Source organism: Aythya marila (genome assembly GCF_965140915.1).
Source record: "Aythya marila genome assembly, chromosome: 7".
Classification (NCBI taxonomy): Eukaryota; Metazoa; Chordata; class Aves; order Anseriformes; family Anatidae; genus Aythya; species Aythya marila.
Genome location: NC_139048.1, coordinates 11129627 through 11706342, shown reverse-complemented (window position 1 = coordinate 11706342; position 576716 = coordinate 11129627). Strand labels below are relative to the sequence as shown.

The window sequence follows — 576716 nt, the reverse complement described above, 5'->3', positions numbered from 1 at the left end:
TCCAGAATTTTGAAGATCTTGTGAAAGCTAGGAGTTGTCTGAGCCAAGTAAGGAAAATCTTTGTCATAAATAAAATACAATTTCAGAAACTGGGGAAGAGCCCATACTGTTTTGGAAAGATTTTTGTTTGTTTGTTTTCTAAGTAGGAGCAGAAACCTCATATATCCTTCAAGACTGAACACCAAGGGGAATGCCCCAGATATATTCCAGAACACTATGTCTTATGTCTTTGTCAGAAGCTTTGATTCCTTGGAATGCGTACGTTCCCTCAGTGCCATGATTTGCCATATTTAGCTATCTTTGAGATCTTTTGCTGGTAGAGGCAAGGGGGTCTTTACAACTTCTGCAGGTGACTCAGAAAAGTACATTTAATACTTTTTAATACATTTAATACAGTAATGGTTTCCTCCCTTCCTCCCTTGAGGAAAGAACTTTCTCAGGTATAAACACAGATCTAACACTTACATCTGTGTCCAAAAAACAAAAAAATCTTACTCTTCTTCTGGACTAGCATTTTCCAAATACCACCTAGAAAACTCAGGACCACATCAGCAAAATTAAGGCATCCATGTTTCTGGGGCCTGTGGATACTGGGACATCTGCTTCTGTAGTACTGTACTGTTCAGCAACTGAAAGTCCTGGCCAAATGAACTCTTTTTTTTTTTTTTTTTTTTAGTTTATCTCAATAAAATTTTAAAATAAGTTCCTGCCTAAGCTCCTGAGTAAAAACTCAAAGTCAGCAGAACATTTTTTGCCATAACTATAAAGATCTCTTTTAATACCATAGACCTCTAATTACATCAGTTATGAAAGGGAGCTTTCCACAAGCACACTGATATGCGCTATCAGGACAAACCCTAAAGATATTTTGAGTATAAGCATCATAATACCAATAATGCTTTATAATATTGATTGATTCTCACTATGAAAGTGCAAAGAACAGTGAAAACTTAAGGATAGTTGGGTTCTAGTCTGAATGTTCCAGTGGACTGTGCTAATGGTTTTGTTTACTGTTAAACAAAATGGAATAAGTTTCTGGTAGGATTAGTGTTTATAATGGTAGGTCTGAGTTATCACACACTGTATAAAGCAGCAGCCTGGCTACAGCTAAGCCTTTAACCTTACAAGCAGCATAACTGTGGTATGACGTATATTCTTTTACACTTGCATGGAGGAGGGTTTCTAGTATCTGAAGAAACTAGATCAGAATCATCTAGTAGAGAAAAGCACAATGAGATGCAGTTTTTTAGAGATGATGCTAACAGAAATTTAGGCTAGGGCTAAGTTATTGATTTTTACAGTGAAGGTGGTTAATTAGTAGATTGACTGACAAAGGAAATACGGCAAATTTTCCAGTGCTGGGAGCCTTTAAATCAGAACTGTATGCCTAGAAAATACTACAGCTGTAAGGACTAAAATCAATAGTTTCCCAAATAAAATTGAAATGCCTGTTTTATATATATTAGCTATAGTCCAGTATGGTTTTAAAATCCACAGAAGTTTAAGAAGAATGTTACTGCAGGCCCTGATTCAGCAGTGGGGGTATTTGAATTACCCTAAACCTACACATTTTGTCATTGGGATAGACCATGTAGTGCTCTCTTTTGCCTCAGCTAATGTACTTCTGAAGATTAATCCAAAGCAGCAATTCTACTGGCTCTGGCCCTGACTATAAGGCATTTAGAAACCCCAGTTCCCTAATGTTCAGTCAGGATGTTCAGCTGGGTTTCAGTGCCCAGTTTCCTAAAACCTGTTCAAAAAGTTGCAGGTTAAATTAACTTGATACCTACAGTGGAGGAAATAAAGAAAGAAATACTTCAAAATAAGATGTATACATCCCTGTAGCCTCTGATCTCTCTCACACTGCCTTTTTTTCTTTTGTCATTCAAAGAACAATCAGAATCTGGCCCAATAGGTCTGCAGTGGTAAACCCTGTAGCAGACAATTCCTGAAAACAAGAGAGGACATCCCTGCTTGACAGTATCATTTCTCACTTCTATCCATGTAGTTTAAAAGCAGCTTGATCTTTCTCACTCACCCCATGGTAACTTAATTTTTATGAATTGTTAAAAGTTGCTTCAGACAGCTAAGTATTATAGAAGAATGTGCGTAGGCAAAACATATTTAAAGAAATTGCAGCATATCAGCATATTCTGAATGGCATTAGGCAGAAATAAAGGCAGTGGGAGGTCTGTATTTGACTGCCCGGATCAGACATATGTTTGTGCAGAATCCTACAATCAGCACCCTGTTAAATCTTCATTCAGACTAAAATCTCTGCCCAAAGTCTATCATGCAGAAGTATATCTGGCATGAGCAGAGGGCTTTCTGCTCCTCTGTCAGGATTCTGTTGCTCAGAAAATAAAAATGAAATAAATAATAAAAAGGGTATCAATAGAGTAATGAGAAGTATAAATTAAACAGGATAGAAAATAAAGCCAGAAAATATAATAATCTCAAACTTCATGATAGTCAGGTACTGAAATGAAAGTCACTTCTAAATAATGTGTCTCCACCTTGGACCAAAGCAAAATTTTGGATCTGAACCATCCTGAACTCAGGGTCTCTCCTAAAACAGGATATGGATTTCAAATGATTTGGTGCTTTGTTGAGTGGTAGATGAAGAAAGACTCTCTGTGGTAGGAGAGGTTCCATGAACACAGTCACATCTCCCACATCTCCCTGATAACTGCTGGTAGTGGGACTCTTCCAGTAAACCATTTTTCATCATCTGGCTGCTATTCTGGTCCCAGCTGTGCTATTGCAGCTGCTGTAATAAAAAGTGCATAAAGCCAAAAATCTGGGACAAGATTTTTATTCCATAATGTTTTATTTCAGCACTAGTCTTGAGCATCAGTATTTAAAGTGATACCCAGTTTCAGCCCTGAAGTTCATTTTATGACGGCACAGTAAATTACCACCAGTCAGCTGACTGCAGATACCTTGACTTACCCCTGGGGTCTTGTAAAATGCAGCAGTTTCATAGAGATTGCTTACACTTTTAAGAATTTAACTGTACTAAAATAAACACAAGTGTTTGTTTGCTGATGCTCAACTGAGGACAACATGGAAGTAAGATGTTATGTTAGTAACTAAACATGCCCATAGTAAGTCTTCCTCAGATTCTGCTTTTGAACACTGATAGGCACAGAATTCTGTGCAACAGGTGCCTTTGGTTTCGATAGTTTGAACACAGGTTGGAGCCAAGTCACAATTAAATCATAGGCGCATACCCTAACAAAGAGAGGAAATACGGTATTTCACTTGGCAAAATGAATATTCACTGGGAAAGTGGAAAATATAAACATCAATTATTTTAAAGTTGCTAACCATCTGCTGATCCATCTTAGCATTTCCAGTTCTCTCTGCCATAGGTCAGCCCTGGGCTAGAGATCACATTTAAAGCTTCACATTTGTGATGCTGCTGCAGAGAACACTGCGCTGCTCTCAGTCCTGCTGTTGAAGCACGGGATTCATGCTGTGTGAACAGATGGGTTAGAGATTTGTTGGACTTCATTGAGACTGCTTTTGCTACTCTGTAATGCTGCCTGTTAAATAAACATTAAGGCAAATTACTGTGTTCTAGAGAGAAAGATGTGGAAGGCACCCATTTAACACATGTTAAGAAAAAGTCTCTCCCAACCCACCCTAACCTCTGTACCACTCATTATATTCTAATTGCTAAACCTAGTGCAAAATCCTAAGAAAGTCTTGTTGGCCTTCATGGTGACTTCATTGCTCTACTTGCAAGATAGAGTCTACAGTTTGAAACTCTGCTATGAAAGATGACAAGCCTAAGTCTCTAGCTAACTCTCCTCTAAATTTTCTGAGGTCTGATCACCACAAATATTTAGCTTAGACAATCAGGGCACTCATTGCACCAATATTAAATATATCCTATCCAGGAGCACTACAGGAATTCAGACACTTTGCCCCATTCATGATATGGTTGTAATTTTCTCTTTGCCACAGATATATTTCCAGGTGCTCTAAGTTTTCCAGTCTAATGTCTGGCTGGGATACTTCATCTGGCTCCATCACTTCATGCTTAAATTCATTCCTTACCATTTTCAAAATCCACCAACATTCATACAAAGAGGAGAACAAAATCATCCTCCACAATATTTGTCAAGTAAAAAGGATAGAATATCTGGGCATTTGCAACAATCACAACTCAATTTTGAGGTTCAGAAAACATTGTTCCTCCATTTATTTTGTGTCAGATCAGAGTATTTGTATTAAAGAGCCATGAGGAATACTTGTACCAGGTGCTGGATCCATGTGAAATGTCAGAGAATTTACAAGTATGCCACAGAAACAGTTGTGGGGGTACTGTTTCAGCTCTTCCATAGACTGGACAGTAAGGTGGAATAAACTCACTCTTCCTCATTCCTGCCAGTGAGCTAGCAGCAGCAGTGGATTTGGGACAAAAACTGAGTTTGAGCAGTACTTTTAACTACTTTGTATTAATGATCTAGGTAGATTTTTAAATTTTATTTTATTTTATTTTATTTTTGACCCCCCACTTTTGGGGTCAATTACTGCCACGTATTCTAGAGGCACAAGCTTGTTTCAAGTGGGGAAAATTAAGAGTCAGGTGGAGAAGCAGCCAGAGACTGTCTGAAAATGCTAGTCCCTCATGTAATAGTCCAGCGGACACCTTCGAGGTTTGCCAAACCCTCTGCTTTCCTTGGAAGAACATGGAGGTGCTATAATACCACAGCTAAGTTAATTAGGGCACAAAACATCAGCTTTCCCTCACATGTTTTCTTCTGTTGAAGAGGACAAAGAGGAAATTATAGGTTGTATATTATAAATTAGATTTAGAAATCTTAAAGTCGGAGTGAACAATTATTAAAATCAATAAGATAGCTCGGAACATTTGCTTTCCTTGGGGAAGAAACATTGTTGAATCTGCCATCCCATATTCTGCAAGCAAAATATTAATCTGATTCTTACAAGTTTTAAAAACTTCTGTTTTAAGGAAAACCTTTGATATCAGATTATTATATATGTATTTATTTATTATTTTATGAGACTGAAGTCTCATAAAAATGCTGACATTTCAGAGGAAATTTACCTTGCTGGGGATGTATTTTATCTTTCTACTATTTAATCTCAGTTTCTCCTTACTGGATTCCATCTGCCCCAATCTTTCTCCTTTTTTATATTCTCACACTGGTCATCTTTTTCTCAATTTTTCAACCACATGCCGATCATTATATGATTTTGCTTTTGCTTAGCCAAAAAAAGCAATTGCAATGACCCCAACATCCCAGAAGTCAAGTCATCAATATAAGTTTGGAATGAAAGCAATATTGACTGCCAGCACTTTTATAATTCCTAGCAATCAACTCCAGTCTCTTCTCTCTTAATGATACATGGATAAAACATTTGACTTCACTTTTCCAATCTATACAGAGGCCTTCACCATCCTTTATAACCCACAAATTCAAGACAATTAAGACTTGATTAAATCCTATCATCTATCAGATCTCCTAAGCCTAGTAACGGCTTCTTGGAGAAGCCAAGTAATTTTGCAGCTTCTCCCCCTCCCTTGCCTCTCCATTCTGGTCCATGTGAGTTTCTGGCTGTAAGCATGAGTTTAATTAAATGTAATTGACATCCAAAATAATTAAGGAGATTATTCTAACCTGTATCATAGAAGCTATGTTTTCATTAGCAAATTGTCTTGAAAAAATATCTAAATAAATAAACATATATATACTTATATTTATATTCATAATTATATTTATATTTGTAATTATATTTATAGTAACATTTGCATATATAATTACACTACTATTTGCATTTGTATTTATATATACACTGTATATATACAAATATAGATATATATGTTTAATGCAAACCCACAGGTCTTTCCTTTGCATTAGTTCACACCTCTACACTGCCTTGGTACATGCAGATTAATTTCCCTAAGACAAATTTAAATAGAAATCCTGATGTGAACATGCTTCCTGCCTACTGGGGTATGCTCCAAACTATGTGACAGACACACTGTGAGTACATAACACACATGCACTTTCAAAAGATTTGGTTGAGAGCTCCCATAGCACTTTCGGCACATATTCTATATAAAAGACTGAGTGCATGAGTGCATATGACCCTAAACTGCCAGCTCCCTACAGTCTTTTCACTCTGCTTCTGTGACGTTCAAGACATGTCCACAATGTTTCTTAAATTCTAGTTTTAATCCGTTTCTAATTTTTACTCATTCTAAATTCTTTTGGCAGCACCCTTAAGAAGACATAACCTTTTCTCTCTTTACACCTTTCTTTCTATAATAATTCTTTTACTCATGCGTGCCATGTTAATGCCTGTACCTTATACTCAGCACCAATCTAAGGGTGCTGTGAGTTTAGATCCTCAGGAAACAGCCTTAAGTGAAGCTTACATTTGGATGCTCAGGATCTGTCTCTTAATCATGGCATGTTTGGAAGACAGGTACAATTTTCACTTCCTAGAGAATGAGACCTATTTGTCAACGGCAATCATCATGGCTGTTGGTGATGCCTGGGTTTTGAACAGGCTGAGGGGACAATAAGTTCATTTATGAGTTCTGCTCATGTAAGAAGTAAACAGTGTTTTGATCTTTTCAGAGCTGTGCCTTCATTGCAGTGCACATGCTGAATGGGAAAGAAAACAGATGTGTAGAAGGGGAAAGCTGGACACAGTTTCAGAATACTCAACATATTGGTGTCCAGATTCTTTACATTCAAAAGGCAAGAGGACAGTTTTTAGGAGATGAAGCATACACTGAAGTACTCAAAAATATGATCTTATTTTTTAAAAATTCATATTTCTTAAACAGATTTAGTCTTGAGTTGTGCCCACGTAAACAGAGAACTTGGATCACACTGACTGCACTGACATTTTGATAAGAAAAATATAACAACCCCACTGGTCCTCTTGTTTGCCCTGCAGAACAGCCATAGCTTCACATCCTTGCTCTGTTCCTGAGAGCTCCCCATCACTGATACGTGGCCATAGGGGGTTAGCCCTGCAGACAGAAAATATGGGAGTGGAGCTATTTTTAGTGAGCAAACCATAGGCAGAGGTAGATACCTAGAAGTCAGAGGAGCAGCAGCATCGGACATGAAAGCAGGTCAATTTACAGCCAGGTTCCTTTTATAATTTGTTCATAAAGACCTGACAAATGACTGAGCAATGTTTTAATAAAGGTTTAATATACTTCCATAATAAGATTAAACAATCATGACATGGAAACATTAGTAACAAATACTAATTGAATCCCTGACATGTTCATAACAATATCTATTATTAATAGGATAGATTTAAAGGGATTCAGCACTAAATAACACCTAGCAAACAGCTTGTTGCTCATTTATCCAATAGCTTCAATGAGGTTACTGTTTCATCCTACCAGGGGCACACAGAAAGCTAGGAGAAGGGTTAAAGAAATTCCTATCTCTCCTGTACTGTAAAGGGTAAAGAACTTTTCTGGCTTACCTATATCTTGGGTCATTTTGCTTTTTGAACAATTACCATGTCAAGGGCAAAGTGCGTTTCAACAGTCAGATGCTCTTTAGCATTATTTGAACCATTGGTCCAATTTCCTGCTCCCCTGTGGGTCATTTGTGAAATCTTAAGATGGTTATGATTTTTCTGTAACATCTAAGATACCATTTCTCCAAGGTGCATCAAGATTTTGAAGTGGAGACCAAAGCAAGAAACTTGCTTGGATGGAGCACTATGAGGATATAAGAGAGCACCTCAGGAACAAAAACTAAAACAAACAAACAAACAAAAAACCACAACCTTCATTTCAGGAGCAAACAGTACTGCTGTCCTTATTTCTATAAGAATCAGCATTCCATGATAAAATCAAGGTTACGATTTTTCTTTTATCTGTGTTAAGAAAGGACAGAAGTATAGGGGTAAAAAAAAAAAAAAAAAAAAAGTGAAAGAAAGTGCAGGCTCAGTTTCCAGCATGTCAGAGGTCTATGGGATGATTCTTTAAATAAAAGGTCAATTAAAACCAACCTAGGTACAATCTATGAGTAAGTCTGCTGGCTAAACAATCCTGTGTTGTCTCTGGCTGTGCCCTGGGACTGGATTATGTATTTGTTCTTTTCCATCTCTAGTTACGGTGATGTTATACAGTGTCCTGAGACAAAGCTGTGAAAAGCTTGGTCTAAAGCCAAATTGCTCTGGGGTAAAAAATTGCCTTTCTCTTTGACGCAAAATAGATGTCTCTGAGAAGACATAGGCGAGGATGAAAAAAACATCAGTAATTGCTGCTTTGCAAAGGAAAGCTCCAGGGCCAACTGACTTAATTATGCTAATCACCCCATCAATCTTAATGGGATGTAATCCTAAAAATACAGTCAGTGAGGTGCCAAGAAAATTCCTCGTTTTCTTACATTTGCTAAGGCCACTGATCACATGGCATCATTATAAAGGTATCACCTTGCTCAGAGATAAACCTTAACTAGTTCAGATCCATTCAACTCGGCCAACTCAGTGTCAGTGGAGACGGCTTATACTGACTATGACATGAGATAATGAGACTGCTCCTAAAGCTTGTTATGCAAAAATCTCATGGAGGAGAGGAGAGTCAGAGACAAAGTTTTGTTAAACTCTAAAAAGGCTGTGAAATCCATGTCTGCTATCTTTTCTGCTTTTTTTTTTTTTTTTTATTTTTTCTTTCTTTTTGTCACCATCTGTTGCTTTTGTCAAGATTTTCCCACTTTTGTGCGTTTTCAGGTAGTAATGTAATTCAGACATCATGGACTGAATATGAAGACTTCTATGTCTAAAAGCCTGAACCCCTTGAGGAGTGGTGCTTCTCAAACCGCAAAGGAAGAATTGTTAATAATAATAATGGAGGTGGATTTTTCTGAAGGGGCACATATCTCAGGTCTCTTGTAAGGTGAGAAATGAGGGAAATACATGGAGAGGTTATATGCTTCTGCTCCCCTCTGGTACTGAAAGTGGGGTGGGTATCTGATTTGACACACGATCAAGCTTGTTCTCACTATCTCAAAGAGATATGCTATGGCTGGCCTATATTCATTCTCCAAAGAGATCTAATACTACCCAAATTTACTGCAAGTACTTACAGAGGACAGTATCTCCCCAGTGGATCCTATACAACATGGGGAGAATTTCCCCCATACCTTGAAAAATGTATTTCCACCTTAATTCCTTTCTGCAGTGCCCGATGAATAAAATTATATCTGCAGCTTTCCATCCAGATGATTTGTTCCTTTTTGCCTCACGTTTCAGAAGAAGTCCTCTCGCTTCCTGTCAGTTCTCATTTGGTCATATTATAGATTACCACACGATGTTAGCAAAAAGTGACTTGTGTTTATAGCTTTATACTCTGCCGTGAGAAGCAGTACAAGTCAGTTTAAATGCAAGGTCACCAGAAAGTATGTGGATGAAGGGAAAAGTGATAGGATATGCTGCTTTTCTCTCAACGTATCTCAGATTGGACATTAAACAGGAGTTCCATTGTTCATTTTCCCTGAAGTCCATTTTCCCAGATCTAAGTTTTCAAGGATGTCTATGTTTTCCAAAATGAAATCATCCAACAGCTGCACTTTGAAACTTGGGGTTTAGGCTAGAGGGCTGGAGTATGTACAAGAAGGCTCCAAGTTCAGGTTTAGAACACGTATCTCCACCTTTTCCAACAATGATGATAAAGTGTGAAATGCTCACAAATACAAAGCATTAAAATTTAATATAGAATTTACTGAGCAATTAATATTCTGTTTGCTCTCTTGATCCATCCAGCAAAATCAAATAATTTTCTGTCAATCTAAAAGCAAAGTAAAAATCTTGCAGTTTTAGCAAATAGTAAATGCATTCTTTTTTTTTTTTTTTTATGTATAATAAACTCCAGTGACCATATTCTCACTTTAATATGGAAGGCTGCTGTTTTCAAAAAGTGTAGTGTGATATCTAAGCAAAGATCAATTTCAAAGTAATTTATATTTTTATTTAAAAAAAAAAAATATATATATTGACATGGTCTGAAACAGTGTTCTAAATTCTGCACAAATTAATGAATAATTTAGGATGTTTTGAAAAGGCATTTTACTGAATGCGCAATTCAAAAAAGAAACAAAAGATGATAGATGGTATTTCAGGAAAGTACATTTTCTACAACCTAGATTCAGAGATTAACTAAATACAGAATTTTAAATCATGTGCTATTGCATGGATCTGTGGAGATGTAAATCATCAAGGTATATTTGATTTTACTTTCAATGTAAAATCAATTTTGTGTAGAATCTTTTTTTTTCTTTTTTTTTTTTTCTCCAATAAAATTAATAATATATATATGAGTTCAAACAATTTGACAAGACCAATTGGTTAATCCTATGAGCCAATGCAGGATGTTCCGTGTTACAAAGAGCAAAAAGGAGTTTTTATTCCCAGTTATAAGAAAGGGCTCTCCTGAGCTGATGTTGATGCAAAATACTGAAGGCTGAAACCAGGTTATTTGATCTAAGGGTGCATAGGTACTGAAGAAGCATAATGATTTCATGAAATCATTCAGTACTTCAAAAAACTTAGCCACATATTTCTGATTATATGGTAATCTAACATCCTGAGAGCAACAGACTCCTGTCTGTATATAAATCTTCTACTTGTTCTTTGCTATTTTATTTTAATTATTTTATTTTATTCTTTTATTTTTGGAGCAGATCAATTGCTGTGTTGCAGTAAAACAAGAAGCATGGTGAATAGACATCGCTCAATTTCTATGTCCTTCATAGAGTAAATTATTTCAGTCAAATCCTCACTTGCAAAAGTCCTCCTCTTTGACTACCATCTGACTGGATGGAAAGGAAAACATGGTTACTGTAGTTTGTGATGCATAAATGAAGAACATATTTGTGTTAAAAATTAAAGTGTTTATACCACACTGTAACATTACTCTAGCTTTAAAGATTTAATGAAATCCATCCTACAAGGTTTCACTGCAATAAAAAAAAAAAAAAAGATGTGAGATCTTGCACTCTGGAAGGTATTTCCTGTGGTAGGCCTTCTGCTATGTCTTCAACTGCTTTTTAAAATATTTGTCATACTGCAAGCTTTGCAGGTATGAGGGCTTTTATTCATAACAGAGTAAAATTAAGTGATTAAAATTCACACCTTTTAAACAGGGAAAAAAAAAAAAAACAAAACACATGCCTAATTAAGAAATGATTAATCTGTGTGGATTAAAGCTGATCCCTTGGAGGTGTAAGTAGCAGACATTTGAGTAGGAGACAGAGAAAGAATTGAGCAGGAAATCAAATTGTTCAGGACAATCTCAGATGTGGGGAACACTGGAGAAGCTAGCATCTAGCTGGTAGGTTGATTGTACAATGGAAGAAAAATGATTGGACTGTACAAGGTTAAGTGAAAAAACAAAACAAAAAACATAAATAAAAACATGGTTGTGCTAGACTGCTTGTGAAGTTCTTCCAGCTCAAACCTTCCCAGATAAAAATTCTGAGCTCTGTGGCCCCGTGATGGAAGAAAAAAGCTTTGCACAAGTTTGCATTCTCTTTGCATTCTCTTTGCATTCTCATTGTTTTACCCCTATTTTGATGTCAAACACCAAAATGAAGGTAATATCATGCTAAGAAGATTATTGTTATGGAAGAGAGATTAGATAAAGAAAAAAAAAAAAAAAACACAAATGAAGAAGCTTTTAATACTTGAGCAGTTTCCTGCATTCAACCATTTTATGATGGAAAAATGTGTTAGTTGAATCTGCATGTGGCCTGGGATTCAGGTGTGCATTTGGTTTTCAGTATTATCTGGTAAGGTGACAGATCAGTGACTGGCAAGCCAGCAGCATCAATTAGATGACGAAAGGAGATGAACTGATCAGAGCTGATTTAACAGAAGGATGTACTGCTGAGCTCAGTCTGTAAAAGAGCCTAAAATTCAACTGTGATAGGAACTGGGCTATCCCAGCCTAGCTCTAGAGGGGATCAGGGCGAAGGGCTGTGCATGAGCCCCTGTGCTCATGGAAGAGCAGAGGGGGAGTGTGGACAAGGGCAGTTCTGCCACCTCCCATGCCAGGAACTGGCTGCCGATGGAATTTCTCCAGGTGGGGTCCACAAAGACATCTTCTTTTTTGGTACTGTACAAGAGAGAATGCCGTAGGGGGAATGGAAATCAGTGGGAGCTGAGGGCACAGAGATCTTTTGGCAGAGATTTAGTAATATCACCTGTGCAAAGAGACTGCATGTAGCCCTAAATGAACTCCAAAAACTCTCGCTTTTGTACATGCTAGCTTGTAAAATGAATGTCAGAATTTATGAAATCCTGTCTTTCATGCCTCAATTATGGCATGTCCTGGTGATGCCTGTTCTGTTTGAATCCTTTTCATCTATGTTCACATAAACCAGGCCAAGGAACGACTTCAGTGTGATTCACAGTGGCCTTTTGAGCAGCAAAGTATTACACTAAGTTCTCATCCTTTGAGTACTCTGAGCCTAGTTAAGTTAGATCTTCAGAGTACATAGTTTTATACAGGTTATATATAGAGAGGAAATATCTGTGTTTCCTGTGGTGCAATAGAAATAAGTTATTATTATTATTATTTTTTCTTTAAGAGAGAATATTTTCAGAAAGCAACACCTCTAAGAAGGTACTCTGAGCAAAATTTTCTTTTCATGTATAGCTGTAAGCTGTACTGATGTGCTGACCCAAACACTCATAAATTTAAACGATATGGAAGGCTCTGCGTGTAATTATCTAAAGCAGCTAGAACATTTATTATGATAATTAAAGTCAATTACTTTTATGACAGGAACAAAAAGCAAACACCACCTCTAAAACTTCCCTTGTTTTCCTATCTTTTGCCCAACGTAATATTGCTACAGCAATTATTGTATCTCACCACCCTCCTAGCAAATTCCAAAGGCAGGGACATCTTAATTCATTTGGCTAGTTTCCTTCCACATGACTGCTTCACTCAGTGGCAGAAGATAGATATATTTCTTAAGATGTTGATAGCACTTCTGACTTGGTTTGCTTTAAAAAATGAGTAGTTTATTGTTGTCAGGATACCTCTGGATAATGAAGGACATGGCTTGAATTATTGCTAACAAATTATTAGTTCATAAGCTATGCTAGACGCATCCTAATGCTCTCTGAAACGGAATGTTATTATGACTATGGGAACAATACGAGACTAAGAATATTTTATAATATTCGTGTCTGGGTAAATGTCTGCTCTGTTTGGAGCTGTATTAGAATAGCAATCTATTAAAATAATCACAAACTACATTTCCTCTTGGGATTATATTCGGGGCCCAATTAATAGATTAACAAAGTTATTGACAGTGTTTAGAAAGTTTGATTTTCAAAATTCTGCTGAAATGTATTTCAGTTCAAAAGCAAAGGATGTTCCATTTAAGTTGAACAAGGTACCGTAGGGTGCTCAAGTTGTTACTAGCTTCCCTGTTCCACATCAGCTATCTGTTTCTCTGTACTTTTCTTGCCTTCTCTTTGCAGAAGCACTAGTTATCTATATCACAACAAAGCCTCTTCCATGCCTCACGTACAAGGTTACAGTTCTTTTGTGCTCTGGGCTGAGCCAACAATTTCTGTGCAAAATGTCCTCTCCCATATTGCTTGTACGTCAAACAAAGCCATGGTTAAAAAAGTCAGTACAGTGATGCTTAGTTTTGATTCTCTCTTAAGGTGGGAGAAACTGAATAAAAAAGAGCTATTATAAAGGAACGTTTATAGAAATGTTCAGCTGTGACAAAGGGACAAAACCCAAGAAAGCTAATGACTACTCTTCCAGTTCTCAAAAGTAGTTCAGAATTGTCAGTACAAGGATATTGAGCAAATACTTGCAGTTCTTAATAACATATGTCTTTCAGGGAAAACCAAACAAAAATCTTTGCCAGTACAGTACATGGGAACATTTCATGGGGCATCCAGGTTAAACATCTTCACTCGGCCACAATTTTCTGGGTCATTCAAGTTCCACAGTGCAAGCAGGTTCTGAGTTCTCCTGGAAATTAAGTGTCACAATGAATTATGTGACTTAGGCAGGATTTCAGGCTACTTAGATTACTAATACAGAGATAACAAAACACAGTTGGAAAAAAAATGGTTAATGGAATTATATTAATTAAACTAAGCTGAATAACCAGTTAAGATGCTGAAACATTCTCAAAACTAGAAATTCCACGTGTTCCTTGGCCTCCTACCACCAACTCCAGATCTCACACTGCCTCCTACTCTGCTGCACATGGTAAGCAGGGCCTCATTTTCACCCTGCTGAGTGTTGGCTGGTTGCTGCTTTGTGCAGGTGGAGGGGTCTTCTACTGTTGATTTAGTCTCAAAGGTGCAGCAGCAGCTGAAGAAATAGAGACAGAAGGACTCACTCCACTGATATCTGAGGAGCCTATTTTAAAAGAGAAATGGACACAAGAGGCTACATTGTCAAAACCAAACTGACATTTCCTAGAGCTCCCTCCTTGTTCTCTTCAGGGAATATAATCCATATTGTGGCAGTGATGGTATGAACAGGATATTATCCGAAGATGGATACATGGCTACCTTGCACAGTATTAGGGCAAAGGATTGTAGGCCTTCTGGGGGTTGTGGTGATGGGAAGGCTGGAGCAGGAAGCCTCAGCTTCTTATCGCAACAATGCCATAGGCCATGAACAAGATCTTAGATTGAGATAAATGCACTGAGTTTGTGGACAAACTTCTCCAGGGATGGGGCTGCATTTAAACGAAAGCATGTGTGTAAACAATATTGACAGGGCCTGGAGTCCTGGTGTAGACAGCACCAGAAGTATATGCACCTGCAACAAGGCCACATGATTTGCCTACACGTTTCACAAGAAGGATTGGAGAGGGGTCTTCAAGCTACAGTGCTAATGTCCAAAGTTAACTAGTGAGTCCTCCTTCTCATTCCTCTACAGCACTTATAATGCCTGAATGTACGTCACCTTATAGGCCATTTGAAAGGCATAAAGTAAAATATTGTGATGGCTAGTGACCCTTAAAATTCCCTCTCTGATACAGGTCATGTGCCATGCCAGGAATATCCATGCAAGCTATGCTGAAGATAAAAATAATTAGGTAAAAGTCAGCCTGAAGTGCAGTAATGGACATTGTAAGACTCTTTTCTTCCCTTGACTTACTCTATTGGATATATATTGTTAGTCTTTTAGTCCTGTCATATTCCACATTAGGGTTTCTTAATTTGAATCTGTTCTTCCCTGAAACTCCTCAGCCTTTCTTAGTAAGAATTTCTTAGTGAATTAATCTATTCTTTGCTTATAGATCAATCATTTTTAAAAATAACAGGACATTAACTAAATATATCTATGCCTCTATTAGCAATGCAATAGTGTAGAAAAAAAAATATGTATTCAAACATTGATTAATGAATTTAATCATTTCCACAGAAAATGGCATAAAGAATGAAAATGGCTCATTAGAAAAAAGGCTGTGAAAGTAAACATTTAGCCTGGTAAAGTTTCCTGGGGAAAGTCAAGGTCTTAAAGATCAAAAGTATCATAAAATATATTTAACTCCATTTACAGCATTAGTTTTGTTATAGTTATTGTTTTTACTATTACAAAGCTGTGTTATTCCAATGCATAAATATAGAAAAAAACTATAGCTAAAAAAGCGTTATTTATTTAATCACTATAAATGTGTCAATGACTAAGAACAAACCTGTTTTGGCTCTCAGCTGTCTAATATTTCCACTCTGTCACAGCAAAATAATGAAAAGTGCTTCCTTTTCATGGTGACCCATGTTCTGCATTTGTCACAGCTCAGGGGAAGTGTTAGTTCAGGTTCAACATTTCCAGCAGTCAGCTACGACTGCAATGTGAGTACCTTAACACACACACCTACCTGAGGAATTCTTCATATTTGTATATTTTACTCCAAGGTAGGTGAAAAATTAAGAAAACTAATTAGGGTGAAAACAAAGCACAGTGCAACTAACATTTCCATCTGGGGTTGTCACTTGCTGCACAATAACAAATTATCAAATTGCTTGCCAAGGAGAAAAAAAAAGCCTGAGTTTTCCATCCTTAGATACATGGTGACCTGGACTTATTTTGTGATTTCAGCAAGCTGGGCCAATACAAATTCACCGAGTCCATTTGCACAATTTTATGTAAATTTCCAGGTGACAGATTATGGACAGCTTTCAAAGTTTTGACTGGGATAAAGTTACTTTTCTTCATAGTGGCTCATATGATACTGTCTTGGATTTTTGATGAAAATAGTGGTAACCCTGATATTTTCAGTTGCAGGTATTATTCAGTTGTTGCAGAGCAGTGCTTACACAGCACCAAGGACTCTCCAGCTTTTTGTGCTGCCCTGCCAGTGAGGGGGCTACGGGGTGAAGGGGACACAGGACCAGGAGCTGGGAGGGGTCACAGCCAGGACAGCTGGGCCAGACTGACCAAAAGGATGTCCCATACCATATAGAATCATGCTCAGAAATAAAAGCTAAGGTAAAGAAAGGGGAAGGGGAGGACATTTGGAGTGATGGTGTTTGTCTTCCCAAGAAACTGTTATGTTTGATGAGCTCTTCTTTCCTGGAAGTGGCTGAACACCTGTCTGCTGATAAGTAGTGAATGTAGTGCCGAAGTAGTGAAGGAATTCCTTGCTTTGCTTGGATGTGCAGCTTTTGCTTTACCTAGTAAACTGCCTTTATCTCAACCCATGAGTTCTCACACTTCTTCCTTTTCAATTCTCTCTCCCATCCCACCCAGGGAGAGTGAGTGAGCAGCTGGTGGTGCTAAGCTGCCTGCTGGGGTTAAACCACAACAAGAGCTACATAATGAAATTTTGCTAACCTACTACCATTTATGTGCAGAGAGTATTTTGTATATGGCCTCATTCCACAGAAATGTAGTAGATTTTTGCTGTTTCCCTGTTCTTTTTATCCCTTGTTTCTCACATTAAGGTTTAACATTTTCATTGTCCTATGGTGCTGCTGCAGTTCTATAATCAGGTAAAGGTACAAAATCCAACAATGAATAGCACATTAAGAGTTAATCAAAATGAAGTTAGTAATGAAAGCAGCCAACATTTCACTTTTTTTGTTGTTGTTTTTGTTTTTTTTTTTTTTTTTTTTTTTTTTTTTTTTTTTGTTTCCCTAGAATGTTGTTTGGATCCTTCCTGAAGGAAGGAGCTGCTAGAGTGTTGTTTTTACGATTCACAGCAGAAGCTTGATGGAGGATTTCAGCCTAATTATTTGGCTTGCAGAAGAAATCAAGAGTTCAGACATTTAGCTAATAGCATTGCCAACATTGTACCCTGTCAGAAAACAGGGCATCTAACCCATTGCAGTTATTCCTGCTTTTGGACTCTATTTCAAGGTACTTATAATCTGTACCTATGGTTTTAAAATTAATCCTGTCACTGGCATTATTTTGAAGACAATTATAAAATGATTGTAGAGTCCTAATGGATTTTAAAGATATTCTAGCCCTTCTCCATTTATGGGGTTGATACTTGAACTGAGCTAGGATACTTTTGGCAAAAGACCTGAATTAATAGAGGGCTCGCAATAGAGGTTCTTTGAATTTCCTGAAAGGTTTACATATTTTCCTGGTGAGCTTCATCCCTGGACTTCCCAACTCTCTTGTTTCGCAGGACAGTAGTGTTCATAATAGTTCATTGAAGAAATTGCTGAGGGTTGGTCACTCAGTCTTAGACATCAAAAATGGGAAGAAGAGACTTCAGATGGCACTGAATAACTTGCTGTCCTTCCAATGATGTAAGATTGTAACAGTAAAAGTAATTGTAATAGAAAAAAAAAAAAAAAGAAAAAAAAAAAAAGAGTAAAAGATAGTAATAATGGCAGGAATCTTATTTTCTACTTACGGGATCAGTTAATCATTCATTCCAGAGGAGGACATTCACTCCAGAGGAAATTAAATTCAGATCTTCAGTGACAACTGTGATAAGGCATTTCCTAGGGAGTGAAGCAATAAAAGTATTTATGGGACATGTAGGGTACCTACCACACCTTGAAAGCTTTATCCCCTCTTCAGTACAGAGTGGGTTGTACATCCTCAGTGCAGATGAAAATGTTTCCCCTCAAACATTCATCTTGTCTACATTGAGTGTGAAGCTGCTCTTCACCCAATAACAATACTTCTAGAGAAGCTGAATACTGAATAGCCAAATGAACTGGTAAAAGAATTTTCTGGTAAGAAATTGAATGTTTCAAAAGTCAACTTAATATGAAGAAAAAAAAAAAAAAAAGTGCAGGGAACGTGCAATTAACCGGTTGGCATTTATGCAAGACCCTGGGACAAATGTCCTTTGCTGGCCCTCTGCCAGTACTGCACAGGCTATTTCTGTTTGAAGGGCTTCATGTTAGCGGGAGCTGAGAGTTCTTTTTATTTTTTATTTATTTTTTACATTTTCATGCAGTGAAATAATGATGACATAAATGCCAAGAAACAAGATCAAATGTATTTTGGGTCACTACTGCTCTTTTACCAAAGTGTTTCTGGTATTTGGCACATAGGCCAGCTCATCAACACGTATCAGAGGTTAAAGAAAATAATAGCCTGGGCACTGTAGAGAATGATAAGAGCAAGTAGGCAGATAGTAATGTCTGAACCCAATGTCATTTCCAAAGGTTAGGAGAGAATGAATATTCTCCTTTTTTTAAATGTCAATTTAATCTGAAAGACACTGAACCTCAAATAACATTTCAAACTGATGTAGAACTTGTGAAAACAAGGTAATTGCTGATCTAACAGCAAGGGATTTCATCTTGAACTGATTGTTACTTTCAATACCCTTGTTGCTTCACAATGTAAATACATATAGCAGGAGGAGAAAAAAAGTGGAGGAAGGAAAAAAGGAAAAATGATTCAAGGACAGCAGTTAAGTCCTTCCTAATGGTGAGCTACTTAAACCACTGTGCTGAGATGTAAGGAAGGATGTACAATAAACCTGCAAATTTTGTGATCATTTCTCACAATACATAGAGGCTGCTAAAATCAAGTTTTTACACCTTTTTGATAGGAAGTCTTTAAAGGTGAAGGGCCTTGCCCAAGACTTCACAGAGAATCTACAGCACATTTGAGGAATCCAAATTCAGGGTTTTAGGTTTGGATGTTTTTTTTTCAGAATGTTGTTTTTATGTCATAAACAACCATCACATAACTTCAAATCACTTTAAACATGGACTGAGCCTGGCATCCTAATGTGCTTCAGTTTTTGCTTCTTATGAATCAGAAGATGACAAGTTGCAGGATTTTTTTACTATCAACTGATGAAGCAAGACATGTTCAGTTTAGATGTTACAAAAAACTTCTCAGCCAGGGGACTACTGCAGCTCAGAGACAGGCTAGCCACAGGAACTGCAGAATTTCTGTGTTCGGATTTCTTCAAGACTCACTTAGACAAATATCTCTTCATATATAGTCAATTATTCCTTCTTTGGGAAAGGAGGTATGGACAGGGTACAGTAATGGATCAACTGATTGCTCTTTCAAGAAAGAGTAATAACAGTGCTCTGAGAGCAGAGTTCAAACTGCTCAATGTGTCACTGCATGCTCCATGCTCCAGATATCTATCCAGGATTTAAAAACTCTAGTTTAACACATTTATTTGCAAAACAGCTGTCACATTAAGCCAACAGGTTTCTGTTTGCTTGTTTTAAGATCCAAATCATTGCAGCCAGGCTACCACTTAATAATTAAGCCTGGGTGTACCTTAATTGTTGGAAAGGCTTTGAGAACTCAGCACAAATTTAATATCAAATTATTTGTTTAAAAAAATGAATTGACTGCTGAGAAAGGTGAATTGCATGCTAGCCATACAGTGCTATTAACATTGTATATTCATGATTATTTTGAATATGAGCCACAAATTCATAGCTTGCAGTAGAGAATCCTGGATTCAGAGCAGTCTGCTTGCTGTGATCTTTTCTTTTTTCCACAAAGTAAAATGCTCTTTATACAGAAATTAATATAACAGTTTCATTAAATTGGTCCTGCTGCTATTTATGCCAATAACATGATGAAAGGAGCTATTTCTGTTTAGGAGTATGAGGAAAGGCACGTAAGGAAGATTCAAAAGAGCAGAGAGATGCATAATGCATTGGTAGAACTTTGATGTATAACTGTGCTGCAAACTCATCTGAACTTTTTTTTCTTTTTTTCTTTCTGTATTAATTTAAGTGCTCTGGAAAGTGTTGATTGTCAGCTTTTAGAGAAAAAAAAGTCCCTGTCTTTATCCACAAATCAATGCTGTAAGAAGAGTAGCAGTGCAAGTTTCTGCGCAAACCATTATCATTCAACATGGTCTAAGTCCTGAACATCCCAAGAGACAAAAATCCTCTATTGCTATATTTCAAGAGGATGATCTACATAATAAATGTGGTGATGGAATTTTGCACTGCCTCAACAGGAAATATGTTAGGATTCCAGATCCAAAACATTATTATGAATTTTTAAATACCCCTCACTCCTTCAGGTACTCTGGGCTGGATTTAGAATAAAAATTTAAAATGTAAATGCACCTTGCATCTTCTTTAGGGCTTTGAAGGTGATTTTTCTTCTGTGTTCACATGCTTGTGAGTATTGTTTTAGATCTGCACATCCACTAAAAAGAAATCCTGATAATACCCTTTGATCAGAAATGGAAGTGATACCACTAAAGCCCTTTGAGAAGTAGGATGAGTATAAGATCATCCAAACAGTCACTCTTCCCTCTTTTCTCTCTCATATATGCTAAGCCACTAAGGAAGTGAAATACTTGTCTTTTTGTTGGCAAGACTAAGAATACTCCTGTGTGATGTGGATGATGTGGAGTTTTTGTTTGTTTGTTTGTTTTTTCCTGAAGACACTTTCTAATAAAGACTACAAGTGTCTTCTTTCCAAAGTACCTGGTGATCCTCCAGGAATTATTTCAGGACTCTTTGTGATAACAAACTCATATTTCTCAAATATGAAGACCAGGATCCTGATCAAAGTTCCACAGCATCAGGATGAATCTTCACGCTGTCTTCCAATGAAGTCTAGATGTTGTACTAAGTGTTATATATCCTAGACATGTCAGCCTAACTACAGAGTTTATGGAGGCCCATCTAGATTCATTCAAAGCTAACTTATTTTATTTTATTTTATTTTATTTATTATTAAATCAGAAATGGTTGATTCTTTTACATATGGAGCAATTTTTACTTCCAGACAGTAATCTGACAACTCATCAGTTTTGGCCATAGGTAGCCACTTCTGAAGAATACAGACCTTCAATGAGGCAAAAAAACAGACTACATAAAGAAATTATTTTATAAACATTTTTCATAAGATGAAAAAATTTTGATTTCCTCATGTCTTCTAAAAGTGGCAAGACTTTTCAGATCACTTATTCATCATGATAAAACTTGTGACAAAAGAAAATTAAATCCATGAGTCTTGAGCTATGTGCCTATAGAGGAGAAGAACAAATTTAAATCAGACAGAATCAACTGTCAGCAATTGGATCTCATGACAAAATCTTAACAGCAACAACAACAACAAAAAGACACCTATAATGTAAATAGTTAACATAACTCATTATGCAACACATACTATAGTTTGCTGCAGAAGTCAGGGAAGTAGACACCAGTGATAGGACCTGCAGGAATGGTGTTAAGCTGAGGCAGGGGAGGTTTAGGCTGGACATCCGGAAGAGGTTCTTCACCGAGAGGGTGCTCACACACTGGAACAGGCTCCTCAGTGAAGCAGTCACTGCACCAAGCCTTTCTGAATTTAAAAAGCAATTGGACTGTGCACTTAGTCACATGGTCTAAACTTTTGGGTAGACCTGTGCAGTGCCAGGAGTTGTACTTGATGATCCTTATGGGTCCCTTCCGAATCAGATGTTCTATGATTCTAAGTATTTCTGAAAAAGTAGGAAATGATCCTATAGGTTGTAGAGATGACATTTGATAGTGCATGCCTGGCAGAATTTGATCAGATCTTTAACCATGTTTCTGTCTTGTCTCCCATAACAAGCATGCTTGCTAAGAAGTATTTTTTACACTATACAGAATGATAAAATGCATAATAAGAATTGGATATGCTTGACACACACTGATTTGTGAACTTGCTGTCTATGCGGAATACAGCTAAAGAGTCTGTACTGCTGTATTTATACCAAAAGGAAGAAAAAAAAAAAAAAGTTTCTATTTATTACTTAACCTAACTACAGAGAGCTTCTTAAGCTAGATCCACTCATCTGTAAATTATAAAAGGTACAATGGGAATGAGTTAAGGAATTATGCTACTGCTGCAAAAACTTTATTGGAAGTGAGTTATCAAGATGTCTTCCATACATAGTTTATTAGATATGTATCAATGACAAATGTATACTGCTGATAGACTTAAAAATGAAACCAGCCTGCAAGTTCTTTCTTATCTTTACTGAGATTAGCATATATCATCAGTACTTTATCCATGTATGTGTACGTGCTCATTAATAACTGCCAGAAAAAAAAATTAGTTTACGTTGTCTTTTTGTATAGAGTATATATTCCTGGAATTAATCAGTCAGGTTTATAGCAAGCATTGGTCAAGCATTTCCTGCTCCCCTCTAGAGAACACAGTGGTTGAAAGGGCATGAAGCAGAATTGCTGATAGCTCTCTTCCTATATGAGAAAACCTAAAGACTTGCCGTTTTGCCTTTTTTTTTCTTTTTTTTTCATCATCTCACTTTGCCTTCAAATAGGGTTAAATATGAATATTCTCTCTCTCTCTCTCTTTTTTTTTTTTTTTTTTTTTTTTTTTTTCCCCAGCAGAACTTTTGTTAGGTTATGTAGGAGAATGTCCGCTCCTTTAAGGGTATTGGGTGAAGGGCCTTTTCTAATGCAACAGGTGATAATAAGAAAGGAGGAAGTGATGGGAATCAAAACCTGGTCAGCTGTACTAATTGATGAGGAAAAATGGTGGGAAGGTTGATTCAAGCAAGGTTGTCTGAGTGAGAATTTCTGGATTGGAATGAAGTAATTGGAAATTCTGGATTGGAAAGAAGTAATGAAGGAAGAACAATAAACAAAATGCTGAGACACAGACCTGACAAAACAAAATGGAGACAATGAAAACAAACCTCCCTGTCACACCAGTTGGTGTTCAGCCCCCATTTTGCGGCTGAGGTGACTGTGAACAGGGGTGGAGCCTGGACTGGGAGGGTGCAGGAACTGCCGAGCTCTGCAAACCCATTGGGGTGTGCTGGAGGAAAATGAAGTAGGAGGAGCAGAGGCAGGGTAGCTCAGAAAGCGTAGAAAAGGGCTAGTCAGCACACTTGCGTTGCCAAGCTGTGACCACTACAGTCTTACCTTGTTTTCTCATTAAATCTTTTCTTAACTGTCTCTCTTTGTATTTACACCCTCTATCATGCCAGCTCCTAGCGAGACCTGTGCTTGTGAGAGTGAAACTGGTTCCAGCTGCTAGAGTCAAGCAAGGGGTGTAGGCCCACTGATGGTGGTGCCAGCTACTGGAGCAAATGGGGGTCCTGACATCAGTAGTTGTGGAAGGGCATAGTTCTGTGGATCTAGAAAGGGTTCTACAGACTTTGTGTCAGCTTCTGGGGAAATGCTATGAATAGATTTGGGTGCCAGCTACTCGAGTCAGTCTGCAGCTGTAAGTACCCTTGCTCCAGCTACTAGCGTAAGTGAGGATCATAGCACCAGTAGTTGGAGGGTCCTCTCTGGACCTAGAGAGGGCTGCACAGACTTTGAGCCAGGGTGCCAGCTGCTGGGAGACTGGTAAGTGGACTGGGTGCCAGCTACTGGAATCTGGTTGGGGTTATAAGGCCCTCTACATGCTGTGGTGCTAGCTGGTGGAGTGAGTGGGTTCCTTGCATCAACTGCTGGAATGAGTAGGGGTCTTTTACTCCCAGTTATGGCACAGGAGTGGTGTGCTTTAAAACCAGCTACTGGGGGGACCAGTATGAGCGAGGGGGCTCCACACTGGCAGCTGGAGTGGGGCCATGGGTTGCCACCTGTGTGCCTGGTGCCAGCCACTGGAGTGACTGAGTCTCTATCTTCCCTAAACCTGGTCTACATGGAATTTTTGAGGAACAGATCCTTGTTGATGTGACATGACTGCTAGACATTGATATCTGGAGCTGCAAAGAATGACATTAAGCATTGAAATTCAATATAGTAGCAAACTTCCTTAAGAAAACCCACAACCCCTGCATGTGATGCAGTTAAAAACCCCTGAAAAATCTGAGATGTGACTATCTGCCTATACAGGAAAAAAAAAAAAAATCTGACTTTGGATATTAATACTTGCATATTTTCATCTATTTATAACACCACCAGAAGATTTCCCTGGTATCTCATTATCATTTTCATCATTATCGCAGAAGCACACTCTCTCTGCTACTCCATATAGATCAGACAACCAAATAAGCTACTTAGCATTAAGAAAATAAGTTTAAGTAAACCTACTGCTTAAAGTTACTTTCTGCTGTAAGGTAACAGAGCACACAGTGTGTGTATGTGTGTGTCTATATATATGTATATATGTTGTTACTGTTGTAAACACTACTATATGCAACTAATTTGAAGTTTGCAATACAACCTAGATCCTAGTAGTCAGAATGAGAAGCAAATAAGATGAAGAAATAAAACCAGAAGGCCAGCTGACTGTGTCACTCTAGGAAATGTTTGTTGAATTCCAGAAGGAAATATGATTTTGAGATAAGAAAGTTTTTATCCTCAAGCTTAAGGGTACTCAATAACACCCACAACTTTCCTGTTGCCTGTGAAAAACCATATCTAATTGTGATAGTTATGGCCAACAGCCCTATGTATTTCATGAAACTTTAATACAGTGAGCCCAATCCTTTTTGGCAATTTATATGGTGCCGTTTCTTTATCATGGCTAGCCGCTCACAAAGAAAGCTATGTCTTTCAATGCAGCTACAGCTGTAAGTCTGGCTTCTTGAGAGAATTGTGATTTTATCCTGTTCATCAAACACTGTCAGCACCTTAATTTCCCTGGAGTTTGACACAAGAAGTAGCAGGCAGGCAATGAAAGTTTTGATTCATTAAATTCATTAGCATTTTTTGGATTTTCTGTTGAGCCTGAGCAATTACTAATAAAAGCAGAATGACTGTCCTTGACCAAAATTCTCCTGAAACACTGATGCAGAGAATAAACCAATCACACGAATTCTATAATGGCACTACATACCAAATAATCTATTTTTCCCACGTACTGAAATTCATCTCATAATTATTGTGGTGGAAATACTTGTTGTGAGACATTTCTGCAGGTTGACTCAGCCATATACCTAGGATAAAATATATCTATATTTGAATAAAAAAAATCAATAGACAACTGAATGCAGACAAGCAGTAAGCAGATGTTCCATTCTGAATATAAATTTCAAAAAGGTGGATTTGCAGTGTTTAAGCATGTAAACCTGTTCATAAAGTGCACACAAAATGGAAGATGCTTTATTGATTCAGCTTTTTCATGAGCGAGACAAATGTATGTGGATTTTCACAGGCAAAAAAAAAAATAAATCATCAGATCTTGCAATCTGTGAACATTTACCTGTGAATTTGCATCTTTGGTTGGCAGACCTCACTACCTGTTAAAGATTTATGAACGTACATGATATAAAGGTAGCTTTTATTCAAACAAAAGACTTCCAGCTTCATCCAGGGTTACCTTCTTTCATTCAAGTTTGCAGGACAAAGAGCTTTTAGTTTTGGTAAACTTTAATCAGAATACCATGAGTTGAAAGGTCTTTGACCACTGAGTCTACCTCCTGGCTCCACACAGGACCACCCAAAAATCAAACCAGATGTCTGAGTGTTGCTCAAATGCTTCTTGGACTCCAGATGGCTCAAAGCTGTGACTGTTACCCTGGGGAGCCTGTTCCAGTGCCTGAGCACCCTCTCAGTGAAGAGCCTTTTCCTAATACCCAGCCTGAACCTCCCCTATTGAAGCTTCAGGCTGTTCCCTCAGGTCTTATCGGTGGTCACCAGACAGAAGAAATCCATGCCTGCCCCTCTGTTCCACCTTCTAACGAGGCTGTAGGCCTCTCCTCAGTCTTCTTCTCAAGGCTGAACAAACCAATCTACTTCAGCTGTTCCTCTAGGGCTTTCCCCCCCTCTAGACCCTTCACCATCTTTGTAGCCCTCCTTTGGGCACAGTCTAATAATGTTATGTCCTTTCTTACTGTGGTGCCCAAAACTGCACACAGTACTTAAGATGAGGCCACACTAGTGCAGAGTAAAGTAGGAAAATTTAGGGCATGATAAGATCCATTTCCTGAGATGGATGTCAAGTTCAATGACAGAAATCCCACCCAACTGCCCCTTGAGAGCATCATCCATTGTCATGATTGTTCTCCTACCCAAATTATTTCCTAATGTTAGTGACATTTTTGCTGCAACATCTTAAATCCATTAGTCTTGTTCTGCCCTTGATGAACAGAGAATAATTGGTCCCCATCCTCTGTTATATCCCTTTATGTATGCATAGACAGTTATGTCTTCTCTAAGTGCTAGATGGTCAGTCCTCTTTATCACACTTGCAATTTTCATTTCCCAAGTCTTTTATCATTTTTCTGCTGTTCCCCTCTGGACTACCCTCCATTTGTCTGCAAGATCCCTAGAAATCCAGCATGTAGAGAACAGCAGCCTGCACGCCTTGTTCTCTTATCAAGTGATTGCTACAGGAACATACAATCTTTCCCTTGCATGGTGGAAACCCCCTCAAGCAGACATTTTATCTACATTCCTTTTACAAACCATAGAAATGTTCCTACATAAAATAGAAGATACACACCCCTTAAAAAAAAAATAAAAAAAATCCTGCTGAACATATTTACTTTCACTTACAATCAAATGTAGCTTGTGATCATGTCCAGGGAAGCCAGCTCAGGCTCACAAGCCCTCCTATTGCAAATAGCTAAAACGGACCTTTGCAGTAAATAAAATGGAAGGGATGATGCTCTCCAACTCTGACTGAAAACAGAAATAGTAAAAACAAATATGCTATATTAAAGAAGCAATTCTCTTCTCTTTGTGGGTAATTACCTATGAATGTTAGTGGCACTCTTTTCCAGTTCTGAAGTTCAAAGTGTCTGGCTGAAGTTGTCACAGCTGAGAAGTTCAGGTAAACACATTAACCTATATAAACAATTTTAACTGTCCACATAGTATTTATTGATCATACTATAACACAAAGAAACAGAATTTCAATTTTAAAGTATTACTACGCTAGTATTACTCCCATCATTTTCTTTAAAGTAATACTAATCCTAGGAAGACATTAACATCTAATTCATCTCGTGTGAAATACAAGTATTTAGGTTTACCGAAGTACAGTTTAAAAAAATGATTTATTTTCTGAAGTGACAATGGTTTAACTATTGAATAAAGGATTCAAAATGATGCTGCTTAATCACAGCAAACTGCACATTCACAATTCATTCAAAAATCAGACAACCTATTTGTTATGCAAAGTGAAAGTGCTCTCTATTTTCCAAGTCACGTTTCAGTTCAAATGTCATGGGATCTAAACTGCTCCAATATTATCTTTGATCATGTTACAAAGATAGTCAATTGAAGCAAGTCTTTTTTGAGGAATCACTACATCAGTCAAAGCATCTCTAGAATCTGAGCCACTGATATCACAATGTGCATGTCTATTCATGCCAAATATTGTGCCAAAGCACAAGACTACTAAAAAGCATTTTGAAATTTTCCTGTGCTGCTCTTTCCCCACTACATCCTGACTTGCCTTTTGATTTTTGTGCTTTGTGGTGTAAGTAATTTCAGCTTTTTTTTTTTTTTTTTTCCTTTTTTTTTTTTCTTTTTAAAGATCTGGAGTTAACAGCAAGAAAAATTTTTAGAGATTTGTAGGGTCATCAAGATTCATAGGGTCTATTATTATTATTATTTTTTTTTTTTTAACTGATTTCATGTTTTCATATTTCCATTTCCTAAAACTACATCCACCATGGCCACCATGGGCCAACTGCTTCTTGGTATTTCCAAGCGCAAAAAGTGAACAGCTGAGTGCAACTCACAGTACTTCAGGATGCCCAAAATACATGTATATCTGACAACTGGTTTGGGTGTCTACCATCAGTGCTGTCAGATTTTACATCCTTAGCTTAGTTCAAAGAGGTGAACTGTTTACCAGGAGAAAAGCTACTATCTGTTTGCAGAACTGCCAGTGAAACTAAACTGAAAGTACACTTCCATCCCAAAAGTCTTGTAGCAAAATCATCATCCAGCATCTCAGGCAGGAGGGCTGAATATATTGTTCATGGGCTTTACACATTCCCAAAGGCTCAAAAATATAAGTGTTTTGCCATGTGTGAGTATGGACTGCTAATCTCAGCCTCCTGTTCAGCTACAGTGATCATTGCTACTGTAGTACATAGACATCAGAATCACATAACAGGGGACTGAAGCATAGAAGATGAATAGCAGTTGCCAGAACACACAGCTTCTGTAGTCCCTGTTGGACAGTGAACTCAACAATCACACAAGGAATGATCTGCAAAGCTATAAATCAATCAAAGTTATATTCTGTTAAAAGAAAGTGAGAGATTCGCCTTCCAGCCACAAGAAAATAATGGAGGTTGTCTGTACAATTTGGTTTGTGTTTTATAAAAGACATTTGGTGATATAAATAATACATTTGAAGTATTCTGAAACTGGCCAATATTCACAGTTATTGCAATAGGCTGTGGCAGGACATTAAACATGGTTTAGCAAACTGCAGGAGTTCAGTGGGATATAACATCAAGAAACTCGGTCCCTAGTTGGTATTGCTCATCACATCTCTATTTTACACCAGTGGAACTGCAGCCATTTGTACCAGCTGAGATTCAGACCAATGGAAAGAATATTGCCAATGTGTTTTTCAAGGGAAATGGTCAGTTAAACTGATTTGACTGTATGCCAATATTAAAAAGTGCTTGGAAAAATATCAGCTATGACAACTGAAGTTTACATTGATACAGCACTAGTAAAAATATCAGTCAGTTAATGGTGTAAATTGATGAGCTCCTTAATCACATAAAATGAGACTATCAGAGAAGATCCTTCCTCAAAAGATCTGTGAACTAGTTAAAGTTTACAACTACTATATCTTCAACTCTTTTTACCTCATAAGCTCTGCAGAGATTCAACAATTTAGTATCAACCTTTCAGCTACACAGCAAACAGAACTGAAAATATTCTCATGTATGCTAGAGCTTTGCATAAAATCTGGATGAATAATTTGCACATTAGTTTCTTGCTCTGTTAAAAGATTTTTTTTTTATATACAGGCTTATGATCCTCAAGTTCCAAATTCAGAAAATTAGCTTAATTACATAGAATTATTACAGCAAAAATAATCCCAGTGATTTGTTAAATGCTATCCAATGATATTCTGATATTTTCAAAGCCAAAATATATTTCAAACAACTTAACACTGAATAATTAATATTAGATTTCACTCTGAAATTTACTTTCTAATCGATACTTTTCAGTTTTATGAGTTCCTAGTTTTATACTTTTCCAAATCTGTAAGTAAAAAAAGTGGAAGGTACAAAGACTAAATTATATCTATGGACACAAAAATATGCCTTTCTGAATTGTTTCTGTAACTGATAAACTGACAAAACTGACTAAAATACCAGTGTAATTTCACCACTTGTTTGCTGAATGTGAGCTCACTACGTATTATTATCCAGTATAGGCTAGCCTAGTATCCCTTTTCCAGGCTCTTCCCAGTGCAGACATTTCTGAGGTATGGATTGAGGCACATGTACTCATTCACAGTTCAACCATTTTCTTATTTTTTTTTTTTTGAAATTGCAATTAAGAACTTTTTGAAGAGTTTTACCTTACCGAGTATTTGTTTAAGGCCCTTTGAAACCTAGATATATCATGTATTTGTACTGTTCCTGGAGATGTCAGTGTGGCCTTCAAGGCACAGATTTCATATACTCTTTCCCATGTAAAGTTTTTTTTGTTTGTTTTGGTTTGGTTTTAGTTCTAGATTTTATATATATAAACTAAAATAATTAGGGCCAATAAATCCTATATTTTTTGTAGTCAACTCTGCATGTCAGATTTTCAAGATTTTGCATGTTCCTGTATATTTCACCTACATATTAATTTTAATTGCATTAAAAATGCGGGATAATTGAGGTTACCTCACCCCAAACACTTAGTAAACAAAATTAAAGTATTGTAAAACAGTACAGGAACTGCCTTATTTTATTTTGGCAAATAGATTTGGCAGAGGAAAAAAAAAAAGAATTGTTAAAAGAACAGCAGAACTTATGAGCCTTGCCAAAGATTGCTCCTTGAGTAAGAACTGGCTTCTTTAGGAACATGTATATATATTTTTTTATTGCAAGTATGGCAATGAATCATTTTACACTGAATTAATTTAGACATTTGTGAAATAGCTTGTTAACAAGAGGCTTTATCAGAGGCAAAGAAATGAATATTTTTGGCACATTAAATTGATAATAGTATTTCACATTTGTAATAGCCCCTTTCCTGCCAGAATCTTCAGCTGCCTTGCAAATATTTATTAAGCCTTACACCAGACATGGGAGGCAGATAATGTATTTTATGTTTCTTCAGGCTAATGTACTACAGATTAAAGATAGTCTATCCTGATGTCTGTGCAAAGTCACTTACCTCAGTTACACTAGGCTGTAGATTTGTCTTTGTCAAACTTACCTTCTATTCTTCCAAAATAACTTGGTCATAACAAAACCAGTACTGCAAAATGGCTCAAATGTGCTAGCAATTGCAGTCTCATCATGCTTCCTTCTCACACAAGGATTTTTGCCATGAAAATGGAGAAGAATATTATGTGAAACTCTGCTAAACTAAACATACAGATGAAGCCCCAGAAACCTTTTTTTTTTTTTTTTTTTTTTTTTTTGTTTTTGGTTTTGGTTTTTTTTTTTCAAGAAGGTGATGAGGATGGCTGCTGACTTATGAAATGGGTATTACCCAATCTCCCTCTTATAGCACAGTCCCTCACAGTCTTGGAGCTACAAGAATGAAGAAAATAAAATGAAAATTCACAAAATTCTGCCAGGTGCACCCAGATGCTAGCAAGAACAAAAAGGCTTTGAAAAAACATTTCAGACCATGAACTGGCAATGTATTCACTAAGACTGAAGAAACCTTCCTTATCCACTCCACAGGGTCCAATATTCCTGATAAAGTTTCCTGAGATTCCTCTTGTGAAAAAAAAAAAAAAAAAAAAAAAAAAAAGCAGAAAGAGAACAAACCTAATAAGAATGACTAGTAGAAATAAACTGTGATGAAGACTCCCATTCCCTAAACATATAGTCTTTTTCTCCAAGCTATAATAAAAAACAGTTCTTTAGCAACCACAGATAAAACTTCATTACAAATATCAACACTCTTTTTACAGGGAGCTGTAAGATTACCTCCAGCAATACCGCAATACACTAGCATCTGTAGGAGAATATGGAGCATCAGTAGTCTCCAGAGATAAAGCTATAGATTAGTAAAGTAATCTAAAGTACCTTTCTAGAACAAATTTCAGCAGTTACATAGATTCTAGCCTAAAACTTGAGAATTTCAAAATAAATTGGTATCTATTGATGAGATTGCTTGGTACCCTGAAATCAAGACCAAGTCTTTCTAAGATATTCATTTCTCTCATACCTTATACCTGAGCTAAGCACCTGTTGGTCCTTTTGTAGCTCAATACTGTTAGTGTTTTTGCTACGATAACAGCTACACAAACAGTCAAATTTAAAAAGAACTTACTTAACCTTAGCTCTCAGATAGGGTCTTCCCCTAAACAGTCTTCTCTCCTTAAGTGCAGAAAAAAATACTTAAGCAAGAAGAAATTCAACTTTCCAGAAAAGAAGTCTTATATAGGTTCCTTCAGCTTGTGTTCCAGGGCATTCTGGGGACTAGGAGACTATAAATTTCAAGTGTTACATTCTCAAATGTTTAATCTTAGTTTCAATTGAATGATAGCTGAGGGAGGAAAATGAATAACTAAACTTGGTAGTAGCTCTTAATGCTAGGTAGAAGAAACACATGTTATAGAGAAGGTCCTTTCTTAAATAAAGTAAATTGGTAAAGGTAAATAAAAGTAGACTCGGTAGGTAAAAAATATGTAAAGGTATGTATGTGCTGTTACATAACTTCAGGGAGTGATTTTTTTTTTTATTGGAAGTGTTTCCATTTCATAAACTTATGAACAGTTCTATCATTGCTGTTTAGTACCTCTAAGTCTTTAAAAATACATGGGTTATGTTAAGGGTCAGGGTCATAAAAGTAATGCACAGTGGTGTAACAAATTATGCACCTTTAGTCTTAACTCAAAGGAGCTAGTATAACTTCTTACTTAAAATAGATTTTATTGTGACAGATGCTTGGGAAGCTGTCTTAAGGAGTAGTATTTCTGTTTGTCTTACTCTAAACTGTAACTCAAAATTGGTAGTCATTTATAGTTTTCAGCCTTAACTTTACTGTAATGTAACTTTGCCCTCTACACAATGAAGTAAACAATCTCTCTTTCTGTGAGGACTAATTCACAGGTGTTTGTTGACCACTACACCCAAGATGCATATTTTGGGGTGCCGCATTTTAAGTAGGAAAAAAAGTTTCTACATATGAGGGTGTAGAGTGGACTATTGTCTTTCTTTAGAATAGCTGGTTGCTTACAGACATTTTATATGTAGGTCAGCTGCATAAGTTGTGGATATGTTTGCCACAACTCTGCTTGAAATTGGAGCCTTTCTTTCCTGTGTGGAGATAGTTACTTAATGCTATTGTAATAAGAAAATATTTGCCAGGTGAGATGTATGCTTTAGAAAGCTGATTTGATCAATTTGTAAATTTACCTTTAGCAACTTTTTCAGCAAGCAAGCGTAAGAGAATTGGGAAGAGTTAAAGAGAAAAAGGTAAACTATCCAATTGAGGGCTCAGAAAAACAATGTTCACTGTATTACTAGCACAGCAATTGATGCTGGAGAAGTTAAAAGGCAAGCTGCTACAAGAAAATAGCTTTGCTATACAGTCCCCCATATTTTCTTCAGGATAATTGCACTTGATATTACACCCATTGCATTTAAATCATAACTTTCCATACCACAACCCATGATCAATACCTTTTGCAATGCAATGCCCAACAAACCCTAAAATGTTTCTTTTATATCTTTATCCTGTCATGCAAGCCACTGTAATTTCCATCCTGACTTAACAAGCTGTCCTGAACATAAACTTCCCTTGCTAACTAACTGCTTAGCCCTGTGGCAGGGACAGCCTGGAAGAAAGGGCAGGGTGATGGGGTGGGAGGCCAGAAGAAAAGCTTTATGTGATGGCAAGAACCTGCCAATTTATAAGTGGGGGGTGGTCATTTCAAGCCATATAGTTGTGTATTTCTGTAGTACTTTATTACTACCTGTATCTATCCAGCCTTTCCATTATCACAATTCTACATGGTTATGCTCAGTAAAGGTGAACAATGGGTCATCTGTAGGAAAGAGCTTTCAAGGGCCCTGGGAATAGAAATCTAATTTTGTTACCAGGAACAATATGCTGCTTACAAAACACTTATGCAGACAGGCTGTCCATGACTTGAGGAAGACCTTCCTGGGGTGCTCATACTTTCCCTGTTTTTCCCACCTGCAGTCTATTCTCTGACATTTGGATTGCAAACCCCTGGGGACAAGAACCCACTCTGCTTTTTGTTGTTTGCAGCAGCCAGTGCAAGGGGGACTAGTCTTTAATTAACGTTCACAGGTGTTGCAGAAATATAAGTATATAAATACTTGGCCTGGTTCCTTTTCAGCTCTGTGATTGAATTCAGAGTTAATGGTAGTGCCTAGTGATTTTTCTGGAACAATAATTGTGTAAATACGTTAAGACAGGGATAGGAGTGAATGAACTGTAGTGCGAATGGCGCTGAGCTACTTTTGCCAACAGCACCACGAAAGGGGGGTGTTGATCTGTCCCATCTCCCCCTCCCACTAAGAAATACAAGGCAGGACCCCTAGAGCTATCCCAAATCATCTTTTCTTTATTGTGTGGAGGCCCTGGTCATCTTATCAAGTTCCTCATGCTAAAATAAAGATGTAGGATTATTTTCATTGTCTATTTTAAAGAAAAATCCATTATTATATAAACTCTAAATTTAAGAGCTCTTTCTTCTTAGGCTTTCTATATATATATATATATATACATACATACACTGTATATTCCAATTTCTTTGAAATCTAGCCACAGGTATTGAGAAGTGTGGAAAGTCTATGGTGGGTGGAGGAAGGAAAGTCTTAGGCCACAGAAAAGAATCTGTTCATCTTTGGAAATCTGGCTTGGTTTAAGACTACAGGGGGGAATGAAATAAAGCCCCACCAAAATTTCTGTTTTTCTTCTGAGGATGCAAATCTTACCAAAGAGACTGTCTGAAGAGGAGGGATGTATCTTATCACTCCATCTGCTCTAATCTGTTGCAAAATCACAATTTCCATAAGAAACTCAGGAAGTCAGACATTTGTCTCTAAGATCCAGTTTTTCTGAGCAGCAGTGCCAGAATGCAGAGGTAGCCTGGGTTACTTGACAGTGGAACAATGCACTGCTGTATAATGTAGGTGTCCGGGTCTTCCTTTTACATTGCATTTTTTAATATCCAAGAATGCAAATCTTGTCTGTCTAGCTTGACAGACAAAGAAGCTTTTTCCCAGAAATGTATGTGACTCAGCAGAAGGTGTAACAACATTAATCCAGGGAATCAGTGTAGTAGGGGCAATGCTGGAGGGAGGAATGTACTGGAGATACAGCTCTGGGAATGTCTGGAGTCATGTCTGCACCTTCAAATAATTGCTGTGAAATATTTTCCTTTAGGATCACCAGAGTGTATCTGCAATAGCAAGCAATTTCCCAGAATGAGAGACGCTGTAGAGCACAGCAGTATGGTTCAAGGACCTGCCATCCCTCGTGATCATTTGTGTCACCTAGAGCTAGACTGGTATTATTCTTTTAAAGCATGATTTGAAAACTCAATATTGGGATATTGCATCCATGATCTTTGCCTCTTCCTTGTACGCAGCTTCCATGTTAACTTCTCTGGGGAAACCCAGGTGGAGGGAATACTGAAGTGCAATCCACATGGCATCAGGAGTAGACACCATGGAGTTTTGTGTCAAGAAAGCACTGGCAGTACACACTAATCTGCTAAGGAAGATGCACCCTCACTCTGATAGGTGTTTCATTTTTCTTCCTGGCACATTGTGAGAAAAGTACTTTATCTCATGTGTTTTAGTGCTGTGTGGGGGGCCATTTAGTTGATGTGGTAGCTGAAACTGCAGCTATTTTCTGAAAAGGCTTTTAAATGTTGCTTGCTGCACGCAGTATGCTTGCTTTGACTTATCCTCTGGAGCTGTGTCAGCTTCTTTTGTGCTGCTGCTGGTTATCCCACTCAGGAGCTCCCAGTCTCAGGAACGTGCCCCTCGCTTACATAGGTGTGAGAGGGTAAAATCCTAGCCAGGCTTTGACACCATCCCACCTCATACCAGAAAAAAATATAGTAGGCTGTTCTGGCTTACAGGTACAGTTCTGTGTCAGAGGCTAAGGTGCAGCTGTCTATCAAATCTGTCAGCCACAGTGAGCGTTAAGTTGTAGCAACTGAATAAAGACAGAGGTGATAAAATCCTGTGGAAACATGCTCGTAGCACTATGAGAGAAAAAGCTTCTCTGGAAGAAGCCCATGGTGTTTGCTAATACTTCTTTAAGGAACAGCATACCCAGTAGTGACGCAGTTAAATATAGCACCTTGCTGAACTAGGAACTTATCTAGCATGATTAGTAGCTACTTCATTACCTTGATGTTTAATTCGCTAGTTGTTGCTTAGCTTGATAGTAACTTGGACTAAATAGAAGACTGTTTCTGTTTCCAAAGGATGATCTATGCAGTGATGAGCTGTCTCTTTAGATATTCAGGTGTTCACTGGGTATCTCTGACATGTCAGCCTCCTGTTCTGCTTATGGGTGCAGATTTTCACTGCCACATTACACGCAGATCAACAAACACTGCTATCATATCACAGGATTAGTCGGAGGAAATATTCATGACTGCTTATTACTTTGCAGATTTGCAAGCTGCTGTTTCTGCAGGGATGGGTTACCCATTAGTGCCAGAGCCAGGACATGATGTGTGCATGGCTGCATCTCAATAAGTGTTGGGATGCTGTGTGTTGTGGCAGTGTCTGGCCAGTTGTTGGGTGGCCAGATGGCTGCTGTTGTGCTGATGAGTCTGTGTGTTGCCCAATTTGAGAACTGCTGGATGAAACCCACTCTTGCTTTTAGCAGCCCTGTCAAAATTTTCATAATAGCTTGCTTGGTCTGATTCCCGACTAGACTTGTTAACACTCTCAAGCAAGACCAGTCTGTTATTTTGTCTTGGTCTTTTTAAGAGCAGTAGCTCTGAAACTGCACTGTATTGTGCTGGCTGGAGAGCAGAGACCAAGGGAAATTACCTGTACCTCAAACCATTTATACGCATATTAAACAGGGTGCCCCCGAGTCTGTATACAATATGAATGTGTCTGAAAGTTAGGGGGACAAGGACTCAGAAGACTGGTTTGCTATCTTATGTTCCTATCCCATGTAGTTCATCCACAAAAAGAACTGGTATACTTTTAAAGTGCTGATTATGCATGATTATGCAGCTTCTACTTTTTTTTTTTTTTTTTTTTTGACTGTGTACCTTTTATAAGCATCATTAATTACTCTTATATCCTGTGCTTGGCATCTGAAAATCTAAACTATAAAGTTAATAACTGCTCCACGAGGTTGTAAAAAAATAAAGTTAATAACTGCTCCAATTCTGGTTGTAGGAGCTGAAGATGGATAGGAAGGGAAGAGTAAAATAAGGCTTGTCACAAGGAGTTACCTTCTGGCTTTACCCACTTGTTCACTCTGATCCTTCCTTTCCTCTCCCGCCTTGATACCTTGTACAACTCACAGAGCTCACCTGGAAAACTGGGCCAGTTGTATGTGATCAAAAGGCAGATTTTACTGTAGTATGGAGAGATCAGAGGAGTTCTTGCCAAATAAGCTTGACAACATGAGAGTGCTATGAAGCTTAGACACAAAATGCTTGTTTTAGCCTGCCTGTGTCTCAGCTTGGCTGGGCTGTGTGCATAACTCCACAGCTTGACGGATGAATGCCATTGTAAGGCCAAACCCTGCTGCTTTGGACCAAGACTGCGATGGTCTGGGCTTACTCCAATAGTTCCCCCATGTCTGGAGGAATGAATGTCATGGCTCATTTTTGGTATTTTTGGGGAGGAAGGGTTAATCAGTATTTCAGTGTTGCCTACCCTTGTGCTGTGTATTTGCATTATGCACACGGTTTGAAACTTGCTTAAATGAAGCTATCCCACAAACTTTTGCTTCCATAGCTGTGAGCTTTTCTAGGAAACCATGCTCTTTTATCTCCAGTGCTTGACAATGCTGGTTGTTGCTTTTCTGAACAGGTGGGGAGAAGAAGAGGGAGATCTCCGTCACTTTTTAAAAATATAGTTAGAAATTCCAAGGCAGAATGTTTTTCATGCCATTCGCTACCAGGGCTCAGCAGAATCTAAGATCAAAGTTATCTACCCACCCATGTCTTTTTAATAGCAAACTATAACCACTTTAATTCTTCCTTGAACATTGATTAGATGCAGTATGAAATGCAGTGACAGCCTCCTGCTTCATAAACACTGGCAGAAAACACAATTCTTAAGTTTCACATAGGATTTGTCTACAGGACTCCACAAGATGAACTGGAAAGAGTGGCATTCCACCTACTCAACAAAATGCAAATGCTGGCTTTGCAAGGAAACATAGCTGTTTTTAAGCAGAAATACAGACCAAACTTCAAAAAGATCTCTATATCCAAATCTCAGCACCCCCACTGACTCCCAATTAGGCCTGGAAATAGGTGACCAGATGTTGCATTTGCAAATGCTGGAAGCTGATGGCTGCTGGGCATTTTGAAAATCTGCTCTGATATAATTTGAAAACTCCTTCACTCATGTCTACCTGCCAAGGGTTGTTTTGTGTGTTTTTTTTTTTTTGTTGTTGTTGTTGTTTTGTTTTTTTTTGTTTGTTTGTTTTTTCTTCTGTTCATGGGCTCTGTTTATCACTTACCTAGATGATAGCTGAGACTTAAAAGAATGCAAGAAACTCAAATAGTCATCACATGCTGCTTTTCAGTGTAGAAAATTTACCAGCACTTTTTGAAAGATTAAAGTTTTTTGAAGTATTCATTTTAAAGACAGATTAATCATTACTAAGAAAATAATTGAAAAAGTTGCTTGCTGTACAACTCAGCTCCTAGACTAAGATACAATTCAAGTTTAGATTTTGGTGTTTGGAACAGATTAATCTTTTAAATTTATGACTAATTTTTTCAGCCTTGGAAATCTGTGTTTTAGTCCTGTCAATTCAAAAATTCTAGGTATGGGAACATAAATGATTTTTTAAGCCTGGCTGCATTAGTTCCTTAGGTGGGTTGAGATGTAAGGACTCACGCAATCCTTTAAATCAAAAAATCCCCAAAGGAACATGCTCTGGGAAGATAGCTAATATAGCCTCACCAGCAATAATGAAGTCCACAAGTGATGATGATTCTCTGGTGAATGTATTTGCAAGTAGTAGATGGAGAATAGATGTTCCTTTTCATCCTGTTAATGAGACCACTCACAGGCCTGTATTTGCAAAGTATATGTAAGGTCTTAAGATTGCTATTCACTAAGCAGAATAAAATGTGCATTTATAAAAATTCGCTTAGAGTTTATTTATTGAGTGCATAAACAACACAAAGTTGATTCACATAATAAAGGATTCATACTTAGACAAATCAGCATTTGTCATATGTGGTTTCCTGCTCAGTTGTGTGCATCAGGAGTAAGACATCTGTCCTGGCCCCTCTTCCAAGGGTTCAGCAGTGCACTCTGAAAGCTCTCTTACAAAAAACACATAGGGAGGAGGAAAGGTAATTGCAGTATATCACCAATAAAACAATCAGCTAATCGTTCCTAATGCTTGGTTTCATGAGTTTTTCATCATCTTTGAGACTAGGAGAAGGGAGTGAGAAATACAAAGTACAATTCCCACAGTGCCTACTTGTACTTACGGTAAGCTTTGTTGATTACATGCTTGGGGAGCCCATGCTATAGGATTGGTGATGCAAATCCTTCATCTTTCAACCACTCTAAGCCCAGGGGCTTTGGGGGTCTGTGTTGTGCAACCCAAGCATGAAAGGCTGCACCCTGCAAAAGCAGTTGTGCCATTTCTCATTGCTGAACATGTACAGTGCCTCTGGTAAAATGGGAACATGGAATAGGACTTCAGAGTGAGCTAAACCCTGACCTCAGGTTTTGTTACTCTTTCTTCAGATTAAATTCCTGCTGTGTTCAATAGTCAGTTTGTAATATTTTAAGCAGTGTGCTTTAAGTTAAAGTCCATTTCATTGAAGAGGAAAGAAATGCAGGCTTCTTAAAGTATGCTGTTTTGATCCCAAATCTTCTAGAAGATCAATTTCTGAATGCATAAGTTTGCCTGCAATTATTGTACTACATGGAAATTTCACATAATCACATTTATATGGAATCTTTCTTCACATGCAAAGAAATAAATTATGTAAGTAAATTACTTGGATCACTAAAACCTGCCAGTTAGAATGATTCACAAAGATTAATCTATAGCTTTAAACACCAAGCAACCAATTAAAATTTTCATTCAGCTATAAGCTACTGCAAAATTAAAATTTAGCAATCCTAATTCCATGGATGATTCAACCAGAAAATAATCAAACAATAAAGAGTTTGTCATGACCATTACATTAAAAACAAGAGTTATGCTTAGATTTTTATTTATTTATTTATTTATTTTCCAGTATCCCTCACAAACTATGGGAAAATTGCAGGACTATAAGTATGAGCAGTAATTAGCTTAACAGATGCCTGAAGAAAATACACGAGGCCAATTATCAGCACCTTCATTCCAGTGAAAAGAACATTCCTTTTATATTCAAGCAAAATGGACTGTGTCTATTTACTGGAAGCAAAACAATGCAATACACTTTAGCTGAATGTGGAACTGTTTTCTACTGATCTAAGTTCCACTTTGATTAGGTAGGTTTTAGGAAAAAAAAATATCCTTATGTTCTGCTGGAAGTGGCAGAGATCAGGAAGACTGGGTTAGAAGTGAGCAGAAGGCAGAGAGTTATAGGCATTTCAGATATTGCAATTAGATGCCAAATGAAAATGAATGACAGTCTCCTTAAAAATAAATCAATAAAGTATGCTCTACCTCAGAATGAAAGTATCTGTCACTCTTCAGAAATGGCAGAATTTAGATTCAAGGCATGAATAAATTCTTGAAAAGTCACTAAGATTTCTAGTGCCTGATATCTGAAAGAGACCCTCAGTCTGGTTTGGACAAGTCTGTGTATAGATGCAGAATTTGTCATACAATTATACCCATATTATTAAATATTATTAAATATAAAAACTCATCATGTTCTTGGAACAAAAGCTCTTTTATGGCATCAGTATTTCGTACTTTGAGTATAGAGGCTTCTGCACTTAACTACCAGCAGGAGTCCATTATTTTGCAGCAGTATTATCATCCTACTGACAAGTATACTTTCTGATCATGCCTAAAAAACAATTTACCTTCCTTTGGTGGTATGCCTTTCTACAATGATGTGATGGTGGCCATTCTCCATCTCAGCGCGACAGGACAGGGATGAGCATTAGAAGACTCTCTCACGATTTTGTTAATTGAGGAGGTGTGGGAAGGAAAAAATAAAAAAAAAAAGTACTTGCCTGAGCTGGACACAGCCCATGGATGGCTTCACAGAGGTTTGCTATATATAATGACCTGCATTGCTTAACCTATTTTCTCATGTGTGTGTGTGTGTGTGTGTGTATATAATGTTTTTGTTTGTTTGTTTGTTTGTTTTCTAGAACTCAAATACACTGTAGAGCTCTGGTGCATTCTGCTCTTGTGCATTATCCCTTGGCAGGGATTTCTCTGGCCACTCCCAGGCTCTCAAATGTGGGCTGGTGGTAGCTCAGGCTGAACTGTGCAGGAGGATGTTACTGAGTCTTTTTCGAGGTGAAGATTTTTTTCCCCTCTCACCTCCTGTTTTCCAAAGCATAACAACTAAATCTCATTGTCTTGACAATGACTACCTTCTGCTTTCTTTCTACATACATTATTGTTCTCATAAATCTCCGCTGTGATCTCCCCCAACACGCAAACAGGCCTTATACTAAATTTTCTGTTTCAGTTGAAACAGATGAAAACAGAATTGCCACCACCTTCAAGTCTACATATTATGAAAGAATGCTATGTCAGTTAAAATAGACAGACTACATGTTTTCTACATGGTAAAGAGAAGTTATCTGAGCCTTTTCTGCTAGTGAATGGCTCTGAAGAAAAGCATTGTCCCCTTGAACTGGCTAACTGGCTTGAACCTTGCAATGGACTTTTTTTTTTTTTTTTTTTTTCCTAACTACCTAATTGTCATATTAAGGCATTTTGGATACTCCTCTAGTAATGATTTCAAGGCACATTTAAGTGGACAGAGAATCAACCTAAACCATTTATTTTATGTATTTATTTACTTATTGTGTCATTAGCTCAGTTTGAGTTTCAGCTGTTACTCTTCCTTTTCTTAGTAATAATCAAATTTTTGCACAACTGGGAACCTTTTCCAAAGTTCATTCTTCATACAGAAATCTATTTATTTATTTAATTATTTATTTTCCCTTGCAGTTTTCAATGATTTTTGTCTCTTTAAAAACAAAACAAAAACTGTTTTAGTTTTGACTTCAGAAGCACAGATCAAACTCTATTTCAGTTTTTGTGGCAGTTGGCCCATTTAAGTTTAATATGACATGTTATGAAAATACTGACCAAAGAAAAACAACGATGCCAGCCCCCTCTGATGTGATTTTCAAACTGGAGTGGGATTGGCCAGGGTGGAAACACTCATTCAAAAAATTTCTTCCATTTTTCCCCATTTGCTACTTAAAAAGAAAAACCCCAAGGAAGCCAAGGAGGAAGGGAAGATCTAGTAAAACAGTCCACTTTTATTTCAAAATACTATTTGATTTCTGCAGGCTGAGAATTACACATTGTTTAGAAATGTTTAACACCTCCCACAATTTTTGACCAACATAGAGAATATTTTCATTGCCTTGTGTAGCAGAGCAAATAAAAACATCTTCCTCTGAGCGCTCTGATGCCAAGAGCAGTGTGGGAAAATAAGCTAGGAATTACTTGCTTCCCTTTTCAAAAACAAAACTAGTCTGTGTTTGTTTCTCTGAATAGAGGGTTGAAGTGAGCTAACTCTTCTATTGGTGGGAAAGATTACCTGATTATTGTCCCAATTTTCCTCCTGCTGATTGTCACCTTCCTGTTCATCTCCCTGGAACTGTGAGCAGGGACTGTCTCCCATCAGTCAAGGCAAACATCTCCCATGTTTGCCTTGCTTTTAAGATATTTGCTAGAGACTGTAACATTCATTTTGCAGCTCCCAGATCTTTGTGGTGATTTCCATTCTGCATTCATGCCTGTAATGTGTTTGAAGACTTGCATATGCTTCTTATCTCTGGGAATTTCTTTATGTATGATAGAGATAAATTTGAGGTGGACATTAGTGACTTCAGCTGCAGTGGGGCCATGCTGAGCTGCTGCCCTAAGGAAACAGCTGCTTCATTTCTTTGGGTAAAAAAAACAAGCAAACAAAAACCTATTCTGAGAAGCTGCTGCTGCCTTGCTGTTCATTTCATTATAGAATGAGTAAAATTTCCAGTGGATTTGTGAGACTTGTTATTTCTCTATGTTGTTTCTCTTCAAAATTTATTGCCTATGGTTTTGGAATTAAACGACTTGCCACTCAGTGGTTAGTACTTGATAAAAGCTCTCCCAAAAAATTATGGAAACTAGTTAGGCCAAAGGCTGTTGTCCATCCAGAAGTGAATCAGTATGTCAGTCAGAAATGATCTTGTAGGTGGAAAAAACTGCCAAGATGAATGTTTTGTGGTGGTCAAAAAGTAATAGGTACAGCAAGATACAACTGTGAAACTAAGTCTAAAACATTGTATAGTTTGTGAAAAAGGTTGTGCAAAAATGTCACATGAATAGGGTGAATCCAGCTTAGTTTAGCAAATGATTTTTTATTATTATTTTCTTTTCACACAGAGGTCTATTTCAAGCACAGTGCTTTTCTCCATGCAGATGCATTTGTAGTCAACCGTTTCACACATCTCTTCCAGTTAGACTTCACCCTGTTCTAATTTATTTTGGTTTCACAGATGGCGTAGACAATCTAAAGGGAGGGTATAGGGTGTACATCATCCTAGCCTGATGCACTGAGTAGTACAATAGGAGAGATTTTATTCTTTCTACTTGGACTGTGATTTTGGGTATCAATACTATAATTAAATTCAAATTAGCTCCCTCTTGAGAGAAGGTGGAGAAAGAGCAAGAGCTCTGACCTCTTACTGCAGCCCCAGGAGGCAGCTGGGTGTGCAGGAGGTGAAAGGTCTGTTTCAGGACCAGGTAATAAATTCAGCATTACAAGACTGGATGCATTTGGGGAATCAGTTTGACAATTTGTTCCTTGCCCTTTTCCCGGGGTGATGTGTTGACTTGCATTGCACTTAGTCATGGTGGATTTCTGCTCAGTTCATCACCAAGTCAAATAATAAAAAAGTGCCAGTTCGCAAAACTCTTTAGCATCTAAATCACTTTTCTGAGAACAAACTCTGTTGATGTCTCCTCATGAAAAAGAGTTTCGGAGGTGAATCAATGTTCCAGGAAATTTTTGCAAAATACTGTTTGATCTTCCAACCAATTCTCCAAAGACCTTTCTTTATGATTCTGAGTTGGATTGCGGCTGTTAGAAAATTCTTGTGTTGTGCCAAGGACTGTTTTTTTTCCTTCCTCAGAACTGTTGCTGTCATTTCACACTGAGCAGGAAACTTTTGAAATTTGTGTGACTTTGATATCGCTGATTTTCAGATGGAAGGATTCTGTTTCGTCTCTTTTGGGTTTGTACTGCTACAGGAGCTAGCATTTTCATGCGAAAGGTACTGTAATGATCACAGCTCTGTTTTAACTATTCAATGTAGTAGGGATATGTTATCTGGGCAATTTAAACAAAACATAAACAAACAAACAAACAAAAAATAAAAAGGAAACCCTACTTGCTAATATTCTAGTTAGACTGATTATTGTTTTTTAAACTCAAGACTACAATTTTAGTCAAGAAAAAGACAAAAGGTAGCTTGTCTTTTCATGCAAAAATACTTTCAAAGTGTATGTATACGTATAAATATATATAGTATATATAAAATACTTATGCTGGAATAAGTGCAATGAATTAAAATATTTTTCCACTGTTTTTCCACTTTGTGTACATGTAATTTCCCTTACTATTCATATATATGAATATGATATATTTATGGTATATGCTTGTTGTCAGTAAAGAGGAGATTCCCAGGGAAAATAATTCCTTCATTTTTCATTGAACTTTTTTTTTTTTTTTTTTTTTTTTTTTTTTGTAAGATAGATGTATTTGCTTTGCATGTGTTACTAGCAAGTCTGAGTAACTGAGTCATTCCTCACCACTGAATGCTAGGATCACTGTTTCTGAAATTGCTGAAAATGGGGCTTTGTCTTGAATGGCTGAAAATGAAGAAGCTATGAGAGTACTAAAGTCATTATCAACCCAGACGAGGTCCTAGGCTTTGTTCAGAAAAGGACAGCAGGTACTAAACACAATACTTTTATGTTCAGCAAATAGTGAAAGAATGTGTTATGACTTTCTTTACAAATTCTACTAAAACAAATTATTGTTTCTGCTGCATATCTTTTGCCCACTGCCTGGGGTACTTGGAAAGTCCTACTCACTGTCTACTCCATTTACTCATCTGAAACAAAAATCAGATGGAGACAACTCATTGAAAAGGTGCAAGAACAACCCTGGCTGCCAGACTGGTCCCTTTCAATAGCCTTTTTACAGATTAACATTAAAATATTCCATACTGGGGTAATGAAGATTTGAATGCATGAATAGTTTATAACATAGTAACTAATTTTGACTTACCTGGCCAAATACAAGATTAAGAGTCTATGATAAAAAGGATTATTTCTTGTTTCCCTTCCAGATCCACAACACTTATAGGCTGGGAAAAAATAATAACATAATATTAATAAACATGCATTAAATCAATAAATGGGATTTTGGCAAGACTCTCTAGGTCTGAAATATGACTATCTGGTATAATTTAGCCAGTAAGTTTTACTCTCTCTTTTTTTTTTTTTTTTTAAATGTTGTTCATAGAAGACAGACATATGGTATATGGTATAAGTATTCCTATCTTTTTTACAGCAGATATTTTGGTGGAAGAACTCTTAAGATGAGATGTTCTGTGTTATAAATTTGGTAGGGCCTTACCTGAATACTGCTCTTGCTTTGGTCCTCCAGCACCTTTCTTCCCATCTATTCAGCCTTTCACAGTGCTGGCAGTTATATTCTTTGGGGCAGAAAGAGACAACAAACGTGATAGTAGGGTACAGTTTGTGTCTCTCCCTGAAATTATCTCCAAGGTCATCTGGAACAGATTCTGCCCCTTGGTATTAACCACAAAGGAAGAAAAAAACAGGGGTAATGTATGAAGCTGCCATCCACTACCTCTGTCAAGGAAAGAGAGCAGTTGGTGTATTTGACTATGAGTCTCTGTATCCACAAAGACAGAAGACAGCTATGGTATCTCTTACAAAAATGGGAGTTTTCTGAATAAATTATTTCCAGAGTGGCTCCCCACCCCTTTTCTGAGCTCACTGGGGAAAAGTAGGCAGAAAAAGACTGAGTATCTGAAAAATAAATATAAGTTGGTGAGCTGTAAGTGACAAGTGTGCTACATACACTGATAAAAGCCAGGGGTCATTCTTATAGATGTTGTCTCTACCCTTAAGTCTTGCATTCATATTCAGTTTGTGCTGTTTGGGCTGCAGAAAGGGACAACATTTTCCTGGTGATTTAATGCCAGCACAGTAGAAACTGCCCTGTGCAGCACTGCAAGCCTCCATTGTGCACCTCAGCCGATGTCTTTGTACCTTTGGGATACTTATTCCCTGTGTTTTAATGTGTTATTTTTTTTTTTTTTAAATTGTAAGTTTCCAATTATGCATTTTATGGAAAGTTAGGTTGCAAATATACCCCGTTTTTGGTTTTATTTCCTTTCAGAAAGGAAAAGGTAAAGATAAATTTCTCTATCCAAGAACGGCTGCTGTCATCTTAAAACACCTGAAGGAAAATCTTCGGGATCTTAACTGCTACCTTCTACAGATGTAAACCTGTATTAAAAAAAGATCTCTTCTGTAACAGTTAAAACAGATTAACCATTATAAAGAGAGATGTGGGTGTGGGATGCTAATCTTGTTCTGCACAAATTGAAAATTCAAGAGCAATGAAAGTTAAAAAGCAAGGGCTTTTCCTATACTTTGCTCCTTGTTATATATTTATATATATATAAATTAATATATATATATAATATATATATTTATATATATAAATATATATATTTTAAATGCTAGGAAAAATCTTCAGCATTTCTCCACGATATTTTATATGCAGGTCTACAAGATCACAAGATCAAAACAGAAGGGACATGTATTTTTCAAAGTTTTGAAATCTCAAGACCTTTTTTTTATTATTATTATTATTTTTATTTTTTATTTTCCTGAGAGGAAAATGTGAATAGATCATTTTTCTATGTGAATAGATCATTTTTTTCCAAAAGTAAAATCTCAAGAACATGTTACTTGAACCAAATCTCAAACCTTTTGGTATGTGTTCATGATTTTGAATGAGATTACTATCAAGAGAAAGTGAGATGTCAAAGGCTTACTGATCACATCTGCCTATCAATATTTTTTTTTTTCCAATTGTGCTTTTTAGCAAGAAAACAGGTGTTGGCATAATTTCTTCTCATGGAAACTTTTGAATGAGAGTTTGAAAGAGAAGTGTCTGTTCGAGCACTGGACAAGAACAAGCAGACATCTATGAACTGTTAATTTGGGCTAATTGGAGCTTTTCATGAATTTCTCCTAAATGCCTTGGTTTTTCTGATTTATTTATTTATTTATTTTCAGAACTACTTTTATATCATTTTGCACAAACTTAATCTTGGTAAGTTGGTGAAGTCTTAGTGTGGCAAATGAAAGATGCTAAGGCTGAGAGAAAAACAGCCTGTCTTAAAAGCAGTAGATTTTGTTTATTAATTAACAAGCACAGTGAAATGAACTAAAAAATTGCCTGTGAAGGGTAAATGGATTTATGATTGAGTCAGAAATAGCTGAAAGATAGTTTACCCTAGCAGAGAAAGCCTCTTTTAATATATAACTAATGCTTTAAAAGTGCTGGAAGGACTTTTCATAAGAAGAGAAGAAAATTGCTGAGATTTGAATTGCAAATATTTGCTGCAACCATTGTTTTCCCCAAATATATGTTAAGGTAGTTTGAATTTTTTTTACTGTTCCTATTTATTTCCAAGTACGACACATCAACCTACCCTTCCCCCTACCAAGTCTAAACAATTGCAAGATGTTTTCCACAAAACCTGTATGTTTATCTGTCCTAGGCAATTGAGATTAGAAAACCCAAGGGGTGTGGCTGCCAAAATTCAGACAATTATAAATTAGCTAACAGTAGCTAGCAAGAAAAGATGACTGCAAAACATTTTTCAGAACTAATGATATTTTATTTGTTCTCATGTAATCCCTTTTTGTCACAATTCACATTTATTATACCTGTTCCATTTATATACAAATGAAACCTGACATGCAGCTGTTTTTTATCTTTTTTTTTTTTTTTTTTTTTTTGCCCATGGGCTAGGTATGGTTGATGTTTATTTATTGAACCCAATAATTTCAGTCATGTTGTATTCAACGAATCTCATCTTCATCTTCTTGATAAATGAATGAGATAGCTAGTTAATTTAATCAGGGCAATCACACTGTGTGTCGTGGGAGCTGAAGTGGGATCTCTACAACCAGTTTTATTTTGTCAAAGTCAATGGGCAGTTATGAAACAAGTGGGAGATATAGATTAATTTCCCTTACTTGGGAAGGGATGATTATATGTATTAGCTACTGCGATTCATAGCTGAGTAGCATTCACTTAAATGACCAATGATTGCAGTTTAATGTGCCATTACCCTGGAGAATAAGGCTCACTGGGATAGGAACCACTATCTTGGAGTAAGAGCAGTGATGTGGGCATTCAGCCCAATGACCTTCAGGCTGTGTCTCCATCACTATTTTGGTTTGGAGCTGGAGGCAGTTTGGGGAAGTGGCTGCTCCACCTTGGAGGCAATATTGAACCAGGATGCAGGAAGGAACTGAGTGCTATTTCTGGTCCATCTGGAGGCCAGAAGCCATCAAATTGCACCTGATGTGACTAACCAGAAGTGAAGGGAAGCTACCCAAGGAAATACGGGTTTTGTGAAGAAAAATTTATGAATAGTAATCTGCAAGGTAGAGAGCAGGTATGATATCAATGCACTGTAGGTTTATTTCCCAGGCTGGATCTATGTGATGAGCTTGGTGTTAATGCCTTCCCAGTAAATATATTCATTTTCCATACTAAAGAAAATGATGAAAGGAAAAAGTAAATAATTGTCATCAGTGTGTTTGCTCAATATTAATATCAGAAGCAGTAAAGACTCTTTTATTTATATTGCAGTGCTAATCCAGTTTCTCAGCTCATGCAGTAATTATATGCTTCCTACAATTGAGACTATTGTATAATTGCATTCTTTGAATCATAAAGTTATATCCAAAGCGACTGTGTATTTAACCTGTAATGAGATGCAACTTCCAGTATAAATAATCCTGCAATTAAAAAGGCAATGGTTACTCCAAATAAAGAAATAAAGAGAATTTTATTTTATTATTATTATTTTATATTTATATATATATATTTTTTTTTTGTTCGGGCGGTCACACTGTCTCACTGACAGTGCAGAAGCTTCTGGATTTTTGCTTGAGATTTTCTGTTCCTTGCAGCACACCTGTACTATGCTTGAAGTAGTAGAGCTCCAATTCCGATGAAAGCAAAAAATGTCCTCAGCTACTTCACAGACCTTTCAGGAGCTGCCTATTGCTAATTTGCTATTAAGGACAGCAATATAACTACTTCTTAGCATGCAGTGATTTTCAGACCTATTTAGTTTAAATTGATATTTATTTAAGACAGGCAAATCTACTGGTAATTTGTCTTCTGAGTGTAATTGGTAATCTGCTGCTGTATCCCAGCTACAGAGTTAAAATAGGTTTAGTTGTTATTTTTTGATCTACTACCCCCAGGATCCATATTAGATTGCTAATAGACTGGTCAAAATAACAGAAAATTGTTCATAAATGTTTAATCAGATTAAAAATCAGCATATTTTAACACAAATAAGCAATTGGAAAGTTATTTTAATGTTATATTATTATCCAATTATATCTAAAAGCATGCCTACCATAGAGAGCAGGTATATACCAGATTCGTTGTATAAATACTACTTTATGAAGCCAAGTGCACAATTGTCATTTCTGAGGTACAAGACCACTTATATTTAGAGACATATTCACTGTCATTAGCAACGTATTAGAGGAATTAGAGACTGGTGTGAAAGCTGCCTCTATTTTATTGTTTCATTGCAAAATGTAAGCATGTGTTATTAACCTCTGAAGTAGTGTAAAAAACTTAATTCTGTTATACTTGTACCTTCAATTTTTCTATGAAATTTTATTTTCTTTCTAATTACCTTATTTTCAATTCAATCTCCACTTACTAGGGTTAACACTTTACTTTGTCTATTCAAGTCAGCTACGGATAATATTTTCTCCTTAAGCTTTTAAAGTCCTTTGGTACTTCAAATATATATGCAGTCACTGATAATGGAAAATGTAGATTTTTACCTTGCATAACAGCCAGACTGAAGCTGTTTGCTTGGCAAAGGGACACTGAGTTAAGGGAATTGGTGTTAACAGTCAAATACCAACAGTTAAAAGCATTCTCATTAGAAGCTAAAAATGATTGACTGAGAGATGGAGCTACCAAGTGTTTACTGGAATATGTGAAGGTTTATTAACATTGGCACAGGGATGGTACTGTTTGTCTAGACACTTACAAAATCTAGTGTGTCTGGGCTGTGATTTGTGGGAACCTTTTCCCTTTGTAAACAGTATTCTGTTCTGAGTGATAGACACGGCTCCAAGTACGCATCACTACTGGTCTACAGCATTAATGGGCTTTGACAGAAACCTACTACTAGTCACAAATAGAGCAAAACATTTTTATTTATTTATTTATTCTCTTTGAGCTAGGAAATGGGGTTTCAGAAACCCTGCTACTTCCTTTGTTCTTTATAAAATATAGCTTTTCTGTCATTCTGATAGTATTCTTGTTTTGTTTGTTTGTTTGTTTTTGTTTTGTTTTTGAGAAAGGCTGTCTGGGGTTGTAATATCTGAAAGAAAGGATTGTGTGTAACTCAAGGAAGAGTATTTCCTAAATTATAGCAAAACACTGTGTCCTGTGCACAGATGATTTTAAATCCATCTTTTTCACCAGTTCATAAAATGGTTAATTAATATCTGCAGAAAAGGATCAGAACCCCTTCCTCTTTCCCATTCATCTGCTTCCTTGCTTTAAATTCTTCATGCATATTCTCACTAGTCATTACCAGAAAATGATTGCTTTTAAAATTTCTTTGCACCAAAAGACTACATATACTGTCATTTGCTATGTAGGCATGTAAAGTTGTTACTCTGTTCTAAGGCAGACAGAAGGATAAGTGTTTTCCAGGTCAGGTATCCATGACTGATGAATGTATTACTGGTTAAAGTAAAGGTATAATGTCATAGCAATTTGTTTGCAAACCAGTATGGCTCTTTTGACAGTAAACCTTTGATGGTGGAAAGCTGCAATGTGGACTTAAGACAGGCTTGCACACAGCTTAAGGGGGGCAGTTCATTAATAAACCAATTCAGCAAACACTCTAGTATGTGCACCTCAAAACAAGGAACAATCTCAAATAATAGAGCCTGGCTTGCTTTCCGCTTCACAATCAACATTGAGATATGCAGTAATACCAGCATAATAATACTTAAATATACGATGGCTAGAAAAACAAGCAGCAGATTTCCTGTGATAAATAAAGTACTTTCAGACCTGTGGAATACCCATCACTCAGCATTAACTTTTGCTGTATGCAAGTGGAACAAGGAGGGAGATTTTCCTAGGTGCCATATTGCACTGATTTGCAGATTAAAAAGTAAATAATAATGAAAAGCTAAATGGTTTAGCAGGTAAATCTGTTTAAATGATTAAAAGGTCATCTTAAGATTTTATTTTTATAAACTTCCAGAAATAGAGGTGAAAGCTGATGATGATTTCTGAAATCTGTAAGTTTTTGTTTTGTTTTGTTTTGTTTTTGGTCTTTTTAATGCAAATGAATAGAATTTTCTCTTAAACACAGAAACATGTTTCAGGAAGTTGGATGTATTCTATCAGATTCTCCCTCCCCACAAAATTGGGACCCATCATTCACCAGAAACATTTTCAGTTGCCATATTTCAGCCAACCCTACGACCTACCAATCTTTCCACTGTGTACTGAGAGGAGAGTGTGCTCCTGTGCCAGCAAGAGGCTTCAGCAAGCTGTGGAGAGACCTTCAGTCACAACGAGTTTCTTTTTCTGTAACAAAAACTGCAAGTGTTAAGGAAAGATGATCAGAGAGCTTTTAAAATGGCCACTTCATTACTACCTCCATTCTTTGAATGGCACCTGGTAACGTATTGTGCTTTTGCAATTTTGCTGTCAAAATGGATAGTGGCGTGTGGATAGTATATCTCATGGAAATAGATTGCATAGCTCACTGTAGATGCAGTTAGTCAACAAAATGCACTCTGGCACTTGGTGTAGAGACTGTAATTATTTGACTGGTGGCCAGCCTAGGTAGCACTCGGGAGCCATAAATAGTATTTAGAGGTTGCTGTAAAAGCTTTTTAATTTGTTACACCAGAGTTCATTTACATTGTACACCATATGTCATGGCAAAAGCACCCTCTCTTTGCAGAACATTATGCACAACACAATATGTTATAAACACTACTTTTTAATGGCCTACAGAGTAGCTGTAGATAGCTCATCCAGGGGGCTGTTTAAAGATGAATCTGTTACATGGCTTGAAATCCGAGTTCACTTGGTTTTAGCTAATGAAATGAGTCAAGATTCCCTCTACATTTCAGATGAGAATGGGGCCTACCAGCAGTTTAATCTCAATAATGCTAAGTCATTTGTTGAAGGCTAATGCAGGAGTCTTCACTGTAATCAGAGAATACATCCTTTGGAGACAGAGGAGAAAGACCTTGGTTCTTAAGGGAGGAAGTTGCTGAAGAAACTTGAACCCACTGCTGTGCAGCTGATGTGAAAAAAGACATGCAACTCTAGTGATGTACTGTCCTGGGGAGAGGTTACCAGCACATATAATGTAAGCTGCTGTTGTTCAAGGCTATATATATATATAAAATTCTGTCACTTGAGTTCAAGAAGATCAGCTGAAATGGCGAGAAGGGCAAAGAGAGACTCCCAAAGAATGGAGTGCACGCTTTCGGGAGAAGATGAAAAGAGCTTAGCTGGCTTAGCTGCAAATTGAAGGTTGAGAGGAGATAGGATTACTCTAAATAAATGCATCAGAAAGGATTAAGCACAAGGGAGGAAGAAGAAGAACTATATAAACTGAAGGACAATGATGGTAGGAAAAAAAAGTTTATGAGCAGTCCATTGGCAAACTTAGTCTGACAATTGAATGAGAAACAAAGAATTTTTCCCCAACATGCTGATTCTGTGAAAGAGATAGTAAATGTATCGTATGTACTAAGCTGATGCAACACAGGGACAACCAACACCTGAAACAACAAGGAGTCTGAGACACTCCTGTCCCATGTAGTCTGAGTACAGGTGGCTCAACCAATCTGGCTTCCTGCATATGGCTGGGATAGCCCTCAGTCAGAGTGCCTGTTATATCCATTATTTGTCTGGTTTTAGCTGTTTCTCAGGACATTTACCAGATAGCGGAATGAAGATTTCAACCAACCATAATGCTTTGCAGGGATGCAGTGTGCCTTCAAAGGCAGAGGTGGCTCTGATCATCCTGGTGTGTTAACCAACTTAGACTTGTAAAACTTCCATCCCTGTAGTAAAGGCTTATGTTGAAACGCAAGTACTCCCTCCAGGGTTGTATGACTTTTCTTCTAAAATAGGAAAGTAATTAATTGCCATGAACGCTCCCCCATACTGTGCTTCTTACAACATTTTGAAGGAGCTTGTTAGATGCGCATAACTTACCATGCATATCCCACATTAAACCCCTCAATTGAGAAATCCACCTTTCCAAGCTGGGGCCAGAGCCAGAGGAGTGAGTCAGTCATGTGGAGCAGGTGTGGCTTTCTGATTTCATTAATTTAGATAATTGCATCTCTTCTTCAACAGCATCAATCTCTTCTGTGAGTCTTATGCAGTTAAGTCCCTGGTTTATATGTCTGATCGCTGGGGCTGCTTGATGATCAGTTTTAAAAACTCTTAGTTTTCTCTCATGCATATTGACTTTGTCTGGCTACCCACTTGACCAATCAAGTCCTATTTCTGTTATAATGAGCTTCTGGAGACGTGATGAAGCTTCAATACCTAAGGCTGGCAAGAAATTACTGTAGTCTCCAACTTCACTCTTATTCTTTCCTTCTCCAACAATCTTGGTGCTGCAGCATTGCAAGAGAGATCAGCTACAATGAGATGCTGATTGTGTAAGGGGAAAACGTGCAATTTGTAAAAGTAAATAAATAATTACTGTGGAGCATACAGGTATCAGGTTGATTAACAGTAGTGAAAATAAAACACTGTGGTCTGTTTTGAAAAGAGGATGGTATATTCAGGAGACTATTGGATTTAGATCGAATTTATATATTATCAAATACCTGCCTCTGTTTCCATATGAGGTATAAGAACACCTTTGTATCTTCATTTCTCTAACAACTTCAGCAGTACCCAAAACTTATAGGAATGCAGGCTTTTACAAGGTTTTTGTTTGTTTAATTCTTATACGCTGAGTGTGTGTGTAACATAAGAAAATTTTAAAAAGAACGTTTGTTTTTATGTGAAACTTGTTGAAGTTTGGTGTGCCTTGGACTTCAAGACCACCATACAAACATGTTAATTCTAACACGTTTATTTTTTTTCACTGCCAATGTTTCATTTTCATTTTTTTCTTTAGTCTTTTTGTATGTTTGAAAATATGCTTTGTGGTTTTTAGGCCATTTTCAGAGATGTGCTTAAACTATCTCTGTGCTTGGAATCAGGCAAATCTGTTACATAAACATAATTCCTGACTATGTATGGCAAAAGGCATTAAAAACATATACATATATACGACATTGTGTCTTACTTTCTATCATATTATTATTTTATGGGGGGGGGGGGTTGGGGAGGGAGGGGGGGGGTGTATTGTATGACTGCAAACAGCCATGCCAGAATTTAATCTTTATCTTTGTTCTGTTTAAAAGAGAACATTGCAGTTTCTCTGAAAGCATGCAGATATGATCACAGGAGTTTAATCTGGTAAATGAAGTAACAGACCTAGGAATATTTTGATTGATACCTTCTTCTATTCACAGAATAAAAAAGTGACAAGGATTTAAGTATCCGCTGTCTTTGCAAAGTGTCTGATTTCAAAGCTGATGATTTTAGAGGTAAGCAGAGGTTCAGAAGTCTTTTCACACCTGCTTGCAACAACTATAATTTGTTTTTTATTTCCATGGATCAAATTTGATACACATTGAAATCATCTGTAGTGGTCCTGTTGCAGCGTAGCAGATCCTGCCTTAAGAGGCTGTAGGAAAACTCTCACCAACTTCATCTGCTCTGCTTACTGCTGGGGGTCTAATCCAGGCAATTGTGAGTAGTGTGGCTTGGTGAACTGTACCATTATAGTAAGAAATAACAAATTCTCTCAGATGCTTGATCAGCTAATGTTCAGCTTCGGGATGATTTCACAAATGGAGGCCAAGGCCTTTTATAATGTGACAGGAAACAAGATAATGCAATGTGGCAGATTGTGTGTGGAGGAGAATTGGGGTCATGTAGTATGCCTACATATAATGCAACCTTATGCCATAATTAAGACATTGAATAGAAGCTGCTGAGAAGGATTAGCTATTGATCCATACTTATTTTTATTTATTTATTTATTTATTTTTATTTTTTAAGGTAAATCCTAATGCTAGAGGGTGTTTGTTTATTTATTTATTTATTTTTATTAAAGTACTTTAATTCTTTAACTTCCTTTATTTTCATTGTAAATATCTTTTATATATCTTTATCTCTGTTCAGATGAAAAGAAGGATTTCTAAAAGGTGTCTGACTTTAGAATATGCCCTGCAAAACAGAGCAGAGATCTATTGCATTGAACCATCATTCCCATGATTCATCACGGCATTATATCCAAGAGGAAATATGTTGCTCACTTTCAGGGAAAAGTGCAGAATATCATTTTTCAAGTATATAGAGGTGATTGTGTGTGTTTTCTCTTTAAATAGTGAATTGCCCATAAAATTGTGTGCTCTTCCTAAATATGTATTCCTTAAAAAGTAATTGTACATATGGCTGTGACTGAAAGATATCAAACAAATTCTGGAGAGACAAAGAGAAAGAAAATAATTCTGCAGAAGGAAGTTGTAGGCTGAAGGGCATAGCTGATAGGTGCTTTTGGAGCCATGTTAGAAGTCAGCTGGGATGGAGGAGAGAGGGAAAGGCAGAACTAGGCTAAGTTCAATTATTTTATTTTGTTCTTTCACTGGTTGTTTCAAATTTTCAATCTGGTGCTTAGGAACAAAAGGTTTACAGACCAGCTGTTTCAAAAAGGTGCCAATGAAACCTTTGAATGAAAAGAAAATGATCCATTAGTATCAAAGGTAGATTTCTCTCATGTTACATGGAAAATTGAAAAAGAATGTAAAGATGTGAAAGTCTGTGAGAAAATCCCTTAAAGTTTAAGGTGTGTTTGGAACTGTTCTGGGTTTTTGTAGCTAACAAAAAATCATCTTCGTTTTCTATTTGCTCTCCTGCACTGTTTTGTTGCTCTCAGCAAATCTCCAAGTTTATTTCCAAGTTATATAAGCCAGCTTTTAACAGTTTGATACTCTTCTTCAAATCCATCCATCTGATAAACTACTTTTCCTTTCATTTTGTTTTTCATAGGTTTAATCCTTTAAGATTAAAAGCCTTGCAATTTAAGAAATATTTCAATTATAGAAGAGATAATCTCTACTGTAGCAGAAATATTCCAAGGTGTCATGCTGCTTAAAAATAAATATTTGTCTCTGATAGAAATTGCAGGGAGTCAATGTGGGATGACTTGGCTAGTGCTGTCCATTAGAAAAAGGTCTGGAAAAGAAAATACATTGTCTGCTGTAGTTTTCTGGCACTTTCTTTTAATTTGGGGAATGAGATGAAAACTCCAGTATGCTTACATATATTTTTCTCAGATAATGTCCATCCCAACTCTTCAAGTATGTCTTCACCTCTGAGGAGTCTCTGCTAACAGTCTATGGAGGGTTAGTGAGCTCTGGGGTCTAGAAGATCCACTTGTCTCTAGCAGAGCAAAAATAATCCATGATGCTAGAACACTGCAGCTTGGAAAATAGCAAAGACATGTCATAGCTCTGTTAAAATCCTATTTCCCACCAATTTGAGTCCCTGAGCTAGTATCTTTGTGCAACTCACCTGTGAATTATCACTGTGGCAGCAGAAGAGCCTGCAAGTGCAAAGCACAGAGCATTGAAGAACTCTAAAAACACAAATGGGTCTGCTTTATACAAATAAAAATTAAGACCCCTGATATAAATAATACTGAATAAGTAATTATCAGAATGTGAATTTCTATGAATGCCTGGCCTTTTGCAATTCTTGTGGTACTCCTGTGGAGCTGAAGATCTTTAAAGTCCTGTAAAGTTCACAAGGCGGTCATTTCACGACATTTAGTCTGAAGATGATCCTCATCCTATTTTAGACAAATATGGAAAAAGGAGGAAACAAAACCACAACTTTGTGAACAATTCTTGAGGACTTCATCAGATCTCTGCCAAGTTCCCAGAGCATCAATCTGGATGAAAACAAGACATAGTATCTCCTTTTTCATGAAAAATTTACTTGTAAGGAAAGTTTTCAAAATTTTTGGTAGATGTTCCCTTTTAGAGATTGCACAGGTATGCTTGGGCAAATCCATCAGATGAAGAAACCTTGTCACTGTCAAAGTTAATTCTAAGGAACAAAAACACAACCCTAAAGGCTTTTCCACTGGGAAAACCACTGTCGGAACCTCATGTGCTGTACTTTTTTCACCAAGAATGTGAAATAGGTACAAAATACCAGACTTACTAATTAAAACCAAACAAAACAGACACATGCAAACACCACAACAAAACAGGCATATTGAATACATTTGTGTGTCTCAGTATATACAGTTCAGAAAACAGAACATCATTCATATTTATGAGGAGTAATTTGTATCAATTCATAATTATCTTGTGTAAAATTAATTTTCTCAGCGCATAAGCAAAGTAAAATATTCAAAGGCAAGATGAAATGGTCATAACAAAAATATTTGTAATAAGCACACACGTTGCATTCAATAAGCAATTTTCAGGTACTTTTGCAAGGCAGTGGAATCCATCCCATACACCCTTGTGCCATTCAGAGAACATAGCTTGGTCTTGTTTTCCATTTGCCTTTCATCTCACAGTCAAGGGCTCATCTGGTCAAGAGTCATGAGCTATAAAACCAGTAACCAGTTTTCCTGTGGATAAAAATTCAAGGTTTGGCAATTTCCAAAGGGAGCCTCTTCCCTTTCCTGGTCCTTCTTAAAATCACTTGGAAGAGAAATTTCTCTCAGCACGGTCTCTTGAGATCACTTTTTCTAGGATATATAGCCTGAGAGCTTCTGGAATCTGAGGATGGGCCAATTTGAAGAACAAGCAAGAAGGTACAGCGCAGTTTTTGCTAAGTCTTGCATGTATTCTCGTTGTTCCATCTTACACACCTTCTTCCCCAATAACTCACCTCCATGCCTTTGGTGTAATACCTGCTCTGATCAGTGCTCCCAAGCAGTGCTGCAATACCCACAAACACTGCTATTAATAGTTCTTTCCAGCAGACTAATTCATTTCCCCGCTCCAGTCATTATGGTCAGTCAGTGACCTTTAACAGATGAAAGCCTGAGGCTGAGCTGAACAAACTTGCACCCTGCAATCAAAGCAAATTCAGAGGAATAATTGTTGCATTAAGCCTTAACCAATGTTTTTAATGATAAATTTACATTATTTTGTTGTTGTTATTACTGCCAGTAGTACCAACATGGAAAATGTACTGTTCTGAACTATTAATGCATTTTGTTTGTTTGTTTGTTTTTTTTTAATGAGGTCTAATAATTTACTGTATGTGTTTTTGTTTGTTTGCTTTTAATTAATTTTGTCTCATCTTTATCCAAGTCATGGAGAGCTGGTAAGAGGACCTGTATTAGTTCAGTAGTTTAGGTATATGTAGTGTATGTTGTGCATACTGTCCAAATGAATGTCTCCAGGTGCAGGATGTACAATAAAGTGTGTGAAGAGGTGAGTTTCTGAGCATGATCTATCTGATATGAATGGCCATCAACAGGCAGAGTGTGCCAGGGCATCTTCATCTGGAGACATTAGTCTCCTTTGTGAATCTTAGTGAATTCACAGCATCATTATGAGGTAGAAATACAGTTTTGTACTCTGATCATCCTTGGCAAAAGTGAAAATTTGGGGGGGAATGGAAAGGGTGTTTCAGCAATGAGTTTCAATGCTTAATTACACCCATTTTTTGGATGATATTTTGTGTACACCTTAAAACATCTCAGCATATGAAAACACACTTTCAGACAACTGAAGGTAGACAATCCCTAGGAAAGTCCTTAAAAATTAGTATGGACCATTGGAAAATGCAGGCCACTGAAATGTTTCTAGTCAAGTCAGTGGCTAAGTGGGAAGAGAAATGGAGGGCCTCAATTTCCATTGACAGTAAAATATCACTACGTGGTGGTTTATCATGCAAAGTGGTTTTATAGCCAGAACAAAGGAAATGTTTGCAGAGGACTTCATTTCTGAGAATCAGTGCAGTGCATTGAGGTGTTTGTCATCTGCGCCTGTCAGGATTGCTCCTAACATTAACAAGATGACAACAACAACAACAAAATGTGTGCTAAGGTAACCTGCTTAATGTTTTTCTTCTCGTAGATGCCCTTCCCCTCGACTGGCCAAACAAGGGGTTCCCAGCTAAACCAGTGAGTTTCCTGATAGTCTGACTGTCTGTTGTTCTTGTTTTCAGGAGTTTCATGTTTATTGATTCTTCCTTTGATAGGTATAAGATGCATGCAATTTGCCATCTCCAAATTATTTTTAGTATCAGGCAATTTAAAGTAAAAATAATGAAAACATTCATTTCATCTTAATGCAATGACTGTTTAAACAGTTACTATATTTAGTATTACAAAATGAGAGAATGGTTTGTAAGTACCTAAACAGTAACTTAGAACCAAGAAGTTCATTGTCTGAGGAGTTAACAGGATATTTATATCACTCTCTCCTTTCAGTGGCCTCCAAAGAATAAGCTCGTGATATGGGGACAACCTTATTTTCCATATGTATCTGTTTTTCTCTGGTATTCGATTCAAATGAAATTTCTGCTTCTCTGCTCAGGGATGTACATAATAGAATTTATGAATTACTGGAATCAAAATATCAATTGTCATACTTCCCCAGCAGATTAATGGTTATCAGTTTGTAATGCTGCTGATATCCCTTGTGTGTTGATAGATAGTAAACAAAACTCACTGCTGAATGCAAATACAAAGCCTAAGGATTGATTTTGTAGTAAAATGGACTATAAACAGGTAACTGATCTATGGTAAATGCAATGCTCTGTATACTACATTAGTGAGGCTTAGAGTTCATATCTATAGCTGGGCAGGTGATTTACAGAAGAAAATAGAGTAAGAAATTGTTGATTGATTAAAGCTATTAATGAATCTGCTTAAATTTTGAGTGTTTGTCTGCAAAGGTTTCTCTTGGTTCCAGGACATGAAGAGCATTTTGGAAAGGAAAATAGCTCAGTAGAAACTCTAGTGATTTTTTTCACCAGCTTTGTAGCGAATCAGGTTTTACTTCCCTCTATGCCACTGTGCTGTGTATCACCGTTGGTTATTCCTGACCACTTGTACTGCAAAGTTTCTCACTCATCTGATGCAAATGTAAATATTTCCTCCATAGACTGAGACATGAACCTCCAGAAACAGGTTCAGCAAAAGAGCCTAAAGTGTTTGCCAAGCTCCCTGGCTGCTGGAGGTGCCCCTATCCCCAGGGTTTAATGGGAGCTTTGATTAATCAGTTCAGTTAAGTTCTTAAAGTTGTCTGGATTCAACCTTCTTTTACACAGCTTATACTGTGTGAAAGCACAAGGCTCAGACTTACAGCGAGAGTTTTGTATCTTTCTTTTTATAAGAGACAAGTCCATTGATTTCAGTAGGAATGAAGCACGTAGATATCTCTTGATTATCAAGTTTGCTGGGTACTTCTAACATTAGAGCAAAATATAGTTCTCTCTTTCCTCAGATTTTTGTTAATTTATGAACTGTCTTTATCCTATTTATCAAAATTCATTTTGGAAATACTTGTTCCTCATTATTTCTTTTTCTCATTAGGTTGGCTACTTTGGCTTTCTTCCACGGAAACCTTTTAGGTGTAGCTTGCAAACTGATTCTTTGTTAGCATTATGTTTTTGTTTTCTCCGAACCTTCTCACTGTTTTCCTCCTTGGCTAATAGAAATTTGGGAATCAATGAGCCAGCAGGATAGTTCCTGCCTGTCAGTCTTGTCCATGCTGTCCTTTGCTGATGCATCTATAAGAACCCATTGCTGATTCATTTGTCACACAGAGAAGCTATCTGGAATTATTAGCTCAGGCATTTCTTCCCCTCCTATATTTAAATGTAGGTGTTGCTTTGAAGGCCTTTAAACTGTGCTGGCAATCATTGTTTTCTGAAATAATTCATTCAAATGCTTGTTGTTGCTGTTTGTTTGTTTGTTTCTCTTTTTTCTTTTTTTCTTTAAGATTCTTAAGAGGTGAATTGGAATACTCTTGTTTACAACAAGAAAGAATGGTGCAGATACTTTGACTCTGTTTCTTCATCAGCAATGAGCACCTCAATGAGCCAGGAGAAAGTCCTGTTTTGAACATAATGGGTTCCCCTTCCAAATACAGCTGTATTGCTAGTCGGAAAGTTGCTAGTGGAATTTGAAGAACATATTTCATAACAGAAAACTTGTGTTTTTGAAATATTATTATGATCTAGAGAGAACAGAGAATTTAGGTGAATGCAAAATCAAACTTTGTCCATGAAAACTTGAAAAGGCTTTATTTTGATGAAATGGGAATATTTGATTTTTATGTTGAGTTTATGTGCACATGCACAACATGTAGATGTGTACTACTGAGTTTTTTACATAGAGAAGTTGTTTTATGAAACACACACACAAAAAAAAAAAAACATTCTGGAAATTGTAAAAATAAGATTATTTTTTTTCTTTTAAATAATCAGAATTGCTTCTAAAACATTTTGCTAGGAGGAAAGCTGAATGTTTTTTGTTATATAGGTACTGTCTATAGTTTCTGTCTTATTCTGACTTATAGCAACTTACTTAAACAGGATGACAATATGTATGAAGTAAAACCAGAAGCTTTTGGGCAAAACAAAAATTAAATTAAGATATTGAAAATTTTAGTTCATAAGTAATATGATAGAAAAGCTTTTTCTTTTTATTCAGCACCTTCATTATTATTATTATATATATATATATTTTTCCTAGCATAAGCTTTTCTATTATTTTTCCTTTGTATTTCAGACTGGTCAAATGCAAAATTTTATAGATCCACATCCAGGAGGTGTGGGGCAGGCCAAATCCCAGTCTGGAACTCTGCAGCTGTATTTGCAGTGTTTAGAAACAATAGACCTTGGGCTAAACACCTTGAACACTGGAAATATTGTGATGTCAGTGAAATTCATAGTTGTTCTCTGATGTCTGTTTCACTCAGAATTCTGTCTCTTCTTTTGATCTATTCAGTGCTCGGAGTTAGGAAACTCGATGCAGAATCGCCAATTTGGTTAAAACTTCCTGCTAAGGTGGCTGATAATTTTGGATAGGAGGTGCGACCATAAATCACCAGGAAAAACAATACTTTACAAAATCAAACTGCATCAGCATCTATCATTAGTCCTACTATATTACTGAATTAGTAACCAAGCCCAGTTCCCTTAGGCAGATCAATCATACTGTTAACAGGTTCCCATGACACCATCCCATAGTAACCAGTCCCTATCCATTATGCACAAAATGCTGCTGACTCTTCCCATACCTTCATACATCTACCTAAATGTTTAACACTAAATTTTCTGGAATATTCTCTGCAGAAATGGAAAGGACATCACCAGCATTAGGGCAGCTTTTCAAGTGTCCAAGCAATCAGTCCTGGCTTCTTTCACTGCATATGAATTGGCTTGGAAGAAGAGAGACATTCCTTCCTCCCGGGCAATCAGCACTGCTAAAGCCATTAGGACCTGATTGGTAGTGAATCTGAGACTGTCCTGTCCATTCCCATTCTTCAAACATTTATTTGAGATTGTGGCCATATCATATCTGGCCACTTAGGAAGTATGCAATAAGCTAGACCATTTCCCTCGCAGATGGCAGATGGGGTTGGGGGTGGGGAGGAACTTAAGAGTATTGCAATCAGCTCTCCACAAATATCCCTGAAACCTATTGATGCTAGAGCTAAAGCTGTTATAGCTTCAAGCAAATGGAAAAATGTTTCTGAAAGCATTAAGAGAGCTATGGCAGGAGCATGAGATTTTCACTTTAAATAAAAGAAAGAATTTAATACATTTTCTAAGCCTCACAAACTGAAAGACTGTAACAGTCTCTTAAAAGACCTTAAGGATGCTAGAAAGTGCTCAGATATCCTTAGGCTGCCATCAAGACAAGCAGACACAGAAAGGATGGGTTGCATACCCATTTTCTTGATACTTGAGGGATCAGCAAGAAGTGAGAATCTTCAAAGGACACGTCCTAACTAATAAAAAGAATATATAAATAAAAGCGATTATGCCCTGTGTGTCATTAAGTTACCAATGCATGGTATGAAAGATTATTTATAACATCTGGAGCTTGGTCTCTGTATATGTCAGTGTACGGCAGAGAATGCCACTCCAGAGCTTACACCATGGCCATGGGTGGTTTAGGGCCCCATATTTTGATGTGCAAATGCAGCTTGGTGTCTGAACCATTAAACCAGTGCACAATTAAGTTGTCAAAGCATCTTGGTTTTCCTCCTCCTTTGCTGATTTTTGCTCTCCTGCCTCTCCTGTTTGGCCACCTAAGATGCAATCACACTCCAAGAACAGAGTCACACCGAACAAGCGGGATGCAGCTGACACTTTTGCTGCCTCCAAGGACCTCTGTAACCTGCCTGAGGCCCTGTGACCAAGTTGGCAAAAGAAGCAATGAAATGTCTTGCTTCTCTGTTCTCACAGAAAGTCAAAGTACAACACTTCACTGCACTGGTGAAGTCTCTGCTGGATTCAGTGAAAAAAAAAATTGAGTCTGTGAACTGAATCTCACCTGGAGTCCTCCAGGTCTAGGGGTGGTCTGCTTGGCTTTTGCAGGGAAAGATGAAAGCATGAACTTTGCCCCTTCTGAGACAGAAAAACTGATTTTATCACAGATCTGGGAGCAATTTATGTTTTATTTTCCCACTGAATTCAGCTTGGTTCTGCAGAAACTATTCCTCCTCTCCTCTCACCCAAAGGCTGAAGTTCAGAGCTGATGGCTGTTTTAGCAGAGGCTTGCAGCCTTGCCCTCAGCAAATATAGCTCAAGTTCAAAACATAGTTGCTCCTCTGGAGCCTGGTGGAATGGCAGCACTCCCACTCAGAAAGTGGCCTGCAGCTTTAGAGAAACTTTAATGCTAAATAGAAAGGGTATTAAATAGGGAGGAGAGTGGTGTTGCTGGAGTCTCTTCTATTATATATCCACTATGGGGTTGGTATCTCCCTGCCTATGTGATCAGGAGTGTCCAGAAATTCTGTACTTAATTTTTTTGAAACCAGACCCTGAAAGCAAGTAGTACTGTTCATGTGTATATTTTCTCCAGGCAGATGAATGTTGTTGTTAAAACAAAAATAAAATAAAAAAATAAAAACAAAACAAAAAAATACTCTAAAGTTTCTAGCGGTGTTAGACTATTCAGATGGTGTTTTTAGGGATGGAGGATTTTGAATTTGTTTTTTGTTATAATAATGCAATAAATTAATGAATTATTTCAAACCACAAAACACAAACAAAAGACAAGAATTTGAACGGCCAATAACAAGAAGGAAGGTTGACAAATAAGCAAGAGGGTTCATCTCTTATTTTCAGTCTGGAGATGTCTTTGTCCATTAATTTTGCTGTAGTTAAATATGCAGCAAATGGACCTTGGGTCTCAGGTAATGCAACAGTTCTTGAAGCTTTAGCAGTTCAGTTTTATCTGGGCAAATGCAGGCTCAAACCATACGAATCATCTGAGATTTTAAAAAGCAGCTTTATTTTTAAAAAAATGAAAGGTAAATGACTTTAGATGGCAAACTACATCAGGAGAGCTAAATAAGGAAAAAAATATTGTTACAGTGACAGTAATATTAGCTGCCACAAACAAAATCAGTCAATAAAAGCACTTTGGAAAGTTAAAAAGCCAAATGAATGAATAAGCCTCTCCCTAAATTCAATATTCTCTTGTATAAAATATTAGCACTCGGACTAAAATCACCTCCTGAGTACAGGATTTTTTTTTTCTGTTTTATCAGCAGTCTCTCTCTTTCCCCTAGTAAATTCATTTATTTGCTCAAAACTGCAGTGTGTTGCCAGCACTTTCCAATACAGATACATAAGATAATGCACACTTCATCCACCCTAAAGCTCTCATTCCACAGGTTATTGATTTAACCATACTTCTGTAAAGACAAACAGCCAAATTCTCTGCCTTCTTCTGACTCAACTGACAAAAGCTTCTCCAAACTTCTGTTGCTGGATGAAGTCAATCTCTGATAATGAGGGCACTGGGGACTACATTTACACTCAGCCAAGCATGGAGCCTGTGCTCAGAGTCACTTGCCCACTGTTCCAGTGGCTGACAATTAAAGTTTTGTTCTGATGCAGGCTCAGTGCAAGCTATGGAGGCTATCTGACGAAGTGAAAGCCAGTCATTATCTATAGATCTGAGAAGATCATCACTAAAAGTAGAGGCAGGGAAGAGCTTTTCACCAGGAAATCTATTCCAACTCACCTTTTTCTAAGCAGTTGAGATAATAAACTTGAACAATGTGCTCTTTAATAGTTAGCAAAATGCATAATGAAAAAAAAAAAAACCCAGGCACTGAAATACATGTTTTCTTTTGTGTCCTGTTTCTGTCAGAAATGTAGAAATCACACTTAAAACAGTATGAGCTGTGAAGAAGAGTTGACACTGTCTACATGAAGGTGAAGATTTTCTATCATATCAATGTAAACAATTGCAAAGGAGAAATGTCTGACTCCTTGTGTTGCCAGTGACTTGATCCAGCACTGTGAGCCAGCCAGATCATCTTTTTTCCTGAGTAAAGCTTCCAGAGTTTCATTACCCTTAACTCCTGGTCTGCAGGAGATTGCAAGTTCTGTATCTTCATGCACGTCTGAATATAGTTGGATCATCAAGGCCTATCCTGCACTTTCTGTCTCCAAGTTGAACATGAATTTAAACTAAATTTGACCTAGTTGGTTGGGAAATTTTGACCCTGTCCTGTAAGTAAGAAGATGGGTCAGTGATTGAGGAACAAGCTCTTCCTCCAGGGAGGGTTTCTGTGAGTCACTGACAGAAAGTGAATTCTAAGAAAATGCCTGGGGTCCTGGTAACAGAGACGGGCTGATTCTGTAGGGTGACTTCCTCTCACAAGCTCACAAGCCCTGCCTGTGTCAGCTAGCCGACTTCAGAAAGAGCATTCAGGCATTGGAACAGGTTGCCCAGGGAGGTGGTGGAGTCATGGCCCCTGGGGGTGTTTACGGAAAGGTTGGACGTGGTGCTTAGGAACATGGTTTAGTGGGTAAGATTGGTGGCAGGGGGATGGTTGTGCCAAATGATCTTGGAAGTCTTTTCCAACCTTAATGATTCTGTGAGTCTATGATTCTGCTGCTACTTACAGGCCTCTGTGCTAAACCTGATTTACAAAGTCTCTGATAGTCACCTGGGAATTATCACAAATGTGCAGGAAGGAGTAAGAGTAAAACAGTCTCTAGCTGGCAGCTGTGGCTAACATACAACCTGTATATAAGTTTATATTAAACATAAGAATAAATATTATAATTGTATATTATTCATTCTATATTATTTCTTAAATATACAAAATACATGCAAAATCTTCTGGGGGTAGAGGGAAGGCAGAGAATATGAGAGGCACTAGCACTATGCCTTTCCTTATCAATTCAATTCATTCATAACTCTTATAAGACAAAACTCAAATTAGGCTTCAGATGACAGGTTGACTTTTGACTGAGAAAGAGCAGCAGCTGGTCCTCCTGCACACACCAGTTGCCCCCATGTCCAGGTCCTTCATGGACAAGGAGATGTGCTACTTTCCTTTTATTTAGCAGTAGGTCTCCACTCCAAGATCCAGTGCCATATCAGCCCCGCCCTGAAGCAACCCAGAAAACACAGGAGAACTGTTTGCAGTTCATTTCCAGCTACCAGATAGTACCAGATTTGATAGTTGTGTTGTTGTTGCTGTTGTTTGTTTATTTTCCCTGACAAGGACATCTGTTTACTAGAACTCATCTCCAGCTTTAGTGAACATCAAAAAGGATGTCTGTGAGACTGCAGCTGGATTTAGATGGTACAAAGCCCTTCAAGTGACTGTTTAAATCGCTTTTTCTCTTCTGCATTCCCTATCCCCAAATAGAGATCAGTTAATTTTAAGAGCATCTCTAGGTTTTGGAAACTTATATTATGTGACTGTGACTGTGACTGTCCTGACTTGTGTTTCACTTTTGGGGTAAAAACAAAACCAAACAAAATCAAACAAGCAAACAAAAAAACAGCTCCCTAAATCCCTCCCCACCCCCCCAAAAAAAAAATATATATAATTAAAATAATTAAAATATTAAACAGAAAAGAGCAACTATCTTAAAACGTGCTTTTTCTTAAACAAAAGTAGGCATTTGGACAGACAGGGGGAAATGAGTAAATGAAGAAGCACACTTTTTTATTCCTCTCCTCCTAATAGCAGACAGCATACACTTAATCTCAGGAAGATCTGATTTGGAAGTGCTGTGCTTTCATGTTGTATGCCTATATGACTGTTTATTTAGTTGTGAGTTGATTGATTAGGAAATAAGTGCTTTTCAAACTGACAGTATAAATAATGAAACTTTATTAGTGATATATGTGACACATTTAACAATGCTAATTTTCTGTACTGCTCTGTGTAATTCACTTGCCTTTTTCAGTGGGCTGTAAACAATAGGAGGTTTGAGGGAAATCGCTAATTTGTTGGCTTTTTAAAAGGCAACAGAAAGGAATCCAAAATTTACAAATATTTCCAGAGTGCCACCTAGTGGGAAAAGAATTGAAGCCGCAAGAAAAATTGGACTCAAATACAGCTTTGGTGAGTATGTCTTAATACACAGAGCTGTCTCTTCATTTTACGCAATAACTAAACACAGGCAGCTACTAATAACTTTTTGCTGTTTAGTGATCATTGGAAAACTTTATTTATTCCCTTTTTTTGTATTAAAGATATATGTATGCTAGAAATAATAAAAATGAATACATTATTTGATTCCCTGCTTTTGTTATTTTGAAAACAAACAAACAAATGTCAGGCCAGAGCCAAAATTTAAGATTTGATTTAATAATCTCATATTCTTGTATCTCAAAAGCCTTAAGTAGTTTCATTTTCGTTCTTTTAATTCAAATATAGATATTTGAATTTAAAATTGTCATACATATAAATTTAAGATCATGGCTATGAAAAAGACTTCAAAACAAAAGGGCTTCAAAGAATCCAGTTGATGTCTTATTGCTTTCATGTGTGGTTTCATCACAAGCAGTGCTTGGTGCTCCTTAACAAAGCCACAGCACCTGGAGTTGTGTGGTTATAGCGAACTCATTGCAACCTTTAAAGCAGATTTCTGCTAGTGCTTTAATGTCTCATTACACAGGCAGTCCTGAGGGTGTTCAAAGAAACCCAAATTCTGCTCTCTGCAAAGCTGCTAGCTCTGCAAGGCCTGAGCCAGATGTGATGGGAGTCAATGCTACAAACTCACCAAGTTTCTCTTGCCTAAAGGTGCCTGGGAGGTAAGCAGGGCTTGGTGCAGGTGGGCTGGCATGGGGTAGGGGAAGCGTACAGACCAGCCTGTGTGAATGAGCACTGTATGTATCTGCTATGGGTAGATCAAGCATAGCATTTCAGAGCCCAGGCCCAGGTAGCCTGTTGTCATTGTTCTTTTGTGTGCATCACTTTTGTTGTTGCTCCCTCCTGGGAGGGAAGTTAGGGGATCTTAGTGTATTGATTTCTGGTCCTACAACTTGCTGCAAGAACAACTTCTATCCAAGTGTGTGGGTGTAATGTTCAGAATGTCCCCCTAGCTTCATTATTTAGTAAAGACTTACAGCAAAACAGACTCTGAGGAGTGTGTTTTCCATGGGCTATTTCTGTGCTAAATGTGTTTTCACTTAAAAGCAGGAAAATCAACTTGTCTCTCCTTTCATTTCTATCTGATTCTTAATTCATGCTCCTCAAATTTATTTTTTACCTGTGACGTATATCCAGGAATGACTTATGCTAAAGAGGAGCTCTAATTACTTTCATAAAGACCAACTTTGAGATCTAGGAAATGTTCTTAGCAAACGTGTCACCTGGGTAGGGTGTGTGTTCGTGAGAGAGTTTTTTTTCTCTATGTTAAAGGTAATATTGACAATATGGAACCTAAATACAGTGTGTTTTGTCCATGTGTCATACAACACTGGTAAGCTCATTGATCTCAAGGTGAGATAACACAAAGAGGGAAATGACAAGAAAAACAATACGAGACTAAGGCAGGAAGTTCCCCCCCCCCAGCTGTGAAGTAGAAGACTCTTATATCAGCACTGGTGAATGATTAGTAGAGAGAAGGAGCAAGAAGAGGCAGTGCGCTCAATATTGCTTCCTGCTTGATTTAACCAAGCTCTGCTTTTGCCCTTCTCGAGTGTTCTTGAGTGGAATGAACTGAAAAATTATGTAGAGATCTGCCTTGCAGGCTGCATGTTTGCTAAGCCAAAAGAACAATAATTTGTCAATGAAAGCGTTTAATGGCAGTAGGGAGAGTTCTCATTGCAAGTAAGGAATAGGGGGAGAGAAGGAGGGATGGAAAGAGAAGGAGCAGTAAGGAAGGGATTTTGGTGCTAGGGCAGTTTGCATTTTCTAATGAGGTCAAAAAAGCAGATTGAGTGCTGTCCGATCTAGACTCTATCAACTTTACAGGCAGATATTTCCTTTTACCTAAGGGTTCTGCTGAGAAGAACATGTTAATAATCTGTTTGGAGGTGTAGTGTAGGAGATAGTTTTTTCCCTTGTGATAGTGTTCTTTGAAGGAGGTGCTCTAGCATTATTACTGTATGATTTTATGGTGTTAGGCACTGTGTACTGTATGTATGAGGTGTGTGTGTTATGCGGGCATGCAGACAGAAATCTGGAAAGAAAGAAACAGACTGAAAGGCAGCCGTGACAAGTACAGACTAGTACCATGAGGTACAACTGCAGGAGTTAAAAGCAGCAATAAGGATGACATCTTTCTGAGAGTTAGAGATTGGATCCTGCTTCCCTGACTGATTATGTCTTTATGCAAATGGTTGCTGGTGGGCACAAAGAATGACTTCCATGACACAGAGTCCTCCAAGAGGCAGAAATAATCTGTAAAGTTGCATATATATATATATATATATATATATATATATATTTAATAAATGTTTTCATTTTTCTCTCTTATTAAATATTATTAAATTGTTCCAACTCAGATCTTGTCAAGTTGCTGATCAAGGTGTGAAGGCTGACAGACTGGTCTTGCAGAAGCAGGAACTCAAACTATATGCCCCTGAAAAAGAAATTTTGTAGTTTTCACTTTGTGACAAACAGTTCCTCGAACTCTGGAAAATCCTCTGGTGTTTGACTGAAAATATATGATGGTCTCTTCATAGTAAGAAAACATCCTAAATCATGTCTGGAGATGTTTCCAAATGATTAGCTGTGGGTATTTTTACTCAACTCAAGCCTAGCTTTATTGCACTCATGGGAATAACTTATACAAGCAGAACAACACATGTGCTCTTGAGTTATCTCTTTTTTTTTTTTTTTTTTTTTCTGATATCTTTAAAATATTTTTGTAACTGTTTAAAATATATGACCTGCACAAAGTATATGTGTGATTGTGGTGTGATAAAAAGGTTTGTTTGTCACTTATACATCTTAAACTAACCCTGAATGACAGAAGATGATTTCTATCACAGCAGATATTCTTGCCTTTACCCCCCTCCCCTTATCTTGCTGGTCACTGTCAGTGCACGAGTGGTACCTCACTATAGAGTCTGGGAGTTCGCTCACATCTTTCAACACATCACTTCCAATGCAGTGTTTTCTAGTATCCCATTTTTGCCAGTCTTTAACAGGTTTTCTTCTCCATGCTAAGATATTCCACACTGTATTTAATAATCTTTTACTGACTGACAATTCTTCATAACTGTCATTAAAGAGTGATGAATTCAGTCCAAAACACCATGAAGCTAATGAAAGTCTCTGCATTGATTTCTTTTCTTATTTTTTTTTTTTTTTAATTTCTCCATTTTCCTCTCCATACTTTTCAGTGTCTGTGCTATCTATTCATTTTGATGGAGTTTGGATCAATCCTCTCAGAGTTCTAAGATGAGCCAAAAGTGGAAATAAGAGGTCATGGAAACAAAACTGAAGCATAGGCCACAAATGGGAAGATTCTAATAGTATACGAGTTTGCATAGCTGATTTTTATACAAACACAAATATAAGAGGAGACATATTAATCTAGGTGTTAATGTATGGGTTGCATCATTTTAATTACTCTAGAGTGTGTAAGAACATGAGTCTGGTAAATATTTAATTTTTAACTGTAATAAAATATTGATTACAATTTCTCTATTAATCCATATTACTTTGATTCTGCACTTTTTACACTTTTAATAATTTAAAAGAATCTGTTAGTGGACACTTCCTTCTCTAACTATCCGAGGATGGGGGCAGGGGATAAGTGTGGAAATGTAGCACTCTTTTTTTTTTTTTTTTTTTTTCTTCTCTTTGTACCATCACTTCTGAGTCAGTTAGTTTAATTACATGACAAGCCATAACCTCTTTTTCTGTTTAGTTGGTTGGTTGCTTGTTAGGTATTACTATGACTTAAGAAACTTACTTTTTTCTTGAAGAAAACTTCTTCCATACTACCAAGCTTCAAAAATGACAGTTCATAACATTAGCTACTTATCACACAGTAATACTCCTGACTATATGACATGCAAAAGAATCCCAGTCCTTTTTTATGTGGAAGAGGAAAGCATTCATGTTTCAGAGAGAGGCTGGCCTATTCCAATGAAGCTAGAAGTTTGAAAGAAAAAAGCTGAATCCACAGCTAGAGACAAAGGATGATACAGAAAAAGAAGATATCAAAATTATTGTTCCTTTGCATACTACCTTGAACACGTGTATGCATTAAGGTTAAAAATCAGGATACCTAATTATTCCCATGCAAATATTTCCAATAATGCCTTTTTATTTTTTTCCTCTTTAAAGCAGAAGTAAAGCAGTGCTTTGACTAAATATGCTAGCTATTTACCATTATCTGTAATTGCAGAGAATGAGTTTAAACTCATATTTTCAGTGGTACATTAGCACAGAATCTTCTGCTTGCTTCAAATTTCTTTTCCTCCAGAAGTCGGAACACCATGTGACTCTACCAGCTCTTCAGTGGAAATGCTGATGATACCTGTTAATAGATATGTAATGGTTAAATACTGAATAAACAGCTGGAAAAATGTATATTTAGTTTGATCTACTTAGATTTGGTGTAAATGGGCAACAGTAATTCCCTCCCACATGCTTTCCTTTAAAGTATTAGGATTATTCCTCAGTTCCTCTGAGTGTTGAAGAAACCTGCTGCTATCCAAAGCATCTACAGTAGATACATCATAAATATGGAAACAGACATTCACTCTACCAAAGTCTAACTGGAGGACTTTTGGCACAGTGTTTATGGCATGCTCTTGGCTATCAAACCAGTGAAAATAGCAGTTAATGCCCAACGGAGCAGCTAATTTCTGTCACTTGGATATTTGTCCGAGAAATTAGCCTGGGACTGAGCCAGCTTGTGTTGCAGTTTCACTAACTTTGCAGTGCTATTAGTTTGAAGTCAGGAGTTCAGATGTGGCTTTGACAAGCATACGATTCTGTGCTGCATTGCCTGTCCTGGGAAGCTGTTCAGTTTTTTCTATATTTGTCAGATGAAAATGTCTCTTGAGTTTGTCAAACACATACTCAAGATATCACAAGCTGCAGCTGGCAGCTGTGAGCTCAGTAGTTCAAGGTGAATGGGGCACTAATTAGTGAGTATATAGGGTTATCAGCACACACAGCACCCAATTTTTGAGCAGGGAAGGAAGACAAATTAACAGTCATAAGGAGGGCTCTTTTCCAGCTGCTTCCAGCTCTGCTGCAGCTCTCATTCCTCCTGCCTATCCACACGCTTCCAGGGTGAGGGCTTCAGCAAGTATGTGCCCATGCAGCTGGGAGCACTGGGGTAGCCTTTCAGAGCTGGTTAGCATGTGGAAAAGCCGTGTTACCCCCAGCATCAGGCTCTGGATTGCTTTGACCCCTTCCAATAACTTCAAACACTATAAGTCTAGTAATGTGGGTTCCAAAAATGTTTAGCAGCCCTAATGTTTCAGTCCCAGGTTGTAGGAACTATCATAATGCCAGCAAAAGCTACCAGAGAACAACAACTAGCTGATAACCAATCTCTCTCCTGGTGTCAGCAAAAATTGAGGGTAGCAGAGAAAACAGGACTGAAAATTGCTGAAATGCAGAGCTGAATAATAACCAGGGAATGATTCTTCTTTAAGTGGGAAAGAACAAGATTAATGGGTGCTTTACTAAGAGATAACATTTTTCGCAATTACTATTAAGTATCTAGAAGTCTCTAATTCAAAATACAGATAATTTACTGTAAATCTTTCCACTGACTGCCATATTTTTCAGTAACTCTTGGCTGTAAATTTAATAGCTGCAGGAAGCTTTCAATTCAATGTATGTAGAATCACACCCTTCTCAAATCTTTTCTTTCCAACAGCCACTATTTCAGGTCTCAGAATTGCATTTCTTTGGATAGGAATCCCATCTGTATAATTTTGAATTATCCAAGATAAGCCTGAGGGATAAAATTAAAAGCCAAATTTGATTAGGTTGGTTCTTCACTTGCTTGTCATTTGCCTATCAGAAACATTGATTCTTTACATGGCTTTAAGTCTGCCAGCCCATATTACTAGTAAATCCAGAATTAGTTACTCTGTGTTCACAGAGATCACAAACTAATTTTTGGCAGAGACTTTTGAAAAGGTAGGTTATACAAACTCATCTGTGGTTCAATAGCTTTACTGTTTCCATATATAACTGACGTTTTACATTCTTACCCAGATGATTCTCCATTGCATGCCTACTACAGTATGTTCTCCTTAGGCTTGCAGTGAGTGAGAGAGAAGGTGAAATCTTCATGCATCACAGAAGTAGCACTAGAAGGAATAAGTTACTCAGATGTCAAAGCAGTAGTAAATCTAATCAGAAGGTTACCATTATCTGGGAATATTCAGGGAAATGTAAGGAAAATCACAAGACGAGGTTCTGCTGTGGGAATGGAGGAAAGAGAAGCTGCCTTATGGTAGAAAAGAAAGCTGTAACGAGTAAAAAGAGTACAGTTATACCATTGATTCATGAATCATTTCAGGTTGAGTAGTTAACAAAAGAGCTCTGCTCTCTTAGGATTCTTTCATAAACCGAGAGTAGAAGTTCTACTGTTCACAATATTGTTTGCAAAGATAAGACCCAAAAGTCTTGGTATCAGCTGAGATTCATACATGCAAACTTAAACCTTCAGGCCTCTGAGAATTTCTACCCTGATGTTGTGAGATACGCTGAGTCATACTCAGGTAAATGTTGACCTCTGGAAAGGACCACAGTGGGGAAAAAGGAGGACAAAAACAGTTTCATGTGATCACAGTCAGCCAATTCTAGGATATATATGCAAAATTCTGGATTGTGATGGTCTGTCTTAGTTGTGTCTGCTAGTGCTGCAAGGCAGTGTGTAGAGAAGAGTGGAGGTACTGAGGCCTCCACCACTCTATGAGGTCTAAAAGTGTCCAGGTCTGTAGATGCAGGTGAGAATCCTAGTTAACGGATAGACATGCTATAAACACTTTATCTGTGTGTCTTATCTTGCTTTTGGTCATAAACAAAAGTTCCGGAAAATCTGTTTATCTTGTAGCCATATTTTAGCCTTTCTTACTTTCCTGCATCACTGGGGTTTCCCTCTCCCTCTCTGCTTTAACTGAAAGAAACAACTTTTAGAGTCATAGGTTGGAACAGTACTAAACCAGAAGTTGCTATTGTGCTGTTGTCTCAGGAGCACGGATGTATTCCATGCCATTCTGCGTAGGATGACTATGGCTTTGAGCTTGAGTAGAAAATGACATTTAGTCCAGCTGATGTAGTTCCAGCTTTCTCCTACTGAGGTTTAATTAGCTTTGCAGAAATGGAAGCAGTGAAACTGTAAGCCTGAGATGGTCGCTTGATAATCTTTTGGGATGCTGGGATTCAATAACTGGAATGACCCAATGACATTACAGAGATTTTACTTGATAGGAAAACAAAACCATGGTGTTCTCAACTTCTAACTCTTAGTTGCTTTTCAGAATGTCTCTCTAGTTAATACCAAAGTGCAAAGTGGTGTTAACCACGATAATAAGATAGCAAATACTGATGAAAATTTGATTGCAAATGAGCGATTTGTGTAGCAAATAAGAATTAGATGCCCTAATGTGTTAACCAAATAAGAGTCACGAAACACTTGGGAAATTAATGTGTAAAGTAGACAAAATAAAGCATTCAAGGCATGCCTTAAGTCTGGTTCCTGGGACTTTCTTTTGCTCTCCTTATAGCCAAGGCATAGGATGAAGGTTATAAGTAAGGGAATAGAGAGCTCACTTCTTTTTACTTCAACTTTGTTCTCAGGAATATATTTTTAATTTTAGAAATAACCTGTGCCTAAATTTCCAGAGTAAGCCTGTGGTCCTTGTAACCATCTCAGACATGTGTTCATCCAGGCATTAACTAACATAAATTCTACAGCTGCAGAGGCTTCCACAATGTTTCCAGCTACATTACCCAGTCTTATTTAAAATACCCTGTCATGTCTGAACACTTGAGAATCTCTTCACAAACACAAGTTATTTTTGGATACAGATTTAATTATCTTAATATTTTCTTTTTCATCTCATTTCTTATCTTTGTCCTGTTTGTGCTATGTCTATTTTGAAGTATGTTTTGTTTGTTTTTTGTACTGTTATTTGTCTTCAAATAGCAGAATCCTATTATGTTGATAGCTGAGCAAGGTTACTATCTTCCTGCTATCAGCACTGGATAAATGCTCAGAATGAGATGCTGACACCCCCAAGCAGGCTACAATTTGAAAGGACCAGGCAGAAAGGAAATCCTATCATTGTTATGTTGAATATAGGATTAATTGCATGAGTACATAGACTAACTGCTTCATGGTGCATTGGAAACGTGTTGCAAGCCAGACACTGCATAAACCTCCAGAGTCCCAGACCAGCCTTCTATTTTTCTATTAGGCATCTCATGCTGTCCTTTATCAGGGGTTTCTGTTGAGTAGACAAAAATCTGTTTGGAGGAGGAGGAGTTTCTTCAACAAAGAAGGCAAGTCATGAGGTTTAGTTTGGAGCTTCCCATTCTTTTCATCTTCTTTTACTTAAGAGGCTCTGAAACAAATTTTATATACTATTAATGAATCAAATGCTTTATATAGTGCTGTAATTACTTTGATGTAAGTGTCTAAAACCACAGCCAATCTGTCTTTTACATGGTTTAAATGCAAGTGAAGCACTTATTTCTCCAGTAAATCTTCTGCTGTTCTAACAGAAACTGAATTTAAAACAGGGAGGGGAGGGAGGAAAAAAACGTCATTGATATTCTTACAAGCTGTCTGCAAAGTATTATTATAAAAATAATTGCATTTTCAGCTAATCAAAGATGTGTTTAAGAGTACTTGGGCTGCAGGGATTACACATTTACAATTTAGACAGAGCTTTCAATAGCTGTATATCTGAATTTCTGAAAGAGGCTAGGTCATGGTATTCAGTACAACAGGTTGTTATTTTCTGACCATGCTTAGACTGAGAGTTGCTTTATGAGATAACCTAATCTTTTCCCTTCCACAGCTCTCTCCTCCCTGTGCTTTGGGGGAAATTAGGGATAGACATTAAAATTAATTTAATCCTGTGTGGCATTTAGTAGCTGTTGATCAGCAGGTAGACAAACCAGAATTAATGGTTCACTTAAAATTCTTTAACAGTGAGTGAGTTTATTTGTTTTTTAAATGTTTTACATAGTAGATGTCCTCCCAAAGTCATCAAAAGATGATCAGAAGAGCCTTCAGCCAGGGTAATTTTCCTACTGTCTTCGTGGGACCAAATAGATTATTTCAAAGCAAGGACAATCATTTGGTTGACCAACTCAGTAGAAATGTGACAGCAAAGTGCTGGATGAGACAAAATTGTGAGGCTTGTCTACCACATTGTGTTTAGATCCCTGGACACTTGGTTACAAATATCAGGACAGCCCAGCATAGAGAAATGCTATGTTGTTTCCTGGACACATCTAATCTTTGGGGTCACGCTGACATGGTATTTTGCATGACGGTAACTATACAGTTAATTGTTCATTAATATACCTCAGAGATACAAACCCAATATATGCTGATCAGAAGTTCACTTCCATGTTGCTTGCCCTCTGACAGTTTAACACGAACAGTAACGATAATCCAAGTTTAGGAAGGCATGGCAGCTGAAGTCCTCCAAAACTCAGAGATTAGCGATTCCTTAACAGATACCAGTACAGACATTTCCTCTGATCATTAAATTGATGCTTTCAGTTTAATGGGAAATGAACATTGAAGTGCAGTATTGCTGCTTGCTTACCTCCAGATTAAACTTTGTTGACAGCTTACTCAGTCTGAACAGTAAATTATAAATGCACTTAAACAAAAGAGTTAGTTTTGTTTTTCTTGTCATTTTAAATTAGCTTCTTTAGACAGTCTTCTAAGCTTTGTCTTGCAAGTCTGAAGGACTTTGGAGGTTGTGTCAGCTGCCATGCTACTTGAGGTCTTTTGCTGTGCTGAGAAATTCTCAGTGTTTCAAAGAGGATGGAGCATATATGAATTAAAATTAAAATCCTCTTCATGTGGTATTAGTCTCTGAAGAAGAATCTGCTTTGTCCTCTATGTAATTTAGCAAATTCTGGACACCACTGTTTTCTGGGCTATAACCCCCATTGAATACAAGAGGATAAGATTTATATTTTGTCTTCCCTTTCTCATGTGAAGCAAAACATGTGAACAGCAGAAATCAGGATGAGCACACCCTAGTACTCTGCTCATGGTGTAATAGGAGAAGCACTTCTACTGTTCCTGGTTTTGCGTGAACTATTTAGGTGATGGAATATCTCCCTACCTGGAGATATTCAAATGCCATCTAACGTGGTCCTGGGCAACCTGTTATAAGGCTGTATTTTTAGCTTACAGTTCCTTCTGTTGCAGAAGAACAACATCAGACCTGAAAGACCTGCTTCATGCAAGGATAGATATTGCTACTCAGGGTAGATATCTCTCATCACTGAATTTCAAAGACCATTTAATCTAGTTGGTGGCAAGAAATCAGAAAAGTCTGTTCCAGTCTTAATTTTCCAGTTCGTCTCCCATGGTATGATGGATTTTTTAACAAATATCGTGAGTCACCTTATTCACATCTCACTTATGCTTTCTTATAAAAATACAGGGATTGTTTATTGCTAATTAATTAACAATGACTTTGTTATATACGGCTAGTCAAAATTTATTAGCAGCCCACAAATTTATCTTGTAGATAATTATTAAATAACTATTTTCTTTAGCAAAATTTAGCTAGAGATAAATTTCAAGTGCTTTTACTTGAGGGGCAGAAATGGGAAGACAATGTTTTCTTTGAGTGTTTTGGTCTCAAGATAGCTTTTTCAAAGCAGGGAATAGTAAGGAATAAAAAAATTAAAAGTAATAAAGAACTAGGTTCCTCTTTTTTAAATGTATGGGCTCACCTACAGAAACTTTAGAAGGTCAGAGCAAGGATGATGAATGCTCTTATTTTTTATTTATATATAATTATTCTAAGTTTTAAAAAGTGAGGTTATTTGCCTTTGTTTTGAGTTGACCAATGCTTAGGGTTTGAAGAGCCATTTCTCTTTTCTCTAGAAGCAATGATATTTAATAAAAAGGGAAAATCTAAAGTATTTATTTATTGAATAACTTGGGTGGGGTGTGTGTCTGAAGGGAACAGGACAGTGAGAGGAAACAATGACAGACAGCTTTGTGCCCAAATCCCTCTCTGTGCGACTCCAGTGAGCTCTGTGCCAGATGAAGCACCCTTCCTGCTTTCTGTAACAATCTTCCACACAGCTCCTTCTCTGGCATCCAGCCTCAATATCCAATCTCTGTTTTGTCTGTAGGTGTTCCTACTGAACAAATGCAAAGATTTCAAATCTGAGAGAAGCTTGCTTTGACCAAAATGTTTTCAGTGTAGTTTAACGGCCTGGAAGGAAAAGAATAAGACTTTTCTGAAAATTAAGTGTCTGGGTTAGCTGAAATACCTTGAGTTTCAGCATTTTCATGTAGAAGGTCACTCTAATATCTTTCTCTAGTCAGAGTCAAAGGAGTGTCACAGTACCACTTACTCTTCTCTATTATCCAGTAAAAAAAAAATAAAAAATAAACTGACATTTTGTGACTGGAACAAATTTATTTATTTATCTTTAAACTTTCTTTTCCTTGTATATCTTTCCTTGTGTATGAATCAATAAGTAATTTGAAAACTAAAGCACTATATCTGGTTGAATGGTTTATATACAACAGCTGTGACAAAAGACAGAGAGAAAATGGCCTGAAAACCATCAGCTCAGAAAATCCTGAACAGCAGTTGCACCTAATTGATTTGGTTGGGTCTGTGTTTAATGTAGGTTAGTGCTAGAACTGGTCCCAGGGAGTTTTCTAACTTTCATACCATGTGTATAACCTTATAAACATGATTAGGTTGCAAAAAGGCAGAGTCTGAATTTCAGGGAAGAAGTTCAGTCCCTGTTCAGAAACTGTCCCTTCCACAGGCACAGTTTCAGTCACTACCTGCTCCCCAGTACATAGCGTGTTACTTATTTTGCTGGTCGCAAGCTGTCTAAAAGGAACAGGGATATGGATTGGTTCTGGAGCTGAAGCTGCAGCATGCTGGTATTGCAAATCACAAACATTCCAGATGATGGAGGTACTTTTGTCATAAAGTGACCTAAAGATTGTGAAAATGTGACAATGCATTCAGTCTATTAACTTGTCTCTATCCATTATAAAATAGATGAGCCTTCCACTGATACTGTTTAGTTATTTTTATATTATTATAATAGCCATTAATAATGATAATTATAATAGTTATTTTTGTTTTTTACTGGTCAAGCAATAAGGAGAGAATGTTGATGCATATAATCCTATAAATTAGAATTACTGCTTTGAAAAGCAAACTTTTTTTTATTATTATTTATTAAATACCTTTTTCACAAAGGTAATGAAAGAGTTTACAAGACTGACGTGCAAAAGTTGCCAAAATATGGCTCACTCACATAATTCAAACACTTTTATAAATAACAAAGTAGAAAAGTATTTTTGGAAAAAAAAAAAAAAAGGTAACACAGAGGAGGGAGAAAAATGCACTAAGTAGAAGGGATTGTAGTGATATTTCTATGTTTAACCTGACAACTTTTCAGGATAACACTGAGATTTCCTGCATTAAAATAGATTTGAATTAGCATAATCCCATTTTATCCTTGAGTTTACAATTCTTGTTCTGTCAGGCTGGCATTCATTTATTCTGTTTAGGAAGTTTGGGACACCTGTTGCTGGATTATATTTGTTTGTTTCTGTTTTTGTTGTGATTTTATTCAGTCCATGACTTATCAGAGCATATGGATGTGTGATGACAGAAAGTAGTTACTACCCCTGTGTGTCTCCAAGTCTCTGACAGCATGGGGTAGCGTTAAGACTTGCTTCACAGTCAGGCATAAACGTACACGTTTAGAGCAGTATGGATTACCTTACGAGGTTTTAGGCATGATGTTCATATCTCTTGCATTGGTTGTCTCAAATCCTATAACTGGAATATACAATACGGAGTTGTGTTCATTGACATTGGGCCTGGTTACAGAGAGGTATCTCACATGATGACCATGCTGTGATAACCTGTGGTAGCAGTGAACACTTTTTTTTTCTTTTTTTTTTCTTTTCTGAAATTCTATGTAATTCTCTGGAAGCTTGTGGCTATTTATTAAAAGTACAGCCCAAGCCATTCTGTGTTGGTATGCTGTCCAGGAGAAACTGTCTATATGTGTGGAGTGCAGGCTGTAGGCTGCTTTCTAGTTTCTGCTCTTTGATAGGAATCAGTATGATAACTTTCCGTAATTAATACTGCAGCTTTATCTGATGCTTTGGCCAGGATGGTGACAGTACATATGAGTCAAAGAGGTAGGAAGCAAATGCACCATCTTGATTTCGTAGAACCTGAAAGAGGTTACAAACAGTGAAGACGTGATTCTCATTATATACAACCCCAGACTGAACTCATGCAGTCCAAAAGCACTATCAGAGTTTGGAGATGAACATACTGGTTTGCAAGATCACCTTTCTCTCAGCATTTCTTCCTTTCTGTGAGTTTCCCATGTTTCCTCCTTTCATACAGGTAGGTAATCAGCTCTGAGATGGATTGATGACAGGAGGAAAAAAGGTAGAGGTTACTGAACCACTGATGTTACAAAAGCAGCAAACACTCATTGAAATTCTCTATGTTCATCTCAAGCCAAATCCTATCTTTGGACTGCAATGGTCTTTGCAGCAGAAAGCAATATATTTGTCTAGTTTGGATGGTGTTAACAGGTGGAGGAAAGTTATTCAGTGATATCTGCTGTTTCTGTCCTGCAGGACGGTGGGAAGGACTGTGGCATTGTTGTATTCTCTGAAGAAGGCTATGTGATGGATTCAAAGGATAAGTATAGTTCAGAGACATTCCAGATTTATCTGCTATTAGGTGTTTTAAAAAACCTACCTGGAATCTGTCGTCTTATTTTATCTGCATTATTCTGGGCAGGATTTGGAAAGGGATGCTTGTTCTGGTGTTCTTTATTTGGAAAATATACAGAACATAATTTCAAAATGAGCATGAAATGAACTGGGGAGGGGGGGGGTATGGGTGGATGATTAAAATGAGTTAATGCAGGTAGACTGTTTTTACTGTTTATGTCAGTATCTTTTCCATTTGTTTTCAGAAAAACTCACATTCTTTTTGTGTTTTGTTTTCCCTCTTCTGCAAGCTTTAATGTACTGTTTGTCTTGGAGACCAATCTTGTAAAGGTCTAGGACCTGATCTTACATTTGGAATTTTCCTTCTGATGATTCGAATACAGCAATTCACAAGATCCATTCCCAAAAGAGAGCACACAGTTAGGACACTTCAGGATATATTTAAAACAATTATGGGGCATAACTCCTTTGCACTTGAGGAGAAGTCGAGTACATCAGTAATGACAGATTTCAGGTGTTACACAGATTGCATTTGTTCTTTTTAATTATTTGTTTTCCAATCAGTACTACAGTGTTAATCCAGGAATCACTTATGAAACAGACTCTCTTCAGCTAGAGATTACCTTCTGTTAAGTGTACAGGTGGCTACTTTTGCTAACAGGGGTGGTAATAAACAACTTTATGTCACTCCAGGGAGTTTAATTTATCTATTTGTTTATTTTGCAAAGAAGTTATATTTTTGTGGCTTCATTATAAATCCAGGCCTGTTTGAACAATCTATGCTGATTAAATGAAACACTGGGAAACCTATTAGAATAACTAGCATGTTAGTTAGACTTGCTTAGACTTCTTTGGCTTTAAGAACCTGAGTAAATTTTGTTTGAGGTGATCTGTTCTTTTGTTACATGAAATCTTTCCCTCTTGAAGATGAAATCAGAAAAGACAAAATCTATCCATAGACTCTATTGCTCTTTGATAGAGCAGTCAGACTATTTATGCTAAGCAGGATGTCTTGAGATTGTTATACTTTCCTCCCCAACACAAACACTTAACTAAAATACAATTCTGGAGAAATATATATATATATATATATATATATATATATATATAATGTTGTTGTTATTATTATTATTATTACCAAAGTATTAGTGTCTTTGCAGTTTAAAAAAAAAAAAAAAAGGGGGGGGGGAGGAGAGTATGGATTTTTTTTTCTTTCTCTTTTAACCCCTGCACAAATGTTGGGTTTGATCAACATATTCGGTTTATTTGATAACAAAGTGAAGGGAGATCTCAGGGAACTCAGAAGCATAGACAAAAAACATTGACATCTCATTCACCGGCATGCATGAAAAACCAGGCCTCAGAAGTGCCCCTCCTTCCCCAGCAGCTGGCAGATATGTGTGTGTATTTTCTGGGGCATGAGGTCTCCAGAAAAATGTGTAATAAGTGAGTACCTCTACCCAGTACAGCAAACATTCAATCCCTGTGAATTTTTTTTAGAAAGCTGGTGATACACATACTCTCCTTAGCTTCAGGGGGAATGATTTATTCCTTCATGGCAGGACATCACAATATGCATTTCCCACTAGCTACATGTGTAGCTAGCTGTGGTCTGTAACTTCAGTGCTTCAAAAAAGATGTTATGTACTGTAGTTTTCTGGCCAGCCATTCACAGGTGTTTTTTTTTTTTTTGTCTGTTTTTTTTTTTTTTTTGTCTCAGTTACATAACCAGAATGATTATCTTCTTTTATTTTAAAAAATAAATAATTAACTTGCCCTGGACTTAAAGAATTTTATGTGGTGTTATGCATTTAATGTAAGTTACTGTTGAGTGCTCAGAGTGGAGGAGTGGCAGTGTGTGTCACTGAAAGGTTATGGTGTCATCTGTGGGGCTGCTCCTTTTGCTCTCTAATTGTCTTTTGTTATAATTTGTAACACAGATGGAAAAGCTTGGGGAGAAATTAAGCTACTCTGCTGAACTAACTAGCATAGATTATGTTTGTGTTTCTTATTTAAATCTTCAAAATGTAATATAAAGAGACAGCTTAATGGTTACAATGTAGTTTGAACATAAAACTCAACTAATAAGATACCCCTTAATCTCTGGTTTTAAAGAGAATTACACCTGGCTATTAATAAGGTAAAATAGGCTTTAATGTATCTTTATGTGATGGAAATCACATTTTGATGGTAATCTAATATGGATGGGTAACTTTTGCTGCTTTTCTTAGATTTATTTTTGGGTGCAGCTGAATGAATTTTCTTTTCCTCTGATCAGAAAATTCACATTAAACAAAGTAGCTCCTTGAACTCCACAATTTTGAGTCTGTTTTCAAAAGAATCGATTTATTTATTTATTTCCAAACCAATGTGCTCCATCTGACTTAATCAAAAGATCATTTTATTTTTGCAGATCTCATTTTGGCTGCTGATTGTTATTACTGAGATATTTTGTCAATAATCTTTCTAAACAGGGGTTGATGTGGTTGGCAGCTGTGTGACAAATGTCAAGACCCTCCAAATATACATATAGAATAATGGATCATGAAAAGAGGTCTTGGAAGCTTCAGCTTTGCCTCATTCACTTTCATTTCACCTTAGAAATATTTTAAAGTACACACTTCCCTTTAAATCAAAGCAGTCATGAGCACTTTCTTGATTAAAGATGGGTTTATAAGGGTGCAGTTGCTTTCCTATAGCAGAACCTTTTTGGGGTTCAAAAATCTATTAGCATTTCTGTTCTTTCAGAGGCATCTTCATCTACAAACCAGATTACAGATCTATCTCTGATTAAATAAATATGACATAATTCACACGTGCCTGAGCTTTGGAGCACATTAAATAAAAGATGCTGTGAGCTGCCAAGAATTATGGTTTAACACTTTCAAAAACATATAAAGGCTCAGATTTAAAAAAAAAAAAAAAAAAAAAAAAAAAAAAAAAAGATAAAATCTACCAGGTATCTGTACTAAGTTCTTTGCTGCCTTTTCTTTATCCTACTTGCATCAGCTGATCCTGGGGACAAGCCGGATGGTCTTTTTAAGACCTTCAGTAGACGGTCAAAAATAATGAGGTTAGAAGTTAAAAGACTATCCAAACTCAGGGAGAGCTTTGGTGAGTCATACAGATCTATTTTATTAACAACCTGGTCTGCTTTGCCATCCAGATGTACCTGGTGGATAAACTCCGCCCTTTCTGATGCTAAAGCTTTGAAGGAAATCTTTTATAGTGAACAGCTGAATAAATACATCCTCTGCCCCCTGTGGATCTCAGCTGATGGCAGAGTGAAAGGAGACTAAGCTCATCTGTTTCTAATACATTACATGTTGCTTTCAGTGCCCTCTGTGATCACTCACACTGCAAACAAAATCTAGGCATTATTCCAGATTGGTATAAATCCTAAAGTGTCTCCCATTTAGCTGAGGCCTCTGTCTCTGGATTCCCAGTTCCCCACCTTTTCAGGGGGAAAATGGCTCCCCGGATGAGCCATCTTCAGGGCTGCTGAGAGCATGACCATAGGCAGGGCTGGGGCAGGTGCCTCCTGGGGATGCTGCCTTTTGCCCACGTGTCCTGTACCACTTTAGTGGCCTCCAGTTCAAGCATCCCTTCTGCAGAGAAGGATGAAACATCTAGCAGGAACCTATGGGAACTGTATTTATACATCTGGGATGTGCTGTATCACTAGGCAGCCAGAGGCAGTGGTGCTTGAGTGCCCGGCAACAGGAATGGATGAGTATTTTGTGTGGCTCAGCCGTCCAGGGCTGACAGGCTGGTCACACTGAAGGTAGATAATGAGACTTAACTAATGCCACCTGTGCTTAAAACAGATAAAACAGACACTCAGACTGCATTGAGAGGGGATTGGAAAAGTTTGAGGTTATGCTCTATTTCTCATGTTAAAGATCCCTGCACTCTGACATAACATTTCTTCCTGCACCTGCATTGCTTCACTCCTGCTTGGGTGCTGGCATATTTGAAAGTTAATGTGTCTGAAAGAGAGGAGGGGAAGGAAAAAGAAGAAAGTGATAGAGGGAGGAAAAATTCAGGGACAGATTTTGAAATCCAAATCCTGTTCTCAGACTGATTTTTCTCTTTGTTTGCTCAGCTGCTTTTCACAGCCTCCTTACTGGCACAGACAAATCTGAACAGCTTGCAGAACAAAATGACAGGAAGATGGAAGGATAATGTGTGTTTAAATATCAGTGACCAGCCTCTTTCTTGGCACTCTCAGCATGGGGAAGGCTTGTTATATACTGCCTCCTTTAATCATTTCAGACAGGCCTCTTCCTCCTGCCTATCTATCAAGAGGAGAGAGGATCTTCCTCCAATTGTTAGTTGGAGTGATGGACAGGTGAATTATTAATATTGTTTGCCGCTGACTTTCCTTGTTATTCTTATTTGTTAAGTCCCCAGCAGATGTGACTCCTAGGCTTTTTTGGTCAGCTGAAAGCCTGACCCACTCAATCATATGCAGGCCACACGTAATCACCAAATAGATTTGAATTTAAGAGGCTTTGGAAGAGTGCAGAATAAAGGAAAAACTTTGGTACCTGGAGCCCAGAAGGTACTCTGGGTTTGGTACTCTGTCTCCACGGAGTAGAGAGCTGGAGGAAGGCAGATAAAGCACAGCCTCCAGTTAATGAACTCACTGCCAAGAAATGCCATGTCTGCTCCCTCCCTGAGATGCTGACAAGTGTCAAAACAAAAGTCGTACACCTTCAAAAAAAAAAACCAAAAACTGGGGCTTTGTTACAGCTAGCGTTAGAGACGATTAAAATTTAAACACAACAATGATTGAAATAAAGAGAAAAAGGGCTTTACCCTTAATTGGACATTATGCTTGTTTCTTGCTTCCTGTTTATTTCCTCTGGCAGATTTTTCTCAATGTGTGTGTGTGGATATGCACACTTACCTCTGCAAACACATACACTCAAAAAACCTGTCATGAAAAGTTGGAGTGCTTGGCTCAAAATCAGAAAACATTTGCTGAAGACTGTACAAACAGGTGCAATTTGGCTCCTTTCATACCAACATGAAGGTAGCTGCTTTTCTTCTTATTTTAAAACTGGAACCAGTCAAAATCCTGAAATGCTGATTTCCATGTCACATTACTTAAGAGATGTTGTTACCTCCATGTTACTAGCAGGAAATTGAGGCATGGGGCAATTGTTCTTAATTTCATTTTGAAAGTGCTTGAAGCTAATGATTTTGAGTGGTGGTGCATTCAGAGCTGAATTCATCCATCCTACTATCCCGCAGCTCACAGCAGAGGCCCTAAGCTGAGTTGTGAGGGGGAGTGATCCAAGGAAGTGATCACTTCTGAACCAAATCTATCCCAGGGAAATTTGCAGCTTCTCTGGGAATTAGGTAACAGTCTGCAAAAATTTGTGTCTGTTCCAGAAGTTGGGGCCACCATAGTTTCCTTACCAAGAGTTTGCCAGAGTTGCTGTGTTTTATGTCTTAACCTATAAGAGTGAGTGTGTGTGGGAAGGAGGCAGCATTATTTTAATATTCTTTTTTGAATGAAACCGATCAGTTTTACATCATATATCCCCACAAAGATCAGTATAATATATTTCTAGCATTAACTTTCAACCTAAAGCTGTGCAGAGAAGGCCTTACTTCTGTCTAAACTAAAACACACAGTTTAGGTAAAAGTATCAAACAGATTTAATGGTTATCTGTATTTAGAAAAGCACTTAACACGCCTAATGTTAAGTGTATGCTTATATGACTTGCTGAATGGGGGACTTTATACTGTAAAATGCATGTGGAATGGGGATGTGAAGTGGGTAATAACAATAATGAACATTTACATAGCCTTCTGAACTTTCAGAGGGATGTAGGAGCTGTAAATGTAGAGCATTAGGGACAGAAGGAGATATGTAAATGTAAGGTTGTATATTTAAGCTTTCCTGTTGTCCTAGCTAAATCCTACCTTCAGTTACAAAAGTCAATCTCAGTAAATGCAATCAAGCTGGATTTACTGGCTAGGCTGGAAAAGTAATTCAGTCCAGGATCTAGCATGTAGGCAAAGAGCTGTTTCAAAAATGAAAACCTCCTTTCTTGTTATTAGGAATTTCCATTTTTCTATTAACTTACTGGAAAAAATATTGCTTTACTATGATGGTATTCTGAGCTCTAAAATAGATTGATCAAGTCAACTGAAGGTGGTATTCCTGGCCCTAGAGAGTAATTTACACAAATCCACAGAGGTACAAATCTGGAAACAAAGAAATGGAGAATAAAAAGCAACAGAGATTTTTAAGGGTATAAACACATAAATTTGCTTTCTTCTGGACAAGAGACTGCATACACCAAACCTTAGAATCAGTATTTAATTAACCTCTTTAAAAACACCATTAGGTTCGCTGGTGTGTGACGAACAGGCACAGGAATGAATGTTTGGCAGGATGCCAGGCAACATCAAAGAAGCTTTAGGAAGAGGAGAATGAAATTAAAGGGAGAAGTTTGCTTTGGAAAAGTATCTCATTCATGGGTCCTATTTAATGGGCATCATAAACATTAGCCTGGGAGCAGTTTCACTGAGTCAAGCCCTGGGAGGTTCATAATTTGCTTCTCGGTCTAGCTGGATGTCATTACTGACTCTCCTCATGGAAACTAAAAGACTCAGCTCAATAAAGCTGCTGGTGACCACAGGTGGAGGTAGGATACGGGGTGGGTGGACCAGTCAAGTTTATGTGAAAGCAAGAGCTTGAAACAGAGGGACCAATTCACATGACTGAAGTGGCTGGAATCCTCATTGAGGCACTATTAAACTTGTCATGCTCCCTGATGGCTAAACTCCATTTGGGAAAAAAAAGGAAAAGGATCTTTAAGATGGAAATCATAACTTAAATTCTTTCCATGGCTTTCTAGAGCAGCTTCTATCTTTCTTCCTAATTCTGCTTGAATAAAATTTCTTAACCCACCTCCCCAAACTGTATGCTTGAACTTCAGCTACGCCAAAGTGAGGTAGTATTTGGATTTGTGGTGTTAAAGGCCAAATTGCGTGATGTAGCAAAAGAGCCAGAATCAAGCTAGCCCACCTATTTGCCCAGCATCTCCAGAGCGATGACAATGAGACTTGAAGTGTGTCCCCCTCTTTATTGAAGGATTCTGTGAGAAACAAAGGACTGTGGGCAAGTTCACAAAAATAAATCCAATAAATGCATAGAAACTACATTCTTCAAATCAAGAAGATTTAACCCTTACAATAGGTATAGACTGGAGATTATTTTGGGAAAGGACACTGTATACTTACCTTGCTCTTTCACTCTTTTCTATGAATATGTTTCTGGTTAGTGTAAGAGACAAGAAAGGAGTCTGCAAGGCCTCTTGTGATTCAGGAGGGTTGTGTTGTCCTTTTCTCTTCTAGCTTCAGGGTCCATCCCAAAATACTACATTTAATTTAGCAATAAATAAATCTATTTTATTTTGCAAAGGCTCTGAATATTAGCAGAAGATATTACTATGGAAAGTAACATCTCCTGGAAAGAGTCCAGCGGAGGGCCACAAAGATGATACAGGGCCTGGACCATCTTCCTTATGGGAAAAGGCTGAGAGACCTGGGTCTGTTCAGCCTGGAGAAGACTGAGAGGGGATCTCCTCAGTGTATATAAATATCTGATGGGTGGGGGACAGAAGGATGTAACCAACCTCTTCTCAGTGGTTTGTGGGGATGGGACAAGGGGCAATGGCTGCAAGTTAGAACACAGGAAGTTCCGCACTGACGTGCAAAAGAACTTCTTCATGGTGAGGGTGACGGAGCATTAGAACAGGCTGCCTAGGGAGGTTGTGGAGTCTCCTTCTCTGGAGATACTCAAGGCCTGTCTGGACACCTACCTGGGCAGCCTTCTCTGAGGAACCTGCTTTGGCAGGGGGGTTGGACCCGATTATCTTTCGAGGTTCCTTCCAACCCACACAGTTCTGTGATTCTGTGAAAGTGAAGGGTCTTTTGGTAGAGCCATCAGGTTAAACTAAGAAACATCAATGTGAGCTAAACTCTGCTCTGGGGAAAATTCCCCCTTCTGGACGTGTCCTGGGAAAGAAAGGGGTGAAAAACTGTACAGCCAAGAGAAATATGCTGCAGATCTGTAGGACCTGTAGCTCTCTGACACTGTTACACAGATAGTGAAGCAAAATGGAAAGCAGTGCTGTGTCCCCAGAACAGGCTGTTCATCCAGCTACTGCTATGTGTTAGATGAATCTGCAACCAGCTACATCTGACATTCACAGTGCACTTGTGCCTGTTGAGCAGAGACCCTTTCTGCTGTGATTTGATCTTTTGTCAACATGGAAGGAAATTTTCTAAAGAAGGCAAATTAATTAATCAAGTTAACCCTGAGACATCTAATTGGCATTATTGTATTTAAACACCACTGAATCTGGCAAATGTTAAATAACATTTGATTCTGTTTTTTTAATGACTGTTAAAAAAATAATAATAAGGGGAGTTGATTATGCCAGGTTAACATTTAATTAAAGCTGAGGAAAGGAGTAGCTGTAATTTGTAACCACCACAGAGAGGAACCAGATAGGAGAGCATTGTGCCAACCTGCGAAGTTTTGCTCCAGCTTTTAATTAAAACTGCAGTTCTGCAAGGTAGCACTTTGTCAGATGGATTCTGGTTAATCTCCATCACTCTTGCTATATTAACAGTAGGATTCTTCAGTGGCTTCCTATCATTAATAGAAATCTATGTGTCAGGGGACATCTTTATGTCAGGATACACGTAGATTCTGTCCTGTGGGGTCCTCATCCCTTGTTGATGCTTTAAGGGGTATTTTACATAAGGATGATGCTGTAGCTAACTATCTCTCAAGAATGTATATTCTATAGATGGGATAAAATAGATGCTATTAGGTAAACAAGCTCTGTGTCCCTTCACTTAAGGACTTGTACTTTTAGTTCTGAAGGCACTTTTTAATGTGATACCAGTGCTCACAGAGCTACTGGAAAGGTCTGGGTGGTAATCTGGGAGTCAAGATCTCACCTATGTAATGGCTAATCTATTTATTTGCTGTCATCACTCTTATCTTACTCATGCGCCTGTGTTATCTGCTATGAAATTAATCCATGTGACCTTACAGATGTGTTTGAGATTTAAGTAAAACCATCATACTGGTGAAGCTGGCAGATCTGTGATGTTCTACCACACAAAAATGTGAGGGAATCAGATGAATCTACTATGGTAACAAGTAGTAAATGAATACATTACAGGGTCTTCAAAGATCAGTGAAGTCTCAGGTACTCAGAAAGATATTCACAGATTAGTAACAAAGAGTAAAAAATAATAATGATAATAAAAAAAGATGTTACATCTGCTTAGTGATGAGAAACAGATGCATGATGGAATTAACCTGCTCATTTAACTGTCCTGCACATATATGTATACCTATTTGTACTAATATAATTGTTTTTATTTCTTAAACTACAAACATACACAAATACACATGAAGTTATTTAGAAAAAGTTTATATGAGATTTTTGGAAAGGAATACTCAATTTGATACTATTTGTTAATTCTGATTCAAACCAGGCCAGGAAAAAAGCAGTGTTTTGTTGCATGGTGTCTTCCCTTAGAGGGGACTGCAGTCTGTCTTTAGTTGTTCTTAGGAGTTTGGTGAGTTTTGATATAAAAATGTCTTTAAAGATTTACCTTTATCTGCCCTAAAACTTAGTTCTCTGGCTGCTGCCTCTGTGTTTTCATTTTCTTACCTCCTTGCTGTCTAGTTATCCACTAGGAAAAGAGGGTGTTATTTTATTTTATATTATTTTATTTTTATAGAGTTTCTATACTCTTCAAACTGTGCTGGAATGAAGGAATTTTCTTATTCCTAGAAACAGAGGATACATTGAAATTATACTCAGTCATTGCACTACCAGACTCGCATAATTGCTTTATTTATCTGGGATTCAGTTCACATCTATGAAACTATGATTTTAAGGTTACACCCATATTTTGTCTTTTGTCATTCCAGGCAATATTGTTTTGTCATTCCTGGCCATTATTACATATAGGTAAAGCACTTCAATGTTGTGGTCTTTATCTCAGTTCACTGCTGGAAATAAAATTATTTTTAAAATAATCCTTTGTAAAAAAATAATTTCTGTGTACTGAACAGGTAAACAGCAACAAGTCTAATGTTACCTGTCAATTACCTGTCAATTAAAATGAGAGAGTAAAACCTAAGCAAGTATTCAGCTACAGCATGCTATGCTCAGGTATATTATTTCACATATTTTCAAGGTTTTTCTTATTTATTTATTTATTTTGGTCGTTTTTACAGCAGATTTCTTTGAGGTAAGCCTAGGTCTTTGTTGTTTATTATAAGGAAGCCAAAAATCAAAACCAGATCCACCTCTATTTAAATTTAATTTGCTTGTCTCTTTTCTGACCAAAGATTTTATTTTATTTTATTTTATTTTTAATAATACATTTTCTAAGGAGCTAAAAATTCACAGGCTGTACTGGGATAATTTCATTAGGCTCTACTTTGAAATCCCATGGTCAGATTCTGCTCCCAGAGACATGGTTGTAAACATGCTGTAAATATACTGAAGTGCCTGTTTGTTTCACTCGGTCCCAGAAAGACAGAACTAGCTACTACATCATTTATTTATGGATATCACAACCCCAGCGTCATTTAAGAGTAGATGTTTGTATTTCATGTTCTTGATTTTCTTGATTTTTAATCATTCATAGGACATTATCAAATATTGATGTTCCATCTATTAAAAATGCCATAAATAAATAAGCTATGTACACAGGCTTGACCAGGAACATCATGGACCAAGATAATCCAGTTCTGTACAACAGAAACTGTCTTCTGTTTGATGAAGTATTCAGCTGAGCCTGGAAGGTTATGGGTAGATGGCACCTTCTTGGCTGCTATACCATAAACATCCCTAAAAATATGATATTCCTCTTGTTTCTTGGTTAAAATAACCAAAAGTATCTTTGAAAAAATATGAAGAGTTTATACGAATAAAGATACCCAGTTTTCATCCCATAAACAAAAAATGAAAAAGTACTAATGGTCTCTTCTTCCTTCCTGTAGTCTACGTTCTATGTCTTGACTTCCAGCTTTGGGAAAGTGAAATCTGAAAGCAGTTAAATCACTGAGGCTACTTGAATGCCCAATTCTGCTTTGTTACTACTTTTTGAAACCAGAAACAGAAAGGAAGTAAAAAATCTTACTTTAAAAACAACAGTCTTTTTACATTAAATGTTCCTTTTTTAAGAACATTGTTTTATTCCTATTTTCAGTCCAGAAAGTACCCTTCAAAACAAGAAACAAAGCAAACAAACAAACAAAACATCTCTGCACAAATATAAGCGCTCTGTTCCATGATGGGGTATTAAGAAAATGGTTTATTGATGACTTTTTACCTCCTGTAAGGTGCTGTAATCCAAAGGACCTGTTGGCCTGTACAGAAGCTCGTGAGCATGTAGAACAACACATGCTGGGTATTTTTCCCTCTCCATGAGACATGTTTTAAAGCTGAGCTGGTTCCGTGCTTTTTTGAAGAGCTGCAGGTAAAGAGAAATGCTATTTTCTTAAACATGTAGTCCGTGACCTGGGATGCTTCTGCCATAGCAAGGTGCTTAGGGGAAATCTGGTATGAGCAGCAAGGCCCTGCTGCCACCAAAGCTATACACTGGGGGTACACACTCACCCATCACAGTTAGCAGGGGAACAGATTGCCACCTAAATGGCTGTGGCACAGCTGCTCACTTTGCCTGCATCCATAAAGCAGTACAACTTGAAATGAGGAAAATCTGTTAGTATCGGTTCCCTGTTAATTCAGACTTGAGGGTCAATCACACCCTACTATTCATGTGTGATCACCTGAGAACCTGTGTTGTCAGCTCTGTTTCTATATGATGCTTGACTTAAAGCACAGGCTTCTAGAAGACATGGTCTTCTAGAGAAGACCATGAGCTGGGTCTCAGTTTACCTAAAATGGGTCTAAATCAAAAGAATCCCTATTGCTGTAGTGATCTACATGAATTTTAGGGGCTTGCACTCAAAGAAGAATTCTCTGCTCTTGATGATGTGCACAAGACCACTTGACAATGGCTGTGGGAAGTGGACATCTGAGGAGAGGAGATGGGCTTGGCAGAAGGAATTTACTAGCTGGAACAGACTGATAGCCCCATTTCCTAAAGAAGAAGGTTCAGACGGTCACTCTGTTCTTGTGGGTATGGTGGTTTTCATATCTCTCTGGACTATTCTTGCCTCCTGCCCTTCATTTGCTATTAATGAAGCTGCTGGGCAGTTTCAACCATGCTTGACAAGTCTCAAAGAATCAATTTCTTATGAGCTTAATCTGAAAAGGCAGCTGGGCAAAGGAGAAAGTCCAAAATGTGCCTTTCCATCCTCTGTCCCCAAGGAGACCACAAACTGGGTCACCCTTGGAATGGCACATCTGCCAAAACACAGGTCCATGAAAAAGCAGTGCCATGGGCATTGATGTACCCTTAGTTTCCCAAAGTTTCCCTCTCACTACAGGGTGGTTAAACAGTGGTGAGGAACTGTGGACACCGACTTTTATTCTTGGCAGGTTCTCTGCCTTCACAAGAAAATAAATTAATAAATCAATGAAAATCTACTCAGCTGGCTATGCAGACTCTCTTTGTGCCCTTTGATCTGTGCGCTCGTGGCTCCATGGTGATGCTTACAGCTGCTGACAGGCGATTTGCTGGGGTCTCTGTTCTTTGTTGTGCTTGGTCTTGGCATGAAAATTTCAGAGTGGTTAATGAGATCCATTGGCCATGGCAATCCATCCCCCTGTGTATTGAGTGCTAATTAGTGTCAGCCTGTCACAATAGCAAGATGAGTTGCAAAATAAAACCATCAAGTGCACTCTGATTCTGATTTATTATTTATTTTCCTGTCACTGTGGCTGAACAATAATACCAAAAGAAAAAAGTCAGTCTGGCCTCTTCTCTGGCTTCATGCGCAGTGGTGATGATTTCCCTGTAATTAATGAGGTACATTATCTAACTCCCTCACCTTGCAGGGGGAAGAAAAGTCCTTATTTCACTCCTTCCTTATTTCCAAAGAGAAACTACCTGAAAGCCATGGGAAAACACAATTGTGGAGAGCAAATGGCCTAGCAGGCAGGCTCCATTCATGGTTCTGCACACTTCAGGCCCTTTTGTTCACTGATTTAATTAGATTTAGAGTAGAGTCCCTACCCACACCAGTAAACACAGCATTTACAATTCATGTCAATGCAAAGAAGGGTGTAAGCTAGGTTTTTGGGTCTGTATTCTTTCACATCTTTGTCTATTTACATAGCTCTGTCCTTATAGGATTGAACGAACTGCTGCAGTGTTCCAAGATGGCACTATTTTTTCTATATGAAGGTTTCCTTCAAAAACTATAGGCGTAGAGCAATTCTAAAAAATGTATCCTTATCATAGTTTTATCTCTGTAAGACTGGTGACAGCAGATCTGAGATCAGAGTTTCACTTACTTTATACATTACTGCATCAGACCTTCTTTTCCTCTAGGAATATTCATCCACCTCCAGCAGTAAACTCTCACAAATGACTTGATTCATATTTATTATATTTTGTAGACTCTCTCTAGAGAGTAGTGATTGTGAATAAGTACCTTGCTATTAATAATCAAGCAGCTAAATGAGTGTTGGCATACAGCTTACGTATGTCCATTCATCTTTGTGTGACTTGAACTATCCAGTAGCAGTGGGAGAAATACTCCCTTTACTGACATCTTCCTCTATTTTTTTTTCTTCGAACGGTACTTATGGGGTGAGAAAGTTGTACAAACAGTTGTAGGAGGGAAAACAACGACCTAAGCCAGAAGAAGATAGTGAATTATCTTTTAATACCATCTAGTCTCTCACTCAAGTTTATTTCCAGTGGTATTATGTTTAGCACCATTGAATTATCAATATTTTGGCAGTTAATTATGCTTATATTTGACATCTGCTTCTTTTATTGACCAGTCTCTTTTATACCACTGGCTTTTGTAACCAACTCAGTAGTACTAAGAACTAAAATGTATTCTCACCCACTAGCTTGGAATGACCCCGATCCATAGTATTTCAGCTGTAATACACTTAAAATAAAACTATAATAAAATACTGTATAGAATATCCTATCCTGGAGCAGAATGAAGCTCTTGGCTTCCTTGTGCTATCCCAAAGTAATGCCGCTATTTATTTATTTATTTTACTTCAAAAGATCTAATTTGGTGTGAAGTCTTTTAACTTGGATAGAATCAGGCAATTTGGAGGATAGTTTGCCTTTCCCTCCTCTCTGCATCGGGCAATTGAATATCCTGACAGTTATTGTTTGTTTGCAGTTTATTGGTCTCTTCTTGCTTTGCAAATAGGTCACTTCTCAGTCATGCGCCAGCAGGCTGCCAGCAAGAGCAAAGAGCTGTGTTGAGCCTTTCACATGTACACTATGGAGAGCTGAAAAAAAAAAAAAAAAAATCTGAAATGAAGAGATGAAATGGGCACAGCAGAGTGGAAGTTCCTCTAACTCAGCATACAGTCCAAACTTTGTTCCCATCTCCTTCTAGCTTCTTCTGTGGATTTTAGTTCGTTTACTTGTTTGTTTCTTCAGTTCTGATCAAACAACATTGGATCCACTCTTTTTGGTGTTACTTATGACTTTGTGGTTTGTTATTATTATTATTATTATTTATTTATTTATTTATTTTCTCCTCAGGGAACAGACTGTCAGTTAACAGCTCAACATCTCACATAACAAGTCCATGACTGGAAAGTGCTAGTGTGTTCATGAACTTTTCTTTAACAAGCTCTTTTGCATCTTCATGCTGCATATTGCTGCAACTGTAGCAGCTAAAGCAGATAATGTCTTGCTGAGGTCTTTGGGTTTTCTTCGATGTAAAGATCTTCAAGAAATTGTCCTAAAACTTCCTGTCATTTACACAAATTGGCTTTTAGTGCCTGGTCACTCTTCAGGTTGCATATACAAGTTATTTTATGTAAGTTGTAATATTCAGAGCTTTAGGGTATGTGACAGATCAGTAATTTTACAAAAAACATCTGTGTAAAAGCACAGTTTTGGGGAAATTATACTCATTTTCCCACAAGTAGGTCAGAGAAAAAAAAAAAACACAATCCAATGTGACAAAGTCATTGCTTGTTTAAATGTTTATAAACAATCTAATTATTTAAAAGAATGAGAGCATGCAATGAAAATAAAAATAAAAATAAAAATAAACAAAAAAAACCACCACCACCACCAAAAGAACAAAACAAAACAAAACAAAAACCTGCGTGCCTGAATAAATAGCATTTGAAAGAAAGCACAATTTGTTTTCTGAAGTGAGTTTAGTTTCTATCAGTTAATGCATATACCCCCCCCCCCCCCCCAAATTGTATCCCTTTGATTTAATGTAGTCTTGGAAGAATATAACTTGTTTTGTTAATATGGCATGGATTTAGTCTGTTTACATAAAACTCTGTAGCAAAAAAGATTGGCATATTTTGTGTTGTAAATACAGGGATCTTTTCAGCTAATTATATGCAAATCAGCTTTGTTAACAAACACCTAAATAACTTTGCCTTGTGTTCATTAGCCTGAGAGATACAGTACATTTCTCAAGGAACTAGAGAAGGAATATTAATCAAAGCAGCTTGTAAGTTCTAAAGAGTTTATTAATTGTTGACCTCTATCTTTCTAAGAAATGGAATTAAATGTGAAAGAAAACTAAGATATTTTTGAGGGAAAATATTATACAGATATAAATGGAAAAAAAATGTCATGGTCAAATTTTGGTCATGAAAAATGAAACCTCATTTTAGCTGTTAACATACTGATAACTCATTTTTCTCTAACAGACTATATGTTGGCTGATGAGAGTTTAATGGTAGTAACATTCTTATTACACTAAATTAATGTTCATTGTTGTAGAAAAATATGAGAAAACTTTAAATAAAGTTCAGTTTTGTATTTAGTTTTCTAGATCAGATGTGTTTTGCTGTGTTTTGTTTTGTTTGCTTGTTTAATCTTTTAAACCAGTGATGATGCTGTCCTGAATTTGCTTTCTTAATGGGGCTTCTGAATGCCATGTTATTTTATTATTTCTGTGTTTAGAAAATCTCTTAAGGTACATGAAATCTTTAAAAATGCAAACAGGAAGTGAACATGTTAGCAAGGCTGTGAAAGACCCCTGTCCTCTGTGGCCAGCTGACCTTTTCGCATTTTGCACAATAAACCCATTAATGATGAGTGGAAGGCTGAGATAGCCTGGGAACTCTGGTGGTGAGGTTCATTGATACCTTCCTTGAGGGGAACCTTCAGGTCTCACCCTCAGTAGTGATCAGTCATTGCTACCATTCCTAAAAGAAGGAATATACTGCTTCATGTAGTTAGTCTTAATGATGTGGACAAAGATGAAACCCTCTTGAATTTTCTCCTGCTGTTTTTCAGACCTCAGCTATGGAGATAGTCTTTAATATTGTGTGCAGGAGCCGATGTTGGTGTAATTAATCCTCTAATTCCTTTCTAATAGCTATCTAGCCATGTGTCAATAAACAGGTGGGATATATGGCAATAAAAACATTTGTCAGGGTAACGTAGTGTTATTTCAGATGGAGACAGGCAAGAAGAAGGAAGAGTAATGAATAAAATGGAAGAAAACAAGGCAAATCATGGACCATATTCATGTTTCCAGCTGATCTTAACTAATTTGATTTGGTCACTTCAATTCTGAAGGCTAAAGGAATTTCTGGAGTGGAAGGATAGAAAGCTGGTGAGAAGTTTGTGGCACTTGATTTGCTCTGGTGTCCAGTTCTGACCTTCCCATGACAACAACAGATCATAGAATCATAGAATCATAGAATGGCTTGGGCTGGAAGACACCTTAAAAATCATTTACTTCCAACCCCCCTGCCATAGGCAGGGATGCCACCCACTAGATCGGGTTTGCCAGGGCCCCATCCAGCCTGGTCTTGAACACTTCCAGGGATGGGGCATCCACAACTTCTCTGCGCAACCTGTTCCAGTACCTCAACACCCTCTGAGTAAAGAACTTCTTCCTAACATCCAATCTAAATCTCCCCTCTTTCAGTTTTAAACCGTTTCCCCTTGTCCTATCATCTACATGAGTAAAGAGTCCCTCTCCACCCTTTTTATAAAGGGTGATGACACCAAACTTGGAGGAGTTGTGGACTCAAATGAGGGCGTAAAGGCCTTGCAGAGGGATCTGGACAGGTTGGAGAGCTGGGCGATCACCAACCACATGAAGTTCAATAAGAGCAAGTGCCGGGTCCTGCACCTGGGACGGGGAAACCCTGGCTGCATGTACAGACTGGGCAATGAGACGCTGGAGAGCAGCCTAGAAGAGAGGGATCTGGGGGTCGTGGTAGACAGCAAGTTGAATATGAGCCAGCAGTGTGCCCTGGCAGCCAGGAGGGCCAATCGTATCCTGGGGTGCATCAAGCACGGCATCGCTAGTAGGTCAAGGGAGGTGATTGTCCCGCTCTACTCTGCGCTGGTGCGGCCTCACCTCGAGTACTGTGTGCAGTTCTGGGCACCACAGTATAAAAAGGACATGAAACTGTTGGAAAGTGTCCAGAGGAGGGCTACGAAGATGGTGAAAGGCCTTGAGGGGAAGACGTACGAGGAACGGCTGAGGTCACTGGGCCTGTTCAGCCTGGAGAAGAGGAGGCTGAGGGGAGACCTCATCACAGTCTACAACTTCCTCGTAAGGGGGTGTCAAGAGGCAGGAGACCTTTTCTCCATTAACACTAGTGACAGGACCCGCGGGAACGGGGTTAAGCTGAGGCAGGGGAAATTTAGGCTGGACGTCAGGAGGGGGTTCTTCACAGAGAGGGTGGTTGCACACTGGAACAGGCTCCCCAGGGAAGTGGTCACTGCACCGAGCCTGTCTGAATTTAAGAAGAGATTGGACTGTGAACTTAGGCACATGGTCTGAACTTTTGGGTAGACCTGTGCGGTGTCAAGAGTTGGACTTGATGATCCTTAAGGGTCCCTTCCAACTCAGGATATTCTATGATTCTATGATTCTATGATTCTATAAGAACCATTTAAGTACTGAAAGGCTGAAATGAGGTCTTCCCTAAGCCTTCTCTTCTCCAGGCTGAACATCCCTAGCTCTTTCAGCCTTTCTTCACAGGAGAGGTGCTCCAGCCCTCTGATCATCAGATGATGGCATCTTTTCATTTTCTACCACTGCTTTCCACATGAAGTCATCCTAAGTTCTTATACAAAGATTTATTCATTCAAGAGACAGTACCTGTGTAGCAGTGAGTGACAAAACTGGCCTGCAAAAATACCAGAAACTAGACTGTACCTCATTTGGTGCAGCAGAAACAAGGATGTAATGAAAATGTTCTGCTGTCAGATAGAGATCTGTTCCAAATTTTTCCATCAAACCTTATATGGGGAAGGGGAAGAATTAAGATCTGTTCTTATGGCCACATTGCACTTTTGATAGAAGATAACCAAGCTGGAAATATTTTGACCAGTTCAACTAGGCTCATTAAGGATTCCTCATGAAAGGAATAATTAAAAGACATCATTTATCCAAGAATATTAAAGATCCAGAAAAGTTCAGATGACCATCTGTCCAAAAATTGCACTGCTCAGAGAGAACAGAGCTGTAATACAGCCCATCACATCATCACATTCTTAATTACTCTTTGTTTTCTATATTCCAGATCTCTCAGGCTTTGGATATCTCCTTTAACTTCTGAGTCAGACAATCATAATAAGTGTAGCCCATCTTAGTTTGATGTCTGCAAAGTGCTTGTGGCAATATTTGAGTGATATAAAATAGAGAAGTTGCATGTGGTGGTGTTTTTCTATCTTTCTTTTTTTTGGGGGAGGGTGATTTTTTGTTTGCTTTTCCCACATGAAAAAAAAAAAAAATCTCCTCTTAAGCAGCCACAAACTCTCTGAAAACTTTGAAAGTGTAATTTGGTCTCTTTCCCGTTTTAAATCTCTTCAATCAGTTCTTTCTTCCTAGCATCCTTACTGCCATTGATTTATTTCAATTAAGATTCTCCTGTTCAAGCACCATAATTAGCCCCTGTCACTACTAATTCTCATCCCTTTGGATTATACAGATAGATCTAAAATCCATGTGAAATAGACCACTGGCATTTGCTTTCCTGAAAATATGAAGAGCCCAAAATTCCTCAGTGAGTCAGACCTGGGACTAGGAAAATATTTCAATGCCTATGTCACTGAACTGACAGGTCTGTTTGTTTTGGTTGGTTTTATGTATTATTTTTTTCTGATGTTGTGTTCTACAAATCTTCTTGAAACCTTTTCTGGAGGAGAGAAATAAACCAGAACAGCTCCTCCTGTAAAACTCTAAAGGGGTCTGATATAGGTCCATTATGCAGAAGTGGTGGTAGATGTCAAAAAAGGTGGTTTTAAAGTGAGTTATTAAGTATGCTTTTATCCTTAGAAATAAAGAAAATGAATAACATAAATTACCTTGTGTTGACCAACTTGACCATACTTCAGTACCTGCCAGACCTTCGGTGATACTATGAGACAGCCTTTCCATTCTGGACCTCTCTTGGTGACAGCTTTCCTGTTTCCACCCCTTCCTTTAGGGAACTGGGGTTTGATATACCCATGTAGGTATCTTAAGTGTCTTGAGAAAGGTGGATCATACTCACCCACACAGTGAGCTGTAGCAGTGCTGGTCTGTAAATACATCAACCAAAGCAAAGCCAAACCAGACTGGACAATATTATGCAGTTGACAAGAAACACGTCAAATAGGAAAAGTTTATAGAGACATGTCTGTTTTTATATTTCCTGTGATACTTTTAAAGCTTGACATACATGCCCTGGCTCCACTGGTTGGTATCTCCTTTGCTTACAAAAGCTCAGAAATAATATCTAGAATTATATATTCAAGCAGAGACAGGAGATGGCTGCCTTGCCTGGTGTGAAAGTCCACACTGATTGAGATGAGACCTGCCTTCCCTGCCCTGTAACAAAAAGTTAGCAGAAGGCAACATGGGAAAATATTCACTGCAAACTCCTCATATGCGCACAATTTATTGTAAAATTGTTGTCAAGCTTTATAAACATGGAATTCAGCCCTGTTACATCTAAGTCTTGCATAAAATGCTTGCAAAAGACTCATGTAGTCTTCAGGGAGAAGGCTGTATACATTATAAATGGTTAATGCTTCATGGGATAGAAATTCAGTGAAGCAGGAAAATGCTTGTTTGATTACTTTTTTTTTTTTTTTTTTTTTTTTTTTTTTTTTTTTAAGTCTGTGAGGCTCTGAAAGCTCACCTCTACTGAGTAGTGAGGAAACTGCAGTTTACTGAACCAGAATCTGTTTCAGACCTTGAATAATCAGATTCAGTGCCACCAGGGTTTGGGATGCCTTTTACCTTAGCTGAGCAGGTGGCTCGAGTCTTGCACCTTAAGATATTTTTCCAGACCAGTGACTCACTAAAACGATAAGGAGACCTGTAATATTGATCGGATTAAGAAAGTGTCAGATAACCTTTCACCCCTATCTGATCAGCTTTCTGCATCCAAATATGAAAATAAGAGCATTAAACACTGAGCCTTTCCAACCATGTTCTGGAGAGCATGGATGCACTAAAGAGGCTTTTTGTATCACAGGAAACAGCTGTGTTTGAGGCCTGGAATTAAGCATCATTTGGGAATATTTGAATCCAGGACATAGATTTTTATTGCATGCCAGTGTACAGAGATCTGGTTTTCTGATTCAGATGAGGAGAAAGGCTCCATTTTTTTTCTTCTAACTCAGAAACACATAAACCAAAACCATGGAACTTGTTTCTCTGATTTATGTTTCATTTTAGTTTTTCAAGGTATGCAAAGAAGCTGAAATTAATTGGAAAATTTAGTCAGGCAAAAGAAGTCTAAGTGCCTGTACAGTTTCAGGGTCAGATTCATACTGAAGCTACAAGTCTTTTACTAAAACCATTCAAAGTATATCTATATACATATACATAAAATATCTCACTTTTTAAAGAAGTTGGCCATCTAAGTGAGTCAACAGGCATTGGACAGACTGGACTTTGGTTCAACAGGAACCCTTTTGGCATAACACAAGTTCAGTAGTTAGTAGGGAAGAGCAAAGTGTATCCATAACTATGTGGCCAAGGAAGGCAATGAGCAATGATTTAGGTTGGAAGGGACCTTAAAGATCATCTAATTCCACTACCCCTGCCTTGGACAGGGACACCTTCCACTAGATCAGGTTGCTTACAGCCCCAGATAGAAAAAAGGATTGAAGTTAGTCCCCTGGGAAGGCTGGAAATCTCCATCATTGCAGCTACTAAAGAACTGCTTACACTACTAACTATCAAAAATATTTTACATGGTGTTGATTCTTGTTTCTTGAAGCTGGCATTTGAGGTAGTCATCTAGAGGTCTCTTTTGGTTCTATTTTCTAATTTTTTCATAATTCTGTTATAGAAAACTACTTTATTTCTGGCAATTAAATGTGAGTGATTCTGTGAGTGCATGTGCAGAGGCAGAGTAACATGAAGAGTGTGAACACAATGACAATAGTGTTAATTATTTAAAATTAAGAATGGAAGAAAAAGTAAAGCATGCCTCAGGAGGATCAAATTAAACTGTCATCACAAAAATAAAATAAAATAATATATGTATATATATATTTATTTTATTTTATATGTATATAAAACTGTTATTTTATTATATAATATATATATATTATTTTAATTATATTATAAATGTGTGTATATATATATTTATAGCATCCTGCATAACAAACTACAGGTGAGAAGAAGTACAGGAACACCATAGCTAATAGAAAGGGATTAAAAGCCATGTAAAACTCCTGCTTTCTCTCTATGTGCTGGAAATGACTGCAATGAGAAGGGCAGAAACAACTCTGTGCCAGAGCTGTATGTATTCATTTCTGAGTGAGAACACCCACAACTGCAGTTCTTGCTGGCATTTGGGGGCTAAAGGTGTGTGTTTATGTTCTGGTTTTAGCACATCATGTGCTTGGTAAACCTGCCTAGTGTTGAGGAAACAGTTTTCAGAGCAGCACAGAGCCTAAGCTGTGCTACTGCTGAAGCCACCTCACCCACATGAAAGGTTTACATCTGTACTGCAGTGGCACTGGGAAATGAGGAGCATGTAACAGGTCCTACCTGGCACTCTCCCAGGTGGTGTACAGGAGGATGTAATGTGTCCTTGTACTTTTGGTCTATTACTTAATTTGCCTCCATCAACCCTGGTGTAGCCGGAAAGCCACCCATTGCATCACCCACCCGTGCTGCATGCTCACGCAGCGCCTGGCTGCCGTAGCTGCATCTGCGGAGACCCCTTGTGGAGATGCAGCATATACCAGGAGGAGAATTTTCTGTTCTCTTTCCTCTCTTTTATATCCTATTTCCTCTCTTCTCTTTTCTCTCTTTGCTCCTTTCCTCTCTTCACCTTTCCCAAATTGTGTTTCTTGTTAGCTGTATCAATTATCCTGTGACCTCAGTGAATACTAGCTCCAGACAGTAATATAGTATATGCAACAGGTCTTTAGGATGTTTTTCCAAACTCCTGCCCCAAGTCATGAATTTCTCCATCTTTTCTTCCTCATATCCTTCTTTCTTGCAACACCATAGTGCTGTTTTATGGGGTCATGGTTCCCCACAATGTAAGTATGAACATATTCCTTTTACTTTTTTTTTTTTTTTTTTTTTTTTTTTAATTATTATTTATTTAGTTGTTTAATTGTTCTTGAAAAACATGCTTACTTAAATCTAAGGGAGAGGCAAGCAAGGCTAATTATTTTGATGAAAATTTCAGGCCCCATCTTTACTGCCTGAAGTTTGTTTGTGTCTGAGGATGATATAAATCTAAACTACGTCAGCACAATAATGCCTTTTGCCAGCCATGGACCAGTGCTCTCCATGTGCTTTCCCATCACTATGTGTTGTGTCCTATGCCCACTTTGCATGAGTATATACAAGCCTGGATCTTGGGGAATCTGCCCTTCTTTGTTGCAAATGTTAACATGTTGCTCCACTAGGTTAAAAGTAAAATTAATCTTTTCAGTGCAGCTGTTACAAGTCTGATGTGTGCAGGTGCTTCTGGCAAAGATTCACATGTGAAACCTCCAGAGCACACAAGTACCCTACATACAGCTAATGGGTATAAAGGATAATTTCCTTAGCTCCTTTCCAGCTAAGGAAATTACACCTGATATCACTGAATATATGTTTTCCTGCTTACCTTTGAACTCATGGGGCAGCTTTGATGAAATGAAAACAGAAGAAGGGTTATCTTAAAGATATTGAATTTTTACCTGTTTAGATAGTACAAACAGTGATAAAGAGTATATGAAATCTCTTTCAAGATGTGAATCCACAGGCAACACAACTTCAATAGTTCTGCCAAATGATAGGAATTGCTCTGTTGGTGTTATATCTGTTCTTCATGGGGGAAATAGTTTTTACCCTAACAACTTACTTTTGGTAACAAAAATAAAAATAAACTCTCATTGTAAACTTTGTATACATTCTTTGCTCCCCTCTATGGGGATTCAAAATATATGCTTAAAATGTTTCCAGAGGAGTTTCTAGATAGATTTTCATGAAGCTGTTGCAGATGGTCTAGATCTTCAAGTTTTCTTGGAACATGAGGAACTGTCATCATGACTTCATAATGACCCAATGACTTCATAAAATATGTGAGACAGTGTTGTGAGAGGAGGTAGAAATAGTGTTTTGTTTGTGTTTGATTTTGTTTTTCATTTTTTTATTCACTTTCTTAATCTTGTTCTGAATGCTCTGTCTGCTAACAGTGCAGTTGAAGGATATGGGAGCTGTGAAAACTGAGCAAATCTCAATGGCTGCCTTTATACTTCTGAAAAAATAAATAAATAGAGTCGATGTGACTGAGTGTACAACCCAAAAGTGCTGTACAGAAAGAGAAATATCTCTTCTGAACAGTAAAAAGTATCTTAGTAAAAGGCAACCTGAAAATCTACTTCTGCCTCTCTCCCACCACTGCAATAACTGCACATTTTCATTTCCTTCTTTTTCACTCTTGGCTTGAAACTGAAGAAGAAGGTCTTGCCTGGGATTTACTGGCAATTGTAAGAGGTGAAAGTGTTTTAATTAGCTATTAAAATGCACATGAATGTCAGGGCTCTAGAGGATGTGTTCCTGTGATGTGTTAATTCATTTTTAATGTGGACAATTAAGTGGTGTCTTTTTTTTTTTTTTTTTTTTTTTTTTTTTTTTAAGAGGTCTATGGAGCATTGCCTAATGATTTGGCAGGATCTCCTTGGTCATCATATAGTTTCACCTTTCATGTTGCTAGACCCTTTTGACAGGGCCAAAGCTGAACAATGGAAGTTACAGATGCATTGCTCTCAAGTACTCTCATCATGCAAAGTTCCTGGTTTTTGTCCCAGTATTACTACCTGTGTATTTCAGGCCAGGTAACGAGAGCTTCTGACCTAGGCACTCAGGTGCAACTGATTGTAAGTGATAAGGAAGAAGTGAAAAGATCAATCCAGGCCTTTCAGAGGTGTCAGTAGCAGCCAGAGAAAGATGAATATTGATTCTAACAGTTAGCCTTTTCTTTAAGTGTTTCTTATGACTGCTCATCCCAGAGAGTGGATCTCTATATAGGTTAGGATCTCTATATAGGTTAGGATCTCTATATAAGTTATATCTGTTTATGATAATGATTTAAGTAACAGCACAAGATACTTTGCACTTCTGCAAGATCATGCACCTCTGCTATCAAGGTGGGCTGCTTCAACTTTTTTTTTTTTTTTTTTCTCCCTTTGTTAGAGGGCTTTGGGAGTGATCCCTATAAAACAGCTGAGCATCTTTTGTTGCATTTGTACTCCGGTGAAGTTGAGACTCCTGCATAGACCACTGAGAGCCATAGGCAAAGTCTGTCCTTAGGTGAACCTACTCCAGTTGATGCTGCAAGCAGTTCTTTCCATATGAAAGTAGCTCTTTGGAACAGAGAAACAATATGCCTTCAAGAACTGGATACGGCAACTCATAAACGAATAATATAATTTTGACTGATGCTCATTGTTACCCTAAGAGAATGACTGGGTGGCTTTACAGCATAAACTGTTTGATTAGGTTTGTATCCTTTTGTGCTATTTGAAATTTCTTTACACTTCACTGTTGCAAGAGAAATGCTCTAAAATATTTCAGTAGCATGAAAAGCAAAGCATAACGTGCAGAGCTTATAATAATGAAACCCAATGCTACAGCATTATTGGTTTGATTATTAGATTTGTTCTATTTTACCTTGTGTCCTATTCCTTCTCCCAGTGATGCAGTTATGGCCAAATGTCAATATTAATATTGTTTCATCTGAGGTGATATAATTGTGCAACAGGATTAGAAAGTTGTCAATAGAACTGAAATTTGCACTCTCATTCACATCCATGAAAACCTCAGAGATTTAATTCTCATATCACATGTGATTCTATTGATTGAAGTCTACAGGAGTCAAAGAGTAATCTGCAATTTGTGTCTCCTGTGCCTACATTAGAGGCCTGTGCATTGCAAAAACGATAGTAGGGGGTAAATAAATACAGCAGCTGGTGGCAAAATCATGAGATTCTTCTCAGAGTTTCTTGTTTTGTTGTATTATATTTATTTTTTATTTTCCTAACTTTTATCACTTCGTGCTCTGAAACTAGGAGATATCAATCATTTCCAGGTGGGTAATCTTTCTGATTCTTTTGGAACCATAAATGGTATGGTAATAAAACGGTGCATTTAGATTGGCCTTGTGTGAAGAATTATGTCAGGCAAGAAAATTCTTTTATTCCTCAACAAAAAGACTAAGTTACCCTCTGAGCCTTTAAATCTTATCTTTGCTCTAGCAAAGATGTGGACCATAAAAGTTTTGATTCCTGTAGCTCTAATTGCTCATGCTGAGTTCTCACCCCATCTCACATGTTTAAGTTGAGTCAGAAAGAGTCTGTTCCTTGTAATGGAGGGACTGAACAGAAAATTTAGGTGATTCAGAAGATGTTTCTATTCTATCAAGCTGATTGCTGAGCTAACATGCTTGCCTGCAGAACTGGAGGCCTCTGCTGAAAAAGGTATGATAGATTGATATAATAGATTGGTGTAATACAAAATTCATGCTTACTTCCAACCATGATAATCTCCATCCCCTATCTTCCTTTCAAACTAGACCATTTCATTTGTGGTAATGGTAGAAATTTAGTTTTCTTTCCCCTTCCATTTTAGTAGTGTATCAGTCCTGCTACTATTTACATATATTTTGCTATTTAGCTCCCCCACAGCAATAGCAAAAATTCTGCTTCAGTTAGTGTTTTGTGTATTGCCAGATACTGATCTATCAATATCTCAGTGAATAATGTGACTGGATCTGTTATTTCTTTCAGCCTTCTGCTTCTTTTATACCTTATTGTCTTACTGTGAAAGTGATTTGAAGGAAGGAAATGGAAAAGTTTTTCTTTTTTTCCTTTTTTTTAATGAAAAACTACTGTGTGGCTCTTAATTTGTTTAAAACAATAATAATGCAAGACAGAGAAAAAGTGTGGAACTGGAAGGAAGTGGTATTTATTTCTCACAGTCCTTAGTTCATTATGTAGTCTTGGGACAGGACCAAAATTAATTTTATTTTATTTTATTTTTTTTCCTAAACAAAACCATAACCTCATTTCACGTCTAAGAAACTCTTGGAGTTCATGGAGGTCTTGGCCTTTCTGCTTCACATTGTTATTTCTTTGAGTGGGCAAGGAAGAATGAAATGGAAAAATTGGACTCTATGCCTTGCTAGTGATGTTCTGGTCTTGGGACAGAGTGGATTTAGATGGGATTCTCAAAGCTTTGAACTGAATATTCCTGTCTCCTCAAAATCAGAGAGATCTGGCCTGGGGCTAGGAACATGTATAAGCTCTGTAACTTCTTTAGAAATAGCTTTCATTACCTCCGTGAAGAGATGCAATATGAATGTATAGCCAATGATGAATATTTAACAATCTACATTCCAAAGCTGGAAGGATAATTAAATCTTTCCATATATTTTGCTGTATCCTTAGCCTTAACTCAAAAGTAAATAACTCCAGAACATATTTTTTTGTGATGAGTTTCAGTATGTTGTTTTCTTTATATTCTGAGTGAGAACTTCTCGAAAACTTACTGTCATGACATTCTACAAGGCTCTCCTAGCTTATCTTATTTAATGCTGATCCATCAAGGTTGCCACATAAACATAATGTTGTAAATGAAGTAGTCAAGGCAAAGAAGATCAGTGTCAGACTTTGACATGCATGATAAGCTTTTCTGATCATCTCTCTTTTATGGAGATCAAAGGCTAGAATATACTGCCAGATTACCAAGGACTTTTTTTTTTGTTATCATTATTATTTTATTTATTTACTTATTCATTTTAAGTTTCTCCCCAGATATCAGCAGAAAAGAAAAAATTTCTTTAAAATGGCTATAAAATTCATTTGGATTTTTTGTTTTGTGTGTGTGTTTGTAGTTTGGATATCTCATAAAGTGTTAATGCAGGTATTCCAAGGCATAGAGAATGTTCAACAAAAAGAGATTTGGTTATCTGTATCAAAACATTTCTTCTCTCTGTAGGAGAGAGACCTGCTATGAGACACTGCAAGAATTGTGCAGCAAGATGAATTCTGTAACCCCCAACATTTCAGTATTTGCTGGCTCACTTTTTTACTTTTTATTTTTATTTCATTAGGGATATGAATGCTATTTTTTTGCCAGCATGTTGACCAGTCACACCTTATTCACATCAGACTGGAACTTGCATAATGAACTCTCACCTTTTACTACCTAGTGTGTTTATAGTCCAGTTTCTTTGTTTCTCTGGGAAGAAGAAACACAACTGGTCAGCCTGACCTGTGATCCAGTGACCAGCTCTGAGGAGGAGGTGTGGGTAAAAGTGATGGTGAGACACCTTGGGTACCTATCTGATCAAAAGATGACCTGCAAGGTCAGTCCAGCCACCATCCTGTAACCTGACATTACAACTGCTGGCTTGTTGCAACATCTGGAAGTTTGTCTTTTCAATGCTCTGACATATTGGAAAGAAATATACTTGAAAAACTTGCTTACATCTACACTAGTAAATGTAATAGATTTCTTGCAGTGATATATGCAATAAAATTGCATATTGTGAATGTAATGGCAAGAAATTCTGCATATATAATGGTAAGAAAATCTTTTCAGCAGTACCACTCAGAGAGGTGTTATTCTTTGTTTCCATAACAGAGCATCTGAGCTGAGTTGGCTTTCAGTTCTTGTTTTCTTTTCTAGGATAAATTTCAACCATGCTGAGAGATCTTTTTAGTATTGCATTCTTTGGAAACGTTTAAGTTCAGATAAGACCTTGGAGATGCATCAAAACTGAAAACTGTGAAATGTACTGCTTGTCATGAAATCAGATAAATCATAATAATACACGCAATTTAAATAATGTCTGAAATGTTCAAAACCCTGCACAGACATTAACCCATTAAATGGGACAATGGATACAAATTTCCACAGCTTTGATTTGTAGAACTTGAAGCCGCACTTAGTTTAATTCTAAACAGACTAGAATTTCACTTGCACTGTACAAGATGCAAACAAGACATGATTATGTGTGAGAAATATGATCAAGTATTGGTAGACTCTGAGAAGGAGAATTGGAGCAATGAAATCCATATTTATTTATTTACATATTCACCCATAAATGTTTGGGGTTCACAACATAAAAACGCAGAATTCTCCCCACTCACTTGCCATGACTGATCCACAGGAAGAAGTCACAGCATTAAGTTCTTGGACCATCAAGAGCTGGTTTTGAGGGGAGAGGTTGGTTCTTTTATTTATGTTATAAGTTCAGGCAGCTGAAAATTACTTTTGAAAATCAAAATTCCAAAATGAGATCTCAGGGCCTGTTTTTATGGGGGGGGGGGGGAGGAGGAGGAGGAAGGAGTGGAGGGAAGTCTCAGGTGAGTCATCTCTCTTAATTGCCTATGTTCCCAGTACAGTTATCTCCATCTGAACTAGTCTCCCCAGACTCACTAGTTGTCAATGAAATGAAATAATGGCTTCTTTGCACTCTTGTGCAGCCTCATCTGACTGCTTGGAAATATTTATTTATTTCATAGAGCTTTGCTTTAGGATACTCATTGGCTTATCAACTAAGTGTATCTTGGAGGAAAAGTTCAGAGAAATGTCTACTTATCAACCATTGGTGCTATATGATGTGAATCCCATCTGTTTACCAGCAATATGAAGGTTCTTCCCTAATTCCAGTGAGACCCTAATATGAGGTAAACAGCACAAAAGCAATCTGTCTTTCACTCAGTTTTAGGCCTGTCGTATGAAAACTCCAACAAGGCTTCCTTTCCATATTGTTTATAAACCTGACTTGATTACCAGAACAGAACAGCAGTTTCTTCTGTTGAAAAGTTGTCTACTGTTTGAGAAAACTAAGAAAAGTATCATAAGAGTTCTTGTAGTGCCAGAGATATTGCTGAAAGGGTAAGTGGGATCCTGCTGGATGGTGCTTGTAGCCATGGACTGACCTTTCCTACCCTGGGAGCTGTTGCACACTGAAACCTGGGGAATGTAGCGATGAACCTCAGGTCTATTCCTGTCCCTGCTGATTTGAGCTCTGTTGAATGACCTGGGGCAAGACATGTTCTCTTGATTTGTCTGAGACAGTGGAGCACGTCTGGTTTGTGACTGCTGCAAAGCAAGTTATGGTAAAGCTGACCAAGAGGGGGTGAGAGAGACATGGATGAAAACATGGATGGGTGCTTGGGGGTGGGATGATGGACATGGGAAGGGGGAACAAAACTGAAGGATAGTCAAACTGAAAGGCTGATTGCTTCTGGCAAGAAATCAGCAGAGCAAATAGAAACAAGTCTGCTTCTCATTGCAAATCTACTGCCTGCTTTCTCCAACTAGTCTATAGGCTCATCACAGCTCCTGGTCTCACATATGCACTATCAAAAATTCAGTGAATAGATGCACCCGCTGTTTCTCAAACCTCTTTATCTTATTTGTTATCATTTTTAGTATTAATCTAGTGACCACCTGTTTCCTGAGGAAAAAATAGTCGTCATACACAGAGCATCTTGTGATAGATGTCCCTAGAAATTTTCATTTTCATACAACTTAATTCTTCGTCTTATTCTTCCTTCCATTTCTTCTCTCTGTGCCTGTAGGCCCACTATGCATGGACACATGGCTCCTGTGACAGCCTGATGTATTAATCATGCAATCATCCCATGAATTTCTTACAACTTGACAGGCTGCTGGTGGTTCAGAGACTAAGCTGAGAGAATCTCTAAATAAGCCTCTAATACAAATAAATGACAGACATTGACCCCTAAGGACGTTGACAACATGGCTTGACCCTAAACGGCAGGAAGACATGGCAATCTGTCTTTGTCCTATCAGGATATATTTTTTTTTCTTGCCCTATTATTTTCTCTAGTTGAGAAATCTCAGGAGTATTGGATTTTTAAAGAGATTTGAATGTTCATATGGAGATCAGCCTCTGGATGCTTCTTTCTTTGGCATATTAGGAATATAGCATCAAAAAGCAAAACAATTCTAAAAGGACTATTAGCACATTGTCTCATCAGAAGTTTCCCACTGTATTTTATTTAAAAAGCAAAGCATTTATTGGAAAAGACAAGCACTGATCCCTACCAACATCACATGTTTTTGGAAGCAAAATTTTCTTATTAAGCTGGTTATGACAATTTTACAACTGGAAAACAGCTTCTCTTGTATGACAGTTTTGGTTAACACAGACACAGTCAGAAAACTTTGGATTTCTCTTGTGCCTGATGAACTAAGTTAGTATCACAGTAAGAGTTGTTTGAAGGAGACAGGAAAAATCAGTCTTTGTGTTTGTTCAAAGTATACAACTGCAAGTATATTTTTCTGTGAGTCTGCAACATGAAGAACATTGTGTTGCCATGAAAAACAGAAAAAAATACCAAATGTTGATATCATTCCTGCTGAAGAGAGAGAGTATATGTGTGCTTCATGGTTTTTATTTTCTTTTTCTTTCTTCTCCTCCTCCCCCCCCCCCCCCCCCCCCCTTTTCTCCTGCATAGCTCAGGGTGGGAGGACAGGATCCATCTACGTGCTCATCTTGTCTGGAAACTGCTTTTCATTTTCTTTTGCCTGCTTGAAGAATAAACTCCTTTAACTGTCTTTGTTTCCTGAATTGCTTTCAGCGGTTGATAAGAAGTCCCCTAATCTCTTGTTTTAAAAGCACTCAACACTGCCCATAAGCAATCTGATTCCTCTGAAGTTCTGTCATCTCAAGTCATATCTCTTAGCATCAGTGAAAGAAAAGAGTTATCTGTATTATGTTCATACAGATGACTTAAACCGAAAGTTCTGGCTATAGGGCACAACAGCTCAGATACCGCAAGATGCATCTGTTTTTCTGGGCTTGTTTTGCTTTGAAGGAATAGCAACTTTGTGATCATTTTAATACTTGCTTTTATTTGTTCCTGCAGGCTGCAGAAGAATGTGGCAGTGGGTAATACAAAGCCTGGTTCCCCTTGTTGCAATAAATTGTTTATGATCACTGCTGTGGAGGAAGGATTGTTCCCTCATATTTACCACAGACACAGGAAAGATGGTGGAGAAAGGCAATTTATACATTGATTTGGTCCCCATTTCTGCTGATGATTCAATGTTACTTTGGGCAGATCCCATGGAGACTGTTCTGAGGTTTGCTCCTGGTGCATCATAGCTGCTGCCTCTGGACTTCCTGCCATCCTTTCTGTCTGCCCAGCAATACTACCAATGGCACTGAAGGGAAGGGTGGTGTTACTTCTGGGATGGGCCCTTGCTAGAAGTGGGGTTGAAAGGCTGAAGGTGAGGAAAGGAAGCCTTTTAGCTGAGATGCATAGGACTAGAGTGTTTTCCAGGTACCAATGCTATAATACCTCCAGATCAGATAAAGTTGTGGCTTTTTTTTCTTTTTTTCTTTTTTCTTTTTCTCCATGGAGTGAAAGGGACAGTAAATTTGCAGTTGTTCTTTTTCTTTCCCTTTTGCTTATCAGCCTAGAAAGTCTGCTGTGTAGCTGTTTGCTTTAATAGTCACTGTTGTTTTGAATATCTGGCCTCAGTAGTGGGATTTCATAATGAGGAAATCTGACCCTCAGGTTTTTGGAGACTAGCCCTCTGTGTATATATCCATAACTAGGTTCATTTGATCTATGTGTTCCTTCCTTAAGTCTTTAACTGCTGGCTATTGATCTGTGGTCTACCTGTGTTTAAAACTAAAGCAATCAAAAACCAACCAACCAGCCAACAACAACCAATAAAAAACCAAAAACCCACTTGCTACTGTGAAATGTGTCCCAAGTCTTGGTCCCCAGATTTTTGAGCCAGGGATGTGATTCTGCAGAGCCATCAACCATTTCTTTAGCTTTGAAGATGCTGAAATGGTCCCTGGCTTCAAAAGAACTAGTTCCCTGCCTGTCACTAAAAATCGTTGCTTAGGGCTAAAATCTGATTTTCTTTTCTGTTACATGAACAGCCAGAGGCTCAGCCTGCCTTCTCTGTTGAGTTTGGTGCTGCCTAGTCTTAACATTTTCAGTACTCAGTAGCATACCCCACTCTTGTATTTTGAGAGGGATTGCACTCCCCTTACATCATATGGGAATCCCATTTTTCTGTCTCAAGGGTGGATGGTGTAAGGCACTTATAAATCATTGCAGATTGTCTTTGTTGTCTATTGCCACGTAAATTAAGTCCATTCATGTACTTTCTACTGTTTCTTCTTCCCTTTCATTTGTTGTCTGGTTTCTACCAAATAGTACATATTTGGTGAAATTCCTTAAAACAGCATTACTTTTTAATTAACAACTTTTTTTTTTTTTTTTTTTTTTCTATCTAGGTCTGCCAGTAGCTGACAAAGTAGAAAGGTGTGCTTTTCTCTCTTTCCTGTATAGAGTTAGACGCAATGCCAATTTAATCCGCGACTGAGGCTCTGCAATGGTGCAAGTCTATCCTACTACTTCAAATTCAGTGATGCAACCTGAGTTTATGCTAATTAACTTTCAGGGATTGAACCAATGTAAAGCTTTTGGACTCTGACACTTCTTTGAAAACATTCCCACATATTGATTTTCTTCATTTACATTTGTTTGCTATCTCTGTCTCATTCAAAGCAGTCAGGCCTGGTTTGCTTCTCTCTTCTCTGGAAAAGTTCTCTGCAGTAGGAACTATTGTTAGAATCAGAATCCTGATCTAGTATTGTAAGAAATGTTCCAGCAATTCCTGTCAATGGAAGGCTTGAAGGGTAAGCACTGAGTCTCTGATATCTGGGGATAAGAGAACAAAGGGGTCTCAGAATAACTGCTAACTATTGTGACTATTGCATGGGACACCAGGCAAGTCTCTGATATCCAGCCAAGATGGATGAAGGACAAGGACAAAGCCTGGGAGGAAGACTACAAGCCTTCAGCATGAGAAACCCCCAGAGGGACCACGGGGGACTGCTACGCATGCACCAGTGGGAGGGTTTGGAGTCTGGGAACTAATTATAATAACCCTGCCTTTTCTAGAAGTAGGAATGAACATGTATTAGCCTAGAAGCATAAAAAGCAGCCACCTGATGTAATGTGTGTGTGTGTTGGAGGAGCCCAGACTCCCTGCACACCCTCTTTACTTGCCTTTTATTAATCCCGTAAATAAATCTTATAAAGCTAAGTTGACTCGGAATTTGTAACAGCATGATGAAAAATGTTACGCCCCAAGTTGGAAACTGGAGAGGAAAATGTTCATGTATACGTGAGAATTGTACTCAAATATCTAATAACACCTTTTCTTACACCTTAATAGAGGTTTGCACCTTTTAAGGGAAAACTTTAAACCTGAGAAGCAGCAGACTGTTTTCTACATTTCCTGATATGATATCATGATATAGGTATGATATCATTATTTGATATCATAGTCCACTGCAGGCTGAAAAGTAGCCTGTGTCTCAGGTACTGTTTTATGCCTTTGCTTTTGTTACTACATGCTTGTAAGTCTTCAAAAGGGAAATGAAATTATCTTACCCAGAAGAAGCACCATCCAGAAGACACTTGAGTTGTTAGGGCCTGAATTCTCACTGAAACCAAAGGCAGGGATCTTACTGACCTGAAGAAAAGGGCTTTAATCTCTCCTGGCTTGTTTAGTCCTGAAGGATCATGAAAGAGACGCGTGTCCTTGTATCTGAAGAGGAGGTGAAGGAACAGCTAGTTCAAGGAACACACAAATCTGTTGCGCCAGGTGGTTGGCTCTGAGCTGGGAGACTGCAACAGAATCATTTAGGTTGGAAGAGACCTCCAAGATCACAGAGGTCAACCTCTGGCCTAACACTAACAAGTCCTCCACTAAACCATATCACTAAGCTCTACATCTAAACATCTTTTAAAGACAGCCAGGGATGGTGACTCAACCACTTCCCTGGGCAGCCTATTCCAACACCTAACATCCCTTTCAGTAAAGAAGTTCTTCCTAATATCCAACCTAAGCCTCCCCTGGCACAACTTCAGCCCATTTCGCCTCGTCCTGTCACCAGGCACGTGGGAGAATAGACCAACCCCCACCTCGCTACTGTGAAATGTGTTCATCTGATTCGTGTCAATATGGAACAATGTTAGGGCCGCACGGTATGATGAATGTGACCTTCTGTCTTACATACCCTCGTATAACCACAAGTCTAAGAAAAACAAAGTGGTTAATGTATATAGTCCTTGTATCTTGCAAACGAATGTTTTAGCAATTCATGTCAATAGAGAGCTTGAAGGGAAATATATTTGTAGGATTTTCCTTGAAGTCTCTGATATCTGGGGGGGGGATCAGAATAACTGCTAACTATTATGACTATTGCATGGGACACTTATGCAAGTCTCTGATATCTGGCCAGAAGGTTAAGGAGAAGGGGAAAGCTGAAGAACGACTAAAAGACAAAGCTTGCAGGGGACGCTGTGCAAGTCTCTGACATACAGCCAAGTTGGACAAAGGAGAAGGACAAGAGAGAAGAAGACTATGAGCCTTCAGCACGAGAGACCCCCAGAGGGACCACTGGAGACTGATACGCATGCTCCAGTAGGAGGGGTTGGATTCAGGAAACTAATTATAATAACCCTGGATTTTTTAGAAGTAGTAATGAATATGTATTAGCCTAGGAGCATAAAAATCAGCTGCTTGATGTAACTGGTGTGCGTCTTGGTGGAGCAGAGACTCCCAGCACACCCAGTGCTGTTTGCTTATCTCTATTCCTTTAATAAATCATAAACTTTGATTATAGTCCTATTTTGAAGACTGAGCCATTTATTACACTACAGCCTCCTTTAAGGTGCCTGTAGAGTGCAATAAGGCCACCTCTGAGCCTTCTCTTTTCCGGGCTGAACAATCAGCTCCCTCAGACACTCCTCATAAGACTTGTTCTCCAGACCACTCACCAGCTTCATTGCCCTTCTCTGGACTTGCTCGAGCACCTCCATGTCCTTCTTGTAGTGAGGGGCCCAAAACTGAGCACAGTACTCGAGGTGCGGCCTCACCAGAGCCGACTACAGGGGGACAATCACTTCCCTAGTCCTGCTGGCCACACTGCTTCTTATGCAAGCCAGGATGCTGTTGGCCTTCTTGGCCACCTCAGCGCACTGCTGGCTCATATTCAGCTGACTATCAACCAATGCTCCCAGGTCCTTCTCTGCCAGGCAACTTTCTAAACACTCAACCATCTTCAGACTTCCAGATCTAGAGGAACACTTTGGCTACAGCCTAAAAGCCACATGTACAGAAGCTCCCCCAAGCCAGCCAATCTTCTCCCCGCGACCTGCCAGAAAACAGCTGTCCTGGTTTCAGCTAGGATAGAGTTAATTTTCCTCCTAGGAGCTGGTAGGGTGCTATGTTGTGGATTAGGATGAACACGCCGATGTTTTAATTGTTGCAGAACAGTGTTTACACTAAGCCAAGGACGTTTCAGCTTCTCACTCTGTCCTGCCAGCGGGCAGGCTAGGGGTGCAGCAGGAGCCAGGAGGGGACAGACCCAGGACAGGTGACCCAAAGTAGCCAAAGGAGAATTCCGTACCGTATGGGGTCATGCTGAACAATATATAGGGGTGGCTAGCTGGGGGGGGGGGGGGCGGCTGCTCGGGATTAGGCTGGGCATCGGTCAGTGGGTGGTGAGCAATTGCGTTTTGCATCACTTATTAAACTGTCTCTGTCTCGACCCACAGGCTTCGTTTTCCTATTTCCCGCATCCCAGAGAGGGAGGGGTGAGGGCGAGTGAACGGCTGAGTGGTGCTTAGCTGCTGGCCGGGGGAAACCACGACAACAGCAATGTAGTCATGTAACCAAATTAAAGCCAAAACTTTCAGGCTGGTCCTTGACCTGAATAGGGAGTGAGGATTCAGATCCTGGCATTTATACGTGACAGTTTATAAGCAGCCAAAGTAAATACTGCAGTTAGAGGTCATGGCGCTAGATTTTGAAAAGTCCTGCATAAAGAAGAGATCTCAGAAAAGCAAATTTAAACAATGTTAATGTCAAGAAAAGTCTTTCTGATTGCTATATTCTTTATCTGTCATGACTAGACAGATGAAAATCTATGATGGCAATTTTGCCATTTAGGTCATTTTCTTTTTTTTTTTTTTTTTTTTTTTTTCTATTTATTTCTTTTATTTATGTTTATTTATCTTATTTTAACAGGCTCTGTACTAATTTTCCTTGCAGAATGACTAGCAGAAATATGACCCTTACGTGCCTTTTGTATTTAATTCATTAGGTCAACTCTAACCACTAAGCCCCTTGTCAAATTCTTTCTGTTAGCAATAAGGAGCAATTGAACCTTAAACATTGAAACGAGCTTGTTGAGCCTATTCCACAAGGTCTCATGACTCCACACATGTGAAATGAAATCTGCCAGGTGGGGATCATTTGACCTTTGCTATATAGGAAGCATGAGGAGTCATGGGAAGACTTGCCACTCCAGAGGAGTTTGAGGTTCAGGTTACTTGGGGTGCTTTTCTAGTGTTGTGGAGAAATGGACTCAGTGTTCCAAGATAGACTGCTTTTTCTTCATGTTTTCTGCTGTCTCTATATGAATTGGTTTTAGAGACTCTATGAGCTAGTTACGTTAGTGGTGCCTTCTCAGTACAGTAAAACCCTGGTGGTACTACTTCCCTGTGAAGTATTTTGGTAGTGATTTAAGTTCAGAAGCCGGCAGGTAAGTGTTCCTGGGTTCTACAGTTGTTTTGTGTTGGTTAGTTTGAGTACTTCCTTCACCTTGTCTGTTTTCTGTGAAGTTACTTACGTGGATTCTAAGCTTCCTTTCCAGCCCTAAAAAAGAATAAGAATATTTAAAAAAAAAAAAAAAACTCAAAAGCTCAAGTGCATGCAGGTGCAGGTAAGGCTGACTTTGCAAATGTTTTTAGGTTAAGATTGAACAACAGGCTGTATGAAAAAGGTGCCTTACTGTGAATTCAAATCTTGCTTTGTGGTAAGAAGAAGCAGATTTGGGTAGATACTGGTGGCATTATTTCTTTTATGAAGTGTCAATTGTGAGAATGTGCTGTTCTTTAAAGAAATGCTGTTTTCACAACGCGCAAGTCAAAAGCCTTAACTACTAAAAGTTACAGTTTCAAGGATATAACCTGAGAGAAAGAAATTATCATTGGCCATCTCCCCCTGACCCCCCCATAGAGTGGCTACCTGAAGAAAAAGCGTGAAAGGTGTCATTGTTAAGAGTTTCTGAGGTAGGGTCAGGGGAAGTTGTGTTTTCCCACTTGTTCACTCTCACTTTCTTCTCCAGGCAAGTTACGGTAGCTTTCCAAAGCTTCTACTGTGCTTGGGATGTTCAGACGAGCTAGTTGTTTTCATAAGTCTCCTGAATGCACTTGAGGTTTTGTCTAAGGTTAAAAATTCCTGAAGAGGGTCAGCCAGAGATGGGTCATGAGGCAGGACAGATATGTGTGGTGGGGAGAGTGGGAGGATGCTGGGTCCCCAGTCCTGGGGGAATGGAGAGAAGAAAGAATTTTTCTTGTTTAAGTTGCTGGAAGTTTGTGCTGCTGTAGGGTTTTCACACCATTTGACCTAGCTGCAGGGAACCCAGGTGACTCAATGGCCTAAAAATATTTATGAAAGTCTGCCCTTGCACTTCAGGCTTCCTTACAATAATATTAAATATTAAATTATCAAAAGAGAACTCTGCAAAAACAGAGTTCTCCCTCTTCCCCCTAGATGTTGTCAGGCCCATTTGTGGCCTTTCTCCTAACCTATCTTGACCTCTTCAGGTGGCTTTCTGCAGCCACTCTGAGTCTGTAGGATAAAATAATACCTATTCCCACTTCAACATGGGTTAGTCATTGAATATGTATGTGTGAATGTGTATGTATCTCTCTTGGGTACAGCAGCAAAACACAACCTTGAGTGTTTGTTTGCCAGTGATGTCTGCATGCTGAAAACTGAAAGTTCCTACTACATTCATTAAAATACATGTTTTGGGCTGAGGGCATCATTAGCAGCTTTTTATTGCTCATGGCCATTCACCACCATACGGCGTGTCAGCAGGGATCACGTTAATGATCTGGAACAGCATCATGAGCAGGGCACTCACAGGGACATCACGCATCCCAGGAAAGGTTTTGGGGAAGACTTGCTTAAAAAGGAAACACTGCTGCAGCAGGACTCCTTGAATTTTGATAAAAATTTATAAACAGATTTCTGAAACATATATTTACTTTAGAATACCCAATACTGTGATGTTGTATATTAAATGCTTACTTTTATTAGCATAGCAATTATGTAGGAGCTCCTTACCTTAAAGTCCTACTTCTCAATATTTTATACTTGATAGAAAATGTCATTCAGTGTTCATTCAGATAAGCTTTATATAGACTAGATTACTTTGCTTCCAGAGGTCTAGTATGGGTGCTTGATGAAGAAGTTGCAGATTTCAGTGTGGCTGTTTATAATTCAGGGCTCCTATGAGGAGCCCCAGCAATCAAAACTAATATTTCCCTGTCTTCAGATGTGTAGAACACTAATTAAAATTATTTGATATATTAAAAGCAGGGCTGGGGAGAGAGGAACAGTGCCAGGGAAAAGTCTGCTCACTTTTTCTCCCCTTTATTCTTTTTCCCCAAGTAAAACTTTGCTAAATAAACTAATAAATCCAAAGTATTTTCACTTTCAACCTACATCTTCTACCTTTCATGGGATTTTGTTTTCTTTTTTTTTTTTTCCCTGCTTACTAACAGTAGAATCTGTTCTATTCATCAGTTCATTATTTCTGGCCTTCTGAAAGAAAATTTCAACTGCAATTTGCATACACACACAAACGTACACACAAAATAACACACTTCTGGAGATTATTTTATTTATTGATTTGAGATTATTGATTTTTCTTTTTCCCAAAAAATAAGTCTTAAAAATAACAATTATCTTGATTTTCAGCAGGAGATAATTAACTATTTCTTACTAATTTTCTGTAACAGCAAAACTCATCAAATTCATATTTCTGTTGATTGGAAATTGGACTGTGAAACACATGTGAGGCAGAGCTTCCCTCTTCCAACCTTTCAGTTGGCCAGAAATAATCTCCTCTAGATTTTTCTGTCCTTGTCTCCATCCAAGCACTAATGTGAAATGGTGAATGGGGAAATAATGAAGCAAATACCAATTTCCCCTAAACTAAGTCATCTAAATTTGAATTTGAAGCCAAAGTTTGTACCAGAGCTAGATTGAGTTATTGTAAATCCAAATAGCTTTAATGAGTCCAGTTTAGGATCTTGCCTTCAGTTAGTACTTAATCTGGGAAAAGCCAGCTTGTCTTTACTAATTACATATTACACATACCTTGCCATACTTTGTTCATTAAAGCAAAATGAGAAGTCAGTGCATATAGGTTAATGACTTTTGGATCTGTTCAAAATCTTGTCCTACAAATACTTTGAGGTCAATGGGAGGTTTCTCCATGCAATCAAGTTTTCTGAGCTTGGACTTTGTGAAGTAATAAGTAGTAAGAGTAATTAACAGATTATCTGAACTAGCAAAGCAGAGGATGGTTCTGAATCTGTCCTTCTCTGTCAGACCATGAGTGATTTGGCATGGGCTGAAAGCATCAGAAACTGGATCCACTTTGTCATCTGTGATTGCTGCTTTGCCACATCATACCTGCAGAGCAGCAACCTTGCAAACAAATATGTTTACATTGCCACCTTGCAATACAAAATGCTACTGGCTTCAATTTAGATGTCATTAAATCTTCAGCTGGAGGCTGCTGTGTGACATTTTTGATTTTGCATGCATAACATACTGTAACTCAATGACAATGTCTGTGCTCCAAATCATTCCTGAGCAAAACAGCTCTCTTAGCCATGTGGGTGTTGATGACAGATGTTTCAGATCAATTGCTGGAAAGAGATAACAGGAGTGCCTTGGATCATTACAGGACATGAATCTTTAAAAGTAATTATAGGTGGTAACAACCGGTATGACAATTGAGTCCCTCCAGCCTGTGTTTCACCACAGAAAACAACTGTGTGTGATATTTCCCTGTAGGAATTTGCTGCTGCCTGCCAGTTCCCATTGCTTTTGATGTGAAGTCACATTGTGCATGCTAAAAAGAAAAAATGTTCTTAGTACAAGATTCTTGTTAGCATAGCAAATATAATTGGAATCTAAGGAAGCTAGCAAAGCAATTGGACGCTAATTTTCTACATTTTGCATAATTAAAAAAAAAAATTCTTCTCTTTGTGTTCTATGCTATTGAGTTGTCATATTTAGCACATCATATACACATGGTGTATATTATATAATCTTTCTTAACAGAGTTATAATCTATTATTCTTTGAGCTAAATTTTTTGTTGGCTTCAGCTGGAACTGAACACAGATGGATTAAACATTATGGAAAGACTCTAGGATTTGGCCTTTTCATTGGAAAATATAGGGAGAATAGTGAATCAAAATGGCTCTCTGGATTTTAAACACAGAAATTGTTTTACTTTAGTTTGAGCACTGCAATTTGATTGAAGCACTGTAGAATCTAGTTTGTGTATCTTGCTGGAATCCACTTTTAAATTCTGGTTAGAAAATATCCTTGCATGCCACAGTGTATGTAAAAGCTCCTGTTGAAATAATTTGTTCAATATCCTGCTTCTCTCATAAGCACCATTTCCAAGCAGAAACAGTTTACAGCAGTGAGATTACTAGGAGAGGTCCATTTCTTCAGCATCTATTAAATGGGATGAAATTAAATGAAAATGCTCAAATGTAGAAATAAGAAACCAACAACAGATATTAGCTTTCAAAATCAGTGGTTAACATGGGATGGGGGAGCTACAGAGTTGTGTAGGGAGTTTAGATAGTAAAGAGACTGCCATCAGGGTGTAGTGCCTACAGCTATCTCCAAACCAGAGGTTTTTGCAGAGACAATGTTCAGGCAGGCTACTGTATTAGACAGTGTTATCTTCACTCAGAGCATGGGTGCATGCATGTGTGCACTTGACTTGGAATTAAAGCTACAGCAGCTGATATAGCATCTGTTAGCATCCTGTAGCAAACCGTATCCCCAATAAGAGGGACTATGCTGCATTTCATTATACTAATTTCCATTTAGTTTGCCCAGTTCTTGAAGTCATTTTGGATTTCAGCTTTTCTGAGCTTAGTGCCATCTGTGAGAGTTTAGTCCATCCTATATTCAAGGTATTTTAGAAGAGTTAAATGGAATTGGTCAGTGGTCACTTTATTTTGTTTGAAAACTTGTCATAACTGCTTTCTGAGAAGTGTTTTTTTTAACTCTATGCATCTGTCATAAAAATATTAACTTGACCATGTTTCCATATGTCCCTGATGAAAATGTCCTAGGAGATGAAGAAGAAGAAGAAAAAATAAGGTTCATATGTATTAAATATATTGCATGCTTGCATGCTACCTGTTCACTATCAAGAATATTCCTGCAAAACAAGGAAATTACGCTTGTCTGATATGATGCAGTTTTGATAGAACCATTGGGGCAATGGTGGTCATTATTATATTTCAGGTACATGCAAACAGGTTGTGTACAATTTGTTCCAAAATTTTCCAGATTTTCCAGGTTCTATCAAAAATAGTATGACCAGTTTGTAACTCTTTTCTGTGAAAAAGTTTTACAGTTGCCCTTAACCAGCCCCATGATATTTCTATAGTTCTTCTGCACTCCATGGGCTCTTGAGCCAATTGCTGAAGATTTATTGGGTGTGCTCCTCAGATAATTAATTTGACTTTTTTTTTTTTTAAAAAAAGACCTTGATGACCATGGTTGCCACTTACCTAAAATTATTTTGCATTGTTACTGTCTTCTGGACTCTCTTATCTGTTTACTGTAAACCTATGATGGTCAAGATAACTTTCAAGTTAGTCTGAGTTTTAATATTATGTTGCCTCTGTCTCCTCCTTTTATTTTGATGCTATTTTAGGGAGTACATTAGCTTAAGAATAGTACTTTGCCACTGTGTATTATTGCAGCACTCTTCTCTTGAAGCATGCTTGGCATTTGGAGAAGCTTTGCTCCTGTTTCTGCTTCATCAACTTTCTTCCTTTTCTATTTGTTGTTTGTTTGTTTAGCATTCCTGAAAAGTTTTTTCCTGCTTTTCTCATTCTTTGCTTTATTTCCCTCTTTCTTGCATTATGGTGCTTTTAGTCATATTTAACATTGAAAAACCCACCAAAATTTTTTTCCCAAAGACAGAAAACATGATAACGCTATACTTCCTGGTGAACAAAGTTGCTGGGAATCTAGTAATGTCTCTCCCTTCTACTCTCATGAAACTTGGTGTTAAACACTGAATACATCAGACTTCACTGAAGGAGCATCTTAGCTGAATTCATAAAACTGCCAATATCCTCACATGAGACAGTGATAATGGAAGAGAAATTATGAGCCAGGGAGCCTCAGCTCCTCGGAGGGATGCAGAGACTGGGAGGGGGGGAAACTCTAGCTTGAGACAGAAAAAGAAACATTCTTGATAAAAAGAGACAAACAAAATATCCATGCACTTGTTGCAGGAAAATGCATGCAGTATGTACCTGGAATCAGGAAAATCATGTACAGCAATAAAGCACCCAAAGCCAGAGCCATGTCTGAACTTGCATGTCTGAACTTGAAAGGGAGCTGAGCACATTTCAATAGCTGTGTGATAGGGATAAGCTAGTGATTTGCTTACAGTGGAGCACATGCTGTCTGTGGAAGGAAAAGCCTGAACGAAATAGAAAAATAGAAAAGGGAGATCCTCAGCTCTCACATAGGGCAGGTTGATCTAGGTCTATGCAAGGACTGGGATCTAGGGAGAGAGACATAGCGTAACCTTGAAGCAAAATCCTCCACTGCAACAGGTGCCACAAGCACAACCAATTCACATGCTGTGTCCAATATTGTCCCTTTCTTATGTGATATACGGGCACAGAGATCAAAGTGCTTTCTTAGCTTTGGATAAACAGGATTTCTTCCTCATGTTCTCAGAGTCAGATTTGTGCTAGTCAAAAAACCAACTGTGTTCTTGAGAATTTCCCATGGTTTACCCTTGCCTGTGTTCTTTCATTTTCAGTGTTTCCTTGCTTCCCGCTGGATTTGGATTCATGTCCCACAGTGAATCTAGTTTAAATCATCCATCTAGTTTATATTATTATACTTCAGTTATGAATCCCAAACTTTTAATTAAAACTACAAAAAAAGAAAAAAATAAAGGGAAAAAAGTAGTATAAGAAATCTAGAGGGGAAGCTCTGCAGCAGGCTGCATATGGGCAAAAGTTACAAAAAAGCAGTTAGAAGGTTTTAGGAGATACCTCTAGGCCTAAATTAATCTATTCTGCTCTTCCCAGTAAGTTCACATTATCAGGAGTCTATCAGGAGCAGTTCCTTAAGAGACTCTTTAATGAAGTGCTTCAACAAATGCCTAATAGGGAAATTGGAGCTTGCTGCCTTAGCAAGGCCTGACATTTGGTGACACGGTATCTACAGGCAAACAGAGGTTTCAGGTCAGGGGAGAAGAGGCTGTGAATGTTTCTGGGGTGGTCCCCATGCACTGATTTTTTCCAGAATAAATATTGCTATTTATTGTGAACATGCAGGAGCAGTAGAGTTATATGTGGTGCTCTCAGTATGCTGAAAAAGATAAAGACCATTCCCTTAGCAAATTAATGGAGAATAAATTTGGGTGCTGGGTAAACTCGTTGTGAGGCTGGATTTACTACTAATTTACCTTGTCATGAAGGGCATTCTGTGTCATAGTAACACCAAATGCCAGGCTACTATAGACCTAAATAAACCTGTAACAAATAATTTGTAAACCCTCTTTCTTCTGTGTTACTGGAAAATCTAACAGCCTGACAAACAAATGCCTGAAACATATTATTGTCACACTATTTAACTAATAAAAATTTAACATTCTCATGTGAATTTACCTCCTGTAAAATGATCATACTTTTGCTTCCTGACTAGATGTAGAGACTTTTCAGGCAGAGGCTGTCCATATGAATACTCACAATTACCAGACTAATATTTATTTTCTGAGATATCTTTTTGTAACTTAAATGCTGTTAGAGGATTTTTTGCTGTAAGCCCTTTTTCAAACAAAAATCCATCTGTCTAACTAACCAACAGGAAAAGCCCACAAACCTTTAATAATAATGAACCACTTTTGAATCAAATTAATTTTAAGCAGAGAAATATAAGCTGTAGAACATAAGGTTCCCTCATTTTTATACATTTGTATTTTAATGAAGGATGAATCACACTTTTGGCAAGTCATGTTTGATATTCTACAAGACCTATTGTCTGTCTGTATTTCGGCTTATTGTAGAGATGGCAAACACAGTTTGCCTGTATTCCTACATTGAAAATATTTTCAATATATCCTGTGGTGTTATGAAGTTGTTTGGTTGTAATTTTTCAGGTGTTATTTACTGTAAAGTCATCAATAGAAGAGACAGAGCAAAAGCAAGCACAATAGAAACAAAGATGGGGTGCAGAAGACACAAAGGGAAAGAAAAGAGAAGAAGTAAGGTTCATAAACAAGCCCACAACAAGAAACTGAATCAGAATTTGGTTGTACTTGAATACTGGAGCTCAAGCCCAAGGCAAATCTCAGTTTCATCACTTTGCATTGATAGCTTTTGAAATTTATGGGAATGTATTTCCCACATACATGGGAATAGTACATGTACTATTCACTCATAGTACTCTGGAGACTTCTTGCCTCTTCTCTACCTTTTGAAGCCTAATGATAAATTTCTGCCTGGAAGAGTTGTTTTTTTTCTTTTTTTTTTTTTTCCTGCTGTCATTTGTTGTTTTATTTGATTTATCCCTATTTCTAGGTTACATCTACATCTTAGATAGATGTCTGGTGTACTCTGTGAAACGGGCATTATATACAAATGTGCTCACTCTACTGTGGTTCTCAGTGACTGAGAAACAGGTTGCTATTTTTTTTTTGTTTGCTTTCATTCCCAACAGCCACATAGTATGCATTTGTCATGAAATATATCAAGTACTTTATTAGTATGGAGTCAATATGTATTTGACTTCAGTACAGCTTTGCTTAAAGGACAATGTCCCTATAACTTCTACAGAACATGAAGACAGACAACATGAAGACAGAACAGATGGGGAAAGACCAGCAAATGTTGATTTAGAATCCCAGCCTCCAAAAATGTCCAGTCATTGGCACATGGTATTCCTTTTCAGTCCATTTCTTTTTACCAGTTGGACCATCCTTGGGAGATACAGAAAGATAAATGTGGACATGTCCTTATACACAACTGTGATGGTGGCTATTCATGTTGTAATGCCACAAATAAAATAGATTTCACAAAGCTGGCCATTACATACTGGCCAAGAAAATTAAATAAGGAGAAGGGTGGTGTAAAACTAATCTGATTCTGTCCTTGAAACACAGGTAGTGTATCCCAACACTTAGAAAGATATACTCTGCACCAAATTTCTTCAGTCAAAGAATCCTTTCCTAGTAGTTCTTAGAGTAGATGCATGCAACCTCAGGGTATATCATAAAATGAATTAGCCTGAAAAGAACATTTTACAGGAAAGTATAGCAAGACAATGATTGACAGCTAATCAAGCTTCTGTTGGCAGCAGCCCCCTGGGGCTCTCTGGAATGTAATAGTCCCAAGGACCGAACTCCAAAGAAAACTTTCTAAGCTCTGTGAGAAGTTTTCTTCTCCTCAGATGGCATTTTGCAAAACATTTCTTTGGAGTCTTATGCTAAAGCTTGTCAGGCCACACTGGACATTGATCTGCAACCTCAATTCTGTTTATACCTGTCCTTGTGAAAGACGTTTCCTATACATCATAAAGTTGTAGGTCTTCGCTAAGTTAAGTATTCCCTTTCTTTACTGATTACTCATAAAGTAATGCATAAAGTGCAGAATCTGTTACAATAAAGCTCAGTGGACATTTTTTTCCTATGATTCGACCAACATTGACTGAAGGTCATTAAAGACCTAATATGAAATGCAGTAAGCAGTAGGCAATGGAAGAGCAGTTCTTAACTTCCCTAGCCTCTGGTTCAATCTTCAGTCTGTAGTGTTCACCCTTTAATCTGCTTCCCTGTTATTACAGTAATTCTTGTTTTCCTGGCTAAGATTTTGTAGAATTACTTTGTTCAAAAAGCACAGCTCTCACCCTTACCCACCCCACCCCCTGGAAAAAAAAATAAAATAAAGCAGGACAGCTGGTAGCACTGCTGACTGGATTGATGTCAGAAAAGAACTCACTGTCCATTAGATTTTCCAGGAATTTGCAAACACCAGCACTAGAGAAGGGTTGTATCTGGAGATGAAATGAGTCAGGAGCTCTGAAGCTAAATGAATAAAGTGTTATTCAAAGTTGAGAGTAAGTTTCTGGTTAAGTTATTGAGGGAACTGGTGTTTATTAAAATTGATCACCAAACTGCAAAGACAGGAGTTCACAAAATTGTAAAAATAGTGGAACTAAGTCCTAATGCAGTATCTTTTTTAATAATGTTGACTTTATAATGACAATGGTTTTCTGCCCGCCTAACAACTTGACTCATTTGGTCATTGAGATCAGGGCCTGATGGCTATCATCAGTATTCTCTCTTCCAAATTCCTTGTGAGGAATGAAGTCCTGTCTGGCTAAGGATGTGACAAATAGAGATGGCACCTATGTTCAGGAGAAAATACTTCTGCTTTGACATCCCATTAGAAATAAGGGACAGAAATAGAGGCATAACATGTACTTATGGTAAAATACAGACTTTTCACAAGCCAAGACCTCCTTATTCTACCCAGTTTGTGTGCAGGACACGTTCCAGGTAAATGTTTGGGTACCCCCTTCGATGCTTGGCAGTCAGCTCTGGGTGTTTTTGGGTGACTGTATTATTTTGGGATTAGCATTGGGTAACAGTAAGTTTAAACATTGAGGTTTACAAAACAGAGCAAATGTGCACAGGATCAGAAATAACTGGTTACTGTATCAGAAACAGGAGCTTCACAAAACAATTGAAGGGATAAAGTCAGTGTAACACTGAATTATTTTATAAAATGAATCTGAAAGCCCCAGGAGATTGATAGTGGAAGACAGTCTCAGCTTAAGTTTTTAAAATACTTTGAACAGGTTTCTTTTGTTCTCTTTATTTGAATGTCTGTTTCCTGAGAATAGAGTTAAAAATAAGAAGTCATTATGAGACAAAGACTGGTATAATCTCTTTTGTTCTTTTTTATTATTTTTTTCCTTAAATGAAATTTAAGAAACATGGACATATTTGAGGAAAGTTCTGATGCTGACAGTTCTTTCCAAAAGAGAATATCTGAATTTAAATAAAGACATTTTTACTTGCTTTAGAATTTAAATTCCTTTCTAAATGCCATGCACAATACTTGTTGGCTGCTGTGTGTGACAACATGCTGAACAGAAATGCAAGTGACTATTGGGATTCAAGCACTTTAGTGAGGTTTTTTTTTTTTTTTTTGCATTTCCTAATTCTATTAAGATCTAGCGTAATCTTCAAATATGAAGATCAGTGACAACAGGGATGTTATTTGGCTTCAGCTTAAGTTCTATTGGATTTAAAAAAAAAAAAAATCAGACCGTTTAGTATTTATCATTCATTGTCCTCCTGTTCATGTACTTTATGGAATTGTTTTAGAATATCCTTGTGCTGTGTTTGGTTACTAACAGAATGACGTAGTTGATTGTGGCATCATGTGCATCTGACAGCTCCCTGGATATGCCTTGTTTTGTATTACTTAATTGAGGGATGGGTAATTTACAGCCTCTGGGTCATCTGTGGCTTGCAATTTTGTTTCACAGACTGTGGCAGATGATCATTTTCTTTTGAATAACGCCAAGATGCATATCAATGGAAGGCCTACCAAAGACATTTGAAAGGCCCCTCTGGATAAGGAAACATGTCCTTATCCTAATCCAATATAGCATTCAATGAGACAATAATGGTAGGAAAATAAAATTTTGTTTTGTGCATCAGTGGGCTTTGATGTGGAAGGGGAATTTCCAAGTATAATCTCCATGATAGTTTAGACCAGTTTCTCTTCTGTTATGGGGTTAGCAATCTGCCAATAAGGAAACTGTTGAGATGTCCTTGAAGCTGTTAGCTGGTACCATAATGATAAAAGATAATGACTCTGATGGCTGTCAAGTTGGGTTGCCGTAGCTGTGTCTCTGGCAGAGTTCCTCCTGTGGACTAGATCTGAGGTCATTGCTATCCGGTAACAGAGAAAAGCGTTTAGCATAAATGTCACTGTTTCTTCAAATTGTGTGGCAATTTGTTATTTGTAGATGAAAAAGGTGCTCAGAGTCTATAACAAGGTTTGTGCCTGCATAGGTCAAAAAGAGAGAAATGTGTGCCTGAACTCAATACAGAGACACAAATACTGGTGTTTGTCCCTAAGAAAAGCACATGCAAGAAAAATAAAATCCCAGTAACATTACAAGGAGTAGACAAATACTGGCACTTCACCCCTGTTTCACATCCCCCGTGGCTGGACTGTGGTCAGAGCATTACCAGCTGTTTGCTAAATGTTTGCTATTAACTGCCCTCTTACTTTTTCCCCTAGTCTCCACACTCTTTTTTTATTTTCTTCCCCTAGTCTCCACACTTTCTCTCAGCAAACCCACAGAGGGGAAGCTGCCTCCTCTGCACTGCCTCCTGTGTGGGTTTCAAGTGACAGCAGAGCAGTAGGAAGGCCTGAGCAGGCCTTATATCATATCTTCCCCCACAATAATCAGGCATTTTTGGGACAAGTATTATGATAAGGAGTGGAAGTCTATTCAGTCCTCTCTGATCAGAGAAGGAATGGCTATTCTTCTTTCCCCCCCTTTCCCAACCCCCCTTTTTTTCCCTTGCCCAGCAATTGCTAATTGTAGGAGCAGTTACAACTTCAACAGATGGTTTGGCTCTGAGAAAATCTCTGAAGAAATTAAAACACAGGTTCTTGAAAGAGGTAACTGTCACTAGCAGATGAGCATTAGGACAGACTTAATGAGGTTTCTTTTCCTAGCATCCATCAAAACACTTTTTTTGTCTATTTCGACAGTTCCAGAAGTTTCTTAATCCCCTGGTTTTATCTGCTTTCCTGATCTGAAACCCTTGGAAAGATGGAAAGACTTGCACCTCCCTTCCTGACACCAATCGTGTGTTTTTTTCCACAGTGGTGCTGCATTCCTCATTTCTGTGTTGCAAAGCAGAGTGCTGTAAGTATCTGTGTTCAGGGCCTGAAAACAGACAACTTTGTGCATTTCAAATCAGTTTCAAACTTCATTTCATTAACAACACACTTGGACTACAAGTTATAAATAATTTCAACAATTCTAAACATCAAGCATGCTGTGAATTATGAGCTTTTCATCAGGATAATGTGTAGGATCAATAGAAGCAGAAGGTGTCTAGATAAGCACATTTCATAATTACTGCTTAGATCTTCATAAATCAATTTAGTAGCACACTTCAGGAAAAAGTTCATTTTTTAAAAGACATATTAAAATAATGGTATCTTGATGGAAGGTTACCTCCCATTTCCCTTTTAATAATACCTTTTAAGAAAATTTAATTTCAACTTCAAAAGGAGCTACATAAAATATCAATCCTGTATAAATGAATCTGACACATTTATGTTTTATTATTTTATTTCTGCCCCTCCCCCCAAAGGGAATGAATCAATCATTTGGTTACTCTTCAGTTCATCTTACTCTTTCATGTGCAATGATATCTCCTTGAAATAATCAGACCTCTTTGACAATCAGTTAATAAACAGACACTTAAATATTCTTTTCTTGCAGCCTAATATGCAGGCAATGATGTTGAAAGACATTGCACAGTGCACATCATACTTGTTCCTTTTTTCAGATTAATCTAATAAACCCTCAAGCTCTCTAATACTTTAAAGATTTATTTCAACTGTCTAATCAATCAGTTAAAAACAAGATATGAAAAATCAGTAATTTAAATGCAACGTTTCTTCTCTTGATAAGTTTGATCATTCTTTCTTGGGATAAGTCTCATTTTAAACAGGTTCAAAATAGGGAAACATTACCGTATCTTTCAAAATGGAAGTGCCCATAACAGTAAAAGTCCAAGGAGTTTTAATCTGTTTTGTGGTAGAGCATAGTGGGTGATATCCTAAGATTGGAGAAGAGCAAATAGTGTATTTAAAAATGGGAAAATGATGATGCAGGTCCATTTGTAACATTCAAATATTTCAAACGTATCTGGGTAAAGAATAATTCAAGATGTCAAAGTAACTCTAAAAAGTGGATCAAATAAAGTATAGCTTTCCCAGAGGTAGATAACACAAGATTAACTCAATTGCCCTTTTGGAAAAGGGAATTGCACTTCCAGGAAAGACAAGTGTTCTTATTTTAAGAAAAGTATTCTATAGGTTCTAAACAGGAAAGAAAATAGTGAAGGGAAAAAAAGAGGGAGAGAGATTTAAAAAAAAAAAAAAAATTATGATAAAGGAAAAATGCAATTACAAGATAAGCAGTATTGAAGGAAGGTATATGAAGCTTGAAAAAGGTAACTAGTTCAGTTCATAAAGGATATGTTTTAGAATTGATCACACCTAATATTTTCAATAATAATCATGTATTAAAACACTGCCACTTACTAGGCCAATATTATTATGAAATGAAGATAAAAATAAAGTATAACAGCTTAAAACAACAAAAGGAAAATATGAATATAATAAAGTTAGGTATGGCTGTTACCCAAAGTGATGCTGCACATTTAAAAGTCAAACACAATACTAGAATATATCATGTTAGGTGTCAGTGGTGTTATACAGAGATTGCTCAAGTCTAGGATACAAGACTACTTCATGAAGTGTTCTTTTTTGTGTATGCAATATTAGAAAAATGTTTCTTCTTTCATTCAGGACTCAGCAAGTGAAACAAGCTGTTTCACTGAATTCCCTTCATAGCTGAATTCACAACTGCTGACTCAGTGAAGGGAAAGGGTTGTCTGATATTTTTTGGTATTAAATAAAGCATCCTTGTACAATGTACTTCTCTGCTACAACTTCATAGGATGAGGAAAAGGTCTTGGATGATATATCTTACCATCTGATTATAGTGAATTTTAGCCTTATTGGTCTTTAGTTTTGGCTTAGCAAACATCTCACTTGGCTCTAAGTATTCTAAACATTTCTCAGGATTAAGAAAGAAAGACCATGACGTAACTATCAGGCGAAATCTGTTCATTCAGAGAGTAGAGACAGAGTTGAAAAAGACCCAGAACACAAGACAACACTTAATTCTTCATGTTTCTCTATTTTTTTCTGTCTTCCTGTCTATTTTTCTCCTCATTTACACATTAACTGCTTGGAATATGGAAAATAAGGATCTTTGCCACTCTCTCCACAAGCATATGGCTAGGAATAGGATTTACAGTTACATATAAAATAGGATTAAAAATAACACTTCAGACTATTATTTTTCAGCTCACACCTACTGGCAATATATTGTCCAGAGTCTCATTGACATTAGGTATGGCATTAAGAAACAAGTTAAAATTGAGATTGGTAGGAAAACAATGTGACTCTGCTTGTGGGTTAATTGTTCAGTATCATCACTTCATTGAATGTTGGCAAGCAATTGGACCAGACCTATTTCCAGCCAACCGAAATTGTAGTACAGTTCATGAGTTGCAAGGCCCCAGTTCAGTTTTGAGCTGTATGATTTTTGGAAAGCCTTCTTGAAGGAGCTGTAAGACAGAGATAGGAATAATTAAAACTTGTAGTTACATCACTTAGGAGTGTGTGTAATGAGGTTGCATGAAATTTTAAAAGATTATCTCTAAATTATCTCTAAATTATCATTCAGAAACTTTCTTATTATGCAGTAACAGCCTCTTCTTCCTTGCCACTTAGAAAGAGCACTTGAAAAAATGCACTGCTCTAGAGAATTACACATTCCTTTTAAATAAGGAAACACCCTGCGTACACGTGACCCCTGTGAATACCTTTTCACATGTTCCTTTTGAGACAGATACAGGAACACAACCAAGGATCTTAGTGAGCAAAGATCATGTGGTGAGGTCTCTCCTGTCCAGTCACTGTTCGTACTCTGCTGTGTGCACATGAGCTATTTAACACAAACACCCAGAACTGCAAGAACATGGGACTCCTGCAGTACAAGACCTATTACATTTTGGCAGTCTACAGCATCTCTCTGCCTTTCTTTGCCACTCTGCACAGTGATGCTGAAAGTTCCTGACACAAACAACTTCCATGGAATCAAGGCTGAGAACCCTATGCTGTTTTGGGAACTGTCCTTGAAAAAAATGATCCTACCCATGTGCACAGTGAGAAGTTGGGGGAAGAGAACTTTGGATTGAACTAAGAGTATTCTAATTTGATAGTGTAAAAATACCTGAAAGATGATGCCCAGAGGCATCAGATCTTTTGGTTTCTTTACCTTATTAAACACCTACTTACCTTATTAAACCTTCTTTACCTTATTAAATAGTCTTAGATATGTTTAGATGTTTAATAACAGTTCCACTCACCTGAGATCAGTTTGGAGAGCTAGTGTTTGCTTCACAAATTCAGGCTGCTGATCAAACTATTCTTATTGTGTACTAGGTTTTATTCTTTTTCTCTTTCTCTCTCTCTCTCTCCCTCTGTTTCTATTTCCAGTGGGATGAAATGAACCTCTTTTACTCAGATTTAAGAGTGTAGAAAGGCCATTAATTTCCCCATGGATTATGGCTCGGTTGTACAAGGAGTGAACCTGATTTTCAAAAGCTTCATCACTGATATTGACTGCCTGCAAGCAATACTCCAAATCAGTGCACTTTCTTGTCATCTATGTCATAAAAAAAGGCATTCAGATTACAAAGAGAGTTGTAACTGTTCTCTGCAGGTGTAGCAGGAATGAAATTGCCACTGTCATTCCTAAAAGGGCCATTTTCCCCATAGATTCAACTCCCATCGTATTTGTCAATGGGCAGTACGTGATAATGATATGTCCTGTGGAAACTATAAAGTCAGAGGAATTACAGAACAAGGTGTTTAAGGTCACTTCATGTCAGATTCTGCTGTTTGCTTGTTTGTTTGTTTTAACTGGGGGAGGTGCTTTTCTTTTTATTTAAGCCTTGCAAAATGCATGATATTTTATGTAGCTGGCACTCATTCTGTCATCATGATGTCCTCACAAGGAGAGGGAAATGGTGAAGACTGTAGTATGTAAATTTTGGGAGGATCATTTTCAGGCAGAAGGGGATGTCTGTATTCATTAAACATTATTTTGCTTCTCTCTTGTCACCTGTTATTCTCCTTATTCTATGTGGAAAATGAGCTGCTGAAATAGCTTTTGCTGATGACACTCTTGAAAATCTGATACATGTAAAACGAAGGGGGGGGGGGGGGGAAACGCGACCAAGAAGGAAGGAATTTGGTTGAGACTTTGGTTTGCACCAAAGTATTTTCAAAATATTCTGGCTGAGCAGGTTTCAGCTTTCAGGAGATTGAGAGACAGAAGTTAAAACTAAATTTTGACTCTCGGACATTTTGATATCAGAAGTTGTGGATAGGAGGGAAGAGAAGGAAGAAGGAGAGAGAGGTAAAAAGGAAAATAGTAGCACCTATTTTTCACCAGCAGGGTGATGAGAAAAGCACTCAGCATTCCGCATCCAGAAGAGAAACTGCAAGTCAGTCAGTAAGTTCCTTCTCTGACACCCTGTTTATGTCAGGCAAGCCCATCCATTTTTCATCAGCTATTGCAGGCATCTATTTGTCAGGAATGATTTAGTCTTACTGAAAGACGTGCTGAGGCAGGGGTCTCATATTGTAACTATTGTCAGGCTGGGATGTGCCAGAATATGAAACTCTGCAGCTGATGTTGATTTAACATGTCTGTTGGGTGACTGGAAAAAAGGAAAGAAACCTGGATTACAACGCCTACAGCCCATGTGATCCATGGCACAAAACTAGCAACCAAAGGCTGTTCATGTAACATGAGGGCTAATTGCTCCCCAAAAGGATATGCAGAGTAGCATGTTGGGTGAATTTATGACAGTGGCTCACTTGGAATTGCAACTTATTGAGTAGCAGTTCCCTGGAGACAGAGAGTTCTTGGGGGACCAGCTTCTTGGAATCATTTTATTCTGTAATATCAGAATTTATATGTGTACACGTGTGCATGCACATCATAGTCACATACATCTGTGTGTTTGAATAGTTGCACATATGTATATTTCTTTTATTTAGACTTCTCAGGATAGAGAATGCTGCATACAATGAATCTTCCATAGTATTTTTAATACAGTGTTTTCTAAAATGGCCTTTGAAAGTTTCTGTGGTTTCTAAGCTCTCCCAAAACACAAATGACTTTTTTAAGATGGTTTCAGTAAAATTGGCTCTTGGACACACTATATCAAACATTGGCTAGTACCAATGACATCTATGCATGGTATTCTCACTAGGTAGAAGGAGAGCTTGGGTCTCCAGCACTGTTAACAGGTATCTTTAATCGCAGTTGTGAGTGCATCTGGAGAATTTGAATCTCCTACTTCCCTGAATATTAGTTTTGTCTGGGACAGTGTTCATCCACAATTTTATGAAGATGAACCAAGCAGGCACTCAGCCCTGGGAGAGACCACAGGGCTGTCTGAATAGTTTTATGGGAAAGGTATGTCTTTCCAGCATGCCTAGCCCAGGTCTGACTCAGAATTTGTGCTGAATAATCCTCCGTTTATACAACTGGTCTTCTCTCAAGTAGGGTTGCGGTACTGTCATGATCTTTGTAGTAAGAGAAACACTAACCTGTTAAGAATCATTAAGTCATGGGTCTTCCTGGGGGTGAGTAGGTTTTGGAAACCAGAGCCCTGACAGGGCAAGTGAGATTTCTTTTAAAGTTAGCTCTTCAAGTCATTTCTTTGAGAGAAAGCAATTTCCTCCTTGCAATTCTTGCAATTTCCTCCCCCAAAATAGCTTTCCTGTGTCATGACTGAGTAGGAACATGCAGATTATTGGGCTTCTGAGGATCAATGCTAAAGCCAAGACCCTTCGTACAGTTGTGCAGTGCAATCCCCATAGCCTTTTTCCCCCAATAATAATACACCAGCAAATACAGGCATTTGCAAATATAATTGGGCTTTCAGATATACATCATGTCTTACAAATGTAAATTTACCCTTTTCAGCTGACTTCTACAGTGGGAAGGAAGGAATTCTTTCTGGTGTTTCAAAGAGCAGTTGTCTATGGATGGCTAAATAAGTCAGTCCCTCAGGCTTGATTTTGACAAGGGGACCTGCTATTACATGGATTATAGAGCTCCTTTCAGGCTTAAGAGCATCAGTGTGTTTGGTTCTTAAAAACATCTGTGTGTTTGGTTCAATAGCCCTGAGCAGAGGCTATTATCAGAATATGTGTGCAGTACTTAACAGCTGGGGCAGTAAGTCCTGTTGAAATCACAGGAATATTGCTGCAAATATGAGTAAAAAGGATTGCAGTTTTCATGCAACCTGTAGAGATAAAAGTGATTTTCTATAACTGGCTGAATATTAATTTTTGCTAGTGGTTCGGATGGGTAGATAGCCTTCTCACTGCTACAATTCTGCAGCTCTTTCAAGCTGACAAGTATAATATATTTTATTTAAGCACACATGCACAATATTATTTAGAGTACAATTCCAGTCTAATTTCACTTGACAATTATAATGTACCATCCTTACACTATAACAGAGCTTTCACTGAGGGACCAGTCTGCAAAGAAAATGCATTCAAATGAAGCACAAGTTTTTTTTAATCTTGGCTTTTTTCTTTTTTCTTTTTTTTTTTTTTTCTTCATTGAGGGAATCTTGAATCTTCAATCCAGACAAGAATTCTGATTGATTGCCTCTTAATTTTTATTTTATATACTTATTTTGTCCTTCAAGTATTGAGGAAGAGCTGCCAAAAAAAATCAATAATCATTGGAATGTGAAGGTCTAACCTCCTCAATCTGCTTCCATTGTTGAAAAGAGATATCATATACCTGAAGTAAGAGTAGATTATAGAATCAATTTCCCTGGATTGAAATATGGGGGTGTATATAACCACTGCAGCAGATCAATAAAAATTTAGTGATTTTGAAGAAAAATGTCTTTTTAACAAAACAGATTATTGCTTTTTCAGTAAATCACTTTTTAGCTAGAAATCTTTAAGTTTCAATCAAAAACCCCACAACAATTCTTCTTCTCCCCTCCATTCCCAAAACAATTTTATGTGATAGAAACTGTCTTCAGAAAGTATTGATAGTGAAAACAATCTTTGGATATATGATAGTGATGACAAAGTCCAACAATTGGTCAACAAGTTCTAAAGAATTTCCTTTCTGCATCAACACTCAAGCTAGTGACGGAGTTAGTAAGGAGTCAGCAATCAACATAAAGAATAACCTGAATTCAAACAGTTATTGAACTGAATTCGCAAACTAGACACCTTATTTTTCAGCTACAAATATATGGCTTACATAGAAGTAGTATTTTTTTGTTTATTAGTGTTTTTTTCTTATTTAAATAACAAAGTGAAAATTCTGTATTTAGAAGTTACAAGACAATATTCTAAGTGCAGATGAGAAACAGGAAATTATTATTTTTTTTTTTACCTATTTTAAGAGTATCGGGAAAATGGTATTGCTAAAGTCCAGCTATTTTTTTCTCTGCATTTCAAGACCAGACAAAGATATGAATTTTTGACCTCATGTCCAAAAGAGTTCAGAAGCAAAGATAAATTTTCATTGTACTTTATAAAACAATTACACCTACAATATACTCATGTAACCTCCTGAATTACTGCATCAGTTATTCTGCCTTAACATTGTCTAGTACATTTCATCTGTGCTACTCCGTGTTCTGAGGAGATTACAAAAACAGAAAATTTTTCTATTCTGTCTTTTGCAACAAACTGGGACCTAATAAAAATTCTGATTTTATAATATGATTATCAGAGAAGAAAACATAGTTGTTTTTCAGACTGACAGAAATAAGCATGAGCTTGAATGTCAGTTCCCTCTTTCTGGTAAGCTATCACTAACAAAAATGATCGAAAGGCCTTCCTTATCTCTACCATAATCTATCAGGACAACTCAGAACCTGAGCTCTGGCAGTCTGATTACCTGTGAAGATGAGCATATTTCTGCTTACTCTGTTTTCTGCTGTCTATCACTGTAATGGAAATGATAAGGTTAAAAAACATCAGACTAATATGGTCTTCATTCATTTTTGGACTAGGTGGATAAAAGGATTACAACCAGTACTTTTTATACCTGTAAGTCTGAGTTTCCTCAGAGGACTGGCAAGGAAAAAAAAAAAAGTCTGCTTTAGAGTTTTTTGTTTTCATTGGCAGGTGAATAGTGACTTTTAACTGAAATGAGTGGGTTAGCATCATCTCCTTTTCTTGCAGCTTTATGTTTATGTAAGAAAAAGATCAAGGATATCATGGGGTGACTCATTATATCAGCCAGGAAATCATGAGCAGAAATGCAACAATATGAACTAGCTCTAAATAGCATTTCTTAATACTAGCTCACAATTGTTTATTCTGTTTTTACTGATAGGAAATGGAGTTATGGAGAAATATTTATTTTTCCACTTCTGTTTCCCCATCTGAAAAGTGACAGCATGGAAACTCCTTACTGGCTAAAATATAAAATATAGATTTCATTCTTTCTTCCTAAAAAAAAAAACCAAAAAAAAACAAAAAAAACACATAGCATGCTCTGATGTTGGTGACAATGACAATTCTATGAAATATATGTTGATAACTGTAATATATTGTTTTTAGTTTACATGACATTATATGGATAAACAAGAATCTGTCTTTGTTTATGATCCAGATGCAGGGCTCAATGTCTTCTGTATATAGTGCAGTCATAACTGAGATAATTCCACTACTAGTGTGAGTAAAAGAGAACAAGATAAAAACAGTTGCATTATTAGATCAGGCAAATACCAACTAGGCTATTTCTTGGTTGCTGACAGAAGATAATGTTAGATGCTTTTGAAAATATTTGTGATATAACCCCCCCACACCCCAGTTTCTAACGCTGAACTAGAGGTTATACCCAGATTAAAGAATTTAACAGGTAACAGTGAGGCTCTTTCTTATTTAACTTCTACTTTAATCCATTGACATTTTGACCACCTACAAAATACTGTGTCAACAGAGTTCAAGATTTAGTTACGTGTTGTTGGAAACTATTTTGTTCTGGGTATTATAAATTCTAACACCCAACAAAAACACTGTGTGTTCTTTGCTCTTAAACTGTTGAAAGCAGCAAACCCATCATCTCATTTTCACTATCTTCACATCACAGGTGATTTTTGAGAAATAACTGTATACCCAGGATCCCTGTCATCTGTCTCAGAAGCTGAGGATTTCCAGTGTCCTCTGTCTTTCTTTACCTCGGTGTCATTCTAAATTCCCTTATTAAGTTGTCATTCTGCTTTTTGTCCTTTTGAGTGTGCCCCTTTTTTGGTGCAGAATAAGAGCGTCCTCAGGAGTCATGGTGGTTGTGCACTACAGATTTATGCAGTGACTCTGTAGGGTTTTCTTTTTAGTTCTCAGTGTTTTTCTTAATTATTGCCTTGTTAGTTTTAACCACCAATCTGATGTTTTCAGGGAATTGGCTGCACTCACTTCATAATCTTTCTGCTGAGTTATGATATAGACCTGCTGAAAAGTTAATCATTCATTAGTTCTTTTATGACCCCTTTCCTTCCACTTTGGTTCACCACTACTAGAAGTTATCTCTTGTTGGTTTTACTGCCTTAAATATTCTTTCTGCACTCTGACTTGGTTCTATGAAATATTTGGAAATTAGAAAAAGTCACAAAAACTTTACCGTTGAGGAAGAAAACATAGTTGTTTTTCAGACTGACAGAAATGAGACTGTGGATATGATTAGCTGGGGGCAAGCTTCAGGCACTAAGATTTGCCACAGCCAGGATAATTTGTTAGAAGCTTCCTGCTGAACCCATCACTAAATATGGACAGCTAGAATTAGTGTTCCCTGGTGCATTACTTTATTTTGGCTTTTGTTCCCTGTTTTATCATCATCTCACTCAATATCATGAGATATCCAACAGTTTCTTCCACTTTGCTTCACATTTAGCTACCTTAGTTTGAGTCTCTCCAAGTTTTTCACTGTCGGCAAATTTTGTTCCAACATTATTCATTCAGTTTTCCAGATCACTTATGAGATTTTTTGAATAGTAGAAGTCCCTGCACAGATCATGACAAGAATCCCACAGTAACTTCTGTACCTTCCTTCAAAAATTATTATGTTTATTCTCTTTAATCTTTACTTGAATCTTCTCTTTATTAATACAAGAAAATTCCTTCTCTTAACCCAGAGGAAGGATAAGAAGGAAAGGAAAGAGGAGAAGAGGCATAAACTGCTCTTGTCTGTAGACATGGAAATGTCTGTAGACATGGACGTGATTTACTCAGACTCTTCCAAGACAGAATTAATAGCTGAAGTCTAATCTCTCTGTTTACAAGTCTCTTTCCTTACAATATATCCCCTAAGCTATCTCAGGTATAGATGCCTCCTTTAGCAACAACTGAAGCTAATATGTTCTCCAGAGTGTGTGGTAGACATATCTGCACTTATTTATTTATTTATAGGCTTTTTCTGCAAATTCTCCTCAGGAGATTCAGATACTTTCAGATGTCTGTATTAGGTAGAGTTTTCTGAGAAATTACATTAATTTATCTTCTATGTCACCTTCCATGAATTGCCTAGAAATAATGGATCACTGGCTGAAAACTCTTGTAGAGAAACACTAGTGGAAATGTCACAGAGAATGGAGTATTACTGTTCTTGGATGATACCTTGAGATATCATACTTTTCTGTATTACAGGAGAAATCTTTAAAATGGATGCATAGAACCAGAATAAGTGTTGGTGTTGAAATACAAGAGGTCGAGAAAAAAGAAAAAAATTGAACACCCATCAAATCTCCAGGGCTGTCATACTGAAAACTGTCAGCATCGCTGATTTTATTTATTTTTAATAAAAACTAGACAAAGCAAAGGAAGTCTAACTGACAATTGTATCTGCATGCAATTTTAGGTAGTGACATCTGTTTCTTTGCTGTGCAAGACTTTTTGGACTTACTTTCCTCTTCAGTCTTAAAGATAGAATGAAAACAACTTCCAAAGAGTGGGAATGTAATTGATATACAAAGGTTTGCTAGACTGAGTATAATTTTATTATGTTCTTACAAATGGAAATTTAAAATACTTATATAGAGATGGATAGCCAGATTTGACATATGTGACAGACAGACAGATAATTAGTGGTAATGAATGCAATGTAGCAATGAACAATTTAGCAAGACACTGTGTGGCAGTTTTGCAGATGATGTCCCGAACTGGCTTTAGGAAAATAGTTTTCCTGTTTTCTGCTTCCTCCATTGCCCTCCAGCTTAGAATCAGTGGGCATGAGATTATGTTCCTTGTCTGAAATGAAACCAGAACAATTTAATCCTTGAAGCTATTCAGAAGTAAATGTTTAAGATTTAAACTACGTTTACCTTGAGTACTAGAAGTAGTTAACACAATTTGAAGACTTGAAATAGAAACCAAAATTAAATGTACTGCTTAAAGGATTAGACAATCATCTTCCTGTACAAACAGCATAAACAAGGAAATCGTATTAGCTCTTAATGTAATTAGCTGAACCCAACAGTCTATGGATAAAACCTTTCTATGTACTTCTTAAAAAAATAAAAAATAAAAAAAAAAAAATCCGGGTAATCTTGAGAGGACTTAGAACTTAACAATTTACATGAATTTCTAATAAGCTAAATAAACTAAAATTCATTGAACTAATTAAATGAAATTCTTCCTATGATCTAATCCACATAACTGCTAGCCCAGAAGAGAGAAAAGCTTTATCTACCTCCACACTGAGAAAAAGCAGCAAAAAGAATGAAAAATTCGTAACCACACCACGATCTCCCCCCCCCCTTTTTTTTTTTTTTTTAATTTTTATTTTATTTTCCCTCTGTTAAGCTACTTAATATCTGGAATTGAATTATTTTATTTCTCATTCAGGGCAGCACAACCTTGGGAACGTTTTCAAGCTAGATAAACACACGAGGGATCTGATCCAAATGCCACTGAAGTCAAAGAGAATATACAAAGATTTCAATGAGTTTGCATCAGAAATCACATTTCATGATATTTCTGCGCTTGTAAGATGGCATCATTCATTGTTACCAAGAGACTTATTTGAAGAAGAGTATGTGGATTATGAAATGATAAATAGGAAAATACAAAAAAGTGATTTTTAACTAACAATATAATAGCCAGGAATAATAATCATAGCTAAACTCACTCAAATTGTATTCTTTTCCCATATAAATTTCTTATATATTGATTCATGGTTTAATCTTAATTGGGGAAAAAAAATGACAAAGCATGGGACGTTTTTCCTGGAAGAAATTTTGAACATAACTGCATTTAGAAATGTTTATTTATGTTTTGTTTGGAGTAGACTCTAAATTAAATAGTTTTAGTTGTAACAGTGCAATATGTGTGGAAGTCTCAGAAGCAGACTAGGCAGAGCTGTCACTGGAAAGGATAGTTCAGCATGGCAACTGTAACACGGTGATCTCTTGAGTATGGACAGTGACATAACTGCCTTGCTGCCATCATTCCAAATTGGGGTCTGTATGTTTCATTGACTTTAGCTAACATACGAGGACTGAAACCACAGGGGAGAACCTACATTTCTTAGGTTTTTCTCCTGACATGCAGGTGGCCTGAAACCATCACATAACAACTAGTAACTTCCTCAATTGCTATGCAGAGCTCAGATGTTCACTCAAGAGTGACAATGTGTTACACTTCACTTCTTCATAACAATTCAATTCAGCCTAAAAGATGGAGCTCTAAATAGACTTGACACTATTATTGCATAGAGGTGAATGTCTAACTCTTATTTATTAACCCTGTTGAATTTCCTACATTTGATCTTAAAACTATCATGATAAGGAGCCTCTTGTTATTACTCACTGCAGATTATTAGGCACTCTGTAGCCCTATTACAGGGCAATCCATGCAGTGCTGACTGTAGCACTGAGCTATTGCCAAGCAGAGTGATATAAAGCATACTGTATGTCCTGGATACAACCCTATGGCTTGTCATAGTTTCAAATTTACCATTTCTGGGGAGAGCTGCTTTTTCTCCCAGTGAAAATCAGTCTCATCAAGTGAAAGAACTATTAAAAATTATTCTATTCCAATGAGTAATGACTAATTAAAAGCATTATGACAAGGGTATAATTCCAGCTGCTAATTCAGCATTGAATTAATTTTATACCCTGTGGTAACTATTGTGTGAGCATTGTAATTCCACATCTCAAAGAAATAAATATATATATTTTAGAGGCGCAGGAATCTCCCCAGTTGAAATAGCACTGGCTTTTAAATACCAATACAAATAAGATTCTAATAGGGAGAACACAGAGGGGCACAATAAAATAAAATCGAGTTTAAATAGAGCTATGTGATGTAGCAGTGTGAAAAATCACAAAAGATACAGCAGCTGTCAGTTGTGATGGAAACATATAAACCTTTGCAAAGATTTAGCTCTGAGCCAAAGCAAAAAGAAGAATGCACAAACACTCTTATGATTTTGGGTCGGAAAATGTTAACCTCAGTAATTACATCTGGCTTTCCATATGTAGTTCTTTGGGGTCCTTTCCTGCTTCTCTCTAGAAACATATAGTGGGTTAAAACAGGTTTTAAAATTAATTAAAATTCTGCCACTGCATACCACTAAATAAAGATGTTGGGTCTAATAGGCAGAAGGTTATACTCATTATATCCTGTGTGTTTTTTAATTCATGATGCAGAGTAGCAAATTTCATCAGGTAATTTCTCCCCTCTCCTGCCTGCTGAAGCATGGTACTGCCAGCTTAGTTAATACATCTCACTGAAAAAACACTCAGACTTGATTTTAAATTTTTTAGTGATGGAGTATCTGCTTTATTCCATGGTAAATTGTGCAAATGATTAGTTATCATGACCGTTTAAAAAAGGTCTGTTATGGGTGGGAGTGAATTTGTCTGTCTTTCACTACTTATCTCCAGATTTTGCTATGCCTTTTTTTCAGAAAATCTTAGAATCCTACCAGGTATGAGAAATGTCAGCCCCTCTTCTCTGTACGTGTATTAAATTGGTTACTCACTATGAGACCCAGCACTTAGATGTAACAAAACCACATGATATAGTTTATCTTGCAGCACTTTTTTTAAAAAGCAGGCTCCTTTGGAAGCACAGCTATGATTTAATTTAATAATGATAAGTATATATAAGTATATCATGCTTGTTTAACTGGGTTTTGTTTTTATCCTATGAAATTATTAATTGAACTAACAACTGTTTCTTTCCCAACTGAACACTCCCCTTGCTCGTTTTTCTGCACTAGGATATAACTACTGTTCCAACTATGAATATAAATATTATTCTTTCAATTCTTTTAAAACTTGAGATAAAGTTTCCCACATGTGGAAAGCAAAGCAAGGATGAAGCATTTTGACTTCGTTTTTCTGTTCTTGAGTAAATATCATAAATATCATATGTAACTGTGGATAGATTGTAGACAACTTTTTTCTTTTCCTCTAGTGTTTGAAGAAAAACATTTTTCTCTACCTCCTAAAGATGTTACAGAAACATTCTTATAATTAATCCAGTACTGTGTACTAATGAGGTTCATAGCTGAATCTAATCAGAGATGCATTAAGGAATACTGCAGATTAAAACCAACAAGTAATTATTATTGTATACAGTATAGTATATACAAACTCTTTAAACTCTAGTTTATGCATAGCCTAGACAATTTGGATGGAAATAGGATAAATATTGGCTACATATTCAGTTTCATTGACAAATATGGGAGCTGGTTTTTTGTTGTTGTTGTGTGTTTCTTTTTCTTTTTCTTTTTTTTTTTTTTTTTTTTTTTTTCTTTACAATGTATTTAGCAGTGGAAAACAACTGGAAAACTGGAAAACCATAAATTAGTATAGCTCTTAGTATATCTAAGGACATCCTGAAACCCAGTGTCTTGTTCTGAACTAGATGGAACAAGGCTATGAAATTCATAGCCTTGAACACTTGGAGGCTCAGGGCACACATTTTCCCATTGCTTCTTGACCTAAAATTCTCACCAAATCCAAGAAACTTTCCTATCCAAACTGAAATGAATAGCACAGAATCATAGAATCATTAAAGATGGAAAAGACCTCCAAGATCAGCTGATCCACCCTACCACCAGTATTACCCATGAAACGAAATACTTGCTCAAAGCTTTAACTTCAGGTGCTTGGATCACTCCAGCATCTAGAAAAAACATTTCTAATGGAAATTCCCAGCCATCCTCATCCAAAGACATTAAATTGAGAGTGAAGCTCTGAACAAAAAGTATCTAAGGACTTAAAAATGATCACCAAACAAGTTTCTACTCCTTTAAAATAAACTAATGGGAAAATGAGAGAAATCTACTTCTGATATATATATATATTTTTAAGCCAATATTTATATTTTGTCAGACTCATACTGTGTTGTAAGAGGATCTTCATGTTATCAGAATCAAACAGTTCACATCTTTGTTCAGCACAAGTGGTGAAGAGCTGGTACTGTCTATCCCTTTGGATTATCACATGGCTTTGAGTATGCAATAAATCTTCTCCTCTATCCCATCACTGCCCAATCTGCTAAAAGTCTTCCAAAAGATCAGAACCATTAAGATGGCATTTTATAATGGAGGAATTACAGCCTAATTTAACAAACCTTGTCTTGAGGTCTATAAACTATGACTCAAATGTGAGAAAGAAATCTTGGGCTGAATTCAATCACTGCTTGGGATTTACTGCCATGAGAGTCCATTCATTGACTGACTAGCTACCAACCTTGCAAACTGAATGATTTGCCTTATTTTTCCTCTTTTCTTTTTTGGTTCCACAAGTGAGCCAAAATGCAGAACCACCTCATAAATTTGTTTCTATTGGATAATAGTAGTTCCCTGTGTAGGCTAGGTTTTTTCTTTCTTTACATGTATCAACATCCGAAATTTGTACACAAAGGTTTTTAAACCTAAAAATGGTTGTTAAACCATCTGCAAATAGCCTTCTGTCTTAGAAATTCCTAAATCTTGTCCTTCTTACAGTGCTCTGTCACACACAGGTTGTGGTCCAATTCTTGAGCAAAAGGAGGTCCTTTAGTCAACAGAGATATATTCATATGGCCTACAGGGCTGGCTGAGCCCCAGATAACATTTAATGCATGTAGTACTCATAAATAACTTACTGGGTTCGTACATGATTCTATGCCCTCTGATTTTTTTTGTGTAGTCATTACCTCTGTCCATCTTTCATTTTCATTACAGGCAGTTGACTGGACAGAAGTGTAATTAGGATGAAGGTATTAGTTGTTAATAAGGGGACTAGCAAGCCCCTGAGGTGCTTAGAAAAACAGATCGCTCCAATATCCCTGTTTCATACACAACACTTTCTTGTACAGTCTGGCAAATGGTCAGGTTTCCATGGAAATTAGGGTTTTCCAGCCCAGCAACAGAAGCTTATCAAGTCTGATTTCTTGTCATTTACAGATGCCTTTGCCTAAGGTAGGAAAACAATAAAGATTGCCCTTTTCTTCTCTCTTTTTCTCTGTTCTCCTGCTTAGCACCACCTCACCCTTCAAAAGCCTGCAACCAATATGTGTGTGGGTGAGGGAAAGTCTCTGAAGATTTTTTGTTTGAGACAAATCAAAGAAAAACCTCTGGCGACTTCATGAAGGACTGGGTCATTGCTGTGGTACTGCTCACCAACTTGGAGGGTGCCTCAGGCCAGCCCTCAGAATCAGTGGTATAGAGGAGGCAGAGTTTCAAAAATCTTCTCACCACAAGGGTAGCTTTTATTTCTCCTAAGTATGAGAACTGATTGTTCATACCTAAAGCCTGCATAACTATAAGCTATGGTAGGGATCATACATTATTAGTCTCTTTTTAAATTCGAGCTACTGTATTTGACTAGCTGACCTCCTGTGAGACAACAGTGAATTATTACATGGGCTGATGACACACAGCACTGAAAGTCTCTCCTGTTAATCTCTTATAAATTTACCAGCCATTAATTCCACTGAATAACCTCTTTATTACTGTATAATCTTCCTTTAAATGTATAAGAAAAGGTCTATGAGCAGAAGCAGAAAATGAAATTACAGCTCCAGCCTAAAAGTGAACATGCTGGAATTCCCACATTCTCATTTTTGTTCTGGCTTTTCCACAATGTTCAGGACATGAATGAAGACTTATATTAGTTTATACCTACTTTAAGGAGGGAAACTAAGGCTCACTACTTAGAGAAATAGCTGAGATGCTGGCAATTCCAGGTGTGATTTCTCTCTATCCTACTGGATTTTCAGTGATTTTCAATATGTGCCAAAATCTTTCATACGACCATGGGCTATATAATGGGTTTAGTCCCAAATATTCCATTCAGTGATATTTTCCTTCCATCTCTCCTGCAGTGCTGTGCACTGTATGACACCGAATCCTCCAAGAAGGGAGCCCAAATAGCTGGTATGCCCAGTACAGGCCAAACAAAGCAAGAGAAAAACACCATGGGATTTACAGCATCTCACTCAGGCTGTTCAGATCCACCAGGCAGAGGGCTGAAGTGCACATTAGTATAAACTGAGGTCTGAGGGAGTTCCATTTTTCTCCACCACCGTCCTTCAGGGTCTTCAGGAAGCCTGAAGCAGAGCTCAGAGACCCACCCAAAGGGACCTCAGTTCATCTCTCATTCATAGACCATATGCTGCTGTTTTCAGAGGGTGCAGAGAGAAGTGTGAAAGGGAATATGAGACCTAATTGTTTTCATCACACTCAGGGCAGGAAGTTGGAGCCACTTCCTGTCACCTTAACAGTGACAGGAAGCTGGAGCCATTTTTTTCTGCAGTGGTTAGGATGGGGGACTCACTGTTGCTAATGAAAGGCTTATCCATATAGCACGATTGGGTGGCATTTTTGAATTTGTTTTGTACTATCCATCTCTGCTTGATTTCATCATTTCCCTCCTACTCCCAGGATTTGCCATCAGGAACTTCTAATATCCCTTTCATGTTACACTGAATTCATGCTGCTATTGTTTGTGAATTTTGAAAGAATTTTTATTTTTATTTTTTTTTTCAGTATTGGTGTAGCTGGCTGGCACTGCTTGATGAAGGGACAGTAACATGAGGCAAAAGTACATTTTTTTCCACACAGTAAAATATTTTTTTCACACAGTAAATCAGTATATCTCTATATATGCACAAATATCACTGTAAAATAAACAAAACTGGTGAATTCAGTCATTTCCATTACGGAAATGCTACTAAAGTAAGGTTATTTTAGCTGGATTCTGGAGAAACATTTATTATCTTAACACTTGGGAACTATTTTCACCTTCTTTATCAGCATATGTGCGGTTCAGATCTGTTTCAAAAATCTAGCTGTCTTCAGTAAAAGGATTCAGAGCTGTTCAACTGGTGCACTCAAACAAAACTAACTCTTGTGATGCACCAAAATTTTGTTTCCACTGAACTTTAACCATAAAAATAGTTCTGTTCCTTCAAAAAACAGTTCTGCATTTTCTCTGTTTCTTCAAATGTCCTTTAAAATATAGTCTGAAATCTGGTGGAGAGCAGATTTCTTCAATTTGATCCTTTGTCTTCAAAGCACTTAGCACTTGTATCTGCCCTTCACTTGGCCCTAACCTTAGTCCTGCAGATACCCCTTCTAGTGTTATGTGGACGAATGTAACAACTTGTCTAAAGATGGTTTAATTTGATTTATCTCCTCTGTCTCAGACTTTCTTCCTGCACCTCACAATATGAATTATTCTTATGCATTGTACTAGAATGGAAAATATATATATATGTTTTAAAACATTCCAAGGAAGGTCAGATGGGCTATGCCAAGCTCCATGAAAATTTAGTATTTTCTAACAAATCAAGAAATCGACTGCAAATGCTAAACTTTTCCCCTTTTCAATGAGGTACTACCTTTCAGTGGAGAAATACCCACCTTGGTTCTTGTGCTGCCTGTGTAAGTATCCTTCAGCTATTTTAGGGCAAATGAAACAATTTAGATTTAAACTGATCTGAAGTTTATTTATGCTAGCCTTCATGACTTTAAACCAGCAGATTAAGCATTTGCACTTCTTAAACCAATTCTAAAAGTTGACGAGAACAAAGCCACTTATGCAGGCATGATTAAAATTAGCCAAATACACAGGGTAAGTGTGTGAAATGTGTGCGCTAATGTGGAAGAATGTGGAAGGGTGAGCTAGAGGTGAGCTTACATCTCACCTGCATCTGTCCTATAAACTACACTATTCACTACCAACGGAGAGATCCCACTGGAATGGCTAGAGAAGAATAATTACTGCTCTGTGTAGAAAGACAAAACCAGGACATCTTGAGGGCTGGTGGGAATTACAGAGCATAGGAGACTTCCTTGCTGATTGACAAGGATATGCTATGACTCCCAATGAATACATGTCAGTTGTTGCACATCTCAACAATTGCACGGTAGTCTACTACTTGCAGCTGACTCAAGGTACATGTTAGAGGACTAGGAAGATGCCTGGTGTTGAGGCTCTTTAAACTGGGATTGGAAGGAGGTATTTGCTCCATTTTCTTCTCTATGTTAGGAAAGTTATGCATGTACTTCTGTATAAATTCCTGGAAACCACTCATCATCCCTGAATTTTAAAACTGTGCTCTAATTCTTGAGAAATCTCACTCTCCCCCCCTCTCTTGGATTTTGGCCTGGCTAGGAGTATCATAAGGAAACACCATGGTCTCAGTTCAACTGTCCAATACTGAAGTCACCAAACGTAAAGTGAGTTAAATAACTGAGTTTCCGTGGTGAAATAAACTGACTTTCCACAATGTCTAGAAGAGGTTCAGCTGTGGTCTGAATCTGAGCAAGACGTCTTGGGTTAGTTCTTCCTGACTTACCCTGTTACAAATTATCACCTCACTGCTTCTCTGGAAAATCATTAAATTGTTGTGGAAACCCTTTTGTTTTCCTGAAGTCTAGGCTCCTGCAGTAGAAATAGTAACATCATAAGAGCCAATGGCAATGCAAATCTCTTTTCAAATATGTCAGAAAGAGATGGCAAATACAATATTCCTCTTTCATTATACCTCATCAGGTCACACAGTACTTACCTTGCAGGCTCTGTCTGACAGCAGCAAACAAGCTCCACCTCAGAAACATGAATTTTGATTGTGAGGAAATTTGACATATTGAAATAGAAGTGGGTAACCCAATAACACTGGAGTCTTCCAGCTTGATTGTGCTGCTGGAATGTTTATCTTCATGATGGTCCTCATTCTTTTTCAGTCTTCTGAAGATTAATGATTTCCATTTTGCTATTGGTGGATTTTTGATTTGCTTTTTTTCTCTGAGGCAAAAACATTTAAGACATGAAAAGTTTACATTCTGACAGCATTTTTTTCCCCTTTTGATGACACTGACCATATGAAATGAAATCAAAGTTATTCATCAATGTGAAAAGTTTTCAAATGAGAATATTATGTGGCAGAAGAGCCAGCAGGCAGTACATGACGTAATGTTTTAACATCTGGATATGGAGCACAAGGGCTTTCCAGAGGATGGAGTTCAACTTGTCCTACAGGACTGTGGGTGGGAGACAGAGTTTTGTGAAGAGTGGAGCTAAGGAGTAGGTGTTCACAGCTCAAGATTTTATCTTCTCTTTGTCTCTCTTTAATGTAGTGTTTCCCTGGCCTGGACCACTGGAGCTGGATCCTTGGAAGCCAGACATCAAATACTTTTGCAGAGGGCAGTACACACAGACTAAGCCCTCCTTAACTGTCTGCCTGCTTTCTTCTGCTTGTCTCAAGCTCTGAATGAAGCCAAGAGCAATTTTTGCCAGCAAGGAGCAGTGACAAAGAGAAAGAAGATGAGGAACTGGGTTACTCCTCAAAATGTTACTTTTCCAGTTGCAAAGTAATATGTTATAATTAGGAGAGATTCCATTTTGCTTGGTGCATAGTGAAAATTCATGGGTGGTAACATTCGCATCACAGCTTATTGGAAAGCTTTAAACAACTACACCTGAATAAATAAATAAATAAATAAATAAATAAATACAAGCGCTTGTAATACTCTTAGCAGTATGAAGAGTAAGGTCTGATTCTGTTTCCACAGCAGGAATTTGTGCAGGGTTTTGTTTAATTATTGTCAGGAGCTGCAGGGTTGTTCTTTCAGAGAATTAGCAAAATAAATGTCACAGCTGGAGAGTCACATTGGGAGTTTGATGAAACTCCTTTCACCAGTCTTGGCAGATCCATCTCCCATCTTCCTAGTGCCCTTATTTAATACTCCAGAGAAGCCAGTTCATGGTAGAACGATGTAAACACGATATCTTTAGTCACCTTATGAGGATCCTTCAAATCATGAAATAAAAACCCCGGTAACAATATAGGATTCTGCCTTTTCTTTCTTGACTGTAGAAATTTTCTATCAGTGGTATATGGATGAAATATGCTGTACAGACAAAACATGGACATTTTTGGCTACATTTTCCTTAGTGTGTTAATGGTTCATTTTGCTCTGGACCTAATATATAAGGTGGACTCTGTGCTAATTTTTTTATACTTAGAATAGCAGTATCATAACATTTTGATTCCACCAGGTCTTCCATTCCCTCTATTAGAATTAGGAGGCTCAGGCAAAACTGTCAGTATCATCCCTCAGAAAAGGCACATGATTCCAGCTGGTCTGTGTATTTCTGGGATTCTGGGAGACCCTGGAGAAATTGTGAATTCCTTATATTTTCCTCAAGCTTTCCTTTTTCATATTTTTTTTTTTTTACCTTCCTATATTGCTGCTATTCCAGATAAGAGATTCTATTTTCAGTCACATGCTGGGCTTCCAGCCACTGAGCTGAGATCAAATGGTATTTCCATCATCTGTTAAGAGTTGAGTTAATACATGATTAAATTCTTTCTTTTCTTTATAAATAGAGCAGTCAATAGACTTCCAATATGATATTATTATGAAAACTAGTGGGATCTGGAATAAGAATCTGTTTTAAATTGGCAGTGATTAATTTTACATGGGACTAGATCCAACCATAAGATACAGGATTGCTCTATTCAATTTCTACACCTACATTGCTTAGAAAAAGTATGTTCATACATTATGGTGATGGAATTCCCATGACAAACTGCTTTTACTATGTTTGCCTTATGCAAGGAACAACTTGCATTATAACTCTTTTTTTCCTTGCACCTCTATCCTTCTGTAGTTTAAAGCTCCAATTAAAGTAGTGTTCAGGGCCAACCACCACTTCTGGAGTTGTGATGTGAGTGTCCTTGTTTCATTATACCACCAAAGAAATGCAATTCCCTAAACCACATCAGCTAAAAACATTAACTGCAAATATTCCCACAACTGCTATTTAAAACTATCACAGAATCACAGAATTTCTAGGTTGGAAGAGACCTCAAGATCATCGAGTCCAACCTCTGACCTAATGCTAACAATCCCCACTAAACCATATCCCTAAGCTCTACGTCTAAATGTCTTTTAAAGACTTCCAGGGATGGTGACTCCACCACTTCCTTGGGCAGCCTGTTCCAGTGTCTAACAACCCTTTCGGTAAAGAAGTTCTTCCTAACATCTAACCTAAAACTCCCCTGGCGCAACTTTAGCCCATTCCCCCTTGTCCTGTCACTAGGCACGTGGGAGAACAGGCCAACCCCCACCTCACTACAGCCTCCTTTAAGGTATCTGTAGAGAGCAATAAGGTTGCCCCTGAGCCTCCTTTTCTCCAGGCTGAACAAACCCAGCTCCCTCAGCCGCTCCTCGTGGGACTTGTTCTCCAGGCCCCTCACCAGCTTCGTCACCCTTCTCTGGACCCGCTCAAGCACCTCGATATCATTCAAAGTGTCTGAGTGGCCTCTTTCTGCCACAACACATAAAAGGAAATTGCTGTGGAAATGTTTCCATCTTACCTTCTGCTCAAATGCTGCAAAGACTTCTTTGTCTGGGTGTCTAGGGCATTGGTCAATGGCCATACCAACTGATAAATATCCTGAATTAATTCTTTTCAGCTGTCTTGATCAGTTCCGGAGGTCAAATGCTCAGAAGAAATGAAAGGGAAAGCAGCAATTCCTACAGCTCTTTAGGTTATTTGGTAGGATTTGTGGACATACCTTAGCAATAGGAGAGATGGATGTGTAATTGAACCTACTAAGAGAAAGGGATACTTCAGTCTTATCTTTCCTCTATAATCCAAGTCGAAGAAGTATCTGCCTGAAGGTGAGTGCAGGGAGTGCCATTTTCTTTTCAGAAATCCAGGCTCTCTGATAAAGAGATTGTGTCCATCCAACTCTGTCTGCTGTCTAGAAATTCCTCATGAGGAGAGCAATAACTGCAGTGAGATTCCAGCCAGTTTAAACTGTTCCTAACATGGCGTTGCAGTCATGTGATGCTAGATAGGGTCCAGGCAGTTCCTCCTGGAGAAAAATAAAAAAAAAAAAAAGGAGTTTGAGGCAATTCCACATGCTATACTGCCATTCCCTCATAGGAAACAACGTGTTTGTTATCTAACCAAAGTATTACCCTCTGAGAAGTCATAAAATAAGGGTTTTTGTTTTTTTTTTTTTTTTTTGCCTTTTTTTTCTCAGTAGTTTGAGATAAAAAGAGGGAAAAAATATGTTATGTAAGAAAACACTGACTTATGAAACCTTTTGTCCCTTTAGAAGTTATTTTCTCTCAATTTCCCAGCAAGTTCCATTGCTCAGTCTTGTGATTTAGAATTAGACCTAAACCTTGGTCAGCAGCTGTGAGGTTGTAAATTAATTATGAGTTCTTCCTAGAAAAGGTCCCATAACTAGTTTTCACTCTGACACTACTTTGTTAGGAAGGTATTTTGAACCAGAATCCTAAGTAGCATAAATCAGTGTAACTCCAGTTGGGATCCTACTAATGAACCCAGCTGAACCATATGAACTCGGTCCTGCTGTTGTAAAGTTCTTCCAGCTTTAAATTTTATACAGAAAGCAGCTTTCACTTGTTTCTCTTTTGCAGAAGAAATTACATAAAATAAGTGCTTTGACCAGAACATTTATGTTCATTTATCCTAAATCCTCAGTCTCCTAGTAGTACTACAGATGAATGTAATGTTCCTATGGCACATGAAATCATTTGTTGGGATCCTCCCTCTTATCCTTTTCTTGCTTGTATTTGAAATCTGGAGTACAGATTTCAAGAGGCAGAAGAAAAATGTGTGCTGAGAGACTAGGGAGATGTCTCAGCCTATAGTAGCTGGTATAACATCTATTGAATGTTTGTATACAGTCATAGCAAACTCCTTGTTATTACATAACTGCTTCTTGTTGATCAAGATTTGACCATGAGGATGGACTAATAAACCTCTCAGAACCCTGTTATCAGTCTTTTGTTATTCTAGACTATTTTCTGTTTCCTGATGACTTTATTTTCCTCTTTTTTTTTTTTTTTTTTTTTCTCCTTCACTACTTATTTAATTTCTTGACATTGCTCCATATAAATGATAAAAACTATAGCAGAAATTTAAATATTCTGCACTCTGTATGGTAAATACTCAAAAAGAAGTGTTATGAAACCTATCCTTAGACTCCCTCAACAGTCCACAGACAGAAACAGAGACTTTCAGAGAGTGACTCATTCCACTGTAAGATACTAGTTTAAGACAGAAGGAATAAATTACCCTGTAGGGATTCCCATTACTCTCACTGACAACATAGGGAGTCTAGGTGTTTCACTTCTAGACACCTATGGTTAGATTAAATGAATCCTAAACTTATCCTCTAGTCTTTCTTTGTAGTTAATGGTGGGGGACAAGGAAAGGAATACACATCAATTGACTTAGCCTTAAGTGAGTCCTGAGACAGGACAAATTGTTTTCTGCATGTGCTTCCACTTATTGATTGTAGTAACACGGGTCTCTGTTTTAGACCAGATACTTCCTGTTTTGTTGGCTGAACTCAAATGAGATGAATAATATCTGATGAGGAATACAAAATCACACAAACCAATTACAGTCCTTGTAATTGAACTGACAAATGTAACTCTTAAATGGCTTTAGGTACTGGACCATGACTTACATGTTGAGAGACCAGGAATACTGTCTCATAACATTTTTACTGCAATGCTATAGCATCTAAGAACAAGGGCAGTCTTGCAACTGAGGGAGAGGTTGTAAAGTGGCTACAGAGAGTTGTGAAAGCAGAAATATAAATCCTTTGGCTAAAAAACTGAGACTGACAACTGCCTTAAAAGCCCCTCAGCCCTTTGTGAAACTCAGTGTTTGACTCTCCTGCCAGGCAGTGCAGTACCATGAGAAGTGCTGATAATTTCACTGCTCTACAGTGCTAAATGGGAACACACCGAGTGGTTTCTCCCTACAGCCATGCAGATCTCAATGGTCTAGAGCTGAAAATACTTTATCTTCAGGGATTAATGGCTCCCTCACTTTTTAGTGCTGGTGAACCCAGTTATTTCAGCTCTGTCCCTGCTACTTTACTTATTGTTCTCCAAAGTATTATTCATTCATGTATTTCTATAGACCTATAATGCAGTCTCAGAAATCATTTCAGGAGGATAGGGATTTGATTAGAGTGATGCATTTGAAATGTCAAAGGTCTCTCCACCCCATATAGAAGAAATGGATAGAGCTGACAGATGTGCTCTGTGATAATGGGAACAGCATTATTCTTATGATATTTTTATAAACTACCTCTGTTTATTCTTTTTCTCCATCTCTCCCTTTACTTTTCTCTCTCCTGGAATAAATACTGAAACTATACCTGGAATAAATACTGAAACTATACAGGGAAATAAATAAGCAAACAGATTTGACCTGAGCCTCCTGAGTTTTTTTTTTTCTTTTTTCCCCATCTTATTTATTTATCTATTTATTTATTTATTTATTTAACACAATCTTTTCCCCATCCATTCCTTCGCTAAGAACACACAAATGACTGTCATGTATTTTCTGAAATGTTTGTTGATCTCTAGAGCTGAAATTCTAAATTCCTCATGAAATAATAATAAATTTTTCCTACTGCTCCTCTAAGTATCCCAAATCTGGCTGGAAAGTCAAGTGTCAGAACAGAACAACTGTTAAAGCTCTTCCAGAAAAGGATGCAGGCTGGAAATTTTGGGAGTAGTATATGGGATGACTGGAATCTCTGAAATGAAAGTCAGTTGTTTTGAAAGATATATTGCCCAAAGCAAAGAAAGATTTCTGCAGCAAGAAACGCTCTACAGAGTTTCAGTTTTTGGTGGTGGTGGTGGTTTGGTTTGGTTTGGTTTGGTTTGGTTTGGCTTGCCTGGGCTGGCTTGGCTTGGTTTGGTTTGGTTGTTGTTGGTGGTGGTAGGTTTTTTTGTTTGTCTGTTTTTCATTTGATTTTTCCAAAGGAATCCAGAGCCCATCTGATGGCTCCAAGAATTCCAGTATAGATACTTATCTGTAGGACTAAGGCTGCACCTTTACTTGGACTCCTAACTCCCTTTGATTTTTAAATACCTTCATATCACTAGGGACCTAGACTTAATAGTCTAGCACTAATTCTCTTAGTAGTTTATTAGGCTCATTTGTCTTTCATGCACCTGCCAGCAGCTGTAGGCTTCCTGCAATTACTTGGCAAGGTCATATCTGGGCTTCAGCAGCACAGGTCTGCAGTTGGAGGATCCCAGTGGTTGGAGTGAAAATGGAGACACTTACTACTTCTCTATGTTGATGGATATCATACATTGATATATGTAAATTTGATAAATTCTCAAAACAGTAGATATGGGGCCAGCCGGTTTCTCTCATCACCCTTTCATCCAACACCAGGGAGTCTTGCAGAATGTTTTTATGTCATCTTGAGTCCTCCAGATGGCCCAGAGGAAGCAGTCTTCAGAAAAGTTCAAACATAATTTCTTTTTTTTTTTTTTGAGTAAACATTGACTCATTTCTACCTTTTTGTTGCTGATATAACTGTTAATCAGTAGCCTTTTTCTAATGCTCATCATTCCGTGTAATGCTTTAACCTGTTTTTCTGAGACATTTGTCTGGTACTGCAGGAAATCAAACTTATAAATTATCTGTTTTAGTAAATTTGTACTTCACCTCTTCACTTTAAATGTTAATTGTGATGCAAAAACATTGTAAGAGGTAGGCTAAAAACTGACTTATACATTAACTATTTTGCAGCTATGTTAATCAATTCCACAGGTGTGTTATATAAGAAGTATTAGGAGAAAAAAAAAAAATTTTTTTTAAGGCAATGGACTTTCATCCCAGACTGATATATGAGGGAGCCTGAGACATTAGCCAGGGGCTTAAAAAAAAGAGGGACATTTTAGACCACCAGATAAGCAATAATCTATTCCTCGTTTTGGAAGGAAGTTTCTCATCTGTTTTTGTGGCTCAGCCTGGTTAAAGCATAATGTGCTGCAGCTGGAAGCTGTAATTTGTTTGATAATCAAACAGATATGATCATCCTTTTTATCTGGCTCAAGACAAGCTCTTTGTAAACATGTGCAAAACTATCTTGTTAACCTTCCTCAGGCTCTTGCCTAAATCTTCTCTTCTTGGGTTTTAAACAACAAGAATATAAAATATTTAGTTCTTAGATTTTCATAAACAGCCTGTTTTAGTATATCAGACTGAATCTTGATCTACAGCTAATATAGTCAGAGATGTATTGTGGGTGTTCTTCCCCTGCAATGAGGACAATATTTATCCCGCTCCACCAGCACCTTCTGCCTCTCCTCTCCCTCTTTCTCTCCTTCTATTAGGTTGGATATAAGCCCCTGCTGTGCAAGGGATCTATAAAGCCTAAGGAACTCTGATTTGTTCTTATGCTCTGTGGTTGAGCACTTGTCATAACTCTGGTCCCTACAGGACTGAGGCTTCCCTCTACTTTACTCTTATTACACTGCCTACCTTGTTATACTTTACTTAATTTATTTTTTTCTCATGCCAGCTGAGGTCTTTAATTGCTTTACCCAGACACGGTATCTGGGTGTGATAACTAAGGTATGTTCTCTTCTTCTCTTTCTTGTATCTCTTTAAAGCATTTCCTGTTGGAAAAGATGCTTCTCACTTGCTGCAGTTTTTATAGTTCTGTGTGGATTATTCTAAGCTTTAATGATTAAAATACTGAGCTTTCATTAATACAGAAAATGACAAAATTTCAAAGGAAGCACTTAAGCTAAGAAAACACATTGCTTCTCTGGAGAGCTGGGTGATGATGGCTACTTCCCTTTCAGCTACAGAAAAACAAAGACTTGGAAATATCTGTTGTGTCAATGTTATTTTTCAAATTTTTGACCTGTTCTTTGTCCTTGATTTGACTGGCTTTCCAAGCTAGTAAGAATGCTGTACGAATGTGTGGCACGAACACCATCTGCATTATGAACACAGTCTTTTCCCTATCAAGATTTGCTTAATTGAGCATAAAATTTAAGTAAATATAAATATTCTGGAAACTTAAGTAATTGCAATGTTATTGTGGCCAAAATAATGTGATGTTATAGGCAAACAAAGTGTTAATAGAGGGTATTTCATTGTTAGATGAGCTGGTATAATTGGAAAAACAAACATGCTTTTGATTGCACCAGTGTTTCTTCAAGGCTCCTACAAATTCAAGCATTGATTATGATAAAATGCTGTTTTTTAATATTTGCCCTATCTTTCTTACTTTGTTTATTTATATTGGTTCCTCTCTGGAGGCAGATGCTGTCTATTGTCATGCTGTCTTACTGCTTAGCACAGTGGTGTCTGAGGCTCAGGGGCAGCAAGGAGATGCATGTAAAAATAAAAAGCTTATGTTTTGTGTTACAGTAAAAACTTATGCTTTCCCTTGGTTTTCATCCATTTATCTTGGTGCTTTGATCTGTAGGGTTTTCTGGTGGTTTATTCTGGGGAGTTTTATCCATTACCTCTAAACTGAAGGAGGTTTTTAAACCAGGAGCCAACCTGCCAGGATGGTTCAGACAAACCTGCAAGGCTTATCAGAGAGAACACCTGATTTTCTCTATTCCAGCAGAACATACACTTTGTTAGTTAACTGCAGCCCTGGGGCTTTCCCTCTGTCCCCTTGCTTGAATGTGTGCTTTCACACTACTAGAGCACATAAAATTGAGCAACAATGTGCAATAAATACCTAGTAGCCGCTTCTGAAGTATCTGCTGGCCAATTTAACAGGCAAGGAATTTAATTAAAAGGCAGGGAATGTTCTTACTAGTTCCAAATTTAGAAAAGGGAGATCTGTGGTGTGTTTTTTTGTTGTTACTGTTTTTTGTTTGTTTGTTTTGTTTTTTATTAGTCTCCTAATTACACAGCAGTGTAATTGTTTCTGTACCATATTTTTCTTGGAAAGCTTCAACCCCTTCTTTTGTCCAGGGACTCCTTCCCCATCTTGCCATCTGAAGCTGAATTTGGACAATCTCTTCCAGACCTTCACCCTAAAGGCCTTCAAAACAGAGAACACTCAGAGTTTAATGATATCTTTTTAACTGTTTATCAATGGTGTTTGAGTCTGGCTTTCCCTCCAGAGTGGAAGCAAAAAGCTAAAACCTAAGCTTAATATGAAGTCTAAGACAGTTTACAAGTAACCACTGAGAGCAAGGGGAGACTTTAAAGTGTGTACATATGTAGGTTAGAAAAGAAACAGACAATAGGTAGGTATTCTCAGTCTCTGAAACTCCCTCTGTGTAGAGGTCAATGCATTTGAAATGAGATTTTTTTTGGGCTCAGATGTTTACGAGAGGCCCAAGTCCTCCTCTGCTAAACATCAGGGCAGGAGAAATAGGCAAAATGGTCTTTTGTTCCGTATAATCAAATAACCCTTTTCTACCTATCCAGCCTCCAAGAAGCAGTTTTGCTCATCTATGGTTAGAAACTTTATTTTGAAAAGATGGATTTAAGATTTTCAAATTGCCTAAAGAATGCAGTGTTTTGCAGAGAATGAATGCAAACAGAGCAACAGCTCAGCCACTGACACAAATAGTAACTGTCAAAGACAAGTTCACCGTCTAAAACGAGCTTTCACACACTGTTTTGGCTGTAATTCTTAACTGAGGATGCTTCAGGCACTGCCAGACAAGGCCAGCAGTCTTGGCTTCTGCTGAAATTAAGACTCATTTTCTTCTATCATTTAATGTTCATGTGAAAGTTTTGGCCATGATCCTGAGGGCTAGATCTTGAACATGCTCCATACCTTGGTGCTCAATCTGGGGAAATGATGAGAGAGATCAAAACTAGGAGATCTGGGAGCACTAACTTCAACCTTCTTAGCAGGGTTTAGCTCCTCCAATGTGTAGGCATATTGATCCTGCTCTTCAAGCAGGATAGAGCTAATCATACAGGCAGTTGATGAGACAAAATATACTCACATTGGGAACTCCTATTTTCAGGCCAGAGCTTATCTGTGTTCATATAATATTTGCAACACAGAGAGACTGATCAATTTTGCCCTAAAGAAAAACATAACTAAAACCAGTTCCAGAAATCTTGGCCTTATGAAATGTGCATTATATTTTAAACAGGTGGATGAAGGGTGAGGAGGCATTTTTTACTTCCCATCAATAAACAAGGAGATCACCACCCTGTGAGTGAGCTCTGCAAAGATTTCTGTAGTTTTCTTCCCCTGACTTTGAGCTGCAGACCCAGTTTGATTGTGCTTCATACACTGGTTAGGAACTGCAGTAGTCTCTGCAGCCAAATGTGAGCTATGTAGGAAGCTAACCATAAAATCTATCTTAGACATAAGGCAATGATTTTCTGGAAGAAGGGAACTACAGTGGTTTGGATTTTGTCTTACCAAAAAGTACCCCAAAAATCCAATATTTCTTTTAGTATATGCTTCCATGGATGCTATGACCAGCTTCTTAATCCTGAGCAATTCTATGACACAACTTGTGCTGCAGCCCCAGCTGTAGCTGTGCTCTCACAGCTGAGAGTTCAGTAAGCTCTGGGAGTGTCACTCTTGGTCAGGGTGTTGATGGCCAATATCCCAGGATGTCATGATATCTGAGAGCTGACTACAGCTGTTTGCAGTTTATAGCAAGATCCAGTACTGTAGTGGGGACTGTTAGCGTTAGGTCAGAGGTTGGACTCGATGATCTTGAGGTCTCTTCCAACCTAGAAAATTCTGTGATTCTATGTGATACTGACTAAATAAGTGTTCAGAATACTAGGTTTCTGTGCCTTGAAAAGACCAACAACATGGATGTGAAAAGGAGATTGATTTGAGTTCACTATCAGTTTAGTGCTCACGTTTTTCAGGGTGCTTTGTGAAAAATGTCTCCTTAAAGCTTGCAGACCTCTGCTCACAATTGCTAGCTAAGGATGTGCTTTTGAAGATCTCTACCCATCTATATTTGGAAGTTAGAAAATAAAATCTCCTGGACTTGAAGAATACTTGTGTTTGGATTTCTTCAGGCACTCTGGGACCAGCAAACTTAATGTACCGTCTCTACAGCTATAAAGCTGGATAGATTTATTCAGCTTCCTAAATGGCCCTATAGGTAGGAGGAAGATCCTAATGATGTATGACAAGACTTTCATTACAAAATAATTTCATTTGCTTCATGTGTGTTAAAGCACCCTGTAACAGCACTGGAAATTCAAAAATGGGTTTTAAGCAGGTTTTAAATTAAAATAGATGGGGGATGGGTTATTTCAAGTGTGGAGGTTTTTTATAGCCTAATCCCAAATGCCCTGAATTTTTCTTCAATTGCTGACGTCCTTTATGACAGGAGTGGAGAAAACATTTGCATTAAATACAACTTGTACTTACATGGAGTATACAGGAAGCAAGTTTAGATAAAGTTAGCTTGGAAAAGCATTGTACTTAGCTGGCATACAATTTTTTTTCAGCATTTTTCAGATTAGCCCATAAAAAAAGGTGAGTGTAGCTACTACACCTATTTAACTGAAGGGCAAAGGAGAGTTGCAGGGGATCTGAAAGCTCAAGATCGGGAACAGCAGTCGGGTGTTAGAGGTGTGAAATGCCAGCTCCCCTGCCTTTTACGTTCGCTGCTAGTGCACATTACTACACCCTAGGATATGTGTGTATTCCATAGCACAGTAACAACAGTTAGGATCCCATATCTGGTCCAAAGAACTAATGCCAAACAATCATGTAAACAATAAAGGATTCTTTGATCCAACCTTACTGAAAGACTGGAAATAAATTAAAGAAAACTGGCTACTTCATGAGATGACGTTTTCTTACACTGGCTTGGTTGAAGAGAAAAATTTCAGAAGGAAGTTACTGGCCCATGAATGATCAAGTCAAAACTAACAGTAATGACAGATTTATTTCTAAACATTGGACCAAGGCAGTTCTGGAGCATACATCCCATAACAGAGGAAAATGAATCTTTACTTTTAAGATGGAGTTTGGTCCATGATATTGTCTGTAACTGCAGAAACTAGGCTAAGTATGCCACAAGGTCTTTTCTCTAAAGGATCTTATAGCTATTAGTTAGCTTTTGTTTTTTGATCTGTATGTACTGTACAAGATCAGCATGGCAAAAAGAGGCAAGCCTCAATAAGTCATTCTGGGGTTCCTGATTATGCCCTGTAAAATGTCATGAAAGACAATGGTGAAAAGACAGAAAACTCTTAAAAGTCATGCAAATTTAGATATTGACTCTGCTACAACTTCTTGACTTTGTGCTTTTGCAATTCCAAACCACCCCTTAACCAATATGAACTTCAGTCTCCTGGGAAATGAGGAGGAATGATGCTGAAGAGTGCTTGAAGAGCAATCCAGGACAGACCTAGGAATAGGATGTCGGTAATAATGAAGCTGGCAAGTTGCCGCATCATCAGTCCCACGATTGCTGAAGTGTTATTTTTGCTTAATTAAAAATAGCAGTCAACAAGCAGTACTTATCTGTCTTTCAGTGAGCTTACACCAAGCTGTTCCAGCCATCCTTAACAGGTTTAATTGAAATGGCAACATTGCTCCCTCTGCTGTCCCTCTTTCAGGGACATCTCTTACATCAATAAGTTCCCACTTATGATGTCACTTTGCATTCCCACCAGAGATTCAGCAAAGGATGATGAAGTACAGGGAGGTGGAGATGGAAGGTGTCTTGTGTGGAACTTCTCTTTGGTGCCTTATCAGGCCTGCGTCTTCAAAAACATGAGGAGAAGCTGTTTAAAAGACTCAGCTTGGAATGACCCACTTTGGCAAAGGGCTAGGGATTTACAACGCGCTCTGAACACCCAAAGAGTAAGGGGCTCACCAAAGCCCTTCCACTCTCTTAACAGGCTGCACTTCTTTTTTCTTCTCATAAACTCATGTTGGCTTATCTGGACAAGAAATAATAATTTCAAATAATAATCACTAATAATGTAATTATGAAGGGTATTTTGTTGTTATAGTCAGGTTTTCCAGGTATCTTATCAAAATGCACATTGCTTTAACAATCTGGGAATGAGTCTATTCACACGGCTGTCTAACATACAATCACATCTTTATAATTTCTTACCCAAATTGTTTTAGCTTAATATCTATTTCTTAATTAGCACAAAACTACATTACCCTGTATGATTAAGAAGAAACTGCAATTGACTTACCCATAATTCATTTATGTATGTCACAAAGCTCCCTAGGAGGCCTAGTAAGGGAAGAGGTTGCCTGTTGCCATTCTGTTTGCATTATATAATTTGGTCTAATTTAGAAATTCTCAAATGCTACCTTAGTGATACATCTGCTTTCAAGAATTTTCATGTGTAGCTAGGATATTCCTGTGTAAAAATGGCAAAAACATTGTGGAGGCACTGGCCATAATCTCAAGTATACTAAAAAAATCAATTGAGAGATATTCTGATTCACCCTGTAACACCTCAGAGTAGTTGACTATCAGCAAAAAGCTGATGTTGTAGAAAGGCTTCTGATCTCAGACTAAAAGCTCAAAGGAAGTGGCATCCAGTATAACTCCAAAGACAATGTTTTTAAATTACAGATGATTTATTCTGAATCAAAATAAAAATAAATAAATAAATAAATAAATTTTTTAAAAAAGAGACCAGGATCAGTCCTGATCTGTACAGGTAGTTAGTTGGAGCTAAGGAGCTGAGACTTTAGTTCAAAATCCTTGAAAGAAAATTATAAAATAGTAAGCTGAGCCTCAGCTTCAGGCTAGGACAAATATTCATAGATGAGCTTCAATTCTGCTTGAGATCATCTCTTTCTTGGGTAGTTTGACTGGCAAGATAACCTTCTTTTCTCAGTGAATAAAAGTAATATTTTTCTCATCAAACCAAAAAAGGAGTTATGCTTTGAATCAAAAATCTTTTTTTTTTTTTTTTAGATATTCTCTATTCTAAAAATAAAAACATTTATATTTGAAAGTTCAAATCCAGAAGAAATATTTTATTTATAATAAAATGGAATAAATCTACTTTTTAATATTCTGATTTTTATAATTTACTAAATATTTTCTTAAAATTAAAACTTTTTCTCTATTGAGTCAGTGAACCAGTCACACCTGTCACTCTACTATTTACAATGTTAGATTTTTTATTTTTTTTTTCAGATTTTCAGTTAGTTTTCACTTTGCTTTTTATTTTCCTGTGGAGTGAGTTTGCCAGTCATAACAGGAATTGATAGCATATTTTGCTGAAGCTGAAACTGATTTCTTAGTTTAAATGCAAAAATAAGAATTTAAAATTTCATGTATCTGACCCACCTGTGGCTGAAAGGAAGAGAGTTTCATCCAGATGTCAGCCAAAGACTCCCACTGTCATTGAAGTAAATCAAAGGGAGCCTTGAAAAGCCAGCAGGCAAATCTGGACATCTTTTCAGACTATATGAATGTCTGGCTCATAAAGGACTCATGGAAATGAATAGTTCATATTCTGAAGGTAACATACATTTAAAGAAAATGAAATCTTGGTTAAAATACTTTTTGAATCATGTTGAAGTGTTCATTGTAAACTCAAAAGGTCTTTCTTGATTTACTTGGCTCAATTTCTGAACTTTTTTCCTTTCGCTAATGGCAACTCATCGATCATTGGAGCTGTAATCAGATTTTACAGAAGGCCATGGGCATCATTTTCAATCACTTAAACTTTGCCAGCCTGCCCCCATTTCTTACAAATCAAGGGATTATTGCCAAAGGATTTTTCCCCTTTAAATAAATTAGCAAATGTTGATCACATCTTTCTTCTTACACCTGGCCACACTGGCATCAATTAACCATTTCACTACTTGACAGACTCACAAGAAGTCACATTCACCTCTAGCTTCATCTCCTACAAAATTCTCTATGTCAGAGCTTCAAAAATGAATGTCTAAATGTCCTTGAATTCAATAACAGACTTTATTCATAGTTTAGACAATTTGCCTAAACTATGAATGCAGTAGCAGACTTTGGCATGAGTGAACAATCTGAGCTCAGAACTACGGACAGTGAACCTGTATCATCATTCCAACAATCTTGTTATCAATAGTTGTAGCAGTAGTTTATTAGCTGGTTTAAATACAATCTAAACGCTTTGCTTATACCTTTGAGTCAGAATAAATGTATCTCTGGAAAATTACCATTACAGTCTTTGTTCCCAAGTTAGTATAATTTCATCTTATTATTACTTTCAGATTTGCTGCAAAATTAACCCATCAGTTAACCCATCAGTGGCTGCTTGCATGTGATGTTTGTGTAATGCTTATAACATTGAGGTTGTCATACCTCCTTTAACAAATCAGATAAAAAACAAACAAACAAAACAAAACAAAACAAAAAACACATAGTTAAAGTAGTGCTGTCAGATGAGACTGTATCTCCAAATGGCTGATGATACTGGAATTGTCCATACAAATGATCACAACCTGGGAGAAGTAGTCTTCTTTTTTTTTTTTTTTTTTCGTTCAGTAAGATCTGGTAATAGTGAATCTGAAAAGAGGACCAAACCAGACATACAGGGAAGCACTTTCAGAAATACAATGGCAGCTGACTGTCTTTCCTCTTAGTATATGTAAGTGACTCCAACATGGTCCAAAACCTTGCTGTGATGTCATTGGTCAGTTTTACCCAGTTTTAGTGGTTACATTTTTCTCAGTCTTATCTCTGATTCAGTCGAGTGATGGCACAGAATTAGGTGAATGACATTGCTCAGAAACAGCTAGATAACATCTCTGTTGATTGAAGACAAAACTGGTGGGAAAGATATTTTGTTATATTCTCTATGCATAGCTATTTTTATCTTTTTAAAGCCCTCCGTCCTCTCCCAGCCATGGGTCAGTGCCTGGGTAAGGTACCTACCAAAGAAGGAAAGCAGAAGTAGGCTTATCTTCAAGTCTTATCTTCAATACATTGTGTTCAATAATTTCCATTCAGATTCTGAGATAAGAGACTGTACTTAAGCACTCTGAATAGAGATTACTTTTAAATTACATCTGAATTCCCTCAGTTCTACAGGAACAGTAAATTTCTGCCCTGAAAAATTAAACTTGGTCTTGATTATATATGGTTACTCCAGGAAAATTGCAGTTAGTTTTTTTTTTGTGTGTGTGTGTGTGTAGTTTTGGTTGTTGTTGTTGTTTGTTTGTTTTTAATTCATTAATCAACAAGCACAACCAAAAATCAATTATTTTGCCTTTCCAATGGGTAGTCTCTCTGGTCAAATCCACATGCGCTATCCTTTTAAGCCACATTATGAATAAAATATTAAAATGATTACACAAAATACTTCTTGTCAACAGATGTGTCTTTAAAGAATTTGAATCAGATGCCCTTTGCACTAGTGAAATGAGAAAGTAAGGCAGTCAGCCAAGACATGGCTTTTTTTTTTTTTTTCTTTTGTTGGTACGTGTAGAATTATGATTGCATGGGTAGAATATCAGCTATGAGTATCAAGGTGATCAGTCACACAATCAAATGCAGGATCGTTCTTTACTATAAATGTATTAAAAGAAAATCAGTTGCATAGATTTGGCTTTCAACAGAGCAGCAGGCTGAGTTCTATCCATAACAAATCAGCTCATTCTTTGGGGGAAACTACAAATCACTCCGGCAACATTATTCATTGGATTGTCCTTTGCATCCCTCCAAGGAAGACCTAGTTTGAATTCTTATGTATTCACTCTTCTGTTAGTCTAGAAGCAGCAGTGAAGGAGTCTGGGGGGAGAAGGGAAGAAAGGAAGATCGAAATCTCCTTGGAACCTCCAAGGACAGCTTGAACTTTATTTATTTATTTATTTGTTTATTTATTTATTTATTTAAAGGGAAGAAGGCAGCAGGTTTGTTTGATTTTTTTGTTTTGTTTTGTTTTGTTTTTTTGTCATGGCAGACAAGAATTGTAATAGAACTGATGGTAAATTATCCTATTTTAGGTTTATTGAATTTATTATGATTTACCTGGAAATCTCTGCTTTCTATCACTGTAAATTTATCATTTGTATTGTTAAGACTTATCTTGTATTAGTGGTGGTGTATAAAACTCCTCAGTGAATTGGGGACCAGTTGCAGTAAACACTAGAAAGTACTATGTAGAAAACTGTAGTAAGTATTCAGTAGGCAATGGGGGTGTTCAATGCTCATTCAGTGCCTTAGGACAGAGAATCCAAGACATTTAAAAATTCTTCCCAAAGCAATGGCTGCCTAGAAATATCACAGAATCACAGAATTTCTAGGTTGGCTCTGGTGTATCATTCCCTGAAAGCAAAGCATGCAGGACCAGGTGATGACACCGCAAGCAGGGGACTCCTTGAGCAGTAGAATGGGCTGCTGAGCAATTGGTCTCTGGGAAGGCTGAGGCTCCTCTGCTGTGGAAGAACTCCATAAATTCTTGCTTGCTGCTGAGGGCCCGGGGTGCGCAGATCTGTGGCTGTGTTGAATGTGTCTGCTCTCTATCTTGTTCATCTCACTTTCAGGAGAGCTGCAGAAACACAGCTCTCCGCGTCTCCAGTTCCAAACCTCCACCTCAACCCTCCTTACTCTCTGCTTCCCTGGATAGGGGTGTGCTGGCATTTCCTTTAGGTCTGAGGAGTAGCATTCATTTTTACTTCCACTGTTGAGAAAAACTTGAGTTGGCTCTGCAAACCCTACACCGTCTATTGCAGGGACAGTTGTTACTGCTACAGATTTGGGCTCCAGGTAGACCCTGAAGTGAATGCAGAAAGATTTGAATTTCAGGGGCTCAGAGGATGGACTTGCCTTCCAATTGTTTGCTTTTGTTATGAGGGTGATGATGTCTGGCAGAAAAGCAGAGTGGGCAGCTGTCAGCACTTCTCTCTCATTGTTGCAGTGCCAGTGGCTAAAAATTCTAAGTCTAAGTTCAAATGCACATCAGCTACTTTCCAAAAGACTTTAGGTCAAGCTATTGCATGTAATTTAGTGCTTTCTTAAACCATACATCTGATGTGCTCTTCAGGTCCTAACCTCAGGTCCATGGTCCTCAGGAGGCAACCTGTTTCCAGTAAATCTGCTGGCTGAGAAGCCTCAACTCAGTCCACAACTTGCAACAGAGATCTCAGCAGTAACCACCAAGAGGATGATTTCAAATAGTCACTGTCTCATAAAGAATGTATGAAATGGAAGGTGGGAAATAAATATCTTCTTCATTTTTCTCTTTAGCACGAGACCATAATTTTCCAAGTAGCTCAAATAACTTCTAACGCAAAGATCTTGCACTTCAGATTAATGACATGATGAAGATAGTAAACAAAATGAGTAAACCAATAAGCAACTTGTGGAAGAGGATCTGAACCATCAAATATGTGCCATCTGCACAGAGGATGCAGCTTCACCATTATTTTCTCCTTTGCAACCTCAATGAGTAAGAGGCTAGAACAAAAGCATTGTTCACTGATACAAGGAGACTATGGGTTCAATTATTCAGCGATACTCTCAATGAACTTCTGGAACTGAAACTTTATGGAAATAACTGATAAATCTAATAATATTGTTAACATAAATACATGACATAAATCCACACACAGAAGACGATCTCCATCAAGCATCAAAATCATCAAAATATCAATTTTCTTCCAGATGGTTGCTGATTCATCAGGAAAAAATGTATCATCAGAAAATCAATCTACCACTCCACATTGATAAAGTATTGCAAAACAAAGGAAGACAATTAAATGTCAAACTACCTCAAAAGGTCAGTTTGTTGGAACAGCAGATTTAAATGACATATCTAGAATTGGAAATATCAGAAAGTTTAAATTTTTATTTTTATTTTTGAAAACAGGTGTTTTTTTTTTTTTCACTTCCAAACAAATCTTTTTACATTTGCATTTACCAGTTTTGTACAGATACTTTAATTTTGATACCCACACACATATGCATACCCACAAATAAGAGAGAGAAAAGTTTATTTCTACTTGTTCAAAACATTAAAGGAGATAAAATGGTGATAGTCCAGAATGTTTCAAGAAACAAAAATTTCAGTTTCTACTTTAACATAGCATTGGTGCTCATAATTTACAACAAAAGAAGACCTCATATGACCTACCAGAGGTGTCAAATTCATCTTTTGGTAAAGCATTTCCCCAAAATCTTTAGATCTAAAAGCCAAATTGAGTATACCAAAAGTTAGCTTTAATTTGATACAGTCCTGTCTTTAAAGACGCAAACAGGTAAAACTCGGTCTGCTTGAGTCTGTCCACTTTTCCTACTAAACAGTAGGAAATGCCTCGTAATACAAAAATGCCCATGTAGCAGTGTAATAGAAATACTTGACTGGATAATTTGCTTAAAGTCAGAATTGCTTCTCAACTGAATCTTTTTTGTTGATTTCCATGAAACATCTGGGAATCTATTTTTTTCTCCCAGGGCATTGAAACAAAATTGATCTCCTACTGTTTTAACTGAACTAATCTAATGTTGTGATTAGTTAAAAGTCTTTTAGGGGAAAGAGATGAAAGAGAAATAGATTGAGAGCATTCTGGCATCTATAGGAGTTAATACAAACTTCAAATGCAAAGCTTCCCCTTACTGTGATTCCTAATTGAATTCTGTATAAAGCAGGTTGTAACCTTTCTTCCATCATCTGATGGAAATATATTGTTTCATTGTCCTGTCTTCAAGATCAAGACACCCACCTTCTGCTCCATGATTCAACAGTGAATAACAAGGGAAATGAGTTATGAAATCACAGGAGCTGGCTTGACTAATGAATTTTGTTGTTGTTGTCAAAGTGCTCCTTTGGATGCTCAGTGGGAGTGGGAGAGGGGAAAAAGAAAACCACAAGTAAACAATATTTGCTTGATGAGAAATCAAAATTGTTTTTTACAGTTTAATATTCCATATGGCAGGCATGTTTAAGCTAGGTTGTGTGGACTAATATATTACTGCTTTAGAAATTACGTAAGAGAAATCATGAGGTCCTGAACAGTTCAGTGGAGGGAAAAGGCAAACAGATAACAATTCGAAGATAACAGATAACAATAACAAGAAAACAGATAACAAACAAACAAAAAATATAGGCAAACAAACTCTGGTTGCCTAACCTATACAACTTTGTAGACACACATGGCCAATGATACTTTTCAGGAGAAGGTTTTCTCTTCTCCAGTTCATAAAGGTGTTATGAGTTCTGAAGAGACATCTTTGTAATAGTAAAAGTGAAGGACAGGATAGTCTGCTCAGTTCACTACCAGTCATGACTCATACATTTAAATCCTATTTTATTAGCATAAATTAGAGGAGAAACTGAGCTCCCAGGGTGCTGCTCCTAACAGTCTCCAATGGTTCTCAAAACGGTTTCAGCCACTGGAGGCCAATGTTTTATTAAGGTAAAGATAAGAGTGAAGTGACCTTGACTGAAACTTTCCTGCTTTGCCCAGCTTACGGGTAACCCCCACACATATGGACTCACAGCTTCAGATGCATTAATGCAGACAGACCAACCGATGCCAACCCCCACAGCATCAGCTCCAAAAGCTTGTCACTGGGCCATCCTAGGGATTTCTACAGGGCTTCTGCAAAGTCCGGCACAGTAGGAACACTTCTAGGCCACATACAGAATATTTGGAAGGTCTGCATGATCCTGTCTTCAGTGATTGTAATACATTTTGTTGGAGATTGACTACATTTTGGACACTGCAGTTCTCTGTGGGTAGGTGCTGGTTACTTGCAGTTCTCTGTGGGTAGGTGCTGGTGGGTATTAAAAAATGTTGCCTCTTTTTTGCTGTCACTTTGTGGTAAAATAGCTTTGACAAATAGTGAAGACAAAGTGGATTGTTAATTTAATGCTCCTGGGCACAGATAGGTAAGATAGGTATCTTCAACACCCTTAATAATACAATAATCCCTGATGATCTACATCTACATTTTGAATTTCCAAAGTTGAGTTGAATTTGCCTGTTTTCCCCCTTTTTAATTTGGAGAACAGAGAACTGGAGATGTGTGGTGAACTTTCTCCTATATCTGAAGTTCAAATGAATGAGGCTGCTCAAATGCAGTACATGTCTCATTACTGGTCAACATCTTTCTTCTAGGTTTTATGTGAGTGCTGCCCAAGCAGTAAGAGTCCCTGTTTTTTTTTTTTTTTTTTTTTTTTTTTTTTTTTGTGTGGTTTTTGTTTGTTTGTTTGTTTTGTTTTGTTTTGTTTTTGAAAGGGAGGAAGAGAGCAATATCAAGAACAAGTGAAAGGGAGGAAGACAGCAATATCAATTCAGAGGGGGTGTTCCCATCCACATAACAGAAACATGTCAGGCAGGTCTCTGACAGCAAATCACAGCAGCAAATTGAGATTTTTCACATTGTCCTAACTCTTATACATTAAATATGTTTTATAATAATGATGATAATAATAACAATAAAAACATTAGAGAAAAACATTCAATTTCATATCCTGCTAAGTACATTTATTATCCTACAAAAAGTGATGAGGACACTTATAGTATGCTGAAATGAAGAATTAATTTTTAGTCCAATACACACACTTACAAATCAAAGTAAACATCAGCTCTGATAACATTTAATTGGAGGAGGTTTTTACTGAAACAAACAGAAAAACATTTTTTCTGTATTGTACAAAATGTTCTGGTCAATTTGAAATGTATTTTTCTTATTCTATGTTTGAATGGAAAGCAAATAATAATAATAATAATAATAATAATAATAATTCTGGGGCATATTAGCAATTCATTTAAATTTGTTTACTTTGTAACTCTGTGAGTAATACAACTACATTCTAAACTGTATTCTTAGGTTTAATCCTTCCCCACCCCCAACTTGGAATACTATAAATAGGAGGGTATCAAATGTGATAATTTTTATTTATGGTAGACAATCTAGTTCTGAGTCCAGTTTGAAAACACATGGCAAGGCAAAGGCTTCTTCCAAAATAAAACAGTAAGAACCCATCAGTAAGAGGAAAATCATGCAGGTGGGTTAAAAACCTTGTCCTTACATTTCTATGGTTTCAAAATCTATTATGTCTTTGCAAGCTGACACTTCAAATTCTTAGCAATAATCAGAATATATATAATATATAATTATTAAGGGCTAGACATATCCTGAACGAGACCTTTTGAGGGACTAGACAAATTCTCAGACAACTCTTTTTATAGATTAGAATCCACACCTCTTTCTATATACCCTGTGACCATGTGATGCAGTCCTAAGCAATCCTTTTCTTTTATAGTGAAAGGTATCTATTTTCAAGGGTGTTCCCAAATTAAGCACAGAGAGTTTTTTCAAGCTGAACCCCATAGCCAGGTACTCAGTGTATTACAGCTAAATCAACTTATTGCCTGTTGTGTTTATGAATTTACCATTCTCTTGAGGGTAAATCTTTTTTCAACATCAGATTCTTGTCTGTTCTGTCCTGTTAAATCAGACCATACAAGTCTTCAAACTTACTAATGTGAGTGTCTTTCCTATGAAATCCCCACTAATCCTCACTGAACAGAGAGAGGTTGTCTTTTTTCCAACTTTCCCAAAAAGCACTGCTCAAGCCAGTAATTTGGTAGTTGGGGATTTTCTTTTTCCTTGGAGGAGGGTTCATTTTTGCCATCATGAAAAATTAACTCCTGAGACAGACATTGATCCAGAAATTCCTGCAGATGTGCTCCAATTTAAACTAGATATTTGGATGATATAAATTAACATACTTCTTGCTAATCTTGAGGAGCAGCAACAGCAACAAATCCGGAGCAGAACTAGTTCCCACCCTTCTTAGTGAGTGAAGAATTGTTGTATACAGTGACTTCTGTAAAGTTTTAACTACAGCCATTCTTCAATGTCTGTTTTGTGCTAAGACCAGTTTGATTTTTTCCTTCAACACCCTCATTGATCAGACACAGCATTGCTTTTAATTAAGTCTTGTACCTGCTAGAGATAAGTTGTAAGTGTAGCATTATTTGTTATTTCTCCTGATGAGGTGCAAACGTATGGGATTTGGAAACAACCATAAGGACAGAAAAGTGCAGAGATATGTTTGAATGCTGAAGGAACAGAAAGAGAGAAGGTCAAGAAAGAATTTCCTTTCCAAAGTTCACTACAATATACATTTTCCTTTTGTGCTTGCCTTCTTCTATAGCTGATGCTTATCTTCTTTCCATGTATAACTGTTTTAACTGGTTTCTTAAGGCCCTAGAATTTTAACAGTAGTTTGTTCTGTTTCTATGATACTCTGGGTTTGTTTGGTTTCTTTATTCTTTTTCAATTTTGATATTTCAACAAAACTCTTAATTTGTTGTAGTATGTATTTGCCTGTGTAAAGTGCATCTGCTTCTTTGCTGGACACAACTGGAGTGTTTGGGTTTTGTAGGCTTATCTGAAATAATATCACATCCATGTGTGGACTTGCTAACTCAGTTTGGTTTCTTCTGTGCTTATTTTCCCATATAAAATACACAGCAGTCATGTATTATCATTACCCTTTGTATACTTGGTCTACAAAGTGTAAAAGACAATTAAAAGTTCCTGCCCAGTGGAATTGCTATTTTGATTGTGTGTTGCTTCCCCATATAAAACCCAAAGGATCCAAATTAAGGGGAGCAAAAAAGAGATGACATTCTCTCTGCTCTTCCTTGACTGACCTACAATCCTAGCACAGATGCTCAACATTCAAGTGCTCTTTGTTGTCTGCTAGCTTCAACAGCTGGCAAGGGATAATGATGATTTGCTTTCTCTATCGTGCTATTATATAGAAGTTTCTGCAGGGTGGGAGGGAAGGGTTTTTCTCAAATCATCAAGTCCTGTGGAGCCTTTAAGATTTTTCACCTCTGCTGAAAAGCAGAAACAGTTTTGAACAGGAGGGAACTTTTCATATCATTTGCCCCATTTCCAGTGAATACACTAGAGGTTTTCTCAGTAGGACCATTTGTAAACATCAAGCATAATCATATTTCAAAGAAGGCATGGTTTGGCAGCTCAGACCAGCTAACTTAATGTTTTCAATAGGATACCCAAATCACTTTCTATTGTGTGACAAAATTACAATTCCTTTGTTCTCTGGCAACATTTATCTTCAAGAGAGTATATGGGAGAGCTTCAGAAGTTTCTTACCTCTATTTGTATTTAGGGTCTTGAAATTCTTCTTCATTAAAAACTGCATTGATCTTCTGGATGTAATTACATCTGTCTTCCTGTAATTATTAATTTCTTAATAGCTTTATGAAGGGCTTCTTATTCCATCTTAAGTGCCATTTGGATGCCCTTTTTCCTCTTACACAGATTGAATCAGTAATAATAAAGCTTGCAGAAGTTCAGCAAGTGCTCTAGAGATATTGCATGTGGTGATCGCTTCACTCACCTGTGAAATGCAGCCCTCTCTGGAGTGGAAGGCACTGAATATTTTAACAGGATCTTGTGAGTATAGCATGACTTCATGAAAGAACCAAATTAAAAAGTATAAATAAGCAACTCATATTTGTACAAAACTTCTGGGTCAAAATTTTTATTTCCTCCCCCCCTCCCCCCCCCCCCCCCAAACTGTGGAAATGTAAAATGGAGGCTACTTTCCAGAAGAAGGATCCTTTCCTCACAATCTGACATCTCTATGACCTGTTTCATCTTGGGCATCCAAAAACTGAGACATTTTTCTTCATTTGTATTTGAACTACAGTGACCAGGAGAACTTGTTAATTTTATGTAGCCATTAAAATTCATTCTTCTCTGACAGGAAAGACCACCAAACAGTCACTTGGCATTGAAAAGTGTTCATTGCTTCTCTCAGTGGGGAAGGAGGTGCTGCTTGTGATCCTGGAAGAGAGGAGCAGGTGCTCTACCCTCTGCCTGTAATCCATAGGTGTCATTTCTCTTATTAAACTGCCTCTGTCAATACCCTGATGCAACTGTTTTTTGTTAACCCATAAGTGACAGTCTATTGCCAAGTCATGTAAAAGTTCTTAGGGAGGCCAAAGGATTATCATAAATGTTCTGCATCATTTCATGGGGAAACACTTATGTATTGATTTAGTGGATGCTTTGCTTTCTTTGTGCTCCCTCAAATTCCCTTCTGTTTTTTATCTTCTCATATTGATAACTACTGATATGCCCTTCTGCCTGTTGCTTCTCAAGAGATGAAAGAGGTCAGAAAATCTGTGAAATTTCCTTCCCCTACACGTGCATAATGTGTCTCTAGTCTCTGAGAAAAGGCAATGTTTTCTCTTCTCAGGGGTGACTTCCCTCAGCCCCTTGTTTTCAGCAAGAGGGTAATTCCAGTTGTTGGCAGGCACAGACACAACTGGCAAATACATTGTGCTGTGTCCCCTGCCAAAACCCTTACCTCAGGCAACAGAGGAGGCAAGCCTCACATCCTGCTGATGCCTGGCTACAGAAAGCATGTGTGATTAAACTTAAGTGACACAGCTCCTCTGCAGTGGCACTCCCTTTGCAGAGAGGTGTCCTTGGCTTCGGGCAAGCAGTTTGGATGTGCTGTCACAGGCATTGGGGAACCTCAGAGAAGAAAGTAAAGTCTGAAACAGAGAAGGCAGTGATCATCTCTGGGTTAGTACATCTGGTTTCATGGAGATGATTAATGTTGCATTTTAGATTGTGATAGTGCAAGTAAGCTCTGACCATGATTGCTCTAACCTTCCTGCTGAGAACAGATGTTTGCCATCAGTGAAGGTTTAATGGGTATTCCAGTCCTTGGTCTCACTGTTAAATCTTCATTTGGGATGGCACTTCCCAAGATTTAGACTTCTCAAAACTGCCTTTTCCTAAGAGCTCCCCTATTTTTCAATGAAAGGCACTTACAATCAAGATGATAACCCATGACCATCACAACTTTGTAATTTATCAGAACCAATAACACAGGACTTAGTGGCAGCAGGATAGACAGGTAACATCAACAGAGCTACATTTATTTGAAGTGAGTTAGATCTCAAAACACTATTTGCAGCTGCACAGATCCCAGCAATATTCCAGGGAAGCTAGACCTGCTGCCTTGTGCTGAACACAACAGTGCGCCAGTGGGCTTACACACAGTGTGCAGCCTCACCACAAGACTGGGTAGCTCTATGGTACAAAACCATCACTACTGTCCAAGCTAGGCACAAAAGTAAAAAGCAGCCATCTCTGTTGTCCAGCCCACTGTCCCATTTTGAAATGCAGCTAATGTATATCTGTATAATAAATACCAAATTTAGCGCTTTGAACCAGTTCAAAATTCTGATGGCAAAGAATTCTTTGAAAGCTTCTTTCTTCTTTATGCTGTGATAATTACAGAAAGTCATGCCAAAACCTACACACAAAGGAAAAAGGAGTGTGGCAGCACAAATATTCTTTGACAGTTCTGCATCTGCCATGGGACAAATAGATTTCCTTTCTCATTCCTACAGCACTTAAACAGGACTGTTTAGCTTTTGTTTAGCTTCCCCTGCTGATAACACTTAGGCTTTAGTCTGACTCTGATATAATTTCCAGTGATATGCTTTCTCCTTGTTTTACTTGTATGAAATGTAAAGTCCTGCTCATCTACTGATCCATGTTCAAAGACAGGTTTCTTCTGTCCCAGTGTCTCCCACTCAAGTGACAGATCATGGTTACTTCTCAGGATCCGTTACTTGTTTTATCTTATGTTATTATTTTTTGTTGTTGTTGTTTTTCTGAGACAGATGCTAGGCTCTTTGTCCATTCTCTAAATACGTGCAAATCACTTTAAGTAAGCAGCACACAGGTGAGCATGAAATAAGACATCCTGCCTTTTGGGAAGTCTTATTAACTTGCATGAACAGCAGCTACTCAGCGTCCAAGTTCAGAGTGCACACAGGGAGAGTTTATGTTTGCCTGCAAAAAGCCTTTCGCTTTATTACCAATTCCCAGCTGGATTCTGTCTTACTGAAGCTGATGGTCTTTTGGCATGGATTCAGATGGGAGTTATACCAGTGTTTTTTGGTGCTAAGTTTTCCAGGAGAATTGGCAGATATTTTGATATGTACATTATCAAGAACTAGATTAGGAACCCATCCTTGCAATGTTCTGCTCCTCCCCACCGAACATCGCTCGAGTGGCTGGGATTAACTCTTTATGAACTATTCCAATAAATTACAAGATATTTTTTTGTCAGTTTTTGTTGTTATTGTTTTTCTTTCTTTCTTTCTTTCTTTCTTTCTTTCTTTCTTTCTTTCTTTCTTTCTTTCTTTCTTTCTTTCTTTCTTATGGAGGATCATTACACAACATCAATAAATAACGTGAGGCTGTTCAATTTTGAATATTGAATTTTTGTATGTAGCTTATATGTTTTTGTTTTTATCTGAGAATACATATAATATTGTTTCACTTGGGATTAAGGTTCATTAAATAGCCAAGACTGACACTTGGGTTGACATTCAAAAATATATATTTCTTTGTTTTGTGTCATGTATACCAATATATTGCCCTAAAAAAAAAAAAAAAAAAAAAAAAGATGTTTTCTTATGATTAGATGCAGTGTATGGCATTGTTTTCACCACATATTTAGATGACAGTGTGTTCTCATGTTTTTGAAAATAAAAGGAGTCTCGACTCAATATAATTCACTTACTTGTAAGCATTTTGCAGAGCTCAGTGTGAGAAACAGAAGGCTTGAAAGAGAGTGTCCCTTGCCCAAACAGGTTTCAGTTAAAGCACAAGACAGGGAGTAGCAGAGAGATGTGGGCTTTAGGCATGAAGTATCAAAGTAGCACTGTTCCCAAATCTGTCTGGCATTTAAAAGCTTCTGTCCCAGGTGATAGTAAGTTATCTGTCTGGTCACATCAGCTCTGGTGCTGTATTGTAGCACTGGACCTGGATTCAGGATTCTGAATTCTGGTGATGCTTCTTTCACTGATCTGTGGTGTTTACAAGTACCTCACCTCACCCAGAGCCTTATTCTGCCTAGTCTCCTGAACTTCAAAAGGGAAGGACTGAGCAGCACTGTTATAAATGTGCCAGCAGGAAGGGTTTTGAGGTAATGACATTTACTTTCCTTCTGATCATGACTAAACCCAGAAAACCCTGGAGAGAAACTGAGGAAATCATGTTATGCTTGGATGGGCTTAAAAATGCAACAACAACAACAACAACAACAACAAAAGCTATTTCAGAATGCAATGTTAAATTTCAAATTTGCAGAACATACACCTAGAATTCAGTTTGAAATGACAAATCTAAGAAGCTTTGTTACATATTTTCATTATACATTACCAAACATTCTCCTGACCCAATCTCCCAGTGAAATCTCAGAGGAACAGATAGAGCATGGGGTATTTCCATGCAGAAACAAATTCTATTCCCACAGAACCCGTTTTGCAATTGCTACCTTATATCATCTATGTTTTTCTTGAGAAGAACTAATCTAATCACAGGGCTTAGATTGACAGGATCTGTAAGTATTGTCATAATAATAATAGCAACTAGTGCCTCTGCTTGTTTAGCTATACAATTTTTTAAAATGTTTTAACCCTATTGTTGCTGATTTAATTCTTAAGAATGTTAGAAGGTAAAATCTGCAACTAAATATTTCCCAGCCCTAAAATAAACTCCACAAAGTGAAACAGTAAACCTGGAAATCATCAATCAGATCATTCTTCAGGGATCTATATAATCAGTGTTTCATCGCAAAGCTTTTTGTGTTTTCTCTTGATATTATTTTGCTTTATTGTGTTCTTGTCATCACAGTTCTTATTCTGATATGCTTCACATACTTTCTCTGGAATATAATCCTCTTCTGTTTGTATTTGTGCATGCAGGCTTTTCCAAATTTAATTTATATTTCATTTGGTTTATCAAAGAGCACAGTCATCTACCTGGATTAAATGAGCTCATTAGGAAATTAAAACTTTCAGCTGCTTTTAAAACACAGTTTATATTATTTTTAGTCAACTCTTTTTCTCTGATGCCAAATTCATTGGCCTATAATATAAGAAATTATGCACACAGACAAATGAACTAGAACAAAATTACCTTTCTCCTGTGTAACAGATTAGTTTTCCTTTGTGCATACAGGGGTCTGTCTTCCTGTTGATGTCTCCTGAGGATAGGGAAAGAAATTTATGACAGTCCTACTGAAAAGGCTAATGGAAGTTAGATGCATTTTCTTGCCCTCTGGCACATATCTTGGAACCAAGAGCAAATGTGGAAAGTGCAGTGTATTGCAACTGTGGACATTTAAGGTAAATTCCTATGAATTTTCAGCCAAAGGACTGTACTCTCATTTCTGAAACTTTGATTGATTTTAGTTTCTGTGGAAGAGTGATTTGTATAAGAGATCTTCACCAAGCATCAGGCAAGTGGGGATTTGGAATTATTTCATTAACAGAACACATTTAATTTAGGAGTTTATCATATTAATCAATTTAACATCCTCTCCCATCCTCCCCCCCCCCTTTTTTTTCCATGTCCATTTCCACTGTGATATCAGAATACTTTTGCATATCTACCTGGCTTGCTTTCATCTTGTTAAATTTTTCAGCTGCAGAGGAAAAATGTTGGATCATCAGTTGTAATATTGCATTTCTAAAAAATGGTTCATTTACTTCTTTTTTTTTTTTTCTGAAAGCTTTTAGATTTTATTTCTCAATTTTTATTCTTCTTTTAATGAAATAAGCCAGAAATATCTTATGATACTCCTTTAAGTAAATTTTTAAATATTTTAAATATTTTGTCAATATAACAACTTAGTTTGTGCATAATTTATCTGTTGCATTTTTCTGGACCAAGTTCAAATTGATAACTAATCACCTGATAGCCTGTGGACTATCAGATACCTTGGCAATAGTCAGAACTAATAGCTCAGATGCTTTGTCAGGTCTTTGGATAACAGTGAATTACATCACAAAATACCTTTCTGGATTAGGCCTTTTGCAAAAATATTTGCAAAAATAATTCACTTTACTTTGTTTCTAATGACACTCACAAAATTGTCCAAGCATATTAGGTGACTTCACTTTATCAAAATCAGTTGGTTACTGTAGGCCTACACAATTTAATTAGCTTAGTCTTTCTAACCCTGTTCCTCATCTCTCTGTTTGGATTTAGAATATGAAGATAATAGTAGGCTTTTGAAGTCACAAGAGCATTGTGAAGGTAAATACATTAAATATTATGAAATGGTCTCAGTGAAATGGGCCCTAAAAGTTTCTTCTCTGAATATAATTAACATATTCTTCAAGGTAATATGTATATGCTCACTTTACCATGTGTTTCAGTAGGAGGATGAATTAAATGTGTGCTTAAACTGAAGCTCATGCTCAAGTGCTTTGTTGAATTCAGCTCTGTATCCAGCCCCTCCTAAACAGCAGTTCTTTAGTCCTGTGTTCCTGATTAGATAGAGCAATACCCTGCTTAATTACTTCAGAGCAACTGAATATTGGCATTCAACTCAAAGGTAATGCTTCAGATTTCACTGTCCCCTTGTCTAACAGATGTGACTTCTTTACATTAGAGCATTTTGTCATCTAAATAACAAGCTGCCTTTATAAATAATTATATATGAAAAGAAAAAAAGAAAAAGAAAAAAAAAAAAAAAAAGACAACACAGCTCAGAAAGTTATTTTGCTAATAAAACTGTAGAAGGAAAAGAAATAGGTTTTTATATTAGTCCAAAATTAGGTTAAGAATGATGTAACCTCTCATGTAAATAGGTGCTTATGTAAAGTGGAATCAGTGGAAAACACAGGTGTTTAAATGTAGGCTGATTTTCAGGCCTAAATTTGAGTTTGGACATCTTAGTTTGTAGGTATGAAAATAAGATGACTGTTGATCTGTCTCTGCGCAGTATGTGGAAACCTCTAAAAACATGAACTGCATAAGTCTTTCACCTCAGAGGTGTCCATAGAAATAGAAGCCACATCTGACAATCAGGGAGAAGAGTAAGGACAAGGACAAGAGTAAGCAGAAGCAAGGATTTCTGAAATGGTCCCTGAACTGACTCAGGCTCAACTCAGGTGAGTTGGGGCAGAATTTGGAAACATTTCATGGCTGTTGGACAAAAGAGATAGTGCCTTAAAAACAGAAAGATTTGGAGGTCAAATGTGGGAGAGAAATAGAAACTCTCAGGATAGAAATGCAAAGTACACTAACTTATTAAGCTTACTATGAAATTTAGATGGACAACTGCCGTTTGTGTCACAGGCTGCATATCTCAGGCTGTATAAAACTGGGAGAGGGTATAGACATTAGGTTGCGCACCTACTGTAAAAAAGAAAACAAACAACAACAACAAACTCAAAATCTACTTTAATTCAGCTTGCAGAGGGATTAGACAGGCTTCTGCCAACAGGTCACTGATATAGTAATGAGGTCTAAAAATTAACAGCCCACAGCTTCACTGACCATGCAAGTCTTGCACAGAACAAAGTAACTGGCATCTCAGTCCTACTCATCTAAGCATTTCAGAATACATTTAACACAGAAAAGTCTCATACCTGTACCTTTAAAATTAACCAAAGAAGATAAAGAGAACAACAAAGGCAATACAAGGTTTGAGACAGAAGTTTGAATCTAACCTGACTTATTTATCTATCGATAAATGCAAATTGGCATTATCTCCTTGATAAATTAAATCAAGCTTTGATGAAATATACAAATCAATCAATTTGTGTGTTTAGTGTTTTTTTTTGTTGTTGTTTAAGCAATGTCAAACAAGACAATGTATCCAGGCCCACTGTGTTCTTCATAAATCCTTTAGCATGTTTCTACTTGGAGGTATGCATTTTATGGGAATTGATGATTTGGAATAGGTTCATCATTCATTTCACTACAACAAGAAGCACGGAGATAGCTATGATAAATTGGTATCTACAGGCATTCAACGTATTTTTAATGCACTTGATCAATTGTTTCCCTCAGACTTTGTCTGCAGTGCAGAGTGCTTATGGTAGTTTACAGGTTTTAATAATACCCAAGTGTTTAAACAAACAGTTGTGGGTTGTTGTTTTTTTTTGTTGTTTTTGTTGTTGTTGTTTTTCATGCATTTTACTAGGTATATACAACACATTTTAAAATGCTACAGTATTTTTATAAGCCTATAAAAACTGCATTTAAATTGAGAAAAAGAAAGAACAGTATTCATGTATATATTCTTAATTACTCTTATAAAAAGCATATCCTTTCCTGTTCGCATCACTCCATCTCATTTTCTGATCTCCCCTCAGCTGGATTTCTACTACTGTTATTAGGATACCAGGTTCACTGAAGTGAGCAGACATTAATAAGCTTTGCATTAGCTCTTTCTCCTCTGAGATAACATTATCTTACCTGAATTAGGCCATGTGTGCCCCAGGCAATGAGAGATGATCTAGGGGTAACAGTGGCAGAGGAGATCATACAGACAGGTTGGGTAAGTGGGGCTAATTAGTGTTCTGCAGAAACAGAACAGGGACAGCATAATGCAAGTGTCACTGTACTGCTTTGGGAACAAGTCTTTAGCTCTGAACAATGCTAGGCAGATGTACTGAGTGGGTTATTCCTAGCTCTAGCATTTGCACATCACATACAATTGTGTATGTCCATGAGGTCTTCAGAGGCCCCTGCTACCATAATGATCCATTTAAAAGACAGGAAAGTGCAGAAAAATACTGAAAGTGTTAAGTCCCATTTCTGAAGAGTGATTTTTGATTGTTTCAATTAATATTATTGTTTAATTATAGAGGTAAGAAAGTGCACTGTGCACACAGGGGAGACTCAGTTTCCCCATGAACAAAGCTAAACACCCCTTGGAGAAACTTCAGCTCAGCTACATCAGCCATATTCTGTTGTACCTCGTTGCTGGAGATGCGCCTTTTCTGAAGCATCAATACTGCACTCATGATGGATAGTTGTTTGTGACTAAGGGATCTTGTGGAGGAGGTAGATACAGAGAAAAGTATTAATGTTTTCTGCTGAACTACTTGCAGTTACAGTGCTGTGAAGGCAAGAAAATGTTGCTCACATCAATGACTACTTAAAGATTGATCTGCAAACACTCTGTTACTTACAGAAATACTGAATGAATGACTTAGAAATAAATGTATTTTAAAGCTCTTTTGTCGTTTACCTGATACAGATCACTGTATCACACATCTTGCCTAAATTACACAAGTATGGAAGGTGAATAGATATTCTTTCAGAAAGTAAAAAATTAAACACCTTCCTCTTTTCTTTGTCACAAGATCAACATTTAATACATTTTACATCCACTACTAGCCAGGCACATGCCAAAGTAAAATGCTCAATTCTGTCGAATACATTTTATCAACTTTATTTCAAAAAGCTACACAGTTGGAAATAATGTTAAGTGGTTATTTAATTCATTGAGCTAGTGATAATCCTCATGAAGAGTTGTCCAGTTTGCCCTAAAACACTTTCACCACAGTTATCTTCTCAGGCTGACTAACTCAGTCCTTCACAGCCCTTTCTGTTAGAAAGTTCCTCCCTAAATGTGACCTGAATCCCACTTCTCCGTGCACACATTAACCTTCATCTTGGCCACCTTCAATATGGAGAGCATGTTCTTCCTTTTGGTTTAATGGCCCTTTGGAGACTGGCACTCTGTTTCTTCCCCAGAATTCTCCAGCCTTCTTTATCCTTTAGAGACATATTTTTGGTTTGCCGTGTTATTATTAATATGTCAAACAAATATGTCATTTTTACTATGTCAAAAAATTTTATATATTTTTTTTCATTCATTGCTGAAAACTGCTCAAAGCATTCCTGTAGAGATTTAATTGTGTTGAATGAGGTAGAATACCTTCAAAAATTGTGGGAATTGTTGTTTGCACATGCTGAAATGATACTTGATTGTGGAAGTGACCAGTCATTTTCTGAATACGTCTTCTGGTCAGGGAGTTTTTTGAGTATAATCTCACCTACCCTATTCTGCAGTTATTAATCATTTTCAACTTCCTTCTGTGTGTCTTGTGTCTCTGTTCCTGTCTCAACCTCTCTTTGGAGAACTGTGTTGATCTGGAGTTTTGCTAATTGATTATGTCACTGTCTTCTAGAATGGGAGGATCCAGCACTTGAAAACTCACCGTGTTTGTGCAAGAAGAATTTCTCAGCCCAAAAAAACAGTGGTTTAGGTGGAGAAAATGCAACCAAGCAACATATGTATCAGTTGTACTAGTTTCTCCAAAGATACTTTAAAATCAGCAGATTTTTTTACTCTATAACTGTGAGCAAGGAGGGACCAGAAGACCTCTGAAAACTTCATCCCACAGAGGGTGATCACAGTCCCTGTAGATGATTTATTTGTCTTTGAGAGAGGGGGTGGCTTCTGAGAGGAGGGAGCTCAAGGAATCATCAATAGGCCACTGGCATGCAGCGCTTAAGGACCTGCCTGTCCTTGTTGCACTGCTTAGGTTTTATGTATGCAGCTGGTGGCATTGGGATTCAATGGGGACAGAAATAGAATTTGAAGTTTTGAATGTAAGCGCCAACTGAAATGACATCCCAGAGCGAAGCAAGCACAGTTGTCATTTGTTACTGGCAAGCTGTATATCTGCTTCCTCACAGCTTTGAATAATAACAGTGAACTGCTTAACTGGAACACGACATGCATGCAAGGGGGTGTCAGTTTTCTTTTCCAGTCTGGAAATGCCAACATTTCCCTCAACTAATTTCTCTGGCTTGGTGAGTTTACAACTTAATTTATGTCAGGAGAACAATCAAGTTTAGATCCAAGGTGCTGTCTAACTCTTTTCTCCTTCTTCTCTCTGTAACTCTCCACTTTTGACAAAGAAGATATTACATGGATTTGTGAAAAGAGTTCTCGTTTCTGCATCCCTAAGATGAAATAGAAAAATCTTTCTCCACTCTTGTTCTCTGATTTTTTATTTTTATTTGTTATTTTTTTATTTTTTGTGCCCCATCCTATGTTTCAGTGTGGGCAGCCCAGATCTGCTTCAGCCTGGGATGCCACCCCATGTTCTCAGCAGCATCCACCCATGTTTTTCACTACCGAAGTCTTTGACAGCACACTCCCTAGCAGACGTGGGGAATAAGATGCAGTACAAGATTATGCCTGGGCAGGAAGAAAAAAGCACAGGTAAAAAATTTTGGTGAATTTTTATGAAGGGAGCTTGCATCACATCCCTCAATCTGCAGGAAAACCTTACTCATTTTCATGCTTTCATCTACTTAAATTAATTCAACATACATCTGGATCCCAGAGTTTTAGTAACAAATCTAGCATTCTCTGTCAATGCAGTGCTAAATCATTATTTTGTTTTGCTTTTCTTAGCAATGAAATTCAAACTCAGCAATGTGTAGAAATAATTCCTTGCACTCTGTAATTGTGACATTTGCCTTTTGGGCTGAGACAGGAGATTGAACTAAAGCTGCCAAGGTTTGCACTGGGGAACATGGCTTTCACTGCAAAGAACAACTAAGGTCCTCCAGGGTTCAATGCCACAGAGGCAGAATTTGTAATATATCATTACAACTTTTCCAATTCATTAACATTTGTTTGCACTGACGTTATATTGTCCAGTTTTCTCAGCTTGTCAAGAGTACCTCAAGTTTCAAGCAACTTTCTTTCACACAGTTCCTGGTTTCTACACCTATTACTGGTGTCACACCCTTCCTTCCCCACTATATGAGGCTCTGCGATCAGTGCTTTCATCCTGACATTGGTGCTAGTAGGGTGCTGTGGTCACTCATCAGCATCTGGAGGCCTTTGCAGGGTGGAATGTGACATTCGTGCAGATGGTTTCTTTCTTCTCTCTCTAGGATCCACTTTTTGTCATGTATAAGTTTGCTAACACCTTTTATACATGTACAGAAAAAAAGAAATCTGTGCACTGCTCATCCCAGAACACTTGTTCAATTGTCCAGTTCTGTGTTGGTTGGGCCTTTCTCTGACATGCGTGTGGGAAGGAACGTGTTCTCACAGCTACTTACGGAAAGAAGAAGCTTTTTGATGGCCAGACTGTTGTGACTTGCTCACACCAGCATGGTTAAACAAATCATTGGATTTAGAGCTAGGAAATAATTAATCCCTGAGGCAGATTAACAGTGGTTATTGGAGATTTTATCTTGTCTTTTTAATGTGGAAAATACTGCATTTTGCATAAGTATCTGGCTATTCCTAACAATTGTTTTCATCCTACAGGCCTAATGCAATGGTTGTGCCTTTGAGATCTCCTGTGATGCACAGTACTTCTGGAAGTCTTCTTTTTTTTTTTTTTTTCTTTTTTTTTTTTTTTTTCTTTTTTGAATGCTAGCAATCTTTAATTTTATGGCATTTGTAAAAGGAGGAATCAGTGGCTGCACTGGGTTTGTAGAATGAGAAACTGATGCATTGTTGGTCCTCTGGGATTATTTTGTAGATGACCAGAAGCAATAACCCATGTGGCTGATGTTCCCATATCTGTGTCCTGGCTAGTAATTACAGCCATTCTTTGGTCAAATGCACGATAATGATTCCAACAAGAGTATGAATGAACAACTCTGAATCTTTATAATAGATGGTTTTTAAAAAGGAAGAATAAGACTAGAATGTTTCTATGGCAAATAACAAATTATTTTCTTAATATGCAAAGCATTTGTTTTTATGCAAGCTGTGTGGTTTCTCTGGACAGGAATTCAAAGCAGCTGTGCTCTTCTCTTTGAATTCCTCTGCAGGTTATAATGAAGCATGCTCCCAAACTACAGAACAGCATTTAAGGCTCTATTTTTAATCTTGTCATTCTTAACTTGTTCCAAACTGCCCAAGTTTGTACCTCATGGATTTTAAGTCACCAACAGAATTAATAACAAGAAGGAAGGGAGGAAGACAGAACCTTGTTGTTCCGTAATGCAGCCTAACCCCCCTCATGTTAACCACACAGTGCAAGCAACTGCCTTGTCAGTTTGCTCCAGAGTTAGGGGTATAAAAGTGGAGAAGACTGAAGAAGAAATCAAAGAAATTGGAAATGCCCAGAAACCATATTTGAGTGGGTAGAAATAATATGTTACAAATCTTATTCTCTATGTTTCCACCGTTCTTGCAAAACACCGGAGTTGCGTGAATTGGCTCGTTGCCAGAGTGGAAAAATAGTACCATGAAAGAAAAGCCTCCTATTTTAAAAGAGACATTTTATTTTCTGAAATTAAGCATACCATTTTGAAAGAAAGAATTTGAATGTGTCATTTAGAAATGACTGGGATGAGATGGACTAGCATTACCAACTCTGAATGTTTGGCTGTGAAAGTGTACAGGCTTGGTCCTCAATGAAAAACTGTGTTAAGGTTAGAGAATTTGAACATTTGTCTGAAAAAATACAATAAACCAGCACCCTGCTCCAGCAGGACTGGGTGTAAGAATAATGCTAATGAAGAAGAGGGCTGGAGGAAGGAGTTGGCAGTCCCCTTTACCTTTCAGGAAATCTGTCCTTGTACCATGACCAAGGACTTCTCGAAGCTCTTTGTGTCCAACTCCCAGCAGCTACAATTCAGGAACTGTGCTTCCCACATTTTTGTCTACATTGCAGGGATGATCTTGCAGGGAGGCAGGAAGCAACTACAGCTCTCTGCAGACCATTGCACCCTGTCTCGATAAGTCCTTTGGCAGCCCAGAACCTCCTGATGTAGAATCACTGGGCTGATCAGATCCCTTCAAAGGAAGTCCATTCATCACTGATGTAGTACTCAGTGCTCTCTGTCTTGAACGTTTGCTCTTCTCCCTTGACAGATGAAGATTAGTTCCCACTGTAGCACCAAGGACTGTAATATGAAGGACATAAATTAGCATTTCATCATGCTTACCTGCCATCCTTTACCTCATAAAAACTCCATTTCTTTATAATGTTTCCCTTTATTTTAGTGGCACTCTTCCCTTCAACAGACACAGGTTTTACCATCACAATATTGCATCTTATTCCCTGAAGCATTTATAGAGTATATGTCACAGGTTTAATGGATCGGAAACACAATTATTCTTACCATATTAAAATTTTGACTGACGGCACTTGGCCATTATTATTTTTTGCATTTTTTTACCATTGATTCACAATGCAGAAAATATTTTAAAATCCTCTAAAACCCAACAGACCAGAATTCTCCTGTCAGCTACATCTTAGAATATCAAACTCCACTGGCATTTTGCTTGAATTTCTTGCTGCATGAGAAATGCCTGAGCACCAACTGCAATGATCATCTAGCAGAAAGGGCGAATTCCCTGCTGGGATTTGTACTTTCGGGGGGTATTAAAGTAATGTACTGTATAATCTAACAGTTTGTTTCCATGTGAATATAGAATTTTCTTGGACAGTAGGAGTAAAAAATTCCTAATATATTTTGTGCAAATATGGGATCAAAGTAGCTGACACTGTGTAATTTCCTTGTCTGAGAGAGAATATGTTGCAATGAGGTTGAAATTTTTATTGTAACTTTTCCAGTGAATATTTATTTTTAAATTGCAGGTTTAGGGTGGTTGAATTGATGACACCAAGTAATAATGATCAAAATCCTTCAGTTAGTAAAAGAAATTAAAAACTAATAAAAATAAAAAACCCTAAATATCCAAACAATTTAATCATATATTTTCAAACAAATTAATACATCTTAATTTTATTTATTTATTAAATTATATTCTATGTTGAAAATTGACAGGATTGTTTTTCAAAAGAAAAGTAAGATATGTGTTAGAGATAACCACCCAAAAGAGATGACCAAAACCTATTTCTCTAGAGTTGACTATAGCTGTCATTTCAAGGATATTTTATTTTATTTTATTTTATTTTTATTTTCTGTAACTGCATATCATTAATAATAATTGTGAATCAAATTCAAATATATCATTTTTTCTTTTTTTTTTTTTTGGCTTTTTATGTTTACAATCAATTATTTTCTGAGTTTTACTCGTGAGATCAATGGATGCTGTAAGTCCAATAGTGTGACTGTGATCATGACGTATTCCTTAACAAATGAAGATAATAACTATGCAATGATATACCAAGATTTTCCCTAGGGAGGCAACTTTCTGCTTTTTCCTTTATTCTTTATGTGTTAACTGCATGACTGAGTGTTCTATTAGTCCTGAGATTTGCAGGGATGAATTCAGGTATGTATGAAAAATACCATGGATAATGCATGGCCATGGGCAATATTTTACTACCTGAAGGATATCTACCAGCTAGTGAAGGGGTTGTTAAGATGAAGCAGAAAGCCAAACCCAGAGGAAACTTTCAAAATAATTTAAGAGCACTACGCACATTCATCTGTGTACTCAGAAGACATTTATTTATCCCCCATGCCTGCTGATATAGTTTAGAGACACAGTTTATTCTGGCTAACTAGGTGAATGCATCTCACAGGAGGTGGATACTGTTTATGAGTAGAAACTCCCTACACACCAGCCTTCACCTCTGAAAAAGCCATTGGCAGCTTCCAGAAGTAACATATACCTGGAGTGTTGCAGTGCTAAAGAAGGATGGGAGCAGAGAAGGGTGTGTATCTTCCAGTTGCAAATACCTCTGTGAAATTTGAAGATGAAGAAGAAATACGAAACCTGACTCATCATCGATATCAAATACAAATGAAGCTGACAGACTTCTCAGCTTTAATTTTTATCAGGCATACAGAAACCTCCGACCTCTGTTTCCCTGGGGGCAGTGACTAGAGTTGTGGTGGATCATATTATACAAAGCAAGCAGCTTTAATTCTGGTGGGATGGCTGAATGTTTCAAATTATATTAATAAAAAGAAAAGGAAAAAGGAAAATGGGAAAAAGAGGAAGGGAAAGGAGAGGAAAGGAGAGGAGAGAAAAGGAAAAATGAGAAGAGGAAAAAGAGATCCTGTTACCCTATCCCTTCCCAGATCAACATGATTTCTTTTATGGCTTTTTCAATCCAGTGTCCCCATTTGCCTACCTGCAGATGAACCTGGGTCTCATAAGAAAGAGTATTTTAGGACAATAGCTTTTTTACTTTTTCTTTCCCATGAACCTGTTTGCCTAGCCAGTCCACAGATCATACAGAAAAGGCTATTATAGCTTTCATGTCTCAGAAACTTCTGAAATGTAAGCTTCTGGGATTTTGCATTTGTTCAGTTTTGGGGATCTTTTAACAATCTTTTTTACTTTCCCTTATGATTTAGCTAAAACTTTCACACTGGGATTGATTTCTTCTCTTATCCTTTTGAGAAACACTTGTTCTAATTCTCCTTTAAATGATCTTCAAAGGTATAAATTCCATGCATAAGACCCATTGATCGCACAGTATTCCACAAAGGGGTGTATATATATATATATATATATATATATATATATATATAATATGATATATATATAACATATATATATGAAAAAAGAATATCCACACTTGGAGTAAGGTATGTAGAGTATTGCCATTCACAACAGGTAGCAAAAGATTCTAATTTACCTATCACCTGCTGCATAATTTATTTGGGAATAATTTTTCCATATAGTCCAATAGGATGTTCACATCTATTACATATAAACTTCCATTCTCATATTTCAGGATTTCATTCATAAATAACCTTTTTTTTTTTTTCTTTTTTTCCACTGCTTGAGCAGCTCTGCCGTCAGGTGGCAGTAACTGGAACAAACGTGTAATACAACCACTGATGTCATCAATATTTCTAGCTCCTAAGTAGGATACAGAAGGCTCTCCTACTCAAAATGAAAGAAAAAAAAAATAAGTGTATTGAAATTTTTGTGGAGTTCTTTGCAGAAAATAACCTCATCTTGCAGCTTGTAAGGAAGCTTTGTTCCCACTGAACAGCCTGTTGAGGGGAAGACCAAGCTTTTCTTTGAGGAGAGATGAATACACCACTGTGATGGCTTACCCCTTGGCTGGTACATTGGGGAGGAGTGTGTCAGAGCTAAAAGCATATGCTACTGCCACTGTGGTTCAAAAGAATCTTCTACAGCTGCATCCTATAATAGATATATTTGTAAGATTTTCTATCACAGAGGAGACCTGGAAAGTGCTTCTGTCATTGGGCTAGGTGTTATCAAAGAAGGGTGAAGCTAGAAAGCCTGGTGGGTTAGACATCCCCCTAAGTATTCCTCATCCAAAAGAGAAAACACAAATTCTAACACATCTATCTTTACCATGACATATGTCCACCAAGCTGGCACAGGTTTGCCAGATGGCCTTAGACTTGAGAAGTACATTCTTCTGCTCTGCTCCCTTTCCACAAGCGTGGCACGTCAGGAAAGCAGCAGTCCTCCAAAATTTACATAATACTCTGCACAGCTATCCACACATGCACTTACACCCACTCATCAAATACAATAAAAATAAAAAACAACTCCATATAGCTGTTGCAGGTGTCTGAAGTAACTCACATGCCTAAATTACCGGTATGGGATTGTAGACCTTTATGTAAAATAGACACACATACATTTTTGAGGTTTATTCCAACTGCTAAATAGTAATGATTCTTTATTTTTATTTTGCTTAATAAAACTTTTTTTTTTTTCAATTTAGCCCTGATTATAGAACCCTGAAGGCAAGAAAAAAGGTCCCAAAACTCAAGCATAGAATAAGAGAAAAGGTGTAAATTCTACCTTTCCAGCCATAGCAGAACTCCATACAGCCAGAGCACCAAATGAAGAGGATATGAAGTCATTTACAGAGTATTTTGTACAGCTTTAAAATATGGCAAACTACAAACAGCAGTCATTTTCAAAGGTGATGGAGGTCTAACTTATCACTACTTAGGTCTATCTTATCACTACAGCACTTTCAGTACTGTCTAGCTATAAATTTGGTCTGCATCCATTCCAAGAAGAACTGATCAGATCCTTTACCAGTTTAGCAATTATCAGGAACCTGTAGCTCTAATCAACCTCAAGCTGGCATTAATCTTTGAATGGTCCCTACAGTTTGTACCAATGGCTACAGTGTATTCTAGCCAAGATTTTTTTTTATGCAATTAACACCACTATCCATTTGTCCCTGGAATGTTTTCCTCCATTGCACTGTCCTGCCATCCTGGTGTTTTTACAGCAGTGTCTATTTAATTAGCACTCGATCTGTCTTCCTGATACTTTGATTCCAGTCTCATTACATTATGCAAATCTGCATCTTGCTGAATCTGCCGTGCTTTAGGCCACATGCTGAAATAATCAAAATCCCTCTGCATCCCATTGTTGTTCTCCTCTCTAGTTCTATTTTTTATTTATTTCTGTGCATGTGAGCGTGTATGTGCATGTGCACTTCCTAATTTAGAAGCAATTGAAATTTTAATTTCAGTTCTCATACAAACAGTAAGATTGCCATTCTGAGTAGATGGTATGAAATGACCAGGTTTCATTTCCTAAGTGTTTCTGCCTGAACCTCTTATTTTGCAATATATATATCAGTCTAGTACTGAGTACCATCTTCTTTCATTCATTGGTGTCATTTTTTTTCTCTCAGACAGAAATATTTGAAATGGAAGGTGGACCTAATAAAAGGATCTGAGAATTAAATAATTAAATATTAAGCTGATTGATAAACTTTAAGCTTGCAGCTTGAAATTTAGGGTTAAATAAAATAGTCAGAAAACCCTCATATACTGTCATTCCATCATCTGAATATAGTAAGGATAAGAAGAAATAATAAATAATAAAATTATTTACAATAAGATCTCCAGTATGCTGGGAATGCTCAAAACACCTGAGAAAATGAGCTCAACATGTTTTTCAGCCAAAAAAGTTTTACAAGTCTTACAGGCAGACTTACAAAAAGGAGTCACTGAAAGTGAAAAACAAAAGGGAATTTATAGAAAAATAAAAACCAAACCACTGCAGGTCTACATACAGACAATGAGACAAAGTAACATGCTCTTCATCTTCTTTCTCCAACAGCATGTAGGCAACATGGCAAGCAGCTATATATCCCACACTGGAAGCCATTCACAGCAAGACCAGCTGAGACCCAACACCATGAGCAGGTCTGCAGCTATTCTTAGTTCCCTTAGTCCCCTGCTGTTTCCTTTGATAAAAAAATAAGTCATCCCTCATTTCCCTGTTGCATACAACCACCTTGAAAGACTGACATCTTGTGGAACTTGAATTTTATTTATTATATTTTGTTTTGTTTTATTATTTTATTTTATTTTATTTTATTTTATTTATTTATTTTAATTTTATTCTTCATGAAAAAGTTGAAAGAAGGTAAAAGGCAATGGGCATAGACTGTAACAAAAGCGGTTCCATCTATCAGGAAGCACTTCTTTACTGAGCAGGTGATGAAGCACTAACACAGATTGCTCAGTCAGGTTGTGGAGTCTCCTTCCTTGAAGATCTCTAAAAGCTGCCTGGACATGGTCTTGGGCAACCTGCTCTTGGTCACCCTGCTTGAACAGGGACAAGTTGGACGAGATGAACTCCAGAGGTCCCTTCCAACTACAATCATTCTGTGATTCTGTGAATCCAGATTCTTGGAAGCTTAGTGAACTGTAGGAAATCTAATATTCAGATGACTTCTGATTGTTAATCGAATGCTGTAACAGGGTTAGTGGGCTTTGGATCCGAAGAATAATGGAGCTGCAGATAAACTTGCGTTTTATGATGCAACATTATTTTAACGTTATTAGTAATGATAACAACACCTAGAAATCTAGTGAAACAGGCAACTTTTAAATAGAGCTGAATAATGCAGAAAATCATGTGTCCTTCAGAAATGCCTCCTGTGAGTTAGACCTGTTTTACTGTCCGCTAAAAGGAGGTCTGTTACCTAAATGCTCTCACAGACAAGCAGATGCTGGTTAAGAAGGTCCTATGTCTCCTGTAGGCCAGAAAGGGTCATGGTGGTAGATCTTTTCAGGTAGAAAAATATAACAGTCAATGGGATTCACTTGCATATAGTCAGGAAAAACATTTAGCATCAGGGATGACAAACACGGGCCACACAGGCTTTTGTCCTCTTAGCTGTGCCCATTGTGCAACAAACTGTAATTGTCATACTCTCTGGACCCTGGCAATATGAAAGTTGTGTTTTCTTCCCTCTACTTCTCTCTTTGAGCAGTGATAAGAGAAACAACATTTTGAAGGCAAAGATTAAACAAATTTAATTTTGTTACTTGTCTTACTAGAACCACTATAAATAGAATGGATCACACTGTTAATTATAAAACAGCTTCCACTCAAAGATTAAAGAGAAAGTGTTACTGTGAGAAGAGACTTTTTACTCATCTCCCCTTTCTAGAAAAGCTGGAGGGCACACCTAAATGAATAAAACAGAGTGAAATGACACAGAACATACCACAAGTTTTGCACAGATTTGCAGTCATCTATGATGATGAAAGCAACAAGATCAGTGGCAGTCAGACAAAAAATGATTTTCTAATTCTCCGAACTGATATGACAGGATATTCAGCTCCACAGAAGACAGGTATTTTAATGCAATATACATCTTAGCACAGGAGATTGGAAATTTAACTCCAAACAACTCATAAAGTTACTTTGAGTTTGTCATGAGTAAACTAGGGTGAGATTTGATCTGTGAAGCACATTCAATTTGTAAGATTTGCTCTGAGAAACACAATTTTGGCTTCTAACTTTTGTGTCTGTCTAGGAAAACCAAAAGATTTGAGAACTAAGAAATACTTATTTATGGTCACCACAATAGTTCTACCATAGCTGAAGTATAACGAAAGCCTCAGAGGTAACATAAATATAGCACTTTCCTAATAACCTGTAGGCAGGTGACAGCTTACAAACTGACATTTTATCTAATTCAAACAATCTTTAATATTCACTTATCATGCACATACCTGGTGAAGCAAGTGTTTAGAGGACAATATTTGCTTTCCATGTTCAGTCTTTCACACAGAGGAAGGTATTTGTAAACCTTGTACATCCTTCTGATTAATATAAAGAGAAATCCACTCCCAGGCATCTCTATACCTCAGATGGCAATAGGGACAAGCGTGTCACTTTTTGCTGGCCATCCACTACTGTTTTGAGGGAGTGCTTCAGAACTTTGCTGATGACCTACAAAATCACCCAGGTCCATATTTTTGTTCTACATTTTTCTTGTTTCAAAACATATTTCAAATGGAAGAAAAAGTATACAGAAGACCTGGATTTTATTTCTGAAATTTTCCTGATTTATTTTTTTTTTCCTAGCACGTGTCCTTTCATTCCAGATTTAATCTCTCCTTTCCATAATCACATAAAATACAAATGATATACTAGATGTGCTACAAATAACAGTTAAACATTTGTATGACTAAATATAAGTATGACATTTGAAATCTCAGGTATCATTTGCTACTGTCCTGAGAAGTTGCTGAGAGTTGTTGGGCATCATTAAGCATAGGATGGATCCATGGAAAAGGTTTAATTCTCTTTCTTTAATTAAGGGCATGGCTTTGTACAGCAAAAGCTAATCTGCTGGACTGCACTGAATACCCAAGACTCCCTTGGAAGCAAATTTCAGGGGTAAGAATCAGAATCCACTTTCAGACATAGTCAGACAGTTGTTTTCAGAGATCTGCAGCTATTAAATTTAAAGAGATGTAATCACTGACAGTATAACTGACAGTATGCATTTACTCCCATGGTTCAGGCATGATTCCTATTGTGATGAACAGTTTTTCATCATATGAGATGATACAGCTGAGAGAGAAAGGGAAGAGACAAATGAACTCTTGGCCAACTCGCTTATTCAGTGAAACTGGGATTCTGACAGAAGCAGTTAATTACAAAATCATTTATACACTGATTACCAGCACTGCTTGCCTAAAAACACAACACAGCACTTGTATTGAAGCAAGCAGAATGCAACTTTATAGTATACTTGTGTTGTCAATTACCTGCCTAATAGGCTTATAATTGAAACCACTATTATCATGTAGTTTCCATAATAAGTAATAAACATTGTAAAATAATGCATGAAGCCCCTCCAAGTCTATGGAGAGTATGCATAAATCATGTAATCAACAACAGCTTATTTTATGAATCCCAAAAATTGATTAAAAATAATGACACTTCCCCAAGGAACTCTTCACAGAAGCATCTCTACAATTCAGGAACCTTTGGATGAGATTTTGGATCTTGAAATGATGGCATTAATTCAAGAGTTTTAAAACCTTATCTCAAGCTTCTGAACTCAATGGACAGTTTGTGTTGACATCAAAGAAATTTGGACCAGGCCTTTTAAAGATGTGGCATGTCCAGGTCTTGTGCAGTATTTCATAAAAAAAAAAAAAAAAAAAAAAAAAAGACTTGCCTAACGTCAGCTGCCTTATCAGTGCTAAAATAGTACTTGTATTTCAGGTTTCATCTGGTCTATAATGTTCCCTCTTAAATTACTTGGGATAGAAAAAAAAAAAAAAAAAGACACTTGGCTGGCACTTGGCTGGCTTTTCTCTCACTTATCACCTGAGTAATGCAGCAGTGGGGGCCAGGATGATTGGAGAATAGCAGCTTGAAATTCATGGAATCACATTAACTTTGGATCCTTCCCACAGCAGAATGGGTTTGGGAAAGCATTCACAGACCAGTTAGAACAAGAAAAGGGTTAGGACACAGAAACATGGTGGCATGCTGCTGACTAGAGGCCTACCGTTTTAGCATTATCCTCACAAATTTGGCCACTGACCATATTTAACACATAAAATTCCTTGAGGGACATAGTACTGAATATGCTTCAACCTTCTTGTGGTTAACACTTCCTTTTCAAGATTTCCTGCATAAGATTTCCCTAAAGATGCATGGATCTATAATAAACAAGGTGTACAATCCTTCATCTAAGAGAGGCAAACATGACATTTAAGTGGATACATCTGGATACACCTGAGAGTTGTGGCCTGATAATGTCATCTTTGTGATACTACTACCCACTTGGTCACTTCTAACCACCTCTTAATTTCCTGTACTTCTCTGCTCCAACAATGACCTTCAAATGCAAATTTTCTCCTATTAATCAGGGAATGAACTTTAGGTTTTCCTTCTAGTAGAAACTTATCCTGCCCATGAAGATAAGAATTATCTCCAGTTGTGAGCCAATCAGTGAAGCGAGCATTTAACGTCACTAAGAACATATATAGATAATACATTCTGGGAGCAAAGAAAAGGAAACATTCTTATCCCCTAGACAGAAATATGAACAAGAAATCTTGACCTTTCTTGGTTTATATTAGTCATTTAACTAGCCACTTCTCACACCATATAGCAGCTGAGTTAGCTGCAAGAGAAACTTGAGACATTTTTCGCAAGAAAAGCCCAATGAGTTTGTGACTAATTACTTGAAAGTAATCCTGATGAAACAGCATGACCTCTTTCACTTTCTTCACTCTATTTTAATACCTTCATTTAAGTGAGGAGATTTGACTTTATAGAATATTCAATCTTGCTCAAAAAATGTAAGATTCCTCGCCCCAACCCTTTCCGGTCCTTATGATTAAACAGAATGCTTTATTCTGCCTTGGTCTAATTTGTATAATAAATTAGACATTTCACTGTAGATACCTAAATGATAGTTGAACCAGTTAGCAAGTTCTGCTTCTTACTGCACAACTAATACTTAGCTTCAAATAACTCCTGGGTATATATATTAGACTTTGATTTTTCCTGTTTCTCCTAATAAAATGTTTTATATACTTCTCCTCCCTATGTAAATTGACAACAGTTTTATTTCATTTCTGTCACATGTGAGTCAGTGTCCCTTTCACATCCCTCTTTCAAGGTCATCCAGATGAGTTGTCTGTTTTCAAATCAGTTATCAAAGCCTCAATACAGGCCTCTTCTGTAGACCTGCAGATCATGGGGACATGAGCAGGCCTCTCAGAAGGGCTCCCCCTGGAGAAGAGGTAATGAGGTTGCTGCCTTTGGCCTCTCGAACCTGCATTCCACCAAGTTCTCAAGTTTATTGTCTTCACGGACTCAACAGCAAAGAAAATGAATACAGAAAACGGTCTTAACAGAGCTAGAAACATCCAATCTTTGAAGGAGTAAAGAATAGAAGTGTCGTTAAAGAAGCAGAGTGCTCAGAGAAGTGTTTGATGATGTCCTTTTTCCTATCTCCTCAGCAGGATGTGGTTTACTGTGTTCACAGCAGATCTCATATGAAGTCTGTGTGCTTCCTGCACCAGAAGTACTCAGCTCTTAAAACACAAACTTATTCCATATCATACAACCAACTTGGAAATTTTGGTTCCTATATCCATCTTCAACTCACAGTTCCTCTTTTCTATGCAGAAGTTTTGATCTTCCCCACTTGTGTAACAGAAGCCAGAGGAGAAACTCCGTGGGGCTATGGCAGAAGCTTATTGTTTTTCTGGTGAATTGTGGTGTGCCTTTTTCCATGCAGGTTGCTCTCAGAAGTACATGATATAGCTTGGGCAGGAGCCATGCAGGTGTTCTCAAAGCATCATAAAAAGCAAATGTTCTGCATAATCTGATACAAATATATCACAGTGTCACAGAATATTTGCTTAAATTCTTGATATTTCAAGGCTTTCTCCAGTACATATTTGCATGACTAAAGAATATCTGGACCCTGATCTTGGCTGGGTATTGCATTGTTGATTTTATTTTGTTATTAATCTTGTTTGCTGTAGGCCTTTCTTTTACAATCTTCTGCCAAATTCTGATGGGAAAGCGGGTTTTGGAAATAAGATCACCTTTGGCCCCTTTGTGGCATTTTTCTCTTCCAGTTGTGATAGGCAAGAGAGTGGACTGTGTCTTCCTCAGAAGTCCAGCTTGTGCGGCTGAGCAGATTGCTATCTCTGTCAAAGGGTCTAGAACTTCATTGTTCTGTGGGTAAATATTCTGCCTGCAGAAAAGGAGTAATTTGCTTTTGTGGTTTGGTTGTCAGAAAATTTAGTTTCAGAAAGGTTTATCCTGAGGGAATTAGTGAAGGAGAAGGTAAGAAGGGGATGCAGACCTGCAGTGATCTGACCTTCCTTAGTCCCAGCTTTGCATCCAGATTCCCATGACAGTGAGTGCTTTGCTCTCAGCTATGCTGCTTCTCATCCTGTGTGGCCCTGAGGAGCACAGCTGTCTTATTTAGGTCATTTAAACTTTCCCTAGTAAATCAACTTCTCTCTGAATGCCTGTTTGTCAATACATGTCTGTTGCCCTGGACTGAATATAATATTCCAGGTGCAGTCACAGCCAAGCTGTACAGAGGAAAATTATTGGCTTTTTTGCTCCATAATGTAATCTCTCTCTGACTGTAGCCTAAGATTGCATTGCCCTTCCTTTTGCTGCTGTATTACATTGCAAATCTGTCTATGATTTCTCTATTGCTAGCCCTCAATCTCTTTCAACAGTGCTGCTTCATTCCATTGAATATAGCATTAATTTGTTAGTGTTTATAGACCAGTGAGTGCTATTGTATGAGAGGTTGGGCTAGACCATGTAGAGACAATATTATATTGTTGCCAGCCAGACAAAGAGAAAATTGACGATTCAAAATTAGAAGGGAACAGATGAACAGGAGACGGAGTTTGGTGAGTAATAGATCTTTCATTTCTGTTGTACACTAAAAAGGATTTAAAAAATTGCTCATGGCTTAATGTCAACAAACTTATAAAACACAAAAGCAAAATCTAAAACACAGTAAAATACTGATTCTGAACATTACCAAGGTATTTTGCTTAACTTGAAATTGAAAGTCTTTAGATTTTTTTTTTTCTGATTTGTTGTCTTTTACTCTAATCTAATAATTTAAAAATTTATTTTCAAGGACAATATATTTTAACCTTAAAATACCTTTGTTTTCATTCATCAACAAAAATGGCACTGCAAAGAAAATATTTCTAATAATGCTTTTATCTTTTCAAAATTTTCTCTTCTTTTCAGTTGACAGTATTAACAAAACCAATTATTAGTAACCAAGTTCTATACCAGTTTTGGTTTCTTCAAGGTCAATTTTGCAAGAACTGACTGTTGATTCAATGTCAATTTTAAATATATAATACACAATCAGAGAGAGGAAAGAGTTGAACACCTGAGCATGAGATGAATAAGAGACAGAGAATAAAAGGAAAGGAATACTGTGTACAGAGAAAATGGGACATGGGAAAAAGTCAAGAGAAAATGAAGAATTTGGAGTTTGGAGAGAAAAGAAACATATTAGAAAGTGGGAATAAAACCAAAAACGAACGAACAAACAAACAAACAAACAAAAAAAAAAAAAAAAAAAAAAAAAAACACATGGACAATCAATTCCCACCCAGTTTTAGAGAAGAATAGAGGTAGGTCAGGTACCCGTATGCCAAACACTTCCCTAAAAGAAAATGAACAAAACAAACGAACAAACAAAAAAACTCAACAGTTGGAGCTGCATCTGAGGTCAAAATCTCTGTTCAGATTCATGTATGTTTCTTCACTGAAGATACAAGGTGCCAAAGGTGACCAGACTCCCTCATAAGACTTTCTGCTTAGGTGCTTACAGCTTGGTGAGATGGAATTAAACTAAAGGCTTTTTAAAAGTACATTTATATTCATTTATTTCATGGTCTCTTCCTCACATGCATCTGGTATCTGAACGTGGGAAAAAGGCTGGTGTGCCAGGATGGTTTATTTATACTAATGTAAGGTTTCATCTTAAGTCATGAAAGAAAAGGATAAATTACACAGAAAACCCTCTTCTGTCTTGAAGAATTATGCAACCTGCTGTCAATAACACTCAAGCTACTGGTGTGGATACCTAGGCCATGCACCAACATCAAAAGACAGTGGCTCAGATAACCATGCAAAGAACAATTAGAAAATAGATTTAAGTACCCTGAAGAAGGCTTTTTGATCCTGTCCAGAATAACATTCACCCTTCTTTAGGGTTTTTTTCAGTGTGACAGACAAGCAATTCTTCTTCATCCATTAAAGATCTTCTGTCAACCAGCATACAGGTGCTTTCACATTTTGGTTGTATATCTAGGTGCCTAGAGGAAGACTTTTAATTTAAAGACCTTTAATAAGACTCTCTTTAATCCTAGACTGCAGTGTGGAACTGGTTTGGCTTAAGTGCCCTGGCAATCCTTACAGAGTACAAAAGCTCCTTCCCTGATCAGCAAGTCAAAACCAAGAAAATGTTCTAAAGTTGAGGATATTTTCCATATCTTCTTTATTATCTTTACTCCCATTATGTTGAAAATGCTGTTTTCCGAGAACTTTGCTTTCAAAATATTTATCATGCTGTTTACATCTTAGAAAGAAGTCATGTGCCACCTACCACTGACCCCTCTGAAATCAACTATGCAATGTATTAATGTCACTCAGCTGGCAATAAAAGTAAATGATAGCTGTTGTAAGACTGCTTTGTTTATCTTTTTTTTTTTTTTTTTTTTTTTTTTTTTTTTTTTTTCTGTTCACATTAACACTCAATTGCAGTAATTGCCAGGTCCTCTTTCCAAAAGAAAGCTGAATTCCAGATTAACTATTCTGTATTATTCTAAGTAATATCAGAGCCAGCAGGCTGTTCTAAAGGTCCACAATTCCCCTCTTTGAAATGGAACAAAAATCCGCATGAGGTGGTGTACTGGGTTCTTTCTCTTTTGACTGACAAGATTAAATCCTTATGTTGTTTTTACAAGAGCTAATGACTGATAACCCCAGAATCAATGCATTGCTGGGTGCCAACAAGTGTCATTGGGCCACCAATTATCTCATCAGGACGTATTACACAAAAGCTGAAGACTCATACTCACAATTCCAGCATGAAAAGCTGCAGCTCCATATTTCTGTAGGATCACCTTTTACTCATCCATAGGGTACACTTGCCTGAACATGCTCTTGCATGCAAGAATCTCTTATCTCTGCCACAGAATTGCACAATTCTCCACTCTCTGCAGTGACTGTGAAGAATACTTCCTTTTAACTGATGCTGGGACTAAAACTACTCTGTCTTGTGTCTGTTCCGTGAATGCATTGCTGCATTGCCAAGAGTATTTTTTGCCAATGGATATCAAACCAGCTAATGCTGAAGCTTTTGATTAAAATGAACTTAGAAACAGCTAGCCTTAATAACTAAATTGTTATTTTAGTGGTTATTATGCATTTGCTGTGAGACATTTTATCACAGAGGCAGATTGCATGAATCAAAGTAATTGTACATTGTAGAGACCGGCAATGATGACTTTATCTGTCCTTGCTAGACAAACCTACTCTCTTCTGAGCTGTTGTGTAAAATATGGAGTGAGAGAATATCTCTGTTGTGGTGGAGGCACTCAGAGTAAAGATTTTCTGTCTAGCTCCTCTGTTCCTCCCAGCAGTTCTTAGTAACTATAGACGCTGTTTTATTAAATAAATAAACACATAATTAAAAGAAAAAATACATATTTGTATGACTGAAAAAATAGAAAAGGGAACAATCTAGGATTAATAGGTCTTAGATATCCCCACAAAACCTGTTTAGCTTCACTTCTCGTCAACTTCACCTGAATTCTCAGTTGAAATTTCCTCACTTCTCAGATTACAAATCACAGCCAGGGCATTTAACACTGTCTCAGGCTGGCATTTACAGCTCAGCCAGATTCCTGACTTTGTGGTGCAGCACCTGAAAGCCCATCAGGGCCTATTTGCAAGGCAATCTGAAGTGTGTCTACCTCACTGGAGAGCAAAGGAGAAATGAGCATTCCCACATTTCACAAAGCACTTTGTCAAGAATCCAGAAAGTTTATAAATTGGATCCCACCAGGTAAATAATTTAGGTTTCAACAAATCATTCTTTTCTTATAAAAATTTACCAACCTGATCAGCCTTACAATACTTCACCTATCGCTTGCTGAAAAGTTTTTTTAGAGTTGTGTATCTGTAGATCTGACATTCAGCTCTTCAGAATGCACTATTTCGAAAAAGATCTGTAACTTCTGAATTACACACACTGAATCAGATCCCTTGTCTGCAATGGTAATATATTAACCTTTTTCAAGTTCAGTTGTCTTACCCTTATCCAGATGTTTTTCAGACTGTTGTATCAATATATTAATATTCATCAGGGTGTATGACATCTTCTAGACAGGGTTGCCAAAGCTTTAAAAATATAAATAAATTCTTCTTATAACCTTATAAGATTGTAGGATAGCTTTTTGTTGTCACAGGAGGGCTTAATACAATATGATTCTATAATTTCATTGGGACATGAATCTAACTTAGGGTCGTCAACTAAAATAAAACTAGAAAAAAAGTACTAAAAGTTCTCCTGAGTGATTCTTTCCTTCCATATATTCTAATATGTTTTGGAAGATGTTAAAGCTCTTGTTGAACTTTGGATCAAATACAGCATGAGCAGTACCTTTCTTTCCAAGCATTTCAGTTCTCTTTGTTAAATAATGGATCTAAGCAAACCAAACATCTCTCATGTGAGGATGTTGAAATTAGACGTGGTCCCTTATGGTTCATGTTCAGGCAAACCTTAATGGCAGTATAAAGTTAATATTGAAATGAACTTAGAGGAGAATATTTTAATCTATATATTTATGATTGGGCTGATTTCCCTTGCAGCTAGAGGAAAGAAAATAAGTTCTCCAGTGGTGATTTTCTTCCATTTTTAGTCTTTATATTCTAATGTCAATATGCAATGTTGCAAGATGGATATTTATAATTACTCTGATTTCATTAGCTAAAAAGCCAGAATTAGATGGTAAAAATTAGATTTTAATGAACAATTTCAACATGAAGTTATGAATTGGTGTCTTGAGGATATCATCATGACTTAGAAATGAGGCAAACTAGACAAGTCCAAAACGGAAAAAAAAAAAAAAAAAAAAAAAAAAAAAAAAAAAAGTAAGGTTGAGAAGAGTTTAAAATAACTTCAAACACACAGAGTGGTGGAGGGAATAAAGAAGTACATGGAAGTAACTTTAAAAACTTAATTCTTATTTTAATATTGCAAAACATTTCTGGACAGTGTTGGCAGAAATTGAGGAAAAGACTTCAGTGTTAGGCCAATACCAGGCTTGGGAGAATAAAGGTATCCATCAGAGCAACACATACATGCTGCATGCACATTTTGACCCTCATCCATGAGTGAGTTTGGGTTTAGGCCAGGAAGAAGGCAGAGATGTTCTACAAAGAAAGATCTCAAATGAACCAATGGTTTGATAATTAGGGATGAAAAGAAGCATTTCAAAACATAGTAAATAAATAAAAACAAAACAAAACATTAATTTCTTTACCATGTACACTGCAGACCACAATATGAATTACAACCATACTGTGACATAGATCTGAGATGGACAGCTTTTGCTGAAGTTTTTATGAACTGAATGAATGCAACTGAGAAAGAAAGAGAAAGGAATCAGTGCAATCAAGAGGTGATCTGACTTCTTAAAAGGTCAAACACTTGGAAACAAATCTGAGGTGTCCTGAATCCTAATGCAATATCATCCTCATTAAACAAAAATCATGTGTCATGGCCTAAAGTAAATGCTCATTATAACTGCATTTTTACTGCAGCCATTTTAAAATGATTGCTCTTGTGGCATCCACATGTCTCATTTGTTATATACAGCCATGCAAGCCACACAGATGACTGTTAATGTTACCCTCTCTCCCCCTCAACTATTAAATAAACTCAGAAATTACAATGACATTAAAAACACTTTGAGCAATTTTATGTGATCATTAAGTCAGAATATTCCACTCTGGAGGCTTCTGCTATTCAGCAGCCTTGAAATTACTTAGATCAATTAAGTGCATTATATTTTATATGGAATATAGGAATGCCTTTCTTTTTGCCACTTTGGGGAAATATAAATAATGAAACAAAGAGAATCTTCAACAATCTCTTTGTAGTCCTGTGCTGCTTTTCCCACTTCTGAATGTTTTCACTTGGTTGGGCTTGCTTTTTCTTTTCTTGGTGACATATAGTCGTATTTCAATATAATCTGAAAATTTTAGCAATAAGAAAGCCTAAAAATCTCTCTGGATATGCCATCCCCTTGTTCTTAGGTGGCACAGAAATAAGCTGTGTAAAACGGGATCTTTTCATTAATACACATTGAAATTAGGAACCTATTTGCTATTTGCTGTGCATCCTGGAGAAGAACTTCCAAAAGGTTCTTCATTTTATCATGGATCTCTCAAAATACTCTCTGTATCCACTGACAGCACAGAGAAAACCTAAGAGTCCCCTTCATGAGATGGGTCTCTGCTGGGGGTGTTGGTGTCAGAATTAAAATGGCAGTACAGGGATCAGGCAGAGGTCAGAGTGATTCATCAATGAAGGCCACTGGTGAATTCAAGACTATAGCCCAGGCTTTTTAATGGATAATGGTAATGGATAGTGGTAATGCCCCTTTGGGGAGAATGACATATGAAAACATCAGACTTCATCATGAGCTGAAGATTATATTAATTAATTCATTCATTAGTTAATGATATTAATCAGTGTAATACTGTTTTCATTGTGATGTGTTCATTTATATTTTATTCAGAATCTGGTCTGTTTTCTTTGCAGTTAATCATAATCTTTATTACTGGTAATTACCAATTTAGGAGACTGTTTATAGCTTCCAGTGTTGTCTAGGGATATGACCTTGCAGGAAAGGTCATTAGTCATTATCTACTGCTAATGATTAATGCCCAGGTAGAACAATTAGCTGGTCAAGTACAATGCAAGGGTGGCTTCAGATAAAGCATAGCTTTCTGTAAACTGGAAGGGCTAGAAGATTGTTTTCTAGCTTAGAAGGAAGCCAGCTGAAAGGCTGTGTAATTAAATTCATTGTGTGCTGTATCCATTCTGCAAAACATAATAAGACTTATCCGGAAAATGGATCTGATAACCCAGTTCCCAGTGCCATGCTAATTCTCAGGCTGTTGTGCAGCCCAGCCACTAAATTATAGTTACACCAGATTAATTAGTACCAATCTCCATAAAGCTAATATTTGATGTAAATGAAGAGGATTAGCAAGGAGTTATATGGTGACTTAAGTGGAAGGAAACACATTTTTAAACAGGGAACTTAGAACACATAAATTAAAAACCAAGGGATTTGCATTAAAATATTTGTGGCCTACTATAGCTTTGCTTTGCCTTGGCACTGAAATATGTTTGCAGAGATAGGGTTGTGCTCTGCTAGGTGCAGTTGAACTTCCTTAAGTATTTCATGAGCCATCACCTTCTACATTATAAAAGCCGGAAGGGACCCACTGTGAGCTTCTAAGGGATTACATATATAATGTGGATGTTCCAGCCTCCTAGAACTACATTATTCTTAATCTTTTTAAAAAGAATATTTTTAGGAAGTAAAACCAGACAAAATCTATGAACATTTGATGGTAATCTAAAATTGCCCAGTGATGCTGTGAGAGCTCTTGTTACATAATTCTAATGACTAATATCCTCCCTATTAAAGAATGTTTATTTTACCACACAGATTGTTTGTTTAACTCTGGATTCTAATCCCTGGGTTTACTGTAGCTTTATCAGGTTGATTTTCAACAATGAACTCCTCCCCACTTAAATCCCTATGAACTGGGATAAAGCTACCCCATTTCTTTTAAAAGCAGTTAGATTGAATTCTTTAAATATTTCTCTTCTGGGAATGTTTTCCAGTATTTCTCCCATTCCTCTTTTCAGACTAATTGGCAGTATTCTTCCTGAACTACAAACACTAACCCAGGACATGTTACTCCTGCAGTATTATCAAATGTTGAGGAAATACATCATCTTGATCTTTACACAGAATTCCCTTGGTTATATTAGAATATGCATTTTTCACCAGGGTCTTTTGTTTGTAGCATTATATTCATTTGATTCGAGAAACTTGCTTCAAATTCACCATAGCAAAATTATTCTCTTCCTCACATATGAGGTTTGTAGCTATGTCTAGCCATTTCATTCCTCTTCATCCCTGTGGAGATACGTCAGTTACACACAGGGGTTAAGGTGCAAGGACCTTTGAAGCAGGAACCCAGAACTTATATAGCTGTACATCAGGCATGGTGGGTGATTCTGCAACTGTGCGAGTGCCAGACAGCCCAGGCAGCAACTTGAAATACATTTGTCCTGGTTTCAGTTAGAACAGAATTTTCTTCCTAGTAGCTGGTAGAATGCTGTGTTTTGGCTTGGGATGAGAAGAGTGCTGATAACACCCCGATGTTTTAATTGTTGCAGAGCAGTGCTTATACCAAGCCAAGGACACCTCAGCCTTTTGCTCTGTCCTGCCAACAGTCAGGCTGGGGGTGCAGTAAGAGCTGGGAGGGGACAGACCCAGGACAGGTGACCCAAACTAGCCAAAGGGGTATTCCATACCATCTGACGTCATGCTAAACAATATATAGGGGTGGCTAGCCGGGGGAGGGGGCCAGACTGCTCGGGGTTAGGCTGGGCATCGGTCAGCGGGTGGTGAGCAATTGCATTGTGCATCACTTGTTTGTACATATTATTATTACTTTCCTATGATCACCATTGTATTATTATTATTATTATTGTTATTATTATTTTTGTTATTATTATTTTCCTGTCTTATTAAACTGTCTTTATCTCAACTCACGGGCTTCACTTTCCATTTCTCTCCCCCGTCCCAGAGAGGGAGGGGGAGGGTGAGCGAACGGCTGTGTGGTGTTTAGCTGCTGGCCGGGTTAAACCACGACAACATTTAAGTGAACAAAACAGGGGGATAATATTTGTTTGCTTTCTCTTCAGAAAGATGGAGGAATGAACTACAGATGGCTAAATATTTGTTTTTTATATTCTTCCTAAAAATATGTATGTAATGGATAATGTCTGGAATAGATAGGCATTTGTTCTGATCCAGAATGGCAATTCTTCTCTTTGGTGTGGGGGAAAGAGGAAGAAATGTAATTTACCAAATAAGAAAATATGGTAAATTACAGTCCTGTGCCAGCAGAAATTGATAAACAATAAAATAAAATAATAATTAAAAAAGTAAAATAAAATAAAATAAAATAAAATAAAATAAAATAAAATAAAATAAAACAAAACAAAACAAAACAAAACAAAACAAAACAAAACAAAACAAAACATTACAGCAGCTGAGAAAGGCATTCAGGAGCCATAGAAATACACAGAGATTTCCTTAAGTGATGCTGTTTGGGCTCCATATTTTGCTCAGTGTTGGGCTTTGACTGGAGCCCTCCTCTCTAACTGACAAAAGTGTGTGAACCTGTGCATAACACTTGCCATCCTGGACACTACACCAGACACTTAAAAAAAGATCTCAACAGCTGAAAACTTGGGTCTGCCTTAATACTCTAAATGCAGCCACTATCAGCAACAGATGCTTTATGTGAAACTGGTCTGTGGGTGTTGCCATGTCCTCTCTGCCAAAGACTTACAGAGCATAAGCTTATTAATGCTCACTAGTCGCAGCAGGCTACATAGCTTTGAAGATATCATGCTTCACTTTGTGAAGAAGGATGGTAGAGGAATCATAAGCAAGACAGAGTCAATAACTTACTTGACACTGCTATCAGCTTACATTTATTTCCCCCTGTACCCTGCTGTAGGTTTTGTTTCTTTGTTTGTTTCTTTATTTGTTTTTCCAAACTGTTACAGAGCATTTGCAGTCAGAATCTCCAAATAATCTCTCTTTCTCCATGCCAAGGTATCTTAGCAATTACTTTACACAGGCTTAGTATATTTTTTTAATTAGAAGAAGTGCCATGGAAGCTTTTCTGTTGCTTTCTTTTTTATTTGGTTAATACACTTAGTGTGTGTGAATGCGCGTCTGTATAATGTTCTGTTAATGTGACATTTATTCTCCTTTCCTTCCAGCCCCTCCTCAAGCATGTCTGCAAATCAATCTGGTTATGTGTTTAATGCAAGTTATCAATCATCTTTTCATGAGCAAATGGTTTCATATTAAGGGGAAGGAAACATCCTAATGTATTCATTCTATTATTGTTCCTTGGAAAAGATCCAGATTTGCAATAAACCAGTGATTGGAAACGCACAAAGTATTTTAATATCCTAATTATTTTGATTGAACTTCCTCTAATAGTTTAAATTGATACTGAATTTGTTTAGAAGCCTTTACAAAGGGACATCCCCCCCTCCCCAGAAACACAAGCTGAACTTAATCTGAAGACAAAATATATCGTTTGTATTCCAAGTTGCCAATGAGTAAGCTTTTGTATAAGAAAGCCAGGTGGAACAATGACAACAACAACAAAGAAACAAAGCTTCTATATATATATTCAATTATTTTTTTAATCTTAATCTGATTTAAATATATATATATATTACAATGGCAATTTTTCTGTCTCCAGAAGATCAGACACCCACTGACTTCCTACATTGCTGACACTAACATAGATTTGACTGTATATAAAGATATACTCAAAAATTGCATCTTTCCCCGACATTATTTTTTCATATTATCTCCACTTTTATCCTACTGTTACAGTCATACATTATACTTCTTACATAAATTCTTCTCAGAATACTTCATATAAAATACATATAAAATGCATATAAAATCAGTTAAATCCTCTCATTTCCAGACTTTCTCAGCGTTCTTTCACCACCTGGAGGGACTGAGAAGATTTTAAGATGGTACTACTCTGTCTTCCAACAGATATCTCAGAAACTTTAGAAGCTGTTTCTAGAAGGCTTATTGCTGCAATGAAGGTCCATGAGACATCTCTGGCATATGGACTAAGGACTTTTTAAGGACTCTATACAAGCATGATAATGGTATTGTCAGACTCTGTGAGCTAAAGCCAGCAATGTAGACAGGAAGTTTGTGAGTCTTAGTTTGCTGAGTCTTCTCTCAATCTCTTATGGTGCTAGGGATATGAATAAAAGCTAAAGTTTTTTGGCCCACTACACTCTTGGTACTACAGACATAGTACGAAGCCATCCTTGGCTTGGTGAGCTCAGATTCACAGTCTTCCTTTGTTGAGATGATCAAGCCTACATCCTCTCCTATTCTAAAAAGAAATTCTTGACCATTAAGGTACTTGAAAGAGAGTGAGGCACTATTTTCCTTCCTGTTGAAATTGCACACTTGGAGACTAAAAGCAGAAAGGGGAGGCCTGGGTAGGAGAAAGAAATGGGTCCAAGTTCATGTGCTACGGCATTCCCATACATTTGAATCAATCTCCAGGGAACCATTTTAAATGCCTTCCCCACCATGCCACCACTCCACATATATATCATGTTAATCTGTTTTATGAATGTTGGTTCAGGTTATCTTTTTCATATTCTAACCAGATAACCTTTTGTGTTTGATTTGCAACTTTAGCTGGGGATTTTTTCAATCTCCTTCCAACAAGATATTGCTACAGTTCTACATGCTTCTGACCCCACCAGAATCACTGGCATTACACTGACATAAAATCAAAGCAGTGGAAGATGGGGAAAATAGGATCTCTCTAATAAATTAAGAATTTATCCCCTACAATCATTTTGAAAATAACTGTAGCTTGACAATAGCTATTGCCTGTAAATGAGCATCCATGGATATCACATTACTTATGAAGCAATTTCATGATGACCCAAAAGTTTCTCAAGAGCTTTGGCTGAGCCTTGCTCATAAAATTGATTTTGAAGTGCTAATTTGGCACTATTTTTTTTTTAAATGTACATTAATTCATGATATAAATTTTGACATGTTGATTATTTTTTTTTTAATTTAAAACAACACTGAAGTTTGTTTGAGAAATGTACTCTCCCTGTGTAAATATACTATAATTAGAATCACCGTGTTTTAATGCTTTATTTAGTTGCAAGTGAAGAAATGTGTCATATCATGTTATCACATTTTAAAAGATCACATGAATGAAGTCCTTGAAACTATTTAACTGTATCATTTTGCCACCTAGGTTTAGGGCAAAATTTTCCACTGCCTGCATTAGCTTGCTCTGGCAGTAAATGGGTGAGTGGCAGAAACATTCATTTCTGGAAAACAGTCAGGAATGGTCTTTATGCTGAATGAACATCCACTTTTAGAAATAACCAGTAATAAGCAAAAGGCACTACTTAAGATCTACAATCATAGCATTCTTTCTTTTGAATTACATTTGATTTCAAGGTGATTAGCCTGAAGATGAGCAATATGGTCTTTGGCCTAAAAAGATGAAAAATCTTGAAACTGAATTATGACCTGGAGCATTCTGGAAATGGGATATGCACTACTCTTTTCTTTCTGAAACAGGACCACTCTGAACCCTGAAGTGCAAAATTCATGGTGGCAGCAAATAAGAGCAAACATGACTGTGAAGGACAGGACATGACACACACAGTGAAGACATGGGGAATTTTGACATTTTCATCCCTATCTAAGGAAATTATAAAGCAGGAGAGGAACTAGAAAAAAACATCCTTCATGCATGCACTAATCAGCAAAATATTACACAAAGAGTAGACAGTACTCAGAGGAGTTGGTTTGATGTTTGCATTAGCTTTTTCAAGACTTTCTCAAACTACTATCCCTGTATCGACATCTTTCTCAGCAACTTTGGCAGCATTTAGACAGCACTAAGTGATTCTGCTTCAGTCTGAACCATACTAGCAATATCTATGGGCCAAATGAAAGTGCTCTTGCACATATGCAGTAGTTAAACACATGCACATACAAAGGACTTTTTTTCTGGTTGCCCAGGGGAACAGCCTGTAAACTCCGAGGTGCTCAGGCAATGCATAGCAACCAGTCCTCTGGACTGCAAGCTGCAGTTAAACCGTACCTAAATCCACTTTAGATGGAATTTCTGTATTCTGGATTTTGTCATGACTGTTCTTTTGTCTGTGATGCAGTGAAGGGAGCAAAGCATAGTTTGTTGCTGCTGTCAAAGACAGTGACGGTAGACTACTAGACTGATCATAATGAAAAGGCATTTAGTCTAATAGTGGTAACTTATGTGTTTTTATTTTTATTTGTGTGTGTGTGTTTATCTATCTGCCTACCTGTCAGATAATCAAGTCTATGATTATCTGTATTTGTTTGAGCTACTGAGGTAAGATCTACGTTTTCTATTGATACAATCATCTTTTCCCAAGTATATAAATCAGTTTCTTAATGCAAAATTTTCCTCACTGAAATAGTTAGAGATGAAGTGTCCCTCTGCTCAGTCCTTTATAAGATGAGCCTGATAATTGCAGTATTTTCTTTTGACTGTTGTAGCAATGCCTTACCCACTCCACATTCTCTTTGAAGTAATCCACCCTCAAAAATGAGGACACTTCAGCTTTCCTTTTTCTTTTTCTTTTTCTTTTTCTTTTTCTTTTTCTTTTTCTTTTTCTTTTTCTTTTTCTTTTTCTTTTTCTTTTTCTTTTTCTTTTTCTTTTTCTTTCTCTTTCTCTTTCTCTTTCTCTTTCTCTTTCTCTTTCTCTTTCTCTTTCTCTTTTTCGTCTATTGCTTACCCAAAAAGTTGGTAGATTTTTACAGATGTCACATTTTCATTGGTAAAAAGATGGAAGCCACTGGAAAGTGCCTAATTCATGCAAGACGTGATCCTGAAGAAAGTGATGCCTTTGTGTTTGCAAGAGTCAAAATCAGTGATTTGGTGTGGGGGCTCTTTTTGGATGCATATTTGTGACTAAACATTAACCTTTCATTTCTCTGTTGTGCATACTCCTTCCATACTTGAAGCAGCTTCCCTTCTCAGAGAAGCAAGGTTGCAGATACTCACCAGGTCATCCTGCTGGTAAAGTGGGTGTAAGGTTCTCCATTTGGTAGCAGTCTTCTTTGCCTCTGACAACAGGAGTGGATTTATGGTCCTAGAGCCATAGCAGATCACAGCAACTTAAACCTCTTTGTGTATGTGTTTCACCCGTTAGTGTAGATGCACATTTTGTATACTCATAAGAGATTTCCAATTAGAATTGCTTTTTAGTTCTTTTTATATGGCAAACTGTCTTTTTTTTTTTTTTTTTTTTTTTTTTTTTTTTTTTTCTTCCCAAAGTCTTGGATACATTCTTAAAAACAAATCTCCAAATCCCTTCATCAAGCTGCTTCTCTTTTTCTCTCTGTCTCCACCCCTCCCTTTCCTTCAATAATAATGAAAGCAATTTGCATCATAAGCTAAATGCAACTTAATGTATTTTCAACTTATATGAAGAAAATCATATTGCAAACTAAATAAGGTAAATGAAAAGTGCATGAACTGCTGCCATCTCTTGGTTATATTCATCACTCCAAGTATTCTGGAAGTATTCATCTACAGAAGGAATATCAGAGCATTTCATTGTATTATTTTCCCTTTCACTTCACATGTAAACTTGCAAACATAAAACAAGAGACCATTTAATATTTTTCTCATGCTATTGCTGAAATTGTCTGTTGCAACCATTAAGGTAGTGTTATTACTTTGTATTAATACAAAGTAATACAAGTGTATTACTTTGGCATTCTGATAATGAAAGGCATGAGAACAAATAAAGGGAAGGGCAGTGGTAGTAGGGAAACACATCTGCTTAAGTGAAACAAGATGAATTTACAATATAATTTTTTTCCATGTCTGAAGATAAACACTAATTTCATGCTTTATCAAGACGTACTCTGATTAGAAGCTCACTGAAGATAATGGCAGTTGAAAGTAAACTCCAGTTAACTTCACAATCATTCAGATGATTTCTGGTGAAAATTGTCAGTTTTCCACTGAAGCTGTCAGTGGAATGACATTGGTTTCTCCCAACCATACTGATCACCACAATCGCTGCATGTATAATCAGTTCCTGCTGATTTCAGTAGGACATCAATTGACCTTTTCTAGGTCAATTGCAATGTGTGGACAGCTAAAATATCCAGTCTGAGCAGTCATTAGATGCCCTCTGAATGATGATATGGATGATGAATAGGAGCACAGTCCTGGCAATCTCCCAATGACTGTCACAGAGACAGGATTTTCACAAGTTTTTTTGCTTCATCCCTGAGTCCTGTTCCTATTGATGTCATACTTGTTTTTTAATACTACATGTTTGCTGCAGCCACTAGGATGAGGATTAGGCCCTACGGCTGTGCCATAGTGTATCATGTCAGACAGAGTGACGGAAGGATCAACTACCTGTACCAAAAATACAAATGCAGATCTGAGATCAGACTAATTAAAGGACTCCTGAGTTACGCCAAAGGTTTCATGAACACCCAGGCTATAATTAGCAGATGCTCTCACTTTGCTGAGTGAGAAGGATTATCCATGGTCTGTCTGGTGAAGCTGAAGCAATTAGGCACTGCCATCAATGTGACAAGCATTTTCTTATTATATGCTACTTAAAAGACCTAGTTGAACTGAAGCCTCACAAAATGCTTCCTTTCTCTGGAAGACCAGAAATTTCTTGGTCTTTCCCTGGCTCCCTGGATACCTACAGTCATGGCTGAAGATCTTGCTCCAATGGGATGTATATGATTCTGCAGTCCAAGACCAATGACTCATTTAACTGTCTTTCTGTTGTTGTGACTAAATACTATAATTATATACAAACTTCACTAAAACCCTTGGCATTAAGTTTGAAAGGACTTGTAGAAAGAAACAGCATCTTCTTGTGTAGCAAGTTTTGCTTCACTAGCTTTTATTCATGAGCTTTTACATGACAACTTACCACAGCCTGATTTTCTTACTCACTGAAGTGATTAAAGCACTATCACCCTGGAGGTTTCTTGTTTGTCTGCACATGTCGCTGCCACTATCTCAGCTTCCTCCAAAGCAAGGGCAGAGGCCTAGTGTGCTGGAAATTTGGCAGGGTAAGGTTAGTTCTCATTTCACAGAAAAGCCATTCTACATTCTCTCTCTTTTAGGTTCACTGAATTTTCTTCCTGATGACTTGATTAAAGGATTAAAAAAACAAAAGTAAATCTGATATAGAAGAGCATAGTATATACCGTGAACAGTGTTTTACCCTCAGAGTGGTTCAAAGATAGCTAAATAATTGTATAGATAGAGATATATACCCCTGTAGAGCCAATACGTGCACAAGAGTCAACACATAGACAAAAGACGTAGAGATATAACACATAGACAAAATACATAGACAAAAAATGTAGAGCCAACACATACATGTACACAAAAGAACTGTATAGCAGAGGGGGCTCAAAGCTTTATATCTCCACACAGCAACAATTGTGGCTTTTCATCTACATTTCATGTATTCTGATGAGGAGAGTGGGGGACAGGAGGGAGGAAAGAGAGATGTAAAAAAAAAAAAAAGAAGTTGAAGTAAAGCATCATTTAAATATTAGAAAACACTGATAAGCTTCAGGCTGAGAGCTGAACTAAACCAATCTGGTCAGCCAATACTTTGCAGGCATGAAAATAATGTGTTGAAAAGCCACCACAGAAGTACAAGTAGGACCACCAGTGCTCAGATCCTGTTACTTAAGCAGTGTTTTTCTCAAACTGCTTAGACCACCAGTGCTTCCCAGAAGGGAGGATTTCTTTGGGTAATTTGTGGAACGACTTATCAGTAGGCAGTCTGCCTGAGGATGCAGAATTTGCAGTTATTATTGTAGCCTTTTCCTTCCCAATACCCTGCTAGCAAGGGATTACATGGCGTTGCTCAAAGAGCAGGCAAATGGCCCTCATAAGCCTATAAAAATGTCTTTCCAGCCTATATCTTAATTTTTTTAATTTTTATTTTTGACAAATCCAGGACATTTTTTAAAACCCCAACCCCAGAAGCAGGTAAATTCACATTGACAGGTTCCTCCTGGATATGAATACCTAAAGTGTAACTTCCAAATTGCTCTTCCACGGATCTTTTTTCCACCTGTCATTATACTAAATGCTAAAAAATGTTATTCCATTAACTTTTGTGTTCAAACTCAGATAAGTCTTGGTGGCTTCCAGACCTCCTCCAGAGACTCATCTTTCCTACATAGCTGCAGCTGTAGAAAAAAGGGGAGAGCTGTGTTCGTGTTCATTAATCTGGTTATTGAATGATATTTCTCTCATGAGAAAGCTCCATAGAACTCTGTAGAACACTTTTTATTTTCTAGAATAATTCACATTCTTCTGAAAGTGAATCATCATGCCAAAAGATATATGAATGCTTTAACTAAGCATAGATGTCTTTCTAAAGGAAATTTTCCATCTCAGTCAGACACCACTAAGCTCAAAGCAGGAACTGGACTGAAAATTTCTGGTTTGTGTTTTGTTAGAGTTCAAGTCTTAATAATTCCATCTTCACTGTGGCTTTGCTGGCTGGAAGCAGAAGAAGGCTGAGAAATGAGCTACCTCCAAAAGCTCATGCCCTAGCTGCCGTGGTGGACAGATTTCTGAAATGAGGATGAGCTTGGGTTGCCTATGAAAGTCTGGCTGTCACAGGAGTATCTTTACAAAAAGAGCTTTCTTGAAACAAAATTGGACCATCCTTTCTAGCTGATATTTTGTTGTATAACCACAGTAGAAGATGGGAGAGGTAGGGAAAACAGAGCATGCATACAGGAGTAAATAATAATGAGTAATAAAATTAAACTATAGGAGGGTATTTTTAATTTTCCTTTGGCTCCCAGGCCTGCCCATGTCGGTATATCCCTATAGATATGGCTGCAACTTGTTCCACAACAGAACATTGCATCAGCAGATCTGCACATCCTCAACCAGAGAAGTTTCCCATCCCCAGCACGTGCAGTACTGAGTTTCAGAAGATTCCTGCTATGGTATGTTATTCTGGGGAAAGATCTTAGACTGAGAGATAAACTGTCTTTGCTACACTTCAAAGCAAAAGGGGCAGCATGGCTGGACTCTTGTGAGGTCTCCTGAGCTCTCTGTTACAAACACTGCTGGCTGCTATGAACATCTCAGCAACAGAGATAGAAACGTTTTTTTTGCTGTTGTCCTGCTCTGGTGAATAAAAAAGCTCAGTGAAGAGAAACAGAGATTTCATTCTGGTGAAAATAAAATATTTATAACTAAACTAAAAACTGAAAGGAAAACAAAATGAGAAAAAAAAAAATGGCAGAAATTCTCTCAAATCAGTATACAGTGTTGTTCCTACTCTCCTAAAAATAATTATTTGAATTATTTATTGTTCATTAAAAGAGATAATGCCTGTTTGGCCTCTCAGCAGAGATGGAGCATTTCTGAATAGTAAAAATATACACATTGTCAATTATGACCTAGGTACATTGACCTAATGATGTGAACAAGGTTTAGTGCTTACAGTCTGCAGGTAAATGAAGGATGTTGGTTTCTGAGGTAGCCAAGTACTGAATTCACTTTTAGAAAAATAAATTAAAATCCTATTTAAGAGGATGTTTTATTTATTTATTTATTTATTTTCCATTTTTTCTCTCTACAGCTGTGAGGGTAAAAAGCATTTCCCTGATGATATTAAAATAATGTTTAAATGCAATTCCCTGAGAAGGCTGAGTAATTTTAAATCCTGACTAAGGTATTTAATTTGAAATTATTTAAGTGCTTATTTGGCTGAAAGGGATTTTAAAAATAAGATCTACTTATTAATCTTCAGGCTAAGGAAATATGCTAGTGAATTTAATTATGAATGAGTTTCTTTACCAGTTTCATTCCAGTAGTAACCTGTAGGTTTGTAACCTGGTAATTGATATGTCTGCAGGTTAATATAATAATCATGACCACATTTGCAACTAATAAGAACTTTAATCAAAAAGCAACAATAAGAAATAATTGTTAACAATTGTCCTTAGTGTTCACAGAGGTTTATTGTTTTGGATGGTGTTTTTTATTTGTTTATTTTTGTTTTGTTTTTCTCATTGGAGGAACCTTCATATTCTTAATATTAGTTATGCATATTATCAATAGTGTTGACATTACATTGTTTATTTCAAAAATCTACACAATGTGTAGCTGGTGTTTTAGTACTGAGCAAGTTTCATAAGGGGAGACTATCTGGCAAATTTTATCAACAAAATTTTCTGATAAAGGAATTGGGTTTTTATTTATTTTTTTTCCTGTGTTTTCTAAAAGGCTTTGAGTTGTTGTTTTAGGAAAAGCAGAAGGGGGAAAATTTTCTTAAAACCAAATAAAACAAAATACAGTTTCTGATTTATCAATAAAATAGTAATATTTTTAAGAAAATTATTTGGCGGTCTATTTGCAGGTTTAATTTGTTTTCTCAAATTATACTTCATTTTTTAAAAAATAAGGTGTCTGGTGCTAAAAACACAGCACTCAGTGACCCATTTTTAGTGAAGTGATCCGTGCTCATTGAATACTTCAACAACAAAGTATTTTCAACATATATGGAGAGGGTTTTTCCTTACAGTCCTCAGAGTTGCTGTCTCAGCAGCAACTGTTTGTACAGTTACTGTACCTCAGCAATTAACTGAGGTACAGTTACTGTACCTCAGCAATTAATGTGATAACTCATGGGATGAGTTTGAAAGACAAGGGAGGAGTTTTCCATGTAGAAGCCTTTGGGAACAACTTTGTTGTGGACACTGCAGCAGTGTGAGAAATTAATGACATAATGTGTTATCTGATGTGGTTTGTGGTGGATGGACATGGCACATTGAGCTCCAGCCAGTACTTCTATCAGGGATTGCACCTCTAAGTCTTCCTGGCTACAGAAGCTCTCCCACCAACCATTTCAGCTGCATTCCTACACTTTCTTGGTTAGATCCAGTGTTGTTCTCCATGGTTCACTACCTTCGCTACCTTACCTTAGCTGAGAATTTGTTTCATGTCAGTGGTTATCTAAAATGGCACTGGTCCTTCCAAAAACTATCAACACAGCAGAGAAAGCCTGGAGAAATGCTGGAAAGATTCAGATAGGAAATGCAATTCTGTTACAAAATGATCTGTCCTCATCACATGTGACCATTCCCTCTCTTTCACCCCACTCTCCACTGGGAATTTTTCAGCTAGGATGCCCATTCCAAAGAAGGCTGGGGAAATATCCTAGGAGTATAGGTTGGGAAGGGACCACATCAACCACTGTATCAGGCTCCCTGCCATCTCCGGCAATCGCATCAGAGCAAGACCTGGTGAAATAATGAGGAAAGGGATTGCTGTGAATTACAGGAGGGAAAGGTAAGCCCTGGGACAGTCTCTTTCCCTGAAGTCCCCTTCCTTTCTTTCTGCAGAGGCATATATATGCAGACCAAGCAATAGCTGGGCAGTAGAGTTTATTCCTATATTTTTTCTAGCCTGGGTTTAAGCACTCATGATAAGGTTGTTAATAAGTTAATCAGTGAGTGATAATGATCGCAAGGTAAATGCTTTCATATTGCAGACTTGCTGCCAAATTCTGTATGACAATAGGCCTTGACAATTCTGATGGTCCCTCAAGCCCAGGCTTGTAACAAATCTTTTAAATTCATCTGGCCTTCAAGAAAAAGAAAGCCTTTTAAGTTATTTGAAAATATGATTAGAATTCACACAAAGGGTCCTCTGTATGCTTCCAAAAGTTTTCTTTTAGTTGTACACTTTTCTGTCCATTGGAAGAGCACTCAAATATTCAAAGATGCCAAAATCAAAGGCTAGCTAGCATCCAGTTAATCCCACCAGCAGGTGTCTGTAGATAGCTGGTGAAGACTCTTTGTAGATGTGATGTTAATGCTCTTTCAGACATCATCTAGTGAAAACAAAAATAGAGACAAAAGAGTTATTTATTTATTTATTTATTTATAATCTTTCCCTAGGTGCTCAAGTCCTAGCTTTTGATCATTTAATTTGTGCATGATTTTTCATGAATACTAAGGGGGGGAAAAGAAAAAAAAAAAAAGAAAAAGAAAAAAAAAAAAAGATCTGAAAATAGAATCCAGTTCCAGAGTTGTTATCTTATTGTCATCCATACTTGTCATCTGATTTGTCCTTATTCTCTGTTTGTTTCTTGAGTCTCTTTTTTTTTTTTTTTCTTTTTCTTTTGTGTGTGTGAGAAGTTTTGATAAAAAATACACCTTAGTATCTTGCTACAGATGATATGGAAATCAGAATTTCAAAAGTACGCTAATGCAATAATCTGTTTTTAGAATCTTGTTCAAACAAGTCAACAAAATAATGTTTGCTGCCTTTGGTATTATCATCTCAATTAAAAAGGATAATTAGGGGAAGTGTTATATAGATGAAGGAAAAGTTCAAGTAAAACTAAGAACTGAAAGTAAATTTCCTCTCCCTGAAATCAGAACATTCCTTGCAATTTGGGGATAAAATTATAACAATTACAGGGAAAATAATAATTTATTTTAGTTAACAAAAATATTTATATTAACAGGAAAACAAAACTATGTGAAGGGATCATAATTTAATTCTCTTTAAAGCTGTAACATCCACGGAGTATTTGAGGAGTTTCAGCAAAAGGTCTCAAGTGTTTATCCCCATTGAAGGTACCTTCAATAACCCTGAATGTTCCTTAGAAGAAAAGAGCTTATCCTGAAATCTTCCTGTAAAAAATGAAGGCTTTTGTTATATATTAAAAGGATGAGACAACTTTAAACAACAACAAAAACAAACAAACAAACAAAAAAAAAGTAAAGAAATAGTTTCTCTTTTAAAGAAAAACATGGAGGTCAGCTGATGTCTGTCTTTGGGTACCCTCATGAAATGAGAGAAAGCCCCACAGCAGCAGGTAATGCAATACAGTTGCTTGTCTATGAACAGCTGACCACGCTCTCCCCAGTATCTCCTTTTCAGGTCAAGGTGGTATGATGATATGAGAAGAAAAAAAAATCCAGCAATGAAAAATGAGTCGATGTGCATGATCACGTCAGTCTTTCTGATGTGGTGCTGTTGGCAGCCTAACTGTGGAGCTTTCCTTTGTGGCCAGATCCAAGGTTAGGTGGGCACGCTGGTTCTGACTTTGCTTTGGGCTTAACTAAATGGGCAATGGATATTAATAGCTAGACTGACGTGTTTTGGGACTTCAAGAAACAAATCTCTGAACACAGGAAGGCCTTCTCTCTTTTCCATTAGGGACATGTTTTTCAAAGTCAAAGCATCAAATAGAAAGTAACTGCTTTCCGTAGCTTTGAAAATTTCGTCCCTAAACTGCAGATAATTTTGGATACAAGTTGTCTTTCATCCAGTGACAGTTAAGAGTGTCAGGGACTCCAGTCACTAATGGAATGTAAATAATTAACCAAATGATTCTCCAGGAAGTTCATCTGCAGTGGAAAACACTTCTATCTATACAAGTCAACACAGCAGGAGTAGGAAACCTACCCCATGAATGGCTCCTCCAAGTTTTCTTCTAGAAATCAGTGGCTCAGGGGTTTGTCTCTCTTCAGCCTAAATGCCAAGAGCAGGACTCTGAGGATACCTGTGCCTGAGAGGGGACCTGCAGTCCTGTGTGCACCACACCTGCAGAGACATAAAAATGCTGCAACCTAGGCCGTACTGGTATGGCTATATGAGTTCAGCCCCTCAGTTCAGTGTTTCTCTCCAGTGGCAGAATAAGGATGTTCCTCCAATGCAGGAAGGGTTCACAACCGAAGGGTTTCTCCCTCGAAGCACTTTGTTACACTACATTTAAATGTGCTGTATGTATTATTCATCTTTTGCAGCAAGAGCCGAGACAGCTGTCAGTCCAATTTGCGTTTCAGAGCTCTACCCTCCAGCTGCCTCTGGGGGGCATGATAAGGAATGACATGGTGCATGGAACGAGTGACCCACACAATCTGGTTGGGGAGCAATTATTTGCCAGGGTAGCTGCAGTTGTAGAACCACCACCACAAACAGCGTCATATAGGAAGTCTGGAAATTGGTTTTGTTACCAAAAGTGAGGCTTTTCTCTGGGATCTATGCTGTACCAAAGGCAGGCAAATGTGACACTCTTCTCACCAGATTTGCACTACATTTCTTCTCTTCCACCTATGTCTCTCAGGGCTTCTCTGTTAAAGATTATAAAACTGACAAAACTTTGGGATTGTAGTTTCCTCTCTCTGCAGCTGGGTGGGTACAGAACCTTGCACGTTGGACTAATGATTCTGGTTGGATTGCTTCTATAAAATTAATTCAAACATGAATCACAGAATCACAGAATTGAAGGGGTTGGAAGGGACCTCGAAAGATCATCAGGTCCAACTTCCCTGCCAAAGCAGGTTCCTTAGAGCAGACTGACCAGGTAGGCATCCAGGTGGGCCTTGAATATCTCCAGAGAAGGGGATTCCACAACCTCCCTTGGCAGCCTGTTCCAGTGCTCTGTCACTCTCACTGTGAAGACGTTCTTTGGCATGTCAGTGCGGAACTTCCTGTGCTCTATCTTGTGGCCATTACCTTTTGTCCTGTCCCCACAAACCACTGAAAAGAGGTTGGCCAAACCCCTGTCTCCCACACCTCAGGTATTTATACACATTGATGAGATACCTTCAGTCTTTTCTCCAGGCTGAACAGACCCAGGTCTCTCAGCCTTTCTTCATAGGGATGAAGCACAATGTAAGAGATACCCTGGCTCCTGTTTGCAGTATTTATGCCCTCAATGGCTGGTTTTGCTACAGCCTCGGAGAAGCTAGGGAAAACCAACAACTGTCTTGCTCCTTCTCTGATACATATGGCTGTGCTATTACAGCTTGGTGGAAGGTCATTATATAGACCATAGCAATGACTTACTCTCAATGCACTTAAAGTCATAGTTAGATGTTTGACTTAGATGTATTTTAGTCATGCTGCTCTCTCTGCTAACAAAAGCTCATAACATTCCTAAAGAAAACAGATCATAAATTAGCACAGCCTTCAAATCACTCTAACTTACCCCAGCAGCAAGCCAGCCTTTTGACAGACAGAAAAGCAGGGAGCTATTGCCCTGGCAGACTATCTGGACCGTGTCTCTGCAGCTCCTAGGACTTGAAGTATTATCCCTATGTTGAGTCGGGCTATTTAGATGTTGGGCTGTCCCATCTCATTCGGAGATCTCATACAGAGTGCTGAGATTTTTAATGTAGAGAAATTCTGGTTAAGATCCACTTATCAAAACAACTCAGAATTACAATGTAAGACTCAAGATGCAATATAGAAGTAGTGAGAAAACTCTTTTGCATGATTTCTTCGCTTTATTCAATTACTGCGTCACCTCTACTGCCTGTGTGCATACAGCATCTAGCACTGGGGTGCCTGTAGGCTGCACCACAGTGCAAATAACAAGGAAGATATCTTGAAATTCTCACATTGAGAAATGCATAGTAACAAAGATTTCCTCTAGGTCCAGCTCTCAGCAGTGAATGGAAATACATAACCATATTCCCCAGTAGGAAATCAGGGAAAAGAAAAAGCTAAAGTTAAAACTGCAGATGAAACGTATCTCTTAGGTTGATGACTTGGTACATGATAGCACTTTGATCTTATCAATCAGAAAACAATTTGACTTCAGTGTTTTCTTTTGGGTATTATGGCCAGGATCATACGAACACTCTAATCTAAATGGATCTGTTCTAGCTCAAGCATTATTTATTCACACACTTTACTATTCTGTTTCATGGAGGAATGCAAGGACTGAATTTCATTAAATGAAGCAAAATAAAGTTTTATTTTTTAACGCCATGAACATGGTAGCTCTGCAACCAGGGGTAGTGTTCAAAACACTGAACATACCTAGAGATATAATGTGCTAGGAAATGGAAATGTGCAAGGGATATGCAAGGAAATTTTCCATGCATTCAATGAGAGATGACAGCACACAGATAAAATACTAATCCTTTGTTATCAGTTCTAGGTACCAGACTAAATGCAATTGTCAGAAACTTTGAGCAGAAGCTGACAGGACCATAAATGTATTCATTTAGAGTCACTGGAAATTCCTGCTTTATTTGCATAAGCAAGTAATTTAATAGTCTTGCTTTCCAGTAAAAGTTAAAACAATTTAACATAGACGTATGTTAACAGAAAGCAATTGTTTGAGGACCAGATCCTCAAAAATATTTGGTGACTAACACCTACTGATTTCCAGGAAAGGCAATCCACCATTTTAGCCTAGATGTCATGTTAGATGGAGAAGTATGAATTGCTCTGAATCCAGTACATCTGTCCCATCCATATGTCTGTGGTCGGGCAGCTAAGATGATGGTAGAGAATCTACATCAGACTAGGAAAATATTTTGAGTTTTGAACCATATTTTAACTAGATGTTTTTGTTTTTGTTTTCTGGAAAAGGATAATAAACTTTTTAAGGTACAATCATATCCCAAGAGACAATTAATATCCAATATCCACATTGGATATTTTAAGTATTTGATATAGTCTTTGTTTACTACCTGTGTTCAGTCATTATCAGAACATTGCTGTGTTGTCACATAAACCAGAAAACAACAGCCACAAATAACAATCAGTCTTTGCCTCAGGACACACACAGACTGAAGAGAATCATCTGAAAATGATTTAGAGATGCTTGCCAACACCAGACTTAGTGTTTATGGCCAGAGCAGATGCCTGTTAATTCAGGTGGGTACTTAAACTATAAAAGCAGATTACATCTACACATACTTCTCAGTCACCTGCTCAATGGCCATCACTGTGCCGGCTGTTCATCAAGCCTGAATGAAAGGTGAAGGAAGGCTACAGTGTCTGCTTTAACATTTTAGGCTACTAAGAGTAATTATACTAGGATTTTCCCAAGCTGTGAAAACTCCACACTCCTACAATAACCAAACTCAACATTTCTGTACTTAACATGTAATATCACAGCTTTGGTTGTTGGGGATTCTGAAGCACAGATCTTTGACTATGTGCGTATGTAAATTCATATGGCACAGGTACAAAACGGGGTAGAGAAATGAACCAGGAGATAGCTATAAGAAGCAGAATGGTCTGGTGCTTGCATTCTAACTTGAAAAGCAGAGCAGCTACATTTTCTTTCCTTTTTTCAACAGCATGTATCTACTGTTATCTGGCAAGCTGACTGAAACTTTCTATGCTTCATTGCTTTCATGTATAAAACCTGATTAATTAGTAATTGCAAAACCTAAAACGTTCCTTCATCAATGTTGGCAAAAGGATATTTTAAAGGGACCTTTGGCAGTGAGCGTGCATAGGATTGGATAACTGGGCAGAGAATGGAGCTGGAACTCAAGGGAGCTGCTCAGAGCTCTGCCATTGCCAGTTTGGAAACCAGAAAAAGAGCATTTCAGATCTGCATCCCTCAGTTTCCCCACCTGTAAAATGGAGATAACAGTACCTACCTTCACTTATGAAGCACTTTGCCCAAGGACTAAGAAAGTTAACTTCATCTTGGCACCTTGCTTCTAAGAACAGCAACATTTCAGAAGCACTCTGTTATCACCATCTCTCACTCCTGTGCTTCCCATATTATTGAACAACCCTTTATTTTTAAAGATATTCTCTTCCTCCTGTTTTAAAGTCATCAGTTATCCCAGTCCAGGACAGAGTATTAAAATGAACAACAAAAACACAGGCCTTCATTTAGAGACATAATCTGTTTAATAAATATGACTGTAAAAGCAATAAACAATAGCAATTATACAGTAGGCTACATTGTATTTAACGAAAGGGAAAAAGAAGATGAAAAAGTACATCAAAAAAAGTAATTTTAAAATTAGAAATAGTTCCAACACTATAAGAAAACTTTTTGATTGGCTTACTATAAAAATAAGTTGGCTAATGTTGGATCTCAGTGGGGAGTATTATACAGTTTCTGCCAAAAGTTTTCCATCATTCTTAAAGCTGTAGTTGCAAACAATAGCAAAGCCATACAAACTGTTGTGTTTCTACCTGTCTGCAGAGAAACTACAGAAAAAGGCAGAGGATCCATACTGTGATTATCCTTTGACTACTATAGATCTAATGCTCTCATATTTGGTATCACCTTTTTATTTTTTCCTTTGCCATCAAACAATTTGGTTGGGTCTTATGCCCAATATGTGACAGAGAAATTTTCAGAACCATCCTCTTCCAGCCCCAGGACTCCAGACTATGCCATGAATGCTGCTTTGTTCTGTTTTTGATGCAGGTTGCCATGTGCAGCATTTATTGAACAAAACTCACTCACTTCAGGAATCAGGGTGCCCCCTAAGTGTGCTGCATTGATTGTGAAACAGCTGGTATTTGCTTTCACCTAACATATTTAAGTAAATGTATATTGGTTACTGTCTTTCTCCCTTTGCACTTCAAAACAAAATCCTGGTGCTAAGTTTACCTGAGTTGCATTGGAAATCAATAGGTGTGATGGACACGGTTTAGGCTTCAGCCAGATACACAGTGTCCTGGAAAGACCTGATTGAGGTGTGCTAAGCCTGCTTTCCCCCTGTTCCTTTGCATAGTCTATATGCACATGTCCTGCTGTTACATTTCTAGCTGCAGTGTAAGATGCAACCTTATGGTATTGGTAAGAACTCAAAATCTTGTACAAGAGCAGTCCTGTGGTGCTGGGGCTCAAAATACATGGGAACAATCTCAAGCCAGATCCTACTTTACTCTCATCCCCTCCACCCAGAATGGCAGTAGTCTGCAGATCTGCAACCAAGAGGGTTTGCCAAGAAGGCCATGAGAAACTGCACACAGGCTGTTCCCTGCTCCCTGTTATACTGACAAGGTGTCTTTCAAAAATAATGTCAGGCTTTGGGGTGACTTCCAAAAGGCAGAGATCTCCTGGGACTTCCCCAGACAACTCCATAGGTCAACACTAAAAGCAGCTGAGGGTGTTATTAGGCTTTCTCTTAGCCCAAATTCGAGGTGTAAGGCTGGTGCAAAGTACGGTGTAAGTTCATGCTGGCAATAACCTCCTAAAAGTACAGTGGCAATAAGCTCCTAAAAGCACAGTTTGGACAGATCTCCTTGTCTCTAATGTCTGTTATTCTGTTCAGTCCAAGGTTAGGGGGCAGAAGGCTACTTCTGAGCAGTACTATCAAAGGGGTGCCTTGGTGTGAATAGGCTAAAAAGCCATTTAGTAAAGAGCCTGGCTTTGCAGGTGGGATCGTCCATGCTCACACCCAGCCTCCACACAGCTATGGGGTGTGAGCAGCAGCTGCAGCTAGAGGAACGAAGGGCAGAGTCCATATGAAGACATAAACCAGACTGACCCGAGATTTTCAGTGTCTTTAAACTCCAGTGTGATTTTTTGTGTGTGACCTATGAAAGTCTACTGGGGCAGCTAGCCTTCCCGCAGCCCAAAGTGCTAAAAGAGCAGGTTAAATCTAAAGCCAAGAACCCTAAATGCTCCCTCCCACCTCCCCAGCCCTTCTCCCCCACATCCCAGCCCACCCATCTCCCTAAAGAAGAGACCCCCATGCATATTCTTGGCCTATATCATTATGAATTTTCTACAAATTAGAGACAGATCAGAAAAAAAGAGAGAGTGAAGGGGTGAAGGGAAGGGCTGCAGGGGTAAATAGTGATATCAGTTCCTCTCCCCCCACCCCCCACTAAAATTTTACACCTGTACAATGCAGTTCTGCTATGGTGTCAGTATAATGTCCACATGCACAGGCTTAAAGCTAAAAACCCTTTGTCATCTGAAGAATTAAAAAGTCCAAATGCAATGAGCTCTCCTCTTTTTTTCAATATAGATATATATATACCGGTGTCCTCAATTCAACCATTTACATAGGTAGGGATTTCTTTTGTGCTCTGAGGCTCAGCAGCTGTGGAAATACTTCCTGTAGCAAACAAAGAACAAAATAAGGGTCAGTAAACAAAAAGCGTGTTTAGACAAAGACGTTTAAAGGTATCACTTTGCTGGCCTTTGGGATTCAGCTGTTCCAGACTGACACCTTCTTCCCAGAAATGTTTTCTTGTCATTCAAAACACTGAAGGTGATGTCCTGTTCTTTTACTAAGGAATGAAGATGATTCACCCATGTTGAACAGAAGAGGGAGAGGTCAGAGCAGAAGGGTGGAAGGAAGGAGGGGTTGAGGTCCTCAGAGGAAATGTGTAACTCATTTGCAATTATAAAGTGCTGGAGATTCTATAAATAACCTTAAGTTTTGCCTTTGCAAAAGAAGAGCCTAAACTTCCATATCCAGAAGATAGGAACTGTGTTTTTTGCTGACAGGGCTTGGAAAGAAAATTAAATGATCCAGTGACATTCATTTAGATTTATCCAAGGAAGAGATGTTAGTCCCTGGATGTTAGTCAATGGGGTTGAAAAATAAATAAATAAATAAATAAAAACAAAACTGGCTTCTGAACAAGCATACAAAAGAGAAACACCCAATTACAGACTTGCTTTGTTTTCCCAAAAGAAAGTAAACTCATTAAAAAATAAATTGCTGATTTCCAGAAACAGATGAGGTGGTTACATAGGACAGCAAAGAGCCTTTGCACTTTCTATTCTGTTCACACCTAGGTCCAGACCTTTCCATTTTGTCAATGAACTCTGCTTTAGTTTCCTCATTCATCTTGCTGCCAGGATGGAAAACACTCTTAGGAAGTTTGTTGTACTGATTCCTTTTGATAGAGAATTGAGTTTATCTATCCCACACATTCACCTTTTGTGCTCACTGGTGCATTTACAGGTGAAAATCAAGGATGTATAAAAGGCCAATTTCTGGTTCAATACAGTGTCAAGCAGCACAGGGTACAGCTGAGAAATCTACAAAATGCTGGATATTGTAGAAAGCCAGAAATGCTATAGTTGCACCAAATGGAAACCTACCCCTACAATTGTTTTTTGACTGCTCTGTTCCTAAAGGCTTCAAAGGATTAGTTCCCAACACCAGCAAGAGCACTTTTGAGCTATGTTCAGTAGAGCTAGTAGGTGGCTGACTGTTGCCACTTCAGACTGAGTGACCTGTGAAAATATGTTTGCCTGCCCCTGGAGTGGCATCAACCATGGTCATTACATCCCTTTAGAAAGAGGAAGATCAAAGCCCATCTAACTCTGTTAACAGAGTCTTGGCCTGAAATTGGGTGTTTCTCTCTTAGCAACTTACATCAGTTTTGCTTTGGAGACTTCTGGGGTAAAAAGGAAAAGGGAAAAAAAGAAACAGAAAAGAATTGTTAAAATTTAGGACCCACCGCTCCGGGTCTTGGCTTGAAACCTCTTGGTGATCCACAAGCCTTTTGGAAGTCCTCTGTCCAGACTACCTTGGTTGCATTTCCTTTCCTTGGGTTCTGGACTGTGGCCTGGGGTTGCTCTGTATGGGGAACACCACATGGGAAGGTTGGTCCCCTCACTCCATCCTGTGTACTGCTAAGCAGGGATGTCCAAGTCTGCTGATGAATAGCTGCTAAAAGCTTTTAATAGCTACCAGATCTTCTAAAGTTAAGTCTAACCAAGGTTAATGGGTGACAAGAGATTACTATTGATTGCAGTGGAGCTTCCAATTTAGACATTAGTTTGACATCAAGAGACTTTCCTCTTTTTCCTTCTAGGATGTTTCACAGGCCACAATCTTAGCACAATTCCCTCTTTTAATTACCCTTCCCCTTGCTTCCTCTCCATGGTACCTACAACAAATATGCTTTAGCAAACTCCTGTACAATTTAGGGATATCCTCAGGTGAGAACTAACATTTGGTTAATGAAATTGTGCAAATAAGGGATCTCAGTTATGACTATGCCTCACTTCTGTCTGAGTCAAAACAGCTATACATTTTAATTCCTCTAAAACCTGTCCATGTCCTTACATGCAGGACAAGTTCCTGCAAGTTCCTATGGTCTCGGCCTGAAGAGCTGTCACCTCACAAATATAGCCGAACAATGTCTGTGCAATTCCTGAGTAATGCCCAAGTAGTGTTGGCTTTAAATGAACACGTCCCTAGGCTGAAAGCTCTCTTCTCCATCCCAACACTTTTACTGTAGCCAGGGTAACATCATATAAGCATGAGCAAATGTGTGACTGGTCCCAGTATGCTCGCTTCAACTTTGCTCACTTTAGGTCCTACAAAAGCCTGCTTTGTTAAGTTTTCAACCACAGAGTCCTGTGGGAGAATCAGCCTGAGGGCAAACCCAGCTGTCCAATGCTGACATCCCAGGTTTTACTCTGTTTCTCTGAGAAGCAGTCAGGCTAGCATTGCTACTGGCAATGAGGTCTGGCACAGCATGAAGGCCACAGCAGTGAAAACATCAACAAATAGTTAACTTTTAGATTTGACTTACCAAATCACCTGCTCACCAGCATGTTCCAGGTGAGGGAGGCTGAAGTTCTGGACAGGACTCAGGTGTGGGGTGTAGCCCCGCAACTACATCAGCCCCAGCAAAATAAATCAAATTGCCTTATAATGCAGGATTTTTGAGAAGGGAAGAGGATCTACATAGAGCAACTAGGAGAAGGGAAAAGCCTAAAGTTGTTTTTCTCCCTTTCACCACAGGGCAGTGAGGGGGAGGGGAGAGTTAGCAAGGTTTCCTCTAGCAAAACTAACACTGCAGCAGAAGAGGATGGCAGGAGGAGTGTGCAGGAAGATGGGAAGGGGGAAGGCTGAGAAAAGGGTTAGCCAATTATAAGTCAGAGTCTGACCAGCTGCAGGATGCTGCAAGTTATTTACCTATGGGCTGGACATCCAACTTCTCATCTACTAGTTGCTCAGGGCTCATCAGCTCACTTTGAGGGACATTAGGTATGCTTTCCCTCTGACTGACTGGACTGATCATCTCTTGATCTTTTTCATTCTGCATCTGTGCATATATATTAAGGCCAGGAATCTTCCTAAAACATTAACAGAAACCATCATTGTGGGGTACTCTGGCAGATGATGTGCTATCAGTTTTTGAAAACCAAGAATAAAAACACTGTGAAAAGAAAACCCAGCAAACAAAACCCAGATGCCTCAGTGAAAGGTGGCAGTGGGGAGAAGGAAATGGCCCAGGGAAGGTCATACCTTTTGAATTTGTAGATTACAAACACAGCTAGTCCCACAAAAACGACAGAGAGGAGCATCAGCATAGCTGAACCACTGTGACTGGGAGTCGGGTCCACCAGGGGAGCTGCAAGACAGGGGAGGAAGGTTACAGCCACCTCCAGCCTGGAGCAAAAATTATTCTTTCCAAAAATTTAGTTTATTCTCCTTGTAACCGGTCTCATCTATCCACTTGTCTCCAGGGCCCCTCTCCATTTCTAAAAAAGCTGTGGAGAAACCTGGGTTCAGACCACCTGTAGTGTTCTACCTAACCCCAGAAGGCCCTATAGCTTTTTTAGAGGACTCTCCTCAGAGGCCTATTAGAAGAACATCTGAAACATGCTGCAGACAATTACCTAAGGTAGTTGCAAACAAGGTCACTTGAGTATCAAAACCAGACGTCCTGAGGCATCCTGGAGCTAACCATGGGCTGACTTGTCATGTTGACTTTTTATTTTTCTTGGAGGCAGTCTAGGTAGCTCCCAATACATGGTGAATAATGAACAACTGGCTACCGAATTTATTCTTAAGCAATGATTCCCACCAAACATATTGCTGTCTTCTAAGTCCTTTTAGTCCTCTTCTGTCCCTAACAGAAGTCCAGTACTGTTCACAAACACTGCCTCAGCACCCATGCCTTATCGTGGCAAGCTCTTCTCACACCTTTGACATTTTTCTTTCTTTCCTCTCTCCCTTTCATCTCTTCTGAACACTTTTTTTTTTTTTTTTTTTTTTTTTTTCCCTTTATGCCCTGTTCTCTTCCCCAGGAGTCTTCCTTGCAAGGAAGTGCACAAGTTGAAGAAAAAAATAAAAAAAGCCTAACCATACAAAAACTCCCTGTGCTTCTCAAAGTTTTGTGCAGTGTCTTTTCATAGCCTCTTTCAAAATAAAGCCACAGAAAACAGCCAGAAGTGTGGATTTCCCAGAAATACAAAATAAACTACATTAAGTAGATGTAGTTTCTACATCTTCCATCCAAAAGACAGCTTCCATCACTTATATATACACACAAAAACAGGAAGACATCTAGCATCCACAGAGGGAGACAGAGACCCAGAAGGCTCCGCTGCTCACGCAGACACTAATAAAACAGATTGTAGACAGACATGCACCTGTAGATGTGCCACAGAGTAGAGCTAATGCACACAGCAGGTACATCCTCACTGACGGCCTATATCTGTGTTACACATGGAAGATGAGGGTAATGACTTCTCTGCAAGGCAGTGGATGTTAACTTGAACCATTGCCACATGCATCCTCTCTCTCTTGCCCCAATCCACACACACTGAGCAGACCCGTTCGAAAACATAGACAGCAAATAAAAATTATGCACTCACAAGCAAATACTTATTCAGGCTCACATATCACACACATGCACGCTTTCAGCAGTCACACTCAGCCTGATAAAGCTGAAATTTACAATGAGAAGTGGAAAAAAAAAACAACTTTCATCAAGCAGGCTAGGCTCAGGAAGCTGAGGCACTGGGGTGAAATGATCTATTACTACGAATTCCTCACACGTCTCCACCGTGTCCTTTGTGTCTGTACTTTGTGGGTCTCTGCAGTTCTGTGGGATGACAAAGTGGCTCTCTGACCGATTCAGGCTCAGTATCACTCAATGTTCTTGTTCTAATGCTGCACTCAGGGTCTGGTAATAAACAGCTATTTAACTGCTTTGTGAGGAATGCTGGCATATTTTACTTTGGAGGTTGTTGTTTGCTGGGTTGGGGACATTGTTTATTTTATTTTATTTTATTTTATTTTATTTTATTTTATTTTATTTTATTTTATTTTATTTTATTTTATTTTATTTGTTGAGAAGGAGGAATGAACATGAATGTATTGCAATCTGTTGTCCAGAGTTGCCATAAATTAATCCTTTCTCCAGTGTGGCCTGAACAAAGAAGACAGAGGTGTGAAATGTGCTGAATCTAATGCCCATCATTCTGTGCTCCAGGGAATGCATATGTCTACATACAACATGCACAGAGGCTCATTTCTGCAGGTTCTGCTTGAATATTCACACCAAGTTAATTTAGATACCTGCACTTCTGTTTTCTGCAGCTTCTCTGCTGCAGAAATATCTGCTGTGCATGACCAAGCACACAAACAAGAAGTAACGTGTGTGCACTGAGGCATGGGGATGTACTTACATACATGTGTGCATACATTTATGTACATGTGCACTTACACATACACTTGATGAGATGAGTGGTTAGGTCAACCTTAGCTAATAGCTGCCAGGAGTCCAACACAAAGTCACAGTGAAAAACTGGTACCACAAACCAGAACTGCATCTCTGGACCACATGGGTTGCAGGTTTCCTTGCTTTATTTTATTATTTTTAAGAGCTTGAGTTTCAAATACATATTTTTTTCTTCTTCCTTGACAACTCAAACAATAGTTTTCATCAGCAAAGTAAATCCCTCTTTTGGCATTTTGTCAAATTCTAAACTGTCCTCAAGTTTTGATGTCATGAAATTGAGGTTTTTATTTAGACAAGGAATTAAATCGTGACATCAGCAGCTTGGTAAGGAGCCATATTTCCTCAAAGACCCCACAGCAGCTGCTCTTTGGACTATTTAAATATCTAGTTTGGCAGTCCGTGATTATTTTGCATTCTTACTGAATCATATTTCTGTAAGAGACACAATCCTGTAATGTTGCTATAGGACACCGTGAAGCTGGTTACAGCAATTACTCACGTCTCAACAGAAGCATAGAAGAGAAGCACAACAAAGCCTACCTTGCAGGGTAAATGAGTATTTCCTTCTATTATGGACAGAGTACTCATTCCTAGTGTATGCATAGATACAAACAAAAATATACAGTTTCAGTGAGCACAAAGATGCTGTATTTACAAAGGGTGTCTCAGCTGAGAACCCTCTGCTTCAGTCTGAGTGAGCTAGAAACAGGCCAGTGTGTACCTGCAGGCCATACTATTATTTAGCATGGCAGTATGCCATAATGAAAGACCCTGCCTTTTGGTTCACACAGGGCAGAAAACAAAGGTTTAGCAGCCCAGGAAAAATGTAAATATACCTCTGCTTACTTTGGGATTTGGGATTTAACCTACCCAGCTTTTAGCCAACTCTGTGCATCGATGGATCTGCTGCAGACTCTCTACTTCCCCTATTGCAGAGATGTACCAAATTCCTCCCCCAGATGTTGCAGAAAGCTCCTATATATAGTACAAAACTTGTATTCAGGTTCACCCTGTATTAAATATGAATCTAGAGACATGAACGTCATGTTTCCACTGCATGAAATCTAGAATGTCCCCTCAGTAGCTAGAGCTAAAGATGAACTTTTCCCACATATTTTTGAGGCAATTCTTTCTAACCATAATGTATTAGAAAAGACCTATAGGATCTCCAGGGACAGAGGAATCAGATGTTCATTTGGGGGTTGATCTTGACTTTAATGCACATTGATCAAAATGCAAAACAGCCTTGTGCATAGGCAGAGTAAGTGCACAGAAACAAATTACAAAAGCAGTGATCAATTTCAGGTAACTCCAAGTTGGATGTTCATATTAAGATGCTTTCAGATAGCTTCCCTAAAATCTGGAGATTGGCACTGAGAGTTTTCTAAAAATGCGTATGTTATCACTGGTCATAATCATATGGTCATTGTTGAAAACTAAGGCCAAAGATCACTTCATTGGCAGCAATTATTATATGAATTACATACAAAATAAAATCTTAAACATAAAGACGTGCAATTCTTCTGTCATATGTCTTTTGATATTTTTTTACAATCTACAAAAGAAAGAAGGTCAAACTTATACTGACTGCCCATGCTTTTTTTTTTTTTTTTTTTTTTTTTTTTTCTAATTAGACATTAATCAGCTTTTATATGCTTTTGTTTTTAACTTGTCTGAAAGTAGGCATCTGATCATCTGTTCCACAGATAATGGAAAGCTAAACACACAGCAATATTTGTAGAGCAGGTATTAGCAAGTTCTACTTAGGAAGCATGAAGTATTGCAAACATCAAGGCTTTCTTTTAGAAGGATTTAAATGCAATCACACTACACTTTCTTAACAGTCTCTTTTTACCTTTTATTGACAGGGCAGCACATGAGCTGACACCAGTTTGGGCAGATCTGTTCACACCATGCAAAGGGTTTTGTAGAGCATTTCACTGGTAAGGGTGAACTGAGGCTTTTTATTTGCCTATGTCGTGGTTTAACCCGGCTGGCAGCTAAATACCACGCAGCCGTTCGCTCACCCTCCCCCCTCCCTCTCTGGGACGGGGGAGAGAAATGGAAAGTGAAGCCCGTGAGTTGAGATAAAGACAGTTTAATAAGACAGGAAAATAATAATAATAATAATAATAATAATAATAATAATAATAATAATAATAATAATAATAATAATAATAATACAATGATGATAATAGTACTACTACTAATAATATGTACAAACAAGTGATGCACAATGCAATTGCTCACCACCCGCTGACCGATGCCCAGCTTAACCCCGAGCAGTCCGGCCCCCTCCCCCCGGCTAGCCACCTATATATTGTTTAGCATGACGTCAGATGGTATGGAATACCCCTTTGGCTAGTTTGGGTCACCTGTCCTGGGTCTGTCCCCTCCCAGCTCTTACTGCACCCCCCAGCCTGCCCGTTGGCAGGACAGAGCAAAGGCTGAGATGTCCTTGGCTTAGTATAAGCACTGCTCTGCAACAATTAAAGCATCGGGGTGTTATCAGCATTCTTCTCATTCTAAGCCAAAACACAGCATTCCACCAGCTACTAGGAAGAAAATTAATTCTGTGCTAACTGAAACCAGGACAGCCTATTAGCAGAGAAGCTGACAAGAGCCGATCAGAATTATGAGTTTTCCCCAGCACATCCCAGGGAAAAGCAATTCCTAAAAATCCTGAGCATGGATTAGTATGTTTCATCTCCTGCAATAGTTAAAAAGGGCCTGTGCTGTGAAATGAGGGTTTAGCACACAGAAAACACAGAGACACATATAATTAAACATAAGGACTTCGAAGATGGTTCATTTTGAGATAGGATTAGTTAAAGAGCAAACTGCCTGATCTTACGTGTGTGCATATGCAAATTGATTCTAGTCTTTCTGACTGCTGAACAACTTCTGAACTATGCTTAGTTGATACGAATGTTCACTGACTCTAAAATAACAGAAAGCGTCCAAAGCTAGCTGGTAACCTTTGCAGTCTGTGATCCAGGCTGAATACATCATGGTGCTTCTTAGCTGTTAAATATTTCACAAAACAGCAGAAAAACACATACTTCTACTTCTAGTTATACTGTATTTCCAACACAACAATAAGTTCTTGACATAAATAAACAGAAGTATTACCTAAAAACAAAAATGCCACTATACTTTTTTTCTTTTTTTTTGGCATGACAAAGAAAGGTGAGGCATAGTTGACATTTTAATATCTGCCCATACACTGAGTTGTGCTACAGATCAACATAAAAGGTGTACAAAGAAAAAGGATACTGACCTGCTGTTAAATGGGCAGCATGCACAAGAATTCGAACCCCTGGCTTCAAATCAAAATGGACAAAGTTTTGCTTCAGTTTCTGGACCAGAGTTTCTGAAATCTGGAAACAAGAAGAAAATAAAAAATATATTTTTTTCTTTATCATCAGTATAGATTGACAGTAGGTGGGTAGGGAATGCAGCTGTATACAAAGCAAAGATTTTGCAGAGTTATCAGTCTTTCAGAGTACAAATTCTGTACCTTATATAAAGGGGTTTAGTGGCAGGTGAACATGTCTCCCGGTTTTATATCCAGAGTGGTATGTGGATGGCTAGCAATGACTAATACCAATAAATTGTCCCACAATACTGCTTTAGGAACAGCCCAACAGCAAAAAGGGATTGAGCCTCAAAGGAACATTGCACTAGTATGAGTGCCTGCAGGACAATCCTGCAATAGTAAATCAGTGAATTCCATTTGCTACCCAAATAAAGACAAGCATTTAAATTGTTAATACTCATTTGCTCAAAACAAACAATTTATTCATTGACTGGTCAGCTTTATGATCTTAGAGCATGTTCACAACATTTGATACACCTAAATCAAAATGAATGGTTTAAGTCCTTACCTTACCCCAGCTCACATTGGATTTCAAGTCTTAGAAACAAATTTAATTTATCCAACTCTGAGTTTCAAGCCAGCTGCTCCCTGATCCTTAAGTACATACCAGAAACAGCTTGAAACTCTGAAAGTGTCTATGCTGTTGACTGAATACAGAGTGTGTTTGTCTTACACAAAATGCATGTTGTATCTGTTCTTCTGGGTTGCACAGACAGAATATGTTCTTATGTTCTCTCTTTCATGGGAGAGAACTCCCACAGAACATTTATATCTCTCAATTGTTCTTCCATAACTGTGAGGACAACAATAGAGCTCTATCAGAAAATGAAAGCAGGCTATTTGTCCTTAAAGCATGAAACAGAAAAGATGAACATTTGTTGAGATAAGACCCTGTGAAATCTGTACAGTAAGAGTCAAGCTTCAGTCCAATTTGTTACTAAACATTATTTTTTCTGAGTCAGTTTTTCATATTACGCACATACGTCACTTTCTCCGTATCACTTCAATTGTAGCCAAGAAGTTTCATGCATCTTGCTATCAAAAGCAAAAATCCAGATAGATTTATCAAAGAATAGAAGCCTGTAGACATGCTGTTGATAGTTTGCTGTGTTTCTTCTGTATGTTCATTCTCTAGGTGTTTCATCTATTTCATCTTTTCTTGCAGCACTAAGCAATTTTCCAATGGAACATATCCACTATTTTGAATGTTGGCTTATTAGGGAGTGGTGGTTGGAAAATAACAAAAAAAAAAAAAAAAAAAAACAAAAACCACAACGAACACCATTCCACAAATCATACGCAACTTAGAGAAAGTTGTGCTTTTACAGCCATACCAAGATCAGTAGGTATAGTACTGTTCAACGCTTAATTTAATTTGTTTTAAATAAATCCATATTTCTTCTTGAAGATTAATGAAAAATTGTCAGAAAAAAAGAACATTCCAATAATTTTTAAACCATCTTTTTCATGTTCTGCATTTTTGTCTGGTTGAGTTATTTCAGAAAATGCTACCCTGATATGATTAGATGTTCCTTGGCTATCATTCATCACAGTATGAGATTTATCTGCCTCTTCTATTTTTTTTAACATTCTTAATGGTTCTTTCAATACTCTTGGCTTGTACACTTCATTTTTGGCTGCTGATCACTTGACTAGGTGCCTTTGGTCCAATAACAATTTGGCAATAACTCTTACAGGCATTTTATTTATATTTCTAATATATCTCTTTAAAGTTTACATTTTTTTTCACGGGTGCCAGAATGAACAGTAAATATATTTCTTCCAATAGCAAGAAAAAATACCACCTGCTTACAAAGAGCCATCTGGTGTGCTCAGAGCAGCAGGGATGGTGACACAAAGCTGTGCAGTACATGAAGAAAGCCTTGGAAGCAAATTATATCCCTCTTTAAGAATTTGAGCATATTAATAACCAAGAGTGACAACTATAAAGAGCGCTTCATGTCTAAAACTGGAGCAACAGATGCAGAAGGATATTCTGTAAAACAGGTACATTAATGGCTCATGGAAATGGGGAGAAATATCATCCTGGTCATTTGCAGTCCCAGTCATGACCTAAAAACTCTTCCTGGTAGACCTGCAGAAATTATCTTCATCCTTTGTGCTGTGACATCCTGATACTGCTGGGGCAGCTGAGCCTATGAAAAAAAGCAACCACAAGACAGTGAACTGAAGAGCCAACCACCTTGTTGTGTCATTCCTCTTCAACACAGTGTGAGGGCTGCACAAAATGGCCAGGGAAACTGGAGGTAAAAACCATATGTAATTCCCTCTATACAAAGAAGGTCTTAACATGAGATGTATAACTGAGAACACAACTTGAAAGTGCTGTTACCTACTGGAGGTTTCATCAAAGATTTGGACAAGAAATGGAAGAATAGGAGAACCTCAAGAAAATCAGCATGATTTGGGGCCGTCATGAGATGGGGCCAGAGACTTTGTTTTGCACCACTAATGGGAAAAACATTGAGATCTCACTTACCCTGCATGAGGACTCCTGCAGTGCAGAGAGAAGAGGACAAAACAACAGCACCCGTAGGGACATTGCAGCTGAGAGGTGCTGTGGCTGCCTCAAGCTGAGCATGAGGGAAATCTCAACCAATATTCTTGGTTGGCAATCTGATGAAAGGGCTTCATAGAAAGGGGAGAGGTACTAAGAGTGTAGTAGTAAGTTAAAATGAAGAAAGGAACAGAAAAACACACAACTGGAGTTCACTGTTGTGTTGCATATTGTTGTGAATGAGGACCTCATAGTACTACATCCTGTACAAATGTAAGTCAGAAAATATATATATATATATTTCTGCCTGAAATCATCAATATTTCAGCAGAAGTCTGAAGTAGCCACCACTGTTCCAAGACTATACACAAACAGTCATAACAGACAGCAACTGTTCATGCTGTTCAGAGTACAGAGCTTATTTACTTGGCCCTATTAATTACCTGCTCTCTCTGGCTTTTTGGGTGCAACTTTTTGCATGGGTCTTTATGAACTTGAACAAATCTAAAAATGAGTAACAGCCCAATATTTTTTGGGTAGACCTGTGTGGTCCCAGGAGTTGGACTCAATGATCCTTATGGGTCCCTTCCAACTTGGGATATTCTATGATTCTAAGTGAGAATCAGACTTCTGCTTTCTGCACGCAGCTCTAGAGACTCCTGACATATACTTCTGAGGGAAGAACAGATGCATTCAGACATGTTTTTAAAATGTTTGCTTGCTTGCTACAATATTTTCCTTTCCTTCTCTACGGAAAATCAGGTTCTCTTTGGAACAGACATATTAGCAGTATAGAAAGAGGGGAAAAAAGTTCTGTACACCTAAAGCTAATCTGAAATACAAACCATATACAAAGACCTATAAACTTCATTGTTTGAGGTCAATAAGCAAGTTACACACAGTTCAAGGGCCAATTTCACATTGGAATTGGACGCAACTCTCCAGAGTAAGTTGGTCCTGCTTATATTTATCACACAGTCTCAAAAGGATCTGTGAATTGTAGATATGCACTCAGAAAGTTGGAGAAGTAACATTTCTGCCTTTCTTATTCTATTAAGTCTGTTTCTAGCTCAGTGGATCACAAGTTAGTGGACTCTATGATTTGTGTTCAATGTTAACAAAATGTTTTTGAAATAAATCTTCATACAAATGTTGATCTCAGTCACTGAGGTAATGAAACAGTTTCAACAGGACACAGTTTAGGTCTTATGCCTCCCTTTATGTCTGTATTTAAAGTGGTACCATAGAAGCTCTTGTGTTTAAAAAACAGATGAGAAAACATCAAAATGCCTATTTATTTCATGAATACACGACTTTAATTGAACAGCTGAACCCTCAGCTGGAGAACAGGTTGGCCTCAGGAATGTCCCTGTTCCTCTCTCACTCCTGAAGACATAACTCAGCTGAAGACATAATGTCTTAGAATAGCAACCTGCTAATTTATAGTCTTGAAGAGTCTCCCTTGTGAAAATAATTAGCTTTCAGAATTAGTTTTGGTCCTTAACTGAGCCTCATTGACTTCATCTGCTTCATTTGCAAAATTAAGCATGATGTGCAAAAATAATTCAGTAATAGAAACTATTCTTCATGTATCATTTTTCATCAAAGGACACATAATGAATAATAATAACAGACAATTTGAGAAGGAAAAGAAAAGAGATTCCAATTTAAAAATGGAACAAAACAAAAATTAATTTAGCTTCTTTTAGCATTTTGTCAGAATTAGGACCATGAAAGAGCTGTGTGCACCAAGAAACAGAATTATCACTCAGAAGAGTATTTTTCCCATACTTTTATTGAATTTTGAAATCTCTGGTGTAAATTGGTTTAGACTAATTGAATGTGATTCAACTGTGCCAGTATGTACTAGTTAAGAATCTAGATCATTTTAAAGATAATGTGTAAGGATCTCAACTAATGAGTGCTACAGTTCTACTCAATTCATTGGGTACATCAATAAACAACTAAGGAAAGAATCATGAACATTGATTGGTAGCAAGCAACTTGGACTGGTAATACAAAAGCGTATGTGGAGTCAGGGCAAATGTGGATTATGTTAAACTGTGCCACTCACTACAAGACCTTGTTTACTTCACATTGAAGCCCCTGCACCTCACTTGCCTTAGCACAGAAAACACCAGTATCACTGATTTACACAGATCCAGCAGAAATTTCATGAGATCCCTTGAAAGATGCAAAATTCAAGCTGCAATTAGTATTGAGAGATACTGAGAGAGAACAAGGAGAAGGACATTCCTGTGGTTACTCTGGAATGATAACTGATCAGGAGATATGAACCCAGAGAAACCCTAAACATAATAGCAAAGATACACTTTAGGTGGACAAAGGAGAAGGAGGGTTGCAAATCAAGAGCTGTTCTGTACACTGAGCAAAAATGGGAGGACTGATAGTGACACGGCAGAAACTAATTTGATGACATTAAGACAAAATATATAGATAGCCTCTTCTAAGGCACACAAGCAGCTGATCAAGAAAATTAGCTAGGGAAAAAAGCTTTTGGACCAAGACCCTGTAGTAGATATTATTCCATTCTTTTCCCAGCCGCCTTTACTTCTTACTGGCCCAACATTCCTCAAGCACCCAATGAAAGACTTGGTCTGCATACAAAGCTACAGATGTTTTTTAAAAAAATCTTGTAGTAAACACTAGTTGATTTGCCATTCTTTGTAATGGAATTTAATTTCTTGGACTTATTTGCATCATTTTCTGTAGGATTTAAAGGTGTTCGTTATCATGACCTTGCTAAAATATTTTTGTTGATGAGCATATCTGAAATACATCAGAAGTAAGAAAAGTAATGAAAGTAAATATCTTAAAACACTTAAGCAACTAAAGCTTAGGAGAGTGGTTGAAAAACCAGAATAAATACAGAAGCTACAGCAGCTACAATGAAGCAAAGACATAACTAAATCTGCTTTAAGGAACAAATCCTAAGACATACACACATACAGACTTCCTTACCGCTGGTATCTCTAATGTTAATGCCAGAGATATTTTGTCTCCTCAGTTCATCACTGCCCATTTGACATTCAGTCATACATGTCATTTCCCATCTCTTTGGCTGGATACGGATAGTGGCCACAGCTGCAATCTGTTGATGACAGTTGGCTACCCACCAGCTGGTGTTGCCATTTGCCAAAGACTCCATCATGCTTGCTACATTGCTGATAGCTCTTTTCAGAGAAAAGATTAATGATCTCAGATGTCATTAACTAGTTACTCTTGCATCTCTTTTGCATTCTGCTTTTACAGCTATTTTGAATAGGAAAGGTAAAAGAATGCAAATGGAGAACTAAAGGGAGACACATGAAAATATATAAAAACATCTCTTTAGAGTTGTCATGTATTTCCTGTTTACAACTCGTTTGACTTAACAGGCAACACATTTCCTGTATTTGACAAAAAGCCTCCACTAACAAACAATGTGGAGAGAACAAAATTTGTGAAATGCATAATTACAAAGATAACTATTCAGAATTCTCATATGGAGTAAAATTGTACACTGAAAAAAATAAATGAGTGATTGTATCTGTGCATTTGTATCACTGCCTTCTGAATTTTAAGTAGAATATCTTCCTACCATGCATTCATTTTATATCATATTAGTGCTAAAATTACTCAAAAAAAATACTTGAAATGCTATTAATAAGAGGTTTGGCTTTCACTGAAGAGGAAGAATTCAAGGCTTTTGTAACAAGCAGATATGAGTTCGGTAATCATCACATTCACCAAGCCTGTCCATAAAGATGGTGTAACAGTTGCATTACAGACCAAGTGGCTAAAGGTTATTTTCAGTGACTGCTTATGCAAGATTTGGGATATTTTAAAGGTGTTGGCAGTGACAACACATAAATGAAGCAGCAGCATTTTACAACTGCAAATTATTTCTACTTTTTTAAGCAGGTTGGTTGTCTGTCCTTATGTGATGTGAAATAAAGCAGGGAAAACACTATTAGACTTTTTTTTTTTTTTTTTTTAATAGACAATTTTACAGCATTCTGGTCATGAATACAAGATTATTTTATTTTATTGTATTTTTTCATACGCAAAATGCTTGGGGATTCCACGGGTTGAAAATGCCTTTTAATTTTTAAGAAGCTGTGAAGAATAAGTTTACAATGACTACAGAAAGTGGAGTGGACAAAGTAATCTGAGGTCCTCACAAACTCTGTATTTATGTGTCAGATGGAATTCTCCCATGCTGCACATTGAGAAAATGTCCCTGGTTTCATACACAGCTTTTTTTTTTTTTTTTTTTTTTTTCCATCTGTCAAGAGCAGTTAGACTGATTTAAGGGGACTTCATTCTCCCATGGGAAATATCAGGAATGCAGAGTTCACATTTGTAAATGTAATCTGTAAAGAAATATGAAGCCAATTTGTACTGTGCTTAGACAGAAAAAATAATTTGGGGCACTCGAATGAGAGTGGTACATCAACTTAAAGAGAAAATGACATCCACCATCTAGGCACCTAGTCTCAACAAGACCACAAGACACAAATGCACTGTTCTTATGGAAAAGTGCATGGAACTGCGTAGCGTAGTGCAGTCCATAGCCCAACTCATGCACTTTGACAGTCCCATGATTTACGTACCCAGCAGTTTATGACTTACTGTGTTTAGTCAACTTTGATAAATGGCAACTGAGACCTAAATTCTCAAGGGGCAGTGGACATCTAGCTGCCTTTGAAATCAACAGGAACTGAGTACCTAGAGGCTGCCTAGAATCTGGCCAGATAGACACAATGGTGTGCTTAAAAAGACAAATAACTACGTACCAGACACAAACAGAACAGCTTAATCTGCATCCATAGTAAACATCAAGAAAGTAAAACCCCCATGGTCATTAATTATGTGTCAGATTTACAGTATAGCTCTGGGGATTAAATACTGCTTGGTTAAGCAAATGACCAAAAAAACCTATGAGAGACACAGCCTGCAGCAACTTCAGGAGTTCCCTGTGGGGAGATGTAGTTTGAAGCTCCTCTTCTGCTACCACTTCTTTTCCCTTCATCCCTCTCCATCTGCTTCCCTCGGCCTTGCCTGACCTAGGTAACAAAAGTCCATAATCTTTCCATAACCCACATGATTTACATGGCTCCCCCCTTTCAGTCCCAGATTGGAAGAGCTGAATATCAGGACCATAGCGTGTCCCTTGTCTCTGTTCTGGTACTTGGCATGTGAATATGGTGGTTGCACAGCTGTATCACCACGTCTACAACATATGAGCACAGTAATACATAATAACATTAGGTGGTTCTAATAGGATGAAAAGAGAAGGAGGAGGTTATAGTACACTTCATTGTCCTGGCAAATTCAGGCCTACGGTGTGCATGGTTCCATTTTGTGGTGTTTTGCTCTGTTTTACCAACTTTTGATTTTGAGAGAGAATTACATTTTTCCATCTCTCAAGCATGGCAACAAGAGCTTTTGCAGTATAGAGACGTTAATTTCTGAATCTCATTTCCATTTGATTTATTCTGACAGCGAGTTTTCCAGAAGCAGAAGCAGTTTGGCATGATGTCTCTGCACAGGCTCACCATGAGTCTTAGGTTTGTAGATCAGCTTCCACATGTGATACGACACCATGAAAAAATGAACCTATACAATTAAGTGCTTACTTGAGATTTATTGTTTTTTCCCCCTTGCAGTGTTTATGTAAACTATTTCAATTTTGTTCCTGTACAATTTGAAGTTTCCCTTCCAAATTAGAAAAGTTATGCAGGAAAATAGCTCCTTTGGGTCTGCACCTGCAAACACACAATCTCTCATACTTTCATTTGAATGGTTTCATGCGTGCTTGTGAACACAAAACAGATTTCTTTTCCAACCAGAAAAGAAAACTACGCCTCATAAAGTACCTAAGAAGCAACTTAAGCTGTCATCAACAAAAACATCTACTCCCAGTACTCATCCCATTGAATGTGCTCTGGAAACACTTTGAGAAAGGGATGGTAAAGGATTACAGGTCAAACAGATGGAAAAACAGGAATAGTACTAGAATACTCTTCAGTGCTGAGGAGAGAAACACTTTTTGGGGCCTTCCTCAGGCAGTCCCTACTGAAAACAATGCCATTTTCTCCTCTAATAACTCTGAAGGGGAATGTGGAACCCACAGACTAATAAGAAATATGTTCTGATCATCCTGATGGGAGCAGGGAAGATACTTCTCTGTAAGAAGCAGCTGGCTTGCAAATGGAAAATAATTTCTTTCTTTGCAAAAGTTACTGTTTCAACCCTGCAGGATGCAGACGAGTTGCTGGAGTCCCACTGAAAATGACATTTCTTTTTGTCCATTAAAAGGGTCATGAGAGTGCTGTCAGGGCTCCCTTTCTTCACAGCCACAGAGACTCCATTTTTACAAGGAGAAGAAAGGGAGTGGTAAATAGAACAGGGGTAACTGGCAGAATACAATAAGTTGCTGAATGCCAGCGGGGAGCTGAGTCAGATGTAAATTTGATAGTTTATGGACTGGCTTCCTTGCCAATTTGAGATGGAGTAAGAGAGAAAGGGGATAAAGGAGAAAGGGAAGGAAAGGTTTGGCAGAGCAGTAAATCTCCATCTTTTTTGTTTATTATATGGGTGGAGGAAAATTGCAGAGGAAAGTCATTTGTCAAAAGGAAAAAAAAAAAAAAAGAAAAGAAAAGAAAAAGTACGATGGCTAGGGATGCTGAGCAAGTGAAAGCTTAAGAATATGGGTGACCTAGTGATTTGAAGCCCCCGGCTGAGTTTGTTAACAAGGCTTTAGAACACTTCAAGAGGAAACTGCAACAGGCAATTACAGATCAGGCAGAGGAAAAAAAATATTAGAAAATAAGAATACAAGAAAGGGAAGATAGTGTTGAGACACACACTGATGAGAAGACATTACTCGTTTACAATTTCAGGGGCAAATACAAAGAGAAACGCTAAATCCCTTCTGCCATCCAGTGGATTAGCAGGCATCCAATAATTCTGAGGATTTTACCATAACACTGAGGCTAAGATATGTGAGCTGATGACACCCTCTACCCCAATGCTCACATAGCTTACACCCACATGGGGTACATCTGCTTGGGTCACTGACATGCTGTGTGGGGAGGCAGAGATACACTCAGGGATAATTATCTTTATCTCTAGAACCTGAGATAACGTGAGAGCTATGTCAGGATTTCTGTCCAGCACAGTTTTTAACAGTGTTTAGTCGTAATCATGGTAGGCCCATGCATGGGCAGAATCTTTTGGGTTCTCAGGTAGTTATAGTTTCCTGTTCACCATAACCTTCATTCAGTCTCATACTGAGAGAACATACAAGAGTGATGGAATTCCATTTCCAGCATTATGAAGGCAGCAGGCAGGATAATCTAACCCCATCCCTGTGTCTTAAGTCAATGAAATTCTGGCCTTCTCAGGTCTACCACCTAGCCTTGTCCTCCAGTGTTTGCTCAGATTCTTAACAACCTCATAAACTTGGCCTTATGAAGCTACTCTAGTACATGTAGGCAGGAATAATCCCCTAAATCCTTTCTGCTTTTTTTGTTACTTCCATGAGGTAGAACAGAATTTCTGTTCTCTTGTAAGTAAGAGAATGTGACATCATGCAAATTTATGCCAATTTAACATTACTGACGTGTACCAAATGGGAGTCTCCACTCTCCCCTCCTAAATATACCATCAAATCTTGTTTCCACTGCTGGGAAAAATAAATAAATAAATAAAAGGATATAGCACATAATACAGTCATTGTTTAGACCCCTGTAAATCCAATGCAATTGTACCATAATTATTTTTTCTAACCAGTTTTGGAAACCCCCATACATAAACACATATGTAAACATATACTTCTCCAAGAAACGTACACAATACCTGTTCTAGGTCTTCTGTTTTTCTTTTATTTTCTGCTGGGGCATCTTGATAAGGTAAAATGAAGAGTTCAGCAGATGTGGGCAGACCAGGGAGCACTGCGACCAGGATATGCTTGCTTGAAATACCTGTTGCCTGACACATAGATAATTAACGGACAGATAAACAGTGGGGATGGCATCAAATGCTCACAACTTCTTTGTGAAAGCATCACAATACTTACATAAATGACATAAGGAACATCTTGTACTACAAGGAGAATCTTGTTAAACTCCAGCACAGGCAAAAAGTCAGGGAATAATAATTTCCTAGTCTAAGTTATTTTACCGTATACTCCAGTAAAATATACAGAGTCCTAGGGCAACAGTTATAATCAGACATGCTAAAAGATGCTGCTAAATAATGGTCACATATGGTATGATACTTGTACTAAATTTAGCTATTTTGAAATTGTATCTCTATTCTAAGTTGGTCCCTGAGGTTCTGTATTTAGTCAATGGTAAGAAGCAGTATGTTAAAGGGCAAGGTATGTGGGCTGAATTGCACTCTAGAGGTGTGATTAGTCAAAACAGAGCTTAAAAGCCTTGTGGAGACTCAGGGAGATAGAAGAAGATGAATCAGATTTGAATCCCAAAAGCCAAACAAATTCTTATAGCTCATATTCTGGGTCAATTCCACAACCTAATGAGGAACAGTTTTTTTGTTGTTGTTGTTTGTTTGTTTGTTTGTTTGTTTTTTCTTTAGCTGTTAAAGATTGTATTATTCTACAGATTTTTAGGTTTTTGTCTTGTTGACTGAAAATCTTAAACAACCAGTTTATACCCAAATCTCTGTTCAATACAAAATTAGCCAAAATTCAGAAAAGAAATACTCCATAGTCATCACTACCAGGGCCACCTCTGAGTACAGTTTCAGCCGCTGTTATTGTGGCATTAGACAATTAGATTGTAGTGTTCTCCAGTAAATGAGAAAAAAAAAATCCTTCAGGAATTTTTATGAGCAAAAGGAGGAGAAACATAGTTTGCTGAATCTTTCTCCATTTCCTTTTTGTGTTGTGGATTATCCAGAACATCATTTAAATCTCAAGGTTAAGGTCAAGGTCTTTTAAATAAAAGATTTAAATCTTTGGTTTCCAAGTGCTGATGTTGGTAGGTCTCTTCCCAGGAAAAAAAAATATATAAATAAAAATGAATATAGTACCCTTACATAAGGGCAGACCACAGCAGCTGGACACAAACACAGAGAATTTCCTGCAGTCAGAACATGAAACAATCTCAGATGTTAATCAGATTTAAGACTCATGAATTCTTCTCCCTAGTAGTTCACAACCCAAGAGCTGGAGCATCTGTTCCTTCCAGGAAATGATGGACAGAGGATGGGATTTCAGCAAAATTGTGATTACAGATCTCCATCATTTGAGCTAATTCTGTGACAATTCCACATCTTACTGCTTACAAGTCAGTGAATACCATATGGAGTTATGAAAAAAGGAGCCTTCCCTTCCACTCCTTCCACTGCATGACAAGGAAAAGTACAACCTTCTGTTGCTGTTTTTTGTTTGTTTTAATGGGAATTTAGAAGAATAATTATAACAATACAAAGGTTGTATATTCTCTGTGGTACTCAAGTACTTTGTAGAACACTGTATTATTTCTGTTTGCCTAAAAGATTATTCTAAGATGTCAAGAAAAAGACATAGTATTACTGGTTAAAGTAAACTCTTCATTTTCTGAGGCTGGGAATGATTTATTTATTTATTTATTTATTTTATCCAAACTGCTCAGTTTGTTCTTGTCTTCTTCATCAAAAGTTGGAGACGGGACTCAAAATCAATGATGTGAGGAAATAATTATAATTGTAATACAAAAGAGGATATTTTGTGATAATCTGAAATTATCCCTACTTACAGAGAAGATCAGATTTTAATAGGGAACTACAATTTCTTATGCAGAATTTTTATCCATGTCTGTGGGACTCTGTAATAAGAATGTAATACTTTAATAAAAGTTCATAAAAATTCTATAGCACAGCTATAATTTTCTGTTAAATTATTTAGTTATTCAACTTATTTTTATACAGTGTATTTAATTGCCATCAAATCTGTGGGTTTTAACTTTATTTTTTATAAGAATTTCTCACAAAAGGCTTGTTTAAGGTGAATCATTTAGCTACATAAAAGGGGATAATTAGCTATCAATTTTTTTTTTTTTTAAACTCCAACAAACAAAGAAAAAAAGGACTGTATTTTCACCACTCTGCTTTTGGAATGTATCTTTGGTACTGTGGTTTTATAATCCTTTTTTCATGGCTTTATTTTCTTTTATTGAGTTGTTTATATTCTGAAAATTCATCTGGAAGATAAGTGGAGCCTTGAATACTTGATACAGACATAAATAAGTCAGAAGAACAAGCTTCAGAAAACTCTTATGTTTTTTTTTTTTCTTTTCTCCTTTTCACCTATCTTTTGAGGAAATTAATAAAAAAAAAAAAAAAAAAAAAAAAAGCAGCTCAGTAAGGATCCAGACAGGTTTCTTTTTTTTTTTTTTTTTTAAAAGAACAAAAAGTTTGTAGATTCTATTAAAAAGCTTCTGTGTTCATTTGTGTCATCATTTATGCAAAATGACTAAAAAGACACTGCACGCTAATCAGGTGAACACAAACCTGTTTCAGACAGTTCCCTTCACTATTTTTCTGCTGAGCTGAGAATCCTCAATTGTTTCTCTTAATGTATCTCAGACTCAGTTTGAAATCCAAATCTTCAGCCAAACACTAATTTTATGACATTCTTTTCAAGAGTTAGAGGAGGAACTTCAGAGCTGCCCCACAGTGTTCCTGGGAAAAATAGCATCCTATCCTGCCCCATGAGCCTCATGCTATATGAAGGACATAAAGCACTTACTGAGGTGCTCTTCTCTGTAGTGAAATTTTGGTCTCCTAAATTTCCTACAGCATATTTGCAACTCCAGTAGAATAGCACACCCACTGCTGTGTAAGAACAGTAGTAAAAGAATTACTTCTTTTGCAATGCAGCAGTAAAGACATTTGTACAGCTATAGGCAGATATAAGCTGTTTGTTTTCTGTATGCCCTTTTCCCGTGAATATTCCATATAATGTGCTGTGATTAAAAAAAAAATAAATAAACTGAAGGCTTACTCCGAGTACCAGCTTGTCATAGGATGGGATAATTTTACTTAAAATTTAGGAGTCTGGACTCAAAACACTGGTCTAGCCTCCTTTTTTGGTAGGGACAAAGACATACCTTGAAATATCACCATATCCAGCCCTAATACGGGCAGAAAGCAGAAATTAGAGCCACCATAACGAAAATGATGCACATTGCTTACCTCCACGAGGGCTCTCTTGACTACTCTACTAATATCCCTCCTCCACTCTGGGATATCTGGATTGTAGTCGTCCAGGTTTGGGGAGAATGATAATCGCAGGGACTGAAATTGCTCTGCAGAGAAAGACATGGTGGTAAGTAAAGGCTGTGAATATCTCTTAGTGCCAAACGAACAGCAGAACCTAGTGAAACTTGCTGTGGTTTGTGCTTTTCTTCTCTTAATCAATCTGCAGGTGATGCACACACTGGCAGAGAATCTAGCAGTGAATCTGAGAGATTTGGAGAATCTGAGAGATTCAGTGCTCTAGTGTCACAGAACCGAAAAAGGTGATAGGTCCGTACTTTAATGGATGAATAGCACTGGAAAGGAAGCTGTGTTGGGAATATAAATGATACTTTAATCTTGACCTCTGAAACAGGCAACCCCTGGGAAGGAAACTGTGATTATACTCTCATAGACATGCTCCAAACATTTGAAATCTTAACTGGACAGGGACAAAGGTGGGGAGAGGTCTAAACTTGGAAAAATACTTCTTAATCTTTGATTATTATTATTTTTTTTTTAATAGAGATGTTCAAAATGATCATTTTAACTATGTGCTTACAGTAAACTATTTAAACTGGGATTCTCAGTGGTTCTTAGATTACATCTACACTATATAGCATTTGTGCATCCTATCTGCTTCTGAGACCTGAGTGCGTCAAATCAGTATAGATTTCAGTCCAGGACTATACCACACTGCATTGACTTATTTTTTTTGAGCCAAGAAGCTTCTGCATGAGTAAAGACGCTTCTACTGGAGAAGATGGGGGAACACCAGCTTGCAAAATGACCTAAAGTCTAGATAATTGTGTTAAATGACAGACAGAGGGGGCTCTGGGAAAGAGATCAACATTCTGTGATCATCTCAGTATGAACTAATGTCAGTCAGTGGCCTTCAGAGATCTTATGCTGAGTTGACACCACTGGAACTGAGTTTACAATCTGACTCAAAGGATCCTGAAATAGCAACCCTATGTTGCTGCTAGGTAACCTGGATCTCTAGCTCTTGATTATGGAGAATCCTATGTGAAATGAAATTGGAAGGGCTCACCATACACAGCAATGGTCTTTGTGTCCTGAAGAATGATGTTTCCTGCTGAGACCTGAACAGTGATGGTGTTCATCCCTTCCACAGAAAATGTGAATGTGATGCTCCCTTCCAAAGTGATCAGTGGCTGCAAATACACCAGAAAAAAAAATAATATGGCTGTGAAGGAAAATTAAATATTAGTTTGGCTCTCTAGCCTACTGGGATAATTTTGGAAACTTAGCTTGGAAACTTAGACACAGAAAGGGTCCTGTAACATGGAAGCCAATTTTCTGGAGTAGGCTCAGGGATCCAGATGAAGTTGTCTTCCCAGAGCTCAGAGTAGGGTATGTAAAATTTCTAAAGGAGTTAGGTTTTAAGATCCCAATATTCCCCAGCATCTGTCTCCAGGAAACTTCCCACTTAGCAGGCTGGCTGTTCTGGATCCCCCGTTAAAGTGTCTTTTGCTGCAGAGAGGTCCATATGGGGGCCCATGAGACTCACTGCTCTGGTGTCACACTCCTCCCCCAGGTCTAGCTGTGAATGACTTGGTTAAGATCACTTTAAAGAGGTTGTGGCAAAATCAGGAGGCAAATCAAGATTTCTCATTTGCTCTCTTGACTTCTTAGACATAGAGACATTGTTTTTGGAAAGTGATGGGTTTTAGAGAGGACATAGATCTCCTCAGCTTGCTCTACAGTGCAAATTAGTTTATCAATGAGCTGTGCCCCCTTTCTGCAGCTTTTGCCCTAACTTCTATTTTCACTTATTAATGAACTCTGGATGAGATCTTCAAAGCACACAGTATTAAGTCAAACTGTGTTCCCATTGTAGTCTGAAGTAAAACTCTCACTTAAATGAGAACAGAGTTAGACCAACTCTGATCACTTATGAGCTTAGTAGATCAGAGGGAAGGTTAAAAGGTGACAATCACAGCCTGTAAGTACCTCTAGGGGGAGATGATATCTGATACTACAGAGAGTTCTTTAATCTAGACACAAAGATGTGATAAGATCCAACAGCTTGAAACTGAAGCTAGATAAATTCAGACTACAAACACAGGGCATATGTTTAACTCTCAGGATAATTAGCTACAGGGAAGTAGTTGAGGGAGAGGGTCAGAAAGAAAAGCAACGGATTCTCCATCATCTGAGGGATGTCATTAATGCAAAACAACCAAAAACAAAACAAAACAAAACAAAACAAAAACAACTCAGATTTTGCTTTAATCAAAAATAGTTAAATAAAGCAGGAAGTACAGATGCAATCCTCTGACCTGCATTATACAGAAGATAACCATATGTGGTTGAAGGTCCCTCTTGATTCTACAAAATCCATGAGAATATTTCCCCTTAGAGATTAATTAGGGCCTCTGGGTACTTCAGCCTCAAAGGTATGTACAATAACTGTTGCAATGCCTGTGCAGATTTACCAAAACTCTGCAAGCACAGAGAAGCACAATGCAGTGCATGGAGTTTTCAGCTTTTATTATTGCTGTTGAAGAAATGGGAGTGGGAAAGTACATACTAGAAGTCATTGGGACTTTGGTTCTCTACACCCACCTTGGGTGAAAATGCAAACAAACCTATTTGCAATTTGCATGAAATGCCAATAAACCCAATAGCTAAGTCCCAGCAATAATCACAGAACAGTTACCACATTTCAACATTGGTACATCAATGAACCAATAATTAGTCTCTGTCTCTGGTTTACAATTTTCTTTTTTGTTTGACTATTTAGAAGCATTTCCAGATCTCTCTCTTCCTCCCTTTTCAGTCAGAGAGTTCATCCCAAATTGTTTTCACCTCAGTCCATAGGGAATACAAACCTCTGTGTTGTTTCCAAACCACCAGACATAAGTAAGTGTTCCCACTTGACTTGGCCACAGTACTGCTGTGGCATTGACCTCCTTGTTCTTTGTGGTGACAAATGGGAGAGATAAGTGAACATGTTCCAAGGGACCTGCAGAGACAGAAACAAGAGGTGAGTCCTTCCCCACTGTGAAATGTTGACTTGGTAAGAGGAGAGACCTGAGGGGACACACATTGGTTAGAGGAAGAGGTGATGTCTAAATTACCCTGGGGCATGGCATCTAATGTCTTGGCTTGGTGCCATTTGTAGAGAGGTAAGCTTGGATCTGTTCCACATAAAACAAGAACCATCCCTATACATGGAGCTGAAAAACTTGGGCCCTTTACTGCTTGAATATTGCATGCTTATCACTTAAAATAATAGGGACAGACCCTTATTATGTGACTCTGCCCTTCACCAGGAAGACTTAAAAATGTGCAGGACAAATAGCTTTAGTGGACACGGAGCATCTCTGCCAATGCAAATTGCTATGATTTGGAGAACTTCAGCAGTATTGTATCTATTTATACCAGTTGAAATTTTGTCTGAATACATCTATTCACAGAGTGCCTTCATTTTAATGTTAACCTATACTCCCTCTGTTTCCTTAGCAAACACTTGTATTTCTTTAGTATAAACAGAACATAATTCATTTGACAAGTGACATTATACCCAGAGTTACACACTTCCCATCTTCTGGAGACAGATGGGCCTTTGTTGTTATATCTTGTCCTATAGATTTTTTTTTTTAAAATGTGTTCTGACTGTTCACTTAGATAACAAGACAATTGTCCAAGGAGTGACAGAGAAAGAAAAAGAAAGAATCCCCAAGTGATATGGGGATACAGGTTTCTAAAACAAATTAAGGCTACATCCTACATCTGTGAGCTTTTCAGTGCTGACAAGGAGAAACCACAGCTTTGGAGGATCGATTGCATTGTTCATATGGAATTGAGATACTCTGATCCTAAAGGATCTTTTATATTCCAGGACAGGATTTTTCAGAAAATATACTATGCATATATCACCACTTAGACATTGCTTTTCAATGTGAAGAAACACTATACATTTCAGAGCAAACACTCTATTATGCCATACATCACACATAAGCAGAGAGACATGGAAAAATTCTCCCAATTCAGACTGTATAACAAATGCCAATATCAACAAGGACCACTCTTCCTGACTCATTACTAAAATGCAGATTTCTCTGGGGCGTAGACACAGCTGCTGGTTAACTTGATGCAGCCCAATTAAGAGTCACCCATGACCAGAATAAGTAAAGCCTGCTATAGACCAAACTGTGGCTCATTTTTCCTTTGATAGTCAGCAGTCAACACTCTTCTTACAAATTCTTGAGAAGTGAGAATTTCATTCAATGGAATACCCCTGCTCCAGCACATTTCTGTGACCTGGCCTTGCCTGCTCTCACAGCAAGACACTAAGAACTGAAAACCACCAGCTTCCCAGACTGAATATTTTGCAGGTCTGGTATCTTTTGGGATATTTGCCAAGTGCCCAGTGTCAACACGGACCTCTAAAGGGATGCATTTCCAAACACCTGATGTGGTAACAGCAGTAACAATGGAGCCCATGTAAAATTTAATCCACTCCCATGTAACTACGCAGCTGCTCTGAATATAGTTTAAATGACCCAGCACTGCAGAGAACACCCAGCACCTTCTCAGACCTTCACCATCTGCCAACTAGGAAAGAACACGAAAGAATATCTCAAACAAGTCAATTCTGGCTTTGCATTTATTTCTGTGCAAACAGCTGACGGGTCAAAGTGGCTGAAATGCTGAACTATTATCTGGCCAGCAGATGGGGATAGTTCACTCTTTATAGGCCCTTAGCTGCTAGGAGACTGCTTCCTCCCAGGTAAATTTGATGAGAATTCATTTCTGAGCTTCATGCAGGGCCATGGTAACTACAGCCCTTCATCTGCCCCAGGAAAAACTGTGTACGAGTCCCTGAGAATGGCAAGGGAAAAGCTTCTCAAAAGGCTCCCTTGGAAAAGTACTGTTATTTTGAAGTATTCAGACAAATGCAGAACTAATGTCTCAGGGGAATTTTTAACCTGTCGTTTCAGAGACAGCCTGTTGGCTGGAGAAGCACTTTATATACAATTTGCTGTCCATGCACCCCAAAATGCTCCTTCCTCACAATAATCTGCATTTGCAGATCACTGGACCAACTGCAGTAAAGGTACTGCTCCTGTGCACCAGCCCCAGGGCTGCAGCAGGATGAGGAGGGCACTGGGTAGAGGCTTTACTCTGATCTTGGAGATCACAAACACTGTGGTTCAGTGCCTGCAGCTTCACCCTCAGCAAGGTTTTTACAGGCTGATCACAGGTAAGGAAGGGTGTTGGAAGGCCCAAGTCTGCACATTCTCATGTATCAACCCTGTAACAAGGGGTCACCCAGTTAGTGCCCCTTTCTAAAATTCTCGGGGCACTCAGGCTGCACATTGCTTTTCTATGGATCTGAGCAATACAGTGTGTGTCTTATTGTAAGGACATGTATTTTTACAAAACTCTCAAGAGGCCAAAGCCATGCTTATACACCACAAGCAAAATAAAACAGACTGGAGCCCTTACTTAATAGAGAGACAAGTGGCAATGCAAGCATTTCAATAGTATTTAGAAGCTTTTGTGGACACAGTCATCAGACTCTGGAAGGGACTGGATTTACTGTATATCTCTGGCCTCAGCCAATCTATTTTTAGTTAGAATAAACTATGCTCAGTTTGCAGCCTTTTCTGAGGTCCCTAAATCTTTGCATAGAGAGAGGTGAGAGACATACTTCAGGGATGTGACTTCTCCAGGGGGTCAGGTGTCTGCGTCAGGTCCTGCTGCAATGATCATGCAGTATTTAAGTCCCATGTTGGCTTCATCACAACACAGAAATTTACATTTTATCAGCTGCTAAGTTACATGAACACATGTGGATATTGTTTGTTTGTTGTATGGCTAAAACAACTGAAGTAGTTCTTAAGCTTTCAATGGCTTGAGAAAATTGATTAAAACTGTTTTACCCAGAAAGCCAATATGAGTGAGGGTGAGGGCTGGGCCCCTGCCTTCTTCTTCCATTTTGTTGTTGCATGAGAAAGCAGTTGTTGCTTCATGTGGCCTCATTAGTGTGCAGATAGACAAAGCATGTGCAATGGTCCCTGTGGAATCATCTCTTGTCAAACAGCAAACAATTACAAACCCTGATCACAGAAGGCTGTCAGAACCTTCTGTGAAATATCAACTACCAAAACACTTCTCCATTTGATTCCAATGACCTTTTACAGAGTGAATAAATAAATAAATAAATAAACAAACCATGGCTTCTGTTGAGCTGACTTTCACAATTGGCAGCAGAGGGAGAAGGATTTCTGCAGCCTGCTAAGTTTCCAAGCACAAACAGGAAGGCAAAGTGACTACAGAAACTATCTCTCTACTGCAAACATCCTTTTCCCTACTCTATATGGGATGATATTATAAAAAATAAAATAATAAATAAATAAAAAAAATAAAGCTGTCTGAAAGCTGAGAACTTACCTTGACTCACCAGTGCATTTACACAAAAGTGGTATGGGCTAAGTCCCCAAATAAAAATAATAAAAAAATAAAATAAAATAAAATAAAATAAAATAAAATAAAATAAAATAAAATAAAATAAAATAAAATAAAATAAAATAAAAAAGCTTGATAATAACCTGATTTATCAATACAGATCTTTTTGCAAGATATAATTATGAGTTTTGGAAACACTAGGCACTGCTGAAGGATTATGTGACATAAAAGTTTGCCACAGGACAGTATCAGGTTAGGGAATCATAAACGGTACACCTTGGTCAAGAATGTTAAGGTCTTTCTAAAGGAAGGCAATCAGGGAGGTATTTGTTCCCACTCCCCTAGAGCTCAGTGCTCCCTCATAAAGCCACTGTCTCCCACAGCTACCACTCCCACTGCTCCCATCTGCTGATATGACTGTGCACCATTAAAGAGCCGCCCTCTTCCCCTAAAGAGGCAGATGCTTTTGTGCTATAAGTAACACCAAAACTGGAGTACATGGAATGTGCTAAATTGTCTAGGGAGTATGTAGAGTTACTTTAGTGGTGGCTAAGTGATATTTTGTAAGCACAACTTACATAAAAATAACTAAGTTTTAGATTTTCCTTTTTTTTCCATTAAATCTGCCACAAAAATACACAGTCTAAAATATAAACTATTAACAAAAAGGGTGGGGGGAACACCATATAAAGTAAATTATGTGCACCCTTTCCCCCGCCAATCCATTAGGGATATTATGAAATTCCAGTAACAGTTCAACCCTTTGGTTTCATAAACGTGAGACAGAATAAAGATTAAAGAACACACTGATTATTTTCTGCAAGGACTGAGATACATTTCAGTGGTAAATCAGAGACAGGTGAAGTATAAAAAGGTTGAAAAGAACAGCTAAACAGCAATGTGAAGATAATATTTCTTCTTGTTATACACTTTAACACCAAGATTTTGGTTCCTATGACAACAGAAAGACTGAAATGCACTGGTTTGCATCCCAAATGCAGCTGCGTTTCATTAGGGGGCAAAACACATGCACAAAGTATAAGTCAAGGCTTTTAAAAGTGATTACAGATCCTGAATCTCTTTATTTTTGTGGAACTGTAAACATGCTATTGACAAGGCAATTCAGAAAGGGACGGACACTCCTCTGAGGTGTCTCAGAGCAGACCACCCAAAATTGAAGGTAAAATGTGGTTCAAAAAGCAAATGTAACTATTCTCTGTGTCTCCTCCCATTCTGGAGTCCTCTGCTGGAGGACAGATAAACACTCATCATCTTCCATCACTCCCCTCCCAGCTGCAAAGCCTCAAACATCATCTCCAAGAGAAAATTATATATATATATATATATATATATATATATATATATATATATATATATATAAAGAATGACGAAAGCTAAAAATCATTATGAACATACATGTTACATGCAGGTACAGAACAGCATTGTCAGATCCCAGGCTGTTTTCCACTAGCACAGTCACTCGGAATATGCCCACGTTTTGGTAAATATGCTTGATCCCATCTTCTGTTGAGCTGAGATTAGCATATGAAACAGCAATGCCATCTCCAAAATCCACCTGAATGAGGGATCTCTGAAGGTCTCCCTGTGGTGACAGAAAAGAGAAAGGGTCAAAATAGACTCTGATTTTTTTTATTTATTTTTTTTAATTTTTATTTTTTTTTAATTTTTCTTCTGGAAAAGATCTCCTGGCACATCAGTCCACAGTCTGATGCTACCAGAGGAAAGGTGGCGACTTCATCAACCTGCTTATTAGTCAGTGTAGAGAAAGTGATAGTTCTTGTGGTTGACTTGGCTGCACTGTTAAGGAAATATTATCAAAGATGTGTTCTGTAGCCCTGCTTTTCTAGCTATCAGGGGAGCTAGGGGATCTTCTGGAAAACATACTGGCTGGGTCTCCTTATTGTGAAGTTGTGTGTTGTGGTGGGGAATCATTCTCATCTCAACAAGCACCGAGGACATGGGTAGCTATTGAAGTTGCCTCAAGAATATTTGGAACAACCCACTTTGTGAGTTTTGCATTTAAGTCATAATAAGTAGATAAGTAGAACAAAACAAGAAGGAACTTTGAGAAGTCCTCTGGGTAGGGTTAACTATATCAAAGTGGCGGGGTGTTAAAAGAACTACTTCAGCCTCACATGATAACAACGGCTTACAGAAGCTTATGACTTATGCAGTGGCTTGATTAAAATGACCTGGATTTGTGTTTGCTTCAGAATAGCTACCAACAGTACTAACACTAAATGGGACACTTTGTCCCTGCGTCAAAAGAGAAGTGCTAATAAATTAACAGGGCTGATTAAACTCTTATCCTTCTGCCTACAGATTATCCTAGCAGAGAGGGTTTGTAGCATAACTCAGACTGCTACTTTGTGACATCAGTGTCCTGGACTGCCAGTCTAGCAGGCTTCAGAACTGTTGCAATAAATCACAACAAATAAATAAATAAAATTCACAGCTGGGGGAAAAAATGCTAAAACAAAAGCCAAGGATATCAGGGATTTGTATTGCTCATGCCAGACACTTTAATGTGAAGCAATCCTAGAATTGGTTTTAATCTTCTGTTCTTGAAACTGAATTTCAGCCTGGTCCATGCAGCTCCATCAAACTCAACATCGAAGTCATCCAGCCCTAAAAAGTATTTTAAACCCAAAGGAGGTTACATTTCATTATTCTGTTTTACAGGCAAAAAGCAAATTTTTGATTTTTTGTTTGCAAGCCAGTTTAACACGCAAACACTGAGAAGTCACACCTGTTTAAAAAAAAATATAATAATAATAATTCCAGATAATCCATATGTCACACACTACAAACACTTGCAAGCCTTTCCTATATCACAAGGCAGAGATATGCCCATGGTAAGGGCAGCTTCTGACAGCAAAATCGCTGCACAGCTTACACTGACCTGTATAGCAACAGTGGCTGCTATGGATCTTCTCCCTTTCAGGGGAGATGCGGTATCTTGTCACAATTTTAAGCATTCCTGCTCCATTTGAAAGTGCCCCTCAGTGGCTCTGCATGATGCTCACGCGGGTAAGCTCACGCTTGCTGCCTGTTGCCATGGAGCAGCTTCCTCCACAGGCCGGTGCTGGAGCAGCTGCCACTGTCTGGAAGAACACTGCTAAATTAATAGCTGAGGGCAGTTCATAAAACTGGCTGAAAGGATATTCAATTTACTTTGATTTGGTTTCCTTCCCCCCCTCAACTCCACCAAGACAGTCCTCTGGATGCCCAGCTGGAATGAAAGGTACCTGTGTAAATGGTTGGCATCAGGCAGGTTTCCACATTGGAAAAGGAAATGTGTGTGTGTGTGTGAGGGAACTGTGACAGAACTGCCTCCATTCAGCATGTTTCCTCGGTCTTTTTATCACTTGTTGTGAAGTCAGAAATGGTGGAGGCCTGGCTGATTGGAAAGCAGGGGGAGAAAAGCTATACCTGGGGATAACAAGAGAGATAAATTGTCCCAGATGCTCTGTAGAGGTTAAAGCGGCAGTCATTACACTACCCTGGCACCCTGCTGGAAGCTCAGTTGCTTCCAAAATGATGAGACAGAAATAAAAGTATTGCTCTGCTTTGGAGGATCCCAGGCTGAATGTGTGGAGGGAAAGGCATCCCATGACAGAGTTACATGCCTGGGGCTTCCTACAGATATGTTATGCTGTTTCTGTACAGAGTCTTGAAGGTAAAGACAGCAGCTCCCTGTCCTCCTTCTGAGAGCACCAGTAAGGGCAAAAGAACCCTGAGATGCTGAGTCACTAGGGAGAAGGCCAAATTGAATATGCTGGCAGAAAAACAAGCAATCAAACAAAAAAGAACATGGGGACCTCATGTGTTAAGCCAGACCCAGGTTGCCCCTGGGTTGATCTTAAATAAGTTTCTGAAGTTAAGCCCCTTGGTGAAGTGAGTTATTTGAAAGAGACTCTGCAAAGTTTCAAGTAAGATGCAGTGTTCTGGGGTATCTTGACTTGATGTCCTGTTCGACCGAGCCAACAATCAGGTATCAGATGGGATATGCATCCACAAAGAAAGGTGAGCATGCATGAGTTCCTCTGCTCTGAACCCCTGGTCAAAGGGGAAATATATTCCCTCAAGCATGGTGCTTCACTGAGACCAAAGACAGAGTTCTCTAAATACCCTCTTCCAGTTCTGTTAATCCCATCGCTAGGGCTTTACTCTTTCTTCTTGTTGTTGTTTGTTTTACTAAAAAGAGATGATATCTTTAAGTAGAACAATTATTCAGTAAAGCCATATTGTTGGGACAAAGCAGTCTGCATGGTTAAACCACACCACTGTTGTGACCCTGCTGGCTTTATCATCTCTGAGTATATTTGAGTTCATGCAGCTGAGATGTATTTCAGGACAATGTACATTCCCCTGAATATTTGAGGTAGCAGAGGAACATGAACAGGCTGATTCAATGTTAGAACAGCCCTGTTTCTGCAAGTGTCAAAATTCATGCCCCAAAGAGTGTTTTATCTCATCTCCATTTTCTCTATTGCCGTAAAAGCCATAGTGTCTACAGGTGCTGCCACAGAAGGGAACCATTTCCAACACATGGAGGATTTAGATTTCAAATTTTCTTCCTAATTCCCTAGGGAGAAAAGATGCTGACAGGGACATCTGAAAAAACTAATTGAAGAAGAACTTCAGCTGCTGTTCCCCCAGTCTTTTTCATTTGTCTTGGCCTTTCCTGTTTTGTTTTAAAACTCTTTGAACTGGAAAAAAACATTTTCCATTCAGTAAGATCCAGGCTATAACACTTCTCTGAAAATGCCACATTTTGAAAGGCTGACATTTAAAATTCTAGCTTAGAAAGGGGAAGAAAAAAGTCAGGAAAACAAAGAGACTGTGGTTTTGATTTTTTAATAATGTTTTATCTGTGCCAGGAGAGAACATGGGCACAAGACAGAGGATAAAGCAGGTAAGCCCAAATCAAAACATTTCAGTACATCCTACACCTGATCTACATCAACCCCAGCTGTCTGTGTCTCAGGCAGCTCTAGAGAGCCATTTGCAAGTGGCTATCTTACCAAGAGAGGTTTTGTTTTCCAAAAGATTGATGCATATACATATCTCTTACTAAAATCTCTCCTGTTGCTTTTTCTGACTTCTCATCATTTTGACAAATCCAGTGCTCTGTGATAGGGTTTCCTAAAGCTTTTAGCCTGATTAAGGTGGACATAAAACTCACCGCATTATTTCTGCAGCCACAGCAAAGCACTTGGATGCAATCAGCACTGAGTTGTCTTTGGTCAGCCTCTCTGGCCTGTGCTGTAAGAGGGCTTTAATGCCAGGGCTCTTAGGCATCAAGGGAAAAATTTGCCAAGTTGGCTGCTTGTGGTGGTATCTCTGCATTCAGCTCCTGTACTTTAATCACACTAAGCTAGGCAGCAACCAATTACAATAGCTAGAGAAATAAAAGTAATTTTAGTGGATTTCATCTTACTTTGTATTAGGTAAAATATACAGTATTTCATTTATAATATGTTGCAGTATGAACAATGTTGGATATACCTGAAGAACTACACTGCAATCTTGATAAAGACTTTAGTCCAGCCAAAGACATAAGCGTATGCTGAACTTCAAGCACGAGTGCTCCTTGTGACCTGTGAAAAAGCCCTGGGAATTAAAAACAATTTTCCCAAGACCCCATCTTATGCCTTTTACCTACAGAACATTTGATAGTAAAATATAAATTGGAAATTTACTATTTTCTAAGGGATTTTCTCATTAAACACCTAGGGAATTTCTAATCATAAACACAACCCTCACCCTCCCCCAAAGCCAAATGCACATTTTCCCTGTATCTTGCCAAAACAGTAAAGCATACACAAGACCTATATGCTTCCAACAAACTCTGCGAAGCTTTCTGCCTCAGGGTATGCCAAGAAACAGCCTATCTAGTTCACAACAATATTGTTACATTTTGATTGCTTTTATGCAGCCCTGGGTATTTTGGTGTATCTGAGGTTAGGGCTCATTCCCACCCATCTATCAGGATTCTCTCTCAAACACTGTCTGAATCTTGCCCAGAAGGTTGTAATCATGAATCTTCCTTATTAAATTCCAGTCTTTGTATATAAATTGAAGTATTAAAACTATGAAACACAGTTCAAGGTTTCTAATTTCGGTACCCATGTTTCAGATTTAATTTTTAAGTCTTCAATTATGCATCAACTTGTACCTCTTCCTTACAGATGTTGAAAATGGATTTAATTATCTTCTGCAAGAGGCAGGACACCACTGTTGTTGGATTGTCTTCATGAATTAATGTTTTCAAACTCTGTTTTGTGTTTTCTTTACGTCAAACTTTCTTCCCACTGTGGCATGTTCCTGTCACCATCATAAAACATCCATCAAACATTTCCATTGCAACTGAGCATCTGTGCATGGGATACCTTTGGTCTATATCCGTGTAAGCATATGATTAATTTTAAAATGTATTTATGTTCAACTTGATCAAATACAGAAAATCATGTTTTTATCTGTAAATTCCTGCTTACAGAGATGCTCTTAACTTTTTTTTAAAAAAGCCAAAATTGAATAGAATTCACTTTTTTATGAGGACAAATAGCCTGACGCTTTCCACATGCACCTCTTTTTCTACACCAAAACAGTTAATTCTACTAATCAAATCTCTCATCCTGACTGTCAGTTCTGCCATCACCACTCATCTATAAGCCTTTTCTAGAGGACTAGATCTTTTGTGCTTCACAGGAACAAACAAATACGGCCTCTCAAGACTATGCCAAATAATTCAACTTGTATGACTGAAGATGCTTTTGAAGACTGTGGTGTTTTGTGTCATTATGAAGGAGAGGTCAAATTTTGTATATTTTCATGGAATTTCAGCGGTGAATTTAAAAATGCATTAAAGGCTATGATTTCTCCTAACAAGTTTGTCATTATCAGTAACACAGAAAATGCAATTATAATTCAGATGACAGTGGTATGGGGGAGAGGGTGTACTGATCCTTGGCTGTGTGTTACTAACAGGAACATGCTAGTATTAGTAAGATAAACAGCCATGATTCAGCATGTGTGTTTAAAGTTAGGATGAAGGTTTCAGATTTTCATATTCATTGCTAACTAACTTGTGATATCAAAAGGGGGAACACGCTGGGATATTGTGAAAAACTACAACCTATGCTTTCAAGTACTCCTAGTTGTGCATCTTAAATTTGGGCACACAAACAAGCAAAACAATCCTAATGTTAAGCTCATCTCCAGAGACTTTAGCTGAATTGAATTCTGAATCACAGCAAACCACAGTGCTGCGGTGGGGAATGCTAATAGTACTGTCCCCATGCCAGCAGGGTCCCCCTTGCTCATTGAATGTACCCAAGACACAACGTACCTTGGGTAACCATTTTTTAACACTGTCACTACAGAAACCCATTGCAATCTACATTAAATCCAGGGCTGTACTTGTATATTCACCTGGTAAGAGAGAATTCTCTAGCCTTATAAGCATTCAGCATAAAAATGAAAGGCATGGAGCACATGAAGGAGAAAGCTCTATTTTCAGATGAGGGAACAAATAAGTAAAATGTTAAGTTTCTTACTCAAGGTGACACAGAAAGAGCTCAGAGTGCAGTTCAGGAATGAGATCAGGTGGCCTGAATTCTAGCCCATGGCTTGAACTGTTAGAACAAATGAGTTTTCTCACATATTAACCTAATGCAAACATCAAACAGCAAAAGAAAGTAGGCAAAAGCAAGCCAAAATCTACTCCCAGTAGAGTGACTTTGGCAAGTGAGAACTGAAGCAGACCTGGAATGTCAAAGACTTTTGGCTGTCATTTTATCAAGATAAAAAATAAATTAGAGTAGGCAGTTTCTCTGTGAATTATTTGTAATGAAACAGCTAAAGCCCTGAACCGTTCTGCCCTGAATGTCTTTACCATCCATTTCCTCAGCAAAGATGTATGAGCAATCAGACAAAACAAGTTTGAAAGCCATTGTGCTGAAAAGTGTTGTGCGGCTGCTTTTAGTGTCTCTGCTGAAGCAGTACAGCAAATGTCTGATGTTCCTACCAATAACTCAAATACACAAATAACAGTTGGGTTTGTGACAGGCAGGAGACCTTCATGACCATGTGATGGGGAAAGCATGCAGAAACAACACCCACTTAATAAAACTCCTCTATTTATTTTCTACAATGGAGCAGGAAAATATGCCAGGGATGTTGGGTTTAAGAACTTGAGCAGGAAAAATGTCTTTGCAGTTTTCATTTTGTTTTGGGTTCAATTTTTATTGCTGTGCAAAAATAAAGCAAGGATTCAAGTCGTTTATGTTGAGGAAAAACTATTGTTGAGTGCCACAGGTGAGAGGTACCAGCCCTTGGTCTGTGCATAGAGTCCAGGCCAGGACAAAGAATTAACCTATAAACCAGCACTATGTTGAGGCAATAGAAAAATGTACTTTAAAGAACACCTGGATTTCTCTTGTGCTGCCATTTAGTGACAGAGATTCTGTTGCTATTCTGCCTATCTCAATAGAAATTTAAGAGCAAAATTACCAGTGTAAGTACAGTGCTCCATTTATTAAACACTTCAGCAATGCTTCATGCAATGGGACACCTGCTAACTACAGAAGGAAGTGTTAATACTTTCTGGCTGCTGTCATTCAGTAAGATTATCATGATGATTATACCCAGACTAATACGAGAACTAACCTGGAGAAACCTTTCCAATCTAACATAGTATCATCATCAGAATGACAGAGTCCACAGTCCCAACCTTGAGCATCATTGCAGACATAAGGAGATTCTCTAAGAAACCCCCCTGTGCTGTGGTTCCTGTCTGACTCCCACAGGTGAGTGTAAACATCATTTTTTATTGCCATGATTTGTATCTGCTTATCTAAATCTACACTCTTTTAGTTTAAACCCCCTATCCCTTGTCCTGTGGGTCAAGTGGAACACAGGCATGAACAAATAGAGCTGAGAGGCTGTGGTGCATGGAACACCTCTGCAGATCTGAAGGCTTCAAACAAACTGTCTCAGAGGGATGCATGAATACATGAGATACATAGATGAGAAGGGACTACAAACACAAGCAAAGACCAGTTGTTGGTTTTCTTTGTTTTTTTTACTGAGTCCGATAAAAGCTGAAGGAGGACTCCTCACCACAGGCAAGCACTTAAAAATATTGGCCACTACTTCAGGGGGAAAGGGTTGATTAGGACACACTTTCCTCATGTGTCACTGGGCAAAATGACACATGCATACACACATATCCAGCCTTTTGTAACATGTCTGACGCCTTCTCTTCAGCAATAACAGGTGGGACAGATTGGGTGAATGTTAAATATCCTAGATTATACTATGTTCCATACCAGTGCAAGGCAGAACTAAACAGAAAATGGCAAGTTCTTGTTTTGTGATACCTCTGCTTTGTTTGCAAGGGACAGAAATTTCCTTTTGAGAAACAGGGCTGGACTATACAAACTCCAGAGATCCTTTCCAACCTCAGCTGTTTTGTGATTCTATAAATTTGACACTGTTTTATGGCAGGACAGTTGCTCGTTTGCTGGGTTGTTTAACTTTTCTGGTAAGTGCTGTGATTTTTGTCACTGAAATAGCTAATTTGGTAAATAATGTAGTGTATAAACAATTACGCTCCTAGAACCATAGTTTATTCTCCTTTGTATTATAGCATATAACTGGCCTGCTCTCCAGTCCTACTGTGAAATTCCCAGGCAAGGCCAGTTCCCAGTTTTTATCAACTTCTCCCAATTACCCTTTGCACAGGATAGACTTTCAGTCTCACTGTACATGTATTCATACGTCATCTGTTACCTTTTAGAGTATACTTTGCCACAGCTACATCATGGAGCTGACTTTATCTCACACCCTCTTGGTTCACCTCTTCACCACTTTACAAACTTTGTCTGGCATGAATCAGACTGAAATGCAGCCATGAGGCTTGGGATGTAACAAAAATAGAGCCTACCTCTTCCAGCTGCACCAGGAAAGTGACATTATGTCCTTGCTCAGCTGTCAATTTGCCATCAGTGGTGATTATGCGAAGTCCATGGGGGGCTTTGCCAGGACATTGTTGTGGTTTTGCTGTGTACTGTTCTCTCACACCATCCGTGCAGTTATTAGAAACAACTTTCCGGTACCTGCAAAGGTAAAGAGAGAAATCTCTGCAAGATGCAAGGAGGTAGGGGTTAACAGGGTTAACTGGAAACAGGGAGCCATTTTCAAGGTTTCTTTAGACTAGGGAGGTTGGAAGACAACTTTTTATTGTTGCCTCTCAGCCAAGCAATCCCTGTGTACCTAATATACAAGTAAATAATTATGTTGTTAATAGCATATGATATGTAGCACATCTATATATCACATACTACATAGATCGCATAAAATATAGATTTATATGATGATCTAGGTTATAAGTTAAATAACTATAAAGTTATAAATAAGTAATATGCACATACAGTATGGAATTGTATTCTGTTATTATATTTTTAGGTGTAGTTAAGAAGATTTTCTCACATCATAAAACTATTCACTTCTCATCAGCTGTGAGACATCTCTCACTCAAGATGTAACTCTCCAGAGCAACAGAAATTACAAAGTTGAAGAAAAAAAGCAAATTATATCTATCTAAACTATATCTATGTACAAAATGTCAAAGCAGCTTGGATTCCTTTGTTTTATCACTTGCATGAGAAATGCAGCTTAAGGTCAGTCTTCTAATATATAATATATCTTTATTGACTTCCAAGAAAGCCAAAGAACAATCAGCATTTGGAGTAGCTGCCCATCTATTGTTTCTTTTCACTTATACATCAGTTTACACATCAGTCCTCTAAATTATTTTCCACCCTTTCTGCCTCACCTGATCCCACATGATTTTAAGAGGAGACTTTTCAGAGATTTAGTGATCTGGCCTTTGCCTTACATTTTCCACTCAGGTTTCTTTATGGCATCATTTTTCATAGAAAGGTCTGGACAATACATGATGGCAATCTGGAGGGCCAGAACGTGCACCCTAACAAACTCAATAAAGAGGTCCCCAGGGCTTCACCCAGCTTTGAGTCACCTATAGAAAATACTGTCAGTACCTGTTATCAGGTTGAAATCTGTGTTGCTCGTCTACCTAAAAAAACACCTTCTGTGCCACTTACCCAGTGCTGTTGAGATAACTCTGTCCAACACTGCAGTCTTTTGACAAAGAAGATGGATTATACCAAAACGCTGGTAAACACTGCCCATTGCTGTGACGTTCATATCCATAATCACTGTTTTAACATTAAAGAAAATCACATTAAAAAATAAAAAAGAATAAACACAGGTATTAGTTCATGCTCACTACTATGGATTCAAGTCTTGATTTTTGTCAATCTGTTTCTTCCTAGTGTTTCTGATTTTTTACTGATAAAACAACTAATTCTTCTAATGAGAAAAAAATTCCTCTAATGAGCACAAACAAGCAGAAACAGACCATTGTTTTATTCAGGGAGTTCATGAGCTACTTCTTTATCTGTTATCCCTCCACAGTCTAACAGTATTTCTCATGCTCAGCTCTAGACCCAAATATAATAAAAGCCAGAGATCACCAAATTCAATCACTGCTGTCTCAGTTGTATCTTAGAAACCTGAAGTGCTAAACAATTCATTGTATTTGAAAACTATATCACATTAGCTGTACAGGAAAAATTACAGCTCTGAGAGAGCTGAATGAAGGCTTTAACAGAAGTATTTGGTAATGGCTGCAATTTTCATTTCTATTTTGGTTTGGAAGAGGAAATGCTACCAAAAACCAAGTGTCAGAAACAATGAGTCAAACTGGAATCTTTTGTTGCAAGTTGGGTTTAGCTATGAATAAATTAGCTTCAGTTCCACTAAAAATAAACAATTCCAACTGTTTTTGATTCCAAATAAAGACACTATAAAAATTGTTCATTTTTAGTTCCGTATTTGTGAAACAAATAAACAAATGAAATAAACTCTTTAAACAGTATTCTGTTCTGTTTGGGTGGAAAATCAGCAACCAATGCTGATCAACAGTGTGATCAATAATACATGTAGAATAATATTAACAAGAACAAAAATATTTAAAATTATGAAGCCTTTTTTTTTTCTTTTCCCAAATGTCTTTTCTTGCTGGGCCAAAACATGATGGTTTAAATAAAATTAATGAGTTGCTTTTAAACAATTTTAAGATCTCTGGGTTGTTATCGAAAGCTGGACAATGAGAGGAATTTTGTCACTGATTTTTATTCATGCCTGCAATCTTTTCTTCTGAATCAGGAAAGAAAAATGTTTTGAGGTAATCTAAAACCAGAAAAATTAAAAAGGTGGCATTAAACAAAAAGAAAACTAAAGCAGCACATCTCTTGGGAACACTCTTGAACACCCGTTGGACTGCACAATTGTTCCAAAAGAACATTTTGGCAGCTGTGTTGCTTGGGATAGCTACAAGTAATTGAGAACATGCTCTAGGAAACAGCAATGAACTAGATGACCTAAATGTTTTTTTCCTCAGTTTTTGTGATTGAATTTTCATGAATCTATTTACTCAGATGTTAGTGATTGAATGTTGTTTAATTGCTTTGGAAGCATCAGCCAGCCTATTCTCCCACTGCCATGTGCTCCTCTAATCATCCTTGTTGGATTAAAAGCACTATGACTGTGGAAACACTTTATAATGAAGAATAACACCATTCTGATTTGCTTAGAGAAAACAAATATTTACATACAAGTGGGACTCTTGTATTTTTGTAATTCATTTGTCAACACTGCAGTGCTATATTCCTAAGTTAGCATGTGTCAGTCTAATTAAAAAGCTGTAACATTGTACACACACAATGTTCTGCAATCAGTTAGGTGAAAACAAAACAAAACAATACAGTAAAATCTGCTGCAGAGAGGATCAGTACCCATAGTCCAATTTAATACAGAGTATCAAGTCTGTGATTTCTAACTACACACTTGTCTATACTCATGCTATAATTTTGCTTCCTGTTAGTACCCACAAATCTGGGCAAGGGAAGCTTGAGTTAACTAGGTTTGACTATACTTGGATCATATTTCTCAAAGTCAAGAGAATAAAATTATAGGATTTTCCACAACAGAAATAGTTCTAAGCACAGAAGTTTCACAGTGTTATTTCCAGGCTTGCAAATCGTCTGGCTCATTAAAGTCCTACAGAAATATCATCCCAGTAAATGACACGAATTGCTGTTCCGTATCTCTCTACAGATGCAGCAGCCCCCCGTTCACCTCCGCAATCTTGGAATCTAATGAATTCCTTGGCTACAGGCTGGTGCATGCAGAACACTGATGCTGACAACAAATTGCTGCCTACAATTTGGCACAACGGGCTTTGTAGCAATCAACAAGCATTAGCATCAATTGGATTGCCATAGCACGAGCCAGTATAGCAAAATCTGGAAACAGGAAAGGCATCAGCTTTAGACTGCAATCAGCTAGCCGAGTCATTGCCAGGTACCTGGGAATTGGAATTTGCATATATTGATGATATTTTCTGCCTGCCTGAAAGGAATTCAGGTGAAACAGATAATGTACCTATCAAAATAAAAGCAGAGCCATTTACCTGCATGGCTTGTTTTATCAGTATGAAACAGCCTATTGCCTAGCTCTTGATTAAAATGTTTTTACACTGGCCACTTTTACTGGTTTAAACTGGAATCCTATTTGTCCTAGTCAAGTAGGATGACACATCCTTCTGTGTAATTAAAGACAAATACTCATTCAATCTCAGTCAATTCTATAACCCTGATCAAAGTACATTTAAGATCATTATCAACGCAAGTAACAATCAAAGGAAAAAGAAGTCCCCTAAGGAACTAGCTTGAATACAGACCTGACAAACATACTGTCATGGAAGAACTGTAAATCAATATGATATTAAAATTCCACCATTTTTAAGGTATAGACATAATCAGGTAAGTCAGACAAGTGATTGCCTTGTTCATACCTTCTGAGACTCAGGAGATGACTTAACACGTAAGCACAGGATTTGCTTAATATTAACAGTTTCACCTTAAGGTCAGACATGCCAGAAACTGAAAATGGTACTTGTGGTTTTGTACTTTCTGCTTTGCAAACTTTTCAGACTTCAAATAGGGCAGAATCTAGGTACCTGGGATTAAAGTTGCCTTTGTTCTGTAGATTCCAAAAGCTCTTGTACAAATAATTAACTGTGGCCACAGATCTGGTGAAGTCTTACCAGCATTTTATTAGCTTACTATGATTGTCTAATAATGAACTATAGTATAAATGTAAATTTGTGTTAAAGAGAGTTGTATCTGCTTCACAGTAGTACAGGATATGAACTGAGATTTATCTCAGAGAAGGATGGATTCAGTGACAGCTTGAATGACGGACCCAGGAAAACATATGGTTATACCTGCATCGCAGTGTTCAGAACAGGCCACAACAGCTTATGTTAATAGAGAATCTGAGATCCCCAGAGTCTTTCCAGTAAAACCAGGCCTGGAAGGTGTCTAGGCCCCTAAAGATGCAGAGATTCATCATAGACTTTGCATAGTGACTCTGCATTTTCCACAACCATTCAAAATGAACTAAGGGTTAACTCAAAATTACTATTCATTAGTTAAATAAGCCTACCAGAACGATAAAGCAAATTTAGTTCGTTTTAGGATGTAAATGTATGTACATTTTAGAACTGGCACCTGCATGAGCCTTGTGAATATCATCAGTGAAATAAGTATACTTGATCCTCAGCTGCTCCTTTGCCCCTCTTTAGTTGTTTGAAGTCACCAGCACCAGTGTGAACAGACTGGCACTTCCCATGGAGGTGTAAGATATAGGTATACTGATAGGAGAAGCCCTCAGTATTAATGGCAGTGGGTTCCAAGGGAGGGCTGACAGAGCGACACTTAACTCAAAGTTTCTATTAAAGGACCTGGGGGACAGGTAGCTAAAGGATGAGTACCACTAAAGATTTCCATCTGTGTCTGGGAAGTATTTCTACTGGAGAGATATTGCCGTAATAACATTCAGACGGCAGGAAGGAACACAATGGAAGGAAAGCGGGTAAATTAATGCTTTAATAACACACAAGTAACGGTGTCATCCATTTACTCAAATCAATTAAATGAAGAAGGACAATCTCGTTTCCAGGTCGTTGCTAGGACGGATTTGAGGAGGGTTTTCCTGTGTGTTCCCACAGCCCCCTATTCCTGAAGCGCTATTGCCCTCTTGCTGTCAGCTGCAGCCCAGGCACTGAGCACCAGCTCTCTGCCGGATCAGCTCTGGCTCCAGCTACTTTTGGACCTAGGCCATGACAAGAGATGTTTAATGTCAGAAGAGCTCAGGCTTCCAAGGCTGGAGGAACTACAGTCATTTCCAGTGTCACTCAGTTTTTCTGCTGTGTAAAACAATAAACCAATGTGCCCTTTTCTCTGAGAAAGAACTACTGTGGGCTGAATGCAGAGTTGAAATGAACTTTGAGTACTATGACATTACTAGGAGAAAAAAAAAATTAGAAAATCTTTATGTCCATTATGACTTTTTTTTTTTTTCCTGAAATGATAAGACAACACTCACAGAATTAACAAGAATAACACTTTTCTTTTTTTTTTTTTTATTTTTTTTTTATTTTTTTAAACATTACCTGATCACACAGGTATATACTTTTTTTTTTTTTTTTTTTTTTTTTTTTCTTTTAACTCCATGCTCTGAAAAATTTAGATAACAAATTTTTCTCTATAAAAATTCAGTGTCCAGACTACACTGATTGGGACAGGGATTGTTATACTCGTGCATTCTGTATACAAGTCCAGATCCTGTAACTATTAATATTAATAAAAATAAATAAATCTGCCCAGTTTATTTCAAGATTGTAAAAACAAGCACAGCCAGCAAAGGGGCTTCTCCCTGCCTGAAAAATCCTTCAATCCTCTCTAATTCAGAGCCCAGTACAGACAAAAAAAAAAGACAAATAAATAATTCAAAAACACCATGGAATAAGGATGAAGAAAGTGCTTCTTCCTTTTGCAGGAAGAACCCTACAGAGGACATCCTTTCTCAGTGAGACTTCATTCACCAGTTTTCCTCCAAATTTCTCTTTGGACTAGCTTATGCAGGATGCTTTAGAAAGGAAGCCTAGTGCAGAGTTTAAGAAGGCATGCACAGAATGCTATGGCACAGAAGCAGTAGCTTTCCTTTTATTAACACAGTAAAGCTGGGCTGACAAATTCAGATGAGCCAGCAGATTTATTTATTTATTTATTTATTTATTTATTTATTGTCATTTCTTTTCTCCTCTGTCATCTCTTCCCAGTGGCTTTTCCACCTTTCTCTGGAAAATCTATGTAAAATTATGCTTCTGACTGTTTTAAGTAGATAAATAAGAGATTACTATTTCTGGTAAATATTTCTGAACTGGATGTTTATGGAAATATTTTATTCATTTTTCCTCAGAGGCAGTGGAGAAGGAAGCTGAAATGGATAAAGTAAAAATCCAGATCTGAGAACTACGTGAAAAACAAGAGCTCAGAGAGCATTGGAGGGGAACATGATAGTCTGCCCTGAAACAAAAGTGTTTCCATCAAGAGAAGAAAGACCCTCCTAGGCGAGGGAAGGCCTTTTATCAGTTTGCTTGGCACAGAAACTTGCAGTACTTTTAAGGGTTCTCTTCTCAAGCTACTTTTAACAAGCTGACTTTCAAAAATGCCTAATTCTGCTGATTCCATCAGATTTGAAGGGTCTTGTGGGTCCATGTGAAATGTGAACGTCTGTCATATGTCCCCAAGTTTTCTCTGAGATATTGTTTCACAGCTCAGCAGACATTTTGCAGAAAGTTTCCTCTAACTGAATGTAAAGAAATACAAGCATGTTTTCCCCTAGCAAGTATCACTACAGTACTTTTGTTCTGTACCTTGCAACAAACTTCTGTAGAAGCAAATCATGAAATCAATTTTATTAATATTCAGGACTGTCTCAGACTCAGAGAAAACACTGATAGAGAGATTCCAACAAGGTGGTTCCCTGTCTGTTTTGTGCAAATTACTGTGAATCAGCAGGAATTTTGAAATGAAATCAGAAGCTGACATTTCATCACTCCATTAATAACTCAGCAATGGACACTGTTTCCCATAAAATACAGGAGAGGAGAAAAGACTTTGGGAGATTAAGCAAATTAATGAAAGCAATGTCAAGATATCAAAAGTGATAGTCCAGATATAAAAAACAGCAGAGTAATTCCCTAGATATTTGATTTCCAAAAGCTGAAGACTTGCTTAGTATACTACATATACTTATTTTTACATGTATATACAGTATAAATACACTGTGTGTATTTATGCATGAATAATTTATTTTCTTAACACACACTATACACTATGTCATATGTACTACCTTCACAGCAATTCCTGGACATTGCTGAAGTTAGACTAAATGAACCTTCTACTTTAATACTGCAAAAAGCTCAAATGAGACCTGGAAAATGGCTTGTTCAGCATTAGTTTTGTGAGAGCTTTAACAAGGATTACAGATACTTACTTTCCCTTTCTTTCTTTTGACATACCTACACTATCAGGGAGGAATCTACTTAGCCACCTACACATTTAATTTCTGCTCCCTGCAAGCCTACAGACTCTCTAGTGAATTCTGTTTTTGTGGGATGGGAAGCATGTCATTTTAGGTAATCTCACACATTTTTTTGTGCTCATTGCTCACCAGTCAAAGTCTGCTTCTGTGCACACACATGGCTCTGAGGTCATAGCCCCTGCATATTTTCCTTGCATGCATTTCTTCTCTGACTTGCGTTTCCTGTAGATCCTCTTTGCTCCCATGATGCAAGCTTCTCCCTGGAAACAAAACCGAAAATATCTTTCTCTGACACCCACCAGGCTGTTTGTAACACCCAATTTTTCAAGACTGTGCAATAATAGGGGCTGTGACTCAAGGGAAGAAGATGGGAAGTCAAATACCATGTCAGTACAGTGGAGCTAATTAAAGCTACTGAAGCTTAAATTGAAACTAAAGCAGCTTTTCAAATACACACCAATAAATGATCTGGGTTTATTTATGTATCAGATTCAGTTCTGAATTTGTTCCAGACCCGGTAAGTATTTGATTCAGGCCCATTTCTCATTTATAGATTAGGTTTCACAGCAACTGAAACCACAGCCTGATCCCTCTGCTCTTTGAGATAGAGCAGGTCTATTTCTTTGGTCTAATCTCTTTGGCAATGATTTTGTTCAGTAGAAATTAGTAATACACGTATATGTAAATACTTTCCACAGATTCTGAGTTCAGGTTTTTCAGGGTTTGATTTGTTATGTACTGGATGTTAACACTTCCTTGTCTTTTCACTATCTTGAGCACCCTGTTAAACATTTCTATCTAGAAAACATGGCTCAGCCTTGTAATCTCAAAGGAAAGCAAATCAAAAGGCAAAAGTCTACAGCCGTCTTCCTAAAAATAGTTCTGCAAACTCCAAAGCCAACATCCTCAAAGATATACTGCAAAATCCTTGGCATTTTTGCTTATGTGAGCACAAGAAAGTAAAGAACAGAAGACAGTGGGGTCTCAATTGTTACCTTTTGCGCTGTAAGTTAAAGAAAATATTAATGGTTTAGATTTGCCCATGAAAAGAGAAGGGTTTGAATGGCAACTCATGTAAAATGCTGTGAATTCTTGAATTTCAAGGAAGCTGTACCGATTTTCATCATCTGAAGATCTAAGGCATAACTGGTATTTTTGGTGTGGTGTTGTGCTTTGTATGAGCAGCTAGTCGGAGTCAAGCTACTTTCATTTCATATTCATTATTAAATTATTGCCCAGCACAGAAAGACAACCTTTGATGATATAAAAATGTATGTATCTCTTTAGACTTCAGTGGAGCCTGCGGTGTTTATATAACCACAGATTTTGGACCATATTTTGTTTTAATCTGATATAAGACAGGCATTGTGTCAAACTTAGCAGAGCTGGGAAGATGCCCCCAAGGCAGGCACAGGCACAGCGCATAGCAGGTTGGCTTGCTGGCTACTTGAGAGATGTTTCCAGGAGTGGTGCAGCCCCTGCATGTAGGATTCCAGGGACAGGGCACAGGGGGACCCAAAAGAATGGGGAATAAAGTGTCTGGCTCTCACAGTAGAACTAACAGCTGAGAGTGATGGAGCAAGTATGAAAACAAGTGAATAAGATGTGAGAGTGAGAGGGCTGGATTGTAGGGAAACAAGTTTGAGAGAACTAGAAGGGTCTTAAGATACAGACTATGAGGACAGAGAATGGAAGGAGAGAAAGGAGGTAAGGATGAAGAAATTGGATGGGACTTCTCAGAAGGAAGGAGTCTGGGCCTCTTTTAGCAGCAGTGCTTCTACTGCTGCTGCATCCCTCAGCTCTGGATAAGAATCATAACTAACAGGAAAAAAACAGTGGGTCATGATGATCTTTAACTGTAGGATCATTTAGCTTCAGGCCAGATCCCGGGCTCCTTGCTTCTTACCTGGCTGTGGAGTTGCCAAGGCCTGTAGTCCTCTTCTGCACACCTCCGATCAAAAATGGACTTGTAGTCAATTTTCACCAGCTGCCACTCTGATCGGTGACTGAAATGTCCAAACACTCTACAGAACACAGCAGAAAGTACATACAGTAAAAGGTAGCACCACATGGAGTCTAGTAGTTACAGAGGTACAGTCACTGACAAATTTCCAGCAGAGATTAATTGCTTTGGAAGTCCTAGTCCTACTGATTTTCACTTGACTGATATAGTGGAAGTGAGACTTAGGCTCCTAAATACCCACAAACCTCTTAGATTACACATAGCTTTTATTCTGTGGATCAATAGCCTCCCAATTCTGTCTTTCTCCAAACTGATCAAACAGAAGAGACCTGACATAGGCTGGAGACAGTCATACCTGCAGGATTTTCATATTTTAATTATGAGCTTTGGGAATCATTTCAACAAGAATTAAAATCAGTACATTAAGGTACCATTCTTCCTAAATTTCTGCTAACTCAGGTTAATTTCCAAGCCAAATATTTTGTTTATTACAGGTCAGTTCACTTTTTACAGACAGAAAAATAAATTTTCACCTATTTTTCCAAACTTGATCTCAGGTAAAATGTCACAATTTCAGGCAGGGTGAATCCAGATTTATGCACAATGCAGTTCTCAGCATACCACATTGAAACTAATCACAATTTTTTGTGAGTCAGCCTCCAGGCAACATTTTATCATTCATTCTTACAAAGAATGTCTTCATTTTTCTGCTTCTCACTTAAAAAATAGAAAGTAGTAGCAAAACCACAGCTATAAAAATAGTCCACCATTTTTCTTTTAAATATTCATCTGTCAAGAGTAACTCTGCTTTAAATCACATTCAATTTGAGGAGTGGGGTTTCATGCTTGTAAGCTAAATGATAATGTGTTTACAGCTTGCAAGGAACCATACTGTCATTCCCTCAATCATATCAGAAATAGACATTGATGATTCAGCAACAGAAGTCTACATACTCCTGGCTTCAGATAACACTCGGTTTGGTCACCAGCCCGAAAGAGTGTTATGTTATAATCGATCCTCATAAGATAATTATGGCACAGTTTGTACATACATTAGTATGATGGCAAGCTCACTTACGTCATGATGAGAGTTTCCTCTCCAGGTTCCCCTAAAACTCCATCTACAAACAGTGGGAGAGATGTGAAACTGTACTTGCTCCAAGATTTCCCTTCATCAAAACTTAGCCTAGTGGAGAAAGCAGAATTAGTATCTTATTTTATTCACCTTCAGCTTTATTTGAGGGGACTCACCAGTCCACTATGGATGCTATGGATAATTAGGAAGCAGCTTTTATTCTCAAATACTGGATTTTTAGTCCTTGAAATAACTACTTTTTGGGGGAGCACCATAACTCATAGCATTGATCAAGCTTGTCTGGCATTATACTGCTACGCCAAGGCCAATACTTAAGTGGCAGAAACTAATAAAGCTATATTAGAGATTGGTGCTTTAAGGGTACAATGTAGCCTACAACTCAGATTATTATTATTTTATTTTATTTTTAAATACACTACTAATTTTGAGCACCTTATTTTTAGGTCAAAAACATAAGACATTTTAAGGAGGTTAGATTCCCAGAGCATGAGAGGTTTGTCTCATCTGACCAGCAGTCTTCCCTGCAGTGGATCTAAGTGAAAGCTTGGAACCACTCCTCACTTCTTCAGTCTTGAGTCTGTGTGTTTAGATATAACTCTTACCGTAATGACAGTAAAACATTCAAAACAGCATAAAACTATTCTACCTACCATATAAACTAAGGGTGCTAACTAGAAGGGACATTCTTGTCTTATTAGCTACATAACCCTGGTGATACTCAACAAAATTCTCATTCATAACTGTTGCCTGACATATAGAAGACAATTTAATCAATAATTTTTAAAATTAAGAGTACTTTGGCAACTTAATAAGAGGAAAAGCCATAATCCAAACTGCATATTATATAAATAACCAAATTCAAGAAGCCAAAGCTTAGTAAATCAGGGAAGCCATGGAATTATCTTGACAGTATCTAAGATCTGGCCAAGATGAAACTGGGCAAGCTGGAATTGCCAAGATTTAGTTTTGTTTGAGTTCATTTGCCAATTTCTTAAATGGTATTTTCTAGATTGTAGCTACAAAAAAACAGTGACTGCAGCCTAACTTCTTACTTCTTCACATCTAAAAGGAAGGGCATCAAACTATCAAATTTAGAACCAGATTCATTACCAGAGATGCCTGATAGGCAGAGATGTGTGTTTTATGGCAACCAGTACTCCACCTTGATCCAGGTACAGAACACTGTGCTCCTCCTCAAAGATCTGGAAAAATAAACATATATTTAGATCTATTTTGCTTAGTAACAAGAAAATGTCATAGTTCAAGTATGATTATGACAGAGGATAGGTATGTGCTACAGAAGCTACTGAGTAGAAGAACACAGCCTGTATGGCAACAGTTCCTTTTTAAGTCTGATCAGGTTCCAGAGAAATGCCTCTGCTTAGCAAAAGTTAGAAACATGAACTTCTGCAAGGACCAACAATTTTCCTCTATTTGATGACAGAGTTTTGTTTGAAGAACTTGATGTGCATGCATGTATGTGGCCATAGCACACACAAGTGATATAGAGGTTAAAATGATGGCTGGTCAAACACTGTAAAATAATTAGATTCCTGGAATATCAAATATTTAAACAGATTTTATTTTTCTGTGTCTTTTTGGTTTCTGCTTTCTGCAAACATCTGCTCTCTAGTTTTTGTAGCAGTACTTGTGAGTCTGTGAAAGTGACGCGGTCTCCATGACATAATATTTCATCTAGAAAATGGGAATAGAACTTCCCTTTCTGAAGGTAAACACACTGACAGGTAACAGTGCTTTGTTAACAGGTGGAATTCCACCAAATATTAGGAAAATGATTTAACTGCATCATCTAGTCTCTTTCTGCAATCATTCAAGAGACAGAAGCTTCAGAACAAGATGAAATGCATTCTGTCTTTTTCTCCATTAACTTCAGAACAAAGCAAGATAATTGCTGTAGAGAGACACTGAGCTTTGGACAATTCAACTCAGGTGAAATGAGTCCCACACATGAGGGAGTAGAATAGTGTTATTGATAAGAAAGTACATGTATAATAATGGATGAAGAGAAAAATAATTTGATCAGTACAAGAGACAAACAACAATAACAAGAAACACAGTCCTTCCCTTTAAATATTCATATTTTAATGTGTTTCTGTCTGATACAGGATTAAACTGAAGCTAAACTGCGTAGTGCAAAAATAATTTTCTGTTATATAATGCTTAATGACATACATAGTCCTTTTCTTTGGGCATCTCTCTACCTCTCAGGAGAGAAGTCTTCCCTTTTTGCAAAAGATTTGCAAAAAGCTGTATCGAATTAAAAAAAAAAAAAAAAAAAAAGGCATTTTGAATCTTTTTCTTTGACAGTTTCCTACAATTACTATTTAGATCTGTGATTCAGTGTCATATACCTGTCTCCATGTGTTCCCAGCATCTGCAGAAATAAACATGCTGATGTCATCATCTGACAGTTCAGTGCCTATATTGCCTGTAAGAAGAACATTGATTAGTGATACAAGACTTCAAGAAACATTAGAATTACCAAATTGATAGAGTAAACATATTTATTTTCCTTTTGTAAGTACAGAGCTTTTAGTTTTGGGAAGAGAAGGGAGGAGAAAGGAGAGACTCAGTTTGAAGAAAATATATGTTAAAAAAAAAATAAAAAATCATACATTTCTATACACCTCTATACAAAAAGGAAATTGCCTGTTTCAAATCTAATGTCTGGTAGGCTCAATCCTGAAAGCCATTTTCCATAAAAAACAGTTAAGTTGAAGGTCCATGACGACTTCTGTTTGTGACATCCCACAAGCTAGTCAACACCCTCCATGCCTATCATACATTCAACATTTTCTGTGTTTGCACATCATGTACAGGAAATCTTTGTTTCATACCTGATGCTACAATAATGCTGGGGGCAGTGTCTCGACTGGCGATGTTTCCTGAGGTATAGGGATTCTCTGAGACCTTCAGATGAAGATGAAGGGAGCAATAGGGCTATGGAGAAAGGGGAAATAAAAGTAAAAACCAGACACAACATGAAATGCATGCTCCTATTTCTACAGGCTTTTGTGCTGTATAGGGCATAAGATACCAATTAGCAGTTACTCTTAAGAAGTTCAAATACTTCTTCCTAACCACTGTATCCAGCCACCCTCTAAAAGACATGGCCACTGTTCTGAGGCCTTTGTTGTCCATTTCCAATGTAGCTCTTTCCCATCAGGAGTTTCACTAGGGTGAAACTCTCTTACAAAGATGAGATCTTTGAGGCTGTTCTCACAAAGGAGGCAACTAGACTTGAAAGTGCAGGTAATGGTAGGGACTACCTAGCACTCCTAACTGTTGGGTCTCTTGAGAAGCAAGCTAGGTTACAGATATGATGAAGTGACTCACAGAGCAGCAGTGCTCAAGCTCTTTTCTACAATGATAAGCAATATAAACTTATCAGTGTAGTGTGGTAGGAAGAAGTATCAGAACTGGGAAATGTCAGCTTAAAAGTTGTTTAATACAATACATCATCACCCCATGTGGATGTGACCTTTGAGATTTCATTACAAATACATCAGTAGAAACCTTACCTATTTCTTATTGATTTTATATCTCAGGTACTCAGATCAGACAGGAATGGTACAGAATAAATCAGCTGAGCAAGAAGGTAACACAGGCCAAAGTGGCCATTATGATTGTCTCCAGAACTGTAGTCTGGAAATTTCTGAAATTGTCTAATTTTTATTTTTTTCTGAAAATTGCTAATAATTTTTACTTTCCTTTGGGTTTTATTTTCAATCTTTTATTTATTTATTTATTATTTTTATTTTTTTCTTCCAAGCCTCATGAAACAGGCTATGTGAAAGAAAGGGGAAAAATACTGGCAAGAAAACCAAAAGCTAACTGACCAAACTGAAGGGGTGTCGTGGTTTAACCCGACCGGCAGCTAAACACCACGCAGCCGTTCGCTCACCCTCCCCCCTCCCTCTCTGGGACGGGGGAGAGAAATGGAAAGTGAAGCCCGTGAGTTGAGATAAAGACAGTTTAATAAGACAGGAAAAAAAAATAACAAAAATAATAATAACAATAATAATAATGATGATACAATGGTGATAATACGAAAGTAATAATAGTATGTACAAACAAGTGATGCACAATGCAACTGCTCACCACCCGCTGACCGATGCCCAGCTTAACCCCGAGCAGTCCGGCCCCCTCCCCCCGGCTAGCCACCCCTATATATTGTTTAGCATGACGTCAGATGGTATGGAATACCCCTTTGGCTAGTTTGGGTCACCTGTCCTGGGTCTGTCCCCTCCCAGCTCTTACTGCACCCCCCAGCCTGCCCGTTGGCAGGACAGAGCAAAGGCTGAGATGTCCTTGGCTTAGTATAAGCACTGCTCTGCAACAATTAAAGCATCGGGGTGTTATCAGCACTCTTCTCATTCTAAGCCAAAACACAGCATTCCACCAGCTACTAGGAAGAAAATTAATTCTGTGCTAACTGAAACCAGGACAAGGGGACATCAGACGGTTTGGGCACGCAAACACAGCAAAGCACATGCTTCAGCTTGCTTGCCTGTATGACAAGCAGGATGCTATGCAGAAGACTCTTCAGGCCCTAAGGAGGCAGGTCTCGCTCTCTTACATGTCTAAGTGCTAATTTTCCAGCCTCATAAGTTTTGTAGGCTTCCTCTGCAGTCACTGTATGAATACCTTTAATATATCACATCTCCAGGTAGGAGTCTAGGACTCTGAACTGAAAATCTCCCTGTGGATAAAGACAACCACAAAAGGCAGGTTTATTTATTTATTTTAAAGGTGACTGAAGGTGGTGAGGAGGGTTGGGAGCTCTCACTTACGTGAGACAGGAAAAAGAGACATGGGATGGTGCAGAAAGGAGCACAAGCTGCCAAGTGGGATGTACTGAGCAGCCTAACTCTAACCGACAGCCTGGCGAGGGCAGCTGCTAGAGCAGCCTGGGGGCACGGGGAGGGAGTGGAAACCAAATCGAGCTGACATGCATAAAGGAAGTGGAAAAACATTACAAGAGAATGAATTCTCCCCTTTTACAGAACTAAATACAGAACATATTTTTAAAACTACATACTCCAAGTCCACCTCAGAATTTTCAAGACAGTAGCTAATGGCAGCAACTCAGCCAATTCTCCAATCTGATAGATTTGATCTCACTAGACCCAAGTTTTTGTGCTACCAAAATTTTTCTTTCAAATTTGTAACACTTTACAGATATAGTAGACAGAAATGGAATAAATACATCAAATATTAAAAGCCGTATCACCTCTCTAAGTAAAGAGACAGTGTTTCTAGTGGTATGATTTATTGATTGGAGTGCAGTACTGCACAGAGACTGTACTGACAACTGGACACAGCTTAAAAAGTAACTTCTCCATTCTAGCCAAACACCTTGTATGTCTAAGACCTGTTTTATCCTGCAAGGGGCACAAAATAATTATTCAGATCAATCATAATTTGTCTAGAAACAAGTGCTCCTTGTATGTCTAGCAGCTACTACTGACTGTCCCTGATCAGGAGTCAGGCCAAGTATTGCAGTACAAGGATAATGCTAGACACCATCCAGAAACTAGGGGTGGTCACAGTATTTGCTCACCTGCAACTGCAAAGGGCAATACAAAGAGAAAACACTTCCAGGAAGGATATTCACAACACCTCACCTGGATGCTGAAATTATTCTGTGGCAGATGGTGTGAATGCTTCCTCCCCCAATAAGAAATGTGTTTTTGTCCTGAAATCCTTATAATCCATACAGACAAGACAACCAAAATGTAGGAGGGAATAAACAGATGTCTGGGGAAGAGAGGCACAGAGAAAATAAATGACTTGCCCAAGGTCACATAAGAAATTGGAAATAGGCCTAAAAATTGAATCAACGTTCTCCTGAGATTCAGCCCAATGTTTTAACCACAAGACCATCCTTGAAAGCTAATTGATTAACTCTCCTAGACAGATGCCCATAACTTGCAAGATAGAATTACTCCTCAGTTAACCACTTCACAGCACAAGATAAGTATCAAACAAAACCAGAATCTTTGGGATATCATACTTTGGCAGCTATTTTATGAAGATTAAGTGTATTCAGCCTAGAAAACTAGTGGTATAAACAAGAAAAATTAAACCTTGGGCTTAGATAGAATTTCATTGCTTTCCTCCATCCTTGTTATTCAGAGCAATCTCACAAACAAATGCAAAGAATTCTTTGACTTTGAAACAAACAAACAAACAAAACCAACCAATCAACCAACCAACCAAACACCTTGAGCTTATTATTGGTAGAGGGATGTCTCTGTCTGTTTGCCTTGTGTTTCAACCAGATTCCCTCTTAACTTCCTTAGCTGACAACTGAGATTCTATCTCCTTATTTCTGCATTTATTCTCCCTTAGTTTAGGCTGAGGTTAAAGACAGGATAAGTATTCCATTCTCAGGCTTGGGATGATAATCCAGTCACTCCAGGAACAGGCATATCCCATTCTGCCAAAAGCTGAGATGTACATCATCACTGTGTTCCAAGCTATAGCTAGAGACAATTATGCTGAAAACCAGCAGTGTGAAAGCATTAGTATCTGTCCTGGAGTAATGATGGAAGCTAAGATAGATTTACAATAGACCATTAGGAATTCATCTAGCTATGCCATAAGGAGAAGTAGGATCGTGCCAGGAACAGTAATATGTAGAAGGAAAAGGAACGACTGACACAGAGGGGTAAAACTATTGGTGATGCAGAATTAGACAGAGTAGAGCTACAGAGGTGAGATGAGCTCATGAATTGTTTAAGTACTACAGCTATGTCATACTGACAAGGAACAGAATTGCCTTAGAGCAGGGGACAATTTCATTTCTCCATGATTTTCCTGAGCAGAATGCCCTTATGGAACCCTGACATTTGCAGACATATTTACAGTGCTTTCACCTTGAAATTCCCCCTATCCCTCCCAACTTCTTTAGAACCATAGAGTTGTAGAATAGTTTGGGTTGGAAGAGGAAAAATAAACATGGCTAAACATTCTTCTGGACTTAATCACAGGGAAGGGATAAGTTTCTCCCCATTCTTCTTCTGGAATAGCAAAGCCTCAGATAACACAGTTTAAGTCCATTAAGGATTTGTCCCTGACCACCTTGAAATCAAGTGATCAATTTCTACAGAAGCCCACTGACCTGAGATACTTATCCAAACCCAAGTCATAGTGTGTTTCGGAGGTGGTCATGAGAACAGGATGAGAAGCTTCCCATCTAGCTTGCATAGGTGGAAACAATTCTCAGGTCAACCACACGGTTTTGTAGAAAGCAAAATTAAAATGAGGCAGAGTTTAAGCTGTAGTTTGTGCATAGTGGAACTACAAGGACGTGACTGCAAATTGCAGGGAACCAAAACCTCCTCTGTCAGTTCTCAATGAGCCCCTACAAGTGCCCACACTTTTGCTCCTGATTATGATCTCTTGTCTGTCTTGTTCAAGTTTATCATGCCTAAGGGAACCCCAGCTTCTATAGACATATCTGATCTAATTTTAAACTGACTGAATTGTGTTCTTAGGTACCGATGATTATTGTGGAGCATGGATGGGAAGGCTTAAGGGAGCCATTATTCTCTTTTTCCATAAGAACCGTCCAGTCCTGGTTTATCCTCTGCCATAGAACCACTTCCACTATATAGTAGATGCTGTAATAGCATCTTCTTTCATTCAGTATGCAACTTCTGCAAACAACTGTTCCGTAAGGACCCTGCAGAACAGAACCTCTGGTTCATTTATAACCACAATGGCAAGTCAGATTTATTTATTTATTTTACAAACAACATGGAGGTACAGGACAGTAGCAGGAAGAGCAGTCTAAGTAATGCACCTGATTTTGCCTGGAGCCATGTTAGAATTTTTTAATATAAAAGCTCTTGAAAATCTCAAAAGCAGAGTTCAGATTATTATCCTTCTACAGGAGGGTATAGATGACATAGGCTAAAAAAAAAAAAAGGTAGATATCAGGCTAAGCTATCCAATTTAACAGAGAGCTACAATTCTGCTAAAACCGTGTATTTCCCTTTTACTCTTGGAAACCATTTGTTTATAATGAAGATTAAAGATTTATCTATATGCTGATCTATATCGATAGGTGCAGACACAGGTACAACAAAACACCTAACACACAGCAGTACATATATTTGCATGAATATGTCAATTCTCACTTTTGAGCTCATAGAGAAAATGATAACTCTTTACAGTGCCAACAGACTGGCCTGGAAGAAAACAGTTCTCTTTTTGTATGAGACGGTCTCAAATTATTAGGGTTCCTGAAACTTCGTGAGCTACAGTAGCTCACTCCTCCCATCTAGTGACCAGAGAATCAACTGCGCAGAAACGGCATCCAGTTTCACCTGCTGTTTAAGCGGAGACCATCAGTTGTGCAGAAGGAAACTGATCTATGACGCTTCCTTTTGTTCCAGAAATTAAATTACATTCAATTACAATGCCAGTTCTTGATATGCCATCTGGTGGCCCAAGCCTGACATACCACACTTTTAAAATACAGCGTTGCCGCTGTGAGTTACACCACATGGAGAGGTTCTGCCCTCTCCTTCTGTTACCTGGTAGAAAAAGATTGTTCTGGATTGTTAGCACTCCCAAGTCGTCCCCTCTCCCCCCTCTCCATCCTTCCCCCCCCCCGCCCAGGTACTTACTAGGAGACAGTGAACAGGGTTTCCTCTCAGATCAGTGTCCGGAGCCTGCAACAAATTCCAGTCTCTCCCTTTATTGTAGGTGATGAAAGTTTTCACTTGGTTGTCAATCTTCTTGTTAGCCAAGAACATTCCTTTTATCCCTGCTACCTAGGAAAAATTGACATGGCTGAAAAATAGATCAAGCCCATGCAGGTTCTTTGTACGTGTCTTTTGTGCCCTGTCAAACCCAACAGGGATCTGGTGGCTGTGTCAGTGTGGCAGATGTCAGGGCAACAACTACCAAGGAATATCAAAAGACGGCAAACTGAAGGGCTGGGAACATAATAAGACCATCACAGGTGAAAAGGTGGCAAATGGAAGAAAAAGCTTGTATTTCAGAAGCAGCATAGGAACACGGTAAGATGGCAATAGCATTATCTGTAAAGCAACAATCTTTCATCTGGGTAGACATCCTTTCCCCTGAAAGATGAAATATCTACAGGGGAATTATCTGTCTCTTACATGCAGTGGCAGGAAACAGCAGCAATTTTGACCTTGCAAAGAAAATGACAATGCAAATATACACTTGCTGTTTAATTCTTCTATTCTCACACAGCCTGCTTAAGATATTTCATCCAAGGATCTCAATGTGCTCCATAGTTCTAAATGTTTCAACAGGGTAACTTGGGGTACACTGGATTTTTTATATCAGTTTTGTATTTTGAGGAAACTGAAGCATCAGTGACTCAAAAAACCCACCCAGAATGCTAGTTATAGAGCTAGCAATGAGACAGTCATTCTTTTATTCTTCCCAATATTTTATCCAAGAGGTTTGCTCCACTGACTTGCAGAAGGATCTTGGAAAGATGCTATGCTAACAGTCTCACACTGGAATCGAGCCCAAAAGTGCCTTAGTGGGAAGAAAAAAAAAAAAAAAAAAAAGTCAACCACAAACCACAACTCACATTGCAGAATGTTCCCATCTACTCAGCACACTGAAAATCAATAATCCAATAGTTGCTGCAGCTTGCGAATGAATTTGTTAGGCTGTCATTCTGCAGTCTGAGTGCTACAATGAAAAGGGAAGGGAAATCAGGAGAAGGTGGGGGAAAGTGAGAAACTTTTTGTTTTCCATCAAGCCCGTTCAGTCTTTTCATATTTCTTTTCCCAATCTTTTCATATGATGCAGAGCTGGTGCACCGGATCATTCACCAAGGCTTTTTATTCATAGAGATTATTACTTAAAATGCATCATGTGGCAAATGGTTACTCAGCAGATTCAGAGTTTGTTCCAGCTCAAAGGATTTAATTATGGGATTTTATCTGGATGACACTACTCCCAGTTAATAGGACCTTATTGCACTTATAGCCACATGTCATGGCACTTCTACTGTAGAGTGCATCGGTACAGTACATTGGTGTATTTATTCATTCTGAATAGCCTTTTCTACCTTGAGTAATGGCACTGAATTTTATTTGAAGTTACTTAAAGACTTAGACATGACTTGCTATAATGGACAATAGTCTTTAAATTAAGTAGTTTAGTGATATATTATTGACATAAGCACAAAAAGGCAATATTTTCCATGTTTGACCTAGATTGTTTTGTTTCTCCCGAATAAGTATTCAGGATTTCTCTGTGGTATAAAGGCATCCTGATAAGACAGGGGTACTCTCTCTCTTAGTAATATTGTATGAATAGCTGGGGCTGGAAAAAATAGCATAGTTCTTCCTTTACTGCCAGAGTCCAGAGCCTATAGCTCCATTTGTACTTTTCTTCGTTGTTGTCCTGAAATAGTTGTATTATATAGTCCCTGTGAAATGCTGGCCATAAATGATTAAAAAGCATTTTATATATCAGGTGATAAATGTGTTCTGAAATCCTATGAATTTTTCTTTTTATGATTCTAGTCCTGGGCTGGGACTCAAAATGCTTTCCAGAGAAAGCAAAGTGTAAGTTATGCTGTCAGCCTTGGACAGCTTTATCTTAAAAAAGACTGCACATGGTATACATGCTTGTGTGCTCTTGGTAGGAAGAGATACAGGTATTGCGTATACACATCCGTGACACACACAATGACTTGTTAATACAATCATAATAGACACAGACTTGTACAAGTAAGGGCATGGCCACTGGTGTTCAGAGAAATAAGCACTCTATCAGGCCTGCCTGGGTTTTGTAGACAATCCCTCCCTGCCTCACAAGCACTGTGTGTAGGTACTAATGCTGTAGTGGAAGTTTAATACAAGACACTCAAAGCACGCAACTCAAAACACACTCTTCACTCCCCATTAGCAACCTCAAACATGTTTCCCACCCAAAATACTACTAAAAAGTAGAAGTCCTGGATAGGAATGTATGCCACAGCTACAGGTACATTTCCTCACATCTCCTTCTTTAATAATGAGCCCCTTTCTGTTTCAATCACCAGTCAAATCAGAAAAAATAAATAAAACCAGTTTCTCTTCATGTTAAAAAGGACAACTAGTATTTCTCAGGCTGGAATCCCATGGGCTGGATGATCTTGCTGCAGAACAGTCTCTCTAAAGAGTCAAGCAGAGCCACAACACATCACTGAAGAGGTGTAGGAATTACACTGGGTACCCACTGCCCAGTGCTTCTTGTTCTTTCCTTCCTCTACAATGGTCTCTAGGAATTTGCAACTACAGAACCACTTAATGCTGGGTCCAGTGTCATGCAGATGCACTGGCACTGGAAGGAGACAGAGAGAAGCGCTATTCGCATACCCTGCATTGTCCCACCTGCAGAAAGAGGAGCAATGTCCCACTGGCAGTGGTCTCCTCATCCACTACAATGTCCAGAAGCAGAAGAGCCCACACCCTGAAATAACAATCTCCCAGTAAAAGCCTCCTGGGAACTTTTCTCCAGAAGAAAAGAAAGAAGAACATGATGAGGCACCGGGAAAAACTTCTATTTTCTTCTCATGCCCAATACAATTTTCCATTGAAAAGAATTGAGGATATTTATCCTTGTTGCAGAACCAGATTAGAAATTTGCACACAGAAACACATTCACTACAATTCAACCAGATGAACTTTCTTTTTGTACCTGTCAAACATATGCATACAGACACATGCACACTTAACAGGCATTTCTCTGGCATCTTCTCAAGTAATCTTGCTTTACTAAATATCCTCTGTCACTACAGAAGGAGTCATTTTGCAATTTCTCCACTTCCTTTTAATTTATCTATGGATTTTTTTCTTCTCTGATCTTGATCTCCATTTATCCCTAGAGCATTCATCATTTGCAACAACCCTACTGGGAGAATCCCGCTGGATGGCTTTCTGTTCCCTTCCAGCTAGAACATCAAATTGAAAGGAAGTTTTGTGCCAGGTTCAGTGTCAGCCAATATTCTTTCTATCTAGATAATCTGCAGATATGACGCTACAAGTCTAATTCTATCAATTTCAATCCAGGTTACTGTGTAGTGTCAGTCTAATAAAAAACAAAGGCTTTTCTTTCCCCCCGGGATGTAGGACACCTTTACATAATGCAGTGAAACTGCTTCTTGAGTTGACAGTAATAAGAGGCAACAGCTTCTCCATGGGCTGCCAGCATCGCAGAGAGATTAATAGTAGAAAACTCCAAATGACTAGGAAATGACAGTGCCTAACTTCCTACAACTCATTTGCATTTATGTACAATGCTTGGACTCTGTTTGGACAATTCAAGGTGGTTTCCAAGTAAAGGGCAGCTGAAGGCAAACTGTGTACTAGAGCTAATATTCAGACAGTGATGGGGAAATACAGGAAGAGTTTTCATTTTCAAAGGAACTCAGAGTTATTTCTTGGCTCAAAATGGTCATATAATCCACTGGAAGAGATCTGAAGAGAGAAGCTGACCCTAAAAACAGCATCTGAGTACTGAATTTCTACTTAGTTGTCTCCAGAAGTAAGACTGGCATCAGACCAGGAGAAGTACAAGCATACATTGAGCGTCCTATTCTTAGGATCAGTTGTCACAAAAGACAATGTAAATTGGCCTTCTTACAGGTAAGCTTAGGCAGAATGCACTTGTCTGGAAAAGGCTTGGGGGTAAAGGTGACAACAATGTGAAGTATGAGAGTTTCTATGCTCATGGGATAGTCCAGGAGGGTCTATCTAAAATTAGTTCATTTCCCAGAAGAGTCCAAGCTGAAGAAGGTGACAAAGATAGATGAAAACTACTGTCCTACTTCCTTCTATAGCTAGAGCTTAGGTTTTCAGAAGCACAACTAAAATGGCAGAGTTGGAGAATTATGATATTCACAGTGCCAGGAACCTTCTGAACCATAGGCTTGACCAATGTGTGTCAGAAGCTTGGGTCAGCTGGATTTTGGCTGAGAAACTTAGGAACTGAATGAGCTGTTTTGTTACATCTTCCAATGCATAGATATGAGCTTTTCCTCACCTGAGAATCTACTGGAGAGCACAGCAGTGATTCTGTTCAAACTATTAGGCTGGACCTAGCTTCAACACCTGTGCAAAGCTTGGCTTGAAACTCATCTAATTGCACTCAGATCTTTGATTAAAAGAAGGGTAAAAATGCGTTTAGATTTGGCTCTGCTGTTCATATGCATACTATGAGGCTGATGCGGAAGAATGCAATGGTATTGAGGTCATATGAGATTTTTAGATAGGAACGAGAAATTTGGAGTCATGACATACCTCATAGAGGTCAATCATCACATTCCCTTCCAGTCCTTGACTACTCTTGACGTTTTCCAAGGCCAGGGTGAAATACACCCCTTGGGTGTCGGAGATATACAGATTGTATGTGTCGTTCTGGTTCCACTCTTGAACAGCTGCAAACACCTGACTCTCATCTGTGCTGATAACATGCATGTCCTGCGGAAAGAAAACAGAGGCATGTTACAAGAGGGATCTCTGCTCTGTCATTTCCGAGAGCATCACAGTAATTGTAGAGGAGCAAAGGATATATTTAGGCTGGAGATTAATTGAAAACTGCAGACAACATTCCTGTATTGGAGAAACATTCATCTAAGTGGAGAATTCCATCTAGGAATATTTTACAACAGCTCTCTTCTGCCAACTTTCAAAGCAGTAATTAAATGATAAGGTGTTAATTGAATATTTACATTGGAAATACAGTGTCATACAGCAGCACTTTCCCCACCCTACCAAAATTTTCATTTTAATGAGTACTTTTTTTTCGTGTTTCTTCATTTGTTTGTTTTTAATTTTTGGTGCTTGAACAATACCATTTGTGATAGTACAATCACAGATATTAAAACTCCTTAAACAAATAAAGAAAAAAAAAGCAGTATTGGAAACATCTGCTTCTTGCCTATCTCTCAGAAACCAAGTATGAAGCTGATACAAGAAGGATATAATGGGTGAACACCTAGAGCTAATGTTCCTGCTGTTTATTATTTCTAATGACAGTGTCACCTAGGAGCCAAAGCCTTGGACCACTGTGCTAAACACCCCTCCAGCAACAGAACAGACAGACATTCCTAAGCCTCACTAAATATAAAGAGCAGAATTGTAGTTAGATCACTAGCATTATGAGTGAGGTTTTGTTTTATTTTTCTGTGTTTGTTCTGTGCTACAGTAGACAATAAACAATGAAAAGAGTGCATAATTAAAAATAAAAAAAAAAAAAAAAAAAAAGGAAAAAAAAAATCTATTAAACCTGAATCCTTCTTTCTAGTGTGTTTTTTTTTGTTTGTTTGTTTGGTTGGTTTGTTTTGTTTTTAAGCCATTGAAATTCCCAGGCTATATTTGCCCAATACAGGAGCCCTGAGTTCCTTGGTGCCTTAAAAATCTGTGGAGGTAGGACAACAAATCTAGACTTCTTAGAACTAGGTGATTCCCAAAAGATTCAGCTGTCTGCTTTGGGCAGATATCCCAAAGCTATTTTGCATCCATTAATCTCAGCCAGGGCTTTCTATATGCAAAACTGGGAGCTCTATCAGAAAATATATTCTTTGGAAGTTGATGCTACTTCTTCCTTCTGTTAATAACAGTCTTTGACAATTTACTTTCTTGTTATTTTATAAGGGGGAATTAATACTTTCAGATATAGTATTATAATGTAAAGATGAAAAATAATATACAGAAAAAATCTGACATAAATTTTAAAGTGGATTCACCATGAAGTTAAAATTCAGAAAAGTAGTTCATTTATTCACATCCAGATCTGAGTATGGAGTGAATGAATATTCACTTGATTTACCTGCTTCTTTGTGCTGCAGAAAAATTTATCCCAGAAGAAGGGCTATTTTTGTGGAGGAAGAGATTGGTTTAAATCCTGAGGCAACAGGAAAGTTAATATAAGTCCCATTGGCTTCTACTGATTGTGGCTATGAACAGATATCCTCTCTCAGCCCCAGTTGTGCTAATAGAAGTAACTGTCACAGCTGTTTGTCAGAGGCTTCTCATTTCAGACTATCACCCTAGTCAATCTGCTGGTAGAACTACATGAGTAGATGACCCCAGTGTGCTTCAGGCAGCATTGGCTAGCACAGCTGTAATCTCAAATTTAAACTTGAGATTAAATAGGGGTGCATACACATGGACAGACCTCTCTACTTAAACAGAAAGAATATAAATAAAGCTCATTTTGTCTGGTGAATGTACAGTTTCATTAATATACCATTTTAATCAGTAGTATTTTAATAACTAGGGCAGAGAGGTAAAAAGGTATTCTGATCAACACCAGGAAAATTTAAAGGCAATTTCAAGTATGTTTAAGAAACAAATGAGTTAATATATTTGCTGGATGCTTCCTGAGCTTTGATCAGATCATGAAATAATATGCAAGTCTAAGAACACAGCAAGGCTTGCTCAAAGAAATTTAAGCCTAGAGAAGCACATATTGAGACAGAAATAGCATAATACACATAGTATAGAAAGTCAAAGAAAATAATATTCCAACTGTTTGCCTTTCTGGATCCATTAACTTTTCATCTGAATACAGCCTTGTCCAGTAGATGCAGGTACAATTCACTGGTTTGATAGAATGGATTCAGTATACAGGCATCAAACACATTATTGATCAACATTAAAGATTTTTTGGTTTTCACAATAGGAAAATCAAAATTGATCAGCATATCACATTCACATCTTTCATTAACTTTTTTTTTTTTTTGCTTTTCATGGTAGGTAGTGTTTTTTAGGAAGGCATAAATAAATAAATAAATAAATAAATAAATAAAAGGTGCCTTCATATTGATATGGAGCAAGAATTTGACTGAGTCTTCCACTAGTCCAAAAAAAAAAAAATAATAATAATAATAAAATGTTAATTTGAGCTCTCTACAGAAAGAGGGAGGGGAAAGGAAGAACCTTTTTCATACAGCCATTGCAACCTCAGGGGACTCCCCATGCACCTGCCTATGAGAAACTGAGCTTTCCTCTGTTCCAGACCACAGTGGAGGTACATTAATATGCAGTTCTACTATGTGTCCTTCTTGACTTTCCAAAGACAAAGCCAGAGCATGATGTTGTGCATGGGTCTGATCGTGTATCTGCTCAAATCACTAAAGGCCAAGGTTTTCTGAATCACTAAACATATTTCAGTTACCCTTTTTGCACTTGGTCAGGGTACTTTCCTTCCTGACAAGTTAAATATCAGCAATGTGTAGTGCCTATTTTATCCTGTCAATTACTGAGATTATCAGCGCTTTTTAACGTCTCTATTTCAGGATTTTTTATTTGGTTATTGCTTCTACCATTATTCTGAGGTTGAAACGAGATAATGAATTTAAAACAGAAGTACCACAGCCACCATTCAATCAGTATTCAGTCCAGCACCAGATTATGGATAGGTATTTTATAATGAGAAATTGGTTGTCTTGCTTTTGCATTCAAAGATGTCTGCCCAGTGCATCGGTCTAAAATGGAGAAAGTTTGAGCACCCTGTGTGTACATTTAAGGTGATTATTGTGAGTGATAATACAGAGTCTATAAAAGAGAACATACTGTGGTGCTGTAGTACAAAATGGGAAGTAGCATTTCACAAAGAAACTTCACTGCAGAAGTTAATAAGTCTCAATACATACCATTTACAGGGTTAATGCAACCTTGTGCGTGTGTGAAGACATATGCTTGTGTTGGAGAGAGTTTCACATTCATTCAGGCTTTTAATCAAACTGGTTACCAAGATATCAATGCGAACAGCCAGAATATCTTAGTTTTGATTTGCTATAGGCCATTCCTGCTCGAACAGCAATATCACCTGCTAGAGCTGCCTATCATCATACCCCTCCAGTTCAGGAGGAGCGACATGCAGAGACAAAAAGCTTGATATTTCTATCTTCAATTCCAGAAGTCGCTTAGCACTGTTTACCATATTTGGCCCCACTTTCTTAGCTGAAGGAGATGAAAGAGAATTTAGGCATAAAAGAAGCTGTTTGTTTCAATTCCTTTGAATAATATAGTGCTTTGTACATTTTTAATAAAAGCAGCTATCTTGCTTTGATATCAAACTCCCAGACAGCCACAGCTCCACTGTAGCTCCTTCCAAGCCAAATGTAGCTCTTCGGTCTTTGAAGACATTCCCAGTTTGTGACAAAGCATCTTATCTCCTTAAATATCTGCTTTTTAATTCCAGTCAAATAACATGAATGTATTACTCTTATACCTATTCTCTGAGAACATGCTGGAATTTAATCATAGTACATTTTCCCTGGTTTTCCAGAGATCTCTTTGAGAAGGTGGACAGTTGGAGAAATAAGTGTGTGGCAAAGCAGATAACCAGCTCAAAACAATCAGTCTTTCTGCAAATGGTCTGAATCAGTTATAAATAACAATTCTGATTTGGATGTTACAAAACCCATCCTAAAAATGCAATTCATCTGCTAAGGACTACTTCATATTATACTTGTTTAGATTGTATTTGAATTGACAGAGTAATTCTTTCCCACTTGCATGGGAAGTTTCAATCTATGCTTTAGAGTAATATCTTAAAACATGACTGAAGATTCTGGGGCAGTGAGAGTTTTAGGTCTCACACAAAGTACAAGGTTTGCCTGGGACTGTAGAAAGAAGTACAATGGGAATTCAATCTCCAGATCTTTGCATTTTATAGCAAAAATATATGTTCTACTTTAATAGAAACATTTAAGTTATGTTTCACTGGACAGTTCTCTTGCATCAGAGCCCAAAAAAAAAAAATATCATGGCAGGGTCCCCAAAGTCCTGAGAGCTTGGATTTTTCCAGTGATGTAAACAGGAACAAAGGTACAACAGTTGTGTAAGTAAGATATGGCTCTGAAGGCTTGGGTTTGAGCTACAGTCTGGTTATATGATGAAGGTCACCTAGTCAATCCACTTTAGACAGGCCTGTTGGAGTGAGGAATCAAAGACAACCAGCTGTGATAATAGCCAAATTATCCCCTTGAATATTTCCATCTACAAATAATAATGTACTTTCAACTTCTAGGAACAAGCTGACCTTGCACTTTCTTTTTTTCCCTTTTGCATTCCCACAAATTAAGCAGGGATCGTCATTTGTCTCCAGATGTTAGATCTCACATAGAATCCACCAGATATTTGCTTCCTTTGAGCTTAGATTTCATTTAAGCCAGCTATAACAAGAATTAAAAGGCTCTTTGTCTTTGTTAAGAAGCAGTTAGGAAACCAGCTGCAAAATGGTGATTCCTTCAAAATGGAGCTAACATTTCATACAGGTCTTTAAAAAAAAATCAGCAACAGAAGGCAGTAATAGCCTTTCAAGCTCCCATGCTAATTCACCATTGTTCTTAATTAGAGAGGATAAGGAGCAGACACACAAAGCCATCTCTTTGCTTGGTTCCCATTAAAATCTGCTAATGAGGTAAAGTACAAAAAGTGACCCACTCAGAACAGGAAAAGAAGAAGGGAATTTTAACACACACACACAAGAAAAGAGAATCCCTCAAAAATTAATTGACATAGGCCATGGTATCTGTCTGTATTTCATACTAATGTCCTTGACTAGCCAAAGTGGTGACTTTGAGTCCCGTTTTGCTTGGAAATGTTCTCTTAAAAGACTGATGTTTTCACTCATTGCATGCCATCTTGTGGTTACTTGTGTTGAATTCAATAATTTCTGAATAATCAAAAATATGTAGGTACATATGGGCATTCCAGCAACAACAGCTTACCTTGGGCAAGGAGTATTTTGGCAGCTTCATCTGTGTAAATGCATTTCTCCTATAAGAAACGTAATAATGTGGTCGTCCACCCGACGTTAACTATGAGAAAAGCAGAAAAGGTATCTTCAGTGTTTTTTTTTTTTGTTTGTTTGTTTGTTTTTTAATATTTTTATTGCCAGTGAAAACACCAAGCAAAAACTGACAAGGCATACAACACAGCACTGGTGGCGGTGGCTTAAAACTGCAGTGCTGTTACAGGTGATGAATAACCATTGATCCAACTGACAGTGGCTGAAAAAGAGAGAGTAAGAGAAATCCCCTTTTCTACAAAGAGAGGTAAAGGCCAGAATTTCAGGTGAAAGTATTGGGAAGGTGTAACCTTAGCTTCGTTTAGGCCATTATGTCACCTGCTGACCATCTGCTCTCCTCTTACCACAAAACAAGCTGTTTTCTGTTTGTAGAGCTGATGTGGTCTATTGGTTAGGGAACCAGATTGGCAGACACGATGCTTGATTTCTATATATATCTCCAGATCTGGTTCCTGTGTGGCCCTGCACAAGCCATGTTTCCAGATCACCTAAGCATTCACATCTCCCGAAGGCAGGAGAACCTGAGCTGATTTGGTATTTCTGTAAATCTGGCTATTTATATTAGTGCCTAAATACTGATGGCAATCCCTTGAACACACTGGGTTAAAACAATGTGTGGTTTCATTTTATGCCACATCTTAATGGGGGGGGGGGGGGGGGGGGGGACAGGGGAGAAGCTGACAATGTTAGCTGCTGAAGCATAATCAATGTTTGTAAATTACTTTGAAATCCATGCATGAAAGACACTGAAGGAAAAAATATTCTGAGGGATTCTCCATGCAGAACTTTGCTTTAATTGCCTGCTATCTGGACTTATCAAGACTTCACTTTAGCAGTGAGTGTTTTAGAAGACACTGCAATCGTTTAAAATGGAAGATACGTAGAGGCTAAGAACTACTTATATTAAAGCTCTTCAACTATTTTTTGAGGGAACTGATCAACAATTTGGGGAAGGAAGGCCAGAGTGAATGTGTGTTTGTAAAGAAAACAAGATGTAGTGGGAAAAAAGAACCCACTTTCCCTTGTTTTCACCTTTTGAACCTACTAATTCTCCTTTAGTTGCAGAAAAGCTAGATGGAGATGAAGGCTGGGGCAGGTTCTCATGGAACTCATCTATTCTTCCATCCCTTCCGTGTCTAGTGTGAGACTAATCCTCCTCTGAAGAACAGTTTCTGGGATATGGTAAAGTCCAATATCACTCAGCATTTTATTTAGCAATTATTTATTTTATTACTTGTAAGCCAGATAACTTACATATGTAATCCTTAGAAGAATGCTATTTGAAATTACCCGTCAGCAGTTAATTCATTGACTACTAGGAAGGAAAAAAAAAGGGAGGGGGACGGGACTGTTTCCAGGGATTAAAATATTATTTCATTCATGCAAGTGTTAATTATTACCACTTGGCAAGTACTATCTCTTTGACCAGTTAAGGTTGTGAAAAGTTCCTCATGACATTAAGGGAAAGATTGTAAGAGATTTCCTGTCCTCACACTCTCCTCCTTCTACCATACAGCTAGCACTGAGGTGGAATAAAGAAATGTTACAGCACTGATAACGCTACACAACAGTTTATAGGCAGAAAGTGAAAAGCATCAAAATACAAGGGCTGTCCAAAAAGGCAGACAATCTCCCCAGCTTTGACTTTAAGTGGGGCAAAGGGATTAACTTCTCTCTAGTGTGCTGTAAAATTAGGTCAGAACAGAGAAGACAATATTGAAGAGCACAAAACCAAGGCATCAGTGATGAAGCAATGAATCAATTTAGATATGAACTCCACAGTTCTTGTGTCATTCATGACACACACACAGTCAATCTGAAATTAGAGAGCGAGTCTGAACAGCATTGTGTGCCCCTGTTTTTCTTACCTCATAAACATTTTATGTCCCAGACATAGAAGGCACAAAAGCTACTCTGGAAAGTATGTTCCAGATTTATTTGTGCATGATTTAGAAAGGTATTTATGTTTATGATTGAGTTCATTAACTGAAGGCAATTAGCAATCAACTCACTCAATTCAAAATATCAATCCTCTCTCTTCACTCCATCCCCAACCATGACAGAATATAAGCTGTCTGGAAAACCAGCTCAGTCCTAATGATTTCTGGTTCACCTCCATGTTTCCCACAATTCTGTTATTATTTTTTTGTCCTTTTCATCTGTTATTAAATGGACCCTGGCAGCAGGCTAATGAAATCCATAGTAGTTCAGATCTATTCTCCAGCTCTCACCTGGAACACAGCTTGGCTGAGTACATCTCATCTTCAGCCTTTTCACTATAATCACAACTGAGGCGTAACAATAAAGCCTGATTATTCCTTCCTTGGTTCTTCCCCTGACTCTTTTCTATTTCCTTCTTGTGTTTAAAACAGCTTCAGTCTACTGCCCTTGCAATAGGAGAAGACTGACATGTCACTTTGAGCTGGCGGGTGAGAACACTAATCTGAGAATGCCGATGAGCTTCCAGGAGTGGCATGGAGGATTACTCCAGTACACACAGTGGATGCTTCAGGCAGGAACTCTATGACCCTACAGTGACAAGCTACTAAAGGTAGAAGAAACTCCATTAGCATTGTAATGAACAGTTACAATCCACTCAGTGCCTTTATTATGGTCTGATTAGTTGGGAGTTAACATATATGCACATGCATGCAAAAGAAGGATAGAGAAAGTAATAGAATATCAAATAATAGAATAAATAAGAGAAGAGGGTGTTCTGCACCTGAACAAAGACATAGTCATCCTGGACGATCAGGGAGTTATGGTCAATATAGCCTGGAAAGGGTTTGCTTCGAGTGGCTTCACTGCAGTTCTGCATCTTGCAGGTGATGTATTGGGCATCTGAAAGGGAAAGGACAAAAACAAGACACTTGAGATCCTGAGCACAGATTTTCCCTACTGTCACAAACCTACTTGCTGAGGCCACATTTCTGCTTCACAGCCTCATGTGATATGAAGTGACACCACCCATTCAAAGCAACATTAACACTTCTCCCTTATACCTCTGGTAAATTTACCTTTCATTGTTCTCCTCCTTTAAGTTCTTTTGTTCTCCGCATGGATCGGCCTCTCATAATTTCTTTCATTTCATACTAAGCCAGGTATCAGAGCTCCTTTGTACCAAGAGAGCCCAACCTAATTACTCCATTCCACCCTCTGTGTTTCATGCTGGGAGTACATCAGAGTCAGTGTTTGAAGGTGGCACAACTTAATGCTTGTGGCTTACGTCTGACACAAAACTAGTCAAGGATGTATCATTCAGCATTATTACCTGTACTGTTGAATTTACTTGGATGCTACCCAGGTTTAAGCTTAAACTGAGGGACTAACCAAGTGAAGGAACAACAGAGGCATGAAGGACACTTCACAGAGACAACAAACAGCCCAAGTCCTGTGAATCCCAAAGTGACCATGGGTTTGAATAATTGCATCTATGCTGCAGGATAGATATATTCTGTGCCGAGCCGCCACAGTTCACCTGTCATCCCCATTGTGGGGGATTTACTGGAGGCCATGACAGCTTCTCCACAGTCACATGCCTGAATTTATTAAGAACATGGCCAAGGTCCAAAATATACACAAGTACGAGGACACCTGCCCCATAAAGGCACCACTGAGGAACCCTTTCCTGGCACACCTTCTGCATTTCCTATAGCACTCACACACTGCAGAGTAATCCATATCACCACTTGGTTCAAAAATTTTACCTACATCTCCGTTAACTGTGCAGGTAAATGCACTCTGGCAGACCTGGGCAATCATTCCGCTCTTGAAGCTAGATATCTGAGCTTCACTGAGTTGTTTGCTTCAGAGTAAATGGCCTAAATGCAGCCCTAAAGCCAACTCATCCGCTATTACCATATGGGACTTCTTCATCTCCTGTTTTGAAGCACTGCAGGGTGCTCATCTCGTAATCCATCACCTGAAGGAAAACAGTTTGATTTTTTTCATGACAGTAATTTATCCCAGAATACAGAACCAGATTCTCTGTATTCAATTTAGTCTCTTTCAGATCAATTAAGAAGTTGTACTTTGTTTAAGGACAAAACTGATTTACAGGAAAAAGGATTTGGGCATTTTAGCATTAGCACTTAAATGATAGAAACACTACATGGCATTTAATCTTAGGACTACTTCTAATCTTCTTCCTTGTTGAAGAAGCACAGCCCCTTGTTTGATATAATTACTGCCTTCTGATCAGAGAAGCAGCATTTTCCACTGAAATAGAAATGACTAGATTTTTACTATCTCATATTTAATCTTGGGTTTAATTAAAATCTATCATTTGACATTTCTTTCCTTGTTTCTAAGGGCTGTTGACTTCTGCTTGAAACAGAAATGCAGGGTAACGAACCTTCAGGAAAGTTTGATGAGGGATGATTTTACCCCGACATTTGCAGAGTTCTTGGAATATATAAAGTGATAAGTATTATTAGTCACTGCAGTTTATAACATTTTATGCTTTTGCAGCTCAGTGCAAAACATTAATTAATATAACCCAGACAGTGTGATCAAAGTGCATTTCCCTTTGCAGGAACATGATTTTTTCCACATTAGCCACGAGAGGGCAGGGAGAGATATAAGTCCCAGCCTGCTCATTCCAGTGAGCTCAGGGAGATTCCCTTTTCAAAGCTGTTGTCTCCTCTGTCCCCCTGCTGCCAGGAAAAAGGCATCTAAGGGGGGCTACTAGTCAAAAGACAGAATGGACATGAATCTGTCCATCTGCAGCACAACTATTTCCCGCTTCTCCTGTGAATTGAATCCGTTATACGATGGACAGCCCTTTACACTTCGTCACATTCATCCCCTCTCATTCAGTCTCAAGAAGGGTCCTGAGTGAAATGCCTGGCAATTCTTAGCTTCAACAGCAAAGCACTGTGCTGAACAGTCAGTCGACATGGCTGGCCCTGAGCTGTCCTATTGGCAAGACTGGGTGGCTTTTCACACACGGGATTAAATCACCTGGCCTAGAGTTATTATAGGGTTGGACTTCTGTTTCTCACCTCGTTTCTTTCTTTCTACACTACTGCCATTGTTTTCTTTTACTTTCACAGGCACAGTGGCTCTTTGTGAAGCATTAGGAGGAGACTGCAGTGCCATCATGCTTCCCACACAAACACATTATCTACCCTGCAAACACATGGAGGTAGCAGGATGGGTGCTGCTGAGACAGGCCATCACAGAAGATTAAGGAATCTCCTCCACAAGAGACTATAGAGAGCAGTTCAGGCTGACATCTGTTAGAGGTGACTGAAGTTTTTTCAATCCTGTATTAATGGAGGAATGGTGACTATGTCTATTTCTGCTGTGATCACTGGAGTCTGTGCAGCAGTGATTGTACCATTGATGAAGATTTACTAAGGCAATTCCTGTGAACTTTTACAGTGCAATTCTCCATGGCTTCAATTCTAAAATGCCAGTAATAAGTACTAAAGGGCAGAGTTCTGAAATTGCTTAAACTAATCTCCCAAACAGTCAAACCCTGAGATGTGCACACCAAAAAAAGCTCCCTCTGCTATGGGAGACAGAAAGAAGACAAAGCAGGCTTCTTGCAGTGTCTGGATCTCTCATTTTTCCTAAGGGAATTTTTGTTTTGCTCACATGAACTCAAGGATTTTGTTTCAGCGTCTCATTCTCATGGACATTCTATGTGATTCCATTGGCAGAGCTTTGTAATTTAGCATTAATTAATGTCAATTAATGTATTCAGTTGCTAAGCTTTGGAATTAATTTCATTAGTTTTCCCACACAGATGTTTTCCCTGCCATAGGTAATTAGGACTTTATGCTTTTCATTTCCAGAACCCTCACCTCCAACAACAGCTGCTGTTTTTAATATACAACAAGAAAGTCATGCTGCGCCTGGAGAGAAGAACATAACTTCCAGCTCTTATCCCCCCAGACACTTTGATTTAGACAGTTTTAGACATGTAAAGTAGGATTCTTCTCTGGGAATGGTAACTATTTCTAAAGAGGAAGCAAGGAAAGTCACAGAACAAGAATGGAGGAGACATCTTGTAAGGGAAACCTCTGACAAAATTAATCTGCGTCAGTGAAAGAGAATCGCAGATGCTAACATATAGCAGGAATTGAGAGCTAGAGGGACCCTGTGCCATGATATGTTTTACTCTTTTCTGTTTAGCTTGAGCTCTATGCTAATATGTTCTCAAGGGCAATATATTCCAGAGACATGTTTTTGGCTTAGCTGGTGGAGATGGAAGGTTGTTCATGGTTACTGGAAGTTGTCAAGCCTCTGCAAAAATACACAGAAGAGTATCAAAATCTTTCAAAAAGCAGAGGGAGAATTCCTTCAGGACACTTTGTTGCTGAGTGTTATTTTGGATGACAGCTCAAACTTTAATACTCACTGCTTTCCAGTCTAAACGTTCATGGATGTCTTTGGAAAAAGAGTCAGAGAAAATATTCACTGTGATAACTGTAAATATATTATTCTTCCCATTTTTTATTCCTCCTCTTGTCTAATTAATTGAAGAAAGTGTTCTGTTCTCTACAAAGAAATACACTATGGACAGATCAGGAGTTTATACAGAGTATCCATACAATGCTTGTTGGTCTTCCAGGTTTACTATGGTGTATCTCTGTTCATTACTAAGCAACTTAGATATTAGGGATCATTTCTTGATTTTTTGAAGGGTGAGTGAGATCCTTTAACTAACGAACCATAAGAACATGGTAGTACCATATCTCATTTAAAGATACGGATCTGTAACCCATTTCCAACAGTGACTAGTAAGAGAAGCCTTGAAAAGATCACAAGAATTTGTCCATATGCCTTGGATGTCCAGGTAAAGCTTGAGCAACCACAACTTCCAGTGATGAGTTCCACTATTTAATTAAATGTTCTCGTACTTTAATCTTCCCAATTTTTTATTTATTTATTTTTTTAAACACAACATGACTGTTCTTTATTCATTCCCATCTGTTGGGAATGAATGTTGATTTGTGAAACATTTATGATATAGAAATATATTCACAACTCTCGAGGGCTCAGCAACTGCAAAGCACTTAACCAGTAATGAAAACCAATGAATTGGAGCGAGCCCATTTACTAACTAACTCACAAATCTGTTTTTATCCTGCTACTACTCTTTCTTCATTGCATGTCAGAGTCAGAAGTCTTTCTTTGAATGGGGAAGTATATCCTTTACCATTTCTATCATGAGGATATAATTGGGAAAAAAGAAAATCATTCTCCAAGACAAATACTAATCATCAGCTACAGTCAGGAAAATCAGAAAAAAAAAAAAAAATCACTGCACATGTTTAATGCACTATGTAAATAAATTTCCCACTTGCTAACTCTTTTTACTTTTTTTTCTCCTCTCACAGCAGTGATTATTTTGTTGTTTAGTTTTTGTTTTGTTTTGTTTTGTTTTTTCCACATTCTGAGAGAACATAAATTAAAGTCCTAGTACAACTTTGTGATTTAGATACCATGAGCAGGATACTCAGCCCCTGCTGGTCAGCAAGCAGACCATGTCAACTGCCCACAGCTGAGATTTTGGTCTTGCCTGCAATCACAGAAGTACCTTAATTACCTTTCACTAAGGAAGTTGCTATGTATATCAAGAAGAAGAAAAGGAAACAGAAGTACATTTTAAATATCAGGAGGTCTATATATATATATATATATATTTATTTTTTTTTGACAGCATTTAAGAAAGCTCCTTAGCTTCTTTCATCTGCACATTTAAAAAAAAAAAAAAAATCAATTGACATCCATCTGCAGTCATCTAAGCAAACGATGGTTGACCAAACAAAGTTGGTTTTCTTGACCTGCACCTATACAAACTCTTAGACTCCCTAAGAGTCTAAGGCCAGTTAGTCTCCAAATGCCTTGAGGAAATCCATTTTCCTAATCCCTACCAACAGCCCAGATTACTTAACAAGGATCACTCTAATAAAAAAATATCTTGTCAATTAGCCTGAATTGAGCCTTGCTGGGGTAATATTACCTAGCTCAAATCAGATAAAACCATTAATTAAGGGTCTTTTGAGGTTATTCTTTAAAAAACAAACTAACTAAAAACTAACACCCTCATACCATTAAGTTATACACATCCTGAAAGCACCTTAAGTTGCATTTGAGAAAACCTGGATTTAACTCTCACCAATTACTCTGCCTGCTGACTACGATGATGAATGTAACAAAGGAAAGCTTATCATGGTTAAGAACTGTAGGGGTTTACTTGTCTTACTGGGGTTTTGACCTGAAACCAGGCAAAAAAAATATCACAGTTCCTGCTGACTTTGACAGCTTACTTTGTTCCTGTTCCAAAACCTAAGCAGAACACCAGGGAAACCCAGGCATACAAATGGAAATGTGAGATAAGGTTCAAATGAACTTCTTCCAACTGGAAATAAACAGTTTTTCCTACTGTACACTCAATCCCAGCTTTACTAGGATTGTGCCTGAAGCCTTTAAAAAATAAACAGAAACATTACTTCTTCATTTGGACATTTGATGAGATGAAAATATGTCTGGTGCTGTCCAAGATTTACACAACAGGTTTAAAAACATGAACAGCAATGATTAGCCCTGCAAATCTGCCTCCATCAATACAATTTAATTGTACAGTCTTTACTCAGTTTGTTTAGTGTTACCTGCATCCTAGTTTGTTTACTGTTTCATCAGTGGATCATGAGGAGGACTTAAAAGGAGAATGTGAGCACAGGTACAGCACTGCCAGCCAGATCCTCAGCAAGTGTAAATCAACATGCCACTGAAGTTGCATTGATTTATACCTGCTAAGAGACTCCTATTTTGGTTCTTGTAAACCTTTTACATTATGTATATAAATACAATAAATAAAATGTACAGACAGACCGTAATCAGGGAGCAGAGACAGCAAGTTATTGGTATTCTAACAGGGAAAGCCCAATACTAAAGTTGTTGCTGATAGATGTTCTCAGGCAACCCTGCCAGAGAGATGGGCTAACACCATACTCTGCTGACATTTCTCCTTTCACCTAAAGCTGCAGTTGTAGCATTCAGTTTCTGCTGGGGAAAAAAAAAAAAAAAAAAAAAAAAAAAGAAAAGCCAGCAAAAGAGTGAGGTTGTTTTCCTATTTGTACTGAATGAAGCAGGTTTTTGTTTAGCCCTTATATTTCCACCTCTGGGTCTTTTATTTTACTGTATGTATTGTGCGGTTGCTTTCACACCACCTTCCTTTTCTTTCCTTCTTTCTCCCTGTCTTGTTTTGTCAAGTTTATCTTCACAAATTTAATCCCTTTATAGAATTTTTACACTTGGTTAACCATCAAAAGAGATCTCCCAAACAAACTATAAATAACTAAATGCAAGAATATACATTAAATAAATAAATAAATAATATTTTCAAATTTGCCTCACCTTGATAAAAAATGTATCTTTCTCACTTCAGCACACTTTACCTCATCACCCTACCAGCAGCAACACACCAGCTTCATTCCAGAGGAGAAAGGTTTGCTCATCAATTGGAGGGTTATGGTTACTTTTTCCAGGAAAGAGGAACAGATTTAGCACTTAGAATAAGGCTCTAGTAGCCAAGAGACCTGAATACACCAAATTGGTCATAGTAACAAGAGTTCCCCATGTTTTTACTCTCAGCTTGCTTCAGTCTCAAAGTCCCAAGACCTACAGTCCTCTGCCAGTGACCTGTGCTCCCTGGAAGAACTGGCAAAACACAGCATGCACTTACTGTCTTTTATTCCTGATAAGCTGGGGACCTCCTAATTCATGAGCAGAAATTTCAGCCCAATGGCTGGTTTGCAAGGGAGGTCACCACTGGCTGAAGGTTGGACAACACTGTTGGATTTATATTAGTAATTCCTTCACTGCCTAAACAGAGAAATGTAAGTCGTGCAGCCTCTCAACTAAGCCAGAACAAGTGCACAGAATCAATTCCTAGAGCTCAGCTGATGAGCAATAATTTACTATTCCATAATTCTTCATTAACGTGCCTGCCTCCCCAGCAAGGCCAGTTTCATCTACCTGATTTTTTTGTTTGCATGCTAAGACCTATACTAAAGCATATTAATTTGTTAAGCACTCAATAAATCTTTTGCAGAATTGTGTTACAGGTCTGCAAAATGTTCTTATTACATGTTAAGAACTAAAACAAGACTATTCATGGTGTTTGGAGCATGGCATCTTCTCTACCCAGTGTGAGCTGAACATCCCTCAAAAGGATCACCGTAACATAGCTCCTTAAACACTGATTGCAGCACTTTGTCTCAATGACCTCAAATTCCCATTGCATTATAAGATTAATGTTTTGTGCTGAATTAGACACTGTGCTACTCGAATCTTTCTTTCCCATTTAACGTGTCCTGAGAAATAGAAAGCTTCATGTCTCCAGCCTTGCCACCATGTTCAGGTAAGTGAAATTGAGAGGAGAAATAATAACCAGAGAACACAAATGATAAGAAATAGAGATAATAAATTCTTTCGCTTTTACTAATCTTGCATATCCTGAAATTGAAAGACCTTTAAAACTTTATGATTTCTATCACAACTGTTTCTTTTCAAAATTCATCTTCCAAAAAATTCTCTTTCATGCTGAATTTTAGTGAGTTAAAAAAAAAAATTATTACTTACTGTTACCTTTTCATACAGTTTTAAAGTTTCCAATGAGAGAATATACATTTTAAGTAACACCACTACATTTTGGGGTACAATTCAGGGAAGAATTTCATCCTTTTTTAAAGGAATTAATTGACTGCATCATTAATACTTACATATTGGAAACGGTACAAATCTGCTTGCTATGTTGCAATAAAATTGCTATTTACAGAGGAAACAATATGGAATTAAAATGATAGGATCCATGCCAGACAGGTTTTTAGTGTGATGCCTGCCTGAGGCAATCCACTGCTGTGGAAAAGAAATCCATGGAAGAAGATCTGCAAAGGCAGGGGAGCTCAAATAAAAACCTCGAGGAAGCACGGGTGGGAGGAGGAAAGGCCAGAGGGTGGCTCAGGGTGCCTGAGAGAATTTACAGCCAATTAAGAGAATATTTTGGAGTTGCAGGTAAATGCAGCTGCTGGAATGGAGAAAAGCACCTCAAGTGGCAAAGGAAGGGAGAATAGCTGATGAAAGTGAAGGACAATGACAGGACAAACAATAACAGTGAAGAATACATTCAGGGTGGTCATTAAAATATTTTTAATGCAAGAGAAATGAGGTGTTTTCAAATGTAGTACCTAAGGCAGAGTATCCCTGGTCTACTGAAACAATTTGGTACAGCTATGTACAAAATGATAGTACAATTTTTTTTGTGTGAAACAAACAGACAGGCTCTGTGACACAGGAACTTTTCTCCTATGAACAAAAATCATGTGGGGAAAAAAAAAAAAAAGAGAGAGAAAAAAAAAAAAAATGCTGTATATTCTGATTCAATTACTGCTTATCACCTACTCTTCCTTTCCATATTATCTCCTTGTTTCACAGCCTGTTAATACCAACTTTTTTTCCAATCTTGGAACAACTTTTCTTCTGACAGACTTACCTTGGACAAGTCAAACCCCTCATATTAAATGACAGGATCAGTAAATACTCAGATCTCCATCATGATATTGTGTAGTTACAAGAATATGAGGGCAGTGCAGAATACCACAGTCTTAGGAAGCTGATGTACTTACGACCATCCACTGTCTTTGCCTCAAGGTGCACGAGATCTGGCTCTCTACCGGACCCCATCATAGACCTGCAAGAGGCAGATTGATGCAAATGCATTAAAGCAAGACATACCACAGGTGATATCTGGGACATTCATTTCACATGATTCTGTTTAGCTGGACCTAAACTCACACTTACAATTAAAAGCTGATCATTTTAAAAGCCTCTTGGAGTTTTCCATAAAATAAACTTGAAAATTTGAAAAAAAAAAAAAAAAAGAAATCTACATTTTCAGTGAACTGATACCGTTGTACTTACGAGTTCTTTATTTTTGATGCATTTACTTCATTTCTACTCTCCACCTGGAGACTTGTTTCTCTTTTCATTGGCACCTGACCTTCTAGTGTATCCCCTGGTTTGATTGGTAAGATGTATTTCAGCTCAGGGTGGGATACAGCATACTTTAATTGATGAGATAACAGTGTTTGCCAGCATACTAATTATAGCTGTTCCTTTATATTTGACATTTTATGCGCATTTGCTTAATTGACACTCTTAATGATCAATATTCCCTCATTAATTAATAAATTTTAAAAATCCATTTCATTCTGAGACATTTTATCATTTCTGATCTAATAAAAACAGTGTTCCATTAATAAAAGAAATGTCAAATTGATTCAGAAAATGATCACTTGTTCACTCTGAATTAAGAAGTAACAGCATAAAGACACTGACCAAATAGGGGGTTTATGGATTCAGGCTTTGCTTCCTTTGCTGATGTTCCACTTCACCAGCACTGGTGGCCTTGACAACTTGCTGGGAGAGTCCAAATAGCCACTAGTTTGATGCATAGTCTGAATTACTGCATTACTGACTGCAGGTGGGTACCAACTCTGTTTTAAAGTAGCCTCAGTAGCGACTCTGACAATCAGTCTTGTTTCTAGTTTTAGCCCTGTCAAACAAGCGATAATCCTAGAAAATCCTAGGGTTAAACCTACAGTTTCATGTTAGCTGCCTGACCTCCAAGTTAATAGATGCATGAGTGAAGATAAACATTCATTTCCATTGATAGACAAATTAGATGTTGCTCTGTTCAAAGTCTCATTATTTTTCAGGAAATCAAAAATGAGGTTCAAACAGTGATTTAGACCTTAATTCAGTTCCCACTGACTGCAATCAGATGCAGCTCTAGTCCTTAATCATCATGTGCATTAACTAATAACCATTACAAAAATGTTAACTATAACAAGACTATCTGATTAATCCTTAGCTTCGCTGACAAAATCTGTAACAATTCTTTAGTAAAAAATCTTTTTTTTTTTTTTTTTTCCCTTCAGTTCTCCTCTGCTGGGGACTTGAAAGTTTCAGAAAAGTCTAAGCTAGCATTGCTTTCACCTCTTTGCCATCTTTAAAAGCTCTTATAACATATTTTTTTTCTCCTAACCAATCAACATTTATTTAAAATTTCTGCTTCCTGATGATTGACACCAAGTGTGTGGGAAGGGATCACCTTCCTAGGGCATTTTTCCTTCACCTACTATCATCAGTAGATTTAGGGTCAAAATGCTGGGCTTAATGGTTACAATACAGTTCAGGATAGATATATGCTAGTGACAAACAGCCCTAAAAATACAGAGGGATTAATCTTGTAATTTGGCATATCTCCTTTTTATCCTTGTTTATTCATCAGGCTTTAAGCACACCTGGAACTGGGCTATTCCATATAATACAGCTCAGCTTCTTCAGTGCACACCTCCTCCTGACCTGACACAGCCCTATGGGGATGTGAACTCATCAAAGAAAAAAGGATTATATTCCATGGACTTGAACACTTTGTCTCTTCAGAGACATGCAACAATGGTTTTCTTTCAGCAAAGAACTTGTTGCCTTAGTTAAAGCCTGCAAGCCTACAGTCAGGTGTTTTAAGAGTTGCTTTCTCACAGCTCTATTCTGACCCCAAGAAACACTTCTATTGCATCTATTATGGCAACAAGAAAAAAAAAGAAAAAAAAAAAAAAAAAAAAAAAGAAAGATATCTCACTGACAGAGGGAAAGTGATTGTCATTGATGTTTCCACTTCTGATATGAGCCATAATTTACATCAAACTCTGAAATGTCTTACCAGTAATGTATAAATATCTCGGTCCACCAACCCCAGAAAGTTAGAAGGCTACAGCTGTAGTGACCTGTGTATTATTTCATCTCATGCTAGGACAGCCAGTATTAGGATTGCAGAAGCTTCAGCTCAAGGCAGAATTAAGTCATCAATTGTACCAAGGATGGACAGGACAAGGTTGGCTGAAATATGACTCATGATAAACGTTATTCTTCTACTCAAGGGCTTCATTTCTTTTGATATTGTCTAACCCCCTACAAATTAGAAATGTGATGTGAAACTAAGAAGAAAACCACAGCCCAGAGAAGCTAAGGGAGTTTCTAAAGTCAAGCAGAACATCTGAGCTAGAGATAAGAATCACATCCACGTCTCTTTAGCTATATATCTTTCTTCCAACCCGAGAGAACACCCATTCCATCATTTCAATATAACAGGCCTAATTTATTGTGACAGCACAAGGTCACAGTCAGGCCCTTGCATGATAACACTGGCCTGACAACAGTGATAGCAAAGAATAATCAGTTACAAAGGATGGGCAAAATATAAATACATACTTTCTCAAATCAGTATTAGATGTACTGGTATAGCTGCTATCCAGAAACATATTACCCACATCTAGATCCTGCTGAAGGCCTACTGTTCAGAAGATTTTAAATGTCACATTCATGCTGTCTTGTCCCATGGTAGCTCTGTGTATCCCTTCGTACTACCCGAAAAATCACATAAAGAAATATACACTTTACCCAGTTATATACTATAGACCTCTGAACTAACCAGCCTCAAATACCTCTGCAGGCAGTGTGGAGAAACAGTCAGTTTTGTATTGTGGTTCATCTGCACTGTTTTAGACATAAATTCATGAGAAGACAAACTTCATCCTAGAATGGACTGTTTCTCTCCAATGAGTATAAGATGTCTTGATACCTACAGGCATCCACATGTGAATAAATAAGTGCCCCAAAGCAGGTAACGCAGCACACCTGCAGCACATATTTACTACCTAAATTTAAAAACATGAATTGTAGATAAACTATGGACTGTAAATAAAGGGAAAAGACAAAAAAAAAAATCATCCTTAGCAGGTGAGCACCATGAAATTCTCCAAGCCTGAGTATCATTAAGTAATTGTGTTAAGCATTACTATGAAACAGAATGAATAAACATAACTTATTACAAGGAAATTCCAGTTCTGACTGGTGACTGGGTTTAAAAGTTCTTCTACCAAAACTAGAATGATCACTGAATACAAGCTTACACATGGAAGAAGAAAATTACTTGCTGGATTTGCCCTAGATAACCCCAAAGCCTCAAACTCAATGTTTCAAACTTGAGACAATTTCCCATTGTACTTCAATACCTTTTGTGCACATAGTCCATGCAATGTGGTCAAAGTGCTCTTTGCAAGTTAAATAAGCAAGAGAAAAGTGTTGTGTGTTTAACAGCCTATAAACCAAGCACCCTACATAGAACAGGGGTACAGGTCAGAAATACTCTAAGACTCACTGAAGTACTGATTTCTTTCAGGTATTTCTCTGAAAATAAACAGCAAAAGCCTTGCCATGCCCTATTCTGAGCAACTTTTTTAGCTATGCTGGTAGCACTTTGTTCTCTTATTTCTTGGTTCTGTTCTTCCCTTTTAGCATCCATTCTCAAAGACCAATCTATCACATATACATCAACAAACTTTTCTTCTTGCATTTCTTTATGTTTTCAACTTATGGTAAAATACCAGCATGCCCTTTGTCTGTTCCTTTAATCTCACTCTTTCTGTAATACTCCCTGAAACTTCAGTATACCAGAGATATGCTAGCAACACCTTCTGTCCATTGTATTTTTCCAATTAGTATTTTTTTTTTTTTTTTTTTTGGTATAACTGTCTGGAAGTTTTGAAAGGAAAAAGAAGAAGAGAAAAAAAATCTTTTAGGAAATGAGGATTTTAAAAAGCCAAGAGGAACATAAGTGACCCCCCTGCCTTTACAGAAGATGCTCGTATTATGAAATATGTAACAATCTAACAGTCCTATTACAAGGTTGCTTTCTAAAATTTTAATTCCTGTCAAGTCTGCTAAGTAGTCATCTGCACTTGAGAGCTTTGCAAATCGATATCAGTGGCTGCAGCACAGTAATTGCTCTGAATGCAGATTCTACATCCACCATGAGAAGCAGAACAAGTAAAAGACCCAGAATCATCCTCTGCTTTAGAACTAGGTGAAAAAATATATATATAAATAAAAGCAGTCTGGCACTGCACATTGAAGGGCAAACCCTAGTTGGCATATTTCTGTTGTGACTGACCCCTTGTCATATCTTTGACTGACATATTACTAAAATCTTGTCTTCCTAGGCCTGTCAGCTCTTCACAGCCACAGAACTTGCCCAGAGAGTTTGTGGAGTCTACCTCTTTGGAGACCTTCAAAAGCCATCTGGACATGGTCCTGGGCAAGTTGCTCTAGATGGCCCAGATTGAGCAGGAGGGTTGGACCAGAAGACCTCCAGAGGCCCATTCCAGTCTAAACCATTCTCTGATTCTGTGGAATTCAATAGAGCCTCTGTTATCCTGTGTTTCCATTTCTTCCACCTTTTTATTCACTGTTATAGGAAAAAGCAATTGTTTATGGCTGCTGGGAAAAGATAAAGCTTGCAAGGCGGTCAGACCACTCAGAACTACAGAAAGGCATCACTATGAAGACAGCAAAAACTTCCACATGGTGAACTTTTACTTTCAAAATATTCTTTTTCATAAACAAAGTCAAAGCACCAGGCTATAAAGACTCCATCTCACTGCCATGTGCATTCTGAAAATCAGCTTTGGATACCTCTACTGTTGGATGCTTGACTTCAGACATAGTGACACAGTATGTGGGCCTACACACACAAGAAATATGATGGCAAACTTTTCATATGTATTCCATGTATTGTACACACCCACAGCAAAGTTCAAATGTCTTTTAACCTCAGCAATAAATGACAACATTAGTTTAGAGAAGTCTCCGTGAAAATGGCCAAGAATTAAAGGCTGGAAATACACGTACATCCCTGGTAGTGTTCAAGGCCAGGTTGGATGGGGCTTTGGCCAACCTGATCTAGTCAGTGGCATCCCTGCCTATGACCGGGGTGTTGGAACTAGATGATCTTTAAGGTCCCTTCCCACCTGAGCCATGGTATAATTCTATGAACAGAAATTCTACTATCCCCTTTCCACAGGCAGAACCACTTCTACCAGTGCAAATGTAGTTCACTCATATTTATAGGGTCAGAGATGCTATGCAGCTTTCCAACATCTCAGATGAAATGAATAAGTGCAGAACAAAACAAAACAAAACAAAAAAAAGGAAAGAAAATAAAAGAAAAAATATCACTTATTCACTCAGAAAAGGATGGTAGATAACTGATAGATATCAGTGTGACTCAACTAAGGTGGATGGAATGAGATCCATGCAGTTCTGGCTATTTTGAGTTATCAGTACTGACTAAATGTAGGTAAACAGTGGCTGCAAAGCAATACCAGACAGAAATGTGATGCTTAGCTTGGAAAATCCAGTTTAACCCCTCTGTCATTCAAAATGCTCATTTGTCTATGTGCTCTCTCTCCACCTTGCCACAACTTATTCTGAATCTCTTTCTGGCCATTAGACGCCAGTTGAATTCTGCAGGTGAATTTGTGCTTAGCGTGATAGTTATTTTCAGATGGCTCCCGACGTTCAGCACCCCATCCTTGATTTGCGCACATCTCCTTCTCTACAAATACTGCAACGCACAGGAAAGATAATTAGCAGATTGGTGGAAGAGAGAACATGCTCTCAGAGATCTTTATGCCAAAGTTGTCCTATGAACATAAATATTCTAACAAGCTTTATCCTGTCACAATAGAGCCATAAAGTTGCTCTGTTCAGCACATGATAATGGCTTTGTAATTCAATTATTGGTAGAATTTGCCTTTAGGGATTTATCTTCCTTTAGCCTCAGCACTCATTCAAATTCCTTATCATAAATCTTACCAATGCAAAACCAGCTCCCCCACTGCCTCTGGAACACATTGTGCCACTTCATGTTAAAAAAGTGACAGCTTATTCCAGATTATTGAATTGCAGGTTTTTGTTTATAAGGTTGGAGTGCAAACAGCAACATCAGATGATATTTGTGCAGTCCTTGGTAGCATCATTTACTGGTTCCACTGATGCTTCTATACCACTCTAAGTCTTAATTGCCATTCATAAAAATAGTAACATGCAGCCCTGAACAGAGAGCTTTTTGTCCAGAGATACTTGACAATCAACCTTTAAGTAACCTTCCCTGCATGCAACTGATTTACTCGAGACTTATGGAAAAGTACAAGACCAGTAGAACAAGTCAGGAAAAGGGGTTGAGGAAAATTTTTCTTCTCAGCTTTATAGATAAACTCCACTGATTAGGCAAGAGCACAGGGACCTCTCTGATTTGACCAAGATCACACAGTTATGTGGCAGAGATAAAAACAGAACCTGAGAGTCCTCCAGGCTCCCTTTCCTTTTACTACCAAATTCACTCCATGAGGACTTTGCAGACATTCTCTGTTCCTTTTTTGCTCACAGGAGGCATTGAATCTGTCCCAGGGAGTTTAGTGAGAGAGGGAACTCTTGTGGTTTCTTTAGTTTAGTCTCTATTATATGAAGTTGTATAGATTTTACTCTTCCATGAACATTCTCTAGAGATTGCTTTCTAGCTTTTACATCTCTTAACCATTTTATTCTCATGACATGTTTTAGAAACAAAAGACCAGATTCCAGACAGACATAAATCAGTACTTCACTTCTTTATACTTGGCAAATAAATTTTCCCCTGATAATCATCTAATTAGATCTTCCCTGCTATATCTCTGTATCATTCTTTCTCACGTTGTCCTGTTAGGTGAAATGATATAATTTTGTGCAATTCAACTGGCAGCCACTGGGCCAAATCCACCCTGTGGAATGCTTTACTTGGTTTGTCACCTTTTATCTAGAGCTCATGGGAAACAACAATGCAATGAATAAATCCCAACTAGATAAACTCTTCTTAGTTGTCCCACCCTGCAACACCGATCCAGAAATGCAGGTGTCTGTTGCTGCCAACACTACAATAGATGAGTGGGCAAATAGAGGTAGAGGTGTGATTTCCAGGCCACTTGCACTCTCACCATCACTTTTAGCAACCACAGAGAAATAATATCCATAACCTTCCATCTGTGATGTTCATTTATCCCACAGCTTAATGGACAGTAGCAAATCAAGCCTTCCTTGCCACAGAACAGCTCTCTTTGGAAAGTTATGGAGGGGAAAGTTGGCTATAACTCTAAAATAGATGGATGTGAATTCTTAGCAGGGTAAGCATCCATTGCTGGTAACGCAGGTGGGAGGAATGTCTTAAAAACAGAATCTGATGTAAATGGATAAAATTTAGTTACCAGGATTAGATCATGATTTTAAGACTCTCCTGTCCTACATCTCTTTTTCACATACTGCAGGAGACTTAAATCATCTTCCTTGGAACTTGCTTGAAGAGAGGGGAGGAAGATACCCTGTAATTGTAGTCTCTGAACTCAGCTTCCTGATATCATGCACCAAATCTACCTGATTTACTGCTTCCCTGATGGTACAGTCTAATAGGGTCATGGCTTCCCACTCTGTTAATACATGTGTTTTTCATATCTTGTAGTGCTGCAACCCAGTCAGGATGCTCCAGAGGGGGGTCAGGAAGTCATATACAGCAAGAGGGTAAAGTCAACTCGGCTTAGACAGTATGCTTCTTATTAACCATACAACAGAAAATAGCAGTGAAACCTTCCTGACATAGATCCAAACAAATCCACAGCCAGCTTTACTATGCCACTGTTTTACTCCCCTTCAAGGGCTGTCCTTTATAGGTGTATACAAATAAACCAGCTTCTTTGTACAGTGCCTGTTGAAAACTGACATAGTTCAGGCTTCTGCTACTGAGGAACCCCCAAATGAAGCTTCTGAACCAGGTATATTGATGCCTGCCTAATTCTGCAGATCTTTAGTAGGGAGAAAGTGGAGAACTGGAGAGAAGTTAGAGCTTGTGGGCGGCCGTCCTCGTTTATAAAGTAACTATGGATGATTGTTTTAAAATGAACCAGCTGAAATAGGAAAAACAAAATACACTAACCTATGTATCAATCAGAATAAGGTAGTTCAGTCCCAAAAGGCTTACTCAGGTGGAATATTCCTCTTCTCCTCCATCCTCCCTATTCATAATGGAAGGACAAGACTCTAAATGGAGGTGGGGCCCAGAGTCAGATGTTATTCAGTTATTACTTCTAGGATAACATTTGATATACTATTTTACTCCCATTTTTCCAGTTTTCATTAAAAAAATAAAAAAAAAAAAAATCAAAAAAGTCAAGAGCACACTCTCTCCACTTTCTCTCACAAGGTGGAACTATGCCAAACTAAGGTTTCGAGACTGAGGAGTTATATCTTACTCTGACAAATCTTGATTTGAGTAACTAGTTATCTCAACAGACTACTGAGACCAGAGGATATGTTTATTATAGACTTAGAGGACCAGAGTTTAATCAGCACCCTGCCCTGTGACTTTGGGCAATTTTCTCAGCCTTGCCCAAAGAAGAAAGATGTGTATTTTAGATCTCAGTTTCTTAAGAACTATGACTTATCAAAAATCCAAAGAATCTAAATGAGCTTTTAACAGCAACAGAAAATGATGCTGAATGTCTTTTTCTTTTTTCCTTGCTGATCCATGTGGGACTTGTCAGGTTGTGCCTCTCTGAAAGCCAGACAGGAATAAAATCCTGATTCCCAGCATAAATCTGAGAGGTTTCAACCTTCATTTGTAGCAAAAAAGATAGAGCTACTTCAGGGTCCAGCTGTCTGGTAACCATAAGCAGAGGTTTTCACTAAACCCTTTGAAATAGCATTAGGATCTTTAATGAACATTGCCAACTGAGATTATGCTTCCTTGTACTCTGGCTGGGTGTTATATTGATGTTTCTGGTGAGAAAATGTTAAGTTTCTGGGACACTGAATGGTGACCGTATGCTGTAATATGTTGCTAGCCTTTAGATCATCTGTATCTTTAAGCTGGCAGTCATGAAACTAAAAAGAATATTAGCAAGGGAACAGCACCTTGTGTTACAGAGGCTTGGACCTTCAGTCTGACTTTCTCCCAAAGCCAAATTTCAATGGGAAGTAAATTTACGGTGTTTGATTCAGGAAGGAATTTAAAATAAAAATAAATAATAAAAATAAATAATAATAATAATAATAAAACAGGGAAATCAAACAAAATTCACTACTTTTACTAGTCCCTATCAGCCAGCTGCTTAATTCAGATCCCCTGAAAACTGTCATAGGTGACATGCCTATCTGGCATGTACTCATTTCCACCGTATTTAAGCTATGAAATATGTATTTTTTTTATTTAACTTTTTAGTACACTTCAATTCATCGGGTATGGCTTTTGTGTTAGATCAAGCAGATGATTTTCTGGTCAGGCTGTCACAATGCCCTTTGATTGGCATCTTCCCCATCAGCCTCCAGCAGTTGCCCTGCAGTGATTAAAAGGTCTTGTTCAGCAATACACAGCCTCATTTGTAAACAGCCCAGACACCATGCCATTTAAATTGCTTCAGCCCACCTGGGTAGGCGTGCAAATCTCACGAAGCCAAGATCTGACAAGTATGCTGGGACAGTTTGCCAGGCTTGCTCCAACTGCTTGAATATAATGGAGTTTTTAACAGGGCTTTTACAGGGCTTTGACACATTTTTTCCCTTGATTTTCAGCTCTTTCAGCTGCTCCAATGAACACAGTCAGACCTTTTAAAATACAGTTTCTAACCTCCTCTGGAAAAGAAAAGAAATATACTATATAATTCTTCTCTAAAGATTATCTTTCCTTGCCATTGCTCATAAAAGAAACACAAATATAGCCCTATCTACTCATCTCTCCTCCCAGCTGCTTACCAGTTTATCTTTTTCTCTCTTACAGTGTGTATGCCTATCTTTGTATTGTTTGAGGGGAAAAGTTAGTTGGCCTGTTTTGTTTGTTTTTTATAAACTTTGCATCCATTTTCTTCTCCTTCTCATTCTCGGAAAAACACAAGACAGTCAGAGTGGAGACATAGCAACTTCTTTTCCCAAACTGACATATCTACAGTAACATCGTTAGGGGACCGTTAATATCATGGACACCTGACCCTATCAAAAATCAGATGCATTATGACATTTTTATTTCTAATCTGTTATGGCCATGTAGTGCATGAAAGCCCTGAGCTGTAATTTTTCTCTGACTAAGACAGTCAGCTTCTTAAAGTATGGGATATTTCTTTTGTATTTCTTCTACTTAATTGTCTGTGTGAAATAACCAAATAAGTAAAGAAATTAATAACACTGATGCACCTAATGATTATAACTTGATATAATTTGCTACCTGGGTTTTTTCCATTGTTCACCGTATGCTTGTTTTTAAGACAATTTTATTATTTGACTTTTTTTCCTTGACTTTTTTTTTCAGATGTAGGTTATGATCAGAATTAGTTGAGAATCTTTTCAGAAAATTTCCCATTTTAATAAAAGAATACATTTTAATGAGATTTTAAACTTCTATTATTATTATTATTTATTTTAATGCCAAATCTAATTGTGATATCTTGACTTACTAACCTTCATAAAATAATTTCTAGCTGAATGTATGACTTGATGAGATGAACAGAAAAAAAAAATCTAGTTTTTAATGATCAATTTTTGCTTGAATATTTTGGCCATTGCAAACTGTATGCACATTGACTAGGTTGTGGTTTTTTTTCAACCCTTGGTCCTGAATGTTTGGATTTGCTAGTCACAAGGTATCGCTGCTGAGCTTTGACTGCTTGACTGGACCACTTAAAGCAGGAAAAAAAAAAAAAAGCAATTCCCAATATGATTGATTTGGCAATTGCCTTCACATTTGCATTCACTACAAACCAGAGTCTTTGCCAGCAAAATTCCAGGAATGTATGCTGAAAATCATCATGTACAACAAAAATAAACTGAGAAACATTTAGATAAAGCATTTATCCACCTTTACTAACTATTATCTACTACATTCTCTTACCCTAATGCTGACCACATTAGGAAAAGCTATGCTATCAACAATAAGTCATGTACATCAACTTGTTTTTTCTGTATTACCCTGCTGAACTAATATTGCTTAGAATACTCCTTCCTAGCAATTAGGGTATTTTCGTACAGTACAGTTCCAGAATTACTAAGCACCTTTCTAACTTTAATGCATTTTTCTGTCACAGTACATTTAACAGCAAAATATCAAGAACCTGCCAGAGAAATAATAAAAAACATAAAAAATGTTGACACAGTGCAGAACCGCAGTGCCTTGAGGGTGTATGCATCGTAGATCCTTTTATGTTCCCATCAGGTACATAGGTTTGAATGCACTACGCTTTCCTCAATATATCACTTCCATGTATCTAGATTATGCAAACAGCTATGTGATAAGATACCCTAATTACAGCAATTATTAAAGATGATAGTTTTACTTTTCACTAAAGCCTGCCCAACACATATACATGAACAAATGTGTCCTTACAACCTTTTAATGAGGTAGAGAATCAGAGATATCTTTTTCTTCCCTCCCCCTCTGCTTTTTCATTTTCAGTTGAGAAAATTCCAGTCACCTCATTTATAGGTTTGAGTTTTTCTGCTCATTCCCTCCATCCCTACCCCAATATGTTCCTCCACAGTGATATTACAATCTCTTCCATCACAAGTGTGGATGTCAGAGTATCGCTTACAGATGAAAATAGAAGAATGAAAAGAGGGTAACAGGTAAGCTCTGAAGAAACAAAGATCTTGTTTTCATGTTAATGACCATTTCATGAAATAGCTGATGCAAGAAGACAAAATACCTGTGAGCTACAAGGAGCTGAGTTGTCTCTATACAAAGTGTTTTCTCAGAGTTATATAGAAGGCATCAACAGATTGTCTTAATGTTCTTAAATTTCTCTAAGATGGTAGTAGGAGGGGATCTTTCACAAACCAACCAAAAATAAGTGAATAAAAAATAAAATTATCTTGCAAACAGATATAAGAAATGTATCAGTAATGCATTAATGCATGAAGATATAAGAAATGCAGCTGCATTATAGTTTCTCTGACAGCATTTTCAGGCAGAGCCTTTTCAAAACTAAAACTAGTAAGCCCAATGATGTTTATTCACAAGACTTGGAGTGACCCACAAACTAATTACAAAACCAACATAACAGAGTAAAATGTCAATTTAAATATCAGTGAGAAATCAGAAAATGAATCTTTGCTTTCATCAATCATTCAAATCCTTTTAGAAGCCTTTAAAGATGTTCCTTCTCTGTTAAAAGAAGCAACATTAAGTAAATGCAGTCTCAAAAGCCTGATGCCAAAGCCTTTGCTTCATGTCTTCCTGATCTTAGTGATGTCCCAATTTAGACAGGCCTGGAACCATTCTGTGTTAAAGTAACCACTCAGCGCTCCTTAGATATTGGAATGTAGCCTTCATTCCCCACAAAGAATATATAGCCCTTACTCTCTTCACAATACAGTTGTTTTCTGGTGGATCCCTTCAAATCTGTATGATCTAGAGAAAGTATCAGGAACTGGAGAGAGAATCCCCACAAAGTAATTTCCTTGGAAATCGGTGACTTCAGGACATTGTCCTTTACTATTCATTTCTGCCCTCAAGAGTAACTGGAAGTCAGCATTCTGACTTGTTTGATTAGACTCTGCAAATTCATTCCCAAACCCAAATGTATAATAATTTATTTTTTTAAAAAACAAATAACCCAGGGCAGAAAGTCAGGCTTGACCCAACTTGTACACCAGCACTGGCTATACAGATGTTGCTGTAGAAGTCTGGATTTTAACTTTTGATTTGCACTCTCTTATGTCCCTGTCTCCCTTTGTTTTCCTTGCAAGGGAAGTCAGCAGTGGCCATGCTCTGAGGGCAAAGGGTTGCTCTTCTGATTCAGCACTTCAGTGCTTCCTTTGTCCACAGGTACTTGGCTGCACAGAAAAGCCCAGTGTTGCTCCCTGTGGTATACATGTTCTGACAGTGGCCATATAATTGAAGCTGAGTGGGTTTGTATGTTTGTTTGTTTGTTTGTTTTTATTGTGGTGACCACAATAAATAAACCAGAATGAGATTTAACACTGTCTCCACAAGCTGTATTATTTTTAATTTTGATAACAGAAACACTACTTTACACTGAGGTTATATTATGCAAGGGACATTTTCTTCAAGGTGAAAATACAGGCTTGCAGTTTCATGTTTTGTTTATGGCTGTAGGGAATTAGATGGGTGGTTGGAACCTCTTTTCATCTTTTCATCTTACTCTTTGCCTTTGAAGCTCCAAGGCCTAGTTCTCTTATTTGTAAGGTTCTAAGAGGCCTTCAAAGTCTGAACTCTACAGAAAGGAAAAATGATCATTTTCATCATTATTCTTATTGTAGGCATCCATCAGCTCAATTTACAATAAACCACTACTATAACTAATGACGAGAAACTTCAAAAGGTTTGAAGTGAAGTACAGGACTCAGGGATACAGGAACAGGAACCTTCATTACACCTCTACGACCTTCTTCAGTCAGTACAATTTTGTTGGATGTCCCCAAAACTGGAGTCCCCAGTTTGAAGGGCTTTCCACTTTTATTAGCCCAGAAACATGAAAAAGATGTAAGTGTGCGTGTGTATCTGACACTATTAAACCCAGCTAAGACCCCCATGGAAAAGAAGTAGGAGTAATAGATCTGTGTCTACACAAACACACAAAAACAAGTTTAAGTTTAAAATGGAATTCAGTTTGTGAAAGTTTCAGATAACACAGGTTATGAGAAAGAATTAAAAATCAGGAGCAGCAAACAAAATCTGTGGTCTATATCCTTTGCAAACCAAATATTAATTCATTTTTGAAGTAAATTTGACCTAGAGCTCTTACTTCTTTCAGAAATTAAAAGAAAATATTTGACTGAACCTCTCTTGAATCTTGCTGTATTCAAAACCTATGGAACTGGCACAAGCTTAGAGTTAGAAGCCACCAGGAGGATCTAATTTTAATCACCTGTTTCAGCAACTCCTGATTTCAAAATGACTGTTGGATCTAAAGCTTCTCTTTTAAAGTCCAGATTCACAGGACAAGAGCCAACATCTTGTAGAGGTAGCTCAGAGGTAGACTTCTGCCTCCATATACAGCTGATGAGAACTCTTGCAGATTGACATGCATTTTAAGCAAAAAGAGGAGTAATCCCAAATACTAATAAATAAACATTTTTTTATTTAGACTATCACAACCATACCTGTAGGAAAGCAGAACAGCATCTCCTTCATTCCTCAACTTTCTTTTCCACAGAAGTAGTAGTTATACTAATTGCTGTTTCATAGCAGGGTGTAGGGATGCATGTGTATGTGTTGGGGGTATTCAAATAAGCACTTTATGGAAACTGTGGTTACAGAGACTTACACCGTGTATGCAGATCACCGCTATGGAAAGCAAATGCAGGGAGTTCTGCCTACAGTCAGAAATATGAGTAGAGTTACCAGTACACCAGGATCCCTAGGTAGGTCTGTGATAGAGAAAATTGAATCAAAATACAAAGAAATTTGCTGAAAAACTGCAGACTAGAGGAAAGTTTGGTCCTACATCCAGGGATGATTTTTCATATCTTGTTGTGTGGTTGTGACCACACAAATGTTGAAATCTGAAGTTAAAACATCCATTACGGACAACTGATGTATTAAAACTGAGAGATGATTAGATTCTAATTGTATAGTATAAGTTTATGCAGCAAAAATTTAAGCTTGCATCGGTGACAAAGAGATATTACACTTCTTTAAAGTCACTTTGGCAGCAAACTTCCAAACATTTCACCACTGATGTAACTGACTGACATTCAAAGATTCTGTAAAAGAATATGTGCAATACAGCTGATCCACAGAGCTTGAAATCTGAATGGAAATTTTGGGTTGACAGCTTAGAAGCAATACTGCACAGTGATTTAAGCTCACACTGAGGAAGTGTGTGTGCTTAGTTCAATGGCCATTAACTTATGCTCAGGGACTGGACTTGGTCTAACAGCAGTTAGAAGCACAACAGCCACTGGAGTTGAGGATGCCCACTGTTACCCATGCTAGAAATGTTAGTGTCTTCAGAGACTCCAAGACTTGCACTCTGAGTGCAAGCAAGCTTATGCTGAATTTTAGGCTTAAACTCAAAACGTTCACAGAAAATTGCAAAACTCTCCCCTCCCAAACCAATGCTTTCTTCAGACTGTTACACAGGATATTTCGGTTGTTCATCATCCTTAGATCAAAGACCCCACTTTCAAGTGCTGTATAAACACAGAACAGGAGGAATAATGCCCCTTTCATACCAGTTCAAAGTTAATAACTAGATACTGACAGGACTGCAGACTGTACTCAGCCACACTGCCTTCAAACGCCCTTTGCAAGGTCTCTGTACATATTGGGAAGCTGTGTCTGGGAAATGAGAGAAAGGTTTTTGCTCTTACCAGTAGAACCTGTTTGGTGCGACTCCCTCGTGAAGAAGCAGCCATCTTCTGCCAAACTCCACTGAACTGAATAACTGGGGACAAAAACAAACAGTCATGAATCTCAGTAAAAGACAGATAATAGAGAAATTAATCTGAAGAAGCCTGCATCACTTCTGAGACAGTGACCTGGGTTTTTTTTCTTCTCCCAGTCTCTGAGGGACATGTCTGGGAGAGCTGAAAAGTGTCTGTGGTGACTTTTACGGCAGAAACAATACCAAGGTGTGCAGCATGGGATGCAAATGTTGTTACCTTAGGGATCACTATGTGGGCACACCCAGCTACCTGCCATAACTGAAAACTTGCTATCTAACTCTTTGTGATACTCTCTAGTAATCATGTAGCATAGGACAACTGTCTTTAACATTGTTAAACTTGTGGTACAGACTAGATGTATAGCATAACACAGATGATATGCTATAACCTACCCTGGCTCTGACAACATATATACAGACTTGCCTTCCTTGATATCATGTTGGAAGGTCAATCTCTTTACAGTTACCAGTAACCATCTTTAGAGAAGGTTTTCAATGTGGAACGAAAGAAGTGCTCTAACATATCCAGATTTTGCATGCAGGACTGACTGAATTTAAATAGCACAGGTAACTTGTACCATGGAAACCTGCAACTCTCACTTTGATCCTGCAAACAATGTGACACCATCTTCTAGCCTGGTTACACAAACGATAACCAAATACATCAATCACATCAGAAAATCTTTCCACAATAAATACCAAATAAGACTGAGAAAGGTCAGGGAAAAAAAAATAAATAAAAGCATGTACGAGTATTCAAAATACATTGATATGTCTTTGTGGAACAATATACAAATTGTACTTTTACAGAGCACTTACAAACAGCTGCTCTCCATAAATCCTGCCATCAGGTTATTCTCAGAAAGACAGTAGAGTGGGTGACCACCCAGGTTCTGTTTTTCTTTTGCTTTATTTTACTTCAAAATTTTCGCATAGAAGCAATAAGAGGCAGTCAGCCCTATGCTTGTCCCGTAGGTTCATTCCATTTCCCCTCCATCGCTTGCTTGACAGACATGGACAATCCTCTTTTTGGGCAAGGAAAACTGTGAACTGTCATTTCAGGACACCACTTCAGAGGTTTTGCAAAAAATGCAAACAACCTGAATCATTATGTGCCATCCTTGATTGATTTTTTTTTTTTTTTTTTTGGAACAAGCAGTGGCAGAGGACTGGCAGAGAAAAAAGGAGAACATATACCTAAGAGAATCACTGAGCAAAGAAGATGATTTTAAAGCTTTGAGTGGACCAGAAAAAAAAAAATAAAATAAAAAATGATTTGAATGTATTTTAAAAATTATGAGACTCTGATTTAAGAAAATTTAAGATCTACTTCCTATTATGCATTATATTGCCATTGGGAATCCCTATTATGCATTATATTGTCACTGGAAATCCCTACATTCTTCAATTTCCCTAATGTAAAACCTTGGAAGGACATGGAAAAACTAATTACATTTGTTACAGCAGTTTGGTAAACAGTATATGTTGAAATCTACTTTAAAATACAGAAGCTGGATATTCACGTCTTTGTTCTCATCTCCTTTTTTCTTGAACACTGTCAAAGAAGAGACAGGGAAGAAAGGAGAGAGAATAGAAGATAACCAGATTAGGCAAAGGAAGGACAGTTTAGCTTTGTGGATAGAATTGCATACCCTAATACATGTAAAACTCCAGTGGTGAGTCTCTCACTTTTATTTAAGTACAGATAGATTTTTATTTGAAACTTTACAGCTCACTGACCCTAACAATAACTGAGAAAAAGTCATTTTTGAAAATTAATCTTTTAGGACATGTAACAGTGACTTTTGAAAAGTGTTCTGAGGTTGCCTGATCAAGAGCATTACCATTACAAAATGTATTTTTCCCTTTCACATCCAAAATTCATTTCTAGACCTGTTTTCATAATTGCACAAGAAATACAAACTAACATAAGAACAGCAAGTAGCTGACAATCTATCTCACCAATATAAATATTTTCCTTTTTATGTCAAAGCAGTTTCTTCCATGACAAGTAATGTCTGTACAGTATTTAGCAATTTCATTTTTAAAAAAGTTCAAGTCATCGCACAGTAAAATTTCATTTAATTTATTAACAGGGAAGCAATCCAAAAAAAAATCAGCAAACACCTCTGTGCTTCCAGATGAGGCACATGTAGCATGCAAGATTGCCGGGGACACTAATATTCAGTCAGCTGAAATCATCACAGTAAATCTTGTCTTCACCCTACTCCCTCTCTAGTTTCTCTGAGCACAGCTTTCAGAAAATTATCACCTTCCTGAATTTGCTGTTGATAGTAACAGTATCCTGAATGAATTTATCATAGCCTGCAGAAGCTTTATCTGTGTTTGTATAGCATCCTCCTTCATCATGCAATCTCACTGCGGTGCCAGGTGGTTGAACATCCCCAATGCCACAGCTTCCCTCTGTCTCTTTCAGCACAAATATTTGGAGGGGTTGTTCACCTGGTGCATCCGGTGATTCCCCTGACAGAACAGAAAGTGTGATATTGCACAGCACCAAGGGAACCCTGCTTTTTCTTACTGTGTGCCCTGAACAGGAGAACTGAGTAAGGCAAAAAGGAGAGACATACAAGTAATACAAATGTTTCAAAGGGAGGACCCAGTTACAGCAATTCGACTATGTCAGGGTTTTCTTCTCAAAATAGAAGCCAGTGCCCAGTGAGCTGAGGAAAGCATGTGAGAAAAAGATATAGCTCTCAGAGGAATATATCTGCTCCCTGGGAACTCATGCCCAAAGCTCGTGTTGTCTTTGATGAGACACTTTAATAACCCGGCTTTAGAAGCTTTTCTTCCTTTGCCATTAGTTCATCACCAATCTCAGCCTTTACTCAGCAGTGCAAGCAGTGTTAACGTATCTTTAGCGAAAGGGAAATTCCCTGATTTATGCAACACCTCCAACAAAAGGGAAAAAGATCCTTTGCATTGAGGATTTTTTTTTCAGACGTTTTATTCACTTTCACTATCATTCGTTTTAGACTGAGTTTATTTAGTTGTACCAGAAAAAAAAAAAAAATGTTTGTAGAGTAGCTTTTTTGTCATGTACTAGATATGACACAGCTGGGATTATTTTTTTCCCCATTTAGCAATTATAGTGCTCATATGGTTATTTTTTAAACCCAAGATCATATTTTGTTGTTGTTATAAAAGCTCATTCTCTCCTGGGACGATTTCTGACAGGTTTCTACATGCAATCCCTTCAGAGATGACATTTTATTTTCTTTGGCAAGCACTGCTGTTTGATGACAATTTTCATTATGAGACTGAAATTAGATAATGTTCTCTGCTACACTCTTTTTTCAACCACAAATAGAAAAAGAACTTATTACAATGTATGTTCTCATCTCAGGGCCAAGTAGTGATCTGGCATTTCTGTTTTCACTAAGACAAAACCGTTATGAAGTACAAATCTGGTATTGATCTCTCAGATTTGACCCTTCTTCATCAGGGGATAATTCTCTTCTGCTTTTTCTTCTATTTTGTGTTTATTTTTCTGTGCAATTCCTGGAAACTTAACAGTCATTGACTTTTTTTTCTTTGTTCTTTTTTTTTTTTTAAATCCTAATATACTATGAATTAGAAATCTACCAGCTATCTCTTTCAGATGGGAAAGTTGAAATACAAAAGAAAATTAAAGTCTGTCCCAAGGTGACAAATACCTTTTGATGCTGAACAGGGATTTAAATAAACCATCTGAAATGCAAGCCAGTGCCCTAGCTATAGAAAGAATCTTCTTGCAACACTATTCTCCTTCTGGAACAGGGAAAATTGACACTGGGAATCTCAACTTCTTTCCTGATCATTATCCAACAATACCTGTATGCTACTCACACACTTCTGTTAATTGTTTCCCAAATTGTGTGAGAAGCATAAGAGCTGCTCATGTATTTCACAGTCACAGTGTAAGCTTCACCTTTACATTCTTTGAGATACATGAGTAACAGCAGGTTAGAGTTACCATGTAATCTTGGCATTCCCTTCTAATTTCCTAATCTGTCCATCACTAGTTTTAGATTGAGTAATTTATTTATATATAAATATATATATATATATTGCATTTGGGCCCATATTCATGGATATAATTTTCATTTTGAGGCAAATAAAAACAGTCTAATATACAGTTATTTTTAAACTCAGAAAACATAATTTGTAAACTGGCAACAATTTTCCTATAATGTGATGAAAACAACGCAGAAAAAAAAATTCTCATATATGTTTGTAGTTATTTTTAAAAAAAAAAAAAAAAGGATTTTGTGAAGAGGAAGAAAAAAACATAAATTCTTAATAAAAGTAAAATGTTTAAGAGAAATGAGTCAAACTTGATTGGTTTATTTACTTTAGTTTGTGAATTTGCACTATACAAAGTGTTTTAATTCCCAAATACATGTTGAGAAAAAATGATGTTTTTTTTCCTAAATGTTCCATGAAGAATAACAGGCATTTTATTTGACTTTACTGATCAAGACTGAAACATCACTTCTAGAAGGGAAACTGTGTACTAGGGAAGAGAAAAAGAACTCTACGTTTTTCTTTACTTCAGCTCTTGGAAATCTCTCTAAAGCAGGAAGCTCTTAACATCTTCACTTCTGTGATTTTTGTGTGGTTCTAGACACATTCTGTCATGCATCTTTCTTTGTCCTTCCATTCTGTATTGTATAGAATTAGCATCGGTATTGTATCATCATCTAACCATGAGCCGGTTCATACCTATAAGAGCTCTGTCCCCTTCCATATTTTTTCAAGCCCAGTTTTATTCTCCCCTGGTTGGCCCACATATTGTGTCTCCAACACATGTTCTCTTGCAGTCAGATTTCTACGCTATTTAGAGTAAATTTCATCTACTGAATTTACTGTATCTACTGCATTTACACAATATAAAAATTACTGGGGCTGTCAGTAACTAGAATAATACTGGGAAATTACAAGTGCAGGTATGTGTAAGGACAAGTTTCCCCTATAATAGGTACTTTATAAAGGTTTCCATTATTCAGAATGGTGGAAATTAGATTATTTTCCTATATTATTTCTAATACTTTTGTTTTTCATACACCGAGCAGCACATCAAAGAGCTAGGAGTTAGAATTCTGTGTACATTTACTTATCTCAGACGGATTACAAAGGCAACCACCCTCACACTAAAGTGAATAAAACCAAAATTCAATATCTTAAAAGTCAGGGAAATTAGACAGAGTCTAGCTGAACACATGGCAGCTTTTTAAACCTCATAAGCCATAAGGGACCATTCAAACCAGAGTACATCTGTCCTAACACAAACTCTTTGCGTGAAAAAAGACAGAGTCCCAAAGTTGGAAAAGCCAGTGTTAGTGGGCATAATTTTGATTCAAGAAAGGTGAAGTTTATTTGCAGATTACAGAGGAATAACTGAATTAAGTTAGAATGAAGTTTAATTTCACCACTGTCTTTTCTTAGAAACAGGTCTTTAACAGATACTTGGAAAAGAAATATCCTAACACTTTGTATATTCAACAGATCCTCAAAATATGGTCTCAAACTCCAGCAATCCTGGGCTCACAAAATATTGTGGCATATAAGGTTTTTCACAGTCTAACACACTTCATGAAGAATCACCTCTTTTTGCTTATTTTAAGTTTGTCTCCTGACAATTTCCTTTGAATGAAATGCACTTTGTATTGTAAGAGACAGTGAACAATAGTTTCCAATTTATTTTATAAATATTATTTTCCATAATGGCCTACAGTGTGAACTTTACTCTTTCCTCTGGAACAAGAAGGTTGCTCTTGGAAATGTTGGATTGTACGGAACAATGGTTCTGTAATAAGATTTCTACATTTCATGGGCTTCAAAACCAGCTTTGAATATTTCACTGAACTCTTACAAAACATTTCAACAGATGCCACTGATTCCCTTCCTTGCATTATTCATCAATTTCTAGTTACTTTACAAGTCTCTGAACCAAAATACTACACTTTGAGCCACAGTATTAATATCAAGGAAGACAATATTAACTTATAAATTATACATATTTATAAATATATATATATTATAGAGAGAGAGAATATGCATATATAAAATACATGTAAGTTATAAGTTAATATATAAAAAATATAACTTGACTGTAAAGAAATGATTCAGTAGCTAGTGAACTGCTTTAATAGTTCTCCCAATGGAGAGAGGTATCTCAAACAGAAACTTACTGCAAAGAACAATCTTCCCATCGTTTCATAGGTAAATTTTGCAAATCTCCACTGAAAAACTATGGAAAAATTGTAGTGGCTCATCCTTCAGACATTTCCCCTAAAGGGATCATGTGAGTCTCAAGCACTGTAAAACATGAGACCTTCACTCACTTTTATGGAACTAAACCAAACAACGCTAACTGAGCATTCGTTTTCCTAACTTACCAGAAGTCTTTGGTTTTGTATTTTTGTGTATCAGTCTAAAAGTGCTTTAAAACTCCAAAACAAGTAACTAAAATATGAGATTTGAAGGCAATTCAAATTTGAAGGCAAAAATTTTTTTAGGCATCAAACAAATTTGATGCGTATTGACATAATCACCTGTGCTATGGGATTCCAACCTACAGAACTGTTTGTGTATTTGGAATTGACCAAAGCATGAAGTTGAAATCCTCTGACATAAACTCACATTTTCAGAACAAACACAACAAGTTCTTAGCAATTTCATAAAGTACTGTATCTGGGTGAGCTTGGGAGATGCACTTTAATAAAACTTCACTGTGAACCATGTTTCATTTACCAGCAGTGAATTTTCACTGAGATTTTCCCAGCTGAAAATCTGGGTCTTATGAATTCTGGCTGAATTATGTTTATTTGGCTGTTGAGCCTGATGGGTAACAAAGCATGGCATCAACCAGATGTTGCTAGAAAATGCAAACTTGTATTAAAGAAAGCAGTCCCCATCCCTACTCATTTCCAATGAGCTCTGTGCTCCCCAGGGCCAGCATGTAAATGCTACCTGCAAACTCACTGAATTCACCATATTTTCACAGTAATCTCTATATCATCCAGGACAACAAAGAAACAGTTACTCATCTAATATCTGACCTTGAAAGCAAGGTTACACATATGAAGTATTGAGAATCTGAATGACCCACCAATTCTGATAAAATACCACTTGAAGGGTCATGCTAATCAAGATTTACCATCACCTCTCTCATCTGCTCTCAAGAGATTCATTTTCAGAGCCAGAGCTTTCTGCCAAACATGAATCCCTTGCAGCCTCAGCTTCATTTTAACACCTACATAGCATGGCTGCAGACATGACTGAGCCATGGTGTCCATCGTGTCTCATTATTTGGCATTAAAACTAATGGTGTTCTGGTTATGTGGAAGTTTACAAGCAATTGTATTAGCGTGATGTCTCCAGTGCACTCAATCCATATGATAAACGTGGAAGAACACACAATTTTACCAGCAGATACTTAAAGGAATCTGCACGGCCAGAAAGAACTATTAGTATCACCAGTCTGTTCTCCAAAGCGATGCTGCAGAATCTTAGCTGCTAACTCAAGCAAGAGAGAGAATTATTCAAGCCAACAACTGATGGCTGAGCTAGACTGTATCTTTTGGAGACATGTCCAATTCCAATGTTTAAACCCTTCTTGAAAAACACTGAATTTTAATTCCATGATGAATTTATCACTCTGTTGGTAAATTGTCATAAAGGTTAATTCCTTTCTCTGCTCAAAAAAGTGATATCTGTAACAGGCAAGAGGCTATCCCGCACTTGCTTTCTGTGGTGCTGTAAATTTATTAGGTTGGTTCATAACTTTTTAGATAACTGAATTAAAGAAATGCATTTTGTGCTAAAAAAAAAAAAATATATTGAATGAGAACAGAAAATGCTTATTACAGCAGATTTCAGGGGTAAGTGTCAGAATTACCATACACACATACATAGTTTCATATTTGAAAATAAAGTACTTTTTATCATTTTTACTATAGTAGAATCTATGACTCCAAGTGAATTTAGTGTTGACAGGTGCTATGCATAATAAGAAACTGGAGACACATAGGAGCATGCAGTCAAAACAAATGACAGTCAGAAAAGGGAGAGAATCAGTTACAGAAAAGTGAAGGGAGTTGCTGAAAGCTACAGAGATCACTGGCAGACTTAGTTATAGCAAACACATTTCCTTATTCACAATCCATTGCACTCTCCACTTCTGAAGAAAAGAAAAAGTCAATTTTCTTGCAAGTAGGAAAATGGGACTTATATATAGAAAGAAAAAAAAAAAAACTTGCAGAGAAACATGTGATCTACCCATAGCTATACAGCATCCAAGAACCCCAAAGCAGCAAATGAACAACTTCTGTAAGGGTACAGAGGGCTCATGTTTATGCAGATGGATAAGCAAGGACATACTGATTTGCCTAAAGATGAGTGAGTCAGTGGTAGAGAGCAGTGATTACTGCTTTCCTTCTGTCTTTCCTTCTCTTTCACAGATCATGCCTATGGCCCAGACATGCATCTGCCTTTCTGGACAGACAAGCTGCTGCTAGGTTTTGTTATTTTTTTTTTTATTATTTTTTTTTTTTTCACATTTTTTTTTTGTTTGGTTGTTTTTTTTGGGAGAGTGAGGGAGAAGGGGAAGGTTTCTTTCTTGTGTACCTTTAACATCTATATAACCTCATTCTATATAGCCTAGGTAGATGAACCCTTCCCTGCCTTAAAGACACAAGTATGAAAAGTAACAGAGAGTTTCAGTGTAAACAAAATGGCTTTGGTGCCACTTAATCTATCTCACAAAAGTTACTGATCATCTTCACCTGGTCAAATATCTACCTCAGAACAGAGAAGAGATGGAAAGGAAAAAAAAAAAAAAAAAAAAAAAAGAGAGAAGACAACCACAAAATAAGCAACATCTTCCTCCTTCCCCCAAACAAACTAATGCTATAAACAAATTGAATGAAAGAATAGTTTTTAAAGGTTTTGTCCAATGTCAAGTAAAATTTCAGTATGCTGAGTGGGGAAGGGAGCTTCCTGTTTACATTTTGATGCAGTTTCACTAACATTTGTTTTTACTTAATTTTTTTTTAAATTGAGAACTTGAAACAAAGCCAAAATGGAGCCTTGAACAATGACCCACTATCAGAACCAGGACAACTCTGTTCATTCGCTGATGTTCTCCTTGCAGGGAACATCTTTATTCCCTCATTATACCTCAGTTTCCCTCTCCATAAAATGTAACAAATGATAATTAACAGTTCTGTGAACAAATGACCATTAAGAGGTGAGAAACTTCACCACGGCCCTGAGGATTTTTCCAATGGAAAATCACAAAACATGTAGTCATTCAGAAAACTAAAATTTGTGCCATTTCTTCCTGACACACTCAAGAAGGACAGAAAGGCTTATTTACCATGTATTGTCTACTAACTCTGAGTAACTTAAAAACAGCATGATTTTCCTCAAATGCAAAAATAAAAAATAATTTTTAAAAATCCCTCTTTTTCATAGATAAGTATTAAGAGGCAGAGAGGGTGGGAAGAGAGACCAAGGTGATTTTTCACTTCCCGTGGTATTTGTCCTCTTGAAGGTTTTGAATTAGGAAAGCATGTACAATTTTACCTTCACACACCCTTCCAACTGCACCTGATCCCACCTTCTTTACTGTAGGAAACTAAGAAAGATGGCATGGTTTGACAACAGAAGATATGTTGTCCCACAACAGAATCCTGATTTGCTGAACAGCAGTTTAGCTACACAGCCAAGCATCAGTCCCTAACACATGGATCTCCACTGTGTGACACACACAGTCAATAAAGGTAGACAGATGCAATTAGATTTCTGGGAAAGGCTAAAAAAAAAAAAAAAAAAAAAAAAAAGAAGAAGAAAAAAAAGAAAAAAGAAAAAAAAAAAAAGGAAAAGAAAAAGAAGAAGAACAGAAAGAAAGAAAGAAAGAAAAAAAGTAAACCTCTTCATTTACTCATCCTGTGTTGACAAAGCTCTTTTAGTCTGGGGTGCCCTGACTTCCAAGAGTTTGTTTAAAAAGACAGAGGACAAGCAACAAGAATAACTCCATTTATTTTATTATTATTATTATTATTTAGCCTTTGTTGCTATTTCTTGAGTATCTTTGCACATTTGTTCCTGAGCTAGGCAATTACGATTCTGCATTGCATCCATCTGAATTGTGTTTCCCAATTTCACCCATATTTCATCTCTCCAAATAGCTCTGTTATTCCTGTCTGATTACTAACTATTCCTCTGTGCGTCTGACCCATCTAAATAGTAGAAGATGTGGAGACATGAAGTAGAGACTTACTTCCACCCTCTGATTTCACAGCAAACTACTTCTGAAGATTACATAGTAATACTTAAGTAATACTCCCACAAAATACAGCCCCTCATCCTACAGGCAAGCTGATTAAACCCACGAGAGCTTGCACATACAAGACCTCCAACAAGACCTTACAAGCAGCGCTTTACAGTGCCTGAAGTTTCCTCCTGATTTGTAACTCCTCTTACACAGAAAACAGAGAAGCATGCAGTAGTTCTGCAATTACGGGGTAAGAATCAGCCATGTAACAACTGTACTTTCAGACAGAACAATGAATGCAATCATGAAGCAATTAGCACAGGTGGCTGCTTTTTTTTTTTTTTTTTTTTTTTCCCCTCTCCTCAGGACTGGCAGGAAAAAGTCATAACTGAATAAGGGACTGGCCTGTCAGCAATGGTAATTCAAGTCTGCTGCCCAAGGCAGAGACAGAGAGGAAAGATGAGTACAAAAGCAACTGAGTCACTGAAGCTTAATGAGTAATTGCTGAACCCCAGTAATTAACCGCATTCATCTGCACACAACACCCAAGAAACTGGGCTGTAAAATAACTTCAGTTAACATAGATTTCCCTACCACTTAGTAAATCTCTATTCATCCAAACAAAAAAGATCTGTGGTGCTTATCATAGTGATAAACTCAGTGGGCTGTAAAACGATTGAGGCTTGATGCTTTGTGACCCATTTCCTGCTCATTACAACTGAGCAATAAGAGGCATGCACTAACTGTTGAATTTGCTCTCACCACTACTGAACTGTTTGAATCACTTCTTAGAGTCAAATAGTCCAGTCCCAATGTGATTCCTGTCTCTCCAGCCCTTTGCTCTATTCACCACCTGATTTTCCTGGTCTCACCTGCTGCAATGACAAGATGTAAATGATGTAATAATGACTTGGCTTTCTGGAAGGATGTAAATGAGTTTTCTAATTGATTCTCACCTCCCTCCCAAATGCCAACAGCAGTATTATTAAATGAATTCAACAATCCTAACTGGTCAGAATATAACTTAAAGAATCAATGAAACCTCCATAGCCTCTTCAGTCCATGCATGGTGTCTAGGTCAGTGATACGACAATGTAAATTCTTTACCATGCAGCTGTTTCCCTTGCTTCCAAGGGTGTTTCTTGATCAGTCAGCACACAGTGCCTGGAATCCAAGGAGTAATGTTTCTCTTTCCTTAAATACAGCCTTAGCAAGAGAATGTTATATAGCAAACTGCAATATCATTTGTTCCAAACTGCCCCACAGCTCCCATTGCAATTATCTAGATATCCACAGGACTACATAATTACTCTGAGAAAATTCTGCCTTTAGATATGCAAAAATGAAACCAGAGGGAGCCATTTACACTTAGCCACAGGCAGAATTTGACCCTTAGTTTGACTTACATTTAATTTAGTCCAAGCTGATTAATACTCCTTGCCTGTTGGTTATGCTCTATGGTTCTTGGCCAAAGATCGTTGAAGTCAGAAAATATCTCCATTAGGCTTCACAGTAGAAACCAGTCCTGTGACTCATATCTATATGGAGAACTTTTAGAATTCTATTTCAGAGCTAATTGGTACAGATATACAGTGCTACATGATTTTTTCTTGCAGCTATAGTACTGAATTCCCAACAGCTATCCAATTTGCTAGTCAACATCATAACACAAAGAAAATTTCACATACAGAATACATCCTCTCACTGAAAACACCCTGTACACACACCTCCCACACCAACTCCATGAATTCAGGTTAACACACAAAAGGGTCCTTTATTCCCATATCCAGTTTGTTTGTTTTTCTTTTAAGAACTCTGTAAAAGAAGAGTAGGAGTTTCCTATGGAACGGTGACAATATACTTGCTGGTAGCCATCTACCATAAATTAAATGAGCATTAGCTGTATGGACTCTAATTCAGAATTATTTCCTGAACAGGTTGACTATCCCAACAGTATAAATTTATTTTCAACTATATCCTGACTCTATTTGACAAATTTACCATTAGAAGCATCATTGACCTTCGCACAATAAATCTCTTGTTACCAATACACATTAACTTTCATTCCAAAGGGTCCTAAAAGACAGCATATACAAGATTCTGTTCTCTTTCATATCATCCTAGGGAATTCAATAGCCACAAGGGAATGAAAACATTTTGACTTTCTCTAATTACATACCAGAAATCACACCCAGAAATCTCTTTATCTGCACCTTCCACTGGAACAGATAATAACCACACTACATTCCAAAAAATGCTACAAGAGAAGGGTAAGTGAAAAATATTGCATGTAATTGACTCTAGAGAAACAATTACGCAGGCATGATCCTAACATTCAGTTTTGGAAGGATATAAAGCTACAGGGCTGGAATTGTACTGGTTTTGAGCTTAAAGTGTAGGACTGAACAACTATTCCAAAAGTTCCTATAAAATCATTTTGTGACCTTAGCTAATTATTTAACTTCCTCATGCCTTTATTTTCTCAGGTATACAATAATATTAACTACAAAACTAACTTAGGCGAAAGGAAAAATAAGTTTTTAATCTTTATATAATGAATAACTTGAAAGACATCATAGAATTCAAACTTTTATGCTGATACTTTAATAGATTATCTGAACAATTTAACTGATATTTTGATTATTGATTAGATTCAGAATCTCATAGATTAATTATACGTAAAACAAAAAAGATACATCCAAATCACTATGTATGATGGCTTGCAAACAATGCCAAGACATTTCACTCTGTTAAACCTGTTGGGAGCTTAGCTAATTGTTTTGGTCTGTCTTTTACTCAAAAGCAACAAGAAGTCAACATCTGAAATCCAACATTTCTCAGAGCAGTTTGCTCCAATGGCCCTCAGCTTCACAGTTGAGTTTATCTGCAATTGACTCCTAGCCATCCATTCTCATTACAGGTTTCTTTGCAAGATCAGAAAGTTTACTTGTACGTGTCATCTTCTCCATGAAGATATTTATATACAATAATAGAGAATCATAGAATGGTTTGAATTGGAAGGGATATTCCCCAGGTTAAACAACCCTAACTCCCTCATAGCTTCCTTTCAATCTGTTTTTTGGTAAACTAAACAGATTGAGCTCTATAAAGTCCTTCAAAGGAAATTACTGACTTGTGCATATTGATATGTGTGATTTTCAGAAACTGTTAACAATGAGGTCTCTCACAGTGAAGTCCAATTCTGGTGTATCAAGTATGGCATCAGTAAATTTCACGGCATTCAACTGATTGATTACCCATACTGAAGGAACTGGCCTTCAAAGGAAATTGATTCACTTCTACTTTGAAAATATGCCAATCAGATAGCAACAAATAATCTCTTATTCTATTCTTGGATCCGGTACCAGAATGGCATGAGAGAAGTGTTAAGTAAGAGGACAAATAACCAAATTACAAGTTGCTTTTCTTACCGTGAAGGATCTTAGATATATTCTCTTCTCATTGCCTGTCCCATGATATTGCCAAAAGGACTGGTGAACAAATACAGGCTGACAAGTCAGTCATAGAGGGCTAGGCCCAATGAACCCATTAGATGCCTATGTCCTTTACTTTGCCTTACAGATCAAGGATTACTCAATGTCTCCTGCTGGAAATACTATCTTAGTTACCCCAAAGACTGTTGTGAATGCTTTGCAGCAGTTAAGTAGGAAGATGGAGAAATGCCAGGTTGTTCCTAAGCAAATAAAGCAAAATGCTACCAACAATTCTTACCTTTTGATCTTGACTATATGCTAAGATCCAATCTTCCTGCTTCGGGTGGAAGAGCAGACTGTGGATGTAGAAGTTCAGACGGTATTTTTGATAGGTGGCACCTTCATCAGAACTAATCAATAAACTGCTCTCAACCTCTGGGTCAGTCAGCAGCATAATCTATGGAAGGGAAAGATGGAAACACAGTGGTGAAGATAAATCAAAAGACAGGAACTTCTGATAATCTTAATAAACAGTTTGTTTCAGTTTGCTTCAATCCAATATGAAAACTAAGCAAAGCCAACCCTTCAATAAGGAAAACAGTATATTTAAAATATATACATATGCACATAAGATACAATCAAGATACAATCAAATAGGTAAAATAACCATCACTAGGTTAAAACAGACCCAAATGAAGTCTATGCTGAAATTATCAGAAAAATCAAATATGAGATTTGCAATTCAAGAGTGAAAATAAGTTATTAAGTAACCACAGTAGGCTGCTAGGGTCTTTTTGAATCATCTATTGGAGAAGCAGATGAAAAATAAGGTGTTAATAAGAAAAAAAAAAAAAAAAAGAAGAAAAAAAAAAAAGAGGGGTGGGGAGGACAGAGACACACACAGAATGATCTCTAATGGTGAGGTTTGTTAGACTGCGGCAGAATTTTTAGAGAAAATGACAGTTTCATTGCCTGAAATGTTATAATCTGGCTGTCTGCAAGAAGCAATCTTGCTTTGGCAGAAGAACACATTTGATAACGTGCTGGGTTCTTTCCATCTCTAGTTTCTATGGTGCTGTGAATTACAGATTCACTAGTGTATCAAAAATAATCTCTGCAGAGAAAAGTTGTTTTCTCACTTTGTCCAAGAGTGTTAGGTCAGGGATGACAGAAGATCTATGACTTTCAGTTATAGTAGCTACTTCTCCCCATTAACTATGGTATTAATTGGACTGCATTGCTGATGAATCAGAGAGAATAATGAGAAAGTTTTCTCATGTTTCTCTGCATGAGAGAGAATACACAGCTTTGAGCAGTACAAAGAGATCATTTCAGTATTTCAGCAAGCAACAAAGTAATACCCCTAAGGAGTGTGAATGAGGCACTCTGAATTACGAACATGAAAAGTTCTGAATATTTGCCTGAGCAGGTATTAAAGCATTGAATCATTAGCATCATTTTAATTTCATTTTATTTCATTTTTAAATACTGGTGTTGCTGTTGCTTTGCAAGTGGCAAACACTAATCTGTCTTTAGACAAGCCCCAAATGAAAGGACCCACACCTGGAATTTCTCAGAGCAAATTCCTATTTGGGTTTTGACACTGCACAAACACACATTTCATTTCTTTCTCCTTAATTAGGAAGGCAGTGTTAGGTATAACAATTAATTACCGATGAATTATAGGACACCGTAAGTCTTGGTATACACAGATTATAAAGAATTGTATGTGAAGATGTAAATACACACATGTCCTTCATTACTGGATAGCTACCAGATGCTTTTATCTATGTCTAGAAAATCCCTTGGTAGTAGCATAACAGTTTGGCCTGTGACTTGGAAGGTTAGGATATTACTTCAAACTCCCCAAAATGTAAGAACCTGAATGATCTTAGACAAGTTACGTTGCCTTGCCACACTGTATCTTTAATTTAAAATAAATGTTCCCATGCCAACATAAAGGCACTATCACCTTCTGTATTTGTGGTCTACTTTTAAAATCTTATGATGAAAACATGCGCTGTTAGAATTAAACATTCTTATTTTCATTTAACACTTTAAAATATATCAAGCATATAATTGATGTGTTTCTACAGTGAAGATTGTGTGATAGAAACTACGCAGAAAGCATTAATAATCAAAGCATCAACATATAGACCATCTATTTTCACTAAGTAACCTATCCAGCTTCTCAAGCCAAAAATTAATTGTCATTTTTATCAGCTAGTTCTTTTTTTCTTAACAGACAAATTTCTGGGACAATATTCCTATGGTTAATGTTTATCAATTGCATACTCTGATTCAGAAATTGTGATTTTTTTATTTGTATATCTCCCTTCATAAATGGATTTTGTTTATGTTAGTATTTGGAAATATCACAGCACAGCATTAATTTGGACTATAGCAACTAGAGCAGAAATAAGCACAAATCAATGGCCTTGATCCCAGCTCTCTGAAGTTAATAAGAGACTTTTCATTGACTTTGGATTGTGTCTCTAAGGCAAGTTGTTAATCAAGATCCACTCTAGTCTCACATACCTCTTTCTACCTGCATAAGCAACTTATCTGACCTCATCACTGCCACATCCAAGAACATCAAAGCCTTAACACATTTTCTGTCATGCCATTCCTCTGAAGTGTGAAAGTCCTCTTATCTCCATTTTATAGAAAGAGAATTGAGGGACAAACTGCTGAGGCACTGAAGCACCTAATTCCTCATTCGATCAATAAAAGTTAAGCACCCAAAAAGATTTGCCAGCACTGCTGACTTTGGCTTTAATCTGCTAACTACACCCTGGGATATTACTACTGTGTTCTCAGGTATCTGCAGTCTCCAGAAGTCTTGACCATTGCACTGCAATGACCAGCCTGTCTGTGCATATGAAGTGTTTCAAGACACATCTTTTTTTACTACACATGCTGACAGCAACAGCATTGTACACTTGGCGGGACTGTGCAGAACTGCTGAAGATTTATGCAAGGGCATACAGAGAGTCAGAAAAGGGGGACTGAGTTGACAGATGACTCTCCAGCCACTAGTCTGATTGTTAACTATGAGACCAACTTTCAGTGCTGGGACAGCGTTCTCTGTTCCACCGTTGTACCAAGCATTGCCAATCACTTTACAAAGATGTCCTAAAATGAAACAAGCTAGAACTGACTAAGCAGCTATGACCCACATCACAGTCAGACTCCCCTGTTACTTACAAGATAAGAAAAGCAAATTTAAATACCAGATATATATAAATAATATATCTGAGTTATAATATACTTTATAATATAGTTATAATATATCTGCATATAAATAATCAGAGTTACAAGTCCAAAAGTTTGCATTTGTTGGATGAGAAGCAAAAATTTACATCTGGAATTAAAAAATTGTCAGAATGAAGGGGAAACACCACGTATATGTATCTGTATGAACCTTTCAGATCAGAGCAGTAGTGTACTTCTGAAATTAATCCCTCAAATTTTCAGAGGAAATCTCTACAGAAAACCCTTATATACTATGTTCTAGCTCATTCCACAGAGTGATCTCAGGGCACCAGAACTGAATTCCCTTTCAATAAAACTAAACCAGAATATATTTCAGGTGTGTACCTAATGTGCTCCAACCACTACTAGACATTTAGCCCAGAGTATCCAGTTAGCACTAGTCTAAAGTATAAAATGCCCATATTGTGTCATCTCAGCATCAACTCCTTCATTCTACAAATCTACTTTCACTACGTGCTAAAGTAGATGCAACCACAGTAGTTTAGTTTTATTTTCTAGGTTGCCTGGAACATAAATGAGAAAGGAGAGAAAGTACAATTAATTTTAATGTTTGTGTTGCAGTGTAAGAAGTACATAGTAAATACATTTTAGACTTTCCTTTCAAATAAATGAAGCCAATTTCTACTTTGAAGTAGCCTATTGCCCATTTACTTGATTCAGTTGCTTATACAGAAAATAAAAAGTGGACACAAACATGCTGCATAGGAAAGCATGAAAAATAAAAACAAAAGTAGCACAGAGAATCTAACTTTAGAAGTCAAATATCTAATTAAGTTCGTAATATCTAAGAATATCTCAAAAAGGAGATTAGAAGGAAACTACTTTTAAACTTCCCACTTCACCGTAGAAAACATACTGGATTACCTAAAATGCAAACTCCTCAAAGCAGGAACTATCTTGTTGCTCTGATTCTGCAACATATCACTGCTTTCCCAGCTAATACTGGTTTCTGGAGAAACGTATTCTGGACGTCATGGAGGTTTTTGCACAATAAAATCACATATTAAATCTATCCAGGTACCTAGAGAGCATCACAGAATGAGTAGGGAAAGACAAGCTGGCTGATGAAGTCATAGGATTTTTGAGGTTTGAGACTTGCAGAAGTCTCTTAAAGATCTGAAACTGTTATAGGATAAAAAGACCATTCCATAGATTAATTAATTGTTAGAAGATTAGGAATAAAGGTTAGGGAAAATATTTCCATTTCTACAGTTGAGAGAAGCATTCATTTGGAATTTTCCCTATGCTTTGTATTGTTTAATGCATCTGTTAATGATTTGGATAGATGGAAGGAGAAAGGGGTGATCCAGTTTGCTGATGGCAGTAAGGTACTCATAATAAAAAAATAAATAAATTATAATATATTATTGTACTATAATATATTACATAATGTATAATATTTATATAATTATAATATATATAGTATATATTACATGTAACATATTATTATATGTAATGTAATAAAAATAATAATAAAAAGCCATCTGCAGAGAGCTGTAAAAGGATTTCACTATATTCAGTACCTGAGCATGACAGGTGAAATTCAGTGATGATATATAGGAGGGGAAAAAAATGGAGAAAGGCAATCCCAAAGTAACAGAGAGAAAAATAATCTCTACATAACTGTTTTCTTTCAGGAGAGATTTGTTGGGGTTTCAGTGTAGAGCCCTGTGAAAACGCAAGCTCCTTCCTCAGATTCTGTCAAAAACACGCACATACAGTAGTAGAAATTATCAGAAAGTAATTAAACAGCATGATAGTTATCCTCTTAGGTCACTGAAAAGTTTTCTCACATCTTAAACTCTGGCTGCTGTTCTCAACCTCCATCTTAAAATAAAAGGCTATAGTAGAAAACACAGCAAAGTAAGAACGGTGTTCAAAGAAAGAAATGAAACATTTTTCATACAAGCACCAAATAAACACACTTCCAGCCTTCTAAAGAAGATAAATGAGAGGCAATTTGACCAAGGTCTAGAAAACTATGAATGGCCTGGAAATACTTAGAGAACAATTATTCACTCTGTCATAACACAAAACTCATAAGCATCAAATGAAACTTTACGACAGAGATACAAAACACAGGCAGTTCCAGGATTCTTATTTGGTTAAAACATGGAAGTCATTAACAGATATGTTCTTGGAGAAAATATCCATAAATTCAAAAAACAAACAAACACACAAACAAAAACAATGACAATATTGGCTCAGGAATCTGAGCTACAGATTGTTGGATGCTGGAAAAATATATAGTAAAATATTATATACTTGCCTTGATCTGACACTTCCCTCTCAACAGAGAGGAAAGTGTAATTGGTAAAGATTCAGCCTGATTTATCATGGCTGTTCACATAGACAACATTGGAGAGAGAATAAAAATTATAAATGATAATAACATTGTCAGAGCTGGTGGGTTGATCTATGCATGCAACTTGTATGCAAAGAACTGGGCCCATAATTTTTATTTTGACAGCTTTTAAACTGATTCTACCATTATAAAATAAAGTGATTAATTCAGGAGTAACAAGTAATATTTCTTTGCCTCTTAGTTTTAGGAAAATCCCATACTAAAAGGGAGACCAACCTTACAGTGCCTCTGTTTTGGTTTATTGTCTTATGCTGAACTAAATGAAGAGTGAAGTCAGTCAAGACTTCACTTCTCCCCAACAGAAATAATTGTTCTCTGTTCAGATCAGTGCTCAGCAATGATCAGAATCTGCTTACTCACACCAGGCACAGCAAGCACACGCTGCACTTCCTGATACTTCAGATGGATTAGTTTTTTTCTCTGTAAAATAAGTCAATAAAGTCAACATGGGCTTTTGCAACCAAATGCAGGCACCCATTAATCATCCACCCCCTGAAAAGGGAGAAAATTTATTTGCTTTTCCTAGAGGTGACGAATGAACATAAAACATAATTTATAGATCTTAAACACCCCACAATTTTCACCCTTTTTTGGTGCTAACTCTGATAATGACAGACTGCACTTGAATACTATGTATATTTCTGCTGTCCTTACAAAGGAACCCAGGAATGCTTTACAAGAGGTTCTGTTATGCTTTTAGAGATAGAACTGTGATCTGTGTACAACTGCCCTGAAAGCCAGATTCAGCAGCTTAGTAAAAACAAGTCCAGAACTCCTCTCAACCTTTACCTATTTTATTACCTCATATTTCTCTTGGATCAAGTTTTTTGTTGTTGTTGTTGTTGGTTTTTTTTTTGTTTGTTTGTTTGTTTTTCCTAATGTTTTATAGGAAAGAGCATCGCATCAGTCAAACAGAACAGTACAAAAAAATCCAACTATATTCCAGGGATTCGAGGTGGTCTTTCACTCAGTTCTGATATATGAAAAGATACGGGTCAAATCTACTAAAAGATCCTTCACAGTCTTCACCTATTACATACTTCATGCACAGACCTAACAGTTGTACCCACGTGGAACGAGTAACATTTCTCACAGGAAAACAGAGGAGTGAATCAGCAAAGAGGAACAGAACTGTGCAATTTCAATAAATCAGGACATTCCCTACTTGAATGCTTTAAATATTTACATTTTTTTTCCAGCTCCTCTACATGCCAGTTACATAATCTTAGAAGTTTTTTTGTTTGTTGGTTTAAAAAACATGGAGCTTGATTGCAAAAGCATCAGTGCAATGGAGTCCCAGCACAATGAAATGTAATTTCTGCCACTTTTCATCTTTACTTCTGAATTTGGGTTGTCGTTTACAAGGCATAAAGATTGTGTAAATAGAGAACCTGATTCTCCAGATTCATCAATTTGCACATGAATTTCAAAGCAATGCACCCTGTTTTTAAATAATCGAACTAGTTCATTGCTTAAACTTTTTCATGGCCTAGAATAAGAAGTGAATTAAACAGGCCAAAGAAATGAACTGCTTTGGTCATGACATTCTGAAATAAACGCAACACCACTGTAATGCAAATGAGACCAATTCCTTTTACAGGACTAAGTTGCTAGAAGCAGTAAGTAGTTGCAAGAGCAAATAAATTAGGGACAAAATTACGAAAAAGAAGTAATTCAAGCATTCATTTGGATATTAACAGAGAAAGAGTAGACTGAAGCCTCTGCAAAATTTAGTAAGATTTATTCATAGATTAACATCAACTGCTGTAGAACTGTACTCATTAGTAATGCCACCAAAATTTGGCCCAAGTCTTTGTTTTAAATAAATTTGCTAACAGCTAAATGAAAACATGAAATGAGCTAGAGCTGACAGTTTTGAAGCTGTCTCTAATGCCAAAAAAAAGACAAGGTTAGTTGCTGAGCAATTTCATTAAGACACCATTAAAATTATACACCTATAATTCAATCAGGGTACTGTGAAGTGTTTTATTGCCAGAAATTCTTGTTAACTCAGAAAGTGCAGCAATTCTGTAGGGAAATAAAAGACTTAAGTGAAAGAATTATACTTTTCCACTCTTTGAAGAAAAAAAAAATGTTTTTGAATGATGAACTGGTTTGGAGTAGTCTCAGAATAAGTTTAAATGACCACATTAACACAAAGAAAAGGTTTGTGGATGAGTTATTTTGCTCTATAACTCAGTGACTTAAGAATACAGATGTCCTTATTCATAAAAAGACATAATCCAACTTCATACTATCAGTCTGCACTTCACTGAGACGGAGGCTAACATACAAATCTCCCCTAAATAAAACTATGATCATGATCACTAGATAGTGTAATTTAGCTTCAACCTCAATCAAGATCTGAACAGTGAAAATGCTGACATCATTTCCCCCAGGAACACACGGGAGGTCCGTAACTGGTCAGATATTACCATCTTCCTCAAATCTTGGCTTTTTATAGGCAAGAGATATGATGTGGTGAAAGGTTCAGATGGTGAATTCATCTTGTTTGCACACATGAAAGATTTAATGCTCATTGAGTGATAATACATCTCTTGTCAGCAGAATACTAGATGGCAAAAGGCTATCACTTAAGAGAGGAAAAATTATCACCTGCCAATATTTTTGAAAGCTGGGATTGTACAGTGTTCCTAGTAGAAGAACTGCTGAGAATTGTATTTGGCATCTTGATGAATGTGGCTTGAAATAAAAAGCTGGCTAGTGACTGGAAAACTGAATCTATTTACCTGTTCTGTATTAGTGAAGAAGTCCACTACAGGCCAAAAGTGACAGCAAAGCAAAGCAGCCAATGAAATTTCTATTTTTTTATTAGGTGTGGGAATCCTCAGGGGTTGTTTTATGAGACAGCAAGAGTGAACGCAAGTGTCAACAACAACGTACAAAAAATAAAAGAAACACTTTGTAACTCCCCCTTATCGAAGCTGCAGACAGTAACAGAAATAGCCACATCCAAAAATTTTTGTTTGCCTCTTCAGTTTTACAGTGTAATACCATTATTTAGCGAAAGTCCAAAATATTCTCTAAAGGAAAAAGACACATTTTGTAAGAAAATTTTCCCTTTGGGAATATGTCTGTCTCCCTGTTCTGCACATAGACTGAAAACAGGTTGTATATACATGTTGTTTTATACGTACAGGTTGTACATATACATGTGGTTGTATACGTTGTTGTATGTGTGGAAATCACAAAATACATAAATTTGTTAGTAGCTAGAATAGCTATTTAGTAGCTATTCTGCCCTAAGTGTTCTGTTTAGAAGTTTTAGAATAAATTTAAGAAAAAAAAAAAAAAAAAAAAAGTGAGATATTTTTACTTATTTTCTAGCAGCAGATTCTTCTAAGTGGCTAAGCAAAGAACATTGAAATGCTACCGATCCATACCACACACATTACCCAGAAAAGTAAAAAAAGAAAAAAAAAAAAGAAAAATACATATATTTCACCTGTTTCAAAAGAATATCCATTTATGCAATGAATGGAAACCTCCACCAGCTGTCCTTGAAAATATACATTTTAAATTACACTTTTAGAGACTAGAGCAATATTGTTACCCTAATCGCTGAGAAAGACCCTTGCAGATCACTGGTGGCTACCTTGGCTGAACAAAATGTCTTCCTTTCGTTATGGAATTTAAGAAAACTATGGCCATAGAATTTTATATCATAAGCTAAATCTCTGCTGTTTATGTCTTAGTCCATATTTGCTTGAGCACAATATTTTCAGTCCTACCCAGATGTGTTTAAATGGACATGTTTTAATACTTTTAAAAAGCACTCCATTAACAACTGGGAGTGTTAAAAAAATCATTTTCTTCTAAGCTAATAAAAGATCATTGCAGCCCACTGTTTCCCCTTTTCATATTGACTGAAATAACTAACAGTTTCTAATAAAAGTTATAATTCTCTCAATACCTAAATATTTTAAGTGAAACAAAAACTTTTTTTTTCACATTTAGAAACGCTTCTCAAATTACAACTATTGTTATGGTTTTTCAATGATAATCATAATATTAATAGCTAGTTAACATTTCAATGTTTCTTTTTCAAACATGGTATACAATATTAGATTTTCATTAATACATGACTGTGGTATGAATGATAGTGAATAAATATTAGTGACCTTCTCCATCTTAGAAATAAATAAAAAAGCAAACCAAAATCGGTATTACTGTACTAATTGTACTAATGAACTATTGCTGTTATTGTTGCTCAGATTTTTCTACTGTGACTAATCCCAGTTTAATGCACTTTCTCCGTATGTCATCTGAATTTTAATGTCAAAAAAAAAAAAAAAAAAAAAAAAAAAAAAAAAAGGAGTTATAGTGTTGGGTTGGTGTAGTATAGACTCATGAAAAGCAAACATGAGTCTGCGACATCAATGGAGATATAACTAAGTTCCTCTCCATTTCATCCTACCTGATAACAGAGGAGATATTATGAAAATTCAGAGGTGTGGGTGAGAAGACTTTGTCCAAGAGAGAACACTGTACAATAACAACCAATTCTTGCTTTGAATTTCAGTTCAGAAAACATCTGAAGCACCAACTGGAATTAGGTTGATCCTGTTTCTATCAAAATCCAAAAGAGGGCAGTGCACCCCCACACAGCCTGGTTCATTATTCACAGCTCATCAACTTGGGGACATTCATCAAGTGAACGGATTGTTTCCCACAGCCTTTTCTGTCTGTGGTCAAGTTTTGGCAGAAGCCCCATTCTCAAAAGTACCTCACCTTGGACAAGACCTGAAAAGATTCAACTACTCCTTTTTACATTAAAGTTGAAGATGCTATATTTTTGGTGTGTGCTGCTGAGTCACTGCTTGTGAGCTGACTGTGAACAGAGGAAAACCACAATTTTCACATTCCCAAGAGTGGGCTGCAATCCCAAAAACTAGGGTAAATTCTTAAAATATATAGCCTTTGCCAGTACCTTTTAAATAAAAGAGCAAAAAAGATTATATGAGAGGAGTCCCTGAAGATTATCATCACTTCTTAAATCTTAGCTTTTTTAAGTGCAGCTTCCTCTTCTATTACTCAAGAATTAAATGAAAATAAAGATTCTACATTTTGTCCTCTTGTTTTAATAGAACTAGTGTCTTAATCAGGACTGTGAAAAGGAAAGAAACCCATTTGCATCACCCTTACTCATACAAAAAAAATGGAAATGCAATACTAAAAACAATAAAGAAAATATTTAATTAGTTTATCTTAATACATTATTGTGGGATGTTTCAGAGCTACTTTTATTCTGTGTAGAATTATAAAGTGATTCATAATTTATGTGATTTAATTTAGTTAGGTAAAGACCTGTGGAGGTGATTTACTCCAAACTCCTGCTCCATACTTAGCCAGCTTCAAAGGTACAGGTAGAGGCTCAGAGTTTTGTCAAGTTTTAAATGACTTAAAGAATGTAGCTTCCATAAACTCTTCAGGCACACCCAATTTGAAACTGTTTAGTTTCCATTTGGTGTTAACCTTATTTTAAATATCAGTCAGTTTTAGAACAAATGGGAACATCTTCCATTTTATATTCCTTTTACCTTAAAGGTCCATCTTAGCTTAGTAAACACTTTCCTCAGGCGATTTATTTGTGCTTTGCAAACAAATCAAATAGAACCTTTGTGAAAAGTTAACCACTTCATTCACAGTCTGACCTGAATATTCATTTTTTATAAAAGCAAAACCAGTTTTCTTGACATTTGTCTTTTCCTAAGTATTGGTCTCTTTTTCTGGTCATACATAAAGAAAAGGTTTAATTTTAAACAGCCCTTCATATTTAGACTTGTTCTCATGTTATGATAACAAAGAGACCAAAACCTCAAAACTGCACCTATTTTATTAATGGGTTACATAGTCTAGACTTAAGAGACAAAAATGTCATCTTACTCTTTTGTCACTGATTCATGCACATGTTCAGAAAAGATAAATCTCTACTTACTTCCCGTCAGACACAAAACTTTGAGAGAAATTGTACTCATTGTGTTTCTTTGTCGTAATGGTTAACTTGATTTTACTCTGAGATTGCTTTTTACAAATAGTTTCAGTGCTGTATTACATTTTATTGCTTTATATGAAGAAGCTATATTAGAGTTCCAACACACGGTGTGCTATCTGGTTTAAAGTAAGAAAATCTCTTGGTCTAGCTTTTACATTAAAATATACACCACCATCTTTACTATGCCCCTATCACTTTCAATAGTTGTGTTTCTGATGTGGTGGTGGTACTCTTACTAGGTTACATTCCTCTAGGGAATGAGGTAAACCTTTGGTGTTACTCTGTCATGATTTTGAGACACGAGAGAACACAATTACCTTGACCACATGTTTAGACCTCCTGTCCAATGTCCACACAGGGAAGACTTTAGTCACATCCCTTGGGAATTTTCTGTTCTAAAATCTGAGGGGTCCAATAGATTTTATAGTACAGACTACGAGTTTGGTGCTTTTTTTTTTTTTTTCCTTTTCAAATTTTAATCTGCTTTCAGGCTCTGACAAACATTTCCAAATGCTCTTTGTATTTATGCTTCATCTAAATCAGTCAGTTGCAATGTTGATTTGATTTGTACATCCTATCTTGAATGTGTGTAGCCCTGTCCACATAATGTGAGATCCTTGAAATAAGCTTGCTTTTCTTTAAATGCCTCTCACAAACTCTTTAGATGGAATTTCTGGATCTCATGTGACCATGGTACGCACACTGAAAACCAAAAACAAAAATAAGAATTTTATTTTTTCAACAGTTAGGAGAGCTGAGCCATGTTTGAAACTCTGTCCTCCAAGAGACCTTTGACGAAAGCCCTTTTTCTTATCCATAGGGATGATTTCTGTAGGAAATGGGAAGTCATAGCAGAGTATCTTTAGATGAAGTGGAGTAAAGATAGCAGGCTCTCAATCTTAACTAAGAAATTTCAGAACACACACATGTTGGTGAGCTGAGGTTTGTCTTTTCAGCTGTGTTTTAGAAGAAATCAAACTGATGGATGTGGACTTCAAAAACATAAAGATCTGCCCTTGCTTGTCAAAGCTATATGAGTGAACAGAGTACTGCTTAAAGGCAAGTGAGGCTTACAGAGGGCTCAAGTAGTGTGGTAGTACTGTGCAAGTCCAAAAGACTGAGGTTAATTTCACCCCCTGTGGTCCTGCAGCAGTGCTGAAAATAGAATTCACCAGGCTCAGTTCGTAATCACACAGTGTAAACATTAGCTCCAGGAACAATCAGTTCAGACGAAAGGAACATGGAAAGATTAAGCTTCTTGTTATTTTCAAATCTCCCTCAAATCAAATTCTAGATTCTTGTCTCTTCATTCCACAGCCCATTTAGGTCTAATTTAGTAGCCTGACTTGAAATTAAATCTCGCCGTTCATGTTTCATTATTATTATGCACTGCTTTCTCTTCTTTTACATATGCTTAACACAAAAAAGCTTCATCACTGAAAACAGTTTGAAAATCTATTCCTTAAAACTTAAATGAAATACAGTAGAAAATTCTATTCTAAAATAAAATCTGACTCATATTCAACAATTGTATTTGATAAGTGTATTTTGAGAAGAAAGAAAGACAACAACATATCAGGAAAGTGAAGCTAGTATAGGCACTTTATTTTGGGAAGTGCAATCTAGTTTCAATTATTAATCGTTTGTTCCTTTGCAACAGATGTTCTGTATTGTAGTGAAGAGCAAAAAAATCGTTTTTGTATACTGAGATAGTCTTACAGCACCTTCCTTAGAGAAGAAAAGAAACCTCAGCTTTGTAGAGATTTGGAATGAGTTGTGTTCATTCATATTGCCAGTACTTTGTTCTGCTGCTCAGTAAGGCATTTCTTTCATTAAAGAATCTCATGAGATTAATTAGCTAATCTTCACACCAACTTTGTGGTAGAGAAAGAAAATGTATATATCAAGAGGGAAAATGACTTGGACAAACTCTTCTATTTAATCAGTGTCATAGCATGAAAGAAGCCACTTGCACTGTAAGTGTATAACAAACAATAGCATCTTCCAGCCCCAAACACTGGACCCTAAGTGTTGTTAATCATACTGAAAGCAAGCAATGACTCTTGGCCTAAAAGTATGATAACCTAAGCAGATGTTACCACAGGGGACAGGGAAAGGAGTGACACTGGTTTTTCCCTGAAGTGTTAGTGATAAACAAAATCACTATCCAAGTGATCTTCTTTCATATTTTTTTGTGATAACCCTTATGATGCACTTGAAATTCAAGTGTTTTGAACTTCCCCCTGAAAAGCATTGAAAACAGCCTACAAAAGCATGGGTGACTGGTCACCCTGGGCAGTAAAGCTTATATACACAGGTTCACTGAATATACATAGTGAGGTGTAACCCATTCTTGTGGTATAAACAAGGATAGCCTTGAGCAGAAAAAATCTCTAATAGTGTAAAATCTCACAGTGAATATGGATGGTCAGACAGCCGCACAGGGGGTTTCAACTTCCATCTACAGGGAATTAGGATTTTACATGGCCTGACATATTCATCATTTCAGGAGTCACTGGTCTGTTTATTTTTATTAGGCCTCATAAACACTTACATCTTTGCATGAATCTTTTATCACGCATACAGGAAGACAGGTACAAAGTGAATAAAGCTGACTCAAGTGAATAAAGGAAGCCTCACGATATTCATCTTGTATGTCCCTCTTTTCCTTCCCACGCCATCCACCCCCCCCCCCCCCCCCCAGTTTTATATCACCCTTCAGTAAGGTTTTCATCTTGGGGCAGGTGATTTCAGGTGGCTCATTGTCTTCAGGTAGTCTCTATATTCAGTCTCTGTCCCAAGACTATATATGCTCCATAACAAATACTGCATTAAGGGTAATTATATCACTATATGAAAGAGTTACCACTCACACAACTATTATATTAGACAGCAAGAAGTAGGAAAAAGGAGGTGCAATCAGAGGAACAGTAACACTAGACTGACTATTGGAATGAGGATAAAGGGACTGATTGGTAAGGAAAGTATACACTTTTTAGCCCCAGAAGCAGAAGAATAAATTCTCTCTCTCATCATTCCATAAATGAGAACCATTGAGAGAAGTAGGGGAGGCAACAGGACCATGGCCTCACCTCAAACTTTTTGGCACAGACAGACCTCTTGCATCCCCAGTGTCATGTCAGTGCATGCAATAATAACTACAGATCTGTTTCAACTCTACCTGGCCTTCACTCTGCCTCTATTAAATTCAATTCTATTACGTGGAATACATTTCCTTGTGTCAGGGATATTTGAGAAAAGCAAGAGAAGAGATGGGAACAGTGATGAGCTGCAGCCATGAATTTTAAAAAATGTTAACACAGTAAACAATTTTAAATTGCAATGTTGATCATCTGCTGATGGTCTCTGTTACAGCCCAGTTATGCCAAGCTTGGACAGATGGTCAATTCACTAAACACTTTGTTTAATAGCCAACTGTTTCAAGCCATGCCATTTGCCTCTGGCCAGTCCTGGCACCTGTGCAGCACTGTGGTATTTAATAATTCAGAGGCTCTTGCTCTTGTCTGTGCTGTCTAGCATACCCAAAGTGAAGAAATCATTGGGAGGAGACATCACAGAACAGTCTGCACCTCAGACTTTGGACAGAGGTACCATGCAGGTCCCAAATACATTATTATCTGTACCTGGTCATCTCCATTTCTCTGTGCAAGGTCCTTACAATGCTTTTACCTCATTTCAATTTAAATCCACTAGCTAAAATTGTTCAATAAACCTGGCTGATATTATCCAAAGCAACTTAAATTCTCAGGTGGGGGCTGGAGCCTCAGCAAGAAGAGTGCTAATCCCACTGGATCCCAGAAATATCTTTTAAAAGTAATTTGAGATAGAGTTGGGGGGTGGAGGGGTGGGAGACATATTAAGAAATAAAAACAACATCAGAAACACAAACTACAACAAACCAAGAAACATCTTTGAAGAGTACCTATTTGTGATAGAGTTTTTTTGGGAAAAAAAAAAAGATCCAAAACAAAATCAAAACCACACTGGTGGCGTTATACCTGTCTGAGGCAAATACAACATCCTTTAGTCTTTTGCTTTGCTGTTCTGAAAGTAAGGGTGAAATAACCTTAGTAAAAAGTATAGCAAGACAAAATTTGGAGTATTTAGTTGTTCCCTGAGATACATGTCCTGGGTGGTAGAAGGGACAAAAAAAAAAAAAAAAAAAAAAAAAAAGTAAATAAATAAATAAATAAATAAATACAATTTCTTACAATAGTTACCAGTATTTTGATAAAAAGTAATTCTCAATTCAGACTTCCTTTTTCCTGAAATTCTAGGGAACTTGTATGAAAGAAAAAATTAAACATATACAGTGAAAAGGCAGTAAGTTTACATTTTTTTTTCTGAAAAATAAGATGTTATTTTTCAACTAACAGAAGAAAGTTTTCTATTTATATTTTTTCCTATGTTTTATAATGAATCAGTATTTTCAGTACCTGAAAAACATAAATCTGGCTTCAGAGAGTCATTAATAAAAAACTAATAAAATTTAGGATTTGTTTAACCTTGGGGTATTTTGGGGGAGGAGAGAGGACGTTTCATTATGCAATATTTGCAAAGCTTTTAAAATCTTTCCTGTGGAACACTGAGGTCTAGGAACATTATTTTGGAAAACAAACAAAAACTTCCCAACTTAAATTGGCTCTATCAGCTGACACCTTTAGAAATGACACTTTATATCATAAGGCTCCTGATAAAATCAGGAGAGTTGGCACCACAATTTCTGCACTGACTGTTACCTCTTTTCTCTTGGTAGATAGCTACACAATGGAACAGTTCCTAGTGATATTTTTACACTAGATTTAAACAGAATTGCTTTCAAGTAATTATCTCTCTTTCAACACACATCTATGCAACAGGTGGTGATAACAGCTCAGCATACATTTGCTGGATCAATATAAACTTTGGCATGGTACTCTTGGTTCTGCTACCTCAATTTTCATGTGCTGAGACAGAAAATAATGAATGCAGGTCCTGTATTTCAGCAAGGATGAAGTTCTTACTTGAGGATATGGGTCAGTATAGATTCTCACACCCGGCAATGGTCATCAAAACTAAGTAGTGAAGAAAAATAGAAAGAAATTCACCAACTGTGGTGAAAGAAAGCAAAGGATAAAGGTACTGAACAGAAAATACTCTAGGCTCAACAAAGGAAAGGATTTCCTGCTCTCCATTGCTCACCTCTTTCCTGTATTAATACTACCTGGCAACGATAAAAGGGTCATGAGAAGTGAAGGAATACATCCTGAAACCTGGAGGATGTGGGGTTGTGCTGTGCAGAGTTAAAACAGAAATCTCCTTTAGTTTTAACAATTAGGTTCAATAAATCAGACCAAACACTTCAAGCAGCATGCTGATCCCGTCTTCTTGTGCCACTGAAGTCAATTTCAAGACTGATAAGGAGAAATCAAAGATTCTACATACAAAGTTAGTCAAATATGAGAAAGGTCAACTCAGGCTCTGGACTGTCAATAAGGATGGTGTAGAGTATGTCTTCTCTTTGTTAACTACAGTAAAGGACACAAACACATTTAGAGAACAAAAACTGCAAAGACAGCACAGTGTCTCCTAGCCTTGATGGAAAACTTTAGTTCTCCATTTTGTTCTCACCCTTCAGTATAAAGTGTCTTCTGTGGTACATGATTATGTTCTACCATCTACCTACTTTCAGGCTTTGAGTTCCCTGTCCTTCTCACAGTTGTTTTTAATGAGGAGGCATGCTCACAATGTTGGAAATTCTCCTTTACTCACACAACAGCCCTCCTTTTCCAAACATTCAACTGATATGACATTGCCCATACCGTTTAACTCCAAAACAGCCTCTACATATGTACACAGCAAAGCTGTATGCTTGCTTTGCTTTACTTTTGTTTCTTACTTGGCAACTCTGAAATATTCTTTTGAATTTCTCCTTATTTGAGTTTTAATTTTTCCCTCTGACTGAGAATAAAGCAGATCTTCAGGAAATTATTTTTACAGCTAGTTCTTTCTATGCAGATTTATTTGATTTGCTTCTCTCCAAAGCATTTTTTGTATTAATGCATTAATTTCATAATCACTTCAAATTATGTTCCACGTTGCATGAACAATTGGGGAATTAGCATCTGCTTGCAAGTTGTTGGGCTGGCTTTTTATTTTTGTTGCTGCACTTGATGAACTCAAATTATCCATACCAAATGTGCCTGTAAAGAATTCAATCCCCAACAATAAATAATTCTCTTTACTTTCTGCATTGTTTTTTGTTAAGGGAATTCAGTGCAGTCTGTTAAGCATTAACACAAAACACTCATTTTCATTATTAACAGAGTTTTGATACAATGATTGAATTACTATGTAGAGTCACTCTCTAACACCCTTAGACGTTTTTTCATATATACATGCAGATCTAGGTTGCAGCTATCATTATGCTATTATCCTCTGATTACCATAATGCCAGGTCCCAAAAGGAACTATAGAGACACAGACCACCTCCAATATCTAAGCAATTTTAATGCATGAAGTTTACATTAAGCAAGGTGATTTTTGTTTAGCTGACAAAGAGAAAGAGAAACTGTTTTTTCATAGTTGACTTCCTAACCCTATTCAGACACACATGCCTCAAGGCTGTTCTGGGTCATATCGAGATCTTGAAAGCACACAAGGGATAAAATAGTAATGAACAAATAGTGGGCTATGCCTCATTCCCCTCCTTGCACATACCATACAACGTCCAAGGCAGATGGCAGTGCAGAAAGAAGGGCACACTTATCCTACTGCTACTCCTTCCAGACTTCTTGATGCTTCTCCTCGTTGAAAATATTTTCCATTTTCTTTCTGTGTAACTTGCCCACTTCTAAGTCAAGTTATTTCCTCAAAGGATTTAAATAAAAGTGATTAAATGAATACATGTATATCTGTCTTCTAGGGTTTTATTATTATCCCATCTTCAGTCCATGGTCTAGTCTACATTTAAAACATTTAAAGCAAAGAATCAGCTTTCTTGGTTTGTCTTCACATACTACCACAAACAGTATGATCAATTAGACCAATACAGGCAGAAAAACAATTTTTATAAGAGAACCTCAGCTGGTGCAAAAGCCTACTAAGGCTAACGAAGCATTATTAGAATCTAATGGCATTATTACAGCTTGAATCAACTGAGGCTCTACCTTTCCATCTTCACCTCCCAGTCCGTAGTTTCATCAATGAGAGCAAAACTAGCTTTTTTATTTTATTTATTTATTTTTTTAAAACTTCACTGATTTTGCAAAATAGCTACAGCAAGGTATATATTTTAATGTTATCGCCTCCAAATAGAGCCTTCTTTAAGACTAAACACCCCTTTTTTGTGTCTCTGGAGACATCCTGAAAAATCCTCATGGTAAGTTCAATCTATGTCCACTCTTGGCTTTTTAATAGAGTGATTTTAGTTTCACAGCTGTGAAACTTGCAAGAAGGTTTTCTTGCACAATAGACACTATAGTTAATTGCCCTTCTATAATATCTACTAGGAACAAACCAAGGAAAAACACCACTGTATTTTAGTATGAATGTAATCATAGCAGATCTTATTTTCCTACATAAAATATAGCATATAAGAAGGAGGATGAAAATCTATTTAAACTTCAGTTGTTTGGTTTTGCTTGTTTGTTTTTTGTTTTTAAGGAATAAAAGATGGTGGATATTTTAAAGTTACCTTCCTGTCCATGTAGCTGATCTTGCTAAATGAGAATGCTTCTCATTACTAGACTGCCAGAACCATACAGAAATAATCCTGCAATACTAAAGAAAGAAAGAAAAAAAATATATCATACTTAGCAGCAGTTTTAAATTTGACTTTCTGAAGAGGACACTAGAATTTATGGTATTTTCTCCTTTAGTTATTTGATGTCATTCTGAAGTCAAACTCAAAAATCCCCTTCTGCTTCTACTCTTGGCAAAGTTCTCTGAGAGCTTGAATTGTCCTTCTGTATCATACTTCATGTCAGGTATTTGAGTGTCTGCTCACCAAACTCCAATTAATGTTTGAAAGGCTGAGGCACTAATGACTTCAAGCAGTGCTATTACTCATGAGATGACAAAGGAAACGGAATCAGCCTGTAATGCTTTAATGGTTTCAAGCAGCTGAGGATATTATGTCATGTGGTAACTCTCTCTTAACTTTGCAGAGTATGGAACAAATTGAACTCGATCAACTAGCAGACTTCAAAGATGGAGACATACTCCTGTTATCAGAAGCCAATGATCAGTATCAGTTTCAGCATCACAGATAACTAATTCAACAATGGCTGTTGACTGTCAATGACTGCTAATGAGAATTTGATCAATAGCATTTCTAATGACACTGTTCAGGCTGGGGCTGGTTCTGATGACAGAAAAAAAAAAATTAATCAGGAATGATTTTGTCATCAGCCATGGCCAATTCCACTGTTGTCCATTTCTTCTTGTCCTGCCTACTTAATATCTAATATATGTTTCTTCACATTTGTGAAGACTGCATTAAAGACTACAAGGATCACAACAGTTAGATGCTTACAGCTACTATGCTGTAGGACTCTTGAGTTGCCTACTAATTATTTGTTATTTCCATTAAGCCTAATTGATTCTAAGTTAGAGCAGCGCTACTGTTTCTTAATATTCAGGCAACCTCAAACAAAAATGTATATTTCCTACATTTTCTTGCACTGTTTTGTAGGGAATATATGCCAGATATAGGCATGTATTAACACCCAGGCCTCTCAATTGCAAGTTGATTGGATTTTAGATATAGTTCTACACAAAGTAAACCTTTCTTAAGCTTTATGTGTCTGTGTTCAAATCACCTACAAAAACATCTGCTATGCCAGTCTAGCCACTGGGGATACTATCCCCTACTGTCACAGAGAGCAATAGGACAAGTGCAACTGATTTCTTTGTAATATCTTTTGTGCCTAAGTTAAAATAGTACCCCAAAATATTTTAGGTCACAGCATGTCCCATAAATAAACAAAACAAGATGTGATAAGTCAGCAATGGAAAAAACATGTTCCAGACAAATTGGAGAGAGATCACATAACCACATGATAAAAATAGAAAGGTAAGGGGACTGGTTCTGATTGCTTTATTACAGAAAGAGTTTAGGAAAGTCATAGGCAGAAAGAAGAACTGGATTTTGAAGTGAAATTTCAAAACAGACAGACAGTTACGACAAAGGTATAGGATTACATGCAGTGAAAAGTCTTTCACAATGAATACAGATGGTGGGAAAAATAAAGCAAAGCCCACCAACACTGTAAAATTCCTACTATGCTGGGTCATTTACTGTCATAGTCAGCTCAAGTCATAAAAATAATTATTTGCATTTTGCTCACGTATGGCAGGTTCTAAGACCCCCCCCCAAACACATGGATCACAGCATTGAATCACACCCATTCAATTTCACCCCATGTTTGTGGGTAACCGGTGAAAAAAAAATGTAATTAGGCTAGAAAATAAGTGAAAGCTATGGCTATATAAGCAAATTTCCACAAGAACAGAAAACTGTCCTTTATTTATTGTATATTAGTTGTCCATGCATACACTTTTCTCCCCATTTTCACGGAGGACTAAGCACCATCAGATTTATTATGCTGGAAGGTGAAGTATATGAACAGATATTATACAGTAGCTAACATGCTATTGTAAGTGCATCAACATCCTACAGTAAGTGCTTGACAGTAGCTTTTTCAAGGAGACATAACCAGAAGCAACAAGTGATAGAGGATTGGCACAGTCAGAAACAAAGATCGCTAAAATAAATAAATAAGTGAATGAATAAATAATCAAGTATTAGTGGTCTTGGCAACTAACTCTGACCACAGCCCATGCTCATAAATGTCATTAAGCACTGTCTTTACAGATAAAGAGAGCATTCAGAAAAATGCATCTTTAGCCAGATGATGCACTAACCATGCACTACAGGAATACTCTGGCTGTTAATAAAACCAAAGCATGTGCACAGAGTTCATGCTCAATTTTCTACTTCCCTAGATTAAGGAGATACCTTCTCATAAGACTACATTAGACTCTAGGAGTATAAAAGAACTGCCTTAAAAGAAAGAGTCAGTATTACACTCTGAACAAAGATATGATATATTTATATTGTCATATCAGTAAATTAAAAAAAAATGTTCTTCCTGACTATAGTGGGTCATCAAATAGTGCTCAGGATTACAAGTGGCATGATTTTTTAATCGTTATTGAATCTGGTGAAGACATTTTATTTCCATAATTGCTTAATCTTTTTGAGTCTCCAGCAAGGTATTTGCCACCCTCATCAGCAGAACTGACACTGTAAAAACTAGAATTCACTGAATTAAGAGCTAGGAACATGACAAATAGAAGATTTTCCCAGGGCTTTTTACTGAATAATTTATTTGAAAAGTATTTTCTTAATCAGCTCTCATGACAATATTCTATTGTACCTGATCCATCAAAGTGTCAGAGATGTCTTTTCCCCATTTCCCCAAATTCTAATAGAAAATGGCATGCTCAATTGTAAAAATCAAAAGCAAAGAGATGATTAACTCTTCTACAAATGTTTCTAATAATTTGTGAAGCTTAAATTATTTTTATTTTAGCTGGCATTAAATTTACATCAAACTCATCATGATAATTATGTCTATCTACCAACGATCTCTGTGGGGCCAATGATCTCCAGAAAATTTGATTACCTCACATGCATTCATTCAGTTATCCTGTGAATATCTTAAGTACAGCAAGTGTTCTCACCTTCACTTCTATTCACAGAAAGATAAGGCACAAAGCAATTAAACAGCACATTCATTAAAAAAAATTAAGAAAGCCTGTGCCAAATGCCTGAGTATAGTGTCTTTAATAGAAGACTATCCTTCTTCCTATCACATATTTATGGCCCAAATATCCCCAGGGAACAATCTGACGAGATATAGAGATGCTGGCAACAAGGAAAAAATTGTTGACAAACAGGAACTTGTGTGTGACATTTCAATCCCAAATCTCTTTATAAAGTTTTTTTTTTGTTTGTTTGTTTGGTTTTTTTTAGGTGAAACTAAAATTAATGCAGCTGAACCTCCTAGTGTGGGGAAAAAATTCAGGCAGAGATTACACATTAATAGAAGCCAGAGTTGGAATTGTTCCTTCAGGCCACCAGTTCTGTGTCTGTGTCCACAGAAATTTAATTTCTTTGATTTATGTTATTATTTTTCAGTCCTCTTGTTAAGATTCAAAGTTCCTGAATAACACAGACTTTTACTTTCCTTTCCTGGCACTGTCACTGCCAGGCAGTTCTCACAAGCTGATTTGCACAAGGCCTTTCTGAAGTGCTGTACGAAAAATTGTCAGAGGATCCTGCACCATCTCTGGTCTCTGATCCAGAGCTCCCTGGAGCTGAGAGAAATATCTTCAGAGAATTCAAGTTCCTGGAGGCCTGAAGCTACTTACTAATTCATAGAATATGTAAAACAACAAATGGGTGTCCCCCTGCCTTAAATGTTCAAGTGCCTTAAATATAAATGCAGTCAGACTTAATTTCCATTGTACGTGTAGTTTTTTTTTGGCCAGTATAACCTGTCTGAGGAGGTTTTCTGAGACTACTGAATGATTCATATAAAAATTTTTATCAAAGAGATTTGCCATTCTAGAGATGACTGACTTACTCTGCATAGCCAAGATATCATGAATAGTGTGTCCTATTTTTGATCCTCTGGATGCTTTATTTATAGATATTCTGAAAAATACTCAACACAGCCTAAACAAAATGTCATAGAAGCCAATAAAGTCTCATTACTATATGATAACAATTCACTGCTTTTCTTAATAAGACAACATTTACTCCTCCACATATCCTGATCTCTTTAAGCTTCTTTCTTTAAATTGCAACTGGAAAGCTTTATCAATGACTAAGATTCAGACAAAAAGTCACTAAAGGGAACAATGTTGCCCAGAGCATCCTTTCAGCTTTAGTTTCTTCTTAGGTTTATGGATCATTTGCAAATATGTTCTGACAGGAATATTAGGCTATTATATAGCTATAACAGAAAACTCACCAGAGATTTGAAAGTTCAGTGAATATTCAGCATTTGCATGGTCTCTGGATGAGGTGGTAACTTTTATGTCAGTACTTGTTTGGTTCTAAAACATAAGTCAGCTTTTCTCATCAATTAAAACTGATTTTAAAAGCATTAAAAAAAAAAAAAACTTTGTCTGCTAACCAACTTTTTCAGAAGTTTGCTATCTGATTACATGCATTTGCTCAGTTAAACAATTATTTTAATTATAAACATGTGGTCAGCAGTAGTCAGTGAGTGTGTGGATTTTCCCTCTGGTTCCAGAGCACTTGCACAGAAAAATGTAAACCTTAGTTTTCCAACTGTGTAATCCTACTGAGACTTGTAGGGTTTTTGTAGGTATGGACTTGAGGTAATTACAACAATTTTTAGCTGACAAGTGAAACAGATGTCAGATGAGACTAAATTCTTCTTTGATTCAGGTGTCAGTTTGGCACGGCCTTCCCCTTTTTACAATATTCAGATCTGCTCCATGTTCTCCTGCATAATAGTCATAAGCACAATTTAGATAGTAAAATGGCAGAACTCCAGAAAACCCAATGATTTCAACCTTCTTACACCAAGGCTCTTAGGAGAACTAAAGAAAAATCCAAGCATGAGAACAGTGCCAGCTTCTACATTTGGCTGTGCTTTGCCTCGGTCACTGAAAAACTATGCTGACCTCTGTGAATGTGGTTGCTAGACATGATTTTCTCTCCAGTCTTTCAGGCAGTTGGCAAAAGGATAATTAAGGAGTCTCCAGCTCAGTGTGACGTGTCCATACTGACATTTTGTGTCCCACTACAGTGACATAAACTAACAAGACAAAACAGGTTTGAAAGAGCAAAAACATGCATCCTGATTTTATTTTTGCTTGGTTTTCTGCTTCTCTGATAGGAGATGATGGGGAAAACAGAAGTAACATCACTTCATATGAGACATCTCATATACACAGCTCTGGACAGCAAACAGAAACAGGGGGTTTTTAGGTACAGCTTCAGAAAACCTAATGCAATAGCAATATAGCCTGACGAGTCACAAGTATTAGGATTGTCTTGTCAACTCTACCTCTTGCTACTCTTTCTTGTCCCTCCTCTTGTGGTGCTCATTCAACTCAATCTGCCTGATGGTTTTATCATCCTGAACTAGTTCACTGCAGGAGTTTGCAACCTTAATTCTGCAACAAGCAGGAAAGCACAACTATTGAGTGAAGTGTGGAGACATATGGGACCTGCAGTAACCCTGACATAGACTGGTTTAGGATGCAATGCAAGTTCAGCTCTCATTTGATTGTTGATCTTACCTGTTCTTCTGACAACTCTGTATCTAGAGTACAAGGCACAGTCAAGAATGCTCATAGCTTCACAATCTTAATAGTAGGCCTACAGAATACAAGTTGAATGTGTTTCATAAGACCATTTTGTCCCTTCCTTGAAAGGTTAATGGCTATTTTGATTCATATCAGACAAAGGTTTAATTTAGAAGCAAGTTACCATGGCAGGCCATACCATCGATACCACTTAATCACCACAAGTTCTTTTTAGTCCCAGAAGAATTAATTATTCTTTATAACAGAATTAAGGGCTTTTAGATATAACCTTGTTACCTTCTAACTCTTGCTATATAAACCAAAGATGAGTATTCAATATTGGAAGGACATAGTGACAAAAAAAAAAAACAACAGCAGTTATTCAAAGGGATAGTGACAAATATAGCATTTGACATCCAGAAAGGCATCCAGCTCAGAAGTAAAAGTTTTGAAACTTTGGAAACCTGGAATTCTCTGCCTTCCAATCAGAACACTATTTATACAAACTTGAAGGCACTCCATTTACAAATGAAATGCAAGGTCCTTGTCACAGAGGGCTTAAACTATTTCTACACTAGGATGAAATTTAAAAAAGGGTCCTATAATCTTGTGCAAGAACCAAGATTACAAAAGTGAGAAGTTATTAGATATTCTATTAGACAACATCTTCAGGCATACTTCTCTGTAGTTTCTCATATAGCTACAATTTCCATCCCTACAAATTGTGAGATATGAGATCTTTAAATTCTTCCACCCTGAAGGGGAAGATTTCATAGTAAGACATATTTTAGTGGTCCATTCTAAAGGATAACCAGTAACACTAAAATCAATACCTCATAAAATCTAGTCACAATTATTATTATTATTATTATTATTCTGTAAAGAATCAGCACCTAAATTTCATCTTGCTTATAATAGAACAAGTCAAGAATAACTTTTCTAATTTGCAGTCAACTCATCCAGTTTAACAACTTATTGTGTGTTAGCCGAGGCACATAACTATGCACATTCCTTTATCCATGGTATATGCAGAATAATTAGACTTAGCATGTTGTCCAAGTCTAAGATAATATGCATGGGTACTGATGTCAGTCATTAGCAGTTCGCCAATTAGCCTGGTAAATTGTTTTTATATAATTCTATGTCTGAGACTACATTTTGGTAGTTTCATTCAAGTACAAAGCCAATATAAAGAAATTTAAACTCAGCATGTAAGGCAGATGTTCAGGTTGTAGCCATTTTGGAAGTTATTTTCATAGCATCTGTGAGTCTGTACTGACTGTCAAGTAGCTGGTGATCTGCTCCTCCATCTCTCTTTACAGGGTATGGTTTATGAGTCTTCATTACTGAAAATATTGCTGACCTCATCTTTTAATAACCCCATTTCATGAAAAGCTAAAATAACAAGAATTTCAAATAATTTAACCTACTTCATAAAATGGATATTCCTATGCTTGAATAGGGGTATGTGCATAAACACACAAACATTTGTATACAAACAAACTTTTCTTTTTTTCTTTTTTTCTTTTTTTTTTTTTTTCCCCAAATTGGACATTTTATCATGTAAAATGATCTAACTCACTAGACCTCAAATATATTTCGAAGTCAATGTAAGTAGCTTCAAGGTATAAGTGTTTTTTGCCTCCCCCCCCCCCTTTTTTTTTTTTCTTTTAAGGGGAAAAAATACATGACTTTTCAATATTAATGAAAAAAACACCTGCGACATCATGTACTACTTACAACACTGAGGCATTCCCCCTGAACATCAACTACTGCAGAAACAGTTAATGGTTATGTGTATAAGCAACAATTGAAGACTAAATTAATTTTTGAGATGTTCCTCCAATACTACTTAAAAAGATGAGCACTTCAGAGATTTCAGAATGACCAAACTGCATTTCAAGAAATGAGGAAGAAAGTAAGTAAAAAAGTGGTTTCTCAAAAAGCTATATTCAGGATACTGTTTGTTCAGGATATTCAGGGAAAAGTCTATGACTCTTAACTATGCTGACTGATATATGGTTCTGGTTTCTAACAAGCAGAAATGCTGTTTTTTGTTTCTCTCTCTTTCTTTTTTTTTTTTTTTGACAAATATATTTAGGGATCCAAAAAAACAAAGTTTCAGAAGGACAACTGTAAATTCAAATATCCTGGCGATTTCAGAAATTAGTTTCATTTGAAAAAACAAACATACAAACAAACAAAAAAAACCAAGGTGTTGTATTTTAACCTCTTCAAAATGATTTTTTTAAAAAACTATTTATCTTAAAATATTTTTTTTCCAATTGAAAGATTTTAATAAAAAATAATCTTAAAATGTCTAATCATCAGTCTAATCAGTCTATTCTAATGTTAGAAGGAAATCAAACATGCATGTTTTTTGACCCTAAATTGTTTCTTTCAATCTTCCATGAACGAAATAAATAAATAAAAGTAAAGTAAAATTATTGCCTAGCTCCACAGAAGGTTAAATATTTAAGTCCTAATTAGATTTTTTAACTCCCATCACAATCAAACGAAGAAAAGAGTTAGTGCTAACCCTCTCTGTAGGCCTGGCCTTAAATTCTTTAGAGAATTTAATACCCTCTAACAAAGAATCTTTCACAGAACTGTAAGAATTAAGCTTGAGAGCCTGGGAATGTTATGCTAATGATTTAATGCATTTTGTGCCCATCAAACAAACAAAAATCACAGTTTGATTTACAAGAACCCCCTACCTGCTATTCTGTAAATCCTCTCTTTTTAATCCTATCAATCCCTCACCCACCTTGACTCCATTCTTTCTTCTTTCTTTTCCTTCCTCTTTGATTCCTTCACTCTTACCATTTCATTTTCTCTCATTTTTGTTCCAGTAGACAGATGACTGTCTGCTCCCTGTCTGGTTCATTACTTTGTAGCGCTCTTTCCAAAAACTTAATTATTACTTGTGTTAACTCAGCATCTCATCAGTCCAATCATAGTCCAGGAGTCTGCTGCTTTAATTAACATGCACATATCAACCAAACTGTGGTCTTTGCCAACAGGACTACAAAGTACAGTACCTGCAAAGGTACACATACGAAGGTATTATAACACTGCCAAAAATGAGCTCAAATCCAAGTATGATCAAGGTTTTGAGCAAGTGACAGATCTCCCCATTTTATTTTCTTCTTTTAAAGGAAAGCATTGGCATAAGCTAATGGATGCTTCCGAGAAAGCATCTCCTCCCATGAATGTTGATAAACCATATAAATGCTCTTAATTGAAAAGATTGCAAAGCAGAAGCAGAGACTTGCACCACAGGTTAATCAGAGGCAGTAGTTGACCTCCTAATATGCAGTGAAAAGGAAATGTAAAGGAAAGAAAGAATCCAACTCCTATTTAACACTTGTGCTATCAGGGAAGCTAGGCATACACAAATATTCATAGATCCCAACTTCACAGAAAAATGCAGATGCATTCTATGGTAAAGTAAAACAGTAGAGAACAGGATAAGACATTTAATTCATTCTCCTCATCTGCAGGTTAGAATACCATTCAGTAGCCATGTGATACCTGAACAGCAACAAGCAACTCCAATGCAAGAAATTCAATGGCATACAGACAGAAATGGTGTTATATATCATATGTCCACTGGGTAGTCTAAACCCTGTGTAGGAGGAAATGAGCAAGAAGAGACTTCTCTAAAAACAGTTCCGCACTACTGTAGAGTGTCAGCTCTCTCTTACAAGGACTGGAGAGTGTTACCAAACTCACAGCTGCACAATTATCTCAGAGCTTTTGCCTGTTCCATTCTGAAATAGATGTGGAATGAAAGTTTGATATATTATTCAGAGGGCTGGGATAGATGTTCATTAGGACCCTGAAACCCACCCTTTCTATATGTATAGATACATATATATCTGTATGTATACACAGATATGTGTATATACACAAATACAAGTCTGTGTATTCCATCAGTGTCATACATGACATCACTATCTAGAATGCACTGGATAAAATGTTGAAAGTTAATCGAGAGACAATAAAATACTTCACCTGCTTTACTACTTATTTCTGTCTCAGTCTTTGCAGAAAATTCTTTGCACAGCTTCTTTGCAAAGCCTGGGAACTGAGACTAGATTGCAAGTAAATACCCAGCACAAGAAAATAACTAAGGCAGAAACTCTCCATCAGTGTTTTTGAACAGCACTTATCAGACAGCAGTCTGAATCCACAAACAGCTTTTTGAGTCAATGCTAGAAATAATTGAGTATGTTGGAAAATGTCTGCCTCATGTTTCTGTTATGAAGTAGTTTGTCAAAATTAAAACTTCAGTGATCATTCAAAAAAAAAGTGAGTGTACCCACTCTGATAATACATGTACAACATTCTGCAGCAACTCATGACACATATGATAACTTGGATTAGTGAGTGCAAGGACAAGTGAGTGCTAGTCCTATGCCCTTGAGGGTTCAGTAAATGTAGTTAAGATGTTATTGACTCTGAACTACCTGAATTCTCTTATTCTCTTGAATAGTCTTTAAAGTTTCCTGCACCTCAGATGTCCTCACTTGTAAATATAAAGACATTTCTCAACAAAGAATTCTGAGGTTAACTCAATCAATGAAATCTCTTATTTTTCGTTACAAATTTAATAGTTATGTTTTGGCACAATATATTGATATTGGCAATAATTGGGTAAATAATATAAAATAAAAAACATCAAGCAGAAAACAAGTAAAAGTATGAGAAAGGAAAGGCAGAGCAACTCTATTGTAGAAAGAACTAATTTCCACTAGAGCAAGAACAAAAAACATAGCTTATTTTGTTACTGTTGCAAGTCTTGACATTAGCTATTGATTAATAAATATCATCTAATATCATCCACAAATATTACCTCCAGCTGAGTTTGACAAAAGAATAATTTATGATTTTTTATTGTGCAAGGACTATCAGTCACGTGTACTTCAAGCTAATCATAACTGCAATGCTCTCCTCTGTTTTCCCTCCATCTACCTTCTGTATGCAGCTGACCTTCCATTGACATTGCAAATGTACATGTTCTCAGCAACATTTTAACTGAATTAGGAACTTTCTGAGGAAAAAACTTTGCCAAATTCATAGGTAGTTCATAGGTCACAAGGCTGGGACTTCCACTGGGATTCAAGTACCCATTTCACCAGTAACCTTGCAGATGTAGACAAACTGTTTAATGTTTTTAGACCTTTTTTAAGTCTTCCCATCAGTTTTCTGGTCTTGACTATTCAGACATAGATGTTAAAGGCAAAAGAGACTGTATTAGCTTTCATCACATGTTATGAGTAACTGAATGTAGAAGACAATAGCAACTTTGAATATAATACTGACAGAATAATTGATACAAATTTCTTTCAGATGTAAAAGAAGTCCCAGATATAGTTAAAAATACGAGATACTTCAACAGGCACACTGTGCAGTGTAAAGGTACCTGTGTGAATGGACACAAATAAATAGAATAACATATTAAATACTCTAGCATGGTTGCTCAGCTGGCCATCATTTTAAAAGCTCTGACTGCACAACACAGGTATTTTCTTTTGAGCATCACCACAGAGATTATTCTGTAAACAGTCATAAATTCCTTTTCACAAATGGTTACTCTTGACTTTCTGGTTTTACGGGGGATGTCAGGTATACAAGAACAACCAAGGAATGATATACAGGTTATTAAGTGTTGTTGACTGCAATACTGGTTTCTTGATATGTGTACATTGTTGACTACAAAACTACCAGGAGCACTTTGTATATATTTCATTTTGTTTATCTTGTTTAGTACAGTAGACTATGCATCAATCTCTGGTAGGGAAACCACAGCGGTATCTGAGTAGCATATGAAACTGATATATTAACTACATGAGCTATGACTATATGTAGAACTTGAGTACTAATCTAAAAAATAAGAAGGGATGCCTATTGGGGTAATCTCTGAAACACCTCAAAGATTTAGAGGTTCTATCGCCTACTGAAATGACACTTTAGAAGATCTGATGAAGTACAAAGCATTGCCTGTGAACCCAGCTTGTCCCCAGGCTCAAAGAAAATCTCACCTTCTTGCCAAATATTCTGCTCTGCTTTCGTTTTCCATGCTGCAATAGTGGAACAGAGAGGAAGCTCTTCTGACATGCTGATACTTTAATTTTGTATTCAAAGCAAGTCTTTTTATTGACTTCAGCAGATTTTGGATCAAGATCTGAGACTAGTAAAATGAATGTTAACCAAGTGAGAGCCCGTGTGGCTGATTTTCAAACAGCAAGATAGTGATTAAAGTTAGATCCACGGCTTCTGAAATTCTGTGATATATTTGCATTTAAAAGCTTGTAAACCATTTTCAGGACAGGCTTGGATCCATTTCTTTTCTTCCATCAAGTTTTTTGTTCCAATTCACTTAGTACTCTTCTCTGGACACCTTTATTTTTCACTTCTAATGGACTTTGTTCTTATTTTCACGTAAGACTTCATTATTGTAGTAAATTAATTAGTAACTGTAATTTAAGCAGGGTAAAAGGATGTTGTTTAACATGATAAACAGATTTATATTTTTGAAATTATTCCACCTATAATCACAATTAGAACAAAACCAAAACATGTTAATTATTCTGATTATTACTCAGATTAGCAAGGCTGTATACTCTAATAGCCAGCTCAGCTCTTATTGCAAAAAGAACTTTTGGCTGCCTCATTTTTTGCTTTACCTACTTCCCTTTCCTAACTTCTCTTGTAGTTATTTTACTCATATTATTACATGACAAAGATATACAGAATAGGGACTTTTCAGGGCTTTAAAACAAAGCTTTTGTATAGGCATAGTCTCGATATTGCAAGAAGCAAGGTTACCTCAAGGTGATGAGATAGCAGAGATGAAGCCTCCTTTTCCTTCTTTACGTTCCTGAATTTGAAACAACATTGGTGGGTGCACTAACATAGTTTCTCTCATTCAATGTCCTATCTAAAGGCAGATTTTAAGATTCAGTAACTGGTTTTACTAACTGAACACTGAAGTATAAACAAATTTCCCTTTGAATGACTGGAAAATATACTTATCCTCCCCAGATCTCCTAGCTGTGGCTTATGACAAATGTTAAACTAAATAAGCACCCCTCCTCTTGTCTAATTTTGTTGTTGTTCTTTTTTCACTGCAGGCTTCCAGACTACACTTCAAACTACTGTGCTGACCACTTGAATTCATTACAGTTACCACAACACTGTTCAGGAGAATGATGCTAGCAATTTCTGTTCTCTCAAACATTTTTTAACTTGTCTAATTACATTCTCTGCCTAAATTTGCCCTGCAGCTTCAGAAAGAGATGATTTTCTCCTTATTTCTTTTCTCATATAAACATTTTTTGTACTTTCACCACATGCTGTTAAATAGGCCCAAATATGTTCTGCCCTAGAAAAAGATATTTCACATGGAATGGAATAAGAAATTTGGGCATTTTTATTCCATTGCTTCTTAGAAATATTCATAATCAGAAAATAAAACTCTTTACTTCCTTACTTTCCTAAACTTCTTACTTTCAGGAGAAAATTCTTTCTAACACATCTTTCCCAAAGACTGTGCCACCCTTGGAAAATAAGTATTTTTAATCTTCCATGCCCCTCCTCTTCCTGAAAAGAGAGTTCTCAAAAAAACACTGGTCAACTCTAATTTCAAGAACAGATGAAGCAACCCTTTAAAATACAAATTTTGATAATTAGTATGCAAAACACTTTGCATTGTTAGCTTATTCCAGACGAGATTCTGTCTACCAGGTGTTTTCAGATCTGCTTGCACACATTTGTGTGTGAGGGGAACCACTGATCAAGAAAGAACTGACAATGAAAAGTCTTTCAGAAAAAAAAAAGAGTTACAGATACTTTTGAACAACTCTTTTCAATCCAAAACCTCCTTGTTAAGAGGTATAGATTCTTACTCCATATGTAAATAAATGCTGAAACAAATGCATAACACAGCCTATCACACAAATCTACCCTCACAAACGTGTTCTTACCCCATGGAGCACTTTCTCACCCCAGCTCGCTTATCTTAACAGCAGCGCAATTTGTTGTGAACCAGCAGTGCAAAGCCACTTTTAAGTGCCTTTGCTACTTAGGGAAATTTTCAAACATGACAGTGAAATGACATAGTGGAGATGAACTATAGCTCAGCTTTTTACTTATGTTTTTTTTGGTGTTTTTTTTTTTTTTTTTTTTCTTGGCATGTCTTTGAAGAGAGGAGCAATTAGCCATTAAGAGCAGACATAGTCAGATGCACAAAAAACCCTGGGCATTTTTCTTTTCTTCTTTTCCCTCAATGATGCCAAGATTCCTCCTTTGCCTTCAAAGGAAAATAGCCAAGACCACTGAAAAGGAAAACAGAACAGACACACAACCAGCTAAGCAATGCCTGGAGGACAACGATTATCTGCATCTGGAAAATGCAAGGTTTGGATCTCTGTTTGCTCTTATCCTAAAGTGATGCAGGGGGGGTTGGAAGAGGGGGATTCATGAAGAAAACCAGTTTCTTGTATGGGCTATTAGCCTAGCTAATAACATATCTTCAACACTTCACTCAGTCAGTTTAAACTAGGTTTATTATGATCTATGATGCATTCACGGAGCTCTGGTATTTAAAATACATTTTGGGACCAAGGTGGAGGGATAGGCACTTCCAAAGAAGCGCAGCTGCAAGAGAGGGTGGAAAAAGAAGAATATTCTGAGGAACATAAAAGTCCTAATAACAGTGGGTAGACTTAAAAATACCTCCAACACCAGTAGTGATAAGACCTGCCATTCCAGCTGTAGTTCAACAGTTTAAGTGAAATAATTGGGAAAAGGTCCAAATTCCTACTGTGCATGTGCTCATTACAGCATAGATTGTTAGTCAATGAAACCCTTGTTACCAAGCTGAAGCGAAAAATTAAAGGGACAATGAAGATAGTGACACCTTTCCCTGTAAAACTACTTGCAGGTGTCTGTCAGCACCTGAAAAATAGAGATGAGATGGAGGCTGAGTTTACTCAGTGATCACTGTACTGTTAACACCAGAATGATTGCCTGCCTGCATACTTCTTACCCACCTGCCCTCACAGCAGAGTGTATTCTTGATATGCCTTCTCTGTGTTGAAGCCTACAGTGAGTGGTTTGAGAAGAACTGAGGCAGCTCCAGCCAAGGAGGACCCAACCTACCCTGCTACATGCTGTATTCTCACTTACTGGGTGACTACTGGCAGCCTTTCACTGCCCTGTGATGTAATGGTGACCTTTGTAACTATCACGTCCACTAATTTTCCTGGCCTCAGACACTACCCATGAGAAGGCTGAAAAATATCATAGAATCATACAATCATAGAATATCTGAGTTGGAAGAGACCCACAAGGATCATCAAGTCCAACTCCTGGGTCCACAAAGAAAAGAGTCATACCATGTGTCTGAGAGAGTTTTCCACACACTTCTTGAACTCTGTCAGGGTTGGTACTGTGACCACTTCCCTGGGAAGCCTGTTCCAGTGCCTGACCACCCTCTCGGTGAACAACCTTTTCCTGATATCCAGTCTGAAAAAGAAAAAAAAATACAGCTCCTGCTGCCTGCTGGGCATGGGCTGGGTTGCACCATGGGAAGGCCGCAGTGAGCAGGCCAGGCCAGGCTGCAGCATCTAGCCAGGATATCTCCTCTCAGAACATCCATTTCAACATTACAAAATTTCATCTAAGCTTATAGCTACCTGAGACTGAAATGGAGATAGGAATTATGAAAATGATTTTTTTTTCTTCTGGAAGTTTTCTAACTCTTTGCTATGCTCATGAATAAATTTATCCAGAGAAAAAAAGGCCGTGGCCACTGGACATGAACTTCTTTTCTTATGGTGAAGAGAAGACTGCCTGAGGACAGTACAGAGAAGAAAGTTGGACATGCTCTTGTTCAGCCAAGCAGAAGACTCTCAGTCTAGCTCAGAGAGATCCATTGTTCACTTGCATTGCCAAAACACCAAAGACAGACAAAAAAAACATGCCCATATGTTAGGCAACTGACATGATTACAAATCTTCACAGGCTGAAAGGGAAAGAGGTTCTTCCACATGTTCAAACCTGTGTAGAACTTATTTTTAATGCTCTACACCAATCATTGAGATGGAACATTTTATCAGGATTGAAACAATAACAAAAACTTGCATATAAGGAGTATTCATTGAAGGCAGTTGCTGTGAGCTAAGTACCTGCCTGACCCTCTGTACCTCCAAAAAATCACTTCTCCCATTACACAGTCAGTATCATTAATGTTGTCTATGGTCACAACCACCCTTGCACCTGGAAGACCCTTGGAAAAGAACCCACATGGGATAAAAGTCTGACCCAGAATGAGGAAACATGGGCTAATTTCATTTTAGATTAAAATCAAGCTGGACTACAGCAGCCTTCAGTGTGAATGATTTGACAGATTACCATGTAATATTTTATGACATTTAGGGATAGATTTTTCAAAAAAGATGAGACATTTATTTTTTTTCTGAGCTGTTGCATTTTAAAGAGAGAACAGTCCTTCTGCTGTTTAGAATCAGAAAGCAGATAACCCAAAGATACGCCGTTCAGGGCCTGGTGTTTTATTTGTTGGTGGTGTGGTTTTTGTTTGGTTTGGTTTTGTTTTCTGAAACTGTCTTCCACTCCAGCAAAAAATGTTTTCTCATTATTATTCTGACAAATTCACTTCACAAAATATTAGTGCATCTAGCTTAGCAAATTTCTTTTTACTGAAAGACATGTTTTTCTGATCTCAAGTGGTATAGACTGTGCATCTCTCACAAGACCGTAATGTACAAAAGCATATAGTATAATGTAGCACCTATTCATATAATTCCAAATAGAATCTATACATGCAGCTTCATTGTGGCTGTAATTTAGATATATTGAATAATATAACCTTTTTATAGTGGGAGTCTATTTTTTATTATGCACATGAATTAACTATTAATAAAAACTGTTTGCACTTAAATAGCACCTCACCTCCCAAAGAAACTCAAAACATTCCTCAGTGAAACAAATTTCTGTTTTGCAGAGGTCAAGAGCTAGCAGTTCTAGGTATAAAGCATCAGTATAGCTTTTTCAAAGTTATGAGGCAAATTGGGAAGCAAGTACAGAAATAAACCCAGATTACTTGAAGTCTAGGTTCTTAAAAATCTTTACAGATCTTAAAGTCACCTCCCAACTGCTTTGGGGGTTAAGACTCCTACAAATATGAATATAATTCAGGTAACTCAAGTACTGATATTAACAGGCTTCAGCCATATAAGAAAAGCACTCCATTTTCATGACAGGCAGGTGTAATATACATTGAAATCTATGTCCCTGTTGGTGGTAGCTGTATTAGCTGGAAAGCTAGCTTGGGCTGTGCCAGTCTACCACTTGCCACTGGCAAGATGGACATACCACAAAAACCTGAGCTTTAACCATGTTGGGATCCTCCTCCTCAACTCATAATCAGTTCTGCAGTGGAGGTGCCTGGGCAAGTTATGACTATAAACAGATTTGTCTTCAAATCTGATTTGTCCTGTCTTCAGGGAACCTGATAAGGAATCTAACACCTGGGTCCTTCTGACAGCTCTGTAAGACTACGTTGCTGCATCTGCTCTCCAAAAGTTGAAAAAACAAGACAAACTCAAACTGCCTGCAGGTCACGCTGTATCGGTTGCAAACAGTATCAACATTTTCAAAGAATCACTTTATGGTTGACTTTTCTGATCAATATCAACCATACAGTGATGATTAGTCACATGTTATTAGCTAAGATAATTCTCAGTGAAAGTTGGGGAATCCTGGGGCACAAAGTAGTGGTTTATTTTCTCACTGAGTTTCTTTTTAGTGCACACCCAGCATGCTTGCAAATTACACATGTAGAGATATCCTTACATACAAATGTATTGGTAATATGATTTTAGATTCCTGAATATTGCAGAAACATAGACTGAGCAGTGGACAAGCGTTGGAATCTGGAACACTCACAGAAATAACCTTGCCATCTGAGACATTTCTTAATCACTTCTCTAGTCATGACTATGCTAGTGCTTTACAACATCCTTCTTTTATTCCTAGCCCGTTTACAACATCTGTAACTACAGTCTTAATCTGAACAGCTAATGTAATGCTAATTACAGGACCAAGTAAACACAGACAGGCTGACACAGCTAAAAAGCAATAATACATACCCCTTTTTTATTTTATGGCTTCTACTTTTGTGGGTCTCTGCTGTGACAAGTATAAACATGCTGACAGCTAGTTAACATACGCTGCTTGATTGTTATCAGCCAGTAGGAGAAAAATAAATGCCTTTTTTTTTTTTTTTTTTTTTTTTTTTTTTACAGTTTATTTAGAGGATGTGAGCTGCACAGATACTGTGAGAATGGTAGTTTATGTACATCCATCCAGTGAAGCTGGTAATCATTGCTCCAGGATTTATCTGTATGCCAAATTCACATCAGATGGTTTTCATTTCCTGTCCAAATTCTGCCTGTAGGACAACCATTTCAACTTTATTTTGTTGTAAAGAGGAAAAATTTATTGCAATATATGACCTGCATAACAGATAGCAAAAGGATCAGGGTTGCTCATCAGCCTAGATATGGTGACGTCAGTTGAGTTAATAGTGTATGTCTGCACTCACAGTAAGGTTAAAACTGCAGATACACTTTTTGATTACCCAGAATTTGAATTAATACCTCATTGAGATGTACAGAGCAATTCACATATTTCAGAGTTATTTTTCAGGCTGCCTGCAGAATCAGGAAAATGGCACGTACACACCTAAGGCATTTAAGAATACTTTAATGAAAATATCAGTTTTAATATTGTGGCATAACCCAGGTGCTGAGCCAAGAGTCTAGTGTCTGATACACCTACTGTCACAGTTTACAGTGTAAAGGGTGGGAGATTTCTCTAAGGCAACAGTCTCCAGAGAACCATTCCATAGTGTCCAACCTGTCAGAGAGAGCAGTAGCTTAGTATCAGAGAAAACAATGCAGAAATTAAGCCAAAACCCAGACTTAGAATTACTGAGTTAGGAAGGTTTATAGAAGGTGAAGGCACTGTTCCTGTAATACAGATGTAATTACATGTTTTAAGCCAAAGTCAAATTCTCTTTAGACACCAATAACTCCAGGACCAATGCTTCTCACCCTATAAAGCCTATGTCACATTTTGTTCTAGTAATGTTCATTAGAAAAGGGTTGTTGGCTCTATCTTATCACTACCATCATCTACAATAGTTCTCTTCAGATGTGAAGGAAAGCGTTTTAACAAGTGCAAAGGCTTCGGTTAGTTCTACCTCTTAGCCTTCTCAGGTAAGTCTCAATACTTCAGTTTCTCTTTATGCAGCTACACCAAATCAAGGTTGGTTGCTCTCCCTCCTCCCATATAAAAAGAATTAACTGGTGTTGCAACTGGTGTTGCTTTGGATTTTTAATATTAGAGCATTAAATGGCACAGATAATAAACTACCTCTTCATCATGCAAACATAGTTGCCTCTTGCTGGCATCAGACTTTGTATTCATCTCTAGGGGCTGGTCTCTTAAGTCATAATCTTTTGCTTACCACTTCTGATGGCCAAAAAAAAAAAAAAAAAAAAAAAAGTAGGGATTTTAGTTTATCCCTAGGGAAATTTCAAATTCTTCTATAAAATACTTTTTTTTTTTTTCCTTTTCTGTATTTTTTATTTGTCCCATAATATATGAAATAGTATCTAGCAGAGCTTGACAAATCTGTTCATGCAGTTAATTCATCCCCCAGTTCAGGAAGTTTTATGTTTCCAGGTTTATTAGATATAAAAATCAATCTTAAGCCTGATTCTCATCTAACACAACCTTCTCAAACTGGCAAAACACACACACACACAAAAAAAAAAAAAAAAAAAAAAAAAAAAAGTGTGTTAAAAGTCCAGAATGTTGTAAAGAACTGTCAGTATTTCCAGAGATTAGTAGCCTTGTTCTTGGGAAGATGGCGGAAAAATGGTTCTCTTGAAACTGCAGAGAAGTGGGACCATTAAGATGAAATGGTACACATGAAACCAACCGAATTGTACAAGCAACTCATTTCTACATCATGAGACCTTGGACATTGAACATCTACATCTTGGACCAAGATGAAATATTTATCTCATGGTTCTCTCTCAATGGTGAAACTACTCAGTGGGTGTTGACAGACTTGGTTTATTTAAATCACATTTACTGGATTCTAGATTTAAAAAAAAAAAAAAAAAATTGTTTCAAGTCTGTGAAGGGAAGAAAATGCAAGGTTTCATCAAATTCCACTAAGCATAGTATAGGACCTAGAAAAGCATTCTTCCTGTTTCTAGTTGTTCAAAGTGCCACAGAGTTTTGTAGGTAAAACAAAAATTAATTCTTGGTCTTAACCACACACATCCCTAGAACTATCTTTGTCTAAGTCACCAAGTGTAAAGTTATTTGGCACCAGCTGATAGCTGACTATCTGACTTGAACATAAAGGCAAAGAAATCTCTGCACAAATGTCAAAATTTTGTCCACTAACTTACTAAAAGATTAAGAGAAAAATATGTATTGAGAAATTCATAATCATTAGTACTGAATAAGCAACACAAAACCAATTACCTTATGTTGAAAACAGAAAGCAAAAGGAAACAGAAGTTGCTTTATAGCCATTAAACAAGTTATTGTCAAGAATTATGGTTTACATATACATGTATTTTACATGCGATTTTATTAGCAAGTTAAATCATCTCATAATCAAACTTGTATAAACTGATATACACTAGATTTTCAGGATTCTTCATCATTAGAATGATTTAGAACCCTCTGGCAAACTTTACACTCTGTACACCATTTACTCACTGTAAGCCTATGTACAATGCTGGTTTTAAAACTGAATTGCCTTTAGTAATAAGCATGAAGAAAACAAGTATGTTGGATGTAAAAAGTATGATACAACCCCAAAGATCTCAAACAAGAAGAGATAACAAAAAGCAGACACTTGAACAATTTTCAAAATCCTGATTTAAAATAATAATAATAAAAACTTATTTCTGAGAGATGTTTGACTAGCTATCCAGACTTCTTCAAAGCAGAAAAAAAAACACCTCAATACTCTATCAGTAGCCACTCCTACCCTCATAAATTTCAACTAAAAGAAGAAACAGATTGGGAAAGACCTAAGTTCCAAAGTATAAATTAACAGCAAGAATTTTAACCAAAACATGCAACTTTGCTGCTATTAATGAGCATCACAGTGATCGTTTCTAGCAGTTTGTAATACAAGGACAGCCTCTGTTGCTCAAGACACTTGGCAGGTTCACAGTTCTCCATGATTCTCCCCTTAACTTTCACAGCATATTAAAGTACTAGCAAGGCCCACAGCACATTTGTCCTACAATTGCTGGCAAATTTGTGCTACAGAATAATTGGAGCACATTAGCTGAAGGAAGAAAACAAAAAGAGGAAGTAAGGAAGCAATGCCATCATGTGAAACATATTTTCCTTGGATTTTTCTCGTACTCCTGATGACAAGTGAAAACGTTAACTAAAAAAATCATAAAAAATAGGTTTTCCCCAAAGTACGTACGTATATTTTGTAATTTTCATTTTTGTTATCTTTAACAAAGTTTCAGTAATAAATGAGATGAAAATCCAACTAGTGCTAGCTGGCAAAGAGCCACAGCTCCAGTTACAGCAAGCACTATGGGAATAAAAGTAATAGATTTTAATTGGTGCCCTAGGGGAAAGGTCAGTCTCCTTGGAACAATGGGAGTCTTCAGTGGTAATTGACTGAATGCTCCTATGAGAGCTTGTAAATGTCAGTAACACATTTGAAACAGCAGCAAAAGGAAAGGTTTAGCATCCTGGAACTTGTGGAAGAGTTTCACTGGTGGACGGGCATATTATAAAAAGAGGGTGGTGAAACACTTTAAATAAAGACTTGGAAGCTAACTCTCAGCTCCAAGGTTCAAAATACCAGACATTTGAAAAGGCGTGGGAGAAATTAATTCATTTTCAAGATAAGAAGGAAATATTTCAGTGTGCATTGGTGTTAGACACACAGAGGTCTGCGGTAGCCGATGATTTGTGAACTTTGCCCACTGGTACATCGGATGACTGACTTAGCTTTCTCTGTCCCTTTGAAATGGTCTACTGCATATCTTCTCCGAAGAAGACTTAGATGTTTTCTTCTTTCCTTTCTGTTCTTTAGTTATGGTATAGAGACCTTTTTTTTTTAGCATTACAAATGAAGGGTATAAATGTGCATGGATATTATGCAGCTTGGGATTCCCTGACAGAAAGGAATGGTGTGAATGGAGATCACATCTTCCAGTATTGCATGAATTAGAAGAAAAGAGTTGTGTTTTTTTTTTTGTTGTTGTTGTTTTGTTTGTTTTTGTTGTTATTAATATTTATTTATTGGCTAAGTTTACAAACAAAAAAAAAAAAATCCTGTATTTAATTCCTGTCTTTGCAACTATTTTCCTGAATTTAGCAAAACATACACTTGTTCTTATTTATAAACTAGGATTGGATTAACAATATTTCTTCTCAAGTACCTACAAAGAATCAATAAATGACTGAGATTCTCAAGAATTAGGCAGATAAACTGTTATATTTTCTTCCCTAAGAGATGCTGTTCTGCTGCCTTTGGTTCACCTGCAATTGTTCTTCAGTTTCTGGAAGATGAACAACATTACGTTAGGCAGGACATATAGATATAGCTTTCATTTCTTTCCTAAATGCCAAAAACTAAGCATAGACTGCTGTCCTTTAAGTCTGCTATACTATTTCATTAATTATATATCATTAGGAATAGAAATAAATCAAAGAAAAACTGTGCTCCAGACCCCAAACATATAGTTGCTGTTCAAGCAGAGGAAAAATCTCTACCTGCAAAGGATCTTAACATATGAGTAGGACAGAATAGACTTGATTCGATGCAGAATGGTGCACTATGGCATTAGGTTCTCGGTCCTGCATGTCCATAAATAGCTTCAAATCCATTGTCATGCTTCAAGCCTATTAAGGAAGTAATTCTAGTAGGCTGCCTTCACTCAGAAGGTTCCAGAGTAGGCAACATACTCAGGAACAGAATTCACAGAAAGTACTGAACTAATGGGCAATCAGACATGGAACCCAGCATCACACCATACACTCAAAGCTAAATCATTCCATGCTCTAGGATATATTCTGGCTAATAACAATAATGTTCAAACTTTGTGCAATTAGCTGTACAAAGGAGACATGGTATAAGGAAATGTGCATATTCCTGATAATTGTCCATGCATGACTAAGGACAGAATGTTCTTGCTGCAACTAAATTGCTCAGCTATACTAAGTTACTTCTAGAATCACTCTCCACTGATTTTTCCATTGCTATTTGTTGTCATGTCCTTTCTCATTCTCCTTATTTCCTTCAATGAAGAAATCAGATATATAAACTGGAGACTATGAATACTTTTTATGTGTACACACTACTAAGGCCTAAATACATGTCTGCAGAGAATTCACAGTATTTTACTGTATTTAGACTGTTAAGGGTAGGCTTCTAACAATGACAGAATCAGCAAAGTGATTAAGAAAGTATTTTAAGTATCATTATTTTTATAAATTTCCATTGTTTTCAATGGAATTTAAAAGTAGAAACATTTCAAAACAAAGTTATTATGGCTTTTCAGCCCCACAAATAACATTTTCCATTTAACATTTATCTCCTTAAGAAAGAAGAGACTTGGATGACCTGAACAGAAAAAAAAAAAAAAAAAAAAAGGTTTGAATAGAAATAAGTGCTTTCAATCAATGTGAAATTTCTCTTTCTCTAAATAGCAAAATCCATTATTCATAATGCTCTATATACAATAGAACACATTGTAAATTTGATTCGTTCTTGTCAAATACTGTGTTAATTTAAATGTTTCTTGCCTTTAAAATATTCTACCACTTTTTTTTTTTTTTTTTTTTTTTTCTCTCCTCCGAAATACACGGGCAGTTTAAGAAAACAACCTGCTAGCTGTGTATTTGGATTAGCTGTGAACAAAGCTCTCTGAGATTAATCGTAATTCTGAACATGTTAGTAGACTCCTCCACAGGAAAATGGGTAAACTGGTTAGGTGTGAACTTTTAGGGTTTCAGACTGTACCCATCTGAAAGCCAAGTCATGGTAAACAAAGATAATTTTGTGTGCTCATACCCCCAGCCATTCTATGTCAAACACTATTTTCCTTGCTCTTCACGTTATATGCCCTTCCTGAATCTTTTTATTCTTTTCTGGCTATTAATGAAAAAGGTAGAGAAATGGAATAAGAAGATTTCAGAGGAAAAAAAAAAAAAAAAAGGATTTAGAAAGAATTACAGGGAAATAATCTGATTACAGTGACTTATTTTTGGTAAGTTTTAATCTTTGTAGCCTCTGTTCTGTGCTACCTTTGACTGAATTATTGCCATTTTCTCCAAGAAGCTTGGCCGCTTCCAAAACAATCCTTTACTAATTCTCATGCTAGCTGCATAGAAATCAAATTCTACATTTTCGTAGCAATCAGACAACTTTCTAATTCCATCCATTAATCTTTGTCACCACAACATTTACTCTGTATTTACCAGCATTTATCAATCAGAAGATTCATAAACAAAAATGTTTTTTTCTCTTATCTTCTTTACTTTCTTTGCCTTGTACTTCAAGCATAGCTAAACAGAAGACATTACACTCACGTATACTGTGATTTAGTCATTCATTTCGTCATAACAACACATCTAGACTACAAAAGGGGTGAGCAATTGCAATCATCTAGTGAACATGTATTACAGATTACACTATCTGCTAATTAACAAATATTACATATGACTTTATTGCAGGCTTAACAAGGGAGGGTTGAGGTCGGAGCCCCTGTGGTGAATATTCATATATAATGCATTTATTTGTTATTTTTCACAGCTCCAATCCTCAACATACCAGCTATCATATGATTATACCACAGCATCACAGTATTATTTCCTTTAAGCTCAACATCTGAAGTCATATAATAAGACAATTTCAACATTTAATGAACAAACAAGAATGTTCCTAACAGAAAATGGCAATGAAATGATATAAAAGTGAGAATTAGATATCTATCTTTAACGGCTCAGAATCCAGATGGGAAATGAAAACAACCTTACTGTATATACATATTTTAGTCCAACTTTATGAGTCTCTGAACAAGCTTATTTTTACCTGCTTGGGGCTAGCTTTTTCCATAGTGGAAAAATAAAAAATCATTGTTAGGTGAACTGACTTTTTTCCGGTTTAAACATCCTCTCTTACTTATACAAACGGACAGAGCTACAGGTTTGACAGTAAGACATGTCTGCTCTATAGTTAGACACTTACTTGCCCTACCAGCAATCCCAGCTGCTGCTACGTGGCCTGAGACCAACAACTTACTTTTCTGCTCCCTAAACTGCTGTCATATATCCTCTCTTGCCAAAAGGGATATTGTCTGTTCCACGATATTTGGTAAATTGCTGAGGAATTAAAAAGGGATCAAAGAACTGAGGGACATTCAGCAACAGATGATCTTGCATTAATTTAAACTGTCTGGTTTACAGAAAGCAGGGAATAGAGAAACAAGTCAGAATGGAAATAACACCTTTGAAACCCTCCTCAGTCTGCGTGAATCTTAGCTCTAAAGATGAATTCTATGGCTCATACTTTTCTATCATTAGTTTTAACACTCAGCCTGTCCTTGGAGACTTCTGTGTGATACAACGTCATACTGTAGTAAAACTTTGTGTGGGAAAATGTCAAAACTGCCACTATTTTTGATAGCCTTACAAGAGAAGCAGCAGAATAAATGGGCTTTGATTTCATTTCATATCCAAGAAGAGATATGAATGTAGAATAATGGTAAGGGCTTTGAATGTAATGGCTATTGTGAGAGCTGTCATATACTGTAGGCATGAATCAGAAAGTTTGGTAGTGAATGATGCCAGACACTTCAAAAGCCGGAATATTCACTCTGAAAGTTGAGATTCTACCTTCACTTTGTTAGCATGGATCAAATTCCTCGTTAATTATTGGTTTCCCATGAACTCAGTATTAAAGACTAACAATACAAGACCAGCTCTTCAGTCACTGCTGCTTTACAGATCTTCATTGACTTCAGTGAAATCCTACTGATCTTCAGCTGCCTGAGATCATATCAAAAATATTTAAGGAAAAATCTACCTTTCCAAACTAACAATTAAAAATATTTGGACTTTATCTTTTTATTTTCGTATGGTGGGCACAAAAGACAATCTTATGAAATAGAAGTCTATTCTCAGTCAATAGCAAGTGTGCACAAGTAGAAGCAGTGCACAGGTAGATGCATTGATCTTGAGTCTACAGATATTACAAGCTGAAGTGAAAATCATATGTATTATCATAAGGACATAAGATTTTCTAGCAGTCACCAATCTTTTCCACAAAAAAATCTTATTTGCATTAGCTTCACAAAAAAAATAAAATAAAATAAAATAAAATAAAATAATAATAATAATAATAATAATAATAATAATAATAATAGTGCAGCTTTTAACATTAGTAGACTTCATCCATCCATCTTGTGGAACTGCAGAAAATGAAAAAAACTCTTAATTTAGGGGTAAGGCATCCCTTCTCCTATGGAAAGTGATCTATTATGTGCACAGTCTTATCAGAAATCCACTGAACCACCACAACAGCCCAAAATAATTCCTAAGCCATGTAGGTTCAGGATTTCAACTCTTTCTGATCAGGAGGTGAAGTCTTAAACCAAAATTCTTGAATGAGATTAGACAACTGTGCTTGGAGAAAAGATATGTGAGAAAGAACCCATATTCTTCCATTAGAAGAGCACTGAATAAAAGGCTCTGTATTGCTATCAAGCCCAAATAGCCTGTCAGACCAGCAAAACCAGAGGATGATTCCCAGTCCATGCTCTTTTGACTCATTCCCTCCAAAATATTTTCTCTGAAGTAAAAGATGAGGCTACTAAGCATCATCTACAGTCACAGTGTAAGGACATGAAAAACAAACAAACAAACAAACAAACAAACAAGACTTCTACATATATCTTCTTATGCTATATATGTTTTATTCTAAAAAAAAAAAAAAAAAATCATTTGATAACATTTACGTTTCAATCTGCAAAATACTTCAGTATAAAGTGGTTCCTCCCTTTCAACTGTAAGAGAAGATCTTTCTTAAACATCTCATTGAAATCTCCTGTAGAATACATCATTAAGAAAAAATATTCACGTCCGTAAGACAATGCCTTTTTGGTCCCTTATGACTGCCTCTTTCAAGGCTGCACTCACAGCCCGCAGCTAACGAGTACCTTTCCTTCCAAATGAAAAAAAGCGCAACAGAATAATCGATGTTATCACTGCAAGAGCAGACTACAAGAGCACTTTGGGTTATTGGCATGACTGATCAACTATAGACCCAGGGTCTCCCACTGTGCCTAATTTGCTAAGGATGCCATCCCTTGACAGTCACAGGATCTGGCTCAGTCTGCAGTGAGCTGTGCTTTGAGCTCTGCTGAGCTCTAACCTCTCTGATACAAACTGTTTGTCTTTACACTAAAATTTACAGAGGCCTACAAGGAGGACACAACTGGAAAGAACTGTATTTCCTTGAGCACAAAAATCAAGCCTTGCCATCACATCAGACTTCTGAAATTTTCCACAATAAGACTGGTGAGAGAGAAAATTTTGATCCCAATCTGATTTCAGCAACTGAAGTTATCAATTTCTAGAGAAAAAAGCAATGACAGGTAGAACTCAGGTTCATCTCTATGGAAAAAGATGTTTTCCCCAAGGCTCAGAAGATCAGGTACAACAGCCAGCGCAAAGAACATAGCACTGGGTCTCAACTTTTATACAACTATACAGTTGTAGTTTACATTTCAAAATTATAAACCTCCCTGAAGCAAATGAACTCTTCTAATAACACGGGATACAAAGTAGTGCTCAATCATTCACATTCAGGCTAGTATGGGTAAATCTTCTCCTGTCTTTCATGACTGGCAGATAGAAAGATTTCACCAACTCTTCTCCCCTCCACCCACCCACACTAGAAAGAACAGAAGGCTTGGGCCCCATTTCTTTAGCTTTCTTTCATTTAAGACTCATTAATAGAAATGAATTTGAAGCAGTTAGGGATCTAGCCAGAACTGAAACCCATGCAATTATATTTACAATAAATACCCGTTATCTTTGAGCTACACACACAACAGGACAGTGTTTAACATGCTGTGATAAAGGTGTTAATCACAACACTAAGTATAAAAGAAGAGGAAGGCATCTGTAATCCATTCATCTTTTGAGAGAAAGAAAAGAGGACACTGTACTGCACAGCAATTATCCAAACAGTTGGAAGAATAAAAGGAAAATTCAAGGCAGGTCTGTAAAAAGGAAGAGAGAACACAAAACGAAAAACCTAACACAGGCATTCAAACCCACAGGATGCACCAGTCCTGTTAGCAGCATAAAGCTGTTGGCAGATACTATCACCCAGTATTTATTAATTAACTGGAGATACATGGATGCAATGGGCTTGAAAGTACAAAGAACGAACAGACCATTTTCTTTGCAGAGTCAGTTTGTGCAGTGTGCTGTATACAAGGGTGCAGCGTCTAAATGGGCTAGCAGCACATCTCTAGTCAAAGAAAACTTCTAGTTAACCAGTCGTAAAATCCTACCCACCCACCCATACCCACTTATTTCCTATGGGTCATAGCCATGATTTTCCATGCAATGCTTGAAAGCAACCTATTTGAAATGTTTTCATAAAGAAAGACCATAAAACTTGGTGTGTGCAAATTTGTAGGAAGGCAAATGTCAAAGTTTTGCAAAAGGATTTTCAAGTTATCAACATGGATTTCTAGTTTGTTTTACTTTTTAACCCACTAGTGCTTTATTCCCAAACACTATTTCTTCATGTAGAAACCTATAAATCATTTTATATCCCTTCACAAAAGGGTGTATGCACCTAAAATATAAACCAATGTTGACATACATAAGCCTAGGGATATATTATACATTGGGGATTGTCTCTTCTGAAAACTTGTTGACAAATACTCAAGCATCCACAGTGTCTTTTGCAAGATCCATGTCTTATGATTTTTTTCTTCCCTGGTCTGTGACATCAATCATAGGGACAGTTAGTACAGTAATTTAGTGGAAGGAGAGAATACTGAAAAACAGGGTTTCCAGCTCTCTTATTGCCAGGGCTAATACATCAGTATATTACTTACAATTTTCTGTAATTTCCTAAAGAAAATACTGTAATTCAGAAAAGTAACAAGTGACAGCCATAGGTCAGCAGCTTAAGTTGTAAATATTGGCTTTGTTCTCACTTGTATTTTCAGACCACCCTTTTGTAATACGACATTGCTTGCAGTGTCTGGTTAAAGGATTTAAATTCATGAATAAGGAGACAAAAATTGGAATATGAAGGCTTTTAGAAAGAAATTAGTAGTCATAGTGAGAAGCTCTGCAAATCATGTATATTTATAGGTACATATTTTTATAGGCAGAGAAAAAAAAAAAGTATAACAAACAATTTATTCAACTCATGTTCCATAATGTGAAAATCATCACAAATTCATGAACAAGTCTATTAATTATTTGAATTAATCTAATTACATGCATTCTACAGTTCAGTGTTCTAACTGCTCCGCTTTTCAAAGAACAGACAAGACTATGTACAAGATATACTTGGTTTCCTCATTGGAAGCAATTGGTCTTGAGTTAGCAAATTCAGCATTTTCCTTGTTTCAATGGGACTATTCCTAGAAGTTAATCAAGTTCTAAAGGGACTTTTTTTTTTTTTTCCATTAAGAAGGCAGCATCAGTAAGTTAAGCACATGCTGCCCCCCGTTGAATCACTGTTGTAGCAAGATCTACCTGCAAGATAATAAATAAATAGACTACCTATTTTTCACTGTTGAATAAGTCTTTTCTCTCTGCAAAGGAAAGCCTTGTGGAACAAAGAACATTGAAGGTTGCAAGTGCAGTCAGAAAAATCACTTTCTACATATTATATATTTAGGGAGAACACTGTTACCATTTGCCCAGTGTTAACAACAGCTGTGTATAAACCCTTCATAACTACAAAATGTATATTATAAAATTCATATATTTTCAAGCAATTGAAACTCAGAATGAAAAAAAATGTCTGCAGCTAACCACTTGGCCCACAATAGTGAAACAAAACGCTACTTTCAGAGTAGAGTTTCTTGCAGCAATATCACAATTTCAGGAAAGGAAAAACAAAACAAACAAAAAGAAAAGGTCTTAGGATCCAGAGGTTTTAACTGAATTTTTTTTGGTGTTAAAAGCTGTAAATGTTTCCCTATGCCTTCCATTCTATAGCAGGTATGATAAAGACCCTAAGGCTTCTAATATTTTTGCCTTCCACTGCAAAAGCATTTTTAGTGTAGAAGTACTACATAGCTCTACACTCTCTTCCCCATGCTTTCTTAATCATGGGAGATGAGCTAGGTGTTTAAAGCTAAATGTTTCCTGGAGGAATAGTTTGATATTATACAGAAATAGATAGCATAAGCAGATCCTCCCGAAGTTCTCCATGCAGACCTAATTCTGCTCTTGCTCAAATAAGTTTTGTAAAATTCAGTCTTAGACCTTTACTAAGGTCTTTTCATCCCAGGTGTTGCAGCTTTCCTCTGGCACTGTCCCATATTGATTACAGGCCAACTTTAGTACGGTCTGTTGCCAGAATGGGCAGTTCCACCTTTCCAAGTGAAATCTTTTTCTTTTCATCTATTTGTTTTTTGAGCTGGAAAGGTATTAATTTTCAGGCAGATTAGTCTTTGATCCAGCTCACCAGATGGCTACACAAACAAGTGTGGCAGTGTGAGGGAGGGAGCGGGAAGATGCAGCCAGTGGTGGTGAAGGATTTTCAGAGCCAGCATGCACTTAAGTTATCCTAATATGCCTGCAAAACCCTTAGTTTCTGGTTTTTCTGCACCACAAAAGTTAAAGGATCATACAGATTTTGCCCAGCTAAAACACTTATTACTTCTTTTGGAGAATAGCATTATTACTCTCCAACAAACATCAGGTATGATTATATGTAAACTTGCCACACTACAGTTTATGTGCCAGGAGATTATCCTTTCAAACCTCATACCTGAAAGACATTTGAGTGATAATTTCATTATTCAGCTTCTAATGAAAAGCTTTAGATCTCTGTCATGGGTCAGCTGTAATGAGACAATATCTGTCCACTAATTTAGGAACATTTAATCCAGTTTTCATCCTAAGGCTTCACCTTGCAGTCAGTAGGAGAAAATTAGGCAACACTTGGATGTGATTTGTCTCATCCTAGGGTCAATTTCTTAACAGGTCCAATGACTTACACCTAGAGGTGCCAGTTCCTTTTGAATAAAGAGTTAAACATGATTTACAAGAGAATAATGGTAGGCATTGTCTCCTCTGTTAGGACAGGTCCTTCTGCCTTTCCTATTCTCTCTGAAAAATGAAAACAACATCAACAGTAAGCTTAGCTGTTCAAATATACAGTGTCTCCTTCGCAAATGAGTCTTCACTAGCATTTTCTGCTGAAGCAATGCAGTTCTTACCGGAACAATTCAAACTATGTAATAAGACAGAAAGCAAAAAAAATAAAATGACATTATCCATGTTCATAACCCCTTTGGTAAAAGATAAAGCTGGAGTTTGGTCTTCTACATATTGAGTGTGCATAGTCCTATAGCTAAAAAGTTACAAGGATAATGATGTCACCACTACAATTTCTTTAATCATGCCTTGATTTTTTTTTTTTTTTTCCCTGGACCAGCATATGAGGAAATCTGAAATTAAATAACTAGTAATTTCAGGAAGATTTAAGCTACTTTTTAATGTCCACACCAGTATTAATAATTGCTTATCACCAACGATGAGATAACACAGGACCTTTAAACAATATCACTTTTACTAGCATATCCACATATATGAATACAAGTCTTCATCACCATTGTGAACTGCGCTTCATCACTTCCTATTGCATACCTCCAAATTACAAAAAAAAAAAAAAAAAAAAAAAAAGTCAAAAACGTACATCAGAGAAGGCATCAGTTTCCTTTTATGAATGTCAGCATTACAAATTCTTAGTAAATTGTTACTCAGCAGGGTGCTTGCATGATTAAAACCTCCTGGGCTTTGGAACGCATTTTCTCTGCAGGATTTTGTCAAATCCCCTTCAGTTCACTACTGGGAGTACTTAAAAGAAATAATGTTACATACACTCTGGTCACTGTAGATGCATTTCTGTCATTTTAATGAGTCTCTGTCAGTTCCAGAAAATATCACCACCAGGTAGAAGATAAGCAAACAATTAGATACATGATACCTATTACGTCTATCCATTTAATGGTCATCTTTTGCTAATATATATTTTTTGAAATACATGGGTAGGTGGTATGGGTGGTCTAAACCAGCATATATTTTGGTAAAGTTACATATTTTTTTTCAAGGTCAGGGAGACAGAGTTTCTAGTCAGTAATAGTGGATATTGAAGAAACAGGAAGAGTTTACTAGGACAAGTCACAGCAAAATAAAAAAGAGCCAATCACATTATCACCTACCTTACGTTTGTTTGTTGGACAAACATACAAGTAGCTCAAAATAGTCTTCAGGCCAACTTTATCATTCAGTTTCTCATATGTTGTCCCATAATCCGTTGACCTATAATTCAATGAGAGATTTCATAAGTACAAACACTTAATCACAGAACCACAAGTCACTTGGCGTCTTTTCAATGTAAGTTATGCTTTACATAGTAGAATGGCTCTCCGGAGCTTTTTGAATGATTCATGTAGTATATAATGATACTTAATTATATACACACACAGCATCATGTGAGTGCTTACAATTTGCATTTAAATTAGATTAGGAAAAATTAAAACAGCATCTTCCCAAAGCATTTTAAAATAAACATGTACAATGAGAAATGATAAATTCTGCATATAGAAGATGATAATGATTGTCAGAAATACTAAATAGCAGACAGTAAGAGACTAGAGTCATCTGCTTAATGTATACTTCAAGCTTAGACTAAATTTTGCTAAGATAAGAGTCTTTTCTCAGCATATTCTAATGTAGCTGCTTCGGTTGATTGTTCAGTTAAATTAGAGTTCAGTTTTCTATGAAAACCAGTGATGTGTTTTTGAAAAAAATAACCATACAAGCATTACAGCTACAATTTATGTGGTTTTGTTCACACAGACCAACAGAAAGTATGGACACATTTTATTCTTGCTTTAAGAACAATATTTTTCCCCCATTCAGCAGGGAAAATAATATATTTCTGTTATGAGTGTTGCCCATAGAGACATTAACTACACGTCTTGGGGAAGAACAAAAAAAACACAAACAAACAAGACTGTACAAAGTTCCCATAATATCTGCTCTGGATGCTTGACTAGAACCAAGATCAACTATCAGCAGAGTTTTTGTTCATTATGCAGCTCATGCTTGCTTGAATGATGTCCTAATATCCAAAGAACTTCGAGAATCAGCCCAAGTGTAATGCAGTTAGCCAAATTCACAAAGGTATTTAAAAAATACTTAATGCCTACCAAAGTACATTATCTTTTTATTTATTTATTTGCTTTTAAGGCAGTGGCACAGGAATTAGATTTTTGGATTGGATCCCACATCTAGAGCGGACTAAATTCATGCCATAGCTTTTGGGATTTCACATTTTGTAATCAGTATACAAATAACAGAAGAAGGCATTAGCTTGGACTTCCATCCGTTAAAACAAATTGCAACAAAATGTGAATTTGCATTAAAGCGGAGTCTTTGTATTTAGGAACTTTATCAAAGTATTTGCACGTGTCTAGTCTTTGTTCTGTAACAACTGGCCTGCGGTCTACAAACGTGATTTTTTCCTCCCCCTGCCTCTTATAAACGTTTGCGCCCATATAGATGCATGACCTTTGTTGGTTAGAAGATTAATGCCAAGTTCTCATAAAGGGAAAGATCAATCAGAAGATAAGGTCATCTCTCTCAGGAGCACAGCTAAACTAACCCAGCTATTTCCTTGGTGGAGAGAGGAGGAAGACACTGCTACAGTTATTTCTATTACTGAATGTTTCAGAGACCTTCCCGTGTTAAGGGGAAGGGAGACTGACCACAGCCTTGCCAAGGACTGCTGGTTCACTGTGGTAACCCTCTCCACTTCACTGCCCTGCCTACTCAGAAGTCATTATTTCTGCATCAAAAACAAGGTATGTTCTTGTGAATTTTAAGCTGAAAGATTTAATAATAATAATAATAATAATAATAATAATAATAATAATAATAATAAAGACTAAATCTGACCTGCTGAGTTAGGGAAAAAGACATGTAAATGAAGGAATGCACCTCTTTAAAACAGTGACAGTGATTTCAAAATGGGACCCTTCAAAAAGGGGTAAGAATGAAGAAAATCTGACCCATAAAATTTGTTTGGAAATTGTTAAAGGACACTCCCACCACAGTACAGCCAAACAGATGTTGAAGGCCTATTGCAAATGATAATCTTAGTCAGAAGTGCCAGCTCTTTCTTACTTCAAATCTCTAGACAATTATTTTGTATTCATAGCCTTATTTACAGGTAATGCCATCTACAGATGGAAGTGTACGCTTCTGTCAACATCTATAAAAGCAACTGAAAGGTTGGAAAACTTAGAAAACCATTTTTGTTTTGTTGTTGTTTTTGTTGTTTTGGCAGATGGACAAATATGCAAGTGATAAAAGGAGCTACTGTTAGATCTCGCTCACATCATCCTGTTCTAAATTAGTGATAGCCAGTCCTCCTACCTGCCCAGCTACAATCTGTTTTCTCTTATACCACTTTATAGTTACCCTTAGATTTAATAGACAGATAAATATCTTACAACAGCAGATGGGCACTCAAAAGTGCTTTAACACAAAGAGGGGCGGTAGATGCACACACAGAAAACAGTGGAAAAAAAGAGTCATATAAAATGAAACGCCATATACACCTAAAGCCTCTGTTGAGGTGTGACCTGGGGATATCACCAATCTGCCTTTATCTTATTCCTGTTATACACATGTATACAACAGAGCAGACATCGATTAGAAGCCTGAATAACAAACTCTTCATTTATTGTATTAAATACGTATCTAAAGCAGCATGGTCTCCTATCCTATGAAAACTTATCAGCCATTTGGTGATCCAGGAAACTAGCCTAACCTGGAAGTGATGCAAAGGACAGATGCACCTCAGCAGGGCCTAAGAAATAATGTCAACTTAGGATCAACAAATTAAATTCCTGTTATCTGAAGGGGAACATATATATATCACTCCCACTCTTTGTGGGGTAGAGCTGCTTCTCTGAAGCTCTGCAGAGAGAACTCTGTTTTAGTCTGTGTAAAATAAACAGAGCAAGCAGATGTCTGGCTAAATCATCTGAAAAGGACTAAACCCAGGACCTGTAGACCTGAAAAACACACAGCAAAGAAACGTCTGAACCATCTGCTGAAAAGACATAGCCAATGAAATAACTACCTATAACTGAATGAAGAACAAGTCATTTTATTAGGTCTTGTGTAGACATGCATGATGCAATGTTTTTTTTTCCATGTATTTATTTACTTATTTGCTGGGGGGAGAGACATCGCAAAACAGGTTTCATCAAATAATTCAAATCCCCATGTAAAATGTTTCATTTCAGACTGTGGGTACAGTTATAGGCTAAGTCAAAGTAAGTCCAGCTGAGTTTGAAACACAAAGGTCTGCAGAGAGATATGAGATCTGTGCCAATCTAATTAAATGAGAAAAAAGCCAGATGTGTTAGGACATTGTGGACGTTACTGAAATGTAAACGAGTTAGACTAAAAGAATAATTTTCAGAAACAGAGTATTTAGACTCCATTCTGATAATTTCACACCTGTCCCACCATTTTAGTTGTAATTGGTTCCACTAAATCAATCCCAAATTTTACCAGTAGCTGTTTAGAATCAGATTTCCTACTTCGTTGGTGAATCAGAATGATTTCTGCAAACACCCAAAGAGATAAACATTTTAATTATTACTAGTTTATTTGACAGTATTAAAAAAAAAAAAAAAAAAAAAAAAAAAAAAAAGCCCAAACTCTGGGACTGAAACTATGACTTCGTACATAATAAATTAAAACAAACCTGAACTAAAAACATGTAGAATAATTTATTTTTTGCAAACTGTTTGCAAGAAAGTTGACATTTAAATAACTTCATTATTATTCATTGATGGGGCTTTTCCCTCTCCTTCTGTCAGGGTAAATGACATTTCTATTATAGTATTATAATAAACTCCCACACATTTTAAATAAAGTCACTGAATTCCATTAGTCCACCTACTGTCATGAATATATCTCAATTCTTTCCTACCAATATTTCACAACTATAATAGGCAACCTGAATCACCCAGTTACACGAACCCTATGGAAATTATCTTCGTTCTCAAGAAGCACAGACAAATTCAGAGGACTGTCAGTTTGAATATATACATTCAACAAACTCCCTAGCAAGTCACTGTTTACTCTCCTTTGTTACAAATTTAAGGTTGTCTGTACTTATTTAATGTAAGCTGCTGAAGACTTGAAAAATCAACCATTTGATTGGTTGGTCAAGGTTTCTTTTTGTGAAATATCTTTCTGAAACACTTATACCAAAAAAAAAAAAAAAAAAAAAAAAAAAAAAAAATTACACCAAATTTAAACTGTGTAACATCCTGTCTCCTGCCTGTAGAAGTGTGCAGCTCCTTTTATGGGGTACAGCTTTCACCCCATAAAAGACACATTAACTGATTAAGTCCCTTATTATAACACATCATTAAGAAGCATTTTATTTCCCTTTTTGCCACCAACTATGCCTGCTTTCTGTGTGCTAACAAGACATTTATTTTTTTTTCCTCTGATCATCAGAAGATTGTCTTATGTATTATGTCCTCAACCTCCTCATCCCTCCACGGTTTAATTTGCTGCTCTAACTGTTCTCAGAATAGCAGCCAGCCCAAGAAGGCAGGGATAGATGCATCTGTAATGTGGTTAGGGAGCAGTAGAACAGGGCAACCTGTCATGACCAGGAAGAGTGTGAAGAGGTGGGCTCTAGTCTGTTTTTCCTTCTGCACACGAATTCAATCCTGGCAGAAGTCAGATATTTTAAGTAAGAAACAGCAATGATTATAAGATTATCTGTTCCAAATTCTCACATAACTACATTTGCCACCTGGTTTTCCTCCAAAGGGACTGGCCAGTTGATCACAAGATTTACCAGTCGCCGTTATGTTGCTCTCTACTTGAGCAGATTTTTGGATAGAAGGATTTTAGATTGCAGAAGGCAGAACTGTGGTGTCACAGGCTGCTCTTACAAAAGGCTTTCACTAAAGAAGTTTTTCAATAACGGAATAATTACCATTTAAAATGATCTTGCATCTCTTAACATGAAAAATAGTCGAGCTAGCACTTCAGAACCATATTTGTGTTCCTGCATATGTTGTTTCAAGCCTAAATTCTACAGTATTGTTGTAGACTTTTGCATTCTTGCTTTCTGGGGATTTTTGCAGACTGAGGTGCTATTCCCTCATCACTTAAATTGAAACTCTTTCCTTTATGGTTTTATAGCCAAGTACTAAAGTTTCTCATTGATTTTTGTCATGCCACCGTGTTTCACAAAAGCTAATAATGTCAAAGTCTTCTTCAACAGATAACAATTTAAGTTCATATGTTCCACCTATTAAGCCTTTCACAAGCCATTGAGAGATGCCACTTTTGGCTTGGTGCCTATTTTGATTTAACTCCTTCATGGGTAACCCCAGCATTTTTTCCAGAAACGAATGATTTGATCTCAGCCTCTCACTCACAGAACAGGTGGTTTTTGTCTCCTGATATTTATTTTCATTGAAAATCATTTGTTTTTAAAAAGAATGACCTCACCTCACCTGAGTATTTCTCACCACTGTCTGACTTGCTAACCCATTGTGTAAATACTTCTCCAAGGCCTCACCCATTTCCAACCAGAACTGTTTGGGTCTCTCAGGGACAGGCATTCTGAAGAAAGTTACGTCTCAACTTTGAAGAGCAACTGCAACATGTAAATGTAGTGAAACCTGTGTCCTTGGACCTTCCTCGGGCAGGTTTTTCCTATGCAAAGAGGCTGCCCTTGCCCTCATTTCTACATGTTTCTCTCCTGATGCCGTACTCTGAAAGGCAGTTGGTCCCCTTCAGCACACAGGCTATCAAGTTAGAGTGTTTAGGAATTTTTCCTATGGACTTTTTAAAGAACACAGGATTTTTATATAAAATGCCTTTATCTCACTGACCAGCCAGAACCTTTCTAAATGGAAAGCATTCCTTTCCCTGCCTTGGTGCCTCTGGAAAAGGCCTTTCTGCAGCTTGGACCTAGCCCATGGATTAATGTTTTCCTGGCCTCCTCTTCCTTGTTTTATTAGGGAATCTTAGCAGCATTTTAGCCATAGCTTGTGTATTTTAAGCAGAGATTAATCTAAATTGAAGTTTGTTCAAAGAAGTGTCTAGGTGTGGGGTTTTTTTTCTTTTTTTTTTTTTTTTTCTTTTTTCTCCACGTTTCATAAGGGTTTGGTTCAAAATGGCGGTGTTATCATGTGACCTGACAGCAGTGACAAGGCAAAGAGTTAGTTAACATTTCTTTAATTTCATTACTGTAATGGTAGTACTCATGTCACAGCACTAAAAACACTTCAAATTTACCCTGACAGGTGGAAATTAACTTTTAAAGACATCTCCAGGGTAAAGAAAAAGAAGAGATTTCATAACTCAAGGGACCCACATGCCTCACTTCCTAAGAGAACACATCTCCAATGACTTTTTCCCTCATGAGGCCCTCAGCAGGCTGGCAAGTATTGCTGCTGTTCTCATTTTCTAGGTGAGGGAAACATAAGATAACTAATTTTTACATTCCAAGAAAGCCTGTGACAGACCCAAATGCATATCCCCTTAGGCTCCACTGACTTCCCACTCCATCCTGACAGCATAAATTTTCTGAGATTTTGTGTAAATAAGGATTGAAAAGAGCCTTAACATAAATGTCAAAAGGAAGAAATGCAAAATTAAATATAGTTTAAATATACATTTTAAAAAAGATTTTAAGCCTCCATTTTGAAAGTGTCTTGCTTCCAGTTTGAGTTCTGACTGTAGGTTTTACTAGAAATAAAGTTAATAGATTTTTATATGAATTTATGGAAATGTGTAATATTTTCTGTTATATAAAGAATTTACTCATCATAAAATAAAGTTTCCCATCTATGGAAGCTGTCTAAGAAACTCAGGGGGAGGGCAAGGGGCTGAAAACAATAGAAAACCATGAATTTGATATTTCTTTGCATAATCACTTAAATTAATTCATTTTCCTTCTTTTTAATCAGCTTTTATTTGGAGTAATCTAAATGAACAGAAATATACACTCTCAAATTTCTTGCAATTTTTAACTTAATATAGCTCAGCTGATTAATGCTATAAATAATTTAAAGATGTGACAAGAAGGAGAAGCAGCTCATTTTAACATCCAATCCAGATTTTACATATTGAATTAGATAATTATTCAAAACATTAACCAACCAAGAAAGAAAGGAAATGGGGGGAAAAGGGGGGAGGCAGGAGGACCAGGAGGTGTTATCTGTAAGTGACCCAGATAAGTTGTTTATTTTTCTTCAAACAAACAAATAACTTATCTGCTTTTTTATTTATTTTTTTTTTATAGTGGTTGAAGAAAAAAAATATTTTTGGTTAACTTGCTTTTGCTGATATTTCAGTTGGGATAAACTGAGGAATATTTCTTTCCCTCTCTCTAAGGTAGGTGGTTCCTCAGGACTATATGATCTTTGAAATAGGGACAATCCATTCCCTTGCATGCATTTAATAAAGGGCATGCCAGAATCCATATCTATGTGGCTAAATCTTCATGTGCTGAAGCAGGCTGAAAGTATAGGATGCAGTTTCACAGCCATCCATACTTACTACCACCTGGAGCTGAGCTGATCTCACGGATAGGTTTCAGGTCAACATGACTATTATGGCTTTAACAACCTGCACCTTTCACCATGCAATACATCTTCCTTACCTTTCACAAGGACAAAGAGAAAGAAAATCCTTTGCAACTTGGGAAGTTTTAGGAAAACAATCCTAAACAATATTTCTTCAGATCCTCACATCTTACTGAATAGCCATGCAAAAGCATAACTAGCATCATTATTTCCATGTTTAACAATCTAAAGGCATCTTGTGCTTGCAAACTGACATTAAGACTTTATTTTTTCAAACAAGTTTCTGATGCCACCACTGAATTTAACAGAAGTAACATTCCACTGTATTGTGAAGATAGGTTTCTTTTCCTTCAGGTTCCAGAGAAATTGTAGTATAAAGGTTGGATACCCAAAGAGCAAGATTGGACACTACAGTAGAAAAAATATATAAAATTTGAATTAGATAGGCATGTCGCACATTTTCTTCCCCTTTAAATGTTTTCTAAGTGTAGATGTCTGTCCTGTGTTACTTAACCAATAACCCCCTTTCACTGTGCAATGATTTCTCTTACCAGCAGGCTAAGAACAAAAATATTTGGGAGCTATTATATAATTTATATTATATATACATATACACAATATACATATAATATTATATATATATAATATATATTGAGATATTGATTACCCTTGTGTATCTGACTGTATACACACTCCAAGCATTTCTTCCTTCCCTGTCAAAGTCTATAGCACTGTTTAAAAATAAATAAATAAATAAATACATTTGCCACCAGAACATTATTTCAAAGGAAGAAGACCTTGAGGAAGAGAATGAGAGTTTACTGGCAACAGACTTGGTCCTCACTACTTTAGAGAAATTTGAAGGAAGCTGTAGTCTACCTACAGGTGGAAGAGAAACAGTCTAGAAGATCTCCTCACCTGCCTTGTTTGTAAAAGCAGAGAGGCTAGGATGAAAACTTCCACCCTTTTTGTATCAGAGCATTCTCTTCTAGGTACAACTGCAGTTCAGAATGAAGTTATTCCCTTGGTCCCAGTCTGACTTAAGGGTTATGGTCATAATCAGAAAATCTCATCTTAGCTATGGAAGACACTATAGTTGTCCTTCCTTGATTTTAAATTGAAAGATACCATTTAAATTAAAATAATTCAGAGAGACTAATGATTTTGTCATATGTTTACAATGGGCACACTGACATTTCTGCACTCAGTGCTAAATTCTTATTTACACAGTAGTTCTTTGAGTGTTGTATCTTTCCATTTCCACCCCAGTCTGGTGTAAATCACACAAATAGCTAGGACTGTAGCCCAGTAATCATCACACTATTAACTTTCTAATTGATGGTAATGGCCAGAATAAATTTCAGGCACCCCAAGGGGTGGTTAATGGATTTTGTAGCTTGAGGGGAGAGCAACAGGAAGCTTTTCCATTAATTAGAGAGATGAGACAGCCATACATGTCCTACACTCCCCATCCCATCATAACACTGAGGTCATAGCAGCTTTGTTGAAAATGTGGGTGTTGCCAGGGGAAAAAAATAAAACAAACCTCAAAGCAAGCTTATATCAGTTATGAGATTGCCCATACTAGCTCAGTAGAGCTGTGTTAGCATCCGTAGTCAAGCTACACATCCACAAAACTTCTCCAGACCTTCTCCAATTAAGAGCAAAAAGCTGTTTTATTGCATAATAAAAATGTTGCAAGTCTTCTGTCTCTTAGTACATATCCTTCAGAAGAGGCTTTCTAGCTAGCACCCTCAAAGCACTTACAACAATATGCAATTTTCATTCTGTCTTACCAGTGCAAATCAACAACAGAAAATTAAAAGGTCCAAAGAGTCCAAGACATTTTCAAAATCATTGTCCAGATCCCTTCAGTTATAATGGAGTAACTCCATTGATTTCTAAGGACTAGTTACATTTAAAAACCATCTGAAAGTGTACCTTGTATTATATAAGATCTAGCTGTAAGATGGAATTCCCATCCCTTTGAGATGGGATACCCTCCCTTGTTGTGTTCCCCCCCCCCCACATTTTTTTTTTGCCCTGTTTTAAACCATCATGACTCCAAAAATGTGGATTGCATAAAAATACATTGGAAAAGGATTATGTGAAAAAAAAAACATCTGAGCGTTTCATCCCACTAGTACCAGAGTTATCATTATTCATCCAATTGAATATTTTATAACACATTCTGTCTGTAACCCCAAAGGAAAAAAAGCTCAAATGAAACCAAAAGGAAAAAATAAAAATGAAACTGTTTCAAATCATTCCAACATTTTCTGTCAAGATTTCATTTTTATAATATTGTGAAAGATTTTATCTGACTAATGCTGCATTTCTCAGCAGAAAACTGTTCCAGTGAAAAGGTTTCAATTAGTTCTGAGTCCTAGTAGTGAACAGGCAGAGCCATTAGCTAGACTGTTTCCCTAGTCAGCCATATCACCTAAGAAAGAATTTGTTGCAGCATTTAAAAGCTGTAGAAATCTGTCTGAGCCTCAAATTCTTTGTAATATCCATACATGAGACAGGATGAGGAATATTGTACCCAAAAATTACTAATTAATGTTTTAAAGCATGCAAATACAATGAGTGTGACCTTTTTTCTTTTGTAAAACTACCTGAATGATGCAGCCATACCATTTCCTTCAGTTTCAAGCATACATCATCCAGAGTAACGCTGCCTTTTTTTTTTCCCCCCCTCTTGGTTGGTAGGAGCATATTTATCACTATGTATCTCAAGGATCAGTGGGGTTATAAAGCTTGCTATTTATAACTACTCTCAGGGTATCGAGCAAGTGCCAGTAATTTGTTCTTTTGACATCTAACCTTAGGTCAACTCCAGTAGCAGAAGATGGATTTTTTACAGGAAATGAAATGAAAGTACACAGCAGAAGATTAATACAATTTCCTAAGCCTGAGGAGAATGCATGCTCCCAATCACTCTGCAGGGAAAAAAAAAAAATGGTCAGCAGCATGTTCTGTGTATTAAGAATAGAGCAAGATGTGGTCAAGGTAAGGTGTTCAAACAGTCTATTAGAGGATTGATACACTGGCATTTGTGCATAGAGGAATTGCAGGCTGATAGTCTAGAAATGAGCTTAGCTCTTCTGGTTCTTTGATTTTGAAAGTCGTCTTTAAGTCAGAGTCAGCTACAGATAAAATGGTGTCTTGCTAGTACACTACTGGTAAATGATAAAGTTGAAGCTGAGCCATAAATTCCATACCAGAAAAATTCTGCACAAGATCAATTTACCATTTTGCTCTGCATTGCAAAAACATCTTGTATAGGTTTCTGGTTTTGAGAAAATAGACTGTAGATTGAAATGTTTTGAAAAGATTCCTTGATATTAAAATTCTTACTGATGGGTTATATTCTTCCATTACTCACAACTGCCTTTAGGCAAAATATGAAATTGGACCAGAAGATTATTTCCCCATGCCATCTGTTTTTAATTTATTTAGAATTAAAGTGAGAAAGGTCTTTCCAAAGCTTTGGGTGCCCAAAGACATTAATTATACAACCCAGTCATTAAAATAGTGTTTCCAGCAGGAGCTCAGCCAAACACCTGAGATATCCTTCTACCTTCTAAACATAATGGAATGACCATCCTCAGCCACCACCACTTCCCTTAAAACAGATGCATCTTCCAAAGTCCTTGGCAAGTCAGCAAATTTCAGCTTTGCTAGCCCACCTATAACAGTGTGTTCTTCAGTCACTGAAAGCCAGTTTTATTTAATTAGCAAGCAAATAGTAATTGCAATACAAAAATAATTGACAGCAACTTCTCTTATCTGACCTTGAACAACTTCTGCCAGCTATCCTCTCTTGAATTCTGAAAAGTGTCGTTTTTACGTTCTTAGTGACATTCAGTGAAAAGTCCAGTAGTCCCATCTCCATTGGTTAAATTAGAATTTACTTAAAATAGTTAAATATGTAAATTTCATACAGCAAGGGGTCTAAAAACAGTACAATAGTTATGATTACCATGTCTGCACTGAGCACCAACTTCCCCCTCGCCTAGCATCCTCCACAGCCAGCCCCCTAACCAATTTTAGATTTTTTCCCTTCATGGTACGCCATCTGTCCCCTAAAAAAAATTTACTCCCCCTAGATCTTTCACACAACCACAAAAGCCATGGAAACACCTAAATTTGCCTGCAGTGCCACACATGCTACCTCCAACAAAGTCCATCACTTCCAGGCATGCTGCTCTCTGCTAACACAATTGTGTGATGACTAGTGCAATAGACTCGATCAGGCAGCATATGTTCATACTGATATATGTCCTACTGGGCAGGTGGTGGTATATATTATATGCACCCACTTATATTTCTATTGTAGGAAGTAGAGGTGGCATCAGTGGAAAAGAAAATGATCTTTCATATGTTTGATAGACAAGATATTAGTGTTTACTTCCAGGCTGTGAGTAATGTATCCTTGTTTGGGCTAGGTGCTAAATAGAACTTCTCATTATGCCTATGAAGTATTATCCAGTGCCACATGGAAGTACTCTATGTTCCAAAACATCTTGCAAAAACCACGCTAATTTCACCTGTGTGGTAGCCAAATCTTGTAGAACAAGGATTATTAATTACAAAAGGTTCCAATTTGTGCTCTGATTACAAAGGTCACAGAGCTACATGAAGATAACACCCTCAAAAAAGAACCTTCATAAGTCCCTGGGCAATTGCCTGGGAGATGCTTGCCAAGTCCTGTCCTTCTGCTTGATGGAAAGTCACTGATAAATGCCCATAAAGTGGAAGGTCTTCAATTTAGTTTTGATTTATTAGGACCTACTTAGGATAGATACTTTGGGTAACACCTGTCACAACAGCCAAGCACTGCAACTGTCATGTTGGATGGCAGGGAAGAGAAAGAGGCAAGAATATGGAAGTTTAAAATGTGAAGTTCTTCTGAGGAGCAGAAATTCCTGTATCACAGGTATCCCCAGAAACCCACTTTCAGCACCGTCTACACACACAGGTCTCCATCTGTCACACAGGTTGCCAGAAACCAGGTAATTTGTTGCTTAAAGGTCCAGCAGCCAGTGAAATAAGACCAGATAACTGTGACCAATTCTTCTAGGTCTCCACGGATCAAAACCCTGCCAAAAATGCAATGAATCCCCCTTTTTCACTGGATTGGAATAGGAACATCATAAATACAGAGAAACTAGTTGGTACTTTTTCAGTGCTTCAGAACAAAGTTTCCTGTTCAGCCCACCTACTCTTTGGCACCTTAACTTTCACATCGTGTTTTTTTTTTTTTTTTTCCTCTCCCCTCCTATCCCTATCATCTTCCCCGTTTTAAAATTTATGGTTACCATTTAGTCTGATTTCAATTTCCATTAATATGTGCAACTGATGTACATTTAAGTGAATTTAATCATGTTGTAGTGACAGGTTTAGCTTAAAGCAGGTCTTCACTTAAAACTATCAAGTAAATTTCTTTTGAAAAGGTCAGTTTAACATTTAACAGGAGGGCCAATTTCAGACAAATTAGAATTTGCTCCACTTGTTTCGAGTGCAAACACTTCATGCCAGCTTCAGTGGAGGCAAGTCAATCAAAAGAGAAAAGTGTCAGGCACCCAAAGGGGAAGGTTTGTTTATGCCCCCCAAACACAGCCAGCCCAAAGGCTGCTCAGCAGCGTGGACAGAACTGAACCTTGTCTGAACAACCTTCTGCACTACTGACAGGGGTTATTATGTGTCCCCCATGAAGAATTACTATTGCTCCTCTGTCTCTGACAGCAGCAGTTCAGCTTTCCAGAAGAGTTGCAAGGTAAGCTGAAGCAATACATGTAATCCATTGCAGTGGCATCCTAACCAGTGGCCCAACTCCCCCATACCTAGGCAAAGACAAGTACCCTGCTACAGTTACCCAGACATCTCTTCCACTTTTTATTTTATTTACAAGGCTTCACTGTGACGCTACTACAAATCCTGAGTGGACTGCAAGTAGTAAGTCCTGTCTCCCTGCTTCAGGTGAGACAGAAAACCAGCACCCAGATCATTTGTTTAGCTTTCCCCAGGACACCTCTCCAAAGTGCTGATAAAAATACTATAAGGATGCAAGAAAATGTTTTAGCATTAGCAGAGCCAGCCTCAGCAGTGCAGTGCCTCAGTTTCATATAGTTTTTGTCAGAGGAACACCTCATAAGGTCACAGGTTCCCAGGTTTATGCTACAACAATGTATAAAAGCGTAGGATCAAAGTAGATACATTTTCCAAGCTCTGATCTTACTTTACCGCTGAGAGTTTAAATTGACAATAGCACAGGCAATTAGCGCACACCCACCTCCTCTGCACTGAATTTGCCAATACATTTATTCAATGGCTCCTAATTGCTGTAGCACAAAAAAAAAAAAAAAAAAAAAAAAAAAAAAAAAAAAAAAAGAGGAAACAATCACCTCCTTTCTTCTTTGAGACTTTTATACTGTTATACTGTTATGGGTTTCTGACATATCCCCATTAATTGTCGCTTTTCAGACCAAAGAATCCTGCTTATCTCAATCCTTCCTTCTACATAAATCTCTCCTTACCTTGGCCCATCTTTATCGGTCTTCTTTAAACCTTCTTCAGTTTTAGCAAATTCTTTTTGAAATAAGATTGATCTAAACTGGACACAAATCAGTGTTCATGTTACTACTGTATGGTGTTGCAGGATCTGTAATGCCCTAGAATTACAGACCCATTTAGAGAATCAAAATCCTAGTTCTTAAGTGTTTCAGTACTTACAAGAGCTTCAAAATTAACGTATTGTCATGGGAAAAGTGGTACATAGCCACTTAATTGATGTGGTTCACACATTCGAGCTTTGAAATTGATCAGACACAGAAGATGCCTACTACCATGGATTCAGGATACTTTTTTTTTATTATTATTCTAAAAGCCCATGTATTCACACCTGCTAGGAGGCAGCAACACTTATCCTCCTGGGAGGCAGAAAAATATTCCGTGGGAGCACAAAGTAAAGTCAAGCCAAAAAGGGGAGAAAAGCTTCCCCTTTACTGTTCCCCTTCTGAAACTAGCATCTGGGAACTCCTGGCATCGTTTCAAATAAAAAACAAGACATAAGCAGTAGCATTTGGATCTTTGAACCAGAACCTGAAGGAAACACATGGTAACACAAGATCTTGCAGCATCTCCATGTCATTGATGGAGATGTTGACAGTCACCAAGATTCAGATCATCTGTTACTTCCCTATCCATAAAATAATGTGTCCTAGCAGACCTTTTCCATGGAAAAATAAAGTTTTCACTAATTATGTGTTACATCGGAATAGTTCCTGGAAACAGCTTTCTACAAGGACATATCCAAACTTCCTAGCCAGTTGGCTCTCTGATCTATATCAATTTGGTGACAAGTTTTAGTTTGAACCTTTATGTATTTATGAGTAAATACACTTTCAGAAATTCATCACCAAACATGAATTCTGTTTCTCCAGCTAGCTGAGTAGCTCCATCATGGTGCAAGTTTCAACTATCAAGTTCTCCAAAAGTCCTGGAAAGGCCTCAAAGAGCATCTTTGACACCTGCATTGTCATTGCCTGCACAATCTTGATTATTTTACAGACTTGTGCTTTTGCCTAAAAGGAGCAGTTAGGGGGGAAAACACCATAAAAAGTTCAGGGATAAAACTGAAATTCAGTCATCTGCAGGGTCACTTGGAAATGTTCCAGACACGTGTTATCACCTTAGAAAATGCCAACCTGCCAAAGCAAAACTTTTCAGGAAGAAACTCCTGAATGGAGTTTTCCTGGCAGCTTATCAGAAGGAGCAGATTAGTTAGTTCTGTGAAGATAACCACCTGAGATGTAAGAGGCCCAGGTTTTGGTGGAAGGAAAGGGCAGCCTATAGCAAAATAGTCAGCTGAAGTACTGATGTTTTTGTGGCTGTCTGAGCATCAAAACATAATCTGGGGCTGCTACTGCTGTGACCACCAATAATCTGAAATGTAAACCTCTTTCACAGCCAAACAAGCACAGATACAGACATTCTCAAATGATACAAAACTTCAACTTAGGGGCCTCCTCCACCTGAGGAGAGCTCCCTGAGCTCTATGAGCCACATATTTCTTACTGTTGTGGGATGATGCTACTTCAGCCCTTCAAACTCTGCTTCTGGGTAAGATAGAATGAGATGTTTAATAACGCAACTACATTCATGATTATGGAAGAGAGCAGTAGACCCACTGGCAATTTGACTAATAAAGCTGACAAAGTGATTGGGTTCAAAAGGGGATGGGCTCTCCCAGGAGCAGCTCATTAAAATAAAAATGAAACTGCACTTTTCCAGTGTATCAAAAATGATGTAATGGTCCATAAAAGTGAAGGGAACAGCCTGAAAAAGTTCACCTATGAGTAAGATATAGATAATAAAAATCAGTTAAAGGATGAAACTAAGCTTGGACAGGCTCTTCCAGGTTAGCTTCATAGGATAGGTAAAGAAAATCTGCAAAGAAGAGGCTCTGCGTGGAAAGCCCTTGTGCCTGAAGAACTATATAATTGTAAACTATAGCTGAAGACAGCAAAGGTTTGGTAGCAATGGAGACAACAACAGCTCTAAGGGAGGGCCATGACAAGTCTCAGAAAAAGAGATAGGGTTTCTATGTGAAATGTGTGGTTCCAAGAGAAAAAGAAAGGCTACTTTGCAAATGTAAAGCTGACTCACCCACACATAGCACAGTAGCAGTTCTATGAAGTATCAACACTGCATGAGATTGCTGTGAGCCCAGAAAGTTTGCACGGTTCAAAATTTCTCATTGCAACACCAGATATAAAAACATGCTAAAAAATTACCCTGAACTACTTTACAGTATGTCTGAGACACGAAACGGTAATCACCTGGAGATTTACAGTATTTTTCTAAACGTTTCTTCTTACTGTTTAAACAAAAACTGTTAGTTTAAGGACCTCTGTATTCACCATTGATTCACTGATATTAAAAGAAAAGAAATTAAAAGAAAAAAGCATGCATTACTAAATTTCTTCAGCTACATTGATAACATGGAAGAATACAAGTAGTATTTAGGCCAAGTCTATCCACAAGAAACAGACAGAGTAAAATGCCTAATGCTGTTCTACCTGTATGATTGAGTTTGAAGGGCCCCAGTCTGCTCAGGGTTGTGACAAAATGACAGAAAGCGAATTTTATTCTATTGGGAAACAGTAGAGGAAATGCTGGTGATTGTGTTATCACCTTTGAAATATGAGATCTCTTTTGCCTCCTTGTATTAAGGCTACTGAGCTAAATCAGAGGCTGAATAGCCTTCACCCACTGGATTTGGGTGTAATGATCAACTTCTACCTCATCTAAATAAAACCTTCAAATAAAAAAGCCTCCTTTGGGTATTCAGGAAGGGAGATACCAGTTCAGCTAATTAGATGTAGCTGTCATAGCTGTTAATCAACATACCTGCATTCATCCCAATGATTTTACCAGCTGGGGAATTATTCCAAAATGAACTGAGGGACTAAGAAAGCACACCTTTGGGACATGCTGGAATAGAAATCTTTGGCTGACAGAGCAAACAAGATACAGGAAATGAAGCAGAAGCTGAAAGTAAAGTTTACTTTGAAAAGTTGTGAATGAAGATTGACAAAAGTCATTCTTGTTGCAATTAATAGACAACCTGATCTGTAGCCCTGGTAGCCAACTCAGTAAAGCCAGCTTTAGGGGAAGCACTGTAACTAAAAGTATAAATTCCAGAAAGTCAGCCTAGAGTGCAGCAAATGACAGCACTGGAAGACAAACAGTAAGTAAATCACATGCAGACCCTGCCTGAGGGACAGGGGCGAGATCTCTGTTCTTCATCTCCAGACTAGCCCACTCCAAGCCTATTTCAACTAATGGAACAGTTATTTTATGCAGAATTAAGGCATTGTTACTCGTCTTCTCTGTGACTCTGGCAGAAAGACAATGCTAACAGTGCAGCTTCGTTATTGTACCACTGGGCATTAACTCAGCTGACAGTGCTGTCATGTTCTGTCCAATTCAGAGGCTAGCAAGTTCAGTTATTTGCATGGAAGTACCGTACTTTCACAGGCTCCTGAGAGTGGTCTGCTGCTAGACGTGTTCCTACCAAGAATCTAGGCCTCCGCATTTTTTTTGCATCTAGATGTTACAACTATATTTCAAATAACTCTCTGAGTTCATGAGCAAATGGAACTGAATTCAGTGAATTAGTAAGAGCAAACTTGGACCTTTAATAGCAGGACTGCTACCAGCTCAAGAACTGGGCAGATAAGATTAATCTCTCAGAAGTCTCTTCCACAGCTGTACTGCAATGTTACAGCTTTTCTTCTGCCTCTAGACACCGTGTACTGGGTGTAGCTGGTGACTTAAAAAACAGGGCAACAACCTGCACCCACTATGCAAACCATGGAGCAATGGAGAGTCCATGGCACCCTGTTGCAGTGGGTCTGGAACTGGGCTTGATCAGGAGGGTCTAACAGTTAATGTATGATGCCTGATAATTTTTTCCTCTTTTGTCCTCAGAGAGGGCACAGTTATCCCAGTAACACATCAGCAAGGATAACAGCTTTATTGTTGAACCATTGAACAAACTTTCCCACTTGCACCCATTTCATTTCTCTCTAATACAGCACATCAGCTGACAGATATTGAAAAAGTCCTTTGAGGAAGAATTTGACTCAGGCTAGAGTTTACCTCTTCCCTAGTATCCCCAATCTCTTGGACAATAAGCCAATACATACTATTGAGGTATCTGAGCTTGACAATCCAAAAAGCTCTCTGGATTAACTAATCTCTTTTATTAACTTTAGCCCCTATTCATACACTTCAAACCTCTCTTAAATCAGGTAACAGCAGATGGAGTGAACTCTGCCCTGGCAGCACACCGAGCCATTGCCTGATGTGCCAGCAATGTCTCCCTGCTCCCTTGGGCTCACTTGTTTGTGGTATCCATCTGACTTGTTACATGATCAGATGCAACAGCCCTGCCCTAGTGCAAGGTCTGTTTTCATAGTAGCTGCATAACTCATAAGTGCCCAACCCAAAAAAAAAAAAAAATACTATTTTACAAATATTGATTCAATTTGTACCAATTATCTGTAAGAATTTTATGTATTTATGTATGGTTTAAAAAAAACATACATATCCTTCTCTTAGGATAAGAAAAACTGGTAACAAGCCTGGTCCAAAGCTTACCAAATTCCACATAAGCCTTTCCTCTAATTTAATTACAGTTTACAGGAGAGTCTAATTGTCACAAATATAATTACCTGAAAGTGTGCTAGGGGCTCTGGAATTGAGAAGACTAATATTTATGACATCTGCATTCAAAGTTCTAGGCTCTTATGTGGTGTTACATAAGAACATATATATAAGAACATATATAGCTTTCTATATATTTATAGTTCTATAAATAGAAATATTTATATTTATATATTTCTATATATTTATATTTTATAATTTATATTTAAACTCTTGAAGCTAACAAAGGAATGGACAGAAGCAGGGAGGCCAGAGAAGCAGTAATTTGAGAGGAAAGGAAGGGACAAACCCACGTGGGAGGACAGAATGACAATGCCCAGTGGGTTGTTGTTGAGGCATGTACAAGACAACTGTCAAGTGTAGACCAAATACATACATACATACAAATACATACACACACTCTAAGACAGAGTTGTTGATGCACTCACTATCCTCACCACACTTTCTGGATGGACCTGAGCTCATTAAGTACAGCTGGAAGACATCAGCTCCATTATCAGCTGCCAACATTAACAGAATTATGTGACCAGAATTAAACCACACTTCATGTATTTTCCCTATGTGCCTGACTGAGCTATGTTTTTTTTGTGTGTGTGTGCTATCCAAACTAATAGAAATCCTTCCATCAAGAGCAGATCTCTAAAGCTTTTAATAGAAGTGCCAGTGCTTTAAGAAGGGGGTGGGATTCCTGCATAACAGCAAGTAAGCAGCATGAGAGTTGGTATCGTTCCGTGTGTAACATCGCCTGGAGCCACTGAGAGTAATACTACTAATAACTACATGAGTCCCCTTTTCCTCAGCTTTCTTCACCACTGAAAAGAGATTTTGCTGCCGGTGGAAGCTGACATCCTATGAACTTGCCTTGCAGAAGCTATGGCTGACTCAGATATTCTCAGAACAGCTTGCTAGAATTCAACTCCCTCTGCTTTTGCCTTTCTGACCAAGATTTCCTACAGGTACTTCTGGGGGGATATTTCTTATGCAAAATCAAATTTATCAAACCAGGGAGGAGGAGGTAGATTCAATTCTCTCTGAATCACATTAAACCAAAAAATGGCAGGGTGAGGGCATCACTAGGTACATTCAGAAATTTAAGCTAATCAACTAGCCAACAAGGACCCTATTCACAAGTTCAGGCACACAAATTAAATAGGAGTCACTGCTGTGTTGAGACATGTCCCAAACAGCTGGGGCTTCAGAAACAAGGTCATTGCTACCTCTCTGAAAAGAAAAAAAAATTGTGGGTTGGTAGGAACAATGTGGCCAGCCTAGAAACAAAACAGAGATGAAGATATTCAGGACCACCATCACTTTACTCTTCCATAGTAAAACACACTTCCTCGTATGCAGCATGTTACAAAATCTATACAGTGCAAGTTTACTAAAGAACCAAAATTCTTCTTTACTAGTTAATGGAGCTTTCCAAAGCCACCCCTTTTAAATTTCTTCATCCCTTAAACAGCTAATGCAATGCTTAAGGAGCAAATCAGTAAAACTCAAAGACACTCTGCTCTCCATATGGAGCCCCTTGCCCTAAAGGCTACAAACAAATGTTATTTTTTTGTCATTTATTTTTTTTTTTTTTAACTTCTGTAGGGCATTTTATCCAACATGGCAAGTGGCAAGTTTATTTTATAAGATAAAATACAGCTGAGGGAATTGGCTTTCATCACACAGCAGGACTTCACATAAATAAAGAGGTGTAGGGAAAATAAACTGGATGGCTAAAAGGCACAGAAAACTACTCACTTCTCAAGCATTAATTCAGCTCCTACTGCAGCTGACATCCAACAACCACTTGGTGCTTTTCAGCTGTCCACTACTCTGATGTTAAAAGTTTGTATTGGTTCAAACAATAGATACTTACAGAGAAAGAAGAACAACCCCCACATTAAAAAATAAAATAAAATAAAATAAAATAAAATAAAATAAAATAAAATAAAATAAAATAAAATAAAATAAAATAAAATAAAATGTATCACGAAGGGTTATTAAACACCTCTACTAGACCACTATTGTTTTATGAAGTTCTGAACCCAGAAATCACTATCAGGTGGAATCAGGAAAATATCATCACATGCTTGCCTTATTATATCCTTTCTTCTTTATGTGCTGCAAGCTCACACTGGAGGTGAGATATTGGTTCATGGGGATGTTGAGTTTCATTCAAAATAGTCCTTTGTAAAAGGAAATGGACCTCCCTTATTCAATGATCAATTCTTACCGACACAACAGGATTATTTATAAACAAATAAGGCTAGACTGATAGCTACCATGACAGAAGTAAATAGCCTCAGATCTTCTCACAGCTATGTGACACCTGGATTTGTGGTTTGTTTTTTTTCCTATATCAAACATTTTCCCCCCTTTTTTCTTCCCCAGAGCATAGAAGCCAAGAAACATTTTGGATCAGTTAAAAAACTATTTGATTCAAAATAAAGAAATTTTAGACTGCACATGTACACACACAAATCAGTCACAGCAAATTGACATCTTTCCCTGCCCTACCTCCTCCCAAAATACTCTCAGACAGGTTAATTCAGAGGCACTAGTAACCAAGCTGAAGACTAGGTCAGAAGTCACAGGATCAAGAACGTGCCACGATAACTTCTATAGCAGACACTCATGTGGACACTCAGTGGAGTTCAGCTTTCTTTGCAGAGAGGTCAGTTGAGCTCAGCACAGCTGGTGCATCATCTGTGGTGAAGATACTGCCAGTGAGGGACCAGCATCCTAACCAGCATTCCAGGAGTTACAGCACACCGCAGATAATCAATGCATATAAAACTAGGCTATATCTTTTTACAAGTTAGTTTTGTTTGTTTGTTTGTTTTTTGTTGTTTTTTGTTTTTTTTTTCAAAGCAATTTCAACAGAAATTCTGCAAATTGAGAAACCTTGTTTACTCCGAGATCCTGTTCCATCTTCTTTCTAAAGAAATTGACTCAGCAGGTTTCTTCTGAAACAATAAGGAGCATCTGAATGTAAGAGAAGCCAACTGCCAAACCCAATGGCTTTTTAATGATGTTAATAGAGGGGCTGGTCAATGAAATTATGCTGATTACAAGACTGACCATTATTTTCTAATGGGACATAGATTGAATAGATTTTATTGCTGCACTTATTGTGTTTTCAACCACTTTTTCTGTTTACTTTAAATTTTGATAATGCTAAAAAGCTAAACAGTAACAGCAGCTGTGAAAAAAAAAAAAAAAAAGTAATATCAATAGGAAGAGAAGCCTAACGACACGGGTGATATGACTTCTGGCTGTTGATATAAAATTAACTTCTGGAGCAGGTCAACAGTTAGTGGAGAGTAGCGCATGACTCAAGTCAGTAAACTAATACCAGTTTCTATTGGCAGAAGAGCTGACACCACATGCATCTTTTTTAAGCTTAGCCATGTCTTCTTCACATCAAAAACTAGATTTTTCCCTCCTCTATGACACATGTCATCTTGTACTTGGCGTGTGCAATCTTTTGCCCACCTTATTCCACTAGTCATCATATATTTTCTTTTATTTCACTTAGAAAGGCACCATTCATGTAAATATACACCAAACAAATATACAGCAAACAGTTCACCTGAAATTTCAAGCATTTCCTATATGCATCACGTAAGAAGGATACATGCCATAAATTTCCAGGATATTCACTGAGATTACATAGCATTGATACAGTTTAAAATTAGGAACTTCGTATCTGTTGTACTATTTTATGTCAACATGTATATATTTATGTATATATTTTATATCAACATTTCACCAAGTTAACCTTGTGCTGAATCAAATAATTTGGAACGGAAAAATGTAAAACAATTACGTTAATAATATACAATTACTTTGGGACAATGGAAATGAGCAAATTTAGGTATGAAACTACACCACAATAACACCTCCAATGTGTAAATTCACCTACACAGTTCCATGCTACCATAACAATATCAGGGTGGGCAACTCACGTCAGAGCAGAAGTCCGTTCAGCACAGTACCTTGTCTGTGATGGTTAACAACAGATATCAGCATAAAAGCTCAGGAAGTACGAATCCGTATTTCCCCTAAACACTCTCAAAGTCTCCAACAGATGGGATTCTTTGACTTCCTGAGCCAAAGATGGCATTCTAGCTAGCCATATTTAGATTATTTCTAGTGCACAGAAATACTCTAAACAGCATGACACACTTTTGCACCTCCATTTCTCTTTCAACTCTGTCCAGAAATCTCATAATTGAGCACAGGCTTTTGCTGAAAATTGTACAATGCCACAAAGGTTGTCATGTCAAATCAGTATCATGCAATAACTATTGTTTTCTACTTTTCATTTCTTTATTAATTCAAATTCTGGCTCCTTAATTTGTATATACAATGACCAAAATGGTCTGATTCAGCCTCTTCACAATGGGACATGATGTTCAGTTCACTATTCCATCTCCTACAGATCATTTGATCACAGCACCTCACTGTGCTGTACATAGTACTATTAAGTAAAACCTTTAGCCCTTATCCTACTAGTCTGCTTTGTTGGACTAAAATATATTTCTCCAAGTCAGGCCAGCTTACTAAGCAATCCATTTGATCACTGTGACTTTCTCAAGTCTCAGTAATTCACTACACTACCTGTCTTAAAAATATCAGATTTATTATCAGACTAATGGCAAAAGTGCCTGATATCACTGTACCTGGAACTAACCTTGCAGAACATCATTATAAGTATCTTGCCAGGAGAGGATACCTCACAGCTGACTACTGATACATGTGAATTTGCTGATTCTTGATTATGCCTAACCAAATATTTCTCCATTTGATTGCCACAAACCCATCCAGTAACAGAACAAATCTCCTAAACCCAGGCAGTATCCTTTCTCTGAACCATGAAGCTCTCTTGTATCACAGTGAGTTCATTCATATTCCTACCGACTCAGACCACAAACTGGGCTGATTAACTCACAAAGAAACATTAAATAAGAAGTAAAATCCCTGTTCTGAATCCAGGGCCCTTCTTCCCCAATCAAACAAATTACTGTGTTGAGGAAGAAAAGTCAGGAGATTGAAAATAACTCATCTAAGTCTTTCCTAAGACTGCTTTTGGCTTCCAAATGCTGTTGTGCATCATCTTAATAAAGCACTTAGGGAAATAAATCAAAGACTATTAAAACACTTGTGTCATCACACTTGCTTCGTGTAACATCCACATCTTGAATTTACAGTATATATCTGCTGAGTAGGTAGTGGACTTTAAAGAAAAATAGAAAAAAATGTATTGGCTTCTTCCTCCTTTGACTCCTTTAAGGGACATAAAGCACTGCAACTGTAATGTACTTTTTTTGTAAAAAAAAAAAAAAAAAAAAAAAAAGTTAGCATTGTGAAAGCTGTTAACACACAATCAGAGATTACAAAGAATAAGACCATTTACCTTTGAAAAGGGAACACTTAGAAGGGAAATTTACTGAGGTCTTTAAGTTTCTTTCTTACTACCTTCACCGTGACTAGCCTCTAAATTTTATGCTGCCTCATAACAAGAGAGCACATCGTCACTCGAGCCTTGGCAGGGAAGCAAAGAGAAATGATATTTTCACAATGCGTATAGTCAGCAGACACTGCTCACAGCAAAAGGAGGTCAGAGTCTTACAAGCCACAGATGTGCTCACTGGAAAGGGCCAGTAATTCAATAGCCTATAATATGTATTTTTAAATAGTTGCTTATGTTAATATTGCAAGTCATCAAAACTCATGCTTAAGAGCATAAGCTGATTTCTGTAGCAGGGCAAGAAAAAACATTATCCCAAAGGTAGTGGGTTACATATTGAGAGTTTAACATTGATAATAGCTGGCATTTATTGGGCACTGCTGGAGGCAGGCTAGGAAAAATAGCAGACCACCTCCTGAAGACTCTAGCAAGGAAAATTCATTATGAGGAAGAACTCCACACACACACACACACACAAAAATCATATCTATTCTGTAGTTTAAAAAAAACATTCCTTCCACTTAAATAATGCTACCACCTTTTAGTGACCAAAAAAAAAAAATTTGTGATTTTTCCTCCCTCACCTCCCAGAAGCCACAAGAAGAGAAGAGCAAACACACAAACACAATTAGAAAGATAAGGAAGAAAAGATTATAAATGTCTTCAAATGACTTCACAAAGTCTTCATTTTGTTGCTGCTTTTAATGTTTCTCCTATCTAGCAGCTCTTTCCAGCAACTCTACAGAGTCTATACTCATAAAAGCTCTTCTGTGTTGATGTTCAGAAAGAGAGACTATTTAAAATCTCATCTTTTCTTACTCTTTTGCAAGGATTAGCCTGTGTTAGGGCAGAATCCAAGCAAAAAATGTCATAATTTGACATCTCAGCCTCCAGTAAGAATCCAGATGCCCAGAACATGGAGTAATCCACCTCATTCTGATTCTCCTTCCAGCCCACCCTGGTTTGCCTTCCTAGTCAAGACATCACTTTAAGAAAAAAAATAAATAAAAAATGTAATCAAACTTTAAAAATATATTTGGGCTTTCCTGTCAGTATAGGAGATGAAGTCCTTTAATTTTCCCTTCACCATGTGAAAACCAGGAAGTTGGGCTTTCTCCCATCACCACCACCAGGCTGTGACTGCAAACAGTTGCCTGAGTCTAGGAGCTCAGGCTTTAAGAAAGAACAGAAGGAAACAAATGGGAACACACATACAGATGTGGACACGAAAATACAGAAGTAAAAGCAAGTTAGTAGAATTAACAACATTGTACAATAATTTTGCCTCGAGGGAAGATCTGATATCAAAGTTGCTCTCTTTCCTTATAAGTCATTTAATACACAATATGACCTCTTTGAGTTTCTTCTTTTCAATTTAGCCTCTCATAGATTCAAAATGAAGCACACAGTAAAATGCATGCTAGGAAAATTCAATGCCACTCCTTAATGAAACAAACTTATTTAGGGGGCAGCAGGAAAATAAGGGGTGACAGAAAAGGGTTTTTACCTTCTGTTGGTAAAGCACTGTATCATCTTAGAAGGCGTGACAATTGACTTTGATAATCAAAAAGGCACATTTTCACACATCATTTTAATGAATCTTACCAGTAAAATTACTCTCTACTGTAGCAGGAAGAGGCCGTCAGCTAGGAAAAAAAAAGTTCCTGAATCCCCATACACTTTCTCCAAGCCTTTGTAAGGGGAATTGTAGCAGTGAATTACCTCCTTGCTCACTGGGAATCAAGCTTCTTTTATCTGTCCCTGTCAGACATGCACAAACCTTCTCAGCACTGAGTACACAGAAGCCATCAAGGGTACGAGGTTTGTCTGCTCCATGGAACCTGCCTGCTCCCACCAGGATAGCTGAATGACAAGAGGCAAAATAAACCTTCCTCACCCTAATTGCTCCAGCTCCCTGCAAAGCACAGTATTTATTTCCTCTTTGCTATCAATATTGAAGATACAAGCTGATTAATTGTGGGCTTTATTCCTCCTGTTCTCTGTTGTCCATTTCTTACCTGGTAGATTAGAGAAATCAGAAAAAAAGGTCAGTTCCAAGCAAGCTATTGTGCTTTTGTGTAAAGAGTAGTCAGTTTATACTATGCAATAAATATTTGGTGTCAATTTAAATATGCGTTTTTACAGCACATCATGTACAGTTGTTTCATTATATCCTTCAAGAGACACCAAAAGATACTTCTGGCTCTTTCTGTAGTAATAATAAACTTTGAGTTGTTTGCCTGTGCAATTCCCAAGGCACAGATACAGAAATATGGTACCTGGATCTGAAGACCTCAGAGCTCAAGCTAGTATAAACTGGAGTAGTTCTGGTTTACTCAAGCTCGGACTCAAATACATTTTTTGCAACTAGATGAGTATATATCCCTCTGAAAAGACAGGTACATCTTTACACATCCTTGCAAAAGGAAAAGTATGTGCAGTGGGGAAAAAAATAAGAACATTAAGAGTGTTTTGCTTTCTGTTTATGAACTGGTAACTCCAGCATTGTTTGTTTCTTCTTGCATATCAAGTCTAGCTTGTTTGCATTTATTACACTGAGAGAACAAATAGATACATCCCATAATTCAGTTTACTTTTTTTTTTTTTTTGAAGTCTCATTTACACAAACAGATACAGTCTGGGAAACACAGGTGTAAAAGTTCATTTTCTAATCTACAGAAGAATGACAAACTGCACTTAAACATTATACGTCTGTAAAGCAGCATGAACACTATGCACCTGTTATTTACAGTATATTTATAATATATGTCAGCATTAATATTCATAATGCTGATTTACATGCTTTTTCATGCAGAAAATGGATTGGTGTTTTTTTATTTATTTACTTGATAACACTCCTACATTTCACAACTGGCTGCCACAGAGAACATATTTTTAATATTCTTAATAAATTTCTATTGTCGTTAGTGCTGAAAGTTTTTATCAATACAGACCAGGCAATGAGGAGCATATCACTAAATCCTCAGCCAAATCTGATCCTTCAAAATATCAGAGTATGACTCCTCATGCTGCCAAGGCACAACTTATTTGCCATTGATTAAATCAAGGTAGAAGTCGGGTCACAAAATGCAAGAGCTATCCTGGCCCTCACACTTCAGGGAAGGTAAGAATATGGTAAAATTCAATAAGATTTTCACATTCTACTAACTTAGGATCAGTTAAAGCATCTGCTGTGGGCTGTATCTTAAATAAATAAATTTTAAAAAAAAAAACACTTCCTGGTTGTTTTTGTTGTTATTGTTTGTTTCTCCCTCTCTCCAGTTTTATTGGAACTCTTTTTGACAGCAGACAAGACATCCCAGAAAACTCTGGCAACCAACTGGAAGAGTTGACTGTGATAGAAATTTTTATTGTAAGTCACCAGAATAAAATAAGCATTCATGTGAAAAACTGATAGCTATAGAGACTACAAAGTCCCTAGGGGTCCTGATGGTTGAACAGTCCCATCAACCAAGAAAAAGGTTGCACTCAGCTTCACATTCAGTCAGTACATGAAATCCATGTTCTAAGCCTGCTTCCAGCAGAATCAGATCTCCTGCTGCGATCAAACTATAAAATATAATTCTTCCTACAAAAATAGCTGAGCATGTAGATATTTTCCTTTCCTTACAGATGCTCTCCAGCATCTATACACAGAGCATCCAGCAGTTCACGTTTCCAGAAGCAAAAATGAAAATAAAATAAAAAGACATGAGGAAGTGTTATTGTTACAATTTCACTAAATACCTGTGGGAGATAATACAGCAGCATTTATCAAGCTCTGATATTCAGTTAAGGAAAGTGATTCAGTCACACTGAGCAACTGAAGCATCATATTTATAGATAAAAGCATTTCAAATAGTCCTTTTTGCATTCCCCTTTCCCACAGAACTGCTGGTTAAAATGTACTTAATGACTTCCCCTCCCCCCTTTTGTCAGTTCCTTTCTCATGTGGATTTGCTTCTCCTATCTACTCCATCTAAAAGACCCTAATCTGCTGTTGCAGAGCACACTGTGTCACTAAACCACAGGTTATGACCTTACTAATGCGGCTCAGCAGGTAGAAAAATGTGCGTGGAGAACAGCCCATCTGCAAAACAGAAGTAAGGAACCAGCATACAATGTGCAGCAAGACAATAGAGCAACAGACATTTACTGGAAATTCCCCTCAAAGGAAGAAAATACTGCCAAAATTTGGAGTCTCCTGCTGTAAGGACTTTATAGTAAAGAGGAAGAAAATCTTCACAAACATGTCAACAGTACTGAAGATGACATGGATGGCCATAGCTCTGGTCTGAAAAAAGGGCATTCTTACACACGTTGCAAGGAGTCAGAAAATTTCATGGAGAAACAACAATACATGAGGCTTCAAAGCATCTATATTATTTAGAAATATTTTTTAGATGTAAACATACAGTCAAAACAAGGAGACTTTTCAAACAAGATTCAAGATGAAGTTGTCAGGCATCATTTGGCTAATAATGCAAGGTTGTACCCAGAAAGGCTCTTCAGTCTTTATCTACCTCTCTCCCTATAACTCCTATCCCTATAGCAGCTGTAAGAGGAAATGATTTCTGTTACTCCATTGCTCCTTTTCATGATCTGACATACTAACACAAACCTATTTCCATCAACAAGCGTTTTCACCATATCACTTCCCTTCATGATGATGACTGCAAGATTACTCATCATACATACACAATACTGATGGTACTTAGACTTCAAGTCTGCCTTTGCCCAGTATCTTGTCTTCTGAAGTGGCTAACAGCAGAAGAGAACAGGAACAAAATTAGGACATAGCAGTAATTCTTTAAAAGCATGTTTCTTACAGTTCCTTGAGCAAGAGATGTCATCTTACACTCAACTCCCAGTGAATTCGTTATTTTATGAAGTAGCACTATGGAAGAAATGAAAGCTACTCCTATACCTAGAAGTGGAGATGCTCTAAGGATTATTTTTTTGTTATTATTTCTCTTTATTATTATTATTTTAATGTTGTAAATACACAGTTTCTCTTATTGAAGGGACAGAATTGCAAGATAACGTGTGTTGGTGGTGTCAGAAGTTGGGGATTAGTAAACTAGTAAACTGATAGATAGGCTAAAAGACTGTGGCTCAAGGAAAAAAAAAAAAAAAAAAAAAAAAAAAAGAAGGCCATGACAAATCTAGAAACAGAGCCCTGGAGTTCTGAGACCTGAGACATTTTATCTAGTATTTATCACCATGTGATCCTCAAAATATTGAAGATACTAGTTAGCTAAATGCATCCAAAATTCACTTCTCTCAAAAAAAGTAACTTTTATTATCCCCTACTTTACATATGGTTAAGTTAAAACTAGACCTATGTGACGCATGAGTCTTTTCCATAGTTCTTGAGATTCATTTACACATTTACAGCATACATACAAGCTTCCCTATAGCAGAAACTAAGAACTGTGGAGTACAGGCTGGAAGCTACCAGCAGGCCTGAACTGGAAGCTGAGAGTTCAAGTACAGCATCCAAGTACAGAAGCATCATCAGTAACTACTAGAACTAACAGAGCAAAAAATATCTGTTCAGACATAAACATTCTCAAGCCAAACAAACCCTACATCTTCCTACTTACTGACTGAAAAGTAAAGTTTAATTACTGCTACATTTACAGGAAATTCTAAGAAATTAGTAATTTCTAACCAAATACGGAACTATAAGAAAAGAAAGAGGTTAGTGGCAACATTCATTGGTCGTCAGCCTCTCAAGGTCCTGTTGGAAGGCGTCCTGTACATCTCTCCAGAGTATCATATTTATGCAAACAGGAAAAAAAAAGATTAGTCCTCCCCTTCCACTGTCTGCAGCTCATGCATACCATAGTGACTATTCTGACATTTTTATTTACTGCAAACATAAGCTTATCTTATTCCAGTGATAAAAAACATCTTCTCCTAACACTCACTGCTTAATCCTCTTTGTGATCGGAGAGATACCCAAGACAGGAAGAGAAATAAACCCAGTACGCTCAGTTAATTGCTCAGTGAAAGATAGTCTTTTCTCCTCCCTGTTTTCTTTCTCTTCTATATAAAAATAAATAAATAAGTAAATAAATAAAATCACCTCAACTAAAACAGTGGAAAAAGTATGCTGAGGTGATAACATAATTAAAGTCAAGCACAGCCTGATACAGAATTTAATTTACCATATACAGAATCAGCAGTTCACTTGGCATCTAAAGCTTGGTGAGCTTCTGAACTTCAGTACTTTAGAAGATTGTATAGAATTTATTTCTTTTCCTTTTACTGTATTTTGTCCTTTTGTGTCTGTCACCAGTAGTGTCTTAATTCATCGGTCGTTTCAGAAGGGCGATCTCCATCCATTAGTACTGCAGCCAGCTGTAGTTAAACTGGCTGAAAAATTACAAAGAAATGTCATCCTAGTAGGTAGCAGCATGTTTATAAAGAAGACAGATTCATATGTTGTAGGCAATGGCATAGTTGTGTTATAGATGGTTACAGTCCCATCAGTCACAAAACTGCTTAAATCACCCAACTATACCTTCCACTGACAAATGTGCTTATAACCAGCTATAGCACAAATGACTCGTGTCTGTGACATGATTCTAAATCGCCTCTCATCATTCATCAACCTTTTCAGAACACACTCTGCACAGGAGGCAATGGTGGTATTTCTTTGTCACGTTCTCAAGGCAAAGATTCCTCTTCAGTTGTGGGTACCTGCAGAATTACCTGTCTTTCTCCTCTATCCTTCAGAAACAGAACTCTTGACATCAGAAATCAAACTAGACATGAGATCATGATTTCTTCCATTCCCTAGCATCAAACCTAGAGGCAAGAAATAAATTGAAGTGCAAGATATGTTTCTTCCCATCACTCAAGTCCATTTTTGTATCTTTTTGAAACAATCAATGAGATGTAAATTAACATGTCACTTAAGTAGCCAGGAGGTGCGACAGCTACTAACCTCCCCGTCAGGTACATTAAATAATAAGATATGCCCATTTTGTCATTTCTTTCCATCACAGAAAGAACAGAGAAGCTGTCATGGGATCTTGAGAGGGATATTTATTAGAGAACCAAACACATGCCTGCATGGTGAGCATGGATCTAACAGCAGAGCCAGATTCGGGATAGAGCACAGTGTAACCACCTGGGCCTGAATTAAGACAACAGGAACAAGGTAAGAGAAATGCACTGGTGACAGAGAAGTCACGAACACCAAAGAGCCAATCAAGAATAATAGCAGAGCACTGCAAAGATACATATGTTCATTTTAGCTGTCCTGGATCCCCTCTAATATCTCCTAGTCAAAAACATTATCCCTGGGATACTGGATGGTTGGCCATGCAGCTGTAACCAAGTCCTGACAAGTGACATGTGTCAAGTGAAACTAGAGCTGACATGTTCAAAACAAGCCAAGAGGTTTCTCAAATCTATGGTACTCTTTGCTCCAAGATGTCAAGGGTATTAATATTAAAACACTCTAGACAATACTAATTTAGCTTATATCTAGTAAAATTCTACTTTTGTGAATATTCTTTCTTGAAACCACTGAGAATTGAAACATTTTATATATTAGTAAAAACCCCTGACATACTAAAAGCAAAAAAAATTTCAGACTCAGACCTTAAACTGAAGGGTGAGGAAGGACCCTAAATGTCAACCTAAAGAATGAAGGCTGGAAGAATATTACAAGGAAGTGTCAGATATGAAGCTCCTGTTCATATAGTCTCTCCTATACTACTTTTCAGCAATAGGATTAGAGGAAATAATATAGCTTTTCTGATGTTATGTCACATTCTAACATTAGGACAGTCTGAAGTATAGACAAGTGCACAACACTCACTAGATCTAGGCCTGGTATACCACCAAAGTCCCAGATTCTCGTACAACCTTCCAGTGATATTCACAGTCTCTTCTCTTTTAATAAGGGTAAAATTCAGACTCCACAGAACCCTGTTCTGGAACAGGCAACAGCATAAACTCATCAGTACATTTGTGCCCAAGTTCATACACCTCAATAAGAGGTATTTTCTCTTCTCCTATGTGGCTATACTATATTTAGTCCTAAATTAGTATCTCAACTCAATCCTGTACTGCATCACAAGTAGTTCTTCAGCACCAGGGAAGGAGGTTTCTCCACATGGTGAAACACCATGCCTTTCTCAATGACTAATAGAACAGATGGAGATTTTTCAGAGAGAAACAAGTGAGGTTAGTAAGAGAAAATAAAAATAACAGATTTTGCATTTATGAATATTATTTCTTGAAACCACTGTGGAACCAATTTATCCCGTAGCCCCTTTAGAAAAAATCTGCAAAAGCATCAATCCTGAGAGATCCTAGGTCGAGCTCCTCAATGCGCATATCATAACAGGAAAAGGATAGTAGAGACAATAAGGCCATTTTTGATCTCAAGCCCTAGCAGTGATGTATATGAAATAGAAAAATTAAACTATCCATGCAGTAAGATAAGAGACTATTTATTTAATGCCTCAAAATCATAATTTTATGTGTTCCTATTGCTAGAACGAAAATTCTTGAAGTTTTGATATGTCTTTAGTTTGGGGGTGGTTCCTCCCTCTTTTTTCTTTTTCTTTTCTTAATTCTTTTTAGATTTATTTTGGGCAGAGAGAAATAATGCGCTTTTCTTCTGCATACTAGTGTGGCAGAGCACTTACACTGAGTTTACAACACACTCCAGACCACATCCCTCTTCTGTTTTTCTCTTAAATCCCTACTCAGTTCCTTGGACAGAAAGGTTATTTTTTCTACTTCTGACACAAAATTCTTCCTGGGAGCTGAAAATCCTTTCCTAAACAAGTTTATCAAAACAAGTTCAATCTCACATGAAGTTTTAGTTTTAAAATAACTGTAGTTTTCTTGTATCAATACAGTAGTCTGTCCACCTCTATCAAACCTGCAAACAAAGCCCTAGTCTGCCCACCAAAGCTTTGTAGATGGAAGGATGAGAAAACTCCCCTTTCATCCATTACAGCTCCTGATGCTACCACTAAAAAAATATGAAGTAAACACCCCTTAGATCCATTTTTGAGATTTATTTAAAATAAAATAAATATATATATAATAATAATAAAAAAAAAAAGTACTACCTGCTCTCCTTGAATGCAAATGTGCATGATATGCTTTTGAAATCAAAAGTCACAAGGCATCCCCTATAAATTACTACAGCAGATATCACCACACGAGTAGAAATCCATAATCTGGTACTAAAACTATGAGTTCTGAACAAACAGACCTGGAATACTCATTTGAGCAAACTTTAAATGCAAACATGCTCCCAGTCTTAACAGCATTGACTTTTCATAACTATCATTTGGGCAGTAGACAGCCATGAGATTCTTCATTATAAACAAGGACCTGAGGCTGTTGAGTTCTAAAAATAAACCCGTTGGTTGATTTGATTCTGAATAAGATAGAAAAGGGGAAATCAAATGACAGCAGGTTCGTGAAGTGTTATCTAGCTGAAACAAAACAATCAAGACTTCAGCCTCTTCATCCTTAAGTACGAAAGAATAGAAACAAGAGAGATGGGTAAGCTACAAACCTTCCAGCATATTTTTAAAAAATCCAATTAAATTCAATAAAAGAATCGAATCAGGATGCTCCTATTTAAGTAAGGTGGTAATTATTAGCTCAAATTATCTTCATACCTCCAAAGAGAGCTTTCTGTGATGCTTCCCAGGTTGTAGTCGTACAGCTTTGTCAGAATTAGAATCACCTGAAGGCAAAAGAAGAAATCATGGTTAGTCTCAAACAATTACAATCTTATAGAACTGAAATGACCCCAGGGAGGACTTAGGATTCCTTTAATGGGTGCTTAACATAACTGAATGAATTCTTAAAAGTATTTGCCTAAACTGACATGGGGAGTATTTGCAGAGGTCTATCTTGAGCCAGTCAGACCTTTTTCTGCTCAACTGCTCTCCATTTGTGAACAGGTTCTTCCCTTAACCCTAGGAAGAAGAATGCATGGGAAGGAGTTAACATGCTAGACATACTGTTTTAGGATACCAGATAAGATCTGCTCTGTGGTAGGTTACTTTCTGCTCTGTTTCACAAGCACTGAAATTGTTGATATTTTTCACAGCTGCAATGCATGGATAACCCGCTAGCCTGTGTTCAGCCAAATTTTCCATTTGTGGCAGATGATTAAAGATTAAAAAAAAAACTGGCAAATGATCACCCACTGTGGCCTGGGAGACTTCGCCTGGATATCAGCAAAGAATATCCATGAAAAAAAATTCTTCAACACTGGGACAGGCTACCAAGAACACCTGCAGAGCCCTCCATTGTTGGAGGTTCTCAAGACCTGACTAGATAAAAATAGGGCCGACCTTATTAAAGCTGGTGATAACTCTGTTTTGAGCAGGAGGTTGAACTAGGGACCTCCAAATGTCTCCAACAACTGACACTTCTATAACTTCAGTGAGAAGCTTTAGATTTAGCCAGAATGGAAATGTTTCCACATTTAGTTTTATTGGCTCTTTTGATAAACAGCTCTTCCCTCCTGTCAAAACAGACACTTCTAGAATAAAATTACCTTGCCGGGGAGGAGGGTAATTTTATCAAAAAGAATTTCCAGTAAAATATTTGTCTGCTCTTTTGTTAAAGCTTAATAATAATAATAATAATAACAACTGGCATTCAAGATGATAAGCTCCTTTAACAAGACCTACATTTGGGACAAACTATGAGACCATTATTATTGCTACTAATTTATTTTGTATTTTTCCCTACCAGATCACCATACATCTCCTCCTTCCTATCCCATTAAGACTGCTGTAAATTGAAGAGGCACAACACTTCTCATCTGACAAAACCCCTGATCTATATACATTATCATCTTCAACCTGGGTTCCTAAGAAATTAGGTTTACAGATATGCACCCCTCTATTCTCTTGATAACTTTAATTTTCATCAGCTAGTTTCTATCAATTTGGCAGAGAAGCCAAGGACTGGAGAAAATTCAGTCCCTATAAGCTCTGTGGAAGCTAGCAGCAGTATGGCAGAGGATTATCCAAGTCACTGCTTGCACTGAGAGAAAGGAACAGAACTTGCCATTACCATTTTCCAAAGGCAAAAGCCATCCTGCCTCCTACAAGCAAATAGCCCTGAACCCACCACAGCAGCAACAGAATCTTTTCTGATATGCTCAGTATATAAGGACCAGAAAAAGCATGGTAATGTGGGAGCTGAGGACATAAGCATATAGCTATTGGAAAAGGAAAGCACAGGGAACAGGTTATATGCATTTAAGAAACAGATTTATTCATTTCTACAGCACAAGTTAAATTCCTCATAGCACAAACAAGGTCAGTCCAAAACATTTGTGATCTGAATGAACACAAGTCACATGCAGAATGATGGGGAAAACAGGAGAAGCACTTGAAAAAACAGCAGTCGACCAGAACCAACCATCTTCTATGACATCTACTGGAAGAAGCCTCCCTTCCTACCTGCTCACTCCCATTTTAACCTCCTGCTTCCCATCTTCATCTACATCCACTTACTGCTTTGCATCCAAAACAAGAGCCTCATCCTGCTGTGCACTAAAGACTGGCTGGAAACTCTAGCTGTTAAAGTGCAAACCCCACCAGGCAGAAGACAAGGGCAGGAACCCCAGTTTTATAATTTGGTGACATTGCACAAATAGTTCCAGAAATCAATGGGGATGCTCTTCTACGGTCTCCATTTAGGTACCTGATGCCCAAGGCTTCCCCACACCAAAGCTATGAGTGGTAGTCCCCAACACACTGTGGGGACACCTCACAGCCCTCAGGAGCCACCAGCCTACTCTATCCTTTACCAATGGGCAGATGAGGCCTGCCCAGGGTGGCACAGAGGGCAGCCCTGCAGCTCCAAGAGCTGAGTCCATGGGCCTGCCCTAGGGCTCCCTGCAACTCCAGGTACAGCTCAGTACTGAGCCCGTGTGACTCCTAGTCTGTCTCCAGGCCTAATTTCCTCAGTGCCTCCCTCACATGGCTCCCCACCAGTCCTACCCCACTACAGCAAGCTGCCTCCAGATCCCTCTGGATGCCCTGACCATCGGCCATGGATCCCAGCATGACACTCCAGTGACAGCCACCCTGCAGAAAACTGGGAAATGATCCATGTCCCCCTGAAACAGCCTCTTGGTTAACTCCTGCCCTAGCCAGGGACCCCAAGGACAACAGCTATGACAGAGAGCAGTTTATGTCAATTGTTTTCACATGCACACACACCGCTTCCTTATGCCTGCTGACTCCCAAGGGCATCCTGACACGGATACCACCCCCCCACACTCTCCCAAAAACACACTGACCTCAGTGCCATCTAGCCTCCCTCCAACCAGCAGGTTCTCTTTGAAGAGATGGCCACCACGCACATTGTTAGCCCCCAGATGGCAGAGCAGCAGTGGGCACATATGATTTGCAAACCAATTAAGGCTTTATAAAGTGCTAAAATTTCAATCTCCTCTTTCCTAGGAATGTTAATTGGTGACAGACAGGCAGCTGTGTGTCTGGGTCCAGACTATGTCACTGCTATCCCTCACCCCTTTGAACAAGTCTTTAAATCCCCTACTTCACAAGTGAATGAAACTTAAAGGGGTAAAAGGGAAACAGAAGAGGAAGGAGGTATGAGCACATGGGAGTATGTAAAGCCTTTCCAAATAACCGCTCTTCTGATGAAATAATGGTAAAATCAGTAACAAGGTTCAGCACCAGCTTGCGTAGAGACCTTCCATATGATGTGGGAGCTGCACATGCTTTCAGCTTCCAGCCTCCCTTGATCTGCAAAGCAGCTGGACAGTTGCAGGGAAGCTGCTTATATCTTTTTCCAAGCCTTGTTATCTTTTCTTGGCACCATCCTCCTCTGCTTTCCAGAGGAACTAGAGACATAAATGACTAATAAATATTCCCCTAACAAATATTTTGACATCTGGTAGTTTTAGAGGTAGACCAGAAAATAGCAGGCATAGAAATTAGGAAGAGTAAGTAAGAAACACAGTAGGGTTTTCCCACATTCTTTGCCTTGAGCTGACATGGGGAAAGTCATAGAAAGATCTTATGAAGCCCACTTCCCCCGTCTGTAAAACCTAGGAATTAAAGTCAGGCCTAATTTTCTGGATTACTAAAATTAGCAACTTGCAACTGCTAGAATTAAACAATTATTTTTCATGAGTTTCTCATTGTTTTGACTTCTCTCTCCCCCTCCCAACTTTGAGGAGAGATCATAAATCCAGGGAAGTGGTGGCATCACTGTCCCTGAGGTTGATCAAGGAGAGATTGGATGTGGTGCTTAGAGACAAACTTTATTGGGTGATAGTGGTAGTAGGGTGCTGGTTGGACCAAATGATCATGTAGGTCTCTTCCAACCTTAATGATTAGATGATTCTATGATTCCACATTTCTACAAAAGAAAACTCCATTGAGAACTTTAATTTCTTAATTTAAAAAAAGAAATTGTAATTGACATCTCAGAAATAATGACATGACAAAAGTAAACAAAACTGCCAATGAGTTGTGTTTTTTGTTTTCCTTTTTTTTTTCTCCCACTTCCAGAGAGCTGAAATGTCTTGGTTTTGAACTTTGAACTAACGTGGTGGAAGTCATATTGGTTTTGTTTGTTTGTTTGTTTTTGGTTTGTTTGTATGTGTGTGTATCTAACAATTCTTCTACAATCAGAGGTACTCCAGGACCCATTAAAATATGCATGGTTGTTGCAACTTAGACCTTTAAAATCTAAAGTAACATTGTTATATACTAGCTTCTGAGTAAAATTATGATTAAATAATATTTAACATTTCAAAGCTAGTATTTGTATTTGACAACACCTTGTATCATATACATGAAGGTGTTCGTTATGTAATAGCTTAGATACCTGCACATGGTGTAGATACTTATTGCTAGAACAAATTTCCCATTTTCCTGGGCATGTATCAGCTCCTGACCCAGCTTTAAGGCAATCCTTAGTTTCAGCAGTCTTCTCCTTGTGTCATTTACTCTGGTTCAAACACTAGTAATAGATCTGCTCAAAGATATGCATACAAAACAAGTCATTGTGCAGAAAATTAGTTATTTCTGCCTTGAGTTCAGTATTCTCTTTTCCCCTTCATAATGTTATTTGAATAACCTAATTCAAGGCCATGATTTTGGTTATGTTTACTCTTTCAGAAAATGTATTTCTCCTTCGCTGTTCTCATTTCTTTGTTGTTTAGCCTGCAAAGGTTACTTCATGTTTAAGATCATTTCTTTCTTTCCTTTCTTTGCCCCCCTCCCCCTTCTCTGTGGCTGTCACTATGTAGTGCTGAGAAACCTAATGAACAGAGACATGCATATTATGTTGTTCTAAATGTCAGAATACAGCTGTGAAGGAACACAGTAATGAAATGAAAAATACTGTCTCACCTTTTTTATTTTCTTTGGTTTTATTTTCTTCCCCTGGGACTGTATTTTTCCCCCTTCTTTACTGCTTACCAATCAGTACAACCCAACAAGGGCAAGAAGAAAACAACAAGCAAATTAGAGACAATAAAAAAGTTGAAAATCCAGTCTTATGCCAGTTTTTGTCTGAATACAGATGGCTCTTCCTATTCCAGAGAAATGCAAGACCTCTGTTCTTCAGCAAGAACACCATTTGAAGTAGTTTTTTTCTGCCATAACACGTATAGAAGTGGAGAGAAAAGTCTTCATCACTTTGTGATGACAGCCAAGAGCAAAACTTCTTGGCTCTATTGCATGCTTGGTGAGCACTAGCCATGGTATAGCCCTAAAAGTGTTTGCTTGTTTGAATTACTTTATATAAAGTTGAAAAGCCCCGGAAGAAAAAAGGACAGAAGGAAAGGTGAGTTAGTACACTCACCTGGGAAACAACAGACTGACAGAAGAGGTATTTAAACCTGTTTTACACATCTCCCAGATGAAACCAGCTCCCAGTAGCTATTCTAGGAAAGACAGGTTGTTCATACCTTGCAAGCCATGATGTCTTAATTGAAACCAAAAGTTTTTCAGTTTGATAAGAACTCCTGACCCATAACTACCTTTTAAGACTCAGGTTGTAAAGGCCTGCCTATAGGTTTAAGATGAAAATCAGTGGCTGGACCAAAACTATTGCTCTTTGAAGTATCCAGTTCAGGCCCGTGAAAGATCTCTGCAACTTTGGGAGGAGCTGTAGGGTAAGCATAGCTTCATTTTTCTCAAACGTATCTTCAGCTGGTCCACACCATCTCACCCCCCCCAACACACACACACACACCCCTTTCCTCTACTACCAACCCACTTTTAGTACTAGGTTAAATCTTTGTTTTGACCTTGTTTTCATCTGCTACACAAATGTATCTAGAAAGGCTATATGGTACTGCACAGGGTACTGACCCAAGTTCATGCTTTACTTCAGTGCTAGTTCCAAACTTAATGCAAGGATTACGTTTAACCTGTCTTTTCTCCCTAGGCAAAAAAAAATATTTAGTCTCATTAAAAACAATGCTGAACTAGCTGGGCAGCATGGTGCTGAGAGAGTCTGCACACGGGTGATCAGGTTCATAACACAACAGGAAGAAAGCAACAGATGCTGTCTGTGGCCACGTAACTAAGACACGGATCTATGTTTTGCACTACTCACTATTGCAAATTTAGTCCTAGGAACACTATGTGAACATGATGTTAAAACATTGCTGTACTTATTCAAGCTAGACTAAACATGGATGCAGACCAGAAAAATCATTGTGCCTAATGTCTAATCATCATTATTAAAGACCCACCGTGCAAAATGATCTGCCTGGTATTCCAACTCATTCTCTTTTACATCAACAGTGCTCTCATCTTGGATACATTTTATCAGCTGTATTCTCATCACCCCTAGGTCTTCTCTGGGAATGCTTTCCACTTGACACAGCACAACAGGGTACTAAATTCAAACAAACAACTTTTACAGCTCCACGGTGATAGAGATTCTTCAAACAGAAGAATGCAATCAAATTTTTAAAGTTGTTCGCTATAACTTCCTGGGGTCTGAATTTTACAATGCTACCTCTAGATTGACCTGAAACTGTGCCAGAAGGATTGGTCCTATAGGATTTAAGTGCTGTTTTCAAAAATCACAACAGGCCGTTGCTAATGGAGGCAAAACAGCACCTCTCCTTTAATGTTTCAGACATCTATGCTCTGTATGTAAATTTGCATCTGTTTCAGTTGAGAGTGTAGCTGTCCCAGGTTAAGTCACAGAACTGAAAAAGATTTAAGCCAATAATTGCCCATTTTTCTCACTGGTGCACCATCAACTCTCAGCATTATTTGTGTACATACTGTTCCTTTCTCAACTCTTTGTTGGATGCGTTAGAAAACAATACACTTGATAAGTGATTTTTAATATCTATTGTCTTCTTGACCAGCACCACTGTTGAGTGGTCATGTTGTTTTTTTCTTTTTGTGTGTGTGTGTGTGTGTGTGTGTGTTTTGTTTGTTTGTTTTTCTTCTTCAAGCAACAGCCTTAGGACTACCAATTTCCAGCATGGAATGAATAACTGCAGATGGCCTTCATGAACATTAATTCTGTGCTAGGATTAATAACCTGATAGAGACTATGTTTTGCCCATAACGTATACCAGTGATATTGTGCTCTTCTTAGCTCTGCCTTCTACTTCTAGTTTCAATCATATGCCAGCTAAACGCTCTACCTCACAGGTTGATTTTTGCTGTTTCCTCATATTGTAACACCTCCCAGTCTCATCAGTCTTGACCCTCTCTGGTGCTCTTCACCCATGCAAGGAATATGTAACACATCTAGAGTTTCCGGAATAAACAATAGTGCTGGTGTACAGTTTGCTTGCTCTATTTGTCTGGACTGTAAATGTTTAGGTATAGGAACTATACCACACAGCACAACCAGGCCTCAATATTTTTGTAATGAGATACTGTAATACATGTAACTGTGTAAAAATGACAGTGCTGTTAGCTACCCTTAATAAGACTCTCCTGGGGAAAAAATTAAAAAAAAACTGTCTTGATTGTGGCTGGATAAGCATACCTCAATGTGTCGTGATCCATGAAACCCTTATTAAACTCTAGAGATCCTTTCTATCACCTACTTAGCAAGAACATAAGTCAATGAGAAAGAAGCACTAAATTAAGTTTTCACAAGCTTGTTGGTCTGCTATAATTGAGCAGAAAGCAAAAGGACTTGAAGCTTTCTTCTGCATTATCTGTTAATAATCCATATTTTTTCTGGCTAGGCTGCAGTGTACAAACGTATGCAGCATTTAATCCAAGACTGCAAATAATTGAACAACTTTTTCTTTCTTCCTCTCTACCTCTCTAGTGCAACATAGAACTTTACAGTTGGGAAAAAGAAGGAAGCCACCAAAACAAAAGAATATTCTCAATAAGCTCTTTGGTGTGGCAGCTGTGTAAGGAAATTTTTCAAAGAAATTCACAAGCAAGTCTGAATAATTCACGAATAAGAATTTTACAGACTGCTCATGAATAAAGAGAAATCTAGAACTCATTATTTGGGGCAAATTATCAGTACAAATCTTGTTCTTCATATTATTACCATTACGTTTTTTTTTTTTTTTTTTTTTTTTTTTTTTTTTTTTTTTACCTGTTAGCAAGTATCAGGGACTGTAAAAACTAGGCCAGTTCCAAGAACTATGGAGATGTGAATACTTGTTAATTTGTTTTTCACATGGACTGTAGATCTGCAGGCAAAGGAAGATAGGAAAAGCATGATGACAGAGAAGGAGAGCCATGTGATTATGTACCCAGACTACCAACTCCTGATTTCACCACATTCTGTATTATAAAGAACCTGTAATGAAAAAATATTTTTATAAGGGACAAAAAACACTCTGATGTTACCCACAACCATATCTGTGACAGGAGGTGATAGCAGAATTTTAGAGAGAAAACATTAAAATTGGCCTTGCAGAGGATGATGCTTCACCTTATTAACTTTCAGCAGTCAGCAGATTACACTCATCCTAATGCAAAAGCCATGGTGGCTATTGTGCGTAATAATATAAGGATCAGATAAAGCCAGCAAGAATGATCAAGGATGTGGAATGGCTTTATTTTTTTTTTTTAATGAGAATTTTCTCAAACTGAATCTGAGAAGGAGACAATGAAGGAGATGTGAAAGACAGCCGTAAAGTCATGAATGTCCTGAACTGTTTTCTTCTTCTCAGTTCACAAGACCTAGGAGATCAAAAGGACCTAGTGGGTTCAGAATACTAAATGTAAATGAGTTGGGAAGCTTCTTCACATTTTATGTTGTGGATACTTCCTACTAGATCAGGTTGCCCAGGGCCCCACCCAACCTGGCATTGAATACCTACAGCTGCTCCATCCACAGTTGCTCTGGCAAGCCTGTTCCAGTGCTTCACTGTAAGTAAAGAATTTCCTCCTAACATCTAATCTAAATCTCCCCTCTTTTAGTTTAAAACCATTCCCCCTAGTTGTATCACATTGAGTTATAAAGAAAAATATGAAAAACAATCAGTAGAGCAAGATATATGGCAGTTTCTACTACACTCATCTTACAGGGATCTGTCATGCTGACAGCTTTTAGAGGAGACCATGATATGTGTTATAATAAAGAAGTAAAATGAGGCATCTCTTTGTACTGAGTCTGGCTGGGACGTTAACTTTCCCTGCGGCAGCCCATACAGTGCTGTGCTCTGCACTTGTAGCTGGAACAGCAGTGTTATCACACCAGTGTTGTCTACCGCTGAGCAGTGCTGGCACAGCAGCAGGACTCTCTCTAACCCTCCTAGGGGGTGGGCAAAAAAGTGAGAAGAGAAACATCACCAGGTCAGCTGACCTAAACCAAAGGGATATTCCATACCATACGATGTCACACTCAGCAATAAAAGGTGGAAACAGGAAGAAGAGGGGAAGGGTGGGCTCTTGTGAAAACATCAGTCCTCCTCCCAAACACTGGCTACGTGCGTTGAGGCCCTGCTTCAAGGACGTGGTCAAGCATCATTCATTTGTGGGAAGTAGAGAGTAATTTCTTTCCTCTGCACTTCCATATAGCCTTTGTTTTGTTTGTTTTTCCTTTTTTTTTTTCCTTTTCCCCTTTCCCTTTTTCTCCTTTTTAAATTGTTTAGTTTATAATAATTTTTTCCTTAATTATTTTTTTCCCTTTAAATAAATTATCCTTATCTCAACCCATGAGTTGTTCTTTACTTCTTCCCTTCCTCATCTAAAGAGGGGGAATGAGAGAGCGGTTGTGGTGTTTAGCTGCCTAGCACGGAAAAACCACCACACTCTTCCACAAATCTTTTAAAGATAGTTACGGTCTTCATGGTTGTCATTTGGATGAAACTAATTTTTAATGGTCTAAAAGTAATTTTAAAAAAATATTTTTTAAATAATTTAAAAGAATAAATATAATTTCAAATTTAAAAAATAAAAATAATTTTTAAAATATTAAAAAATGTTCTGAATAACTGGTGCTGGTAATGGAGACTTAATTCCCCACTTTGAGTCTTCGCCTCAACATTGAAATCTATTCTTACAAATTCTCCTTTCATTCAATAAGATTCTTTTTCTTGAAAATATCTGATCATCTCCACATGTGATTAATAAACTAAAAAAAAATACAAAAATACAGTAATGAAAAGGAGCTAAAAATTGAGGGAATAAACTGCTGTAGGAGCAAAAGCAGAGATATTCAAGTTCCCAGTAAATGTAGTAATAGATTTTCTTCCAGTCAGAAGGAGACAAAGAGGGAAAGGAGGACAAAAACAAGAGAAAAAAAAAGCTGCCTGTCATCTTGAAATGTTTTAATACAAAGGCAAATAGTTAAGAAAGACACAAGGTTTCATTTCAGAAGACAAAAGTCTGTACGAAGAGAATCGATTACACACTAATTGCATTGATGTTTAAAAACCTTTAGCAGAAGTCCTCTGTGCATGTTTCAAGAGAGAAATGCAGTCTTCTGTTTATTCATTTTACTGAATACCCACATAGACCTTTGGGGAATTATTTCAGAATTAAGGACAGAGCAGGGTGAAGCCCTAAACCACTTGGAAGGAAATTTATTCTCTTACACCTTATTATATTCACCGTCAATCATCAGCTCTTGCTTAAACATGCAGTTCCTGCCAGTGATTTAGAGTGGACATCCAGCAATGGTGAAAGGGTCAATTGGATAAAAGCACTACGCTGTTCTGTGCCTGGCCTGCTCTTGAGCTTGCTATTGAAAGACTCAGAGCTATTCAGGATGCTCTGGGCTTTGCCAAAGGGACAAAGATTTTAAGTGCTGAGAAGCCATTTCTGAAACGCACATTTGGAAAGCCTGCATCTACAAATGAAAACTTACTTCTCAGGAGTTTCTTAAAGACTTGAACTTATGTGCAAACTAGTGCTTGAGCATAGCCACAGGCAGTTAAAAGAGAACAGCATATAGCGCGCTCAGAAACTGAGGAAACGTGTGAGAAGAGACTTCATGAAAACATACCACATACTACCATTGGGATCCTACTTTCCCAGCTTTATTTATGGTTGTGTCTTCCTGGTTAAGACAGGACTTTCTGGAGGATTCAGAAACACCTATAAACTCCAAACACACACAGTATTTCCCAAACCACTAATCCAAGCCTCCACTTGAACATAATTCACCCAACTCTGTCTGAGGAAAGAACGAAGTGGAAAGATCTCAAAAAAGGTAACAAAGTAGAGAAAGGCTACTAAAGGTCTTTCCTTGAGTAAGAAACTATGTCCTGGTAGAAGACCAGGGGTGAGGGGATACAAGGAAAAAAGAGTAGGATTAATGTGGTATACACAATACCCAGATTGCTTGTTTAGGAGCTCACTACATCATATAAAAGTGAAACATCAGTATGCAGTGAATAATTTATTTAATGCTACTGTTGTTTAAACAAATCACTTTCATGAAAGCAATGTGTATTCAAGCAATAAATCACTGTTTAGCACTCTGTCACAAGCAAAAGATACTACTTGACAGAATTATTGAATGATGTTGTATAGCCACAAGGCAACTACAGAGATAAGGATGATGCTCTTGAATAGACTGCTTCCCTCTTACCCCAGGGAAGAAACTGAATCTTTAAAGTAAAACTTTCATCCTGGGGCAACAGGGGAAGTGAAACTTATGACCATAAGTGAATTTCATCTTTAGGTCCCAAAAGTGCCCTGAAAACATTAATTGATCACTCCTAACAACAGTTCTGTCATGTAAGTTGGTTTTATTATACATATCAAGCATGCAATGCTTAAGAGTTATGGAAGGCAGGAAGGGAATACTTAGTTTGATGAACTTCTGGCTCTTCATTCTTGATATTCTACCCTGTCCTCTACTGCACACGGAGATGGACTTAATAACATTCTGGTCTGCTCTAACTTTAAATCACGGCTTCCACCTTGCCTAGCTCTAAGAGAGCAGGAGTCAAATCCAAGCTTTCTATTCCTCACACGTGCACACACACTCCCTCCCACCCCATAATCCTAGTTTCCCCATCAATACAGTTGGGAACGTACACTGCTTCTACTGGTCTTCTGTCAGTGATGAACAGTATACTAATAGACACAAGTAATGTTTCCCAGATGCTGAGAAAACAAAAAAGCTTCATGCAGAGACACTTTTGATTTGTTAGTCTTATTATACTGTGGTGGGGATACCCTGCAAACACTGTTCTAGCATTTCCTATGCATCTTACCCTAAAATAACAAACTGCATCACCCCTGTCCTGGTTTTGGTTTGCTCTAGCAGAAATGTGGGAGGTCTCACTTCCTTATGGCAACCCTTTGTTAAAGGAGTTAAATTAGAATTTAATGTGTCTCAGGCCTAAGATTCAAAAGCCACCTTATGAGCTCTCCGGCTGCCAATATTCATTTAGTTGTTAAATAATGCTAAAAAGAAAAGATGGAAAATCAAGTCATTGTGTTCTCAGCTTATCCTAAATCAGCAGAATTCTCAGGGTGAAATTCAGCACATTTTAGCTTGTGCTAATCATATGAGCAACAAAAAGAATTTAGTGCACTCATTTCGCCATAATAAAACTGAAACAAACCATTCATTCAGCTTTCACCCACTGGTCATCACAATCAAACAAGTATGAAAAATAAGAATAACATTATTTTACAGTATCTATGAACAGAGTCATTTGCTTTAAAAAGGGACAAGACAGAATATAAGGACAAATAAACTTAATTAGTTGGCTTTCTTCAGTTCATTAACGAAAATTTGATGCCCCCAAAACTCCAGAGTATTGAGCCCAGTCTTAAAAAGAGACATTTCAGCCATTATCAAGTCTTTTTGGGGTGTGATATTTTCCTGATTATACAGTCAAAGTTCTTCAGTTCCTTACATTCTCTCACCCACTCCAGCTGCAACAAAATATGCCAGCAGCAGCTGTATGTAATAAGTTGGAAGGCATCTTGAGACCAATTGTAATGCAAAGGTCATATTTTCCAAGCTGTTTATGGACAGTAATTTGTAAGGTTGTAATGTCACATGTTGTCAATAATTCATGGTGGGAAATTGCAACAGTTAATAGGTCATCAATTCTTCACTTTTATACCTTATCTCTTTCTCCCCAAAGAGCTGTTAAAACATGTTTCATTTTAGCATATTCCTTGAACCTCAGACTCAAAGGTTTCATTTGTTTATGGAAAGAAACTTAGGATGGTAAGATGTAAGTAATCCCTTAACAGGCACCCAGGGATGATAACAGATATAAAGTGCACATTTCAGACTTGGGATATAAATTCCTGTTAAAGGTCTATTCTCACTGGAGTTCTGCTCTATATTCTATAGAACAGGTTGATGCTATCAGAATGAAAACTGTTGTATTTCAGCAAAGAGGATTTATTCAAAAACAAGTTATTCAAGGAAGCAAGATGTATTCAAATAAAGACTCCTCATTTCCAGTTCTTTTAGAAACAAGCATAATTAAAACATGAGTTATTGGCTTTTTTAATATTCTGATACAGACACATCCTGATTAGTGAAACTTCCTCCATATGAAATTGTCAGGTCACCCTCTTACTGCTATTCCTAAAGCACAACCACACAAAGCTGAAGGGTAAAACAGGATGAGAAAAAGATAGTACCAGGTGGAACAGAAAGCCTGTCACTAATCCCCAGTGTCAGGAAAAAAAAAAAAAAAAGCTGTACAAGAGCTAACGAGTTATGACCAACATGAGCTACAGATTCCACCGCTGACTGAGGCATGAAGACAGCTGTTTGTATTAAACAATTGAACAGCATATCCAATATTTCCCTTTACGAACAGCATATCCAATATTTACTTCCACAGGATTCAGAACACATTCAGCTCCATTCCTGTGACTTTTAGATAGAGCCTGGCAGAAGCCAGTAATTCCATCTTTGACCAGGACACTGTTATAACTCCTGTATAAGTAAAGACGTATTAGCATCAAATATCTTCAAGGGAAGTATTAGACCTGAGATACTTTCAGCAGCAATGTGGTCAAAATGAGTCCCCTTAAGATTTAAAAAATTAATCCAGTTTTAAATTTAAAAAAAAAGAATTAAAAAGCCTCCCTCCCCTGTGCATACCAATCTCATATTTCTCTTGCTATATTTTTCAATCATGCTAGAGGGGAGAGAGGAACAGGATCAGGAACAGGTAGAGGTTTTCCATCAAGGAATGAGGGACAGGAACTGCACTCATTACAGATCCTGAGCAAGGTAAGGAAGGATGAAAAGGATAAGGAGGAAGGGGACAAATAGAAGGATAGGATAATAGAAAGGTAGAAACAGTCAAGAAACAATCAAGACTAGACAGAAGAAATAATCAAGACAAGACATTCTGACCTGGGATCCTTTCTATCTGTCAAGAGAACTTCTCATCTTTTCTCATCTCATCTTTCCCCAGCACACATTTTATTAGGAAGCCAACTCAAAGAGATTGGGCAGTTCAACTCACCTTACAAACCAATACACAACAATTCAAATCTTATTAACCCATTAAGCTGTGCAACATGATCCTATTATCTCAAGGATAACAGACCTGAGCTGCCTTCTGCCAATATCCTCAAGGCTTTGGAAGAAAACGTAGGAGAAGAATGGTAGTCCCAAGTGATTGATTACCTTTGTCTCCATTTCTCCTCCTCCTCAATTAATGTTAAGTGGGATGCAGTGGGAGATATTCTCACAGTCTCATGCATTCTCATACACACATACAGAACTTCAAATTTGGGATGTGGGGATGTCTTTTTGGAGTGGAAATCCAAGTCAGTTCCTGACTTCCTGCCAGCAGAGAGCAAAATCAAGAAAAAAAGTCTGCTGAGTAGAACCAAATCACTAACTTTTCCTTTTTATTTATTTATTTTTTTTAAATAACAACTGATTAGTGCTGTTTTCCAGATGGAACAATGATGATTAAGAAAATATTTTTTTTTTTTTTTTTTTAGGAACAGAGACAAACCTCCCTTGCTATCACTTTCGTCAACTCCTTTAGCTGTGCTTTGAACCAAACCTCCATCTCTTATGCTAAGTAAAAACTAACACAGGTACAGGGAGGATTTCCTTATAGGATATTATCTTGGTACTGGAACTAGCCTACACATCTCAAACTCTGTTTTGCCATAGCCCTTAAGGTTGTTAGAACAGAAAATAAACAAAAAAGTATTAACTGCCACTTTCAAAATTATTATAAGCTTAATAAGAATTACTCTTGGTGCTCATCAGCAAAATTAACCACCCTGTCAGAACAGTGTAGCATTGTCAAGTGGCCAGTTCCTCTCACCACACTGAAGAAAAGTGGTTTTAACAGCTGAACGAATGCAACACTGAAAGCTGGAGGAAAAAGACTGTTTTGAACTCTTCTGAGAATTTCAGAATTCTATCAGTTGTCCTTCCACAGGATGTTAACAACATACGAACTCCCTACCTACAAATCCAGAAGTATTGATTTCCAAGCTCTCGGGATAAGATTCATCCCTTAGAAATCTGATGCAGAATCCAAACACTTGAAGCTCTGGCAAGTTGCAGAGAATCTGGGAACACTAGAGAATCAGTTTAGAGAATTCATTTCAAAAGCTCTCAGTGGCTTGAAAATTATTTCTTCACTTTCAGACGCTCCTTTTGTACAAAAGGAACACTTTAATTCCAAAGTGTAAACCTGTGGTCAATTAAGTATCTCTCTCCCACTTTTCTGATTTTTCCAACTTTGCATTCCCAAATTTTAGTCTATTTGCTCCTTAGTTTATTCACTTAACTTCATTAAACCTCATCCTATAGCAAACAATCTGACCTTGACCTTAATTAAGATAGGATTTCAGAGAGGAATTTTGGCCCAAAGCTAGACATTGTTTCCACTCTTAACTACAAACCATTACCCGCCCACCTTCTGCCCCCACCAACACTCACCCCCCCCCCCCCCCCAAAAAAAAATATAATGGATTCATTTATTATGACAGAGAATCCCTCTGAACCATTTCTAACAGAAACTTGCAGCCATGTCACCACTTCACTGACCTATCTGCTAAACTAATTTAACTTACACTTACAGTCAGCCATTTATCAAGACACGGGTATGGAATGAAACTTTATATTCCATTCCCTTTGACTTATGTTTTACATTTGACATGTGTGCCTCCAGGGAAGTACATACCATTTTTCCCACCATCTCTTCTGCTTGCTCAACACCTGTTCTCAGGGAGAATGATATTTCTGTATTTTTGCCTTTGAGCTACCTAACCAAGTGAATAAATAGGTCTCACAGAAGAAAAATATTCTCATCATGTCACCTACCACCTTTATCCTCAAGCTGCTTGTTCCATAAAGCCCAGTAAGGAAAGTAGGTTATTAGCCTTTACCCTTGTCTTGCTGTTAATCAATTAGCTCAGTGTTGTACCATAAGCACCACTAGCAGTATGTATTCCCCAAAGAGATTAAAGACATAGGAAATGGTATCTATACTATAGGTTTCCAGTGGAGCAGTGGTAATTTCCACCTGCTGGGGTTATCATTCAGGGAAGGCAATACATGATGAGAAATTCCTGCAGTTGGGGTAATACACTCCAAGGGCCAGATCTTTACCCAGCAGAAAGCAACAGAACATCATGAATTATTGCCTACAATTTCCTTCATTTAAAGATGTGCCTCAGTAAGAAACAATAGGGAAAGCCCTAGTGAAAAGAATGATGTAACCCAGGGGCTGCACTCTTCCAACCCACAAACCGCACTAAACACAGACCCAAAAGAAACTCAGAAGCTGCAGCAGGCTCAGCTTTCCAAGGGATTTTTTTTTCTTTTTTTATTCTTCACTACAGAGGAATCTCGAAGAATACATTTGAAGGCTACCCCACCCAATAATCCTATTAATACTGAACTTGACAAAATGAAAATCTCCCTCCCACCCCCCCAAAAAAAAATAAAATAATGAAAGCTACATCCTATTTTACAGAGAACACTGATGCTATTCACAACATGCTCACAGAAAATATTTCTGATAGTGGGAGATGATGGAGGATGTAGGAAGTAATACTATATATACCTTTACTGTAAAAAGCTCCCTCAGTTTTATCACAGATTTTGTAATACCTGTTGTGCCAAAAAGAATTGTCTGACACTACAGCAGGGGCTTAAGTGCAATTTTCTGAAATATGAAAAAAACTTGGATTTCCCATTTGTTTTAAAAAAAAAAAAAAGATAGAAAACATTACTTCAAAAAGCTCATAAAGCAGAGACAAATAAATATACTTCTATTTTGAAAAAGTCTCATGAACCTAAAAGATTTCATTATGATTTTCTTTCCAACAGTGAAGATGCAATATTAAGTTATAGTTTTATCAGACAGCAGCCTCTCCTTTTCCTAGGGTAAGTTACAGCCAGTATGAAAAGGTTTCCACTCTCCAGATTTACTTGTGACAACCCAAAATAAAATTCAGCTCTATGTAAGCTTCCTACCATTTAAAGGGGATTACCACAGCATAAATGCATCTAAAGATTAAAGACTACCCAGTTGTAACTGTGATTGACATGTCGTTAAACCAGTAATATCTTTCTATAAAAACTGTCTTATCCTTACTCTTTCTAAATCAATTTATTCTTCAATAGAAAGAAAAAAAAAAAAAAAAAAAAAAAAAAAAGCTTTAACATTTTAGCAGATGATTAAAGCAATATCAGGCCAAAAGCAAAAGCGTCATATTTCCCAAAGAATATTCTCAGGTCCTTTGGCTTTAATTTCCTCCTGAGAGGAAACACATTATTTAGTGCTAGCTCCACATTAAAAATTTCTAACACAGTTTGAAAAGGCACAGGAAATATCAGCACAAAATGAACCAGAACATTTTACTCAAAAAGAAGCAGATGAAGAGGCAATAACTCTGGTTCACTGATACTGATCTCAATAGGAAAAGGCAGACACCCTGGAGTCAAACAGAGCCAAAGTGTTTTGTTGTTTGTTGTGGTGTGGTGTTTTTTTTTTTTTCCTTTTCTTCCATTTTTCCCTTTTTCTTTCTACCTCTGTATGTAGAAAACAAAGTGATTGCTCACATCAAACTAGTAAAGTGACAAGAACTCTTTGTCTGACAGAGAGAAATGGAAAGAAAGGTATGAACTGAGTTCAACACTTTCTATCAGCTGCATGGAGCACAGCTTGGCCCAGCCAGACACAGCAGCACTGGAAATGCTGGATGGTGCAAATGACAGCTCAATGTCACTGCACCTGGGAAGCCCTCACATCTCCCACAGCACCTTGAGAACACACGCACACACTGTCTCCTCACCAGAGGATGAGTTATTCCCTGCTAGCACTGCACCATGTTGATGTTTGTCTTCATACCAATTCAACGCAAAGTACTAAAATACCAGTATCACTCAAGGGTTACAAGTTATAAGAGCTGGAGCTGCTTGAGAAAATACTTTTCTTTCTTAGTTGGGGGGGGGGGGAGGAAGGTGATAAAGCAGCTCCTGGTTGAACAGCACAGGTTGTTTAGGTGATAATCTCTCCCATATCCATCTCTCTTTTCCAGCCCCACTCTGTTCACTATCCTTGGACCTCCGAAAAAATGTGCTGCCACAGAGTGATCAGTCCCACTGCAACCATCTGCACCAAAGGACCTAGTGGAAAAGGCCACTATGTAAATAAAGCACAACTGACTTTCATTGCAGCTTAGGTAAATGGGGAAATCATGGTCATAATTTCCACACTCAATTACCCAGCTTGCACAGGCAATTACAGTAATTCCAAGCACGAATTAGACATGGCACCATATGAGCATGTTGTTTACACAGTGATCTGCACTTTCAATTATTATTATGTTTTTAATCTTACCCTAGATCTTTTAGGGGCTGATATTGAAAGACAGACAGAAAGGGCAGTAGACCTTTTTTTTTTTTTTTTTCCTGTAGATGCATGTTTAATACCTACTACATGTTTACTACACCCTTACTGGGTTAAAAAAAAAAAAAAAATCACCTACTTCTTTTTTGATTTCTGAGGACTCAAGTACCGATTTCTGCCTTGAAGTATTTTGCTATCAATGTACAACTTTTTTCAGTAGGTCCTAGCTTTATGGTGCTAGGCACCTTGCATTAAAACATGTGCGAACTATTGCTTCTGATTTAAGTTGATTAATACAGTTCCTCCTTCCATAGGTAAAAACAACAATTCACAGTAAAGATTTCAGAGTTTATTTTTTTTGTTTGTTGTGTTTTTTGTTTGTTTTTTGTTGTGTTTTGTTCTAGTTTGTTTTTTTATGCAAGGGAGGTAGAAAAGCAAGATGGTATGAAACAAATATCTCTACCTCATATCAAGTGACAACCTCATTATTTATAGGAAATAGAAATATTCACTGTGATTTGCCCTTCTAAAACTCTTTTCTATATTAATTGGTAGACAAGAAGAGGAGGTAGATGTAGGAAATAGAGTAGGCAAAAGAGGGGAAGCCTCCATATGAAAACAAAAAATAAAAATCATACAACAGGACAACAGGAGAAAAGCTTTTTTTAAAAAAATGTTATTACTCAGAATTGTTTTATTGCTTTTTTTTTAATGCAATTCAAAACACCTTCTGAATGATGGTAAAAATAATTTTGATGGAAAAAATTATCAGTGGAAGTATTTTTCTCAGTTTAGCTTGAGCTGTGACCCAGAGTCTCAATTATATTTAAGTTCCTGCTTGCCAGTCTGCACTGACAAGTGACATGACCCTGAATGTACAGAAGTACAAGGAAGCACTTAACAGCTATATTGATGGCACTGGTAGAACTCAGGCAAGGGACAGCAGCACTGCTTTCATCCCAGCAGTCCAAATCCCTGTCTTGTCAGCACAGCCATGGGTATGAAGTGCTTTAGCAGTACAATATATAAATATATCTACATATGCAAAGGACCTTTAGTATAGACTTATAAATTCAGTTATATGGGCTTCCTATCAACATTCTGTAGATAGTTTCCTAGATTGAGGTCATCTGCTATGTAATTAAATACTTTCTACTTATTAAACAATGCCATTTTGTTTCTTTTTTTTTTTTTAATCTTAAGTAAACAGTTTACAATTGCAGGTTCTTAAAATGCTTTTAATGCTGATGATTTGGCTAGAATACAATTAAGCAATCTAAACTCAATTCAAAAATGCACCGATCAAGCTCAACTGAACTTGTCTGGTTTTGCATTAAAAAGGTATGGTCTCATTCAATAGTCCCAAAGAAAATTGAATTATTCAACAGCTTTAAAAGTCTCCAAACAGCTGTTTTCATCACTTACCCATTTTCTTTCCATCTTTGCTCCATTTTTTCCTTCCTCCCACTCCAGATAAAACCCCAAACCAATAAAATGTGAAAATACACAGAATCCCCTGCAGCAAGGGGTTCACAATCGATTCTCCTGTGAGCTGTCTAATTCTTAGTATTTCAAACAATTGTCTATTCCAAAGTATTTTTAGGTATTCCCACCAGTTCGATAACAGAGAACCTGACCCTCAGTAGAATTTTGGTCCCTGGTTCTTGCTGGAGTTTTAGTGATTTAGACAACTAAAAACATTTGCAACTAGCGAACTGAGTTTTTTCCACCTCACTCTAATGTGTTAAATCGGAAGTGATGTTATTCTCTTTTGCTTTCTACTTACAGGATAAGTCATCTGCTTTTATGCAGGGTACTAAAAAAATTACATAAACAAATCATTCCCACTATAATGAGACAGTGTCATTTTTTTTTTTTCTGCCCAAATTCAGCCTTTGCAAGTCTGTCACTTGCATTTACAAGTCACCTTGTATTGGCAGCTGTTATCTTCCTCTGAAGGAATGAGGTCCCAGAAATTCATTTCTCAGAGAAGAGAAACAACAACAAAAAAAAACACTAACTAGTCAAACAATCAGTCTTTTCTCTCTCCCTTTTTTTGAAAGTATATAGAGCATTAAACATCTAGAAACAAAAGGAAGATGTCTAAAAAAAATGCAAAATGAATAAGAACTGGGCATATCTCATCTCCTAAGTGACTTCGAATCCTTCAGGCATCATGCAAAAGAAGGCGAGATGAAGACCTTAAGTGTTAGTGTTCAAGGAAAACAGGGCAGCAACGTCATGCAGAAAATTAAACTGTATTTGTGGACTGTTTTTCTCTGTGTTTCATTTCATGATACTGGCTATAACACCGACATTTATTAGCTCTAGGCCTGTAAAATAGACACAATCATTCTAAAAATCAGATATCTAAAATGGTTTTGCTCCTTAGTTTAGACTGAAATCACCTGTGAGTCTGTACAGCAGTGCCTGAGTCCCCTCTTCATCCAAAAACAAGTTTTAAAACTGCAACTGTGTGTAGAAAGCAAACTGTTTTCAGACCTGCAGCATCTTTCACAGGGCTGTTGAAGTAATGCAACACAAGAATGCTAGTCATCTCTTGTCTCATTTTAATACAACCTTGAAGTTTAAAATATTAAGTAATGGAAATAAAGTCAGCCATACAAAATCAATGGTCAGCATCATCAGCTTGCACTCCAAATCCACATTTTCTGCCACCCTCTCAGGATGCTCATATGCATCTGCTGTCATTACCTGAGCCTCATCATTTGCACATCAAGATGGATAGTTGAATTATTTCCATTAGTCAGCAAAGCAGTGTTTCATAGGGAGATTCTGCTGAATCCTTAGTTTGAGATGCACTAGTGGTTAAAAGCCTACAGTTCTCAGAGGGGGCTTTATACCTCAGTCATAGAAAAAGAGAGACGTGTCTGCATCATCTTTATTGCCAAACATATTTTCAAGTGCACATTAACAATGCTTAGCCTGGCTTTTACTTCATAAATTGTAGTCTTAAATGCACTGAGCAGTAGAAAGTCTCTTCTTTGGTGCAGGCAAAATTTTGCTGCTTTAAAATCTTAGCCTCCTTTTTCAGGGCCCATCCCAGATACGGATGACCACCAGAGCGATCTCAAACAATGAAAAAATCACTGTTCACCAAGAGATAAAATAGCCAACATTATTTTGTCTATTGGAATAAGCCTGTATTTATTCTTGCAGGGTTATAGGCTCTGGCAAGCTGTGTTGGAAATTAACCTCACTGTTTTTCCTTTGAGCAGCTGTAAGAGAGAAGTTGCAGATCCTTTACAATGACTGTCATGCATGTTCCAAGGGTACTTTAAAGACGCAGCAGCTCCTGAGCAGTTCCCAACTTTTTGCCTTACTCAAGCTTTTTGATGTAAAAGGTGTATGGAAATAGTACAGGTTTTGGGGCGTTGCATGACATGGAAAGAAGCAGGAAGGGACATCATAGCTAGAACCTGTTCTGTCTGCTGCTTAGAGAGACATGAGCAGAGACATGGGCAGCTCCCACCTATGAAGAGTGCCCAGGTTTCTTTTTACACACCACAATGCAAAGCAGGAAAAAAAAAAAAAAAAAAAAAAGAAAAAAAAAACCCTGACTGTAATTATTAGGTCTAGCAAGTAGCTCAGAAACTTCCCTGTGAACTGGAAATCTCAGGCTAGCTGTTTCAATTCCCTGTTTTACATATGGATCCTCTATTTGGGAAGCTACATTTCTACAGTTACATAGTTCTGTTGAACAGGTGCCTCTTACAAAACAGTTTTTCATTTCATGCTCATCTGTAGCAAGCTCACACCTTAGCTACTGATGTTATTATTTCCTGCACCCTCCTTGTCAGAAAAGTCGCAGCACAGTTTGCAAGTACACATTATAAAAGTCCTGTAGTCTTTCATGAAATCAAAATGGATGATTTCTATAAATTTCAATATGGTTCTATGTAAACAAGCGTAAATTCCTACATGATTTAAGAAATATTTCCTCCTGGACTTTTTGCAGATGATATACAGAAATTACTTGGAAAAAAAAGTAATATTACATTTTATATATTAGGTAACATACAATTCTCTTCTATAATTTTTCTTCCACTTCTTGAAATGTATGCATGTTTATCATTGAATAAGATTGACATGTTTAATAATTCATTAAATTGCATTTAAATGTGACAGTTTTGTAAATGTTATGATAAACAGTAATTGAAGTAAATTGTTTACAAAGTAGGAGCAATCCTTCCATGTTGTCTGTTTTGATCTAGAACAAGAATAAAATACCAGGCATCACTTTAAACAGAGAAAGCAGCCAAAACCCAGTGTGATGTTTTTCCACATCACAACCAAAGAGTTGTCACACAACCAAACCCTGCTATGCATTCATGAAACCACAAGCTGTTTTTTTTTTTGTTGTTTTGTTTGTTTTTTTTTTTTTTTTTTTTTCAGCCAAAAGAGAAAGACAAGCCCATAAAATTAAGAGTCAACAAGCAAGCACATGGTATAACAAATAAACAGGAGGAATGGCTAAAGAGTTTGTGGATTTCAAAAAAAAATTGGTCAAGCTGTTATAAAAAAATAGATTTTTCCTCTGATACATCATCAAGGTGGGTCACAACCAGTATTTACTAACACCACCTTTTAGTAAGCTCTAATAAGGATAGACCACTTTTCCAGGGACCAACAAAGTCCAGAAATTTTCATACACTACAACTCAGCACACTCTGCCTCGTGGTTTCTGGCAACTGTTAGCACATACACAGGTACTTACAAAAGACATTCACAAACTCACAGAAAGGGCTTTTATCTCCAAGCAAAAACACATTACTTAAAAAAAAAAAAAAAAGTTTTATTAGTAGAGATGGGAATTAACATCAAGAAGGAAGCATTAAATGATCACAAATATTCCCCATTGAAAAAGAGGATTGTGCTTACCTGCCAGAACACAACAATATTAAAGCCAAGTTGACTATTCATATTCTCAAAGCCCACAGTATCTCCCTAATAAGAAACCAGTGACATATGACAGTGACTGGCTAGAGGCGAGGGGATGAGGCAAACACACAGTATGGTATTGCATGAGCACATCCACAGGACTTGCAGCTTGATGCCATACACTTATACTTGCCCTCCCAGTTGACTCAGATATTTCTAAGCTAGTTTTGCTTAGGAGACATATTCTAAAGGACTCTGAACAGAACTCTCAGTGCAAGCTGAGAAATTTTTCATCAGTAACGTTTTCTGACCAAATATAATCAAAGTGATATAACTTATAATAATGACAAATGATTTCATTGATTAATTTTCAGTTGAACCATTGCTCCCTTTGTATTCAAAAATAATACCAAAATATAGTGAAGACTCCATGTTAATGGCATGTTTTTTTTTTTTTTTCTATAAATTGTTTGTCTTGAAAACTTCATTTTTGCTAATTAGCAACAATTAGGAATACTTCATGCAGAGTCTGGTGATCCATCTCGGACAGAAAATATCATCTTGTTATCAAGCATTTTGAGGGAAAGATATTTCAGCCTTTTAACATCTTTAATTACTCTTCTCAGTCAGCCCAGACAATGCCCTTTTCCTTTTCATTTGTCTGAACTACTGGAAAATATCAGTTATGTATACAGCACTTTAGGTTCACACTCAGTGTTTCTGAAAATAAAACGAGCAGCTTCCACACGTTCCAGTGGGCCATGCTCTAGCAGCAACCTGAATCATTTCAAATAATTGCCTTCCTCTTGTAAGAAACACAAAGGCTTTTATGAAATTTAGTATACTTTGAAAAGAAATTAAGGCTATAAGAGTTTGTCCCTAATATTTGATTTCAGAGCTGAACTTCAGGTACTCCAATTTGAAAAAAAAAAAAAAACAAAAAAAACAAAAAAAAACAGACATAATATATGCAATGCAAAACATACAGAAGTACTTCAGGTTCCTTGAGAAGAAAGGGGTAATTGATATATCTGTCAATTACACATTTGCAACCATACTGGATTCTGTATAAAACATTACCGTGGGTACATTTAATGTACAAGATTTTTCCCTGATTTCTGTAAAACTTTATAGCAAACATTGGAGAAAACTTTGAGCAAAAACAAATAAGGTATTGACAGATTTCTTTAACCTTGACACTACAAGGTATAGTTTGAAGAGTCAAGATCTGTAAGGTCATATTATCAAGGAGAGGAAGAAGGAAAGAAGCAAAGAAGCAACTGGTATGTGAAAGCATTATATCACCACAGGATTACAATAAAGTTATCTGTGTGATGGAGCATAGCACTGCCAGAAGTAATTAGTACTCTGTATCTGCAAGATGTATATTACCAGCAAGAGATCTGTGATTACTTTTAGTTGGGCTAATGAAAGACCTCTGCTTATCCGTATTCCAATTCATTTCTATTCTCTCCTATCCGGTTTTATCAGCATTGGGATTAACATCAATAATAGGGTTGTGTGCATATTTACACATTGTAATTAAGTGCTGGGGGAAGACGGAAGGGAGCTCTTTAAGAACATTTATTAAAATGCAGGCACACTGCTAATCAGAGTCAAAATTCAGGGAGAAGTTATTAGAAAATAAAAATCCACTCCAGGATAAGAAAACAAGAGTTCTCTGGAGGCCTTCCATGGGTAGATGAATTAAGCAGGATTCACTGAGAGCATCAAAGGGACTCTACAGAAAATGCTAGAGTACCCACCTGAAAATCTATGTTACAGTTAAGTCTGGCTCAAAAGCTCAGCATTTCAAGGAGAGGAGTAGTAATTCACCTGGTAGATGCTACTCATCACATCAATGAAAGGTGAAGAACTTCGCCATTATGGCCTGAATTCAGCAAAGCACTTAAAAACATTCTTTACATTGGACATATCCTTGATGTCATCCCAATTTGAAAGCTGCATAAATTGCTTAATTTTGAGGGTAATTTCCCTTGTGCTGACAAGAGCTAAGCCTCTACTTAACCTGATCTGCTGTAAAAACTGAGTACCTCTGGATGCAATACATGATTGCACAAGCAAGATCGTTGTCAATGGACCCCTCACACTGAAGATTTTTGTTCAACATGACAAGGCAACTCATTTACCACAATGTAATTTACCACCAAGACCTCAGTGTTGACCAGCTTTGCATAAATTTGTTTTCCAGCAAACAGTATGAAGGCTGGAGCGTATTAGGTTTCACTGCATTTGAGAAACTGACAGAAAATAGTTTTGCAGAAATTGCAGATGGTACACAAAATCCAGTTAAAAAAAAAAAAAAAAAAAGCATTTGGGTCATTATACCAAAACTTGCATTGTTACATATCTACTGATAGGATTGAAAACATATTCCAATTAATAACATACTGTAAAATAAGCACTTTGTGCTGAATCAGGATTTCAATTTCTTTAAACAAGTTAACCGAAGCCAATAACGGGGACCAAATTTTTCAGTCACATCCACAAGGTGAACTGTGTTTAGAATCCTAAAGATGTCTTTCCACCAAGGGCTATCCTCAAAGGTTTACATTTTCACTTCTTCTACCACAAAATAAAAAAATAAAATAAAATAAAAGCCTTCTGCCTTGCTATTTACCTCCTTGTGTTCCAGAGAGCAGTTTCATTTCAGTAGCAAAGGCAGTATTAGCTATGTTAATGCTTTAAAATATTTAGCAATTAATTGCATTTATATAAATACAAATTATTATTATTATTATTTTTCTCTTCTTCAGACTACGTCCTACTAACCCCTTTCTTCTGGAGTCAACCTTTTCATGCTTCACGAACAAAAGTCAAAATCCAGAAATAACTGCACTCAGCAGAGCTACAAACTTCATCAGGGAAATTGAGTACATGATAAACATTAATTTCAGCCACACACCCTCCTCTGAAGTGGGTAATTACTGTCCCCATTTAGCATAAGAGAAAAAACTGAATGAGAATGATTTGCCTAAGTCAAGCAAGGTATACAGCACATAACAGTGCTCATAACTCCAGTCCAGCACTCTGGACAGAAAGGAGTACTCCAGACAGAAAGCCATTCTTTTCTTCATATACCCTGTGTAATTAAATCACCGTAGCCCACCATGCAAATGACTAGCAGAAGCCCATACAATGAAAGCAAGGCTCCAGTTTCTTCCATCATGATCTCAGAATATTCAAGTCAGTTTCTCTCAGAACACTCCAGAGAAAATAATAATAATGATAATAATGAAATCTAATGACCTACTGCAACTCCAAGTCATTTATTGACTGTAATATGATTAGCTGCTTACATATAACGCCCAAAAAGACAAAAAGGAAAGTCTGTGGATTGAGTCCAAAGTGAGCAACCAGATTATGAATATAAAAAGATCTGGCCAGAGTGAATATATTTGAACTGGCTACTTGAGTGGAGCTTAAATGATTCATTTCATTCACATATATTTTGACACACACACACCTTATTTTCAGGCTGAAATTATAAAAAAGCCTTGCTACAGGAATAGTAGTCTGTTAGCTAATTTCATCAGTAATATCAACCTGCAGCTGATCATAGCAGAGTGCACCCAGCAGAGGCGTACCACATACTGTCTCCATCAACAAGGAGTCACCTCAGTAAGGGAGATGAGCGCAAACTGTGGGAATGAAGCAGACAATACTTCACCCTATTCCCTTCACAGTGGTGTTTCCCTTCAGCCCGTCTCAGCTCCTTCATCAGTTAAAGCAGAAAGCAGTAAACTTTCTTTTATAGCTCTGGGTGGTATAAGGACAAAAACTGCACTGAACTCTCTGAAATCACCAGAGGAAGGTAGAGCTTGCAGTGCTTACTCTGCCACAAAGTTTTTCCAGCAGCCTTGGGAACCTCACTTCATGACCCTGTATCCACATTTTACTCCTTCCTTATGTTTTCTCTCTTTTTATTGTCTCTCAGAGAAATTCCTTCTGTTCAGGGCTTCTCAGTCCTCAGTGCACTTTTTCCACAGCTGAGCCAAGGATCACTTGTTACCTCACCAGTACTGTCAGAGGTTACTGAGAAACGTGGCAATGCCATTCTGGCTCATCAGTCCTCCAACTAATAGCTTCACATGTAGAGCCATTTTTTATTTACGATATTTCCTTGACACTCTATTTATGTTGAATTAAAATTAATCAGTCAGATGTTTGCCACAGCAAGCCATGTAACTTAGCTTGGCAGCATGACATTATCACTAGCCAAGCAATATTAGTTTTGTATGATTAGGATCTCCTGGGAACACATTCCATGAGAGGACTTCAGGTGCCGTAGTCATAAACCATTATGCTCCCTCTTAAGCAACTGTGTGACAACCTCTCCCAAGGACAGCACCAAAATCAGGAACAGCAGCTCAAACCTGATTTATTAACAAGAACATCAAGGGCATTAGATTATCATCTGCAGCAGGAAATCCTACCCCGTGTTAACCCTTTCAGTAGGTGGTGTGGTGCTGTTACCTGCACTGCCTAGTACCGGGCATCAGACCATCTGCAGTCAACTGGCTGTCAAGGAGATTTTCATCAGTATGGGGTTTTATTTTTTCCTACTTATGCCCCACCCAGAAAGTTCAGTTCAATGTCCCAAACCCTTTGATGTAAGTTATCCAAGTGTTTACTAGCACTGCAGTTCTTTCCACTGTGGCTACAACTGTGCTTTTTTCTTTTTTTTTTTTTTTTTCTTAAAGTAGTTGCTCACATTGGGCTGGTGGGCATTGGCTTGCTAGAGTTGCCTGTAACATTAACAGAATCTTGACCAGCTTCTAAACAGAGTTCAGATAACAAGACAGGTGCCCTAGGACTCTACCTCTGCCAGAGATGCAAAAATCCATAACTCAGTAATTTGTTCACTAGTAAATCCCCTAAGATTGAACTGTTTTTTTCCAGACAGCAGGCTTGAGTTGGCAGTTCTGGGTTAAAGGTGGTTATAAATCACTGCACTTTGACCACTCAGAAGTGCGATAAGGTGGCCAAGATGCCTCTTTGACCTCATATACTAGAAACATTGGATCAGTACTCCTTCCACCCTTATCTCAGTTTTCATTCCCAGCTGAGTCTACCACTAACTGTGATCTTCTTTCAATGTTCCTTCAATGTTAGGCTGCTCGCTTTTCCACCTAACCCTCAGCTGTCCATCCACTGAGTCCAGACACTCCACAACATTATAAATCCCTCCCCAAAATCACATTAGATTTGACCAAGACATTGTCTTGTTCAAAACAGAATCCTCCAGCAGTGAGACAGAGACCTCTTCTCCATCTCTTGTCATGTCTTCCAAGAGCTTACCAGAAAAAAAAAATATATATATATTCTTTCAAGTTTGTTTAATCAAATCCCAGCAAGCATGCATGGACAATTGTCACAAATTTTTGTTACCCTTTACCTATTATGAAAACTGAACTCAACTCTTGACACATTTTCCCTGGTTTTGGGAACAGGGGTCTTAAATCTCCTAAAATAGCTAGGCTTTTTTTTTTTTTTTTTTTTTAAGGAAGTCTTCAGTAAATCCAGAATATAACTTTGAGACTAAAGAGTATGCTCATCAAGCAAGAACTGCCCTGAACATTCAGTCATTAGCAGATGGTGGCCTTCAGCAGAATGAAGGCCCACATGAATCCCAAAAGTTAATTGTTGCAAGATGGAATGCATCATTGATGCAGACAATCAAGTTGGGAAGGATTTATATTTCTTTAATAGGCCAAGTCACTGGGCCTGAAAGCTATTACTTGCATTAAAAAAAAAAAAAAAAAAATTGGTGACTACTTTTACATCTACTGTGAAAATACTTTTAATATATACAATGCACTGCTTTGCAGTTTGCCATGGGTTTTAATCACAAAGATAATAGGTGTCATAATATTAATATAGCAAGAAAAATGTGTTATGCAACAGGGAAACAGTTACTCAAACGTCTCCTGTGTTTGCCAGACTGGCACAAAAATAAGCAAAAAGACACCAAATGCATACTATGTTTCAAAAACTAAGTTTTCTCTTTCCTCTACAGTATTAAAGATTAGCACAGGAATTTTAGAGCCTGTTTGAGGTGACATGAAGACATAAATGATGACAATCTTTGCACTACAGATCCAGACAAGCAGATTGCCCCTGCTACAGAAAAGGTTGCCTAAAGGTGCAATTTGCCAGAACAGAAAGATGCTGTCATACAGCACATAGAATCAGCTTCACCATTACATATTATTTGACAAGTTTTATTTTCCATTTACTTTCTCTCTTAGTCAAAGAACATCTTTGCACTTGTTTCATCCCATCTAAGGGCAGGCTATTAACCAGAATGATTTCCCAGAAAAAGGGTACAACAAGCAAAATCACGTTTCTTACTACTATCTTCAGTGCAATAAGGATAAGTAAAGAGTCAAGGCTATGAACAAATCTTTTTCTTAGAAACAGAAACCTTCAACCCGCAAAACTGTTAGATATTCTAAATGATTATGTATGTATATACATATATAAAGATATCTATTTCAAAATTCAAATATCTATTTCAAAATACTAGTATTCACAGTGATTGTTAGATCAACGCAAAACACATAGAGATGCCCTCATTTCTCTCCCCCATGAATTTTACTGACACAAAATACATAGGGAAAAAAAAGTAACGTGCCCACATGGAACAGTACTGTTCCTTCTTCCCCCATGTTCAAACATGTTCCCCCATGTTTTGTTTTTAAAGATGCTTTTTTGTTGTTGTTGTTTTGCAGAGGTGGAGGGGTTTATATTGATTTGGTGAAACAAGTGAACTGGGGAAACCACTGATGTTGTCAGATCAACACAATTCTGAAGAGAAAGGACAAGGCATATTTTCTCCTAACTTTACTTGGAAGTTTGATAATTAATTTTTCAAATTATTATGACTAAACCAACCTTCTTCAATATGACTATCTCCTAAGAGCTGCCAGAAAATATTTTGAAAATTTGCTAGTGATAATACACATATGCTCTAAAAAGATTAGAGCAATTTGACATTCGTAATCCATATATCAAAAATGCTGGATAAAACTCAAGACATCACCTGAGATTATTAAAAAGATTCTATACCTGAACCAGGGCCTACTTTAGAAAATATTTGTTTTCAACTAGATTTATCAAAGAGGGATGTAAGAAGTGATTTTTCAGCAGAATCTGAAGAAGCAAATATGAGCAAAATGTGTGCTTATGCGAACGAAGTGATTCAGTGAAAACAAAAAAAAATCATCATTGTTTTCATCAGAAAAAGTGATTTCATTGAGTGAAATCCCTGCAAAAATGGCCACATTCATCAGAACTACAGATGCTTTTATTTCTTGAGCTACCATGAATGTATGGGTGGCTGCAGTGCAATGAGCAGAGGTTGCATTCCTTTTCTAACCTGAGATAAACGCACCCACTATCTACCATGTTTTTGCTGGTGTCACAAGAATATCAAGGAAGGACTGCACCAGTGGGTTGCAGGCACCCTATGTTAAACACTTAGAAACACAAGCAAATCACAAATCAAGCATGGGATACAAATCACTCCGCTCTTCCTCAGAAGCATGATGCACAATTAAAAGGCAATTAACTAGTCCTCCTTCTGGAATGTGTAAAAAGAAACAAGGAATAACAAGTGTTTTGTTTTTTTCTTACTGATAGAGTCCCTAAATGGCTAGAACAAGTCAGCAGACCTCTTAGATCTGCCAGCAGCAGTGGTCACACTGCTTAAAAAAAAAAAAAAAAAAAAAAAAAAAAAAGCTTTGCTAGTCACAGGATTTCAATAAATCACTCAAAAACCTGAGCTTTTATGAAAGAACAAAATATGAAAGACCAGGGCTGATCAACATAAAGAACAAGAAGTAACATGGATCACCTATGATGGACCCTGCTGAGATCGGTGAAATTCCGTCCCTTTAATGCTTACAGGTCGCCTCCACCATAGCGGTCTTGTCTAGCCATATTAAGAAAAGATGAGAGGAATGATGAACATTAAGCCATTGTTTTCATTACCTACTATCATGACCATTTAGGTATCTTATTCTTCTATAAGAATATTTCAAAAATAGACCTAGTACCAACAAGATCACTTGCTCAAGCAGTAACATGTGAGAGAATTAAAGAATGGCAATAGGACCACAAGCAAGTAAAAGGTTTTCTTTCTGAAGTCTTGACTTATTCTCATGGAAGTATTACAGTCCAATAAACTTAATACCAACAGGCCACATGATTTTAAATATTAAAATTTAATAATGAAAATTATTATAATAAAAATTTAACATTAACAATGTTGCAATTACTACAGACCAGAAGAGGATATGAGACTACCAGTAGAATGCATTTGAACTAGTATAGGAAAGAAAATGACTTGTGTTTGTCCTTATTACAGGGTGAGGAAAGAAATAATATAATCAGTGTAGCACATCCAAAGCAACTGCATTTTTATCATCTCAGGTTTCACTTTTGCAGCCAAAGAAGAATTTACACTGATTGATTGAAAGCATTACCTAGAGTTTGTGCTAAGCTTTATTTATTTATTTGTCAACGAAGGAGGCTCAGTGCTCATTAGGTATTTATTACCTTGAACAGTTTTAGCAAAGCTTTTGAAGTACTGTAAAGCAAGCTAATCAGGTGGGCAGCATTTATATTCATACTTAGAGAGGTTACAAATGAATTGATCAAGTCCAAGGAAGCTTTTAATAGAGAAGGTTTTGCAGTCCAATGCTTAGAGAAGCTGAGACTCTTCTACACATTAACTTCCCAAGGATATTAAATTAGAACTTCCCTGTGTGAAAAATAAGCTGCTTAGCAAATTTGCTTTTCCCCCCCACAGAGGGCTGTAAATGTGGAAATAGTGGGGTTCCAGTACCATACAAAATAATTGGTGCATCTTTAACTTGTGGACAATAGGAGCAAAACAAGTTTTATACTGATGATATGGTGATAGAAAATCTCTACAGCCACTAAGTTGGAGATACAAAGTCAAATGAATCGCACATTAGCAAGTCTGACCACATTCAGCTGTCTTAATATGTAGAAATAGCCCCTTACAGTAGTTCTTGTCATAAGAACTCAGTGCAACAATGCACAGAGCAAAAAGGTGCCATGTCTGGCACTCAGCTGGGACTAGCAGGAAGCAAAGGATCAGTCCCATCCATATCTCTGTACACCTCACCCTATTCTGCAGTATTGTGACAACCAATATAACTTTTGTTTTTATTTTTGAAATATCAGGGCAGCATTTTTTCCCATTTAAGTCAATACAGAATCAAAGTTATCTTCCGCAGTGCTTCAGAAATTGTAATCTTTCAGAGCAGATGTGAAAGTGAAGATCCTAACCCCAAGAATCATTAAAGATCCAGACTATTGCCTTCCCCCCCCCCCCCTCCCAATAATGTTAATTCAATACCCTGACCACGTTCCCATTGAGGTAATTACTGTTTGCCTCTGAAAATTCATCCCTTTGTTTTAACAGAGACTAAACAGACCAGATCCATCCCTTAGTAACACTACCATTATTGTTGATCCCATTCTGCTTCCAGGTTCTCTGCTTCTTGCAGTGCTACATAGCATGGTTGTGCTTTTCTTTTTTCTTCCCACCCTCAAACATCCCGCTGCAGTGGAGGGTGCAGTGACACAATCAAAAGGGTTTGTGAACACCAAGACTGAATATCTAATAAAATGAGTAACTAATTCTTAGTTATAAGAATTCCTGCAATTTAAACTTTATTCAAAATCAACTTAGAATATTCTTAAGCATAACAGTTGGGAAAAAGTGCAACTTTTAGCAAACAGGCCATGGAAGCAACCTCACTGATGGGGAGCAACTGGCAGGCTGAGCATGCAGACACCAGACTTTGTGCTGCCCAAAACTCTGGCACCAAATCCCCAGCTTCAAAACTTAAAGAGATGGGATGGTGTACTTACAACCCCCTCACCCCAAAATTTAGCTTTTAAGTGAAGTTATTAACTAAGGGTAGACTACAACTCTTAGAAATTAAGGTAGACTTTAGGAGTCTAAAGTGATTGTCCTGACACTTCTTCACAACAGTAAGAGAGTCTCTTCTGGAGGAAAAAGTCATATATACTTATAAAAACTTCTATGACATTTTCTGACTCACCCAACATGTTTTATGACTCATCCTTTGGGAGTGATATCATCTCCTCTCTGCCCAGTGGGAGCTCAGACACTAGCTTCAGTAGGACAGATTTTTCTTGCTTAACTTTAAACATAGAAGAGGTGTCTTCATTTAAAAGAAGTATTTGTTCAGTACAAGTCTAGCAAAGTGATCTCTCCGTTTGCCAGAGCTGACAGCACATTCTCTCCAAAACAGAGAGATGTGGCAGATATTTAAAGAAAGCTTTAGCCAGACACATACAATACAAATCATGAAATGATATTCATCAGGCTTGCAAGAGTACATCACTCAGAGCAAGCAAGCAATTGTTCATACTTTCAGATGCATTAATCATCCATTTCAGCATCCAAAGTTCTCCAATTTCTTGCTAGACATTGAAGCTCGTCATCTATTCATCTTCAAAGATATATCATTCAAGGCACAGGGTGGAATGGCCTTTCTTTGACATTTTTGTTTAATGACATGAGGTAACCACCATCAAGTTACTGTATGAAATACAAAAATATTCAAAGAGAGGAGGGACAAAGCAGAAAGCCCATAAACCATGACCTGCTAAGAAGAGGATGTTGGCTTCAATTTAGGTTACAATAAGCTATAGGCAGAGTGGTTTCACTTCCTCCCCCCCCCACTTAGAACTGTCACAGGTCCAGGGACCTACATCCTCACCCTTGGGTCACCAGGCAGAGAATAACAAATTCTTTTCAGCTCCTGGGCAAAGTGGCAGGTCTCTAATTACCATGCAGTGTGCACAGATTGCACAATGAAGCGCTTTCTTTCTACAACCTCATCTCTCCATTAGGTAAGGCTTGCACAATTTTATGGTGCAATTTTAAGATTTTTCTCGCACTGCTGAGTTAGCACAGTGAATATATCTTCAGCCACATTTTCCTCCTATCAATGCTTGTCAGTCACAATTAGAATTGCTGCATAGTTCCTGGGCTGTAGCTTATGAACAAAGGCAACTTTGAAAAAAACAAAAAAGCCAACTTCAAACCATTTGATCTCTCCTTTCATCCCCAGCCAACAGCAAACAACACTAAACCACAACAAAAAACAGATGTTCATGCATTCAAAAGAAATGATCAGAACATGTCACTATCTTAAACCAAATATTAAAAATGCAACAACCACAATGAAGTATTACCAAGGGACAAAAGGACTTAAAGTTTCCAGGAGTGTTCCAATCATTACCCAGAAATTTATTAAAAAAAAAAAAAAAAAAAAAAAAAAGATTTTGCTTTTTGAAAGTTTAGTACCAGATCATTAATATGACACTAAGCCAAAGCTTTCACACATAGAAACCTACATTTTGCATGGTAATAATCGTAATAATCTAACCACAAAATTTGTCAAAATTTTATCAAAATTTATCAACAAGTTTTTCACTACATTGCAGAAGGTGAAAAACACTCTGCACATTGAACATTGAAGGTAATTGACTGAGTGAAGATACTCAGATACATGAGAAACCAAAGGTAGTAAAAGAGCTTTTGCTTTGCACTGGATAGGCAGAAGAACATCAGTTTTCTGATGGGGATTGGGTGACTACCACTGAACCTAGGAGAACTTGCAGCCCTAACATATGACAACTTATGTTTTCTCCATACCCGTGCATATTCCCACAGAGGGGAACTACAGGATTTGGAGCAATGGCTGAAGGTAATACATAGCCACAGATTAACATTGGCATCAAAGACACTGGTTCCTATTTAATGTCAGTCTTCAGAAATACAAAGAAGGACCAGGAGATTATAGGGAATAAATCTAAAACTGAAGTGGTACAAAACTCTGCTTCTCATGGCGTTCATGCTGTTTCTTTGCTTCCACAGCAACAGCATTTGTTTTAGTGAATTTGTTATGGTTGATTCTGATATAATGCCACAATCCAAATCTCAGTGGGTACCTTGTTCTTTATTTCCCCTCCATCCTTACCAAAACTTCAGTCCACATAAGTTTCAGACATGGAATCCCAGTTCAGAAAACAAATTAAACTAGGAAAGCATAATTATCTAGTAAAGAAAAAATCCTCATAAGCTAACAAAAGGGGGACTAAGACATCAATAACAAAACACATGGCTACACACTAGTAGTAAGTACACCTATACCTCTATGATTTTGAATTAAGATCTTAAATATTCATAAAGGGAAAAAACACAAATAATACCCCCCATTTCCCAAGTGAAAGGAGAAAGGGAAATAGAGTCCACCTGTATGTTTCTTGAAAGCAAATCAGTCTCCTTGCTTCTGCAGTGGCTAAGATTTCAGGATGATTTCTGAGGTGATGGGCAAACAGCAGAGAGGTCAGAGATGCTCTGTATGCATGTCATTACCTGTAACACCATTTCATTGCAGCTGACATGTCTGCAGTGAGGACCTCCAGCTGCCAATGTTTACCAAGATGAAAAAGGTCAAAGAAATAAAACTGACCTTTTCACATGGGCCTGCTGGGTAAACATGAGGCATTGCTAGGCTTGAAAATGGATTAAAGGAGTGTGGGGGGAGGAAAGCTCTAGTAAGAGCTTTTGTGGTTAAAAACTAGCAGTACCTTCACACTAGTGAGATCACAGTAGGATCAGGCTCATCTTTGCAGGCTTCTGATATCAGGTATTGGTCTATGCAAAGACTGGAAAGGTCTTCTGTTTGGTCACCTGGGAAGGCAGATCTGAATCAGCACCCACAGGTACATTCTGTGCCTTGCAGCTCTTGCCACACAAGACTAGCAACATTAGTTTTACATTGGGTCTGGATTTCTCCACAGTTCTTTCCTTAGGGAGAAGAGAGTACTTTCTCTTGAGCTTAGGTACAGATGCCCCTTGGCTTGGCATGGCCAAGCTCTTCCACCCCCAGAGATGCTTCAGGAATCAGAATGACCCAGGCACCAGTCCTCATTTCAGCACTCAACACCTGGTTATTTCTTCTGCTCTTAATGCTGCTAAGACTTTAATTACTGAGGAAGTACCTGTCAACACACTCAATGTACAGAAATTACATAAACAAACAGGAAAAGAAACACAGACTGACCAACGACGCATTTACCTTTTACAACTACCTTACCATTTGATAAGCACATCCTTTCAGAAGCCAGAGCAATATTTCCTTTCGTTGATTTATATTTTTTAGTACTTTTTCTAAGCAGATTCAAGTGCATCTTTAATGTATTATTCAAACTGAAGTAATGATTAATTAATCAAAACTCTGTTGTATAGGGAGAAGAAAACTGGGCTCTTGTGCAACACCCATCCAGATGCTCAAACTTAAAGGGAATCATAAGGGAGGAGTTGTCAGCAATAATGCCCAATTATGCAATAAAAATGATAGAGTTTCAGAGACAGGTTTTAGGTGGCTTTTCTTTTTATTCCCAGCATCTCTTTTCAGGACTTCTCTTCATCTCTTCACCATATTTATGACATGTTCCTCCTTCCATATTCCATAGTAATACAAATGTTATTATGCTAGGGTTACTATTTATCCATTTCACTGAAAGAGATTGAGATGAAGAAAAGCTGATTCTCATTAAACATGTTGTCAGAGGAACAGGAACTTGTAATGGATTAATAAATTACCAAAAAGAAAAAAGGCAGAACTGATGAGGAACAACAATCAGGATGTTTAAAATCATCCTAATTCATTATCCTAATCCTATCTAAACTAGGTTGGAACATTTTTTTCAAAGAGCACAAACCGTTCAGTTTTGCAGTATACAGGTTAGGAGTCACAATCTGAAGTGCCTACAAGGAAAATATAGGCTAGATATTAAGAGAAACTTTGCTTACAACAAAGTAAAAGTGAAGCATAGGAATAGGTTACTGAGACTTTCTGTGGAGTGTCTGTTTTAAGTAGCCTGGACACCTTGAAGATGAGGCTGAACACACTTCTGTCAGAAGCAGTTCATGTTGAGGTGCTCTTGCCACAGGGCAGAGACATGAGCTACATGATCTTTTGTGGTCTCTTCCAGCCCTATTTTTCGATGATTCCACATTTTAAAAGATAATTTTAAAATTTTAGTTGTCGTATCTTTTTCAAAGCACTGAGTTCTTCACCATTTCCACTCGTGAAAATATCTATACTTTTCTTAAAGTCATAACCTAAAAAATTTTGTGCAACACTACTCTTGCCTTCTTGTTAGTACAATCAGAAGTTACAGGAGAAACATCAGCCCAAAGAACCGATTTATTTATTTTGGCTGTCACTTAAAACATGAGGTAAGGTTTCAAAGGATTACAGTAAGTAATAAAAATAGGGAGTGAAGCAACTGTTCAGTATTCGGCAGTCCTAGAGCTTAAAGGCCACCAATTCAGCTCTTTCTGCATTCTATATTCCCTTTAAGAATCACTATGTGAAACACATAAGGTAACAAGAATCACTAAGCATATGGCTCAAGCACAGGCCAAACCTGAAGGCAGAAAACAATCACTCTGAAGTCTCATATTTGGTTACATTTCTCTCCCCCACCCTGCTTTTCCCTAACCTACTACATCCTTCCCAACATCACATATGATGTTAATACATGACATCATGACAAGTTGGTGATGTAGCAAGCCAGCAAGAGCCACTCAGGGAATAAAGATGAATCCACAAGGAAGAGACCACCAAAGTAAAGGTATAGAAGGAAAAACATAAGAATTTACACTAGAGACATAAGAAAAAGAGCTGAAAATACTGGAACTTTTAGCTCTTTACTTTTTGTTGTTGTTGTTGTTGTTTGTTTTGTTGTTGTTGTTGTTGTTTTTTTGTATAAAGAGCTAATTGTTCTATAAAGTTCTATAGCTCCTTATTCAAACTTTCAGTTGTATCAGTGCTAGACACACAAAAGAGACTCTCACTGTCTACTGAACCACTGTAATTTAACCAGATCCACAGCTTTTAAGGACATTGTAATGGTGTTATCTCCCTTTTTCTGTAATACATCCTTTAGACTCTCACATTAAACCCAAGCTCATTTGACCTGGAAAATCTCTTGCAGAAAAGTGCCAATCTTGACAAAGGTTTCATGAGATACTGAATCTACCACGTCCTTAAATATTTTTTTCCCCAATCCCTACTTAGCAATATTAAGTTCATTTCTAATTTAGCTATCTGAATGGTCAATATAATTTTCAGAGAAAACCTCACTACTCCATGCAGAAACAGGCCTTTGCCACAAAAGTGGCATAAACAAACACTCAATAATATGCAAAAAAAAAAAAAAAAGGTAACTATTTGCTGAATATTCTTTGAATATTCTTTCCAGCTGGGAACTAATTGGCAGAGACAAAATATCTCCCAGTAAAGATGCAGCTAGCTGTCCTGAATTTAAAGAGGCAAGAGACCATCCTATTTAGTTCCCTTACAACAACGGCTAGTAAAGTCAGACTAGAAAAATTGAGCTAATTACACATTGCTTGTTCTTTTCCTGAAAGCTGAAAATTGTTGCAGGCAATAAACAGTAACATAGAAGGTATTTGAACCCACTCTGCCTGATTTCACCAATATTTCCTAACAGCCTCAGGTGAAAGAAGGTAACTGGTAACCCTGGAAAGTAGGTAGCCACTTCACCATGTGACCCTATTCTTCAGTTAATTAGCTCTTATGAGAAGCAGAAATAATTAGAATCATTTCAGTATGTTAGTATAGGGCACAATCTTTCCAAATACCTCTTCTTGGCTCTAGAGTAGTCATACCTTGAGATTTAGATAGCTGTGTTCTTCCTGGAGATGTCTGCAACAAATCCTGGCAAATTGCTGGGTCTTTCAGAAATTTAAGTTTCCTTGGTTTTTTGTTAATCTTTCCCCATTTGATTTCTTAAATAGATTAACTGTTTAAAAATGTATATCTTAGGCCTTTGGCTGGTTTTTATTTTCAACACTCATGCTGACAACATAAAGTAATAAAAATTGGGATGTCACAGCATCCTACCATGGATCTAGAAAGATTAATTTTGACTATTTCCAACATGCATGACAAAATCTTCCTGCTCAGATCTATCTGTAAAGTGATCTATATTATGCCAGTGAGTCAGGAATGGGTGGTTATCAAGTATTAGCTACTGTGGTCCTTAGGTTGGTCATAAACACTAGCATGCCCTAATCTAAACTCTTCAGTTTTTTAGGCAGTTGAAGATCTCCCCCCTTCTGTTCCCTACAAAGAGACAGAGACAAACCTAATGAAGCAAGGCATAGGATTCTGTCTTCTCTTCCAAGCATTTTCCCTGCTGCTCAGAAATGCTGTGGGGAGTCAGTGTCCACATAACCCTCAAACCAACATGGTCAGTCCCAAGAAGATGCTTGAGCTGGTTTTCTTTCCCTGAATCAGTATGTACAGCTCCTATTGTGTTTACTCAGAATAAAAAGTCAGAAAATAGTCATTAAAAACCCAAGCCTCACATTCCACATTTGCACATCAGCAGATGCGGATATATAAAATGGGGATGGAAGATTGAATTTCTTGGAGATCTTCAACGATACGTTTGGCATCCTTTAAAGGAGACAGAAAAAGCAAGCCTTGTTCTTTTTCCTCTGTAAAGTGTCTTTGGTGAAAGTATTTAGTTTTAGAACAAAGGTTACCTCTTGTATCTTCCACCCAAGAGAATGAAGGGTTACACAAGTCCAGAACCACAGGCAAAACCATGGCTGCATTACTGACACACGCTCACAGATTGGCCAGTGCTCATCACCAAGAAGTGGTGACAGGTGATAGATCTGGGGCTGAACATCCATCTCCATCAAGCCAGATACATCCTCAACCTCACTACATCTCCAGGCAGTCTCGATTAGCATATGGTCTCAAAAGCTGCCAGCACAGACAGCAAGGTGCCAGCTTTGCTCTAAAATGCCTTTGACTCCCTATGCACAGTTCAGTTAATTAGGAATATCTTTCAACAGAAATTTGAATTCAAGTGGAAACTCCTGTTTTTGATAAAAGCTATCCTTAGCTTCAATCTGGATACAGTAGGGTCCCCATATCTAGCCAGATGCAGGGGATGGGTGGGAGTGTCACAGCTGTCAGATGACTACTGTGGCTACAGGTACCTGCAAAAGTGACTCAGTTAAAATGCCTGATCCTTCCCATAGCAGGCCCTCTTCCTTTCATTGATGGCCCTGCAGTCCAGCCAGACAATTCTCCATTCTGAGGTTCTAGGATGACCTTTGGCAGCTGTTCCTAATCTTGCACATGTTCTTCATCTCCATTATCAAAGTGCTTCAGCCAAGGTAGCAGAAGTAGTCCTTCACACTCCAGAAATTCATGGTTGAATTTAAAAAAAAATATATATATATCTCACTTCTGAACTCTTCCTCTAGCAGTTCCCTCCTGAGAATCCTCGCTGACATCAGTTTATGATTTCTGAACAGAGGATACCCACTTCCCTGTATCTACTGGCTCTATTCCTGTTAATACAGCTGAGGATGCTGTTAGCCATCTTCATTACCAAGGCACATAGCTGGCTTACAGTCAGGTTGCTATCTGCCAGAACTGTTAGGTCCTTCTCATCAGACCCACTCTGCAGTCAGCCTGCCCCCAGCCCATATTGCTGCAGGGGTTGATTCTATTCCAGACTCAGAACTTCACATTTGCCCTTGCTCAATTTCTTAAGTTTACTGTTGGCCCATTCTTCTAATCTCTCTAGGTCCCTGAGAAGGTAGGCCCTACCCTTAAGCTATTGCCTGCTATGCCAGATCTGGTATCATTTCAGAAGTTACCTGCAACAGTTTCTTTCATGTCACAGACCACTTATTTTCCTATACGTTCACAGATGCCAAATATCCCATCCTAATCATGGCTTGGCTTCCTCCTGTACTGCTTGACCATAATAACAGAAGTGTTCAAATATTTATGCTGCTCTCAACCTCTAGGAGCACAAGCGAAATATAGCACAAAAAGCCCTTAATTGATCTGCCTCTGAAGCAGAAAAAAGGATCAGCATTTTATACATTGCCTTTTAAGGTATAAGGTCACTTTCTCTCCATGCAACATCCAACCTGGGAAGGCAAAGCAAGTTGTATGCAGTCTTCCTCAAGATTTTGTGAACATTCCCCTCAGTCATTGGTGTGTAAAAGTACAGCAAAACCATGCCACATCAGAGAATGGCTTTGGCCGACACAACCCTCTCCTAAAGAGTTTCATCAAAACTGCCCTCACTTTGTTCATTATTCCTTGTGCCCTCATTTCCACTCCATCTGACTGCACCACCTTTTCAGCATTTAATTATTCCCTTTTCCACCCAAGATGAAGACCCTTGGACCCCTTTGCACTACAGCAGCTCATTAAAAGGTTGGTGTGCTGTGAATGCCAGGGAGAGCAGATAGACAAAAGAAGGAAATAAAGAGAAAATATAAAACTTGAAATAAAACAGCTCAGTGCATGCAAAAAAATTAATATTCATTTCTAACCCATCCAGACTATTTTTGTTCACTGTTCATCTACCTTGCAATAGTTAACTATCATGTGGATGTGAGTAGTGATCTGCTAGTCAGCAGCATTTCACAAGTTTCCTACTATCCAAGTTCAAATAAAAAAAAAAATGAAGACAGGAACATTTCTGTTGGACTTTCATACAAAAATATCTAGAACTTTTCTCCATTCCCCTTCTATTTCTTTGTAAAAAGGGCAATGGAAAGCACTTAGATACTTTTGAAGGAACCAGTACTGAGCTGTTTCAAAAAAATGCTTGTCTGTCACAGTGAAACCATCTTCCTGGGTTTCTGAACATAAAATTTCTGGTTTTCCTGAACATAAATTGTTCATGTTCAAGGATAAAAGTATCAGAATGGATAACACAGAAGATTAGGACACATCTTGCATGGCACTTTTTCCCTTCTACAGGACAGTCTGTTTTAGTTATTTGTATCTAAGATTTGCCAAGAAAGTTAAACTCAGCCAAGACATTTAAAGGTCTTTTCAGATCACTATTCTACTTCTCTGTTACTGTTCATCATATAAAAAGCTGATTTGACATTTCCACATCATTCATTCATACCACAGACACAAACACAGATTTCAAGGGTTCCAGATAATCAAATACCAGCAGATTCCGAAGTGGCATTTCTATCAGATGGAAGATGGACACTTCAGTTCTCAGAAGCTTCTTAAAAGTCGTGAATGATATAATGGAATTACCTTTGCCTTTTTTTTTTTTTTTTTTTTAAATGGAGATGTGAGGGAGGTAATTTTTTCTACATAATCTGCAATGTTTTTAAGTAGCTTGGGAAGTTTTTAAGTACTTTGTAATCAAGGTTCTTACCCAATGATGAAAAGAGTTGTCAACTGAGGGTTTCAAGTCTACATGTATAGGTGGGAAAGGAAGAAAAATTAAATAGAAATGAAATATAATTATTTTCCTCTCTAAATTAAATTATATCACCTGAGGGAAGAATAAGTTTCAGGCTCTCCCTTTGTGTGAATTAGATTTCATTTTGAATAGGAGCATGTAAGTGAAAAGTAAAACAGCGCAGACCCACTGCAGTAGCCACAAAGGCAGTTCAGTTTCCACTCAGACAGGGGTCAAATTGGCACATTTGTGCAATTTCTTTAAACCTAAACCCTGTTTCAGACATGCTTCCAGAACTGAGCACCTAGCCTCTGGGCTTCTTTTTAAAAGTCTCTCTTGTTTTGTGATTTGATGCATGATTCATACAAGATATGATTTACCCCTTCATTAACTAACTTCAAGTAGAGATGCTTGGACACTATTAGGTCAAAAGCATTTGAAAATGTTCCTTCTTTTTGGTTGAGCTACTCTGTGAATCAATATTCTTCCTACTCAGCCAGTTCTACTCTCAAGGGAAGTCAGATGTTCATGGCCCTGACCTTAGATATTGGCCCTTAGCCCGTCACTTAAAATGATAGACAGTAATTACAGAATCGGTGGACAGAACTGTCAGCTGAGAAAAAACAGGGAAAGCTGAAAATGATTGGAAAGAAAACACAGCTACACAGAGATCTGGCTAACAGGATCTCACTAAGGTGATAAATTGTAGCTTACTTCAGATAACAAATGCTCTGGACCTTATGTTTTCAGGGGAATCTACATACATTTCAGGCTGGAAAATACCAATGTAAAGAACTTGATTCACAATTCAATTTCTTGTATGTCAGACATTATCCTTTTCCCCATCAACTCTGCTGGTCAAACTCTAGAAGTCTCAAGAGCTCTAGTGGTACTGCTATATATATATATATTAATATAAGAAAAATACTGCTTTTAGCTGGTATGAATTCAAACCCAGTATTCCAAGAACATTAGAGCACCTTGGAGGTGTTGACAATAACTTTATTGCCTCATTTGATACTAATAGGGCTGTTTGACTTTTTTCCTCCTCACGGGAGGAGAAGAGAACTAGAGTAGTCACCTGAGCTCTTCAACATAGAAGGCAACTTTACATAGCTCCAAATTTTCAGAAATCTTCAGTGATTCTAGCTACTAACCTATTAAGACCTGAAAAGGATGAGGCTTGAACAGGTCACATGCTCATACCTCTTGACAGTAACAACTTGAAGATTTTCTTCTGTGCTCCCAAGCTCTGCTGCAAAAAAACATGCAGTTGTGCATTTTTAAGCCAGAATTTGAAATCATTTCAACCCTCCCCCCCCAGCATTTCTCCACCTAGGAAGTATTTTGGTGGGTTAATGTAGTTTGCAATAAAAACACACAACCTGGAGAGAAAAAAAATAAGAACTGTGTCAGTGCTGCTAGAAAGTCCAATGCTACTGCAGGCATTTTAGTATATAACAATCCTGTTACTACCTGCATTTGAGACCGACAAAAATAATCAATGAAAATATGAAGAATATTCAGGATATATTTCCTCCTGACCCTCAACAATGCATGATATGAAATGCCCTTCACATAATCCATGCCACTTTAACATAGCAGATAAACCCGTTGTTTCCTATTGGCCTGTCAGCTTACCGTCACTACAGCAAACAGCTTTTGAGCAGCATTTAAGCTGAGAGTAGAAGCTTTACAGAAGTCTGTTAAAACATTTGAAAACAAATCCCATTAACAACCTGAGAGTTTTTCAATAGGAAATGACAAATGTAGGCATTCTTGTTTTGATGATACCTTGAAAGAAGACAGCTACAATTTCCCAAAACAATGCCTTCCTTTTCAAAAACATTTTCTGCACACTCAAGAGAATCTTCTAACAAAAGCAATTACCTTGAGCTCAATATACGTGACCCAGTAGTGCTATCCCTGGTCAGAGAACAGCATGGAAAACAGTTTTCTGTAATCAGATGAAAAGACATCTGTAATTTTAAAGTGAAAGTGACTATTTTTGTTATAATTACATTTTACTAGGACCAGGGAAAAAGTAATAATCTTCCAGCATATTTGAAAAAAAATGAAGGTTAGAAAAACTGATTCAACATGTCACATTGATTCTGATGGCTGTTTCACTAAGCTTTTGTGACAATAGGAGCTGCAACATTTTGGAGATCAAGTCACGTGTATATCATTATTTCATTTACCTTTCCTCATCTCTCACAAACATTTTGGCAAACGAAGTCCCCAAAACCTTCCCTATCCTTGCTACAAAACAAGAATTTAGTGATGTGAATTTAATTTGCTATTCCAGGTATTCAAACTGAATTGAGATTGACACAAAGAAAGAGACTGCTTTGATTAAAATGGCTCTCCCACCACTGCCAAAAGCTCCATGGTACGTCTCTGCTTTAGAGAGAATGGCTCAGCACTAAGTACAGACAGAGCAATACTGGGGTCTGGAGCTCTCAGCTTGCACATTCAATCTTTCTAAGCAAAACTCTTCTCATGGGCCTTTCCCAAGGTCATCTCCACACACTTGTTCTACAGTTGTGAGCAGATTAGCTTTTTCAGTTATAGTTTGTGATGTATTCACTGAGTGGCCATGGGTCCTTTGCCTGCAAACTGTTACCTTGTGATTTATCTGAAATCAAAGTCTAAGCTCTTTTCATTGGGATGATATATCCTGTTGTATCTTTCCATATGCCTGACTACAAAACAAAAACCCTAGGTCTCCTCTACATATATTACATCTCATTAGAATTGTTTAGAGATCAGTATATCTAAAGCAAGATGCTCCCTGTGGATGTCATTACAACTCTGTGCAATTGTACATTATTTGTATATCTTATTGCAATAAATGAATGAAACTATGCTAGACTACTACAGAGATAGTCTTCAAAAGGTGCCTGCAAGTAGAAGAATCTGAATTTGAAATATTTATCAGCCCAATGTGATATCTTTGACCCAATGCCAGGTTTAATTTACCATTTAAATCTTGACTAACAGATTTTTTTATTATTATTATTGAAGTGAAGTTTTCTTTTTCTAGGAAAATAACTCAGAAGATTCTATAAGTTTTGTTTTTTTTTTTTTTTAACTGTACACTTGCATGTTCCAGATACCTATTATATATAATCATTAATATATTTGATGTATAATATAATCATGACTTATTTTAATATTACTAATTATAATAATTAATAGATATAAATTATAAAATAATGGTTAATATTAATGTAATCAATATGGAATATGTATTAATGTAATACTATAATTGATTGTGTAATACTGTATATAAATGAAAATGAATATTTAAAGTCTGATTAAAGTTATTCTTGGTAAGCAGGTACTAATATAGTAAACAGCAGGGTTTACACAGAAGGTCTGTTTTTTTGTGTGTGTTTGGTTTTTTTTGTTTTTTGTTTTGTTTTTTTGACATGTGACAAAGTTTAAGACATCCTTTTTTTTTTTTTTTTTGCCCATCTACATTTTTTTTGAATTTTTTGATTTAACATGAAGTCTATCAGGACAGCTCAAGCATGGATTTACTTTTAAAAAATTAGAAGAACCACTTACTCATAATCATTGCCAACTTCACTATTTCAAATACCTTTAATATTTACCTTCACATGACCAAGGCATTACATGCTACAAAGGTACCATTGTAAGACTGAAGATGTAGAGCCAGCTTCAGGACCCCACTGTCAGCCTTGATAATGAGTAGGAACAGAAAACCTCAGTAAGGTGAAGATCTATGATGACACCTTTCCTCCAGCTTCACACATAAGGCGGTGATTTAAATTTGGACTCTGTTACAGAGATATCCAAGGTTCTAGATATGATGGTGATTGTAAACCCTTTCTCCTGATCAAAGAGTGAAGTCAAACTCCTTCAAGCAGTTGATTTCATCAGCTATCCACTGCATGAATAAAAGTCCTTGAAACTGTTGGTCCAAGAAGAAGTACATCCCATCTGTCAAAACGGACATAGCAAGAATGGGTCTGAAGACTGCACAGGCTTTCAAGTGCTTGTGAGCATTTGAAAGTAAGTATGAAAACATTATCCTCAGTTTCCAAATCAAACTGCTGCACAGAAGGTTATCTACATGAGGGTAATCATACCTGTAGACTGTAAGAATTCCCCCTACTCTATACATTTGGAACAAGCAGTGCATGCAAAAATTCAGCATTTGACAGAATCACTGGTAGCTACCTATCTCAGAGAACTGTGTCAGCAGTTAAATGAAGACCTGTACAGATATAATCTATAAGAGACCTTAAGTAATTTGGACTGTACAAGTCTCTACTTATTTTCTACATTAGGTGCTACTTATTACTTAAGACAGAATTCATCTAAGATCATTTCTTTTCTCCACGCTCACTGCCCAGTCTGAGTTCATTGTATAGGCTCCCCTTATGCCCAAGGCAGAAAGGCAAACCAGTCCAAAGGGTGCTTTCATGTTTTTGCATAATGTGTGTAACAGACTCCCTGTCCAAACTGCAGCTCGTTAAATCTTACACATCCCAGTTGAATACATACATGCATTAAATATTAAATGCAATATTTCTAAAAAAGCATTAGTACTTTTGCATTGTAGAGCCATTTTTGTATATTTATCTAATTTCTACACTCTATAGGCTTCCCTTTTCTAGGAGCATTACTGCTTCAGCCAGCAACCCTCACGCTACATGAAACTTGAAACCAGTCGCACATGTCAGTGAAGACAGCAGCCTATGTTCATAGCTTGGTCTAGCAACAGCAGCACTTGAAGATCAATAAAAACTGTTCAGGTCAAAAAAGAGCAAGACCCCAGCACAAGATAAGGAAACATTTTTTTTTTTTTTTGATTTGATCTCAGCTTACCTTTCTGACTGCTGCAATATCAACATTGCAGCAAGAGCAAGGTCAGTAAAATGTCAACATATATGAGTTCAGTTTGATAAGAACTCCCAATTCCCATTGATGTTAGCAAGAAGCTTCTCTTACCAGCTTAACTTTTACCTCAGCACTTAATTGCAGAGAGTGATATTAAACCCTCATTATCTCAACCAGAAAGTTTTAGTATACCTTTAGCTTTGTAATCAGGATAATGAGGACAATTACATTTACTTTATGCTTTTTAGGGAGCTGTGTGTAGTCATTAATTGCTCTTTACTGTGAAGATGAAAACTGTTCTACAGCATTTTACAATGCAATCATAAGACCAAGCAAAAAAAAAAAAAAAGCCTGATTTAACACAGTTGTGTTAACTGACCAGGGGAGATTTAAGGAAACAAACAAAAACCCCTTCCATTAGACTACTAAAAGAGGTGCCACACTAACAAACCTTTGCAGAGGACAAAAAGGAGAACAAAAAGACAGAGGAACAACAGCAAGACAAGCTAGTCCTGTTACTCAGTCAAAGACCAGCTGTTATGGAGTACTTGCCTCAGTTCCGTACTTGACTACAGACTTTCCTGTCAGAGCTTGGCTTGTCCGTGTAGGTTCCCTGGACTCCTGTTCCACCCTGTCCATTCCAGGAAAATGGACAATACTGCCTTTGCAGTACTGGGGGGGGGACGACACGATGATTAAGCCTGATTTACATGAATTTAGATACTCATTTTCTTATACTCTACAGTGAAGCTGCATCTTTGCAAAACAGAAAAGACTACATACTGCACATTCCTGGAAGAAGAGAACTAACTCTGGTAATTGCTTAAGCCCAGCATAGAAAAAACACACTTCCTTATAAAGGGTCTGGACCACAACCACAATACAAAGACCAAATCTTACTCATAGGTGCCTTTGTGTACTATGATTTACAAAGAAACTCCTTGAAACCCAAGTGCACTTTGTGAACATTTCATTCAGTAATTAAGAACACAGCAAGATAACTCAATGTTAGATAAACTTTCTGATATCAAGTGATAAAATAGCTTTTTTTCCCCACTTTGCTTCTGTAACTTCTGTCTCTGCCAAGGCTGAATCCCTTAGAAACATTTCTCATGAAATGTATCCACTTCAAAATAATTCTCCCAAGGAAGAATTACTAAGGAAGAACTTCCATCTATATTTAATTAAACCTGAAAAAAAGTTTTACCATAATTAAAGGTAATTGAGACCTTCCACCGAGAACTTAGCACATATTGCCAATGATAAATTTTAGGAAGTAGCCTTGGTTGGTCCATCATCTTGACAAATACAAGAGTACAGAGAACTTTCTATTGTATTTCAGGGAAGTTTTAAGTAAGAAATAGACTCAGCAATGTTTCATTTAGTCTTCTAACCTAATGAAGGCCTGATCTAATGCTCATTAGGAGACTGCAAGAAAAGCAAGAAGCATTCCAATAAGCTTTGTATCAGGTTCTTTAAGAATATAACAATTTCGCTTGGTACCACACTTTTAGACCAGCAAGGGAAAAAGCACGTTGACATCAGCATCAACAGTCAAGTTTATATTCTCTTCAGGGAGAGCTGGATTTCAAAGAATGTTTGTCCTCACTTGAACTTCAGATGTCAATGGAAAAACTACTCTTGGTAATACTGGACATAAACGAAACAGGTAACTGGCTTCAAAGAATGTTGCTCTCTTTGTAAAAGATAACAGCCAAGTGCCATAATGAGCCCTGCCCCATGTAAAATATGATGTAAAATATGACAGTGGGTAGAAAAACTATAAGTGAAATCATGCACAGTGCAATACAGACTCAGTTCAGCTCATAAGTCTGTTTTAGGAGTAAGCATTGTAGACATTAGGAAAAGAAGACCTTAATGAACAAGACCTACAAAGTTCAAGAGTTTTTTTGTTATCCTTCCAGTATGAACTATTTTTGCCAGCAAACACACTTGAATTTTGCATCTGCTTATTTATAGTTACATCTGGGTGTGTCTCCCCCTCTTACTCTTCCTATTCAATGCATTAGATTTTTCTTTGGAAAGCTGGCACTTTCCACATACAGTAAAAGAACACCACGGTTAAAAAATGGCTTCATCAAACATCCAGTCAGGGTCCCTCCATCATTGTGCTGAATTTCCTACAGCTCCAGTAGTGAAGCAGACCTGGTTCAAAACCGTTTACTGAGCAGCACTCCTAAAATATGCACAAACACCATTTTGCATATTTCCCCACATAATGAGCCCTTTTCTAGTAAGACAGAGTCCAACATGAGATGCATTCTCTGGGCTTACTCTTGTCAGCTTGCTTATCTGTTGTTTTAACATTATCTAGCATCCCATACTGAACTGGCCTTTTTTTTTTTTTTTTTTTTTTTAAAAAAAAAAAAAAAAGCTTCTGGATTTGTACTGCAGAGCTATTGGCTTTCCAGATTAAACAAAAAAAAAAAAAAAGCAGGGGGTTTATTCTGTTTTTAAGCACACATGCTGCTTGCATCTTCAGAGAACGAATGCTTGAACACCCTTGGAAACAAGACTGTTTTTTATTTCAATAGCAAAACAAATTTATAAAGAACATCCAGTGGCATAGTGGTGGATTTAAACAATTGCTTTGCAAGCAGGTGCACAGAGTAAGAGATTGCTCACAACTCAGTTGGTGATGTAGGTATGCTGCTTTCTCACTGCACTCCTTTTCTTGGGCTCATCTGAATGCAAGTCGTCTGGGTCAGGTTGCCCAGTCTGTGAATTTTTAACACCTAAAGAATTTTTTTCCAGTTGCCTAATACAATTCTCCCAAGGTGTTTAAGAACTACCAGCAAATTCTTGTGCTACAGTGAAAAAAAACCATTAATCAGTGGAAAACTCAAGATTTGGATTCTTTTCTTTCTTTCATTTCACCCACTCCTTTAGGATCTCTTTTGTCTAATCAAGCATCCTCTTCCCTATTCCTTCTGCAGATATCCCCTGTGAATGTCCCCTTGTCTTTTACACAACCAGCTCACACATTCCTTCACATTCAAAACTTATTTTGATGGTTGTATGTGGGCAGGAACAGTGATATTAATAACCCAAAGGCAAATTGCTAAGTATAGCCAGGTCATGGGACTCTGAAGATTGCACTCCCACTGTACAGACCGCTCCCATTTTGTTGCCCAACCATGGCTTCCTTTTAGATGACTCCAGCAGATCACCTACAACAAGCTGAAGTCCCATCTCAGACATGAAAAGTGCACATATTGCAGACAGCCTCTCCAGATGCCTTGTCACATTCAGTAGGTGATATTTATAGGCCAATTTTCTCAGCAGTTGCTTTGTTGGTAACATTTTGTGAGGTAGGTTGTACTTTCCAGGTAGAAAAAGCACGCACAAGTGCTGCTGTACCGCCGTATTACATGATTTGGATACAAGACTTGAAAGACAGCTGAAATAGTAACCTCTGCTCCTCAGCTCTTCCATTGATTTGAGCTGTTAATGCTGCACATGCATGAACAGAATCAAAAACTAAGGCTGAATCTACCAGAGTCAAGCCAGCTCCACATCAACAGAGATGGGATTTGTAGCAGCTTAGTATCAACAATTTAAAGGCTTAGTCTGAATGAGCAAGGTTTTGATCTGGAACCACTGGAACATGACATTTTCAAACCAAAACCCCAGATCCTAGCTCTTCAGGACAGAGATGGTCTTCACACCTATTAAATTAGCATGTCTATCCAGGCAAAAGCACAGATGCCATCTTTCCTATCCTGTCCCACAACAGTAACATGGCACAGGGCACACAGTAATTAAGAACCTGCTCTGTTCCTAAAACAGCTTTTCACTGGGAGTCTCTACATACTTCATGGCCCTTTGCCATAGATAGGAACTCAGATACAGACAGACAGCTCATCCCACACTATCAGACACACCATACTGTAACCCAGGTCCTGGGGCACTACAGTAAAGCTCCACCCAGTTAGAGCCACTAAGAAAATATATAACAGAACTGTTTGGGACGGATGAGAGGTGATACGTTTCTTCCATCCCTCAGGGCTGCACCACAGGCATTGCCATTGCTGGTCTTGACTTTCTCACAATTTACCTCCTTTTCTTTATATGCACATTACTGAATAATTAGGAATTTGTTTTCTAATTTAACTGGCTGAGGTTTTAATTCTTTTGTACACTGCAGCCAGAAATGCCCCATTTGGAAGTACCCTATAACATATTTCCACTAGATGTGTAAGACCTTCAGAAGTATTTCCCTATGCAAGACCCCACACATCAACCACTAAATGGGTGCACAAAGTGCTGGGTCACACAGTAACCAAGAACCCACAAACAGCAACTGGAAAACATGTACATGGTACAGGACACCAGACCTGCAAGCAGACCCAAGCCAGTAAACCTGTAAGCCTGGGCACTCTCTTTTCTGCAAAGTATTTCTTAGAACAGAAGTACCAAAAAATGTCTGCTTCCCACTTTTGGAAGTCCACTGTCTTATAAGGTAATGACCTTTGATTAAGATGACAGATTTTACTTTGTGGGAAAAACTAGCTCATCTAGAGAGGCCTAAATGGGAAGCTGTCACAGGCAGAGATCTCACCTCTCCCATTTTGCTTTCCTGTGCAGTGAAAACATGCCGTTCTTCTGAGAAAAAGACTCAATGCAATCTCATTGGCAGCACAAAGAGCAGATTAAGCACAATGGCCAAATTAGCTGCAAATAACCTGCCTCACCCCGGAGTGCTGACTGGGGATACATCAGCTCAGATGCCCATTTCTGAAGGTGGATTCCAGCAGTTACATTAACACCACCAGACAATGTAAAGGCTATTGAATTTAGAGAAAAACTACCAGGTAGATAGGTAGATGTACAGCTCTGAGCACAGCAGAGACCTGTTCTGAAGCTTCTGGTCATTTCTCTGACAAATAGCACTGCCAATTTACAACTATTCCTACTCTGAATATAACAGAATTCAAATACAACATGGTTTCTGCTGCCTCCAGGACAGGGACATTGCAAGCATGTCAGAAGAGAAAGCTTTTTACCAACAAGTTACTCAGTTCGCATGCAAGGGAAAAAAAAATTAAACTCATCTTTCCATCCTTAGCAGGCAGTCTGGTGATTTCCCACCCAGCTGTCCAGCCTACTTAGCCAAAGACAGAAAAGGGTTTTGATAACCAATTGCAAAGTGCTTCTACCAAGTAAGAGTTTGAGTTTTAAGTGCCTTGAAAAATTTTTCATGTGCAGCTTCAATCCAGGAAATTAATCAAAACATCACAAAAAAAGATTCAGCTTCGGAAAAGCAATACATATCTATGCAGGCAATCCAAATAATTCTTGCTGTTTAATTCCCTGGAGACACAACTGCATATATTACACAAAGCTTAGATATTAAATGTCTGTTTCCAAGCAATGAATTGCTGCCATAAACATCCCTGCATCCATTTTTAGAAATACTCCAAATAGCCCATCTCTGTCTTGTTTTGCTGTCATGTCTCTGGCATTTTGTGAGCATCTTGATGCTTTGTCTTACCTCTCCCCTCAGCTGGGGCATCACTCAGGATTCCTTAGGACTGACAGCCAGGGCCATGTTCCCATTCCACGCTGACCTTGCCTGCATTCTCTCTCAGCTCATTTCCCTTTCTGTCCTTCCTGGCTTTACCTACATCCACAGTTACTTTGCAAGAATAAACCACCTGTCTATCTACTGTCTACAATGCTGGGCCTGTCTTTCAAGTCCTGGACACTTCTTCACAATAAAAAACTATGCAAATATACACTATGCTTCTGACATTTCTGAAGTGTTCATTAGCACAGCACCCAGATACTAAGCAGTTAATAAAGAGCTGTTCTAACCTTCCTCACTGAGGAACTTGAGCATCCTTAAATCAAATTCCTTTCCAGTTTGTGATTGACTGCTCTTCAAATATTTAAAGAAAATTATTAACTACTATAGCTTGTTGGGAATTGTGTCAGAATAATTTGCAGGTGGAAACACTCCTAACAGAGTGAGTTTTCCATAGATCACTTTCAAATCCTCTTCCCTCTTCTATTTTCTGCATCTAAAAGGGATTTTCTATCAGGGAAAAAAAAAAAAGTCATGCTGATATCTGCCTAGTGAAGCTGACAAGTGGCATCCAAACGCGCTGATGGAAGTAGGTAGCCTCAGTATCTTCCTCAGATATACAACCTTCTTTTTTAGCCATAGTCATGACCTTCTGTGGAGACAGCCCTGTCTCTGGCAGCTTGGTCAGAAGGCTCTTCTCAGCTCCTACAAGCTATCTACAAGCAGTTTGCAAAGGGAGAATGAACCTTCTAAGTAACCAGAAAGAATGACATTTCATTTCAGTTCTTCCCACATTTTTAACCCTTCAAACCATTTCACATCACACTAATTATTTTAATATTAATGAGAGAAATGCCAGCCAATTCTTCTGGTCACTGATCCCTAGCCATCCCTATATTGGATGCATTTAGATTTTTAATACTATACACACACACAAGCCAATTGTCAGGAATTCATAGAATCATAGAATCATAGAATATCCTGAGTTGGAAGGGACCCTTAAGGATCATCAAGTCCAACTCTTGACACCGCACAGGTCTACCCAAAAGTTCAGACCATGTGCCTAAGTTCACAGTCCAATCTCTTCTTAAATTCAGACAGGCTCGGTGCAGTGACCACTTCCCTGGGGAGCCTGTTCCAGTGTGCAATTATTGTTAATCACAATCTGCATTAGTTTGTAGGGAGCTTTTAGAGTCAGAGGCCATTTGCAGCCACATCAGAATATTAAACTGTTATTATGCTGTTTTTTGTAATCTCCCAAGTGAGAAAGCTTTACCTTCTCGGTAAAATACTTTCCTGTTCTATACTTTTGACCAAGATGATTTTCTAAATGAAAGTGTTGACACTACATATTCATAACAGAATATATATGTAAATACGAAAAAAGCTGAGCAGGTACAAACCAGTTATAACCAACTCAGCCAGTAAAAGCATTATTAACCACATCATTCTTTCAAGCAATGAGCCCCTCAGACCTGCAAAGAATTTAAGCAGACTTAAGTAGCCCCATTCAATCAGTGGGATTCCACAAATATGCATCTCTTTTCCAGACTCAAAACCTGTACTCTAGCTATCTCAAAAGAATTTTAAATCTTTTTTTTTCTCCAGACCTGTAAACCCTTCTTTATCCCAGTAGTGCTTCTTGCGCCTCTTCTCTTTCAAGTTGCATTTACTTGTTGAGCAAAGGTTAGAAGAATTTAACTGGCTCAGTAAATGAATCAGATTTCCATCAGCAATGCACAACCACTGGATAAGAGCACAGCAGCAGTTTAACAGTAAGGATCAGCAGTACAGGAAGCTGGCAGGGCTTGGTGGAGAAAAAAAAAAAAAAAAAAAGAATGAAAAGCACGGCATATAAATTCAGCTGGAATAGGGAAAACAAACAAATATTGGAAACAAGTTAGGTCAACAAGGCTGAGTGATCTCACATGGATTACACATAAGAAAGGGCAAGACACCCTTCTACTCTGTCAGTAAACAGCTACTTTGGCTTTCAATTAACTGCTTATTCACAGTTCACTTTCCCTGCAGCTGCAAGCCCAAAAGCCAGACTCTGCATCTGCAGGGTAATTCCTGCACCAGCAGATTCCTCCAACAGTAAGTGATGTTACTATGCATTTACACCCCACGGCCAGTTCAGTCCCAGGGAAACATAGATCAGAGGGTTTTCTCACTGCCCTTCACCAAGAGCATGACTGTAATAGGAAAAAGCATAAGATTGTGACCTGACTCGATAGCAAGCTTGACCACAGCAGGAATACATTCGCATTCACATGGAGGACACCAGATATGGTCCCCATTTAAGTCCTCTCTTCAGCCACTCCTTTGCAAGGAAGTCATTACCCAGCTGCTCTTGTAAACTTGGAATGCATTTGTTGTCCTAATTTAAAGGCAAATGTCTTTTTACTGTATGTTTTGTATTATACGTATTGTTTTATTGTATTTAATTTATATCTGCATTTCTCCAGCTTTTTTGTGGAAGTTCTATAAACCAATGTGTGCAGAAGCTGGAACAGCTGAAAATCCTACCAAGTCCTTCCCATCCAGGCAGCCTGTCAGCAGAAAGGAGTTACATCAAGGGGAGCTGCAGCAGAGCTATCAGCACAAGAGTCCTGGGATCAGCTAACAGGTTTTGACAGGCTCTCCTTGGCCTTAAACACTGACAAAAATCAGTAAACCACACTTTCTTCACAGGAATGTGTCTGGACGCAAAGAGAATGATCAAGATGAAGAGATGTGGATATCCTTAAGACAGTCTTACACTGGAGCAGCAAAACATCCATGTGATTTAGGAGCCCTGACCCCAACACCTCTTTTTAACTGTAACCAGATACTTGCACCACAGCACCTTCTGGTAAGGCCTCAACTCCTCCATCACTTCTGGGCATTTGGTCAGATCTACCATGCTCTGGTTTCCAAAGCAAGGTTTTTGCAAGCTGTCCTGTGAATTTGCAAGTGAACAGATCTGCACGCCTCCCCTTCTGCTACACTGCTTGAACCGGCTGGCTGACTTGGACCAAGTTCCACAGCAGCAATAACAACAAAAAAAAAAAAAAAAAAAAAAAAAAAAAAAAGCAGCTGGGCAGAAAAGAGACATCCAGGAAATATCCCCTGGGAGTACCCTTTCTACAAGAAAGGCCAAACTTGCCTCTTATTGAGTACCTCTGAGTCCTGAACAGAGAATTAGAAGGAACAAAAACCCTCATGAAGTATTGGCTCAGGGGAAAGTTTCAATCAGAGCTGGCAACAAACCACTCAAAGCAGCCATTGGGAACCAAGCTCCATTACTTCCACTGAACACAGAGCTACTTTTTAAAAGTATCTCTTACCTGAAATCTCAGGAATTTAATTAAGTAAATTGCCCTCAGAGGCAGGTAAGTATCATGATGCTTATGTAACAGATGGCTTGCACTGAGCAATTAATTGCATTACCCATGGCCATACAGGAGCAGTGGCATGGGAACCCAGGAGTCCTGCCTTTATGGTCTTTCCCTCCGCCCTCTAATTAAGGCACTCAATTTATTTCACACTTGCAGGTCTTCACAGCAGTCCTATGGCACAAAACCCAGATATCCCCATCTACACAGGCAGCCAGTCAGCACACTGCCATGAAGCTGCTGAGTCTTGGATCTCTCTTCCTGCTTTGGCTCAAGCAGCCTGAGGACTCCTGTGTTTCACAGCAAGTTTGCTCAGCTGTCCTGCTGCTCTGGTTATGCATGAAGGACCATGGCCACATCTAGGCTAGGCTTCACGGAAGGATGCCAGAGCAGCTGTAGACACTGGGCACCCAGCAGCACACCCACCTCTGACTAAAGCCAGCATCTGGCATATCAGTTTCAGGCATCCAGGTGCATGGGCACTGGAACGCAACCTCTCTGGCCAGCCTTTGACTTGCTATGTATGTGGGAAGAGAGTCTAGCCTTGGACACTCTCCCAAAACTTAGAGCAGATGGAGTTCCTCCTGCAGATGTCCAGGAAGTGGTAGCAAAAGCTAGTCCATCTTTCAATCAACTGATAATAAGAACTTATTTTTATCTATTATTGCTAAATGATGTCTTTGCTTTCAGTTTCCTGTCCCACATTTTTTTTTTTTTTATCTTGAGCTCCAGAGCTCCCAAATCTGAGACATACCTGAAGTCAGAGCTTCCCAGCTGCTAGAGGTAGGCAAATAGCACCTTTGACAACAAAAATTAAAATATAAGAAAAAAACACACCCACAGATCCATGCCTAACCTTACATCTCCCAGTGCTATAGAAGATGTAAAGCGTTAGTCACACAACTTGCCTCTCCTTGCAACTGGAAATCTGGACTGCACATAGCTGAAAGAAGATATCAGATCTGTCTTGCACAGAAAAATTTCAATCCCCACGAGGAAACAAAAGACACTTCCAGCTATGAAACCTATTTTTCATTAAAACAGTACTGTTAGTAACATCATTGTGGTTAAATAATAGTTTTAGGGAAGAAGACAGCATGGTATACAAATAGCTAAGGGATGAAAGCATAAAGGAAGGAAAGGGTCAGAGTAATGATTAACTACAGGAGTATGGCAAATGATAAAGATGAAACAAATCAGAAAACACAAGTGAAGAAACATTTTGACTGTTAGAGTGCATAAATTTGTCACTAAGAAAATGGAATCATCTGTATCAGGACTAGAAAAACTATGGGTTAACTGACAGTATAGAACAGGCATTTGATGAGCCATTGACATTTGTGCTGTGAGGCTACAGTTCCTGCCACGCACCAGACAAATGAGCTACTGGGTTCCAACCCTGCACACAGATCTCTTCTGGAGATAGACTTGTCCATTAATCCAAAGGCAAAGCGAAGCACATCAGCTTTATTATCTGGTCCCATTACAGCATGTGGGGCTCTTCTGATAGAGAAAGCCCATCATCAATGCTACAGCAGCATGCCAGCATGTGGAAGAAAAAGAAAAATCTATCAAGCCCATCATCAGCCTCACATAGTTAATATTTTTATTAGTGTTAATAAAAGTAACAAAATAGTGGCCCAATTGGATAAACTTCTGTTAAAGGAGCCATAGAGGTTTAACACCATGGATGTGAAATTTGTGCAGTCTAATACATTAGTTCAATTAAGCATGAGGATCACTGGTTTCTCTGCAGCTAATCCTCATCTAGCTCAGACATTCAGAAGCTAATGGGAAGATTGTTTCTTAACCCAAAAAGATAGCATTTTACAACATCTGAGAAAAGGAAGGAAGCACATACAGCATCACTTCCAAGCAGTATCAGTAACACCTGGATGCAAAGGAGAATTTCATAATATGCTGAAGCAAATACACCATTCCATTAAGTAGGTGTACATATTCAACACATTCAGAGACATCCTCTGGATTATCAAATGCCTTTAAAAAAGTCATCCTTAGAGGAGAAAGGGAATAAATAAAAAAAACTCCCTAGACTGGAATTGACCCTGAACACAGAACATTTCTTTCAAGGCTATTAAAATGCTGTTGTTTTTTATTAAGCTAGGCTTGTTCTTCAAACAGTGGCAGGTTATGGAATGCTGAAGAAAACTAATCTTCTGCATCAGAGTGCCTGAAGGCAACCTCATCTCCTGGACACGTGTAACTTGGGCAAGTCCATGAACTATGCTGTGTTTATAATCTGTTTCTTGTAACAAGAGCACAAATTCTTTATGGAGTCTGGGGAGCAGCTTGCTGAGGAGGCCTAGGGGTCCTGGCAGACAGTGATCAGAACACAAGCCAGCCCCATACCCTGGCAGCAAAAGCTGCCAACATGCATAGGAACAACAGCCCAAACAGTGACTGAGGGTGATCATTCACTCTGTTCTGCACCTATTAAATAGTACACACAGTTTTGGAAGTCCTAGTTCAAGGATACAGCTAGAGCAAGTTGAGAATAGAGCCAGAGGATGGAAAACACCAAGAGGAAAAAACAGAGGATGGAAAGCATGTAAAATACATCCTACTGCTTGCTTTCTACTCCTCCTCCACTGCAAGACCCTGCTTTATTAATTTCTGCCTCTCAGTCCTTCACTGAATATGAAGGAAAAAAAGCACCAGAAGCCTTCTGCAATTCATGTTGATCAGGGAGAACTGACCTCCTGCAAAGAGCTCAGCTGCTTCCTAAGCCAGGAGGCCCACACTCCTTTCTGTCTATTTCATTCTGATAGAGCAAGACTCCCCGGAGTTTTACTAACATATTTATGCACCGTGTGGGTTATCCCAACAGCTGCCAATAAATCTTATTATCTTTCCCCCACAAGTCTTGATAGCAGTGAGTGATTGATGTACTAAAACTTGGTATAAACACGGAGATAAACATCTGCCATTCCTTTCCTCCCTTGTCTTTATGGCTCCGGCATTTTAGAAGTGACAACCCATTGTTTCACTTTTAACACAGCTGTTCTAAAGCTGCCTGAATAATAACACAGGTTATGCAGGAACATTAATCTTTACTTCCTGGGGGATATAATAGCTTTTACAACTCACCCCCACCACAGCCCCCCGATCTTTAAACCAAAAAGTGTACAGATAGCACTCTTAAAATTGGGGATGATAGATGCCTAATAGCAGCATCTAAAGCAGTGGTACTCAACTTCTGGCTCTTGGAAAAATGTCACACATGAGACTGAAGCCACGTGAAGCAGTCTTGCCCTCCCTGGGAGGGAGAGATTCAGCCAGAGTCTCACAAGTATTTTTACTTACTGATCAGCAAGGAATGCAGATCACCAGTCCAGAGACATCAAATGAAATATTACAACCCCCAGAAAGCTATGGCCTCACAGAACCAGCAGTACAAATAGACAACTCCAGTGAAGCAACTTGCTGGGGATTACCCAGCGTGGTCAGCAAACCATGAACCAAACCAGGTGTCCTAATTCCAGTCTTGGTTTCTATCCAAGAAAGATCTGTTCCCCCAGCTTACAGACATATGAAATCCATGAGCAATTGGTCTGCTGGAATAGAAATTACCTGGCAGGGAAAAAAAAAAAAAAATGAAGTATGTAATAGGAGCTACTGTTTCAAAGCTGAACACCTGTGCACATTTCCCTCTGCCACTGATTACTTCTAATTACACTGATTACACTAAGCAACTTCAACAGATTCTTAGACTCTGGGCATTGGCAAGGATGAACATCCCTCCACAGCCACTCCCCCACTGCCACCCATAGCTCATGCTCAGGAAAAACTGCACATAATACACATGCAATCCTTTCGCATCATTTCTCCATTGACAGACTTTGGTCCCCAACACTTGCCAAAGACACCTATATATTAATGAGAATTCAAAGTACATGGTGAGCAATAATGACTGGATTATGAGAAAGGACTAAAGTTAAATATATTCTGCCAAGCACAGCCAGATGCTGCATTAATCTCCATAAGAGTCAGTTAACCTGAAGAATGGTAAGAAACTCCACTGTGATGTCTACTATATAAGTTTGTATTCAAATATATTCCAGTTTAAGAAATACATCTAATTCCAAATGTGAAGGCTAAGATATGGCCTAAAATTAAACCAAGACACCCTGAGTTCTAGCTCTTGGAGACAATCTTCATTCAAAGGACACTTTAAAAAAAAAAAAGTGGAAATTAAGTGAAGTATCAACAAAACAGACTATCAGAAGGAAAAGTGATATTATCACTAATGAGTACTGATCAGAAAACCTACATCCACCTTTCCCAGAAAAGTACATCAAAGATAATCCTCCTGTTAAAATGTTTATTGAAACTTCATGATTAAGTTTTGATTTGTTTGACTTACAGACTGAGTATTCTTTTGACCTTGTTCATTTAGGGAAAAATTAAAAACTTCTTCATACTTCATTTCATAACATTTAGTGTGGAGAGCACAGAGAAGAAAGGGAATAGGGATTTGATTTTGCATTTTCTATTTCTTAAACACAGAGTAGAAAACTTGAAAAAGAGTAGGGGACAAATACCCAGAAAGAATAACAGTTCAGAGTACTTTGGGGGGCAGTTTGTTTGTTTGTTTTAATTCAAAACCAGAAATAGGAGTTTTAGCAGTTTATCTCCCTAATTTCATTTTGGCTAAACTGTTTTCTTTATTCCATTAAATGATGTAGTATTTTCAAAAAACACAATGTTATTTTCAATTCCAGAAAGGAAACATTAGCCTTTGAAATAATTAATATAGGAAGAAAAATTCCATCCCTTTTTAAATCCCTATGAAAAAAAAAAAAAAAAAAAATCAATTCATCAGTTCTACAGTTTAAAGGAAAGCAAATATCCAGTATGACAGTGTATGACATTGGAGAATGACACACAAAGCCAGTGGGAATCTGATGGCTAAATATATGTACCATCAAAAATTTGCCTTCCCTTTTACCTTGGTGATAAGTTCAATACCCTAAGGAGCTAAGGATTGCACTGAAGTTTAAAGGAGGTCTAAGAACAGAAGCCAATTTGCCTCACTATCCATTTGGCCAAAGTTGAAGGTGTGTTAGCACAGCAGAGGTTGGTGTTGCATCTTGGTGAAGTTTATCACTGTTCTTCTACTACTTTAGGATGACAAAACCAGTAGGTATTGCTTTAAGCTAAAGCAAGCTGGGGATGAATCTTCTAGGAAAGCCAAAAAGTGTCAGTATACTGGGTACACCTGAGCTCCAGGTGCATCCAACTCCTCAGCAGTCCCTATGTCAGTCCCCAGTGTCACGGTATATACAACCCACTGTGTGCAGTTCTCTCTTTAATAGAAAAAGAGCATCCCAGTTCCCAGCTTTGTGCTTTTATTACAGTTGCAGATTCCAGTATTTCAGTGCAAACACCACAAACAAACCCCAGGATGGGGAGGGAACATCAGCTCATCTCCCACAGCAGCCAGAAGAGATGGCTGTTGGTAAGAAGACAGCAAATGGTGGTATTACCAAAGCTATCACTCAGCATTGGCTGTAATAAAAAAAGTCATTATAGAAACCCTGAAGAAACTTATTTTAAAAACATCACATAAAAGACTCTCATCCTGAAGTGTTTGTTTCTATTTAGCTGTTTTTCAGTTTTGCTCAGTTCCCACCACACACTGGAGCATCAGGGAGAAAGCACTTAAACTGTCAGCTCTGATGTGCCACGCTACACTTACACATACAAGAGCCATGGGCATGCACAGCTAGGCTGACAAGCTCAACAGAAACAAACAAGACACCTGAGCCGCTGGTTTTAAGGCACTGGTGGCTTGGGGTCATTTCAGCAAGACCCAATGGGTTTGCTTTGGCATCCAAAATGAAAGCTTGCCAGGTGCATCCCTTCCCAGAGCAATCATCCACAGAATTAGCAGAAAGTTAAACACTTCACTATTCCAGCCCAACACAGAATTTTAATCTATTAGTAGAAAATGAGATGCTTCTATCGATATTATAAGCACACACTCTCCTGCCTATATATATAAAGCCTGTTCATTTTATGATTCATACAATAGTTCTGTGATAGAATAGGCTATAATATTTTTTAATGTTAAACTTGTCCACCTGGGAATCTATACAAATCACTGTAATTTTGTTTCACTAATGTTTACCATCAATCTTCTCTTCTCAATAAAATGGGAGCAAAATATTGCCCCAGTCCCTCTCACAGAATTTATTCTTTCTTTTTCTTTCCCTCCCCTTCTCTCCCCCTCTCATCTGGGCTTCTGTCCAAAGTCCCAATGAGTTGAGAATAGGATGCTCAGAAAGTATTTTATAATTCTTTAATCACCACAACTTGACACACTTTAGTCATTTGGGCCAGAGCATTTTGATATAAGCAGATGCCACGTAGAGACAGAATCAGGCCAGCAAGGCAATTAATCATCTCTGCATTTACATACTCAGCAAAACAATACAAAAACAAAGAATGAATAGAGAAAAGGGGAGTGGGGTCACTGTAACCTCAGTCTGATGGGCAAATAATTGGCTTAGCTTTGCTTCTGCAATCACAGTGTAAAGGTGTACAGCTCATTTATTAACATACTTGCACAGCCAGCCTCTAGGAACACAAAGCAGTATGTGGGTGGCTCAGCGTCCACCCAGCAAGCTCTGCATTTCAGTAGTAGGCTGCTGCAATTTTCTGTGCTTCTATTCTCCTTGCTTAAGCTCCTTCTGCATGGATATGGGCTTCATGTCCTAAAATAGGAAGGTTGATATCTCAGCTTTTAAATTGTGTAGTGCCTAAGGCTTGAGAACTATAGTTTTATGCTGGTGTTTCTGACTCAAAAGGAGAAGTAACTGTACAGATGAGTGCTGTTTTTTCCACAGAATGGCTGTATTTCCCAGAGCATACAAACCCCTGCATACTCCTTTATTTTTATGTATATGGGAAATAATTTCACCAGTGGCTTCAGTTTTACAGCTTTTATTAATGTCCTTCTACACCCTGTTGATCTATTTTTCTATATAGATGAAAAATGTGTACAAGCAGTTTCCATGATAACATGAGAAAGCAGCTAAAAATGTTTGCAAGGCATTTTCATCTTAAATCCCAACAAAAGGAACACTGCTCCTTGTGTTACACCCTAATACATCTGGGAAATAGGTCTTGTTGCATCCAGGAATAAACTGAGGAACAGAAAGGGTACACGCACAAACTTGTGAATCTGTTGATCCTTTTCCTGCTCAGCCATACATCTGAGTCATAGCCCAAGAAGCAGGACAAACTCACCAGTACAGTTTGTGGTTTAGATCTACAAGGCAGGCCTAAACAACATGAGAGTCCAGGGGTTATTCTTCCTAATAGTTCATGATAACCTGTACAAGTTCAATGCTTTGGGAATATGTAACCAAGATAGCCTATTAAGTTCAGAAGTCAATTCTCATAATGCCTCTCCTCCACATGCCTACAAATTTCCTCAGCCAAACACTTTCAGAAAATGCTTTCCTCAAATATTATCCTTCCCTTGGCCCCACAAACCACTGATGTACTGACTTACGGAAAGCCAAAAATGAGCCCTCACAAAAACCAAGTATTTGTGAGGCAGCTTCTAATCTCAGGACACCTGCTCTGACACCCAGTAACCTGGAGATTTGTATACCCCACACTGACCTGTGAAGACTCAAACAGCTGAGGACTTAAAACTTAGAAATCATTTTTCATGGCTATGTATGGCTATTAAGAAAGTTTACTAAGCAACACCAAACTCGTCTTTCACTGCATTCCTCTCTTCCAGCCTCACGAATCAGAGACAACCAAAAAACAGATCTCTGCCCAGCATCATCACTGCACTGGCACTGCCAGCAGTCAGTTAAGAATTACTTGTACAGAGCCAAGATCAATAAAGCCATAGTGTGGCAGAGGCAGCTCAGGCAGCCTCACAGAGGGCATTACTAGGAGTGATGGGATGAAATTAAGCAGAAGGAAAATTTTGGCTGAATAGCAAAAAGAAATTTGCTTTGCTAATGGGTCAATCAATTAGACTGAGCGCACACCTCAAGGGAAGCATGTGGGGAGCCCTGTCACTAAGATTGCTTAAAACTGGACTGAAAGAGCTCCAGAGGTTGTCACTGCATAAGCAATTCTGCAGTTTGCATTTCAGCATTGCAGTTCCCTGTAGCCTGCAGGATCAAAGCTGAAGCTGTCCAGCTGACACTATCTGCAGAGGCCTTGATAACCCTTTCATGTCTATAAGAAGTCCACATTCCCAAAGGTAATACAGCTGTATTCTCCTTTCCCTTGTATCTGAGACACCTGTTCTCTCAGAATGGCCTTCATCTAGCTGTGTAACAGTCACTGAAAATTAGGCAGTTAATTATCTCAAATCTAGTTATCACCTATCATTGAGAGTAAGCTAATGAAATAAGAATTTATGATAGCAAGTATTTAGGTCACTCAAATAGCTAGACAACAGCTATCCAGAGAGCCTAAGATAGTAATTGTCCAATTTTTTATAAGCTAAGCTTTTACTGATTAAATTACCTTTAGAATCTCAATTTGGTAAAACATTGATTCGATAAGTAGCAATCATCTGACCATGACATAAAAGTTTGTTGCTTATTTACCAAGGGACTACAAAAGTACAGGACTTTTGTTTCTAAGTAGATGTTTGCACTGCCTTCATCACAGGGAAAATTAAAATATTGTGTTGGCAGAACAGCAAATGAGTGTGTAAGATCTAAATATAATTATGCTATGCATTAAGGGAAGGTTATTAAATGGACAGATTAGAAACATTTAAGCACTCTCCAACAAATATTATAGGGCAACCCACTTAAAACCAGCAATAAAACAGATCTTGATCCATCAGGCTATATACAGCTTTCCCCTCCAGCAGGAAACAGACATTGTTGATTTAAGAGAACTTCACCTGCTGTGTTCTTTTTGTGTCTTTGCTTATCAGTAATGGGATTTGAACCTTGACCTGTGGGCATGGTGTTCCTAGCAAGAAATTATTTGTTATTGAAGGAAGAGGGCAGGAAAACCAAGAATACCTGTGTTATAATACGAAGGGGAACAAGAAAAAAATGCAATGGCTGAGAGCTTCAGAGAAACAGGGAGAATTCCATAATATAGCAGAATAAGTGAGTTAGGAAATAACATCATACTGGATGTCTCACTAGGGTCTACGCATGTTTTCTCCCTAATTTACTTTTAATTTAAAACTCCCTAATTTTAATTGACTGTTTCCTAAAGCATGCTAGGAAGGCCACTAATATAATCAGCAGGAGTCATTACTGATCAAAACCATGCTTGTCCTTAAATGACTTCAGATGTTAAACATGGATACTCTCCAAACACAAGCTTTGCCTCGCAGTTAGTCTTCTGTGTAATAAAAATAATCCCCCTTCATTTTCTTCAAGCTAGAAAGTTACATTTGTTCTTGAAAAAAAAAAAAAAAATCAAGAAGGTCAAATATCTCATTCTCCACCCAAATTTCTCAGACACGCTAGTTTAGATTGACTCAAGGCATTAGAAGTGCCTCTATCTCCTTGGCTGTAAATTGTTTCTTCACTGTTGCCCTTGTCCTATTGATGTGACAGAACCTGCCATGGCCAAGGCACCATTTTGACATTTGAATCTTTGTCTGCTTGCCCCCTTTTAAATGGTTCAATGCATTTCTTGAATGTACTTTTAAAAACAAGTCACATTCCCCCAAGCACTGCTTCCAGGCTGCTATACATTAAAAACAAGCAGGTTGTCCAGGCATATTTTCACCTTAAAGTGAATTTATAGAAATCCAAACAAAAAAAGTCAAGGTTTTGCATATTCAAATCTAAAAAAAACAATTCCTCTCCTTCCCCAATAGATGGTGCTGATAATTTCTTTCAGAAAAAGTACTGATAATTTCTTTCTATTCATAAATAAGGTGGGTTTCTTCTGTGGCTATGCTGCAGTGAGATAGAGTGGTGAAATAGGGCAGAGAAAGCAAAGAGCAGAGCCCCAGCAGGAACCCTGGGGATTCCCATTAAAAAAAAAAAAGTGAAATTAGAATTCTGGCTTGCCTCAGCTGCACTACCAATGCCTTTTAATCTCATTTCATTAAATGTTACATTCCTGAAATGTTACATGAATCTTTGCAGCACCTTTTTCTGTACTTGTGTAAGGATGAAAAGTATTAGAGCTTTGTGGTAAAAAAAAAAAAAAAAAAAAAAAAAGTACTGATTTTTCAGAAGGAAAACCAGCAGGAATGAAAGTTTTCATCTTCTGCCACTCTTCTGGAATGAATATAACTCAAGCTGTAGAAAGAACAGTTGCTTAGTGTTCTGGTTAAAAGTCAGGAGAACAGTATACTGTTGGCAATCATGTTGCCACTCACATTGGCATTATTTTCCAACTTTTTCTGATTGTTTTTCCTCTTCAATTTAATAAACAAGAATATGGTTAAATATACTTCAAGGTGTTAAAAATCTACACAAGGGTCTAGGAACTGGATAATAAAGAAATTCATTTTCCTGATTTGTGCAAAAAGCAAGACAAAATGTACAAGTAGAAGAAAACTACTTTATTGAGAATAATTGCAATATTAACAACTTTGTTGCAGGAGCTCTTAGGAAAACTATTACCTCAGCTGTGCCCAATTTTTATTTCTAAAGCACATTAAGGCTGCTGCACTGATCACTTCTCACACTAGGCTCAGGCCATTATCCTATATTCACAGCATAATTTGTCTGAACTTATATTGCCAAGTGGTTGTCTTACAACTTTAATACTCCTGCTGTAATTTCTCAGCTACATCTGTTTCAGCAACAAGGGCTAATTCAGTTGTTCCAGACCCTGTACAGTGCTGAAGCAGATGTTAAGGAAGAATGGCAAGGTCAAGTCGTTTTTAAGAACTGTATACTTTACTTGGTTGCTCTGGTTTATGTATTAAGAGAAGAAAGTAATGGGAAGCCCCAGCTGTCAAACACAGATGAGGTTTTAATAGTAGAGATGCCAAGGCCTGAAGTGTAGTATTTTCCTTCAGGAAAGTGAGAAAGATCCAGGCAAAACACATCACTATGAAGCACGTAGAAACTAGAGGCTGCATTTAGTCATTCAAATTTTCTCCAGGCAAAGCAGGGCTAGTAGCCTTTGGCCAAATCCCTTGGTGTCGTCCAACCTTACTGAAAATGCACAGGGGGATGACAAAATCATCCCTCACCTGGTGCCTGTTTAAGAAAAGGATATAATCTTGAGATATACAGACCCTGGGTCTTCCCTACCCAATAAGAATACATTCAGCACTTCGTAGCTCATCCTGATGTTCCTTGGACTGGATGAGGGAAATGAAAAACTAATGAACCATCTAGTATGTTGGAAATGTAAAGGAAAAAGCAAAGCCCAGTAGATCCAGACAGTCAGAACACACACCTTGGTATTGCACCACAGGAATTTGTATTTGCAAAACCCAACTAGCTGTCCTTCAGCAAGTAAGGATGCTTCTTTATTAAATACACCACAAAATCTACATCTAAAGAGAAATATCTGTGGAAGAGTTATGTTCAATAAGCTCCTCTCCCTCCCACAGGCAATGCTCAGGCTCTAGAACTTATCTAGCCACAACAATCCAAAGGCACAGTTGCATGGAAATCTCAACCACCCCTTAAAAACAACACAGTCCTACCTTTTCTTTTGTTCACAAGCCTCATCCTTTGTTTGCACCAGCAAGGAAAGACAACAGGTCAAGACAGTGGGAGCAATCACTTATATGAACTTTATGGAAATACCTGCTGCAGAAATTAGGCCTTATCTAGTTCAATGGACAGCTCAATGAGTTAAAATTAATGCTTCTTGCTGAGCTCTATTCAAGCAGACTGTCATGCTTAGAGGAAAAAATCAAGGGAGTAGAAGTAACATCTAAAATGAGTCTTTGGAAAAAGTTACATATAAATAGAACAGATACTTTGCCATTGAGTACTATGAGATCTTCCTCTCTTCACCTTCAGGTCTTATCAGCAAAGTCTTTCAGTGCACTGCAGGCTTTGAAGAGATTTAAATTCAAGGATCCCATGGGAAGCAGGACTAGGATTTAAACACAGATGCTACAAATCAGGAAACTGAGTCACCACAAGGCACAGAAATTTTCTGGGGAGCAGTCGGGAGCTCTGCAACAAAGAGGATAGTTGAATTGAGATATCCCAAGCCTCAGCTTAGACTCACAAACTCATAAACTGTCTTACCTTTCTTCTGCCTAAAAGGCAGCTCTCCCAAAATAAGCATGAATATACCTAGGGATGAAATCAGATGCAAAACTCTTGTTGTCTGACCAAAACTCAGAAGTATTTTGAAATTAGCATGGGGGAAGGGAAAAATACTGTTGAACTGCAAATGAATAGAAATCAAGCTAATGTAGAGCACATATTGCTGATTTTCACATGCTTGAGTCTAAGCTCTGATCCACAGAGAAAATAGCTCTAAAATATTAACCACAGTCATTATGGAAGGCTCACTTCTGACAATGTGTCTTATGGTTCATTTACTAAGAAAAAATGGATGCAATTTTAGCCAGTGTTAAAATTAATCTGCTTTTATCAGAGAAAAACTAATTCCACCTGCCCAGCTCTTCCGCACACAGTTTTCAGAAGAGGATAATACAGAGGTAGTGGTTTCAAATAACCAGGCTTTGCACTGAACGTAGGATTCTGTAGGTTTTTATTCATCTATGTTGGAAAAAAAAAATCTTTCTGAAACAGGCCAACCACCTAGCCTAGACAAACATGAAGTTCATTACTAGTGCTGACCATGATCTAATTCTCAGTACCAGCAACAAGACTTAATTTCTTCTTAGAAGAAGGTCAGCTCTTAGAAGCTAGCAAAATCTGTGATATCTGGAAGGAATAGAGGCAGCAGTACCATCCTACAGCATAATCCACACTCTCCAGCATTACAGGGAAACCTACAGCAGCTTTACAAACACTTTCACACACCAAGTTCAGTCAAACTTCTCTCTAAGCTCTTGAACACCTGTTCCAGCCCCACTTTAAGACTGAGAGCTAAAACTTCAGCTGTTGTAGAAGTCCATGATCCAGGAAAGGGTTTTGTAGAGGAAAGAGAAGACAGGAGGGCCAAGAGGAGGTAGAGCTCCCACGAAGTACCACACCTTCAAAGCAGCTCTCTAAATCACACTGGTTTGAACATTGGTATATCCCTATTGAAAACATATGAGGAAGAATGGAATGATCCTATTCATGCCACAAAGAGACCTGGCTTCATGGACTGAGCAGGTCCCTTTAGGTGCTCTCCATCTCTTCAATGTACTTTTGCATCCAAAAAAAAAAAAAAAAACAAAAAAAAACCACACAACACAAAACAGAACCAACATTAAAGTTTAGCAGAAGAACAGAAACATCACAATATCACACTCTCTCCAGGCTTGAGTTCTCTTTAGACTGTTGCTATTGACAGCAAACCTAGGGAGAATTATTGTTTTTTATTAGTATTATTATTTTCTAGTACTGCATGCATAATAGCTCTCTAGATACAGAAAATAGATACAAATAAATGAATGCAACCATAACTGTCTCATGTCTTTCATTTAGGAGAGACTGGCTTTAGTCTTTTTGCTCAGAAACAAATTTAACAAGAATTTAGAAGCTATGTGTTGGGGATGAAATAAATCTGGTGAATAGTAGTAGAGGGAAGCTTGCTATGACTTCAAAGTACAACCAACACAATGATGGGACTTGGTGGAATAAGAAAACTAAGGCTGAATTTAATACAAATAGCTCCATTGTTATCAAAGGTTTTGTACAAGCTCTAATGATAATTCAATTGCATTGTACATTGGGGAGAAGGTAGATGGAGATCATTTAATGTTTTTTAATTAGCAAAATATTTCATCCTGGCTACAATTTACCTTCTGTGCAAGGGAACAGAAGTGGTGTCAACAGCAGGTTGCAGCTAGCTGCAGCTTTACAAACAGACCTGCATTCTGCTTATACACTCACCAGGAGCAATGTTATTTAGCAGCAGAAACAACTGGAAGAGTCTTCTCAAGACTTCTGCCTGGTTCTCTTGGCATCCCACTTTTGCATAATAAGATTGCTAAAGCATTTCACTTTGATAGTAGGTTTGAACTAGGAGGCTAGGACTGACCTGGGAATAAGCACTTCTCCCACACATTTTGAAATGTTTTTCTACTCAAAAGCAAACAGTTCAGATTCGTTTAAGAAGACTAGGAATGCTGAATTGGATTAAAATGCAGGAAAATTTCCAACTCTTGTCTTTAAGAAGTCAGTTTCTAACCTGAATAGGATGACTAAAAGAAGCCTGGCACCTTAATACAGCATCCCAGACTTCCATCAAGATGGTCCCTTTATTCCAACATGGTCAGAATTACAAAAAAAATAAATCTTCTCATACTCATCTTTCCAATGGCAAATAGTAGTTGAAATTTTAGAATCTCAATATCTAGAAAAGAAATAAAAGCCAAATCAATTTGTTTCTGAAAATGTGTTACAGGTCAGTCCTAGAGCTTATGTTGGCAGTGTAGCTAATACTTCCTGCTATATCTACAGAGCACAGCTCTATACCATAAGCTTTCCCAGTAGATCAGCTATAAGCAGACAAATGATTATTACAGCTGAGATATTTAGAGTAGTTGCGCCACTGAGCACACAACACTTTGGCTCATGCAACTGCTGTTTTTTAACTATGCTAGACTGGCAGCTTCATCTCGTTCACCTTCTAAGAAGAGATTTGTCAGTCTTCTGCATGGGATGTTGATACCTTTTGTCTTGTGGCACTAAGGCAGGTGGTGCTGGTGTAACAAGAAAAAGGGTCGGCTTAGAAGCTATCACCTGTCCATCATTATCTTATCATACACCAAGCAACCATGCATGCTGACTTTCAAAGCACTGGAACGTGCTGAAGACTTGACTACACTAAACCAGAGTGAGCCAAATGCGTCCCCCGTAAAGATCCACTTAAAAAAAAAAAAAAAAAACATCTAGGTACAGTTTTTTTGTTTAGTGTTTTGTTTAATTTTGAATAGTTTCTATTGTACGAGATGTGAAAAAAAAACCTTTTAACCTGAAAATTCATATTTAAGAATCTAAAATGAACTATGAACAGTAATGCGAGATCTGTCCATTCTACTCTCCAGAAGGCAATATGCAGTATGAAGACAGAAGGTCTCCTGCCAAAACATTGGCTAGAAAGAAGATATTTGTGGGTTAATTTGGGCATTGGCAGATCCTCAAGGGAAACAAGCCAAGCTGTATTTCACTTTCACAAGTTAGAGAAGTTACACAGATGAATGGGGTGGAATACTGGAAAAAAAAAAAAAAAGTCAATGGGAATGGAAGAAACCACCTCTCAGAGAAACCAGAGAAAATCAGCAGTTGATAAGGAGGGTAAGGAGGGTTATGATTTCTGGTGAAGCCAGAAACTGCCAGTTCCCTTGAGATGAGATGCTGTTGGGTATCAGGTGCTAGAAGCTGACTCTTTTTGCTTTTATAAGATACCAACACATTTAAAATCAACCCTTTGTTACATGCTGCCAACAACAACTTAAAAAAAAAAAAAAAGGCACAAGTATCAGTATCTTAACACAAACTTCTGTAGGCAGACTTGTGAAAACTTCAACTGGAAAATCTGAGCATTTAAATGAAGTATCTCACACTATGACCACTGAAGGAGCTTCCACACATAAACTGGTCTGTGACAACTGTCCACATGAGGGCTCCTCACCTTTGAAGAGTATTTAAATGCCTCTCAGCACAAGTTAAGGTATATACAGTTACTCCAGGTCTGCTTCAAGCCAAGAGTGCTTATGACATTGCTACTCATCAACTGATGAGTTACAACCTCCTGTACCTGGGTTCTCAGTCTCAAGTCCAGGTTGAGCAGCAAATATTCCACTGTGATTTCATCACTGCTGTAGGAGAGCTCACTTTCAAGGCTACATGCTCAAAAGGCAAAAATGAACCATCAAAACTCCCCACTGAGACCTGGGGAATCCCTTGTTCCTAATAGCTTTTCCACAAAGATACAGGAGGGACTAAAGGCCTTCCGTTCTGTTTATACCATCCTTCTAAATAATAAGAAGTCACCAGGCTACAGCCTTTTGTAGTCTCACTTATTTCATTCATTTCTGAGCTATAAGAACTTGTACCACTACAAACAGTAAGGCCATCCCCTGCCAAATTCAAGAAAGCAAATAAAATACATCTCTTCTGGCAAAATGTCTCCATACCAATGTGTGTAATTACGTATGTCTTTTATGAGGGCCTTGTTCACGTATTATAGTTAAAACTCTAAGCACTGAAATACAGTTAAAACAGATGCATCAGGCAACTTGCTTGCTGGCTCATGTCAAACCTCCACAGGTGGTGGCAGAGTGAGAGATGACTTTCATTCCAAGATGCTGAGAACAAATTGCACAGCACATGCAGGAGGGCTTGCAGCACAGAAAACTAGTTCTAGGTAAGCTCTTGCATTTATGTCCCACCCTCCAGCAACTGTGTATGTCTCCCAGCTATTAATTTTGTCAGTCAATGTTGATATCTGGCAATCTATCTCTTTCCAATTCAGCAACTTGGGCTGAGTTTCACAAGCAACATGGAACTTATCAATGCATAACCAGGTTTCTTTACTATAAACCTGTTTCTTTTCCTCTTTTTGTCTTTGTTACCAGCCCATACTTCCATAGCATTTAAGTTCAAAATCCCCAATAGAAAATCCATAGTCCTCAGAAGTTCAGGTTCTTCTTTTTGAAATAAATTAAAATATAAGCATTTTGACTAGCGAAGGGTTCTTTCACCCTTAAAATCTCTTGTCAGACAATTCTGAAACTAACCCTCCCCCCCCAAAAAAAAAAAAAAATAATCACTCCAATTAAATTACCTCAGTTCTCAGCCTCTGCATTGTCTCTTCCTTTTCTATTTCCCACTCTTACACTTCTCAAGAATATTTTTCCTCCACCCTGACTTCCCAACACTATCATGTGTTTCTGCTATATCAGCAATTTCACTTTGCTACTCAATTCCACAAGCTTTCCAAGCAACATCTTCACACACCACCTTCCCAACCTCACCCAAAATTTAGCCAAGCTTTCTCTCATTCTCCAGTTACCACTCCCCACAACAGAGGCTTCCTACCTGCTTAGGACATATTCCTTCCTTAGCATCTCCTGACTGGTTTGAAACACTTCAGACAGCATTTTCCTCAGTTGTTTTGGTCACTCAACTCTTTAATTCCAATCAGTTTCTTCAAAACTTACTGACAACAACTACAAATCAGCTTCTTCACTAAATTACTAGAAAGTTTTTTCTTCATTAGACAACTTAAGATTTCATACAGTCTCAGGAAAAAAAAAATATATATATATATATATATATATATATATATATATATAAAAAAATACACACACACACACAAAAAAAAAACTCTTACCCTTGTGCTTCACCTCCTCTTATCTCTTCCTTTCCTAAATCACTTATTCCTTCCACTTGGCAAGGCAGAGAATTGCAGCCAGCTGACCCTCCTGAACTTCAGGTGCTTCTTATCATGCCCCACCACCAGTGCCCATTACTTTGAGTGTTTGTTCCTGTTTGTATTCTCTTTTTATTATTTCCATTTTAGAAAATTATTAGTTAAATCAAAACAAAACAAAACAAACAAACAAACAACAACAACAAAAAACTATGGGTCAAAGGATCAATTAATCAATGTGTTTGTAAACCTTATATTCCTACTGCTTCTTGTTGCCTGTTCATACATTTGAGGAACAACCAGTTACCATATACCTCCTGCACAACTGCAATCAAATTAGCCAACTTCTGTGTAAATCCATCCAGAGCATTCCTTGTAAGTCTGCAGTGGAGTGGCTACAGCTGCCTCCCAGATCATGGCTAACTGTGACACTGTCAGTTCTTTGAGACAAGAATCAAGTATTTGTCTTTACAGCATTTCAGTGCTGTAAAAGGATTATTGTACAGGATTTGTAGTTATCAGGGAGATGACATCTCTTTGTTCTGCATGGAAAAACAAGGTCAATGATTAACACCTTTAGGAGGGCTCCTGCTTGGGTGTAAGCCACATTCCTTACGATCTCAGTTGTCAATCTGCTCAGCAGTGAAAGGGGTCAGAAGAGTGAAAATCAGTTCTTTGAATCTTCAGATATTTCCCTTGCAATCTATTCTTCCCTTGAGTTTTCAGCTAGCTAAGCTGCACTGAGCTGCCACATTTTTGACTTTCCATCCTGAGTAAACTTGAGTCTGTGTTAGGAACAAAAAGCAATGATATTAAAGTTACCTTCCCTCTAACAGTATAGCAGCCAATGAGGATCATTTTACAGGAAGTGGAAAATGTTGCAATTCTTCTAAAAAACACCTTTCAAGCTACATTCTCTGTCTGAATCTGTCAGCATCCAGCTTTTTGTGAGTAGCCTAATGGATAAGCCTCTGTAGCTGGGGATAGTGGTTTTTTTTTTTGCTTGTTTGTTTGTTTGCTTGCTTGCTTGCTGGCTTGCTTGTAACAATTGCAAGCTACTGCACCTGGGTTGGAGCAATTCCAGACAGGATTACAGACTGGGAGAAGAACTCATTGAGAGCAGCCCTGCAGAGAAGGACTTGGGGGTTCTGATGGGTGAAAGGTTCAACATGTGCCAGCAGTGCACGCTTGCAGCCCAGAAGGCCAACTGCATCCTGGCCTGCCTCAAAAGAGGGGTTACCAGCAGGTGGAGGGAGGGGATTGTCCCCCCTCTACTCTGCCTTTGTGAGGCCCCACCTGGAGTGCTGCATCCAGGTTTGGAGCCCCCAGCACAAGATGTGGGGTTGTTAGAACAGGTACAGAGGAGGGCTATGAAGATGATCAGAGAGCTGGAGCACCTCTCCTACAAAGAGAGGCTGAGAGAGCTGGGGATGTTCAGCCTGGAGAAAAGAAGGATCTGGGGAAACCTCATGGTGGCTTTTCAATACTTACAGGGGTCTTATAAAAAGAATGGAGAAGGACTCCTTATAAGGTAGATTTACTCACTGTAAGGGTAGTGAGGCACTGGAACATGTTGACAAAAGAAGTTGTGGGTGGCCCATCCCTGGAGGTGTTCAAGGCCAGGTTGGATGGGTCTTTCACCAATCTGATCTCGTTAGTGGATGGCATTGCTGTCTATGGCAGGGGGGATGGAATTAGACGATTTTTAAGGTCCCTTCCAACCCAAGCCATTCTATGATTCTATGATTTTCTATTCTGTAAGGGATTCAGATGGGATGGTGTCTGGTTTCTTTCCCAAGCAAGAAGACAATGAAATTTCCCATGAAAATGAATAGCAATAAGCCTGTTTCAGCTGTTAATCAGTAGCACCAAGTCACTTCCTTTTGATAACAGAACGTACCTTACAAGTACTGTCATAGAAAGTAAAAGGTTGTATCGCCTTTGTTACTACTGTCTACTCACCTCAGTGAAGTAACCTCTGCCCAAAGAACTCGTTACCATCAGCAAAAATCCTCTAGTGACATCCACCATGCAACTAAGGAGACGCACAAAAAAGAAGACAGCTGCAAAGAAAATCTCTCCAGTGGGGAGAAGTGCATTTCAGGAAGGAAAGCTGGAAGAATAAAGAGGAGCAAAGAACTTTTACACCTCCAGGGAATGAGGTTAATTATCACATAGTGTCCCGTATACTCCATGTATTCTTATAGATTCACTATAAAAGATGTGTCCGTGACATAGCATTGATATTTTGTCATAATCTTCGTGCCAAAGTGCAAATCAACTGGGAATGTTTCTCAGTACAGTTTTTGACACTACCATAATGCAGGCAATTTTGGTTGATATTTTAGTGTTGCAAATGTCACTGAAAATGACATACCTCCAAGAAATTGTCTGATTTTGACAATATTTTCTCATTTCTATATTTTCTTTTTCTTCTGTTGACATTCTTTGCCCAAGTGGCTCTAGTACTTGCGTTTAATGCTCTATGTGTTTCAGTGGTGTTTTCACTTTACTGACATCATCTGTCCTTTGTAAACTCAAGACAGAAGGTGAATGTTTAAAAGTGTATGTCATCTGCCTATATTCTTTTGTCCTTATTATGAAGGACTGATGTTATTGCATTAAATTCTCATACTTCATTATATCAGGTATTTCTACCATGAAGTATTTTCTAGCACTGCTACTGCATAATGTGATTTGTATTTGCGGACAATCTGAGTATCTTATTAGAAAGAGAAATTTACTAAGGGGTTAAAATTTTATTTATATCGTATCATCCAAGTTCAGATGTCAACCATACAATTCTAAATATTTAAGAAGGACCACCAAATTATAGACATCTTTCCTTTCCTCTGAACTCTCTTCAGCAAAGATCACCATATGTTGAATTATATAGTATACTCTTATTTAAACAAAAAGCTTTCTCTATGGAGGATTAAATACAGGTTTCCCAAGTAACATTTCATAATGAGATGCTGTTTCTTTTGTACTATATTCTCTGCTCCTCATAAAATTTCTCAAGGTATCTCTCTCCTCTACTTGTTCATAAAGGTTTGTTTCTTACCAAATTCTACTGTGTCAAACATTCCCAGAAAGGACTCTTTCAGCTGGGTATTTCAATAGCTCAGCTTTAGAAAGGAGTAGAGATGGATTCTCCTTCTGTTTGCCACAAAGCAACTCTTGGCTTCGTCTGAGTGAAAGTGATATACGTGAGCAGAAAAGGAGCACAGACACAGACTTAACATTCTTTCTCAGCTCTTTTATTTTGAGATGGTGCCAGGTGTAATGGAGATATGGAAAGGACAGAGCAGAAGATGAAATTATTTTCTTTTTGTGTTTGTGTGTGCATGTTTCATTCTCTTTCAGGCTGACAGGAGCACAGGTGATTTCCTAGCTTTTTTTGGAAGGATCTCTGTAAAGCAGTTTGGGTTTTGTTTTCTTATTTCCCTTTAAAGCCATCAATCAGATGCCTTACTTATAGATCTACCTTAAGAACTTGAATAACATTGAAGAAAATCAGTGCTGCTGTACTAAACACAGGCATTGACAGCAATTTTTAAAGGACATGAACAACCATCAAAGCATAGGCAGATAATCCAGAGCAAAACATTTCCTAGAAATACTCACTACACTTAACATCACTTAAAAAGTTCAAAGAAACATCAGAATATCTTTAAATAAATCTGCTTTTAGAGAATGGCAATGTTTACCTGCACTGAAGCTGTACCTTGCCCCCACTGTTGTTCTTTGTGGTGAAAATACATATGTAATGATCTTGTCAAGACCGTGCCATTTCCCTGAGGAGGGCTGAAAGATACCAGTACCCAAGGAGGACAGAACAGAAGAAGTATTATCAGTTCCAATTTGGAATAAAACTAAGGGGAGACTGAGAAGCAAGTGGGGAGCATCGAGAACATTCATATCCTCTCTCCAAATTTATTCACAAATCAGACAAACCATCAGCATGAATATGTTATTTGCTCCACTGAATCTTGTGAGTATCTACATAATGTATGCACAGGAAAGTCAGGAAGGTAAGCATTAGCATTACACTGAGTTTTGAACAGTGACAACAGCTAAGTCCTCTAGCCCGTTACACTTAAAAACAAGGGGAAAAAAAAAAAAAAAAAGAGAGAGAGAGAGGATTTTTCTTTAAAAATATGTAAATAAATAAATAATAAATAAATAAAAAAGAAGGGTAGCAAAATTGGTTCACATAGCTGTAGTGTGGGGATGCTGAATTTTTCCACATCTCAGATGTGTTTTTTTGTTTTTTTTTCCAGCAGCTCCTTAGCTATTTTAGTAGTTTATTGCAATCCCAGTTCAGGGCAAATCCAGCTAATGCTGTGCTACATTAGAAGGAGCAAAGTCAAAGGGAGCTGGGGAAAGAAGGAAACAATATTCTTTCTAGGAACACTTCCCTAAAAGGGTAAAAATAGAGACTGGGACCTGGGTCTTAAGGAAACTTTAATGACTAAATCCAGAGAGCTCCTAGCCAGTGTTTGCAGAACTACCTTCTTTCAAGCACTGCTCCCCACTCCTCCCCACAAAAGTAGTTTTAATCCTCCAAGTTCAAGTCCTTCTTAAGGTTTCCCAACTAGTAGTGAACATTTTCTTCTTAGTGTCCTGGTTTACCAGGACATCTGGTCATGTTTTCAAGTTTCCTCTGCAAGAATTCTTTCAGATTGCATTTCTCCAAAAAGCTGTGGCATTTGAATGTTAATCTGTGGTCCTCTACACAAACCCAGATGGCCCAGTCCCTGTTCAGCAGCCATGACAATACACTTCTATAACACTTTTCATTCATCTATATCAGAAAATGCTGGCAGATTACACAAATCAAAGAGAAAAAAAATAATCTTTGCCAACCTGAGAATCCTTCACTAATAGGCAGTAAAGTGCACCTACTTAATCACAAGCAGCACCAACAGGGAAGATGGTATAGAATTTGAGACAAGTAAAACTAGGAGAAATTTCAGATTTTCTCTGAAACAAAGCTAGGGCTCTTAACATGAAATGTAACCTGGATGTGAATGAAAGCTAACAAGGCAGGAGTGTCCCAGTTGATGCTGGAAGATGTGATGCACAATCCCCTGAACTAACCTCTATTTTAATACAGCCACATCCATTTCCTATCCATGCTGAACTCACCCTTGAACCTCATCCGACAGGAAGACAGGAGGAGACACATCAGGTTGATGCGGCAATACCACCAGCTTCATGCCCAACCGTCAACTTATTGCTCTCTCTACATAGGATATTCCTGCTGGCAGTCAGCAAGGGGCTGATGGCCTCTCTGCAGCTCAGAGGACAATGATGCTGTGCAGAGCCACCCCTCGTTAACACTTGCAGATGCAGCATCCCCATTTAATTGCTGCCTTGGCCCACCAGATGTTTGACACTGTCAATGCAAGCTGTGTTGGCTAGTGAGCTGGACTGTTCATCAGGAAAATTGTTAGGGTTATGTTCATTTTTCATTAAAAAGAAGAAGCACGTGCCACCCCTTGTCCTTCTGCATCAAGAGAAAGCATCAGAACTCGCACGCCTACACACAGGTGTGTGCAGCACTTTCCTTGTGTGTTTATTTATTTTTTATTTTTTTTATAAGGAATCTCACTCCGAATGTGTTGCTGTCTCAACTGTCACCACTTGTCACATTACAATAACGATCGCTGCTTTCAGATGGCAGCTCAGGTTGTTTAATCATCGCTTCCCTCTGAGCTGTCCATCACAGGCAGGTCTCCAGGCAACAGCATCAACAGGCAGGGCTGTGGGTGGCTGGAGAGGAGGAGGAGGAGGACAAAGCACTGTGGGGTTTGCAGGGAGGAAGAAGAAGAACTCTTGTTCCCATGGGAGGGAAGCTTGGGAGCTGCTGAGCCTATCTGACAGATCCCAGCCTGCAGCATGATGAAGATAACAGGGATTTCAGTGATTTCAGAACCTAGAGTTGTGGTGGAGGAGGAAGAGATGGCAGGACCCCAGCCCACAGAACATTAACGCAGAGCTGGGCTCCCTGCTCCAGCTCCCACTCGTGTCCAAAACCCAGCTTCCTCCATTGCAGGTGGGATAGCAGGGCCCTGCTGGGCTCGAAGCCAAGGGCGCAGCCTGTGGTTAGAGACTGCTGGAATCAGCCACTTTTGTTGCATCGAATGACTTTAAAATATATTTGTTTTTTTGTGTTTTTTTTTTTTCTTTTTTTTTTGGGGGGGGGGAAGGATGAGGAGTTTTTCAAGGTTTTTGAAAAAAAAAATGTTAATTTATAAAAACTGACAATAAAATGGAAGGCCACACTGAACGTGGGAGTTTTCCATCCAAAAGATGAGCTCAAGAATGCTTTGGTTAGTTTTGTTTCATGTTGTTTTTCAGAAGCTGTACAATTAAACAGTCCTTTGTCATTTAAATGAAGACAAAAGGAGAACCAGCTGTACCAGCACTGCAGATCTGCATCAAACCTTCTTTGGGTTACAGTAGCCTAGGTAGTTATTACTAAATTTCAGTGGCTCTTCTGTAGAGATGCTAAGTCACTGGATCCAAGCTAAACACAGATCTATATTCTTCGTATCTCTAGCCCAGCCTCCGTCCCCCTTAATGTATCTAGGGAGATGTGGAAACACACACAAATGAAGTGGAGGAGGTGTAGTGCAGTCCCTTCCCATGGTGTGATCCTTATCCAAAAAACAAAAAACAGCTCAAGGAATAATTATCCCCCAAACTCCTCTAACTAGGGATATTTCACCACAGACCTATATTTTCTGGTGTTAAGGTTAATGCATCTGCTGTTTTGCTGATGTACTTTTTCTAACCTGTTTAGCCTCTCCAATAAAAAAATCTATTGTTTCATGTAATCAAAGTAAGCCCTAACTTTGATTTGCAGATAATCATTTCCATAGTTTGATTTTGTTTCCAATAATGATTAATTTGAAACTTTTTTGTCTACAGAAAACTAACTTTTCTTTTTTTCTTGGAAACATGAGTTAAAATTCAACAGAAAGCAAATTAAATTTTCAGTTCATATTCTCTGGCACATAAAGCTTGAGTTTCACAATAAGTATGATTTTTACCCCAGAAAAATATTTACACTTATGCATTGGTAAGTTCTTCAAAAATAAAGTCCCTGAATATTCATTTGAAGATGCAGTAGAATTTTTCAGAAACCATTCAGTAAGAGGTATAGGCCACATTCTTGGCCAGGGGAGGGAATATTATAGCTGTTCATAAAGGTTTATACTGACCCAGTCACACAAACAGAAAGAAAGGGACCATATGACCTCTTTCAGATACTGAAAATACACCTTAGATGTGAAATGAAAATATTCAATGCAAAGACTATTCCAAATGACTAAATGAGGTCCAGTCCCACATTGCCATGGAATTTCCATCTGCTTTTTGAGTCAGGAATTTCAAGAATACTTCACACACACACACATTGAGCAGGGACAATTTATGAAGAGATTTGTTATTTGTTATATAAAATATTTATCTTGAATTATTTTCTCAACTTTGAATGTAGTGAGGGAGTTGAGAAGAAACAGGAGGAAGAGAAACATTTGGGGAAAGAAATAGGATGTCTCTGTTGGGTTATCTAAATAATCCAAGATTTTTGAAAACAGCTTTTCACTTCCTACCAAAGGGCTGCCTGTGAAAGATCTTCAAGAGCTCATGGCACTGTTATCTTTCAATAATCACCAGCTAAAGTGGCAATACAAATAGGATGTGAGCATTGACACTGAGTGGAGACCCAATGCTGTACCTTTACTTTAAGAGCTTCTCATGTGTTGTCACTTTCCACCCAAAATCCTCAGCTTTTTCATGTCTTGGGAAAATGCTTGCCTTGAAATGACAACTGCAAATCATTGCCTTCCATCTCTTCCTTCATCTCTTGATTTAATATATCTCCACAAAGCATGAAAGACTCCACAGATGGGCTCTTAGGTTATGAGGTCTGCTAAGGAGTGATACACAGGGCACTGGACTATTACTCTTGTTGGTAGTCTGCAAACCACTTTGATAAATGCATTTCAGCTGCCCTCTCCAAGCACCAGCCATATCTTTATGACTTTGGTATTTCTGCCAGCTTGGCTGGTCCAAGAGTATCTGTCTTGTTTTTCTGCTTCTGCATTAGGGAATGCAATATTATGTGGCTAAATAAATAAATAAATAAATAGTCATCATCATCATTTTTGAGGACTTCATCTTCGGGGATAAAAGCAGGTGAGGTTTGCTGTTATCCTGTAATTTGCTGTCTTATGTGGTCTTTGCATTCTCCTCATCCTGCCTTGAGGTTCATCACCACATTGCCCAGCAACACAACATGGGTCAGTCCCACCATTCCATTGCTTGCTTGAGGTGTTACATTTGGGCTCGCTCTGAGTTTTCCTTCAAGGAAAAGAAAATTCACACAATCTGTGACTTCCTTCATCTTTCTGCCCCTGCAGAAGTGTTTCTGCCCCTCACCACAGCACAGGAGACCCTGCCCCAGTGCAAGCTGCTCACACAGTGGGGTTTTGCCCACAGCTGAACTTTGGCACTGACATCCCTCTATGGCAGCAGAAATAGGTCTACCTATTCCCACCTTCTCCCCACTACACACCTAAATCTCTACCTCTTTCCTCAGCTCCTCCCTGCTCACCCCATGTCAGCAACAGCTCAGCCCAAACCTGCCCTTGGCATGTCCCTGGCATGGCAGCGCGAAGGGGAAAAGTTCAGAGGCAGCTTTGAGTCCTGTTGTGTTATCATGGAAGAACATCAATCCCTTATTTAAGAACATGATGTGAGGCTAAATTAAGTTCTTGGAGAGCCTCTAAAATAATCATGTTTTAGGACATATCCTAAAATATCTTGTTCCTTCTCAAAGTACTTTCCTTTTATGTTCCCAAAGGAGAGAAAGTGCGATACCAAGTAAAAGTGTTATTGTGTTACCAGCACTGAGAATTAGAGATTAAGGGCTCTCATGTTCACTGTTGTTTGATTTAAGATGGACAGCCAAAAAATGCAAATGGCACAAAAATCATTTTACTGCATCAACTTTAACACGCATTTAAAATTCCAAAATAATTAGTCTATCACCCAATGCTGCCATTTGAATTGGAATCAAGGCACATTTTAATTTAACATAGAAATGTCAATTAGAGCTGCGGGAGTCATTGATTTTTTGGTTTGCTGGCCAGATATGAAAAAACGGAGAGAAAAGAAGTGCCTTGTGTCAGTCTGTGTTTTTTTTCTCCTCATATAAAATGAAAACTTGCGCGTAGCCTTGGTCTGGATGAACAGCATCCAGCACAAACATGTTTTAGGATAATATCAGTTTTTCAAATAAAGGAAAATATGGTAATTTGTGATGTTCTACAACTCCCAGAACTGGGGATCAGGTAGGATGCAGGACCCACAGGACACCCTTGTTCTGTGTAGCAGCAGCTAGAGGCTAGGTCATCACAAATGTCACTAAATGCCTCTGTGTGGGACAAAACCAAGACTTTTTATATCGCTGGATCATTTTTAAACATCGAATAAAAAAATGGAAATCCATATTTTAAAATGCTTCCCGGAAACAAGACAATAAAAAAAAAAAAAAAAAGCTATATTTCTTTTCAATATTTTTGCTGTTTATCAGGAGCTTTGGAGAAAAAAGAAAAAAAAAAAAAATTAGTATGAACCTTTGAAATGTTCAGTCCAAGCTACAGCATTTTCCGGAGGGAAAGATATTTGATGGGGCCATTTCACTCAACTCACTGGAGCTGTGCACATGACAGTTGTGTTCAGTCTGGCATATTAAGAAACTTCCTACTTACTGGATGCAAGACTGTCCAAGGCCTAAGTAGCCCTTCATATGTAAAGCTGCATTACAGCAGAATGGGTCAGCAAGGTCCCTAACTCCCCAGAATGAGATGATGACTTCTGGCTTCCTTGCTTCCCCCTCTGGTTAGACCTTATCATGATTGCCAGGTCAGAGAAATAATAAAAAAAATAATACTTATTCAAAAACAGGAGGAAAGGAAGAAAACCCTTTTCTATTATAAAGTACATTATTAGGAAGATTGAAAACTATAACCTCATTGCTTTATACAGTTTATAGCCTCTTGATATTGCATGAATGCCAGCTGCAACTGTCAGAGCTCTTCCATTATTCTCCTTAATCTTCCCTCATGATGGGATTTGCATATCCCACTTGTCAGTCTGGGTGGAAACTCCTCACCATCGCTCAAACACTTTTACAGAGACCAGATTCAGACAACGACAAGCTTTTCTTCTAGTTCTCACAAATTCTCTTTCACCCACTGCTTTCTCTTGAAGCGTGGCTACCATTTCCCACGTATTTTATTTCATTTTCTGTATATGAAAAGCCTACGTCTTATACAGTCAAGAAATATACCTAGAGATGGATTGCAACATAGAAGAAAGAAATACTTTGGCTATTGGTGTATTTTTCCCCAATTAAAAAAAAAAAAAAAAAAAAAAAAAAAAGCTGAAAAAAATAAAAGCCCAGTTTAAAGTTACAGTGAATTTTTTTGGTGTTTCCTCTTACTGAGGGTTTGTGTTTTCTTTTTAAAGGAGGCTTCATATTTTTGAATGGATATAAATTATTTTATGATTGATAGAGAAACACAGTTTGAAACATGGGATTTTTAATAATACTTTAATTTGACCTGATTCTTTCCAGTTTAAATCCTAATGTTTGTTTCCCCACTTTTACTCATCTCTTCCTAAATATAGTCTCATTAGCTCCAGCAAGAGATTAGCCTGAAAGCCTCTCAGCATCTGGTGCATTATACTGCTAATACTATTACATATTGTTGTAATATATAAGAAATACACATTATATTTCACTGAAGCATTTTAATGCAGGCATCCTACTTAAATGAATCTTTTTGGGGGGGGGACCTGTTTCCCACACCTTAGGAACCAATCTAAATGCAAAGCGGCTGACAACAGGGTCATTCCTCACCATGGGTTTCACCACTCAGCTGGATCTGGGCTCCACACTTGTATTAATTTCCTTAAAACTCCTCCTTTATAATAATGCAATCACTACGGGTGGAAGGGAGCAATGGGCTATTGTGGTGTTATACAACATAATGCTGGTCACTGGCAGGACAATGTTGGCAGGTTCTTCATCTATCTCTGGTAATTTCACATTGGAGCCACAGCTCTGCCAGCAAGAGAAGGAGAGAGCACTAACTACAGCCAGATGCATGAGCACAGCAGCTGAGCAAAGAAGTCTCAGAGTGAGAAGTGACATTTTGATCGATTCCACATTCTGGTCAGAGCAGAGGAATGCTGGCATTCACAGATAATTTTGCCATGCCTTTACTGTCCTTTTCTGTCTCACTGGTAAAAGTGAATACATTCATTATCATCCACATGGAATTCTCTTCATCAAAAGCAAAAATCTGATTCAAATTCAAGCTCTGGGGAACCTGACTCCTAGAAATTCACAGTTCATTTTCCACAATCTGTCTTACAAGCAGATAAAGAAAGAGCAGTGCTTGCTTGATTTAGCAAACTAGAGGCTGAAAAGGAATACAAGCACTGCCTGTAAAATAATTCCAGGGGGCGTAAGTGCCAGGAAGGGAAAATAGCTTTAATTAAAAAGCACAAAGACAAATGAAAAAAAAAAAAAAAAAAAAAAAAAAAACATATCTAAAATGCCCAATGGCAATATTAGAATAGAAATCAGAGGGAAGTTTCCAACAACCAGAAGAATTAGAATTGGAACAGCCATCCAGAAAGGAGGAAAGCAATAGGAGGGAAGGAAACCCAACTGTTTATATGACACAGTTTGATCAGTTTAGGGCAGTAGGATGCAATATCTGCTACAGCCCTGTACTGTTCCTTAAGTTCTTAATTTATAAATAGGTTTGAATGTTTCAAATGAAAGCAACATCAGGTTATTCACAATGACTTTGCACGGGAACAAATATAGTGCATTAGAAATATATAGATGCATTATTATTGTTTTACCTGTGATCAGTTTGTCCTACCAACAACATCAAGTAAAATTTTGCAAGTAATACCTAATGTAGAGTTTTGTCTTGTCTAAAAGCTTTCGCATAGGAGACTTAACTCTTCCCCTGCTTTATAGAGTAATCACATGACAACAGCAACAATGACCTTGCAGGCTTCATGCTGCACTGGACCCATCAGTCATATTGATTTCCTACTATGGATGGAATATAAAAATTGCCTTGTCAGGTTACTTTGCATCTGGTCCATTCCCCATCTCCAACAGCCTGTTGAGGATCTTCTGCTATGGAAGTCCTAAGAGAAGCTCAGCTCTACCCTTCCAGCAACATAAAACACAGAAGTTTGAAACTACTACTTAAAGATATCCAAGGCTACAGAAGGTAAGTGCTGAGTGACTATGCAAAAGCCAAACCCTAGGCATACAGCAGGACACATTCTCACATTCTTTGCCACTTTGAGATCTAAACCAGAGTCCAGCCCAGGAGGGCAAATTCTCGCCAGAGCAAGGCAACAGTAGACTGCCTTGTAAGGGGAATGAGAAGCCCATGCTGCTTTCCTTCACAGAACCACATTATAGCACAAGCTGTAGCATCAAGGCTCCTCCTCGTATTCTCTTACTTTATGACCTCCATTTTTTTGCTCTTTCTCCAGGGTACATTTCAAACGAATAAGTAAGGCACTAATCTCACTCTGAGCCAGCCTAGGACAAAAGCAGTCTTGGTTTCTTAGAAGCTCTGAGAAGCATCTCTATCCCAAAAGATCATAATGGATGTTTCCTTGAGAGTTGCTTCTCTGTTAAAATCAAATCTCTTTCAGCTCCACACAGAAATTTCTGCTAGCTGTTTTCTCCTACTCTGTAGCACAGCATTAAGGGGGCTATGGGGAATTCAAATCTACAGTGTTTGGATATACCAGATCAGGAAGCACGCTTGATATCTCTGCGAGCTAGGAAACCTGCCAGCTTCCACAATGATGATGAAATTCCTCAGAGGTGCAAGTAGCTGGGAGATCTCACTTGTGTGTCTTGTAGCTGATGTTTGAAGAAGGTTTTATCTGATAGTGTCTAATACTCCGATTTTTATGGAGGCTAGTAGAAAGACTTTTAAGATGTAAGTAAATTAAGCAATGGTACTAACATGGGCCAGTTAACACCCTCCTGGATCATTCCCAGACAGTCTGGGACTTAGTACAAGCTAAAGACTATTTCCAGCACCCAATTTATCTGCAGCCACTCTATTCTGTTTTGCAGGCTGAAAGAGTTCAGGTCTGTGGAGATGCCAGACCATGCCAGCTGGCCTGTGTGGTCTCACCTCCACTGGAGTCAGAGAAAGCCTGAGGACTGTTTGCATTTTTGTACAACACTGGATACATTCCCAGCTTCATTCTCATCAGTCTTCTGACAATCCAGTTTCCCTACACCTGTGCTGTCCTCTGGAGAGCATATATTGAGAGCACTGGTGAACGAGCCAAGACAGACAGGAGGGACCAGGGTGCACCTGAAGTGTGTCCCTTCAGGTGTGAGCTAGACACTGCCAAAGACCTGGGGTCTCCACCGTGCCAAAGCATTTTCCTCACAAAACTGCATGCTGTTCCAAGCACCGCTGTCAGGTGGACAGCATGGATATTGTGCTGGAGGGTGAGCTGTCTGGGGAGTACCTACAGTCACTGATGGGCCCCAAAGGATTGCTGGGGTAAGACTATTTATGTCAGTGGACTTATGTGTGGATGCCTCAGACCACTACTTATTTCCTTTGCTGCACCTGTGGCCAAGCATACAGCAAGTCCAGCCTCAGAGCAGGATGCCATTGGTGAAATGGTACACCACAGCCTGGCCCCAGAGAAGTGGTAAATGCAGTCTCTTACAGCAGTCAGGGATGTTTTCAGGGGTCCTTTCCCCTCCATCAGAAGCACTGAAATTGTATCCAAGGCACCACCAAAATATGGATACAGGGAACCAGACTGAGGTTGGCAGAATCAGGTATATTAAAAATAAAAATAAATAATAATAATACTTAAAAAAAAATAAGTAGATTAGTGGTGGCAGTGCTTTAATTTTCAAGCTTTTTTCATCTAAAGGGAGCTCAGATGGTTTTGCCTTTTGTTTTGGCTTTTTCTGTTACTCACACAGATGCTGCAAACTATGATCATCTCCATAGTGCCCCTATGCCTGGGTGAAAGGCAAAAGCTGTTTAACAGCAGCACATGCAGAGCCCATTAGAATGAAAATGAGGTGTGCTGCATCCACCTGCCATGGTGGGGAAACACAGGCAGGAAGCTGGCAGCTACTGCTGCTGGAGTGCGGCCAGGGCGCTGGGGTTACACAGCATCCCTTGCAAACATTACCACGGGATCCTCTGCCACCCCCGTACAGGCAGGATTATACACGTTGCACACGAAAGGAAACACTTCATCCTAACCTACCTCCCGCTCCCAGCTCCTTCACAGATGAGTGCCCCAAAGCTCCCTGCAGACACCCTGGGTCAGCGCCACGTTGAATACCTACTGAGCTAACACTGTTGCTTCAGCTGAGCATAGATAAACCTGTCGTGCATCCAGCTCCTGCTGGGCCCAGCTTCATTAAGTGCTGTGATGGGGGTGCAGCCACAGCACAAGCTAGCACAGTGCTGCCAGGGTGCCCAGCAGCAAGGTGGGAGTGTGACGTCCCCAAACACACTACCACCCAGGGCTCTTTGGGCAGGACAGCAGCAGCAGCACATTTCCCTACAGCTCCCTGGAAACATTTCTACACCAACACGCTCAGCAAGTAAATCCATCCTTAGTATTAATAGTTCATACTACCACAGAGGGCAGAAACATACATACTTTTATATATATATATATGTGTGTGTGCCTAGGCACATGTATAATAAAAAGCACAAAAAATAATAATGCCTTGATAAATGTAGGTATGAAACATCCTTGTATTAAAAGAGCAGGAAAATTGATGCTTGCTGTGTGAGTTTTTATATCAGCAGCTTTTTCTTAGCAAATGGGTCTCTTTAAACCAGTGTCAGCCTCAATTCAATTTGTATGAAAAGACCAGAGTTCCTACAAGGCAATTTCTGTTACCACGACTATGTAAGAGAGAGGCTAGCTGAGCTGGGAAGAAAGGGGAAAGTCCTTCAAAATGGAGATAACAAGTATTCCTCTGTCAATTAACTGATTAAAAAGCTCCTGATGAGCCCATAAAACCACGTCTCAATTAACTAGGTCTGAACCCCACAGCGAGGTGCTTATGACGTCCATGTTAATTCTAAATGGGGTGACTGTTATGCCTTAATACAATCTATACCAACAAGAATTCATAATGATCAGACTTATTTCTAAATGTTACCAGACTCCCAGTACTAAAAGCTGAAAGGCAGGCAAAGGGTTTGTGCCAGGCAGCCAGAAATCTTCTGGCTTTATAGCTGCAGACACCCCAGAGGAGAGGAGCCCAAGTTCCCCTTTCTCCCAGGAAGCTGTATGGGCCAACAAGAAGTCACGCTGGCATCCCTGTCCCTCTTATTAGCATTCTGCTTGCTGTCTTGCAGAAGCTGTGACAGTAGTTGGAGCATTCAGGCAGCTGGATCCCCCTGCTTCTGCTAGCCCAGGAGCAGAGTTAAGGGCAGGCAGAAAGCAAGCCAGGCAACTCGCCCTGCTTAACCCAAGCCCCAGCCCAATGGCTCCAGGTTACCTCCACAAAACAGGCTGGAGAGCCACAGGGCTCAAGTTAACTTGGTAACTTTGATGCCACGACTATTGCTCCAGCCTGGAAACCTGTCCCCTATTTCTCTGCCTGATTTCATTCTGCTTGGCTCATGTCAGAGCCGTTCTGTCACTACTCGTGAGAAAGGTCCAGGTCACGGGGAGGAGACAAGAACTGCCTCATTTTAACACCTTGGTGACAAGGGGTGAAAAAACATTTTTGATCCCTGCACGGAGGCACCTCGGAGATGAAGTCCTGAGCCAGCCAACATCTCACCACCAGCACGGCATGGGGCCAAGCCCTGGGCTGACATGGGCCCAAGGGCCAGGAGGAAGGGGAGCAGCAGCAGCAGGAGTTTTCCCAGGCCCCCTTCCCTCCCATCAGAGCCTCCCTAGCTCCTAGCAGGGGTTACCCTGGGGTGCAGGTGGGGTGCAAGGGATGGGTCTCCCCCAGACCGGCCTTTCCCCTCCCCGCCGTGGGTGGTAGTAGTGGTTTATCCCTCTCTGCCTCCAGGGTGATGGAGAAGGGGGTTGGAGGGGGCTGTGCTCAGCGGGCGGGCGGCGGAAAGTTTTTTGCTCCAGAAGAATGGTCCTTTTGAGGCACTTCTGCCCCACTGCACACTGCTAAGCGAAGCCAATCTGCGGCGCCCGGGAACTGAGCAAAATCCCCCCTAAAGAAGAAAAACCCAGCAGCCCCCTCCTCCTCTTCCTCCATCCCACCCCACCCGGAAAAAAAAAAAAAAAAAAAAAAAAAAGAAAACAAAAGAAGGGATGGGGGTGGGAAACAAGTCAAAACCCAGCCCCGCCGCCCCCAGCCCCGCCGAGCCGGTACTCACGCTGCTGTTGTGGCCGGACCAGTGCACCATGGCTTGGTTGTGCGCCGAGTCGCCGGTGAGGGCGAAGGTGGTGCTGCCCAGCCGCAGCTCCTCCAGCCCGAAGCGGGCGGCGCCGGAGCCCCCCGGCTCCCTCCCCGCGGCTCCGCCTGGCCCCGCGGTGCCCCGGGGGCTGCGGCCCCGCCGCCGCCGGCCCGAGCCCCGGCCCCGGCGGCGATGGTCCCCCGCTGGAGCCGCCGCCTCTCCGGGCCGGCTCTCCCCGGCCACTTTCTCGGGCTCCCTCGTCAAGGTCCGGGTCTCCCAGCCGCCGATTTTGGCCCCCGAGAGGACAGGGTCGAAGGGCGCTTGCAGCCCGGCATCCTCCGCATCCATCCCGGCCCCTTGCCCTCTCTCACCTCCCTTCTCCCCCGGGAACCTCCTCTGCTCCTTTTCTCCTCTGTCGGTCCTCAAATGCATTAGTAATCCCTGCTGCGGATGTTGATGCTGCGGCTTCACCTGGGAATGGCAGGATCTGCAAGTTATTTCTGCACCGGTAAAGCCAAAAGTGAAGAGGAAAAGCCATGTCCAGTACAGGAGAGCAACGTGCCAGGCTGGGTACCAGCCAGCAACTTTTTCCATCGCTGCTGACTGCTGATGAGTGCGAGGGAGAAAGAGCAGGAAGGAGCGAGCGAGCAGGGTGCTGCTGATTTACCCACCGCGAGGTAAACACAGCAAGAACTCCATAAAGTTTCAGACTCTGCTGTGTTTGATGCAGCCAGGGGGAGGGAGACTGTTTTCTTCTCCCTGATTTTTTTTTCTTGTTTTCTTTTTCTTCTTTTGTACTTTTTTCTTTTTCTCTCTCTCTCTCTCTTTTTTTTTTTTTCCTTCTCTCTTTTTTTTTTTTTCTTTTTCTTTCTTTCTTTCTTTTTTTTTTTTTTTTTTTTTCCTCAAGACTGGCGTTGCTGATCAGGCTTTTGATGGAAGGGAAAGCCACAACCACACGGGGGAGGAGCTGAATTGAAGTCAGAGAGAGAGGGAGAGAGAGAGGAGCAAATCCCGGCTGGTGATTCCTCCCGGCTGCCTCTGTGGAAGTCGCAGCTCGCTCCTCTCCCGCTCGCTCTCTCTCTGCTCGCTCTCACTTGGCCGCTTGTGCATCACACTCCTCCTGCAGCCACCCCATCAGGACGCCCCGCGTGTGTTTCTTGAGCGATTGGCTGCTCGCTGCCTCTCTCTGACATGCACAGCGCACACACACACTCCAGGAGGACTTATTCCAACTTTTACACTCACGCACACATCTGATTACCATCAGTTCAAAGCCCTAAGACCCGCTCCCAAGCCCTGATGTATTAAAATCACCACCCAGGGATGGGGAGCAAACGTGTAAAGTGAAGCAGCAATGCATGCACATGTGTATACATGCATGTATAGTCCTCCAAGGGGAAATATTTTAATTTGATTAATTAAATGGTCTCAAATGTCTGAGCAGGCTCTGAAATGCCTTCTTTTTTTCTCTCTGCCTGTGACTGATGTAAATACACTGGAGTTGCTCGGAACAGTCACCTGTGCTTGATTTCACAAGAGGGAAGTCACATTTCAACCTCTCCACTCCTTCCTCTGCCACTGCTTTGCTGTTCCGTCACTTACAGTAGCTGCCAATGTTTAGATAAATCACTCAGGCGCAGCAGAGATGTACTTAAATAAATGCTGATAGGGACAGGGACAAGCTTTTGCAAATTAAATGACAGCAGTTGAGATGGGAAGTGGGGAAGGGAGGGCTTCTCCATCGGTGGTTTATCAGCAAAAAAATCTTTGCTGCTCTAGCTGCCTCTCAAGGATCAGCAATTTCTTCCCCAGGAGCTGAGCTCTCCCTCTCACTAGATATCTTCTCCAGGGTGTTGTTACAAGTGGTAGCCAGAGCAGATCACCGAATCCAGACTGCGGGGATTGGTCTGCTCCAGGCCTTGGGAGCACTGGTCCATTACTGCGGGCAGTGCTGTGGGTGCCTGCCCACACCGCAGGACAGGGGCCTGAGTTTTAAAGGAAACATGTCAGTGACCATGCTCTCTAAGACTGGAAATCTGGAAAGGCTCTTCCACTGGAATTTTATTTGATCCCCATCTGGCTGTCCTCACTCATTCCCATTTGATTTTCAGAAGAGTTTATTTCTTAATTAATGTTTTTAATGTTTCCTTCCTGACATGCAAGACTTTATTATGTTTTTTGGCAGGGCATTTCAGAAAGAGATTTACAGATTTGTTCCACATTCTTCTAGAGATTTTGCTCAAATGCTCACTGGTGACATGTCTTGGGATATTAGCACAAGATCACAAAGGGAGACTTACAATAACTGAGGCTGGGCATAACTTCATGCTGCTTACAACAATGATGGATTGTCTGCAGTGTAACCATCAGACCTCAGCTAAATCTACTCTAAACCAATTAACTGCATACCTGTTTCCATATCTCCCAGCTAAATGGTTACTATTAGTTACAGCCTGTTGGTAATAATAATTAACACTTTGTACTTAAACAGCTCCTTTCCTTTACTAAGACCAAAGCTCTTCACAAAGGCCAGTGAATTTTACTTCTGTTGTATAATTTGGGGAAACTGTCGCAGCATGATCAGCCAGGCAACAAGGACTGCAGCTGGAGTGACTTGATTATCAACCCAATCCCTATCTTCCATAAAATGCCAGATGGATACACTAAAGAGTGACACCTTCCTAGGACAGGTCTCTTAATGAGTCTTTAAAGCAGTGAAATTCAAAGAGATGTGTGAAGAACTTGGAAGGAGGAAATGAACAAGAAGTCAGGAAATTTCTCCTGGGATTATCTTTGCTTTTAATAGAGGTCTGTATGTCAAGTACTGGCTAAGGTTAATGGAAGAAACACACCTTATATACTGTGAATATACTGTGAATATACCATACCTGCAGAGCTCTTAAGAAAATGCACACAAGGGTCAGTCACGGAGAGAAAACAGTGGTTACAGCTTGAGGACTTCTTTTTCCAGCATTTCTCTTGCTGTCTGTGGATATAAGAGATATCACAGAATCACACGGAATGACAGAATGGCTGAGGTAAGAAGACACTTCTGGCGATCATCTATTCCATCACCCTGCCAACCAGGGCCACCTAGAGAACATTGCACAGGATCACATCCAGGTGGGCTTTGAATATTTCCAGAGAAGCAGACTCCACAGCCTCTCTGGGCAACCTGTTCCAGTGTCCTCTCACCCTCATGGTAAAGAAATTTTTCCCCCCATACTCAGATGGAACCTCCTGTGTTTCAGTTTGTGCCCGTTGCTTCTCGTCCCACTGCTGGGCACCAGCAAAAAGAGTCCAGCCCTGTTGTCTTGACACTCTCCCTTAAGATACTTGTACACATAGATAAGATCCCCTCAAAGCCTTCTGTTCTCCAAGGCTGAACGGGCCCAGCTCTCTCAGTATTTCCTCATAAGAGATGCTCCAGTCCCCTGATCATCTTTGTAGCCCTCCCCTGGACTCTCCAGGAGCTCCATGTCTCTCTTGTACTGGATCTAGCCTCATGAGGGCTGAGTAGAGTGGGAGGACAAGTAATGAGACTGAACCCAGTACTGACCCATGGGGAGACACCACTAGCTGCAGGCCTCCAACAAGACTGTGCTGTTGATAACAGTATGATCCTTTTCCTAATCCCTCTTTCCAGGAATCATCAGTTTAGGCAATTCCAGTAGCATCATTTGCACCCTATAGTCCATAGGTATAGAGGACCTCTCTTCCCTAAATTTGTTTAATCCTTATTTATACTCTTGGTCTCCAGGGCATGATGTTGTCATCTGTTTTACAATCTGATTGCGTGTACTTCTGAATGCTCATGGTATGCACTTATCTGAGAGAGACATTTTGAATTGCCATAATCTAATCTTGTTGCCAGCCATCTTTCTGCCATAGATGATGTGATGATTGAGTCATCAGAGATATGAACCCAGAATCTTTTGCACACAAGAATAATCCCCTGTCATTTGATGTAAGGGATAATGCTCTGAGTTGGGAGCTACAGTAGGCCCCTATGCTGTTATCAGAGGGGGCTGAATTCATACACTAAGCCAAAGGAAAGCACTGGTGTGTAGTGACCCGGCTCTGTGGCCATGTCCACAAGGAAGGAAAGGCTGCACAGACATGAGAAGGTTTGGCAAAGTTCTCACTTTTGGGGTCAGAAATAACAGGCAGGAATCTAGTTAAGGGAGTAGATACTAGTTCTGGGTAGCTGATGCAGTGGAGCAAATATCTTCCTAAGGACTTATATAGTGTTGTGTAGAGATGCAGGAACAGAAGGAAACATGACTGAATACACACATCTTCAATTAGGAATGGGCAGATTCAGAGACAGGTAGAAGTATAGTGTTGGTCAAGGACATAAATCTGTACAAAAGCCTTGTGAAATCAGAACATGTGAAATTGCAGCCCCAAAACACTTCCTGGTTCCACAGGATTCCTGTTTTCTGAAAGGTGTTAGGTGATAGACCTCTATACATCAGAAGCACCTCAGGGACTGTGCAAATGCCTAAGCTTTGATGGAGAAGAAAGAGAAAAAGAGAAATGAAAGATAGAGAGTAAGAAACAGAATTGGGTAGGCTGAACCAGCTGAATTTTCAATATAGGGCAGGGACATAACATAATCTTGTTTATCCTGCTCTCAAATATATTTTAGGTTAAGCAGTAAAATACGTCTGTAGTAAATATTTGTATAATCAGGATTTTGTAAATCTACACCCATTTTAAATCATCAGTTTTCTCTGTAAAGACTGTGTAATGAAGGGATCCCAAGAAGAACACTGCTCCATTGATTCCTGTCAAGCCACGGTGAGTGAAGAATACTGTAGTTAGACATTATGCATAATTTCTCCAAAAGGAATCTGTGTTTGGGAAAAAAATGACTCTAAACTGTAAATATCACAGACTTTTTTTTTTTTTTTTCTAAATAGGTTCTGGATGCTTCATTTTCTAAATAAAAGAGTGATTAATTATATGCATCATTTCCAAGTGCCTCTTATTTCACTGAATAAATGGAAATTATTTATCTACATGGCTTATTTTGTAGCAATATTTATATAGATGGCACATAGGTATTATCAGAACACAGTCCTAGGCCTTCATGTAGGGACAATGTATCTGGCAAAGAAAAAATATTTGAAAAAATCTGGAACTGAAATAACATAAAATCTGTATCTTCTTGCAAATGAATTTCATTTACCTCACTCCAATTATTTTTGGAAAGGTGACTGCACTATTTATTTTTAACACTAATAATTCCTCTAAATTAATTAACATGAAAGCTCTCCTTTGTTATTCTAGACAATGAAGCCCCAAACCAGTGCCATCCCAAAATTAAGCTGCTGCAGCTTTTAACAGGGGCTCCCATTCATCTGCAAATGTGATGCAATTTTGCTTTAGTTGCCATAAATATTAACAGCAAGGGCTTTTTGTTCTTTTACTCCCTCTTGCTGCAGCCTGTTGCAAAGACTGAGGTTTAAAGTAATCTCAAAAAGTGCAAGACTTTGCTACTTTATAATTTAAAGAGCCATTTTGCTTTGCTAAATCCTCAGATGGAATTTTCAGATAGCAATTTATCTGGCAAGGAGAGCTGGGTGGCAAGCAGATTTGATCAATGTTACTGCCTCTAACTCCAGGAAGGTACTCAGCACCCACACCTGGTGCTAGGTTTCCTTAAAGCACTGTTATACTCAAATTTCTAGTGCTGCTTATCAGCCAGCAGCTCTTTCTGGAGACAATAGGAGTTGTCTGGATCTTTCTCCTCTGGAAAATCTCTTGTTGACCCTTTGATCCACTTCAGGATCCAAAAGAATCATCCCCTCCCATTGCAGTCAGCAAAGTCCATGGTGCAAACTCCCCCTTTGCTCTTTGGGTCCAGTCCTTCTTCCTGCATTTCCTGTGGAGACTTCATGGGTCAGCTTTCCACAACAATTTCAGTGATAAACCAAGGGTGGATTTGCCATGGGAGGAAGGGAGCCTGTGACTCTCCCCAAAATGAGTTTTTACTACCAGATAAGTACTGAAGCAATACTCATGTGTCTGCACAACTACAATACCCATACTGAAGCTGAATTCAGCCCTCTTTGCTACTATGTTTTTATGTCCTGTGATTTAATCCCACCTATGCCATTTCTTCTCTAGTGACATCTGCTCCTCTGGGCTGGCCTTGCATTTCAGTTTTCTGGTGATCATCTCCCTCTATGATCTGAAGATACCAACCTATTCCCACCCTACACTCCTGAGTGCTTTTCCAATGTTAGGTATTACAATGGAGTTTATGAGACAAAATCACGTCATCGATACCAGGCCACAGAAGATAGTGGGTGAGGAAATCTTCTGCTTGAAATTCCCAACTGCCATGCTCTCTTGATCAGATTTTGCAGCCTCAGAAACCTGGAAAGCTGCCCTCCTGGGTTTCATAGTTTAGTTGAGTGTAGAATTGCAAGGATTGCACTTATACCAGGACTGCACAAACTCAGCAAGTGCTCGGAGCTTACAGCTAAAGAAAAACTGAGCTGGAGCTTAGAGCTCAAATAAGCTTTATTGTAACAACTTTTAAACGAGTAAGAATTGGTAGAAAGAGGGAGCCTGAGGTGTACCTCATGGTGAAGTCATTCACCACTACCAGTATGAATGATAACCACAGGGATGACCTAGCAGTCGTCACATTTCATCCTGACTGTTTTAAAGCAACCCAATAATACCCAGAAGGTTTTTGCCATCAATAAGTGAAATGTATGCTGTGGACATTTCCAACCACATGAAAGGCAAGAAAGTAACCAGGAAAAATGAAAACTGCTTTAGCAAATACAAATAATGCTTAACTAACATGATTGTCTTCTCTTATTAAATACTTGACTATTATAATGCCATTTCCCATGGCAGTATCAGGGTAGCTTGAGGAAGTTGGGTGATTGATAAATGGTTTGAAAATTGGCTGGACCACTAGTCTCAAGGCTGAGAATCAACTGACTGGAAAGAGCCTGGGGGTTGCACTGGAGGCCAAGTAGCCAACGCTGTTCTCTCTCTTTGCAAATAAGGCGAACTGCATATTCCATTGCCTTTGGAAGAGCATCATTAGGGGACCAAAACAAATCAAAATAATCCAGTGCACTGGGAAGGCTGAACATGGAGTACTATTTCTAGTTTGGGCCCCCTTCAAAAGGGACATGGAAGTCTAACAACTGGAGAGCTACCAAGGCAGTGAGCACCCAACCTATAATGAGAGGTTCAGAGCTGGTCTTCTAGCTGGGAGAAGAAGTGGCTAAGTTGCAATCAAATATCAGCCTACAGATACTTCAGAGGCAGTTACAAAGACAAAGAAGACAAACTCTTCTTGGTTGTACCAGGCAGTAAAACAAAGAAGCAACCACAAGTTAGTGTTCAAAAGTTCAGACTGAAAATTAGCAAAAACTCACCCAAGAAGATAGTGCCACTCCAGGACAGGTTATCTAGATTGTAGCAGCTATATCACTGCAGGTTTTCAAGGAAGACAAAACTCAGCAAGACAACTATGGGCAACTTAATCTAGAACTGATAGTACTCTGACTTTGATTGGTAGTTTGGTCTCTACAAAGCAACATTTCTTTGAATATTTGAATCTATGATAGGTAAAGAGCTCAATAAGAAGATACATTTATAGCTAAAATCAGGAATAAATCCCATCTCTCCCCAGGATAAAGTCAGTAACCTGCTTCTGACCTGCTGAACCAATGATAAATGATTCAACGTGAATTCAGATACCAATATATGAAGAAGTTCTGATTCCTCCAGAGACTGGTCTAGTTCTCCTTTCACTATATGCCTATATCTGCAGTATTAGTTTAACACAGTAAAGGGGACTCAAACAGTTTCACCCTTTCCTGTCCCATCCCATCTACGTTGACAGTATTGCTGACAAATTTCTTCAGATTCTTACAGGACTCCCAGTATTTGTACGAATGGGGTAAACAGCAGTTCTAGGTCTAATATAGTGCTACTACTGGTGGTGGTATCCAATGGCAAACAAACATCATAGACTGTTTCTCTGTAACATCCTACATTTGGCCTTATTAAAAAAACTTGGGCTTTTCTCTGCTGTCTCTTTTTGTTCTACCAGTCTATATATCCATTCTATATCTGGCACTTAGTATGGTCCTTTCTTTTCTTTTCCTTGGCTGAAGATGCAAACCTTCCTTTTCATTATCAGAATAGTGTTTTTGCAGCTATTCAAAATCAGCTGAAAGTTACTTAGCTGTGTCCATTGAATCATATTTGTTTCCTCATCGTTTAGGCCTCTCCAGTTCCTCAAGTGAATCATGGCTATTAGATGCCCCTGATTGTCTTGCAGCCTTGCAAATCTGCAATTTGAAGCATGCTGATCAAGCGCAAATACTAGTTTCCTGTGAACAATAAATATCACTCAAAGTATCTTCAATAGACTCAGAATACTTCAGTAACATAAATCTTCTTAAAAGCCTAACAGGCATAAAAATCATTTGTATTTTCTCCTTTTTGCAGAGATTACTGAACTTTAGTCATCACTGGGGAAGTTCACCTGACATTCTATCAGCTCTGAGTTTATCTGTATCGACAGGACAATAAAAATTCTTGTCTATCACTCTACGGCTGTCACCTTTGGCTTCCTCCCTTGGTTGTGGAACAATTTAATGGAGGTAAGAGAATAATGATGAAGAGAAAAAGATTACAAACTTAATGGCCTGTGAATGCTGTTTATAGTTTGTCATCATTACAGATGATATTTTCTTGCTCATGCTCCCTGCTTGATTCCTCATAGCCAGAAGTGTTGACAAAGTAGAAGTTTGAACTACAACTAAACAAAATATTCAACTAGAAGATAGAGAAGACAGAAGGAAGAAAAAAAAAAAAAAAAAAAACTATTCTTCTAGCCTACCTTGTCATTACAAGAAAAAAATTAAAATGCACTCACTCACAAGAACAGCAAAAAAAGTACAACAACAACAAAAACACCTTTTGAGATTGATTGAAGATGTGAGCTTTTTCACTGACAGTATATTAGTTCAGAACCAAAAAAAATGAGCAAGCAAAAATTCCTGATAGGCAACTCTGTCTTGCTTCATTGATGCATCATTTCATAAGTCATGGTCAGAAATCCTTGTTTGGAGACAGATGCTCACAGATCAACCAGTAGAGCTTTTCATATATGAACTCCCGTGGTACAAAATCAGGTGAGATAGATCTGGCCAACAGTTTTTACTTACCCAGCTCATTTTGCCTAAAATAGGTTATACAACACTCACATGAGATGTTCTGCTAGTTGATAAGCAGTGTAATACTTTGCAGCAGACATCCACTTCTGAGAATTACAATGAGTACTCAGAGATACTCTTCCCATCAGAGCAACTGTTTGGAAGGTTAATGCTTTCACAGGACCTACCTAGCCAGAAACAAATGTAAATGCAGACAGGAAAAGTTCCTCAGACTTTTACTCCCTTCAACCTGGTTGCTTTTTCAAAAGCTTCTCAGATCAGTGGTATCCATCGACTATTTTGGAGCTTGGTGAAACAGAGAAGGATTTACCCTATAATGAGAACAGAATAAATGTTTATGAGATATCAGACATAGTTCCACATTGGGTGGGAAGCTCTAGTCTTCTGACCAAAAATTCAGAAGGAAGGATTTGGAGTAGGTGGTGGAAAATCAGGATGAAATGCAGAGAAAATCTATATTTCTGTGCTGATAATTTTTTGTTGTAAACTGTCGTGAATTTTGAGCTCCAAAAATTTTATACGAGAATATATATTTCAAAAAAAAAAAAAAAAAAAAAAGCCCCTTTAACCCTTAACTATGGAGAATAGTACAAAGACAAGGCTCCTTCTGGCTCAAAATCTCATCTACAGACTTGTTTCAATTCAAAATACAAAACTAAAACAGTCAGATTTAAATGTTCCATCTTAGCAGTTTGAAAATGAAGATTCCATTTTTTGACTAAAAATGGTTTTCTGGAGCTAAATTTGCCTGCATGCTAGATTTAAAATATATATATAAATTTATTTTAAATACATAAGTATACATGTATATATACAGAAAAGCAAAACAAAATACTTTTTTTGAAAGCTGAACAGAATGTTACATTCAGCTTGAAATTAATCTTCGGTTTCTAATTTTTTTCTTCTATATTTTTTATTCAGTTTGCCCAGTGAATTTAAAAATCAGTTATTCATATGACTTTAATTATCTAAGATGTTTGCCAGAATAGCTTGAAAAATATAAATAATATATATATATATATATTTCTATAATTTGGTGTTCAGTTATTTCTTGCCCAGAGTTTCTAGCGCTTTATCTGAGACATCTGTGGGTGTAACACCTGGAAGATCAAGCTATATACATCTTGTACACAGGTATTTGTTTATTGTAAATAGGACCTGACAATGATTATTTATTTTAGGATTAAATATAGGGTTATTTATAAATGGAGTCTATGAAATGATTTCAAAATGAATTTAAATTATTTCCATTTTTAATGAATCCCTTAAAAAAGAAAAAAATAAAAACAAAAAAAGGAAAGAAAGAAATCCTCTCGAAATCCTCTCATCTTCAGTAAAAAAACTTTATTCTAGATAAATGATATTTATGAAATAAAGGTGTTAAAATCCAACAAATCTGACCATTTAATACATGTATCCACGTACATGTGTCAATAAATAGCACAAGCAATAGAAGAAAAACATACACTAAGCTTTTGCTGTTTTCATTGCAAGCATTCCCTGAGAATCTTTTATATATTTGCAGAAGTGTTTGCATGTGCATGTCTCTCTGTATTTAATATTCACTCATATCAAGGGTAAGAGCTTCATTTGGATATATTTTCATGTAATTAATAATAATTAGGGGCTTGTGATTTTCTTATGCCAAAACCAAAGTTTGAAGCCCTCCAAATGCACGTACTAGTCCAAGTCTAAATCACTCTGATTTTCTCCTCCATTTCAAACAATGTTACTTCAAAAGACAGTGTGCTTAACTTTTGTCTTCATTCAGTCCAAGTCATTTTTAATATTTTTAACAAGACTGCTTGATATCCTTTTGCAAATGGGTTCAGTTTTCAAGTCTGGCTGAGGCTCTGTGTATATTTCAGTTCACTTATGTCTGATTGCAGTCAGTGGGAGTCTTTTCATTGATTTCAATGGAATTTGGATCAGGTTCATTTCCAGCATAACTTACATATGTCTGCTGTCATGGAATAAGCCATCTACCACAGCAGTGGTATCCAGTGGACTCAAGCAAGTGCCTCTTCTAAGCACAGGAAATAAAACCAGTATCTCAGACCTTGCTTGGGAGAAACTTAAACATGTGCTAGTTTATTAATGGTGACTGCTCTATATAACACATCTTGAGTGTCTGCCCTTTCACTGCGCTAAGAGCTTCTTTTCTGATTCAGTCCCTCCCAGCAGTCAGCTCATTTTAATATTTAATATGGTGCTTGGCTCTCCTGCAATGTTCTCTTATCATGATTTCAAATCCTCCTTGACACACTCTGGGCATTTTGCTTCCTTGAACATCTGCTGCATGACTCTTTGAGGTGCAAACACACCATGTTTTATACAATTTGGTTCTTTTTGCAGTTACCAAAGGAGGCAAAAATAAATAAACAAGGCATGGGGCCTAGACTGCTTTCCAGTTTTGTGTTTTTGTTGTTTTTTGTTCCCCACATAGGTGCATCTCTCTGAACAATCTTATTTTGTCTTTGTTGCTATTGTTTTTGCCAGACAACATAATTATCTTGATTGGTGGGTGGCCAAGAAAGTTTTAATTAGATCCACAGGGATTTGAGCAGGACTGTGTATTTAAAAAAAAGGCAAAACAATGTTGCTAGAATTATTGTTTGTTTATATTGTGAGGTATCTTCTGTGAAATATGACGTTGCTTCTTTGCAATTCCAATTCTGTACTCTCTTCTGCCTTACTTTTTCACTTGGCTGATGGGGAATAGTGAACTGGCTCTAACATCCATGTACCAAGACAATGCTGCCAAGCTGTTGCTGCTGCAGTGTCCAGCAGCTTGGCCCATGCCAAACAGATCCACCTGCTTGTGCCAGTTCAAAGGAATAGAGAAGGAATAACCATTTTTGTGGAAGGGATGAGTGATTTGGAAAAGGCAACTGGCATGGACATCAGTGAGCAACACTGAAGTCAGGGAGCGGACTGCACTGGGGAGATCTTTCTGACTAGTTACAGTTATTATTTTTTTACTGAAAATGGCTTGTTTTTATTTATTCAGTTGTCTAAAAATATCCTGGTAATGAATTAGACTGAATAGGGGGAGGGGGACAGAAAAACGCATATTGATTTTCTAAAAGCAGGCTGGAATGCTGTTATTTTCCAATTAACGTTCAGCATTAGAGAACAATCCAGCTGGAAAGAACCAGCTAAGCAATACAAAGCTTTCTGTTCTCTGCACTTTTTCTAGTGATTTTTTTCCTCACTTAACTTCTTTAAAAAAAAAATCTTAATAAAAATTATGTTATTTCTTTGGCTGTTAGGAATTAACTTGTCATGGACTCCATTGGGGTGACTGTGAAGTATCCATGGTAGGGACACAACCCATTATGCTGAAACAGAAGGCAAACTCTTCTAGTAAAGACTGTCCCTGCTCCTGTGCTGGAGGGAAGTGTGACAGAGTAAAATCATTTGATTACAGTATTGGTGATCAGGATGCTTTTCTGTAAATGAAGACAATAAAAACAGGCCTGAGATTCCAATGGTCTTGGTGATGAACTGTAGTCTAAATCTGTCTGAGACACCCTTTTCTACTTCTGTTTTTATTTTATTTTATTTTTTATTTTCTGTGTCAGAATGATGCCTCTTCCTTATTATGTAATATACGAAGGTTCACCAGATTTAATAGCAAACAACTAGTGAAAACAATGCCATCAATCTGGCCACCTTCAAGTGTGCTTTAACAACCACTTACTGAATGACTACACCTGACATGACCACTAACATCCAACAGTATGAATCCAATAGGTAAACATGTATATGCGTGAAATTTTACATATATTTATATATATATATATATTATTATTATTAACAGGCTTTTAAGATTTGTCTGAGTTATCAAGTCTTTCAAGTTCATCGTCTTGCTGTTCAAGTAGTGCCCTGTGATCTTTCATGGTCAACCCTTCCATTATGCATGGATAAACCATGATCTCAGATTTTCATGGTGGAGCTGCTGAGATTCTAGATCTTAAAAAGACTTGAAAACTCATGGAATTAGGTGTTTTGGTGCCCCTTAAAGTCTTGCTAAGTACGTACATTTCCTTTAATATTATATATTGAAACACTGTGCACTACCTCAGCTACACAGGGATTAAAGCCCAGTCTTCCCAGCCTGAACCCCATCACTTACAGATTGTGTTACACTAGTAATGTGTGCCAGCTCTCCAAAGATGGTTTGAGGCTGGGTAAATTGTCCTGTAGCTTAACTGAGTGAAGAAATAACAAGTTGGCAAAGATTATGGAATGATACAAGTACCCTTTACTATTGTGCAGAGATGGAAATTTTACCAGATACTTCTCATCTGTTTTGCATAAATTTCAATATATATATTCTTATTTAGCAAATATTTATTTAGCTATCACTGCAGTTTTCCTTTAAGGGTCTAGCAAGGGCCCAGGGAGAGTGACAAAATCACCAGCTTCTGCTGAGAAATGATAGGCCCTACAGTCATACTGTGTGTTTAGAGTCTGCAGACAAATTTTAGGGCCTGGATTTATTTATAGTGTCTAATAGATGCTTTGATAATTATGTGCATAGGAATGGAAAACAAATTCTCCAGATTAAAAAGCATAAAGAAAGCTTGTTTGGATTAGCATGATCAACTGAAAGCATCAATTTGATTCTTGGTATATATATATAATTTACTGAACTGCAAAATAAACATACTCAACTGTTCCTCTGCTGAAGGCTCCAGCTGTAAATTTTTCATTACTTTAAAAATGTATTGCTATTAAATAGGTCTTTTAGTATTCAACAGGATTGAGTTTTAAGTAATAAAATAAAATCGTTTCTATTTCCTTTCTTAAACATTTCAGTTGGGTGAAACTTGTTCTGCCACCCATTGGGTGCTGGCAGAATTGCCCCTGCAGAACCAAGTGGGTGTTTTTTTTGATTAGCTTTGAGAGTATAAATCAATTCCTGCTGTCATGAGTGCACAGTATAAATCACAAACTGAAGCCACACCCAGGATACCTTTCACTCCTGTTCCTGCTGAATTGTATCATGGAACTCATGGCCACAGAAGGCTGCCAAAGCTGAGGACGCATTCAGCATGCTTGGCCTCGCTAATAATATAGCTACTTAGAGCTGCAGTATGTATCCCTAATAGAAATTTTGCAAAGCCTTGCAAGGCAATACCTCTCAGGGCATTAACTATCGGATGTCAACATAAAAATGGGAGAACACGCAATGTTGTACCTGCACACAGCTGGGGAATTCTTACCCCTACCTTCATGGAGTTTAGTGCTGACAGTGTCGGAGCAAGTACAGAGATAATTACATCATATCCTGGTCCATCTCTCCCTGTCCTACCACTAGCTTACAGGCCATTTTCACCATTAAGGAAAATGGGTCTGCTCCCTGAAGAGCAGGAATGAATGAAGGAGTAAAGGAATGAAGCCTAGATGAGGAAAGGAGGAAGAAGACTAAATAAAGATGTCAAACAAACACAAACAAAACAAATTTCTAGCAAGTTACCTGAGCATGGCAACAGAGCCCATGATGGGAAATGAACAGTGCTCAAGGTGGTTTCTTTGGAAGTGAAAATCCATTGCACCTTCCCCACTGTGAGCTCACAAGGTATTGCATAGAACAGAGAACTCTATCTGCAGCTGGGGAAAAAATATCATGACAAAGACTGTGGGTGTTCATGGCAAGAAGGTACCATGGAACCATTATAGAAAGACACAGTGACCTAATGACACTATAACTTTTCTTTACTCAGAAAGGACACTTTGGTTGATTTCCCAGCTTCTAGTATATACGTCCAAAACATACGCTTTTGTAAAGGATTTCAGAGTGATGTATCCCTTACTTTGCAAAAAGGAGGAGAAAAAAAAAAAAAAGTAAATAAAAAAGACATTTTTCATTGTTTTTCCACTGACTAAATGCTTCTCAAGAAAAACAAATTACATTTGTGAAGTAGGTTTCTTGTTTGCTCATTTGTTTGTTTGTTTTGTGGAATGTTTCAATAGTGTTTGAGTGGCACTTTGTATTTGGAAATGGATGGTTTTTGCTGTTCAATAATCTGACATCATCATCACAGAATTAAATGTGGACACATAGATACAGGGAAAGATTTTTCTATTGTATATTATGTACCAAAGTCCCAAATGATCACTGATCTGTAACTTTGCTTCTCATATACAACTGGTACTGGGTGAACTGCTTCCTTATTTCACTTCTCAGGAGTAGCTCCCCTCAAAACACTAAGTCTACAGAAGTGTCTAATCTGAACCATTATGAAATACCACATTTTTAATTTATTATAGTAACTCTTGAAATCCTTAAGGAGTCCCAAACTGAGCACTGAACAAAGACCACAGCCCCTTCCCATAACAGTCTATACATAGGGGAGTGGAAATCTGTCTCACTTTAAACTACTGGGAGTGACATGGATGCAGCAAAAGCTTCACCTGAAAAGCTTGCAGGATTAAGCCTTTATACTACATTAACATCAGTGGTTTTCAAAACATAGCAAAAGTTATCCTCTCTTCCTCCACTGAGCATTCAGTAGGGGAAAAAATAATAAAACAAAAAAATGAGGAAGGCATTACTTTGCGCTCTTGCAATCTCTCCTGGAACTTTTTTCCTTTTCCTAACAATCTTGAAGAACTGCTTTGATCCTTCAGCCATGGGTAAACTTTGTGAAGATGTCCTGGTTTCAGCTGGGATAGAGTTAATTTTCTACATTGTAGCTGGCATGGTACTGTGTTTTGGATTAAGGATGAAAAAAATGCTGATAACTGGTGTCTGAATTGTTGCAGAGCAGTGCTTACACAAAGCCAAGGACTTTACAACTCCTCGCACCGCCCTGCCAACAAGGAGGATGGAGGTGCACCAAAAGCTGGGAAAGGACAGAGCCAGGACAGCTGACCTAAACTGACCAAAGAGATATTCCATACTGCATGGTGTCACTCTGAACAATAAAACTGGGGAGGGCACTGCTCAAGATGGGGGCTGGACATTGGTCAGAAGGTGGTGAGCAATTGCCTTGTGCGTCACTTGCTTTGTATATTGTTTTATCATTATTATTATTATTTTCCCTTCCTTTTCTGTCTTGTCTATTAAACTGTGTTTATCTCAACCCACAAGTTTTTACCCCCCCCCCCCCCCCCTTTTTTTTTTTTTTTTTTTATGATTCTCTCCCCATCCCGCTGGTAGGGGCGTTAGCAGCTGTGTGGTGCTTACCTGCCTGCCAGGTTAAGCCACAACAGAAGGAAATTCATTATGTAGGAACAACTGCATGGGTTGGAGTTTCTAAGGTTGACATGAGAGCACTTTGTGTTGTTTGAAAAACTATTGAAAACCCTCATCATTTCAAGACAGTCTTTTGCAGAAATCTGAAGGAAAAAAAAAAAGTAAACCAATTTTACATATCATCAAAACTTAAAAACAGATATTTTAACTTTCAAATTTTATCAGTACCTTTTCCTTTCTAATCAATATAACAGTTGTTTGTTTGTTTGTTTGTTTTTGACAAACGCTGAGGTTTTTTGATAGTTTGATTTGTATCAAAATTCATATGTGTTACATCAAAATGTCCATGTCTGTGAAAAATTACATGCAATCTTCATGTGCATATTCTGAATCTTTATTTGGAATAATAATCTGAAAATGAGCTAATTTTCCAGCATACGCTGATGTGTACAAATTTGGCACAGAATACTAAGAACTGATAGTACATATCACATATGGTACAACTGATTCCAAAAATTAATATATTTATAGAGCATTTAGGGAGTCTGAAGGGACTGTCAAGACGCCTGAAGCATTGTTTCCTAAGGCAGTATCGGGTAATTTGTCACCATTTCAATTTCATCTCATTCAAAGTAACACTTCTTAAAAGTGCTAACATAGATTTCTCAAGACTGTTGAAATGACTTCTCAGATTCTTCAACTACTGTCTCCAGAGCTACATGATATTGGAAAAAAAATACAATGAACAGAAAGACATTATTTCCCTGAATACATTCAAGGTTGGGTCCGGACCACACTCTACCTCTTCTTCTCCAGATTAGGTTCAGACATGGTATAATCTCTTACTTTTTTCTGTCTGTACTGGCCTGTAAATTGCCCATCAAAGTTCAGGATATAGCTTGGGGAAAGGAGGATTTCATGAGCAAACTGAGTGTTCGAGACTGTTTCCTATGTGGCAATGCAGCTGGACTATGTATGCTGGCTGTTGCTAAAGCAGTTTGGTAAACCCACCAGTGAGCACTGTGGGTCTGATCTTCAGCTCAAGGCTGACTCTAGTGAGACGACCATGGTTTTCCCCCAAGGTCTGACGAGCAATGGATGATGTCTTGCTTTATGTCTCTACTACAGTGTGAAATTCTCTGGTAATTCTCTGTGGATTTCACTTCATGTACCTTTCCTGTGTCTCCTTAAATCCACGTCACTCTACATGTCCCCCAATGTACTGCAGCAAGGAATTGCAGAGCCACACCCTGTACAAGGAATTACCTGATTTTTAAATGTACTGATTGTTAGCTAATCACATATCAGAAAAGAAACAAAATGAGTGAGCCAACCTTTTCTCACTACTCAGGAGCAAGAATATTTATCTACTTAAGTTATGCACATGTCAACTAGAATCTAAGCAAACACTGGATAAACATGACATAAAACTAATCAGCATTTCATACACTGCCAGGTGAAAGTTTAGAAAATCTGAAGCTTTTTTTTTCACTCCACGTCATCTCAATTTCAAGGACATTTTTCCCCTAACTTTCCACACAGTGCTCAGCTAAAACATGCCTCATTAGTTCACATGCAAGCCTTCATGCCTCCATAATGCAAATTTCTTCTTTCACCTGCCTCAGTTGGTATTTTTCTCTTCAGTACTGAAGCATAAACTGATTTACTGCCCCAAACACAACTCAGATGCTCTGTGGTTTCATGGCCATTTTAAACTCTCCTCAATGGCAGCGGATATGGAAGCGCTGTTCAGGTCCTTACATTTAACATCATTTGATTGTTCTCCCTCTGTCCTCCATCTCCCTCACTTCTCCTTATTTGTATTCTCATCAGTGTCACATTAAATGCTGTGGAACACGCTTTTAGGGTAATAACAGGCCTGAAGTTTATGAAATAAAAGATTGATATCGGCTTCATAAAACTCAGGGGAAGCAATATCTTTTCTGTGTCTTGCCATCCCTTTAGATGCAGCTAGCTTTATACATTTTGGAGGAAGAGAAGTGTTTAAAGAAGAGAAAAAAGGAGATATCTCCAAACACCTGTGGGATTTTGGAACCTGGTGTGCTGTTAATTTCTTTATCACTCTAAGAGCAAGGAAGTTGTGCTTGCTTCTTTGTGCATTTCAGTGGTGTATTTCTATCAAGGGCTTGGAAATCTTTTCCCTTAAATATCACTAGATTCTCAAATGTTCAGCCTTTGTAACCAGTAGTTTATGGTCGTCACACACTGAAAGGGCAGTGGATGAAGAAACTGTCTCTTATTGCAGATAAGCAGAATGGATGCCATATCAAGATAGAACAATGAACGCGGCTGTGAAATCAGGCTGGGGTTTTACACTGATGTTCAGGCTGGTGGCATCTGGATACCACCTGTGAAGCTTGTGTGATCATACTAAATGATCTCCCTAACATGTTTTACCTGCAAGTTAGTTCCTCTGGACTTTATGTTTTTTTCTCCTCTTTTTTTTTTTTTTCTTTTTTTTTTTTTTGGCAGTCACAGTTTGTGTTTTTTATCCTCGATAATATATCTCAAATTTGACAAAAAGTAGAAGCCATTGCATTTCAACTTTCTGCTTAGCTGTCTCTGAATATTGGAATTTTCCCCCCTTTTATTATTTTTTAAATGCTGCCAATTTAGCATAACTTGATGAAGTGGACAGATGAGGGGTGGGAGAACCTGAAGAAGCCAGCTACCTTGCCAAAACCATCCCACTAATTTCACCAATTTGTCAGTGTTTGCCAGAAGCAATTACAAAGCTGAAAACAGACTTTTTATGAAAGACAACAATTTTATTTTTAAAACAGTCCAAATTACATCGTCTCCGCCTTCCCCAAGTGTCAGCAGGCAAATTTCTGGAACACAGCTCTCTTAGGAGAGAACCAATTCTTAGCTTAATAAATTTCATGGGAGTTTCTCTGCAGACTTTTCTCTAAGTACTGGAACAGACCCTATGACACAAACCACAGCCTGCCACAGGGGCATGGCAATAGGTGTTCCTATAAAATGATGCACAGCCTCCCAACATGGAAAATAAAGTTAGAAATCTTGAGTTCAAATAACGTATTGGTATATTTTGCCTTCATTTTTCTCCCATCCTTCCTTTTTGGATGTTTTCTTTCTGAGGGAAGAACTTTCCATGTGAGCTCACCTCATCTCAGTTGCTGATGACTGACCACTCACTACATAAGAAGAAAAGGCAGCTAGCAGGGTGGCAATGTCAAAGATATGTCCAGAGGATTATTAGATATCAGAGGGCCATGTTGTCATATAGTCACTGAATATATATATATATATATATATATATATATATATATATCACTGAACATAGACCTTTTCCCACGACTTCCAACATGAAATACAGTAACGTGTCATCTTAGGGAAAGATGCAGAAAAGACATTATCAGAAAAGTGTCTAATAAGCAAAAGTAGTCTGTCCCAAAGGACATTGGAGCATGATTGAAAAACTTTCGTAAGTATTATAGCTTGCTCTGAAAGGGTAATAGAGCTGCAGCTCTTAAGCAAAGCATGTTTTAGGTTGTGGAGTGAAAGGACATTTCAGAACTGAGTTACCTATCAGAAGAAATAGTAAAAGAGCCTGAACTGACTTATCAACCATTAGGTTCAGAGCAGACCCTTCCTTTCTGAAAAATATTAAAGGATAAGCTTTTTTGTTATTTTTTTTTCTACACAAGTGAGAAGAACTCTCTGAGTACAGCACAGGTTTACCCAACTAAAATAAAACAGTTCTTTAAAAAACATGCATTTATTATAGGAAATTAGCAACACCATAACCCAAAATCTTTGGAGAAATACATAAGCACATTGAATGAACCTTGTTGGCTCTAGAAGTATCTCCAAACCAATGAATTAATATTGCAGTCCAGAGGCTTATTCACTGAGAATTGAAGGGGATTTTGCACTCACATTTAGCTACCAGCTTAAACATCTAGCCTATACTGCCCAGCCAGCCCACCTCCTAACTGCCTGGCTTCAGCTCCTTCTGTGCTTTGTAGCCTGAGATTGAAGGATACCCAGCAGTATTTCAGAAGCCACTCTTGGCACTTGATAAGCAGCTCAGGATACATTGTTGTCACTGTAACTAGAGGCACACACTATGTTAGGGTTGTCTCAGGAACAACCTCTGTTCCTGGGTGTACTTCAGTCTGCCTGGATATCCATGCCACATTCATCTGGTGTCAGAGGCAAAGGCTGTTATTGAACAAGACATATCAAGAGGGAGCAGAGGAAGGGAAGATACACAATTTACTGAATAGTAATGCCAAAATTCAATGCACCAGAGCATTTTGATTTAGCAGTTTCAGGGACTGGCAACCCTCAAAACAGCACTTCACCTGCTACAAGAACATTGCAAATCTGAATAAACACAGAGAGAAAGTACACAAATAATGTCCGTGGGGCATGGTGCAGACAAATATTTAAACCTTTAACCAACTGGTTCTCAAAATGGTCCTTCTCCTGCCACCACAGACCCTTCCCTCACTGATATTTATCTGAAAAAATAGACAGCAAACTTAACCAGGAGGCAGAAAAAAGTTTGATAGATCCCTGTTTCATTAAGTGTGGCCAAAGCCAGCAGACACAATCTCATATTGATCCCAGTTTAATGGGAAGCAGACATGGAGATGTGGATGTTCAGCTATTCTAAGTTAAAGAATGAACAAGGAAATTGTTTTCTCAAGGAAAATGCTGAAAACCACTGTAATAGAAGTTCTTTTCCTTTAAAAGATAGCCATCCTGAAGCAAGGCAGCTGGATCCAGTCCCGTACTGCATTGATAGAGACTCAAACACTGTATAGTCATATAGGCATTTAGCTCAAAAATGAGCAAAAGAACCTGGGAAGGCAGCACAGACAGATACTTAAGACCTGGCTATTCCTGAGAAAGTCTTTGCAGTTATTGCAGCTCGACATCAAACTATATCAACTGCAACCAATTCTTACTTTAAGTGATTTCTACTCTTCACTTCTATTTCCCAGGGACAGAAACCCTGTCACCCATTTTACACCTCTAGCAGACTACAGCCAGATTGAGAGACTGAAGCATAAAAAATGCTGGGACTTGTAACCAAGGGGGGAGAAAAAAAGATGTAAGAAAATATTTTTTTATTTATTTTTAATTTCTTCCTCTATTATTTCTTCCATATCAGTAACAGTTAAATATTTGTCATCTGTCTATCCACAGACTTGCTGTTCTTACTGGTAATAGGAATGAACAGGGACAAATTCTCAGCACAGGAAGTATTTCTGAGAGAAATCCTACTTCTCCAGTACTCCAAGCAAATGTTCTGCTGTTTTGGTAAGAGGAAAGAAAATCTCAGGCAGATCTGTTCTAGCATAAAGTCTAAATTTATCTGTGTACAATTTCATGCAGTTCTAGTCTCAGTCTGTCTCTGCTTAAGTATTCTGCATCTAACCCAGCAAATAGCGTACATGAAAATACTCTTCTCTCAATCCATAAAGAATATAAAAGGTTATAGCCTCCATGTACAGATGCTCAACTTCTCAGATCAATTTGCAGATCTGAAGCTCTCCAATTCAATTCCCAGCATGTAAGTCAAGTACCCACATGCACCGTGTCACAAAAATGTTTTGGGAAAGAGAATCCTGAAAAGTGTGGCTGAAGTTTAAGAAGAGAGCTCCTTTATGCCATCTCTCATGTCTCACAACCAACTTGCAACTTCTGTATTTCTGCAGTTCCATGGACAGGGAGTGTGAGAATTCATCAATATTTGTTGTATTTTGTATACTGTGATGCAGAGGTCTTCTGTCTTGAAGTCAAAACTTTAATTAGCAGTCTTATTTTCTCCTAAGGACAATTGTGACTTAGATTTTGGATGATGCATCCATCTGAAGAATTGTATACACACATCACAGACACTCTCTTGGACACTACTCTGCACCTTCACTTTTTCACTGAACACAAGAACACTATACAAATGAACCCAACAGAAAAGCCTAAAAATAATGCATTGATCAGGAAGGAACAACCCTATAGCATGTATTACAAAATGATCACTTTCATGATCACTAATGATCACTAATGTAAAACCTTAAAAAAATAAACAAAAAATCACCTTCATACGTTAGACAAAATTATGTTCTAGTTTCATATATTTATTTTCAAAAAAAAAAAAAAAAAAACTGGCTTCATAAAGCCAGTTTTATTTTCACTAAGTTGTACATATTTTTCTTTAAAAACAGACTAAATAAATATTGTACCAGAGCCCAAAAGCTGAGCTAATTAAAAAGTCCAAGGTAATTGACAATTCAGTAGTAAACTTCTAGTCAAGCTCTGAAGTTTAAATTGGACTTAAAAATTCCTCCGGCTTCTGCTAATCTTTGATGCTCAAGGGAACAAAGGAAGTTATTTGTTTTGAAAAATATATATATATGATTTTTATATAACAATCCTTTTTTATTTTTTTTAGCCTGATTTCCTAAGGAAATAAGGTACCTTGTCAAACTGTCCGTCAATCCTCCCTTAATTACTTTTGCATACACTTGCCAATTTTAACCACATTTGAAAGAAGGAGATAAGTCCCAGAAACAGTGACATTTTACAGGTTTCACCAAACTGCATGAGTACAGAAGTGAGGCTTGAGGGAGCAGCTGTATCAGAAGAGGGGCAGGGACAACCCAGCAGCTGCCCACCCAGGCTGGGAATTAGGACTGGCCCATCAGTATGGATGGGGACCCAAGGTACCACAGGCATCCAGAGAACAGGGGTGGGTAAAGGGAGCTGCTGCTATTCTGGTGGACAAGACTACAAATGCACAGATAATGTCAATACTCTACCTCTTCTGCTTATGAAATTCCCAGATATTTTTTCTGATCCCAAGTTTCATACTTTTTTTTTTTTTTTTTTTGCCTTTGAGGTGATTTTCTGTCATGTATTTAAGATACTAGGGAAAAAAAGTGCTATTATGAAATTTTTTTTTCCTTTTTCTTTTTTTTGTGGAGAAGGATTATTGTTGTTTTATTACTATTATTTTTAGAATTATTATGTAGAAATCATCTGTTCATATTCAACATAGACACATACTTATTTCAAAACAATCATACAAGGCTTTGATCAAACATTGTCTAGTTTTTGTTTTCATTTTTGGCCAAAAGTACTTCTGCCTCATCACAAGGTAGAGAAGACATTTTAATGGCAATAGGTATAAAGGTCCTTTCAGAATTTGATTTCAGCAATTTTGTTAATGCTAAAAGAAGGTATCAGTGCTGGCAGATTTGTAAAATCCTTGGAGATTAGATGTAAAAGGCAGACAGAGAAGGAATGGGGAGACAAAATAGTCATGCTGTAGATAGCAAAAAAAATATGATTTTATACACAAAAAGACAGATAGATTAAGGAAGAAAAAAAGAAAAAAAAAAAGAAAAAAAAAAGAAAAGGATTAATTTCTTTAGCTGTAAAGAGCCTCACAGTCTATTACCATCATGTTGCAGAAGCCATTAGCCATCGTGGCAGATGTCTTTTCCAGTACTTCAAGAAATTAAACTGTCAGTCTTTGTTTCATCCAGTGGTTTCACCATGATATGATGCTGTGCTTAAGAGGGTTTGAATTCAAAACAACTCCCTTGGCTTCACTGTCTCCTGTATCAGATAGGCATCTCCTGGTGAAATCCAGGATATCACACATGAGACATCAAGATAAAGATAGGTTGGTAAGCATGAGACCAGGTTGTATTTTTGGCAACAAAATACTCCTATTTGAAAACCCAAAGGACATTGAGGACCCAAAGCTCTATTTTATCATTTGGGCAGGAAAACAAGTACTTTAAGCAATTTGAAGATAAGACCCCCTCAGTCAGGTAGAGACAACATCACAAGGGAAAAACTCCCAGTGCAGCTCTACATACTTTGGCAGAGTTACAACTAAGATAATTCCCTCTTCTCTGGCTTCTGAGAAAGGCAACAGAAAATGAGTATTTAGAGTGTCATTAAAGTACAAACTTGCTTTCCTTAGCCTTGCCATAAATTTTGCTGTAGTGATTTAACATCACAGTTGTGCAAACTGTTTGTGATTCTTTGTTTCCCCAAGGAGTGCAACCTTGCAGGGGTAAGAGGAGGACAGAAGGAGCCAGTATGTTTATGCAGAGCTCATAATTCAGGTGGCTGTGTGTACAGCTGGCTGGAGCAAGGGAGGACTTTCTTCACAAACTTCATGATTTAATACTGACTCAGTAAGATGTTTGCTAAGCCACAGACTGGAAGTGAAAAGGTATCCTGTACTTAACTCCCAGGGAAAACTGTCAGAGACCCTCACCACACTAAGAAAAGAGCTATCGCCCTTCAGTAGTCAAACCACTTCACACACAGTGTTGTTTTCCAGAAAACCAGCCAGCCTCTGCTTTAGGACTAATAATGATCAATGGGAATTGCCAGCCCTTCATCGTCTTGGTAATCCTGTTCCATTCATGCATTCTTCCTAACTTCACAGCGAAACTCATCTCACCTCCCTCAGAGTTTTGCTGTACCTCTCTTTCCAAGACACTCAGAGAGGCTTTAGATGCTGGTGTCATACAATGAGGCCTCTGAGGATTAAGGGCTATATAGGCAGGAAAATATTTCTTCCCAGAAATGGCCCCATGCTCTGAAGCATAAGGATTGATAACCCTTGTAAATTTTCTCTTTGCCAGTGCAATTGCTGATGTTATTCATATTCATGTAAGTGCCTAATCCTTTTCTGAATTATTTGCCTTATATCAACTTGAGTTCACAAAGTAATTTTATCAGTAGCTGCCATTTTCACCTCTAAACTTTCCAGAACACTCTTGCCAGTGGACTTTTAGTGAAGTACTGATTTAAGGTTGATGGTTTGCACTTTGAAAACCACAGGCTCACTTTTTATGGAGAAAAGAGACTGGACCCATTTGATGGCTTGTATTCCAGTAGCAGCAACACTCATTGACCAGAGACAAAAATGATCTGATAGCATAGAAAAATGCTAAATCAACTAAGAAACCAGCTTTTAGGGAGATTTTTAAAATGCACTGGAGAAAGTAGCTGAGATTTGAACTCTTCTTGGCCATATCCTTCCCAGTCCTGCAGACTCCTCTTCCGTTGGTTGAAGCAGATGGAAATAGGCTGCCTTTCCTCTACAGGCTGCAGTGGATTTTTCTGCATTTCTATAGCAGAAAATGAAATTTTCTCTCTCTGAAATTTCATTAGTTCTCCACATCGTGCAGTGTCCTGTTGCACATCCCATTGGATAGAACTCACAGGAACATCTCTTTGCTTTTTTCTTCAACCCCCAATAACCCTAAGCTTGCCCTTAGTTGTTTGTTAAACTACACAGCCCTATATATCAGTGGAGCTCATGTGCTTAGACATAATAGACATCTGTTCTGTCATGTCAGTTCAGCAATATTTACCCGCAATAAGTTTATTTCAGGGAAGAGGAAACAAGTTATCACAAAGTCGGTTACCACAAAATCTACTAATTTGACATTTCAGGTATGTCTCAGGGCTGCTAGTGCAAGGTCTCTCAAGAAGTGCAGAAGAAGGCAATGATAAGGAGCATCTCCGTTGCAGAGCTGTCCAAATGTTAGGCAGTATTGTCCAACTTGGTTTTGGTGCTTTTGTGTTTGTGTTTTTTTTTTTTTTTTTTTTTTTTTGTTTGTTTGTTTGTTTTTAAATAAGACAGCTACAATACACTTTTCTTCAAAAAAAAAAAAAAACTTTTTGAATGGGGCTTAGGAATATTTGGGTTAGATCAGCATAGATATTAAACGTGGCCCCAAGTACTTCAAGATCAGGGTATGGGCTCTCTTGAAGACAGTCCTCATCTTGAAAAACTAGCTTTATTGTGAATGAATTTGATCAGCCCAGAAGATCTATTTTTCTGGTGTTTTGAACTGCGATCCACTATCCGGTATGCTAGAGGTTTGTTTCCACTGAAAGAAAAATAAAATCATGGGTGATACTCTCTTCAGTGTATCCTCTTCTATTTTCAAATGCATGGACCAAGACTTTATTTTTCTTAAGCTGTGAAGCAATAAACCAAAGTAAATAGAGTTCTTGGTCAAAAATCACTGCCAGAAATCAGAAAACTTGGCAGGTCATGGTTTTAATCCCCCAAAATTTCCTCTATCCCTTCACTATTTCTCTTCATAGCTTTCCTGTTTGTTGTGTTGTTGTTGTTGTTGTTGTTTTTTTTTCTAAATCCTGTATCTTGCTGACTTGCAATATATTCCTACTCTTTCTGCAGAAAGTACATCTCTCTCCAGATAGTTTACCCTGACTAACCTACAGCCCAACGCTATGGATGGTGGTTTCAGGGTCTGAAGTTTCTTCAAGCATTTTAACTGGCTTTTCCAATGAACTCAGCTCCAGTAGAACCCAGGAGTCTGTGACTGACCAGATCAAACACCACTGCTGTCCTTGTGCATTACAATGTCTACCAAAATGACATTTTGAGGTGCAGAAGGGAATAATGAAATCATTTCCTTGCTCAGCTATGAAAAAAAACAAAACAAAACAAAACAAAAAAAAAAAAACACAAGCTAGAAAGGACACTCCTGTGCTATCCATTTTCATCCTTTATAAATGTCCATAAGTGTGTTTGCCATCACTGATAGATTGATCAACTTCTAGGACTGACAACTTTTCTTGTAACCAATTAACTTTGCACACACACTGACTTCTTACATCTGCCCTCTTGCTAGGATTTTTTACCTTCTCTGTTTATAGGTCAGGGAGAGTGAGATTAAGATTTTACAGAAGAGGGAAATTAATCCAGAGAGAGAGCTGATGTGGAGGTAGTGGAAAAATCTGTTTGCAGGAATGTGATTGTTCTTTCTGCGGATATTTACAGCATCCTGGAAAGAGATAAACTGGCAATAAATAACAACTTCAGTCTGAACTACTTGCCACAGAGAGAGAGAGAACAGTCAATTAGTGAATTTACACTAACACAATCAGTAACCCAATCAGTACATTTCTCTAGGCTTGTTCTTGAAATCAGAGCCAGAAAAAATATTTCTATGCTTTAATTAAACATCTGAATTCATTTGTATTTTTCTTCACAAAGTGCCATAATGAAAGAGGGGAAATGAAATGTAACTTTACTGTTCAATCAGTCAAAGCTGACAACCAACAATAAAAAGCATTAATCTAAATTAGCAGCAGCGGAAAAAAAATGACACAACACTGTCTCCAGGATTGGATGGAATTGGCACCTATCACTGAAGGCCACCTGATGAATTCTGAGTCACTGTTAATTTGCATGGATCACGACTGCAATTTACTGTTACACATGATACTTCTTGCTTTTCAAAGCAAATTGTCTCAGTACAAGTCACCAGTCAGAATATATTTCTAGAAGATGAGGACATCAGCTGAAAACATCAAATCTTTCCACAGGCAACTAGTGCAAATAGTCATCACTTTCAAAAAAATCAAGTATTTATCCATTTCCTTTCCAGTGGCTTTTAAATGTGCTGCCTTTGTACCCAGAGGAAAGTTGGACAACTTTCCAAAGCAGTTTTTCTCCCTTTCCCTGAGTTTCTACGAGGCAGACTGCACAAACAGGCATCTTCTGCTCCTCTATGGTGATACACCTGTGTTGCTTTAGATGCTGTAGCACTTGCTTTCCTTAAACAAAACCCATGGGGAGTCAGACCACTTCTTTCTAAACTCTCTGCCTTCAAACGATTTCCCAAAAGTTCCTGGCAGCCTTTAAAGCAGCTCCTGGCAGCATCCTACAGGGTTTCTCAGGGCAGCATTCTGCATTGGTGAACCAGGTAGGGTGTGATCTGGCTGCAGTAACATAGTAAACCTTCTCTCCAATCCAGAAATAATGGGATATATCCAGCAGCACCTTCTCCTCCACCACTTTCTGTTTCTTCAAAGTGGCACAGAAACACCTCCCTCTTGAACAAGATCCTACCCATGCTCTTGCAAGAGTTGCTTATAATCATAGGATTATATGATTATATAATTATCATAATCATAATGATAATATAATATATATCAATATATGAGTTAGAGGTGACCCACAAGGATCATTGATTCCAACTCCTGGGTCCCCAAAGAACCACCCAAAAAGAAAGAAAAAAAAAAAAAAAAAAAGATCAGATCACAGTCTGCTCTGACATGCATTACTCTACGAAATGCAAAAGTAATTTAATATGCTCAGCCTTGATGAACCATAGCAAATGTTTGTTTCTTCATAAGAAAATGTACAGGAATCTAAGTGCTGTAACAATTAAGTTAAAGTTAAAAATTATTTCTTAATTTTGTGCCTGCCTGAAGCCCCTGATTCCAGACTAATTAGATTTTTAAAAAATAAAAAATATAATAATAATAAATAATAATCATAATAAAAGTTTAATGGATAGGTAGGGACACAAATGTTTTCCTCACTCCGGATATAAACCATGATATCTTCCCTAAACTAAGGGATTGATTCTCCAAGCCACGGTAATTTGGTGATTGATGATAGAGACTGCAGAGGCAACCTTCAGCTGTCCATAATAGAGAAGTATTTAGGTTCCTAGCACCTGTTTAAAAGCATTAAAACTTACTGTGACATGAATGAAAATTAGTTGCTCAAAAAGATATGTAACAAAACCCCTAAGACAGACCTCACAAAGTGAGAGACTTTTTCCTCTCTTTATAAAAAATGAAACATGCTCAGTATGACCACTGGACTTTGGGAAACAGTTCACTGCATCGTGAAGTGGATACCTCTCTTTATTTGTGGACAAGCTGATGAATCATACCCTGAATTCCACTGGCTAGGCTTCAGGGAGCACCACTGATTTAATGGGAACCTATGCACCAAGTGCAGCCATAAATGTGTCATTTAACTGATGAGATGAAAATTGCCTTGGGTTTCAAACTGGTATAGTACTATTTTCAAGTTACTAGTGTAAACTCTATCTATAAACACTGGAGATAAACAGGTACACTTCCAGATTATGATTTCATTTAAAAATATTCCTTCATAGTAGGATGGATGAAAAAAAGTACATATTTCTGTCCAGGAACTCAAGAGGGAGTAGAGGATGTGGGTACCTTCTGCCTCATAAAAGATAGACACCTATAGTGTAGATATTTAGTATAATATTTAGATATAGATATTTAGATCAACACCATTTCAAGTGTTTTGAGTCAAGTACTACCACAATGTCAAGACTGGCAAAAGCCTAGTTGGAAGATTCAGTTCCAGATAAAGGCACTAATTTATAAGTCGAATTTGGTGCCATGGGAGTCATTTTAACAGCATTACACTATCCCTTCTGGACTCACTGCTATTCCAAGAGGGTACTGGTCCTGATTCGTACCAGCTGCGAATGGATGTCTTGAATAAACTAACGTCTCAAATGCCTATATACAGGGAACAGAACCAGCTTGATGCATGAGCCGAGTGTTTATATGCCTATTAAAGTTGATGAGGATCTAGTCAATAACATTTGCTGAGTATGGAAAGCTGTTCACCTAGCTCTGAAGTTTACACCTATATTCAATCAACTGAACAGCTCTCTAGACTCCACGCTCTGTACCGACTAGATCTCTACAGACTGAAAAGACACCCAGTGAACACTTAGACATGCAGACACTTAAATAACACGTGTGAATCTGGAACTGAATCCTATCCCAAGTGCATAACACTTCCAGAGATCTTACAATGGATGTTATGCCAGGGAAATCCCACTGTTCTAACAGATGCTGTAAAATATAGGGGCAAAACCTCTGCAGACTTCCAGGGAGAGTTCCCCTGGTGCAGACTGTTCGGAACATCTGTGATTTCTGTAATTATTGCCCGTTGTTCCTGCTCACACGTGCCTAAACCCAGATAAAGCACTTGTTCCCAAAATGATAAGCAGATGAATAAAAGGCTGAGGAGATACTTGTTGTTAATTATTTATATTTTGGGAGGGGTATAATTAGTTTTACAATTGCTAACACATTGACAATAAACAATTGTTATCTCCAGCCTATCCATAAGGAAGCTTCTGTATTAGCAATTAAAAGAGGCCACATGTGCCATAGATAACTATATCTGTATAGTGACATGAGCTTTTCCCTTGCTTTTTGTTTTTCACAGTTTTGTGATTTCTTACTCATCCATTCTAGTCAGCACTCCTGAGTTCAGAACTTCCTTTATTTTAAGTAGGAGGACATTCACATTGATCATAACATTTGAAAGAGACCACTTGGGTTGACAGCTAAGGAAATTACAGAGGCTGTTAAATTAGAACGCAACTCATTCCCAATAGAAAGGAAAAAGTCAACATAGAGACAGTTTTAACAAGGTGACATTCTTTCAAACATCATTAGCTGCAGAGACATGGATTTAAGGAAAATTTAATGGACTTCTCTCTTAGGTTCCCAGTTTGACATATATTTGTCTGGAAAAGGAAAATACAGACATTATTTTCCCATTCAGGACAGAGAGATTCTTTTTCTAGAAGGAAGAAACAGGTTTCTTTTTCTAGAATAAAACCTAGAATTAGGCAGTTTGGTTTCTAAGACCCTCCAAAAGGTAAGAATATGCTGGTAGAAATGACAATGATGTTAAGATTAACCCATGGTGAATGACCAATATTCAAAATACAAGGATTACATTACTAACATTGACAAAATGCAAAGCAAGTCCCCAATTCTGCAGAGGATAAGGGGTCCTGATTTATAATTATTCCCTTTCACTCCAAAGATCTCAAAAAAGTCTTCCTTTCCTGAGCAAAGACAGACTTTTAAGTGGCTCAGAAATGTAAAACCATTCTAACAGGTACCATCTGTATCAAAGGAAGCCATTTCAATCTCTCATCTAGCAACAGTTAGAAGTTGGTGTCAGTAGAGCTTGAACATCTTTTGATATTCCACCTCCATGCCTTGCTGCTTGCTTCTACCTCTGCATAGTGTCAGCACACGAATTTGGGAGGCCAGGTAGAGAACCACGCTGGAAAACAGGTACAACTAAAAAGCAACCAGATTGGCACTGGCAACAAGAGAAAGGGGACAGAAGCTACTTGTGTCACCAAAGAAAGCCCAGTTTAAATGTATATTTAAGTACCACTTTTGTTCCCAGTAACTGATATTCATACCAAAGCAGAACTTGATTAATAAACCTTGACATCTTCAGTTTCAATCTGCCTGCATACATTCCTTCCCTGAAGTCGTAAACATTGTGATTTCCTTCTTTTGTTTCATGACCTAGTGAGAACACCAGGATGCCAGATAAAACTGTCTGGGTTGCACAGCAGGTGATTTGTCAGCCCTGCCTGAAGGGATCCTTCCCAAAGGGCTAAGTTGCATATTATGGTAATAAACTTCCTGAATCACTGCCTGCTCCCACTCTTGGTCCCCACTGGTTCTTATTTTAAGATTTTCCTCCACAATGAGAATTTCTATCTCATTTGGGGGACTTTTCCCAGGGATTTTCTGTTGCATCTGAAGTGTCCTTCTGTAGATGCTTGCTCCATCACTACTTGGCATGCCTAAATCCACAAGGACACTCCCAGGCACAGTGAGGATGTTTCCCTTATTCACACCCACCCCTTCCATCTGGGCAGAGCTTTAGCAGAAGAAACCCACCACATGGAAACGTGTTGCAGCAACAGTCTCACTGGTTGGTGTCTCTGCACTTCTAAGCTCTTTCTGACCCTTTCACCTCTTTTCTCTGTCTATAATTTTTATTTATGTTTTTTATAATTAGCTGAGTCCTGGAATATTTCTGTTCTTGCTGTCTTCTCTGTGTGAATCACTACCACATTTTCAAGGGTCTCCTCTCTAGCTAATTGCTAGAGAGCTAACAGCACAGCATTGTCACCCTCTGGAAATGTCCAAGTATGCTTACCATACACACATACATATAAACTAATGCTCCCACCAATATATACAGACATTACATCATGTCATCTTTATAATACCTAGATAATAAAGGAGCAAGTGCCCTAGAAATATTCAATTATAAATATGTCATTTTTATAGATCAGAAAGTTTTATAGTTTTAAAACTTTCACCTCTGCTCATGCAGATACTTTTTTTTTTTTTTAATAAGTTTGGGAAAAATCATCACAAAGCTAAGAGAAATGTATCTATTCATTAATGCTCCATGGTCTGTTGTCAAAAGACTGGTGTAGGAACAAGTTAATAGTCTATATATTCTGTTCTGGTAGATTACAGGTTTTTCATACAAGAGGATTAATACAAAAGCATGATTATCCTTTCAATTGCATTATTACATATATCATAGCATAATACAGAGTCCATAAATGGAATTACATTTTCTTTTTGTGTTTTGTTTGGTGAGCCTGAAGCTTACAAAGGAACTTGCTGAGATGGAGGGAGAACACTGCTTAAAAGAAAGGAAGCAAATTTGCCAAAACCACACGAATTGTGAGTTAGGAAGACAGCAATTTTGTCAGATAATTTAGTGAATTATCAAGCAATACACACTGTTTTCTCTCTGTAAGTATCTTTATGACTGCTACTATGACAGTTCACTAATAAAACACTATTTTATAGATGTATATATTGGTATTCCCATCTTTTGCCCTGTGCTTGTGGGTCAACTAATTATACAAGGAGCAATGGGTCCTATTTCCCCTAGTATGATATGAGAGCAAGTTCTTTAGAGCTTGCTTGTTTTATTTCGTTGTGGTTTTTGTTTTGTTTTGTTGGTTTTTTCCATCTGTGAGAACACTCTCTCACATTTTTCATCCAGAACCCCAAATCCACAGAAAAATGAAAGATCATTTTTTTATCATCTGGAAAACTATCTTTAAAAAAAAATAATAAAAAATAAAAATAAAATAATAATAAAAAAAAAACACATTTCTTTGAAGAGAAATGTATCCCCAGCTTCATGTAAGTATAAATGAGGATATTAACTCTTTGCCTCATAAGAAAGTCCTGAACTGAGGTGGAAAAGCATGTCAATGCTCCATAACATATTAATATGAGGAAGAAGAAACCCTGCAGTACAGTAATAATCAGCATAAGACTGAAACTGATTCAAACTAGGAGATGACAGGAATAGGGAAGAAAAAAAAGTGGTTGTAATATACTACTGCTAAGATACAGGTGTATCCAAATTAACAGTACTGAATTGGTGTAAACAAAAAAATATGCTATTTTTCTCAGCTTCCTGAGTGGAAGTGGCCTGGGCTGCAAATGGAAGAGATGTTGTTCCTCATTTTCCTGGAGCCCCTCCCTAGGGATGACCTGCTTATATTCACGCTATCCCTAACCATGGGCTCACAGTTCCCAGTGGTTTCTTATGGAGCAGAAGTGATTACAACCACCCTAATCTCCTGATGAATCATTCCCTGTTTAGCTTGACTGGAGATACAATGTACTTGACAGCAACCTCCATGCTGGAACTGAACAGTTGGAAGATGTTGCAAAAAGGACAACTTTCTCCTCTATTATGAGACTTCCCCTCTCCTTTCTTTTTTTTTTTTTTTTTTTTTTTTTCCCCCTCATTATTTTGGAAAGTGAAGAGAAGAGGGCAAAAAGCATTACCAAGAAACAGAATTTTCATTGACTTAAGCAAATTAACTATGCTCAAAAGTCTACCACAGTTACTACTGTGCTGGTTGCTGTGCAGTTCAAAGAACTTTTCATCTTTTACCACCCTCTGGCTTCATACTCAACCCTTCTCCCTTCTAACATTTCCAATATTTTATCTGATATTGAGTTTGTGATTTGCACCAACAATTTCCTTCATTTCCTCCTTGGCTTCACTCATTGCTCACTGTCTTCCAATGTGATAGTGGAAGACACACAACTATCTGCCTTGCACTATTTTCTTTACTGTTACTCTTCATTGTGATGTCTGTCTCCAGAGTGACTTAGCTGATAAATTCTTTGGGTGGATTTCTTATTGTGTTTTGTCTTTGTGCATCAAAATATCATCACATTTTCTCTTTCACTGCTAGTGTACCATGTTGGGACTCTTGGAAATATGTTCTTACCCCTAGTATCAAAGATGATCTTTGCAAAGATATTTCAACAAAATATGCTCCCAGTTTCAACGGAAGAAAGAGTATTTCCTTTGAGAACCCTAGCATAGGAAATAACCACAATCAATTCACAGCCCTTTGACAGATCTGGTTATCTGAAAAAAAAAAAAAAAAAAAAAAAAAAAAAACTTTATAAAGCAGGAATTATGATTCCCACTGACCAACAGAGGGAACAAGATACAACACATAAATGTGATTGCTGGAGTAAGCCAGCTAATCACTGATTAAAAGTTTCCTCTTATCCCAAGGGTCAAATGACCAAAATACCTACATTGAAAGGTAATGCACAGTTAACTCTTTATCAGTCTCATCTACATCCTCACTCATTTTTAAGCCTTTCCCAAGTGAGTAGAAATGCCTGTAGAAGGCAGTACTTCTTGGGAGGTATATTTCAGTCCAGAAACAATCTCTGGAATTACTGGGTCATGAAACTTTTGCAGTCAAGATCCAGTGAGACTCAATGAAAGCACAGTCTGCATGGATACGAAGCAAATCCTCCCACATTTAGCCACCTAAATTAAGGATTTGTAATCACAAACATTGAGAAGTGTTATGTTGTTCAAAATATCCCAAACACAGAATGCTATCCTTCCCAAGTAAGGATCTTCAGAAATGTTTCTATTTTGGAGTTAAGCTCTGGTAGAGCATCTTTTCCATCCCCAAACAATGCTGAAACACTGAAGCTTCCTTGTAGGAAGCAAGTTTTTCATGTAACTTGTCATTGACCATTCCATAAATGATTTCAGCACTAATCATGAGGAACCAGGAATAGTTTTTGAGGAAAGCTTCAGAAGGGTCCAAAATATCTTTTACTCAGATCGTGACTGACCTGTTGTTTGCTACATTTTTATTTCTGTCAAGAATACGCAGTAGTATAGTACAAGATTTGTCAACCATGAGGGCTCATTCTGACATTTTATAGTGCTTCTATAGAGGCTGTAATAAAAGAGGTCCAGCCCAGATTCTCAAATGTTCATCAACTGTTTTCTTTTTCATTTAAAAATCTCTGGAAAATCTTCTCTGTTGGGTACAGGGGTTTTATAAATTCTTGCAATACAAGTAGGGAACAATCCTTTCACTGAAAAAAAAAAAAAAAAAAAAAAAAAAAAAAAAAAGAAAGCCTATTCTCCACATTGGTCTTCTCTGTAACAAAACCAGGGCTCAGATAGTGAACAAAAGAGCAAAAAGTCCTAGGTCAGCTGCTGGTTCTTCTTTTTTACAATTGAATCTCAATCTCAAAAGAGAGCCAGAAACTCTCATTTATTGACATCTCCCCCCAGTCTTGTTTCTTCTACACTCTATATCCAAACTCTGCTACTCACATTCAGATTTCCCTTTGCAAGCACAGATTAATCTCATGAATTAAAAGACAGCTCATAGCAGATATTGCCCACAAGACAGAAGCCTGCCATATATTCCTTATTATAAAAGAGAAATAATTATTTTTAATTTGTAGAACTCAACTAGGGAAAAGAAGATATATCTCAGCTAGCAGAGACCGGTGTCTGCATATTAAAAATACATTAAGATCAATAAATGGATAACTGAAACATCCATTGAAACATTTCCACCAAATATAAAAGACATGCATAGCTGTATAATTGAAATATATTTTCAGTCCGTACTACTGAGATAAAAAACTTCAACAAAAAAGAAAAAAAAAAAAAGCACAAAATGATATTTCTCACTCTTAATTACCTAGCACATAGGATTATTATTTTCTTTTTTAGTGTTTCTTTTGACTGTATTCTACTACATGACTTCAGATTTACAGCTGGAGAATGAAAATCTCTATCAATCTGCAGCCTAGAAATAGAAGGAAAAATGGACGGTAGGTTCCTCTGGCTGTCAGAGCTTTTCACCCTTTTTTGGAAGAAACCTGCTTTACTACCTTTGAAATTTTTAATTTCACAACTCTTCCCATCCTTGCAGTCCTTACTCCTCTTATCCTTCCATCCTTACTTCCATGATCCTTCCCATGCACCTCAGTCTCTGAGGTTTTCACATTTTGAGCATTTTCTTACTGCCCAAAAACTGGAGCACTGTATTATTTTAAGCATATCTTGAAGCAGATTTGCGATAAGTGCTGGCATAATCAGCAAAATAGAAACATAAGGTTTCTAGGAGCTACAGATAGAATTATACATGATTAAGCAAACAGTCTTTTGTACCATATATAGTGCATAGAGACTGAGTGTAAGGGAAAATATTTAGTAAACCAACATTTTGAGGTATTTTAAATTTGAATCTAAATGTAATCCATGCTTTGAAAATGTTTCACATCCTTGGAAGTGGGCCCATACAGAGATGTATTTCTTACACGCAAGTTTTAGAAGCCAGCTCTGTTTATAATCTTTGTGGTGGAAACCTGTCTCTAAAGATGCTCAAGACCTAGACTGAAAGACAGAATATCTTCCAAGAGAGGTTTAAAAAAATAATAATAAAATAAAACAAATTTCTCTACTTCTGCAAGTACCATTCATCTTCCAAAATCGATATCTATTTTTGAAAAGACTGCTAGGATGCCCTATAAAAAAGGCAAAGAGAAGGATACACATCTCTGGGAAACCTTGTTACAATCAATCCCATTTCCTTTTATTTGCAAGCAGGAAGGGTGGTAAAGTACAGTATGACCTGTAAGTTCACCGCATTGTTCCAGAAAATATGGGGATTAAGTCTAAGGACTATATTTATATCTATCCCCAAAGAATCACTAGATGTGACAGGACATGAAGACAAAGACTCAGGATGGATGTGCATTACACAAAATGTTTAGTGGCAAGAGACCTGAGGTGGGTGACCAAGTCGAATTGTTCCCGACTCTGTTCTGACCATCCTGGGTGCCCTGAGGAAGCTAGCAAAAATTACCTCCTTTACAAAGAAAAGCCACCTTAGAGGAGTGTTACTTCCAAAACCATGGGGCTGCCACACAGTCATCATAAGCTGCCTGCTGGAAGGGAAAATCATGTTGGTTTGTTTGACTTCAGTGGCCAAAGAGAAATTAAAAAAAAAAATAAATAAATCGATTTGGCTTTGAGAAGATTCTGATGACTCAGATGTGCTCACTGCAGAGATACTGGGAGTGAGGATAGAATGCCCTGTCCTTGAAAAGCAATTGGCTAAAGCTCAGACTTTTAAAATATTTTGGCATTGCTTCACTCCATGTTGCAAGATCCTGCTCCCCAAAGATTTTCACCCTCACTGAGATGAACCGCAGAGGGCAGAAACTCCTGAGTTACCATGGAGCAAAACTGGTACATTCACACAGAGCAGAGGTCCTCAGTGGGGAGCCTGAAACTAGTGGTGTCCTTGAGCTGACGGTTGCAAACTTGTTGGTATCTAGATCCTCACATTTCTCAAGGAAAGGGAATGGAAAAATATTCAGGACCATACCTAAGTGTCAGCTCTGCCTGATGGTATTGAGTTACAATGAGCCAAATCCAATCCTAATGCTGGGTTATGTGAACAAGGTGACCTACCCACCCACCTCACTAAACTGACTTAAACATGCTCTGAAAGGTAGAAAAAACATCTGCACACAGAGAGACTGTAAGTCTTCTCCCCCTTGAAGTATTACTCAGTGCTATTCAGGTTTTCCTGTTGTTCATAAAGAAAGTGTTATTTGGCTTGGGATAGAAGGAGCTGGCATTAGCCCACGATGCAGTCGGCTATGGCAAGCACTCTGCTCGTGCTCAGAACACAGTGCTAATGCAGCAAGCCCTGCACTTGCAATTAAATCTCAACAACAGCAAGTTACTACTGTAGCCTCAGCCAATTAGCCACAAAACTAAAACCACTGTTAATTCCCCTGGAGTACAAGCCAGCGAAGATTGGCAAACTCAAGAGAACAAAGTTAAAGAATATCAGTATTGGTGACTTACAGCAAATATTACTAAGCACTTCCTTAATAACTTCCATTCAGGAAATCTCAGTTCTGGGTAAAATCCTGAAACCCTCCTCCTCACAGGTGTCCCCCATTGCTTTTAGAGGAAGTCACCAACACTCTGAATCCCTATAATTCAGACAGCTATTTCAAACTAAACGTGAATTATAACGACACTGATTCTTTTTCAGAGAAAAATAACCTTTTAGTCTAACACTTTTTTTCTTCCCATGGGAGAAAAAACAACCAGACAGAAACCTAAAGGTCCAGCAAGACAATTTATATTGTGGGTATCATAAAAACTGAATGTGTTTTCAGGCTTCATGGTCATAAACTTGGTTAGAGAAAAAATATATGTTCATTTCTTCTTCTTTTTTTTTTTTTTTTTTTCATGTAAATTCATTTTCTTTTCACTGCAAGAGACTTCCTTTAGCATGCATGGCTGAGGAAGTTTTTATTAATTTTGAAGTTTTCATTTTGGCACACCAGAACTTTTACTACTTTATAAGCTACAACCATGTGATTGCTGCCATTGCTTCTATATCCAGGGTCACCCTTCTGCTCCTTAATAAACAGGAGCACGCAGGAGTCCTATTAGTAAATTTGAATTTATGAACAAGTTTGAGTGACAGATGCTTGCATGTCATGAATAGGAAAGCAGTGAGTTTCCAAACATGACAGACAGTATCAGACTTACAGGTTTATACTGTATAATAAATACACAACCACCAAAGACCTCCCAAAGCAGAAGTGCAGTGTAAAATTAGACATGGAAATATGTTTCACAGAAACATACAACCTGGAATAAACTCAGTCACACCAGTCCTTTGATACTGAAAGTAATCATGCGATAAAAATATCAGGATCTATCTTAAAGCTGTTTTGGTTTTTCCCTCTTTTTTCCCTCTTCTGCAAGACCATTGCAGAAAGTTGTGTTTTGTTGTTTTTTGTTAAAGCACATTGCTCTAACATCACCTCAAAAGACAGGCTCTCTTTTGAATGAAATAGCAGCAAATGGGAGAAGAGGGAAAAAAAAAAAAAAGTAAAATGAACAGGTTGAGATGGGGTGAGAGATAATAAGTCTGGAAGATAATGGGAGGCAGAGGTTTCAAACAAACCCCCAGTTAACACAGGATAAAGAAACCCTCAATGACCTCATTGCTTCACTACAGCAGCTCATGCTTCTGGTAGGAAAGTATTCAGCTAGCTTCTCCTCTCAGTCATCAAGTTAAACTATTTAATAGAGTGAAAGAACAGTAGTGACTACTGGACTCCTGAAAGGTGGGTTTCCCTTATCCTAGGGGGACAAATATCTGGGACTGACAGCTTTGGGGAATAAAGGAGATTTTGGAGATACCATGTTTCATTTCCATTTGTGGCCCAGTTAAATGCTCAACACCATTAAAAACAGGGTAAGAAAAGATGTCTGAACTTAGTCCCTGTTTGTTGTCTCAAAGTCAAGTTTTTTTTTCTCCATTATATTTACCACTCGCCTTTTAAATAAGTTAGTAATGTCTCCCCCTACTCCCTCCAGCTCACCTCTTGGGAGACCATTCCAGAAATTAATGGAAGTCACTGCTAGAGGGTTTTACTTGACATTCTGGTTCTGTTTATCCTGGCTCAATCTTATCCCCAAAGTCAGTATAGAAAAAAGAATCATAGATTTTAAAGGGCAGAAATGGTCTCAGTGATTGTCTACTGTGACATGAATAACTCAAGCACAGGTCACACTACTCATTTTGATCCCAAGTGCATGACCAAGAGTGCTTTTCTTCTGACTTTTTTCTTCTTCTTTGGAAAAATAAATTCAATGTTGAATTTAAAATTTGCAATTTTATAAAATCTACTACAGCCCTTATAAAGTTGTTCCAGTGGTCAGTTTGCACAGTCATTGAAATTTGCACTTCATTTTTAGTCAAAATTTTTCTTGTTCGGACTCACAGTCATCATTTCACTTTTGTTACACTGCAGAACCTTATCAAATTTATTCCTTCTGCCTGACCCCTTTCCCCTGTCACCATACTTAAGCTACCATCAGGTCACCATCTAATCTTTCTTTGATAACTAGAATTGCCTGAGTCTTTCATAACAAGCAACATTTTCCAAGCCTGCAAGCATTCATTTGGCTCTTCTCTGAATCCCTTTCAGTTCATCAATATCCATCTGAAGTGTAGACACCAGAACCAAATAGTATTCCAGCAGCAGCCTCACCAGTCCCAAATGCAGACTTAATTTAACCTTACTCCTACTCAGTTCCCTTGCATTTAAACCTTCAAAGATTACACTAGGTTTTTGAATCATGCTCAGGGAGCATGAAGACCATCTCTGACCCCCATGACCTCTTTTCTGCCACTGCTTTCCATTCTATGTGTATATCCAATATTTTTATTTTCCAGACATATAATCTTAGATTTGGCTCAGCTAAAACACATAGTGTTTGCCTGATATCTCCAACCTGCCAGATCATTCAGCAATCTGTTCTTTTCCATGCTTCCCCAAGCCTGTGTTATTTACAGACATAATCCATAATTACGTTCTAATTTTTATTTCCAAGTTATTGATATGTTTGTTAAACAGTGTGGGGCTGAGAACAGATTATTGTGGAAAACACAGACAGTTGACAAAAATTCCCTTTTTGTAATTAGACTTTGAGATCCATTGTTTAATGAGTTTTCAATGCATTCAATGTGTGTCCCATTGATTTTGTATCACTCCAGCTTACAAATCAATACATCATGTGAGTATCATTCCAAATGTCTGAGAGAAGTCTATTATATAAACAATATTACATTTATAAAACAGACATGTAATTTCATTTTGAAAAATAGTATCAACTCAGTTAAACAAGGCCCTTCTCCAGAAAACCATGTTGACTTGTATTTGTTATTTCCCCCTCGTTAACTCCTTCATTACTAGAGTCTTGTGTGCCTAAAATATGCCTTTATTTTGCCCAGAACTGATCATGGGCTAACAAACCTGTAATTACCTGAATCATACCATTTTTCCTTTTCAAATCTTGGTGTTGAATTTCTCTGGGATACACTCTGCTTTTCTAAAATAGTGTTAAAGATCATTAATTGCTGCTTTTTAGTTTCCTTATCTGCAAGCTGTTTCTGCTGATTTGAAGAGTTCTGTTTGCCATTATCCTAGATTTTTGTTGGAGATACATAATTTCATATATAAATAATTTTTTATATATGATATATAAAATAATTAGATTTATTCATGTTGATCATCATCTGATGTTCATATTCATTGACTGAAATATGGAACAGAAATACTTCTAGTATTATTGAGAAATCTCAGTAATGCAACAATGTTATTGCTATGGTTTTCATGTTTTTGACATACTTAAGTGTTGATATCTTTACATCGGGTGACTACAAATTTCTGTGTCTTTTTGCTTTCCATTTAAAATTTTCATACTCATGTCCTGCTAATTCTGCCATTTGACAAATTTGTTTATGTATGTACAAACATTGGGGGTTGGAGTTGATCTTTAAGATCCTTTCCAACCCAAGCCATTCTATGATAATACATATAAAAAAATGCACAAACGCACATACACACATTCAAATTTAGCTATTTCCCTTTTCATTCTAAGCAGGGCTGAGAGATTTTTTAAGCAATAGGTTTTTCCTCAAAGTATGTGACTGTGACTTTTTTGGGCATTTATTAAAGTGTTCTTAAACAGATCCCTTTTTCATTTTTCCACTTAAGTGTTTTCTCCCTGCAAATTTAACTCAGTTGTTCCTGTTGCATAGACTAAAACCTTTTTAAAGCATAAGGCACAAGTTTAAATGATTTGAATGTATTCTGTTTATATAAAAGACATAATCATGCACACCTCAGCAAGCATTGCCAGGTAGTTCCCAGATCAGTTTCTCTTTGACTGTGAATATAAAGAATTTCCAGTGTTGAATGCAATATTATTGTTGTGCACTATAAAGGATATTTTAGTATTAACAGCATGAAGCTTTGAAGCTGTCAGCCTCCCGGTAACAATGGGGATAACATTTCCCCCCTGTGCATTATGGAGGAGTCTTTAAAGAAGTTTTTATACTGTTCTCTCATAATTTGGTGATCGGTAACTGATAGCAGCAAGAAATACACATCATGTGCTCTGAATATTTTGATATTATCTGTGGGCGTACAAGATTATTCTCAAATTCATCAATGACACAAATAATAATAGTTTTGAGGAGGTTAACTTTGTCAATTTGAACCTTCCTAAATTGGTTCTAAATAGAAATGTTCATAACTTCAACTTGCAAACATTCTTACTGGACTTGAGTAATACCTATTAATAACAAATTTAGGTTCATAAATGAAAAATTACATGTGGTTGTTATCAAAGTTCTCTGTAATGGAAAATAGATAATAGACTACAGTCTTTTTTTTTTTTTTTTTTTCCTTCTTCTTAATATCTTAATTTTCTGCTAGGTAAATGCATCCTTGGTCTTTTTCCTTCTTCGTTCTGTTGTTTATTCAGTCTGATCCTGATCAACCTGGCCAACGTAAGCTTTAGAAGATTGTTTCCATGTTTACTGAGATAGGAGATGCAAAACTGATGGCTGTTACCTACAAAGCACAGTTCAGCTTTCACAAAACTCCCTATCCAGCCAGTTATCCTTTCCCAGAAACTTCTCCCTTCTGGTTTTGTTCTTTGGAAACCTAGGAAGAAAACTCATCAGTTTCTTCTCTGGTGCCACTACTGCAAGACCTATGAGTCATTTAAACCCACTGTATTGTGCAAATGAATCCCCCAAAAGACCACTGTGCAATGCTTGTCTATTGACTTTAAAGCCTAAAGAGTTCTGCTTCACTAATCAGCTCCAGAAACTTCATGCTCCATCACTTGGGAGCCCTTCATGTCTTGGTGAGAGTAAACTCCTAAGAAGCATTAACTGTCTTCTTTGAAGATCTTTTTACAATCAAACTTACAGGTTGGGATGATCAGCCATTCTTGGGAGTGTTCCTAGCAATTCTCCATTCTATCCTACTCACTAGAAAGAAACATTTTATGAGAAAGAAGTAGGAAGAAGCAATAAGGGAATCATTAAGATAAAATGCATGAGGAATCTGAAGCCACTCAGACTTGAGCAATAATGGGACTGCCACAAAAGGCAGTCTACAGCAAATTCCTCTTTTAATTCCTGGCACATTCTGTTCTGAAATGCCTCTTTTGATGTTTATTTTTGTGATCTCTATGGATTTGGCCAGTTTTCAGGTTGTTAACTTTAAAACGGGTTAAATATAAATTTGAAGTCCATTTCTGCCCATGTAAGATTACCTAGAAATGGTTTCTCAGAAGACAAATGCCATAACTCCAAATGTCCTCTCCCCTTCCTCTTTCTTTATCCCCAGCTTTTATTGCTGAGCATGATGCCATATAGTACGGGAGATCCCTTTGGTTAGTCTGGGCCAGCTGTCCTGGCTGTGTGACCTCCCTCCTCCTTAAGCACCCCCAGCCTCCTTGCTGGCAGGGCAGCACAAGAAGCAGAAAAGTCCTTGGCGCTGTGAAAGCACTGCTCTGCAACAACTAAGAGCACCACTGTTATTATCACTATTTTCATCAAAGATCTAAAGCACAGCATCGTATGGGCCTTCACAAAGAAAATTAACTCTATCTTAACCAAAACCATGACTGGCAACCAGTCAGCAATCTAGTGGCAGGTACAGTTCTGTAAACACGAGTCTCATATGCCAGTGAAGTCATTTGTGGAATGAGGGTGTTTATTATTTGCAAGATTAAAACCCCTGAGTTGCAGAATATGAAAAACTCCAGAACAGAACTAGAGGCTTTGAGTCATCACACAAAGTCATGAACCAAAAGAAGCATTCAGATTCTAGGTTTGATGTTTTGTGCTGTTTACACATGAGGAGGTCTATTGCCTAGGAACTGTTGAATCAGACAGATCTCTAAGCTGTCACAATTCAAATGGACAAGGTCAGTAAGAAGATCACCATTGCTATTTTACAGAGTTAAGGCATAAAGATTTTAAATGAGTTCCTGCACATCCTACAAGGTATCTATGTCAGACTTAGGAACTAAAACTGTTGCCCTTAATCGCAAAAACACTTATAAAAGCCTCTCAAATGGCCATCCTTAGAACAAACTTACTGTGTGGTGGTTCACCACAAAAATGTCCATTAAGGTACATGATCAAAGGCTCAATCTACTTCTAACCGCAATAATCTTGCAGGCAGCACAGAACCTTTGCTCAGATGGCCCTTTATGGTTCCTACTCATTCTATCTCATGATGATTTTAACCCACTAATCGCTTTCATTTACATTTTGGTAAAACACATCAACAACTCAACAACTGGTTTACTGTAGCTATTATTCTGCAAGGACTTGAAGTTTCAAGTGAGAATTTCAAATGGTAACTAGCAACACAGGATATATAGAGAAGATATCACTAAGTAGCTGTTAAAAGAAATCACCCTGGGATTGACTATCTCTTTGTAGTCCCTAACAATAGGCATCCCACTGTATTGCGTTACATGCAGCACAGAAACTTAAGTTGTGAGAGCAGGAGGGCTGAGAGGTTAGGTGAAGGAAGGCATTTCCTCTGAATGATGAGAGAACGTTACAGCAGTAGAGCAAGACTGTGATAATAATAATCAAAAGTACAGTAAAAGACATGGAGGCAAGCTCAAGAAATATTTACTGTCCAGGAAGAGAGAGGGTTGTTTTTTGCTTGTTTGTTTTTCAGTAGAGCAGAACAAAGAGACTAAATTATAACCTTAGCCCCAAGAGTAATCAAAGAACTAAAGAGGAAAAAAGGAACTTGAGGGGGAAAAAGGAATGAAAAATGAAATAAATAGTAATTCATAGAGATCCTCTATCAATTCAGGAAAGAACCAAGGAACTTGGGAAGTAAAATCAGAAGAGAAACAAGTTACAGAAAATAAGAAAAGGCTCAAAACATGATGAGCATTCAAATTAAAAATATTTTTGTTAAAATTATCAGAAGTGTTCACAATGTCAAAATATGAGATTGTGATGGTCACACAAACTGGAATTACAAAAGCGAAATTACTACTGAAAACTTATTTTACACATAAAGATTAATCAAGACAGAATTATTATCACACCATTCAGTTCTTTGGGGATTCAGCAAAAATATTTCCATGTCTAGTCTAGAATTTTACTAGACAAATATGTTTGAAAGTAAAAATAAATAAACAATAAATAAAATAATAAGTAAAAGAAAATAAAACAGGAAAAAATAGAGTTGAAAACAGGGGGGGGGGGGGGGGGAACATACAAGAGTTAAATTCTCAAGTCACCTACAAAATCTGTGCAAAACTTCTTTCTCATCCAACTAGTTAAGTGCAGCTCAGTAACAGCTTAAACTACACCTTTATTCAAAAGTCCTACATGTACACACTGTGTGTGACCCCTTAAGAAAAGCTTTCAAGGAAAAGGTCTATACTAAGTTCCTAGTCACCCCTACATTATAAGTGATATACTAATGGTATATATGGTGTGTGTGTGTGTGTGTGTGCATATAAAATGATATACTAATAACAACCATCAATAAGCAGAAATAGTCTTAACAGTTTCTGAAAGGAATGTGGAGGGTTTACTGAAAGACAGTAAAACTGACAGAATAAATTATGGATTGTAGTGGTCTATAGCCTTTAAGTACTTGAGAGGTATCTCAACACATACTTATATGCATGATATGAAATGAATATCATTTAGGAAGACAGAGACCATATTTAGTAGATACTCACTTACATAAGCATCGGTTCTTTAATTTTTTAATCTATGTTTATGGAGACATGACTCCTAAGGGTACTAGATTCAGACAAAGGTAAAGTCTTGGTAATTAAACTATGGCAAACCCATAGGTTGGTAAAACTATCGCTGCCATGTAGGATTTCAAGTTTACAAATTTCAAATACTACAACCAGTGCTGCACTTTCTTACCACTCACTTTTAATTAATTATTTTTAGAGAAAGCAACTACAAATTGAAAAAAATTCCATAGTCACCATCAGAAGCCATGAAATTACATTTTGTAATTCCAAGAAAAAGCCTTCAAGGCTTTTGGCTCACAACTTTGCTTCTGCACACCCAGAAATGGTGCTAGAGAGTGTCAAAAAGTGTAAGGAAACACATATAAGCAGGGTACATACCTTGGAGCCAAATAATACTTGAAATATCTAATGAGGTGAGATCCCTCCTGAGGGAGGGATCAGACCTCTGGAACAATTAACAACTCCTGAAGAACCCACACCATTTTATTTATTTAACAGAAGATTCCACAGGTGAAAGGGATGAACACTCCCTCTGGCATTCTTTATGTTATTTATTTTCCACACCATAAAAATGGATCCAATGTAGGTCCCCTCTGGATGCATGTGCAAAAATGATAAAACATCAGTTAACAAGACATAATTGACTAAGAACCAGCTTAAATAAATTCCCTCACACCAACAAAATGAAATTCAACCTTCTCAAACTACTGGCCTCCAGCAAAAGCCTCAGTGAGTACGTACAGCTTACAATATGTCAAGTAAGCTTAAAAAATAAGTTTGTCAGACCAAGAGAGTAAGAAAGAAAATACCAGAGCTGAAGACACCTACTTGGAAGGATTAGCGTATGCAGTGGGACCATTACAGAAGGTATTGGGAAGGATATTGAGCTCTTTCATGGTACCTCATAGGACTTGTAGCTGAAATGCCTCAAATGCCTTTGTAAATGAAGCATCTTGAGAGTAACGCATTTTCTATGATGCGTCATAAGTGCTTCTCTGGAAAGGAAATTATCTATCTGGTGCTCATGAGAGTAGGAACATTACTGGAGATGCATCAAGTGGTGGAGCTGCACCCAGGAGAAGAGAATGTCAGCTTGGAGGCTCTGCACTACAGGCAGAACAGTTTCTTGATTTAACTATTTGTGACTTTGAAATTCAAGTGTTTTGACCAAAAGATTACATTTCCCAAAGTTAGCTTTTTCTGACGTGAATGTAACATTTAATTAAACTTTGATTTAAGTTTTTTAAAAAAATACTCTCCCCTTCAGTTTCTACATAATTTTTTCAACCAATACTTAGAGTACTTATAAAATGGGCAAATGCTTTTGCTTCAGTTCCAGATCCCAGCAGGACTGATACCAAAAATATAGGAAATATCTCCACAGCTAAGAAGTCAATAGTAAAGATGCAGACTTCAAAAGAAATCAATAGTATGACAACACCCCTGCAGAACAGACCTGACTGTTAGAAGTGATACCTCTGTCTGCTGACATACACGGTATTTTTAACACAATGATTTCAGCAACAAGAAATTATGTCTCAAAATCATGACATAAGTTTAAAAACAGGAAGGTTCAAGTGTTCTGTAGTTTTCATTTGATTTTAAATAATAAAGAAAATGTCTCATCGCTTTTTGCTCACAGCTCACATTTCGCTATTCAATGTGAATGAGGATTCAAAATTAACTTCTCTTTTTAATGAAAGCTGAAGTTAGTCAACAATATTTCAGAGGTGATTTCTAAGAAAAATATTGAGATCACGGAAGTTGGCAATACTGAATATCTATTAATTCATTCTTTCCTTATTTCTGTCCATTAGTGTACAAAATCAGGACATTCAATTGGATAGGATATATAATGTAGTTGTGTTCAAGCTTGAAAACATTTTCATTAGGCAGGTATAATAGCATATGAAGATATTTAACATGTTGTTTATTGTGTAGCAGGTTAGCTTTTTTTAGAACAGGAAGTAAACAGCCCTCATAAGAGCATAGGTTACCTACAAAAAGACCTCTGTAGAGCTGGTCAGCCTGCAGTAAAAGATGTTTGTTTTTAAGCATACTGCAGCATTAGTGGCAAGCAATCCGTCATTTGCTTGCTAACAGCTGTTGTATTTACTGCCCTCAAACGTGGAGCACAGCTCTCTGATGGCCTGTTGTAATGCTCAGAGAGAACAATAGAGCAGGAGCTGGTAGGTGTCAACTCACCTTTGTCTCCTGTGGTTACATCACTACCTAGCACCTATACCCAAATCCTGCACACCAGAACAATAACTGAAAGAACATAGACCATTTCTGATTCCCTGAACTACTGTCTATGGCAAATGAAGTGACAGAGAAGTGCTTACAAGAAGGAGAGAGAACTAGAGAGAAATCATGAGAGCCAGTTAGGAGAAACCTCAAAAGGGACTGTAGGGTGCCCTACATGGCCTTAGCTGTAGACTTGTTACAGTGAAAGATGATACCTGATAAAGATAAGCATGTGGCCACAGTTATGTACTGCCCTCCTCTCTGTCCCCTCAGCTGGACAAGCAGCCTGGGGCCACAAAAGCTGGGATGGCTCCACTGTGAGCTGGCTATGAGACTTCAGCTTCACCTTTCTAAAACTCAACAGGTAAACCACATTCTGCTTGGTCTTAAAACTTCCATTGACTGTCTAAACTAGATAACCTATTCCAAAATGATAGTAGCCTTGCTTGCTAGACAATTTTCCCTAAATCCTACCCTGGATCTCTGCCGGTAATGCAAACCCACAATTCCTGGTCCTTTCCACAGCAGAGGCACTGGTCAACCTTCTTTGTCTGTGTAAGGCGAAGGCTGTCCTTGTCTTCCCCATGTCACTTCTGAAGTGGGAAAAAAAAAAAAAAAAAAAAAGACCACTCCAGACACCCCACAACTACTGACCTACTGTCAGGGACTACCAGTGCTTGGTTACCCTTACAGAGAACTGTCAGATCCATTGGTTGCACGGGGCAGAGATGTGAATGCTTACTTTATTGCATGGGATGTATTTTCTACTGACCGATTGCTTCCTCAATAAATTAGGCAAACACTTCTCCACTGAAACCAATGACTTATTGAGGAGCCCTTAAAACAGTAAATCTATTCCTATGTCATTTTTCTGGACAGTAATGGTTCTGCTGTAGTCACAGAGAAATATAGAGCTGCCCTTTACATTGATGACATCTTTAAAAGCAGAAGTTACAGTTGCTAAAGCAGCACTTCTGTGGACACAATAAAAAAAGAAATCATTATTCTCAGTCTTCTCAGTTATTATTAACAATGAAGACATCAAACCAGAGCTTGAAAGATGTCAACATTAAGGGGTTCAGCATACTGTGGAGGTCTTTAATGAATAATCCTGCATTTCCTGAGGGATTTAATGTCTAAACATTTTGTGATCCCAAAAAGATGTTAGAGTTCAGGATTCTTGTGTAGACTCTCAGATCCTTCAATATTTATGTCGTCAGACACATCAGAAACTAAAAATATCCAGTAAAATCCCATAGTCTACCAGAAAAAAAAGCACCACCTTGGGCTGTAAGGAAATGCAAGAGGTAACCACCAGAGACAGCTGAAAAAAATCATCTTGTTACCACATCAAACAGGTGAAAAATTGCATTAAACCATCTCAAGGAACATGCTTTCCTCCCTATAACCTTCAAGTTATAGGTTTAAACAACTTAATTCAGTACTGTGAGAGAAGAATAACAGAAAATTTATCCCAAAGGTCCTCTCTTCTCTAATAATTTTCCTGCCTCTTATCTCCCATGATCTTCACTGTTTCCTCTAATAGTTTCCTACCTCTGTATCTGCCTTGGCTCAGGTTGCATAAAGATTTTTCAAAACCTAATAAAGAAATATAGTTTATCACAAGTTCATCGTACACATGTGAAAATACATAAAATTACATTAAATGATGTTAGAATATCATCATGTTTCCTTTGGGGCCCACCTTGCAGACTTTAAGAAGGAGCAACATCCTTTTCTGCCATGCACTGCACAGACATATCAGAAAATACAGGCCCTAAAAGAAAGCCCTAAAAATCCATGGAGACACACAATCTGGCATCTATATCTTCAGGAGATAATTATTTTCCCTTGAAAAAGGCACCAAAGTGTCTTTATATTTGCTAGGAAAAAAAAAAAAAAAAATATATATATATATATATATATATATTTCAAGAGTAAAACAATTTTCTATTATTTTTATGGCTAGAAAATAAGCAGACTTTGATTACAGTTGGGTTCTCGTGAGACTCACCAGTCTATTTGATTGACAGAGAAAATTATACCCTTTAATTCCCCTTTCCCTCAGAGACAGAGCATGTAAGAGAGCAAGCAATGGAAATTGAGAGTAAGCATGGAGCACGCTGCGACACCTGAAATGTCCACTCAGTCACGGACCAGTCTCCCTCCAGCATGACCTGAAGGGACTCCCCTCTGGTATTTTTGTTGCCACGCATTCAGCCCAAGCTTGCCAACTGAGGTGACTAATTATGACTTTGATATTAAGCCTGTAGGTGCCTAATGAAATGGAAACTCAGCTGAGGTCACCAGTTCTTTTCACTACCATACAAAGCAAGCAGAAGTTGTTTGAAAACCTCCACCCTTGCTGATTTGAACTGGATTCAAAACAGGACCTGTAGAAAAGATGAAAGGAATCTGAGGCCACTAAGAATCTGCATTTCTGAGAGCCATGATAAATTAACATAAAAGCTCTGGTGATTGCTCCTCCATGTGTGTCAATGAGGTCAAATGGGTCAGGATTTAAATGCATTCCTCTTGCACATTTGTACTAAAGTAGGCACAGTTCTCTTTCTTCCAGGTGAAGGTTTCACCAAGCAAATTTTTCTTATTTGGCACTGAGGTGATATACAGTCTGTCTTCAAATTAGAGGCCAGTACCTGAAAGACCTGTTTTAAGGTGGACACGGGTTTTAGTAATTTGAGAGATATGGACCTTCCCCTGAGACGATAACCTTTTAGCTAATATTAGTAGGCATGATGCTGCCTGGTAACAAGAAGAAAACACATAGCTTACTCCATATTATCTCCAGACTCTGGAGTGCAAGAGAATAGACATCAAGCTACTAGTTTTGGGGCATCATGCTATTGAGGGAAGGCAGTAGGCAGGAAACTGAGGCACAGAGACCAAAGGAGAGCTAGAAGTTGAAAATAAGTTTTCTGAATTCAAGGATAATCTGCACATTGCCTCCTATATTTAAAAGATCCCAGAGGCACAAAAAAAATGCACTAAGACAAGTGCTACAGATGTTCAAGACAAATTCAAATATAGAAGCTGTTCTGCTGCTTCCCTCTCTTTCCTTTGAAATTTCATCTGGGTACACTACTACCCTTCTTAAATTCCCATTTGAAATAGTCACCTTCTGTTGTTATGTGTTACCTTTTCTCTTTCTGGACAGTTCTATATTCACCATTAAAATACAAGGACAATTCGTGAACCTGGGCTGAATATAACGCTAAGTGGGTCAGCCCTCTTCTCTGCAGTAATTTCAAATATGCTACCTGGTCAATAGAGTGTGATGCTTACAGAGGGTCTGACCCACATTAGCTAGAATGAGTTTTTCATATTCTCAAGCAGTTGTAGCTTCAACAGAACACCCCCAACACACCCAGCAAAACTGATGTTGTGACTTGAGATCTGTGGGGAATAACGTCAGATTTCACATAATACTCAGTAGTTCTGCAGTGAATTTCCATGAAGCAATAGCATCAGATATTTTCAGCAGTTACAAATAACTCTCATTTTGTATCACATGCATAAGATGAAATACATCTGTTTGCACTATGAAGTTAATCTCATCATTAATAATTCCTCTCATATTTATCTTAATGTTGTTAATTACATGGGATTTGCTGGGTATGAATACAAGAATGTAAGTAATTTGTCTTTTTTCCAAGAATTTCCAGTGCAATTTACTATTAATTACTTGCTACTTAATGCAGTGACCTCCCCCAAAGAATAATTCTAGCATTATTATGGTGTATTAGAACAGTTTCTAAGGCTTCTTACTCTGCATAATATGTTATTATCAAGAATAGTGAGGGGGGCTGGAGGGGAACAGCACCCTACAGCTATTCTTACATTCTAAATGATATGTTAATAGACAGCAAAAATTGGATAATTTAACAAGATAAAGGCTGTCCTTGAACTTCATTTATTAGTGATATATCCTATCTTCATTTTAATGATTTATGAGCATGCTTATACAGCATATTCCCTAGTGTAGGCCTTATCCAGTGCTCATTTGAGGCTTTGGATAGATTCTGTTTGGCTTTAATGTCCTTTTAATAGGAACTTTATGACCTGAGCATTAAAAAGTAACATATTTTGTCCAAAAGCTGTTTGGTATTGCACAGAGCATTTAGCAAATTTCTGGAGAGAATCGTCTAACTCTAATATGGGGCAAGAACAAGTTGTATAAAATAAATAATGCCAAACTTTGAGGTCTTCATAGATTATAGAAGACTGAGGTCTTCAGACATTAGAATGGCTGCATTCTAATAGATGCAACCATTGCAGGATAAAAATCTGGTGCATGTGATCATGACTTGATTCTGCTTAAACTGAATAGAAGGATTAGCAAAGGTAGATTTATAACAAGAATTTCCAAGGATTAATTTTGGGAAATCAAAGCTATGCCAGAATCAAAAAGTAAACTCGAGCACACACAGAGAGCATGGTCTCCTAATGACCCAGGCAGGGGAACTGATAGAAAATAATTCTGGCTCTTTTCTAATCCCTGTGCATGAGTTTCCTTCCCATGGAAATCAGCATGTCATGCATGTCATGTAAGGAGAGACAACACATGTTCAGGATTTAACCCATTTGGATAGGAATCACTGAAATCAAAAGCACTCTATCTGGTCCAAAAACACAGATAAAAAGCATATTGGGAGCTCAATACCTTGCCCTTGGAAAACACACAGAAAATCTTTAACTCAAAGGTGTTCAGCTGTCTTAGAACTGCAGCCAAAGCAACAAGAGCTTTCCAGATGCTTCTTTTTTAATGCTGCCCTCCCTACCCTAAAATAAAAAGATGCTGATTGAACAGACACTAACACAGGGAATAGCCTATTGTTTCTTTCTCAATCTGTCCATTGAGTCCCAGCTTCAATTGCATCACCAAACCTACCCAGAAAAACTGCAGGCCTGCCAAAAAATGCAGCCAAAAATTAACAAGTCTAAAAAGGAACGCACTGTGGAACAAACGTCTTAGAAACATTGGAAATTAGTGTTTCAGATCCTAGGAGAGGATGCTGAAATGGAAGAAGAACTGGTCAAACAACTGTACTTTTACAGAACTCTATCTATTTGTACAGATCTCTATTGTGTATGAGGATTCAAAAAAAAATTAAATAAATAACAAAACTACTCACATCCAAAAGTGATTATAATACAAGGTAACGACATGTGGCCCATAGACAACTTGTTCCATGAAAGAGAGGAAAGATCTCTGAACTGAAGTAATAAAAAAAAAAAAAAAAAAAAAAAAAAAAAAAAAAAGTACTATCACCATTTTGCTAAAATTAGTTAAAATGAGTTTGATATTTGTAAATTGCTCTGATACAGACATCCTGAAATAAAGTCACCATTTCCTCGGAACTTTTCCATTACATTTCATACCATGATTCATAGGAACTTTGAAGAGATGTTGGTGTGGTGCTGAAATCCTACATACGAAGGCCAAAGATTTGAGCTAAAGTGGAATTTCCAACAGTGTCACCACTCTGAAAAGCTGCTGACATTCAGTTGATCTTATGATGTGAAGTTGATTGCTTTTGACTCCATCCATTAAAGGTCACTGGTTTGTATTCTCTCTCTCTCTCACGCACACATGCATGCACAAGCACTAATATTTTCTCTTATTGCCTGCATATTTTCTGTGGTATAGAGCAAAACCAGACACCAGCTCAGTATATATCAGAGGATATGACACCATTCCGGAGAAGGATTATGCTGAAACATTGCTATCACTCAACACTTGTAGTATCTCTGTGTATTTGGTGTTCACATATCACGTTTTTCCTTGGGTTCTGCCAAGGAAGTCACTATACATCTTGCATCTTCCAAATACATAAGTCATCCACACTCCGTCAAGCACTTCTCAGAGTTACTTTTCCTATGGAAATGTCTTTCTACCCCATTTTCTAGAAACAACCCTCTCAACCCAAACTGCTAGCATGATGGAATTTTGAATAAGCTTCACTTTAAAAAGTACAGTATGAACTCTGTAATTAAATACGATGGCCAATTAGATTTAAGATAAGAATGAAAGATCACCACTCGTATGATGATTTCACAAAGTGGGAAGGTATGACTATTAGAAACACACAGGTTTCAATTAGTCAAGCTCATATTATATTTAATTCTGAATCAGAAATACATATTTTCTTGTAAGCAGTAATGTTCATGATGGATATTATTCACCTCCAAACACATATATTTACTGTTTACCCTTGTGCCTTTTCAGATGCAGCAAAGTAGGATATGTGTGAAATACACACTTCTTTCTGGTGCCACAGGTACCCCCCAAGTGAGGTGGGTCCTGGTCTCCTGTGGAGTATTTCACCTCTGGAGGATGAAATGGAGATTGCCTTTTTCATCTGCAGGTGGATAATATGTATACATAACGACAGAGACACACACACACACACATATATATATATATATACGAATGAAGACAGGGACCTCTACTTTTATTTGGCCAGTAGGATTTTTTTATATTCTTTTTTTTTTTTTTTTTTTTTGGGGGGGGGGGGTAGGGGCAGGAGGGGAAGGAGGGAACTACAGGATTTAATACCAACAGCACTGAGAGAGCAATAAAATTCGGTTGCATAAATGTAGATGTGTTAAACATGCATAAGGTTGCTAGGTATGATTTTCTTACCTACTGAGACATTCAGTATTCTGGCAGTTGGAAAGGGGGTGGGATGCCCTATGTACACTGTATTTGTTTATGCATCTGAGTCCCCTCTAGTGTAACTATGATGCTAAGTCCCTGGCAACAGGAGAGAAGGAAATCTGTGGTACAGAGATATCCTGAATACACTTCCGTTTTAGCTGTATGAAACCAAGACGTTGAACAGAAAGCAATTATATACCATCCCTTCTAATCAAGGGATCTTAAAGTGCAAAGATCAGATTCAAGTCACATTCAAACAAATCCAGAGGTTTAAAGAAGTCCTTCAGTAAAAGATCCCTGGTCTTTTCTCTCTCTCTGGTCTCAGAGACTACCCAGAACTCAACAATTCCTTGAGTAGGGTATTATTTACATCCAAATATTTGTTCAACACCTCCAGTAGTTTAAGCTGGAGTTAGTTCTGGAAATCTGACTCTGTATAGATTAGAGGACTGGAGCACCTGTCATACAAGGACAGGCTGAGAGAAGTGAGCCTGTTTAACCTGGGAAACAGAAAACTGAGTGAAGACCTTATTAATGTACATATACATGTATATCTGAGAGGAGGGTGTTGACAGGATGGAGACTGCCTCTTTTCACTTGTGCCAAGCAACAGGACAAGAGGCAATGGACACAAACCGAAGCACACTAGGTTTTGGCTCAATATGAGGGGGCATTTTACTGTGAGGGTGACAGAACACTGGAACAGGTTGCCCATTGAGGCTGTGGAGACTCCTTCTCTGGAGATAATCAACACCCCTCCGCCCCCCGCAATGCCATTCTGTTCAATGTGCTCTAGGTGATCCTGCTCCCTTCCAACCTTGGCCATTCTGTGACTCCGTGTTTAGTTCTATAAACGTGTCCTTTGGGCCATACACATTTTGTGATTTCAAATATTTTGTCATTGAATATTTCTCTAATAGATAGCAACAATTCCAGGAAGGTATTTCTGGCAAGACCAAAACTTTTATGATTCTCCTAACTGCCAAGGGAACACATTAGAGGACAGAGAGAAGAATGTTAATAGCCAATTTCCAGACTCCTCCAAGAAAATAAAATCCACCATCTTGAAAGCCCTTCCAGTTTTGCCTACAAAATTTTTAAAATACATGTATGGTCTTCTGTGGTCCAACGGTCTACAATTCTTTTGCAATAGTAGAAATGCATTCTTCCTAACTATGGTGTATCCTTTGCTGAAAAAATTTAAAATGCACATTGATGGAAGCCAAGTGAGCCTGAACAAACTCTGAAAGCTCTGCTTTGTGATGAATGCTGTTTGTGATACCTGTAGCTACATCCTCCTCCTAAGTGAATATACGTCACATCACTTCGGATCATTCTTATGGCTTCAAACTATTATGGAAAAATCTAGTTTACAATTAAAATGGAAAGAGCAATTTTGTGACTAAAAATGTTGGAACTATTTCTGTTTACCAGGGGACACACAGGCTTGTAAACAGCTTTTGCTCAGAAAAAGTAAGCAAGTACAGCTGGCCTATCACAACAAAAGCTAAATCCTATGGATGAAATAGAGGGATCTCTCTTCAGTATTTCTCCTTGCAATATTTTCTACAAATCACTTCTACAAAGTGATTCTAAGTGGTTATTGCCACTTAGTGATTACACATGTGATTAGCCATATATGCAAATTCTGTTATGTGAGCTTGCCTGCTCTTCTAGCACCTCCTGGTCCAGATCCCACATCCCAGGGCAGAATTCCTGGCTGCATCATCTTAACTTTCATCCAGATTTCAAGGTAGAAACCACAGTCACGAAAGGCTCAGTAAATAATCTGGAACTAAGACAGGAGCTGTATTCGGAAATACGCAGCTCTGAATCTGCTGTGGTCAGATCAGGACCTAGGTATGCCTACAAAGCTACCACTAAAGCTGTGGATCCAACATTGCAACACAGAATGCTTACTGTCAGACTATTTGCAAACATCAGGCTCATTATGCTTTTTTCCCTTATACCTGAGTTGAGCAACAGTCACGCTGTCCTTTTTTTATTGAGAGGCTCAAGCAACTTGTCAAAGACCACCCAGGAATTCCCCTCATGCCTTTATGTCTGTCTGCATTGTATTTCCTTCGGTCTTTAAGTCTCGTTATTATTTACCATTATTCATTCGGTTTTCTCTTGAATGTATATAACTTTTCTCTAGGAAAAAAATTGCTTTCTAGCTTATTTCTGCCAACTCTCAGTTCTTTGTTGTTCCAACAGTCATATCTGTTCTGTACCTCTAGTTTTGATTAGTTCCATCATGTAGTCTAAATTTCCTTTTTGACTTGCTCTGGAGACTTCTGATTATTTAAATAAACTCCCCTGGAATCAGCCCCTATTACTGACTAATGTGAACAGGGCCTTTTCCTTTACTAGTGCTTTGTTACTTCATGGATTTTGAAGTTAGTTAGGACTATGGTTTGAAATTTTCAAAGCTGTGTTCTTTTTGATGTAGCAAGGGCAGACAAGACCAGTTGCTGAAGTATAAGTCTGTGAAAGTTGGGTGTCCGATCAACAGAGGGTAGTTATTTTCAGACAGAAAGTCACTGACCAATACAGAGCCAGAGCTCTGCTCACCACCCATCAATATAGTGGGTACAAATGAAGAGGAAAATATTACCTGAAAATCAGATTTGAGCAATATGGAAGGAGTTAGATTCCTTTTCAAATATGTTTTTCCAACTAATACTCTTGCGTGGCTTAAAATTATCCTGACAGAAAAACAATTGAGGCAGCTTTTAAACTAATGATACAATCCCATGGATAATTTCCCCTAAATAGCTCAGAGATGTGACTGAATGAATCATATATCATCGCAGGAAGCAATTTCCCTCAATGAGTTCTACCTGCTGGATATCACAATGCATTACAGATTGAGTAAAAGCTTTCATCTGAAATCAGATTCAAACTGGCTTTGGAGCAAAACTTAAACCCCAAGGGTTAGAGAGCTATGAATATATTTAACACTTCCCTGCAAGTTGTAGGTTCCACATGTCCCTCCCTACACTGGGCAACATACTTAGTGAAGTATTCCCACGATCTACATACTTTGGGCCTGTCTTCACAGGCATTATTCACCTTAATAGGTTTTGCTGTTCCTCAGTATGTTGCCCAGCATCTCCCACAGTTTTATTTTAACTCCTCAGGTTGCCACAAACTCAGGTTGCCATGTTTTTTAACAATGAATATTTGCCCTGTCTTACATAGAAAGTTTTGAGGAACTGAGACAACATAGAAAACACATGATCCTTTTGGAGACAAATATGAAGACATCCTAGGAACAGAAGCTAAAGTATGATGTTCCATGTAACTTAATTACATCTGCAGTAAGGATCTGATTCAGAGCTTTCCAAATCCAGGAGAAAGTTCCTGCTGATTTCAGCTAGATCTGGAGCAGGTTCTGCATTGGAAGTCAGTGTAGCACAACTGATAGAGAATCCAGATTAAAAAGAATTACAGGAAAACACAAAATAGACTTTGACTAGTTTACGTCTAGTGTGATGTCTGTACTTTCAGACGTTGAGATGTGTTGCTACCTGCATGGATCTACCTTAAGGACCGAACTCCCATCATAAAACTGATGATCTTTGCACCCTCATGTGCTGAGAAGATGGAAAACTTGGTTCTGACTACTTAAAGACAGCAAAATACAAACTATTGATTGTGCCAATAATTTTATAAACACAATATTGCCAGTGTTCTTAAAATATCCTCTCTCATATGCAAATCCTATGCTGAATGTCTCGGGGAAGAATTCTTCACTAATGGGTCGAAGGTCCATCTCAAAGTCATGGGAGAATTGTTTCACTACAGCAAACTTCTTATTGAAGAAATACATACTTATTTCCACTCTAAGGGCAACATATACTTAATTGTGCAGGTCCGTATTCTTTCTATTGTTTGAAGAACTCCCATAGGGTTTGGTAATAAAATGTCATTTTCCTTATACTTTACATGTACAGATGTTTGTACAAAAATTTTTGACTATTTCCAGATTAAAAAAAGGGGTGTCATTAAAACATAAGTATGTTCTTCTGTCCCAGTTCTAATCCATTTCATATTGTTAAAAGTTTCTAGATTGTCCTCGCTGCACTCTAATAGCTAACAAAACAGTAATAAGACACTGTGCTTCTATAGATTGAAATGCAAATAAAAACTCAGGAGGGCAAGGACGAAAGATAAATACATTAGATCTTTTTCTGGCAGAAGGTAAAATTAGGGGCCTGAGACAACTGAGCCCAAGGTCCTGTAAATGCACCTTTCATATCGTGCTTTTCAACACCTATGATAGAAAAGCAACACAAGCAAGTTTGCATCTTGGATGGCCTGCAAGCTTTCCTCCTGGCCATTTTGTTCAAGCCACAAATAAGCAGTAATTTATGTTTTGAGGACTAGCCCCAGTGAATAGAAACATAAAAACAATTCCTAGCCATTTGTTTGTATATTTTTTTCTTCCTAAGGTTAGCATTTATTTTAGATGACAATTTTTTTCCCCCTTGCCCAGGACAGGATATTTTCTCTATGTCTTTTATCAAACTGACAGGTGATATTGCTTTAAATTGGGCACATCGTCAACAGAAGCTCTCTCATTTCAGACCTGAGGCATCAGTTGGGTGGATGAGAACTCATTTCGCCCTATATTTACTAAATGCAGATTGGGGCTTCAGCAGCAGGGAGAGCAGGAAAAGGGGAAAAGGATGCCCTGGGTGATGATGGGAATGAATGAGAGAGGACAGTGATAGAACAATACAGCATGAAGCAGGCAGGAATTTATCATGGAGTGATTAGATGACATCCATCTTCTTGTCTATAAACCATTCCCAAAAGCATAGCTTTTGAATCCATTTTGTTCCCTGTCATGACTCCTTCTCCATCAACAGCAGGAAAGGTGACAGAAGGTTAAGAGGATGTTCCTGGTGGGTTTTAGTGCACTGCAGATGTAGCTAAAACTGTTACAAATCAGAGATGAAATCCAATTTCACAGTGAAACCCTGGACTCCCCTGTTTCTCTGGCTTACAGACTCCAGCCTGGGGACAAGAAGGAAAAAGATTCAGGAAGAAGGGAGATTGCTTGGCTGCTGTGATGGCCTACCTGGTTATTCCTCAGCATCTGCAAGATCCTGAGAGCACATTACACAGAAAAAAAAAAAAAAAAAAAAAAAAAAAAAAAAAAAAAAGATATAAAAAGCTGTTATTAGGGCTACACTGAAAGGGAGAAAAGTTCTGGACAGTGTAAATAATATATATATTTGCTAAGCTGGAAATACATAACAACCATTTGGAAAATAGCTTCTCAGAAAGCATTGTGTTTGTCACAGTGATGTATGAACAGTTATTAACTCTGAAATTCAAACACTTGAGTCTAATATTTGACATAATAAGTATGTACCTGAGGAACACCAGAGAGGCTGGATTTCATCTACATTGACTTTTACAAACCCTGCTCTGTCTCTGCAAGACTCTGTCTTGGCTCCACCACAACAGGGAACCTGCAGCGCCACAGGGCAGCACCCAGAGACGCAGCTTCAAGACCCCACTCTGGACTAAGAAAACAAGGATCTCTTGCACCCCATGCCTTCATCAGCACCTAGACGTGCCTCTCAGTCATCTCTTGAACACAGACAAATTCAAACACATCATCTACTGCTAATCATTTTTATTTATTTATTTATTTTAACCTGGACCTCTACCTAGAGGAGAAAGAGGCCTGGTTCACACAAATATATATGAGACTATGGAGGTAACATATACTCATAACTTACAAAATAATTTTGTAAATTCTGCTAGCCAATATGTACATAGATGCAACATCTTTAAGGGACTTGCTTTTAAGCATGCTTCTCGTGATTGATTCTAAGAAGTTTGCAACTTTAAGTCAAACCATGAAACTACACAACCTTTGATATCCTTGTGTGAAGTTCAACCAATTACTACCTATACTCACAACATTTAAGCTTCACACTGAAATTATGTATGCGAGCAGACTACAGATGCTGAACAGGCAGGGAATTCTGCTGTCTCCACACACGATCTCCTGCTGCTAGAGCACCAATTAGCCAGAAGGAGGTAGGATGCTTCATTGTCAGAGAAAAAATGGGAGTGGAATTCAAGCACAGCAACTGTTGCTGAAAGTAAAGGGGGGAGAACGAGGAGACCTGCCCTTGTTTTGTTTTATAGAAGTGATAAAGTAGCATATGTGACAACACACTGCTGGAAACTAGAGACAGATGATCCAAATTCATGCCAAAATCATCTTAGTGTTGCTCTCTCCCCCTCCTTCCCTCCTTCTATCTCTAACTGAATAAAAATCACCTGGTTCTGAAGACAGCCAGGACTGCATATGATTTAGACAGGCTAAGTTTGCTTTTTTCTTTGCCTAGTGATCTCAATATTTTCTACACTCACTACGTTATTTATGGTGACTGGTACCTATCTCAGGAAGGACTTTATGATTCACACTTTCAGAAAAGCAGCCAGGAGTCAACCCTGTGAGAAAGTTACTTAGAAACTTTTCTGATGTACCCATGACTGTGGAAGGACAGTTAACAGCCTAAAGCATCGTGGCTTGCCCACACAGAGCTGCAATTCACAAATGTCTTGTTCTGCAGTCCATCAACGAAATATTTAAATCTCCTTCCTTTTCATAGTCCCTGCCCAAAGCCCCCTCAGTAAAGAGTGAAGCCATAGAGCATCCCATCCATCAACCAACCAGTTCTGCATGCTCCCTGGGAGGTTTAGAAGGGTATAGAAGAAATAAGTAAAATAAGTACTTGTTCACACAAAACAAAAGAAGTCAGTGGCCATAAAAAAGGGCCAGCAAAAGAAGCATAGCTGGGATTAGCCCTTCAGTACTTATCACACCTGCTGTCATGTTCTCACATTAGTCCTATTCTGCCCCAACTCAGAGCTGTTTTACCCAGGTACAATTCTACCAAATTTAGGACACTTCTGCCAAGAATCTCCACCTGAAAGAGCCTAGTGTTGGTGTGTGGTACACAATGCATATAAGGACTTAATAATAACATCCTATTGTGTGCCTCTCCAAATGCTAAAAATGAATTTAAGTCATATGGTGAGATTTTTTTTTGCATTCATCAACTGTTAGACTTTCCGTACACAGCTTTCTGATGATGGATGCCACTAAAATTGGGAAGCATATGAATGCGGGAAGGAGTCT

The 576716-nt window shown here is 37.9% G+C and overlaps 1 protein-coding gene across 3 annotated transcripts; it reads right to left on the bottom strand.

Annotated features, from left to right (window-relative positions):
- Window positions 1-228815: 228815 nt before the first annotated feature.
- SORCS1 (sortilin related VPS10 domain containing receptor 1) lies at window positions 228816-515334 on the bottom strand. Of its 3 annotated transcripts, XM_082765411.1 has the most exons (28): window positions 514509-515334; window positions 423875-423942; window positions 390083-390182; window positions 338783-338941; window positions 324695-324768; window positions 309073-309137; window positions 300153-300271; window positions 297351-297440; window positions 291907-292086; window positions 287257-287403; window positions 281455-281557; window positions 280969-281045; window positions 279707-279798; window positions 278579-278686; window positions 277444-277561; window positions 275667-275797; window positions 269123-269236; window positions 267943-268114; window positions 259386-259572; window positions 254384-254517; window positions 252580-252703; window positions 251487-251599; window positions 248145-248276; window positions 237662-237761; window positions 232158-232263; window positions 231825-231985; window positions 230356-230474; window positions 228816-228995 (listed from the first exon to the last, which is right to left on the bottom strand). In XM_082765411.1, the coding sequence occupies exons 1-28, from the start codon at window positions 515121-515123 to the stop codon at window positions 228939-228941; spliced, it is 3765 nt and encodes a 1254-aa protein (XP_082621537.1). In that variant the 5' UTR covers window positions 515124-515334; the 3' UTR covers window positions 228816-228938. The 3 variants fall into 3 exon arrangements, with proteins under 3 accessions (XP_082621537.1, XP_082621539.1, XP_082621538.1); XM_082765413.1 differs by lacking the exon at window positions 230356-230474; XM_082765412.1 differs by lacking the exons at window positions 230356-230474; window positions 231825-231985 and having other exon boundaries at window positions 228837-228995.
- Between the last annotated feature and the right edge of the window lie 61382 nt (window positions 515335-576716).

Excerpts from the sequence above, each read along its gene's own strand:
- SORCS1 (XM_082765411.1), bottom strand. The coding sequence starts at position 515,123 with ATGGAAAAAGTTGCTGGCTGGTACCCAGCCTGGCACGTTGCTCTCCTG. Across the intron at positions 275,798-277,443 it reads CTTGGCAACTCCACAGCCAG|GGAGAAGCTTGCATCATGGG; the intron begins GTAAGAAGCAAG and ends TTTTGTTTCCAG. Across the intron at positions 228,996-230,355 it reads TCAAGCCAAGACCCGGAGCG|GAAGTATTTCCACAGCTGCT; the intron begins GTGGGTCCTAAA and ends TGTTTGCTACAG.